The sequence below is a fragment of the Lissotriton helveticus genome, chromosome 1_1, assembly GCF_964261635.1.
Source record: "Lissotriton helveticus chromosome 1_1, aLisHel1.1, whole genome shotgun sequence".
NCBI lineage: Eukaryota > Metazoa > Chordata > Amphibia > Caudata > Salamandridae > Lissotriton > Lissotriton helveticus.
The window spans coordinates 1,408,441,665-1,409,018,380 of record NC_136057.1 but is presented as its reverse complement, the minus strand read 5'-3'; the positions used below and the strand labels follow the sequence as shown (position 1 = coordinate 1,409,018,380).

The 576,716-nt window shown below is 47.2% G+C and overlaps 1 protein-coding gene and 1 long non-coding RNA gene across 2 annotated transcripts; one reads left to right on the top strand and one right to left on the bottom strand.

The window, feature by feature from the left end:
* Positions 1-109,126: 109,126 nt before the first annotated feature.
* On the bottom strand, positions 109,127-537,060 carry SYCE2 (synaptonemal complex central element protein 2). Its single transcript, XM_078657991.1, has 5 exons — positions 536,943-537,060; positions 491,582-491,696; positions 371,585-371,798; positions 256,081-256,218; positions 109,127-109,556 (listed from the first exon to the last, which is right to left on the bottom strand). The coding sequence occupies exons 1-5, from the start codon at positions 537,007-537,009 to the stop codon at positions 109,467-109,469; spliced, it is 624 nt and encodes a 207-aa protein (XP_078514117.1). The 5' UTR covers positions 537,010-537,060; the 3' UTR covers positions 109,127-109,466.
* A 54-nt stretch (positions 537,061-537,114) lies between these two features.
* LOC144773142 (uncharacterized) lies at positions 537,115-543,060 on the top strand. The gene is made up of 3 exons (XR_013599926.1): positions 537,115-537,184; positions 541,673-542,152; positions 542,913-543,060. It is a non-coding gene; the product is annotated as an uncharacterized LOC144773142 (long non-coding RNA).
* Positions 543,061-576,716: the final 33,656 nt, after the last annotated feature.

Genomic DNA, 576,716 nt, shown 5'->3' with positions numbered 1-576,716 from the left:
CCCTCTGCATGAGCTCTGCCTCTTCTGATCTCGGTCTTTGTTGCTGGCTGTGGCCACAGAGATGAACTCACCCCTGAGGACTGCTTTCAGGGTAGCCCATTGAGAAGCCCGCGTAGTGTCGGTGTTATTGTTGTGTGTCAGGAATAGGGTAATAGCGGCTTTAATCCGTTCCACTGTTGTGGGGGTATAGAGAAGGGACTCCCTGAGGCGCCAGTGCCGTCGTGGAGTCGGTGTCGGTGGGAGGCGGAAGGTAGCCACCACTGGTGAGTGGTCAGATAGCGAGGCTGGTAGTATGTCCAGGTCTTGGGCTCGCGGTGCTAGCTGGGACGCGCAGAGGAAATAGTCCAGCCTGGCATATGATTTATGGGCCCCTGAGTGGTAGGTGTAGGCGGTGCTATGTGGGTGGAAATGTCTCCATAGGTCAATAAGGCCTAGGTCCCGGAGGTAGGCATGTCCAGCTTTGGAGAGGGCCTCTACCTGTCCTGTTCTTTGGCAGGAGCGGTCTGCTATGTTATGAAAAACTAAGTTGAGGTCCCCCCCCAATCAGTGAGTGCCTTTCTGTGTTGGCTGTAGCTGCTGCCAATGCTGTTTGGAGGAACGTTTCCTGCCCTTCGTTAGGTGAGTAGACCGAGCCCACTAGGAGTGTCATGCCTGCTATTAAGAAGCGGTATACCAACAGTCGCCCCTTCAGTTCCGCCTCCTTTTAAAGAACCCTGCCCTTAAACGATTTGGACATCAATATCGCCACCCCTGCAACTTTCTTAGGAGAGGATGAGAAAAGCTGTATGGGGAAAGGCCCGGGATTTCATCCTGTGGTGATCTCTGGGCAAGAGGTGCGTCTCCGGAAGGAGGCAGATGTCAGCTGCCGAGTGTTCCAGTTGGGACAAGACTGCCTGGCGCTTAATGGGATTATTGAGCCCTCGTACATTAAGGGAGAGAACTGTAAGGCTAGTGTGTGCCATCTTTTGTCAGGATGGTGTCAGTAGCTCTAGGTTGTGTGCTAAGCGGCTCACAAAGGAAAAGGAAAAACAAAAAAAACAAAAAAACGGTGCATAGGAGGAACCCCCCAGACAACCCCCCAACCCCAAAACGACAATATCCCTTCGGTCCTCCCCCCCCCTCCCCAACCCTCCCCCTACCACAACTGGATCCCCCCCATCTCTCCTCCCCCCTTCCCTACCCCAACCTGGCAATCCCAGAACCCTAATGAAAGAACTTAGTCCCAGTCCTGCCCTCATAAAGTGCAGGGCTGTGGTGAGCTACCTGTGTGGACGTCCAGCCACCGCGCCTCCCTGGCTCCCCTCCCTTTCCCCGGACCGTTCTAATGACATATGCTACTGCATACTCCCCCCAGATGCCCTTTTTTAAAGTTTAATTAGATGATAGGCCATCTATAATCACACTGTCCTCACAAGCACAGTGTGATCTGTTATTAAATATACCTTCTATAGATACAATAAATGGTTACAGGACTCCTAGCATCACCCCAACCATTGTACACTAGCCTTACAGAGCCTAAAATGATATTATATGTCCTTATTAAAGCTTAATCCGCATATTTCAGGCCATCTATGATCACAAGCACAGGGCGCTCCATTAAGTATCCCTTCCGTGGATACAATGACGTTTACAGGACTCCAAGCATCACCCCAACCATTGTGCACTGGCCTCATAGAGCCTAAAATTATGTTATTTGATGCCCTTTTTAAAGCTTAATCCACAGGTTTCAGGCCATCTATAATCACACTGTCCACACAAGCACAGTGTGATCTGTTATTAAATATACCTTCTGCAGATACAATGAAATGTTTAAAGGACTTGTAGCATCACCCCAAACATGGTACACTGGCCTCAGAGCCTACAATGTTGATATTATATGTTTTTTAAAAGTTTAATCAGATAATAGGTAATCTATTATCACCTCACATTGCCAGTGTGAGGTGTTATAACATATCCCATCCGCAGATAGAATGAAATGTCTAAAGAACTCCTAGCATCACCCCAAACATGGTACACTGGCCTCAGAGCCTATGATGATGATATTGTATGCTCTTTTTAAAGTTTAATCAGGTAATAGGTCATCTATTATCACCCTGTCCTCACAAGCACGTGTTGTGTTATAACATATCCCTTCCGCAGACACAATGAAAGTTTTACAGGACTCCTAGTATCACCCCAACCATTGCACACTGGCCTCACAGAGCCTACGATGATGATATTATATGTTCTTTTTAAAGTGTAATCAGGAGATAGGTAATTTATTATCACACTGTCCTCAAAAGCACAATGTGATGTGTTATTACTTATCCAATCCGCAGATAAAATAAATGGTTACAGGACTCCAAGCATCACCCAACCATTGTACACTGGCATCACAGAGCCTAAAATGATGTTATTAGATGCCCTTCTTAAAGTTTAATTAGATCATAGGCCATTTATAATCACACTGTCCTCACAAGCACAGTGTGATCTGTTATTAAATATACCTTCTATAGATACAATAAATGGTTACAGGGCTCCTAGCATCACCCCAACCATTGAACACTGGCCTCACAGAACTTACGATGATGTCATCATGTGCACTCTACGATATACTCCGGTTACAGACCTCCTATGATCACCCTGTCTCATCGTGCACTGGGCGATGTGTTGTTGTCCCGGGTATAGCAGGGAGGTGAGGTGGGTGCGGCCTTTCTGACACTCTTTCCTTGCTGGGTTTTGTGGCGCGTTCATTCATTCACACATTTTCTTCTGTGCATTGTCTGGCGTGCCTCACCTTATGTAAGGTCAGCGGGTCAATATCGCACAAGTACCCCTTCGGCACTTTGTTTGCAGGTCAGCTTGCCTAGCCTGGCTATGGGTACCGTTTGAGCGATGAGAACCAGGGCGCTGTTTCCACAGTGCGTGCAGGGTCCCGGGATTACAAATACTTGAGGTGTTATGTTATGTTATGTTAAATAGAATTTATTGAGCGCACGTATGCCCGTAGGCTTCATGGCGCTATTGGAAGATTTGCAGAGACATAACACAACAACAGAAAGAGGCAGAAATTAACTATGGGTAGGCTTGCCTAAAAAGCCAAGTTTTGAAAGCTTGTCTGAAAGCCAGAAGGTCTTCATGAAGTCTCAATGTCAGTGGCAGAGAATTCCAAAGGGAGGAGGCTAGATAGTGAAAAGAACCGCCTCCCTGGCGTTGTTTCCTAATACGAGGCACAACTAGCAAGTTCTTGTGACCTGAGCGAAGAGCACGTGAGGGAATGTACCTAACAAGCAGGCTGCTAATAAATCCAGGGCCCTTACCTTGTAGAGCCCTAAAGATAATGCATCCAGCTTTAAAGCTTGCTCTCTGTGCTACTGGAAACCAGTGGAGACCGGCCAGACCCGGCCTGATGGACTGCCACTTGGGTATCTTGCAAATCAACCTGGCCGCTTGGTTCTGAACCAGTTGTAGTCTCTTGAGCTGCCCGGCTGGAAGACCCAAATACAAACTGTTGGAATAGTCCAGGCGGGACAGCACGAGAGCGATGATGACTTGGATCAGAGCAGAGTAAGTTAACAGGTGGGCAATCTTCCTGATCTTACGGAGTTGGAAAAAACTTGAGGATACCACCGTCCCTACCTGACTTTTAAGAGAGAGGTCTTCATTAAAAGTAACCCCTAGGCTTTTTACCGTTTGGGACTTGGCTGGAGGATTTCCCATTTCTGGAGGGCAAAAATGTGGCCCCCAGTACAGTTCACTCTTCCCAGGCAAAATCAATTCAGTCTTGCCTGGGTTGAGTTTCAGGTGATTTAGACTCATCCATCTCTGGATGTGGACCATGGCCTCCCGAAATTTGGTGGCAGCTCCAGGGGAGTCCAGACGGAAGATCAGTTGCAAGTCATCCGCATAGTTAAAAGTTAAAACTTTAAACTTTCTTAGTGAAAACAACAAGGGTCGTAGATACAAATTAAATAAAAGTGGGGACAAGGACGATCCCTGAGGGACTCCGCATTCATTTTTAATTTTAGGGGCTGTAAAGGTTCCTAGTCTCACTGCCTGGGTACGATCCGAGATAAATGACTTCAGCCATCTCAAGGCCGAGCCTCTAAGGCCCGCCTGCTCGACACGGTCAACCAAGATGGTGTGGTCGACCGTGTCGAATGCGGCCGACAGGTCAAGAAGTACTAGTGCTTGATGAATATCCTTGTCCGCATTGCATCTAAGTACATTCTGGACCGCCAGTGTCACCATCTCGGTGGAGTGCCCCGGTCGAAAAACCCAGCTTGATTAGGTTCCAGATATCCAGTGGATTCAACAAAACTAGAGAGACAGCTAGCAGCATGTGCCTCCAGAATTTTTTAAAGGAATGGTAGCAAGGATATCGGACGATAGTTAGATGGATCGTGGGGGTCCAGGCCAGGTTTTTTAATCAAGGGAATGAGTAGAGCGTGTTTAAACCCTACGGGTACCTTTCCCTGATCAAGTGAATCATTTAGCAGAGGAAGGATCCCCTGAGGGATAGATTGCCCTATTTCTGTAAAAATGTGGGGTGGGCAGATGTCGTCGGGTGAACCAGACTTGACACGTGCCAGGAGAGCAGAAAAGGTTTTGGAGTCTATGGCAGGGAAGGCATCTAACGTGGCGGGATTATTAAAAATATCATCCAAGGGAGATGATGTAGGAGAGCTTGCATGTTGCGTTTTATTATTGCAATTTTCTCTCTGAAGTATTCATTCAGAGAGTCGCACAACTTCTGAGTGGGAACTATTGAGGGGGCTGTCCTATCATCGTCGCAGAGCTCATTAACTATATTAAATATATCTTTAGTTTTATTGGAAGAGGTTAAAATTTTTTGGGAAAAGTAATTGGTTTTGTGTTGATGCAGAATTTTTTGGAACTCCTTCCTAGCAGCGCAATACACTTCTCTATCTTGTGGGGAGTAATTTACTCTCCACTTCCGTTCCTTTTGTCGTACCCCTAATTTAAGATTTTTCAATTCTTGGGTAAACCATTTATGGGCGTCGTTCCCTCTAATACTGGAAACCAGTACAAGGGGGGCTGAAAGGTCTGCTGCGTGGCGTAGCCAGTTTGACAGAGATCTCTAGCCAGAGTCCAGGTCATCATGCGGCAGAGGTATAGATTTACTTAAAACGTCAATGAATCCAGGAAGATCCATAGATTTCCATTTACGGAATTCTTTGCCCATGCATGATCTGGCCTTGACGTTCCCTCGTATTTCTAGCGTGAACTGAATGACGAAGTGATCCGACCAAATACATGGACTGATAACAGGGTTAGGTAGTGGTAGGTTATGCGTCCAGATTTGGTCGAGACTATGACCTTTCTGGTGAGTAGGTGAGTAAATGTGCTGGGTTAGGTTAAGGTCTCTGAACAGGTCTTTTAGTTCAGCAGCTTGGGTATCTGTGTCTATGCTGTCGAACCAGTAGCTTAGGTCCCCGATTAAGATGGTTTTAGAGTAGCTGACTACGTGTGAAGCCAACTGCTCTGCCAAGAGAGATGGATAGTTGGCCATGTATTGGGGAGGGCGGTATATCAGGACCAGGATAAGGGCCCCACTTTCAGTATCGAGTTTGATCACCAAATTCTCAGTGTCCGGAAGGGTCAGAGAGGGTAATTCCCTAAAGTGGAGGGATTTAAGGATGATAGCTGCTACGCCGCTTCCCGCCTTCCCGGATGTGCGGTTGGCTGTCAAAATATAATATTCTGAGGGAAGTGCTACAAGAATATCGGGGAGGGAGTGAGGGGTTAACCAAGTTTCGGTAAGTAAAAGGATGTCAGGTTTTGCCTCCTTCAAGAATAAAAAGATGTCGACTTGGTTTTTAGTCAAGGACCGGTTGTTGAGATAATAACAACACAGATTATGAGTTACAGTAGATACAGGTGGAACAGTCAAACGCAAATGAGCAACCGATGAAAACACTGTCCCAAAGCGACAACTGTCCCAACGTGACACCCTGCGTTTATTAGCTGCCTGCGACTTTTCGTTTTTGAAACTTTTATGGCTGCACTTCATAAACCCAGAATACTTCACCACAAGGAACTCTTGTGGTCTGAGATCACAAGGTGCGATGCTCAATCCATGGCGGCAAGCAGGCGGCCACGCGAGTTAACGGTCACCGCACTTACTCTCTTTAAAGGCTGCAGTGGGAGAAGCGCTGTTCGCACACTGAACCAGCAGGAAGAGTTGGAGCACCGGAAGAACGGGTCCCCGATCGAAAGAGCGCGGGAACCAAAACGAATACACCAGCGGATGCAGTTTACGTGGACGGGCATCAATAAAAATTGATAAAAGTAACCATCCAGCAAGAAATATTCAACGGTAGGACTTAATTCCGACATCATATTTATTGTAACACTCCCAAACGATGTATTCTCATTCAGTCACAAATGCTGGCTTTCAAACCTCGTGCTCCTACTTACTGTCTGCAGGACGTGCACAGCGCCGGAGATGGGCGACAGTTAAATGAACAAAACTAGCCTTGCGCTAAAAGTGGGAGGGGTGGGGCTCGTGTGGCCGAGAGCACACACAGCGTTGCCCTTGCGGGAGCGAGCCAGGGGCACCATGTGTTTGTAAGTTAATCACAAACATATGGTGTCAAGCTCGCTCCCGCAAGTGAATCGCCAGACGTGCACACGTTGGCATTGAAGGCAATGCAACGAGTGCACGTTTTTGGGGCCAAAACTGCATCGATGGCTAAAGGTCTTTTTACAAGCAGCGCATACGCACTGCTAGGCGAGACCTAAAAAGCATCCTTTTGAAGTGTAAAGGGGAGTCTCTTTCTCCTATATGTGTCCCACCCAGCTCACAGGAATGCAGCAATACATACATCTATCTGGGAGGGGATTTCTATACGCCTCATGTCTTCCACAGCCGGGCCTGGGCTTTCCAGATTGAACCCAAAGTCCTCCATGCAATGTACCATTGCAGGCACATATGCATTCAGTGTACATTTGGAAGAGGAAGAAGGGTTGGCAGGGAAAGCTCACCACTTATTGAAAGAGGTTCCTCAGGACTGTCTGTCCCACTGCAGCGTCACCACCCGTGGAGGAGTCCAAACAGTAATGCTTCGTGAAAGTACACCCTTCTAGGGGCTTACCAGCCGCTTGGTGACAATATTGGATCGCGCTGGCAATCCATCGTGCAACCCCCTATTTTGAAAGAGGGAAACCCTTGCGTGCTGCACTGAAAGCAACAAAGAGCTGTGTAGATCTTCTGAAGTTTTTGGTATGTTGGAGATAAAATTTCAAACACCTTTGAACATCCAGCAAGTGAAGAGCCCTCTCCGCTGGAGTAGTAGGTCGAGAAAAAAAGGGCTTGAGAATCACTGGTTCATTCAAATGAAAGTCCGAAGGGACCTTCGGGATAAATTTAGAATTCATCCTCAGAATCAGAGGTTCCTTTTTAAACTTTAAGAATGGATCATTGATAGTAAGAGCGTGCAGTTCACCTACCCTTCTGGCCGATGTCAATGCTAGAAGGAGGGTCACTTTCCATGAGCTTCCTTGGACAGAAGACGCAACCTTGTTCCCCTTGTTTGTTGACATAATGCATGGCCGTCGTGTTGTCCAACCGGACCAGGACAGTGGATCTTCGGATACTTGGAAGGAAGGCCTGTAAGGCCAGACGAATCGCCCTGAGTTCTAACAGATTTATGTGGAGAAGGCGATGCTGGGGTGGCCAACGGCCACTCACCTGAAGGTCTTGCAAGACTGACCCCAGCCTTCTAGAGAGGCGTCTGTTGTAATTATTAGGTTCTGGGGTGACCTTGAAGGTGAGACCCTGAGAGATATTGTCTCTGACCGTCCACCAGCTGGCAGCCTCTTTCATAGGCTGAGTTATTGTGTTCTTGTCTTCGAAAGAGCCTTTTACCTGGCGCCACTGCAAATCCAGTTGCTCTTGAAGAGGGCGCATTCGCAGCCTGCAATGTGGAATCAAGGGAGCCATTTTTCTAAGTTTTTTTGAACAAGGAAGAACCAGGAATAGAATCTTTTTTTTTTTTAAACTCTTTATTTGTGACTGTAAGGTTTTTACCACATTATACATTCAGTCAGTTCCAACAATGTACAGTCTTTTGTTTTTTCTCCCACAATAAACTTCGGCAGACTTAAGTGGTATCCGTTTCACAATATTGCTTTTGCAATACACCGGGAGCACTTAAACAGGATCAGTATATACTAAAATAATCAGCCCCTGAGTGGTCTGTCCCGTGTACTATCGTGCATCACATCTGAATTGTGTAACATTGATCTCATAGGACTTAAGTCTTAACCTTTCCCCAGCCCACCCCAACTCCCCCCACCCCGTCTCGCACGTCTCCTGGACTCTCCGCCTGTAGGACATTCTTTCTGGCATGAATAACAATCCCATCTGGAGTAGTGTACTCATACTCGTCTGGCTAACCTGCGCGCACTCTGGGGTAAGTTTCTACCGTCATCTTTACATCCCCCCTCCCCTCCCCTTGTTCGCAGTCATGAATTATCTGCCTGCGATGGCGTCAGGTCCATTTCCTCTAATTCCAGCAGCATTCGCTCCCAGTCTGCGCAATTGGATATTTCCGTTGCCCTTTCTCCTCCTCCTTACGCAGAACAGTACCTTCTGCCCTACCCCACCTCATCAGGTCGGAACGCTAGATCTCTATGTCCGGAGGCCTGGCAGATTTCCACCTCATAGTTAAAACTCTAAGTGCCAACAACAGTGCTAAATCCAGGAGCTTCAACTGAGCCTTATGGTTCTTGGGGCGTTTCCGGTGTCCTATCAGGCAATACACGCCTCTTCTGGCACCCGCAGGGCCGTGACTGTATGTAATATATGGCAAACTGACCCCCAGTAGCTGCGAAAACGTGGGCATGCCAATATCATATGAAGAAGGCCGGCTTCGTCCGCCTGACACCAGGGACAGCAATGGGGCGAATCTGGGAACATCCTATGTAACCTTTGAGGGGTGAGATATGCCCTATGCAGTACCATGGCCTGTATAAATTTGAACTTAACATTCCTGGACACCTTCCTGGGGTGTTCAAGGATAATCTGCCAAGCCCCATCCGTCATAGCCTTCCCCGTGTCCAGGTGTTTCTGAGTGCATCAAGAGATATGGCAGCGTGTTCCCTAATCCCTGTGTAGAGCCACCGCACTAAGTGTCCACCGGTCCCCATATAATAGAGGAGATGTACCAGTTCATGCTGTGTGGGTTTAACGCGTTGTGGGGCCCATGCGTGTCGTACATAGTGCGATACTGTGGCGTGCAGAAGATAGAATCGCGGGGTGCCCCCGTGAGTTGTATAAAGGTGTCGTGATCTAGCAGAGTGAACAGCAACCTAGGCAGACAAATTGCTAATTAAGTAAATATGACAAGGGCAAGGAACCATTTTAAACTGAGGTTAAAAAGCTGAATTTATTTGTAAATACAACAAAAATTAATTTAAAAAGTTACAGTGATTTCAATAAGTCAGCAATAATCTACAAATAATTAAAAAGTCAATAAATAAATATACAGAAGCAAATCTGAACGAATACAATATAAAAAACAAGAATACATAAAAATATTCGTGGCACAAAAGTAATGAGTCTCGACGCGCGTTTCGGCGACCAGCGCCTTCTTCAGGACAAGCCACACAGTCACCTAAATAATAATAAACATTGTGTATTAAAAAACAAAAAATCATACAAAGTGATAAACAACATAACCAATCATATGTACTGACATACAAAGGGCAGTTATTGTTATATGTGAACCAACAATTGTTAAACAACCTCAGAAGATTAACATATTAAAAAAGGTTTCAAGCCCTTTCATGAAAAATTGCATAGCATTAATACATATAACAGATCATAATCTACTTCTGTGCTCATTTAACTAAACTAGTAAAATAGATAGATTGACCAGGACGGAGGCCAAGCAAAAATAAATATGGCTCCTGGGTAGGTCTTCATGTCTACATTCAGGATATAAACCCAAAATAGGAAGGGACTGATCGTAATGGGCAGGACTGCATAATTCTTAAGGAAATGATAGTTCCCAAAGGAATACATTAATTACTTACTTCTATCTTTAGATGTTAGAAGCTGCCAAATTGTATTATTTTCAGATAAGAGGGATAGGGAGAAGAAGAATTCAGATTATAATGAGGAAATTCATGAGTATATTCCTGAGTTCTTTCTTGTGCTGTAGTAAAAAGGTTGTTAAAACGTTTTAGATTCTTGAATACTTAAGAACGTCTCACAAATTAGAGCATAATTGAGAAACAATTCCGTAGGCAGGCATGGGGATGTCTATCCTAGTTATTATATTTTGTCCATTAATTTTTACTAGATCTGGTATCTACATAAATAAATGAGGCATCTGAAGGAATATAGCGCCATGGTCTAGAATGATCTTCATGCCAAGAAATATGGAAAATTAATAATAGGTGGCAATCGATATCAATCTTGAAGATATATTTACCGGTTATGTGGGTATTGAGGAAGATACCATAAGCAGGATAATGATAAAAGTGGTCATGTTCTCATCAGAAAGTCACAATCTATAAATAATAACAACATCCCAGTGTTAGAAATAAGCAAACCGCATGAAAGTCAGATTTTTCAATTCACTGAGGTAGAGACAGTCCTATTACGTACCAAAAGGAGGTAGATATTCCTTTCAATAAGAACGCAGGCTGCAGATCGTTAAAAATAGAGCTTCATCAAAATAATTTGGAGTAGATGATACTTTGAAGCAGGTGTAAGGATATTGACAATCTGAAAAAAGAAATGAGAGTAGCTAACCTATTATAAACGGAACAATAATTACACATCACATTCTCAGAAATGTTGTCGGCTACTAATTAGCATGCTGCTAGTTTATATATTGTACCTGATCAGATTCCTAAGTAGATCGCATCGCCGCGCTGTTTCTCACGACAAAGCATCAATGTGCTATGGTAAAGATAGAGAAAGAACACATGATTATCTACTTTGCTATGGTATTGAGGACGTGGTAGGTACTGCAGATGTATCAATATTGGGAATGTGATGTGTAATTATTGTTCCGTTTATAATAGGTTAGCTACTCTCATTGCGTTTTTCAGATTGTCAATATCCTTACACCTGAATCAAAGTATCATCTACTCAAAATTATTTTGATAAAGCTCTATTTTTAACGATCTGCAGCCTGCGTTCTTATTGAAAGGAATATCTACCTCCTTTTGGTACGTAATAGGACTGTCTCTACCTAAGTGAATTGAAAAATCTGACTTCCATGCGGTTTGCTTATTTCTAACACTGGGATGTTGTTATTATTTATAGATTGTGACTTTCTGATGAGAACATTACCACTTTTATCATTATCCTGCTTATGGTATCTTCATCAATACCCACATAACCGGTAAATATATCTTCAAGATTGATATCGATTGCCACCTATTATTAATTTTCCATATTTCTTGGCATGAAGATCATTCTAGACCATGGCGCTACATTCCTTCAGATGCCTCATTTATTTATGTAGATACCAGATCGAGTAAAAATTAATGGACAAAATATAATAACTAGGATAGACATCCCCATGCCTGCCTACGTAATATTTTCTCAATTATGCTCTAATTTGTGAGACGTTCTTAATTATTCAAGAATCTAAAACATGTTAACAACCTTTTTACTACAGCACAAGAAAGAACTCAGGAATATACTCATGAATATCCTCATTATAATCTGAATTCTTCTTCTCCCTATCCCTCTTATCTGAAAATAATACAATTTGGCAGCTTCTAACATCTAAAGATGGAAGTAAGTAAATAATGTATTCCTTTGGGAACTATCATTTCCTTAAGAATTATGCAGTCCTGCCCATTACGATCAGTCCCTTCCTATTTTGGGTTTATATCCTGAATGTAGACATGAAGACCTCCCCAGGAGCCATATTTATTTTTGCTTGGCCTCCGTCCTGGTCAATCTATCTATTTTACTAGTTTAGTTAAATGAGCACAGAAGTAGATTATGATCTGTTATATGTATTAATGCTATGCAATTTTTCATGAAAGGGCTTGAAACCTTTTTTAATATGTTAATCTTCTGAGGTTGTTTAACAATTGTTGGTTCACATATAACAATAACTGCCCTTTGTATGTCAGTACATATGATTGGTTATGTTGTTTGTTTATCACTTTGTATGTTTTTTTTGTTTTTTAATACACAATGTTTATTATTATTTAGGTGACTGTGTGGCTTGTCCTGAAGAAGGCGCTGGTCGCCGAAACGCACGTCGAGACTCATTACTTTTGTGCCACGAATATTTTTATGTATTCTTGTTTTTTATATTGTATTCGTTCAGATTTGCTTCTGTATATTTATTTATTGTCTTTTTAATTATTTTTAGATTATTGCTGTCGTATTGAAATCATTGTAACTTTTTAAATAATTTTTTGTTGTATTTACAAATAAATTCTGCTTTTTAACCTCAGTTTAAAATGGTTCCTTACCCTTGTCATATTCACTTAATTAGCAATTTGTCTGCCTAGGTTGTTGTTTACTAATATGATTTATCCCTGACCTAGGAGCACAGATTATTCTGCTTTCAGGGGGTCCTTGTTATATACACTATAGTGATCTAGCAGAGTGTCATCCCCAAAAAGGTCACCTACTGTATCTACCCCCACCTCTATCCAAGGTTGTAATCTGCGTTGTGTCAGTCGTCCCTGCGGCGTTGGAAGACCCAACAGGGGGATATTGTATGCGTAAGGTTTGTCCTCCGACGCGTACGCCAGTGCTTTCCGCCAACACATCAGGGCGGTGTGTAGAAGGGGATGGCAATCCCGAGGGGTCCTGGCCCCGGGCAGTAGGAGGGAGTGCAGGTCGCCGCGCGCTAAACGGTCAGCTCTGAAGTCAATTTCATGGAGGTTCCTACCCGCCGCCCATCGCGTCAACCACTGGAGCTGACTTGCGTAAAAGTAACCCCGTAGGTCCGGTACTCCAAGGCCTACCTGTCTGGTACCCAGTTGTAATTTTCAGAGGCTTATCCTCCTCCGTCCGGAGCCCCAGATGAGAGTAATCAGGATAATGTTTAGTGTATTAAAGATTTGTTGTGGGAGGAGAACCGGTAGATTTACAAAGTAGTATAGCATACGGGGAAGCAAGACCATCTTGGAGACAGCTAATCTACCCATGACAGACAGGGGCAAGGACGTCCAAAAGTTCACACTGCTGCGGAGGCTGTTAATGGCCCTCCGGACATTGCCCTCGATCTGGTCCTCCGGTAATCTATAGATATTAATACCTAGATATTTGAATGTGGTCTGTGCTATTGGAATCTGGTACCCACCAAATTGCATATGGGAAGGGTGTTGTATCTCCCTGAAATAAAAACCTACAGATTTGGCTGGATTGACAGCTAGTCCCGACACGGTCTCGAAGCGGTCAAAGATATTCACTATGGGCGAGTGGTCTCCGTCCAGGTTCAGGAAGTACAGTAAGATATTTTCCGCGTATATCGATATCAGGTTGTGTGTCCCCCCAATGGAAATTCCTACCCTATCTGCCCGAGCTCGGAGGGCTATCGCCAGAGGCTCCAGTGTCAGGACAAACAACAGGGGCGACAGTGGGCATCCCTGTCGGGTGCCTCTGTGAACGGAGTAACTGTCCGAGATATAACTGCCGGTACGTGCTCTGGCCGATGGGTTCGTATACAATAGTCGTATCCATTTTATCAATGACTCGGGAAAGCCCAATCGTCGTAGCACCTCGAACATGAACGTCCAGGACAGGGAGTCGAATGCCTGTCAGAGGTCTAAGGCGACACAGCCAGCCCGGGGGAGATCCCGTGGTGTGGCGGACATGAGCGCATGAAGTCTCCGCGTATTTTGGGAAGTGCTCCTCCCCGGGACGAAACCACACTGGTCTGGATGTATCAAGGCAGGGAGGTGGTTCTGTATCCTTAAAGCAATGGCTTTACTGAGTATCTTATACTCTGTGGAGAGCATTGAGAGGGGTCTATAATTAGTCAATTCAAGGACATCTCTGCCAGGTTTGGGTATAGACGTGACTAAGGCTTGCATCGTCGAGGCCGGTAAGTGACCGGACTCATATGACGTCTTGTAGATTTTCTCTAAAATGGGTACCAGAGTTGCCGAATAAGTCTGATAAAATTCTACCGGTAGCCCGTCCATTCCAGGCGTTTTACCCCGGTTAAGAGATCGGATGGCTACCCGGATTTCCTGTTGTGTAATGGGTCCGTCCATCCCGCCTGCTCATCCTGAGTCAGGACTGGGAAAGGTAGGTCCCTCAGGAAGTCTGATATCCCGTTTGTGTCGTCCGTGGGAAAAGGGGCATATAATGTGCTCCGGTGATCTCGAAAGGCACTGGTAATGTCAGACTGCGTATCCACGACTCTCCCGGATCTATTTCTGATTCTTGTAATTACCGGGGTTTCAGGACTGTCCCGTACTAAGCAGGCCAGTAGGGCTCCCGAACTGTCTGATTGGGTCTGTTGACGTCGTAAATATTCTTTATGGTCTATGACCCATAGTGTTTCCAGCAACTCCGTATGTTCTATATTGCTAGCCTGCAACTCCCCCTTTTGCCCGGGATCTACGCTCGCCGCTGTCTTTAAGCTCTTCAGACGGTCCTCAGCCTCGCAAAGCTTTTGGTGAATTTCTTGCCGAGCCCCCACTAACCGTCCTATGGCAGCCCCCCTTATCACAACCTTCATGGCGTCCCACACCATCAGATTAGATGTTGCCGTGTCCCAGTTCTCCCGAAAGTAGTTGTCTAGGGTATCTGACAATAACGCGCGGAAGGGCCCATCCTCCAGCAGCAGTGGATTAAGTCTCCAGGTGGGCACCGGGGACGGACCTCTGCCCCACTGCAGGTCGAGTGTCAGTGGCCTATGGTCAGAGAAAGTTTTAGCCAAGTATTCTGCGAGAGTACACTTGGATAACAGAGATCCAGTGCACAAAAATCTATCTAGTCGTGTATGTAGGTTGTGTACCGGGGAGTAATAAGAGTATTCTTTGTGGGTTGGGTTCAATGCTCGCCACACATCCACTAGTCCCCATCCCATGAGCCAGGTCCGGAAAGAATCTGCCAGTCTATGCACACCAGTCGTCTGGAGGGGAGGGTGCAGAACATATCTCCCCTGATCGTCAACCTTCCTCTCCAGTTCTACAAACGGCCATGCCGTACCCATATGGTAGCCCCTCTGGAGAAGGCAGAGTAAGAAGTAGAGAATACAGTTCCTCTCCATTTCTTCCGCAAAGTGTGTGCCTCTGACGTTGTCAAGTAGGATTCCTGTATAAACGTTATTTGGGCATGGTGGCGAAGTAAGAATGCGTGTATCCTATGTCTCTTCTGTATGGCTCCAAGTCCCCGTACATTCTAGGTAGCCAGCCTATACTTCCCTATAATGTCAGCCATACTCAAACTTAAGCGTCGTACCAAACAGTGTCATGCTTTCTGTAGCATGTAGTCTCAACCGCAGGCAGGAGACGTGCTTCTTCCCACCCCAAACCAGAACTAATTTGGCGCAGCTTGAGAACATTGCTGTGCCGAACAATAAAGTCTTAAACATGACAAACCAAATCCTGGTGCATACGCCTTTGGGGAGCTGGCCAAGCACTGTTCTAGTCAACTTACCCATTCGGTTCTGCGCTGCCGGCTCTACGGTGCCGCCAGGGAGGTCATTATCACGAAATTAGTTCTATATGACCTCTGGGGAGGGACCAGTCAATAGGTATCAGTACCCCTCGGGAGTGTTTGTTCTCATTAGGCCAACGCCCTGTAGTTGCTCATTAGAAGTACGTAAAACCAGAACCCAGGCCCATCCCCTGTTTACAGTGGAAAGATCGCCTCCCGACCTCCCCAGTTCCCTCCCCTACTGTGTAGGCCGTAACAGCACATAAGTAACAGAAAAAGGATATCGATAGTCCTTAGGATCTGCAGGTCACATCATCATATTGGGCGATTACTCCTGGCCATTATCAAGTAGTTCATCTGCTGCTCTCGGCGTCACAGTCGGGAAAAGAACCATGCTGTGTTCCGAGTCCGAGTGTATCGCGCTATCGTCCGTGTCCGTGTTGATCATTTCCCGATCTTCTCTGAAGTCGCCCACCAGGGCAACGGCGTTCATCTGGTCCTTCTTCTGTTGGTTCCTGGAAGGTCTGCGCCTTCTTGGCCTTGTTGTCGAGGTGAGAGATTCTCCGTCCGTGCGGTCCGAGTCCTTACTGGAACTGCTGGCTGGCGCCTCACGGGTCACTTCTTGGCTGCCTTCAATGTCCATCACCTCCAGCCATTTCTCCACGTCGGTAGGGCTTTCGAAGAAGTGGGTCTTGTTATCATATACTATCTTGAGGCGAGCTGGGAACAGTAGAGCGTAGCGTAGTTTGGCTTTCTGCAGTCTCTTCTTTACCGCAAAATAGGAGGATCGTTGTTTTTGCACCAGATTAGTATAGTCCGGGTACAGAGATGCGACGGTTTTCGTATTCTATGAGGGATTTTTCCTGGGCCTTTTGAAGTAGTAGATCTCTATCCCGATAGTTGAGGATCCTGACAATCAAAGGGCGTGGCGGCTGGCCCGGTCTGGGCCGTCCAGTGGGAACACGGTGTTCCCGTTCCACACAGAAGAGCGGTGACAGGCCCTCTGTGGTTACATGGTCCCGGAACCACTGTTCCATGAAATCCGTCGCGTGGGTCCCCTCGCTGCGTTCCGGAAGTCCTATAACGCGGATGTTATTGCGGCGGTTGCGGCCTTCCGCATCCTCCACGCGGTCTATCAGGGACGCCACCTGCTGTTGTAGTTGTTGGATGGAATTAGTATGATCTGTTACCGTCGGGGTTAACTCCGCCAGTTTCGTGCCCTGGTCTTTAACCTTGTCGGCCAGTTTACTATGGTCGGCCTTTAATAAGGAAAGGTTGGTGGTGAGAGCCCCCAGTTGTGCGTCCATGGCCGATCTGGAGTCTCTAATCTCCTGTAAAATCAAATCCAGTTTGTCTGCTTGTTGGCCCCCAACAGGATCCCGTTCAGGTACCCCTGGTGTGGTTCCTACCGATATATGCTCTGGAGCAGGCCCCGCAGCCGCCGAGCCGTCCCGGCCATCTAGTGGCTTGGCCCCTTTCCGGACCATGGCTGGCTCAACCAAGTGTGTCCTATAGTCAATGACTGGGCGCTTACCAGAATGTGTCCTGGGGCTCCAACTGAGCCGCGCTGGCCGCAGCCCTCGCGCTGCGTCACCAATCACTGTAGGTGGGATCCACTAAGTGTTGTAGGGTTCGACTGGGCCCCACCGCAGCGGGATCATGTGGTCGGGGGTCACGCACCCGTTTATCTGCTGTTGTCTGTAGGCCTCCGTCCATGGGTTAGAGAGGGGTATTGCACGAGGCAGCAGGCCAATCCAACGTATCCTCCCCGGGAGCACAGCAGGAGCAGCAGGTAACCGCAACTCGCTCCAGGGCGCCAGCCGTGGCTTCGTGGCGCCTCAGGGCCCCACTATGCAGCCGTCCTCTCTCAACTAAGGCGACCGGCACCAGCGCTGTCCTCCAGATAGGGCTCTCCCAGGCAAAGAGGAAGGAGGGGGGGAGGGCTAGGGGCATGGTGGTAAGTGGCCCCCCAGGTATTAGCCACCTCACCCCCCCTACCTTCTGGTCCGCTCCTCCTTGGGGCGTCCCGTGCCGGCGCGCCTGGTCTCCGGATCTCTCCCGTTGCGGGGCCTGTCGGACGAGTCACTCCCCAGCCACCGGCCCCACGTGTGGTGCTTCCTCTCCGTGTGGGTTAGTCCGTGTCGGTGATGCCCTGGCCGCTCCGCAGCTCCCGGTCGACAGTCGGGGAAGCAGAAGGTCCAGGCGGCCCTCCTGAGCCCGGTTCCGGCACCTTCGGCGGCAGCCGCCCGGCGCCCTCCAGGCACACACTAAAATTTTATCCCCGGCTGCCTCCAGGGGAGAAGGCCGCATTAGCTCCAGTCCCCGTCCGTCACCAGCCGCCAGCCGCCAGAATCGCCAAAACTCTTCCGGGTCCGCCGAGGGGCTCAGCGACTCGAGATCCGCTCCTTACAGGTGGTGTTGGGCCCGCCAGAGGCACTCTGCAGGGTCTCGACCTCCCGGCGGCTCCGGAGCTCTAGCAGACTCCGTCCGCCATCATAGCTCGCTTGCCACGCCCCCCCAGGGAATAGAATCCTTTTCCTCACTGGGATAGGGGGACTGGTTCTATCGCCCCCTTGAGAAGTTGGTGGGTTTCTAGACATAGATGTTTGGATTCAGTGGCGCAAGGGGCTTTGGATGGTGGTTGATGTTGGAATTCCAGAGTATGGCATGACAAGACAATATTTAGAACCCACTGATGTGATGTTATATGTTGGCAGTTGTGGAAGTATTGGGATATCCTGCCCCCCACTGGTGTTACAGTGGACAAAGGAACAGTAGGAAGAGCCGGGAAGCCGCTACTGGCACTTAGAGGAATCCCTCCCCTGGCACCCTTGCCTTCCTCTAGAGGAAGATCGAAAGAAAGAAGACGACTGGCCTTGTTGAGAATATTGATGTATCCATCCTCTTGAATTCCGTATCCGGTGGTGTGGTAGGAAACGTGTCTGGGTTAACCTTTGATGTAGAGACCTGGATCATGAAGCTCTCACGGTTGGGGTGCTGGGTGAGAAAGGCTGAATCCCCAGGAGCGGGGCAATGGTCCTGTGAACAGGAGTGCCTATGCAGGGCTTCGCGCTGGCTCAGAGCAGGACATCAGTGAAGTCTTCATTAAAGGTGAGTAGGCATTCTGAGGGGGATAACCAGGGACAAAACACCAAGGGTAACATGATGTCCAGGACTTAAGCTGCCCTGCGCACTACCAGTGCAAAGGAGGCCCCTTCCTCCACTGCCTGTAGAAGGAGAATGGAGAATGGAGACCAGTGTCTGGTGAGGTATCCGGACCACTGGCATCAGACAGTTCATCTTACTAGTTATGCTCTACCTTGGTCTCTTAGAGGGGTTGGATAACTATAGGGATCCTCAGAAGCCCTCCAATCATAATCTTCTGATGACCGTTCAGAAAAATAAGGCTCCGTCTTCGAATCAGACTGTATGGGTCTCGTTGGTGCTGATGTCTGGCTCCATATCGGAGTTTGGAATTATGATGTGTACACTTGCTTCAGTAAGTCGCGCTTCTACTTTTTAAATTTCAGCACATGCGATATCTTTTTAATCTGTATAATACATTTTATTTACTTGTGGCCATTATCTGCCTTTTAACTGTCCAATCTTGGGGGCTGACTTCTTTCACTGTTTTGTTGCCCACCAACTTTGGATTCTTGCCTTCCAAACCTCCCTACTGACTCTCTGGTCTGCTGCGGTTTCCGTTTGTGCGGAGAAAGTCAGTTTCATTTGCTGCTATTCTGCACTTTGCTGGCCGCCATCTTGCAAGGGTGACGGTCCAGCCTTTTTCCAACTTTCGCTCCAGGGGGCTTATAAAAACTGATGCAGGTCCGAACGTGCAGGGGGCGCGCCCCTGGCACACAAGCCCGTCTGCGCCCTCACACGATTGGACCGCTGTGAGGGAGACCCCGCGCCCAAACCCAATAATGCCACAAAAGCCCTGCATCCTACTTTGTGGAAACCTTACCGTAAGACATCCTCACAACGAAGGCTCTAATGGCTGCTTCTTCCCTCCTTCCACAGTACGCCGACAATAACCCGGAAGTGGCCGAATCGGTGGAAGGCGGGACGGGACGTCAAACGGACCAATCAGGATTACGGATTTGGCAGCGTTAGTGTGAAGTTAGTATCGGCGCCGGGCATTGCAGCACCTCTGTCCAGTGCGTTTCACGCTGGCCGCCATTTTGCGTGCGGTGGAACGCATATCTTAATGTACTCACAGTTCGTGGCGTGTCAGGTCTGCACTGGCGCTACTGCACTGTGCTGTCTTCGGTCGTGTAGCGCAGCTCCGCTTGTGTCTCGAGGGCTCAGAAATCAGCTGGATGCCGCCCTCCCGGTTGTCCTTCGCCGGTCAGGGTCTCCGCCATTTTGGTAATGCAGCCGATGCTCTCACCAATTACTGTCGATATCACAATTGTTAGGGGTTTTGAAGCATGCTAATCACTCGCTAGTGACTCCTCATGAGTTCCGATGATAGATGTCACAGCCTCTGCTCGTTTTCGAGCCGCCGATAGCACGCTGGCAGGGTCAGCAGTCTCCCGTCCGGCGGAGCTGACTCAAGAGTCAGCCATCCCGCAGTGCGCCCTCTAGCGCCCCCCAAACTGTTTTGATTTGGACTTCCTAGACTGTCAATTTTCCCACTTTGTATCACAATACAAAAATAAACTTCTCACTATTTCAGGTCTGGTGGCGCAGTGGACAAATGCATCCACTGTAGGGGCCTGTGTTGAACCTCATGGTCACAGGTTCTAATCCTGGCTGGTCCACTCAGCCTTTCATCCATCTGAGGTCAATAAAATGAGAACCATTGAGTTGGGTAACACTATACACCTGTTATTCAGCGCCTTGAGACCTTCGGGTGATACGTGCGCTTTACAAATGTACATGTTATGTTATGTTATTGACCCCATATGGCCTCCTCACTTCTACTTCCGACCATCCCTCTGACAACCGTGCTCAGTGCCAGCCCCTCGTCAATTTGGCCCTAGAAATCAAGGACCTATTTAGTTATTCCAGGTATACCCTGTTAACAATTAATACCTCACATGGGCGCTGCATTGATCTACATTTGGCCCCTTTTGGTGACCATGATGGTATTAAATGCCCTACTTGTAATTTCTCCTTAACTAACCTACACTATAGGCCCCTCACCCCCACACTTTCAGCAAAGATAACTCCAAAAACGCAGAAAGCAAGCTACAGTTGCACTCTAATTATTGCCAGATCACTTGTTAAGAATGCTTTAGAGTTTGCAGACTTCATAGAAAGTCAGAGCATCGACCTAGCTTTTATTACTGAGACTTGGGCAGACTTAACATCTGACCCAGACCTACTAGGAGCAGTACCGCAGGCTTCAGGATATACAGCCATGACTGCCCCCTAAAAAAGGGTGGAGGTCTTGCAATCATATTCAGAGAACATTTTAAAACCATTTTTAATACCCTCTCTAATGTGTCTCTTTGCGAAGCTATTTATTTTAAAATTGAAATAAACAGCCACTATTCCTTCAACGGACTTCTTGTCTATCGATCACCCGGCTCCAGAACTGCCTTTAAGCCGGGTCTGGTGGCTCAGTGGACTAATGCATCCAGTGCAGGGGCCTGTGTTCGACCTCATGGTTACAGGTTCAAATCCCGGCGGGTCCACTCAGCCTTTCATCCATCTGAGGTCGATAAAATGAGTACCATTTCGTTGGGTAACAATAAACATCTGTTATTCAGCCCCAAGATACCCCGGTTGGGGTGAACGTTCGCTTTACAAATACACGTTATGTTTATGTTAAGTTTATGTTATTCAAACTATTGGCAATCTTATAGATTATAAAGTGGATACTACAGATTTCCCTATTTTAGGTGATTTTAATTTGGAAAAATCTCTGGATTCAGATTCCACGATCCTACTGGATCATATGGCCGGGGCAGGTCTAACACAAATTGTCTAGGGTCCATCACACTCAGCGGACCACCTTTTAGATGGTATTTTCACAGACAACCCTCAGCTCTACTGGCTATCCTCCCTACCCTTGACATGGTCAGACCATAAGGCAGTCTTGTTTGAATTAAATGGGCTACCCAAGGTAGAATCAGCTCACCCACAAACTGGGAGCACTACAAAGCATCAGTGGAGTACCATTGATGCTGGGCAGCTTAACGCATCCCTCATCCATTCAACTCCTTCGATCTGCTCTGACTTAGACATATCAGCAGGCAACTACCATCAATGGCTGGACACATCATTAAATCAACTAGTCCCAGCAAAAAAATCCCAAAGCCACAAGTCTAATCCCTCCGATCCTTGGTTCCACAAGGACTTTAGACAGCTAAAACAGTAATGTAAGAGAGCTGAACGGAAATGGAGACTTGAGTACAAATCAGCTGACAAAGAGTCTTATAAAACCAAGCTGTCGACCTACAAAAAGAAAATTTTGAATACTTTGTAGCCAAAAGCACAAGTTACTTACCTTCGGTAACGATATATCTGTAAGAAACAGTAGTTAGTATTAGATTCCTTACCTTAGAATATCCCCAGGCGTCAGACTGGATCCGGAAAATTTTGCGTAGCCGTCCGGAGTACTTAGACGCCGCCCTCGCGCGCTGACGTCAGGTCTTATACACAGCTTTTCCGCGCCAGAAAACGAAGAGCCATGATAAAAATCAACACTGGTGCCATAAAACTAGGGCCCTGAAAGGGGGTGACCTTAAACCTAGATATCGGTTCGCAGAATGGGGAGGATGGGTGGGGCGGTAAAGAATCTAATATTAACTACTGTTTCTTACAGATATATCGTTACCGAAGGTAAGTAACTTGTGCATTTGAAAGAAACAGGTTAATATTAGATTCCTTACCTTAGAATAGATACCCCAGCAATACCAACTCCGGTGGTGGGTCTGCGAACCAATGATCACACCAGAAAGTCCTGTAAAACGGAACAGCCGAAAAAACCATCTCTCCGGACTTGGCTGTCCAGGCAGTAGTGTCTTGCGAACGTGTGCAGCGAGGCCCACGTAGCTCCCTGACAGATGTCCTGCAAGGGGACTACACGACCCAGGGTAGTGGTAGCCGCCGTGGCCCGAGTATAATGGGCCCTCAGCCCAACAGGAGGCTCCGTCCTCGCCAAAGAGTAGCAAACCTTGATGCACAAGACGACCCACTGAGGGATGGTTAAATTGTGCACCGCCCGCCCCTTCTTAGCGCCCACGTAACCAAAAAAGAGCTGGTCATCCACCCGGGGCTAGTGTGCGATCCAGATAGAATGAGAGCGCACGTTTTGGGTCCAGACGGTGGAGCCGCTCTTCCTCTTTCGAGGGAGGCGGAAAGAAGGTGGGCAAGGTGATGGACTGCCCGATGTGGAAGGCTGTGACTACCTTGTGCAGGAAGGAGGGTGGCGTCCGCAACACAACTTTGTCTGGATGGACAGAAAGGAAAGGAGGTTTAGAAGAAAGGGCCTGGAGCTCACTCACTCTCCTGGCAGAGGTGATGGCAACCAGGAATGCAGTCTTAAGGTTAAGGGTAAGAAGACGAAGAGGACAGTTATGAAGTGGCTCGAAGGGAGCGCACATCAGATAAGTCAGAACAAGGTTCAAGTCCCACTGAGTATCACGAAAGGAACAGGAGGGAACATTTGAGTGATGCCCTTCAAGAACCTATTTACAACTGGGGACTTGAACAAAGAGGCCTGATCAGGTAGCCTTAAGAAGGCGGAAATGGCAAAGAGATAGCCTTTGATAGTGCCCAGAGCAGAGCCCTGCTGGACAAGAGAAAGAAGAAAGAGGAGAACCTCAGAAAGAGGGGCAGAGAGTGGATCCACAGCCTTTGCTGTGTATACCGATTTTGTTTAGGGACGCCTGGCTCCCAGAATAACATCACAGACTTCAGGAGGCAAGTAAAATGGCCTCAACTGTTACCGCTCAATCTCCACACATGGAGGTGGAGACTGGACAGGTTTGGGTAGAGGACCGTCCCCTGCTGCTGCAACAGAAGGTCCTCCTGAAGAGGCAGACGAATCGGGGGATCGACTGACATGCTGAGTAGCCAGTATCTTCGTGCCCAGTCCGGAGCCACAAGGATGACTTGGGCCCGGTCGCGCCTGATCTTGGGGCAGAAGTGGTATAAGCGGAAAGGCGTACAACAGACCGCAACTCCACTTGCGATGAAAAGCGTCTCCGAGCGAGTGCCGCCTTGGAAATTCCAACGCGCAGAACTGATGACATTGCGCGTTCTCTTCTGTGGGGAATAGATCTAACCAAGGCTCTCCCCACTGCTGAAAGAGACCTTGCGCCACGTCCGAGTTCAGACGCCATTCGTGATCCATCATGCACCGACGGCTAAGTTCGTCCGCCCTGGCGTTCAGGGAACCTGCCAGGTGTTGAACCACCACGGTCACGCCCTGATGTTCCAGCCACTGCCAGAGGCGCAGAGCCTCCTGGCATAGGGTCCACAACCCCACCTGCCCTGTTTGTTGGAGAACCACATGGCGGTGGCGTTGTCCGTGAACATCTGCACTACACTCCCCCGGACAGAGGGGAGGAATGCCTTCAGTGCAAGCGGGATCACCCGCAGCTCCAGAAGGTTGATATGGAGTCGGGACTCTGCCGGAGACCAGAGTCCTCTGATCTCTGCCTCTCCCATGTGGCCCCCCAGCCCTGGAGGGACGCGTCCGTCACAACTACGTGCTCCGGTTGGGGTAGGGAGAGGGATCTGCCGCTGAATCAATCGCGGTCCGTGAGCCACCACTGCAACTGTCTTGCAGTGCCCTCCGATATCAAGACGTGGCCGGACAAGTTGCCCTGATGCTGGGCCCCCTAAAACTTCAGGTCCCACTGCAGAGCCCGCATCCGCCACCGGGCGTGATGCACCAGAAGGATGCAGGAGGCCATCAGTCCCAGAAGCCGCAGCATCAACCTGACCGAGACTCGGGATAACGGCTGAAAGATCGGAATCAGAGCCTGAATATCCCGAACCCGCTGTTCGGGAGGATAAACCCGAAACTGCGCCGAGTCTGGAACCGCTCCGATGAAGGAGCTTCTGGGAGGTACACAGGTGCGACTTCTGCACATTGATGGAGAACCCCAGCATGTGCAGGAGGTCGGCCGTGGTCTGGAGGTGGCTGACGCCTGTCTGGGGTGAGCCCACCTTCAACAACCAGTCGTCGAGGTAGGGGAAGACTGAAACCCCTAACCTGCGCAGATGAGCTGCGACCACCGCCATCACTTTCGTGAACACCCGTGGGGCGCTGGTAAGGCTGAAGGGGAGCACGGGAAACTGAAAGTGCTCGTGGCCTACCGTGAACCGCAGGTAACGCCGGTGGGCCGGCAGGACGGGGATGTGGAAATACGCATCCTGCAAGTCCAACGCTACCATCCAGTCTCCGGGGTCCAGGGCAGCCAAGACCTGAGCCAAAGTCAGCATCTTGAACTTCTCCTTCCGGAGGAAGCCGTTGACGTTCCTTAGGTCCAAGATAGGGCGTAGGCCCCCTTTGCCCTTCTTGGGTACCAGAAAGTAGGGGGAATAGCAACCATACCCTACTTCTGGCCCAAGAACGCGCTCGATGGCCCCCTTGGCCAAGAGGGCCGACACTTCCTCTTGCAGAAGTTGCAAGTGATCCCCCGACACGCGGTGGTACTGCGGTGTCATGGCTGGAGGGGTCACCTCGAAGAGGAGGGAGTAGCCCCTTCGGACGATTTGCAGCACCAACCTGTCCGAAGTGATGGTACGCCAGTGAAGGAGGTGATGGCGGACCCTGCACCCCACTGGTGTTAAATGGGCCTGAAAGCTCGGACTAGGAGGGCTTTGAGGCGGATGCTGCGGGAGTAGATGTGGACTGGCCGCGCCGTTGTCCCCTGGCACCGCCACAGCGGTTATCACGCCCACCGCCGCGCTGGATGTTTCAACTGCGGACCGTGGCTAGCAGGACGTGAAGGGTCGCCCCTTCCTTGGCCACGAAAGGAGCGAAAGGCAGACTGCTACTGACGCTGCCCGAGAGGCCCAAGGACTTGGCCGTAGCCCTGGAGTCCTTGAAACGTTCAAGCGCATGATCAGCCTTGCCACCAAAGAGGTGGCTGCCATCAAACGGCATGTCCATGAGGGTGTTCTGGACATCGGCCGAGAAGTTGGCGGACCTCAGCCAGGCGTGGCAGCGAACCGCCACCGTATTGACATCGCCCTGCCCTGCAAGTCCGTGGTATCCAGTCCACATCGTATAGAGTACCGAGCTGCGTCTCATCCCTCCGGGAGGGCTTGAGCGAGTTTTGCCCGGGTTCCCTCCGGACACTCTGGCAGCACAGCCGCAACCGTATCCCACAGAGAGTAGGTATAACGGCCCAAGAGGCAAGCGGTGTTGACTGACCGCAGTCCGCAGCTAAGGGACGAGAACAGCTTCTTACCAAACTGTTCATACCTCTTGGATTCCCGATCAGGGGGAGCAGTCGGGAATGCGGATTGGGAAGTAGAGGCCTGGATAACCAGACTCTCGGTGGTAGGGTGGGTGGACAGGAAGCTAGGGTCGCCCGGAGCTGGGCGGTGGCACCTGGCAACGTTCCTATCTACAGGGGGGCCTGTAGCGGGCCTGGACCAGGTGCCCAACAGGACGTCCATGAGAGCCTCATTAAACGGTGTGAGAAGTTGGCCTGATATATGATGCTCACTAGTTCTAGTGATCACCTTGTATCAGTCCAAACAACCCTTATGGTGATTGGTTGTAAGTCAACCTTATAGACCAGCTATCCTAATGGTAGCATGGACAAAGCAGTCTTAGGCTAAACTCTTTTGGCATGTGAAGCCAGCTGTTTTACCACAATATAACCCCTTGAATACCAGATGAAAGGACACCACACAGGTTGTTATGAAAATAAACAATATATTTATTAATAACAAACACCTCTGAACTCTTTATGAGATCATAGGGCTAAGCACATGACAATCTCTTAGGAAAAATACGATAAGTTGCACAAAATTACAATGGTGCCCTAGGAAATAGATAGAAAGAATGGAGCTGTCCAGAGGCTGTAGGATCGTTGGGACTACGCTATCCTAACCTTAGGTAAGTAATAGGAGGCCCACGGGACGCGTGTGCAGAGTGTGAACTCACACGCAAGATGCGTAACAACGTCTATGGACAGTACAGTTCAAGAAAAAGGTGAGTACGGACAATCCTGACTAGTTAGAACTAAAACGACTGTGAATCTAGACACTAGGAGAGTCAAGCTACCCTTGAGCACCGAAATGCTCTTGTTACCTCACCCACGGGCTGCGGGTGCATAGGTGCGAAGTCGTGTCGGGTTTCTGCGCTGAAGTCTATGGAGCCTGAATGAAAAGATGCTGCAGGCGACCAGGAGGAAGATGTCCGGTGTGATCCAAGGGTGGATCAGAGATGCTGAAGACCTGAAAGCAGAGGGGACAATGTTCACAGTCACTAGCCAGTGACTGGAGTGGAACCAGGAAGGAACAAGATGTCGTCGTCGCGATCAGGTGAAGAGTGGACGCTTGTCTCTGCAGCCACGTGGACCAGGAGGTGTCTTCGACGACCAGGATGGAGACACGAGCTGTCCCACACAGGCTCTCTCTGTCGGCGGTGTCGGATCCGGATTTGGAGTCAACAGGCCTTGGCAAAGGCAACCCACGCGGTGAGCGGAAACGGAGTCTGGAGTGGACCAGGAGGATCCAGGGTGCTCCTCTTTTGGAAGGGAGCAAGGGCCAGTCTGGAGCAACCAGACCAGCAGTGTAGTTTTCAAAGATCGTCGTCTAGGAGGTCACTAGCCAGCCGGCAAGTGACAAGACAACGCGTCGAGCAGCAAACAGGCAGAAGGGCCCCACGCAGATCTTGTGGAGGCTGGAGGGCTGATCTTCGGTGCAGGGGCTGCTCGGGGCTGGGGCTTCTCAATCCCCAAAGCACTTGGTCGAGTTTACCTCAGAAGTCGTGCTGGAAGCGAAGTGCAGTTTCTCCAAGATGGCCGGTCCCACGTGTCTCGTCGCACCCACGGATCTCAGCTGTGCTGCAGATGTGAGTTGAGGTCGGAGAGGTCTGGGAATCCGGGTCTCGTCGGGCTCTGAAGTCTGGATCCTCGAGGGAAGACGACAAAGTGAAGCCACTGGACGCTTGAGGGTGCCTGCAGTTGCAGGGTGGACACTCCTTGCCCACAAGGGAGATTTCTTCAGTCTTCTGTTGTAGAAAGTCGAAGTCCAGAGGTCCTTCTTGTAGAGTTTCAGTTCAGGATTAATCTAATTTGGAATGGGACCAGCTCCTACCTTTATTCTGCTAAAGGGGGCTGTACTACGACTAGGTCCCTCCTATGGGTGGGACCAGGAAGGGGGGTGGTTACACCCCCTATCCTTTGTCCGGTTACGCGCTAGAGCTGGGGCAGGGATGCCCCAGCAACTGGTTTGAACCGGTGTATGCACAGGACACCTTGTGTGCCCCAGGCATGTCTCATACCTTTCAGGCCTGTCTGTTACGAATAGTCCTCAGGATCGGTTTGTTGAAAGGTAAGCCCACCTCTAAATCTAGCCAACACCTGAATAGCCTTTATGGCACAGAGTGTTGACAGGATTAAGTGAGGGGAAAAATATGAAAGATAAAGGAAGGAAAGGATGGGGACAGCAGGGAGGGAGATCTGAAAGACATAAACAGAACACAGGCATAAGACTGAATCCCTACACTGTAAATGGTTAGATTCTACAACGGTTGCTATGAGGGTTCATACCTGTAAAAGAAAAGACAAAGCCTTGTGGATGTGTAGAGGCAACGTAGGGTCGGATATGATGTAACTATAAGGATACAGAACATACAGAAACATAAGTAATCTAGAAGAACATATAACACAGTGCTTGCTACAACCCAACTGTTCCTGCTCTATGCACCTACCTAGATCAGACTCCACTAAACCTCACAGGGGTAGAGTGTGTTCCACACCTCCTAATCCCCTGTTAATACAAAAGTCAAATATCAAGTTACACATATGTACATAGATAATCCGTGATACCCCTTAAACACACAGTATTTTCCTTTGTCACACAAAGCTCCTCTGGAGATCCCAGGATGGAATCCCCAACTAATGCCTCTTAGCTGGGTTCCAGGAATAGTCTAATGTACAACAACAAAAGAAGCACCCAAAAGGAGTAACCATCCAATGTTTGATAGTTACAACAGTAACACCGCCGTTGGCCGAAAATACCAACCGGGACAAATCCAATGAAATCCCCAAAGCAAAACAAAACCAGAACTAGAAAAGGTCTCCAAAATATGACATCATAGCCAGAGGTGGGTAGGATACAAACCGCCGCTGAATACAAGGCTCACAGGGTCGCGGTAACAACACTCTTACCACACCGTGCAGACAGAACACCGAGGTCGACAACAGCTACAGGTCCGGAATCACCGACAACGCTCCCTGGCCGCCATTCCCCCTTTGTACAGTATCGCGGGAGCGCGATACGCCGCAAAGGATGCCGGGAGCGGTAGTTCTTTCCCGGAGGATGCCGGGAATTGTAGTTCGCGGTGCTTCCGCGATCGTAACACTGTCCTACCCAATACACAAAATCCTGTCTGGGGTGGTGCTAGCACCTCCCAAGGCAGGAAACTCTTTGTCCAAGCCTCCCTCGCTGGAAGGACTCCCAGAGCAGGAGGTCAGACTTGTGTCTGTGGTGGCAGCATCCATTTTGTGATGCCAAGGCTCGAGTTAACTTTAACCGGGGTTCACAGTTACATACATGTCGTGGCCCTCTAGAAGGGTGGAATGCTACCCCCGTCGTCAGAACTGGCGAGGGGGTAGTATTCCAATTCGTATGACACCTTACTCGACAAGTTTTGCTAATGCTATACCAAAGTTAGCAATAACCGCGAGGATTATAATGCACTTAAGAGTATATGATATAGCGTTATCATGGAAACAGCTAAAGGACTTGGTTCCGAAAGCTGTAGACAAGCTCAGCTCATGCTAGAGCACCATCTCACATAAAACCAAGCACTCTGCTCCAGGATTGTTAAGGCCTGCCATAGGAGTGACTTATAGGAGTATATGTGTCCATTTTGGGGTTAGATATAGGTATACTATATCTACAGCAAAGGGTGATTACACCACCTTGCCCCAGCTGTCTTAGCAGCCAGTTGTGTCAACTTGGATGGCCAGCCAGGGGTGGCATAATACATGCTGCAGCCCCTGGTAAACCCTGGGTACCCCTATGCCCTGGGTACCTAAGGTACACTGAACAGGGACTGATAAGGTGACCCAGTATCCAATTAGATATGTACCTAAGGTACATGGAGTCCATTTTAACAGAGAGAGCAGGAAGCCTGGGGTCCTGAAAAGCAGGATCCCAGGCCAACTAAGTCAAAAACCAGCAAAACACTAGGCAAAAAGTTGGGGGTAACCATAGTCAGATATCCACCTTCCTACATAACCCCCCCCCCCCCCCCCCCCAAACGAAAGGAGATAAGGCTATCCTTGACCAGGTAAGCCTATATTAATAATAATAATAATAATCCACATTTGTAAAGCGCACAATCACCCGTAAGGGTCTCTAGGCGCTGGGGGCCGTCGGGAAGATTAAGCAAGCTATTGCCCAGAGTCACATGGTGCTGGGCTAACCTGCCGCCGGAGCCCATCTGGATTCCCAGATTCCAGCGTCAGTCGCCCTGGCCGCGGCGCCACACCTCTCCCATTGCCTAAGTGGCCATATAAGGAAGTACCAGCACTGGCATGGTTACCCCCTATCTCATGGTCCACTAAGCAATCCTTCACCCTAAGGGTATCTGAGGGTCTCCACCATACGGAATCTCTACCTGTGGTGTGTTTTGGCAAAGTATAAGGCTGGTGCTGAGATGGAGAACTGAAGTGAGGCTCCACTAATGTTGGGCTCAGCTTCCTCCAATCATCATCCACCATATAGGCCTTTCTTTCCACGACTGAGTTGTGTTGAGCTCTCAGGGTCAACCTCTGGCTACCTAAAGCTGGAGGCTGGGTCCCTCTGTTTGGCTTACTGGAGGGACAGGTCAGGTCTGGGGCCCTTAGGTCCCAAGTTTGGCTGTGCCCAACAGAGTCCATCTGGGGGATGTCCCTAACTAAGTTTAAGGGGGATCCCTCAGGAGTTTCTAACTTTTTCACCTTGCTAAGGCTGCTAGCTTTGGTGTCCCTAATCTGATGATGGGGTTGTTTTATTGGACATAGGGCCCTTTGGGGCTCACTGGCCTCCTTGACCTCTGTAGCCCTGGGCTGACTGAGGCAGGGTAGAGAGGGGCAGGTTACCTGTTCCAGACTGGGTCCCACCTTGGAAGGGTCCACTGACATCAGGGGCTCTGCCAGGCTAGGCCTGACTACCTCTGGGGCAGTTTCTTCATAAGGGGTAAGGTCAGTTCCCTGAGGAGGCTGATCCTTTCCTAATGTCTGGTGGGAGGGAGATTTCTCTTCCTCCTCTATGCTCTCTGTTTGTGTGGAGTGATCCATAGTTTCAGGCTTCACAACACAGGAATCAGTTTGAGTTTGGGCTGTGGCCATCACAGCCCCACCAACCTTTTCAGGAAGGGACTCGGTTTGGGTATGGGCTGTTACCATCACAGCCCTGCTAACCTTGTCAGGGAAGGAATCTGTTTGAGATTGGGCTGAGACTGGCACAGCCCTCCTAACCTGTTCAGGAAGATTTACCATTTTAAAATGGGTTTCTTGCTCTACCTCAGCCCAGGCTGAGATCTCTAAATCATTCCCCAGTAGGCAATTTACAGGCAAGTTTGAAGACACTGCCACTCTCTTGGGGCCAGTGACACCTCCCCAGCTGAGATTTACCACTGCCATGGGATGATTTTTCTGCACTCCATCAATGTTTGTCACCTGGTATGTGGCACCAGGTATAAGTTGCCTTGAGGGGACTAGATTCTCAGTCACCATGGTGATGCTAGCCCCTGTGTCTCTATAGGCCTCAACTTTCAGACCATTGATGAGGGGCTCCTGCCTGTACTTGCCCAAAGTGTTGGGACAAGCAGTGAAGTTGGCAAACCCCATGCCATCTTCACAGACAAGAGTATCTAAGTTAGGGGACCTGGTTAGGCCAGAGTCCCCAGGAACTCCCAAAGTAAACCGACCTAAATTCTTGGGGGTACTCCCACCACCTGGGGGATTACTACTAGTAGTAACAGGAGGCTTGGGAGTGTTACTTGGGGGTATGTTCTCCTTATTGCTGTTCTTTGGGCAACTGCTGTCAGTTTTCCAATGGCCTACCTGTTTGCAGGCATGGCAATAAGGTTTCTTCTGGGTAGAGGAAGTGTCTTGGGACCCACCCCCATTCTTGGAGTTTTGGGGCCCTTGGGAAGTCTTCGCTGTGGATTTATCCCCACCTTTCTCCTGAGGCTTGGTAGTCTCTTTCTTTTGGTCACCACCCTGATTCGTAGTCCTAATCCTGGTTCTGACCCATTTGTCTGCCCTCTTACCCAATTTTTGTGGAGAGGTCAGACCAGAGTCTACCAGGTGCTGGTGCAAAAGCTGGTTTTGACAGTTATTTAAGATTTGCTTTCTCATTATGAGATTGAACAATCCTGTGTAATCAGTAACTTTACTTCCCAATAACCAGCCCTCCAGAGCCTTAGTAGCACAATCTACAAAATCAGTCCAATCCTGAGCCTGAGTTTTCTGGGTGTCTCTGAACATCAACCTGTACTGTTCAGTGGTTAAGCCAAACCCATCAATCAGTGCATTTTTCAAGACTTGGTAGTCATTAGCATCCTCATCTCTAACAGTGAGGAGCTTATCTCTGCCTTTACCTTCAAAGGAGAGCCACAATATAGCTGCCCACTGACTCTGGGGTACCTGCTGTACTTTGCAGGCTCTCTCCAGAGCAGTTATCCACTTGTGGATATCATCTCGTGTCTTATAGGAGGGCACTATTTTACTCAGGTGTCTATTATCAAAACTCCCGTCTTTATCCTTAGGGATATGGCTGCCACCAGTGGGTGCTAACCCACTCAACTGTTGCTCTCTAGCAAAGGCAAGTTTCTCTTTGGCAAGGGCAAGTTCTTCCCTTTGAATCCTCAGATTAACTTCCTTCATCTTTGCCTCATGCTCTCTCCTCTGAGGGGAAGTCATCCTCCTCTGAGCAGATGCATGAGAGGCATGGGAGTGAACAGATCTGTTGGAGTCCCTAGAAGGAGATCTATCTCTCCTGACCCCAAAGTTAGGCCTGCTAGTGGATGGCACTGGGGCTCCCCCAGTTCCTTCTCTATGGAGGTCTAAGTTGGCCCTAGTAAGTCTGCTGACTAAAGGTTGGCCATGTTCTGCCTCATCCTCAGATAAGTCTCCCTCTTCCCTACCATTGACATCTTCTGTCTCAGGGAGGTTAGAGTCTGGATCACCTAGATCACCTTCTAAGGGGGGCATGCTCCCATCTGGATTAGAGGGGCCTGCACTAGCAGCCCTTCTGGCATCATATGTCTCTAAGAGACCTAACAGAAAAGGAGTGGTAGGGTTAGAACCCGGTTTCAGTTTCCTGGAGGTACACAATTGTCTCATCTCCTGGAAGCTGAGGGCTGCATATCTGGAAAGGATCTGTGGAGGGTCACTAACCACAAGGGGAGTCACTAAGGCCTCTCCTGTGGTAGACATGCTTTCTAGTGAGGTGTAAGTGGTGCACTTACCTACACTATGGGTTTTCCTACTGATCCCTTGCTAAGAGTTGTAGTCAGGGTGTGCTAGGCCCTTTCTACTACAACAGCTGGTTCAGTAGAACTCAGAGTATTTCCAAGCTTGTTATATGTACCTATGGTACCTTATGTGATCTTTCAAATGATATTTCAAGATTATATTTGGTAAAAACAACAGCAAGCTCAAATCCCAACCGCTGCACACCAATGTGAGAAGTTGGCCTGATATATGATGCTCACTAGTTCTAGTGATCACCTTGTATCAGCCCAAACAACCCTTATGGTGATTGGTTGTAAGTCAACCTTATAGACCAGCTATCCTAATGGTAGCATGGACAAAGCAGTCTTAGGCTAAACTCTTTTGGCATGTGAAGCCAGCTGTTTTACCACAATATAACCCCTTGAATACCAGATGAAAGGACACCACCCAGGTTGTTATGAAAATAAACAATATATTTATTAATAACAAACACCTCTGAAGTCTTTATGAGATCAGAGGGCTAAGCACATGACAATCTCTTAGGAAAAATACGATAAGTTGCACAAAATTACAATGGTGCCCTAGGGGCACGGCAGACCATATACTAAGTAAATGGTATAAGGAAATCGATAGAAAGAATGGAGCTGTCCAGAGGCTGTAGGATCGTTGGGACTATGCTATCCTAACCTTAGGTAAGTAATAGGAGGCCCACGGGACGCTTGTGCAGAGTGTGAACTCACACGCAAGATGCGTAACAACGTCTATGGACAGTACAGTTCAAGAAAAAGGTGAGTACGGACAATCCTGACTAGTTAGAACTAAAACGACTGTGAATCTAGACACTAGGAGAGTCAAGCTACCCTTGAGCACCGAAATGCTCTTGTTACCTCACCCACGGGCTGCGGGTGCATAGGTGCGAAGTCGTGTCGGGTTTCTGCGTTGAAGTCTATGGAGCCTGAAAGAAAAGATGCTGCAGGCGACCAGGAGGAAGATGTCCGGTGTGATCCAAGGGTGGATCAGAGATGCTGAAGACCTGAAAGCAGAGGGGACAATGTTCACAATCACTAGCCAGTGACTGGAGTGGAAGCAGGAAGGAACCAGATGTCGTCGTCGCGATCAGGTGAACAGTGGACGCTTGTCTCTGCAGCCACGTGGACCAGGAGGTGTCTTCGACGACCAGGATGGAGGCACGAGCTGTCCCACGCAGGCTCTCGCTGTCGGCGGTGTCGGATCCGGATTTGGAGTCAACAGGCCTTGGCAAAGGCAACCCACGCGGTGAGTGGAAACGGCGTCTGGAGTGGACCAGGAGGGTCCAGGGTACTCCTCTTGTGGAAGGGAGCAAGGGCCAGTCTGGAGCAACCAGACCAGCAGTGTAGTTTTCAAAGATCGTCGTCTAGGAGGTCACTAGCCAGCCGGCAAGTGACCAGACAACGCGTTGAGCAGCAAACAGGCAGAAGGGCCCCACGCAGATCTCGTGGAGGCTGGAGGGCTGATCTTCGGTGCAGGGGCTGCTCGGGGCTGGGGCTTCTCAATCCCCAAAGCACTTGGTCGAGTTTACCTCAGAAGTCGTGCTGGAAGCGAAGTGCAGTTTCTCCAAGATGGCCGGTCCCACGTGTTTCGTCGCACCCACGGATCTCAGCTGTGCTGCAGATGTGAGTTGAGGTCGGAGAGGTCTGGGAATCCGGGTCTCGTCGGGCTCTGAAGTCTGGATCCTCGAGGGAAGACGACAAAGTGAAGCCGCTGGACGCTTGATGGTGCCTGCAGTTGCAGGGTGGACACTCCTTGCCCACAAGGGAGATTTCTTCAGTCTTCTGTTGTAGAAAGTCGAAGTCCAGAGTTTCGTCTTGTAGAGTTTCAGTTCAGGATTAATCTAATTTGGAATGGGACCAGCTCCTACCTTTATCCTGCTAAAGGGGGCTGTACTACGACTAGGTCCCTCCTATGGGTGGGACCAGGAAGGGGGGTGGTTACACCCCCTATCCTTTGTCCGGTTTCGCGCCAGAGCTGGGGCATCAGAGCTGGGGCAGGGATGCCCCAGCAACTGGTTTGAACCGGTGTATGCACAGGACACCTTGTGTGCCCCAGGCATGTCTCATTCCTTTCAGGCCTGTCCTACCCAATACACAAAATCCTGTCTGGGGTGGTGCTAGCACCTCCCAAGGCAGGTAACCCTTTGTCCAAGCCTCCCTCGCTGGAAGGACTCCCAGCAGCAGGAGGTCAGACTTGTGTCTGTGGTGGCAGCATCCATTTTGTGATGCCAAGGCTCGAGTTAACTTTAACCGGGGTTCACAGTTACATACATGTCGTGGCCCTCTAGAAGGGTGGAATGCTACCCCCGTCGTCAGAACTGGCGAGGGGGTAGTATTCCAATTCTTATGACACCTTACTCGACATGTTTTGATAATGCTATACCAAAGTTAGCAATAACCGCGAGGATTATAATGCACTTAAGAGTATATGGTATAGCGTTATCATGGAAACAGCTAAAGGACTTGGTTCCGAAAGCTGTAGACAGGCTCAGCTCATGCTAGAGCACCATCTCACATAATTCCAAGCACTCTGCCTTCAGGATTGATAAGGCCTGCCATAGGAGTGACTTATAGGAGTATATGTGTCCATTTTGGGGTTAGATATAGGTATACTATATCTACAGCAAAGGGTGATTACACCACCTTGCCCCAGCTGTCTTAGCAGCCAGTTGTGTCAGTTTGGATGGCCAGCCAGGGGTGGCATAATACATGCTGCAGCCCCTGGTAGGCCCTGGGTACACCTATGCCCTGGGTACCTAAGGTACACTGTACAGGGACTGATAAGGTGACCCAGTATCCAATTAGATATGTACCTAAGGTACATGGAGTCCATTTTAACAGAGAGAGCAGGAAGCCTGGTGTCCTGAATAGCAGGATCCCAGGCCAACTAAGTCAAAAACCAGCAAAACACTAGGCTGAAAGTTGGGGGTAACCATAGTCAGATATCCACCTTCCTACAAACGGCAGTAAAGGCTCCGGAGCGCCAGTCTGCGGTTTAAGGACCTCAGTGAGGATGTTAGACCTCTCAGTAGTGACGGGGAGCGTAAGCGCCAAGGCCTTGGCTGCCCGCGTCAGCACCACACTATAAGCAGCCCCCTCCTCCGTAGCCACGGTAGGAGGGGAGACAAAGCCAGTGTCAGGGGAGGTATCAAGACCACTGGCTTCCCCTAGCTCCTCTGTCCAGTCCTGGAAGGACTGACACTCATGTGTCAGAGGGTCTTCAGACCCCTCCCAATCCCCTTCGCCCTCCATCACCTGAAACTCAGGGTCAAAGGAGGGAGCCGGATCAAAGAAGAGAGAGGGATCAAGGACGGCGTCATGCAGAGACGGCGCCGGGGGCGACACCCTGGGGGTCGACGCCGGCAGGGTCGTGAGGTCGACCAGTGGCGACCCGGATCCGGAACCGGAACTGGATCCAGCGGGAGCCTGCGGCGTCGGGACCGAAGTCGCCGACGGGTCCGAAGCACCCGACGGCGCCGGGGCTGGAGCACCCGGCCCGCTTGGACTCCCAGTCATGGCCGCGGGGCCCGGAGGCACCGCGGAACCCGACGGAGGAGAGAGGGACCTCATGGCCATGAGGAAGGCCTCGATCTCTTCCGGCGTCGCGCTCAGCCCAGGGACCGGCGAGTATGGAGCTGGCTGCGGGGCCTGTGGCGGAGCCGCGGAGTCGCCCGAACCCCCGACCACATCGCGCAGGCGTCGGGGGGAGTCAGAAGAGCAATGGCGTCTCTTCGACTTCTTGTGCCTCTTACCTGAGGACTTGGAGCCCGACGAATGGTGTCGACTCGTCGAGCCTCGAAGACTGTGGCCCGCGACCGGTCCCTCAACCCCCTCATGGACCGGGACCTCGAGCGGCGTGGGGCCGACTGCCGGAGCTTGAGGCGCTTGCGGGACCACTCCCACCTAGCCTTCGACGTCAAGGCCCGGCAGTCGGGGCACGACCGGTCGTCGTAGTCGGCCCCAAGGCAATACAGGCACCGGCGGTGGGGATCGGTAACCGACATCAGTCGGTTGCAGTCGGGACAGGGCTTGAACCCGGGCATTCCCTACCGGCACCGAGAGTCGTGAAGACTCGAGAAGAGATCAAAAAGATCAAAAAAGATTTAGTCAAAAAATGACTAAGGTACTGCTTTCTCCGTACCTGCGCTAGCTGGTGCGCTAGCTGGTGCGGAGGGGGGCGTCTAAGTACTCCGACGACGTCATCCCGGCGCCAACGACGCCGACAACAGACTTGGAGCCGCAGACGACGCCTACCGACGCGCAGGGATACTGCTACGCAAAACTTTCCGGATCCAGTCTGACGCCTGGGGATATTCTAAGGTAAGGAATATAATACTAACCTGTTTCTTTCAGATTAGAAGGAGCAATAAACTCTTCTAAGGAGCTTTTCGCAACAGTCAAAAAATTATCAAAATTTCCAGACTCTAAGAACCCAAACACAAATCAACTATTTTGTAATAATTTAGCACTTCACTTTCAAGATAAAGTTAAATCTGTCTACAACTCTTTTAGAGGCTGTAATCATACCAAGGACACAAATTGCTGATCTCCTAAGGAAGTTCACTGTGTCCCCAGATTATCCCACTTCGGGCCTTTGACAGTAGAACAGACACAAATGACACTGACACAGTTCAAATCAGGCTCTCCATCGGATCATTGTCCTGTCAGAACTATTCATCTGGGCTCTAGGGTCATAGCCACTCACCTACAACACATCTTTAATAACCTATTCAAAGCAGGTTATTAGCCAAAAGATTGGAAGGTAGGATCTATTCTGCCATTATTAAAAAAGACCCATCTAGATATGGATGATCCCAACAACTACCGACTAATCACTTGTTTACCATTCCCTGCTAAACTGGTTGAAAAATTGGTTAATAAGGAACTAGCACTTTCCTAGACAAATTCATTTGTTTAGATTCTTCACAATTCTTTTTTCGCACATGCCACAGTACTGTGTTGGCACTGATCACTGCCACGGAAGAAATCAGGCAAACCATCGACAGCGGAGGCAATGTGGCTCTGATCCTTCTTGATCTGTCAGCCGCATTTGATATGGTCAACCACGCTCTCCTAATTGATCGCCATGACACTAAAGGGATCAAAGGCAATGCTCTTAAATTCATTTCCTCCTTTCTACAAAACCGTATCCAGATGGTCTCTCTTGGTGATTTTACCTCACCATCCTTTTCACTGCCCTGCGGAGTCCCCCTGGGCTCAGGTCTAAGCTCCACTTTGTTCAACCTTTATGTGACCACACTTGCAGACCTGATCAGATCATTTGGCTTCTCCCTGGTCTCTTATGCAGATGACACACAGATTGTTGTATCCATCACGGACAATCCTGGGGACATGGCAGCTCAGTTCCACAATTGCATGCTCCACATCGGGAATTGGATGAGAGGCGATTGTTTGAAACTGAACTCCTCAAAGACTGAGGTCATGCTATTCGCAACAATCCATCTTTCTGGTCCAACAACTGGTGGCCCCAGAAATTGAAGACTCTGCCTACACCCAGAAACAAAGCAAAAAATCTTGGGATATTTATTAAGACTAACCTATCATTTGAACGACAGATAAATCATATCACCTCATCATGCTTTTTCATCCTGAAAACTTTAAGGAAAGTGTTGCCATATATCTCGGCAAGCCTACAGAAAAGCATACAGAAAAGGGTAGTCTCAACTCTCATTTCCTCCAAAGTAGACTCTGGCAAAATTCTCTTCATCAACATCCGAAAGCATTTTCTTCAAAAGCTACAAACACTACAGAATGCTGCGGCACGGCTACTACTGGGTATCCCAAAACATAAATCAACTTCCCAAGCACTGAGTCATCTACACTGGCTCCCTATTGACAAACGCATTCAATTTAAGGCACTCTGTATTGCCTTCAGAGCCCAACAAGCTGTTGGCTCAGACTATTTGATTCCGCGTTTTCAATGCTACATTCCTTCACGTGCTCTACGCTCATCCACAAGTGGTAATCTCATAATCTCTAGATTTTAAAAAGCCAACTGGGGTGGGAGAGGCTTCATCATTTGCACTTCTAGGCTGTGGAACTCTCTCCCAACAGAACTTAAAACTAAGACAAATCTGTTGGACTTTAGGAAACATCTAAAAACCTGCCTCATCCGCAAATAACTGACTTTTTCCGGATCCTCTCAGCATGATTGTCTAGATACCCCGGGGTGATTGTCGCGCTTTATAAATCTTCAGGAATGGCCCCACTGGAACGAACCCAAGTGGACGTTGTGGATTTGAAACTGTGGTCTGTCTGGATCCCGGAACGGATCCATAGGGCCTGACTGGCACTGAGGGATACCCTACCTGTGTAAAACCACTCTGGGGCTCAAAGGCACACAAGAGGGGTTTGGCTGGCCAAAAATGTAAAAAAAAAGTTAAATGCATCCTACCATTCTTTAAGCTGGTCCAGAGTCCGACTCCAGGTAACTCATGGAGGCACGGCGAGAACTCAGGCTCTATGGAGATGACATGGGAGTAGGGCCTTGACTTGTGGTCTTATTCCCACTCCTGGATCGGTGACTTGGTTAGACAAGTAGAGGACCGATTTGATTTCTGTTTGTGGGACTGAACTAACGAAGTACGGGATCGCAACGATGACCAACGCAAATGATGACCAAGGGAAACAACTCAGAGCAGTTCTGGGATGTACCTTGCGACTTGGACCTACAGTGGTGCAGAATCGTGTGTCGAGCGGCCAGGAGCTTCCTAGCTCATTCTCAGATAGCCTCCAGAAGCATGTTCATGAAATCCGAGCAGGCCCTGGAGTCATGGTCCGGCTCCAGGCACCAAAGGCAAACCAAGTGGAGGGGTGTCTGTCACAAACATTTGCCTGTGACAGGCACCACAAGGCTTAAATACCACAGGTTTATTTTGAGACATCTTCCAGTGGCAGGGAGGGTGGGGCCAGTTTTGCAGCAGTAAAACAAAATTACATGATTTTTTTGAATCACTTACCTGCAGGCCAACCGGCTGGAAGGCTGCTGCCTCTCGGTCCTCTTCGCTCCTCGACAGCAGGAAGCAAAAAGCACACAGGCTCACAGAATCCCCTAGCCAATCACAACGCTGCCTTACAGCAGAATTGTGTTTTGTCTGAGTGCTGTGGTTAGGCGATCAGAGAGGGACTGGGAGCCTGTGATTGTTCTCCACCCAGTGAAAGTGGGTAGGAACACATTGCTTGTATGTAACAGCGCCATTGCCCCATAGCGTCTTGGTAGTTGTCGTTCAATTTTCGCACAGAGTCCATATTATTTTTCAGCTAATAACGTCTTTTGAAATCGTATCTCTAGACACCAGTGTTTCGGGGATCCCTCCCTCATCAGTAGAGAATATTTATGGGTTGCTGGACATGCTGACAATTTTCTCAGGTATAATTCCGCTCATAGCGTGCAAGCGTTCCAAATCTCGTCAGCTTAGGGGCGGCTCACGAGAGCCTTTTACCAGTGAAACTGTCATGCCCACAAATTCCTCCCCCTGGCCTCTGCTCTGGCCAGACCAACCCCACCCGCCCGCACCTATGCAGGAAATGGAAAACTAAAATGATAATAAAATTAGTTATTATCATTTTAGTTTTCCTTTTTAAACTGCTCGCAGAGCAGCAGGGTGATGCCCCTCAGAGGAGCCGCCGCTGCGCCAGTATGACCCTCTATTTACATAACAGTAACATCACCAACTTAGTTTTCATGGAAATACGCACTCTGCTGACGTGTATTTGTATTTCTATGAGTTACTACAATGATGAACATTACAAAACACTATGTATCCAACATAGGAGTATTCTACTTATAATAATTCCATTCTGTACTATCATCTCACAGATAAAGTGTCAAATCCTTGATATTTTGTTTTTTTTAAATGTATATCTGTTTCGTGACTAGATCTCTTATATGATACCTACTTCACATTTACCAGCTCTTTACAGTCAGGGTTTTCAAATTCAGCTAATGTTGAATATTATCACTATAAAGCTACATATTTGCTTTACACTGTCTTTTATGTTTTGAATTAGGGCCTCAAGTGAGAGGTTACATGAGGAGAGACAGATTATGCATATGGAATGGTTTCTTACTTGTAATCCCAGTTCTCTCTCAGGAGAATCTCCTTTGAAGTCATAAGCACTAATCAGTCCCGCCCACATGCTGGGATCCCGGAGCATTTTTCCATAGTATGTCTTCTTAAGTGTAGTGTAGCGAAAGTATTTGGCTTTCAACATACAAATATATGGGTTTCTTTAAGCTTTTTTCAAGTATTATCTGAAGAAGTTGGCTATTGTAGCCTTCCTTGCACATGCTCATCACTGCTTTTTGCTCTGGCAATAGAACAGCTGGTAATCTGGATTCATTTGGATGGACTAGTGCAGGGTCTGGATTGGAGGAATGGGACACAAGGACTGTGTTTAGCTATATGAGGACACTATATTAACCTACGTCCTAAAATGGTCCAGCCAGAGGCTGTTGGAAATTCTAGGAACATTTTGGGGAAATGTCTAGGTTATTGATTAACTAGGACAGTTCACATATATACCCATAAAAGGTGGAGAATCAACTGTAAATTGGCAAAAACATCTTGTCATTGCCACTAGGCCTGGGCGGCAAATTTTGTTCCGCTCGCGGAATTTGGGTAATTTCGCATTCCGCGGAGAACGAGAAATTGCCCAAAATTCTGCATTCCGCGACTTTGCGAAATTTTTGCTTGTTTGTGTTCTCAAAATGCGTGTTTGCGAGATATTTCCCCCCCAGCACGCAAACAGATTGCGAACAGGAAAACAGCATCGCGAACAAGCTATTCCACATGTTTGCGGCATTCCTGCGTGTTCACAGAGATTTTTTACGGTTTCGCGGAGATTTGCGTGACGCAATTACGCGTATTACACCCACCCCTAATTGCCACAACCAGTTAAAAAAAACTAGGACTACATATTTCGCATGACCTTCAACAGGCATGGGAACTAAATCTGTGTCCATTAATCACTGACACATGCGCAGATTTGAGGCACTAGAATTTCCTCTCCCTTTTGCACTTTTTAAAATTGTCTAATTGTCCAAATAATTATACGTATTGAAAAATTATCCATACCTAATACCAAAACAGTTCTTCCAGAACATAAGGGATAAAGCTAGGGCCTTCATATGGGCTTGCAAAACAGCCAGTCATGTTCGCCAAATGCATTAATCACAGTATATGGGGAACGAGCAAATGACAGACACTTCACTAAATTACTGGGGGGTTCTGTTGACCATACTAAACAAATGGTTGTGGCAGAAGAGACAATCCACACTACAGACTGGAAAAAGTGCATTTGCAGACTGCCTTCCTACATGCACTATATGAAGGCAGTGCAAATTACCACTTATCGCCGGTAACCAAAGCAGTGATTGGATACTGGAAGGTGGAAGTAAGATGGACAGGATGGAAAGCGAAAATAACCTGCAAAACTCCATTGTGGCAAGGGGCATGCATGGCTCAAACACATCAACAGCCTTGCACAATTTACAAAATGGAACACTGTACATATGTTCATAGTCAGGACATTGGGATTACAGACTATATGATGTATTTTGCGGAAATGGTGGAACAATGTTAGCTACACAAAAAGCAATTTGATATATGTCTCCATCTCTGGCAATTCATATCACGCAACGTTAAGCTAGTGGATGGCAGCCTGGACCGTAGCCCATAGGACAATAAAAGCCTAATGGAGCCCACCGAGGAAGGGTGAAAAACTCATCTCACAAATACATCACATTCTGGTTAACAATGGCTTGGACAAAATGACTACATTCAAACCGGTATGAGTGGCAGATATTGGACAGTTATATGGAGATGACAGGCAAGAGGTCAAAATGGTGCCACAAATGACAGAGATATCTGCTACGCTTAGACTCCTACAGTTTAAATACACACAGAGTGTACTACACACCTGAACGATTATGTAGAATGGGTAAATGTCCCAAAGGGGCTGAGATGCAAATCAAACACAGGTGGCTTCATCCATATGGTATGGGCATGTTCTACCATAAATGCATAATGGATAGCCATCACACACACCCTGAAAGATGTCACACAATTCCTGGTACACTTGCTATCAAAACTGTTATTGCTGGGGGTGATGGAGGAGGATGAGGGCTAACCCCAATACATGAAGATACTGAATGGACTGGACTGCTTGATAGCTAAGAGGAATACAACCAAGCACTGGCTATCACCAACAGTGTGGGTATGGAGGCAAGGCATAGATAGGTGTGGGGTAACAGAAAAAACAGTATACAAAGGTAGGGGCTGTTCTCCCAAGTATATCAAGATCTTGGAACGTGGATGTAAGTTGTGCCTTAATGTCTGAAGAAAGATATATGAATGTAGTTGCACATACGGATAAGGAACTTTAGGCCTTATTTATATGTTAGGGGCGAGGAAACTCCATAGCAACAGAGTTCCCTACGCATCAACATAATAGTCCACCCTCCCATTTTAAATTTGGGCACACCACAGTTTGACAGCCGAGACTACTCAGTCTCTGCCGTGGGAATTCCTCCAATGGCCAGACAGAGAAAGGGCTGTCGAAGGTTTGGCTGTATGTATGCCCACCGAATTTAGAAGGCCATTTTTCAATACCCATCACCACCAGGAAAATACTCCCATGGCAAGGGTGGCATTGTTTGTTATATTTTCAAATAGAAAATCCCGCTTTTGGGGGATAAAAAGTTTTTGGACATATGGCTCTGTCGTGTTGATGGAGCTGTCTGTCAAACTTACAGTGTATTTCCAGGAACCGCTGTGATGGTGAATCCTGACGGTGCTTAAAATGTCTGCTGGGCCAGTAGACATTTCAAATGTTGGCAAAAATCATCCTGGTCCCTTTAAGTTGATTAGGAAAAGTAATGCAAAAATGATTGGAACTGTGTACACTATCATGATTATGCTATATTGTTTTGTTTATATGACTAAAAGAAATAAAAATAATTATATATAAAAAAGAAATGGTATGTTTGATATCGAGGGACTTTAAACATTAGAACAGTTCAAAGTAGACTCTGGCATACCAGAGCAAGAAAGACATAGACATCTTCCAATTTGTCATTATTTATCACATGGTGCTCTTAAAAAGACCGCAAGCCATGCCTTGACACCCTTTGAGAAATGTCTGAAAACTAAGAGTAAGGGAGAAACATACACTATCCAAAATATACCAACACTTGAGTGGCGGTGACAATGAGGAGAAAACATCAGGCCAGATGAGATGGGGGAGAGAGATAGGGCGGGGCAAAAAATCACATCAACAGAATAGTCCTCGGTCAGAGGGCAAGAGTCACCTTCAACAGCGACTCTATCAAAGTAACACTAATTTAAAATAAAACTGTATCAGTATTATACACCAGAGATGCTCCATGAATGAGATAATACAAGATCGAAGGACTACTGGCGGGATTGTGATGGTAAAGGCATGCTTCTTCACCAACTTTGGCACCGCTCAAAGCTCGGAAATATTGGGCCGGGGTATTAGATGACACTGACTCTATGTTTGAAACCACGTTATTAAGATTTCTCACATATATGGTATTGGGATACCGGACTGCCTCACCTACCCTCTCAGGTCACCAATGTGGAAAATCATACAGCTTTATTGATTGCAACAAAGCAGTCTCTTTTGACTGCAAAGAAGATGGTTGTATGATACAACCACACATGCCTAAAACATGCATGCCCTAACACTGCAGTCTGAACTACGACTGCGTCTTTACCACGCATTCCTTTACTATGCATGCTGTTACCACGAATTTCGTTGTAAGGGCATGTTTGCTAAAGGGTGGTAAATTGCATATCTTAACCCACCTTCCTCACGCCCTAACCGATACTCCAGCCCTGTAATCCACCCTGCCCCAGTCTTTAAAACTAGCTTGACCCCTTACCCTAAGCCCTAACACTTGGTCCCTGCCCTAAAAACTACCCGCCTGAGCCCTAAAACCAACCCTGTCCTGCTCCTGAAACTACCCCTTCCCCTCCTCCCGCCCTGAGACCTAAAACCTTGCCAAAAACTACCCTGGCCCCACCCCACCGAGCCCTACAATTGACCCCCTTGCTGCCCTTAAAACTACCTCTGTCCCTATCCCCCTGCCTGAGGCCTAAAATCCCGCCCAGCCCTAAAAATTTCACTGACCACCCCGCCCTGAGCCCTAAAACCCTGCCGCTACCAAAAAAAACTACCCAGACCCCACTCCCTTGAGTCCTAAAACCCACCCCTAAAAACTACCCCCCACCTCCCATAACCCAGCCCCATACCCACTTACCTGGTCACATCCTGAACTTCCTGTTCCAATGCTTCCTATTCCTCTCCCAACCCATCCAGACATCTAGACCGCTATCCACCTTCACCACACATAAGTGTGGTTAAGGCAGATGGAGTGATAAGGCAAGCATTGCTCCGCTTGCGGGGAAAAGGCACATGTGGCTCAGCTCGCGCTGTAAAGGCCATTTCAAAAGGAACACAGCACAAGTGCCCGATCGTATCCCCTGGATACATTAAGGGGGCATATTTACAAAGGGATTGCACCACCGTAACGTGACGTTTACTGACATTCCGGTGGCACAATGCCCTGCACCATATTTACAAAGTGGTGTATCCCTCCACGCAGATATCTGCAGGAAAAGGGGGTGCAATGGGTGTTGCTGTGGGCGATCCACAGCAACACCCATTGCTTTTCGATGTTGCCCCAGATTTACAAGGATGTGTAAATCTGAGGGAGAGCCAAATCTAACGCCATTCAATAGCAGGCGTTAGAATGGTGCAGTGAGGAGAATTACTTTTATTTCTCCTTGTTTTTGCTTTTTCTATGTGTGCTGCGTTTTGCATCACTCATAGAAAGAGCAAAACGCCATTAATTATTGTTTAGGTGCAGGAAGGTGTCCCTTCCTGCACATAAACAATCATCAAATTCTGGTGATTTGCTACTTCTATTTGTGCTGCAGAATGTATCACGTATAGAGGTAGCAAATCGCCATTATTGATTGTTTATGTGCATTCCCTGCAACGCAGGCACCCTTGCACTTTGGCGCAAGGGTGCCTGTGTTGGCGCTAGGCAGCTATTTTTTGTGCCAGTGCTAGGGAAAACACAGGAGTGCACCGTTTTGTTGTACATACGGCGCATTCATGCATTTTGGAAATAGTGGAGTCCAGCACTACGGAATTTGCCGCATCTCCGAGCTCCACCATTTCCTTGTAAATATGCTCCAAAATTTGGACATTCTGGCGATGGAGAAAGTTAATATGACCCTACAACAACAGGGTAAAGATTTTGAAGCTTGATGGAGATCCTGCCTATCGTTTCTTTTTACTGAAGTCAGGGACCTTTTATGCCGAAGATACCTTAGGGTCCTTTAGTTATCGGCCCTGACAATAGGAGTCACTGGGGGGTAATAGCTCTGGTGAGACAGTGCCGGGATTTGCTCCGGAAAACAACGCAAACAACTGTGTGGTGAGGTAAACACATTATCAATAACTCACTCACGTTAAGGTGACAAGGTGGCCTTTGGCAACCAAACTGTGAGTAGCTGTCTTTGGCCAACGGTGTTGGGAGATAAGGGGCTTAGGGGGTAGGTGGGATTTGTTCTTTTACTTAAAGTTAATTTGTTACTTAAACTCAACCTTGGATCAGACAATTATACTAATGAGGATCCCTGTTGGGCAAGTATTGTAACCAGGAGTAAATGTCAAATAATACTAATAAAAAGAATTGTTTAAAAAAAATGAAAGACAAGTTTATTTAAATTCAATGGGACCTTGGGCATGAACTTAAGGTTGGTACGGAAGTTGGCCTTGCTCTTCGTAGAACAGAGGTATAGTTTTCTATGGTGATGTGAGACCCAGCAGCAGTGCGATATTCCATGAGATGTATTTTGGAAGAGCTCTATTGATTAGCTCAAAAGGATACAGTATCAACAATTTAACTTCCATGGCAAACGAGGGCACCTCATGCGAGGGAACACCCTAAAAATCCCCTCATAAGTTGTTTGATTACTCTTTGAGAGACTAATGATGATAATTCATCAGTTCTTCTAAAGCTCAAGATTGGGGCCAAATGAACTCAAAATGATGAGCATCTGAAACACTTTTTGGCCACTTGATGATTTGTATCGGTATCAGATTGAGTCCTTTGTACTTACACACATATATAAGCACTTCTCTTTAGCATTAGAAGTCTTTATTTACTCAGGTGGTTGTCATTGCTCTAGAACCTCCCCCAATCGGCTGCGATGTTGAGAAAACAGAACTTTAAGTGGTCACAAACCAAGCTGTCAGGCTGAATGACTTTAGGTTGTGGTGAAGGATCTTGCCCATTGTATCTGGAGACGAGCTTGCCATTGATCTTTAGCTGTACTGGTGTTCAACATGACAGGCTGATAGGCAGCTGTACCAGAACTGGTGCTGCAACACTGGGACAGTCAAAATCGGCAAATAGTGATTTGCATTGGACTTTCTCAGCACCCTGGGAATAGGGGGAAACTACAGAAAGACATCGGCAAAGATGTTCGATCATGCCAATCCCTTGTGGTGTAATACTGTAATTCATTTTTCCGCAGGGTGGCAAATAGGTCTAGAGTTGGAGGACTCTATTTTTGGAAGACATACTGCAGTTGATCTAGGTGGACCTCCAGTCTGAGACCGAGTGCATCTGCCTTGTTGTTATATACTCCTGGTAGACATCACACTGCAATTTTTTTTTTTTTGTAAATCTTTTTATTATTATGGCACAAGAGGAAAATATACATAGACATAACGGGTGTCAATGAATGAAGTACAGCACATTCGTGGACGGGCAAATTAAGGTACGAAATAGTGTACAGTCATAAGCAACAGAAAAGCAAATGCAGCGTGAACCAAAAGCAAGCATTGGACAGCACCGACAGCCATCACCAATCAACAACACCCGCCCACCAGAAGTACAGGATATACGGAGCAAACATGGGACACCCGAATGCTCTGTAGGGAAAAAACAGGAGAATACGCACACATCTCTTGTGAAGAAGGAAAAGGGGAAATAGAAAGGTCATAGAAAATAACAAAGAAAAATAAAAAATCCCCCCCCCCCCACCCTACACCCCTGCCGATGGCTACGACCTAACCCCACTAGCAGCGTGCCTGTCGCCCCTTAAACTACACCCCAAGGAAGGGAAAAAAGATGGAGGAGGAGAACGTAACAAATCAATAAGAGCCCCCTGACTCCCATCCCCCGGCGAAGAGCAAACACCCCGTACCAGAACGTTAAGCAAATTATAGCAAATCGAGAGACATTTCGTAGGGGAATGGCGAGCAAAAAGGGGAACATCCCGCCCGATCCCCGGCACCACAGAAGCATCAAATCCGTCCCGCACACAGCAGACAAAGAAGTCAAACACTCAGAACCACGCCTGGCTCTCGCTCCCATAGATGTAACCCAACAAAGACAAAGGAAATATTGCTTCATTGTCCAATCAAATTCAACTCCAACCCGCACGGTCCATCACGGAGACCCCTTCAAGTACTAATGAGTTGTCGCAATTTTCACACGGAGCAAACCGGGGAATAATAAACAATTGATATACAATAATGCAAGTCATACAGTGCCACATGACGCTAGACGTAATACCATTATAAGCGTGTCCCACATTTTCACCGGCCAAACAAGCACTAGAAAGCACCAAAGCACTCAGCCCTGGCCTGTGCGATCAAGTGAAGAGACAGAGTCCAGCTGGCCATCCGCCATTTTGGGTATTTCAGGAGACCAGGGCGACCAGGATAATCCGTGGGACCGCCCACGACAGCCGGGCGGGAACAACAATGTGAAGGCAAAGTCAATGTGAAAATGTACCCTGCACGACTGTAAGTCCCCAATGCGTGATATCTGGTACAATAACACCAAGTCCGGGAGAAGAGGGAGAGGCATCCCATCAGTCCACAGCTGAAATGGCGGCAGTTGTCTCACAGCATCTAGTGATCCGTCGATCAGGCCAAAAGCGTCACCACCTGAACGATCCTCCCACACAATAGCATCCAGAGCGCTCCCCACGGTCTGCATCTGATGTTGCAAAGCAAAATGCAAGTCCGATATGGCCGCCATAACATCCCCCAGTCGCAGTTCCTTCGTCTCGCCCCCAGTAGCGGCAGTCGCGCCCTCCAGCATAGCTCCGACACGCCAGGTCAACCCAAGGCAAGCGTCTGAGCGCACCATTTTCGTGGCCCCCACAGGATAACACAGGATATATCCGTTCAGTACGGTTTGCGCAGGGCACACCGGCACAGAATCACATGCTGGGAGGGGGGTGGTCGTCACACGACCGCAAGAGGCAGCAGAGCAAGCAGCACCATTGCTGCGGCAGCGTGCGGGAGTAGCCAGCAAAGATCGAGAAGATCCGAGACTCCATCTCCCCAGACCGGCACTTCCGGCGCACTACTCGCCGTTGTTGTTGCATTCAGGGCCGGGCGCGTCATCACTCTAGACCCCGGCTTCAGGGAGGGGCGGGCCGCAAACATCGAGACGACGTATCTCCAGCTGGGAAGCCGTCAGAGCTCCGGGGCGCGCATGGATCCGCGCCGCTCCATCTCAGCCGTGCGGGAGGACTGCAAGGGCGCCGGTTAGGAAGCTGGTTGTGGTGACGGGGGACAGAAACCGACGGAGCCGAGAGTCCGAGCGGCCATCTTGGTCCGCGACCTGGCTCCTCCTCTCCCACACTGCAATTTTGACATCGTTTTCTATGGCCAGTCCCGCCTCCTCTGGCAGAGAACAAGACCTCTTTCCTCCATGGATGGCGATGTAGCACATCAAGGTTGTGTTGTCTGCCCTGATCAACACAGCTTGGCCCAAGAGTCTCTGCAGGAATGCTTGTAGAACCAGTGTGATGAGCCATGGCTGAAAGATATTTATATCTTGTGTCTTTTCCACTAACAAGCAGAGGACTGCACGTGGGGCCCATCCTTCCATGGATGAATTTGTTGTAATCACTATTCTGTCCATAGCAGGAAGGAATAGAAGGGATGCATTTAAGGTCCCAGGGCATCTCTGCCACTTCTGGATATCAGTTCTGTAATGTTTCTGTAACCTGTCGCTTGCATCCACTGGCTTGGAGGCAAGGTCCTTTATTCAGCTGATAAAGCATTGACGAGCCAGTCAATCTCTTGGTGTCCTTGTCTGTGTAACTAGGTGACCAAAGGGGACAGGTACTTTGTGACAATCTGAGGAGCTGACTTCAATTCAAAAGCAAGCACTTTGATTTTGTAGTGCTGACCCGCCATGGAGAATTAAAGATATACTGACTGTGGTTCAAGTGAACTGAGCGATACAAATAAGTGCCTTGAATGTTCACATAGGTAAGGAACTCTCCTTCCTGAAGCATCAGAACAATTTCCTGCAAGTCTGAGCATCCACCAGAAGCATTTGTTTAAGAACTGAAAACTACCGAAGAGCTCCACTCCCAGAAAAAAACTGGAATAGAATCCCAGATTGCTTTGGCATTTTGGGACTTTCTCAATCCCTCCTTTTAGAAGGAGAAGAGTTTCTTGTATTTCTCTCAAGTGCAGATGATGGTTCCTCTTGGATGGATGTTTTTGTGGCTTTTCTATAAATTCCAGAATCTACCCAGACTGAACTGTTTGGAACACAACAGGAAATGTGATCCCCTAAAGGCTGCATCATGTCTGCTCGGGTGTGGGAAGGAGTTAATCATGGGGTGGGGTGGGGAGGTTAGTCAGGCTTGCTTTTGGTTAGCTTGGGAGAAACTGAGCACAGCCTCTCTTTTAATATAGCCTTAACATTGGCCATGGTTGGAGGAGTAAGGATAAGTTACCTGGTATCCTAGTTCTCTTCCAGGGGTATGCTCATCAAAGTCATAAGCAATTAATTATCCCCGCCCATGTGCGGGACCCCAAGCATATACAAAAATACATATATATGAATATGTTTCAGTAAAAAAATACAGAGTACCTCCCAAACATAAGACATTTACATGTATACATAAATAAAAACATGCAGCCTAATATACTTCAAATAGGCTAATATGCCACATTTACATGGGTTTTTCAGAAAGAGAAAATAACCTCCCATATAAACACTGTAACAGAGAACATACACTGCAATAGTGTTCCAACACAGCCCTTTATTTTCAGAGAAAAAGGCAAGTAATAGCAGGCAATTAGCTCATAGGCTGCATAGATGAAAAAACATCACAGTACCAAAAAACTGGCACCTTGCCTTTAAGGATTTCAAGAACCTGGACACCGTGCCTTTAAGGCCTCCAGGAGCCCCCTGCTCCCATCATGCACCACAGGTGACATTTAGGTCAGTTCTTTTTTACAGTGTACAAGCATAAAGGAACCATGTCACAAGGTACAGAAAACAATACTATACTGTCAATACTCATCGGGGGAGGCAGGAGGGTTGCTTATGACTTTGATGAGTATACCCCTGGAAGAGAACTAGGATTACAGGTAAGTAAATTATCCTTCTCAACCAGGGGCTACTCATCGATAGTCATAAGCACTGAATAGAATAGCAAGCCCACACCCACTTTCCCACGGACGAGCAACAGTATAAATAAAGCTCAAATAACATTTTAAGGATGACCAAATAAATTTCTTAACGAGGCTTGACCAAACTGAGCATCCGCCTATGTGTCAGAGTCTAAACAGTAATGGCGAGTGAACGTGTACACTGATTGCCATGTGGCTGCTTTACAAATCTCTACAATAGGTACATTCCTAAGGAGAGCTGTGGTTGATGCTATCCCCCTGGTAGAATGGGCCTTTGGTTTTCCCGGGAGGGTTCTATTAGCTACTTGATAGGACAAATATACACAAGACACTATCCACCTAGAGATAGACCTTTTGGAAGCTGCAGAACCTGTATTTATGGAACCATAATGTATAAACAGACGATCTGACTTTCTCAAGGCCTTTGTTTTGTCTAAATAGAACTTCAGAACCCTCTTGAGGTCCAAAGAATGAAGGGACCTTTCCAGAGGATTTGAAGGGTTCGGAAAGAATGTGGGGAGTGTGATTGTCTGATTAATATGGAAATCCGAGTCCACTTTAGGTAAGAAACTCGGATGTGTTCTTGAAACCACTCTGTTTGCATGAAAAACAATGTAGGGCTCTTTACAACACAACACCTAGATCTCACTCACTCTGCGAGCAGAGGTGATAGCCACTAGAAAAGCGGCCTTCCATGTCAAATGTTGTGAAGAAGCTCTGGGAATAGGCTCAAAGGGAGCACCCATCAGTTTTGCTATAACAAAGTTGAGCTCCCAAGGTGGAGAAGGAACCCGGATTGGTGGATAAACCTTTCTTAATCCCTCAAGAAAATCTTTGACCACAGGAATTTTGAAAAAGGAAACCTGAGTTCTATATGCTGTGATAGCTGCAAGATGGACTTTAATAGAGGAGAATTGCAAACCACATTTGGCCAAATGGAGCAAATATGGTAAAATCACCTGTTCCTGACCTCAGATGGGATCATGTCCATTGTTCATGCACCATAAGTAAAAACACTTCCACTTGAAAGAGTACGATTTTCTGGTGGAAGGTCTCTTGGCTTCTTTTAGAATGTTCATACATTCTGAAGTCAAATCTAGGTGTCCGTATTGGAGGACTTCAGGAGCCATGCCGTCAATCGTAGGGATGAGAGATTGTGGTGAAACACCTGCCCTTCGTTCTAGGATAATAAGTCTGGATGGCATGGTAACCTCTTGTGTGGAACTTCCGATAGCTGAAGAAGATCTGGGTACAACCACTGATGAGGCCATTCCGGGACTATCAGAATCATTCTGGTGTTGGGCCTGTAGAACTTGTCTATCACTGTGGGAATCAACGGAATTGGTGGAAAGGCATACAGTAATGTCTGAGACCATTTTAGAAAATGGGCATACCCCTGAGAGCCTGGTTGGTGAAACCTGGATGTGAAGACGGGGCATTTCGCGGTTACCGTGTCTGCAAACAGGTCGATGTCTGGTACTCTCCAATTCTGAAAATTGTTTTGAGTGACTTCGTCATTGAGTACCCACTCATGAGCTTTAACGAAGTCCCGGCTTAGGGCATCCACCTGGACGTTGAGAGTTCCCGGGAGATGAATCGCCACAATGGTTAGATCTCTTGCGAGAAGCCATTTCCAGATGGTCTGAGACTCTAGAGAGAGAGGTTTCGGTCGGGTACCCCCCCCATTTGTTTAAATATTGCATAGTTGTGGTTTTGTCCATTTGAATCAGAAGAGAACGAGACTGCAACAAAGGGTACAGTGATTTGAGAGCTAAGTGTAAGGCCCTCAGCTCTAAAAGGTTGATATGATAACCTTGTTCTGTCTCTGACCAGAGACCTTGAACTTGGGAGAGAACCCATATGAGCACCCCATCCTTGGAGTATAGCATCCGTGACTATCGTCTGAGTAGGAGGGTCCAGGTGAAAAGGAACTCCCTTCATTAGATGGGATCACTTCATCCACCATCTGATGGAATCCTTGGCCTATTGGGAAAGAAGCACAAAGTCCTCCCAGCGCCCCGATATCTGCATCCACTGGTCCTCGAGAGATTGTTGCAGAGGACGCATGTTTAACCTGGAGTTTGGTGCGATGAAGATGCATGATGCCATTGATCCCAGCAGCGATGACACCTGCCTGACTGTGGGGCGTTGCGTGTGAAGAAGATTGTGAAATTTCTCACGGGTTGAGAATAGCCTCTCCTCCGAAGGACACACTTTTGCCTTTATGGTATCCAGGGAGGCACCTAGGTAGTGGATCCTCTGTGTCGGGTTGAAGATCAATTTTTTTGTAGTTGACATGAAGACCCAACCTGTTCAGTAGTTGAAGACAGTATTGTGGTTCTGAAAATTCTGATCTCGTGTAATAATTTAGACTCGAGAATAAAACTTTATCGTAACATGACGAATTTAGTGTCAAAAGACCGAGAATGACGAGTACACCATGTACAAACATTGTCAGCATACTCGAGTGACGATTTCACCTCGAAATCGACATTTTCGTTCTGAACCCTTGGCTTCCATTTTATGTATGGCAGCCATTTTGTAAGTTGACCTTTACATAGGCCTTAATCCAGCTGGATTCGATTCCAAAAGGACACGTACACCTTAATCGACTTTCCTATGACCTGTGCAAGTTGGAACCATTGCCCCAGGCCAAACCTGTTAGGTCAGTTCCTCTCCAGTGGCCGAACAAGATAGCATCAAGGCTCAACAAGCCATAAAACCTTCTTAACGCACCCACACCCTGCCGAATCTTGCTCACATCTTTCCCTGCTCATTTCTCTCACTTGCTTTATGATGGGGAGGTGCCCGTTTGGGGGTCCACCGATATCTGATGAAAGGTCGGGCCTTGCCGGGTGATTTGTTGTAGGCAGCACAAAGTGAAATATGGACATGTCATCATGACTCTGCTCTTTTCTTTGTATTAAAAATATGTCAATGATCTACTGTAAAACCAAGAATGTTTGCCTGAAGCTTAAAAATTTGTATAAGAGGAGAAGCCTGACTTTGTAAATGGAGCAGTCTCCTGAGAATATACTTCCTATGTGTTGTACTTCTAGGACACTTGTTACCTTGGTTGCAGCCAATAAAATCGATCCTTGACTTCACCTAGAAGACTCTGAGTTTCTGTGGTCTGAATCAGGTAGGACTCGAGGTCTCTGGGTGTACCCTGACACCGCTGGGTTGCCGGTTCTGTGCCGGTTCTTAAAAACCCAGTACCTCAATTGGCGCCCAACGTTTGGGGCGATTCCAGCGGTGCCAGCCCAGCCAGAGGTTCGTGAGGAGCTTCGTGTGAAAATTCCGGAGGACGGCCAACCACTTCATCGACCCCTGCATGTCGACGTGGTCCGAAGGTCTTTGCTGCGAGGTTCCCCACTTCCCGACGGCTACGAAGGACTGCTGCCCTGGCTATCGCCCTGATTTGGACCCTTGAAGTTTGGTAGAGCGAAACACTAAGACGAGTCTTCTAGTGACGTCATCGATATCTCAGTTAAGTATAAGTGGAGCGTCTCCCAGTCCTTAGTTGGCTTTGATTTGGAGCTTGCAAGCACCAAAGCCAAAGGACTCGTGTATTCACGAGAAATATCGTAATCAATAATCCTTTGAAGTTTGGAGCTAGACTAGAGAGCGAAGATGCCTGGTCTTAGACTTGGAAATTTGTTTTGTCTTGGTTTTAATAATAGGGACTCCCGATTGGAGGACTCATGTCCGGTTCCTCCGGTTGGAACTCCAACCTACGAGTTATATGTCAAACACGGGGTAGGCCCCATCACATACAATGAAGTATGGATCAAATACACCAGAAAAGATGGGGTTTTAAAATGGCCCCAATATGGTAGCTTTGATACCGAAATCCTAGATAACCTCGAAGTTTAACTTTTCAAAAAGAAAGCCCGGCCGGCGATGTTCGACTCTTTTCGCCTATGGCGTAAAGAGGCCAAACAGAAGGAAATTAAATTAGAAAAGAAAAATAAGAGAGAAAGAGGTATCTCAGTAATGCAAGCTGCTATGCAGTTTAAAGACAATGAAGAAGAGCAGATGAGTGAGCAGTTGCACAGGCAACGTAAAATGGCAATAGATAAATGCTATCCAGTTTTGCCGTCTCTTCAGAAAGATGCAGCAAAAGAGCGTGAAAAAGATCCCTTAATGTCGCATTTATTAAGTTCACCACCTCCCTATGCTCAAAATGCCACGGCACCTCCGCAACCTTTAGTTGTGCAGCCTGTGCCTCCTGTTCCTCCATAGCACCCACCAGCTGTTCTTCAGCTGGCTCCTGCTCCTTTGGTGCAGCCTCCTCAAGGCCCACCGATCACATCTGTTTCACCTGTGCTTTCTACAACTTTGCCTAGTGCACCTTCTACTTCGCCTAATGATCCCTCTGCTATTGCTTCTGCCCCTGCCCTATCTCACCCCGTTTTTCCACCCGTTCTTCCTTCAGTTTCACCTTCCGTTCGGCAGAAAATGGCCAACACTGTTACTAACCTTTTTTCACCTCTTTTCGGGTCGCCTACTACGACCCCTAACATGGAACGAAGACAGTTGCGAAGTCGACTGCCTGACTACCAAGAGAGAGATTTATTGAATCGTTTAGCGCGTAAATGGGTTATGGATACTGTAAAGTATGATGTAGAGTCTGTCATGGAAGTCTTCCGTCAATGGGAAGCACCGACTCAGAGATATGTTTTTGAACAAATGTGTGTTTTCCTTTGTGAGGATTTGGAAGACAATGATCTGGAATGCAACCCGCAAGAGTTGTGTTGTGCACGGTTCAAGTTTGGAGAGGGTATGATTGTAGGTCCCGATGTCGAGAGAGCGGTTGAAATATTGTTATCATATCGGAGTAAGGGGAGCAGTTCTGGGTCACAATCCGAGCCTGGTGCATCTAGTAGGAAACAGGCGCGGCAATACCCCATGAGAGAAGTTCCCCCACAATGGAGAGAGGGCGACACAACTGTTGATCCCCCCATTCTGCCACACTTTCAGCGTGTATGGGTACATGTCCCATGGAAGCGAGCTGAAGTTTTAGCCCTCAAACAGACATTACCTGATCCGCGGAAAAATCCTGCGGGGTATTACAAAGAGTTGTCACAGACTGCTGGATCATGTATAATGAATTTAGCCGATATCGATATGTTATTTGGGAATGTTGTTCCACAGCCTTTATGGGGTAAGATTCGTCATATAGCTCATGATCAGGAATTAGGTGACTCATGGGCTAATATTGCTGCTGCAGATGCCCGACAAGTTGGTGGTGCTAAACCTGAGCCTTTAATAGCAGAGCTTCCTGGTAAAATAGTTGATTACATGAAAACGATAATGCCTGCAATACGTGTAAATTGGGATAAGTTGTCTGAAAGATGAGACGGTCTCAGATTTCTTCACCAGGTTTGAAGAAACATTTGTCGACCACAGCGGTCAAGATATGACCACAGAAGGTGGTCAGAGATTGTTCGTCGATAAATTCGTGCACAATCTACTTCCAGAATTGTGTAAAAAGTTAAAGGATTCAGAAAGTTCTTGGGCTGTTTCATCTTCAGCCCAGATATTGGCTACTGCACAATATTACGAAAATAGGGACAAGGACGAGAAAGATAGAGCAGAAAAGAAAACCAAGGAGTTGAAAACGAAGGTTTTGTTACAGCAAGCATATCCGCCACGTGGTGGTAGTGGTCAAAACAACAGTGGTCAGAATAACTATCAGAATAATTTTCAGCAGCCTCAACAGTATCAGAGGAACTCGCAAAGAGTCGAGTACTCTCAGCCACGTGTCCCTGTAGGCCCCAACCAGTGTTCGTATTGTAAAGAAGAGGGTCATTTCAAGTATAGTTGTCCTATTTTGTTACAGCGTGCAAATGGTGGTTCTAGTGTAAGAGGTCGTGGTGTTCAACAAGCGCCTAGAGGTAGAGGACGTGGAAACGTCCCCCAGAACGCACGTCCCCTTCCACCCCAAAATTCTATGAATAGGTTCGATCAGCAGAACAACGCATCTGACAGGACAGCTCAATACTATGTTGATGATTATTATACAGAAGATGAGTATTTGGAAGGTAATGATTGCTAGGACAGCCATAGACAAAGAGAGGGAGTTGTTTCAGTTCCAGTAGATCAGAGTGGACCTTACGTTGAGGTGATTACATCAGGTGTGTCAGAGCCTTTTCTGTTGGATACTGGTGCTACAAAGAGTTCTATTATGCACTCTAAACTCCCTGGCGCACCTTTGTCTGGCGAAATGAACGTTTCTGTAGGTTTTTCTGGCGCCCCAGTTAGAAATCCGATTTCTGACCCTTTGTTCCTTTCTGTTGGACCTTGTGAATTCGAAGCACCCCTTATTCTGACAACAGGTTGTGGTGAAAACTTGCTAGGATTAGATTTGCTCAAAAGATTGCATGCGACTTTGTACTGTTCTCCTTCTGGAGTACAACTTACTTTAGGTAAGAAAGTGGTTTCTCCCATGTATCTGTCAAGAGATAAACTTCCAGCAGAATTGTCGTTTCTTCCAGATATTCTTTGGGCTGCTGGTCCTAATGATGTAGGTCTTTTAGAAATACCACCATATGTTGTAACATTGAAAGCCAATGTTAAAATGCCACGAATTCCCCAATATAGGATTTCTAGTGAAAGAGAGAAAGCTTTGCTAGCGATTGTTTACGAGCTTATTGCAAAAGACGTGATTGAAGAGACAAGAGGCAACGTTTGCAATAGTCCTGTTCTGCCTGTTTTAAAACAAACTGATCCCTCTCAGCCACCTGTGTACAGATTTGTGATTGATCTTAGAGAGGTCAATAAAATAGTTGTGCCACAATTTCCAGTTGTCCCCGACATTACTACATTATTGACTATGATTCCAGCTTCTGCTACCTGGTTTTCGGTGATTGACCTGAAGAATGCTTTCTTCAGCATCCCGATTGCTGAGGAGAGCAGGGATATTTTTTCCTTCAGTTTAGGAGGGCGCAGCTTCCGCTTCAAGCGCGCTCCTCAGGGCTACTGTGAAAGTCCATCAATATATAGTCAAGCTCTAAAAACACAGCTTGATACGATTGTTTTACCTGAAGGTGCTACTCTTGTACAGTACGTCGATGATTTGCTTATTGCTGCAGACACTGAGGAAATTTGTAAGAAAGCAACGATGTCATTGTTGCGCCATCTGTGTGATTTACATCACAAGGTGTCGCTTTCCAAACTGCAATATTGCCGACAAGAAGTGACCTACCTAGGTCACCTCTTATCGAAGGAGGGAAGGAAACTGACCCCAGAGAGAATTCAGGCAATAGCGAAATTGAGTGTGCCAAAAACGCAGAGAGAAGTGCGTGCTTTCTTGGGCATTACATCGTACTGTTGACAGTGGATTCCAAATTTTTCGTTATTAGCCAAACCTTTGGTGGCATTAACATGTAAAGATACACCCAATCCCATTCCTTGGTCTGAAGAGTGTCAGAAAAGTTTTTATGAATTGCGCACAGCATTATGTTCGGCTCCTGTGTTAGGTACCCCCAACTACAGTAAGCCCTTTACATTATATGTCCATGAAAAGGAAGGTTGTGCATTATCAGTTCTGACTCAGTTATTTGGGGACAAACAGCGTCCATGTGCATATTTTTCGTCGACTTTGGATCCAGTGGCTAGAGCATTGCCAAGTTGTTTAAGAGCCACAGCGGCAGCAGCTGTTTCTATTCGACAGTCTGCTGGTCTAGTGATGATAAATACCCTAGTCGTGATGGTCCCACATGCAGTAGACACGTTGTTAAATAGAAGCAAGACACAACACTTAACTAGTGCTCGATTGTCGGGTTACGAATTAACATTGTTAGCGAGTCATGTACACATAAAAAGGTGCAACACTTTAAACCTAGCTACATTGTTGCCAATTGTAGAAGAATCAGACGCTTCGGCACAACATGACTGTTTTCTTAGAACAGAAGAAGAGACAAAAGGAAGAGTTGATCTTTACGACACTCCTCTTGCTGAATGTGATGGTACGTTATGGGTGGATGGTTCATGCTTCAAGCTCCCGAATGGTGACACGACTGCAGCATATGCTGTTACGACTTTGCATACAATTGTTGAAGCTGCACGTGTCCCACATAATTCAGCTCAGGCAGCAGAATTAATTGCACTTACAAGAGCATGCGTGTTGTCGAAAGGAATGAAAGTGACTGTCTATACCGACAGTCAGTATGCATTTGGTGTGGCTCATAGTTTTGGACGACTGTGGAGAGAACGTGGGTTCCTGACTTTGCATGGAGCTAAGATTCAGCATGGTCAGTTGGTGAATGAGCTTCTTGAATCACTGACCATGCCTCTGCAAGTGGCGATTGTGAAATGTAGTGCTCACAAGAAGGTGACTGATGATGTTGGTCGTGGAAATGCACTTGCTGACGAAATCGCGAAAGAGACTGCAAGGAATGTGATGAGCCGAATGTATGTTGCAGGCCCTGCAAGATGGACTGGTGATGTTGGGATGTGTGAAGACACGATAGAGAGTGTGAAGTCCATCCAAGCTGAGGCCACAAAGAAAGAGTTGAGCACGTGGAGAGAAAGTACGGGCAGAATGGATGCAAATGGTTGCTGGATTGAATTATCAGAGCATCAGAGATGGTTGTTACCCGATGCATAGGTGCTTGCAGTGGTTACAATGGCTCATGGAATGGCTCATATCAGCGTAAAAGGGATTTGCGAGTTGTTGGCTCCAGTATGGCAAAATTCAGGAATTCCCAAGTGTGCAGAGAATGTCGTCAAGAATTGCATGGTATGTCTGAAGCACAATCCTGGTAGGGGAACACCAACTCCAGCTGGTCATTTTGCACCTCCTACGTATCCGTTCGAGGTTTTGCAGCTAGATTTCATTCACATGGAGAGGTGCGACAATTTAAAATACGTACTCGTTGTTGTTTGTGCCTTCTCAAGATGGGTAGAAGCCTATCCCCTAAAAGACAACACTGCCTTGTCCACAGCAAAAGCCCTTGTGAAAGAGTACTTCCCCAGGTTTGGAATGCCTAGAATGGTCTGGTCTGATAATGGAAGTGAATTTGTGGGTCGTGTGATGAAGAGAGTGTGTGAAGGGCTAGGTATTCGGCAGAAGTTCCACGCTGCAAATCACCCCCAATCAGCTGGATTAGTAGAATGCTACAACGGCACTTTAAAACTTAAACTGGCCAAAATCCAAGCGAGCACAGGTCTTAAATGGCCTGACGCTCTACCCCTAGCACTCCTGTCCACCAGAATGACTGTGCATTCACGAGTGAAACTTAGCCCCTATGAAATCGTTTTTGGCCGCCCGGCCAACATATGGGGAGTGCCTAGACCCACTAAGTTCAGTGAACTCGAACACCCTGTTTTGCTTTATTATCTGTATGAATTGACGGCTAAATTGCGTGTTTTGCATCAACAGGTTCACGACACCCTGCCTCCGGTCTCTGGGACTCCAGGTCACTCCATCGACGCTGGCTCCTGGGTCCTTGTTAAAAACTTCCAGAGAACTAAGAACGACCAGCCCAGGTGGACCGGACCGCACCTCGTCCTTCTTTCCACGAGATCGGCTGTTCGAGTGGAGGGGAAGGCCAACTGGATCCACGGGGTCCACTGCAAAAGAATCCCTTCACCTCTGCCATATGACCAGTGGGTCCAGAAGGGTGTCGCTGACCCAGAACCTAAAACCGTGCCACGTGTCATCCCTTTCAATGATGCACGTGTAAAAGGAACTAACCCTGAGCGTGAAAGCGAGAACATCTTGCACGAGGCTGTGCCACCATCCAAGCGATTGAACACTACAGAGCCTGAACTCTTGTCCAGGATCAAACAATACCCGGAAGAGAACGTTACAATTTGAGACCGAGACCTATGGACAAATAAAATATATTTCTTCTTCCCTTCCAAGTACTATTTTTTTAAGTGCAGCTCTCCCATCTGAAGAAAACTTGCTTATTTTTGTTTTTCGAACCGCCATCCGGGTTCCGCTGCTAGGGCCGCGATTGCTTAAAGTCTTCGGGGTGCAGCTGACGGCGTTAGGTCGGCAGTTCTGGTTGGTCCAAGGGAGTTGCCCTGGACTGACGGAAGCATTTCTTAGCAGAATCAATCTCCCGTCGCGGGCAGCACTTTAGAGAGGATGGAGTTTTCCGAGATGGAGAGACCTGCCAAACCAACGAACTTTAAACGCAAATTATGTAAAGTAATGACAAAGAAAAGCTTTTTAATATTGTGCATTTGTATGTTATTCAGTATGATGATATTTTGAATAAGTTACGTTTTATTCTCTTTCCGTGTAACATTTGCACCCACTGCATCACCCATACCTCCTCCTACTGTTTCCTCTCATTCTTTCCACCCTCTTCCTGACCATGAATCCAATAGGAGATTGGAGTTCATTAATAACTCCTTTGTTCAGCTGTTACACCAACACCAACTTGTAATGAACACGACTAACTGCTGGGTGTGTGGTCTTATGCCTCACACAACGGATAAAGGTATCCCTTATCTGGTCCTGCCATTCAGCCACAATGGTTCTGTGTGGGCATACAGAACAATGTTCATATACGCACGTGAAGTCCAACCCCTTCGTTCTGTAAAAGACAACCCCAAGACTAGCGCCCTAGTCAAAGGTATAGTTGACATGATTAAGGGAGAAATCTCTTATGAAAATACCCCGGACGATGAGATATTTGCATATATAAATTGGAACGTGACCGGATATGAAGCTACTCTAAATGAGAAACAGCAAGCTAAGAGATCCTCCCCGATTTGGATTGTACCCCATCAGGGTCACCTGTGTCTGCAAGGTACTGGCAAGAATCCCAGAGCTCAGTTAGGGAAGAGTGTCTGTACTGAAACGTATGTTTTTGGGTCTCAGACTTCCCCCGCGTTTTCAGCAGCTAAGGGTACTTATTTCATCTGCCATGATAGAGCCTATACATGGTTGCCCCCTGACTTTTCGGGCTCATGTTTTGTTTCATTTCTGTTGCCCCCCACCTACACAGCAGCTGCAGATTACCACAGGACAAGGATAGTTAGAGGCGTCTTGAGTAAAGAAGACACTGCAGGTCAAGAATTTGGGGACTTTGCAAAGGGTTTTATGCCGTTCTGGGGATCCATGGCTAACAGCAGGAACATAAGGCAATTGACAAGGGTAGTTGAGTCCACCGTGATTGAAACTGCTGGTGCCCTTAGTAACTTGACTGCTGAGCTCCAGTCGGATCGACTGATGACCCTTCAGAACAGGGTCGCGTTAGATGTCATACTTGCAGACCGGGGTGGGGTATGCAGATTGATCCAATTGAGTTCCTGTGTTTTCATCCCAGATAACGCTCCAACGGTGTACCAGGCCATCTCCAAACTACATAAGATTTCCGAATCTATTCATGTGGACAAAGGAGATTGGTCATTAATGGGATGGTTCTGGGAACTGATATCCGCCTGGGGCTGGAAAATTCTGATGGTCATTGGGATGGTCTTAGCCATTCTTTTCCTTTTCTGTCTGTGCATACAGTGTGCTCCTGCAATATGTGGCCTCTGTGTTACATCATGTGTAAGGAAGCCTGTATCAAGAGATGAACTAAGTACTAGAATGATGTTACAGCAACATCTCAATGACTTTAGGAATATAGATCTGGACTCAGATTAGCATGAGGATAGATTAATTGCCTATGTAAGCCAAAAGGAGGGTTTGTGGTTCTGAAAATTCTGATCTCGTGTAATAATTTAGACTCGAGAATAAAACTTTATCGTAACATGACGAATTTAGTGTCAAAAGACCGAGAATGACGAGTACACCATGTACAAACATTGTCAGCATACTCGAGTGACGATTTCACCTTGAAGTCGTCATTTTCGTTCTGAACCCTTGGCTTCCATTTTATGTATGGCAGCCATTTTGTAAGTTGCCCTTTACATAGGCCTTAATCCAGCTGGATTCGATTCCAAAAGGACACGTACACCTTAATCGACTTTCCTATGACCTGTGCAAGTTGGAACCATTGCCCCAGGCCAAACCTGTTAGGTCAGTTCCTCTCCAGTGGCCGAACAAGATAGCATCAAGGCTCAACAAGCCATAAAACCTTCTTAACGCACACACACCCTGCCGAATCTTGCTCACATCTTTCCCTGCTCATTTCTCTCACTTGCTTTATGATGGGGAGGTGCCCGTTTTTATTGGGGGTCCACTGATATCTGATGAAAGGTTGGGCCTTGCCGGGTGATTTGTTGTAGGCAGCACGAAGTGAAATATGGACATGTCATCATGACTCTGCTCTTTTCTTTGTATTAAAAATATGTCAATGATCTACTGTAAAACCAAGAATGTTTGCCTGAAGCTTAAAAATTTGTATAAGAGGGGAAGCCTGACTTTGTAAATGGAGCAGTTTCCTGAGAATATACTTCCCGTGTGTTGTACTTCTAGGACACTTGTTACCTTGGTTGCAGCCAATAAAATCGATCCTTGACTTCACCTAGAAGACTCTGAGTTTCTGTGGTCTGAATCAGGAAGGACTCGAGGTCTCTGGGTGTACCCGGACACCGCTGGGTTGCCGGTTCTGTGCCGGTTCTTAAAAACCCAGTACCTCAGTATGAGAGATGACTCTGAAGCAGAGCAGATAACAAGCTCTTCAGGAGCCAGTCGTCCAGGTAAGGATATATGAATATCCTTTGCTTGCGAAGAAACGCTGCCACCACTGCCATGCATTTCGAAAACATTCGGGGAGCTGATTTGAGCCCGAACGGGAGAACCTTGAATTGGAAATGCTGGAATGACACTTGAAATTTACGATGCTTCTTGGACACTGGCACATGGAAGTATGCATCCTGTAGATCTATAGAACACATCTAGTTCCCCTGATGAAGTTGAGGGAAGATTTGATGCCGCGCCAACATCCAAAACTTTTCTTTGCGGATGAATTTGTTTAACAGTCTGAAGTCGAGTATTAGTCTGTATTCTCTGGTAGGACCAGAAAATAACGAAAATAAATCCCTTGTTTTCTTTGAGGAACAGGGACCGTTTCTATGGCATCTTTTTGTAGAAGAATGTTCACCTCCGATTGCAACAAGTGGTGGTCTTGGAGAAATTGTTCTCGCGGAGGAATTGATGGAGGTGAGGATTTGAATCTGAGTAAATAGCCATTCTGCACAATATTCAGAACCCACTTGTCCTTCCACTCCTCCAGATGTAACATAACACTTCCCCCCACAGGAGTGGTTAACGGGCATGAAGGAAGCCACTCCTCATTGCTTTGCTGATTGTTTAGGCGCAGCCGTTTGCTGTCTCGGAGTTCCTCTTCCTGGCCTTCTCTGGTTGTAGTGAGACCGGGATTGATTTTGATTGGTCCAGTAAGGCGTTTGAGCCCTCTGCTGGAAGGGACGTTATTCATAGGGACGGAACCTTTGTCAAAATTCTTTTCGCTTCTCCAAGCCAACAGCTTTTAGAGTGTCCAATTCTGTTTTCATTTTGGACATCTCATCATCCGCATGGGAACCGAATAGAGAAGAGCCACTGAAGGGGAGGTTTACGATCTTTCTCTGTGCATCCGGTTTCAGCCACGTGAGACGAAGCCAGGCTGAGCGCCTCGAGCAAATACCGTGAGAATAGCCATGGGCAGCCAAATCTGATGTGTCTGCAGCTACATTGATGACTTGGTTTGCCACAAAACGGCCTTCTTGTAGGATTTCTTGGAAATCTTGTTGATCCTCTTTCGGCAGCTTTTCTGTGAATCTTGCCAAAGAGTCCCTGAGTGATCTATCATGCAGACCCAGCAGGGGGGAAGCACTCGCCACCTTCATCACTGATGCAGACGTGTTGCACATTCTTTTACCTAATGAGTCCATATTCTTACTGTCATTCTCTGGAGGATGTAGCTGAATGTGCCTTTCTGGCTGCCACCACTATGACTGAGTCTGGAGGTGGGTCCGCACGAAGAAAAAATGGATCCTGGTCTGGGGCCTTATATTTTTTAGAAATAGGTGTGGGAGCTGAACCCACCGTGGCCGGAGTTAGGAAGGTCTGCATCGCTGGCCCTGGCAGACCTGGGACCAGAGGAAGTAGAGGCCTTGCCGATGACCTATGGTGAGGGGTCTCAAATATAAGTCGAAACAGGTGGTGCAGACATACTGATATTTAACCTGCTGGCACCCCTGCAAAGAACCTCATTGAAAGTTCTGATATCGTCAATCGGTGAAAACTCTAGCTGGACGTGTCGCAGATAGAGTCAGTGAATAGTCCCTAATGGACGATCTTGAAGACGTGGTAGATGATGGTGACCTCCGTCTCCTTTTAGGGGTAGGAGAATGGCGAGATCTTGAGCGCCCTCTTGATTGTGAATGCCGTGTTGATGGGGACCTAGATGTTCTTGGAGACCTGTGTGGAGAGGGCCTTGACGATGCAGTAGGAGGAGGTCCCACAGAGACTCTGGATGGAGAAAGAGTTACGGCGAATTCCGAGCCCGGAACTCTGGGTGGGACCTTCCAGTGTTGTATGCTTTCTAGCCATCTTGGGAGACATATTAATTGGAGGAATCTTTTATCTAGGAGCCGGAGATCCCTCCGGTGTAACCTGAATAATGTTAATGCCAAGAGAAGATGACACTTCCCTCGATGTTGAACGTATGGTTCTCAACTTCAACCTTGGCTTTTCTGGTATGTCTCCTGAAGGAATGGTGAGGTTTTTCTCCCTCGACATCAAGCAATGCCTCGACGACGACACAGAATGGGCCACCATAGACGTCGACCGCTGCTGCCGCGACACACTTGAGGATTCGTGTCTATGCTGCGAAGCCCTCGATGTCGGTCTCTTCGACATCAAACGTGAAGGAGTTCTTGACGCCGACCGTCTGTAGGTTCGCGGCGTCTTCGACGTCGACTTCCTCGACGTGATTGTGCCCTCAACCATCTGTAGGTCCGTGAAGATGTCCTTGTCGTCGATCCTCTCAACGCGATCTTCGTGAAGGATGCGGGGATCTCGACACTGACCGGTGTTTTGACGTCGACGGATGCTTTGACGTCGACTTAGGTCTCTCTTGACCAACATACTTCGAGCCCGAAGTAGTATGCCTCGACGTCGACATACTTTTTGTCGACGGAGGTTCTCGTCGTTTCGACGGCGATCTGTCTCTTAACGTCGGTTTCTTTTTTTGTGTCCTCATTCTGCCAACTTTTTTGCTAGGTTGTACTCTAATCCCTTTAGGTCTTACGGGGGGAGACCAAATCGGAGACCAGAAGAGGAAAAGAGAAAGAGTAGAGTCCCATAAGCACGCTGCTGTTTCCACTTCCTTCTCCTTTACGTACTGGCCGACAGCATGATTGGCTTAATAATTGGACTCACTTGCCTTCTCTCTCCACTTTATCAGCAGGGTCCAAATCTTATCTTTACTCCTTGGGTTGCATGCCATAGCAGACTCACTTGTGTATATAATGTTTCTAAGACACTCTGTGATAGCGGAGGACTTTCAGATTTCCATAGTCTACAGATCTCACGCTTTGCTAACAAAATTGCATAGAACAAAAACTGTGAGCTAACCGCATTAGTTTTTACTTCTTCCTCCGGGTTTAGCCCAAAGAAAATAAGGCGAGGGCTCACTTTAATCTGTTTCCCAATAATTTCTCCTATAAAGTCACAGACCGAGTTGCAGTAAGATACTATTTTTGAGCATAACATAAACAAATGTACATCATCTGCTGCTACGAGCATACATCTTGGGCAGTTATAAGTATTTTCAGCAACCTTGGACACCTTCGCAAGTGACCAATAAACTCTATAGGTGGTAAATAGATGGTTACTTTTAAGTGATGCCGGCTTTACTACTGTCGGTAACATGCCATATGGGAAACATCCTTTACAACGCAACTTTTACCACGCAGTGCTATTACAACGCAGGTTTTACAACGAAAACCATTACAACGCATTGCGCTGGGGGGCGCTCTAGGATAGGGAATAGATTTAATTTACTATCCAACACCTTCCCTAGTGTCCACGGGGACTGGAGTTGGAATAGTAAATTAAACTATTCACTATCCAGCACCCCAAAGCGCTATGCGTTGTACTGTTATGCGTTGTAAAAACCGTGTTGTAAAAGCATGCATGGTAAAACGTCATACATCCTGCCATATGATTCGTACTACATTTGCTTCAGATCTTCATCACTAAACTCTTTACCCCACAGATTTAGGATTTCAATTTCAATCTTCACATCTGTCTCCAGGAAGGCCCAATACCAGAAAGAAATTTCCTTTTTCCACTGATCAGTTTTCATCACCTGATCGAAATTCGACTCCTCCTCCTCTTGTGCCCAATCTTGTGTCACCCACCAGGAGCTTAATTGGTAATATTTAAACCTCGTTAGCTGTCCTTTGGTACAGTTGTGTAAAGCTTCCCAGCTCATTCGATTTGAGCTCACTTTAAGATTTGCCTAATAATAGATACTCCCCGATTTTAAGGGCTAAGGTGATCTCTCAAACATTCCGGGGTACGCGGGGAGTCCCAGATCGGAGCCCATGATGAAAAATATGGAACTCCCAATCTTTTCCGCACATACATCCACTTACTTAATGCGGACTTCAGAATCTTAAACCTCACCTTTTAAAAAAACTTTGGGTCTCCATATTTAAAAAGAAAGTGATGCCGACCTTTGTGAATATCCACCAACATAACCTCAAGAAGTAGGCCTATCGATGACTTATCTGTCTTTTTAGCAAGCATGCGAACATTCTTAAAATGAAAGGCACAGCAATAGGCAAGTAAGTCTGTTAGCGCCAATCCTCCTACCTCTAGACGCCTCAACTTTTTCCAGGCTATCCTGGGGCCTTTTGATGCCCAAATAAAACATCCTATTCTCCCCTGGAGTTTAGCTATATCTTCCTTCTGAAAGACTAGAGGAATAGTGTTGCAAAGGAAAGTAATTTTTGGGAGAATAATCATTTTTATAAGGTTTACCCGACCATAGATATTTAAAGGTAGATTTGCCCATTTTAACAGAAGACCCGCTATCTCCTGACTGACTTTCCTCCAGTTTATTTTTATAATATCCTCCATCTTCGGGGTAATTAAGACCCCAAAAAAACGTATTTGTGTTTTTGCTCCGTGACTCACAGACCCTGGTTCCATTCCATTATCTCAGTGTTTCCTGTTTTCACTTTATACCCAGAGATTCGGCCAAAAATCTCCACCTTCCTCATCAAATTAGAGATTGCGTCTTGCGAATTACTTGTAAACAGCATCAAATCATCTGCATATAGTGCTAATTTAACTTCAAATTCATATGATTTGAAAGGAAGGATAGTGGTGTCTGCCCTGATCAAGTTGGCTAGTGGCTCTATATACAGATTGAAGAGAAGCGGGGGACAAGGGGCAGCCCTGTCTTGTCCCTCTAAACATATTGAACCAATCTGACAATTCCCCGTTTACCAACAACTTGGCCTTAGGACCGTAATGCAGATTTTGCACCGCCCTTACCATATTCTGTGGGAAGCCATAACTAAGTGAAGCTTTCCAAAGATAAGCCCAATGCAGCTGGTCAAAAGCTTTTGGCTGCATCAACTGCTACAATAGTTAGAGGTAAATTCCGAGCATCCACCATGTCCACAGCCCCCATCAACTGAAATGTTAACTCATTAAGCTGCCTCCCTGGTATAAAGCCTCTTTGAATGGGATGGATAACCTCTTTTATTACCTTAGCTACACGTGATGCTATAACTCCGGAAAATATCTTATAGTCTGTATTTAAAAGGGATATCGGTCTATACAAATCCACTTTCTGCGGGTCCTTATTAGGTTTTAAATTCAAAGTGACCGTAGCCGCTTACCAAGTACTGGGGACCATTTCCCCACCGATATATATCTCATTAAATAGAACTTTTAGAACTGAAATTATTATATCTATAATACAGAAGGCCATCTGGTCCGGCTGCCTTTCCCTTTACCATTTTCCTACACAGTGCTGTTATCTCTTCATCAATGATCTCTCCCTCTAGAGCTTTCTGTCGTTCATTAGTTAATTGAGGGAGTGTCGTCAAACTTAACCACTCCTTTATGCCCTCTCAGCCCGGTTGTATATCTTCACTATACAAATCACTAATGAAATTACGGGCCTCTCTGCATATATCTGCATTAATTTACAATTCTACCCCTGATTCCCTACTAATTAAATCCCGAATTGTGTTCCTGGCCCTATCTACTTTAACCTTCCAGGCTAATAGTGAGCTACATTTTTCTCCGTAAGTAAAATGTTGAAGCTTACTCGCTTTCCATCCGTTGAGTAATTTTTTATCTATCTGTGCCTGGAATGCTGCTTGTAACCTCTCCAACTCTTTACTTAGGGCTTGCACACTATCTAGATCCTCCATTGAAGCCTTTTGTAGTTCTCTTTCTTTTTCCTTGATCTCTCTACTTCTGCTCTCATCTTCTTGCTTCACCACCAGTCTTTTTCTCACCATTATAGATCTTAGGACCCCTCCTTAAGTATGCTTTAAAAGCATCGCAGACTATTTGTCCTTTTGCCGATCTCCTTTTAACTTGAAAGTAATTATCAGATTTTTTCCCTAAGTCACAAACCCCATCCTCATCTAATAATATCATCCTATCTAGTGTCCATCTTCTCTGCCCCTCTTTTTGATGTATCCTCAAAGACATGGCAACTGCGGAATGATCTGACAAGATCGCTGGAAAATGGGCCACCTCTACTACATTTCCGCAAAGCTCCTGATCTAAAATAAAATAGTCTATACGGAGTGAAGCCTATGCTTCTTGCTATAAAAGGTGATCTCTCTGGTCTCCTCTTCTTAGTACGCCAAATGTCAATCAGGTTAAATTTCTTCATCATACTCTTCAGTCTGGAGAATGTGTTTGGTGGGTTTGTATACTTAACTTTTGATGCCCTGTCTAATTCTTTGTTCATAAATAAATTAAAATCTCCTCCCAATACAATAGGGGCTGTTGTCTCTAGTAAATAGGATTCCAGCTTTATCAAGGCCTCTGGATTATCATTTTTCGGCCAATATTATATGGCACACACCAATGGCCTGCCTTGAATTAGAAGAGTTGCCACTAACCATCTGCCTGAAAAGTCAGATTTATATTGAACTAATCTTATTCCATAATTGCTTTTAATAATAATGGCCCTCCCTCTCTGGACTGAACATACTACCTCCTGGACCCATCTAAACTTATCAAAGCTTTGCCTACACATTTCTTTCCAAATGAGTCTCTTGCAGCAAAATAATTAGGCCCTCACTATTCTTTAAGATTTCCATGACCTGGGACACTTTCCTTCTAGATCTGAAGCCATTCACATTCCATGTTAAAAAATTGTCTACTTTTGAGTTATCCATATTCAATTTCATTCACCCTGACTCTAATTCTATAGCACCACTTCACCTTCTTACGCAGTAAACCTTGATTCTACCTCTCAGTCTTTTTAGACCCAGGCTTATTCTTTAACCCTTCAAAAGATAGCCCAATGTGGACAAACATTTATTTGTTTTTCTCCCACTGCACCCAGTGCCCCTCCCCCCCCCAAGGAAACCCCCTCTCTACACCCTGGGCAATACAATCCGCCCTTCGTGACCCCCCATCCCGCAAAGAGAAGAAAACAAAGCTAAGTAGAAAAAGTAAACAGCCTATCAATTACACCCTAGAAATTACATACTAACATCTATTCTTAATATCCCTAGAGAACTCTTGCTCTTATTCATTGATCTGACAGCTCATCCCTCAATCTGTGATAGGAAAATATCCACTTCCTCTGGATTACTGATGTTGTGCATCTTGTTTCGCCACATTATTTTTAACATTGCTGGGAATTTCCACTCTACCTGAGCTCCCTTACTTTGTAGCTCATTCATCCTGGTGCCCAGTTCCCACTGTCTCTGAGATGTCCTCTTGCGTAGATATTTGATAAGGAAAACCATCATGCCTTAAGGAACCCTCCTTCAGAGCACATCGCAACACTAGCTCTTTAACAGCAAATGTAGGGAAATGTATCAAAATCTTTGTAGGGGTCTTCCTATCCAGGTTCAGCTTAAAGGGGTCTCTGTGTACTCTCTGAATCTCCTTCTCCCAATCGATTTCTGGTCTATACTTCAGAATTTCTTCTCTCCGGAGACCGCATATAAAAACCTTAACATCCCCTTTCTCGGCCCCTTCCAAAATGTTGAGGACTCTCAGGTTATTACGTCGAGATTGTGTTTCCAACCTTTCTAAATCCTCTTGCAGCGGTCTATTCTGCCTTTTTAGGATTTCAAGGTCCTTGGAATTCTCCGACAATGCTACTGACAATGTTTTTACCTCGCCTTCCAAAATTCCATGACGCTGCGCAATATCATCCAATTTCTCTTCCAATACCCCGCACTTTTCTCAAACCCCTTTTTGGTTAGTCTCGTATATCTCAAATTTTGTAAGAATATCCTGCCTCAGGTTCAAAAACATCCTTTCCATAGAATTTTCAACTCCTCCAATGCCGTGTGAGCTGTCGTCACTTTGCTTAAAACTCTACCCCGTCTTACTACTACATTGAAGTGACTCCAAGCTTAAACTTGGAGTAAGACTGGGACTGGAGCTTGCCTCCAAACTTACATTTGCAGCTTGCTCCTCTTCACCATGTAAGCACTCTGCCAGTGGGGAAAAATGATTTTCCAAAGGCAGTGGAGCTATTTGTGTCTGTTTAGTGGCCTTATTCCCCTTTCCATGCGAGGTTTCAACCTGTTCCATTATTTTGAAATATGACCTTAGGGAAGATGAGGGCTTGACAGGCACACGCGCTTCCTTGGGACCACAGCGTTTAGGTCTCCCTCCAGACTTTGGCACCTTCCTCTTAGGGGAAACCGCTACAGCCTCCCTTGCTGCCTGCTCCCTGGTTCCCCCTCCTTTACCTTTACTTTTTCCCTCCGGGAGTGACCGTAGCTGATAACGGCTCCTCACTCGCGTTTCATTATTTATGGGTGTATTATTAACAGCACTCTCTCCCTTCTCCGTAGTATCTAGCTCGCTTTGAGGATTAATTCCTGCACCGGTGCCCTCGACAGCACTATCTCCTCTCACCTCCCCTTTTTCTTGAGCTGGGTCTAAAACCTTGGATGGAGGCACTTTTTCTATCGACCACAGTGCCTCCTGTGTACACCCCTGTACCTGTCATCCTTTGCTTTTCACACGCTTTCTCCTTCCAACCACATCCCATGCTTGCACCTCAACTTGCATGATCCAGCGCATAGACTGCATCTCTTTGCCACCGCAACTCTCCGCCCCGATCCTGGTGTCACTCCCCTCCAGTGGCCAGCGTTCTGTGCTATCTCTGCCTCTGTCGACCCAGAAGCCGGCTGCCACTATCGCCGCTCAAGTTCTTCGCCAAAGACCCGCCGCTCGCTGCCAAATCCCACGCTGTGTCTCTACATCCAAACCCATGGGCACCCAAATTAGGTAAGTCTGTCTTAATTAGTGTCTATTAATACTGGAATTCTCTCTAGTTTGAAATATACACTAATACATTTGATACTTTTACTTGGACCGCTCGTTTAGATTGCTGACTCAGGCTGCCTCCTCAATAAATTCAGTCCTCTCCTCTTTCGGTCCGGGAGCTCCTGCGACCAGTGGCGGCCCGCTGCCGCCACCGTCCGTCGACGTCGTTAAGTGTCTTACTTGTCGTTCTGACGTTGTTTTCGACGCTGACGGCGAGCAATATGGAATCTGCTTTCTTTTGGAAGCTGGGGAAGCAGATGGACACCGTTTCTTCTGGTTTTTGTTAGAGGAGGGCTTCTTGGAGGCAGGATTACTCTCAAGGCCACTTTTAGAATGTCCTCTTCCTCTCTCCGTTGAGGCATGAAGTTTGATCTTCCCTCTGTCACGCAGAGTTCTATTTGAAAATTGCTGGCAGTAGTAGACCTTCTCTGGGTTGTGTGAAGATGGCAAACACACAGTACACACAGAATGAGGGTCATATTTAGCCATTTTCTTGGCACAGGAAGGGCATTTATTAAATAAAGGTGGCATTTCTGACAAAAAAAGTTGTTAAATTGTCATAAAAAGACTAAAGATGAATACCAGCACCACATAATATCGAATAAAGTTGAAATAAACCAATTTCTGTCTAGTAATAACCAAAAACTGACGAGCTCAAGCTCCAGGATCCTCACAGAAGGAGCCGGAAAAAAAGAACTGACCTAACTATCCCCTGTGGTGCATGATGGGATCAGGGGGGTCCTGGAGGTCTTAAAGGCACGTTGTCCAGGTTCTTGGATTCCTCAAAGGCAAGGTGCAGTTTTTTGGTACTGTGATTTTTTTCATCTATGCAGCCTATGAGCTAATTGCCTGCTATTACTTGCCTTTTTCTCTGAAAATAAAGGGCTGCGTTGGAACACTATTGCAGTGTATGTTCTCTGTTACAGTGTTTATATGGGAGATTATTTTCTCCCTTCTGAAAAACCCATGTAATTTTGGCATATTAGCCTATTTGAAGTATATTAGGCTGCATGTTTTTATTCATGTATATGTCTATGTTTAGGAGGTACTCTGTACTTTTTTACAGAAACCTACACATATATATGTATTTTTATACGTGGGCGGGGATAATTCAGTACCCATGACTATTGATGAGTATCCCCTGGAAGAGAACCTGGGTTGTATCGGTCTTCTCTGCAAGGGTAATATTGTCGTACTTAACCCCGGCTCTGGTTGAAGTCTCCTCTGTAGGCCGTCTGGTCCCATGAAAGGATGTGGAAGGGACAAGTCTGTTTTGCAGTACTCCAAGGCATTGTGCCAAATTGGTTGGTGTCTGTTTATATACTCTGCAATGATTATCCACATGCTTGCCAAATATGGTTTGTTCACCCCAAGGCATGTAAAGGATCTTGCCTGCTCTTTGGGACATAAGTACGTGGACAGAAGCCAACATTGTCATATAAGTACTGCTGCTCCCGCTGGATAGTTGCATACCAGAATTCCAGACATTCATTGCTGTATCTGTGATGGAAACTGATGCATTGGCCCCTTCTCTCGCAATGACTTTAGCCTCTTCTCTTCAGGCCTCATGTATTAGATCAATGAGAGATAACGTTATCTGCCACATTTGGTGGTCGAAGCAGTCTAATATGGCTAAAGGCATTTGCTGCCTTGAACCTGACCCTGCGGCCTAGGTTATCAATCATCTCCCATTTGTATCTGGAGGGGCAAAGGCCTGGAGCACAGTGAGTTTTTGGCCGTTTCTGAGCTGTTGCACTAAAGGAATCTGGCCAAGGATGACAGGTAAAAATGCCAGAGCCAGCTCCAGTGCCCTGTACTTCATTTCACAGTACCATATTATTGCTTGCACCATATAACATACGTTTGGGTTGATCTTTACAGATATGATCCAGTCTAAGATTAGATTCTGTGTTTTTTCTTGGCTGTCCTTTAAAATCATAAAAAGCACTTCTGCTCCACTGTTGACATCAGGAGGTTAAACTTTGTCACTGCTCATTCTAGCAAGGCATGGAAACGGGCAAGGTATTCTGGTGGGGAGTCTGGTTGCAGAGGGATCATATCGCTTTCTTTATATAAAAGGCAGTCTCTCTAATCCTCCTCATCTTAGTGATCGCCCTCATTATCTGCCTTTCATCCGTGACTTAACCATCCTCCTCGGATAGGTACGTTTCCGATCGACATCAGGAGATTCCTAGTCCACTATGTCCCTCAGTGTTGGGGCTACAGGGTGTGGAGCCATGGTTGGCTTTGGAGAATTTGTTGGTCGGAGAAGGCAGCTGTGGTTGTGGCTGCAGCAGAGTAGTAGGGTGGCATTGATGGAAGCAGCTGAGATGGCGCTGCAGTTGATCCTGACAGAGAACCAAGCAGAGGGTAGGCATGTGGCAGTCTTTGGAAAGTTTTTTTTACTTAACAAATTCTTTATTGATTTTGTTCAAAATAACAAAAACAGATATATCAACAATAGCCATCATCAACCATGTCACAGAGAGGGTCAGCCTGTACATCATATGTAAATCTAAACCGCAGTATTATACCCAAATTGATCACCTTTATGAACACAAAATGATAAACAAAATCAGCCCCCGGGCATTCAACAAAAAGGTAACTCCACACCCCTACACAAACAAATTAGTCATCATTTGAGGTGTGCATTTGAGAGTCTCCAGGGTGCATGAAGACGGCCGAGAGTTCCGCCCACACCCCCAGTTCGTCCCTCACCTTATCAATGCGTCTGCACTTCTTCAGCCGTACCCCCTCTGCCACTGCCCATTCAGCCACATTCGCCACCCAGCGCTCCACACTGCCCCATCCAAGTGATTGGCACTCTACGTTTAGCCAGTGGCAGCAACAAATTCAAGAACTTAAACACCATTTTGCGTGTTCCGCATTAAATGAAATCCGCACAACTGCCCTCACCCGAGCCACCACACTCAGCCAGAATGAATACACAGCTGGGCAAGTCCCCGCCAAATGTACAAGACGACACAGGGGACTGGCATCTCTGACAACTAACCAACCTACTTGGGTCCATTTTATGTAGGACTAGGAGCACTGGCATCACGTACATGCGTGGAGGAAATGAAAGTGTTTAAGGCTTAATCTGCCATTGCCTGATATAGACTTCACCACCGCACACACACTCGCCCATTGTGCATCCTCTATTTTTATCCCCAGATCACTATCCCATGCCCCCGGTCAGGGAATGGAATACACAACCAATATGCATTCATGGCTTTGTATAGGAGAGAGACCAAGTGGCAGTCCCCTCCCAATTCCAACAAGCCCCGAAATTTAGATTACATGACTGGAGCTGTGGGGAAGGAAGGCCATATATCCTAGACTATGGTACTAACATTAGCATGTTGCAGGAACTGTACCGGCCATATTTGAAAACTGTTTTGTGCCGCTTCAAACATGATAAACTCTTCATTAGGAAACAAGTCCCCTAACGTCTCGTAACCACCCTCTCACCAGGTAAACACATCTACCGACTCCACCAGCACTCGAAATGCTGGCAAGTCCCAAAAACAAACTCCCTGGCAAAAGGAACCCACCTCAGAACCACCCTGGCAGTCCGTTCCAACAAAGAAGCCTTATATCTAATAAGGTATGTGACCGGGGCCACATCCCAAGGAAGAGATGGGCCCCTTGTTGTGTCCTGTGACAGAGACTCTTTCCAGTTACTCCCCTCCACAAGCCAATGCTGCAATTTGTTGGATCTGGGAGGCCAAGTAATATTGGTCCAAATTGGGAACGGCCAGCCCACCCTCCCCCAGTGGCTGAAACAGAAAGTCCCTCGCCATTCTACTCCATTCCCGTGCCCATATCAGCGTGGTAAGTAGGAAATGCAACCTTCTGAAACACTGCATGAGGAAGAGTGTCAAATGAGCGTTGGATAGAGTAATAAACATTGTGATAAAAACACCATCTTGGAAACGGCCACCAGGCCCATGAGGGAGAGAAAGCGGGAATTCCATACCTGCAATGAGGACCGGAGGCCCTCCGTAACTCACCCAATGTTATACTGCAAGCGTTTCTGCAGCGTGTGGGCCACCATCACCCACACGTACTGGAACCTCAGTCTCCCAACGGATGGGAAATTCATGCAATGTGTCCAGGACATGGACGACTAGGGTCTCAATAGGATACACCAACCATTTCCTGTGATTAATCTTAATATCAAGAGCTCCCTAAAAGCATCCAGGTAGCTCAACACAAGGGGAAAGGACTGCCTAGGGGCCGAGAGATAGAAACGAGTATCATCAGCATATACGGACACCAGGTGATTACCGCTCCCAAACCTGATCTCCCATCCAGACATAACCTGTCGGATCTACAGAATATCCCATGTTATATTGCATGCTTTTTCAACGCATGCCATTACAACGCGGTCATTACAACGACCACGTTGTTACATGGCATGCCATTACAACGAAAGTCGGAATAACAACTTGCTCTAGTGGGGGCGTTGGATGTTAGAATAGTATAATTTACTATTCCAACTCCATTCTGTGCAACAGTAGGGAAGGTGTTGGATTTTAAATCCAACTCCTTCTGATCCCTACAGCAAGTCGTTGTTCCAACTTGCATTGTAATGGCATGCGAAGTAACAACACAGTTGTTGTAATGTCATACGTTGTGTTGCATGCGTGGTAAATGATGTTTACCGATCTAAATGGTCAGTGGCTCCAGGCGATGGTGAAAAGGATGGTGACAGCGGACAGCCGTGAAGTGTGCCCATGTCAGGACCCATGGATGAGAGCATAACTTACTCATTCGTACCACAACCGTGGGACCAGTGTACAGGAGATGCACCCAGGCTTGAAAGTACCTACAGATACCCATTGCCTTCAACACCCGCATAAGGTAGTGCCAGTCGACCGGGTCAAAAGCTTTGGCAATGTCAAAGGAGACAACAGCCTGTAACTCCTCCCTACCCTCCACCTCATACAGGATGTGCATTAGCTGCCGTAAGTTCATGGTGGTTCTATGATCGGATATGAAACCATATTGGTTTTCGTGAATCAACTGCAAGATCACCAGATGCAACCGAAGGGACAGTGCCTTGCAAAGCATTTTTGTATCCAAATTGATCTTCATAAGTGGTCGATAGGCGTACAGGTCCTATTCAACCGAACTGGGCTTCAGCATTATAGATATGCAGCCTTCCTGCATGGATGGAGAGAGCCCACCAGAGTTCCTCCAGTAATCATTGAGTTTGAGTTTGAGTTTAAAACATTTATAGAGCGCACGTACACCTGGCGGTTTCATGGCGCTATGAAGTACTGAGCCCTAGAGAATAGGGAAGTCGGGAAAGATGAGGAAGGGTGGATTATGAAGGGAAGGCTTGTGAAAAAAGAAAGGTTTTTAGGGCCTTTCAGAAGTGGGAGTATTGAGTGGAAGATCTGAGGTGGGTGGGAAGAGAGAGTAAGAATAAGTAAGAATAAGTAATTGAGTAAGAATGGGGGTAAAAGCCTGCTTAAATTTGGCTGGGAAACCATCACTGCCCAGAGCTTTCCCCTTGGGCAATTGCCCAAGTGCTATCCAGATCTCCTTAGGGGTGAGATCTGCCTCCAGATCTTGAACAGCAGGCATACCCAGCTGCGGGAGCGGCAAGGAGGTCAGAAAAGTGGCAATGCGCTCTGGATCAGGCAGATGCAGACTATGATACACCTCCCCCCAAATGAGACTTAAGGCCATCCACTATGCCCCCTTGTGTGTAAACTTTCTGCCCCTGAAGGCACTTATGAAGTACAGGCTGGAGGGAAGTCTCCCGCATAAGGAGCCAGGCCAACCGGCCCTAGCGGTCTCCCTCCCAAATGGAGAATTGATGATACGATGTTAAGACGTATTTTTCCAGCCTGTCCCTCGCATCAGCAACCTGCCGTTAAACCAGTAACTTCCCTCACTGTCCCTCCTCATCATCAGGAGGAAGCAGCTACATTTTTGCAAAGCATCCTCCTTCTGAATGAGTTCGGCCTGCAGAGTACGCCTAACCCACAGGAGAGGCCTATACAGCGCTCCCTGATTACAGTCTTCATTGCCTCCCACTCAGTCGACCAACGACGTGTGAAGACCATTTAATCTCGAAGAAATCAGCCAGCAACCCAGCCAGTGTTTCCCTGCCCTCAGTATCCTCCATGACCTCAGGTGGGAGCCTTCAGGTTAATGGGGACGAGCACTGCCTCCCCCACACTCAATCTCGCAGCAGACAGGGGCATGGTCAGATAAATAGCAGGACAGGCGTGTTACTGTGAGGACTCTAGAACCCAGTAGTGAGGTAGTTAGCAAAATACGATCTAGTCTACTGTAGGTACTGTGTGTAGGGGAAGAAAACAAGTTACTTACCTGTAACTTTGGTTCTCCAGTATTGGAAACTTTCATAGATTGACATGCTTGAAGCATTCACCGTCGTCGAGATGGGAGTCCCCGGTATACATAAAATAGCAATAAAAACCTTTACAAAAACAGAAACTAGGCCTAGGCCCATTCTAGTTTTGTAACATATCTACCTCTTTTTGTAAAAGAGACCAAATAAAATGAACAACCAATCAGATTAGCCTCACCCTCTAGAACCTTCCTGAGAGAACCTCAGGCCCTCATATTTTCGTAGCTGTTGTGTAATCTTATAACTAAAGATACTGAAGGATGCGCTTTCCCAGGGAAGTAGGGTGGATCGCATGGGAACCTATGAAAGTTTCCAATACTGAAAAAGGAGTAGCTTCTGTCCTGTAATTCCAGTTCTGTAGTAGGGGTATCTCTGTTATAGTCATAATCTAGTGAATAGTCCCACCCATGTGCGTGGACCCCGGAGCAAACAAAAATAATCTCTTAAGTCATCAAAAAATGCAGACCTGCACAGACACTTAAGAGCGAATTTAAAGACAGATAATGCAGCCTACATCCACAGGCTACACTGTCCAGTACTTCAACTAGAAATTCCACCAAAAAACCCACAAACAGCACAGTCTGTCCAGTTTTCTCCACAGAGTAAAACTTTTCTTTACCAGCAAAAGCATCTGGAATGATAGAGAGTAAGGAGTGGACAGACAAGCCCCATAGGCTGCCACCATGTGGCTCAGAACAGGATACTGTGCCTTTAAGAGAACTTTCCAGAACTCTCTCAGTATCCCAGAATGCACAGAGGTCCCTTTTACTTTCAGTTCTTTTTGAAGGCGTAACACGCCAGACCTGTAGCATTCCTTACATGAATATCTTTCTCCACCGGGGAGGAGGGCGGGCGCTTATGACTATAACAGACATACCCCTACTACAGAACTGGAGTTACAGGACAGAAACTACTCCTTCTGTAGTAGGGGATCTCTGTGTATAGTCATAATCTAGTGAATAGAATGGCAAGCCCATCCCCACACCAAAGTGGCGGTGGAGAAAAGAGAAATAACACCACCACTGTGCGAACAGATTTCGCAGCAAAGCCTGCCCAACCTGAGCGTCTGTCCTGGCATCAGTGTCCAGACAGTAATGCTTAGCAAAGGTATGGACCGACTTCCAAGTGGCCGCCTTGCAGATTTCTGCAATTGGAACATTACGTAGCAAAGCAGTCGTGGCAGCTTTGCCCCTGGTGGAATGAGCCTTAGGTTTACCCCCTAAGGTCTTATTAGCCTTCTGGTAACACAATTGTATACAGGACACAATCCCCCTAGAGATAGACTGTTTTGAGGTAGCAAGACCGGTCCTGACTGATCCATAATTGATAAACAATTGGTCTGACCTACGAATATCTTTGGCTTTATCCAGATAAAATTTCAACACCCTCCTAACATCCAGGGAATGCAGAGACCTTTCCGCTGGAGATGAAGGATTCTGAAAAAACGTAGGTAAAGTTATTGGTCTGGTTAACATGGAAATCAGAGATAACCTTTGGAAGAAATTTAGGGTGAGTACGCATAACAACCTTAGCAGCATGAAATACAGTATAAGGTTCTTGGGAACATAACGCCTGAATTTCACTCACCCTGCGGGCCAATGTGATGGCCACGAGGAACGCCGCCTTCCAGGACAGGTGCTGCAATGAAGCCTTATGAATAGGTTCAAAAGGCTCCTTCATCAATCTGGACAGCACCACATTCAATTCCCATGAAGGCGAAGGAAGCTGGACAGGAGGGAACACTTTCTTCAAGCCTTCCAAAAAATCCTTGACCACAGGGATCTGGAAGAAGGAAGTCTGTCAAGGGCATTTCCTGTAGGCAGTCAGCGCAGCAAGATGAACCTTAATGGAATGGAAATTAAGGCCAGACTGCGCCAAATGTAGAAGATACGGAAGGATGACATCTTCCTTACATGGCGTTGGATCATAGTTCTTGAACTTGCACCAGATGCAGAATCTCTTCCACTTGTAAGCATAGGAAGTCGTAGTGGAAGGTCGCTTAGCCTCCTTCAGTATGTCCATACAATCTTCTGGTAGATTCAAATGGCCATATTGCACTCTCATCTCAGGAGCCATGCCGTCAAACTCAAAGACGAGAGGTTGGGGTGCACCATCTGCCCCCCGAACTTCGTGAGAAGGTCCGGCCGGCACGGCAGCCGTATGTGAGGAAGGAGAGACCGGTGAAGCAGGTCCGTGAACCACCACTGCCTGGGCCATTCCGGGGCAATCAGGATCATCCGCGCCCTGGACTGGGACAGCTTGATGAGCACCGCCGGAATCAGGGGAATGGGTGGAAAAGCGTACAGAAAGCTGTTCGACCAGTTGATCCATAGCGCATTCCCCAGCGTCCCCTGCTGGTAGTACCTGGAGGCGAAGTTTGGGCATTTGCTGTTTTCGGCAGTGGCAAACAGATCTACGTCTGGAGTCCCCCACCTTGCGAAGACTTCTCCTAGTACTTCGTCGCTTATGACCCATTCGTGGTTTTCCTGAATCAGTCTGCTCAGTGCGTCCGCCTGAACATTCTGCACACCTGGTAGATGGGTAGCCATTATCGTCAGTCCTCTGGCTAGAAGCCAGCGCCAGATCGCCTGCCCCTCCTGCGACAGAGTGCGTGATCTCGAGCCCCCCTGCTTGTTGAGGTAATACATCGTGGTCGTATTGTCCGTCTGTACAAGCAGTAAGTTGATCTGGAAGGACGGATGAAAGGCCTTCAGTGCCAAGTGAACAGCTCTGAGTTCCATGAAATTGATGTGATAAGTGGACTCCGTTGGAGACCACGTTCCTTGTATCTGTAAGTCTCCGGAGTGCGCCCCCCAGCCGTGGAGAGACGCATACGTCACGATAGTCTGTGTGGGAATGTCCTTGTGGAAGGGAACCCCTCTGAGGAGATTCTCCGCTGAACACCACCACTTCAGAGACTGAAGAGCATGCAGAGACAGTCGTATCTTGTCGTCCCAAGACCCTTTCCTCTGATCCTACTGATCCTCCAAGCACTCCTGCAATGGTCTCATGTGCAGCTGTGCGTGTGGCGTGAGGAAGATACAAGAGGCCATCGACCCCAGTAGAGAAGACACCGTCCTCACTGTCGTAGATGGAGCGGTCATAAGAGCCTGAGCCTTCCGAAGGAGTGATAATCATCTCTCCTCCGAAGGAGACACGCTTGCTGACAGCGTATTGATGGAGGCTCCCAAGTACTGTATGCACTGGACCGGAGTCGGGACAGACTTGGACATGTTGATGTGCAACCCCAGCTTGTTCAAGAGAACGCACGCCTTCTGGAAGTGCGCTTGAGCTTCCGAGAAGGAGGAGGCCTTGATCAACCAATCGTCCAGGTACGGGTAGACAAACACCTTGTTCTTCCTCAGGTGTGCAGCTACCACTGCCATGCACTTCGAGAATGTTCTGGGCGCAGACTTCATGCCGAATGGCAGTACTGTGTACTGATAATGATTGGCGCCGACTTGGAATCGCAGGAACTTCCTGTGTTTATGTGCAATGGGCACATGGAAGTACGCATCCTGTAGGTCTATAGCACATAGCCAGTCTCCCTGTTGCAGCTGAGGATAAATCTGATGCAACGACAGTATGCGAAATTTCTCTCTGCGAATCCACTTGTTTGCTTGTCGCAAATCCAGAATGGGCCTGAACTCGTTCTTGTCCTTCTTGCAAACCGGAAAGAACAGTGAGTACAGACCTCTTCCCCTTTGAGACAGAGGTACGTCTTCTATCGCCCTTTTCCTTAACAGGGTATAGGCCTCCGACTGGAGCTCACGCAGCTGAAACTGCGAGCTGACCGGTGGAATTTCTGGAGGCGGGCTGGTGAACCGAAGACTGTATCCATTGCAAACAATATTCAGCACCCACTTGTCCAGAGTAATTTTTCTCCACTCTGCCAGAAAAAATTGAACGCTTCCCCCCACCGGAGTGGGTAACCCAGCGGGCCTTTGTTCGCTGCTGCGGACTGCTGGCCTTCTGGCGCTTCTGGAAGGGCCTCCGGAACTGCTGCTGCTGTTGTTGCTGCTGTCCCGAAGCCTGCCCTCGACCTCTGCCTTGTGCCCCGAACCGTCTCTGAAACGGGCGGTAGGTCTTCTTCTCCTTGGGCTTCTCCAACCAGACAGCCGTCAGGGTCTCGGCCTCCGGTTTCATGCGGGCCATCTCATCGTCCACATGCTTGCCAAACAGGGTTTCCCCCGAGAAAGGCAGGTTGGCCACCCGTTGTTGAGCCTCTGGTTTGAGAGACGTAAGGTGGAGCCAAGCGTGGCGCCGTTGGTTGACACCATGGCAGTACCCATGCTCCGCCAGAAGAGACACATCAGCAGCCGCGCTGATGAGTTGGTTCGACACCAACATCCCGTCATTCAGGATCTCCTGAAAGTCCTCTTTCTTCAATCGAGGAAGGAGCTCAGCGAATTGCTGGAGGGACTCCCATAGGGCTCAATCGTATCGCCCTAGCAAAGCAGCGGCACTTGCAGCCGTCATTTCAATAGACGCCGTCCAACAGACTTTCCTGCCCGCCGAGTCTAACCAGCGGCTCTCCTTATCAGGAGGTACTGTAGACGACGGGATGGTAGCATGCTGCTTCCTAGCCGCCGTCACTATGACCGAGTCCGGTGTCGGATCCATCCTGAGAAAAGCCGGGTCAGAATCCGGCGCCCGGTACTTCTTGAGGAGCCTGGAGGGAGCCGCCTTCGTCACCGCCGGAGTGAGAAACAACTCCATGGCGGGCTCTACCAATCCTGGTACTAGAGGCAGCAACGGTCGAGACAGGTGCTTTTTATGTAGCGTCTCGAAAATCACAGACGGCGTGGGCGTGGGCACCGTCACCGTGATGCCCAACTTAGCCGCACCCTCAGCAGAACATCTTGGAATGAGACGATGTCTTCTACCGGCGACACCCTCGTCCCAGGGGATTCCGACAAAGTCGGTGAGTAGTCCCTGGCCCCAGAAGAGTCCGTGCGGGATCTTGATCTGCGCTTCCTGTGGCGTTGCCTTGATCTCGTCGACGACCAGTGACGACTCCGCGATCTCTCCCTCCGGCCGGAGCGAGAGCGCGATCTCCTTGGCTTCGGATGTTCCACAGGTCTCAAAGGAGTAGGCGACTGCGGCCTGACCGGGAGCCTTGGCTGAGGAGTCCCCTTAGGTGTCGTCGGGTACCGTGGTAGTGAAGCCGTCCTCGGCGGAACCGTAGGCGGTCCACAAGGCGGAAGCAGAGGATGAGAATGAGGAGGAGGCGGTGGTGGAAGCGGAGGCGAAGTGGGAGTCCGCGGCGGAGGTTCCTTGGGCAAGGGAGGAGGAGGGGAAGGCGACCTCGGCTTAGGAGGATCTCTGTGTATAGTCATAATCTAGTGAATAGAATGGCAAGCCCATCCCCACACCAAAGTGGCGGTGGGGAAAAGAGAAATAACACCACCACTGTGCGAACAGATTTTGCAGCGAAGCCTGCCCAACCTGAGCGTCTGTCCTGGCATCAGTGTCCAGACAGTAATGCTTAGCAAAGGTATGGACCGACTTCCAAGTGGCCGCCTTGCAGATTTCTGCAATTGGAACATTACGTAGCAAAGCAGTCGTGGCAGCTTTGCCCCTGGTGGAATGAGCCTTAGGTTTACCCCCTAAGGTCTTATTAGCCTTCTGGTAACACAATTGTATACAGGACACAATCCACCTAGAGATGGACTGTTTTGAGGTAGCAAGACCGGTCCTGACTGATCCATAATTAATAAACAATTGGTCTGACCTACGAATATCTTTGGTTTTATTCAGATACAATTTCAACACCCTCCTAACATCCAGGCAATGCAGAGACCTTTCCGCTGGAGATGAAGGATTCTGAAAAAACGTAGGTAAAGTTATGGTCTGGTTAACATGGAAATCAGAGATAACCTTTGGAAGAAATTTAGGGTGAGTACGCATAACAACCTTAGCAGCATGAAATACAGTATAAGGTTGTTGGCAACATAACGCCTGAATTTCACTCACCCTGCAGGCCGATGTGATGGCCACGAGGAACGCCGCCTTCCAGGACAGGTGCTGCAATGAAGCCTTTTGAATAGGTTCAAAGGGCTCCTTCATCAATCTGGACAGCACCACGTTCAATTCCCATGAAGGCGAAGGAAGCCGGACAGGAGGGACCACTTTCTTCAAGCCTTCCAAAAAATCCTTGACCACAGGGATCTGGAAGAAGGAAGTCTATCAAGGGCATTTCCTGTAGGCAGTCAGCGCAGCGAGATGAACCTTAATGGAATGGAAATTAAGGCCAGACTGCGCCAAATTTAGAAGATACGGAAGGATGACATCTTCCTTACATGTCGTTGGATCATAGTTCTTGAACTTGCACCAGATGCAGAATCTCTTCCACTTGTAAGCATAGGAAGTCCTAGTGGAAGGTCGCTTAGCCTCCTTCAGTATGTCCATACAATCTTCTGGTAGAGTCAAATGGCCATATTGCACTCTCATCTCAGGAGCCATGCCGCCAAACTCAAAGACGAGAGGTTGGGGTGTACCATCTGCCCCCCGAACTTCGTGAGAAGGTCCGGCCGGCACGGCAGCCGTATGTGAGGAAGGAGAGACCGGTGAAGCAGGTCCGTGAACCACCACTGCCTGGGCCATTCCGGGGCAATCAGGATCATGCGCGCCCTGGACTGGGACAGCTTGATGAGCACCGCCAGAATCAGGGGAATGGGTGGAAAAGCGTACAGAAAGCTGTTCGACCAGTTGATCCATAGCGCATTCCCCAGCGTCCCCTGCTGGTAGTACCTGGAGGCGAAGTTTGGGCATTTGCTGTTTTCGGCAGTGGCAAACAGATCTACGTCTGGAGTCCCCCACCTTGCGAAGACTTCTCCTAGTACTTCGTCGCTTATGACCCATTCGTGGTTTTCCTGAATCAGTCTGCTCAGTGCGTCCGCCTGAACATTCTGCACACCTGGTAGATGGGTAGCCATTATCGTCAGTCCTCTGGCTAGAAGCCAGCGCCAGTGCGTGATCTCGAGCCCCCCCTGCTTGTTGAGGTAATACATCGTGGTCGTATTGTCTGTCTGTACAAGCAGAGAGTTGATCTGGAAGGATGGATGAAAGGCCTTCAGTGCCAAGTGAACAGCTCTGAGTTCCAGGAAACTGATGTGATACGTGGACTCCGTCGGAGACCACGTTCCTTGTATCTGTAAGTCTCCGGAGTGCGCCCCCCAGCCGTGGAGAGACGCATACGTCACGATAGTCTGTGTGGGAATGTCCTTGTGGAAGGGAACCCCTCTGAGGAGATTCTCCGCTGAACACCACCACTTCAGAGACTGAAGAGCATGCAGAGACAGTCGTACCTTGTCATCCCAAGACCCTTTCCTCTGATCCCACTGATCCTCCAAGCACTCCTGCAATGGTCTCATGTGCAGCCGTGCGTGTGGCGTGAGGAAGATACAAGAGGCCATCGACCCCAGTAGAGAAGACACCGTCCTCACTGTTGTAGATGGAGCGGTCATAAGAGCCTGAGCCTTCCGAAGGAGTGATAATCATCTCTCCTCCGAAGGAGACACGCTTGCTGACAGTGTATTTATGGAGGCTCCCAAGTACTGTATGCACTGGACCGGAGTCGGGACAGACTTGGACATGTTGATGTGCAACCCCAGCTTGTTCAAGAGAACGCACGCCTTCTGGAAGTGCGCTTGAGCTTCCGAGAAGGAGGATGCCTTGATCAACCAATCGTCCAGGTACGGGTAGACAAACACCTTGTTCTTCCTCAGGTGTGCAGCTACCACTGCCATGCACTTCGAGAATGTTCTGGGCGCAGACTTCAGCCCGAATGGCAGTACTGTGTACTGATAATGATTGGCGCCGACTTGGAATCGCAGGAACTTCCTGTGTTTGTGTGCAATGGGCACATGGAAGTACGCATCCTGTAGGTCTATAGCACATAGCCAGTCTCCCTGTTGCAGCTGAGGATAAATCTGATGCAACGACAGTATGCGAAATTTCTCTCTGCGAATCCACTTGTTTGCTTGTCGCAAATCCAGAATGGGCCTGAACTCGTTCTTGTCCTTCTTGCGAACCGGAAAGAACCGTGAGTACAGACCTCTTCCCCTTTGAGACAGGGGTACGTCTTCTATCGCCCTTTTCCTTAACAGGGTATCGGCCTCCGCCTGGAGCTCGCGCAGCTGAAACTGCGAGCTGACCGGTGGAATTGCTGGAGGCGGGCTGGTGAACCGAAGACTGTATCCATTGCAAACAATATTCAGCACCCACTTGTCCTGAGTAATTTTTCTCCACTCTGCCAGAAAAAATTGAACGCTTCCCCCCACCGGAGTGGGTAACCCAGGCGGGCCTTTGTTCGCCGCTGCGGACTGCTGGCCGCCTCTGCCATTCTGGCGCTTCTGGAAGGGCCTCCGGAACTGCTGCTGCTGTTGTTGCTGCTGTCCTGAAGCCTGCCCTCGACCTCTGCCTTGTGCCCCGAACCGTCTCTGGAACGGGCGGTAGGTCTTCTTCTCCTTGGGCTTCTCCAACCCGACAGCCGTCAGGGTCTCGGCCTCCGGTTTCATGCGGGCCATCTCATCGTCCACATGCTTGCCAAACAGGGTCACGAGAAAGGCAGGTTGGCCACCCGTTGTTGAGCCTCTGGTTTGAGAGACGTAAGGTGGAGCCAAGCGTGGCGCCGTTGGTTGACACCATGGTAGTATCCATGCGCCGCCAGAAGAGACACATCAGCAGCCGCGCTGATGAGTTGGTTCGACACCAACATCCCGGCATTCAGGATCTCCTGAAAGTCCTCTTTCTTCAATCGAGGAAGGAGCTCAGCAAAATGCTGGAGGGACTCCCATAGGGCTCGATCGTATCGCCCTAGCAAAGCCGCGGCACTTGCAGCCGTCATTTCAATAGATGCCGTCCAACAGACTTTCCTGCCCGCCGAGTCTAACCAGCGGCCCTCCTTATCAGGAGGTACTGTAGACGACGGGATGGTGGCATGCTGCTTCCTAGCCGCCGTGACTATGACCGAGTCCGGTGTCGGATTCATCCTGAGAAAAGCCGGGTCAGAATCCGGCGCCCGGTACTTCTTGAGGAGCCTGGAGGGAGCCGCCTTCGTCACCGCCGGAGTGAGAAACAACTCCATGGCGAGCTCTACCAATCCTGGTACTAGAGGCAGCAATGGTCGAGACAGGTGCTTTTTATGTAGCGTCTCGAAAATCACAGACGTCGTGGGCGTGGGCACTGTCACCGTGATATCCAACTTAGCTGCACCCCTCAGCAGAACATCTAGGAATGAGACTATGTCGTCTACCGGCGACACCCTCGTCCCAGGGGATTCCGACAAAGTCGGTGAGTAGTCCCTGGCCCCAGAAGAGTCCATGCGGGATCTTGATCTGCGCTTCCTGTGGCGTCGCCTTGATCTCGTCGACGACCAGTGACGACTCCGCGATCTCTCCCTCCGGCCGGAGCGAGAGCGCGATCTCCTTGGCTTCGGATGTTCCACAGGTCTCAAAGGAGTAGGCGACTGCGGCCTGACCGGGCGCCTCGGCTGAGGAGTCCCCTTAGGTGTTGTCGGGTACCCTGGTAGTGAAGCCGTCCTCAGCGGAACCGTGACGGTCCACAAGGCGGAAGCAGAGGATGAGAATGAGGAGGAGGCGGTGGTGGAAGCGGAGGCGAAGTGGGAGTCCGCGGCGGAGGTTCCTTGGGCAAGGGAGGAGGAGGGGAAGGCGACCTCGGCTAAGGAGGTGTATATACCTCGGAGTACACCGAGCCCGGTGACTCCCTCTTCTTCCTAGGCGGAGGCAATGGAGAGGCAGTGTCTCCTATCAGCGAACGTCGCCGGCACGCCCCAGCGGACCCAGACGGACTCCTGGCGCCAGAACTCCTTCTGCGCTTCTTTGGCATCGAAGAACGTCGCCTCGACGTAGACGAACGCCGTCTCGACGTCGACCGGCGCCATCGTCTCGACGTTGAGTCTCGCCTGGACGTCGAACGTCTCCTCCTCGACGGCGACCGTCGTCCTCTCGACGTCGAACGTCTCCTCCTTGACGTCAAACGCATTCTCCTCGACGGCGTACGCCTTCTGGATGCCGAGCGTCTCCTTGACGTCGAACGCCTGCGAGTCTTCGACGTCCTCCTCGACGTCGCGGATCCCCTCGACGCCGACCTCCTCTTCTTCGCCGACGGCGAACGGCGGTGTCGCCTTGACGGCGAGCTCCGAGCCGAACTCTCTCGACGTCGGTGACTCGACGACGACGCCGATGACTCCGTCGACGGCGGCCTAGTCAGTCCCCTCGACGTCGAAGCCGCTGCAACCCAGAGCCCTGGGGAGACAGGGAACAGACTGCTGTCATCCCTTTCGACGCAGTCGTCGATGCTATTGACGCCGGCGGAGAACGGGGACGTTTGCAGGGCTTCCTGCCCCTGGGGAGCCCCCCAGAGGCCTCAGCATGGGCAGATGGAGTATGCCCAGACCCACCTTGGCCTTCAGTCTTCTATTTTCCAGACCTTGGAGCCTGATCTTCATCCTCTCTCTCAGGGTCCTGCTGGAGAAGGCCTGGCAAATGTCACACTCCTCCGGGACATGAGATGAGGGAAGGCAGACGATGCACACCTCGTGTGGGTCCGACTTGGCCTTTTTCCTCGAACACTCTGGGCATTGGTCAAACAAAGCAGGCATTTTGACAAATAAAAGAGTGCTCAAAGACACACACAAGGAAGAAAACACCAAAGTACTTCAAATGAAAGCACTCAAACACTTGAAAAGTGAAAAAATCTCTAAATAAACCCTTGAAAGGGAGAGCTCAATGCTTCAGGGTCCTGCTTGCAGGAGCCGGAAAAAAGAACTGAAAGTAAAAGGGACATCTGTGCATTCTGGTATACTGAGAGAGTTCTGGAAAGTTCTCTTAAAGGGACATTATACTGTTCTGAGCCACATGGTGGCAGCCTATGGAGCTTGTCTGTCCACTCCTTTCTCTCTATCATTCCAGAGGCTTTTGCTGGTAAAGGAAAGTTTTTCTCTGTGGAAAAAACTGGACAGGCTGTGCTGTTTGTGGGTTTTTTGGTGGAATTTCTAGTTGAAGTACTGGACAGTGTAGCCTGTGGATATAGGCTGCATTATCTGTCTTTAAATTCGCTCTTAAGTGTCTGTGCAGGTCTGCATTTTTTGATGACTTAAGAGATTATTTTTGTTTGCTCCGGGGTCCACGCAGATGGGCGGGACTATTCACTAGATTATGACTATAACAGAGATCCCCTACTATAGAACCAAAGTGACTGGTAAGTAACTTGTTTTCTTACTCCAATATTGGAACTTTCATAGATTCCCATGCTTTAATCAGAGTAGCTAGCAGTTATGAGCACATTTTTGGATCCTTGAATTCTCATATATCCATTCTTAACAATTAGAACCAACAGTCAATGGTCATTAAACATATTTATAAACATAAGGAAAAAGGAAGAAACCAGCAAATTAACTTAAAAAAATGTGCAAATAGCATAAACAGAAAGACGGAAGGAGGGTTGAAAGGGAAAGCTCACCACTTAATGAAAGAGGTTCCCCAGGACTGCCTGGCCCACTGCTGTGTCACTCTGCGTTGACAAATCCAGGCGGTAATGTCTTGTAAATGTATGAGTACTGCTCCAGGATGCTGCTCTGCAGATCTCCAGGATAGGAACTCCGGCAAAGAGGGCTGCCGAAGAAGAAATCGCCCTCGTGGATTGAGCACGGACCTGACCTTCAAGGGGCTTGCCCGCTGCTCAGTGACAATACTGGATAGCACTGGTAATCCAACGAGCAATCCCCTGCTTGGAAAGGGGAAACCCCTTACGTGGAGCACTGATAGACACAAAGAGCTGAGGCGACTTTATGAAGTCCTTAGTAAGTTGAAGATAGAATTTTATGCACCTCTGAATGTCCAGCGAGTGCAGTGCTTCCTCTGCCGGAGTAGTCGGTTGAGGGAAAAAAGTTTTGAGTATGACCGGCTCATTAAAATGAAAGTCTGAAGGCACTTTCGGTATGAACTTTGGGTTGGTACGGAGAATCACTGTCCCCTTTTTAAATTGTAGAAAAGATTCCTGAATGGCGAGTGCCTGTAGTTCACTTAGCCGAAGTCAAGGCCAGCAGAAGAGCCACCTTCCAGGAGAGAAATTTGAAGTCCGCCCGACGAACAGGTTCGAAGGATGCTTCATGAGCTGGGTGAGAACCAAATTAGGATGCCACAGAGGCGGCGGAGGCTTGACTGGAGGGAAAACTTTAAAAAGGCCCCTGAGAAACTGTTTAATTATCCTTGCTGACCAGAGGGAAGTATCAGAAGATGTGCGTCTGAAGCGAGAGATGGCGGCCAGATAAACATTAATGGATGAATGAGCCAGCCCTGCTTTTGCCAACAAAAGGATGTAAAGAAGAACTTCATGAGGTGTGCAAGAAAGAGGATGAATGCCCTTGTGCTGGCACCAATGGCAGAAATGCTTCCACTTTTTGGTACTTGGTACTTGGAGCTCGTGCCTGTGAAAGTACGTCTCTACATTCTGCCGAAAGGGTCAAACCGAGAAATTCTCAGTGCTCAGGAGCCATGCCAATAACTGCAGGGATCGAGGATCGGATGCCAAACTTGGTCCTGGGACATGGTCAGCAGCGAAGGAATCGGCTGCAAAGCAAGTGAACGCTTCATGGAGAGGAGATGCAGCTCTGTGAACCAAAACTGGCAGGGCCACGCAGGAGCTATTAAGATCATCTTGCAAGGCTCCGTCTTGAGCTTCTTGAGAAGACTGGGGATCAGAGGTATAGGGGAAAAGCTTAGACAAAGGCGCCTGACAAGGCCATTGAAAGCACATTCCCCAATGATCCCACATGGTGAAGCCTGCTTGCGTAGAATCGGCATTTCTTGTTCTCCGGCGTGGCAAAGAGGTCTATGGACGGTCTGCCCCACAGGCGCAACACCTGTTCCAGAGTGGACTGGTCCAGTTCCCATTCGTGACTGACTGGCTTCAGTCTGCTCAGTGTGTCCGCCGTTTCGTGGAGAACACCCGAAATATGCTCTGCTTTCAGTGATATGCCATGCCGGATCGCCCATTCCCAGATTGTCTGAGCTTCTCTTGACAAGTTTATGTAATGCATGGCCGTCGTATTGTCCGTTCGTATCAGGACTGCAGTCTGCTCTATCCGCGGGAGAAAAGCCTGTAAGGCCAGGCAGATCGCTCTGAGCTCTAGAAGATTGATATGCAGAAGGCGATCTTGAGGTAGCCAACGGCCGCTTACGTAAAGGTCTTGTAAGACCGCTCCCCAGCTTTCCAGCAAGGCATCCGTGTTTATGATTTGAGGAGCTGGAGAGGCCCTGAGAAATATTGTCCTTGCTCGTCCACCATGATGTGGCGTCCCTCATTAACCTGGTCATGCAGATCTTGTCTTCGATGGATCCCTCCACTTGGCGCCACTGCGAGTCTAGCTCCTCCTGGAGAGGGCGCATCCGTAAACTGCAGTGAGGAATCAGAAGAATGCAGGAGGAAATGGACCCTAGGAGGGACTTGTAGAGGCGAACTGAAAGTGACTGTCTTTTTATGAGAAGACGAACCATGGCTATCAGCTTTTCCTGCCTCTCCAGGGACGGAAAGGCCTTGTTGAGGGATGTGTTCAGAATTGCCCCCAGGAACCGGGTTGTCCTGGAAGGGCACAGAGTCGACTTATCCGTGTTGAGAGTAAGGCCCAGATTGCCGAAAAGGTGTGTGCACACCGCAACTGATTCTTGTGCCGCGTGCATGGAAGGGGCCTTTAGCAACCAGTCGTTCAGGTAAGGGGAAACCTGATGCCTTTGCTTTCGGAGAAAAGCTTCCACAGGAGCTAGTACTTTTGTAAAGATCCGCAGAGCAGATCTGAGTACAAATGGTAGGACCTTGAACTGAAAGTGGCTCTTGGCTACTGTGAAGCGAAGGAACTTCCTGGGGGCTGGATGTATGGACATATGAAAGTATGCGTCTTCTAGATCCAATGTGGCCATGTAATCTTCTGAGTTGAGGAGTTGAAGGATGTCCTGCAAGGACACCTTTCGGAAGGACTGTTTGATGAGATAAGTGTTGAGCTCCCTCAGATCTAGAATAGGGCGTAACATTTCCAAGGTCTTCCGAACTAGAAAGAACTGGGAGTAGAACCCCTCTTCCCGTTGCGAGGGAGGAACTGGTTCTATCGCCCCCTTCAGGAGCATTTGATGGACTGAGACAAATATGTTTTGACTCAGTGGCGCGAGGGGCTCTGGGAGGTGGTGACTGGCCAAACTCCAGAGTATGACCGCATTGAATGATGTTTAGAACCCCAACGATCCAATGTTATCTGTTGCCAGTTGTGGATGTAATGGGAGATTCTGCCTCCCACTGGTGTTACAGGAGAAGGAACAGTAGTAAAAGCCAGCACGCTGCTATTGACGCTTAGAGGAGTCCTTCCCCTGGCGTCCTTTTCGTCCTTTGTTGTTGGATCCAGAGAAAGAGGATGATTGGCCCTGCCGCTTGTTATATTGAGGGCAATAAGATTGAGAGGATGAAGTATATGTAGAATACCGGTATCCTCCTCTGTAGGTAGGAAGGCCTCTGCCTCTTGCCCCGCGAAAGGGAACCTTGCGGTATTGCAGAGTCCCTAAGGATTTTGAAGTTTCTGTGTCTTTTCTAATGTCATAAAGCGCAACATCAATATGCTTCCCAAAGAGCGCCTCCTCATCGAAGGGAAGATCCAAGATTTTGTTTTGGACCTCCGGACGAAACCATGTAGCTCAAAGCCAGCCCTGGCGACGAAGGACAGCAGCCCCCGCTAGAGAGCAGAACACAGTCATTGCTATGTTCATTGCACAGTCAATCACTTCTGAAGAGGTTCTCTCTCACTCTTGAAGACTCTTTTTCGCATCCACGTTAGCCTCTTTTGGTAATTGATCCAGATAAGGGGAAAGGTCACACGACATCTGGCGATCGTAGCGACCAAGTATTGCTAAGGAATTCGCCGCCCTGACCATCAGGCTGGACATGGAGGAAAACCTCTTGCCAGCATTATCCAGGCATCTGCCCTCTTTGTCTAGGGGTGCCTGGAGGGGAGCTTAAGGATTTTTGGACTTTCTTTGAGCCGCCTGGGAGATGACAGAGACCGGTTTAGGCTGACTAACCAGGCAGGCCGGACTATCCTCGGGGGCTTTATATTTCTTTTCAAGGCGAGGCAGCACTGGAAGCACCGCAGCTGGATTTTTCATCACCTTTAAGTCCTCGTCCCTGACCATGACCAACAATAGGAATAATCCAAACAGATTTTCTGTAAGGCTCTTTGAAGTCTTAAAGGAAACATTCGGACTGCACCGTGGGCATGGGCAGCTCGAACCTCGTAGCAGCACTTTCCATCAAATTATGGAAACCCCTGATGTCTCCGGGGGGGGGGGGGGGGGGGAATCCACTTGAGCGGGCAAAGGCGAAGCTGGATCAGGAATGATATAGTGATTCCACTCCGTGTCTGGATCTGAAAGAGTGACGTTGCCCTGGTCCTCATCAGAAGTATCATCCTGGATGTGAGGGACGATTGGTGGTGTACCTGGAGCTATGGGCAGTGGTAGTGGCAGTGGCAATTGAGGGGTAGAAGGTAGCACAGGTGGAACAGCTGTAACTGGTACCCCAACCGGAGCTGGAAATTGTGTTGGGAATCTCCTTCTATAGTCCGAAAGCATAAATTGCAAGTCTGTTAGTAGGGAGGAAGTTATAGACACCATCTTTGGCTGGTAGACCTCTAGATAATCCAAGGGAGGATCATATTGCTGCTCCTACACGTATTCTTCCTCAGAGTCTGTGTCCTGGCACTTAACTTGCAACTGAGAGGGGCTATGCGCATACCCATATGGCCCGTTTTCATCATCAGAACCCTCCTCTTCAAGGAGAAGTGCAGGTGGTAAAGGTGTCACCCTTCAGGAAGAAGTCATCTCAGGTGTATTTAGCGCTTCCTGATGGTTATAGCTATTTTTTCTCTCACCGACGAAGTAGTCAACGGAGTCGACGACGACGATGTAAGTGTCGTCAACAAAAGCCATCAACGGTACCGTCATCAAGATCGTCGCCGTTGTCACCACAACCGTCGTCATCCGTGTCGAGGTCGAAGTTGTCGACTCCATTGTTGACGATAGAGTTGCCACCACCGACGTCGATGCCATTGACGCTGAACCATGCAGCACAGGCAGAGACGAGGTCGACGGAGTCAGAATTGAAGGCGACGAGAACTAAGACTGTACCTTTGAAGCCTTCGTCGACAGAGTCGTAGACAGAGTCGTCGACGAGTGAATTTTCTTTATCGGCTTGCCCTCAGAAGAGACCGGTGAGGGCTTTTTGAAGGCCTTTGATGCCGGCGGAGATGACGGAGGAACAGAGATGGATTTCCTCTCAGATGCCACTCCTGTTGATAGTCCTTCCCTCTCCTTTACACCTCGGTGAGGACATTTGCTAGGACTGCGCTCTTCAGACCTATGGGAGGTCGTTTCAAGGCTTTACTGGGACGGTCTTTAGAAGGTGAAGGAGAAGACCTACCCCTCTTCAGAGACCTCCTAGAAGATGAAACAGAGGAGGCCTTATCACTGTCACTGGAGACTGGCTCTTTCCTTGACTTAAGTTTCTGGAGCCAGGTCAGGAGACGTCCCTCACAGTCTCGTAAAGTCTTTGTCGAGAAAGTCCGGCAAATTTTACAGTCTGCTGCCTTATGGTCTGGGTACAGACAGTAAATGCAATCCTTGTGCTTGTCCTCCACCTAAAGCCTCTTCTTAGAACAGGTTGCACATGGTTTAAAGAGGGCCTCTTCTCCTTGCCAGACATGTTGACACGAAGTCCAAGTAGGTCTTGTAGAAAAAACTGTGAAAATACTGTAGAAATTAGGTTTGTAAGGAAAAAGCTGAGCAGAGCTCAGTGGAGACTCCCTTGCACAACGTGCGGTAGAAAATCTGAGGGTCTGAGGTTCTCTCAGGAAGGTTCTAGAGGGTGAGGCTAATCTGATTGGTTGTTCATTTTATGTGGTCTCTTTTACAAAAAGAGGTGGATATGTTACAACACTTGAATGGGCCTAGGCCTAGTTTCTGTGTTTGTAATGGTTTTTATTGCTATTTTATGTATACCGGGGACTCCCATCTCGACGACGGGGAATGATTCAAGCATGGGAATCTATGAAAGTGTATTCCCTCAAACAAAAGCCCTCCACATATCGCAGAGCCCCAAGTGAGCAGTGACCTCCTGGAGTGAGGAAGTCATCCTAGGCTTAGTATTATGATGAGGAGGGTGCCTAGCGAGATCACCATCTAGTATATAGTTAGAGGTCCCCTGCCCACAAAATTCAAGATTCTAATGCAGGTTAGAGGACATGCTGCACGATATAAGGACCCTCATCAATGTTGAGCCCATACATATTGAGAATGGCGACATCCACCCCATTAAATCAGAGTCGTCGCAATCCTCCTTTCTTCGGACAAGGCCCTAGCGAAGTCTCAGTCCACCTGAGAGCCGCCCAACAGAGTCCCTGGCATCGCCCCTCAGTCTCCAGCCCTCCGGACGTCCCCACCTCTGTCGCCACAGGAAGGAAGGCCGCATGGTCGACAGAGCCCACAGGCTAAGCTCAACAAAAGCCCCCAATAAGTCTCCTTCAGAGGCCCGCGCATGCCCCCGGCCCACAGAATTGGCATGTGTGGCTCAGGCAGCCGGTCCAAGCCCTGCAGCCTTCAACGGGGGACGTTCCCGATAACAATACAGGCCCGAGCTGGACCAGTATCAGACGGTGCAGGCTTCCCCCGGCAGTGCCCCGAGGTCGGGACAGCACGGCGTCACCAAGCCCCAGGCAATGCGGTCTACAGTCCTCTCTCTGCACCCAGCTCCGGCTCCTCGGCTGCAGTAGTTGATACCGCCTCCCCCAAAAGCAGCAATGTGGGGAAGAAGGAGCATAGACAGGTGGTACAATTTAGTGTACACTACAGCAGGATGATGTAGGATTTAACAACAAGGAGACAGAGCTCATTAAGGGTACGTCTGGTCGGCCATCTTAGCTGGCCACCCACCAGTCACCCTTTGGAAAGTTTGTTATCTTTTGCAGCGTACATAGGCATGAAGGCAACTGGTGTATGTTTGCAGGAGGTTCACTGTGATGGTGCCAGAGTGGGACTTTCAGATGGGAATATTAGGGGCTCAAACACGACAGTTATGTGGACAATCCGATTTTCTTTTTTTCTCTTCATAAGCTACTGCCTCTATTCTGCAAAAATAACATAAATTCAGCTGCACAAGAGTATGTGGTGTTTCTTACCCTGTGGTCTGCGGACCACTGGGGGTAGTACGTAAACAATAATCAGGGGTTCCACAACTGCTCAGCAAATGAAATATTATTTACACAGTAATAAAGTGTATGTAACTAAAGAAGCAAAATGTAATTTTGAAAATTTAAAACGTTCTGTAAATGTGAAAGAATTTGAAAACTACAGGCTAAGAATTAAGTATCCTCAGATAGATTTGTTGGAGCAGTGCAATTGCATCAAACAGAATATAGTATGGACCATGAGCTGCTTCCATTACATTTAGAAAAGCTCCAACCTTCACATTAAAATTAACACTTAGATTTTTTCATATTTGTTCATGAATTAAATTAAATATTTCATTATTTGTTTGCTGAATGGTTGTTTCTGTATTTTTGTGTATTGTTTTAAGGTTCAAATCATCGAAAATGCCTGGGTCAGGGTCCCCAGCTTACAGTAATGACTAAGTTGGGGTGCCTGGATTCCAATAATGATTAGTCAAAAGATTAAGAACCACTGATATATGTCATATCCAAAGAATTGTCTTGGTCTCTGATATCAGTGTCTAGCTCAGATTCAAAGATATGTACCAGCAATTAAGCAGACGCCCTTGAATGGTAAATGAAAATAGGACAGTTGTGCTTCCAAAGCTGGTAGAATAGGCAATTCTGTTATCGACGATAACATTGGAAATGTTGACAGTATGGTTGTCAACAATGTGGTTATCATCGACGTCAGAGTCGAAAGGAATGCGACTATGACAAGGATCTGGTTGGCGGTGGTGTTTTCGTCGACAAGGGGGTGACTGTTGGCATGTCATCATCAGTGGTGTTTTTGTCGACAGGATCTTGATGGACAACCAAGGGGCACTGCCTCAAGGCTTGCCGTCATCAATAGGATGGTCGTCGACAACAGTTGCTTTTTAGACAACTATGAAAGTGTTTTTATCACTGACAATTTAGGATGGACTTCTTAAAGGAGGGTTGGAGAAGCTGGACCTTTGCCACTTTTCAGCGCAGGTTATTCCTGACCTTTTTTTAAAGCCTTCGCTGATGATCTCTTGATCTTGTCTTTGGAATAGGTGGATGCAGATGCTTTTAAAGTAAGGCCTAGCCAAGGAAGCGTCACATACTTCCTATTTTTGTGCCGCTTTTGTGGCGGAGCAATTTTCACTGAACCATCCCCAGAAGATGGTGTATTCACTTCTCCATATGATAAAAAGCAAACATACTTTTCTTATCCCTATGTGTTTTGCAGGTAAATACCTTAGAAAAGGTCACAGAGAGATGCCTTGCATAATAATAAATACAGCAATTGTGCAAACTATCTATCTAAATCTTTTGTCGGAGTCTGACAAGAATTTATAAGACAATTTTTTCCTTCTCTTCCATAGGGACTGCTGAGAGTGTATATCTGGGCCAGATGATGGAAAAACCTAGAAACCCCCTAAAACAGAGTTTGTAGAAGTTAAAGTTAGGGCTGGCTGATGTTCATGGAAGGCCAAGGAGAAGTCAAGAACTAGCAAGGGTAAGGTCAAAGTTACGCAAGAACAAAGCTCCCCTCTGGAACTCCCTCACACACATTGTGCGCAGGAAATCTGAGCTATAGTGGCCACTAGGGAGAGTAGAAAGCTCAGCGCTCCCACATCATAAGCTGAAGTGTTGGCTGCATCAAATAAGGTGGATGCACCACTAGAAAACACTGTTCTTGGGGCGATGCTATTTTAACACTGTTTTCTGCTATTTAAAGTTACGGGGGATTACCAGATGGGGGAATGATTCAACCTTGTGATTCTATTGAATATTCAATATTGGATAATTTTGTGGAATCCAGACACTGGCTGAAAGGAACAATCCAGATAATGAGGTTGACGGGCTGTAGGGGGGGCGTGGCTTGGGCGCCGATGGTGATGGTCGCCTGAGAGCTCGGCTCCGGGACTGAGCCCGTGATTATCCTGTAAATCGGAGGCTGCGGGGCACCCCGAATCCCGCATTCCGCTGGACGGACCGACGACGACCTGCCAGGGCCCTTGCTGTGACTCGGATGAGTGGTGATCCGGCGTAAAACCGAAGTTTGCGGATCCAACATGGCGCCCGGACTTCATTGTCCCCCTAGCCGGATCCATTGAACTGGAGGAGCGCCGCCGGCGGCGTCTAGCCCCCGGCTTTGCCATCCCCGGCTGATTTGGGCACTAGATATCGGTCGGATCGGACTTTCCACAACGAGAATGCACTCGGTTGGGTAACCGGGCGGATGCCCACGTTATAGTGGATCCCGTGAGCGGACGTCTGGAGAACCAGGCGGTGGCCGCGCTCACGACGCCGCACCTGGCTACAGTTTCCTGGCCTGTCCACACCCATGGGAGGCGCGACACTCTGGCGCCACAAATCGTCCGGTGGAGTTGGTGACCCTCACCCCGGGACTTTAGCGGCTGTGCGGGCCTGCCCGACCTGGCGGCGGTTGTCTCCGCCCCCTTATTGGTGCCCTCGGACGCCGTGGTGGTGGCGCGAGCCGAAGCGGAGAAGTTCCCACAGGCCCTGGAGAAGGAGGTCTCCGATACTCGACTTAAGATCCAGTGACCGGGAGGTTCGCGGTCGGCATCTGCCCCCGGAGACGCATGCTCCTGGACCATCACGGAGTACCCCCGGCGACATGGGGAAACCTAGAGGAGCCAAGGGGGCTACCCCAACCGCCTCAGACTCGGAGACCCAGGACAGAGAGGAACATGGGGACCCAAAGAGTTCTGGTGGTGCGTCGATGCAACAGCAGTTCGACCGCGTCCTGGAGGCGATAGCGACCACGCGATCGGCCCTCCAACAAGACATTGCCCAGGTGGCGACGAGCCTTGGTCTCCTTAGAGCGGACCACGGCAAACTGTCGGACCGGGTCAAGGAGGTGGAGAGCTCGGTGAAAACCTTGGAGCCGGCGCAGCGAACCTTGGCTGCGTCTATGAAGGATGCCTTATCCCGGATTGCGACCCTAGAGCAGAGAGCGGAGGATGCGGAAGGCCGCAACAGGAGGAACAACATCCGCGTGGTGGGCCTTCCGGAAAAGATCGAGGATGGCGACATGGTGGCGTACTTGGAGGCCTGGCTCCGTGACACGGTGGCCCCGGAGGGGCTGTCCTCCTTCTACATCTTGGAGCGTGCCCACAGAGTCCCGGCGCGGCCACCGCAGCAGGGGCGTGCCCCGAGACCAGTGGTGGCGCGGTTATTACACTTTCGGGACAGAGACTTCATCCTCAATGCCGCCAGGCATAATGGCCCATTCAAAGTGGCGAACAGTCAGGTGAACATCTTCCCGGATTACACCTACGAAACTCAACGCAGGCGGTTCTCCTTCCTGGCGGTCAAGCGCGAGCTCAGGAGCGAGGGCATCCAGTACTCGCTACTCTATCCTGCTAGGCTCCGCATCATTGTCGATGACAAGACTCAATTCTTCGACACCCCGGAGGATGTCTGTGCCTGGCTCGAGCTTTACAGAGCAGGGAAAGATGGCTTCGGCTCCTCATCCCAACAGGCGGAGGGGCCGGAACAGAGACGGCGATCCAGGAGGATTAGGAATCGTCGTGGCCGCTCAGGGGGGCCCTCAACTGCAGAGACGTCGACGGAGCGGAGGGGAGTGCTGGAGATGTTATCTGAGTTGTCTGGCGCACGGGACGATGCCATTGAAGAGGAGGCGGACCCGGGTGACGAGGGGGCACAGTCGGACTCCGAGGACTCGGTGACCGATAGCGCCCATACACCGGTGATCACACCGAAGTCGGCGGAAGACCTTCTGGATGGACAGGGGTAACGGGTTAAGCTACCTCATTTTGGGAGGGGGCCCGGCAGGGGGGAGGCGGTTGCCGTCACTTGATGCTGACAACGAGGGCGGGGAGGGTGGGGTGCCCCTGTTTTTGCCCCGAGGGTCTTTGGTACTGTTTTGGGCTTGTTTTAGTCCTGGTAGCCTGAGCGTCGAGGGCCCACTGCCTCCGCCCGGCCCGCACCTGGCCCTTAAGGCCTTCCTACGGTGGCGACCGCAGGATTAGTAGGGGTTATTGGGTTGTTAGAGGGCAAGGTTTGGATGGGATCTGGATGGTGCTGTTTGGGTCCTGTTCTGGGGAGGGTGGGTGGGGGTTTGGTTCGTTCATGGGTTGTTTGGCCTTGGTTGGGGAAAATGGCCGCCATCAGTGCTGGGAGGTATGATGTACTTTTTTTGTGGGGACCCGGTTGGGGAGACTGTGCGAGGACAATATGGGACAATGGCTGATGTTGCTAATTTGAAATGTGTTACTTGGAACGTGCGGGGGCTTCATACTATGTCCAGGCGCCACAAAGTCCACGCTTATCTAGTGCGTAGGGGAGTGCAAATGGCGCTGCTGCAGGAAACTCATCTGAACAAGGTGGAAGGGGCGGCGCTACAGCGTAGATGGAGGGGGCAGGTCTTCTACACATCATACTCCGCGTATGCCAGGGGGGCGCTAATTTGGGTTAGAGCTGGGGTCCCCTTCCAGGTCACAAACACAGTGATAGATCCAGAGGGGCGTTATGTGGCCATTTCGGGCACTTTAGGAGGGAGGGACTTGAACGTTTGCTGTATGTACGCTCCTAATATAGACCAGACTGCCTTCCTTTCCAGGTTATCGGGCTCGTTGGCCCACTTCTTTTCCGGGCCCCTTTTGCTTGGAGGAGATTTCAACTCAGTAGTGGACGTAGACACTGACCGCTCACATCCACCCCTTCCCGATTCTCCGGTTCGTCGCACGGCTAAGGGTCGTAAGGATTGGCAGACCCACTGGGGTCTGACGGATATCTGGAGGGCGCATCATCCCACATCTAGGGACTATTCATACTTTTCGAGCCTACATGAGTTGCATGTCAGACTGGATGGATTTCTTGGCTCGCCCGAACTGGTTTCGGCAGCGGTCCGATCTGAGTACCTGTCCAGGACCATTTCAGACCATAACCCCCTCCTGCTGGACCTTCGCTGGCTCCCCGGGGCGCCGGCGGTGCCCACCTGGAAGTTACGACCCGAGATTCTTGAGGACAGTGTTTTCAGGGCGGACCTGGGGGACAAGGTATCGGAATATTTTGCGTCCAACAGCGGCACCGCGAGTACAAGAGCGTTAGAGTGGGACGCTTTTAAGGTAGTGGTGAGGGGTTACTGCATCTCTAAAAAGGTGGGCATGAGGCGAGTTATCCTAGCTGACTTGGACGCAGCGGACCGGAAGCTCCGCGAGCTGGAAGTTCGCCGCCCCGGGTGCCCGGAATTACAGGTACACACGGCGGGGGCGAGGGAGAAGGTGGCGGCGGAGGTCGAACGGCTTCGCTGTTTTGACTACAAGGCCTACACGGTCCGGTCCATCGCGGAGGGGGACAGATCGAGCGCGTTGTTGGCATGGCTGGCCAACCCTGCGCGTCAGTCCTCATTGACGACAAGTATGCGTAAGGCGGACGGAACCGAGGTATACACCCAACCGGAGATTCTCAGCTGCTTCCGGCATTATTACGAAAGTTTATACCGCAGTCGCTCCGCCCGAGACCCTGACCGGCTCGATAATTATCTGCGCCCACTGGAGCTCCAAACAGTGGAGCGCGAAGTGGCGAAAGCCCTGGGGTCCGACATAGAATTGGGGGAGATCCGCGGTGCCATTAAACGGATGGCGAGAAATAAGACCCCGGGCCTGGATGGCCTGCCCGTGGAGTTTTATGCAGCTTATGCTGACCTCCTGGCCCCTAGGTTGTTGGTGGTCTACAGAGAGGCGAAGAGGCTGGGGCGGCTCCCGAGCTCGATGTGTGAGGCGTTGGTGGTTCCTCTCCTCAAACCAGGAAGGGACTCGTCCGACCCGGGGTCTTACCGTCCCTTATCGATGCTGACGGTGGACTATAAGATACTGAGCAGTATCTTGGCCTCGAGGCTGCTGGGACACATGAGTTCCCTGGTGCATGAGGACCAAGCAGGTTTTATCCCAAGGCGTAACACGACTATGAACATTCGCAGGTTGTTCCGTTTGCTAGGGGAACCGTTTGTGGATGCCCCGTCCCCGGTTGTCTTATCGGTGGACCTAGAGAAGGCTTTTGATAGCCTGGAGTGGGACTACCTTTGCACGGTGCTGCGGAGATTCGGCCTCGGAGAGGGCTTCATCAGATGGACCGCGGTTCTCTATGCCTCTGCATCGGCCAGGGTCCGGGCGGGACCACTGATTTCCTCGCAATATCCGGTGGAACGAGGCACGAGGCAGGGGTGTTCGTTGTCCCCACTTCTCTTTGCACTGGCGGTGGAACCCCTCGCGCTGCATCTTCGATCGGGAGCTCACTATATGGGCCTGTGGACGTCTTCGGGCCCGCACTACGTTTCGCTGTATGCAGACGATCTGTTGCTCTTCCTAGAAGACCCCCTCGACGCTTTACATGGAGCGGCGACGGCGCTCACGGAGTTTGGGGAGGTTTCGGGCCTCCGGGTGAATTGGTCCAAGACCTGCCTTTTCCCGGTTCGTAAGGGTGCCCCCGCCCCTACTCTAAGTAGGGAGATTAGATGGGAGCCCGACTGCTTTAAGTACCTGGGGGTATTCGTCTATCACGACCCATCCGACCTCCTGGATGGGAACATTGCCCGCAGCACTCGAGCACTTCGAGCCTGCATGGACTTCTGGGCCACGCTGCCGCTCTCGGTGGCGGGACGGATCGCTCTGCTTAAAATGGTGGCGCTACCCAGGCTCTTATATTATTTCCGGACACTACCGATCTGGGTCCCACCGGCCACGTTTCGACTATTACGATCTATGGTGGTCGGATTCCTCTGGGGCTCGGGCCGCCGTCGGGTGGCCCTCAAGACCCTGGTGAGGCCGAAGGATGAGGGGGGGCTTGCGGTGCCGGACTTCGAAAAGTATTATCTGGCGGCGCAGCTCCAGACCCTCACCCAGCCGATCGCCCGGGAATTTCGAGGCCCGGAAGACAGACGGGGGACGGGCATGGCCAGGCATGTTCTCTCCTTCATAGTGCTGCGACAACGTTTGGCCCTGCGGGATTTGTCGTTGGAGGAGCGGACCGTCCGCCTATGTTGGAATCGGGCTCACGCCCGAGGCCATCTGAGAACACCATATGCGCCCGAAATACCTTTGGGGATGCTGACGGCCCTCCCCCATGGAGGCGATTGGTCGCGATTGGCGGCCTGGGAGGACGCTGGCTTACAGCTGGTTGGGGATCTGTATGAGGACGGGGCGCTCTTGCACTTCCAGGATCTTATCGACCGCTTCGAGATCCCCCGTGGTGACTTTCTGTTGCACTCGGCCATTGTTCGAGCGATCCAGGCGCACTGGAAGAGCGGGCAGGAGGAACCCACCTTATCTCCGGTGTGCCAATACGTGATGATGTCTGCGGGCACGGTGAAGGCGGTCACTTGCCTTTACGGCAGATTGATCAACGAGGGGTTGGCTCCTCTCACTACTTTGAGAAACCGCTGGGAGGAGGACATTGGCAGGAAGATCCCGGAGACGACCTGGTCCCAGTTGGTGCGGCGAGCCTGGAAGGGCACACGCCACGCCCGTTTTCAGCTGGTCCACTATTACGTTCTCCATAGAGCATATCTGACCCCAGTGAAAATTAAACGATATTTTGCCACGAATTCGGCGGATTGCCCTAGGTGCCCGGCTCAGGAGGCGGACCTCCTCCACATGTTATGGGCCTGCCCGGGATTATCATCCTACTGGGTGGAAGTGGGGAAGACCATGGAGGAGGTGACGGGGAGATCCTTATCATTTGATGCGGCGGTGGGACTCCTACACTGGTTCCCTCATACCCCTAAGAATAAAATCTCCAGCAAATTTATCGACCTAGGGCTCCTTCTTGCTAAGCGAGAGGTGACCAGGAACTGGAAGGCACGAGTGGGTCCGACAGGAAGTCGATGGCACAGCGAGCTCTTGAAGTGGGCGGCGGGGGAGAGCACCCTGAGATACCAACTGGCTGGGAGGCAGCGTAATGAGAAGACGCAGGAGGCAGCGTTGGAGTGGGAAATGTTAGTGCAGGCCCTCAGGGATTATTGCGCCCCCAGCGACTCTGAAGGTGAAGAAGCGACTCGCCCCGAGTCCCATTAAAACGTTTGCACTATTATTCCTGTTGCTTTCCCAGTGGGTCCCATAGTAGATCCGGTTGCGGTTGTTCTCAGGCGCTGATGGCGGGGTTGGGTGGGATTTACTTTGGTTAGTAGTATTTTGAGGGTGGGGTTTTTTTTTTTTCTTTTGGGTTTATAGGCTTGTTTGGAAAAGCAGATGACGGACAGTGGATCATCCGGACCAGCTCTGACATCCTTCTGAGCCCCCATTGAATTTCGCCGCCCGACCCCAGGGTTGTGGGCCGGACGGCTGTGTACGGAACTTACGGTGCGGGGACAGAGGGTTGTATTTCGCTGATATTGCTTGTGTTATTATGCTGGTCGATTTTGTACCGATTTACTAATTCCTGCAATAAAAATATATTTAAAAAAAAAAAAAAAAAAATGAGGTTGACGGGCTGTAGATATAGATACTACCTTGCTGTTGTTTCTAAAATTCCCAAATGTTATCCGAACACAGGAAATATAAAACTATTTCAACCTTTGAAGCATCCAATGCAGGATAGGATTAACTGTGGTATGCATACCAATGGTCTTTTCCATTAACTCATAATCAAACAGGTCCTCCAAAATCAATAGTAGGCACTGTTAGAAATGGGGTCTCTAGTTGGAAAGGGCTTGCACCTTTGTCCAAATAGGCACCTTCTTCCTAGTCAGGATAAGGGAGTTACACTCCTAAATAACCCCTGCTCACCCCCTTGGTAGCTTGGCATAAGCAGGTTGGCTTATCTTAGAGGCAGTGTGTACAGCATTTGCACATAACCAACAGTAATACAGTGGAAGCACTACAAAAGGACACCACACCAGTTTAGAAAAATATCCAATATTTTTATATACTTAAGACAAGACCAAAAGCGATAGAAATCCACAATACTGTACTTAGAAATCTCAGTTATCAAAATAACCTTGAAAAACAGTTCATCTGGGGCTATCACGGCGTTGTGAACAACAAATCCAAACAGTTCTGGCTGACCGCAGCGTCGCGGGCCAGCTATGGTGTCGGAAAGACCTGCAAACCGGTACCTTTAGAAATGCAGGGCGTCGGAGGCCTCTCGTTGAGCTCCGAAGGTGTCTGTTAGGGAGGTCGGTGCAGGAGTCGTCGGGCCCTCGATGTCACACGCATTGCAGATCGAACTCCTCGCAGTTGAAGTCAGGAGCGCTGGCGTCGGCGGGCGTCGGGAGCTGCGGTGCGAAGTGCAGCGGTGCGGCGTGTGATGCCCTCAGGTCGTGGTGCGAGCAGCGTCAGATGGCGTCGTCGGTGAGATCAGGGTCGCGGTGTGAAGAATTGCGGTGCTGGCAGGTCACAGTGCAGGCAGCGGCATCGTCGTTGCTGAAGCGCTGTCGTCGTAGGCCAAGGCTGCAGTGCGGGATGAGGGTGGTGCGTCATATAACATTACCAGAGGTGCCCTCAAACCACGGTGCAAGCAGCGGCATCGATTTTGGCGTGGATCGGCGTCGACGGGGATACCAAGGCAGCGTCATGAGGCAATACGGAGTGCGGTGCCCACAGGTTGCGGTGCAAGCAGCGGCTCAGTGGGGGCATCAGCAGGCGTCGCCGTGAGACCAGGGTTGCGGTCCCTTCAGGACACGAAGTCGGCAGTGGCGTCGTAGACAACGTCAGGTTGGTTTTTCTTCTATTTCAGCACAAAACACACAGTCGCAAGTGCCAAGGGCAGAAGAACTTGAAGTCTTTGCTGTTCCTGAGACTTCTTGAACAGAGGGCAAGCTCTACCTCAAGCCCTTGGAGAAACGCACAAAAAGAGATTGCAGAAAGTTTAGTCCAACCCTTCCACTGCCCAAGACAGAAGCAGCCACTGCAGGCCAACACAGCAAAGTGGTAGTTCATCCTCACAGCTTCTTCAGCTCTTCTTCTTGGCAGTCATCTTGGTCCAAAAAAGTTCTAAAGTTCAGGGGTTTGGGCCCCACTTTTTAGAGCCCCAAATCCTTTGTCCTCTCAGGCAGAGAGTGTCTGTGCCCAGCCAGAACCAGTTCTGCCCTTCTGGTGTGGCTTCCTGGCAGGAGGTGGAGACGGCATTGTCAGAGGCAGATCAGGCCCATTCAGGTGAAAGAAATCTCCTCCCCCTAATCTAGATGCAGCACAAGTCTATTAAGCCCTTTCCTGACCCACCTAGACTATCTGGAGGCACGGCTCTTCCCCACCTCCTGTCATCCAAAACCCAGACAGTCAATCCACAAACCTAGCAGAGGCCTACTGGATGACTGAGCAAGAAAATACCTACTTTCTAAAAGTGGTATTTTCAAACACAGAATGTAAAAATCACCTTCACTAAAATATGCATCTTTAGATTCTGAGTTCAGGCATACTAAACTTTATTTTTCTACCTAGTTCCCAGGGCCAGTTATGCTTATAAACTGTTATAAACAAACTCCCCATTCTGTCCTATGGGAGCAGGTATCCTTGCAATAGTGAAAAACAAAATTGGCAGTATTTCACTATCAGGACATGCCACACACATCAGGGCATGTCCTACTTTTCTTATACACTGCACCCTGCCCACAGGGGTACCTTGGGCCTACCTTAGGGGTGACTAACATGTAGAAAAGGGAAGGTTTAGGGCCGGGCAAATGGCAGTTACAAACTGCGTGGAGATCCTGTGGTGGCAGGTCCGAGTTACCTTTTTACCTGCTACTTCCATGGGTGGCACAACCCGTGCTGCGAGCCCACCAGTAGCATTTGATTTACAGGCCCTGGCATACTAAGTGCACTTTACTATGGACTTACCAGTAAATCCAATGTGCCAATCAAGGAAACACCAATCCATAACACAATTTACAACAGGAGCACTTGCACTTTAGCACTGAACAGCAGTGAGAAAGTGCGCAGAGACACTAAACCAGAAAAAAACAGAGTCAAAACCAGGAGGTTAGAAAGCAAAAAGACAGGGGAAACACGCCAAAAGATGTCAAGTCTAATAGGCACCAAACCACATAATTACTATATTGTTTTTATTTCACAATATTACTCAGTTGTCTCAAAAAGGTTTATCTCCTCCCTGTCCTATTCCCTTCCCACAAAGCCAAATTTGCAAAGTAGCCCCTTTTCAGTTAGTACATAACATCTCTATGTGAGCACGACTTAAACAATTATGGTTCTCTTAACACTGACCTTTTGGAAAATAATACAGCTAAGTTTGATCAGGCAAGTGGGGAATAATTTAGGTTAATGTCAGTGTATCATTTTAGAATAAAACAAAGCATCCATGAAAAATATATTTTGCAGACTTCAGCATTGATCTAAACCACATTTTATTTTAATAACATCAGAGAACCATTTACAGCTCATCAAACGTTGGCACTTTAACATAGCATCGCATTGAGGTGACCAACAGCATCCCTTTGAGTTGACCAAATAAAGACAGTGCAAAACTCCAATCTGTTCAAGACCTACATCATAATCCAACATGCCAATAAGGAAAGATTTGCATGTTTTACTAGCTCAGCTTGATCAACTTTTGGCTTTAGCTCAGCTCCTCTACAACCACGTCCTTTATTAAAAGCCACCATCCTTACTTGACCATTCTTTTGTTTTGTTATGGGTGCATCTCAGCCACAAGTAGTCCATTGCACCTCTAAATCCTGATTGGCTTTGTCGAGGGTTGCATGAACACGTGTTCATCTGACTTGTAGCACAGAAGTATCTGAGACATGGATAAATTGTTCTAAAGATAAAATAAAACAAAAAGCACTTTGTTTATTGAATATGCCTTTTGCATAAAAAAGTTCTCAAATGATTATCTTATTCAAAGTTTCAACAGGTTTCCATTACATTAATAGATAAACTATTTAATCAAGACCCATTTGATTTTAACCTATGTTTACAGGGAAGCAATAGCTTATATTTCAGAAAAATTACATCAGGTATTTGTGGCCCATTAGAGCAGATGACTTCAAAGTATTGAACAACATGTACTGTAGTCAATCTCTTTTGAACTCCTATATCGATGACCACATAATTCTCATTTCTGATTTTTCCTTGATGTTTATATATCTCTCATCTGCTTTTTCGAAATCAAGGATTAATTTTTACAGTGTATTGCTCCCTCTCCACGTACCAAGTTGTCACCCACCCTAATTCTGTAATCCACCTTCCTGATCCCTAATTAAATAAGTGGTACAGCTGACTTGTTGCAATACCAAATTAATACCCAAGTTTCTTCTCTACGTATAATTATGCACTACCCTTTGTCACTTAAGCACCCACCGTTTTACATATAATAAAAGTATTATAAGAAAACAACGTTAAAATCACATAAGCATGTTTTTTTTTTTTTTTTTTTTTTTTATTAAACACATAAATAAATCATAAACACATACAATAATACACTGGGTTGCACCAAAAGAACTTCCTCAACAAGATAAGTCTACCATAATCAAAAATTCAACATCAATATCAACGTTTGGGTTCAGAGATCTTCCGCCAATACTGGGTCGACCTGCACAGCCGGAGGCGCACAGATATCACCCCGATACACATTCCACGGCCCCCAGATCTTCCCCCACTTCTTGGGTCTCCCTCTAGCCACATATACTTCCCGCTCTGTAAACATACACCAGTCCAAATCTTCCATCCACTTCCCAATGATGGGGGGCTGACTCGCCCCCCACAGTTGAGCGATGTTCCGTTTAGCAATGCCGCAAGCCAACGTGGCCCACACCCTACCATGCGATGTGAGGTCCGTGGGGACCCAGACATTTAACAAACAGCGCCGCGCTTCCAACTCAAAACTCACCCCCTAGACATCACGCACCCTAACATGCACCGCGGAGCAATACCCCCGGATGAGAGCACAATCCCATATCATATGGAAGAACGTTCCAACCTCTCCTCAACCTCTCCTACATTCATCATTCACACCCAAACCCATTCACACCAATCTAGGACCGGTGACATAGCTGCGATGGAGGATCTTCAATTGAACCAATCTGAGCCTCATTTGAACTGCCACAACCCTAGTAGGGGGCCACAGCCTCCCTCCAATCTGCATCTTCCAGGATTAGACCGTCTGCCATCCATTGGTCCCGAAGAGCCACTGTGTGATTAACCAGTTTCTTGTAAATCAAGGAGATCGTCTTTGTTGGAACATGACCATCCAACACTCGATCTTCCAAAGCGGACGCTTCTGGAAGCGTCCCACCCCGGGGGACGGCGGCCAGTAACGCATGCCTAATCTGGAGGTAGCGAAATCGCTCACTCCCGTGCAGCTGATAGCGTTCCTGTAGTGCTTCAAAGGAAAGAATACCATCGTTGCCCCAGAGGTCCCCTACTCGGGCTATCCCTATAAGGTCCCACTTGTCAAACTCCTTAGACTTCCAAAGACTACCTAGACGCTCAGCGTTCCAAAGAGGCGTAGCCAACGTGATCCTTCCCTCCCATTTAAGAGAACGATTAGCCTCATGCCTTACCTGGACAGCGACCACCGTGGGCCCTACCAAAGGATAACGTCCGCGTCTGGCATACAGCACCCTAGAGAACTCCCCCCCCAGGCACTTGACCGCGATCCATAGCATAGCCTGACATAAGCATGTGTTGAATTATCCAACCCTGTGTCGTGACTCCTGCCCATACTTCCATTTGTTGTACAGAATTGTATATTAGAACATTGGAATGTTGGGAGTGCCATTGAAGACAATGGAGTGCTCCCTGCTTCTACGGGCTGGTAAAGGCCAGCACAGCAATATTCCAATGTTTCACAAAGGCCTCTGGAGCTCGAGGGGATTTACATCCCCTCGAGCTTCGAGCAGCCTTTGTTTTATTTGTTAGAACATTCTGCCCTCTAGTGGCAGAATGTTCTAATAGCCTTATAGCCCTTCGTAGCAGGGCTATCCCGGCTATTAAAGTTCCGTCCCTTGTTAAAGTCCCTCGCCTTTGGCTCGGGCCTTTAACGTTGGAGCGGGCCTTTAATAGCCAGTATGGCCTGCTACAGCGGGCTATAAGGCTATAATCGATGTTCTTTTAACTCACAGCGCTCCAAGACCCATTTGGGTCTGGTCCACACATTAAACATAAGGCTTAAGTAAATAAAAAATACGAACAACGTTACGCATGAAATTTAACAACTTCAACTTTTCTTTGCCACAATAAAACAAACATGAATAAGGCTTACTCCGATTAAGGGAGATTTGTTTGCTTGTCATTAATTAAATTGATATAACTTGCAAGGGCATTAAATGCGTTTGAGGTAATGATTTATTACCCCAATGAAATCCTGCCTTTGGCCAAGATTGCTATTTTTTAAAACTTTTTTTTAAACAATAATGTCTCAGTTGAAAGATCTGTGAGCAAGTTTCCCCCATTTACAGGCAATGAGAAAAAAGGCAACACCCAGCAAAGCACTCTTAACAAGCATTTGCAATGCAATGAAATAGAACTTGCATTACTGAAAGTGCGAGCTATTGGTGTTGCATTATTATTTGCAACACCAATAGGTCAAACTTTCAGTATTGCGAGACCTATTGCTTTGCAAATGCTTGTGTGATGTAATCTTACCTCCGGGTTCCCTTGACGTTATTCAGGAGGCCTGTGTCCGCTGGGAGTGATCCATGCACCCAAAGGCAGGACCGATGCACAATATTAACCAACCAGAGAAAAGGTATTTTAAAAAGCAGCCCAACTAATCAACCATACGCGGTGGGCGTGTTCAAAGTCCCCGGTAGCCCATATACCTAATACGTATGCAAAAAAATAATTGATAGACGGAATGCTAAACAATGCAAATATTCACCCTCAGTCACAAGGATATGGGTTTAATCCATCATTCTTTTGCTCACCACACGCCCCCAGTATGGACCCAGCCATATGCAAATCAGTCTTGACCCTGTTCCTTGTGGGAACAGTCCAGCCCAAACCAGGTCCTCCCTGTACCGGAAACAAGAATCCTGAGGCCGGTTTCAGAGCATCACCCTTCATCGGCAAAGCTGCCCCCGCCAACCAAACACAGCAGCAAAAGCAACAACAACCTCAAATGCATCCTCCTCAACACCCGCTCCGTCCACAAACACGCCGTTGAACTCTGGGTCCTCCTCGACACAACAGCACCGGACATCGCCTTCCTCCCGGAAACCTGGATGAACGCTTCCTCGGGCCCCGACATCGCCATAGCCATATCGGACGGCTACAAAATCACCCGGAAGGACCGCGTCAACCAAACCGGAGGAGGAATCGCCATCGTCTACAGGAACACCATCAACATCACGACCAACATCGAAGACACACTCTCCACCGCCGAACACCTACTCTTCCAGATTCACACCGACCCCAAGACCACCATTGGAGGAACGCTCATCTACAGACCCCCGGGCCCGCGCACACAATTCAGCGAAACCATCGCCGACTTCATCAGCCCGCACGCCCTAGCCTCACCAGAATACATCCTCCTAGGGGACCTGAACTTCCACCAGGAGAAAAACAACGACAATAGCACCTCCACCATGCTCGACCACCTCGGACTCAAACAACTGGTGAACACCCCCACCCACCTCGCCGGCCACACGCTCGACCCCATCTGCACCGCCAGCAACCACGTCTCCTTTAGCCACTCCACCGTACTACACTGGACAGACCACAGATGCATCCACTTCACCTTCGAAAAGAATACATCGCACCACTGCACACGACAAATCCCCCGAAGATGCTGGAGCAAAATCACCACAGACCAGCTCCTCTCATCACTAAACCAGAACCCGCCAGCCGACACCACGAACACCAACGAAGCAGCCCACAACCTCGCACAGTGGATCACCTACTGCACCGACGACCTCGCCCCACTGAAGAACCCCCCAAACAAGACTGGCAACAGGAAAACATCATGGTTCACAGACGCCCTCAAAGAATCAAAGAAATCCTGCCGAACCGTCAAAAAAACCTGGCGCCACGAACGGACAACAGAAAACCTGACAGCCCTCAAGAACGCCACTCGCGAACACCACCAGCTGATCCGCACCACCAAAAGGGCATCGTTCAAAGAGCGGCTAGACAACAACACCCACAACAGTAAGGAACTCTTCAGCGTCGTCAAAGAGCTCTCCAACCCCAGCGCCAGCAACAGCGACATCACACCATCACAAGACCTCTGCAACTCCCTCGCCACATTCTTCCACCGCAAGATCACAGTTATACACGACAGCTCCGGACCCCAGACTCCGCCTCCAGTCACCGAACCAACGACCCCCACCACCACCCTCAGCACCTGGACCCCCATCAGCACCTAAGACACCACCCACGTAATGAACACCATCCACTCTGGCTCCCCCTCGGACCCATGCCCCCATCATATCTTCAACAAAGCCGACATCATCATCGCACCCCACCTCCTTCACGTCATTAACAACTCCTTCACGTCAGCCACCTTCCCTGAGAGCTGGAAGCACGCAGAAATCAACCCCCTTCTGAAGAAACCCACGGCAGACCCCAAAGACCTCAAAAACGTCTGCCCCATTTCTCTTCTTCCCTTCCTGGCTAAAGTCATCAAGAAGACCGTCAATAAACAGCTGACTGCATTCCTAGAGGCAAACAACTTGCTCGACCCGTCCCAGTCCGGATTTCGAACCAACCACAGCACCGAGACTGTCCTCATCGCGTCCACCGATGACATCAGGACCATGATGGACAACGGAGAAACAACCGCTCTCATCCTCCTGGAACTCTCGGCAGCCTTTGATACCGTATGCCACCGCACTCTTATAACCCGCCTCTTCAACACTGGGATCCAAGGAAAGGCCCTGGACTGGATCACCTCATTCCTCTCCGGCAGAACCCAGAGAGTCCGCCTCCCTCCCTTCCGCTCAGCGGCCACCGAGATCATCTGCGGCGTCCGCCAAGGCTCCTCGCTCAGCCCAACCCTCTTCAATATCTACATGACCCCCCTCGCCGCCATCGCACGCAAACACAACATCAACATCATCTCCTACGCCGATGACACCCAGCTGATGCTCTCTCTCACCAAAGACCCAGCCACCGCCAAAAACAACCTCCAGGAAGGAATGAAAGACGTCGCAGAATGGATGAAGCTCAGCCGCCTGAAGCTGGACTTAGAAGTCCTCATCCTTGGACAATCCCCATCCGCCTGGGACGACTCCTGGTGGCCCACGGCGCTGGGCTCCGCGCCGACACTCTCGGACCACTCTCGCAACCTGGGATTCATCCTGGACTCCTCCCTCTCAATGACCAAGCAAGTCAACGCCATCTCGTCCTCTTGCTTTAACACCCTGTGCATGCTCCGAAAAATCTTCAAGTGGATCCCCACTGAAACCAGAAAGACCGTCACCAGCAGACTGGACTACGGAAACGCCCTATACGCAGGAACCACCGCCAAACTCCAGAAACGACTACAACGCATACAGAACGCCTACGCACGACTCTTCCTCGGCATCCCTCGCCACAGCCACATATCCGCCCCCTGAGAAACCTGCACTGGCTCCCCGTCAGTAAGAGAATCACGTTCAGACTACTCACCCACGCACACAAAGCGCTCCACGACATGGGCCCGAATACCTCAACAACCGCCTCTCGTTCCACACTCCCACCCGCCCGCTCCGCCAGCCTCGCCCTCGCCACCGTCCCACGGATTCGCAGATCCACCACCGGAGGAAGATTGTTCTCCTACCTGGGAGCCAAAACATGGAACTCCCTCCCTGCACACCTACGACTGACCCAGGACCACCATAGATTGATCGGCAAAGCTAGCTTGAATCCAGTGGTGTAGTGAGCACTGGACCCACGTCTGGGAATATCCTTCCCACTTATGGCCACATATGCAAAAGAAACAATTGATGGACGTAATGCTAGACAATGCAAGCATTCATCCCCAGTCACAAAAATCTGGGTTTAATCCATCATTCTTTTGATCACCACACCACCCCAGTATGGACCAAGCCATATGCAAATCAGTCTTGACCTTGTTCCTTGTGGGAACAGTCCAGCCCGAACTACCAAACCAGGTCCTTCCTGGACCGGATAACAAGCATCCTGAGACTGGTTTCAGGGTATCACCTTTCATCAGCCAGGCTAGCTTGAATCCAGTGGTGTAGTGAGCACGGGACCTACGTCTGGGCATACCCTTCCCACTTAGGGCGACATATGCAAAAGAAACAATTGATGGACGGAATGCTAGACAATGCAACATTCTCCGGTCCAGGGAAGACATGGCTTGGCAGTTCGGGCTGGACTGTTCCAATGAGGCACAGGGTCAGACTGATTTGCATATAGCCATGTCTGAACTGGGGCGGCGGAGTGAACTAAAGAATTATGATGGATTAAACCCAGATCAGTTGACTGAGGGTGAGTGCTTGCAATGTTTAACACCCTTTGGTTTTGCCATATTTCTAATACAGCATGCCTCACAGAGCAGCGTATGCTCTGCCCAGGCTCGGCTTAAAAAAGTACCTCTGAAAGTGCACCACTAGTGGAAAGGACAAACACACAAAGAGAAAGTGAAACCAGCCCACGCTGACTAATCAAAAGCAAGAAAAGGCAATGAGAGCAACGATGTAGTCAACCAATCGTAAGCAATGGGCAGGCTCTAGCCTTTAATGTACAACAAAATGCCTTTCCTAGCACTAGCTCATGAGCTGCCTCAAGCGAGCCCTAAATAAATGTTCATTAGCACAGAAGATTCCATTCTCCCTGTGCGGAGTTCTATGATGCACTTATGTATAGGCAGTAGTGTACCTCATATTATACAAAGGTGGGAGATATACGGGACCATGAGGATTTACCCTCTGTAGGAAAATGGATTTCTGTTACAGTAACCCCCCCCCCCCACTGTTTGCCAGATTTCTGATGCACTTTGACTTGCACTGGCAATCAGGTTCCCAGGGTCTGTAGTCTTTCCCAAAACAGTACCCTTGTACCCCCAATTGGTAGCACTCTCTGGCCGCATGTAAGTTGCTTGTAAAAGGTACCTTGGGTATCTAGGGCAATGTGAGCAGGGAATGCCTCTAAGGGCTGCAGCACATATTGTGCTACCCTTAGAATTCCTGTACCTTAACACACACACACTGCCATTGCAGGCTGCATGTTTGGTGCAGAGAAAAGTGAAGAATCGACATGGCACACATACCTGTGTAAACAACTGCTCGTAGTGGGGCATCATCTTGCCACAAAACAATCATACAGCTCAATTACGCCACATGGCGGTCTGTTTAAGTTTTCCTCCAATTTACTTATTATTTTTCAAGTATTCCATCACTTTTAATCTCACATTGTGTTATCCAACTCTGCTTTCATCTACACGTGGAGTGGTATGTGGATGAAAGCGGAGTTGGATAACGCCAATGTGAGATTAAAAATGATGGAATACTTGGAAAATAATGAGTAAATTGGAGAAAAACTTAAACAGACCGCCCTGTGGCGTAATTGAGCTGTGCAATTAGTTTGGGGCGAGATGACGCCCCACTACAAGCAGTTGTTTACCCAGGTGCCATTTGGGCATGGCAGTTTACCAGTAGGCACGCATTCTTGGAGTACTTTGAGAAACAGAGAATTATTGATTAATAGGTGTGCATCCCATCACCATAATTGTTCACACATACCTGTGTGCCATGCCTGCAACCCACTGCTTATGGTATAGGTAAGACACCCTCCTAGCTGAGTGCACTATACCACTGGTGAGGGTACAGTTGCATGAGCCGGGACACCTCCACTGAGGTAGCTGTGCGCTCTACTAATGCCCATTAATTGCTTGATTGATGAGCACTGTACCCCTACAGTGTCTAAGTCCATTCTTAGACACTGTAAGTGCAGTAAAGCCATAAAGAGTATATGGTCTGGGAGTTTGTCATTACGAACTTTACTGAATTCTGGGATTTTGGTAGCAAACTTCGCAGCATAATAAACCCACACTGATGCCAGTGTGGGATTTATTATACAATGCACTCAGAGGGCATCTCAAACAACCAGCCTCTGGTGGGTTCCCTGACTGGTAGACACCAGCCTATCACCATGAGACAGGTTTCTGGACCCCTGGGGCGGGAACCTTACCTCCCAGGGCCCAGAAACAAAGCCTTTCCTGGGCAGAGGTGTTCACACCTCCCCAGGTCAGGAAGAGCCATCTGTGGCAGGGGAGCTTCAAAGGCCGTGCAGCCTTTGCAACGCGACCTCCATTCTCTCCTGCTATCAGGAGCAGTCCCCCTTCCTATCTTACCCCTTTTTCAGCGGGAGGACAGGTGGGAAAAATTAGAGCAGGCCAGAAGGTGAGACAACCTCTGCCAACCCCACCCCTCAGGTGGGGAGGCGAGGTGAAGCCCACTCTTCAGTGCCCGCCATCTTACAGATGGAAGGCACTCTCATATCAGGATAAAGTTTTGTGCCCACTTCCCCCAAGTAGGGCGCATACCGAGGGTGTAGTCACCCTAAGGTCAATAGCCCTTTGGCTACTACCTTGATACCCCCCTAAATCCCCCCAAATATAGTATTTAGGGGGCAAACCTGAACCCAGAAGGCAGATTCCCGCAACCTATGAAGGACAAAGGAAGACGCACAGCAGAGGTGATTGCAGAGAAGAACTGACTTGGCCCCAGCCCTACTGGCCCATCTGCAGTTTCCAGATATCCTGCCCCAAAATTCACCTTGTCCTGTAGCCAGCAACCTCCAGAACCTCTGGGAGGACTGATTGCCTTCAACAAAGACCAGATCTACTGCTCGGTTAAAAAAAAATCTCTGAAGAGAGACTCAGAGCCTGCTAAAGACAAAGAAACTTAACGCTTGGAACCACCCCTGCACCTGTCGCCTACGGACCGAGTCTGAGTGGCCCACCAGTCCGAGCGCTCCAGAGTCCGCGTCCACTGTGGTTTGACCCCTCCAGGACCAACGTCTCCTGCAGTCTCTGCACAGAGACCCCTCCAACCGAGAGTGGCCCGGTAAGGCCAAATTCGACCTAAAACGGCACTCCTGCATCCATCCGCCCTGCGCCCTGGAAAAGAGGACATTAGGTGCACCTACATCCCGAGCCCTCAAGCTTACCTGCCTAGTTGTTGGTTCCTCCCGTAAGAATTCCTGGACCGAGCCTGCAGCCGAAATCCAAAACAGGCAACTCCCACTGAAAACAACAGGGCACCCGACGCCAAATCAGCACTCTGTTCCCGCCCGCCCCTGTGCCGCAGTGGGTACTACTTGTGTGCTTACTCTGACCCCCCTTTGCCCAGAGTTTAACCCTAAAGCTTTGCTCCCTCAACCCAGTGGCTTGCACAAGAGCAGCAACCAACCAATAGCTCCCTAGCCCCATAGGCTAGCATTGGGCCTCAGCACTCTGCACCCAGCCGGCCGACCTGGTGCTGCTGAGGGTACTTTTTGAGTGCATCCTTGACTGGGGGGAACCCTTGTTCTAACCCCAGTTACAAGCAATTGGTCTGAGTTCAGTCTTTGAGTGTGGGACATAATTTCGTGCCTGAGTAGGTACAATAAATGCTTAACACAAATAGAAAATAAGGTATTATCTACTTTTACCTCTGTAAGCCTTTGGGGATCCACAGGACTCTGTGCACAATATACCTTACTTTGGTATAGTATATACAGAGCCAGCTTTCTAATTTGGTGGATCAGCGGTGGGGTCTACAACTTTGCATTTGTTGGACTAACTTGGTCAACACCTGATCACAGGACAGAACTCTTGAATTGTCTTTAAAATTTTGAAATTTTTGAACTGACATTTTTTCCAAATTTCTAAAAGTGTGTTTAGGGCCTTGGTTAAGTCCCTTTAGTATTTTTATTATTTTAATTTTTTCTAAAAAAAAGATTTAAAAAATCCCTGTGTGCGCTAGTACTGCATAACCACCTTCAAGCTGAACAATAACATATACAAAATACCAAAAACTTAGAAACAGTCCCTGCCCCCCAACTCCTCTCCCTGCCTCCCTGCCTTGCGGACCCAAAACTGCTGCCACCCCAACTTAGCAGAGTGCTTAGAACCCCATCCCTGGAACTTTACTTGCATATACAGGGGCAGGAAGTCCAAGGAAGACCATTCCATCCCCATGCCCCAGAGTCCTTAGTCATCAACAATTCCATTGCAGTCATAAGATCGAGGTGGAGTCGTCGCGGTCATAGTGTCGAGGTGGGCCAAAACTTACTTCAGTGTACACCCTCCCTACATGGAGGTGGTGCGCCTCAGAAGTGCTCATTCTCCTGCCTCCGTTTGTGATCGTTCATCCTCCCCTCCATCTTGCTCAACAGCCTCCGAATCACCTTCTCTCACCAGATGTCGTCGTCCCCTCTGCGCTCTCCCGGGCTTCCCCGCCGTTCGCCACCCTTCCAGCCAGTCATGAGCCTCCTCCGGCGTGTTGAAAAAAACAGGTTTTTCCATCAGCAACTACTCGGAGCTTTGCCGGGAAGAGCATGGAATATGGTAGTCCACGGGCTCTCAGTGCCTTCTTGACCTAGAAAAAACTCCCGCGCCATGCCGAAACTGCGGCTGTATAGTCCGGGAAGAATGAGATCACAGAGTTTTGTACTCGGATGGGCGGTGCCACCCTGTCCGTTTGAAGAATGGAGTCCCTGTCCTGAAAATACGGGCCAGCACCGGACGTGGGGGGGCTCCAGGCTTTTGCCTGCCACCTGCCACCCTATGCGCCCGTTCCACCGAAAAGAAGGTCTATAGTCCTTTAGGCTACAAACATGATTTTATGAGGTCTTCAATTTAGAGGTCCATAGCGGGGCCCCCTTCCGACTCCGGAAGCCCCGTAATTCGAACATTATTACGACGGGAGCGCCCTTCCTGGTCGTCCAGTTTTGCCGCCATTCGCTTGTTATCCGCCTTTGGCTGCGTCACCTTCTTAATCAGGAGTGTGGATTCTTTGGAGAGAGCCGTCGTCACATGTTCCACCTCTGTCACTCTGGCAGACATTTTCTGAAAATCCGCTCTTAGGAACGGAACATCTGTTGAGATGGAACCCACCGTAGTATGCACTTTATGGAGGGCCGCTATGATATCTCCTAATGTCACCTTAGGACCGCCATCTTCTTCTTTGTCTTTATCAGCCTGCCCTTTACGTTCTGGTAACGTAGGGAAGTCTTTAGTGTATGCAAATGTATCCAGCTTACCTTGCTGGTTCGTGCCACTCAGTCTGTTATGCTATAGCGCCCGTCCTTCTGCTCAAGATATACAATAATTGCGTTGGGGGCCTCCAATCGGCAGCACTGAAGAGATCTCATGCCCGACACTGCATGTTATTATTGTGTGTTTAACTGTTCGTCTTCACACCAGCGCCGCCGCTGGGGGTGGGGGGAGCAAGGGGGATTGCAGGATACCCGAAGTAGTATTCTTGCGCCGACTATGCCTCTTCCAGTTGGATCTACACCTCTGTTTTCCCCTAGCCAGGCCGCAGCTTGATGCCACCCTGTATCCTCGTGGCTCCCAAACACTAGTCACTCGGCCTGGGGGCTAGCTCGATAGGTCCTTAATTACACCGCCGATCGCAGTGTTTCTCAGCCCCTTACTTACTGAACCCGGACAGTGTCCGCCAGCTCCCCCACCAGGTTCCTCAAGAAAAGGGCCGTCTGTCCAGCCCAGGCCAAATTAGGTTGATGCTGTACGGAACTTGAGCAACAGTTCCGCGTGTGTGCCTGCCCCTGCGGTGCTTTCACTGTTTTGGTCCCCCCCGCCGTACCTTATCGTATGTGTTGTGGCAGCTTTGCTTTTGTGTGCAGTCCGCCCGGTCTCCTTATCCGACACAGGCCTTATTCATCAGTGCTTCAAGGGGGGGGGGGAGGGGGGAGGAGCTCCGATCTCTCACCGTCCCAGTCCTGGCGGCAGCAGGCACCGCCGCCCGCCGATATTCGGCTCGCGAGTACTCGCCCCCACCACTCCGGCCCTTGCAGCCGGATGCGAGGCTTCTCCGCGGACCAGCCTTCCAAATTTAGTCCCCGGCTGCTGCTGAACAGGTAGGCCACAGTTCGCCTTCTCCTGTTGCTCGCGCTATTGTCCTCAATTATGTTGCGGCGGCTTCGATTTTGTGTGTAGTCCGCCTGGACTTCTTACCCGCCATGGGCCCTGGACCCCGATGTTCTAGGGAGAGGGGGGGGACTTTGATCTCCGTCCGTCACCAGCCCCAAGGCGCCCGGCAACTCCTTCGGCACAGTAGCTCGCCGATTTCCTGCCCGCAGGCTCTCGCCGCCACAGTCCGGTTCTCGCAGTCGGCCCTGAGGCAATTTCGCGGGCCCGCCTCCAAAATGTAGTCCCCGGCTATTGTTCACCAGGTAGGCCGTAGTCCGTCTCTCCCTGTAGCTCACCCTAGTGCCATCCGATTTTCACCGACGCCGGATCGCAACATTCTGCACTGTCTCGGCCATCTTATTGTAGGTTCTGGGTATAATTTTAATGACGGATTAATTCGCGGATTGCTGGGGAGACGATCTCACCCTCGGAGCCCCTTTAGGCTGCGGCCATCTTGCTCGGCTGCTCGCCACGCCCCCCCCTTTAGTATTTTTTCTAGAAAAAAAACTCATCATAGTTAAGGGTAAGAGGGTTTAGAAATTTTTCTTAGGTCTCTTAAAAAAATCCCAGCTATTAGTGAAAAAATGCCAAGTGATATAGAGAATGTGGTTGAGGAGTTCGACCTCACCCCTTACCTCAGTCTAGGGATGGGAGAGTTAAGGTTTCTATGCAAACTCAAAAACCTTGTAATGGAATTCCATACCTCCAAGCAAAAGCTCCAGGAGCTCTTGGCATGGTATGCTAAGGACCACTCATCTGAAAGAGGTGAAGACCTCTCAGATGGGGAAGGTAGTGGTGGAGATCAGGATAACTTATTACCCCCCTCACTTCCTAGGGAGGGCAGGGTCCCTGTGCCCCTGATTCCAAGAATACTACTCACAGCACCTAGATCCCACACAGGTTGATCAGGTATTTCTGAGATCATTGAGGACAGCCTCAATGAAGAAACCATCCTTTTGGTAAAGTTGGCCAAACGATTAGACCTAGAGACTAGACTCCTGGCTCTAGAAAAAGAAAGAGCAGAGATGGGCCTAGCTCCCATCAGTGGTAACAGCAACTTAATAAATAGGGACAGAGAGCAATCTTTTGATTCTGAAATTCCCAAAGTCATTTCCCCCAAATTTGAGTATGGTGATGACATTACCAAGTGGTTCACAGCCTTTGAGAGGGCTTGTGAAGCCAGATAGGTGAGGAGGTCTCAATGGGGGAGCATTATTCTGGGAACTGTTCTCTGGTAAGTGCAGAGCAGATTCCTATGAACTCATGAAGGCCACCCTGATTGAGGGATTTAGACTCAATATTGAGGAGTACAAAATTAAACTCAGGGTGGCTCAGAAATCCCAGAATCATGCCTGGGTGGAATTTGTAGACTACTCAATGAAAACACTAGGTGGCTGGTTGATTGGAAGTGCAAGATTATGACGGTCTTTATACACATTTTTATGGAATAACTCATATTACGTAATTGCATTGATGAAAAGTTGCATCAGTATCTGATAGACCTAGGTCCAATTTCTCCCCAACAACTGGGAAAGAAGGCAGTTCACTGGGTCAAGACAAGGGTGACCAGGACGTCCACTGGGGGTGACCAAAAGAAAGGGGTTTTGAAACCTACACAGAGGTAAGACAGTGAGCATCTTAAAGATAAAAGTAAGGCGTCCCGGTTAGCCCCCTAAAACCTTTGGAGGCAGGTGGGCCCAAAGACACTTCACAACCTATAACTGGGTACCAAGGTAAAAATTGGGATGCCAACAAGATATGGTGTCACAACTGTCAAAAGACAGGACATAACACCCAGGACCCTAGCTGTTCAAAAAACAAAGCCCCTAGTGTAGCTTCAGGGGTTGCCAGTGTGGCCTATGGGGTAGTCCCTCAGAAGAGGAAGTCCACATAGCCCTGTACTGGAAAATGGGCTCAACTGGTGGGTTGGAGATTCCAGAGGGGAGTAGACACTTCCACCACCTTCTGGTGAATGGAATCCCAACCACTTCACTCAGAGATACATGTGCAAGTCACACTGTGGTGCATGGCAGGTTGGTACTCTCAAACCAGTATGTCTCAGGGTAAGAGTAAGAGCTATTCCAGGGTAGGTCACTGTTAGGCCTGTGGCTGTAGTGCCCCTAGAAATAGCTGGGTCCCATAGTTGGAGAAAGGTGGTAGTCAATAAAGACCTTCCACTTGATTGTCTCCTTGGTAATGACCATCCAGAGGTTGATCTGAGCCAGAGTGGAGTACTGGCCCAAGGCCAGTCCCCACCAAAGGATCCTGGGAAGGTTGATCCTGAAGTTAGTGCAGATACGCCCCCCCAAGAAAAAGAAGAGCCAGTGTAGGGAAGGTGGAAAACTGTTAGCCTCAGTTCCAGTAGGCCAGGGAGATTCTACCCCAATAAAGGAAAACTCAAAAGTTGGCAATGGTGAAGTCCCCCCTAGCCCACAAAAAGACCGTACTAGTCAGCCAACTGTCCAGCCTGAGTAGGTGGCTCTTCAGCTGACAGAACAGAGCGTGGAAGAAGGGTGTTCACTGCCAAGTGTAGTGGCAAACTACCCTACAACAGCAGAAGGCTCCCAGAACCCAAAGAGGCCTGAAAGTTAGCCCATTCACCTACCAGTGAAGAGCTAAAGGTGTGGTTCTAGCTACCAACAGCTGTCAGTGGCCTCTGCTGGGGGTTAGCCTTCATGGCAGCACTGTCCTTGGCATGGTGGTCTAGCCCCATGCCAAATAAGCAAGTTAGGCCCCCTGACCATATTTGTCATGATGGGGTTACTCAAGCTGTGGATAATCTCTGTGGGTAAGCTGTGTTTTGCCCTAGCTAAGTTAGAATTTGCAGAGGTAGGCACCTCTGAACCCCAACTAAATAGGTGGGGTAAAGACACTAAAGAGCTAGGAAAGGAACATTGGGAATTAGGTCCTAAAACAGTTGAGGAAGGCCAGCACCACAAAGGGACTGACCTGGACTAAAGGAAGTAAGGCAGAGTAGGCCCTGCAATTTTCAAACCACTTCCTCTACTCGCCTGAAAGACCAGGAAGACTCTCCCAGGTTTGGCTGAGTATCCTGGCTGGAGGGGGCATGTGTAGGAAAGTGGGGTTCTGTTGCAGTAACACCCCCCCCCACACACACTTTCTGGCAGGTTTCTGACGCACTTTGACTTGATGTGCCATGGGTTCCTGCCAATCAGGTTCCCAGGACCTATGTTCTTTCCCAAAACTGTACCTTTGGACCCCCAATTGGCACCTTGCTGGCCACATGTAAGTTCCTAGTAAAAGGTACCATTGGTAGCAAGGGCACTGTGACCAGGGAAGGCCTCTAAGGGCTGCAGCACATACTGTCCCACCCTTAGAGGTCCTCTACCTTAACGCACACACACTGCCATTGCAGGCTGCCTCTTTTTGGTTCTAGAGAAAAGTGACGAGTCGACATGGCACACATACCTTTGTAACATGCTTGCAACCCATTGCCTATGGTATGACACCAATCTAGCTGGGTGCACAATACCACTGGTGAGGGTACAGTACAGTTGCATCAGCACGGTACCCGTACAGTGTCTAAGTCCATTCTTAGACATTGGAAGTGCAGTAAAGCCATAAGGAATATATGGACTGGGAGTTTGTCATTACAAACTCCACAGCACCATGTTGGCACATCTACTATGCTGCTGCCCTGCATTACTACAACATCGACGTATATTGTTAAAACCAATGTTCTTAAGGCATGGGACTAGAAAATGCACCGATGCAGTGGCATTACTTCAGTCAAGTATAGAGCCTTCCGACCGGGCCAAATTTGGCAAATATATGAATATGACACGAAGGCCCCTAATCAAAAACAACACAGGAGAAAAGCGTGCGGTTGCAACTGTTGAGTCCCTGGTAGTAACAGAAGGAGCAGAACAGTGAATAGCCCCTTCCAGGAAATAACTATACGGCACCCATAAGCCCCACAACGAACTAAGAATAAACTTCCCATGAAAATATAGGGAACACAGACTTTGCTAATATTTAATTTTAAAATCAATGAATTCAAGAACAAGACCACATTTTAGATACAGTCTAGCATTACTGACCAAATGACATTCCTAATCTTTTATACACGTTCAGATATATGTTTTATAATGGCGTGAGATATGTATTTTAGTGTAATTTTGGATAATGTATTGCAATTTTAAAATGATTTTAAGTAATTATGCAAAAAAATAACAAAATCATTCATTCACAGCCCCATAATGGCTATGCTAAATTCTGGGAAGTTTGGTAGCAAAAGTCTCAGCATAATAAACCCACACTGATGCCAGTGTGGGATTTATTATACAATGCACTCAGAGGCCATCTCAGTGATGCCCTCTGAAAAACAACCAGCCTCTGGTGGGTTTCCAGACTGGTAGAGACCAGCCTGCCACCACGAGACAAGTTTCTGGACCCCTGAGGTAGAAGCCTTTTCTCCCTGGGCACAGAAACAAAGCCTTTCCTGGGCGGAGGTGTTCACACCTCCCCAGGTCAGTAAAATGCCTCCTGTGGCAGGGGACGTTCAAAGGCCTTGCAGCCTTTGTAAAATGACCCGCAGCCTCTCGTACTATCAGGAGCAGGCCCCCTTCCTGTCTCTCCTCTTTTCGGCGGGAGGACAGGCAGGAAAAATTAGTGCAGCCCAGAAGGTGTGCCCACCTCTGCCAACCCCACCCCTCAGGTGGGGGAGGCGAGGTGAAGCCCACTCTTCATTGACCCCCAACTTGTAGATGGCAGTACTCTCCAATCAGGATAAAGGATTGTGCTCACTCCCCCACGTGGGGTGAGCCCATCAAGGGTGCACTCACCCTAAGGTCAGTAGCCCATTGGCCACTACCGCAAGACCCCTAAAACACCCCCTAAATATAGTATTTAGGGGGCAGCCATGAACCCAGTAGGCAGATTCAAGCAATCTACGAAGAAGAAGAATGAAGGAAGACGCATAGCAGAGGAGACTGCAGAGAAGAAGTGACTTGGCCCCAGCCCTACCGGCCCGTCTGCAGTTTCCAGGGATCCTGCACCAAAAGTCACCTTGTCCTGTAGCCAGCAACCTCCAGAACCCCTGGGAGGACTGAATGGCTTCAACAAAGACCAGATCTCCGGCAGCCAGCAGCTCTGTTCAAAAGAATCTCTAAAGAAAGACTCCGAGCCTGCTGAAGACAAAGAAACCAGATACCTGGAACCAACCCTGCACCGGTCGCCTATGGCCCGAGTCAGAGTGGCCCACCAGTCTCAGCGAAGTCCCCCGGTGTCCCAGAGTCAGAGTTAACTATGGGTTCACCCCTTCAGGACTCCCAGATGTTGCCTGCAGCCTCTGCACGGAGACCCCCCAACCCCGACTGGCCCAGTAAGGTGAAATCCAACCCCAAAGGTCAACCCTGCATCCAGCCACCCTGCCCCCTGGAGAAGAGGACCTGAGGTGCACTACGTCCCCGAGCACTCCAACTTACCTGCCCAACTGTTGGTTCCTCCTGGAAGACTTCCTGGACCAAGCCTGCAGCCAAAATCCAAAACCGGCAACTTCCATTAAAAACAACAAGGCACCCAATGCGAAATCAGCACTCTGCACCCATCCGCCCGTGCATCTTGTGTGATAACTTGGGCCCCTATTTGCTCAGAGCTTAACCCTAGAAGCTTTGTTCCCTTAACCCAGTGGCTTGCACGAGAGCAGCCACCAACCAATGACACCCTAGCCCCATAGGCTAACATTGAGACTCAGCACTCTGCACCCGGCCACCCTAGTGCCACTGAGGGTGCTTTTTGAGTGCATCCTTGACTCAACCCCCAAAGACCGATTGCTTTCCTGCAAACCGATAACCTCATTGTTCTCCGTTGGATTGCATTGACTGTTTTCCTCTGAAAAAGTGTTGAGTTGCGTTTGTATGGAAACCTAAGCAACTGTGTTTTAATGCCAAACAGTATTACTTACATTTATCTATGAAATGTCCCAGTGTGATATCTAAGCATATCACACTGAGTAGAAAAAGTAATCCAAAAAGTACTCTGAAGAGTAATCTGAAAAGTAATCACAAATAATTACAAATACCTAGTGTCCTGAAATATTTTACAACCCTGTAACAAAGTCAATTTCATCCAGTGTGCTTGTTTTGACCAATCTGTCTTGAAATGTGCAATCCCACTTACCTATACCAATTCCTGCTTGGTTCTAAAAAGTAAATACAACTAAAGAAATATTTGATACAAACAATTAGTCTGAGTTCAGTCTTTGTATGACATCATTTCTAGCCTGAGTGTGTATTATAAATGCTTAACACTACCCTCTGATAAAGCCTTACTGCTCGCCTATACTACCACAAATAGAGAGTAAGGTATTATCTACTTTTTCCCTCTGTAAGCCTTTGGGTATCCATTGGACTTTGTGTACACTATACCTTACTTTGTTATAGTATATACAGAGCCAGCTTCATATACCCACCATCTGCATTCATGAAGGTTCCTGTACAAACATCTCTGAGGCTTGCAGGGCTTATTTGCTTGAGGGTGCCACTTGCTAAGAGTCATACTCCCTCGCTTTGTTGGCTGTATTACACATTTGACTACTAGATTACCAGCAGAGACAGGGCAGACACCATTTAGGTTTAAATCAACATTTTTCTGATTTTAATTATGGCATGTTTATGAGAGTTAATGAGCTGCGCCTGTGGGTCTTGCAGAGAACAGGCATGCAGTGGAAAAGGATACGCTTCCATTGTAACCTGGATACCACCCCCATGTATGTAGACCAAAAGGCCCCCTCTTCTGGGTACAGCAGTAGTGTGTAGGATGGGTGCTACAGCAAGGTGAAAGGCAGCCACCTGTGGATGGGGCAGCAAATTGTTACTTCACCAATAGCACCAAAAGAAACAAGTTACTTACCTGTAAATATAGTTCCCCAGTATTGGAATCTTTAATTGATTTACATGCTTGAATCATTTTCCGTCGTTGAGATGGGAGGGACTCCCACCTCGACAACGGGGAATGATTCAAGCATATGAATCCATGAAAGTTCCAATACTGGAGTAAAAAACAAGTTACTCACCTCTAACTATAGTTCTCCAGTATTGGAATCTTTCATAGATTAACCTGCTTGAATCATTCCCCTTCGTCGAGATGGGAGAGACTCCCATCTCAACGACGGGAAATGATTCAAGCATGTGAATTTATGAAAGTTCCAATACTGGAGTAATCCTTGTTCTGTCCATGGACAAGGAGATAAAATACCTTTCACAGCTCTACTGACTTGTCTGTTTCTGCTACTCTGAGTTCCCGCAGGAATCACCCTGCCCGGAAGGAAAATGCTTGGAGTAGCATTATGTTTCCGAATGCCACTATAACTGTTTTGTCTACCCAAGCAGTAATCTTTATCACCTGCCCCAGCAGATGGAAAATATTATGGAGACTACGAAGTTAGCTCTACAGTGAGTCTGGTGCACATTTTTAATCATTAAGAAGCTTTTTGCAGATCTGCACTACCCAAGGAGACTTTTTTCATTTTGTCTCCTAAAAGAGGAGCTCCGTAGGTGAAGTTTCTTTTCCATTTTCTATGGAGGCGGAGCCTCTAACTGTACTCCCTGGTAGCAGTGACTGCTCTCCCCAAAAGGAAATGGTCTTTTAAGGTCTGGCTTGACAGCGCAGCTGTCTGCAGACCTATTATTACTAATTCTTCAAAATATAGACAAAGTGGGCTCGGCTTCAACCAGAGGAGTATTTTCTCTCACCTCATAATACTGGCTGTCTGGTGTATCGGTCTACCTCCTAATGAGTGCTTAGGCTTGTTTACATTTCAAAAGTACGCAGAATCATCACCTATTACATAATTTATTTCCTAGAGGAATTTTAGATAGAAAACAATCATTTGTTTTTGCTTGGTTTCATTGCAGCAGAATACTCAACCTTTTTAGTTAATTTTCCACATCCAAGACATGTCTATAAGCTTTGTAAATGCTCATTTGGTATAGAAATGCAATGAAACAGCATACTTTTATTAAAAATTCTTTATTACAAACATACCTTATTTCTAAATACAAATGGTAGTTAATACATGGAAGTTACTTTGACACCTTTTGTGTAAAACACCTGTCACAGGCAATGGTTAGCAGTGGTAGAGAGGGCCTAGACTACAACATAGGATGGAAGTTACAATGGGAGGCCTGTAATCTCAAAGAAGGCTGGCACATGGACTGCCAACAGCCTAGATGGCTGACTGAATTACCCTCAACCTGATTAAGTCATTACTGGCACTGATCAATCAGTCACCTCGCATGCTATAGCAATGCAGATGACACACAAACGGTACAAAAGGGGGTGGTGATGGACGGAGCATCCGAACCAATCAAACACTCACACCCAGTCAAAAGATCTGGGTTTAATCCATCACCGTTCTTTAGCCCACTCTGCCACCCCAGTTCAGACATGGCTATATGCAAATCAGTCTGACCCTGTGCCTCATGGGAACAGTCCAGCCCGAACCCCCTTTTGTACCGATGACACACAAATACTCCTTTAACTGAATGCCCCACAGGCATTGGAAAGTCACCATTGTTAAGTTGTCTCAGAGCCATGGATCAATGGCACTTAGAAAAATTATGACCCGCTGGCCGCCTGGCCTGATGATCTGGGAACATCCCCTAAAGTATTGAAGGAAGTAAGAAACCTTGGAATGACCATGGACTCCAAGCTATCAATGAGGGGGACTGTATACAGCTTTCTCATGGGTTCATTACTTGATTTGAAATGTATATCGTGGAATGTCAGGAGTATGCATACTATGGTGCGCCATCACAAGATACATGCTTACTTAGTGCGCAGAGGGATCCAAATCTCCTTCCTCCAGGAGACTCACTTAACGTGCCATGAGGGTCTCGCCCTGCAGCACAGATGGCGAGGTCAGATTTTCTACACAACTTATTCTGCTTTTGAGCGGAGAGTATTAATATGGGTTAGAGCAAGGGTGCTTTTCCATCCTATGGAACAGCTAGCAGATCCAGAGGGAAGATATGTGGTGGTGGCGGGTCGGCTCAATGGTAGGGATGTGGTACTTGGCAGTATATATGCGCCCAATGTGAAACAGCCGGCCTTTTTCACACAATTATCTGGGAAATTGGCGTCATATCGGACTGGATCAGTGATTATGGGTGGGGACTTTAATTCCGTTCCTGATGTCTCTCTGGGTAGAAACGGTATTAAGAGCAGGTGCACTGCCTACTTTTTCTTCTTAGCTGTTCCAAATTAATTTTAGATAAAAGGATAAACTGGTTATGTGGTGCTCCAAGGGTGGCGTCTTCTGTACCAGACGTCCTTATCAATATAAACGAAACGTGCTCCTAATGGGGAACATCCTTTACAACGCAACTTTTACTCCGCACTACCATTACGACGCAGCTAATACAACGCAAGTCGTTACAACGACTTGCGCTGGAGGGCGCTGTAGGATAGGGAATAGTTTCATTTTCTATCCAACACCTTCCCTACTATCCACGGGGACAGGAGTTGGAATAGAAAATTTAACTATTCCACTATCCTGCGCCCCCCAACGCAAGTCGTTGTAACGACTTGCATTGTAAAAACTGCGTTGTAATGGCATGCGGAGTAAAAGCATGCGTTGTGATGTCATACATCCGCTCCTAATGGATCATTAGTTGCATCCCCTTTGGGCACTGAGACATGGGTTCCTCCAACAGACTGAGGACTCCACACAGTTCAATGAATTTATACAATCTTTCTTTTATTAATAAAGTTGTGGTTCATGGGTGATTTCCCTAATGAAATTCATTTATCATTCCATTGAGTTTAAACATCATTATTCTTTCATGACATTGTTGCTTTATTGGCTCCTATGCATTTCGGGCAATGGACAGCCCTTCCTCAGGGAGCATCACTGTTAATTCAAGAAAAACATAATCACATCAATCTATCATGTGTAAACAGAACTTAGTTTGTATCATCAATTTCTGCAGTGAACTATGGTGGCTGTATAACACATGTGTTAGTGCCAGGATTCCATCTTAAGGTGTGCCCGTGAAATGTGTGTGAATCAAAAGAGACCCGGTAAAGTGCCGACCGTGTGACAGAAAAACATAACTTACATGTCTTTTCTTAGTGAGTATTCTCGTCTCTGAAGGAAAAGATCAAAATAAAAACGGTAAATGCCCAACACGTATGAGCTCAAGCTTACGGTCTGGATTCCTAAAAATGCATTACTAACCTTGTTTCAGAAGTTCATATCCGACACGATCAAGATAAGCTCACTGGAAGGCTCTCGGCGTTTCCGTGTTGTTTAAGCAAAGTTTGCGCGATTGGGTACCTCAATTATCACATGACATGTATTTCTGAGACGAACTGAAAAACAGATTCTCTCACGGCGGTACCAAGGTCAGACACGGTTGAAAGTGCAAAACGCAAGAGTTAATAATGCGAAAATGTGAAAACAACGAGAAAAAAATGAACGTAAAAAAATGAACGGGGTTTAGAGTGAAAAATAGTGAAAGTGTGGAGTGCAAAATACGAAGTCTTAACATAATTCCAAACTAATACATGGTGACTTAGTACACACGATGAATATCCATAATTAATACATATGGTAAATATTACAGTATGCACCAAGATGAACCAAGACTACAGGCAACTTGCATGATGTCTGGTTAGCTATATTTCGTATTTACAATTAGCAGGCTAATTCTATCAGGTCATTAAGACCATTCGGACTGCTTGAATTCAGTCTCTGTATCCAAACATTTTCACGTTGTAGTAAGTACTTGTTATTGTCTCTTCCCTCCTTTCTTTCAATTCATTCCAATACTATGAAATGTTATGATGCTCCTCAAAAAAATGGGTCGCAACTGATGATTTCATGTTGTGGGTGCGAATGTTTGACTTGTGTTCCGTGATGCGTATTTTGATTTTCCTTTCCGTCTTGCCTACATACACTATTCCGCATGGGCATTTCAATAAGTAAATTACATCGGATGTGTCGCAGGTGGCTGAGACTTTGAGTTTGATGTTAAATCCCTTCATGGGAAGTGATATGGTGTTGCCACTTATTATGTTATTGCAGTTCCCACAGTTTAAACAAGGTCTTGTACCTTTGAATTGGGTCATGGTCGTGGACTTTTGTTTGAGAATTTCTTCCATGTTTCTTCCCCTTGTATGGGCAAATAACGGGGGTATTGCAAAAATTGAGTTGAAATCTGGTTCTAGGTTGAGAATTGACCAGTGTTTGCTTATTATCTTTTTAAAACTCATGCTAAGAGTAGAGAATTTTGACACTACTACCACCCTATTATTGTCCACTTTCGTGTGCTCCTGTAACAGGTCTGCTCTCCTCTTGTTCTGTACACGGCCCTTGGCTTCATCAATTGTTTTTTGTGGGTAACCTCTGTTCCGAAATCTTAAGCCCATTTCATCTATCATTTGCACTGTCTTCATAGGATCAGATGTAATTCTTTTCACCCTTGTCATCTGCGAAAAAGGAAGGTGTTGCTTTAATGACATTTGATGAAAACTTGTGTAGTGTAACATGTTGTTCCGGTCTGTGGGCTTACGGTATATGTCTGTTTCTATTCCTTTCTCTGTCAATGAGATTTCCACATCCAAAAATGTTACCTTTTGTCTGGAGATGTCCCAGATCAATTGAATACGCTCATCCAGAGAATTGAGTTGAGTTAAAGCTACCTCCAGTTTCTCCGTAGAATTCTTCCAAATGATGAAAATATCATCGATATACCTAACCAATAGTTTGATGTTCTCACGCCACTCCATTTTCGAAAAAATATGTCTTTCTTCATATTCTTTCATAAAGATATTTGAATATACCGGCGCTGCGCAATTGCCCATATATGTACCCACAAGTTGCTGATACCATTCCTTATTATATTTGAAATAGCTCTGGTACAGGGTGACCAACATCAATTCCATAAGGAACGTCTGCATCGGTAACTCCAGATTTGTGTTGACTTTGGCTTGTTCCACAGCTTCTATCCCTGAAGAATGTGGGATTGAGGTGTACAGTGACTTAACGTCAGCTGTACACAAGACTAAACTCTCTTCCTGTTCCACTGTAACTGATTGTAACTTCAGCAGAAAGTCGGTTGTATCCTTAATGTAAGTTTGCATGTTCTTCACTGTGGGTTGCAAATACTTATCAAGAAATTGACCTATTGGCTCATGTAAACTGCCACGTGTCGAGACTATGGGTCTCATGGGGGGATCTTTTAAGTTTTTATGAATCTTAGGGATCATGTATAAAACCGGACTTTTCGGGTTCTGCTTTGTAAGAACATTCTTGGTTCTTTCGTTGATTGTTCCAGCATCATAAGCCTTATCGATTAGTATTTTCAATGCTTTCATATATCTACCAGTTGGATTCTCATCAAGTTTCAAATAAGTATTGAGATCTGATAGATGTTCCATAAAATTAGTTTCATACATGGCCGAATTCATAATCACTAATGCTCCTCCCTTATCTGCCTTTACATAATGGATTTTTTTGTTATCTGCCAATTTTCTCAATGTGTCAAGATCCTTTGGCGAGATATTCTTTGTGGTGTTGCACTTGTAGTTGAGTTTCCCCAGATCTTGTTTAACCAACTTTTCGAACAGGTCTAGTGTTTTGTGGCTAACTGGAGCCTGGAAAACGCTGATTGGTCTCAATCCCATCAGTTGATCAGGTTCTCTCGTTTCTTGGCTGGGTAAAACGTTATCAAAAAAGTGCCTTAGTCTTAATTTCCTCATAAGCTTGAAAAAGCTTACTTCCAATTCCAGAGGATCTGAGTTGGTTGTGGGAACGAAGGAGGTTCCCTTTTGCAGTAATTTCATCTCATTTGTGGATAAGTTGTGGTCCGAAATGTTGATTACTAATTGTCCTTCATCACTGCTTTCTTTCTCGCCTTGTCCTTCTTCGGTATGGTGGTGCTTCTTGTGTTGGGATGTTTTTTCTTTTTCCTTTTCCCCTCCTGGGTCTCCTTTTTGCAACTGGCCTTCGTCTAAAAAAGCACTAGTTGTGGCTACTGCAGCTGTCAGTGATTCCTTGCTCTGTGGTGTTTCTTGAGCTCTAGATGTCGTTTGTGTTCTTCTCATTTGTGTTCTGTTGGAAATATCACTGCCTGATGAAGAGGTATCAGTGTGTTGAGTATACGGACGGTTCCTTCTCCTCTGGGCATACACCTCCGCCCATGTGTAAACCTCCCCAAGCTTGTAATCGAGGATGTCCCTCTTGAATTTTCTAATTTTCCTCTCATTGATTTCACGAGAATGTTTCGAAATTTGATCATTTATTTCTTCAAGGGTTTTTTACCAGTCTTCCTCAGACATCATATTTGTGAGCTCGTTTGACACCTCCACTATTTCTTTGGTTAAGTCCTCCAAGTTACTCGATAGTTCTTCTATAATTAATAAAATCAGATCCAGGGAATACTTGTTTTAAATAGCATACCACCTTTCCTTAGAAAATTCAAGAGGGACACCCTCGATTACAAGCTTGGGGAGGTTTACACATGGGCGGAGGTGTATGCCCAGAGGAGAAGGAACCGTCCGTATACTCAACACACTGATACCTCTTCATCAGGCAGTGATACTACCAACAGAACACAAATGGGAAGAACACAAACGACATCAAGAGCTCAAGAAACACCACAGAGCGAGGAATCACTAACAGCTACAGTAGCCACAACTAGTGCTTTTTTAGACGAAGGCCAGTTGCACAAAGGAGACTCAGGAGGGGAAAAGGAAAAGGAAAAAGAACATCTCAACACAAGAAGCACCACCATACTGAAGAAGGACAAGGAGAGAAAGAAATCAGTGGTGAATCAACATTTCGGACCACAACTTATCCACAAATGAGATGAAATTACTGCAAAAGGGAACCTCCTTCATTCCCACAACCAACTCAGATCCTCTGGAATTGGAAGTAAGCTTTTTCAAGCTTATGAGGAAATTAAGACTAAGGCACTTTTTTGATAACGTTTTACCCAGCCAAGAAACGAGAGAACCTGATCAACTGATGGGATTGAGACCAATCAGCGTTTTCCAGGCTCCACTTAACCACAAAACACTAGACCTGTTCGAAAAGTTGGTTAAACAAGATCTGGGGAAACTCAACTACAAGTGCAACATCACAAAGAATATCACGCAAAAGGATCTTGACACATTGAGAAAATTGGCAGATAACAAAAAAATCCATTGTGTAAAGGCAGATAAGGGAGGAGCATTAGTGATTATGAATTTGGCCATGTATGAAACTAAAGTTATGGAATATCTATCAGATCTCAACACTTATTTGAAGCTTGATGAGAATCCAACTGGAAGATATATGAAAGCATTGAAAATACTAATCGATAAGGCTTATGATGCTGGAAATATCAACGAAAGAACCAAGAATTTTCTCACAAAGCAGAACCCGAAATGTCCGGTTTTATACATGAACCCTAAGATTCATAAAAACTAAAAGATCTCCCCATGGGACCCATAGTCTCGACACGTGGCAGTTTATATGAGCCAATAGGTCAATTAGTATTTGCAACCCACAGTGAAGAACATGCAAACTTACATTAAGGATACAATCGACTTTATGCTGAAGTTACAATCAGTTACAGTGGAACAGGAAGAGAGTTTAGTCTTGTGTACAGCTGACGTTAAGTCACTGTACACCTCAATCCCACATTCTTCAGGGATAGAAGCTGTGGAACAAGCCATAGTCAACACAAATCTGGAGTTACCGATGCAGACGTTCCTTATGGAATTGATGTTGTTTACCCTGTATCAGAGCTATTTCAAATGCAGCGAGGAATGGTATCAGCAACTTGTGGGTACATCTATGGGTAATTGCGCGGCGCCGGTATATGCAAATATCTTTATGAAAGAATATGAAGAAAGACATATTTTTTCGAAAATGGAGTGGCGTGAGAACATCAAACTATTGATTAGGTATATTGGTGATATTTTTATCATTTGGAAGAATTCTACGGAGAAACTGGAGGTAGCTTTAACTCAACTCAATTATCTGGATGAGCGTATTCAATTGACCTGGGACATCTCCAGACAAAAGGTAACATTTTTGGATGTGGAAATCTCATTGACAGAGAAAGGAATAGAAAAAGACATATACCATAAGCCCACAGACCGGAACATGTTACACTACACAAGTTTTCATCAAATGTCATTAAAGCAACACCTTCCTTTTTCGCAGATGACAAGGGTGAAAAGAATTACATGTGATCCTATGAAGACAGTGCAAAGGATAGATGAAATGGGCTTAAGATTTCTGAACAGAGGTTACCCACAAAAAACAATTGATGAAGGCAAGGGCCGCGTACAGAACAAGAGGAGAGCAGACCTGTTACAGGAGCACACGAAAGTGGACAATAATAGGGTGGTAGTGTCAAAATTCTCTACTCTTCGCATGAGTTTTAAAAAGATAATAAGAAAACACTGGTCAATTCTCAACCTAGAACCAGATTTCAACTAAATTTTTGCAATACCCCCGTTATTTGCCCATACAAGGGAAGGGAACATGGGAGAAATTCTCAAACAAAAGTCCACGACCATGACCCAATTCAAAGGTACAAGACCTTGTTTAAACTGTGGGAACTGCAATAACATAATAAGTGGCAACACCATATCACATCCCATGAAGGGATTTAACATCAAACTCAAATTCTCAGCCACCTGTGACACATCCAATGTCATTTACTTATTGAAATGCTCATGCGGAAAAGTGTATGTAGGCAAGACGGAAAGGAAAATCAAAATACGAATCACGTCAAACATTCGCACCCGCAACATGAAATCATCAGTTGCAACGCATTTTTTTGAGGAGCATCATCACATTTCGCAGCTGAAGTTCATTGTATTGCAATGTATTGAAAGAAAGGAGGGAAGAGACAATAACAAGTACTTACTACAACGTGAAAATGTTTGGATACAGAGACTGAATTCAAGCAGACCGAATAGTCTTAATGACCGGATAGAATTAGCCTGCTATTTCTAAATACGAAATATAGCTAACCAGACGTCATGCAAGTTACCTGTAGTCTTGGTTCATCTTGGTGCATACTATTATTTACCATATGTATTAATCATGGATATTCATCATGTGTACTAATGTCACCGTGTATTAGTTTGGAATTATGTTAAGACTTCGTATTTTGCACTCCACACTTTCACTATTTTTCACACTAAACCCCGTTCATTTTTTTACGTGAATTTTTTTTTGTTGTTTTCACATTTTTGCATTATTAACTCTTGCGTTTTGCACTTTCAACCGAGTCTGACCTTCGTACCGCCGTGAGAGAGTCTGTTCTTCAGTTCGTCTCAGAAATACATGTCACGTGATAATTGAGGTACCCAATCGCGCAAACTTTGCTTAAACAACACGGAAACGCCGAGAGCGTTCCAGTGAGCTTATCTTGATATGAACTTCTGAAACAAGGTTAGTAATGCATTTTTAGGAATCCGGAACGTAAGCTTGAGCTCATACGTGTTGGGCATTTATCGTTTTTATTTTGATCTTTTCCTTCAGAGACGAGAATACTCGCTAAGGAAAGACATGTAAGTTACGTTTTTCTGTCACACGGTCGGCACTTTACCGGGTCACTTTCGATTCACACACATTTCACGGGCACACCTTAAGATAGAATCCTGGCACTAACACACGTGTTATACAGCCACCATAGTTCACTGCAGAAATTGATGATACAAACAAAGTTCTGTTTACACATGATAGATTGATGTGATTATGTTTTTCTTGAATTAACAGTGATGCTCCCTGAGAAAGCGCTGTCCATTGCCCGAAATGCATAGGAGCCAATAAAGCAGCAATGTCATGAAAGAATAATGATGTTTAAACTCAATGGAATGATAAATGAATTTCATTACGGAAATCACCCATGAACCACAACTTTATTAATAAAAGAAATATTGTATAAATTCATTGAACTGTGTGGAGCCTCAGTCTGTTGGAGGAACCCATGTTTGAGTGCCCAAAGGGGATGCAACTAATGATCCATTAGGGGAACGTTTCGTCTCTCTGGATAGGTCACACCCACCTCTCACCTCTCACTGACGCACCAATTCATAAGATCTCTAAAGCCAGGAGGATTGGTAGCTCTGATGGTGGTTGGTTGATATGTGGGGGAACTCTTACTGCCCTGCTGCTGCTGTTCTACTGTGGCCACGAACTTATTGCTGAACCTCTTGCAGACCCCTAGCTGATACCGCGGACCCGCCCGCCTGTCTCCCGTTGCCCGGCTGCTCTTTTCCAGCTAGAGTGGGGCCGCCGAGAGGAGACTGGCGAGGGGCGAACTACATCCCCCAGAAGCCCTTGCGGTGATCCGTGTCACCTGGGAGCGCCAGGCGGCGCTTTAAAACTGCATCAGCCCCATCGAGTGGGGGAACTCTTACTGCCCTGCTGCTGCTGTTCTACTGTGGCCACAAACTTATTGCTGAACCTCTTGCAGACCCCTAGCTGATACCGCGGACCCGCCCGCCTGTCTCCCGCTGCCCGGCTGCTCTTTTCCAGCTAGAGCGGGGCCGCCGAGAGGAGACTGGCGAGGGGCGAACTACATCCCCCAGAAGCCCTTGCGGTGATCCGTGTCACCTGGGAGCGCCAGGCGGCGCTTTAAAACTGCATCAGACCCATCTCGCGGGACGCCGGGCGAAGCCCGGGCAAAGGGCGGGCCCTCTGAGGCCCTCAGAGGTCGAGGAGGTCGGGTCGGGGACACTCCCCTAACAATATCATCTTAACATCAAGTAGGTTACCTGACTTTGTACCTTGGCAGTATGGATTAGCTGAAATCATCAGCATAGGGCTACCAGTATTTCAGTATTGTATTATTTCGCCCTGACACCTTTGAAACTAAGCGAACTCATTTTACATTCAGAGTATCTACATGCATACTAGAATGTCCACCAGGGGAAGTAGAAGCAAGACAGCTGCGGCCGGTGCATCCGTGATCGGCCCTATTGATAGCTTTATAACAAGAACAAATGAGGCAATTGACCTCAGTATCTCGCTCCTTGAGCGTAGAGTCTCACAAGACCTAGACTTCGCTAAGCGTAGGGTCTCCCAAGACTTATTAAATGCCAAACGCTCCTCTCTCGGGAGCATCTTATTAGCAAAAACTCCAGTAAAACATAATGATCTACAAGCAGGTTGCCCCCGAGAAATTCGACCTGATCTCCACACTATCCCTAATGATATCAATTTATCGGCAACGGATCCCTTAATTGACTGTGACTCGGATGCAAGTGATGATCTAGAAAAGACACCAGAATTAAATATAGATCACACTCCGGAAACTGTAGAAGAACATAATGTGTCGCACTCAAGATCCAGGCAAGAGGGCGCCATACGAAAACGGACGCAGCAAACAACGAAATCTATCCCTTTCGTTGCAAAACAACGCAATATAACAAAAGCAAAACCCAGTAAAGACATAACCAAACATCCCATTGTCAATGGAATAACCATACACACAGGGACAATAACTGAAGATACCCAGGGGAACATTCAGGCGTGCGCGGTTAACCCTGACGCATCTACAGTAAATGACCAACTAATTGAAAGAGTTGGCGATCTTCTGGCCATCTTTATGTCACCAATTGAATCTAGACTGGCCCGAATCGAAAAACAACTAGAAGAACTTATTGCCTTTAATAAAAAAGCTCCTAGCGACATCATAATAAGTAACACTGGCCCAAAAACAACCACCAGTAAATCTATAATTTCCAAACTGAAAGCTATTCCGCTTGTAGATACTGCAACAAAATCAAAAACAGTTGTTCCTGCAAGCAGAGAAAGTTCCTCAAATAACCACGCTGTAGAAAGAAGATCTACCACGAGCATAACCATTAACACCCAGGATACAACTACAAATGCAGGGAAGAAGAAAGCAGCATCCCATGGAGTGACAAAGACATCTAACCAACCAAGTGACATTTTTCCAACTTTCCAAAAATCTCGGCTGTTACACGATCCGCCATATAATTCAAGACAGATTCCTTTACGAATCAATTTGCTAACTGAATGTGGTGCTTATATGCTGGTCCTGGTTAATGTTCCTACACTTAGATATGACCAGGAGGAAAATTCTTCCTCCTTGAAAAATAAGATCCTGCATTGGTTGATAGCAAACTGTAACTTCCCGATGGAATGCTCAGGAGAAATAAATCATGCCCAGAGAGTAGGATGGATAGGCCCCCTGAAGAAAAAATTCGAGGGGGACTGTATAACTATAAGTTTCAAGAATCCACAATGGGCTGAAAAAACACTGGCAAGGGCCCCCTCACCTTCGGTCTGGGAATTTAATACCACCCTCCTTCCGTTGGGCTATTTTTATAGGCATCTGATCAATACTCAATCGAATATGGGACCCAATCTAGCTACTCCTTTTTTTTATCATTACCAGATGACAGAAAGCAACTCTCCCTTTTTACAACAGTATCCGAAATTCACTTATCCGAGTGTTCCTGTACAAAGACATCAAGTTCAAACTCACTTAAACTTTATGACTCATCCTTATCTGTCTACAAACCTGCATAAAGAATACAGGGATGCTCGTTGGCACAAAGTCGCTGCTGCACCAGGCAACTCCTACAGCATCCCAATCCAAAATAGGTTTAACGCACTGTCTACTCTGGACTTTAATGATTGACAAAAGATCGATCAGTCCAAAGAGACTACTATCCATACATCGACTTCAGAGGGGCAGGCAACAGATAACATCCTAGATAGAGAGGAAAAGGACATCGTAACTGTTTCTGACAAATACACTCTCATTGCTTCTATGCGACTGGGATCGGTCAATGTGGCTAATCCATTACAAATAAAAATTGATACTGCCTCAGCGGAGAAATTAGCAATAAAACCTATCCCCTCTAGTTATAATCCACCCACCTCCCTAATACATCTGACATTTTGGAATATAGCCGGCCTGTTGGCTAAATCAACGAACTCCAACTTCCTGAACCAAGTTAACACGAGCAGTATTATTTGCCTCCAGGAAACTTGGACCATCGATCCAATACATATAATAGGATATAAGACCTTCTTTTCTGCAGCTAAAAAATCTCCATCTGGAAGAAGTAGTGGTGGTCTAGTCATCTACATTGCAAATACATTATGCAATGAGGAAATTTTACCTCTGAAATTAAAAGAGAACTATCAAATAATCATACTAAAGAGAAATAAACAGAGGATATATGTTATAGTAAACTTCTATAACAACGTGAAAGCAGATGACCTGACCAACCTTCTCTCAGAGATTTCCCTAGTCCTCCAAGACCTTAAGGCGCAATATGTCAATAAATCATGCGTAATACTCTGGGGCGGCGACTTTAACTTCCACCTATGTGGAAATAATAACACTGATAAGTGTGGAATTGAGGAGGATGATGGTAATAGAATAACACACTTCATACATTCGATTGAGGGCGAAAAAATGAATGAGGTCATAACAGAATTAGAACTGGGCTTCGCAAATGAACTGAGGACCTCCTGAGTACCCTTCACACCAACATTTAACGGTAGGGGGCTAACGAGTCTGATAGACTACGTTCTGATCTCAGCACACAAAGGCCCAAATATTGAACTATTTGAAGTAGTTAAAAACCCGCTAAGCGACCACTTCCCAATTATCATTGCCCTGCGTGATTCAAAAACCCAAAGAGAACCTGACATAATGACAATATTAGACCAACAAAATCTTGAGCTAGGATCTTTGAATGGTTACACTTTAAAATGGGGAAACATTGATAAAAAAGTCACAACTGCAGAAATAGTCATTGAATGCAAAGCAGACATCTTAACTTGTCTAGAGTGTGAGACAAAATGTAGTGATGTCATAACTAGCTTCAACGCTATTTCACAAAATATAAAGAAGGCACTTACCAGAACCCACAAACAAAAAAATCAGGTGAAGAAAGGCTGGTTTAGTCCAGCCTACACTAAAGCATACTCAAGGTTAAAGAAAGCATTAGGGAGGGATAAAAGGGACAGAGGAGAGGTCATCAGCCTGAGAAAAGAATACGTTCTAGCTCTAAAAGCTAGAAAACAAGAGATAAAAACTGAATTATGGGAGCGTCTTAGGAAAAGTTCGGAACTTAAAGACAGCGCAGAGTTTTGGCAAATAGTAAGGGGTCCCCATATCTTACAGACGAAGAGGATCTACCATCCATTGATATCGCAATTACTAACAACGAATGGGTAAATCACTTCTCTAAAGTTTTTAGTATAGGGAAACAACATGGCATCGATTATATAGATTCATTGAACCAAGTCACCTATCCACTAAATTTGCACTTCTCACACGATGAGGTAAAAAAAGCATTAAAGTACTCGAAAACAGGTAAAGCCCCAGGGCCAGACGGGGTTCATGTTGACATTTTTAAATATGAGGAAGATCTCTGGTCCCCGCTCCTGACGAATGTCTTAAATGCTACCGTAGAAGAGGGCCTGCTAAAATCATGGAAAACATCGACACTTGTCCCGATTTTTAAAAAGGGGGACCGAAACTGCCCGACTTGTTATATGCCCATTTCACTCCTGGACTCTCTCGGGAAGGTCGCCGGTCGAATCATTCTCGAGAGACTACAGGAGTGGTCAGCTATGAAGAACATTATATCGGAAATACAGTATGGATTCCGAGAAGGGCTAGGTACTGTAGACCAAGCATTAAACCTGTCTTTACTGGCAGGAAAGTATGTGGAGGCTAAGGGGACTGCACTCCATATGGTGTATGTAGATTTGTCCGCAGCCTTCGATTGTGTTATACACTCGAGGCTGTGGAAAATCATTCTAACAATGGGAGTTGACCCTCCCATCGTGGACTTCCTTCGGGAACTATACACCGGAACAACTGGTAGAGTGAGATTTGGGACTAAGGGCCAACTCACAGAAAGTTTTAGAGTGGAAAAGGGGGTCAGACAGGGATGCGTCCTGGCCCCCTTTTTATTCACCCTTTATACAAATGGACTTGAGGCCGTCATGCTGGAAGGAAGTAAAGATCTCCCCTCAGTTGGTCGTCGCCAGATACCTGCCTTGTTATATGCCGACGACGCGGTCATTTTAGCCAGAACTTCTGTGGAATTACAGCGAGCACTGGATAAATATTGTGACTTCATGTTGAGTTTAAATCTGACCCTAAATGTAAAAAAAACTTTTACTATGCACGCGGGGAGAAAAAGTGCAAAACTCAAAAGACTATTTGTGAAAGGTGAAGCACTGGAAAGAACACCAACATACCAATATCTGGGAATTGTAATCGACGAAAACTTTAGGTGGAAGGCAGCGATTAATGCCAGGAAATTATCTTTTTTAAGAGCAACCACGGCATTAAGATCTTTTGCACAAAAACTGGGCCAGAAACCACTGCCAGAAATGCTAAAAATATACAATGCCAAATGTGTCAGTACCGCCACTTACGGGGCAGGGATATGGGGCCTCGTAAATGTGAATGAACTACAAAAAATAGAAAACTCTTTCTTAAGATATTTACTTGGAGTGCCGAAAAATTCTTCAACATATGCCTGCCACTTAGAGTTGGGCCTAGATTATTTAGAAGATATCATAAAAGCCCAGCCAGTAATGTTGTGGCGCCAAATTTGGGTAACTGAACAATGTCAGCTAACAAGATCTATTGTACAAGACATTCAGACACTTGATCAATTGCAGAAGGATAAAATGGCTAGCCTACGTTAAAGCCCTTCTAACAGACTTGGGATACGAACATTTTTTCACAGAGCCATTATCCTTAAATGATATCTCAAAGGCAGATTTAAAGAAAGCATGCCTTGTACATCTGCGTCAGGTACGTCTGCTAAAAGAGATACAGAAACCTTCTGTTCAACAGGGTCTATTAGTACAAACTGTGTTCTCTCTAGAACCTTATCTGACGTACAGACTAACCCAATTCGAAAAACTGCTGCTGACACGTTTTAGGTTTAATATGTTCCACCTAATGGTTTCCTTTCCCATTCAGAATGATTGGTCATCAAAACTATCACCATGCCCTTGTGATTCCTTGTCAAAACAATCAACTATTCATACAATATTATTTTGTAAATTTTTTATTGCACCTCGGAAGCACTGGTTATTGCCCATATTAAAAAACTGGGGTCTACGTCAATGCCGCCCAGCATACTTGGCACTTCAATATCTTGAAAACGAACTAATAGCAAAAGCGATTGCATGCTTTCTTAAATTTTGCATACGCCATCGCTTAAATCTTTGATACTGCTGAGTCCTAATATTGGCTTAACCAAGATTTGATGAACTTAGTATAAAAACTATGTGCCATAGCCAAGACCCTAGGAACTGTGCTTTTTATACAAACTGTTACTTTATCTTCTTTGTCTTTTTTTTAATAGAACAGAAATAATTAATCTCGGTCTTTTAACTGTTTTTATAAATTGAGTAAATGTGTAAAATGTATTGTATGAACTTTTATGGTATTTCTATTATGAAAAACCGAATAGATTTGATTTGATTTGATTTGACATGTGGCAGGCGCATCATCTGGGGGAGCATGATTATTCCTGCTTCTCGAAGCTCCATGAGCTCCATGTTAGGTTTGATGCGATACTGTGCTCCCCATATCTACACGCGACCGTCAAGCATAGCGAATACATAACCAGGACACTCTCAGATCATAATCCACTGCTCCTACGGCTACACTGGTCCCAGGTACGCTCCGCTATTCTAACTTGGCGCTTAAATCCAGAGCTCCTGGAGGATCAGGACTTTCAGGTGGTAGTGGGGGCTGGTATTACCCAATATTTCCTTGAAAATACGGGCAAGGCGTCCTCCTCGACAGTGGAGTGGGATGCCTTTAATGTTGTGGTGAGGGGATACTGTATTGCCAACATGTTGGGGGTGCGTAAGACCCTGTTGCAAGATATAGAGGTTGCATACCAGCGCTTGCGGGAGGTGGCACGCGACCGGCCCGAGCGACCTAACCGACAACAAGATTTGTTGGAGGCGAGGGAGGTGGTCGCCGTACGAGTTGAGAGACTGTGCTGTTGCGACTATAAAAAACTTATGGCGCGCACTGATGCAGAGCGGGATAAATCTGGTGCATTGTTGGCTTGGTTAGCCAACCCCACTCGACAGGGGACGGTCATTTTAGAATTAACCAGCCCAATGGGGGAGATTTGTTATACCAGCAGGGGATTAATGATCAATTTCATGTATATTACAGAAATCTCTATCAGAGCAAGATGCCGTTGAAAGATGAGGCTCTTGGGGAGTTTCTAACAGCAGCTGACTGTCTAAAACGTGATGGGATGCAGGCAGAGTTGCTTGGCCAGGATATAACGACTGGGGAAGTTAGGGGAGCGATCAGACACATGGGGAAGAAGAAGACCCCTGTATTGGATGGACTACCGATTGAATTGTATCTGACCTACATTGACCTCTTGGCCACTAAGTTATTCACGTTTTATAATGAGGCAAGGAGTGAGGGACAGCTACCTGTTACTACTCAAGGCTATTATTATTCCATTGCTGAAGCCAGGGAAGTCGCCCTCACATAGGACTGCTTATCAGCCACTGTTCATGCTTACTACGGATTATAAGATTCTGAGTCAGATCATGGGGAACCGGCTGCTCCCACATATGGTCTACTTAGTCCACAGAGACCAGGCTGGATTCATTCTGACAAGGAACACCACCATCAATGTGAGGCGCTTGATCTTATCTTATCCGAGGGCATCTGCTGCCATTTTATCTATAGATATTGAAAAAAGCTTTTGACAGCCTAGAATTGCCTTACTTATTTCAGGTCATGCGTAGCTTTGGCCTGGGTGATACATTTGTGGCTTGGACGGCGTTGTTATACAAATATTCCACTGCTCGGGTTAAAACGGGATTTCGAATGCCTGTGCTGTGAGCCTAGGGACGTGGCAGGGGTGTTTCCTCTCCCCTCTTTTTGTTCTGGCCATGGAGCCCCTAGCGGCCCAGGCTCGGACAGGACAGCGGTATCAGGGGCTTCGTGTGCATGGCCTCACTCACTACATTGCACTCTATGCCAATGACCTACTCATGTTCCTAGCGAATACGGCTAAGGCCCAGGACGGTGCGAAGCGCTTACTCCAAGATCTTGAGAGGGTTGCAGGACTCAAGGTAAATTGGGCAGTCTTGCCTGTTCCCCACTGCCCCATCAGATGGGGGCCCTCTAATTGCTGACGGGGTGCAGTGGGAATATCGCTGCTTGGTGTATCTGGGAACCCGTATTTATCATACACAGGTCGACCTCTTGGAGGGTAATGTGGGCAGAGCCATCCGAGGCCTTAAAAGTAGCTTGGAATTTTGAGGGACTTTGCCCCTCTCGGTCGCCAGAAGGGTAGCCCTTCTTAAAATGGTAGCCCTTCCTAGGCTCCTGTATTATTTTTAGATCCTCCCAATTTGGATCCCTGCGTCGATTTTTATACAGCTCCAATCAATGATCACAGGTTTTAACTGGGCTACTGGCAGGCGAAGGGTGTCACTGAAAACTCTAATGCGACCGGAAGCGGACGGAGGTCTGGCGGTGCCCGACTTTGAGACGTATTATTTAGTGGCCCAACTACGGTGGCTTACCTAAACAATAGCGCTGGAGTTTTGGGGGCCAGATGAACGGGGGATGGGCGGGTATCAGGGCGGGTGTTGTCTCGTATTATATTGCAGCTGCCATTGCGTCTCGCAACACTCACTGGCGAGCTACGAACGTTCCGACTGTGCTGGAACAGAAGTCAGCAGATTGCGCACAGGTATGTACCTGAGATCTCTCTGGCCATGTGTACTGCTCTCCTGCACGGGGACAACTGGACTGTGCTGACTGCCTGGGGGAGAGGGGCCTGTCTACCTTGGGGCCCCTGTAGGAGGATGGCACCCTCCTTCCCTTCAATGCCCTACAGGATGGATACGATCTGCCTCGAGGGGACTTTCTGCTTCATTCAGCCCTCGTTGTGGCCTTTCAAAAGCACTGGCGAGAAGGGCTGTCCGAACCGCGGACTTCCATGGCTTGTCATTATGTAGTCCTAGCGGTGGGTACCTTTAAGGCAGTTACCTGTCTATATATCCGCATGAAATCCAAGGCGCTGACCCCGTTGTCGGTACAATGACAGAAATGGGAGGAGGACTTAGGCGTGGAGATCCTTGAGAAGGTGTGGGCGAACTGGTTGAACGGGCGTGGAAAAGCACTAGAAATGCCCGATTCCAGCTGGTAAATTTTTTTATACTACGTAGAGCTTACCTCACCCCAGCCAAGATGAAAACATATTTCGGCTCACACATAACGCTATGCCCACGATGCAATAAGGAGGATGCGGATTTCCGCCACATGATGTGGGCCCAGATTGGGAGGAGCTGGTTACGCTATTGTGCGATATTACCGAGAGAGAGATAGAAGCCGCTATAGGCCCTTGTCTCCTGCACTGGTTCCCACACCCATCCAAAAATAAGATCACTAGTAAATTCTTGGATTTGGGCCTTGTACTGGCCAAAAGAAACATTAAAGTACATTGGAAATCCAAGCGAGGCCCCAGTATGCAGCAGTGGAAAGCGGACTTCCTTAAGTGGGCGGAGTGTGAGGGCATTATCAGACTTCAACTTGCTAGCAGCGCAAAAAGTGAAAAAGCATTGGAGGCGGCGAGGGCTTGGGAGGCATTGGTAGTCCTACTGAAGGCCCCGGAAGCAGATCTAGAAGTGGATTCCATAGCTGGAGAACCTGTTGTATTACCCTGATGAATGTATTTTTCCATATCTGAAAGTCTATATCTATTACTGATTGTAACTATCCTTGTCGCTACAGAACTTCCTGGTACACAACATGTGATAATTGCATTGTGAACTGTTGTGCTGCACCCTGATGTTTTGTTCTGTGTGACACGCCGGGGAGGGAGGAGGTATAAGGGGGGGGAGGGGGAGGTATAAGGGGCGGGGTGGGGAGTTTTGACTCGCTTTGTTCTCTTACAGTGTGTGGCTCAGGTATTTCTTTTATGCTTCTTATTACTAACTGGCCGTCCCTATTATGTTTAATTCTCAACAACCTGTGTGCTCACTGGTACCATTATTCTGAGGTAAGGTACATAGGATCTGTTGGATGTGGATAGGTGATTTATATTTGGGATGAACCAGAATATGTTATTGATAGATGAGCACCTGTTAGACTTGGTATTCTGATTATGTTTGCCTATCTTTGTTTGGAATTAACAAAAAATATATTTTTATACAAAATCTGTGGTAATGAGTGGCATGGTAATAGTAAAACAAAACCTATAAAAACAACTACAAGCGGTTTGTTTAATCACAACATTATGTGGCATATTGATAGTGCCAATACAAGGTATGATGATACCAAACAAAGACTTTCAAAGAAAAACAAATAAATCAATACAGCCTACTGGTGCCAATCCACTGTGAAAGAGAAAACACCCCCACCCTACTGACCACACACATTTGGAAATGGACGGTATAGCAACATCTAAACGAAACCTATGTGGTCAGGTCAAGTGGTCTGTTGAGTTCCAACATAAACTGGGATAGTGTGGGCGTGGCTTAGCGGCGAAGAGAAATGGCCACCGCTTAGCTGGGCTCTGTAAAGCCCATCTTTCCCCCGCATATCTGTACATCTATCCGTCACCCAGAATTAGAGATTCAGCTGCAGGGAGACATCCGGTGCCTGCTCCTGAGACAGCGGACCTCGGAGACCGCCTGGGCGCCCAGATACATACGACGGAAGAGTGCGGCCTACAGAGGGTGCGCGCACCGGACCTCACGTAGAAGCTGAGGCGGCTTGCATGCTCACGCAATCGGATGAACTGGGCTGCGAGCCCCGGTACTGCCGTGCCGCCCTACCTCGGAGACACATGTGACGGGAATCCCATCTGAAGGGAACTGGAGGGCAGACTACCCGTTTTCCCCGGGAGATGGTGCGGCGAGCAACGGAACATCGTGCTGCAGAGCCAGGTCCACAACATAACCAACGCCATCGGAGGCGGTGCGAGACCCCGGCGGCTGTGTCCACACCCTAAAAGCCGCATTCCCTGACAGTAAACAACAGTAAAGGGGCAGAAATCGAGAGCGGCCTACGAAGGCTAGGACTGCAGGTGTACAGACCGTACTTGGGGGGCAGTGGCTGATCTCCCCAGTGCGACGACTTCCTGCCATTGCGGACTGGGTCTCCACACTAGCCAACCTCAAGCTGGGCATGGGCGGCAGATGAGACACGGTGCCTGAATACAGAAGCATCAGCTGTGACTGCGGAGCTGCGGGGGGCCCACTGGAGTCTCTTCTGAGAGACATTGGGCCCTGTGGTGACGTCTGTGGCTGTGTCCGGGGCGCAATCGGTGAAGCTGCAGGGGCTCTGCTCCACATCACCTTCCCCACTACTGCCTAGACCGGGACTACAAAGGTGAAGGACAATGTCCTCCACGAGAGGCAACAAACCGTCCCAACAGAACAGACTGGACCGGTATACTCTCCCCAAATCGTTTTTACCTGATCCCCCATCACTCGTGAAAAGCCCGGGGACAAAGGAGATGGTGGACCCAGAGCCTACCCTCAAAGACATCATGGAGGCCATAGCAGGAATCAAGACCTCCCTGGAACAAAAGATGGACGCTATCACGGTTGAAGTCAACCTACTGCGAGCAGACCTCACTAAGACTAGGGAGCGATTCAAGCAGGTAGAAATTACGGCCACAAGTCTGGTGGAAGACACATCCCTGCTTCAGACAGATGTGAAAGACATGCAAGTCTTCCGGAAGTTTACTGAAGGAAAGCTGGAAGATTATGAAGGACGCCTACGATGCAAAAACGTGCACATACTGGGGGTCCCGGAAAAATCAGAGGAGACTGATCTCTTTGTTGAAGACCATATCCTAAATCACCTGCAACCCAAGGGGCTGGGGAAGTTCTTCGTCATTGAGAGAGCCCACAGAGTTCCTGGAGGTCGCCCAAAGCCCGCCCCCCCTCCCTCGCCCGATCCTGACCAGAATCCTTAACTTCCGAGACAGGAACGTTATACTACAACATGCCAGGACAGGACCACTGCTCCTCTACGAAAATGCAGACATAACCTTTTTCCCGGATTTCACCCAAATGGTCCAGAAGCCCGTCAATCCTTCCTGGAAATCAAGAGAGCACTACAAGACAAGGAATACAAGAACGCAATGTTATTCCCGGCCAGACTCCGGGTGGAGGCCGATGGTAGGGCCTGGTTCTTCGACTACCCGGAGTCAGCAGTAGGCTGGTTGGAGAGTCGCTGACCTGCGAAATACACCTCTGGTGGGGTGGACTCTCTCTGAGGGGGGCGGGGGATGGCCAACAATCGAAGGTGATGGGCCCAACCTACATGTAAGTAAGTTTGACTACGGCAGGACCATGGGGCGGACACTGGTGAGCATCGTAAGACCTATAAGTACGAAAAGAATCTCTCAAATGCAAAGATTCGAGCCAGTATTGGCATTCAAATAAGGGACTTTCTTACAGCTATGCCTGAAGGGGAGAGGGGGATTAGGAGCACAAATCCCCACTTTTCTACACATAGTTAACCTTTTTTAGGCAACAGGCACTCTGCAAGTTGGATCATGGGCAGTTTGAAGCCCAGAGTGCAGGGATGCAGGGAGGGGGGTGGTTGGGAAGGGGCATTGTTATTGTTATATGTTATGTTCAAAGCAACACACGTCACATCCACAGTACCGGACGGCAACATGGCGCAGGAGCAGATCGCAAACATAGATGTCCCTGCATTCCTGAGGAAGTTCTACTTCCTGGAAATCTGTGAGTCCAGGAACCAAGCATGGAGTTGCAGTTGAGCTGGGCAAGGGTGAAGAATCTGCCCTTCGCTCATTGATATCAAATTCAGCTGTATCGGAAGGCGGAATGGCTTGCACTTGGAGAGAAGGAGAAGTTCCGTGAACCAGTGTTGTTGCGGCCAATTCGGTGCAATCAGAATCATGCAACATGGTTCCTTCTTCATTTTGTGCAAAAGTCTCGGGATTAGAGGAAAGGGAGGGAATGCGTAAGCAAAGATTCCCGTCCACCTCATCATGAATGCGTTCCCCCAGGAACCCTTCTCCGGTTGACATCTTGTGAAGAAAAGGCACTTCCGGTTGCTCTTGGTGGCAAAAAGATCCAGATTTGGTTTGCCCCACTTCTGAAAGATGTTGTCCAGCACTGATTGATCCAGTTCCCATTCGTGGCAAGACTTTGTTGTTCTGCTGAGAGAATCTGCCCAGGTGTTCTGTGCTCCTGGTAGATGCTCCACCTTGAGTGTTATTTTGTGCAAGAGGAGCCACTTCCAGAGGTTCTGAGCCTCTTGGGACAGAATGTGAGACCTCGTACCACCCTGCTTGTTTAGATAATTCATACAAGTGGTGTTGTCGGTCCTGATGAGAACTGTAGATCCTTGCAGTCGGGGAAGAAAAGATTGCAGGGCTAGTAAAATTGCCCGAAGTTCCAGAAAATTGATGTGCATTTTCGCCATTGCTGAAGACCACTTTCCTCTTATGCTGAGGTCCTGAAGGTGGGCCCCCCAACCTTCTAGGGAAGTATGTGTAGTGATGATATAATCCGGAATTGTAGGTTGAAAAGTGAGCCCTACAGAGACATTCTTGGAACTCCTCCACCAAGAAAGCGTTTCTTTGTCCGCAGGTAGCAACTGCCATCAAAGAAAAGCTGCTGGACTATGCGGAAGAGGCCCAAAGAGAACTTAAGTTCATGGGGAAATATGCGGAGGCTCGTCGGTACGGGGAGGGAGACAGGCCGAGTCGTACATTAGCCAACATGATACGCAGGACCCACTCCTTGCCTTACGTCCACACGATTTGGACAGGTGCTGGAGACATGGTGACAGGGCTGGCAGAGGTACTGGAGGCCTTCCGAAACTATTACGCTGACTTATACACAGCCGCACAGTTAAACTGCCCAGACCATATGCAGGAGTTTCTAGACTCAATTGCACTGATGTGGTTTAATGACGCGCATCGCAGGTATATGGATCAGTCCATAACAACGGAGGATATCAAATTAGTAATCAAGGGCTTGCCACTGAGCAAGGCCCCTGGGCCTGATGGCCTTACTGCCGCCTTCTATAAAGCTTATGCAGAAGAACTTGCCCACAACTCCATGCTGTGTATGAGGAGGCACTAGAGTCTGGAACTTTGCCTGCTTCGATGCGGGAAGCCCTCCTTATAACACTTTTAAAACCGGACAAGGATGAGGCAGAGCTGGATTCGTACCGACCGCTGTCGCTTATAAATGTAGACATCAAAATCTACGCAAAACTATTGGCTGACAGACTTCAACCTCTCCTTCCGATGGGGGCCTTGCCAGATCAATCGGGGTTTAAACCCGGAAGATCTACAGCACACAATCTTAAAACGATTTTTTCGGTCCTACATTACCTACACCCCAAAACACATGCCGCAGCGTTTTTTTTAGACGCAACAAAGGCATTTGACTCCCTCGAGTGGCCATATCTCTTCCGCATCTTGGCGCGCATGGGGTTCAGCACGCTCTTCATACAGCGAATTCAGCTATTGTATGCAAACCCACTGGCCAGAGTCAGGGTTAGCGGGCTGATATCGACACCGTTCCCCATCACTCGTGGAACAAGGCAAGGATGCCCATTGTCACCGCTGCTGTTTGCCATTGCAATGGAACCACTGGCGGCCCGCATACGTCAACACCACACGGCCAGAGGTATAAGCTTTAGCTCACATACTTTGCTGATATCCATGTACGCCAATGATGTCACCCTATACATACTAAATCCATCATCAAATCTGTTCTAAGAGAATTCATTAAATTTAGTGGTCTGTCGGGTATCTCAATCAATTGGAAGAAATCGGTCGTGTTTCCCCTAACAGATGAAACCCCCCGGGTTGCGTCTGAATATCCGCTGCAATGGGAGGACGATGAGGTCAAATATTTGGGAATCTGGGTGTGCTGAAAACTACAGGATATCTGGGCTATGAATTTTGGCAGAGCAATTGACTGGCTGGAAGGCAAGGTGGCGATATGGTCCAAGCTGCCCCTATCGTTAGCTGGGAAGATAGCGCAAGCAAAGATGGTGATACTCCCGAAGTTCCTCTACTTGTTCGTCAATGTGCCTGTTCCTCTTACCCAGAATTCTTTCTAATGTCTCAGGACCCACCTACTTTCCCTGGTATGGGCTGGAGGACAGGCGCGAGTCTCGTGGGACCTGCTCACTCTGCCACTGCGGCAGGGGGGTCGGGTGCCCCGGATATGCAGCTGTATGCGCTATGTGCACAGGCCCAATTCTTGCATTTCTGGATGTACCACACGCCATATCAGCCTCATATTGCGGTGGAAATGGATGCTGTAGCGCCCACACCCTTATCAGTTGCGATATATAAAAAGTAAACACGGCCTGGGGTAGATGTCGACACTGCTGACACTCTGCGATGGGCCTGGAGGACCCTCCTGAAAAGAGCTAATCTCCCACTATTATTTGCACCAGTGGTCCCGCTACTAGCATGTCTGGAGGATAGTGGAGGGGAAATAATGATCGACGGTATACAGATGTGCACCTTTGCGGACCTGTACCCGGACGGGACCTTCAGGCCGCCCCCTTGAAGTACCAGGTTTTTAAGAACCCAGCGGTGCCAGGGAACACACCCTAAGACTTCGAGTCCTTCCTGTCCCAGACTACAGAAACACAGAGTCTTCTTGGTGAAGTCAAAGATTGCATTTATTGGCTGCAGCCAGTAACAGGTATCCTAGAAGTACAACACGGTGTATATTCTCAGGAGACTGCTCAAACTTACGAAGCTAGCCATCCCTTTTATACAAAATATTATGCTTCAGGCAAACATTCCTTATTTTACAGTTGACCATTCACATATTTTCACTACAAAGAAAAAGCAGAATCATGATGACAAGCTTATTTTCAGTTTGTCCAGCTCAAAATCAATTACCCGGCAAGGCCCAACATTTTTCATCAGATATCGACGGACCCCTAATAAAATCGGGCACCTCCTCCTCGTAAAGTAGGTCATAAAGCAAGAAACAGAGAGAGGTGTGTGTAAGATTAGGCATAGTTGTGTGTGATGAAAGGTTTATGACATGCTGTGCCTTGATACTAATCTCGATCGGCCACTGGGAGAGGAACCTGACCGAACAGGTTTGGCTCCAGGCAGTGGAGTCAGCTTGCCCAGGTCACACCGAAGTCAGCAAAGGTAAACGTGTCCTTCAGACTAGTTTCTGGCCTTAGTCATCGGCCTATGTGAGGGCAACCACAAAATGGCTGCTGTATACAAAATGGAACCCGAGGGTTCAGGACGGAATCTCTACTTTCAGGGTGATTTCGTCACTCGAATATGACGAAAATGCTTGTGTGTGGTATACTAGTCATTCTCGGTCTGTTGATACCAAAATCGTCAGAATTCGATGATGTTTATGACACGGGTCCAGAATTTCCAGTACCACAGACCCTCCTTTTGCCCTCACATAGGCAATTAACCTATACTCACGCTAATCTGAGTCCAGGTCTATATTCGTAAAGTCATTGAGATGTTGCTGTAGCATCATCCTATTACTTAGCTCGTCCCTCGATACAGGTTTTCTTACACATGATGCAGCACAAAGGCCACATATAGCAGGAGCACACTGCACGCACAGACAGAACAGGAAAAGAATGGCTAAGATCATCCCAATGATCATTAGAATCTTCCACCCCCAGGCAGATAACAGTTCCCAGAACCATCCCACCAACGACCAATCTCCTTTATCCACATGAATAGATTCAGAGATCTTATGCAGTTTGGAAATGGCCTGGTACACTGTCGGAGCATTGTCTGGAATGAAAACACAGCAACTTGATTGGATCGCTTTACATACCCCACCACGATCTGCAAGTATGACGTCTAACGCAACCCTGTTCTGAAGAGTCATAAGACGATCCGACTGGAGCTCAGCAGTCAAGTTACTAAGGGCACCGGCAGTTTCAACTACGGTGTACTCCACCACTCTCGTCAATTCCCGAATGTTCCTGCTGTTCACCATAGGTCCCCAAAACGGCAGAAAACCCTTCAAGAAATCTCCCAATTCTTGTCCTGCAGTGTCTTCTTTACTGAGGACACCTCTAACTATCCTTGTCTTGTGGTAATCTGCCGCTGCGGTGTAGGTGGGAGGCAACAGGAACGAAACAAAACATGTGCCCGAGAAGTCAGGGGGCAACCATGTGTATGCTCTATCATGATGTAGTGTAGTTCCTATTATCCCAATAGGCTCTGCGCATTGGAATGATATCTTCAATAGTATAGACCTAGGGCAGCGGTTAACTAGGTCTTCTACCGACGATATTAGACTTAAAGTTTTGTGTTTGCCAGCTAGCTCAGAGTTCACTAGAAACATTCTCGAATAGACAAGGAGGATTTTAACCTCCCTGGGTAGACAAGAAGGGATTTAGTTTCTGACAACCATAGAACATGACAACTTTGCTCTCCCCTAATCAAGAGTGTATCTCTAGAGTCGTGTGAAAACAATAGACAACTTATTTTACTCAGTCAGTACGTGCATTCTTAGTTTCACCAGTTTGTAGAGAAATAAGAGATGGGCGTGGTTCAATAAAAGATGTTTATTTATTGATCAGTCTCTTTTCTCATACAAGAGAAATGAATCGCTATTATTGCAATACTTATAGTTAAGTAAAGTGCATACAGTAGAGACAGAATTATAAAATAATACTGCAAGCATTGATATGGTTTCTGAGCCATATGATACTTTAAAATGGATAAAATAGATATATACATATATACATTTGACTAATCGTACTCAACTGGTGCTTCTAACCACGCCTACCCCAATGTACCTGACCTAAGCCTAATACGTGGGCGGGAGTAGATAAGTAGCAGTTTAAGTTAAGTTTGTTTTGCCAAGGGACTGACTCGAGAATTCTCTGCAAGGGGTTATTCAGTTCTGTACCTGAGATCTAGAATGATGGAGGGCTGGTATCTCTTATCCCAGGTCTTGATATTTCAGCTGCCTGCGAGGGCTGCTTGGAAGCGCCGGAGCTGGATTTCTCGGCAGGAGAAAGGCAGCGTCTCGTTCTCAGCACGTCAGGAAGGCGGGGCAGCGTCTGTGGGCTTCGCTCTCTGCTGGGCTCCTCAGCACGTCTCGCTGCTCCGATCTCGTCACCACCGCATGTGTTTGCTTAAGGCAATGTCGGTAATATTTATACCTGAAAGGTGCCGAGATTGACGTAAGGATGGACATATATACGTCAATAAGGATGTCATATGAACGGGCTCGTTCGCACATTCTTTTGCTGAAGTTCTCGGTGAAATCAAAACAATGGCTATGGGAATTTCCCAGGTCGCTGTAGGTTTGATTTGTTTTGAGAACTCTGTATGCCTTATCAGGGGCTGGAGGAATATCGCTTGTCTAATTAGATGGCATGCGTTATGACCTAATCAGATAACGCGCTTCTGTGCCGTGGTGTGGCTTAATCAGATAACGGTTTTTGCACCGTTGGATGGCTGCTAGTTAGTTATTAACCAAACCAGGGTCAGGAATAGGGGAATCGATACAGTACCTATAGGAATACATCACACCCACTCCACGTAGACTATGTCCATATTTACAAATCTAGGCATAGTGAATATCAGTAGCGTTTGTGTATACCGTACCACCCCAAAAATACATTTATATGCATTCCGGAAATTGGATTTTTCTTAGAATATATGAAACACAACCACATATACTGTCACTTATACTATATGCACAAGCTGTCTAATAATGCTAAACATATAATGCATGAATGAATGCGAAAACTACACATGAAATGGCTCTTAATACAGAAAAAAAAAATGCGAGACCATTTCATCACAATCATAAAGTTATGTATAATAGTACTAGAGGATAGCGAATGTCTCGTGATTACCTAAAATAGAAATTTAGTTCTCTAAGAATAATGTCTACTTTAAGCAGAAGATAAGTGTCCCAAAAATCGTAAATATTTTGGAATTGGGGAAAAAGTTCTCGCAGTCTGAAAAAATGATGAGAAAATTGTTCATATCGCTTTTATTTAAAAAGTTGAAGGCCAAATTCAGGATGTGAGGAACTCCGAGTGCTAGTTTGCTCAAAGTTATTCCTGCTGCTCTGGTGAAAACATCATATCATTTAGACTGTTGAAAAAACTGTCAACAGCTTCTTGCGTAAGTTCCACTAATTCGGAAAAAGATGTTACAATGCATTCATGAGCTTGAGCATGATTGCCTCCATTGATGTTTTGATCAGCATAGCTGACTGAAGGTCGTACCTGATCGATGCTGCTTTCATCTTGTACTTCACTACCCTTCAATTGTAGTGGTGAAGACTCCACGAATGCCGTCATCAGGATTGGTAGCCGCTGGGGACAGCACAATGCATGAGCCGTTACCGGACCCAACAAGGTATCTGCGTCCATTGGCACATCCGATTGTAGTGCCAGACAGGTGTCCAACACGCATTCTTCGCCGCATAGCAAGCATCTTAATACAGGCATAACACAATTTTGCCACATTGGTCTAAATGAAAGAAACCAAGTCATGTTCAGGTCTCTAAGCCGGGATAGTCCAAGGATTTTAGTCACCCGGTCCCGGTAGCCAATGGCTAGGATCATTTCTTCCCTTGTCGCAGGTGTTTTGTCTGTGACACGGTTTGCCATAGCGAAATAACAGGATCAAAAATAGAATACCCGCTACTAGTCCTAAAAGGAGAGGGAGTCCGCCAAAAAATGGAATGGACAAAGTCTGGAAAAATACCCAGGATGGCTTTGAATGGAGTTAAAGCACCCGAAAACACTGCTTTAAATACACTGGAGATCCCAGTGGTATCAGAAATATTTAAGATTTCGTTCAGTATTTCTGCGAAATGTATGGGGGAATTAGTTGATAACAATGAATGAATCTCTTCTGTTGTCCTTGCAACTTGGAGATCATACGTTTCTTTTGATGACGTGAGCCTCGTCGGCGTCTGTAGGAGCACAGTCTTCATTCTGCTTAAAGTATCTATTCGAATAGAAGCAATTTTCAAATCGGGCCATAACCTTGCCTCCCTGTCTACAGAGTCGCTGGGGAACAATACATGTTCACAGCACATGACCTTCCTAGTCACATTTATGAGATAAGGTTTTCCAGGCAGCAAACTACAACATCTGCGATCTACAATTAGAATGTAACTCCCGTTCGAGAGTCTCCTAAAGAATGGTTCTATTCGTGTTGCAGGTGTGCCTAGCTGGTAACATGAAAGGTTATTTGAAGTCCCTTCACAGGCTCCGTGCAAACTAATACCCTGACACAGAAGTGTACCGCTCAGTGATCTTGCACAATTATCGCCACTGAGAAACACTTTCTGGCCTTTATTGCTGACACATTCGTGTGTATAGGGCAAGTTCCATATTGACTTAATGTATCCTTTACCCAACCTTTCATACTGGCCTGCCGGTATATATTTTTGGCAGAATTGAAACTGGAAAGTAGTTATCGGAATATTTATTATTCCATGTATTATCCATTCAATGACAGGTCGTTCTGACATTGTCAATGGTAATCTCTCAAGTTTTTCAATGCTCAGAATTGTATAGTCAGCACCCTTTTGTGCCAAACTGATTTGTTTATCAGTGAGATTAAAGATATTAAATAATGACGTTGTGTTGATTAAACGCCAAGGCACATAGCCAGAACACAAATTTTGTAACGTCCAGCCTAGCTGTACAATAGAACGCAATTGGGACTGACCGTGTTGTAACATCAGTAAGTCTTGCGATATTATATCGATTGCTGAAGACACAATGCTGTCCAGAGAATATATTCTGGAGGACAGATCATTAACCCATTGTCCAACACAGAAAGTGATTTTTCCAAATTAATACGGTCAATTTCCCGTATTTTTTCTGCTGTCTCAATTTGAGTTACTTTCCAGACTTCGTTATAAGCTGCATATATAGAGGCCGCTATGAAACGTTTTTGACGCTGTTTGCGTGGTCCCAATATGAAATCACGCAAGTCAGCACCTTCTGTAAGTAAAGTTAGGTGTTGCTTAATTTCAGCCAGTGTGGACGTTTGTAGCCATTGAAGGCAGAGCTTGCCCACGCTGTAGGTTGTTACTATCCCTGGATGTTGTCTTTGGGAATATCTATGGCCTGGCCTAGTCAATGTGAACCCCTGTTCTTTGTTCAGGAATCTGTCTTGACAGTTGTTTGTATCTGTGGGCCAGATCAACCATTTTTTCCATTCAGGATGTGTTCTGTTTTGGTTTAATATATGGTTTACGTCTATCTCAACAAATATAGAGCTATTACTGTTCACTGTTGGCTTTGGAATAGACGGTTTGTTCAAATCTTTGATTTTGGCTAAGCCAAGACAGGTAGTTTGTTGAATGGTGTCATTCAAAAATATAATTTGTTCTGGGATCATGCAGGCTCTAAACAATGATTCTATACCCTGTACTTGCCAATCTCTTGTACCCCAAACAGTTTTTGCTTCAATATTATTGTTCCAGAAATCAAACCCAAATGTATTCATTTGTTCAAAGAATGAATCGGAATATATCAATTTTGTGTTTGTAAGCATGGTCTTCATACCTGTCTTATTTGCCCATTTGAAATAAAATGTTTCTGCATTACTTGTGTTAAACCCTGAAAAGTATGAATATTTATCATAAAATGTTTTTGAGCTATCTTTTGGAGGAGTAGCACAATGCTCCCATTGGTTATAATTTAAAACATTTCTAGGTTGAGCAGATTTATGTAGATAATGGTTACCATAATGGTTGTAGCAGAACATCTGATCATAATTAGACGAACCCTGCAAATAATCATGTTCTGTGAATTTAGCAGACATAACAAGATCAGACATCATATCATTGATACTTTCAAAGTCCCAATCATCTGCAAATGAGCTTGGTTTTACAAAGTCACTCAATGAGATCTTGAATTGGTGAGGATACTTCAGGATTTCAACCGGACCATAGATTTCATAATCAGTTTTGTCCCATGCTACACCGCCTGGTATGGGATTAGCTGTGAAGTTTACTGAAGAAAGTTCTCTTTTCTCGATGTGTGAAGATGTGTGTGGTTTAAGGACCAAGTTGATTTTCTGGCTTGCTGTGTCCATTTTAGCATATTTCCCCTCAATGAAATGCCCCAAACATAGTACTAGGATGAGCCAAAGAATGAGGATAAAGGCACCGAATGCCACCCAAAATTCAATCCATGGAGAGATCAGATAGGTTTCTTTCAGCTGTTGAAAAAGTTCCTTAGCTTTGTCTTTAAAAGTTTTTGTTGATGGCTGTTTTTTTGCTTCACTCAGGTCTTCAGATGAATCATCGAAGTTGATGAAGTAGCCGGATGCTGTTCTGTCAATTGTTCCAATTGTTTTTGGATTTTGCTTTCTTTCATTAGCAAAGTCTGCAGTTACATCATCATAGGTTGTTGTTTCTTGATGAAGAGTTTTAATTTGGGTTTTAAGAGGTTCAAGTTCCATTGCTTTGTTGCATAGTCCTTGTTGATTCACTGTAGATTTTCCAAAGGTGATCAGTCTTCCAGTTTGAGCCTCTGTATTTGTAGCAAACATTGGTGTTCTGCTACTTCTTGGGAGTCCACTTGGCCTACTGTTTGTTATCGGCCACATGATTGTGGTTTAACCAGGTCGATGGATACAACTCGGTTCTCCTTTTTACCAGCAAGGGGCGGTAGTACTACTGATCTTGTCCCGTTGACAGACAAGACAGGAACTGCTTTTCTGTAAGAAGGCCCAAATTCCTTCTTTACCGCGATCTTTTCTCTGACTAGATCCCCGACTTTTGGAATCCAGACAGGCCTTGCTGGGACAGGTGGTTTCTCTTCAGTGGTTGTTGGCTGTTGTTTCAGTTTTATGTTGCTCAGGTCTTTTCTTGTTTCATTTAAGTCCTGCAAAATAGCCAAACGATCTTTGATATCAAAGCTTTTTGTCTTTAACCACTGAAGTCTGACTATCAAGATCTTTGATTATCATTCTAGTCCCGAACAATAGTTCGTACGGACTGAACCCTTTCAGAGAATTCCTTGGCAGGTTATTTAGACTACGTTGGACACTTATTAGATGTTTGACCCACCCAGCACCCGAACCTAATACCTTTTCCGTTATAGATTGCTTTATGTCTTGGTTTTTTCTTTAAACCATCCCGTATCCCTCAGGAAGGAAGTGAGAAGAGTCCCGCTATGCTATGCTCATTTGGCCATGTTTCCCCCTAAGCTTGAAGGCTAAAAGGAATACATTAGTCAAAACGTAGCATGCTCCTAGCGTATATGCCATTATAGACTCGCAAATCCTTGTATAACAGTCCAGACGTCAGCCGAGCGCTGGGGTCTACATTATAAGTGAAAATTAGTCTTTTTATGTTAATATAACGCTTTTTTTTTTCTTTTATGATGGGGGCTTTCCTTATTGTTGTTGTTTATCTGGATTCAAATGCCAGGGCAATAGTCCTCCCCGCTCGCCACTGCGATCTCTATTGCAGTCTGGGCAGTTTTTTACAAAAATGTGATGATGCAGGCTCATGCCTGGCCACCAGTACACTGATTGTAATTCTTCCAGAGAATCTTTTTGTTTAAGGTGTCTGAGACCCTCACCCATATGTGCGTCTGCTATTAACAAGCCTCTCCTGTCCGTGTTTGGAATCACTCTATCCCCCACTCCAGGGATTCGAGCAAAAGGGACTGAGTTTGCGTCGATTATGTATGTATAATTGAGTGGATAATTGATCGGTAGCGCCGAGCAGTCGCCTTTTGATGACGTTTTTACCGCCAGCATAGTTTCACCGTCAATGTGTTTTTCTGTATGCTTTTTTGTAGCTACGGAAGCCGGTTTAGTTGCTACCGCTGTGGCTGTCTCAGCCAATGAATTCCCTGCAACGTGAACGCCATCACGCTGATGACTCAGTGAATGTATCACGTGAGTTTTTGGTAGTTCTTTCTGTAAAAGAGCTACTTGTTCCCAAAGCACTTTTTGCTTTATTGTTGCACCTGTGTCATCTTTGTAATCGTTTTGAATCCATTTCTTTAAATCGTTATTGTACGTTTTGACGCAGTAATACGAATCGCACACAATAAGTGTCGGGAATTCGCGATCGGCATTATCTAGCGCCATTTTTAATGAAATTATTTCCGTTTGTTGTTCTGAATTATTTTCCACTGAGTGTGTTTTTGTAAGTAGAGGTCTTAATTTACCTCCGCGCCACACTTCTTTTACAATTTCGCATGTGGCGTTGTAAGCCAGCTCTCCCCAAAATGAGGGTTGAGCATGTCCGTCTGTATATATTACACAGGCGTACTGTCGTAAAGGCAGAATGTCGATTGGCAGAGGGTATTCTCTCTCATATTCTAGATATTTTAATTCTTTCATTTCCGGGTCAAAATAGTATTTTACTTTGTCTGTAGCAACAGAATTTACCCATTGTATCCATTCTGGATTTAGTGCAGTTGTCGGTAAATTACATGGTGTTGTTAATGCCTCAAAAGCTGATTCTGCTGTTCTGACTGTAACCTGTCTACCGTCTGCTTGGTATTTTTCCTTTGCTACAGCTGTCTGAACTGCATGAACAATGTTTTCCTTAATGCTGAACCTTTTTTCAGCTTCTGTGTACAAATGTGATTTGTATGCTATTGGTACCTTTTCTCCCTCATTAGAGGTCAGGTATGTGAATCCGCATCTTCCTGGGATGACTCGAATCACAAGGTTGCGTGTGTTGTCACGTGTTTGTAATTTTGTTTTAACTAACATATCTGTTTGTAAAGATCTCAAAATTTCTGTGTGTTTTTGAGTCCAATTGATTCTTTTAAAATCTGGTTTTATTAGATCATAGAGAGGTTTAATTCTCTCTGCATAATTTATAATGTAAGTTCTACCGAAATTCAGGAAGCCTAGAATTGATTGTAGGTTTTTTAGTGTTCTGGGTGCTTGGATTACAGCACATTTCTCTAGGAAATTGTCAGCCAGGCTTTTGCCTTCACTTGATAGTTCATATCCTAAAAATAGGACTGTTAGATGGGCAATTCTTGACTTCTTAAAGTTGAATTTGTAACCCTCTGCTGCGAACCCAAGTATTATGGTGTTCACCCTCTTCAAGTGAGTATCCAAGTCATCGTCTGTTAGATAGATGTCGTCGACATAAGATAATGCCTCGTCATCATAGGTTTGTAGTAACTCTGTTACCCTCGCTGAGAATAATCCTGGGCTGTTCTTGAACCCCTGGGGAAAACGACAGAAATTCTTTTGCGTGCCATTTATTGAGAACGCCGTCAAATATCTGCTCTCTGGTGCTATATTTTGACAAAAGAAACCATTAGAAATGTCTAAGGTTGTTTGGTATTTTTTGCGCACTATGTTATTCATTAGTGCAGCACTGTGCGAGTTTTGTACTGCAAATGTTTTGCAACATGAGTTAAGGTGTCTGTAGTCCAAAACAAGACGATATGAATTGTCTGGCTTGGAGACAGGAAACAAAGGGTTGTTCATTTGTGAGGTGCAAGTTTCAATCACCCCCTGGTATTCAAGTTGATCTAGGATCTCTTTTACCTGTGTTTTAGCTTCTTGCTTAATCGCGTACTGCCTCTGGGCAGTAGGTTGTGATTTTAACTGGATTTTGTGAGGAGGAGAGTCCTCATCCCATCCCACATGATTTTTATATAAGGCAGGGGCTTGAGCTACTGCCCACTTTCTTGCAAGTGTATATTTTTTATGAATTGGAATATGGTTTGAGAAGGCAGGCATAATTATTTCTTCGCCATGTGGGCACTCCCTGACAAACTCTGGAGGCCAGTCTTGTTCAGCTAGAAGGATGTCATAGCCCTTGGACAAATTATCCCAAAATAGTCCCCTTATTTTTCTAGTCTTATCCCCCTCTATACGCAATGTTATTTCATATATTTTATGAGGTTTGCTAACTCTGGTATCTGCAGTTTCCACCTGAATGTATTCATTCGTGTCCACTGTCTCCAGATGATTCATAAGGACTTTGCGAGCTATGCTGACTTCTGCTGCGCTGTCTAGCATTGTCTGAGCCCATTCTCCGTTTTTCAGCTGTGTCCTCAGTATTCTCGGCATTATTGATTACTTTAATACTGGCTACCTTCTTTTTTGGAAATTGTAATTTTTTATTCAGATGAGCAGGTTCTTTGTCTTTGGACTTGACGTGCTCTTTCCTTTGTTCTGATCGTCCTCTTCTTTCCGATTTCTGCGAGGAAGTCTGAAAAGATTGAGAGGGACGTGTATCAATATCTTGATATCTATCAGGTTTTTTTATATTATCCCTATTTCTAAGGTTGTATTTTTTCACAGAGGGCTCCCGTTGGGGAGATTTGCGTCCTTGGTCGGGAGATCTTTCTCTCTGCCAAGGAGACCTTCCTCTGGACTGGAATCTTTTTTCTTTAGGATTGGATTGTTTATTTCCATCCCAGCTCTTTTTTTGATTATTTAAATTATTTTTTATAAATACCTTTTCAGGACTTTCAACTAGTTGGGGTTTCACTGGTATTCCACCCAAACTATCTCTTCCTAGTTCTTCATAGGATTTTTCTATGATTCTGGCAATTTCAAATGGTTGGTCTGCTATATCTGTCTCTTTTAACCTCTGGCGAATCGCCACATTTGCTGCTTCTCCCTTTATGTTGGCTAATAATATTGCCGAGACCTGCTTAAAATCTTTCAGTAATTTCATACCGAGAGTTAAGGCGGGCTCTGGACCGTATTCATCTTGAATCTGTTTTAGCACATCTGGTATTACTGACATGGATGGTACACCATGTGTTTTTGTGTAAATGGAAGCAAAGACTGTTCCCCAAGTGTCACAGTCCTCCACATGTGGTGCGATTCCCATTGGGAGACAGATAGTCAGAATCCTATGTTTCTCAACAGGGGTGGTATCTGGAAACACCGCCTCTATTTGAGTGATTTTTTGTGCTAGCCAGAAAGGAATTTGTTCCCGTTTTGCGGGTACCTTACCTAGACAGGACTGTATGTTCTGTGGTGTAATTTTATTTGTGTTCCCCTGATGACTCGTCAGCTGTGGAATTTTAAGTGCTGGTTGGATTGTTGAAGTCCGCATTACATATTGAACTAATTGTCTATGTATTTTTATTAATTGTTTTAGCTGTGCTAAAAGCTCTGGTGCAGGCATTTCTTCAATGTCTGGATGTGGTGTATATCCGGCTAGGACCGGCCACGTTGCTCCTGGTCTACCTAGTGGACCGAGCCTGGTGATGTGATTATTATGTTTTAGGGCGCCATTAAACAAGAGCAGGTGCTCTTGGAATTTGAGTGGTATTTCCACTTCCTCGAAAGGAGTGTACTCACTAGGAGGTTCCTCTATTTTGTAATAGTGGAAGTCCTTTGTTACAGCGTTTGCTGCTGGAAAGTTTATCCATGAATAGAATACCTCTGTCTGCCGATATTCGTGTGCCTCAATTACGAATATGACTGTACCACCTCTTGGTGTCAGTCCATTTTCTATAAGTTTTAGGGTTATAGATTTCCTTATGTTGACCGGGATGAGTATTGCATCTGGGTCATTTTCCAGGCAGAGTATTGTCTGCTACTAGGAGTTCAGCTGCTATTCTAGCTGTCTCCCTTTCTTCTTCAGTTTCTGACATACTATTGTCAAGAAGATTACTTTATTTATTTGCAGATCAGGTTTCTATGGAAACAAAGATTAGATGCACAATATTTTGGAACAGTGTATCCTTCAACGTTGAATAAACCAAGAACCATACATAGGAGTCTCCTCCTGCGAGGTTTGGCGGATATGACCTTTCACCCACTCCAGACGTCTTTGGAGTATTATGGGAAAAAAGGGGTTCTGTGTGAAAAAGCACGACTGAGTTACTCTAATGTCTTGCGTTAGTTTTATCGCCTATCCAAACGTTGGGCGCCATGTAGTGTAGTTCCTATTATCCCAATAGGCTCTGCGCATTGGAATGATATCTTCAGTAGTATAGACCTAGGGCAGAGGTTAACTAGGTCTTCTACCGACGATATTAGACTTAAAGTTTTGTGTTTGCCAGCTAGCTCAGAGTTCACTAGAAACTTTCTCGAATAGACAAGGAGGATTTTAACCTCCCTGGGTAGACAAGAAGGGATTTAGTTTCTGACAACCATAGAACATGACAACTTTGCTCTCCCCTAATCAAGAGTGTATCTCTAGAGTCGTGTGAAAACAATAGACAACTTATTTTACTCAGTCAGTACGTGCATTCTTAGTTTCACCAGTTTGTAGAGAAATAAGAGATGGGCGTGGTTCAATAAAAGATGTTTATTTATTGATCAGTCTCTTTTCTCATACAAGAGAAATGAATCGCTATTATTGCAATACTTATAGTTAAGTAAAGTGCATACAGTAGAGACAGAATTATAAAATAATACTGCAAAAGCATTGATATGGTTTCTGAGCCATATGATACTTTAAAATGGATAAAATAGATATATACATATATACATTTGACTAATCGTACTCAACTGGTGCTTCTAACCACGCCTACCCCAATGTACCTGACCTAAGCCTAATACGTGGGCGGGAGTAGATAAGTAGCAGTTTAAGTTAAGTTTGTTTTGCCAAGGGACTGACTCGAGAATTCTCTGCAAGGGGTTATTCAGTTCTGTACCTGAGATCTAGAATGATGGAGGGCTGGTATCTCTTATCCCAGGTCTTGATATTCCAGCTGCCTGCGAGGGCTGCTTGGAAGCGCCGGAGCTGGATTTCTCGGCAGGAGAAAGGCAGCGTCTCGTTCTCAGCACGTCAGGAAGGCGGGGCAGCGTCTGTGGGCTTCGCTCTTTGCTGGGCTCCTCAGCACGTCTCGCTGCTCCGATCTCGTCACCACCGCATGTGTTTGCTTAAGGCAATGTCGGTAATATTTATACCTGAAAGGTGCCGAGATTGACGTAAGGATGGACATATATACGTCAATAAGGATGTCATATGAACGGGCTCGTTCGCACATTCTTTTGCTGAAGTTCTCGGTGAAATCAAAACAATGGCTATGGGAATTTCCCAGGTCGCTGTAGGTTTGATTTGTTTTGAGAACTCCGTATGCCTTATCAGGGGCTGGAGGAATATCTTTTGTCTAATTAGATGGCATGCGTTATGACCTAATCAGATAACGCGCTTCTGTGCCGTGGTGTGGCTTAATCAGATAACGGTTTTTGCACCGTTGGATGGCTGCTAGTTAGTTATTAACCAAACCAGGGTCAGGAATAGGGGAATCGATACAGTACCTATAGGAATACATCACAATGACAGATGAAATAGGTACCCTTAGCTGCTAAGAACGAAGGGGAAGTCTGAGACGCAAAAACATATGTCTCATTACAGATACTCTTCCCTAGCTGAGCTCTCGGGTTCTTGCCATTACCCTGCAGACAGTAGTGACCCTGATGGGGTACAACCCAAATCGGGGAGGATCGCTTTGCTCGCTGTTTCTCACCCAGAGTAACTCCATATCCGGTCACGTTCCATCCAATATATGCTAGTGTCTCATCTCTCAGGATAGTCTCATAGGAAGTATCTTCCCTAATCATATCCACTATACCCTTGACTAGAGCACTATTCTTCGGATTATCTTTTACAGAACGTAAGGGGTGGACTTCATGTGCATAGATGAACATCGTTCTGTATGCCCACACAGAACCATTATGGTTGAAAGGCAGGACCAGATAAGGGATACCTTTATCAGTAGTATGAGGCATAAGACCACACACCCAACAGTCAGTCGTGTTTACTACTAATTGGTGTTGGTGCAAAAGCTGGACGAAAGAGTTATTGACGAACTCTAATCTCCTAGCGGATTCATGTTCAGGAAGGGGGTGAAAAGAATGTGAGGAAACAGTAGAAGGAGGTATGGGCTGTGTGGTGGGTGCAAATGTCACTCGAAAAGAGAATAAGAAATATCCTACTAAAAACATCATTACACTGAACAACATAAAAATGCATAATATCAAAAAGCGTTTTTTGGTCATCATTCTACAGATTTTAGCTTTAAAGTTCATCTCTTTGGCAGGTCCCTCCATCTCGAAAAACTCCATCCTCTCTAATTGCTGCTCGCGATGGTAGGGTGTTCTATGCTAAGGAATGCTTCTGTCAGTCCAGGGCAACTCCCTTAGACCAACCAGAACCGTCGACCTAACGTCTCCGGCTACACTCCAAAGACTTCGGCAACCGCGACCCTACAGCTGAACCCGGATGGTGGTTCGAAAAACTAAAATAAAACGTTTCTCAGATGAGAGAGCTGCACTTTCAAAAATAGCAAAGAAAAGAAATTTTTTATTTGTCCATAGTCCTCGGCCTCAGATTATAACGGCTTTTTCCAGGTAATGTCTGGTCTTGAAACAAGAGTTCAGGCTCGGTAGTGTCCAATCGAATTGATGGTGGCACAGCTCCCTGCAAAAGATTCTCACTTTCACGTTCAGAATTTGTTCCTTTTACACGTGCATCGCTGAAAGGCAGAAAACGAGGCACAGTCTCAGTCTCAGAGTCAGCAATACCCTCCTGGACCCATCGGTCGTACGGCAGAGGCAAAGGGACCCTCTAGCAGTGTACGCCGTGGATCCAGTTTTTCTTCCCTTCCACTTGCACGGCTGATCTTGTTGACAAAAGGACTAGGTGGGGGCCGGTCCAACGGGGCTGATCATTCTTTGTCCGCTGGAAGTTTTTAACCAAGACCCACGAACCAGGATTGATAGTGTGTCCTGAATCTTCAGACACCTGAGGCAGAGTATTGTGAACCTGCTGGTGTAAAACACGCAATTTAGCCGTCAAATCATACAAGTAATCAAGCAGTACAGGGTGTTCAATTTCACTGAATTTTGTCGGCCTTGGCACTCCCCATATGTTGGCCGGGCGGCCGAACACGATTTCCTAAGGACTAAGTCCCACTCGTGAATGCACAGTCATTCTTGTCGATAGAAGTGCTAATGGTAAGGCATCGGGGCATTTGAGGCCAGAGCTCGCTTGTATCTTGGCCAGTTTCAGTTTTAACGTGCCATTGTAGCACTCTACTAGTCCAGCTGTTTGGGGGTGATTTGCAGCGTTAAATTTCTGCTAGATTCCTAGCCCTTCACATACTTTTTTCATCACTTGACCCACAAATTCACTCCCATTATCACTCCAGACCATTCTCGGCAAGCCGAATCTAGGGAAGAATTCTTTGACAAGGGCTTTAGCTGTGGATAAGGCAGTGTTGTCTTTCAGGGGATATGCTTCTACCCATCTTGAAAAGGCACAAACAACAACGAGTACGTATTTTAAATTGTTGCACCTCTCCATGTGGATGAAATCTAGCTGCAAAACCTCGAACGGATACGTTGGAGGTGCAAAATGACCAGCTGGAGTTGGGGTTCCCCTACCAGGATTGTATTTCAGACACACAACGCAATTCTTGACCACATTCTCTGCACACTTAGGAATTCCAGCATTTTGCCATACTGGAGCCAACAACTTACAAATCCCTTTCACACTGATGTGAGCCATTCCATGGGCCATTGTCACCCCTGCAAGCACGTACGCATCGGGTAACAACCATCGCTGATGCTCTGACAATTCGATCCAACAACCATTTGCATCCAATTTACCCATACTCTCTCTCCACACACTCAACTCTTTCTCTGTAGCCTAAGCTTGAATAGACTTCACGCTCTTTATCGTATCTTCACACATTCCAATGTCACCAACCCATCTCGCAATGCCTGCAACATACATTTGACTCATCACATCCCTTGCTGTTTCTTTTGCGACTTCATCAGCAAATGCATTACCACGACCAACATCATCAGTAACCTTCTTATGTGCACTGCATTTCACAATCGCGACTTGCAACGGCAAGGTAAGTGACTCAAGAAGCTCATTCACCAACTGACCATGCTGTATCTTGGCTCCATGCGAAGTCAAAAACCCACGTTCTTTCCACAATCGTCCAAAACTATGGGCCACACCAAACGCATACTGGCTGTCAGTATATATGGTCACTTTCATTCCTTTTGATAACACACACGCTCTTGTAAGTGCAATCAATTCTGCTGCTTGAGTTGAATTATGTGGGATACGTGCAGCTTCAACAATCGTATGCAAAGTCGTAACAGCATATGCTGCAGTCGTATCATCATTCGTAAGCTTGAAGCATGAACCATCCACCCATAAGGTACCATCACACTTCACAAGGGGAGTGTCTTTCAAATCTATTCTCCCTTTCGTTTCTTCTTCTGTCCTGAGAAAACAATCATGCTGTTCAGAAGCATCTGTCTCTGCTATAATTGGCAACAACGTAGCTGGATTCAACGTGTTGCATCTTTTTATGTGCACATGACTCGCTAAAAGTGTCAACTCGTAACCTGACAATCGAGCACTAGTTAAGTGCTGTGTCTTGGTCCTGTTTAACAAAGTGTCCACTGCATGTGGGACCATCACAATCAATGTATTATTCATCACTAAGCCAGCAGACTGCCGAATAGAAACTGCTGCTGCCGCTGTGGCTCTCAAACAACTCGGCAACGCTCTAGCTACCGGATCCAAAGTCGACGAAAAATATGTGCATGGACGTTGCTTGTCCCCAAAAGACTGTGTCGACACTGACAATGCACATCCTTCTTTCTCGTGGACATACAGTGTAAAAGGCTTACTGTAGTCGGGGGTACCCAACACAGGAGCCAAACACAATGCATCACGCAATTCGGAAAAACTTTTCTGACAATCTTCAGACCATGGAAGGGGATTCGGTGTATCTTTACAAGTCAATGCTATCAAAGGTTTGGCCAGCAAGGAAAAATTCGGTATCCATTGTCTGCAATATGATGTAATACCCAAGAAAGCACGCACTTCTCTCTGTGTCTTTGGCACACTCAGTTTTGCAATTGCCTGAATTCTTTCTGGGGTCAGTTTCCTTCCCTCCTTCGATAAGAGATGACCTAAGTAGGTCACTTCTTGTCGACAATATTGTAATTTCGAAAGGGACACTTTGTGATGCAAATCAGACAAATGACGCAACAACGACAATGTTGCTTCTTTACAAATTTCCTCAGTATCTGCAGCAACCAGCAAATCGTCAACGTACTGAATAAGGGTAGCGCCATCAGGTAAAACAATCACATCAAGCTGTTTTTTTAAAGCCTGACTATATATCGATGGACTTTCACAGTAGCCTTGGGGAGCGCGTTTGAACCGGAAGCTTCGGCCTCCTAAACAGAAGCCGAAAATATCCCTGCTCTCCTCTGCAATCGGGATGCTGAAGAAAGCATTCTTCAAGTCAATCACCGAGAACCAAGTCGCAGAAGCTGGAATCATAGTCAATAGGGCAGTGATATCAGGAACAACTGGAAATTGTGGCACAACTATTTTATTCACCTCTCTAAGATCGATTACAAATCTGTAAACGGGTGGCTGAGAAGGGTCAGTACGCTTCAAAACAGGCAGAACAGGACTATTGCAAACGTTGCCTCCTGTCTCTTCAATTACATCTTTTTCAATCAAATCATGAAGGATCGCTAGCAACGCTTTCTCACCTTCACTAGAGATCTTATATAGGGGAATTTGTGGCATTTTAACATTGGCTTTCAATGTCACAACATATGGCGGTATTTCCATAAGACCCACATCATTAGGACCAGTAGCCCAAAGAACATCAGGAAGTAGCGACAATTCTGTCGGAAGTTTGTTTTTCGACAAATACATTGGGGAGATCACTTTCTTACCTAGTGTAAGTTGTACTCCTGAAGGAGAACAATACAAGGTTGCATACAATCTTTTCAACAGATCTAATCCTAACAAGTTCTCACCAAAACCTGTTGTCAGAATGAGGGGTGCTTAGAATTCACAAGGTCCAACAGAAAGTGACATAGGACTAGAAATCGGGTTCCTAACCGGGGCGCCAGAAAAACCTACTGAAACATTCGTTTCGCCAGACAAAGGTGCGCCAGGGAGTTTAGAGTCCATAATGGAACTCTTTGTAGCACCAGTATCCAACAGAAAAGGCTCTGACACACCTGATGTAATCACCTCTATCACTAAAGCAGCTGATGAGTTAGCTCCCGCCTCACTCAAACATGTGGCACGACATAAGCCAACAGCCCCCTGGTTCACGGAAGAACTTAGACTCCTCAGACAAAAATGCAGAAGGAAGGAACGATGTTGGCACAAATCTTGGGATCCCAAAGATCGAGAAGTCTATAAGGGCCTGTTACGAGATTATAAAAACAGAGTCATTAAGGAGAAACAGGACTATTTTACCAACTTAACCTGTTCTCTCACGTCATCTAAAGAGCTTTTTAAGATCGTTGACTCCTTATGCTCACTCCAGTTACCCGACCCTGTGGTTGTCTCACAGGAGCTATGTAATAACATCTCAGATTTCTTCTATAAAAAAATAGATGACATCTATTTGGCTCTTCAATCACAGAGGAACTCTCTTAGTGAGGAGGACTTCTCTCGAGTTAAACATCTGGAATCCTGGGATGCGGCTGCTCCCCAAGTCCTGAATCAATTTCCTATGCTCTCCTTGGAGGGTCTCAATCTCCTACTAGATAAAACAAAATCTGCTTCTCCTCTGGACCCGGTTCCTCTGAGAATACTAAAGAACTGTAGGGATATTATTCTTCCTCCAATGTTGAAAATAATGAATGGAGCTTTGGAGCAAGGTATTTTCCCAGTGGCATGGAAGAGGGCCATCGTAAAACCCCTCCTTAAAAAGCCCACCCTTGATCCTGGTCTACTGAAGAACTTTAGGCCTATTTCTCTTTTGCCGGCCCCTGCTAAGATGTTGGAGGCCCATCTGAATTGTCATCTTTCCAACTTCATGGACGCCTCAGGGTTCTTGGATGGGTCCCAACATGGCTTTAGAAAGCTGCACAGCACGGAGTCTGCTTTGACTAAGGTCGCAGATAACATCCGTCGGAAAGTCGATCTGGGGCAGACTACCGTGCTAGTCCTGCTGGATCTTACAGCAGCTTTTGATACCCTGTCTCCCTGTACTTTAACATCTAGGTTAAGGGAGGCAGGGGTAGCAGGACCGGCCTTGAGTCTCCTGAACTCCTTCCTACATCAGCGAGAGCAGCGAGTGATGCTTGGGGACCACCTCTCCCCTGTCAAGTCGTTGCAATGTGGGGTGCCACAGGGGTCGGCACTGAGTCCGACCCTGTTTAATATCTACGTGGCCCCCCTTGCAAGACTAGTAAGATCTCAGGGGATGGAGGTAGTGTCGTATGCCGACGACACGCAGATTATGGTGTCCCTGACCCACTCTGTGAATGCCACCGCGTCCAAATTTAAGTCCTGTATGCAACTTGTTGCAGACTGGATGATTTTCAACTCATTAAAGTTGAACGGTGACAAAACGGAGGTCCTGGTCTTTGGCAAAGACCAGGGAATGTGGTCAGGTGAGTGGTGGCCCTCATCTTTAGGCATCTGCCCCACACCCACACAATCTGCTAGGAACCTAGGCGTCATTTTTGACACCCGGCTCTCCATGGAACTTCAGGTCAATAGGACAGTGGCCACCTGTTGGGGGGTCATTAGGATTCTGAAAAGAATTGCTCACTATCTCTCCCCACAGGCACGTAAACAGGTTGTGATCGCCCTTGTTGGCTCAAGGCTTGATTATTGTAATTCACTCTATGCCGGGGCCAACAAGGGCCTCCTACAACGCCTACAGGTTGTACAAAACGCCGCGGCGCGTTTTGTTCTGGCCCTCCCGTGGCGGTCTTCTGCGACCTTGGCAAGGAAGAATCTCCATTGGTTGCCTATCCCTTCCAGAGTCTCGTTTAAACTTCTCTGCCTTACTTACAGCGCCTTGAGGGCAGGCCCGAATGATGCCTTGGGATCCTTGCTACTCAGGTATGTCCCAAACAGATGTCTCCGCTCTCTAGAGCTTAATCAACTGGTAGTCCCACGCGCTAGGATGGCGAGATGGGGGAGCAAGGCCTTCTCCATTCTTGCACCACAACTATGGAACACTCTTCCCCTGGAGATCAAACTACAGCCCTTACTTGATCTCTTCAGGAAAGCTTTGAAAACTTGGTGCTTCATTAAAGCCTATCAGTGAGCTCTTGTTTCTGGTTGCCGTCAGCTAGTTTTGAGTTAGGCGCTTGACGCCCACTGGGCATAGCTGCGCGTAGATAAATCACATTTCATTCATTCATTCACCTCAACATATGGTCCACTCTGATCTACTGGAACTGAAACAACTCCCTCTCTTTGTCTATGGCTGTCCTAGCAATCATCACCTTCCATATTCTCATTTTCTGCATAGTAGTCATCAGCATAGTACTGAGTCGTCCTACCAGACGCGTTATTCTGCTGATCAAAACTATTCATTGAATTTTGTGGCGGAAAAGGACGCGCGTTCTGGGGGAAATTCCCACGTCCTCTACCTCTAGGCGCTTGTGGAGTACCTCGACCTCGTGCGCTAGAAACACCATTCATATGCTGTAATAAAGCAGGGCAGCTACTTTTAAAATGACCCTCTTCTTTGCAATATGCACACTGTTTAGAGCCTACAGGAAAACGTGGTTGAGAAAACTCAACCCTTTGCGAGTTTCTCTGAAACTGCTGAGGTTGCTGATAGTCACGCTGAGCATTACGGGGCGGATACGCCTGCTGTAAAAGAACCTTCGTCTTCAGCTCTTTAGTTTTCTTGTCTGCTCTATCCTTTTCATCCTTATCTCTATTTTCATAATACTGCACTGTAGCCAATATCTGTGCTGAAGAGGAAACGGCCCAAGAACTCTCTGAATCTTTCAATTTCTTGCACAACTCGGGAAGCAAATTATGTACGAACTTGTCAACGAACAACCGTTGACCACCTTCTGTACTCATATCTTGACCACTGTGGTCTATAAACGTCTCTTCAAACCTGGTGAAGAAATCGGACACAGTTTCGTCTTTCTTCTGCTTGCACGCAGACAGTTTATCCCAATTTACACGCATCGCGGGAATTAAAGTCTTCATGTAAGTAACGATTCTACCAGGGAGTTCTGCAACTACAGGCTCAGGTTTAGCACCACCAACCTGTCGGTCATCTGCAGCAGCAATATTAACCCAGGTATCACCTAACTCCTGTGCATGATCCGTATGACGAATCAAACCCCCATAAAGGCTGTGGAACAACATTTCCAAACAACATGTCTATGTCAGCTAAATTCATAATACATGAGTCTGCGGTCTGTGACAATTCCTTATAGTACCCTGCAGGATTCTTACGGGGGTCAGGTAAGGTCTGCTTAAGAGCCAAAACATCAGCACGTTTCCATGGAACATGTACAAAAACACGCTGAAAATGAGGCTGAACAGGTGGGTTAGCTGCTAGATCCCCTTCTCTCCAAACTGGAGGAACTTCTCTCATTGGGTATTGTCGCGCTTTCCTTCTAACCGAGGAATCAGGCTCAAACAACGACCGAGAAACACCCTCACTCCTAAACGACAACAATGTCGCAACTGCTTTTTCAACATCAGAACCCACAATTGTGCCTTTTGCAAACTCGAACCGTACACAACACAACTCAGGCGGATTGCATTCTAAATCATTTTCCTCCAATTCCTCACAAAGAAAAGCACACATTTTCTCAAAAACATATCTCTGCTTTGGTGCTTCCCATTGATGGAAGACATCCATAACAGAATCTAGCTCATATCTTGTGGGGTCTGTAACCCATTTATGTGCCAAATAATTCAATGTTTCCCGCTCTCTAGAGTCAGGCAGTTGACTACGCAGCTGTTTGTGCGTTGAAACAGGGGTCATACTTGCTGCCCCAAAGAGAGGAGATAGAAGACTAGCAACGGTGTTAGTCATTCTCTGTCGAACAGAAGGAGAATTCGACGAGAGAACAGGAGGAAAAACAGAGTGAGGCAGAGTAGATGCAGATGCAGACGCAGTGGCAACAGGAGGAACATCAGAAGAGGTAGTTGATGCAGTAGGCAAAGTCATAGGGAGTAAAGGCAGAGCAGGTAGCAAAGTCGGCAGCCCTTGAGGAGGCTGCGCCGTAGCAGTAGGAGCCAACTGTAAAGGAGTTGGCGGCTGTGGAAGAGCCTGAGGCAAAACAACCGGAGGTTGTACAACTAAAGGTTGCGGAGGTGCAGTAGCACTTTGCGCATAGGGGGCTGGCGAACTCAATAGGTGAGGCATTAAAGGATCTTTCTCAAGTTCTTTTGCTGCTTCTTGCTGAAGAGGCGGCAAAACTGGGTAACATTTATCAATCACCATTTTACGTTGCCTGTGCAACTGCTCACTCGCTTGCTCTTCTTCGTTATCTTTATACTGCATGGCAGCTTGCATTATCGAAATACCCGTTTCTCTTTTATTTTTCTTTGCTAATTTAATTTCTTTCTGTTTGGCTTCCTTTCGCCATAAGGGGAAAGAGTCAAACATCGCCGGCCGGGCTTTCTTCTTAAAAAGTCTGACCTCTAGATTATCTAATATCTCCGTGTCAAAAGTACCATATTGGGGCCATTTTAAAACACCATCTTTCCTGGTGTATCGGATCCATACTTCATTATATGTGATGGGGCCCACGCCGTGCTTCACATAGAGTTCATAGGTTGGAGTTCCAATCGGAGGAACCGGACACGAGTCCTCCAATCGGGAATCCCTATTACAACCAAGACAAAACAAATTTCCAAGTCTGCTAAGACCAGGCATCTTCGTTCTCTAGTCTAGCTTCAAACTTCAAAGGATTATCGAAATATGATAGTCTCGTGAATTTTGGTACTTGCAAGTTCCAAATCAAAGATCCCAAGGGTATTTTTTTTTTCCCCGGGTCCAATGATTAAGCCACTTGGATATACCCCAGGGCCAGACATTATTGTGGAATCTTCCACTTTTTTTAATGGTTGGTTTCCGCTTGGTGAAATAAAGTTGGTTGAGAAAGAGGAGCTGAGGGTTAAGTTTCGATAGTTAAATCCGAACCCCGCCAGCTAAAATATCTGCTGAGACAGCATCCCGCTCGGATACCACTCGACTTCATCATGGAAACAAATCATTGTGGCAAATGAGGACAAAAAAAAAAATAAGATCCCAAGGGGATACCCAAACTAAGAACCAAACTAAGGACTGGGAGACGCTCCACTTATACTTAACTGAGGTATCGATGACGTCACCAGAAGACTCGTCTATCGTTTCGCTCTACAAATCATCAAAGGGTCCAAGACAGGGCGATAGTCAGGGCAGCAGTCCTTCGTAGCCGTCGGAAAGCGGGGAACCTCGCAGCAAAGACTTTCGGACCACGACGACATACAGGGGTCGATGAAGTGGTTGGCCTTCCTCCAGAATTTCACACGAAGCTCCTCACGAACCTCTGGCTTGGACCGGTACCGCTGAAATCGCCCCACGTTGGGCGCCAACTGAAGTACCGGGTTTTTAAGAACACAGCGGTGCCAGGGAACACACCCTAAGACTTCGAGTCCTTCCTGTCCCAGACTAGAGAAACACAGAGTCTTCTTGGTGAAGTCAAAGATTGCATTTATTGGCTGCAGCCAGTAACAGGTATCCTAGAAGTACAACACGGTGTATATTCTCAGGAGACTGCTCAAACCTACGAAGCTAGCCATCCCTTTTATACAAAATATTATGCTTCAGGCAAACATTCCTTATTTTACAGTTGACCATTCACATATTTTCACTACAAAGAAAAAGCAGAATCATGATGACAAGCTTATTTTCAGTTTGTCCAGCCCAAAATCAATTACCCGGCAAGGCCCAACATTTTTCATCAGATTTCGACGGACCCCTAATAAAATCGGGCACCTCCTCCTCGTAAAGTAGGTCATAAAGCAAGAAACAGAGACAGGTGTGTGTAAGATTATGCATAGTTGTGTGTGATGAAGGGTTTATGACATGCTGTGCCTTGATACTAATCTCGATCGGCCACTGGGAGAGGAACTGACCGAACAGGTTTGGCTCCAGGCAGTGGAGTCAGCTTGCCCAGGTCACACCGAAGTCAGCAAAGGTAAACGTGTCCTTCAGACTCGTTTCTGGCCTTAGTCATCGGCCTGTGTGAGGGCAACCACAAAATGGCTGCTGTATACAAAATGGAACCCGAGGGTTCAGGACGGAATCTCTACTATCAGGGTGATTTTGTCACTCGAATATGACGAAAAAGCTTGTGTGTGGTATACTAGTCATTCTTGGTCTGTTGATACCAAAATCGTCAGAATTCGATGATGTTTATGACACGGGTCCAGAATTTCCAGTACCACACGCTAAGGGGTTGGATGGCGAGGGGTGCCCTTTGGGGAACAGTTCATGTATCACAAGCTAAAAACCGCATGCCAAACACTAGGGGATGACTTTCCTATGGCTCCACCCACTTTTCAGGCACTACAGAACATACTTGCTAAAGCATCACCGCGAAAACTGATTACTAGATAGTATACATCAATGCAGGAGCAGGCCCGATTGTCCAGCCCAAATCCCTGTGCCTTTGGAATACAGAGCTAGATCCCCCACTTGATGAGGAACAATGGGACTTCTGCTGTAGGCAGCTGCTGGAACTATCCCCAAACTACCGACTGCGCCTTATTCATTTCAAATCTCTCCATAGATATTATAGAACCCCCTCAAGCCTTCATCGTATGCATCTGCGAGGTGATGAGCAATGTTGGAGGTGTGGCTTTGAACCAGCATCCTTCTTGCATATCGCCTGGGATTGCCCGCACCTGAGGGAATATTGGGACGCAGTTGCAGAAGCAGTAAACCAAATCATAGGTAGACGAGACACTCTAACACCTCACATGGGCTTGCTAGGCCTTGTTAAAGATACGGAGCCTAAAAAGCGTAAGTTACATGCCCTTCTCTTGCTATATGCTAGAAGACAACTTGCTATACGATGGGGCAGGCGTAAGGTAACAACATTTAAGGGCTGGCTAACAGATGTGAGCTATGGACACACTCAATTGGGTCTCTTCTGGGAACTCATGCCCATGGCAGCTAGGCCGAAGGATATCTGGGAACCCTTTTTGCAGTGGGACAGAGCTCGAGCAAAGACTCCTCCTTCGGAGGGTCCGAGAGACACTTCTTCGCCACAGTTAGACCCTTAATTCACTGCTACAACATTCACACTTTTCTGGGTTACATATCTGAGATTGTTATGTTGATGATGATGCTGTTCTATTCTGCTATGTCTGTTTGGTGGGCCTCGGTATTTTAGAGTATGATTCTAGTCTTGTGTCTCAACACAAGCCATTACATTTATGTTTTAATGACTTCTACCACCCATAAAGCTTATGGAATATACGAGCATGTATACATGAGATTGCGGTCACTTGCAGACGGCCACCCGTCACTGTTATGATATGTCGACCTGCCTGGTTGTTTGTTTTGTTGTATTTCTTCCTGACACTTATATATGGCTCAACTGCTATAAGGTGATATGCTATGTAATATATGATGATGAATGTCATGATATTCAAAATGCTAATAAAAACAAATATAAAAAAAAAAAAAAGCGTTTCTTTCATAACTGGAGTCACTTGCACTATGTCGTCGAACGAACCCGAGATTTGGAGCCACTGGCTGTCCAGCTCCTCTTGAAGTGGCCTCATTTTTAACCTCGCTTGAGGCACTAGCAGGATTGCTGACGATAAAATCCCCAGGAAAGATTTGATCATTCTCACTGAAGCAGACTTTCTTTTTAGAAGTTCTGATGCCAGAGATAGAAGGTGAGATATCCTGTCTGCCGTCAAGAATGCCTTGTCTTTTTTTTTTATTATTATTTTTTTTTGTATTCCTCATACACCAATATGGGCATTCTGGATAGAAAATCCCGACTTCTCTCCTCTACTCAAGATGTTCCGGCTCCGTTGTTTGCGGCCCGAGGAGAGAAGAAAGGGAAAGTCCCTCCAGTAGCTACTGTTTTCTTGATCCACTCCATTCTCCTCTATCTGAATGACCATGTGGTGATTTGGAGGCATAGAACCAACAGTGCCCAGGTGAAATCATTGGAATACCCTCATCTGTTCCGCCATGCCACAAGGGCTGCACAGATCTTATCATAGCTTGTATTATCACAGGCCATGTCAGACTCGCTTGTGTAGATGATATATTTCAGGCACTCTGAAAAAATAGGGGCATTCTCATCCTTCCAGGTCCTACATTTTTCTCGCCTTGCCAGTATGATAACATAAAAAATAAATGTGGACGTCATGTCGTTAAGGTGGTAGTCTATGGCTAACCCAAACAAAATCAACCCTGGGGTGACCACTAGTTGTATACCTAGTACATCAACCAGGAAATCTTGTATTTTTGACCAGTAATTTTTTAACATTGGGCATTCTACAAACATATGGAGATCGTCCGCAGCTGGTAGTTTACATCTTGGGCAATGATGCTCTAAACTCGTGATTTTAACAAATTTTTTTGGTGATATATACACTCTATGCATTGTAAAAAGATGGTTTCTCTTAAGGGGGCTGGCTTGACACAGCATTTAGCATAGTGAAGGAGTCCACCCAAGAGTCTTTCAAATTATTAGGGTTTAGATCCACAACGTTGCCCCACAATCTTTGCAGTTCGGGTTCAGTCTCTGCCTCAATCAGGGCCCAATACCAAAAGGATAGCTCTTTTTTCCATCCACCCTTTCTACTTACTAGATCAAACTTTGGATTGGATACGTTGAAATCCCATGACATAGTTGCCCACCAACCTGACAGCTGATAGTACTTGAACCTAGTAAGAGTCCCGCCTGTCAGTCCCGATAGAGATTCCCAATCCAAAAGCAATGAATTCCTTTGCAAGTCACGCCAGAATGTTATTCCAGCTGATTTTAGAGGGCGTGATAACTGATCATTGAGACAATCTGGCGTCCCTGGAGAATCCCATATCGGGGGCCTGAGGCGCATAGTAGGGAATTCTCAGCCTTTTCCTGATAAATATCCAATTTTTCAGGGCCGTACCCAGGATCTTCAGCCTCACCTTCTTATAAAACCTTGGGTCGCCATACTTAAACAAGAAATATTCATGCCCTTGTGGGATACCATGGAGTAGTGCCTGGAACAGTAGACCTACAGACGATGTATCAGCCTTATCTGCCAAAAGTCTAAAGTTCTTAAAATGAAAAGAGTGACAGTAGATAAGTAGGTCCGGTAATGCTAACCCTCCAGTTTTTAGATTTCTCCTCAATTTTTTCCAAGAGATTCTTGGTGTCTTCATGTTCCAAATGAAAGAACCAATTTTTCCCTGTACTTTGGCTATGTCAGAGGAACGAAACATTAATGGTATTGAATTAAAAATAAAGGTGATTTTGGGATAAATAATCATTTTAATTAGATTCACTCTTCCAAAGATGTTCAGCCGTAGGCCTGACCAGCGTTGCAGAAGGCCGCAGACCTCCCTATATACTCTATTTAGATTTATTTTGGATATCTCTGAGATATCCTGAGCCAGATGTATTCCAAGGTATCTCATACTCGACTTTACATCCGGGGCCACCACCTCCTGGTTCCATTGCATGGTCTCAGTTTTTTCTTTATTTATTTTGTAACCCGAAATTTCCCCAAAGAGCTCCGCCTGATCAAATAACCTGGAGATGGCCACTTCCGGGCGTAGGGCAAATTTTAAAGCCAAGTTTGCGATGTTAAAAGATTTAATTAAGAGGTCTGATCTTAGCTGGCAGACAAAGGGTTCAATATACAAGTTGAACAAAAGCGGGGAGAGAGGGCACCCGTGCCTTGTTCCACGTGATATATGAACCCAGTCTGTAAGGAGTCCGTTTATAAGAATTTTTGCCCTAGGGCTGGAATAAAGTGATCTAATTGATGTTATAAAATTCTCCGGAATTCCAAGGCCAGATAGTGCTGACCATAAATATGGCCAATTTACTTGATCGAAAGCCTTAGCGGCATCGATAGCTACAATAGTCAAGGGGAGTTTTTTATCAGTAGCAAAATCTATAGCCTCAATGTCTTGGAATGTTAATTTGTTCAACTGTCTGCCCGGAATAAAGCCTCTCTGATCTTTATGGACTACAGATTTAATAACTTCAGCCAATCTTGCTGCCAAAACTCCCGCAAAGATCTTGTAATCAGTGTTTAGCAGCGAGATTGGCTTGTAGGACTCAATAGTTAGGGGGTCCTTATTAGGTTTTAAGATCAGAGTGACTGTAGCTTCTGTCCAGGTTTGTGGAGTAGCCTCACCTGACATATGTATCTTATTAAACAGGGTCGTAAGGGCAGGAACGACTTTATCAAAGCCTATTTTATAGATATCTACCGGAAGCCCATCTGGCCCGGCTGCCTTTCCCTTGGCCATTTTTTTTATTTGATTATGAACTTCACCCTCTTTAATGTTTGAACTCAGGAATGCTCTATCTGCCTCTGTTAACTGTGGTAATTCGAGCCGATTTAACCAGTCTTCTGCTCTTTGAACTGGAGGGCCATTCTCTTCTGTATAGAGATTTTGCATGAACAGTTTAGCCTCCTCAGAGATCACAACATTGTCATGGGAGATGACCCCAGTGCTGCGCACGATCAGACCCTTAATCTGATTTCTAACCCTGTCAGACCTTGCCTTCCAGGCGAGAAATCCGCCACATTTTTCCCCGTAGGAGAAGTTTAGCAATTTACCTGCATCCCACCTATCTTTAATTATTTTATCGAGATTGGCCTGATATACGGCCCTTAAAAGATCTAGCTCACTCTGTATAGCAGATAAGTTAGTCTGCTGGTCTAATGAGGCCCTCTGCAACTGCTGTTCTTTTTGTTTTATTTTAAAGAGAGAGTTTTCTGCTGCTTTTTTTCTAGATCTATTTCTCGTGATCATTAAGGTAGTTAGGCAACCTCTCATACAGGCCTTAAAGGCCTCCCATACAATTTGATCAGCTGCGGTACCGCAGTTTATCCTAAAGTACTCGGCTACCTGCATCTCTAGATCAGCTTTCACCTCCTCTTCCATAAAGTATTGATCTATCGAGAGTCCATCTTCTTGGTTGATCTCCCTGCTTAAGCTTGATCGTTAATTCCACCATAGAATGGTCCAATAATAGGGCTGGAATATATGATACGGTGTCAACAGTAGGCAGTAGAGTTTGATCTAAGAGAAAAAAGTCAATTCTCGAATGATGCATGTATCTGCGACTATAAAAGGAATAATCTCTTCCATTGCCATTTTTAACCCTACAAACATCCAACAAATTGAAGTCTGTCATGATATTTTTAAGCTCAATTTGTGACTTACGTGGAGGGGTAAACTTGGCTCTAGAAGTGCGATCCAAAGTTGCATCGAAGATCAGGTTAAAATCTCCTCCCATAATAATGGGTATTTCCAAGTCCAAAAGGCTAGCTTTTAGCCTTAACAGAGCCCCTGGAGATCGTGATTGGGCCCATAATAGACTGCGCATGCCAACCGTAAACTATCCACAACTAGGAATGTAGTCAGCCATCTGCCTGAACAATCCGTCTCAAACTTCTCTACGCTAATCCTACTATTTGCACGAATTATAATTGCCACTCCTCTAGTATTTCCTCTCTGATTAAAACAGAGGAGGTCCTGGATCCACCTCTGATTCTCAAATGCTGCCATGCACTCTTATGATTCTAGATGAGTTTCTTCCAGGAGACAGATGTCGGCCTTTGATTTATTAAAAAATGTGCAGATTCTGGAGCGTTTCCTATCTTCCCTTAATCCGTTAACATTCCAGCTTACTATTTTTATTTTATTAATTGTACTTGTCATGGGTAGGGAAATCTGAAGAGAACTCAAAACTACCCCAGATCTTTTTCCTACTGGAGAGTTGCGCCTTGTTTTTCTTAGCCTTCATGGTTACATGAGGAATATTTTTTCCCTTTATTGCTCCCTTCCCCCCCTGATCCCGCCCACCACCCTTGCGGAACACCCCCTTGTGAACCTTGGCGATCTTATCGCCTGTTGGGAACTCTTGATTCTGGCCTGGGATCTGCCTCTATATCAAACAGATATAAGGAAACCTATAGGCCTAACTGTGCCGCCTACCCATTACATGTGAAAAGTAAAGGAAACAACTAAAAAGAAAGACATTTTGCATTTTTTCCCCTTTCTTTTATTTAATTACGTATACATATGGACTACCATTTGTATACTATGCCAATATTTAATCTATTATACCCTATAGTGTTTACCACACCCGGTCATTCCTTTCTGGGAAGATAAGCAGTAGCAAACTAGGTAACCTAGATACAACAGAATATATTTAAGTGAGATCCTATTAGTAGCCCAGTCAAAACACAAAATTCTAACTTTGAGTTTCCTTCATACTGATTAGGAAGGTGTCAACTTCCTGAGGAGAGGTGAAATTGTATGTTTTATTTCTCCATACCACCCTCAATGCTGCTGGAAATTTCATCATCACCTGGGCTCCCTGACTTCTCAAGTCTGACATCCGGGACCCCAACTCCCACTGCCTTTGAGCTGTAACTCTACCTACGTCGGAGCGGATGAGATATTTAGTGGAATCTATCTGGAGGGAAGGATCGACAAGGGCCCTGCCTAGTATCAGCTCTTTTATGGCGTAGGTGTGAAAATTCACCAGTATCTTTCTTGGAGCCTTCCTATCTGGGTGTTGCCTAAATGGGTCCCTATGTGCCCGCTGGGTTTCCCCCTCAAGATCGATATCTGGTTTATCTTTCAGCATTCCTTCTCTTAGAAGTTTACACACCAGGGATTTTACATCTCCATTTTCTGCTCCCTCTGGTATTTTCAGAAATTTTAGATTATTCCTTCTGGCGTGGATCTCTAATCATTCCATGTCCATTTGCAGTGACTTGTTTTGTGCTTTTAGCTCCGTTATGTCCCTAGAGTGGGCCTGGGAAACCCGGGAAAGAGTAGCAACTTCTCCTTCTAACACCTCTGTCCGGGTACAGATATCATCTAATTTGTTCTCCAGACTGGTGCACTTCTCGTTGATCTCCTTCTGGTTCCCCTCGGAGATTTCAAATTTGGGGAGTAATTTTGAAAGCAAGTCCTCTCGTAGGGATTGAAGGGGTAGCTCAAGTGGGAACTGATTGGCTCCCTGCCCTGTCGCTTCAGCTTCCAGAGGATCTATTACAGACTTATCACAGGAGGATCTAGCTGTAAGCTGAGGACTGTGCTCTGTTAATACCTGGAGTGATGGTTGGGATAAGGAACCTTCCTCCGCCTCCAGAGTAGGCGTAAGATCTATACCTAGATCTGTCTCCGGCTCTGAAAGCAAAGGGGAGTACCTATTCCCAAGTGCGACTGGGACATGAGGGGTTTGGAGGAGAGGCACCTGGTTACCTAGCTGCTTACCTGCCATATCTGCGCTTGCAGTGGTATTGGTATTGGGGGGGACCGGAGAGCAGGTGTAGCGGTAGTAGGGGGGTCTTGGAGGCAGTCACTTTTTCCATTATTTTAAAATAAGACTTGAGGGGGCAGGTTTTGATATGTTTTGCCAATTTTTGAGTTTCTTCACTTCCCCCGTCTTGCTTCTTTCACTCCTTTTCTGTCGTGGAGTAAGAGGGACCACTCCTCTTGTGCCACCTGTAGAGGAAAATAGCTGCTCCTTCTCAGGCAGAGAGCGGAGAAGGTATCTATTTCTCACCACTGGGGGGGGCTAACTCTGCTTCAAATGACTGTTTTTCGCCTTCTCTCCCTTCAGTATCGCCCCCCACTCCTTTCCCTCTCTGATGTACTTTCAGCCTAACCGAACGCTCTTCAAAAGTAGTTGTAGTAGGCTGCTCTAGCTTAATGTCCATTCCTTCACTGTTCTTGCTACTACGCCACAAAGTAACCTTCAACCAGCACCCAGCAAGTCTTCCACAGCTCCTAATGGTCTCAGAAGCACTTACACCAGCGACTTCTGCCGTGCAATATTCGACTTTCCCCTCCCAAACCCCCGTCACTGACCGTGCATCGGAAGTCCTGACTCGAATCCAACTCACAGCCCCATTCACTGGTCGAAAGTTAATCCTCGCTGCTGCCGCCTGGATTTTACACCAGAGCCTTGAACGTCTTCGCGCACAGCAGCCTCCAGCTCCTCCACCGAGCCTCTCCTCCTCCTTAACCTCCGTCAGTATTGGCGTCTCGACGCTCCTCCGGGACCGCTCCTGTGTCCCTAAGTCCAGCGGAACAGATGCCGGTTTTTGCATTCAGGGAAACATAAACAGCACACATGGAGTAAATAATTAATCAAACACAATCACGGCACATAATTCCCGCCTCTCACCGTCTCCTAGCTGAGTGCGAACCTCATCAGCATTTCCCGGCCCGAAACAGAGATCCTGCAGCCGGCGTCAGCCCGCCGCCATGTTCCTCACACAAGGGAATGAGAATGCCTTGTCTTGAAGAGGGTCCAATTTTGTTCCCAGAAATTGTACTACTTGAGACGGAAAAAGGCTTGACTCTTGGGCATTTACTGAAAGACCCAGCGAGTGAAACACTTGCAGGCATTTTGTTGTTGCAAGAGAAGCCTTGCGAAAGGATGGAGCCTTTATTAGCCAGTCGTCCAGGTATGGGAATAGTTGGACACCTTGCAGCCTGAGATGCGCTGCTACCGGAGCTAAGAATTTGGTAAAGACCCGTGGAGCCGAACGTAGGCCAAAGGGAAGTACTCTGAATTGGAAGTGTGCACCTGCCACCGTGAATCTCAGAAATCTTCAATGCTTGGGATGAATTGGGATATGAAAGTATGCATCCTGGAGGTCCAGGGTTGTCATGAAATCCGCATGATCTAGAAGCTGAAGAATCTCCTGGAGTGTTACCATGCGAAAGGATTTCTTCTGAAGGTACTTGTTCAGCATCCGCAAGTCTAAGATTGGCCTCCAATCTCCTGACTTTTTCTTTATCAGGAAAAAGCGAGAATAGATTCCCTTTCCTATTTGAGAATGAGGAACTCTCTCTATTGCCCCTTTTGAAAGCATAGCTTTCACCCCTTTCCTGAGAAGAGCAAGATGTGGTGGACTTTTCTTTAGAGGTGGATGAGGAGGGGGACATTTGTTGAACTCCAGGGTGTGTCCAAATGTTATATCTAATACGTATTTGTCCTTGGTTATTTTCTTCCAATTGTCGAAATACTGTGAAATTTTTGGAATTTTGAATTGTAGTGGCGAATCTGGCGCAGGCGCAACAGGATTGTCACTGCCTTCTGGCAGAATCTCTGCCCTGAGATTGACGTCTCTTGCCTTGATGCCTATAGGCAGCTGCCAGAGGATTTCTGTAGTTTTGTTGTTGTTGTTGATAATCGTATCCTTAACGACCCTGGTTACCTTGTTGCTGATACTTTTGGTAACCCCCACGAAAGGAGTAGGATCCTTTGCCTCTTGCTCCACGAAAGGGCGTTTTACGATATTGTAAAGAACCCAACGATCTTGCAGTATCTGTGTCCTTTTTTATATCTTGTAGAGCATCATCTATATGTTTTCCAAACAGGAGGTTGCCATCAAAAGGCATATCAAGGATCTTAGTTTGGATTTCAGGGCGAAAATTCGTGGATTTAGGCCAGCCCTGACGTCTTAACATAGCTGCTCCGGCGAGTTGACGAAAGCCAAGAGACGCTATATCCATAGAAATATCTATGATTTCAGAAGCCGATCTTTCTCCTTCCATAAGGATCTTCCTTGCCTCTATCTTTTTGTCCTCAGGCAAATATTCCATATATGGCGACATATCTGTCCACAATTGCCGGTCATATCTACTCAAAATGGCCAAACAGTTTGTACGTCGGACCGTAGCGCCTGCCATGGTTGTAAAACGTTTTCCTATGTTATCCAGGCGCCTCCCATCCTTGTCAGGGGGAGCTGTTATAGGAGTGGAAGGATTCCGAGATTTTCTTTGCGCTGCCTGGGAAATTACAGAGTCTGCTTTAGGGTGACCTGCAAGGCAGGCATGAGCATCATCCAGCACCTTGTACTTTTTGTCAATCCGAGGCAGAATTGCAGGAATAGAGAATGGAGTTTTCATGATCTTTACTCCCTCTTCCCATATGTGATCAATTATGGGAATAGAACATGTGGTCTTTCTGTTTAGGTCTTTAAAATCATACAAAAAACACTCAGTCTTTTGCACTGGCATAGTCAGATGAAATCTTGTAGATGCCCTCTCCATAATGGCATGAAACCCTCCTATGTCCTCAGGAGGAGAGTCTGCAGCCGGTGGAATTGGTGAAGCTGGATCTGGGATCAGATATTTGTCCCATTCATCCATGGTAGTGGACGAATTAGGAATCTCTCTGTCCTCTGCTACCGTGTTATCATCATCATCTTGCAACAGCTGTGAAGGTATTGTCACCTGGGGCTCAGAAACTGGTGTTGCAGGTGAAACAGTTTGCATCTCTACAGGAGCAGAAACTTGCTGCAGAGGAGGAGGTGGAGGCGTAGGAAAACGACTATTATAGTCCTTAAGCATTGCCGTAAGGTCTTGTAGCAAAGCTGCTGGCATTTGAACCATTGGTTCTTGATGAAAAACTTCTTGAGGTTCTCTCAACGACTCACATGGTTCATAGTACTCTTCCTCTTCCTCTTGATACTTTATCCTGAGCTGTGAAGGGTCACGTGCCTGCCCATAAGGCTCATCATCATCTTCAGATTCTTCTAATTAATGGCTGGGAGGCAAAGATGAAATGTGGGACACATCATGATATAATTGCCTGTTAGACGATAATTTAGAACTCAGAATAGGCGTAAATTGCAAAGGCGAGGGTTTTTTACGCCTCAAAGTAGGAGAAATATATGTTGAAGGTGACTCATATTCCGCTGAAATCACTGCAACAGTTGGCATCGTCGACGTTGTGATCATGGTTGTCGTCGACAGAAAAGACATCGTCGACGATGTGGTTGTCGACGTCATGGTTGAAGTCGTCGTCGACGGTAGACTAGTCGACGAGGGAATAATGATCGTCGACGGTGAGGTCATCGACGGCATCGTCGTTGACGGGAGGCTCGTCGACAGTATCGTCGTCGACGGAATCGTCGTCGACGGTGGGCTCGTCGACGGTGGGCTCGACGTCGCCGGGATGCTCATCGACGACGGTGGAATCTTCGAAGCCGGGATCCTCAACCACGAAGCAGGCGTCGACGAGATGTAAATTATCGACGGCGTAGGGACTCTCGTTGACGGGTCGACGGAGTAATTTTCTTCAACGCTGAAGATCCACTCACCTTTTGAGGTGATTTCCTCGTCGGCGAAGATGTTCTAGCTGTCGACGGAGGGTCCTGAAGAGATTTTGAGGTAGTTTTCTGAGAAACCCTCACCTTATCTCTAGATTTCTCCTCAGAAGAGACTTTCTTTTTCTCTTTTTGAGAGGAGGACTGACCTGCTTCAGAAGATGAAGTTTTTAAGGTCTTACTCATTTTCTCAGGAGGATCTCCAGATCTATCTCTTTTCTTGGAGATGGGGGTGGACACTTGACTTCCTTCACCTTCAGAAACCCCTTCAGATGATTTAAATTTTTCCAGCCAAACCAGCAGGCGTCCTTCACGATCCTCCAAAGACTTTGCAGGAAAGGTTCTGCAGATCCTGCAGTCTTTGACTTTGTGTGCTGGGTAGAGGCAATAAATACACTCTTTATGAGGGTCCTCAAAGTGAAGTCTTTTCTTCCCACAGGAAGAACAGGCCAAAAATAAGCTCTTTTCAGAATCAGACATATTCTCCACTCAGAAATACAGGCCAAAGGAAAAAACTGAGCAGAGCTCAGGGAGACTCCCTAACACACGAGGTGCGGTAGAAAATCTGAGGGTTTGCCTCTCTGTGGGGATGGTTCTAGAGGGTGCTGCTGCCTGATTGGCGGGTTTCCAAGTTTGGTTCTTTTTTACAAAAAGACTGAGATAGGCTATTGCAGTGACTTTTCCTTACAGTGTAGCCTATGGTATAATGTTATTATGACTATAATGTATATGTTTTATTGTACTGCGAGACTCCCACCTCGTCGGCGGGGATGATTCTAAGCATGTGAATCTATGAAAGATACATAAATATTGGATAAATATAGGAATCTCAGGACTGTGGGAGGGTAAAGCGGCTACCTTTATGTCGATCTATGTGCCCCCGGAACTCCAGAATGATACTTTTAAGGATCTGGGCGCTATTCTATTGTCACTCCCTGAGGGCCTGCTCATGGCTGGGAGGATTTTAATGCAGTGGTATCGGGAACTTTGGATCGGCACCCACCATGAGACATTAGATCTGCACATATGTGGTTACCTGACTTTCTTTGAGCCTTGGGATTAGTGGATGGGTGGAGAGCACTCAACCCAGATAGGATCCAATACACCTTCTTATCAGGGGCCCACCACAGCCTATCCCGCATTGATTATATCTTGGTCTTGGCATCCCAGGCACTCCGCATTCGTGAAATCCGCCATTTAGCTAGGGGAATATCGGATCACTCTCCGATTTGGGTGCATATTGTCAAAGGCCAGATGAGAATTGGGAGAGTAGCTCCCATCAATCTGTGGTATCTCCGAGACCCGGATATTAGGAAAGATCTTATCCAGGCCACTGATCCCTACTTTCAGGAGAATGTGGGAACAGTGGACTCTACCCAAACATTATGGGAGGCCTACAAATCAGTAATCCGTGGGTAGGCCTTGTCCTTGATAGCTGGCAAGAAGAAAGAGAGGGAAAAAGACATAATACAGGTGGAGGACGAGTTTCACAGATTGGAGGACGAATTGGTTGGATCAGTGAATCCCGAGAACCTGCACCTGCTGCATCTAAACAAAGACTAATACAAGGCAATAGTGATGGACAGAGCCAGGGCACAGGGGAGGGACAGAAAAGTAAAATATATGAACATGGGGATAAGGCGGGGAAACTGATAGCATGGTTGGAAAGGAAGGCATGGGCTAGCCGCCTAGTGCCGGAGCTGAAGGGAGAGGCCCACAGACAATTGCCTATCGATTTGCCAATCATTTTCAGGCAGTGTACCATACGGAAGGACAATACACTGAAGAAGACTCCCGAGCTTTAATCCCACCTTGGCAGAAGAAGACCGTGCTTATCTCGAAGCTGACTTGTCGGATGATGAGACAGCTCAAGCAATACGGTCGTTGCAGTCAGGGAAGGCCTCGGGTCCCAATGGCATTCCCATTGAGCTCTCCGACCTGACAAGATAGCCACACATCTCCGCTTGATGTTTATTGACAGCAAGGAACAGGGGAAGCTCCCAACTGACCAAAGGGTGGCGAATATCGTTGTAATCCACAAGGAGGGAAAGCCCAAAACCAACTGTGCCTCGTATAGGCCAATATCCCTCCTCAACGCGGAACCCAAGATCCTCGCAAAACTGCTGGTGACTCGATAAGTGAAAGTGATCTCCAGTTTGATGCATCCTGACCAGTCGGGCTTTATGCCGCATCCCCGTTCTAATATAAGTAAGGCATTCATGGGTCTTTCGAACTGTGGTAATGAGTTGTGAACGTTACTCATTTGTTATTGTTGCTTGTGCTATACTGCAATTGGTTCCAGCTTAGTCCTTGACTCTACCTGCTTTGCAGGAAATGATGGTTCCAAACAAGAAGCGTGAAATCTGACAGGAATTGTTCGCGCGAATAAAGAGGAGGAGGAAACAGCGTGGAGGGACTATGCTGGCTGACTAAAGTGCGGACAGAGAGGGAGGACTCCTGTTTGAGACTTTTACTTTCCCTATTGTTCATGGGAACTGTAGTTGTTATAAGTGTTTGAAAATATGCTGCTGCGAAAATAAAGCGAAGGAAGAAGGCATAATCCTCGCCTCCGTGTCCTCAATAGAATTGGAATTTACCAGCACTACAGCTAGGCAAGTTCTCATTCACCCTTCCCCCAGTCTAAAGCAGTGTGACATGCAAATTCAGACACTCCACAGGTCAGGAGTAGTGCACACACTACGCAGTCAACAATCATATGTCAAAGCATATTCTAGAAAAAGCCACACTAGTGACAGGCTAGTAACATACAAATCCCAATAGCTTAATATAACAGTTATTGTTAAGACAATCCAGGAAACGGATAACAAGTACAGAAAATCGACCTAAATTTAATGACTTTGGCTCGATTTCCCTTGAAAAGAATCTAAATGTTGAAATGACAGAATAGATTTTGCTTGTTTTTAATTGAAAAGCACAACAGAAGCAATTTGGGCTGAATATTTAGTGAATTCGGTTTGGTGCTGCAATGCCAACATCCCTCAATTCAAGTTCATAAACTTTAGATGTCTGAAAAATTCGACCTTTTCCCTGAAGGCCCAAGAAAAAAGGATTATAAACTCCTGAGCTACTGCATATTTTTTATGGAATTCCACCCCTTCAAATAAATAAAAATACAAAATTGCTTGACATTTATGATTGAATTCCGCAATAGAAAGTAATATCAGAACAGCAGCTCAGTAATCGGACTACTTGGTTCATTCGTTCATTTTGAGAGCATTGTTGTAACATGAGTCTTGTGTATTAATGAATCATTTTCTAAGTGTACAGCATGCAGATGTGTGAGCAGTAATGCTTTACTCTCACATCTTGCGACTGGTAAAAACATGAAAATTCTAAAACAAGAAATAAAATCACTAATCTACGTCTTGGGTGTTCAGAGAAAGGAAAGTATATGTCACAGTAAGCTTCACCTTCTCTTGAGTGATGCATTAGTGTTTATTCTTGGAAAAAAGAACACATTATCTTGCAGTGAATTATTTTGAATTACTTCCTGTAAACCAGAAACTGGTGGATAATTATTGTTTTGTAAAAGCATGGTAAGTTTGATGGATTTAATAGGCTACCTGTTAGGTAACCTCAACAAGGGCTAACTTTAAAACTGCACTTCCACTTGTCTCGTTACCTATTTTCCTCACTCCCATTCCCCCATTTCCATGCATACTCGTGTATTACTCCTAGAAATTCACAAGTAAGTCACACTTAAGCCTAGAGTAAGACACTCCTATTTATAGAATACGTTTTGGGAATCCACTCTGAATACTATGATGCAATTCACATCCAAGACATGAGTAAGACACAACCACTCAAAAATAAAACTTTGAAAATCAGGTGCATAAGGAAGCTTATCTTACTCTGTAAACTCATGAATATCCTCACACATAAGGCTGGAGTAAGCCACAACTACTCATGGAAAATGATTTAGCCTCCAGGTGGCACCTGCATACTCATATTTCCCTAGGCTCTTCTTTTGATAAAATGTATTTTTATTTTCAATTAGACAAGACAATGCAACCTTTGGACAATCACAACACAAAAAGCGTCTGTCGCCCCATGTTTCCGATCTGGCATCAGGAGTCTGATCCCTGGGGATAAATGCCATGTGTCCGTGTATGCTGGTGAGGGTAATACCCTTCAAAATAATGCATATTGGAGCTCTTGTATCAACCCCCCCCTCTAGATCCTCCCTAACCCCTACTGCCCCCTTCCTTGAACTACCCCCCTCCCCCTTTCCCATCCCCTCCGGTGTGTTCCGCCGTGCAGCCGCAAGGCGTTCGGTTGGACCCTTTTCATACCTTCCGTTTCTCGTCTCCCGGTGTTTTGTGGAACTCATCTACCAGTCTGAGGACTCTGAGATATTTTGGGCATGTGAGCTCGTGAAATTCGTGGAACAACAGGGAGATCATTGGCGACCAAGTTTCTCTAAATGTGTCCGAAGTTTGTGTAAGAGAAGCTTGTATTCGCTCCATCCCCATTATATACCATAGCCAAAGGAGCCAACCTATGTGTGTGGGCTTCCGTGAATTGCCCCAAAGTGAGAGGATATGTTGTGTTGCTGCCCCCATCGCCAGCCCCGTTTGTCTCCCCCGTATGGACTTAAGTGGGAAGGTGAGTTTGTTAGGCAGGCCCAGGATCGCATACGCGGGGAATCTCTGTCTCAAAATACCTGTCTATGTCCCGGAGGACCTCCTCCCAGTAGTCCTGCACCCCTGGGCATTCCCATAACAGGTGGAGCATGGTCCCTATGTGCCCGCATCCCCTCCAGCACATGGGATCACGACTAGGGTTGCTCTGGTGTAGCCGCTCCGGGGTCAAGTGCCAATAATATGCCACCTTGACCGCTGATTCCCGACTGGCCACGTTGCGAGCTGTGTGGTGCGCCCGGTAGAAGATGTCCTGCCATTCCTTGTCCGAGAGCGTGCGTCCTAGCTCCCGTTCCCATCGTTTCTGCCCCGCAGATCTAGTCACTGGTGGGGAAGGGGTCAACAGCTTATACAATTCCGTGATCGCCCGCTTATCCGTGGATTTGGCCAAGAGCCACTTCTCGTATGGCTTAAGAAAGCGACCCATAAGTGGGATTGTATCTTTATGGGTAAGCCAGTGTCGTAGCTGAAAGTATTGGAAGTTTTGCGGCTTGTCAATGTTGTACCCATCTCTTATAGCCTCCAGTGTCATAAAGCCCTGCAGGTCAAACAAGTGTCCAGCCGAGTGATACTCCGTTCGTCGCCATTGCGGGAAGGGACCGGGAACCAATCCCGGCGGGAACGCCGGGTTGTCAAAGAGGGGCGTCATCGGCGACGGAAAGGACGTAAGGTCTCTGGCTACCGCCACCGCGTCCCAAACCTGGAGGAGTGTCCTAGTGATAGGTGACTTTTTGATGTATGCCGGTCTATCTGGATGCGCCAGGAATGGGATTCTCCAGAGTGGCATCCCCGCCATGGCCCTGTCTTGAAACAGCCAGCGCTTCTCCGAAGTCGGCCTGGACCATTCTAAGAGGTATCGCAGCTGTGATGCCTGGAAGTATCGCTGCAGGTCAGGTACACCCAGCCCTCCCTCAGCAGGAACCCGCGTGATCAGGTCACGTCGCATCCTAGGACGTTTACCGGCCCAGATGTATTGCTGTATAGTGTCTTGCAGTTTTTTAATCATACCTATAGGAGGGGTGACCGGGATGGTCTGAAATAGGTATAGCAATTTTGGCAGCAGGGACATCTTGACAGTGGCCACCCGGCCCAGCCATGAGAGCGGCTGCTGTCGCCATCTCAGAATATCCCCTCGGATGAGCGTGAGAAGCTTGGCGTAGTTCAGTTCAACTGTCTGAGCTGTTGTGGGCGTCAGTTCGATCCCCAGGTATGGGAGCGCCATTTGCGTGGACAATCCTCCCAGTTGTAGCGAGCCTCTACTGGCCTGGCGGGTGTTACACCCCAGATGGAGAATCACTGACTTCCCGACGTTCATTTTGAAGCCCGATACCCTCCCGAACCGCTCCATTTCCTCTAAAAATGCTGGTATCGAGACCCTAGGGTTGTCTACGGCGACCAGAATGTCGTCCACATATAGGCTTATAGTTTGTTCTTCGCCCCCAAAGGTAATGCCGTTGATGGCCTGGTTGTCTCGCACGCGCTAGGCGAAAGGTTCGATATAGAGGGCGAATAGCATCGGGGAAAGCGGGCAGCCCTGCCTCGTGCCCCGTTGGATGGCAAACGGCGTGGAGCTCGTCCCGTTCACCTTGATCGTTGCTTGGGGCGACGCGTAGCAGCTCGCCACCCAGGCCCTGAACCTGTCACCCATGCCAAATCTCACCAGCGTCCTGTCTAGATGGATCCAGTCCACCCGGTCAAACGCTTTTTCGGCGTCGACTGACAGAAGGGCCGCGTCCGTAGCGTTATAGTGTGCTTTATCGATCACGTGTAGCAGGCGCTTGGTGTTATCTGCGCATTTACGGGAAGGTATAAAGCCCGCCTGGTCCGGTTCTATTATACCCGGGAGACAGGGGCCCAGCCTCGCGGCTAGAATCCCTGTGAAGAGCTTGAAGTCGAGGTTGAGGAGCGAGATCGGCCGATATGCCGCGCACTGGGACGCGTCCTTGCCCAGCTTCGGCAGGACTATAATGTCTGCCTCCAGCATCTCTTGCGGGATCAATCCTGGACCCTGAAAAGAGTTGAATTGTTTCGTCAGTACGGGGGCTAGGAGGGGGCAGAAGGATTTATAAAAACCTGCGGAAAATCCGTCCGGGCCTGGCGCTTTAAGCGGTTTGAGACGTGCAATAGCTGAGATCACTTCTTCCAATCGTATGGGGGCATCCAGAGCCAGGGCGCTTGCCTCATTAAGGGCTGTTACCGTAGCTTCGTCTAGATATGCTGTCCCCGCCCCAGCATCCGAAGCCGGATCAGCCTTGTATAGTTTGGCGTAGAATGTCCTGAACGCCTCCGCAATGCGGTCGTCGTCCCGGAGATCCCCACCACCTTCCTCGTGAATGACCGGGATCTTAGACCGGACGATTTTCGCTTCAAGTTTAGTGGCCAGCAGGCGGCCTGTTTTATCCCCCCCCCACCACGTAGTACGTGTGCTTGAGGCGCAATGCTGCATATTCCGCCCGATTGAGATCGAGGCTCGCAAGCTGCGCTCTGGCTGCCTTCAACTTGCGCCAGATCCTAGGGGCCCCCGTCCGGCTGTGCACCCTCTCCAACTCCAGCACCTGTGCTGTCAGCTCCTGGCGTCGTTCCTTCCGTTCCCTATTGTCCGCAGCCGAGATCACTATTAGCTCCCCTCTGATGACCGCCTTGAGTGCCCCCTAGAATGCTGTCATGACCACCTCCCCTGTGTCGTTCTGGCATAAATAATCCGCGTTGCTCTGGGAAAGTTGCTGACTGACCTCTTTGCGGGAGAGCAGATTCTCTCTGAGGCGCCATTTACCCTTATGTGATTGCATACGCGGGACCTGTAAGCGCATTACTACCGCATCGTGGTCTGACAGGGCCGCTGGGGCAACCTACATATCTTGTACCCTGGGGGCCAGTTCCGCAGAGCCGATAAAGAGGTCTATTCTGGCATATGTACGGTGCACATGGGAGTAAAAGGTGTACCCCGGGGCTGTGTGGTGGATCTCCCTCCATGTGTCCAGGAACCCCCTACTGGCGAGCCAGCGCTTCCCCTCAGTAGAGAGAGCTCCTGAATCGCCGAACCTCCTACCCGATCTATCCCTCTCATTGTCCATAACCAGGTTTATGTCCCCGCCTATCAGTGTGTGCCTCGAGTCTGTACTCATGACCTCCGATAGTGCCCCTGTAAGAAATGTCTCCTGCTTGCTGTTGGGAGCAGAAATGGACCCCACTGTGATCGACAGGTTCCCAATAAAAACAGTGTAGGCTAATAGCCTGCCTTTAATTTCTGCCACTTTGTCCCCCACCCGGCCTTTGAAATGTCTAGCGAAAAGAAGGGCTACCCCTGCTTTCTTCTCTGTGGTGGAGGAATAAAACTGAGTCGGGAAAGCCCTGGACTTCATGTGATGCCAGTCTTTGGCCAGCAAGTGCGTCTCCTGAAGAAGGCACACAGCCGCCCCGGATTTCTCCAAATAGGAGAGTACTGCCCTTCTCTTGATTGGGTTATTGAGCCCTTTAACATTTAGGGTAAGAACCTGAATAGACTCGTCAGCCATGAGGAGGTATGTACCTTATCTCTCTCTTCCGCTGTCCCGTTCCGAAGCCGCCCCACACACCTGTTCTCGCTGCCTGGGTGAATTGAACACACCGGAGCCCAACCCCCGACTCCCTCCCCCATCCCGCTCCCTCCCCCCCTCCCTTCCCACCCCAACCCAAACGTGAACCCCCAACTAATGAACATTGTCCCAGGCCTATATAACGTCAGTCCAGGCCAGTGGTAGAGTGTCAAGTGTAGGGAATGCGTGGCAATGGCGGCCCGAGGCCCCCCGTCCCGCCCCCCCCCCACCGTGGTGCTGCAATTTAGCCGAAGGCCTATCTCAGGTTAATAATCAGGAGTGGTACAGGAAACTACAGGAAGATCATGTAAAACAGATACAGGCATTAATATCAGACATTGTCCAAACTGGGAGGGACAGCGGGTTTCTGGGCCCAAAAGAAAGTGAGTTCCTAGTAAAGAAGTTTCCAAGAACCCCAGTGGCATATTTTCTACCAAAGATCCATAAAGATTTGAATAATCCCCCGGGACGACCCATCGTCTCCGGGTGTGAATCGTGCCTTGAGCCGCTTTCCAAATACGTGGATTTTTTTCTAAAGTCATTTGTTAGTAAAGTCAAAGCATATTTGAGAGATACCACCGACTTCTTGACGAAGGTAGAAGGCACACCGTTTGACCAAACAACCCAACTTATGGTAACAATGGATGTGACATCCCTCTATACGCAGATCCCTCAGGACGAAGCGTTAGAGGTGATGGAACTTTACCTGGACTCTGGAGAAAGACCACATAGGGTCCCTACATCATTTATTCTCAAATTAGCGGAAATTACATTGAAAAAGAACTATTTCCGCTTTAACAATGAGTTTTTTATGCAAATCAAGGGCACCGCGATGGGGTGCCCTTATGCTCCGGAAATGGCCGTACTTTTTATGGCCGAATACGAAAAGAAATACGTGGAAGAGAACAATCGTATAAACATCACATTTTACAATGGTTGAGGTACATCGACGACGTGTGGCTCCTGTGGCAGGGGAGCCACAACGAGTTGTCTGATTTCCATGGGTGGTTAAATTTGAAACACCGGGACATAAAATTTTCTATAGACTCCAGCTGTGTGAAGATGACGTTTCTTGATGTGGAAATATCGAGTGCTGAAGGCCAATTAACTTCTTCCCTTTACAAGAAAAGAACTGATAAAAACACCATCCTCCACTATAAAAGTTCTCATCCTAGGAACTTGAGGGCTAACTTGCCATTTGGGCAACTTATTCGGATCAGAAGAAATTGTTCAGAGGTAGGGCAGTATGACCAGCATGCAAAAAATGTTTGTGATGAGATGACTCAAAGGGGTTACCCAAGGAAGTTATTAAAACATTCCAATAAGAGGGCACGCTACACGCCACGTGAATCTCTACTTGAAGTTAAAGAAAAACGTGAGCTCGAAAATATGGTGTGTGTCACCACATTTTGTCCTGACACCCACAAAATAAGACAAATGGTTCTCAAGAACTGGCACCTTCTAGAAGAACTGGAGGTGCCTTTCCCTCGCCCTATATTCGCATATAGGAAGAATCAAAATATTGGCCAGCAGATTGTCCGAGCGGACATCTTGTTGCCAAAACCTAAAAATGATCTTTTAGCACAATGGGGAATGAAACCAGTTGAAGGACATCATAGATGTGGCAACTGCGTGGCGTGCGACACCACTATCGAGGGCAAAATGTTTCAACATGCGAACGTCACTTGGAAGCATGAAGAGTTTACCAACTGTAGGACTAGGAATGTGGTGTATGCGATTGTGTGCCCCTTCCCCAAAATCTATGTGGGCAAGACGAATCAACAAGTTAATGCACGAATGACTCAACACAGATCACGCCTTAAAAATAAGGTCTTAACTGCGCCCCTGGTACAGCATTTTATAGAAAATAACCACGGAGAACATGACTTCAAGTGGACTGTTTTGTTCAGTGTAAATCAATCCAAACTTGCGATAAACACAGACCAAGTCTTATTGAAAAAGGAGGCCTATCTAATTCTAAAACTTAACAGTACGCAGACCGGGTTGAACTCATTGTCTGAAGTATCAAGACTCTAAATTCTTTTTTTCCCCTCAATACTAACGGTCATGCAGTCAACTACAATGACCAGAATGCACCATGTTGATTGCCTATATGGGAGGAACCAAACGTGGCTGTCACGTTGACGGCTTGTTCGCATTTCCGACTTGGTGCAGAAATCGACAGGTGAGAGAGCGCTCTTGAGAGGTAGCAACAAACGCGAGCAATGTGTTCGGTTTCAATAATAAGTATGCGCTTTTTGTACAGGAGAGCAGCGCTTTGATGTATTGCTGGTGAAAGTGCGTGTTGAGGGAAAAAGTGTTTAGCAAAAGAAGCTTGGCGCCCCGTACGAGCAACCCAGGCACGTTTGCCCTTTATCGGTGCTCTTTAGAGTAATGGCTTTTCAGAGTAATGGTGTAGGAGAGTGAGGTCTGCAAGCCTATGGTCACCCCAGATTTTTGCTTTTTGCTTCACTGGTTTACGACTTTCCCTGGCTGTGGGCCTGCTAATCAGACCCACAGCCTAGCTGTTCTCTCTCTAAATTGACAACCATGTACTTTAGGTGCATTTACCAATTGGTACTGGGCCACCTTATCAGTCCCTGTACAGTGTACCTTAGGTACCCAGGGCATAGGTGTACCCAGGGCCTACCAGGGGCTGAAGCATGTAATATGCCACCCCTGGCTGGCCACCTAAAACTGACACAACTGGCTGCTAAGACAGCTGGGGCAAGGTGGTGTAATCACTCTTTGCTGTAGATATAGTTACCTATATCTAACCCCAAAATGGACACATATACTCCTATCAGTCACTCCTATGGCAGGCCTTATCAATCCTGAAGGCAGAGTGCTTGGAATTATGTGAGATGGTGCTCTGGCATGAGCTGAGCCCGTCTGCAGCTTGCGGAACCAAGTCCTAATAGCTGTTCCATGATAACGCTATACCATATACTCTTAAGTGCATTATCAACCTCGCGGTTAAATGCTAACTCTGGTATAACATTATCAAAACATGTCGAGTAAGGTGTCATACGAATTGGAATACTACCCCCTCACCAATTCTGGCGACGGGGGTAGCATTCCACCCTTCTAGAGGGACACGACATGTATGTAACTGTGAACCCCGGTTAAAGTTAACTCGAGCCTTGGCATCACAAAATGGATGCTGCCACCACAGACACAAGTCTGACCTCCTGCTGCTGGGAGTCCTTCCAGCGAGGGAGGCTTGGACAAAGGGTTTCCTCCCATGGGAGGTGCTAGCACCACCCCAGACAGGATTTTGTGTATTGGGTAGGATAGGCCTGAAAGGAATGAGACATGCCTGGGGCACACAAGGTGCCCTGTGCATACACCGGTTCAAACCAGTTGCTGGGGCATCCCTGCCCCAGCTCTGGCGCGAAACCGGACAAAGGATAGGGGGTGTAACCACCCCCCTTCCTGGTCCCACCCAGGGGAGGGACCTAGTCACCAGTACAGCCCCCTTTAGCAGGATAAAGGTAGGAGCTGGTCCCATTCCAAATTAGATTAATCCTGAACTACTCTACAAGAAGAAACTCTGGACTTCGCGGTTCTGCTGCACAGAAGACTGAAGAAATCTCCCTTGTGGGCAAGGAGTGTCCACCCTGCAACTGCAGGCACCATCAAGCGTCCAGCGGCTTCACTTTGTCGTCTTCCCTCGAGGATCCAGACTTCAGAGCCCGACGAGACCCGGATTCCCAGACCTCTCCGACCTCAACTCACATCTGCAGCACAGCTGAGATCCGTGGGTGCGACGAGACACGTGGGACCGGCCATCTTGAAAGAAACTGTACTTCGCTTCCAGCACGACTCCCGAGGTAAACTCGACCAAGTGCTTTGGGGATTGAGAAGCCCCAGCCCTGAGCAGCCCCTGCACCGAAGATCAGCCCTCCAGCATCCACGAGATCTGCGTGGGGCCCTTCTGCTTGTTTGCTGCTCGACGCGTTGTCTGGTCACTTGCCGGCTGGCTAGTGGCCTCCTAGACGACGAACCTTGAAATCTTCACTGCTGGTCTGGTTGCTCCAGACTGGCCCTTGCTCCCTTCCAAAAGAGGGGCCCCCTGGACTCTCCTAGTCCGCACCAGACGCCTTTTCCACTCACCGCGTGGGTTGCCTTTGCCAAGGCCTGTTGACGCCGAATCCGGAACCAACACTGCCGACAGCGAGAGCCTGCGTGGGACAGCTCGTGCCTCCATCCTGGTCGTCCAAGACACCTCCTGTCCACGTGGCTGCAGAGTCAAGCGTCCACTCTTCACTTGATCGCGACAACAACATCTGGTTCCTTCCTGGTTCCACTCCAGTCACTGACTAAGTGACTTTGAACATTGTCCCCTCTGCTTTCAGGTCTTCAGCTTTCCTGATCCCCCCTTGGATGACACCGGACATCTTCCTCCTGGTCGCCTGCAGCATCTTTTCTTTCAGGCTCCATTGACTTCAACGCAGAAACCCGACACGACTTCGCACCTATGCACCCGCAGCCCGTGGTTGAGGTAACGAGAGCAATTTGGTGCTCAAGGGTAGCTTGACTCTCCTAGTGTCCAGTTCCACAGTCGTTTTAGTCCTAACTAGTCAGGATTGTCCGTACTCACCTTTTTTCTTGAACTGTACTGTCCATAGACGTTGTTACGCATCCCGCGTGTGAGTTCACACTCTGCACCCGCGTCCCGTGGGCCTCCTATTACTTACCTAAGGTTAGGATAGCGTAGTCCCAGCGGTCCTGCAGCCTCTGGACAGCTCCTTCTTCTATCGACTCTCACATTCCATTTACTTAGTATATGGTTTGCCGTGCCCCTAGGGCACCATTGTAATTTTGTGCAACTTATCGTATTTTTCCTAAGAGATTGTCATGTGCTTAGCCCTCTGATCTCATAAAGAGTTCAGAGGTGTTTGTTATTAATAAATATATTGTTCATTTTCATAACAACCTGTGTGGTGTCCTTTCATCTGGTATGTATTCAAGGGGTTATATTGTGGTAAAACAGCTGGCTTCATATGCCAAAAGAGTTTAGCCTAAGACTGCTTTGTCCATGCTACCATTAGGATAGCTGGTCTATAAGGTTGACTTACAACCAATCACCATAAGGGTTGTTTGGACTGATACAAATGATCACTAGAACTAGTGAGCATCATATATCAGACCAACTTCTCACATATGGCTTTATTGAATTCGAGCACTAAGCGCCGTGTCCGATTATCATTCTAGATCGGGCGGAATGCTACACATTAAGAACTGAAGCCTTCACACACCCGTATTTGCTCCAAAAAAAAAGGTAGGATTATGAGGTCCGAGGGTTTGTGCCCCCTCCTGGCTATTTTAAGATTGACAAAGATAAGTAAAACATCCCTTTTCTTACTTGCACATTAGGTGATCCCTCCCCATAAACAAAGTGGAGTATTGTTGCGTTAATACTAAAAGAAGTGGACCTGCGGGACCGCCCGTCCAAGACAAAAGGTATTCGCAGCTTTTATGTGACATCTAGAAATAAAAATGGTTTTCGTAGAAATGTAGAATCCTAGTCATCAAATTCCCTTCTTCTATATTTCTTATATAGATAACACAAAATGACAGAGCCCTGATGAGAATCTGGCAATTGTAAACACCGGATTCGAAACGCGTTGGCATAAAGAAAGACAAAAGGATTGCATTGATTGTGACGTTGATTTAATTCTTAAAAGCTTTATTTGATCTTTCTTTTAGCAAGACTTTGCTCACTTTTTGTGGTTATTATACTTGACATTTATCTTCCAAAGAGTAATTATTTGTGGATAAAAAAGTAGTGTTCTACAGAAGAAGACTGTTCATAATGTGTATCTATGTATAATGTGAAGTGGTTTTGTATATATGTGTAAATGTGTATTTAATGTACAGTGGTGTTTCTCATTCATGAAAAATTGAAAGTAGTACTGTGAAAATAAAATTCATAGGGGTAAAAATAAATATACCCAACAAACAAAAGACGAGGTTTTGTTTGTTTCTCCTAGTTTTGGAGACAAAAAGTCAAAGTGTGGGGCCAGCAACTAGTTCATGTTTATTGTATTATTTGGTCCACCTGCCCCCGCGTCCCAGGACCCCACTCCGTATTGTTACAAAACACAACTTAGCCGGATAACACCCTCGCCTCAATCCACTCATGAGTCGGCGTTGGTGTCTTTGGAGACCTCTTGGATCGCCGCGGCTTGTTCCTGTGCCACTGTCTCGGGATTCGGGTTGAGGCCTTTCCTGGAGGAACGTCCACGTCGCACCTTCTGCCAACCATCATTGGTCGTCCGTGGGGATCCGGACGAGGCCCGGGAGGACCGCCTCTCGACGTCGTCATCCGGCGTGTCCCCCTCATGTGGAATGCCCAGCAAGGCGCAGGTGTCTCGCAGGGACCGAAGCTGGTGAAGGGCCCCGTTCCATTTGAAAATTAGCCGAAAGGGGTGCCCCCATGAATACGGGACCCCTTTGTCGCGTAGGAAGGTGGCAGCCACCTTGAACGCCCGTCGCTTCTGCAAGGTGATTGCCGACAGGTCTTGCAATAGCTCCACCGAGTGACCCTAAAAGTGAAGAGGTTGTTTGAGGCGTGCCGCCTTCAGGATGCGTTCTTTGAGGGGGTAGTCGGGCAGGAAGGCCAGGATGTCTGGAGGGGGAGCCGGCGCCCGGCGAGCTAGGCCCACCCGATGGGCTCTGTTGATGCAAATCACAAAGTCCTCGCTCTCGTCCAGCACCGCTCGGAATAAACTCTGCAGATACGCCGCCACGTCTTCCCCCTCCGCTTTAGACGGCACGTTGCGGACCCGGATGTTGTTGCGTCTTGAGTGGTTCTCAAGGTCTTCTGTGTGGGTTTGTAGGTCCATGTTTTGCTCATTGAGTCTGATGATTTCCTGCTGCAAAAGTTCTACCTCTTCGCTTCTAGCCTGCCCAGCGAGCTCGGTCGCTGCCACCCGTTCACCAAGGTCGTCGACGTCGCGGCGCAGTTCCTTGTAGTTTCCCGCCATATCTTGTCTGAGGGTTTGAATGTCTTCCTTGAGAGAGGTGAATAGGGCCTCCATGAATGCCTTAGTTGCCGGGGCCTCCCCTTCATCTTGGTCCTTTCCTTTAGGCGGAATCGACTGCGCCGACTTGTCAGGGCTTTTGTCCGTCTTGGAAGTTCTTTTGGCCAGCATTTCTGGGATGGTGCGGCCCCCTTTGCGGTTAGTGGAAGACATATTCTATTTCCCTGCGGGTCTGGCCATCCCTCTTGGCTTGCTGCGTTCCCCAGCGAGTCCACAATCAATGGCGGGTCTATGAGGGGGGCGAGGAGCTATGCGTGCGGGTTGCACTGCGTTGTGGTGAGTGCCGAGTGCCCACCGGCCCAGGTTCCTTGACCATGCTATCCTGTGGCTTGGTGCCCCCCGATCTCTCTCCCTCGGCCCCAGAGCCCGCCTCCGTTGCGGGCCTTCTCAGGCGAGTCCTCTTTACTCTGGGTTAGGCCCTGTCCAGGCGAGGCCTCGGGGTGCCGCCTCCAAGAACGCGGCCGCGCGGTGCAGGGCCCCAGTGGAACCGGCCCTGGTCCTTTTAGCACCGGGGGCTCGAGTATCTGCCCCCCGAGTTGCTGCCCCTTAGGTCTGCCTCGTCCCGCTCCTCACCTCCGTGTGTGTCAGCATCATTCTCCCTCAGTGGCCGCTACTTCTCCGCCGAGTAGGCCCAAGCCTGGGCTTCGGGTAGCTCCTCACGCCGCCCGGTCCAGCGCTCCGCGTTGCGGGCCGTGCTCCGGTGGCCTGCTGCTGTACTGCCGCCCTGCACCGCCCGCCCTCCTCTCCGCCGGCGGGGGATTGCTTCGCCGTGTTGGTGTGGCCTCTCAGCTGCCACGGGGAGCCCCTCAGCCACTGTCGCTCCGTGGGCCGGGCCGCCTCAGTCTCGTCCCCGGCCGGGGCCGGTCGCCACTCCCGTCGCGCCTCTCCACCCGGCGCTTGCTGCGGCTTCTGGGCCCTCAGCCGGTATCTCGCTTTCCGCCGGCAGTCGGTAAAAAGCTCAGAGGGCGAGAAAGTGTGCTTTTAAGCACGGTTAGGGGATTGGGACGAGGAGCCTCTGCGAAACGCGTCCTCTCAGGCCGCCATCTTGGCCACGCCCCCTCCTAGGCTCTTCTATGTGGTCAGTTTAGGGGGCGTTGTAATCACGACTTGTGGTTGCTTTCCCTCTTCAAACAGAGAAACTTGCTTTGACAGCTCTCTGTCCCATGAATTTAGCCTGCAGGGCATGCGCAACCTTCCCTGTCAGCACTCTGATCAGGAGCGTCACATAACGTGGCCTTTTGAGTCCTTGCTGTCAGTGCGGCAATAGTGATCAGGGACAGGGGGTGATTAGGGCTGAGAAAGGCAAAGAGGTGACAAATGCCTCATCTGTCAAAGAGGTGGCGGGAACTCATCCCACAAGTCCCTTCCAGCGTAATCATGAGCCCAATACGTGCCCTCACCTGAGCAGCTGGACACTGTTCAATCGCCATACTTTCTCCCCAGCCAAAAGCAGCAGCCGAATGTGAGGCCTAGGGAACCACAGCCAGTATCCCACCAGTAATGACAGGCAAGTCTCGCATTTGTTGGGGTTGCGAGATCTGCTGCAGAGTAATCTAAGGGACACTATTTTGAACACATTGAGGACGCAGTCGCCATGCAAACGGAGCTGAGGCAGGAAATAATTAAAGCAGGCGCCGTGGTAAAATATAAAGTATGGTGCCTGTGCCATGGTGATATAAAAAAAAATGTAAAACACACGGCAGGAAAAAATTTAAATAAAATAAGCAAGCGCTGTGCTAAAATATAAAGCACGATGCCCGTGCATTTTAAGTTATGTGCATGGCGGCCCGTGAAGTGGGCGCCATGGTGATAACAACAACAAAAAACCATGAAATCAGATGCCATGCTTGGCGCCATGGTAATACAATACAAAATAAAATAAAAGTCCCTAAACAGAACAAATCAAAATTTACAGCGTAATAAAACTGTAGTTGGTCGGTGCTCCTTGCGATACAACGGAAGTGATGTATCAGGAGCCCCAACCAATAAGAAGCTAGAAAAGAAGGCAGGCCAGCAGTCAGCCTATGGTAAGCATAGGCGGGATTACACATGTGTACAGACTACAACAGGTCTTGCAGACAGTGCCTGCGCGCTGACGCTTGACCTAAAAAGGCACCTCAGCTATAGACCTCCTTTTAATGGCACAGACCATTTCTACTCACAAAAACAATGTTTTTATACAAAATCTCACAGTTGTGATGTTTCTTAGATTCCTATTAAGTGAATCCACCAACATATACAGCTAATGAGCAAGTTGCTTACCTTCAGTAATGCTCTTTCTGATGTGATACACTATCTAACCATCGAGTCCTCTCTAAAATATCACCAGGTGCCAGACTGGATGTGGAGAACTCTTTAGAAAGGCTCCTACACACCACTAGGAGGTGTTGTGCGGCTCAATGCTGACTTCAAACCGTGCATATTAGCCCCACCCCGTGCACTGATGTCAGTTTATTGTATCTTTTCTCCCTCTGCACCCTCAGACGCGGAGCATATTACCTGGGACAGTTTTCTGGTCTTTCATTTTGGGACTTTTTTCGATTTTAAGGAGCCCACTCCACTCCACAGAATGGGGAGCTGGGAGGGCAGAGATGAATCTGCAATTAGATAGAGCATCCACCAGAAAGAGTGTTATCAAAGGAAAGCAACTTGTTCTTCTGATGGATGCCTCAGCTTTAGAATGGATACCATAGCAGTAACATTGAAAGGTCGAGGGTCTGGGTAGAAGACTCATACAAAAAAAGTGCTGTAGAACTGTGTGGGCGAAGTGACTTTCTTCCGGACCCGTCAAGGCACTAGTGTTTCATGAACTGATTCATTGACAACAACTTAGCATCCTGGCAGTTTTCTGGAACAGATCCCCCCTCTCGCCAAAGCCTTTGTAGCAGTCTGGGCCCTTGTGGAATGCGCCCACATACCTTCAGGGTGCTTAGCATATTTTGATATAGAGGACTATCTACCTTGAGAGCCCCCTTTGTACCACCATGCGTTTTCTTACACCAGAAAACCCCACAAGCAACTTACCACCACACAAAGGTCTTTTTTGTGTGGTAAATGTACAACCGGAGTCCCCTCTTGGAGTTCAAGCAGTGGAATCTTTCCTCTTTCAAGGGGTGAGGTGGGGTAAAATAAACACTTGAAGAGTGATCAACTGGCCACAGTGAAAGGGACCAATTGGTCTATAAAGAAGGCGCTGTAGGGCGATTGCACCGAAAGCACCTGCAGTTCACTCACTTAGCATGCTTGCGTAATCGCAACGAGAAAGAAAGTTTTAATTGTCAAAAGCCTTAAGGAACCGCTCTGCATATGCTTATAGGGCATGTATATGAGAAATGTCAAGACCAAGTTCAGTTCACAGTGGGGCACACCTAATGGTTTTGGGTAAACATGTGAATCAAACCTTTTATAAAATGCATCACAATCAGTGACTTAAGCAAACAAGGTTTTTTTTTTTTTTGCAGAGTTTTTATATAGCGCGAACTTGACCAGAATCGGGTATCAGAGCGCTTTACCAGTTACGTTACATGTGGACTCACATTCATTTTTGTTAGACACAGGAAGATTACGTAATTTGCCCAGAATCACAGGATGTTCAGCGTCATTGTTGAGACTCGAACCCAGTTCCCCAGATTAGTGGTCGACCGCCCTAGCCGTTAGGCCAACTCCTCTCCCCAGGTAGGTCAGGTAAACACAGAAGATTGACTTTATGTAAGGGAAGCAGGCCACAAGAATGGAATCTACCTTTTGGCAGGTCAAATTCATTTAGCTACTGCAACTCAATCTCTACACATGCAGTTATAGGTTGTGAAGCTTCAGATAGAGTAGCCTGCCCTGCTTCCAAGACAGGAGTTCCTCTCGAAGTGGAAGTCTGACCAGAGGACAAATGCATAGGAACTTTGAGTACCACTGTGTACTGATCCAGTCTGTCTTTATCTCTCAGAACTTTAGTCAGGAGAAGTAGCAGTGGAAATTGATACAACAATCCTTCCTTCCATTCCAGATGGAATGGGTCTCTGAATGAGTGCCTTGGAGGACGCTCAAGTGAGTAAATGTGTTGATAATGTGCATTGTTGATGGTGATAAATAGATCTAAACAGGGCGTACCACACGGCTTGAAAACACCCTTCGCCACCTTGGGATAAAGAAGCGACTTGTGGTCTATCAGACAACATGTGCTCAGTTCGTCTGCTCTGGAATTTAAAGTCTCTCTGAGATGGTTAGTGACCAGGATGATGGTTTGGCTAGTTACATCCACAGGTGTAGCCCCTTCTGACCGCACTCTGTCCTCCTTGTGCAGTACCACAAGCCAGTCGTATTGTCCATGAGTCCTGCCCTAGCCTCCCTTTCATGGAGCAAGATTACGATTACCACTCTATTCTCCGGGAGACAGATTTAGAGTTGGCTCTTCACTAGAGACCACAGACATTTGCAATCCACCTCTCCCACGAAGCGACCCCAACCCAGAAGTGATACATCTGTGGCCATTGTAAACTCTGGGTGAAAGAGAGAGCAGCTTTCTGCAGGCCGGGATAGCTTCCTTCAGCCATCACTACATATCTAGTGTTATGTCCCTTGAAATCTGAATTAAATTGTACAGGCATCCCTACTTGATGCTGCGCCCACTGACATTTGAGGCTCCACTACAGGGCCAATATGTTTCACCTGGCACTCAGGATGAGGAGGACACACCAAGCTAGGAGACCAAGACGCCTTAGAGCCATTCTCACCAATATGCAGGACAGATCCTGAAACATAGGGACGATATCTGGAATGTCCCAGACTGGCTGCAGAGGAGAATTGGCCCTGAACATCAACATGTCCAAAAATCCTGCAATTAATGGAAGTCTCTCTGTGCTGGGATCACGTGAGGCTTCAGCTGTTGATGGTGAAAACCAACAATGTCAGGAGTTCAGCCGTCATCTGATGGTGATCCATGACTGACAGCAGTAAGCTCGCCTTTCACAACCAGTTGTCGAGGTAAGGGAAACAATGTCTAACAATCGCAGAAGATGGGCAACAACCACTAACATCACTTTCATGAACACCCAAGGAGCAGATGTAGGGCCAAAGGGTATCATGGCAAATTGAATGTGTCCCTGGCTCACCTTGAACTACAGATAAAAAAGTTCAAGGATGCCATCCAGTCTCCTGAGACGAGTGCTGACAGGATCAGTCTCATATTGAGCAGTTTGGACCTGTCCTTCCTCAGAAAGAGGTTGAGCAGGCAGAGGTGCAATAACAGGCCTGAAGCCTTCATCCTTCTTGGCAAGGAGGAAGTAACAAAAGAAGCATTGTCTTCACTTCTCCAAGTCCACCACCCATTCGATGGCAACCTTGGGCAACATAAGGTTCTTTTCCTGCATTACAATTACAGAGTGCTCCTCTGAAAGTCTTTCCGGTGTGAGAGAAAAGGTGGAGCAGGGAGAAAATGAAAGACAAGAGAGAGCCCCTTTAAAAAATGTGTAAGGCCCACCTGATAGATCTAAAGCTGCGAATGAAAGATTATAGTCTGCTCCTACCGGCCAGGCATGAGCCTGAGAGGGCGAACTAAAGCAGTTTGGTAGTGACAATAGTAGGCGATGAATAACTGGTGTACTACTGTCCCTGCTGGATTGACCGGTTTAAGCTGGTGCCATGTCCACGGCCTTGAAAGGAATATCTGCTGAATTTCTGTATTGGTGGGGAAATTACTTGCTGGTGTCAATAGCCCCAAAGATCATAGTGTTGCACGACTATCCTTGAATCATTCCAGTGTCAAATCAACTTTTTCTCCAAACAGCCTCGAGCCCTTGATCAATCAATCAATCAATCAGGGGTTTATATAGCGCGCTACTCACCCGTGAGGGTCTGAAGGCGCGGGGGGGGGCAGTGGCTCCTGGTCAGTCCAAGAGCCAGGTCTTGAGGTCTCTCCTGAAAGTGTGCAGGGTCGGGGAGCGTCTGATGTTCACAGGGAGCTCATTCCAGGTTTTCGCTGCTATGTAGGAGAAAGCTCTCCTGCTGGTTTTGTTCCTGCGGATGCGGTGGACCTCTGCCAGGGCAAGGTCGGCGGAGCGGAGGTTCCTCTTGGGTACGTAGAAGGATAATCTCTCATTGAGGTATTTTGGGTCCGACGTTGGTGAGGGATTTGTAGGCGTGGGTGAGGAGTTTAAAGGTGATCCTCTTTACGACGGGGAGCCAGTGGAGGCCTCGTAGGTGTTGGGTCTTGTGCTTGTGGCACGGTGTCCCGAGGACAAGTCTGGCTGCGGCGTTCTGGATGGTTTGGAGCTTGTGTAGAAGAATTTTGTTGATTCCGGAGTAGAGGGCGTTTCCGTAGTCAAGTCTGTTGGTTATGAGTGTGTGGGTGATGGTCCTTCTGCAGTCGGGGGGATCCATTTGAAGGTCTTATGGAGGATGCGAAGGTAGATGAAGCTGGTGGAGGCGACAGCGTGGATCTGGCCGTTCATGGAGAGGGAGGAGTCAAGGATGATACCGAGGTTTCGAGCGTGGTCTGTAGGGGTGGGTGGGTGGTCTCCCGAGGGTGGAGTGCCACCGGGTGTTGTCCCAGGCAGAGGTGCAGGGTCCGAGGATGCGGACCTCGGTTTTCTCTGAATTTAGCTTCAGGCAGCTGTCCTTCATCCAGGCTGCCACGTTCTTCATTCCTTCCTGGAAGCAGAGTCTGGTGTCTTCGGGATTCTTTGTGAGCGAGAGGATGAGCTGAGTGTCGCACGCGTAGGATACGATGCTGAGCTCATGCTGTCTGACGATGGCGGCGAGGGGGGCCATGTAGATGTTGAAGAGCGTGGGGCAGAGTGATGATCCCTGGGGTACTCCGCAGCTGATTTCCATGGGTTTGGAGAGGAAGGGAGGGAGTTGGATCCTCTGGGTTCTGCCGGAGAAGAAGGATTGGATCCAGACGAGGGCGGCTCCTTGTATTCATGTGTCGTGAAGTCTGGCTGCGAGCTTGCAATGTGAGACGGTGTCGAAGGCTGCGGAGAGGTCTAGAAGGATGAGGGCCGCGGTGTGTCCCTGATCCAGTAGCATGCGGATGTCAAAAGTGGCAGCGAGGAGGGCGGTCTTGGTGCTGTGGTTGCTGCGGAATCCAGACTGGGAGGCATCCAGGATGGAGTTATCTTCTATGAAGGCGGTCAGCTGAGTGTTTACGAGTCTCTCTGTGAGTTTGGCTGCAAAGGGATTGATACCCTCTCGTTGGCACCAAAAGCAGAAACGCTTCCACTTTAACCATTATGTACTCGGGGCTCGTGCCTGAGAAAGCATATCCCTACATTCGGCTGAAAGACTCAAACCAAGCAACTCTCCGTGCTCAGGAGCCAAGCTGACAACTGCAAGGATTGAGGATCTGGGTGCCAGACCTGGCCCTGGGACATAATCAGCAGCGAAGGAATTGGCTGCAATGGAAGAGGAAGGTCCAGGGAGAGGAGATGCAGCTCTGTGAACCAAAACTGCCTAGGCCAAGCAGGAGCTATCAAGATCATCTTGCAAGGTTCCGCCTTGAGCTTCCTGAGAAGCCTGGGAATCAGCGGAATGGGGGAAAGCGTAAACAAAGGCCCCTGAGCAGGCCATCGAAAGCACATTCACCAATGATCCCGGATGGTGAAGCCTGCTTGCGTAAAATCGGCATTTCTTGTTCTCCGGAGTGGCGAAGAGGTATATGGAGGGCCTGCCCCATAGGCGAAAAACCTGTCCCAGAGTGGACTGGTCCAGTTTCCATTCGTGACTGACTGATTTCAGTCTGCTCAGCGTGTCCGCTGTCTTGTTGAGAATGCCTGGAAGGTGTTCCGCCTTCAGCGATATTTTGTGCTGGATAGCCCATTCCCAAATCACCTGGGCATCCTGAGACAAAAGACGAGATCTGGTGCCGCCTTCCTTTTTTATGTAATGCATGGCCATCTGTACATACCAGAACTGCAGAATACTGAATCCGGGAAGAAAAGCCTGCAAGGCTAGACGAATCGCTCTGAGTTCCAGAAGATTGATACGTAGAAGACGCGAAGGTCTTGCAAGAACGCTCCCAGCCCTCCAGCGAGGCGTCTGTAGTTAGTATTTGAGGAGCTGGGGTGATTCTGAAAGATAGACCCTGAGAAATATTGTCTACATTTGTCTACCATGATGCGGCGTTCCTCATGGCTGCGGTGACGGGGATTTTGTCTTCGAAGGATCCGTCGACATGGCCCCACTGCAAGTCCAGCTCCTCCTGGAGAGGGCGCATCCGCAACCTGCAGTGAAGAATTAGGGGAATGCAGGAGGAAATGGACAGCCGGAGGGATTTGTAGAAGCAAACTGAAAGAGACTGTCTTTTTAACAGCAGACGGGCCATGTCCATCATCTTTTCTTGTCTCTTCAGGGTCGGAAAAGCTTTGTTGAGGGATGTGTATAGAATGGCTCCTAGGAATCGAGCTGTCCTGGATGGACAGAGTGACAACTTTCTTGTTTTGAGAGTCAGACCGAGATTGTAGAAAATGCGTGTGCACGCCGCGACTGATTCCTCTGCTGCGTGCTTGGTAGGAGCCTTTATCAAATAGTTGTCCAGGTAGTGGAAAACCTGAAGCTGTTGTCTTCACAGAAAAGCTGCCACGGGAGCTAATACCTTTGTAAAGATCCTCGGAGCAGACCTGAGTCCAAAAGGCCGGACTTCGAACTGAAAGTGGCTCTTGGCTACTGTGAAGCGCAGAAACCTCACGTGAGCTGGATGGATGGGTCGATGAAAGTATGCGTCCTCTAGACCCAATGTGGCCATATAATCGCCTGAGTTGAGAAGACGAAGGATGTCCTGCAGAGAAACCATCCAAAAAGATTGTTTGATGAGATAGATGTTGAGCTCCCTCAGATCTAGAATAGGGCGCCGCTTTTCTAAAGTCTTCCAGACCAGGAAAACCCGGGAGTAGAAACCCTCTCCGTGCTGAGAGAGAGGAACCGGCTCTATCACTCCTTTGAGGAACATTTGATGGACTTCCAACCATAGAAGACAGAGATGTTTTGACGTAGTAGCGCGAGGGGGCTTGGAAGGTGGTGACTGGACAAACTCCAGAGTATGGCCGCATTGAATGATCTTCAGCACCCAATGGTCCGATGTTATTTGTTGCCCGTTGTGGAGGTAATTTGAAATTCTGCCTTCATCTGATGTTACAGGAGGAGAAGGGACAGTAGTAAGAGCCAGCAAGCCACTATTGACGCTTGGAGGAGTCCCTTCCCTGGCGTCCTTGTCTTCCTCTGTTGTTCGACCTGAGAAAGATGATTGATTTTGCCTCTGGTTATAATTCGGCTGGTAAGATTGCGAGTTTGATCCATATGAGGAATACCGTTGTTGCTGGTATCCTCCTCTATAGATGGCGTTACCTCTACCTCTGGCTCTATACAAAAGGGGCCTTGCGGTACTGCAGAGTCCCTAAGGATTTTGCAGTTTCCGTGTCTTTCTTGATATCCTGGAGCGCATCATCAATATGTTTTCCAAAGAGCGCCTCCCCATCAAAGGGGAGGTCCAATATCTTGTTTTGGATCTCAGGACGAAACCATGAGGCCCCCAGCCAGCCTTGACGCCGAGGGACAGCCACACCCATAAGGGAGCGGAATTCAGTTGTTGCAATGTCCATTGCACAGTCAATTACTTCAGCAGAAGTTACCTCTCCTTCCTGAAGAATCTTTTTCGCTTATTTTTCCGCATCTTCCGGCAATTGGTCCACATAGGGGGAAAGGTCGCACCACATCTGGCGATCATAGTGACCAAGTATCGCTAAGGCATTCGCAGCCCTGACCAACAAGCTGGACATGGAGGAAAACATCTTGCCCGCATTATCAAGGTGTCTGCCCTCTTTATCTGGAGGTGTTGTGAGGGGAGCAGAAGGATTTCTAGATTTTCTTTGGGCAGCCTGAGAGATGACAGAGGCCAGTTTAGGCTGGCTGACCAAGCAGGCTGGGCTATTGTCTGGAGCCTTATATTTCTTCTCAAGGTGAGGCAGTACCGGAAGTAACGTAGCTGGATTCCACATTACTTTCAACCTCTCATCCCAGACATAACCAACAATAGAAATAGAGCGAACTGCTTTCTTATAAGGCTCCTTGAAGTCATAGAGGAAGCATTCAGACGGCACCGTTGGCATGGGCAGTTCAAACCTCTTAGAGGCCCTCTCCATCAAATTATGGAAACCCCCTATTTCTGCGGGGGGGAGAATCAACAGGTGCTATTGAAGGAGAAGCCGGATCAGGAATGACAGTCATCCAACTCTGTGTCTGGATCTGGTGTTGTGACGTTGCCCTGGTCCTCATCAGAAGTGTCATCCTGAATGGGGGGAACGATAGGTGGTGCATCCTGGGCCACAAGCATTGGCTGAGGTGGTGGCAACTGAGGGGTAACAGGTCGAGTAGGAGGAACAGCTGTAACTGGCACCACAACTGGAGCTGGAGGTTGTAATGCGAATCTCCTCCTATAGTCTTAAAGCATAGACTGCAATTCCGCCAGTAAGGAGGAAGGCATATAGACCATCTCCTGTTGGTAGTCTTCCTGATAATCCGAGGAAGGATCATATTGCTGCTCCTCCACGTATTCCCCATCAGAGTCTGTATCCTGACACTTGACGTGCAATTAAGAAGGACTATCCGCATAGGCAAACAGTCCATCATCCTCTTCAGACCTCTCTTCTTCGAGGAGGAGTGCAGGAGGTAAAGGAGTCACTCTCCTGGGAAAAGTAATTTTTTATTTATTTATTTATTTATTGAAGTTTTGTATAGCGCTAGCTGGACCCGAGGGTATCAGAGCGCTTCACAGCAAATAGAGAAATGCAATCAAGGCAATAAGCAAATAATACAAGAATCGGAGACGATAGGATGGGAATAAAGCCTGTACACCAACAAAACAACAGCAATAATAACGTAATAAGAGAGGAGTTCGGGGGTGAGTCGGTTAGATTTGAGTACCGTAGAGGAATCGCATTTCTGCTGTTGTGAGATGGGCTTCTCTTTAAGCACCGGAGCGTTCAAGGAAGAGGGCTTTGAGTAGCGTTTTGAATTGTGGGAAGGAGGCGGTCGTTCTGATATGTGGGGGGATGGAGTTCCAAATCCTGGGAGCGTTCCCCGCAAAGGATTTATTAGAGGTCTTGCGTTTCTGTGATTTCAACGGGATGAGCAGGAGTGTGTTGGAGCTTCTGAGGTTCCTGGATTGTCCAGCCCTTTTGAGTTTAGAGGCCAGGTATTCAGGTTTGCCAGTATGCAAGGCTTTATGTGTGAGGCAGGCTGTGCGGAAGTTAGCTCGTTGGTCAATCGGGAGCCATTTGAGTTCTTTGAGCGCCGGGGAGATGTGGTCAAATTTCTTTGTTCCTGTGATCATTCTTGCGGCAGCGTTGAGGGTGGAGTTGAGGGGACCCAGGTGTGACTTGGCTGTTCCAGTCAGTACAGCAATGCCATAGTCAATTCTTGAGAGCACGAGTGTCTGGGTGGCATGTTTCAGATCTTTGGGGGGGAGGAAGGGTTTAATTTTGTAGAGAAGTTTCAAGTTCATGAACGCGCTTTTGGCGGTTTTAGAGATATGCTTCTTCATGTCCAGTTTGGAGTCGAGAGTGATTCCTAGTGATTTTGCTGAGTCCGTTGGAGTAAGAGAGACATTGAGGACATTTAAGGCTTTGAGCCATTCCACTATTTGTGGGTTTTCATCTTTGTTCGAGATTAAGAGAACTTCCGTTTTATCTTCGTTCAGTTTGAGGTGGTTGGCTGAGAGCCAGTGTTGAACCTCCATGAGTGTGGCATTAAGTCTGTGAATGTCAGCGATCGAAGTGGTTTCCAAGTAGAGTTGAGTGTCATCCGCGTACAGGTGGAAGGGGATGTTAGAGTTCCTTAGGAGAGAGGTGAGGGGTTCCATGTAGATGTTGAAAAGTTGCGGGGAGAGTACTGATCCTTGTGGAACACCTCTGTTGATGGGGAGGGGGTCTGACTCGAAACTGTTGATCTTTATTCTTTGAGAGCGGTTGTTAAGAAAGGAGGCGAACCATTTTAGGACCGTGTTTTCGATGCCCGCTCTTTCTCGAAGGACATTAAGAAGGAGGGAGTGATCGACCGTATCAAATGCAGCCGAGAGGTCAAGGAGAATGAGGAGGCTACATTGGTTGGAGTCGAGTGACATGTGCAGGTCGTCAAGGACATTTAGGATAGCAGTTTCCGTACTGCAGCCCTTTCTGAACCCCGATTGGAGGGGATCCAGTAGGTTCGAATTCTCTAAGTGTTGGGTTAATTGTGACAGCACACATCTTTCCAGAATTTTGGCTAGGAACGGAAGATTCGATACTGGTCTGAAGTTGTTCATGTCTGCGAGATCAAGGCCGGGTTTTTTGAGCAGAGGGGTGACTTGTCCTAGTTTAAGGCAGTCAGGGATGAGAGGCCCTCGCTTAAGGAGCTATTGATGATCTTGCCCCAGATTGGGGCTAGGGTGAGCTTCAAGTCCTTGGCCAGTCTCGAGGGAAGTAGATCGAGAGAGTTAGAGGAGGGTTTCGCTGCGTCGATAAGATTGCTTATCATTTCAACCTCGACCGGCTGGAAAGAAGACCAGCGGAGAGATGATGTTACTGGGGTGTTGTGGATGAATGCAGGGCTCTGGATGAAGGAGCGGTCGATTTTGGCTATTTTTTCATTGAAGAAGCTTGCGAAGTTGTCACATTGGGTTTTGGAGGCAGTTAAGTTGGCCGCCTTGGGAATGGAGGTTTGGTTTCTAATGATGTCGAAGAGTTCCTTGGGGCGGTTTCTGGCATTGTCTAATGCAGAACTGAAGAAGGAAGTCTTCTTACTTTTGATGTGAGAATAGTATATTTTGCGGGCTGCCTTCAGTTGGTCCCGATGCAAGGCAGATGGGTTGTTTCCCCAAGTTCTTTCCAAGGATCTAAGGTGTCTTCTTTCCTCATTAATGTCAGTAGAGAACCAAGATCTGGAGGGGATGCTTCTGGGTTTTTTTAGTTTCAAAGGAGCCAGCTGATCTAGGACAAGCTCTAGATTGGAATGGTAGAGCGAGGCGAGTTCCGAGGTAGAGAGGGGCTCCGCCGTGTTCGGGAGGAGCGTGCTGAGTCCTTCCTCAAGCTTGTCTCGGGGAACTCTGGTGGTGTTCCTGACCCATTTGGGGGGTGCTTGGGTGGGTGGGAGTGACACGGCCGGTTGCAGGATGTGAAATAAAATGATGTGGTGGTCTGACCAGTCCACCGGGATGATGTGGTCAATCGAGAGTGCATTTTTGTTCGCGATGATGGCATCCAGGGTCGCTCCTCTGTAGTGTGTTTCTTCTGAGCAATGTTGGACCAAATCGTTGTCTTGTAGCAGGGTGTTGAGAGATTGAATCAGCGGGTTTTTGTGGTCGTTCCATCTTAAGTTGAGGTCGCCCATAATTAGATTGTCGTCGCCATTAAGTGCGGATTGGGTGATCAGATCCGATAACTGGGCTTTAAATTCGTTGGCATTGCCTGGGGGATGGTAGAGGAGATGGCACTGACGAGAGCTATGACCGTGGCATTTGATGTTGACCGATAGGCATTCGAAGGAGCTGTGCAGGTAGGAGGGAGCTTCAGAGACTGCGAGGTTGCTTTTGTAGATGATCGCTATGCCGCCACCTTTGTGAATGGGCCTGTCTTTACGTATAATTGAGAAGCCGGGAGGCACCAGCATATCCAGAATGGGATGGGATAGGGAGTTAAGCCACGTTTCAGTAATGAAGGCCACATCCAGGTCATGAGAGAGGATGGATTCAGCTATTTCCGTTGCATGTTTGACTGCCGACCGGCTGTTGATAAGCATGCAGTTCAAGTGGGGGGGGTCTTCTTTTGTTTTCAAATTGTCAGGGATGGCTCTGGGAATGGGGGACAGATAAAGAGGGGGTCTGATTGTTCTACGGGTGGGCAGGTCCCTACCTATTCCGGTGATGACTTGGATCGAGGAGGAGAGGGTCGCTCCAGTAATATCTGGTGTAATCTGGCCCTTTTTGATAGAAATGGTAATTTTTTCCTTTGTCAAACAGGTTGTCGACGAAGCAATGGACGGCGTCAATGGAACCGTCGCCGAGACCGTCATCATCACTGCCGTTGTCGCCTTCGTTGTAGACATGGTAGCCGTCGTCACCATCGTCATCTACATCCTCGTCGCCATCGGCAACAATACAGCCACCACCGGCGTCGAAGTCGTCGACGCGGAACCTTGAAGAGTCAGCGCCGGAGACGAAGAAACCTAAATCTTCAACTCTGGCTCTGTCGACAGGCTCGTCGACGGAGCCAGAGTTGAAGATTTAGACTGTACCTTTGATGATTTCGTCGACGGAGTCGTAGACAGCGTCGTCAAGTGGACTTTCTTCACAGATTTTACCTCAGAAGAAAGAGATGAGGGTTTTTTGAGGTTCTGGAGGAGAAGATGGAGGAACAGATCAACGTTCTTCAGAAGGCGAAGGGGACGCTCTGCCCCTTATTACAGACCTCCTGGAAGATGTAGCAGATGATGCCTCATCACTATCACTGGAGACTGGTTCCTTCCTTGACTTGCGTTTCTGGAGCCAGGTCAAGAGATGCCCCTTCCGGTCTCGCAGAGTCTTTGTAGAAAAAGTATGACATATTTTACAGTGTGCTGCCTTATGGTTTGGGTACAGACAGTAAATACAATCCTTGTGCTTGTCCTCCACATTCAACCTCTTTTTAGCACAAGTTCCACAAGCGTTAAATAGTGCTTTTTTCTCCTTGTCAGACATCTTGACACGAAGTCTAAGCAGGTCTTGAAGAAAAACAAGTGAAAAAACTGTAGAAGTAAGGTTAACAGGAAAAACTGAGCAGAGCTCAGTGGAGACTCCCTTTGCACAACGTGCAGTAGAAAATCTGAGGCTCTGAGCTTCTCTCAGGAGGGTTCTAAGGGGTGAGGCAGATCTGATTGGTTGTTCACTTTATTTGGTCTCTTTTACAAAAAGAGGTGGATATGGTAAAAAACTAAAATGGACCTAGGCCTGGTTTCTGTTTTGGTAATGGTTTCTATTGCTATTTTATGTGTACCGGGGACTCACATTCCGATGACTGGGAATGATACAAGCATGAGAATCTATGAAAGTTCCAATACTAGAGTAACTAAAGATCTAATGTTGAACAACACCTTAATGCATAGTGAAATACTCTACTTTAGTTTCATAGGCATGGTTACCACTCTACCTGACCTGGTAACCCTGCTATTTCCTACAACAACAGGTATAACCACCTCCGCAGACACACCCCGAAAAGGTAAATTCTCTGTACTCACTGGTAACCCAGCAACTGGAGAAGTGGAAGATGCAGAGGAAGCAGAAGAAGAACAAGTAGGAGAAGAAGCCGCAAGGTAATCACCTGGAATCAACTTGTCCCATTCATCCAACAGACAATGTTTGGAAGAACCAGTTAAAATATTGTGCCAAGACAAAATACTGCTGCATTTAGAAAGTTTGCTGAGATACCAAACCCTTCCATCGCTCTGCTTAGCCGAGCACTTAAACACCACCATAACTTCAAACAAAGGAGAAAAACGGCTGCCTCCCTTACGTGCTATACCACACAGCTTGAAACACACTGAATCCCCCTTCTTAAGGACACATTCCTTAACTCTGTTCCTCTCATCCTAGTAAGTCTTATAGACTTCATGTGCTCTTTCCAAATTGTTTCTCACAACCACAGGTGACCATTTGGTCTGGTATTTTTGAGACATCCACACAACACTGTCTTTGGTGTAAGGCTCTCTCCACCTCAAAATTTTGAAAGGACTATATCCAGTGACAGTAGGGGTTATTGTAGGAGAGTAGGGTCTGCTTCCTATGGTCATCCCCACTTTTTGCTTTTGCTTTACTGGTTTTCGACTTAGATGTGGCTGTGGGCCTGCTAATCAGACCCACAGCCAAGATGCACTCTCTCTAAATTCACACCATGTACTCTAGGTACATCCAATTGGGAATTGGTTCACCTTATCAGCCCCTGTAGAAGTGTACCCTAGGTACTCATGGCATAGGTGTAACCAAGGCCTACCAGGGGCTGCAGCATGTATTATGCTACCCCTTGCTGGCCACTCAAACTGACACGACTGGCTGATCACTCAGCTGGGGCAAGGTCGTGTAATCACCCCTTGCTTAGGTATAGTATTCCTATATCTACCCTTATATATAGACACACAGTAACTCATAGGTCACTCCTATGGCAGGCCTAAACAATCCTGGAGGCAGAGTGCTTGGTTATGTGTGAGATGGTGCTCTAGCATGAGCTGAGCCTGTCTGCAGCTTTCGGAACCAAGTCCTTATAGCTGTTCTATGATATCGCCATACCATATACTCTTAAGTGCATTATAATCCTCGCGGTTGAATGCTAACTTTGGTTTGGCTTTATCTAAACATGTCGTGTAAAGTGTCATATGCTTTGGAATACTACCCCCTCGCCAATTCTGGCGACGGGGGTAGCATTCCACCCTTCTAGAGGGAGAAGACATGTTGTTGCTGACTATCCCGGTTAAAGTTAACCAGAGGCCCAGCGTCACAAAATGGACGCTGCTGCCACAGACACAAGTCTGACCTCCTGCTGCTGGGAGTCCTTCCAGTCACGGAGGTTTGGACAATAGGTTTCCTGCCTGGAGAGGTGCGAGCACCACTCCAGACAGGACTTTGTGTATTGGGACAGGGAGGGCTGAATAGATTGAGACACTGCCTGAGGCACACTAGGTGCTTCATGCATACCCCAGTTCAAACCAGTTGCTGGGGCACTCCAGCCCCAGCTCTGGCGCGAAACTGGACAAAGGACAGGGGGTGTAACCACCCCCTTCCTGGCCCCACCCATAGGAGGGACCTAGGAACGAATCTAGCCCCTTGTAGCTGTATAAAGGTAGGATCTGTGTCCCTAGACTTTAGATTTGATCCTGAACTGAAACTTGAACGAAACTCTGGACCTTCGACATTCTGCTGAAGCTGAAGACTGAAGAATCTCCCTTGTGGCCAAGGAGTGACCACCCTGGGCAACCAAGCACCATCCAGCAAATCAACAGCTTGCTTTGTCGACGCTCCCGCCGGGACCCGAGTACAGAGCCTGACAAGACCCAGACTTCCAGACCTCTCTGACCCTCTCGTCACGTCTGCAGCATAGCTGAGGTCCGTGGAGGCGACGAGACACGTGGGACCGGCCATCTTGAAAAGTCCACGACTTGCTAACTGTGCAGCCCCTGAGGTATCCTCGAAGCTGTGCACTGGGGATTGAGAAGCCCCGAATCCGAGCTCCACCTGCACCGAAGATCAGCCCTCCACACTGCACGAGTTCTGCGTGGGACCCTTCTGCTTGTGTTCTGCTCGACGCGTTGTCCGGTTGCTGGCCCGCTGGCTAGTAGCCTCTGTGACGACAATCCTTTTGAACCAACTCGCTGGTCTGGTTGCTCCAGACTGGCCCTTGCCTCCCTGCAAAGGTGAGGCACCTCAGACCTTGCTGGTCTGCATCAGAAGCCTTCTTTGTATCCTGCATGGGTTGCCTTTGCCAAAGCTTGTTGACTCCAATCCGGTAGTCGACCCCTCCATCTGCGAGAACCTTCATGGGACAGCTCCTCTCCAGCATCTGGTTGTCCTCGACGCCTCCTGGTTCGCGTGGCTGAAGAGACAAGCTTCACGGCAGCACCTGATTGCTCCTTGACGTCGTCTGGTTCCTTCCTGGTTCCACCCGGTCACTGGCTAGTGACCCAGACTCTGTCCCTTCTGCTTTCAGGTCTTTTTCATCCTCGATCCGCCCTTGGATCCACCTGGACATCTTCCTCCTGGTCGCCTGCAGCATCTTTCTTCACAGGCTCCCTAGACTTCAACGGCGAAACTCGACACATCTTCACACCTATGCACCCGCTTCCTGTGGGTGAGGTAACGCGAGTACTTCGGTGCTCCCAAGGGTATTGACTATCCAAGTGTCTAGGTTTTTAGTTGTTTCCTTCTAGCTAGACCAGAAGTGTCCTAAATCCTTCTTTTTCTAAACTCTAAGTTCCCATTGACTTAACATTGACTTTCGAGTGTGTGTAAAGACACTGCACGCGCCGCCTGTGGGCCTCCTACTCCTAACCTAAGGGTCAGATAGTGAAGCCCCAGTGATTCTCCAAGCCCTAGGCCTTTCCTTTTCTCCAGTCGTGGTTCTTATACCACTTACTTAGTATATGGTTTTACGCGCCCCTAGGGCCTAACTGTAAATTGTGCTATTTAAAGTATTTCTAAGAGTAACTTGTTATGCGCTTTTGCCTCTGATCTCATAAAGAGTTCAGAGGAGTGTGTTAGTAAATAAATACATATATATTTTATATATATTCTGTGTGGTGTCCTTTCATTTGGTATTCAAGGGGTTACATATGGTAAAACAGCTGGCTTTACACGCCTTCAAGAGTCTTTTAGCCTAAGACTGTTCTGTCCACGCTACCTCTAGGATAGCTGGTCTATAAGGTTGACTTACAACCATCACCATAAGGGTTGTTTGAACTGGTGCAAGGTGTTCACTAGAATAGTGAACATCATATACCAGGCCAACTTCTCACAGTTATTATATATGCCCAAACCATTTTGTTCAGTTCAACTTCCCAATTCTTCCTGGCATTAATGGCACTCTGAACACTCCCCATAATGATCCTATTGAAGCATTAAACAGCTCAAGTGTAAGCTAAGTGGTAAACAGGAGTTTTCCTTTCCTTAATGCCATTCCTAGACAACAACAAAACAATCGCAAAACAATTTAGCGGTAAACTGCGGACCATTGTCGCTCAAGAGGGATTTAGGAATCTCCTCTCTTAGAAATACCCTTTCTAAACATTTCACAATGCTCATGGAATCCACAGTTTTCAAGAGTTCAATGTTCCGGCCATTTAGAGATTAAGTCAAACAACACCGCAATGCTTTTTGCAATCCCCTCTTTATCTAAGATAGGGCCCAAAACATCAATAGACAAAGTGCTCCACGGTCCTGAAGGTAACTCAACATCACCTAAAGGTGGTCTAAGCATATTCCGAGACTTGTCAGCAGATGCACAATGAGCCCAATTCCTCACAAACCTTTCCATTTCTGCGTCAATACCAAGCCACCAATACCCAAACTTGCCCCTTTGCTTTGATTTATCAATGCCCAAATGCCCCTTGTGGTTTAACTCAAAGATTTTCAAGTGCATATTAATGGGATGAACAATCCTGTTATCAGGTACAATGAAACCCAAATTCGACACAGCTAACTCCTCTCTCAACTCCCAGAAACTCTTGCACCCCTCCATGACATCACACTTTTTGGGCCACCCAACCAAAACATATTCCTTAACTTTGTCCAAACTCTCATTGTCAGCATACACAGATTGCCAATCCTCCAACATAATAGCTTGCTTGGCAGACTCCGACTCAAAGCACGCCATGCTGCAATCCTCCCAAACATTCACTTTTTCATCATCTTCCAGAATGGCAAGAAATTCGCCACTACATTCTTCGTGCCTGGTAAATATATAACCTCATAAACATAATCAAATAAATTCAGAGACATCTTCGCTATGCATGGAGTAGCTCTCCCCACAACCTCTGTAGTCAACACCTTAACTAACAGCTTGTGGTCCGTGCATATGGTAAACTTTGTCCCCCATAAATACTGTCTGAATTTCTTAATAGCTCATACACATGCTAGCATTTCTTTCTCAATCACTGAGTATTTAGATTCAAGCTCAGTGGGAGATCTTGAAGCAAACAAAATGGTACGCTCCCATCCACCGACACCTGGGACAGAACTGCTCCCAACCCCTTACCACTTCCATCTGTGTTTAAAAATGTGTAAGACTTTGGGCCAGATGTTGGAAGACTAACACCGGTCGGTAACGGCCAAAATCACAGAATTTTACTGACCGGTATTAGGCATTTGAGATGTAGGGGCCTAATTTAAGGATTACCGAATCGGTAATTTAAGGAATCGGTAAATTACCGAATTCTTAAATACCGATTCGGTAAATTACCGAATCCTTAATGTAGGAAGCACTCAAGTGAGTGCTTTTCACTTATAAGGATTCGTTATTTACCACCAACTACAAGTTGGTGGTAAATAACGAAAACCGTTAAAAAAGCTATTTTGTGCTTTTTTAACAGAGCCATGTGGCAGACATACATGCCCTTAGGGCATGTATGTGTGCCACATGTGCACCCATGCACTATTCAGGGGTGCAACAGGGTGTCAATGTGACACCCCGCCACCCTTGTAAGTCTACCCCCTATTACTGATTCGGTATTTACCGAATCGGTAATTCTCATTTATTCCTATGGGCCTCCAGGCCCATAGGAATTAATGGGGAATACCGAATCGGTAAATACCGAATCGGTATTTACCAAATTTTACCGATTGAGGTTGTGTTGGCGTGCGATGGCTGCGAGGGGGCCCATGTAGACGTTGAAGAGGGTGGGGCTGAGTGATGATCCTCGTGGTACGCCGCAGATGACTTCGGTGGCCTCGGATCTGAACGGGGGGAGGCGGACTCTCTGGGTTCTTCCGGCGAGGAACAAGATGATCCATTCCATTGCCTTCTCTTGGATTCCGATGTCGCTGAGGCGCTGTACTAGGGTGCGGTGGCAGACAGTGTCGAACGCTGCCGAGAGGTCCAGGAGGATGAGGGCCGCTGTTTCCCCGTTGTCGAGCAGGGATCTGATGTCATCGGTGGCAGCGATCAGGGCGGTCTCGGTGCTGTGGTTGGCTCGGAAACCGGACTGCGAGGGGTCGAGGGATCCATTTGTCTCGAGGAAGGCGGCGAGCTGTCTGTTGACTGTCTTCTCGATGACTTTGGCAGGAAAAGGGAGGAGCGAGATGGGGCGGAAGTTCTTGAGGTCGGTGGGGACCGCTGTTGGTTTCTTCAGGAGGGCGCTGAGCTCGGCGTGCTTCCAGCTCTCCGGGAAGGTGGCGGTGTGGAAGGAGGTGTTGATGATGTCCCGGAGTTGGGGTGCGATGATGGAGTCGGCCTTGTTGAAGACGTGGTGGGGGCAGGGGTCGGTTGGTGATCCGGAGTGGATGGTGTTCATCGTGCGGGTGGTGTCTTCGGTGCTGACCGGGGTCCAGTTGCAGAGGTTGGTGGTGGGGGGCGCAGGTTCGGCGGTTGGGTGCGTGGTTGGTGCACCGAAGCTGTTGTGTATGTCGGCGATCTTGCGGTGGAAGAAGGTGGCGAGTGAGTCGCAGAGGACTTGTGAGGGTGTGATGTCGTTGTTTCCAGAGCTGGGGTTGGAGATCTCTTTGACGATGCTGAAGAGTTCCTTGCTGTCGTGGGCGTTGTTGTCCAGTCGTTCTTTGAATGCTGTCTTCTTGGTGGTGCGGATCCGCTGGTGGTGCTTGCGGGTGGCGTGCTTGAGGGCGGTCATGTTGTCTGTGGTCTGGTCGTGGCGCCAGGCTTTCTCGAGGGTGCGGCAGTTCTTCTTGGAGTCCTTGAGTTCGCCGGTGAACCAGGGGGCTTTCTTGCTGCCGGGCCTGCTGGGAGGATTCTTTAGAGGTGCGAGGTCGTCGGCGCAGGTGGTCAGCCACTGTGTGAGGTTGCTGGCTGCTTCGTTGGGGTCCGTTGTGCTGGCGGGAGGGTTCTGGCTGAGGGAGGTGGTGAGCTGCTCGGCGGTGATCTTGCTCCAGCACCGGTGAGGAACCTGTTGCGGGTGGCTGTGGGTCGTGGTTCTTCTGAAGCTGAAGTGGACGCAGCTGTGGTCAGTCCAATGGAGTCCGGTGGAGTGGCTGAAGGAGATGTGCTTGCTGGAGGAGAAGACGGGGTCAAGCGTGTGGCCGGCGTAGTGGGTGGGGGTGTTCACCAGTTGCTTGAGTCCGAGGTTGGCGAGGTTGTCCAGCAGGGTGGTGGTGTTGCTGTCCTTGTTGTTCTCCAGGTGAAAGTTGAGGTCCCCTAGGAGGATGTAGTCAGCGGAGGGGAGGGCGTGTGGGCTGATGAAGTCTGCGATGTCTTCGCTGAATTGTGTGCGTGGTCCCGGGGGTCTGTAGATGAGGGTGCCTCTGAGGGTCGTCTTGGGGTCGGTGTGTATCTGGAAGTGGAGGTGTTCGGCGGCGGTGAAGGTGTCGTTGGAGTTGGTCGAGATGCGGATGGTGTTCTTGTGTACGATGGCGATGCCTCCTCCAGTCTGGTTGACGCGGTCCCTCCGGGTGATCTTGTATCCGTCCGGGATGGCTATGGCGATGTCGGATGCTGAGGAGGTGTTCATCCAGGTTTCCGTGAGAAAGGCGAAGTCTGGTGATGTTGTGTCGAGGAGGTTCCAGAGTTCGCCGGCATGTCTTTGGACGGAGCGGGTGTTGAGCAGGATGCACTTGAGGTGGTTGTTGCTGGTGCTCGGCTTGGTGGGTGCAGTGCAGGTCCGGAGGCAGGTGAACTTGCAGGTTTGGCAGGTGAAGAGTCCGTGGGTGCGTTTCGGGGTGGCTCGGTGGCAGGCGGGATTCCGGTCGGGTTTGAGTGCGTTGAGGGTGGCGGCATCGTAGGTCCGTCGTGTGGACAGGCATCTTCGGGGGCCAGGGGTCATGGCGCTGGGCGCGGGCCAGGCACGGACGGGCGCAGACGGGCTTGCCTTTGGCGCGCCTTCGGCGCACAATCTGTGCACCCGCTGCGCGTACACGCAGGCTCCATATGAGGCGAAGTGGGAGGGCGGAGCAGCTGGGAGGCGGGAGCGGGGCGGCCAATCGGGTACAGCAGGAAAAAGGGGGCGGGGCCACAATGGAGCAGCGGCGGGAAGCGGGGAGCGTGTGGGGGCACCAGAGGGATTAGCGAGGCACAAAAAACAAAAGCACAAGTAAATACAATGCAGGAGATAACACAAGTACAGGAGCAAGAATACAATGGGCACGAAATCAGGCTAAAAAGGGAGCAAGTACAGAAGAGAAGCAGTGAGCACGAAAAAAGAACGAAAAATCGGGCCAAAAACGGAGCAGGGATAGCGAGCAGCAGCGAGGGGGCACCGTTGGCGAGCCGTGCGGCATGGGGGGTGTCCTGAGGTCAGGTCACAGGCAACAGGACACCACAATAGCCTTTTGGGAAACATCATTTACAGTATGGAAGAAGTGGGATAAGAATGTATTTTATGAGGTAATGGAGTTTTCATTAATTATTGAGACTTTATGAGAGTAATCATAATCTTGTTAGTAATTATTCTTTTTCTTCTTTCAGGTATTATTCCTTCTTCCTCGCTATTCCCTTCCTAATCCCTTTCCCCGCGTGATCACCCTAACACTCAATTAATTATAGAATACGGAATTGGGGGTATCAAGAGGTGGACCTATTTGTGCATCGTTCGGATCCTTAGGAGTTATCTTCCGCACACATCGCGTGCAAGTGTGACAGAACTATGCACCCACGAATTCATCTCCTCCCTATCAGTTCGACCTACAAACATGGCCACCTTGAATGATGTCCTTCGGGCATTAGAGGAGGTACAACAACAGTTAATCAATTCTTGGGCTGAAACCGCTGCCCTTAAGGATAAGTTAGAGAAATTGCAGAGAAACCCATTTGATGCTTCTTCTTCTCAGATACAGGTTCATGTACCCCTGCAGATTTTGTTAGCATCCCCAGAGAGGTTTACAGGTGACCCACACAAGGTTTTAGTTTTCTTAACACGGATCTTGTTAAATTTTTCATGTAAACCAGCTGCATTCCCAAATAATCATTCAATAGTAGCGTTTGCCATTTCATATTTAGCAGGGGATGCTGCCAATTGGGCCGTCCCATTAGTAAAAAGCAATGATCCGGTTTGATCAGATTGGAAAGCTTTCCGTTTCGAATTCGAACGAGTGTTCGATAGAAGAGCTACCACGTTTAGCGCTGATAGAGAACTTCTAGAATTGCAACAGGGCAAAAATGACCTCATTAGATATATGACTTTCTTTAATAGGTTAGTAGCAGGGGTGGCCTGGCCCGTATTACCAAGGACTTAGAGATGACACGAGGACATCTTAGCTCAGATAGAGCCTCAGCCAGAAAATTGCACACATTTAATTAATCTGACAATAAGACTTTTTTTTAAACAAATATTATTAATTTGCAATGAGGCAGTGAAAACAACCCGCAGGGCCACTGGGTCAGCATAATGTCCATCTCAGTGTGCAGCACAGTGGTTCACAACAGTACATAACAATCCTTCAGATATAGTTGGGGATCTCGCAGTTCATATTAGTTCACTCTGTGAGCCCTCCTGCCAACCTGGCGACCCTGCATAGGTAACTTCCACTAACCCCCCCCCTCCCATCCCCCCAACTCCCTCCAAACCACCCCCCCACCACTCCCAGGCATGCCGATGAAACCATAAATCATCTATATTTGAACTATAGACAGTTCAACCATGTATCAGGGGTGTTATGTCTACCCCCAATACTTGACTTCAACGCATCGCTAATTTTTCACTACCGTCCAACCTAAGATTGTGCAGATGTTTGTACATATCGCCAATAAGGGACTTCGTTTTTTCCGCATATAGACAGTCCCAGATCATAGAGTAAGTTATCGTGTTCAACGCCAAGTTTTTCCCCAGGTAGGCCCTGAGCTGCAGATATTTAAAAAAAGAATGGACGAGTAGTTTATGTTTAAGTTGTAAACCTTCAAATGATTTAAGTCCACTCCCATCATACAGATCGCCTAAGCATGTGATCCCATACTTGGACCAGGATTTACCAGCATGGTCATGGAACACCTCAGGAAGCATAGGATTCCCCCACAATGGGAGTTTATCATGAAATAACGATAGTTTGCCTCTGGCAGCCATAGCCCGCCATATATAAATACTGCCCCTTACTGTCTTGAACCTAACTCGCTTAAAGTAGTTTGGGTCGTTAGTACGGTATAAAAATAGTTGGCTATTGTTTCCTAGAATCAACCGGTAAAGAGAATCTTTCTGATCAAGACCGAGGAGGCTGCGCAAACGTCCAGCAAAAGCAGCCCAAGTACATTTTAAAGTCTGGTAGGCCTAGTCCACCTTGATTATAAGGAGATTTAAGCAGATCAATCGCCCGTCTAGACTTCTTAAACCCACATATGAAACTGCTAAGGACCCCCTCGAGTTTAAAAAAAAATGTATTAGGGACCCGTAGGAGGACTGACCTAAACAACCTAGGGAGTATTTTCATTTTAATTTTATTACATCTCCCTAAGATCCCTATGGGAAACTTGTGCCAGTTCTTTAGTAGTATCGTTCGGTGATGGTATGTAATTTAAGGTTACAATCTGGTCAACTTTAGCTGATATCTTAACCCCCAGATACGTGACTGTGGTGCATACCACCAAAATTGGAGATTCGGGTTAATTAATAAGCACTTGCGTTTTATTGATGTTTAATTTATAACCAGAGAAAGCCCCAAACGTAGTTGCTTCTATCTCGATAGCTGTAACAGCCTCAGCTGGGTTAGTTGTAAAAATTGTGATATCGTCTGTGTATGCTATGATCTTGAGCTTAGTTATCTCAGACACTAACGGTTTGATATGTATACAAGCTTGCAAAATGCAGATGAATGGCTCTATGTATAGAGCAAATAATAATGGGGAGAAGAGGCAGCCCTGGCTAGTACCGCAAAAAATACCAAATGGAATTGAGTATGACCCTAAATAAGAAAGTTTAGCTTGAGATTTGTAATATAGGGCTTGCACCCACTGCCTAAACTGCCCTCTAAGGCAGAGTCTAGATAGTGTGGCCCACAAGAAGTCCCACCGACCCTGTCAAAGGCCTTTTCGGCGTCCTGGAGAATCATACCAAGACCTAACATCTTCTTCTCAGCGAAATCAAAAGCCCCAACGGTCATGTTGACGTGAGCAGTAGTGGGATAAACCCATGTTGGTTTTCAGATACTAACCCTGTTATCATTGGGGCAAAGCGGCTTGCCAGGATTTCCGAGAAAATCTTGGCATCCGCGTTTATGAGAGAAATGGGTCAGTATGATCCGCAGTCTGTGGGTGGTTTGCTTTTCTTAAGAAAGAATACTATCTGAGTCATATTCCATCACTCAGGTGTCCTCCCACTTGTACCAACACAGTGAATAACCGTACTAAATGGTATAAGCAATACCCTTGTAAAAACCTTGTAAAATTCTATGGGTATGGAGTCTTCCCTGCGGCTTTCCCCGACGGCAGTGCCGATATAGCCATCCCTATCTCTTCCAAAGCTACTATGCTGTCTAATAGAGCTGCATCTGCCTCGCTCACCACTGGGAGGTTACTGTCTGCAAGATATTGTGCCATGTCGTCTTTGTCAGGTACAGGAGTGTATGAGTAAAGTTTCTGATAAAATAAAGAAAACTATTCTAGAATAGCTGAATAATGGGTATGTAAAATACCATCTGCGCCCTTCATAGCACTTATCTTAGTTTTAGCCCTTGCTTCTGCCGCTTGATAAGCCAGGACTTTACCAATTTGCTCACCATATTAATATTGCTCTGTATGGTACTTATTATGACTGGCAGCTATTTTTCCCCTAAAAGACTTTTTTACTGCCATTCTTGTGTCTATTAGGGAAAAGAGCAGACAATCCTGAGCCCTCTGGTCTCGCGCTACAGCCTCAACGTGTTGTTTTTCGATGTTGCTTAAGGCACAGATCAGTATCTCCATATCGCTTTTCCGTTGTTTGTTCTGCTGCCATATATATTGTTGGGTAATGCCTCTGACAAAAGCTTTCATCGTATCCCAAACAATCAGCGGATATGCTGTACCAGTATTTTCCCTAAAAAATACCTCTAGCTGTTGTAAAGTATCGGACACGAATTCGCTATCTGTGAGCAGGTACCTAGGAAAAGAAAATGGTCTACCTGTTTTACTCTCAGCTGTGACTAGAAAGGATAGTAAAATGGGGTTATGGTCTGATGTGACCCGGGGGCATATTTGTATGTCTAAATCAAGAATTAAGCTATCAGAGACCCAAGCCATATCAATTCTAGAATATGACTTATGGGGGGCTGAATAGTACGTATATCCAGGAATAGCTGGACATACTTGTCTCCATGCATCTTTTAGGAACTGAAGTCTCACCATTTCTAATATTGCCCCCCGGGTCCTTTGCATTCTAGGAGTACCCCGCTTTCTCGTTGAGTCAATGTTATAATCCATAACTCAATTGAAGTCACCCATAAGCAACCGCTCCCCCTCCCAATTCAACAATTCAAGATTGAGAAAATCAAAAATGACAGGGTCATCTAAATTAGGCCCATATACTGAGCATAGTATGTATTTTTTGCCACGTATTTCAAGCTGAGCCAGTGCCCAGCGCCCTCTCTGATCAGCCAATATCCTAACTATTCTCAAACGAACCTCTTGTCCTTTAATATGGCAGCTCCTTTTATAGATATAGTTTGTGCAGTGCTGGCTATTGTTTCATACCCCAGATGTTTGAGCAAATTTCAATCTTTATAGGCCATGTGAGTCTCTGTGATTAAAACTATATGTGGTTGGTACATTTTTAGCTCCTCCCACACTAATTGCCGCTTGTTTGCGCTATTAAGACCAGCCACATTCCATGACATGCATCTAACCCTTGCTATAATAGGCTTTATTCCTTTCCAAAAAGTCCCTTTTACCTATGATGAAGAAAAAGATTTGAGCTCTTGCAAAATAATCTAAAATTCTTGGAGATAGACTTGCGCCACAAGAGTCTTTAACGGATCAATTAACTGGCGTAGTTTGCAACGCATGTCCATCATTATTTAACAAAGGTCAGATCTGACAACAAAAGTGACTGATTCGGCTGTTACAGGGGAGTTAGGCCGAGCTTTCAAAGCAACCGACTGTCTGAGCAATAAGTTCCCAAAAAAAATCAGGAAAGGACGGGGACATTGACCCCCCTGTTTATACTGACCCAATGGGAGTCTGTGCACTCTTTGCAAGTGAGAGTCCCAATCCCAGTCGGATAAGTCAGGGAATGCTTTCTGGAACAGCCGCACCAGATATATCCTAGGATCTGTGCCTTCCGTGCATTCTGGAATGCTGAATAACTGAAGGTTATGTCGGTGTTGGCGATTTTTCAGGTCTTCTAGCTTAGTCTGGATACCTGAGATCTAAGTATCGTGTTTCTGTGCCAAAGTATCAGTGAGAGTAGCCAATTGCTCGTTATCCACAACACTCTGTTGCAGCTCAGACATATCCCTTGTGAGTACCCCGATTTTTACTGTCATTTCTTGCAGTGCCTGTTGCATCATAATGTTGTCTGATCTAACCTGCATATAGTGCTCTTGAGGTTCTGATCTTTGATCTTTCAGTGACTGTACTATCAGGCTTAGCGAAGGCTCAGTGCCTTCTAGAGAGCTGGCTGATAAGTTGGCTGGTCCCTTATATTAATAAGATTTAGTACGGACGTCTGAGATTGTTCTGTGTCAGGCGCCCCACAAGACTCACCTGGGCTTGTGAAGCGATTCTGCAGAGACGACAGGGACCACCGCCCCTGTTCCCAAACAACCCCTGCGGGGAATAACACCCATCACGGATTGGATGGATCCAGGGATGGGGGCCAAGTAAGCAAGAGGAGTGGCCTTGGTGGATGGGACGTAGGGTAGGGTCTTGGCACAGCTGAGGGAATAAGAGAAGACCAGGTTAGGACGTGGTACTACTCCTGCAGCAGAACAGCCCACAACACACATGCAGGAAGGAGCCCCTGGCTCCGGTACTTACCAAGACACACTCGTGCCGAACCCAGGAAGGGGTCAGCAACGTAGCGTCCATGTGCCTTGGTGCCTTGGAGTAGAAATGAAAGAAAGCGCTCCTGCTCAAGAACCACCAAGTACAAACAAACAATAAGAAGGCGCTCCTGCGCGTAAGTGACCAATACTAGGTCTCCAGGGTAAGCGCTATAGCGCGGCCCAGTGAATGTTTGAGCAACGCTCCTGTGCCACATGCATTAATTCAGCAGTGTTCTTACGCTTCACGCGACAGATCACTAGCAGTAGCGCTCCTGCGCTACTACCAAAAGCAAAGGAAAAATCAAGCAAAGACTGTCACAACGCTCCTGCGCTTGCTAACAGAGAATGCAGCAGCGCTCCTGCGCTACTGCCTTATCAAGGACAACTCAAGGAAAGAGAAGCAGCAGCGCTCCTGCGCGGCTGCCAGGGAAAGGGTTAATCCTGGTCCCAATGAAAAACAGAACACAGCGTTCTTAGTGCTCAGCAACCGGTGCAGGCGGCAATGAAACCCCGCAATGCAGTCTGAGCACTAGGGGCTCGGGGAAGCACAGGCCAGCGCACCACACGCTGTAGAGAAACAAGCGGCAAGAAAAAAGTCACGTAACACATGCAGGTTCGGGGAAGGCGTTACCGTGACTAGTCGTGCAGTGGAAACTCCAGGGGTCAATAAGGGCAGAACCAATCCTCCGCCATCTGCTGGGCTCCGTGCACAACTCTGGAATCAGAAGCACCGATCCGGCGGTGCTTCACGCCTTTATGCGTAGTCCCCCGGAAGTGATAGCATTGGCCGGAGGACTAGACCGGGACACCACTTCCGGCCAGAAGTGAGTATTCCCGACGCCTGTATGTGTGTTGTGGCGCCCGGAACGGCGGAAAGCCGCCACATGACCTTCTGCCACTGAGGAGGACCCCTGCTTAGAGCTATCCCCACTCTCCACTCTGTTCTCTCTGTGATACCCACTTATCGTGCAGCTCTCTGTTGGGCTATTGCCTGTTATTCAAGATACCATGGACTTAACCCCCCCCCTTCGCTTGTACCCACTTGCGGAGGGGGCTATTTTCCGAATTGCCTTTCCCACGTTTAAGCGCCGTGTTCTGCCGAGCCATATTCTGCCGTGGATTGTCAGGCCCTTGGGGTGTTTTCTTTGTTTTAACTTTGGCATTCGCTTTTTCCCTGGAGGTGTTTTAGAGGATTTAGCACAAGTCTATTTCCTCATTATCAATGAGAAATACAAATTCTTCACTCTCCTCCTCGCCTGCTTCAATACTCACAGCCGTCAAGTTATCAGCTCTTGAGTCAGCATCCACGTCTGTCAGAGCTAATGGCCCTTGTTTAATACCTTCACTATTCAACCTTAGGGTACTTGGCTGAGCCTCTCCATCGCCCACACAGCCCAAGTTATTGCTGTTGAGCAGACTGCCAGCCCGTTCCGTCAGGTCCGTTCATTTATCAGTTGCTAAGGACTGGTTCACAGTGTCAACCGATGTTGGAAGCGTCTGGGCTTGCAACTGGGCTGTAAGCACCTTCGTTTGGACACCCCTCTCTGCGCCACCCGTCTCAGCACCGCAGCCCACGTTGCTACTATCACTGGCAGAGAGGATTCTTTAGCAGCATTGTAGCAAACCGGAATAGCCTCCAATAACACTTCGGTCAGCTTGTTTGCAGTCAATTGTTCATTAGCACTCCCAGAGGCAAGAAGTTCCGCTGCCTTTCCCGATTGAAATAATTGTAGGAGCGGCTTACCTAACAATGATGTGTTGGTTTTATCCTCGCTCCTGCACGTTGCTGTGGTATCTGTGTCGACCCCTGAGATGACTGCAAGAGCTCGTCCAGCCCGTGTGCTTCTTGGGGTAGTTTTTGGCGGCGCCATGTCTCTGCCAGCAGCAAGCGTCAGAGCTACCGACAGGAGCAGTCTTGACCTGAAAAACAAAAACCTGTGTCCGGAGCTCCAAGACACAAGCCGAGATGCAAGCAGCCAGCGCCCGACCTTAGCCACGCCAATTATCCACATTCGCTTTAAGATTTCCCAAGTTTTCGTAAGCTTTTCATAAGCTGTCCGATAAGTGACTTGCTCCCACTATTATCTGTCAGTGTTTCGCGAAATAATCAGGCATTGTTAGCAGATTTAGCACATAGAATGGCAGGGTGTGGGGAGACTCGTCCGTGCGGCTGTGCTCTGTGGCGGCGTCAATCCGCCATCTTGCTCCTCCTCCTCCTCCCGAACAGTCTGTTCCTCCTCCTCCCGAACAGTCACACATATTGGTTCCAATGGTGTTGCAGTTAGAAGAAAAACAGCATCAAGTGGAAGAGATGATAGAGTCAGGGGCCACTAGAAATTTTATAGATTTAGGGTTGGTGTAGAAGTTGTCTCTAACCAAAGGCGCACGAGCATTTCCAGAAAAGATGTTAGCGGTTGATGGCAAACCGTTGAAGTCTGGTCCTATAACAGAACAAACGGAACCAGTCACACTTAAGGTAAGGGATAGCATGCAACGACATGTAGAAATCATTTCTTTGAATATCATAGAAGCCCACAGTTTGACATCATTTTTGGTATGCCTTGGCTTTGACTTCATAATCCCACCATTGACTGGAAAAATAAGTTCATACAATTCCTTTCAGAGGAATGCCAGTCTCGATGCATACAGAATACCCCGGCCCATTTATTAGCATCACTTTGACCTTTTCAGATAGCCACAGCGGCAGCGAAAGAAACAGTGTTACCCAGTTGTTAAGCAGCGTATTGTGATGTATTTATCGAAGAACAGTCAGAAAAATTGCCCCTGCAAATTGAGTATGATTGTCAAATAGATTTGGGTCCCAGTGCTACTCTTCCTTCTTGTAGGGTATATGCCTTGTCAGAACCTGAAGCACAACATCTTAAAGAGTATCTAAATCATTACTCCTCTGTAGCATTTAAAAGACCTTCCCATTCTCCTGGCTGCTTCTCCCCTTTTTTTAAAATTCCAAGGCTAATGGGGAGTTCCGTATCTGCATAGACTTTCGCATGTTGAACAAAAATACCATCAAAAACAGGTACCCTCTCCCTTTTATGTTCTGTTTTCTTGGAACAAGTGAAAGAGGCCAACATGTATTTAAAATTGGATCTAAGAGTAGCATATCATTTGGTACGAATGAAAGAAGGAGATGAATGGAAGACTGTCTTTAAGACGAGATATGGGCTATTTGTGTATACAGTCATGTCGTTTGGCCTGAGCAACGCCCCAGCTGCATTTCAGTATTTTTTTTACGATGTCTTGATGTAATATCTGGATAAATTTGTAGTTGTGTATATAGATGACATTCTAATATACTCAGCTAATGAGGAAGAACACAAGTCACATGTGGTGTTGCTTCTGAAGAAATTAAGAGAACATCACTTGTTTTGTAAATTTAGTAAGTATGAGTTTCACATGTTGGAGGTGGAGTTTCTGGGGCTCTTGTTGTGCCCCTTAGGTTGTCGTATGGCTGAGAGAAACGTAAAAGCGGTGCAACAATGGCCTGAGCTTCATAGTGTAAAAGATGCACAATGCTTTTTGGAGTTCGCTAACTATTATCGGAGATTCATTCACCATTTTCTCAGGTAGCAGCACCAATCAATAGATTTTTAAGAAAAGGTGTCCCTTTTTTTGTACCCTTGATACAGCAGAAAACTTTGTTTTTCAGAAAAGTGCGTTCACCTCAGCTCCTGTATTGAGCCAAGCCAATCCTGAAGCACCTTTCATAGTGGAAACTGTTGCCTCAAAGGTGGCGGTTGGAGTCGTTTTGTCACAAAGAGACAGTACTACAGCACAGCTTCATGGATAGCTTACCTGTCTAAAAAACTCAATACCGCTGAAATAAACTACACCATAGCCGAGAAGGAACTGTTGGCTATTAAGCTTTCCTTCCAGGAATGGAGACAATATCTGTGGGGGGCTCAGCACATGGTCACAGTATACACCAACCACAATAATCTACAATTTATGAAAACTGAGAGACAATTGACTCAAAAGACAGATGCGATGGATGCTGTTTTTCTGAGACTTTGGTTTTGTAGTCACTTACCGTCCTGGTACGGAGAATAGCAAGGCAGATGACTTATCTAGATGATCTGCTGATGACAACTTACAGGAAGCAACCATGGAAACCATAATCCATCCCTCCAAGGTGCTGTGTGTACACACCACAGAATAGTTTCTGGATTCAGTTAAACAGGCAAAATTGTCTTTCACTTGGGATCTATGGGTTAAACAAGGTGATCATCAGAGTCTCCAACAAGGGTTGCTTTTCCGTAAAAAACAACTGTTTTTACCCGCTAGAGAAACGCAACTGAAAGCCTTCAAGTAGTGTCACGAATCAAAAATGGCAGGACACTCTGGATATAAAAAAAATAATTGAACTTATTGAGTGTTATTTTTGGTGGCAATCCATGAGGGCTGACGTACAAACCTACATAAAAGATTGTGGAGTGGGACTAGGCTAGTAATTCAAGAACCACTGGACAATTGATACCAATGCCAATCCCTGATTCGCTACGGAAAGGCATAAGCCTAGACTTCATCACAGGATTACCAAAAAATCAGGGTCATACAGCCATTTTAGTGGTGGTAGACAGTCTCATGAAGATGGGACATTTTATCCCATGTGGTAACCTACCCACGGCAGGACAAACAGTCCATCAACTGTTGACAAACCTGGTTCGTTTGCATGGATTATCAAAGGTTATAATCTCGGACAGAGGTCCTCAATTCACGTCACGGTTTTGGCAAACATGGTGTAAAACCCTACAGATCTCTCCAGCTCTGTCTGAGCTTTCATCCACAAACCGATGATCCAACCGAAAAGCTCAATCAAACTCTTAAGAAATATCTACGATGTTATGCCGAAGAGGCTAAAGGCTCATATGTTTCTTTGTTATGGTTGGCTGAACTGTCTTATAACAATGCTGTGCATAGTGCTATTGGTGTTTCTCCATTGTTTGCTAACTATGGTTTTCACCCTCAAATTCTTCTGATTAATATTCCTTTGACAGAAGTGCAACAGCTGTCTGTAAGTGCTCATATTAAAGACATGAAGAACATACATAAAAAAATACAAGTCCACTTAAAGCAAGTGAGAGAACAATACAAAAGGTGGGCTGATAAACATCGTAAGGAATGGCCAAAGTTCCAAGTCGGTGACAAAGTGTGGTTATCTACAAAAACATATGTTTCAAACTGCATAGTGTATTCCATCCTAAATAAATCAGCCCCTACACTGTCCTCAAACAAATAAACCCTGTGGTGTACAAATTAAAGCTCCCTATCACCATGAGAATACACTCTACGTTTCACTGTAGTCAGTTAAAGTCAGCAGGAAAAACTAGATGTAGAGCAGGCCCACCAGTCATGAAGGATGGTCATTTGGAATATGAAATGCGAAGCATCAAGGACTCTAAGTACCTGAACTGTCAATTATGGTACTTGGTTTCATGGAAAGGTTATACCTCAGATGATGATTCTTTGGAACCCAGCTCCAATGTGCAAGCTCCAAGAGCTTTGAAATGCTTCCATTTTATGCACCCCTCAACACCGGGTTCTAGGAGGCGCCTGGGAGGGGGTGTACTGTCAGGAATCTAAAGCGAGGCGCCTTCCAAGACAGACATAAGTAAATCGGTAATGTACTTCACACCATAAAGTTTCCTTTGGTTCTATTCGTTTTTACGAATACAAGAACTACACCTCCCATGAAGCAACGGGAGTTCTTGTAGCTCTGATACAGCATGTCCTAGGCCATTAAGAAAACAAGTTACTTACCTGTAACTGTAGTTCTCCAGTATTGGAAGCTTTCATAGATTCACATACCTGAATAATTTCCCCGTCATTGAGACAGGAGTCTCCGGTATATAAAAAGCAATGCTTAGCAGTATAGCTAACTAAAAAAAGGCCTAGTTCCATTTCCCTTTTGTAACCCGTAACCTTTGTTATGTGAAAAGGACCAAACTTTTCTCTTAGCCAATCAGAGCTCTTCACCCTCTAGAACCCTCCTGAGAGAACCTTTTGCCCTTCAGATAGATTTTCGGGCACTTGTGCTATAACACTCTTTGTTATTTGGCTATTTGACCAATAATCCCACCCTCCTGTAAGGCTGAATTTAGCAGATACTTAGCGCCGAGATGCCCACGGGCCTTCGTTCGCGCTCTATAAGTGTTTAAAATAAATAAAATAAAATAAATAAATAAATAAATTTGTGCCTAATCCGAGGTGAGCCTCTCAGGGGAGGAGGGTGGGCGTATGTGAATCTATGAAAGCTTCCAATACTGGAGAACTACAGTTACAGGTAAGTAACTTGTTTTCTTACTCCAGTATTGGAGCTTTCATAAATTCACATACCTGAATTAGAATAGCGACAGTAAATCATAGCACATTTTGTTTTGTCACCTACTTCTCCCCAACAGGTAACACATGTCATTCTCTCGTAGCAACAGCTGTATAAAACATTTTCATAGACCAATTGCTCATAAATATTATAACAAACAGTGTACAATAATAAAATGTGCTTAGCTTACCAACCAAGGAAGGAGGGATGACAAGAAGGCTCACCGTTATTGGAAAAGGTTCCTCAGTACAGCTTGTCCCACTGCTACATCGGTTCTGGCGTGGGCGTCCAGGCAGTAATGTCTGGTAAAGGTATGCGTATTCCTCCAGGTAGCCACTCTGCAGATGTCCTGAATAGAGACGCCTGAAAACAGAGCAGTAGAGGTTGATACTGCTCTTGTTGAATGTGCACGAACATGTGCAGTCAACGGCTTTCCCGCCGCCTGATGACAGAATTGAATGGCGTTTGAGATCCATCGTGCAATTCCCCGTTTCGACAACGGGAATCCTTTCCTGGGGGCACTAAAAGCCACAAAAAATTGTGTTGATTTTCTGAAAGTTCTTGTCCTTTGTATAAAAACAAAATCCAGACAACGCTGAACATTCAGAGTGTGGAGAGTTCTCTCTGCCGCTGTAGATGGTTGAGGAAAGAATCTCTTAACCACTTGGATGCTAAGGCCACCTCTGGCTCTTCAATGTAATTTCCATTGAAGTCAATGCAAACTCCATGACGAGCTGGGCTCGTCATGAGCGTCGAAGGGGTTAAGGATCAATGGCTCATACAAGTGGAAATCAATCAATCACTGCATTTCTAAAGCGCGCTACATACCCGTGAGGGTCTCAAGGCGCTGGAGGGGGAGGGCGCTACTGATCGAAGAGCTAGGTCTTAAGAAGTCATCTGAAGGCCAGCAGGTCCCGAGTCTGTCGTAGGCTGGTAGGGAGAGAGTTCCAGGTCTTGGCGGCGAGGTAGGAGAAGGATCTGCCGCCGGCGGTGGTTTTCCAGATACGAGGAACTGTGGCGAGGGCGAGGTTGGCTGAGCGGAGGCTTCAGGTGGGGGTGTGGAAGCTAAGTCGGTTGTTGAGGTATGTAGGTCCGGTGTTGTGTAGTGCTTTGTGTGCGTGGATGAGGAGTTTCGAGGTGATCCTCTTGTTGACGGGGAGCCAGTGCAGGCCTCTCAGGTGGGGTGTGATGTGGCTGCGTTGGGGGACGTCGAGGATCAGTCGTGCCGAGGCGTTCTGGATTAGTTGTAGTCGTCTCAGGAGCTAGGTTGTTGTTCCTGAGTAGAGGGCGTTCCCGTAGTCGAGTCTGCTGATGATGAGGGCCTGGTTGACGTTTTTCTCGTGTCGGAGGGATCCATTTGAAAATCCTGCGGAGCATTGGGAGGGTGTTGAAGCAGGGCGCAGAGATGGCGTTGACTTGCCTGGTCATGGAGAGGGTGGAGTCGAGGATGACCCCCAGGTTGCGTGCGTGGTCTGTGGGTTCCGGGGCTGTGCCTAGCGAAATCCTTTGGCACCTTTGGAATAAATCTTGGATTTGTTCTGAGCACCAACCTGTCCTCTCTGAATTGCAGAAAAGGTTCTTGCGTTGTAAGTGCCTGTATTTCTCCCAATCTCCTGGCTGATGTCAGAGCTATTAATAGAGCCACTTTCCAGGATAGGAATTTTAGATCAGTTTTATGAATTGGTTCAAATGGTGGTTTCATCAATTGTGATAAAACAATATTCAGTTGCCATAGAGGAGGTGGAGGCCTGACAGGTGGGTAGACTCTAAACAACCCTTTGATGAACTGCTTTACAATCCTCTCCGACCACAGAGATGGACCCATTGAACTTCTCCTGTATCTAGAGATCGCCGCCCAATGCACTTTAATAGAGGCATGGGCCAATCCAGACTTTGCCAGCCTTAGTAAATATGGGATGATTTGATGTGCCTCTGCTTGCAGAGGATGTAAGTCATTCTCCTGACACCACAAGCAAAATCTTTTCCATTTCATCCTATATGTCTTATTAGTGCTTTCAGCCCTCGCCTTTGCCAGGATCTCTCTACATTCTGTCGGAATGTTTAATCGATGAAATTCTCTGTACTCAGGAGCCAGGCTGCTAATTGCAGTGATGTCGGGTCTGGATGCCGCACTTGTCCCTGAGCCATAGCCAATAGTTCTGGTATTAACTGTAGACGTATTGGGTCTGTTTCTTGTAAAAGGAGCAGTTCCGTGAATCAGTGCTGCATGGGCCACCAAGGGGCTATTAGTATTATCCTGCTCGGTTCCTTCTTCATTTTCGTGAGTACTCGCGGCAGGAGGGGCATCGGCGGAAAGGCGTAGACAAAGACGCCTGACCATGCCATCGAAAATGCATTCCCCCACGATCCCCTTTGGTGATGAATTGGCATTTCTTGTTCTGGGCTGTGGCAAACAGATCCACTGTTGGTACTCCCCATTTGGCAAAGATTGTCAGTAGTGTTTCCTGATCGAGTTCCCACTCGTGGCAGGCCGTCTTTTGCCTGCTGAGAGTGTCCGCTGTCGTGTTCTGATACCCTGGAAGATGTACAGCCTGATTTATAGCCCATTTCCATATTTTCTGAGCTTCTCTTGACAGAGAGAGCGATCTTGTGCCCCCCTGTTTGTTTATATAGTGCATTGCGGTCGTGTTGTCTGTCCGCACTAACACTGATCTTCCTTCCACTCTTGGCAGGAAGGCCAATAATGCCAATCCTATTGTCCTTAACTCCAACAGGTTTATGTGAAGGTGTTGTTCCTTTTGTCTCCATCAGCCGCTGACTTGTAACTCTTGGAGGACTGCTCCCCATCCTTCGAGAGAGGCATCCGTGGTAACCATTAGTGGAGCTGGTTCGGTCAGGAAGGAAAGACCCACCGAGATATTGTTTCTGCGAGTCCACCACGCTATTGCCTGCAACATTGGTTGCGTGACTTTGACCTTGTCCTCAAAGGATCCCTTTACTTGGCACCACTGTAGATCTAGCGCCTCTTGTAACGGACTCATTCTCAATCGACACAGGGGAATGAGTGGTATGCATGAAGACATCGTCCCCAGAAGTGATTTGTATTTTCCTACTAAAAGACACCTTCTTCTCCTGAACTCTTGGGCCAGAGAGACGAGTCCCAATTGTCTTTCTATGAATGGGAATGCCTTGTTTTGAGACGTATCTAGGATTGCACCCAGAAACGTGATCCTTCTGGATGGACGAGGAGACGATTTTTCTACATTTAAAGTCAGACCCAGATCTGCAAACAAGTCCATGCAAGACAAAGTTGAAGCTTGAGCCTCCTTCTGGGATGGTGCCTTTATTAACCAGTTGTCTAAGTATGGGAATATTTGGTGTTTTTGTCTTCGCAGATACGCTGCCACCGGTGCCAGACATTTTATAAAAATTCTCTTGGCAGATTTGAGGCCGAATGGCAGCACTTTGAACTCGTAATGTTTTTTGGCCACTGTAAATCAAAGGTATTTTCTGTGGGAAGGATGGATGGGGACATGGAAGTATGCATCCTGTAAATCTAAGGAGGTCATCTGATCTCCTGGGTTTAAGAGTAGCAGAATATCTTGGAGGGTCACCATTCTGAATGACTGTTTTTTGAGCGAGGCATTTAGAGACCGTAGGTCCAGGATCGGACGCCACTTGAGAGCATCTTTCCGGATCAAGAAGAAACGGGAATAAAATCCTTTCCCTCTTTGGGAGTTCGGTACCGGTTCTATTGCTCCCTTTCGGAGCATTGCCCGAATCTCCAGACGCATTTGAGGTAGGCGTTTGACTTCTTGATACGTAGGTGACGTGAGAGGAGGGAAGTGTAGAAATTCTAGAGTATTTCCGAATTTTACTATGTGGAGGACCCATTTGTCCGATGTTATTCTCTGCCACGGACGTAAGTAATAAGTTACTCTTCCACCCAGGGGAACATTGGACGGGGTAGGAGGATAAAAATCCGGAGTTTGAAGCCTGTCATTGTCTTCGTTGTTTTTACCTTGACGACCTCCTCGTCCTCTGGGAGCGGACTTAAGAGTAGTTTCCAGACTGCCTCTGGCCGTATTGCTGTCGGTAGTGCTGTGATGAGGAAGAATAGGCGGTGTATCTTCCTTGTTGGTATCCACCTCTATAAGATGGTTGTCCTCTTCCACAGGCGCCTTGAAAGGGCACCTTCCGATACTTCAACGTACCCAAGGCCTTCGCCGCATCTATGTCCTTTATAATACTCTGCAGGGTCTCATCTACCAGACGTCCAAATAAATCCTCCCCATCAAAAGGTTGATCCAGAATCTTATTTTGGACCTCCGGTCTAAAGGCAGTGGCCCTCAGCCAACCCTGGCGCCGTAAAATTGCTGCTCCTCCTAGGGAACGAAAGGCTGTGGTAGCTATGTCCACGACACACTCGATGACTTCAGCTGAAGTCCTCTCACCTTCCTGCAGAATCTTCTTTGCCTCCTGTTTACTGTCTTCCGGAAGGAGGTCAACATATGGTGCTATATCGCACCACATCTGCCTGTCATATCTGCCCAGGATGACAAGGGAATTAGCTGCTCGGACTAGGACAAGCGCCATCCCTCCCTGTCCGGAGGTGCAGAAATAGGTGCTGACGGGTTCTTCGATTTTTGTTGCGCTGCCTGCAAAATGATAGAGTCCGGTTTTGGATGGCCCAGCAAACACACTGGAGCGTCCGAAGGCGCCTTATACTTCTTGTCCAACCTAGCGACCACAGGTGTAACCGTCACTGGGGATGTCATCACTTGTAAACCTTCCTTCCATACATGGTCGATGATTGGTATGGATCTGACCGATTTTTGATAGGGCTCTTTAAAGTCATAAAGAAAACATTCTGCCTGAGTTGTCTTCATAGGCAGCTGAAATCTTTTTGCAGCCCTTTCCATCAAGTTGTGGAATCTACCAATATCCACTTGTGGAGAATCCGCCGGTCCTTGAGTAGGTGATGGTGCACATGGGATTAGATAGTCATCTCATTCTTTGTGGGGTTCCGTTAGCTCCCCCTCCTCATGGTCCTCGTCATCCGTGGTAACCGGATCCTGGTGCTGTTGGACCTGAGGCGTCTGTGGAGTAAAGTCCAGTAGCGATTCTCTGCTGCGGATTGGAGTAGCCGGAATAGAACGGGGACGTGAAAGAGGAACTTCCTGAGGGACTACTGATGGAGGAAACCTCTTCTTATAATCTTGCAACATGAACTGCAAGTCCATCATCATTGAGGATGGCATAGCGACCATCTCCTCCTGAGGTCCTTGCTGGTAACGATGCTGTGAGAGGATGTGATATTCTTCATGACCCTCTTCATCATAATCCTCCTGACATTTTACATGGTGTTGCGATTGACTACTGGAGTACCCGAAGGGTCCGTCATCCTCCTCCTCATCCGACTCTTCCTCATCCAAAAGGTGCGATGGAACCAGAGGAGTAATCTTACTCGGGGAAGTCACAGCTGGTGAGATCTTCTTTTTCTGTTTTTCTGGAGTTTTTCTGGTCGACGAGTCCGTAGACGAGATCGCCGTCGACACTACCGTCGACGGTGTTGTTGTCGTCGTCGACACTGCACTGGAACCATTCCTTGCCGACGACATAGTAATCGTCGTTCCAGTCCACGACCCCGTTGTCATCACCGTCGACGACGATCCCGTCGTCGACATGGTCGTCGCCATCACTGTCGTCTTCGACGATGTCGTCGTCGATGTTACCGGCGTCGATATTACCGGCGTCGATGTTACTGGCGTCGACGCTCCCGTCCACGCGGACGCCGTCCACGCTATTACAATCAATGGTAGCTTCTGTACCTCTGTGGTCGTCACCGAAGACGATGATTTCTTCGTCGACACTCTCGTCGACGATGTTGATTTTTTGCTTTTCTCCTCAGGAATACTAGAAGATTGCTTCTTGAAGGACTCTTGAACCAAAGGTGGTGTCTTGGAAGGCTCAGAAGAGGCTCTCTTGGATATTTGTTCCTTAGAAGTGTGTCCTTTGCTCTCCTTTTCTCTTGGCTGAGGAGATTTGGAAGGACTACGCTCTGAAGACCCTTGAGTGGTCTTTTTTAGGGCCTTCTCAGGACGTTCTCCTGAGGAATGAGCATGAGGAGATCTTGTTCTTTTATGAGATCTCCTAGACGAAGAGGAGGATTCTTGGTCACTATCACTAGAAACCACCTCCTTTCTGGCCTTGATCTTCTGAAGCCAAATTAAAAGGCGTCCCTCACGATCTCTAAGGGTCTTGCTAGAGAAAGTGCAACATACCTTGCAATCCTTTGCTTGGTGGTCCGGATAAAGACAATAAATGCAGTCTTCATGTGGGTCATCTGTGTAGAGTCTCTTTTTAGAGCAGGTGGCACAGGCTCTAAAAAGACCCTTTTTCTCTTTTCCAGACATTCTACAGGATGTAGATGAGAAACAGGTCACAAGATTCTCAAATCCACAAGAAAATAGAATGAAATCAATCTTCTACAAGGTTGTAAATCCAGAGTTTGAGCAGAGCTCAAAGGAGACTCCCTAGCACAACGTGCCGGTAGAAAATCTGAGGAGAAAGAGGTTCTCTTAGGAGGGTTCTAGAGGGTGAGGAGCTCTGATTGGCTAAGGGAAAAGTTTGGTCCTTTTTTACATAACAAAGGTTATGGGTTACAAAAGGGAAATGGGCCTAGGCCTTTTTTCAGTTAGCTATACTGCTAAGCATTGCTTTTTATATACCGAAGACTCCTGTCTCGACGACGGGGAAATGATTCAGGTATGTGAATCTATGAAAGCTCCAATACTGGAGTAAAAACGGATGTAGCACGTCGGCGAGCGTACGTAATTCAAACAATGCTGTCTGGTCTCGGGATCTCCCAAGCTCATTTACCCGTCCTGCTGAAGGAGAATCTCTTTAATTTCGCTTTTATTTCACTAGCTCCTCGCTTGATTTCTAGACCTCGATGACCTGCTGCTGTTGCAGGGGTTGTTTCTGTTCAACTCGCTCTCGGAGGAAAGTTCAGAGACTTGCTTGAGGGAAAGAGGTCTCATTGTTATTAAGCTACTACCATCAAAGGGAGTGCTGGATTCCTAAGTGCGCTGTGGTATATTCAGGCGTTAGGCTGGTTTGGACAATTCAATGGCTGCCAGAGTAACTCGACTACCAACGATTGCTGTGAGGTAACAGGAGTCATTTTCCTGTTTCAGGTAGTCACGGTGGAATGCAAATTGACAGTCTTTACCTTCATCGAGATAGTAATAACCTGGGATCGTTCTGCTTTTCGTGTTATTATTGACTTGTCATTTAAATATCAGTTACCTTTTGGAAAAAGGAGGATCAGGAGCCTTACTAATCCTATGGAATAGACACTGAATCAATGTATTCAAGAGACAAACCTTTATTGACTGCTTATTTCCTCTGAAGTGCAAATCTTCTTTACATTTTGAAGACTTCTGGTTTTCTTTGTTTCATTTCACACTTTTATTTTTGGGTATGTATACAAAAGGCATAAGTGAATGTTTTCAGTTTTTTAGTCATGTCATTATGTGAGGAATCTAATGTCTCTCTGTTTTCTGGTTTTGAAGGAATGAGGAAGTAGCCTTTTGAGAAACATAATTTACAGTATGGAAGAAGTGTGATAAGAATGTATTTTATGAGGTAATGAAGGTTTCATTCATTAGTGAGACTTTACGAGAGTAGTCATAATCTTGTTGGTAATTGTTCTTTTACTTCTTTCAGGTATTATTCCTTCTTCCTTGCTGTTCCCTTCCTAATCCCTTTCCCCAACTTGATCACCCTAACACTCTGTTAATTCTAGTATACAGAGGGGCGTGGCCTGCGGCGTCAAGATGGCGGTCGCACTCTAAGAGTGCTCCTGGATCTTGTCCGGCATCCGCTTCTTCTTGCCTGCCTCCGCGCCATCTGACAGCCAATTGGGGCTCCCTGAAGTGCCTGCTTTCCGCCGATGCCCTTTGGAGCGGTCCCGGTGCTCCCTAGCTGCTCCTCCTGATCTTCGCTCCTGGAGGCCGGACGCGGGCAAGATGGCGGCCCCCAGGTAGCGTGGGTCACTGCACAGACGGGCCTTGACGACATCCCGGTGACCCGGGCCTGTGAGGTCGAACGCCCGGCTCCATTCCGGTGTCATCGAGGTGCGGCGCGGCGGAGCTGGAAGACGCTGCCTACGGTCTCTGGCGCCGGAGCCGCGGCGGGACACCATCGGGCCGTGGGCCCACCCAGGGGTGCCCGATAAGGGTGTCGTGCGGCGGAGGCGGCTGCTGGTCCTGCCCCAGGCCCGCCGGAGCGGTCGTCCCAGTGGGAGCGGTGAGGCGACGGATCCGACCCAACGAGATCAAGGTGAGGAGGTCCTGGGGGGGGGGGGGGAGTTGTGTGGACCGGCCCGCGCTCTCGGCCTCAGGGACCCAGGGAATCCTTGTGTAGCGGCCTTCGGCCCGCGCGTGGTGCCCCGACACCCCGCCGCCCTTCCAGTGATGGACGATGCTCTGCTGCGGGGCCGGTGAGAGTCGCTCTCCTACACCGGCCCTCCCTCTCTCCCTCTGCTCTGGAGGGCTTCTGGCCCCCTCCCTGCCGCTCATGTGAGGCCGGACATCCAGGGGGTGACGGTGGGATTCTCCGGGGCCCCACAGACAGGAGAGGGCTTGCGACGGTGACCGGACCTCTGCGGGGGGTGGCCGTTCCCTTCGAGGTGCCCCGACAGCCAGGAGCGCCCGTGGGGGAAAGAAAGGCTGGAGCCACGCGCCTGGCCCTGTGACCCGGGCCCCCGCGTTCCCCCGAGGCAGCCCCCCGGCCCTTTCCCACGGGCAGGAGTGTTTTGACCCTGCTAAATCTACCGGCGGAGGAACCTTCCCAACACAGTGTGGACCTTTTCCTCATCCGGGGTGGCTGTGATCGCCTGAACCCGACCAAGGGGTTTTGTACCGCGAGGAGACTACCGTGAATGACCATCTGGACTTGACCCACCTGGAGCGGTGTGACCCGGGGGGAGTGAGGTGGGCCCATCACCAATCCTCTGGGGCGGCCTGACTCCTTCAACGGATCTACCGGAGGCCCACTACTAAGTGTTCCTGATCCTTGCCCTAGCCGCGGCGGAAGGCCCCAGCACCCCGGGGACTGACCATCGCTCCGCGGGCGGCCTCCGCCTCCGACCTCTCCACCTATAAAGCTTGGTTACAGGTTGGACCGAGGACCACGGAGGAATCCATCTGATCTACCAGAGAGCCTGGTACCGCCGGAACTGCAACCCGTCCCTCCTCGCCACCTGTCGGTCGCCTGTCAGCACCCATGGGCAAAGCCCGCGCCCCCCCGGCCTCACCACCCAAACGACAATGGAACAATTTGCGAAACAAGATCGAGGGCCTGGCGGCGGGGCGGGGGCTGGTCCTGGCACAGCCGGAGATCTGTCAACCATCCTTCAAGCGATACCCGCATCCCAGACGTCCGTGGAAAGCAAGATAGGGGAGGTGAGGATTGACGTGGGCCTCATTCGCCAGAACCTCCGCAAGGCCACGGAGCGCTTCACGGAGGCGGAATACCGGATCTCCACGGTGGAGGACGACGTCGCTACCCTCAAGTCTCAGATGGCCCGTCTCCAGTCACAGACCGTAGAGCTCCATCGTAGGGTAGAAGACGCTGAAAACAAAGTGCGCCGGACCAATCTGCGCCTCCTGGGGTTCCCTGAAGGAGCGGAGAAGGATCCGCTCCTGGATGCCCAAGGAGAGGTTTCTCCCCCTGGTTCGCGGTGGAGCGGGAGCATCGCTCCCTCGCTCCTAAACCACCGCCTGGAGGGCCGGCCCGCCCTATCATCCTTCGCGTCCTCAACTTCCGCGACAGGGACGCCATCCTGGGGCGGCCAGCGAGTTGGGGCCACTGCATCACCAAGACTCTACGATAATGATATTCCCGGACTACTCCAAAGAGGTCCAGTCTCAACGTCGCTCATACGTCAAACAGAAACTCAGGACGATGGGCCTACGTTATGGACTCCTCTTCCCGGCCCGACTAAAAGTGATTTTCCAGAACAAGACGCTCTTTATTGACTCCCCTCAAACGGCGTGGACCTGGCTCACGGAGGAGCGGCCGCTCCGACAGCAGGGGACCCTCTCCCCCTCCCGGGGAGCCCTGGAGCGGGTGAACCGCACGGCGCCGAAGCCCAGGCGCCGCAGAACTGGATCCCGGAAAAGAGCTGGCCGCCGGGGTGGTGGCTCCCAATCGCCCGAGGGGAGGACCCAACGCTCCTTGCTCCAGACCCAGGCAGCCGTGCCCCGCTCCCCTGCCACTGGCCTCCTCCCTGATCGACCTGAGCAGCGCCCCCGGACCCGATGAGACTCTGAGACGCGCCGCATCGGACTCTGACCTGTCCGGGAGTTCGGTGATCCGCTGCTCGGACAAAGACACTGAGTCATGACGGCCACTATCTTCGGTGCCTGTAGCTTTGACCTGAAGTCCATCGCTACCGACCATGTCTCTAGCTGGGCGCTCGAGCTCGCACGGAGCTCACTAATCGGATATGTTGGGGATTTCTCAGTGTTACACTCCTGAGTTCATGTACCCTGGCTTGCAGATGCCTATTTGACGATGTTTTCTTTACCTGGCAATTAGCCTGTCATCCTAACACATGGAGGGGGTCCAACTCTGCCATGTCCCAATCTTGTGGTTGCTAACCATTTTAGTTTAGCTGGTTGCCTCCCTGCGAGGTTGTAGCTAGTTAGGGCGACAGATGCTTCCCGTTTCGAAGTATAGGGTGGGGGGAGTTGGGGGGAACGAGAGGGGAGAGGGACCGCTGTCCCTCCAGACTTTGTTGTTTTTGGCCGTCTACGGGCCGTTGTCGGTGCTTTTCATTGATAGTCACATACCCTCTTGTCTCTCTTGGCAACCGCATGTGCCCCTGTTTCCACAAGACACAGCCCGGTCCCCGGGGTTGAGCCTAGACCCACCCCCTGCCCACAGGGGGTGTGTCTCTCAAGGTTTGGTTGTTGCTGGCCGCCTCCGGGTCGCCTTGTTCGGTTTATGTGTGTAGTCATGAGTCCCAATGTTCTCAGCATTTGTCACATATGCCCCTACCTGGGCCCCAAAACCCCAGACGCCACTGGATCCCTCCCCAGGCTGAGGGGAGACTCCTGAATCCCATCTACTCCATGCCAGATCCCACCCCTACACATGACCCACATCCCTGACACGCCACTCCTCATCCTCTAATGGAATGTGAACGGCCTCCTTGACCGTATCAAATTAACTGCGGTGCTGGGTGCAGCCCGCCGCCACATGGCGGATGCCCTGCTCCTCCAGGAGACCCACCTCCTAGGATCCCAGTGCCACTTCCTAGCCCGTTAAGGGTTCGACCGAGTCTGGCACTCCGGCTTCGCCAGGGGCTCCGGGGGGTGGCCATTCTTCTGCGGCGAGGGCTCCCCTTTACCGTAACCCATGCCATCACCGATACACAAGGTACATATGTGGCGGTGTCGGGCCTAGTTGAGGGCAACCCCCTGAACCTCCTGTGCGTCTATGTGCCCCCGGCGCTCCTGTCCTCCACCCTTCAGCACCTCACACGAGTGGTCTCTTCCCTCCCCCAGGGCCTCACAGTTGTCGGGGGTGACTTTAACGCGGTCCTCCAGCCCTCCAGGGATGTGTCGGTCCCTCCATCGGCGCAAAGGCACGCCTCTGTGAAATGTCTTGAGGGCTGGGCATCGGCGCTGGGACTTTTTGATGTATGGAGGGTGTGGAACCCCCCAAAAGAACAATATACCCATCATAACCACTCACGATAGACTTGATTCTGATGCCCGCTACTGACTGCCAGCTGGTGTCCGGAGCGGAGATTCTCGCTGGTGGGATCTCTTATCACTTCCCTGTTGCCATCCGCATTGGGTCTCCGTCCACCTGCCCTAGGACCATTTGGCGCTTCAACGCGTGGTACCTACAGGACCCCGACCTAGTCGACTCCCTTGGCCAGGAACTCCGGAATTACTTTTCCGCCAATATAGGGTCGGTATCTTCACAGGGAACGCTCTGGGAGGCGGGTAAGCCAGTGCTTCGAGGAGTCGCCAGTGGACTCGTACATGCCAAGCGTGCGGTCAAGTCAGCCCAACTGGCACAGCTGGAGTCCAAGGCTGTCCGCTTAGAGCGGGACCAGCTGGAGGCCTATGCCACTGACTACTCCAGACAACTGGCTCTGGTTCGTGACGAGATTCGGCGGCTTTCTCTGGAGTCGGCCCAAATGCTCTGGCGATCCTCGGTTGCCCGCATCTACGGATGGGGCGACAAAAACTGGAGGCTGCTCTATAATTTGATCTCCTATCCCAGAGCCCACCGTATTATCCCTGAGATCTGTGCGGCTGATGGGACTTGTCGGGTGACCTCTCAGGCCATTGCGCAAACCTTTGCACAATACTACGAGGCCCTTAATACCGCACGCCCCCCGGCGCCTCCCTCACAGACCTGATGGCAGAATCCGACATGTCTTTGCCTTGTCTTCCTCAGAAAAAATCCACAGGGCCATCGCCCTGTTACACTCCGGCAAAACACCTGGACCGGATGGCTTCCCCCAGGAATACTACTCTACGTTCCGTGAGGATCTGGTGCCCCATCTGACGGAGCTCTTCCGACAGGTGGTGGAGGACGGGTCCTGCCCATCCGAGTCGGATGTGGTGACTATCGTGGTCATCCCAAAGACACACCCACCCTCCCTAGACTGCTCCGACTTTAGGCCCATTTCCCTGATTAATACTGAAATTAAGATCTTCGCCGCCGCCATCGCCCAGAGACTCCGCCCTCTCCGGGCTGACCTGGTCTACCCTGATCAATGCGGCTTTATGCGGGCCAGGGGTACCCGACACTGTATCCGCTGTCTCCACCTTGCCCTAGCTCACCGCCATCGGCTCTCCCCCTATCTGGCTCTTCTCCTTCTCGATTTCGAGAAAGCCTTCGACACGGTGGACTGGGGGTACCTGGGAGACTTTTGGAGAAGTTGGACTTTGGCCTTCCCTTCCGCCGCCTGATCCGGGTCCTCTACAACAGCCCTAGAGCTCGGGTGCTCGTTAACGGCAGACTCTCCGACCCGTTCCCGATCCGGAGAGGCACCCGCCAGGGCCGTCCTCTCTCCCCACTCCTATTCACGTTAGCGATGGAGCCCCTGACGGCACTCATACGACAAGACCCCTTGATTCGGGGGTGGCAATGGGATCAGAGCCAAGTGGACAAAATTGCTTTATATGCGGACAACGTGCTGCTCTATTTGGCTGACCCGGAACGCTCCGGCCCCAGGTCCCTGAAAGCCCTTTCAGCCTTTGAGCGAGTCTCCGGTCTCCGCCTTAACCCAGCAAAGTCCACGCTGGTCCCCCTCCATTCCTCGCGGGCCTGCTTTGACTGGCAGGCGGTGATCCCCCTCCGGAGGCTGTCATTCAAGTACCTGGGTGTGTGGATGGCCCTCCTGCCCAAACTGGAGTGGACACTCAACATCACCCCCCCTAGTCACCAGGATGAAAACTGATCTTCGAAATTGGCAATCCCTTCCCCTTAACCCGCTGGGACGAAGCGCCCTTTTTAAAATGATGATCCTTCCCTGCTTCCTCTATATTCTACAAAAGACCTCGATTCCCCTCACAAGCGGCTGGTTCCGAGAATTGGATAGCGCGCTGATCCGATACTTATGGGGAAGGGGTCGTTCGCGCCTGTCCCTCACTCACTCCCAAATTCCCCCCTTCGACGGTAGTATGGGAGTCACTAACCTCTACGCCTACTACTTGGCCACCAAACTCATCGTGATCCACGACTGGTTGGCAGGTGGGTGGTCTGACCCCGCCTACCAGGTAGAACTCACTGTTCTTGAGTTCCCACAACTGCAAGCTTTCCTTTACGGCTCCCCGGTGCCCCAGGACATGCCCTCTATCACCAGGTCAGTCCTTAATGCTTGGCTTGCCGCACTCTGCTTGGTGCACTGGGACCGGAAACTGATAAGGCAAACGCCCCTTTGGTGTGGCACTTGGTTGGGCGAGACCGCTGCCCTGGAGTGGTTCCGTCGAAGGGACCTGGTGGGAATAACCCTACTAGGAGACGTGTGGGTGGGGGACCACATACGTTCCTTCTCTGACCTACAGCAGCGACACTCACTCCTACACACCCAGTTTTACAAATACCTACAACTCCGCCAAGCCCTCCACACTCACCTCCCCGTACCCACTTCCCTTCCAGAGTTTAGTCCCCTGGAGGCCCAAGTCATGATGGGAAATCTGGGGAGGGGAGGGGTCTCCCGCATATACCGTGCCCTGGTTAATAATTCCCCCGCATCCTTGGATCGCCTTAGGGAGCGATGGGAAGGTTGGGTGGGCCCCTTGGACGAAGCTGATTGGCGTGACGCCCAGAACCCCAACCACATCCTCAAAATTACGCCTAGTCCAGCTCTACTTCCTCCACGCGGCCTATTTGACGCCGGTCCGCCTCTTTCGAGCAGGTGCACGAACATCCCCGGCCTGCGCCCGATGCGCTGGTACCCCGGCCGACTTCTTCCATATGGTGTGGTTGTGCCCGGCCTTGGAATCATTCTGGAGGGGGGTGGAGGGAGAGCTGACGGGTGCGTTGGGTTGGGTGGTCCCTCATGACCCGAGACATCTGTTTTTGGGAGTGTTTGATGGTTTAGACGGCTCCCGAGCCGATAAGCGCCTCCTGGGAACGGCGCTAGCAGTGGCAAAACGGGACATTGCAGCCAAATGGTCTCAGGCGGAGGCACCTACTCTGCGGAAATGGAGGAGGGGGGTAGATTGGTGTCGGACACAAGAGGAGTCCGTTTTTGAGGCCCAGGGTTGTCCAGAGCGCTTTCATAAAGTGTGGGGCAAATGGTTTGGCTTATTACGATTGTGATGGCCTTGTTGCATTATTGTGTTCGGTGGGTACCAACGACTTCTTCTATTTTTGATGCTATGCCTTGTGATGTCATAGGGCGGGGACGTTTTTTTTTAAAGGACTATGTGACTTGCCACGAATGTATTTTATTTGTGTTAAAACCTTAATAAAAATTGATTATCAAAAATTCTAGTATACAGAATGGGGATTAACAAGAGTGGACCTATTTGTGCATCCTTCGGATCCTGAGGAGTTATCTTCTGCGCACATCACGTGGAAGTCTGACAAGTGGACTATTCGTGGGAGTGACCTCAAGCGTAGGACACAGATTAGGCCTATGACTTGTGCTTCGACTACGACTGATTCTAGTTTTCAGCAATGTGGAGTGTGGTCTCCTCATTCCGAATGGCCTAGGAGTGAACAATGCTACACCTGTAGCACAACTCAGAGTCATACCCTGAGCCCAAGCTCCACAGACATACCTTGTGACATCTAATTCCTGCAATGTTGGCACAGCTTGAATGCTGTCATATTCAGTGGGGACATTTTTCACTAGCGCACTGAGACAAGTTTTAGGAGCCATCACATGAGCAAAAAAGGTTGGAGCGGAGTTCCCTGTCACACTGAAAGGAGCAGAAAGAAAGGAAATGATGTCAGTGCACCACGGTGGCGCTTTATATGCTGCTCTGTTCAGTCGCTTCCAGGACAGTACAATGTCACCGCTGAGCCACAGAGCACCACCAATCAGCCCCTAGAAGCATTATCAAAGAATTCTATGGATGTTCTCTGGTGTTTGGGGCTGTTCAAAAAAGTAAGGAATCTATGGTTTTGGTATGTTAGTCAAGGATGCTTACTGCTTTCATAGTTATACATAAAACCCCACAGTTGACAGAATATTATTTTCATATAAGATATATTAAAAAGGCTAACATATTTTATTAAAACTTTTATGGTTGTACTTGTGCTTACACACAGCATTTACTTCTTGTTATCTCATAGAAGAAGGGGATACAAGTCCTATGGTGCCATTCATTCTCTAGGATTATATGACTGTGGATACAAAGGTACCACCAGAGACAAGAAGACAATGATGGGTCTAGCCTACCCTCACCGCTCAGAGCTCTGGCTGCACGCAAAGGTCCTTGTACACTGTGACCACAGTGTGGCACACCTGTTTCAGCTCGGTCTCCAGTTGACTGATTCGTTCCAGGATCTCGGGGAGCTCCTGCAGCTTGTCCTGAAGCAGCTTGTTGTTATGATCATACAGCTCGTACATTTTTTCCTCCAGTTTCTGAGCCAGGTCATTCACCTTGTAAAAAATGGGAAGTTAAACAAATGAATGACTGGAACTTTTGTGTGCTGTTGTATTCTTCTCACACTCTTTTCAGCATTCATTTGCAGCTCAATCAGTATCACCGCACTGAAGGTTTTTAATATATTTTTAATATAAATACTACCAGCATCAAAGTACTATTCACAGGTTTAAATGAAGTGTATAAAGGAAGCTTGAAAATAACAAGTTTTGATAAATAACAAGTTTCGATAAAGAACAAGTTACTTACCTGTACACTGTGGTTCTCCAATTTTGATATGAAAATAAGTTACTTACCTGTAACTGTAGTTCTCCAGTATTGGTATCTTTCATAGATTCACATGCTTCAATGATTCCTCGGGGGAGTCTCACAGTACAACAATAAAGCAGTAATAATCATTATCATGGGCTATTATGGCAATGAACAATCACTTGAATAGCCTATCTATGTCCTTTTTATTTTAAGGGCAAACATGAACTAAAACCAATCAGGCAATAGCATGATGTAGAACACTCTCAAGAGAGGCTGAGTCCCTCAGATGTTTCAAAGCACATGTGGGAAATAAATCCCAAGCTATAAGGTGAGCCTCTCAGTTATTTTCTTCTCCAGTATTGGATCTTTCATAGATTCACATGCTTGAATCAGAATAGCAAGCAGTTCATGTATTTGTATACTTTATAGTAGTAGCACAAATAGCGGATGGTAGGTAGTAATATATATTTATAACAAATACCTATGCAATTTAAAATAAACACATATGCTTAAATACATGTAGCTATATATATATATATGTATATATGTATATATATATATATATATATATATATATATATATATACAAAGCTCCTTCCGATCTTCGGGGCCCGTAGACAGGTGATGCGTTATGCCAGCGGAGTGCGCCGGTCTACAATATACCAATAAATCCAAGTAAGACACACACTCAGGGAAGATATTGTCCAGTAGATGGCTTTACTTTCCAGTTACGAGTTTCGACTACAGCAGTCTTGATCACACACTGTGTTACTTGCCAACTTCGCTAACATATGCATTGCCAGAAACAAACAAAGGACAATATTGGTCCTTGAAGTTAGATTGTGTGTTTCCATAGCAGACATCTTGGAGTATGTTGATTGACTTACATACATTGCCTGATGACATGTCGAACAGCCCCCAATTAGACCTATTGCATTGCAAACCATTTAGACATTAAGTACATGCTGTTAGTAATTTCTCCCTGTCTTTGAATAGTGCAGATAGCAGATCATATAAGAAAATGCATACGCCATAGTGGCTACTGTCTCATAATGGCCATCGCAAAGCAACCCATGGCGTGGTTGGGAGCACGGAGAAGATGGCGGCTTGCGCCTGCGTCGCCTCCCATGGAAGAGCCTTTTTTAAGCCTTTCAATACGTTTCTTGCTGTATTTAAGGTAATTTCTTTCACCAAATCTCTGCTGAGAGTCTGGGTAATCGAGCGGCATCGATACATAGGAGAGCCACTTACCGGTTGCGCAGCGGCCTGTTCTCTTCCAGCCCTATCATCACGCATCGTACCTCCGAGGCCGTGCCCCAATCAGGCTTCTCGTGGCAATCGTTACTGCTGCATTGGGGCACTGCTGCAACCAGGCAACATCTAAATGACATGGGCTGGACGAGGAAAGAGGTGAATGAGGGTGATGTGAGCTTTTCAACTACAAAGAAGTAAGAGCAAGCACTCTTAATCCCTTGCGCTCGGACTGCCTGACTTTAAAATGGCAGCCGCAATGATGGTCTCTTACAAGATTCCCATCTACACCTGCTAAACTTGCTATCACTGCAACCGGCTACCTGCAAACTCATATAGCCTAGTGCTCTTATGAGATCAGGCTACTCATCCACGGCTCCACAACACATATATATTGCCTATTAGCGCATATGCAAGAATACAGTGCCTGACCCTGCTATGGCCCCTATCATGGTATCATGAATTCTGCTGTGGAGCTGCATAAAATGGTGGCCCCTATGTCCTGAGGGTGGAATAGACCATTTACTCGAAGCTGCAGCTGATGGGTGCCTGACCCTAACATGACCGCCAGTTGTGACTTTTTCCCCCCCAAGCTGAACCCTTCTTTATATAATCCTACCAGGACTGTGCCTGACCTCAAGATGGTGTCTGGAATTCATTCAGATCATGGTTTCTGCCCCCACACACAAATCTGACAATCTCTGAGTACTCAAACTTGTAGTAGTGGATCGTGCACTACGATGTTTTTGCGTTATTTCAAATGTTTGTCGTGCTCCAGTGATACTCTCCCTACCCAGGAGTGTGTTAAATAAAGTCTTAAGGTCGCAGTCCCAAGTGCTCTTGGGCTGTCTCACTGTGCACAGGCTTGTTGTGCTAAAATAAAAAGATCTGCACGATTTGTTCTTCTTATTTATGTCATTTATTTCAAATTATTCCATATAGTGTTGTCTTCACACTAGTAAAATACTTCTTGCATGGCTGTCGTTCATATAACTACAATATCCATAATGCAATATTCTCCTTTCTTAGTTCATGCAATTCATGCGGTTCTCCCAATTCTCCCAATGCATTTCGGCACGTAGTGCCTTCGTCAGGGAATACCTAAACAAAAAATTTTCCTTTTAATGCTGAGAAAACTTATCGTTTAATATTAATACTGACGTTGATGCGAGTACAAGTTAGCTTCGTTATTAATCTCTAGTGTGATGTTGTTAAAGTCTTTAATTGGGAAATCACACATGCGTGTAAACCGCTGTGAAACCTTAAAATCTAACGCGGGGTGCGCTGTTCGTGATCTAATCTGTTACGTGTACCACTGTTCCAATAGATTTACCGTTTCCGTGCACTCTTTTCATGTGCTCGCGTTTAATGCTGACCCAGCTTGTGATTTAATTACCTTGACATGCTATTATCTTTACGTTTATGAAGTGTGTTAAAAAACGCGCTTACCAGGTCCTCTCTAATGCCGCTTTCTCCGGTTCTCCTTTACTCCGAGTTCGAATAACGCTGCACCGTCTCTAAGCTGCTATGTCGCGCTGATGATGTCTAATTTTAATAAATAGATTTACGCTGGCCGCTCTTAAAGGGGCCATGCGTTTCATGTCAATACTGCTGAGTTATATAAAGTGGGATGTGTAATAAAATAATGTGCGTAATTGGGATCTGAAAAATACTCGCGACTATGCGCATGTGATAACTGGGTATTACTCTAAAGATTCTCATCTGGGTACATATATACATTGGTGTTCACTCGACCACATTATACAACTGTGTTCAATAACAATTGTTATGTCGGTTAAAACTACAGATAAAACAAAAGTTCAACTCTTTCATTTAACCCATGTGGTTTGAGAGTATTAAGATGATATATCCAGTGATTTTCCCTCTTCAAAAGAGTCTTTTTATTGTCTTTACCTTCAGTTCTTGTGATTACCTCTAGAATGCAGGCTTTTAATTGACTTATCTGATGATTCGCTTCCAGAAAATGGGTGGCAATGGTGGATTTCATCATTTTTGTTCTTATATTGCTTTTGTGCTCATAGAGTCTCGTTTTCAATTTCCGCTCTGTCTGTCCAATGTATGCTTTCCCGCAGGGGCATTTTAACATGTAGATAGTGTTCATAGTGTCACATGTCGCGTTCACTTTCAGTTGAATTTTATATCCTTTCATTGGGTGTGTGATGGTGCTTCCTGTGATTATATTGTGACAATTGCTACAGTTCCAACATGGTTTAGTTCCCGTGTATTCAATGGTGTCTTCTTCTTTCGGCGATTTTAAGATGTCTCCCATGTTCTTAGATCTAGTATATACAAACAGTGGATCCTGTGAAAAAATGTTGTTGAAATCTGGTTCCGCTCTTAGGATCTCCCAATGTCGTCTAATGATCTTTCTGTAATGTTAACTCATATTTGAATATTTGGTCACGCACGTGATTCTTTTGTCATCTTTCGCTAACTTGGCTTCAAATAGAGCTTCTCTGGGCTTCTTCGTCATTCTCTCCATGGCGTCTAGTATCACCTTATCAGGGTACCCACGTTGTTTGAAACGTGTTGTCATTAGTGTGTTCTGTATGGAAAGCTCACTTGGATCCGAGACGATCCTTTTTACCCTCAAAAACTTGAGAATACGGTAGGTGAAGTTTTAATGGGTTGGGATGATAGCTTTCGTACCTTAGAATGTTATTTTTATCCGTTTTCTTTTTGTAGAGGTTTGTGGAAAATCCTGTGGGTTGTCTGGTTATTTCTACGTCCAAGAAATGAATAGTTTTATCTTGTATTTCTGAAGTGAATTGTATTCTCTCATCTATGAGATTAAGTTTTTCAATTTGGATTGCCAACTCTTCTTTTGTACCTTGCCAAATAGTAAAGATGTCATCAATAAATCGTACATATAGAATTATATGTTCGTTCCATTTGTTGTTTTTCAAAATGTGCGTCTCCTCGAACTCATGCATGAAGATATTTGCGTATGTGGGAGCCGCACAATTTCACATGGATGTCCCGCTTTTTTGGAGGTACCAATTGTCACGGATGATGTCATCAGTGAAGTCACTGACCATGTCATGAGTGTGAGAAGTTGGCCTGATATATGATGCTCACTAGTTCTAGTGATCACCTTGTATCAGTCCAAACAACCCTTATGGTGATTGGTTGTAAGTCAACCTTATAGACCAGCTATCCTAATGGTAGCATGGACAAAGCAGTCTTAGGCTAAACTCTTTTGGCATGTGAAGCCAGCTGTTTTACCACAATATAACCCCTTGAATACCAGATGAAAGGACACCACACAGGTTGTTATGAAAATAAACAATATATTTATTAATAACAAACACCTCTGAACTCTTTATGAGATCAGAGGGCTAAGCACATGACAATCTCTTAGGAAAAATACGATAAGTTGCACAAAATTACGATGGTGCACTAGGGGCACGGCAAACCATATACTAAGTAAATGGGTTAAGGAAATCGATAGAAGGAATGGAGCTGTCCAGAGGCTGTAGGAACGCTGGGACTACACTACCCTAACTTTAGGTAAGTAATAGGAGGCCCACGGGACGCGTGTGCAGAGTGTGAACTCACACGCGAGATGCGTAACAACGTCTATGGACAGTACAGTTCAAGAAAAAGGTGAGTACGGACAATCCTGACTAGTTAGGACTAAAACGACTGAATCTAGACACTAGGAGAGTCAAGCTACCCTTGAGCACGGAAATGCTCTCGTTACCTCACCCACGGGCTGCGGGTGCATAGGTGCGAAGTCGTGTCGGGTTTCTGCATTGAAGTCTATGGAGCCTGAAAGAAAAGATGCTGCAGGCGACCAGGAGGAAGACGTCCGGTGTGATCCAAGGGTGGATCAGAGATGCTGAAGACCTGAAAGCAGAGGGGACAATGTTCACAGTCACTAGCCAGTGACTGGAGTGGAACCAGGAAGGAACCAGATGTCGTCGTCGCGATCAGGTGAAGAGTGGACGCTTGTCTCTGCAGCCACGTGGACCAGGAGGTGTCTTCGACGACCAGGATGGAGGCACGAGCTGTCCCACGCAGGCTCTCGCTGTCGGCGGTGTCGGATCCGGATTTGGAGTCAACAGGCCTTGGCAAAGGCAACCCACGCGGTGAGTTGAAACGGCGTCTGGAGTGGACCAGGAGGGTCCGGGGTGCTCCTCTTTTGGAAGGGAGCAAGGGCCAGTCTGGAGCGACAAGACCAGCAGTGAAGTTTTCAAAGATCGTCGTCTAGGAGGTCACTAGCCAGCCGGCAAGTGACCAGACAACGCGTCGAGCAGCAAACAGGCAGAAGGCCCTCACGCAGATCTCGTGGAGGCTGGAGGGCTGATCTTCAGTGCAGGAGCTGCTCGGGGCTGGGGCTTCTCAATCCCCAAAGCACTTGGTCGAGTTTACCTCAGAAGTCGTGCTGGAAGCGAAGTGCAGTTTCTCCATGATGGCCGGTCCCACGTGTCTCGTCGCACCCATGGATCTCAGCTGTGCTGCAGATGTGAGTTGAGGTCGGAGAGGTCTGGGAATCCGGGTCTCGTCGGGCTCTGAAGTCTGGATCCTCGAGGGAAGACGACAAAGTGAAGCCGCTGGACGCTTGATGGTGCCTGCAGTTGCAGGGTGGACACTCCTTGCCCACAAGGGAGATTTCTTCAGTCTTCTGTTGTAGAAAGTCGAAGTCCAGAGTTTCTTCTTGTAGAGTTTCAATTCAGGATTAATCTAATTTGGAATGGGACCAGCTCCTACCTTTATCCTGCTAAAGGGGGCTGTACTACGACTAGGTCCCTCCTATGGGTGGGACCAGGAAGGGGGGTGGTTACACCCCCTACCCTTTGTCCGGTTTCGGGCCAGAGCTGGGGCAGGGATGCCCCAGCAAATGGTTTGAACCGGTGTATGCGCAGGACACCTTGTGTGCCCCGGGCATGTCTCATTCCTTTCAGGCCTGTCCTACCCAATACACAAAATCCTGTCTGGGGTGGTGCTAGCACCTCCCAAGGCAGGAAACCCTTTGTCCAAGCCTCCCTTTGCTGGAAGGACTCCCAGCAGCAGGAGGTCAGACTTGTGTCTGTGGTGGCAGCATCCATTTTGTGATGCCAAGGCTCGAGTTAACTTTAACCGGGGTTCACAGTTACATACATGTCGTGTCCCTCTAGAAGGGTGGAATGCTACCCCTGTCGCCACAATTGGCGAGGGGGTAGTATTCCAATTCGTATGACACCTTACTCGACATGTTTTGATAATGTTATACCAGAGTTAGCATTCAACCGCGAGAATTATAATGTACTTAAGAGTATATGGTATAGCGTTATCATGGAACAGCTATTAGGACTTGGTTCCGCAAGCTGCAGACGGGCTCAGCTCATGCCAGAGCACCATCTCACATAATTCCAAGCACTCTGCCTTCAGGATTGATAAGGCCTGCCATAGGAGGGACTGATAGGAATATATGTGTCCATTTTGGGATTAGATATAGGTATACTATATCTAAAGCAAAGGGTGATTACACCACCTTGCCCCAGCTGTCTTACCAGCCAGTTGTGTCTGTTTAGATGGCCAGCCGGGGGTGGCATAATACATGCTTCAGCCCCTGGTAGGCCCTGGGTACACCTATGCCCTGGGTACCTAAGGTACACTGTACAGGGACTGATAAGGTGGCCCAGTACCAATTGGTAAATGCACTTTAAGTCCATGGATGTCAATTTAGAGAGAAAACAGCTAGGCTGTGGGTCTGATTAGCAGGCCCACAGCCAGGGAAAGTCGTAAACCAGTGAAGCAAAAAGCAAAAATCTGGGGTGACCATAGGATTGCAGACCCCACTCTCCTACAATGACTGATGTAATATGTGAAGTCATAAGCAGTGCATTGCGGGGCGCAAGTTATAGTTCACTCCGATAACTATAAACGGCTGAATTTCCCTGGTTTTATACGAGTGAAATCTGATCCTAACTATAATTTCCCTAGAACATTTGGTTTTCTCAGTGAATTGCAAAAGTTTTTTTAAATGCAAACTATACCATCTCTGTAACCTTTGTTTTTTTCAGTGAATTTATATATATATATATATATATATATATATATATATATCGTTTGCATAAATATAGAATCAAACACATGGAACCCAAAGAGGCTCACATTAAAGAAGGAAATGGCGTAAAACAACCTGTCCAACTGCTGCATCACTGCGCTGTGCCGATTCCAGGCAATAATGCTGCACAAATGTATGCACACCCTTCGAGGTCGAAGCACAACATACTTTCTCCAGAGGCACTCCCACAAAGAAGTTGAGCGGACACTGCCCTGGTTGAATGTGCCCTGGTTTTTGTTGTCAACGGTTTGCCCGCCTTCGAGTGGAAAAGACAGGATTGCATTGAGATCCATAGAGCAATGGTTGCTTTTGTGATTGCAGCCCCCTTACGAGTGTGTGCATACGAGACCAACAGCAGGTCATATTTTCTCCGTTGTTTAGTGCAATGTAAGTAGAACTTTACACATCTTTTATTCTCTAGCACATGGAGAGATCTTTCCGCTGGTGAAGTTGGATTCAGGAAGAAAATCCGTAATATAAAAGGCTCATCGAAGTGAAAGTCAGAAGTGTCTTAGGAATACATTTTGGATGGGTTCTAAGAATGATAGAATCAACCGTGAAGCGCAAGAAGGTTTCTTGAGTTGTGAAAACCTGTATCTCACTCACCCTTCTGGCTGAAGTGAGCGCTAGCAACAATGTAACATTCCATGTGAGACATTTGAGGTCTGCTCTGTGTATAGGCTCGAAACTCTTCATGATTTGAAAAAGAACTACATTCAAGGGCCAGTCCGGGGGAGGAGCCATTACTGGAGGAAACACTCTGAATTATAATGAGGAAGGCTGGCTCAGTATATAGTGTCCACCTATGGTGAGGCACTGTGCACTGAGTCCAGCCAACCCTTAGAGATATTGTTTAGGTCCCTGAAAATCAAAGCTCTCAATGGGTAGCTGTGGAGAGCAGCTAAGGCTTATCCAGGAGGGTGTAAAACAGTGGTATGTACCACTATGTCGGTATCTTTTCACAAGTAGAAAAATACTTTATATTTATTACTACACACTAGACACTAACTTGGTATATCTCCTACCCACAGATATCAATTACACACATAGAATACATAGAAAAGAGGTAAACAGCATAGGAAAGCACATAGGGCCCAACCGGGGGGCCAAACCATATACTAAAATAGTGGGATGAGAGGTGAGTACCAAACCAGGACTAGTACCCAAGGTTGGAGGACCCCAGGGTAAGCAAGGAGCCAGGGACCCTGAAGGAATCCTTGGATCAAGGTAGGTTGAAGACCCATTCCACCTGTGGATGCCCAGAAGATATAGATACCTGCACCAGGGTGCCCAAGTGCATATGGGTGAAGTGGTGTCGGAAACCTCAGCGGATGCCAAATGGTGGATCATGGAAGTACAGATGCTACAGCATCTCGTGGACCAGGATGGTGGAATCAGGACAAAGAATCTAAACGAGAAGAATGCAGAGGATGCAGGCAGGACAATGTCCTTGGAGCTGTGTAGTGCTGGAGGCAGGGGCTACTTGGAGCTTCAAGATCTGTGGTAGAAGGAGCCAACAAGCCTTGGTAATGAAAAACAGACTTGGTGCACAGGGAGGTGATTCACTTTGGTTAGAGAGGGAGTACAGTCTCCCAACTTGCAGGGAAGACTAGTCAGGCCTCTAGAGAACCAACAAAGTACCACCTGTGTTGCAGAGCTGGGTGATGTCTGTGGGACAACAGGATCAGAAAACCGGTCGTCGACGTTGAGGTGCCTGCAGATGCAGGGAAGTGACCCCTTCACTTTAAGGGAGATTCCTTCAGGCTAGGATGCAGGCTAAGTCCTTTGTGACTCAGAGGATACATGGCCATGGAGTTGCAGTTCATTGGAAAAGGACAGGGCCGAAAATGCAGCAGGATTCTTCCTACCAAGAACAGTTTTGTCAGGGGTCCTGGCTTGAAGAACAGCAGATTTACAGTGTCCACCAGCAGAAGAGTCTTTGAGCAATCTTCAGCGACAGGCAGTCTGTACCATAAGTTGTTGTCGGGACGAACCTAAAGACCCACCCTCAGGGAAGTCATTACGTAACCCTAAAAAGGGGAAAGACCTCTTCTCTGGTGACACACCTATCAGAGGTGGGGGGTCAGGGACACTAATCAGCTGTCCTAGACAGTCAGTTGCTCCCAGGCGCCAAGATTCAACACAGCAGAATAAAGTGGCCACCTGGAGGAACTCTGGGCACCTCCCTAGGCAGGAGCTGGACAGGGGGGTGGTCACTCCCCTGTCCTTTATGTAGTTTTGTGCCAGAGCACAAAACTACATAAAGGACATAAGGGCTCCTTAGCTGGTCAATACTGGTTTATGCATGGAGGGCACCAAATGAGCCCTTCAATGCAGTCTGATGGTGCTCGGAAGTGCTCCCAAACTACATAATTCTACATGAGATGTGGTCACACCTCTCCTTTGCAGAAAATCCTTGGTTCCCCTTTCCCTGTCCAAGTAAAGCTCAACAGCAGAGGGGCAGAATACGGTCTAGGGTCGCCAGCAGCCCGGGCTGACAGTCAGACCCTGTAAGGCTACACACATAGGTATTGGGAGTCCTCTAAGGAACCCCCCGTAAATGGTATCAAGCAACTAACCCTGGAATTGGTGTAGTTGCATGATTCCAACATGTTTGACACCAAACATGACCAGGTTCGGGGTAGCCATTATGTAGTTAGGCATCTCGACTTGCCAGTGTCCACTACATACCTTATAATGGCTGTCCCGCACTTACAAAGCCCAGAGAATGGAGTCCAGGGTTTTCAGGGGTACCTCTGCTCATTCAGGGGTACCCACACACTTAGAACCGTGCACCCTGCCCTTGGACTGAAGGGCCTACCTTAGGGGTGACTTATAGGTTTTGAGTGCAGTGACCAAGATATAAGTGAAACCTTATATGTGAAATGCAATGGCTGTTCTGCAGACACAGTTTGCATACGCTCCTATGGGTGGCATTATACATACTACAGCCCATGGGAGAGCACTGCTGTACCAATACCCTGGGCACTTCAGTATCATATATATAAGAGACTTACAATGGTACTCCAGTATGCCAATTGTGGGGTTTACAAAGAACTTACCGCACAAGTTACTACTTGTGCAACGATATATCTGTAAGAGACATTAGTTAGTGATAGATTCCTTACCTTAGAATATCCCCAGGCGTCAGACTGGATCCGGAAAATTTTGCGTAGCAATACCCCTGCGCGCTGACGTCAGTTCTGATACACAGCTTTTCCGCGCCAGATACGCAGAGCCATGATAGAACCAACACTGGTGCCATGAAACTAGGGCCCTGAAAGGGGATGACCTTAACCCTAGATATCGGTTCGCAGAACGGGGAGGATGGGTGGGTCGGTAAGGTATCTATCACTAACTAATGTCTCCTACAGATATATCGTTACACAAGTAGTAACTTGTGCATCTGAAAGAGACACGTTAGTGATAGATTACTTACCTTAGAATAGATACCCCAGCAATACCAACCCAGGTGGTGGGTCTGCAAACCAATAATCACACCAGAAAGTCCTGTAGGACGGAACGGCCAAAGAAGCCATCCCTCCGGACTTGGCTGTCCAGGCAATAGTGTCTTGCAAACGTGTGCAGCGAGGCCCACGTAGCTGCCTGGCAAATGTCCTGCAAGGGCACTCCTCGGCCCAGGGCAGTGGTAGTCGCCGTGGCCCGAGTGGAATGAACCCTTAGTCCAACAGGGGGCTCCTTCTTAGCCAAGGAGTAACACCCCTGGATACACAAGATGATCCACCGCGAGATGGTCCGCTTGTGCACCGCCTTTCCCTTCTTAGCGCCCACGTAACCAACAAAGAGTTGGTCATCCACCCGGAACTGGCGTGTGTGATCCAGATAGTAAGAGAGCGCACGTTTTGGGTCCAGACGATGGAGCCTCTCTTCCTCTTTTGAGGGATGCGGAAAGAAGGTGGGCAAGGTAATGGACTGCCCGATGTGGAAGGCCGTGACAACCTTGGTCAGGAAAGAGGGTCTCGTCCGCAACACAACCTTGTCCGGATGGACAGAGAGGAAAGGAGGTGTAGAAGAAAGAGCCTGGAGCTCACTCACTCTCCTGGCAGAGGTGATGGCAACCAGGAAAGCAGTCTTCCAAGTAAGAAGACGAAGAGGACAGTTATGGAGCGGCTCAAAGGGAGCACACATTAGGTAAGTAAGAACAAGTTTCAAGTCCCACTGGGGCATCACGAAAGGAACAGGAGGAAACATGTGTGTGATGCCCTTCAAAAACCTATTTACAATTGGGGACTTGAACAAGGAAGGCTGATCAGGTAGCTTTAAGAAGGCGGAAAGGGCAGAAAGGTACCCCTTGATAGTGCCCAGAGCAGAGCCCTGCTGGGCAAGAGAAAGAAGGAAGAGGAGAACCTCAGAAAGGGGTGCAGAGAGTGGATCCACAGCCTTTGCTGTGCACCATGCCACAAATCTGTTCCACCTGCAGGCGTATACCGACTTTGTGGAGGGATGCCTGGCTGCCAGAATGACATTACAGACTTCGGGAGGCAAGTCAAATGGCCTCAACTGTCGCCGCTCAATCTCCAAGCTTGTAGGTGGAAACTGGACAGGTTCGGGTGGAAGACCGTCCCCTGATGCTGCGACAGAAGGTCCTCCCGAAGAGGCAGACGAATCGGGGGATCGACTGACATGCTGAGTAGCTCGGGATACCAGTATCTTCGTGCCCAGTCCGGAGCCACAAGGATAACCTGGGCCCGGTCGCGCCTGATCTTCTTCAGCACTCTTGGCAGAAGTGGTATAGGCGGAAAGGCGTACAATAGACCGCAACTCCACTCGCGACGAAAAGCGTCTCCGAGCGAGTGCCGCCTTGGAAACTCCAACTGATGACATTGCGCGTTCTCTTCTGTGGCAAATAGATCTAACCAAGGCTCTCCACACTGCTGAAAGAGGCCTTGCGCCACGTCCGAGTTCAGACGCCATTCGTGATCCATCATGCACCGGCGGCTGAGTTTGTCCGCCCTGGCGTTCAGAGAACCTGCCAGGTGTTGAACCACCAGGGTCACGCCCTGATGTTCCAGCCACTGCCAGAGGCGCAGAGCCTCCCGGCATAGGGTCCACGACCCCACCCCGCCCTGTTTGTTGCAGTACCACATGGCGGTGGTGTTGTCAGTGAACACCTGCACTACACTCCCCCGGACAGAGGGGAGGAATGCCTTCAGTGCAAGTCGGATCGCCCGCAGCTCCAGAAGGTTGATGTGGAGCTGGGACTCCGCCGGAGACCAGAGGCCTCTGATCTCCGCCCTTCCCATGTGGCCTCCCCAGCCCAAGAGGGACGCGTCCGTCACAACTACGTGCTCCGGGTGGGGTAGGGAGAGGGATCTGCCACTGACCCAATCGCGGTCCGTGAGCCACCACTGCAACTGTCTTGCAGTACCCTCCGAGATCAAGACATGGTCGGACAAGTTGCCCTGATGCTGGGCCCACTGAAACTTCAGGTCCCACTGCAGAGCCCGCATCCCCAACCGGGCATGTTGCACCAGAAGGATGCAGGAGGCCAGCAGCCCCAGAAGCCGCAGCGTCAGCCTGACCGAGACTCGGGATAAAGGCTGAAAGATCGGAATCAGAGCCTGAATATCCCGAACCCGCTGTTCGGGAGGATAAACCCGAAACTGCGCCAAGTCCAGAACCGCTCCGATGAAGAGGAGCTTCTGAGAGGGACACAGGTGTGACTTCGGCACGTTGATGGAGAACCCCAGCAGGTGCAGCAGATCGGCCGTAGTCTGGAGGTGGCTGACGACTGTCTGGGGCGAGCCCGCCTTCAACAACCAGTCGTCGAGGTAGGGGAAGACTGACACCCCTAACCTGCGCAGATGGGCTGCGACCACCGCTATCACTTTCGTGAACACCCGTGGGGCGCTGGTAAGGCCGAAGGGGAGCACGGTAAACTGAAAGTGCCCGTGGCCTACCGTGAACCGCAGGTAACGCCGGTGGGCCGGCAGGATGGGGATGTGAAAATAAGCGTCCTGCAAGTCCAACGCTACCATCCAGTCTCCAGGGTCCAGGGCAGCTAAGACCTGAGCCAGAGTCAGCATCTTGAACTTCTCCTTTCGAAGGAAGCCGTTGACGTTCCGTAGATCCAAGATGGGGCGTAGGCCCCCTTTGCCCTTCTTGGGTACCAGAAAGTAGTGGGACTAACAACCACACCCTACTTCCGGCCCAGGAACGCGCTCGATGGCCCCCTTGGCCAAGAGGGCCGTGACTTCCTCTTGCAGAAGTTGCAAGCAAAAATCTGGGTGATCATAGGATTGCAGACCCTACTCTCCTACACAAGTGATCCCCCGACACGCGGTGGAATTGCGGTGGCATGGCTTGAGGGGTCGCCTCGAAGGGGAGGGAGTAGCCCCTTCGGACGATTTGCAGCACCCACCTGTCCGACGTGACAGTGCGCCAGTGGAAGAGGTGATGGCGAACCCTGCCCCCCACTGGCGTCACATGGGCCTGAAAGCACGGACTAGGAGGTTTTGAGGCAGGTGCTGCGGGGGAAGGTGTGGACTGGCCTCGCCGTTGTCCCCGACCGCCTCTACGGCGGTTTCCACACCCGCCACCGCGCTGTTGAACATTCTGCGGCGCGTGGCTGGCAGCACGTGTGGGGCGCACCTTCCGTGGCCACGAAAGGAGCAAAAATCACCCGTTTGCTGGCGTGGGGCCGAGAGGCCCAAGGATTTGGCCGTAGCCCTGGAGTCCTTAAAACGCTCAAGCGCATGGTCTGCCTTGTCGCCAAAGAGGCGACGGCCATCGAACGCCATGTCCAGAAGAGTGGCCTGGACATCGGCCGAAAAGTTGGCGGACCTCAACCAGGCGTGGCATCGAACCGCTACCGTCGTTGCCATCGCCCTGCCCAGTGAGTCCGTGGTATCCAGCCCACACCGGATGGAGCACCGCATTGCATCTTGACCCTCCGCAAGGGCTTGGGTGAGTTTTGCCCGGGCCTCCTCCGGACATTGTGGCAGCACGTCCGCGACCGTGTCCCACAGGGTGTGGGTGTAGCGGCCCAAGAGGCATGCGGTATTGACTGACCGCAGTCCCAAACTCAGGGACGAGAACACCTTCTTCCCGAATTGTTCATACCTCTTGGATTCCCGATCGGGGGGAGCCGCCGGGAATGCGGTCTGGGAAGTGGAGGCCTGGATGACCAGGCTCTCGGGGGTGGGATGGGTGGCCAAAAAGCAAGGGTCGCCCGGGGCCGGGCGGTAGCGTATGACCACGTTCCTATCCACAGGCGGAGCTGTGGCGGGCTTGGACCAAGTGCCCACAAGAACGTCACACAAGGCCTCATTAAACGGCAGCAGAGTCTCATTGGAGCTTGCCTGCGGTTTAAGGACCTCAGTGAGGAGGTTAGTCCTCACGGCCGTGACGGGGAGCTCAAGGTTTAAGGCCTTGGCCGCCCGCGTCAACACTACACTGTAAGCAGCCCCCTCCTCCGTAGCCACGGTGGGAGGGGAGACAAATCCAGTGTCTGGCGAAGTGTCAAGTCCACTGGCCTCCCCATGCTCATATGTCCAATCCTGATGAGACTGGCACTCCTGTGCCACAGAGTCCACAGACCCCTCCCAATCACCCTCGTCATCCATCTCCTGTAGCTCAGAGTCAACAGATGGGGCCGGTTCATGGAAATAGAAATCTCCAAACGACGTCGAGAGCGGCACCCAGCGGCGCCGCTCCGGCGCCGGAACCGGACCGAGGGTAGGATCGGGGACGGCGCCCATAGCAGGCGCCGGTGAGATCGACCGGCGACGACCCGGATCCGGAAGCGGATCCAGGGAGGGCCTGCAGCGCCGGGACCGAAGTCGACGGCGGCGCCGGGTCCAAAGCACCCGGCGGCGTCGGAGCCGAAGCACCCGACCCACTAGGCCCTCCAGCCGGGGCCGTTGGGCCCGGAGGCGCCACGGAACCCGGCTGAGGAGGGAGGGACCTCTTGGCAATGAGGTACCGCTCGATCTCCTCAGGCGTCGCGTCATGCCCTGGGACCCGAAGGTGTGGGGCAGGCGGCGACGTCTGCGACTCCGTCGGAGCCGCGTGGGTGGTGTCACCCGAACCCCCGGCCGCGTGGCGCGAGCGTCGGGGTGGGTCGGAGGAACGATGATGTCTCTCCGACCTCTCATGCCTCTTACCTGTGGACTTGGATCCTGACGACCGATGTCCACTCCCGGAGCTGCGAGGGCTCCGACCCCGCGACCGGTCCCTCGACCTGCTGTGGGACCGGGACCTGGAGCGGCGCGGGGCCGACTGTCAGAGCTCAAGTCGCTTGCGGGACCGCTCCCGCCTAGCTTTAGACGTCAGGGCCCGGCAGTCGGAGCAGGTACGGTCGTCGTGGTTGAGGCCTAAACACTTGAGACACCGGCGATGGGGGTCGGTAACCGACATTAGTCGGTCGCACTTGGAACAGGGTTTAAACCCGGGCATCCCTACCGGCACCGTCGGAGTCAAAGACTCGAGGAGAGAAATGATCAAAAAGATCAAAAAGTTTAGTCAAAAAAGACTAAGGGGTAGAGCTTCTCCGGATCTGCGCTAGCTGCCACGGAAAAAAGAAGAACTGACGTCAGCGCGCATGGGCGGCGTCTAAGTACTCCGACGACGTCATTCCGGCGCTAACGACGGGACGACGGACGCGGAGCCGCGGACGACGCCTGCCGGCCCGCAGGGGTATTGCTACGCAAAATTTTCCGGATCCAGTCTGACGCCTGGGGATATTCTAAGGTAAGGAATCTATCACTAATGTGTCTCTTTCAGATACATAATTTAGAGGAGAGAGCACTGTCACTGGGGTCCTGGTTAGCATGATTCCAGTGAACTAGAGTCAAAACACACTGACACCAGGCAGAAAGTGGGGTTATCTATGCCAGAAAGATCCTACTTTACCCAGGTGCAGTATGGCTCTGTGCCGGAGACAAGGAAAAGATGATCGAGTGTCATCGGCATATGAGAAAAGGGTGAGGCCACAGCTTTTTAATGGTTACCAAGGAGAGTACATAGGCGTTGCACAGTAAGGGGATTAGAATAGATCCAGGAGGGGCACCAGAAGTCAAAGCCTGTGCTTGAGGCCTCCCTTTGGATGATTAAACTTGGAACATACGGTCCTTTAAGATGGAGAGAAGCCACCCAAGGGCTGATCCTTTCAGGCCTATTGACTCCAGCCTATTAACCAGGATAGAGTGGGACACCCTATCGAATGCCACAAATAGTATTGAATATTACTGTGTTAGTACTGCATAAATACTTTACAAATTACCTGTAAGCTTAGCCTGTACTCTCTGTGCCATAAATACCAGGGGGTAGGGCAAAGGATAATTTTGTGATTTTCAAGGCTAATACTGGCAAGGATTGTGGCTATTATTATTAGCACTCATGCCCAACTCAACTGATACCCCAAGTTCTTACCCAAAAGTCAATAGTTTCTTAATACTCTTTCCTTTGTACGTAGAGTTTCTTGTTCTGTTCTAGAATCTTCTTGAATATCTATATCAAGACAATAATGTTTAGTAAAGGTGTAATTCGATTTCCAAGTTGCAGCTCTGCAATAGGAACATTTCACAGCCATGAGATGGAAGCTGCCTTAGCCCTAGTAAAATGAGCATTACGTCTACTTGAAAGCAATTTGTTTGCTTCTTGATAACACATTTTTTATGCATAGTACAATCCATCTAGCAATAGATAGTTTAGATGTCGACTCTCCAGGCTTGAGTCACAAAGGTAAACTTACACTTTTGTGAAAGTGTACTCTTTTTCGGTATTCACAAACAACAACTGAACAGTAGCTTTATGGCTGCTGGAATTCCGCAGTCGGGGCGGAGAACTCCACACTTAAAAATATAGGACAGGTCTAGCTTTTTATGTGAGAAGTTCTCAGCCCCAAATGCGGAGTGTCTGGAACCCTAAAGTCACAATACATTTTAGTTTGTGAATACTGACAAAGAGTAAACTTACACAAAAGTGTAAGTTTACCTTTGAGCATCAGGCCCTCCTCGTCTAATGTTATATTAGTTAACACATAGCTGATGAGGCTTGCATATTTCCTTTGTTTTAATGAGATAATATTTTAGAACCCTTTCAATATCCAAGGAGTGGAAAGATTGCTCAGGCGGAGTGGAAGGGTTTGTGAAAAAAAGTTGGTAAAGTGATAGACTGGGTATTAAGAAAATCTAAAACAAACTTAGGTATGAAAGTATGATTTGTTAAAAAAATCTACTGTATAAGATTGGAAAATATTATATGGTTCCATAGCGGAGAGTGGCTAATTTCGATTACAAATCTAGCACAAATGGTAGCGATTAAAAAGGCAGCTTTCCTAAGAAAGACAGATGTAATGTAGCTTTATGAATGGTTTCAAAAGGAGGGCCCATTAATTTTGTTAGGACCAAATTAAGTTCCCATGGAAGGGGACAGGAGGGGATACTTTTTTCAGGCCTTCTAGAAAGTCCTTAGCCACTGGTAGTCTGAAGAAAGAAGTCTTGAAAGGCGATTTCCTTTAGGCTCTAATGGACTCTAGATGAACCTTTATGAAAGAGAATTGTAGTTTTGATATGACAAATGTAATAAACACAGTATTATAACTTATTCTTTCCATACAAAGGGATTGTGACCATTGTTTTGACACCATATGCAAAATTAGTCCCATTTCATACCATATTGTCTGGTAGCAGAGCATTTAGCTTCTTTTCAAAATCTGCATGCATTCAGGATGTAATCATAAAAAGCCATGCTGCTAAATTCAAATATGTCTGGCTCGAATGTAGGATGTGCCCCTGATCTGTAGTCTTGATAAGAGATTGGGCTTCAGTGGAAGTTTTGTTTGTGGAGCGATCAATAAAGACATGAGATCTGTAAACCACCATTGGCTTGACCATTCTAGCACTTTCAAGATCACCTACCCTGGTGAGCTGGACAGTTTCTGATTTAGCTGAGGTATCAGGGGAAGGGGAGGAAAGGCGTACAAAAAGTCTTGTCATCAAAAAGACATTGTATTGTAACCGGTTTTCTGGTCACCTGGATGCAAAGTCTCTGCATTGTTAGTCTTCTGCCGTATTAAAAAAGGTCTATAGATGGAGCACTCCATTCTTTGTTTATAACTTTTTTTTCTCCAACATTCACTTGTTACATTTTCTTCATTGTGCCGGTTTAGAAAATATGCTTGACAGTTTAGTACACCTGGAACATGTACGTTATATTTATCTTTCTCCTCAATACCCAATTACAGATTGTTTGAGCTTCCAATGATGGTGTTCTTGTTCTGGCATATACCTGGTTATTGATGTAAAACATGCTGGTCTTATTTTTCATTGGAATCCGGTTTGTGGTGCTGGGTTTCAAGTAAGGAAAGAATACTTTGTGAGCTAACAGATGCATCAAGAACCCATTTTGCTATTCCTTAATAGCGAAAAATAACGATTCGCTATTAAGGAATAGCAAAATGCAATGCATGAAGAAATCACTAAAAAAATTGCGATTTCTTAAAATTCCTTAATTGCGACTCGCAAATTCCGAGTCGCAATTAAGGAATACCTCCCCATTCATTCCTATGGGCCTAGAGGCCCATAGGAATGAATAGGAAGACATTCTCAATTTGCGAATCGCAATTAGCGAATCGCAAATTGAGAATGCGATCTCAAGGGTACAGGGGTGTCCAAAGGACACCCTGTTGCTCCCCTGAAATTCATCTGTGCACATATGTTGCGCACATATGTTGCGCACACACATGCCCCATGTGTGTGCGCAACATGAAACTTTGAAAAATGCACTTTAGTGCATTTTTCAAAGTTTTTGCAAATTACCATGAAGTTCAACTTAACGGTCATTTGCGAGCCCTATTACGAAATCACTATTTTTTAAACTTTAATGCATTGCATTTAAGGAATCTCAATTTGAGATTCCTTAAATGCAAGTAATCGCAATTTTGCGATTTCTTAATTTGCGATTTTTGCATTTGGGATGATGCATCCCAAATGCAAAAATACCGGTCGCAAAGGGGCAGATTCTGAGAATCTGCCCCTTTGCGAGCGGATTTTATCTTGATGAATCTATGCCTAAATGAATTGCTCTAATTTCCAATAGATTTATGTGATATGTCTGTTCCTTTTTCAATCATCGACCCTGAACAATTAAATGATCCAGATGGGCTCCCCATCCTAAGATGTTACTTCTTTCTGAAAAGAAACCACTTACACCACCAACTGGGAGATTGTTTCATTGCTGTGGAGACTGACAAATGATCCTCAAAACAGTTGTTCTTTTGACTCCACTGCTCTTCTAGACATTGTTGTAGCAGTCTCATATGTAATTGTTCATTTGGGTCAATGTAAATATAAGACGCCATATACACCTTAAGCAACGTTATGCCGCTTGCTGGCAGACTGGTTGTGTTCAATGGGGTGTTGCATTTCTTCCATATTGATAACACTCTGTCCTCCAAAAGATACAATCTATTTTTTTACTGTGTCTAGATTGGCTTCCAAATACGTTAGAATTTGCACTGTAAAAAATTGAGAATTTGGATAATAGAAATGAAATCCCAGAAGTTTTAACAGTGTGCACGTTCGTACCAAATCTTGGTGCTTTTTTCATTGGGATAGTGCTTTTGGAAGCCAATTGTATATCCTTTGTTTTCTCAAGTGGGCAGCGACCACTGGTATGCAATTTAAGAAAAGTTGTGGTGCTGAATTCAGGCCAACTGGTATGGCACTGTATTGGTAATGTTGTTGGCCGACCAGAAATATAAAGACATTTCTTTGACTTGGATTTATTGGACATGGAAGTATGCATCTTGCAGGCCTATTAGACACATCCAGTCATACTGCTGTAGATAAGGGACAACTCGATGTAATGTGAGCATGACAAATTTGGTTTTTATTTTTTATGTATTTGTTTTGGCAGACGTACATCCACGATTGTTCTGAAATTCTTTTTATTAAGAAGTACCTTGAATATAAGCCTTGATCCCTTTGTTTCAGCTGTACTTTTTTCTATAGCTGTTTGCGACAGAAGTGAGGAAGCTTTCTCCCCTAATATCCATATCAGGTGTTTTTGGTATGTTTTGGAGGTTGCAGAGGAGGCGTAATTTTGAAGTGAAGGTATTATCCTTGAGATACAATGCTTAATGCTTACTTGTCCTTGGTGACTGAGCAACACTATTCTAGATGAGGAGTTACCCTACGGTGTGGGAAGCAGTGTGGGGGAGCGGGGATGGGGAGAGGAAATAGGGTGAGGGAGAGTGGTGGGAGGGGGACGTTGTCACTGTCTCCCCAGTGAGTGTATTCCTCTTCTGGGGGTTGAATATGTTAAGATAGTGGCCAGTGAATGAATCTGGCTTTTCCAATATTGGTATATGTATTTTTGTCCTTGGTGGTATTGATTATAGGGTTGATAAGGCCATTAAGGGTACTGAATAATCCCCCTTTGGTGATTTCTAACGGCTACACCATGACAGTAAAAGGTGGATGGATGCCAGATCAACTGAGTCCCCAATGTTCTTATAATTAGATTAGAAAAAGGTGAACTTCCTCCAATTGTGCTACAAAATGCTGTTGAGAATGTTTGGCAGATCATCAATGGATGTCTTCATGCAGTCCATTATTTCCCTATTATCATTACTTTTCTATAACAAACCAATAAGGCCGTAGCACCAACATTTCAAAAATGAACTGCTGCTCTTCCACAAACCTTTCCTGTCAAATCTCATTTCATGCTCTCCTTCACATGATATTCAGAAGATTTGAGGCATATCTCTGCCTGACAGATGTGATACTTATAAGCCTTGGGGTGGCAGATTTAATTATTTCTGGTGTTAGAATCTTTTCTTGTGCAATGTCTAAATACTTGGAACCAGAGGGAGGAGAGGTCTAGGAGCCACACAAGACCATAGGGTCCTCTATGATAATGGACACTGCTGGTTTAGAGGTTTCAAGTGGAATATTCAGTTGTTATGCACCTCTTGCTAAGACATCATGAAATGTGTTGTCATTCATCGGGGAAGCAGGAGTTGGAGAAGCCGGCAGAGATTTAGGTGTGTACAAGGAGTGGGAAGTGTCAATGTCCGTAAATAGAGAGCATGATCTCAATGGAGTTCTGTGAATCCAATTTTTCAGGGAAACCTCTAGTTGGCATTAGACATGGAGGAGACATAGAGGTTTTCCTTGAAACCATTCTTTGAGGGGATACATTTAAAGGCTGAACTTTTCTTGAAACAGACTTTCAAATGGAATAACTGGTGTTTTAGGAATAATCGGTAAAAGGATGAGGGTCCGGTGTTATGGGAGGTCTTATGCTATGTGGTGTTTTAGCTGATGTTTCAGATGGATGCTTTCTTCCTGAGCAAGTTGTATATTAAGATGGGCTTGCCATTGGAGATCCAACAGATAAGCTGGTCGTAGAATGTGGAAAAACACACAACTGATGGTGAACATAACGGTGTGTGCACTGCAGAGTGTTGGGGACCCACTATAATGTGGGGCGATATCTCTTGATCTCTCTTCCTCAATGTGGTAGGTCAAGGCTTGGAAGGTATTGAAGGTACTGTCAGCGACCATTCATATTTTGATGCTGAAGCAGGTCTTCGTTGATATGACAGTGATAAGGATTGCCGGTGGTGCTTGGACGTCGGTCTGGTTTTCTATGTCCATTCTTTTGACATCAACAGTGTCTCCTGACGAGGGCATAGCCAACAGTATGGCCCAGTAGCCGCGTTCACTACGAGCTCTGCGGCCCCCAAATGATATCCTGGCAGTATCCTGTTCCTCCTCACCGTTTTTCAAAGTAATGAAGGTGGGGGAGCGAAAGATTGTAGCGGTGCACCAAGCGGAACGCTTTTCGGTCTGGTAATTTTGGAGCACGGGACTGGCAGCGGAGAGGTAATCGACGTGGGATTTCTCCTGCCCATGGCAGCTGAAGTGCTGTGACTGAGGGCCGAGCACTGTTGCTCCTGACTGGTGGCGCAGCAAGGCGGGGATCTCAGGCAGCAGCGAGGGATCGGGGCGATGTGATGTGCCGGGTCGGTCTGACGCTGTGACCGGCATCGGTGAATTGCGGCGGCCCTGAGTTTGCTCGCGGCTGGAGTGGCGGCGAGAGAGCAGACCCGTGAAGGGAGTTCGCCCGCCGCTGTGACACCCCCTGGCTGGCGAGGTGAGAGACGAGGTGTCAGCGGAGTAGAGGGGGAGGATTGTCGTTGCAGCGAGGAGCGGAGGGAGCCCAGCAGGGAGACGTCTGATTCCCTTGCAGTCCCCCGGGGGCAAAGAGGATGGAGGCAGGCAACGCTGCACGCTGGTGAGATGCAGTGCCACACAGGCATTCAGTAATCCCCACGGGAGCCCCTGGACATGGACTGAGCCTGGCACGACCTTAGCAAAGAGGCAGGAGGTGAGGTGTTGGGGAACAAAGGAGGTGTAAAAAACCAGTGGTGCAACTATAGTTGGCAGGAGGAGGGGGAATTCTCCTTTTTGAGGTGCGGCTCGCCGAGATTACATTGGTGCCTAGACACTGACGGAGCTGGTCTCTGCGAGGGGGTGCCCCTCCCCCACTGCCTGGCCTCTCGCCCCTCGGTGTTACTGGGGCTGGGATGGGTGTTGCCTCCTCCTGCATACATAACAATACCGGGGAGTGAGGCCAACCATTATAAGTTCACCTATCTGAGGCGGCATACGCTTTCACCGCGACACAGAGTGCCAATGGCTGCAATGGGACACTAGCTGCGGGCATATGGACTGCCCAACACGGGAGCCCGAACTACTTACTGCAGAGGAAGGGACCGGTGACGCTTGGGCCGGGAGAGGTGGGGTCCCCCAGCCTCTGGTGCCGGACCCGGGCTCACTTCCGGGAGGGCCTGGGAGCTGCGCCTGGAGTGGACTTGCTTGTTTTGGATTCCTCAGAACATTAAGACCATATTATATCTCGGGATTGCCGACCCCATTGAAAGGTTGTGCAGCAGGCGGGTTGTTGCCGGTCCCCTTGCCGAGATTCGGACTGTCTGGGGCCTGCGCACTGTGGGACAGGGTCCCTGCTCTACTGGCGCCCCTTTTGGGGTGTTTCTTGACCTAGATACTGGCGCTGGTCCACACCCTGTTTAGTCATGATGGCTAGGGAGAAGGATTCCAAGACGGCCAAGCAGGGGAAGATGGATAAATATACAAAAGTTCTTCCTGCGCCCGCCGGGGCGGAGGATGGCCTGGCTCCACGCTCAGATACAGATGAAATCCTACAGGTGATCCGTGCCTCTCGAGAGAGCATGGAGAGCAAATTGGCAGAGGTGCGAACGGAAGTCTCTTTCCTGAGACAAGACTTGCGCAAGATCTCTGAACGGGTGACAGAAGTCGAACAACGAGTCTCCGAGATTGAGGATACCACACGGACCACAAGCAAGGAGGTGAGAGAGCTTCAGGTGGCAATGAAGGAGGTAACCTGGAGAGTCGATAATGCAAAAAACAGGGACGCAGAAACAACCTGCGTTTTGAAGATTTTCCGGAAAATGCAGAGCGAGCAGATCCAGGGCACTTCCTCCTGAACTTCCTCAAAGATGCGCTTCCTGAAGTGCAATTCTCTTCTTGCTTTATCATAGAAAGGGCACACCGGATGCTGGGGGTCAGGCCACAGCCTGGAGCCCCTCCACGGCCGTTATTAGCTTGATTCTTGAACTTTCAGGACCGGGATCGGATACTCCTGGGAGCTGTGGAAAAAGGGTGAAATCAAGTATGAGAACACGAAAGTAATGGTATTCCCGGACTATCCGCGTGATGTTCAAAAGCAACTGTGCACCTTCGATCCCGTCAAAGTGAAGCTTCGTGCCCTTGGTCTCCAATATATGCTGCTGTTCCCCGACAAATTTAAAGTCATCTTCCAGTATTGTAGTGTAGTTCCTATTATCCCAATAGGCTCTGCGCATTGGAATAATATCTTCAATAGTATAGACGTAGGACTGTGGTTAACTAGGTCTTCTACTGACGATATTAGACTTAAAGTTATGTGTGCCAGCTAGCTCAGAGTTCACTAGAAACTTTCTCGAATAGGCAAGGAGGAGTTTAACCTCCCTGGATAGACAAGAAGGGATTTAGTTTCTGACAACCATAGAACATGACAACTTTGCTCTCCCCTAATCAAGAGTATATCTCTAGAGTCGTGTGAAAACAAAAGACAACTTATTTTACTCAGTCAGTACGTGCATTCTTAGTTTCACCAGTTGGGCGTGGTTCAATAAAAGATGTTATTTATTGATCAGTCTCTTTTCTCATACAAGAGAAATGAATCGCTAATTTTGCAATACTTATAGTTAAGTAAAGTGCATACAGTAAAAACAGATTTATAAAATAATACTGTAAAAGCATTTATATGGTTTCTTAGCCATATGATACTAAAATGGATAAAAGATATACATACATATATACATTGACTAATCGTACTCAACTGGTGCTTCTAACTACGCCTACCCCGGTGTACCTGACCTAAGCCTAATACTTGGGAGGGAGTAAGTAAATAGCAGTTTAAGTTAAGTTTGTTTTGCCAAGAATCTGACTTAAGAATTCTCTGTAAGGGGTTAGTCAGTTCAGTACCTGGGATTTAGAAGGCTGGAGGGTTGGTATCTCTGTCTCAGGACTCGATATCCCAGTTACCCGCGAGGGCGGCTGGAAACGCTGGAGGCTGGATTTCTCGGCAGGAGAAAAGGCAGCGTCTCTCTCTCAGCTCGTCAAAAGGGAGGGGCAGCGTCCGTGGGCTTTTTCTGCATCAGCTGGGCTCTCCGGCAAGTAGCGCTGCTCCAAGCTTGTCACCACCGTGTCTTAGCTTAGGGCAACGTCAGTATATTTATACCTGAAAAGTGCCGTGTTTGACGTAAGGATGGACATAAGACATCAGCAAGAATGTCATAAGGACTGGTTGTTCTTACATTCTTTGCAGGAGTTCTCGAGCGAAATCAAAACAATGGTCGCGGGGATTTCCCAGGTCTGTTGGAGGTTTGATTTGTTTTGAGAACTCGGTGTGCTTCTCTAGGGGGCTGAAGGGATAGTGCTTGCTTAATGTGACAGCATGCGCTATGACCTAATCTGAAGACGGGTTTCTGTGCCGTTGTATGGACATTAGTGAATTAATAGCTGGACAAGGGTCAGAAATAGGAGTATCAATATAGGTACCTAGATAAACACACTACACCCACTCCACGAAATTATGTACATATCTACTAACCTAAGAAATAGTAAACATAACTAACAGTGCATTTGTATACCGGACCACCCCAAAAACATTTACGTATTTGAAAAATGGTGTATGCGAACTGCACGAAATGAGTATAGGTACTGTATGCATTTAAGCAGTATAATCATTCAAAAAGGAGATGCACATTTTATATCAGCATGAATGATTTGCGAAATTACACATGAAATGGCTCTTGATACAGAAAAAAATTGCGAGACCATCTCATCACATATAAACACAATTAGTTTTGAGTAATGGTACACACAAGGATATTGAAATGGGGTGGCGGATCAGCGAGATGGCATGTATCGTGAAATTGCGAAACCAACAGCAGTGGGGAGGGGGGTTAGAGGTCAGTTGAGGAGTCAGACATAAAGCACCACCTCGATGGCTGCAGCTAATACAGGAATGTACTCAATCCTCTCTTGGAATGTGAACGGGATGGGGAGCAAGGTTAAGAGGGGAATAGTGGGAGCATATTTCAAAAGGTTGAAACCTGATGTCATTCTACTGCAAGAGACACACCTAAAGTGTACTCAGTGTGGGGTCCTGGGCAGAGGTGCATACAAAACTATGGCTCATGCCGGATTCTCCACTGGGGCAAGGGGCGTGGCAATACTTATCAGGAAAAACCCGCCCTTTCGAATAGAATGCACTTGGAAGGATCCTAACGGTACATATGTAGCGATCTATGGGGTGTGTAATAGACGTAAAATCACCTTCATTAGTGTATATGCACCACCCAAGCTCCAAAGGCAAACGATGGACAAACTCGCAGCGATTTTATTAGAGGCTGGGTCAGACATACATATTATAGGGGGAGACTTTAATGATGTAATGGACCTTACGTGTGACCGCACGACTGTTCCAAAGGGACATCCAAGGGAGACGCCACTCAAGCGGTTTGTAGACACATTAGCGCTCACAGACATATGACTAGGCTTTCCTGTTTTCAGTTTCTATTTTTGGCAAATTCTGGTGGTGTTTTTTCAGTGTTTTCCAGTGATTTCAATACCTTACAAAAACAGTACTATTCAGTGGTTACCCATTTTCGCGCCATAAAAAACAGCAGAAACAGTGTTTTACTGGTGTTTATGGAACGCTTTCCCTTTATTATTGCTTGCTTTCTTCACTGATGCATGGTATGTAGACAGTGTACGTACAGTGCATATGAGGTCCAAATATATTTTTACAAGTCGAATTTATTGTAGTACACTATGCAATACTTCTTCAGTGAATCTTTGGAAAAAAGACGATTCACAATAACGAAAGACAAGGGCAAACTGAATTGAAAAATGTGATCATACAATTTCTGCCACAACAAGGAGTCCAGAAGCTGCTTGTTTTCCCATCAACAATAGTGATGAGGTGCATTTTACCTAACAAATGCAGGTCGAACAAAACCAGCACAGTAGTCCTACATGTATTACATGTATTAGCAGCCTGCTGCATTTGAAAACGCATGGGGATTGGGGTTGACACTAGAGCAGAAATGTTTAGAGTTAAAATATTTTATAAAATATCAAATATAATTTGGAATGTCTAACACTTTGGCGCTTCATTAAGGCAACTTTATAGTAGAGCCAATGCATAACCAGAGTTTAACAGTTGCTTTTTGCTGCATATTTTTTTTTTTTGGGTGTGTGCAACCTTGGATTTATTGCGGGAGAAGAACTATCTACGTTATCGCGGACCAAGACCTAACTGCCGGTCTCCTCGTACATGTACCCCCAATGAACGGTGCCGCCAATAGGCCAAATTAGCCTCTTATGCAGCCCAACATTACACCCCCACCCTCCCGGTGTAGCACTGGCACCACCCAGACAATCTTCCTTGCTCCTTGTCTGCCAACAGAGGGGGCACAATTAGCCATCTATAATCTTTTCGCTGCTGCCATGCCAGACACTCAAATTATTGCACGCTTCGCCACCTGGGTGCCCACCAGCGTACCACCCACTGTTCCTTCCATCTCCAGCATCATCGCCCTGTGTCCTTACTGCCTCGTGCCATGAGACCCCCCCTTTCATGAAGGTGACCACCCGCTCCCCCACCACCTGCACAAACTACCTCCAGCCTCCCTTGCATTTCTCCCTGTAGTGTGCTCCTTCATCCCTCCCCAGACAAGTCCCCTTGAGCGCCACCGTAGGCACTGTGGTTATTGGCAACGAGTTGTAACTTATATAATTAGTCTCAGAAGGATGAAAGCTGAGGAATAAAGACTGGGCCCAAAACCGCTATCCAAGGAAACCAGCGGCTCCTTGAACCCACCCTGCATCCGAGTTGGAGCCAGTCCGGCAGTCGATTCGAGGGCGTAGAACAGACAACCTTCCCCTATGGTCCCACCTGCCCATCATTGTGCCTGCTATGAGACGCCGATCCCCCCCACCATCACCCTCCCTCCTCATCTGATGGCACTGTATCTTCGTTCCCCTCCCTCCCTGCGTCTTACCCTGTTCTGCCACGGCCTTCCGACCTAAAAACAAGTTGCTTTTTTTAATGTAGGTGGCCTTTGGCGATTAATTGAGAAATCTGCTCCTGTCAGGAGTGTGGTTAAAAATGTAATCTAATTCTTCTGGAACAAAAATAAATGCAGCCTCAAAAGTTTTTTTTAACCTTTCGGAGTTTGAAACAGATGGGTGATATTTGTGTAAAGTGAATTACCGGAAAATCTGGAGTAACAAAGAAAAAGGCTATGGATCCATGCTCACCTTTACCTTCCTTAGCAGGTATGCAAGCACAGCGGTGGCCAGCGTGAGAGGCTTGCGCCGCTCCTTCGAGATATATTCTGAATGGGCATGTCAGCACGACATGCCCTTTTTATTTAAAAACAAGAGCCGATCTTCTCTTCTCAGTGATAGCATTTTTGGGAAATCTGAGAAAAAAACACCCAAGCACTCAATCTGCCCGACAAATCAGTTTTAACACACAGTGAAGAGCAGTGTGGGAAGTTTGCACTCCAGTGCTTTCAACATGGCAATTTCATGACCTCCCGTGCCCGGCAAGTAGATAACACTGCCAGAGGGCTACATCCAGAGGGCACAGGCAATTCTTAAAGCAGGTGTTCAGACGAGTCTCTATTGGGCTCTCACCCTCATGGTGATTTTTTTTATTATCTCGGCAGCAGTGCCACTGCTCAAAGCATGCAATGTAACTTCAACGAGACTCGTTCTAGATCTTTCAGTGTCTCATCAATTCAGCATGGAAGCATTTTCAATATTACATAAACAAAGCCGTGGTTGCTGCTTATTTATCTTTTGCTACTGACAACCATTTGACTAAGCCAATAGCCCTGGCTCATTGTAGGTGTAATGGATCTGAACCGGCCAGACTCCATTCTTCTTACCTTACAAAAACCTCCTCCGGGGCAGCCTGGTTCCCTGCATTAACTTAGTAATTAGACCCCTATCTGCCCTGTCTTAACCTGGAGAAACGAGAGCCCCCTTTGCCCCTCCCTTCTCGCCACCCCCACTTACACGCTTTGCCTCCCTCCAACCCGCCTCTGAAATTGAAATGTTTTGCTGCTCCTGTTGCGTCACCCCATTACAAATACCTCCTTTGCGGTATTCTGGGACATATATCATCCCCCCAGGCTCACAGGATGTTGAGCTACGTCGAGATTCAAACTTAACTCCCCTGCTCCGGAGTCAGCAGGTCCGAGCCCCGGCCCCCCTCATTTACTACTATTGCCTTGCGTAACAACCTTGTGCTGCTGTGCTCAATTACGATGTGCACAACTCCTAAAATGGGCCTCCTGCATCCCCTCTCACTGCTCTCATTCGCACCCGCTCTGTCAGCCCATCAATCCGAATCCAAAATTGTAACTCGATTCCACACTGAAGCTCTGCCCCCACCACTCCGTGCTTGACCCCCAGGAACTCGACTCCACACTGAAGCTCTCCCCCCACCACTCAGTGCTTGACACCCAGGTCAAAGACCTCGTTTGTGATCGCCTGAGGACATTAACCTATCTGCCCAGGATCACTATGTTGAGCCGCTCTGCGCATAGGGCCGCATCGCTTTTCCCTTTTGTCTCCACTATTGCCTACTGTTGTCCAGCGGGCCCCATTGATCTGCACAGAGCCTCCAGCATCCCGAGAAATATTCTCCCTCACGAGCATTACACCTACCCCAAGCCTTTCTCGCCCCCCTGCCGTATTAAGTACCGACCATTACCCCCCCACCCATATCCATATTAGTGCCTGGACGTCAATACCTTCCCCGCCCTAGCTATCCACGGGCATTTTACCACTTTTAATTATCCTTTATCCGCTGCTCTCCCCTTATATCTTACGTGTTGCAGCTTGTTAGGACCTAAGTACCCATCCCACGCCTATGAATGGCACTTGAATCCCCGCTGTGCCCTTCCCACTTCTCTGCCCATTAATAACCCCCATCAAGCCAGCCCCAGACAACAGTTCCGCCCTATCATTATCACACGTCGTTACCTCCTCCTGCACATAACTCGACTTCTGCTGCCATGTGAACTTCAATCGGGGGGCCATTGTACTGCTTTGGCTCCACCAAGTGGCCAAAAGGTGCAACAAATGGTGCAACAAATAAGAAAATCAATGACACTCGGTTTAAAAAGGGTCAGCTGATTTTCAGCCGGTAGGGTATTGTCGAGTACATTCGGTTTTAACCGAAATCCGGACAGCCTACATATGACGTACGCAGCACTCTCAGACCAGAGCCTATTCCTTTTATTCAGGGCACACAAAGCCTTACCATGGATAGATTATGTGTTTGCCTCACCGGGGGACCTTGGGGACGTACACAAGGTTGAATATCTGGCGAGAGGTCTCTCGGACCACTCACCCTTGTGGCTCATGGTGGGTATCCGTATGTGTCGACAGCAGGGGGATTGGAAGTTGAACCCGTGGGAACTTAAAGACCCGCAGGTGGCTAAGGAACTCAGGGTGAACACGGAGTTGTATTGTAACGAAAATGTGGGGTCGGTAGATTCGCCCGTTACGCTGTGGGAGGCTTACAAACCAGTGCTGAGAGACAGGGCACAGAGCATTATAGCATACAAAAAACGGATGGAGGAGGAGGTGATCTCGGGGTTGGAATTCCGACTGTTGCAACTTGAATCACAGGCAAACACAAACAGTGATCCCTCGGTATTACGCAGTATACAACTTCTCCGACAAGAATACTTTTCACTGGCCAAAAAGCCATGCACCGGCGTCTGTATGACGTAGGTGACAAGACTGGTAGGTAGCTGGCATGGCTTAGCAAGAAAGAGCTTGACAGTAGATGGGTTTCACAGATACAAATGGGGGATGGTCATCTGACCCCAGTCGCAATAGCTAACACCTTCGCAGACTACTACGAGGCCTTTTATGCACCACGTACCTTAGCTGAGCTGTCACACATCCAAGAGTATCTTTGAGAGATACAACTCCCCATATTGACAGACGACGAGTCCAAGACATTAGATGACAAGATCACGACCGAAGAAATCATGACGGCGATCGGCCAGATGAAAACTTGAAAGACCCCAGGACCTATTGGGTTACCCCCAGAATTTTGTAAACATGCTACGCTTTTTGGCCCACACCTCCTCCACCTATACTTGGAGGCGCACAAGACAGGAAGCCGCCCTAGGGACTTGCGGACTGCCACGATTGTAGTAATCCCCAAAAAGGACAGGCCACTGCATGCTTGCAGTTCCTATCGCCTTATCTCACTCAAATATAGACACTAAGATTCTGGCTAGAATACTAGCAAATAGGCTGGCCGTAGTAATTACTGGCCTCATTCATAGAGACCAGTCCGGCTTTATGCCCAAGAGTCAACTAGGCTCAATCTGAGAAGACTACATAATTGGTTAGAAGTGGTTAATACAAGAGAGGATCCGCACCTTGTTCTCTCCCTTGATGCCGAGAAGGCATTTGACACTGTCCACTGCCCATTTCTTATGTCTGGATTGGAGGAGTTTGGGTTTGGTCCGGTATTCAGGCGTTGGATTGCTGTCCTTTATGAGAGACCTGTGGCCAGGGTCAGAGTCAATGGAGTAGTGTCACGGGAATTCCCAATAGGCAGAGGAACTTGGCAGGGTTGCCCGTTATCACCCTTGCTTTTTGCTCTAGTGCTGGAACCACTTGTGTGGGTGATCCGAAGACACCCGGACATAGAGGGATTTAGGAGTGGAGAGAACGCTGAGGCTGACGAACGCATATCCCTGTATGCGGATGATATATTAATGTATGTCACAAACCTGGAGACGACTCTTCCCACCATAATGGACAGTTGTGAGACGTATGGCAAGCATGCGGGGTATAGAATTAACTGAGGGAAATCATACATATACCCAGTTGACAGGAGCGGTGGTTCCACTGTTGGTCCCAGCCAACTCCAGTTGACAAGGGAGGGCATAACATATCTAGGGATTCACGTCACAACGAATGTGACCATGGCGTTGGAGCGCAATCTCTACAGGGTGCTCAGGGATTTTAGAGCGGACGTTGAATGGTGGAAGACTCTGCTATTGACGTTGCTGGGTCAGGCAGTACTATACAAAATGATAGTGCTCCACAAGTTCCTCTATGTACTGCAAAATATGTACCAGCTTATACCGGTTGAGGTGTTTAATAAAATCGATGATTTATTACGTATGTGTCTTAGGGGTGGGAGGCTGCTGAGGATAGCACTGGCGACGTTACAACGTAATCAGTACAATGGTGGTATCTCCCTACCTGATATTCGTGCATATTATTGGGCAGCCCACCTGATTGTAGTGAATGAATGGCAGCATGTGGAGAGAGATCACCCCACATATGCACTTGAACACACTCAGTTTACCAAGTGCCCACACACACATTACCTATATGGGGGAAGAGGTGCTGCACAACTCCTGACAGCGACGCGGGTTGTGGTTACAGCCTGGAAACATGCTGAGCGACAGATGAAATGGGATGGCCGAGTCACTAGGGAAACACCACTTTGGGTGGGTAACCGACTGTCCGAAATCACAAAACTGCGAGGTTTCCAGCAATGGGATTTGCTGGGTATCTCGCACCTTAAGGACATACTATACCGTAAAGAGATGGTTACTTTCTCATACTTACAGGCTGAATATGATATGAACAAGACTCAGCATTACAAATACCTACAGCTGACCCATGCCTGGCGAGCGCAACATATAGATACCAACGACATTCCTGAGTATGCACCACTGGAGGGGCGACTTCTGATGGGGGAGCTAGTGGAGAAGGCGGTCTCCTGCACATACAGGACATTGATTAATAATAAGCCAGACACTCTACAGAGGTTGCGGGCGAAATGGGAGTCAGAGTTGGGTGAGCTGGACGACCTGGATTGGGAACTGGCGCTGATGCACCCCAGAGAGGTGGCTATTAAGTCCAGACTTTGAATGATTCAATTCAAGTACCTGCATAGAGCATACTATGACAGAGCTAGACTACACCGCATAGGAAGGGCGGAGACACCTGATTGATTGCGTTGTAGGGCATAGACGGGCAAATTCTTTCATACAGTGTGGGACTGCCCTCAGACTCAACAGTACTGGACCACCATAGTGGAAGAGTTAGGTAATGTCCTGGGAGAGACGATTCCGCTCAGTCCACAGTTTGTCCTGCTGGGAATATCCACCGACATTGATCTCCCCAAACCACGGCTGACCCTATTTCAATTGGGATTGGTGGTGGCGAAACGTGATCTGGCTAAGGCATGTGGGGCAGTGGCGATCCCATCTCTAATTGAATGGGGGAAAAGCATGGATATGTATATGTTGGGGGAAAAGACGACTTATAAGGCACGGGGTTGTCCTAAGAAGTTTTGAAGAATATGGACACCATGGCTTGCCCATAATGGACTTTCGCTCTCTGATTCACAATGATTTCCTAGGATGGGTGTACGGGCTGCGAAATGGGAAGGGGACTAACATGATGTATAAGTATAGGATGCAGCTCTTCGATTGTTTACCACCGCCGTGTATGTATAATGTCGATCTCGCACTGATTATGCTACTACGTTTTGCTACCAAACAATATCTTTGTACTGTAAGTAAGAAAAGGTTAAGAAACATATAATTTTTTTTAAAACATTGTCTCCTGACATGAAGAGCACTGCTCACTCTCAATGCCTGTGATTGAAAGATGTTAACCCCACCTCTGACAGTGAATACTTTTGGGCCAATGCCCTTGATCTTAGACCACTTTCCGTCAATCTTGAATGACACCAGGAGCAGCAACATCGATGGTGTACACTTCACTGTTTCTCTGAGGATCTCCCTCTGAAGGAGTTCTTTTCAGAGCACAATTGTTTTGGTCAGAGACTTCTCAGAGGTTGCGTTTTCCAGTCTCTTTTCCTGTCTCCTCTGTTCTTCTGACTTCGTTTGCAAGCATTCCTCGAAGTCTGATGCCTTCCCTGTCCTAATGAGTGTGCTTAGACATTTTTGGCAGGTATTGCAGCCATTGACAGAAAGAGATGCAGATAGACACACTACACAACCTTATGAAGGTCCAAGACTGTTTTTTTCTTGTCACAGGAGGGGCACTTCTCAAGTAGAGAAGGCATAATGAAACGAAAAAACATTTTTTTATCACTTGACAGTCAGATATAAAAGAAATCAGCTGAAACAAGAAATGTTGCCTAAAAGACAAATTTTGTCTCAAAAACAGAGGTTTTAACACCACAAATATGCTCTCAGATCCTTCTCACTAGAGCCAGAAAAAAAGGGTGAGGTAAACCTTCTGGAGTTCCTAAAAGGCACAAGACTCTTTTCACTCAGTATTTACATTAGAGGTCTATTAAGTTACTCATTGTTTTCACTTTTTAACTTCACCTCCATCTAAGATGTTGATATGTAATGTCTGGGGGGAGCATGACGGCCGGAAGCTAACGGCCGTAACGGAGCTCCACCCCCCCTGTGTATGGCGTCCGATCTTGATGGCGGTTAGCACTGCATAGTAGCGGCTCCGTTCTGTAGCGGTTCTGTAGCGGTTCTCCTTCCCTTTTCTGTTGCTCTCTGTGGTGCCTCAGCACGGTCCTGCTGATACGCCCTCGTGGGCTCCGGGGCTCTGTTCCAGTGCGGTCTCCATAGTGGTGAGTGCAGAGTGTGACTGGGCAAAACGCCGACAAGCAGCGGGAGAAAGTGGAAGTCTGATTGCGGCAACAAGTGGCAAGCGGTAAGAGCTGTCTAATTCGGCACACCTGGAATCGAGCTCCGAGTGTGGTGCTTGGCAATTAGAGTGTGACCGCGAGCGGGGTTGCTCTGCCGTGTTGGAGAGATAGGAGGTCTGCTGAAAAGAGTTAGTCCACGTTGCTTTGCAGGAAAATCTCTCTGTTACTCTGTCTCCTGTGTGGGAGACGCTTCGAACTGCCGCAAGGACTACACTGACCAGAACGCCGTGGGGCACCAGTCATCTTGCTCCTCCCCTTGCAACAGGGGGAATCATCTGCGGCAGCCCGGTCCCTCGGCACCTTTTCACGATTTGCATAACCAAGAGGACTGGAACTGCGTGTCTTGATGGTAATTGGCAACTGGTAAACCGGAAATTGCATTTTGGTAGCGGTACTTTGACCGCGGATTAACGCGGAAAAAAAAACCAACGGATGGTGGTCAAGGGAGACGGCGATACGCCTTCAGTTCCTGCCTGGTTTCGAGAGTTGGCCAGACCTTGGAGGAAGAACCCTGGAAGGCTGACCCAGAGCTCAGGTGGACGGTTAACTTACTCACTGGGTGCAGTAACCTCGGTCCCCGGTAAGACGCATGTGACTGGGAGCTACTTGCGCTGTGGGGGGTCATAATAATAAGTCTGTGGTTTTAGCTTTGACAATTCCTGTTCAACCAAGTGGGGCAAGTTTAGCCCAGAACTGGGGGCCAGGAGTCGCCTGTAGTGATACGCCGGACATTGCACCTTTTGCGCCTTTGGTCTTGATATATCCTCCACTGACTCCAGGCGGCAGTAAGGTGTGGGGGCCCTGTATGGAGACAAGTAGCCATTCCACCGCTAGCTCACAGCCCGGCGATCCCCCAGGCAAATCGGGTTCTGCGCTGTCCGTGTCCATCCCTGAGGTAGGGGTTACCGATATACACTGCGCAATCGGGCTCCCAACATAGTGCCAAGATTCTTAAAACCTTCTACTCCTCCTCCAGTAATTTGTATTAAAGTTACCTCCAAGAAAGAGAAAGGGAAGGGGAAGGGAGACCATAGTAGCACAGATACCCCCCCAGGGAAAGGGAGAGGCGGAAAAAAAGTAAAGGGTGGACCAGCAATCCCGTTGAGATATACTCTGTCGCTGAAATCTTATTATAAGGTCGTTTCAGAGGGTGCTTCCAATAAAACAAAAGAGATGGCTGCAACAAGAGTTACAGGCAATACAGCAGCTGGAGCCACAGAGGTCGCTGCTTTTGATGGGGCTTCTACAGTGCCGTTAGCAAGTAGTATCTCCCTGCCAACTCAGCTTAGTGCGCCTCCGCAACTGTCCTCATCTCCTATGCAGGATATGGTACACCCAACAGTTGAACTCTCTAACAGCTTTTCCGCCCTGGATATTCATGATACTGAACAGGTTGATCGGGACAATCAGGATAACTCAAAGGAAGATTTATCTATGTATAAAGAGGATGGCCCTCCTCATATCATCAATGGTAGTGGCACGCCCACAGATAATATACCACCTACAAAGTCTGTTCTGACAACCTTGGCAGACATTCTGTTGGGAATGAAAGAGGATATGGGGAGGCGGTTCACTACATCAGAGGCAAATCAGACGGCCATTCAGGCGTCCTGTGAGGCTCTGGCCGAAAAGTGGAGGAGGTCTCACTGAGGACTGACGTTTTGGAAGTGGAGCTACCTAAGATCAAAGAAGCCCTCAGCACAACTGAATAGGGAGATGAAGGATGACCTTGAGAGGCTTGAAAATCATTCAAGAAAAAACAACTTACATTTTTTAGGTGTCCCTGAAGATCTTGAAGGGAGCGATATCAAGGCATTCATTGTTGAGGTACTCAAAACAACAATTTTAAAGGACTCTCCTGATACAGATCAAGATCTACTAGCGGATATTCAGAGGGTTCATCGAGACCCATTTAGGCAGAACCTAGGGAAAGAGCGCCCAAGGAAGATTTTGGTCAACTTCCTTACTTACGCCGTTAAGGAAAGGATTTTGTATTTGGCTCTTAAAGTAGGCTCTATAAAATCAGCCTCCTCCTCTGCCCCATTTTCTTTTACAATCCGCTCCGACGTCTCCCACATAACAGCAACAAAACAGTGGGAGATGGGCAACAGACTGGCAACCTTTAACTCCCTGGGGGCTCGTGCTCAGCTAAAATTTCCTGCCACACTCCGCGTAATGTGGAATAACCACATGTACAACATTCGATATATCGAGGAAGCGGATAATTTGATCGAGAAGATCAGGGCAGGTAGTAAGGGCTGTAGTTCTTCCAAGAATCCAGTAGGACAATACTCTGACATGAATTTAAGTACAGGCTGCTTCACATAGTTTATGCCTAGTAGCATCCGCTACAGATAATAGGCATTCTTTTCCTTTTTTCTTTTTCACTATTTACACAATTTATAACCATACACAGAGGGGGGGGCCACCCGTTTAAGAGCGTAATGCTCAGGAAGGAAAGGAGGGTTCCCCTGGGGGAGGGGGGAGTTCAGGGGTCACAAGGGGGAGGGTGGCAAGGGGGGAAAAGAAAAAAAATGAGCCCTCATCTCGCATTACCTCACAAGAACTCCAAACTGAGCAGTTTAATACAGTAGGGCGCATCAGCGTTGGGATAGGTAGGAGGAGATGGAAGATATTTGATGATAATAGTCTGGCATTCATTTCTTGGAATGTTAATGGCCTCCGATGTACTCGGAGGCGTAGGCTGATTTTAAAATACCTAGAGGAATCTGCGGCTAAAGTAATTTTGCTTCAGGAAACCCATCTGAGTTTTAGTGAAAGTAAAGAGGTTTTGGGAAACTCAAATGGATTGGAGCTTTCTGTTGCTCTGAGCAGTCGGTGGCAAATAAAGGAGTAGCAATCCTGATTAAGGCTGGCAATGGAGGTTCTATTAGGTCATCCATAACAGATCAGTCAGGAAGATGGGTCCTAGCGCATGCAAACTTTAGTGGAAGCGATTTGACTATTGTCTCTTACTATGGGCCTAATACCGACGATCCTGCCTGTTTGCTGAAAGTACAGTCCAAACTGGTTGAGGTTACATCCCCGGTGGTTATTGGAGGAGACTTCAATGTCTTCCTTGACCCCAGACAAGATCGTTCTAATTATAGCCAGCTAGTCCCTGCTCCGAGATCCCATCGTGCCATGGTGAATATGATCCATGAGCTGGGTCTAATTGACGCTTGGAAAGTTAAGAACGATATGGTGCCGGGTTTCACATATTTTAGTAAAAAACATGGGCATGCCTCAAGGCTCGATTACATCCTTGTGGATAGGTTATGTCTAGAGGCCCTGGTGGACATAAACATTTTACCCAGCATTTTGTCTGATCATGCCCCTATCTTGTTTTCACTCATCATAGGTAGGGCTAGAGGCACAACAACCCCCAGGTGGACCTTAAAGAGGGCAGCCTTAAACAACCAGGACATAGTCACAGCAGTAGGTACGTCCACTACTAACATTTTTTCCGACAATATCGGCTCAGCTCCACTCGAGTTTGTCTGGGACGCCTATAAAGCCCACATCCGAGGTCAGTTTCTTAGTTTGACTAGCTCAAACAATAGGAAGGAGGCGATTAAATTTAAAACATTGGAAGACAAAATTGCTTCCCTAGAGATTTTAAGATTAAGTGCCCAAGTAGACGACTAACCACAGGTTTAATTGGAATTAGAGCGCCTCCGGTTAGAATATCGAGGATTGTTAGACTTAAAAGTTAAGACACAGTGGGCTGTTTACTCTATGGAAAACTTTGAGTATGGTGAGAGAGCTGGGGCGGTACTGGCCAGTAAGATTAGAGCAGATTGAGTCAGAAATATTATTAATAGGCTAATTATCGATGAGCAGGGCACTATATCCTGCCATCAGGAGGACATGGAAAAAATTTTCTTTTCCCTCTTTTCCGAACTATACCAGGAAGAGTCGTCTCCAAGTTCTGTTAACACTCTACGGTGGCTGGAGAGTAAGGCTCTTCCAGGTTTGACTGAGGAAGGCCGAAATATGCTGAATAGCTGCTTTACAGAGGAAGAAATTAAACTGTCCATAAAAAAAAAAAAATAATAATAAAGCAGCGGGGCCCGACGCTCTTCCTGGCGAAGTATATAAAGTACTTCAAGAACTCCTGGTGCCGAGATTATGTGATTTGTTTAATTATATCTATAGTCCAGAGGGCAGGATCCCGCCTTCTTGGAAGGAGTCCACAAGTGTGCTAATTTTAAAACCAGGGAAAGACCCCCTTAAGGCGGACTCCTATCGGCCAATCTCCCTGCTAAACGGGGATTATTAGATCTTTACCAGCGTTTTGGCAGGGAGATTGGCCAAGCTGGCTTCATCACTTATTAACCTTGATCAGAAAGGATTTATACCTGGTAGATATATTCAAGAATTAACCCTACAGCTGATTGGCAGTATCGATATTGCGGAGGCACGGTCGGAGCCGCTAGCGGTGGCAGCATATGACACCGCAAAAGCCTTCGAATATCCCCAGGCGTCAGACTGGATCAAGAAAATTTTTCCGTAGCAATACCCCTGGGCGCCGGCAGGCGTCGTCCGCGGCTCCGCGTCCGTCGTCGGCGTCGTTAGCGCCGGAATGACGTCGTCGGAGTACTGAGACGCCGCCCATGCGCGCTGACGTCAGTTCTGATACACACCTTTTCCGCGGCAGATACGCAGAGCCATGATAGAACCAACACTGGTGCCATGAAACTAGGGCCCTGAAAGGGGATGACCTTAACCCTAGATATCGGTTCGCAGAACGGGGAGGATGGGTGGGTCGGTAAGGAATCTATCACTAACTAATGTCTCTTACAGATATATCGTTACACAAGTAGTAACTTGTGCATCTGAAAGAGACATGTTAGTGATAGATTCCTTACCTTAGAATAGATACCCCAGCAATACCAACCCCGGTGGTGGGTCTGCGAACCAATATCACACCAGAAAGCCCTGGAGGACGGAACGGCCAAAGAAGCCATCCCTCCGGACTTGGCTGTCCAGGCAATAGTGCCTTGCAAACGTGTGCAGCGAGGCCCACGTACCTGCCTGGCAAATATCCTGCAAGGGCACTCCTCGGCCCAGGGCAGTGGTAGTCGCCGTGGCTCGAGTGGAATGAGCCCTTAGTCCAACAGGGGGCTCCTTCTTAGCCAAGGAGTAACATGCCTGGATACACAAGATGATCCACCGCGAGATGGTCCGCTTGTGCACTGCCTTTCCCTTCTTAGCGCCCACGTAACCAACAAAGAGTTGGTCATCCACCCGGAACTGGCATGTGCGATCTAGATAGTAAGAGAGCGCACGTTTTGGGTCCAGACGGTGGAGCCTCTCTTCCTCTTTCGAGGGATGGGGAGGCGGAAAGAAGGTGGGCAAGGTAATGGACTGCACGATGTGGAAGGCCGTGACAACCTTGGGCAGGAAAGAGGGTCTCGTCCGCAACACAACCTTGTCCGGATGGACAGAGAGGAAAGGAGGTGTAGAAGAAAGAGCCTGGAGCTCACTCACTCTCCTGGCAGAGGTGATGGCAACCAGGGAAGCAGTCTTCAAAGCAAGAAGACGGAGAGGACAGTTATGGAGAGGCTCAAAGGGAGCACACATTAGGTAAGTAAGTACAAGATTCAAGTCCCACTGGGGCATCACGAAAGGAACAGGAGGGAACATGTGTGTCATGCCCTTAAAAAACCTATTTACAATTGGGGACTTGAACAAGGAAGGCTGATCAGGTAGCCTTAAGAAGGCGGAAAGGGCAGAAAGGTACCCCTTGATAGTGCGCAGAGCAGAGCCCTGCTGGGCAAGAGAAAGAAGAAAGAGGAGAACCTCAGAAAGGGGTGCAGAGAGTGGGTCCACAGCCTTTGCTGTGCACCATGCCACAAATCTGTTCCACCTGCAGGCGTATACCGACTTTGTGGAGGGACGCCTGGCTGCCAGAATGGCCTCAACTGTCGCCGCTCAATCTCCAAGCTTGTAGGTGGAGACTGGACAGGTTCGGGTGCAGAACCGTCCCCTGCTGCTGCGACAGAAGGTCCTACTGAAGAGGCAGACGAATCGGGGGGATCAACTGACATGCTGAGTAGCTCGGGATACCAGTATCTTCGTGCCCAGTCCAGAGCCACAAGGATAACCTGGGCCCGGTCGCGCCTAATCTTCTTCAGCACTCTGGGCAGAAGTGGTATAGGCGGAAAGCCGTACAATAGACCGCAACTCCACTCGCGACGAAAAGCGTCTCCGAGCGAGTGCCGCCTTGGAAACTCCAACGTGCAGAACTGATGACATTGCGCGTTCTGTTCTGTGGCGAATAGATCTAACCAAGGCTCTCCCCACTGCTGAAAGAGACCTTGCGCTACGTCAGAGTGCAGACGCCATTCGTGATCCATCATGCACCGACGGCTGAGTTCGTCCGCCCTGGCATTCAGAGAACCTGCCAGGTGTTGAACCACCAGGGTCACACCCTGATGTTCCAGCCACTGCCAGAGGCGCAGAGCCTCCCGGCATAGGGTCCACGACCTCACCCCGCCCTGTTTGTTGCAGTACCACATGGCGGTGGTGTTGTCCATGAACACCTGCACTACACTCCTCCAGACAGAGGGGAGGAATGCCTTCAGTGCAAGTCGGATCGCCCGCAGCTCCAGAAGGTTGATATGGAGCCAGGACTCCGCCGGAGACCGGAGGCCTCTGATCTCCACCTCTCCCATGTGGCCTCCCCAGCCCTGGAGGGACGCGTCCGTCACAACCACGTGCTCCGGGTGGGGTAGGGAGAGGGATCTGCCACTGACCCAATCGCAGTCCGTGAGCCACCACTGCAACTGTCTTGCAGTGCCCTCTGAGATCAAGACATGGTCGGACAAGTTGCCCTGATGCTGGGCCCACTGAAACTTCAGGTCCCACTGCAGAGCCCGCATCCGCCACCGGGCGTGATGCACCAGAAGGATGTAGGAGGCCATCAGCCCCAGAAGCCGCAGCGTCAACCTGACCGAGACTCGGGATAAAGTCTGAAAGATCGGAATCAGAGCCTGAATATCCCGAACCCGCTGTTCGGGAGGATAAACCCGAAACTGCGCTGAGCCCAGAACCGCTCAGATGAAGAGGAGCTTCTGAAAGGGACTCAGGTGCGACTTCGGCACGTTGATGGAGAACCCCAGCAAGTGCAGGAGGTCGGCCGTAGTCTGGAGGTGGCTGACGACTGTCTGGGGAGAGCCCGCCTTCAACAACCAGTCGTCGAGGTAGGGGAAGACTGACACCCCTAACCTGCGCAGATGAGCTGCGACCACCGCCATCACCTTCGTGAACACCCGTGGGGCGCTGGTAAGGCCGAAGGGGAGCACGGTAAACTGAAAGTGCTTGTGGCCTATCGTGAACCGCAGGTAATGTCGGTGGGCCGGCAGGACGGGGATGTGAAAATAAGCGTCCTGCAAGTCCAACGCTACCATCTAGTCTCCAGGGTCCAGGGCAGCTAAGACCTGAGCCAAAGTCAGCATCTTGAACTTCTCCTTCCAGAGGAAGCCGTTGACGTTCCGTAGGTCCAAGATAGGGCGTAGGTCCCCTTTGCCCTTCTTGGGTACCAGAAAGTAGTGGGAGTAACAACCACACCCTACTTTTGGCCCCGGAATGGTCTCGATAGCCCCCTTGGCCAAGAGGGCCGTGACTTCCTCTTGCAGAAGTTGCAAGTGATCCCCCGACACGCGGTGGAATTGCGGTGGTATGGCTGGAGGGGTCGCCTCGAAGGGGAGGGAGTAGTCCCTTCGGACGATTTGCAGCACCCACCTGTCCGACGTGACAGTGCGCCAGTGGAAGAGGTTATGGCGAACCCTGCCCCCCACTGGCGTCACATGGGCCTGAAAACAAGGACTAGGAAGCTTTTGAGGCAGGAGCTGCGGAGGGAGGTGTGGACTGGCCACGGCGGTTTCCACGGCCGCCACCGCGCTGTTGAACATTCTGCGGTACGTGGCTGGCAGCATGTGTGGCCACGAAAGGAGCGAAAGGCACCCGATTGCTGGCGTGTGGCCGAGAGGCCCAAGGACTTGGCCGTAGCCCTGGAGTCCTTAAAACGTTCAAGCGCATGGTCTGCCTTGGTCCCAAAGAGGCGACGGCCATCGAACGGCATGTCCAGAAGATTGGCCAAGACATCGGCCGAAAAGTTGGCGGACCTCAACCAGGCGTGGCGTCGAACCGCCACCGTTGTTGCCATAGCCCTGCCCAGTGAGTCCGTGGTATCCAGCCCACACCGGATGGAATATCGTGCTGCATCTCGGCCCTCCACAAGGGCTTGGGCGAGTTTAGCCCGGACCTCCTCCAGACATTGTGGCAGCACGTCCGCGACCGTGTCCCACAAGGTGTGGGTGTAGCGGCCCAAGAGGCATGCGGTATTGACAGCAGTCCCAAACTCAGGGACGAGAACACTTTCTTCCCGAATTGTTCATACCTCTTGGATTCCCGATCGGTCGGAGCCGCCGGGAATGCGGTCTGGGAAGTGGAGGCCTGGATGACCAGGCTCTCGGGGGTGGGATGGATGGACAAAAAGCAAGGGTCGACCGGGGCCGGGCGGTAGCGTCTGGCCATGTTCCTATCCACAGGCGAACCTTTGGCGGGCTTGGACCAAGTGCCCACAAGAATGTCACACAAGGCCTCATTAAACGGCAGCAGAGGCTCATTGGCGGTTTAAGGACCTCAGTGAGGAGGTTAGTCCTCACGGCCGCGACGGGGAGCTCAAGGTTTAAGGCCTTGGCTGCCCCCGTCAACACTACACTGTAAGCAGCCCCCTCCTCCGTAGCCACGGTGGGAGGGGAGACCAATCCAGTGTCTGGCGAAGTGTCAATTCCACTGGCCTCCCCAAGCTCATATGTCCAGTCCTGTTGAGACTGGCAGTCTTGTGCCAGAGGGTCCGCAGACCCTTCTCAATCACCTTCGTCACCCATCTCCTGCAGAGCAGGGTCATCAGACGGGGCTGTTTCGTGGAAATAGAAATCTCCAAAGGCCGTCGGAAGCGGCGCCCAGCGGCGCCGCTCAGGCGCCAGATCCGGACCGAAGGGAGGATTGGGGACGGCGTCCACAGTCGGCGCCGGGGGCGACACCCGCAGGGCCGGCGCCGGTGAGGTCATGAGGTTGACCGGCGACGGCCCGGATCCGGAAGCGGATCCAGTGAGGGCCTGCGGCGCCGAGACCGAAGTCGCCGTCGGCGCCGGAGCACCCGACGGCGTCGGAGCCGAAGCACCCGACCCGCTAGGCCCTCCAGCCGGGGTCGTTGGGCCCGGAGGCGCTACATGACCCGGCTGAGAAGGGAGGGACCTCATGGCCATGAGGTACCGCTCGACCTCCTCTGGCGTCGCGTCATGCCCAGGGACCCGAAGGTGTGGGGCAGGCGGCGACGCCTGCTACTCCGTCGGAGCCGCGTGGGTGGTGTCACCCGAACCCCCGGCCGCATCGTGCGAGCGTCGGGGTGGGTCAGAGGAACGATGACGTCTCTCAGACCTCTCATGCCTCTTACCTGAGGACTTGGATCCTGACGACCTATGTCCACTCCCGGAGCTGCGAATACTCCGACCCCGTGACCGGTCCCTCGACCTCCTGTGGGACAGGGACCTGGAGCGGCGCGGGGCCGACTGCCGGAGCTCGAGCCACTTGCGGGACCGCTCCCGCCTAGCTTTAACGTCAGGGCCCGGCAGTCGGAGCAGGTGCGGTCGTCGTGGTCGAGGCCTAAACACTTGAGGCACCGGCGATGGGGTCGGTAACCGACATCAGTCGGTCGCACTTGGAGCAGGGCTTAAACCCGGGCATCCCTACCGGCACCGTAGGAGTCGAAGACTCGAGTATAGAAAAGATCAAAAGATCAAAAGAGTTTAGTCAAAAAATGACTAAGGGGTAGAGCTTCTCCGGATCTGCGCTAGCTGGCGCGGAAAAAAGAAGAACTGACGTCAGCGCGCATGGGCGGCGTATAAGTACTCCGACGACGTCATTCCGGCGCTAACGACGTCGACGACGGACGCGGAGCCGCGGACGACGCCTGCCGGCGCGCAGGAGTATTGCTACACAAAAAGTTTCCGGATCCTGTCTGACGCCTGGGTATATTGTAAGGTAAGGAATCTATCACTAACGTGTCTCTTTCAGATACACCCTTTAGAATAGAGGACTATAGCTGCCAGCTGGCGCTATATGCGGATAATTTGATGGTGTATACCAGCAATCCGGTAAAGGTATTTCCTAGAGTCGAGGAGATAATGGCTGAATACGGTCGGTACTCTGACTATTTGATTAATAATTCGAAGACAGAAATAATGTGCTGGGGAGTCGACGAATGGGAGGGAGCCCGAAGTAGCTAGTTTAAGTACTTGGGTATATTAATAACAGCTGATCTCAATAATATAGTTAAGATTAATGTAAAAAAGGTGACTAAGGATATCGACCATCTCTTTTCGAGATGGCAAAACCTTCCGCTAACAATATATGGCCGTGTAAATCTGGTCAAGATGGTTATTTTGCCCAAGCTGACCTACCTGATCAATACGATACCCCTGACTTTTCCTAATAAAATCTTGGAAAAAATTCAGGGGAAGATTGGTAGTTTCATTTGGGCAAATAAGAATGCTAGGATATCATGGAAAAAATTGAAAAGGAGGCTGTTAAAGGGGGGACTTGCGCTTCCTGATGTCCTATGGTATGCCTTTGCTTTTCAGCTAAAAAATATTCAAAGCCTCCTTACTACCCCGGATGTCTCCAATTGGGGGCAGATCCTCAATACGATGGTGGACCAAGAGGGAGGTGGGCTTGGGTTTTTGTATAAATTTGGCGCACCAAGGTTTTACAAAAAGGTACGCCTTAAGGTTTTAAAATCTGCCTTATTACTCTGGAGTAGAGTAAAAGGAAATTGGGGTATAAAATACTATTCAGACTTTGCCCCAATATGGGATTCTCCCGGTACACCATCTTGTCTTCAGGATAGTCTGTCCCTTCCTGTTAGGAGAGCAGGAATAACAACTTGGTCAGACTTGGTAACAGCAGAGGGAGTACTCCCTTGGGAGGTTTTGAGATCAAAAATTGGAGACTCCTTCTCTAGATTTAAATACATCCAACTCTGTTCCTGGTTTTCCGCTGAGAAAGAAAACATTGGCGGTAACTGGGACATTGAGCTTTCTCTCCAATCCCCGGGCTGCAGGAAAAGGGAAGTGGGACTGTGGTACAGGAAACTGATTGAGGCAGATGAATTATAGGCTCCCTCATTACATCTTGTTTGGAGCTTGTCTAGTTTGGATGCTGTCTCAGACACCCTTTACAATACATCTCTCCAATACCTGTATAAATATGTTAGGTCTGCCTCTCTCAAGAAGAATCATTTTTATGTTGTAAATAGGCTTTACTATACGCCAAAAAAAAAACGCAAAGTTTGTTAGCCCACCCCCCTTTGTGCCCCAGATGTGGTATGCCAGAGGTGGATGACATCCACGTTTTTTATGAATGTTCTATTTTGGGTAATTTCTGGGGTACTGTGGAGAAGGCACTGGAGAGTATTTTTAAGGTGAAACTTAGATTGAATGTAGTACGGGTTTTGTTTTGTTTGGACACCGATCTCATTAGTGGGTTCAGGGGGGCACAGGTTGCTTTATTCTTCACTCTTATACTCATTGCACGTAGAGAAATCTGCAAGCTGTGGAAAGATGCTAGCCCTCCCCTGTATGAAAACTGGCTCCGGGCTGGATTGAGAATGGCACATTTGGGATCTGGAATGTCATAGAACACTAATAGTATTGTCTGGCAACCTCTGATAGACTGGGGTATAGAAATGAGGCTGGTTTAAAGTCCTGAAAATGTCCTATGATTACACCAGGCCCCAGAATAAAGGGGTAGCCGGGATGACTCCAGGCAAAGTAAGAACTTCAGCCCTGGGCGCCCAGGATGGAATAGGGTTGTCAGTGTTCAATTGTACTTGCCAAGGGTGAGATGAGGACAAAAAAAAAAAGAAAAAAAAAGATGTTGATATGTAGTATGAACAAAAGTTACTTACCTGTAAACTGTGGTTCTCCAGTATTGGTGTCTTTCATAGATTCACATGCTTGAATATTCCCCATCGTCGAAGTGGGACTCCCACGGTACATAACATAGCAATGTAGCCATAACATAAGCATATATACATAAAGAAAGCAAAAACCATAGAGTTTTCCCTAGATAGACAACATATCACTTCTATGATATATCATAGTCATTATGTTTTGGTCCAAATTCCAGCCAAACAGGCGTCAGCACCCTCTTAGAATGTTCTCCTCAGAGGCCCAGGCCCTCAGATTTTCGTAGCACAAGAGTAATATAGAGCCAAGAGATAAAGAGAGAGCCTCTGAGGGGAGGAGGATGGGTTGCATGTGAATCCAGGAACCACAGTTTACAGGTAAGTAACTTTTGTTCTTCTCCAGTATTGGGGTGTTTTTCATAGATTCAAAAGTTTGAATAAGAATAGTGAGCAGTGGAGTTAGAATAATACAAGGTACTTATCATTCATTATAATAATAATAACAATATTAATAATAATACACAGTACGAAAAGACTTAAGTATATATCAAAGAAAACAAGTACCTTGTATACAGGAGGAGGGAAGCAACAGAGGCTCACCTTATTTAAAAAGATTTCGTAGGACTGCCTGTCCCACGGCTGAGTCAGCGTTGTCAGCAGCATCCAGACAGTAATGTCTCGTAAAGGTGTGCCTGCTGGACCATGTTGCAGCTCTGCAGATGTGATGAAGAGGCACACCAGCAAACAGTGCTGTAGAAGAGGAAACCTTTCTAGTAGAATGCGCTCGAACCGTTGCAGTAAGTGGTTTTCCCGCTTGCTGATGGCAAAATGCAATCGCAGAAGATATCCAGTGTGCAATTGTTTGTTTGGTGACTGGATGTCCTTTTCGCATCTGCCTGTAGGCCACAAAAAGCTGGTCAGTAGCCGTCCTTTGAAGGTAGAATTTTATACACCTCTTAATATCTAAATAATGAAGTGCTCTTTCTGCTGGTGTTTGAGGATTAGGAAAAAATGACCTTAAAACAACTGGTTCATTGAGGTGGAAGTCCGATGGCATTTTGGGGATAAAGGTTGGATTGGTGCGGAGCAAGACCGAGTCCTTGGTAAACTGAAGAAACGTCAGTTTAGTAGTAAACGCCTGTATGTCACTGACTCGACGTGACTCGACGTGAGGAAGTGAGAGCCAGAAGTAGAGAAGTCTTCCAAGTAATGTATTTAAGATCGACCTTATGAATTGGCTCAAACGGGTGTTTCATTAGTTGTGCCAATACAATGTTCAAATGCCAAGGAGGAGGTGGTCGACGAATTGGTGGAAACATCCGAAAAAGACCTCTGAAAAATTGTTGAATGACTCTGGAAGAGTAAAGAGAGTTAGAGCCATCTTGACTGAACCGTGAGATTACTGCTAGAAAGACTTTTAAGGTAGAAAACGAGAGGCCCGACTTTGCCAAGTGTAAAAAGAAAGGCAAAAGTTGCTCCAGCGTGGAATGTATAGGATGTACTTGGGCATCATTGCACCATAGACAGAATCTTCTCCATTTGAGTTTGTATGTCTTCACAGTTGAAGCTGCTCTTGCGTTTGCCAGGACCTCTCTACAATCTAAAGGAATATTCAAATTCAGAAATTCATAGTGCTCAGGTTCCAAGCCGCTAAGCGTAGAGATGCTGGGTCGGGATGATAAACTTGGCCCTGGTACATGGTTAGGAGATTCGGAAGAGAGTGAAGAATGATCGGGTCGCACTGTAACAGAAGCAGGAGTTCCGTGAACCAGACTTGTCGAGGCCATCTGGGAGCTACTAGAATAATGTGACAGGGTTCCTTCCTCATTTTTCGAAGAACTCTGGGAACTGGAGGTACTGGTGGAAAAGCGTAGGCATATATTTTTGACCAATTCATCAAAAAGGCATTTCCACATGACTCTGGTTGGGGAAGCCAACTTGCAAAGAACAGGCATTTGCGGTTCAGATGTGTTGCTAACAGATCCAGATTCGGACGACCCATACTTGAAAAATGTGATCGAGTGTGGGTTGATGTAATTCCCACTCATGGTTTGTTGTGGAAGACCTGCTCAGTGAATCCGCAACATTGTTTGACACTCCCGGAACGTGCACTGCTGAAAGGACGACCTGAGGTTGAATAGCCCAATCCCAAATCTGCTGAGCCTGATGGGACAGTAGGATGGACCTTGTGCCTCCTTGTTTGTTTATGTAGTGCATGCACATTGTGTTGTCCGTTCGAACCAACACTGATGCTCCCTGTATGATGGAACGGAAAGCTTTTAGTGCTAGAAAAATGGCCTGCAACTCTAGTAGGTTGATGTGCCAGGTCTTTTGCTGAATGTTCCACTTTCCCTTTACTGTTAGCCCCTGAAGATGTGCACCCCAGCCTTCTAGGGATGCATGTGTTGTGAGAGTGAAACTTGGAGCGTCCATTAGGAATGGACGACCTGAAGAGACGTTCTTCTTGAGAGTCCACCACAAGAGAGCTTTTTTCATTCGAGATATAACTCTGATTATATCGTTGAACGTTTCAGAAACTTGAGCCCATTGTTTGTCCAACTTCTCCTGAATAGGTCTCATTTTTAGCCGGCAGTGAGGGACAAGAGGGATGCAAGAGGACAACATCCCTAGGAAAGATTTCAACTGTCGGACAGAAGCGGACTCTTTTAATAGGAGGGAGGCAGCTAAGTTGCGAAGACGCAGACGTCTTTCGTTCGACACTAAAGCTTTTGCAAGCTAGGGAGAAAATTAGACTTTTCCATGTTGAATGTAAGGCCTAGGGACTGAAATAGGGACCTCCAGATTATTAGAGTGTTTGGAAGCCTGTTTGAATGACCGTTCAGCAGGCAGTCGTCTAGGTATGGGAAGATTTGCACTCTTTGCAGGTGAAGGTAAGCTGCCACCCGTGCGAGGACTTTGGTGAACACATCGGGGCAGAACAAAGTCTGAATGGAAGAACTTTGAATTGGAAGTCTTTCCCAGCTACTCTGAATCTGAGAAATCATCTGTGTCTCCACAGAATTGGAAGATGAAAATAAGCATCTTGGAGATCCAAAGTTGTAATATACTCTCCTTGAGATAGCAAAGGAAATTCCTCCTGAAGGGACAACATGCGAAACGTTTGCTTTTTGAGGTATTTGTTCAGGGCACGTAGGTCCAGGATAGGGCGCCATTCTCCCGACTTTTTCTGTATGAGGAAGAACCTCGAATAAAAACCTCTGCCCCTTTGTAGTTTTGGTACCACTTCAATCGCACCTTTTCTTAGTGAATTGTGAATTGGTTTAAAAGTTCTTTCAGGTGGGCAGGAGGTGGACCTTTTGGTGGAGAATTGGGAGGAATCTTAAGAAACTTCAATGCATGTCCTCTGAGTACAATATCCAGAACCCATTGATCTGTAGTAATCAGTGACCATTTTGAGTAAAAGTGGGAGATTCGACCTCCAACCCTTGAACAATCGGGCGGAGTTAGGGATGGTGGGTGGTGAAATGGTACAAGAAATAGGGTCAACCCAAGATGTCACTGGGACCTGGGTATTAAGTGGTATATAAAGAAAGGGGTCCCAGAACATAAGGACAAATTAAAGAAAAAATGCAAAATACTCTTCTTTTGTTTAGGAAAACACAATGTTATTAAATCACACAGTGTTCAAGAACATCTTAATGTACATTATATTTACAAAACTTTTTGAAGATTTTTAGTGCCCAAAGGTAGGATAGGGGAAAGGGTAGTGTAGTGGTTGGAAGTAGTGAAGATAGGGATTGTGACAAGGTCAAGCATACATTATTGATATGCAAAGCATAATTACTACTGGTTTCCGGGGGGAGCCAGGCGTAAATACATCAAATGTTGCGTTTGTTTACATGGCCATACTTCTATGATTAGCGTTGTAATTCACACTTGTTAGAAGTTGGTGAAGGGGTAGTAGTCTATTTTTCGACCCAGGGGTAGTAGGGTTATTATCCCTTACAGAGCGGGTCTTCTTCAGGACACGGGGGAATGGGCAAACTTCCTAAAAGGAACAGGTATATAAGCACATAGTTAGTTACGCCCCGTAAAGGGATCCAAAAGACACACATTGGGTAGGGGAGAGGCTTTATTAAAAAAACACAATATGTGCCATATTCTATTTATAACATTAGCACAAATTAAATCTTATTTTTATAAAGACCAAAAAAGGGGGGGAGAACAACGTATTCATACACAGTCTCAAAAACTAAATAAAAAAACAGTCTGTGTCATATTCAATTATAACATTGGCTCAAAAAAAATCTTATTTTATAAAGACCAAAGAAAGGGGGGAGAAGAAAACCTATTCATACACAGTCACAAAGTACTACAAAACGCCATGGTATTACAGAAAAGAAACTCACATGTGATTCAAATCACGAAGTTGTTACGTGGATTACAACCGCTGTGGGTCTGGGGGGAGTTGCACTCCTCTAGGAATACAGAGGACACATTTAGAAATTAAACTCGAAAGTGGAGGAAACAATCAGATGGACAAAATTGGAAAAGGAATATACCTGACAAAGTTAAAATCGGCTAGTTTCGGAAAACGGTCAATCGTACCGGGATTTGCCTGTAAAATGAAAGAGGAGGGAGGGGGTAGGTTAGAGATCGGGCCTCGTGACTGGCATTATCATAAGAAACGTAACGCAGGGTTCGTGGCTGCTTATTTACCTGATGCTGGGGTAGAACCTCTGCAAAAGCTCCAAACTGCCGGCATGTCAACTCCGTTGCGAGACACCCGGTGAATGCGCAAGCTAAATCTTGGAAATCTACATCATGCGTCGGACGTTATGGAAATGGAAAACAGACTGGTGGGAGAGCCTGCCTTTACCATAGTGACTGGCAACACAAAACGAACTACGTGTTGCATTTTGCGTTCCATTCTCAACTAAGAGTCCTGAAATTAAAGTGGGCTAAATAGTGAACATAGTGGGTTACGGAATGGATTATTGTTACGCAATTCGGGATGAGAGGAATTGTGAATGGGGAAATTCTGTCCTTTGCATGAGTGTATAAGAATCCAATGGGTAATACCACACAGGGTGCTAAGGCGCTGCTAGAAAATGATAGTTGGAGTAGGAGGTTGTCATGTAAAAACAGCGCAGCTACCTCACAGAGTGCTAAAGCAATACTATAGTTATACGAAAATTGGATGGGGTGAAATCCGGACTCAACACTAGGCGGCGATCTATGCATAGATATAAATTCAGCAGCCCACATGCCTCGAACATAATAGGTACCCATGAATTAAAAACTGAATCATCACTAAAGAATGTCTACCAGCCACGCAGGGTGGTAAAGGCATTCGTGAGTTGTAGGCAAGAGAGAAAGGGAGGGAAGGAAAGGAGAGTTATTCAGAAGACCTGTATGGTCTGTGGTTAGTTTCTGATTTGGACATTTGTCAAGATTTCAGGTGAAGTGAGATGGATTTCATAATACTGCAAGTGGGGCAAAACTGCTATCCATTTCGTTCAGGCCGTTGTTGACGGAGTTAAAGTGTGTTATCCACTTAAGTTCACGTGTGTTGAGTAAAGGACCGATATTGCCACCTCTGGGTCCCAGGGAGACTCGTTCTAGGACAATCCACTTCAGGCTGTCTGGTGGGTGTCCTGCCATTTTGAAGTGTTCCACAAGTGGTGCCCCCCTCACTTTGCATCTAATCCGGCTGCAGTGTTACAGAATTCTTGATTTTATCTTCTGTTGTGTTTGCCCGATGTAGAGCAAATCAAACGGGCATATGATGCAATAGATGACATCAGAAGAGTTACAATAAGTGTGTGTTTTGAGTAGAATTTTGTGATGTTTATAATGAAATTCCTTTGTTTGGATACTGCTCGCACAGGCTTTACAATTCCCACACTTGTGGTGTCCAAGTATGGGTGGTAGGTTCAGAGTGACGTTATGGTGGGGGCTGACGGCGGGTTAAGGAAGGATCGGACTACATGTTCTCGAATATTCTTTGCCTTTTTGAAGGAGTGCATGGGGAGGGTATCTAGTTCGAAGTCATCAGAGATAAGTTTCCAGTGTTTATTAACGTTTTTTTTATCTCATTACTTTTAGTTGAAAATGTAGTCACACAGATCAGCCGTTGTGCCTCCTTTTCATCACGGTCTTTGGTTTGCAGGAGTGACTCTCGAGGGCTGAACCACGCTCTTTTCCTTGCTCGTTTGACCAGTCTTTTAGGATAGCCATGTTCTACAAGACGCTTGATTAGCTCATCCGATTCAATCATGTAGTGTTCTTTTTTAGTGCAGTTTCTCCTAATCCGCAAGAATTCCCCAAAAGGCAAATTGTCCCTCAAGGCTCTGGGATGATGGCTTGAGTATTGTAGGAGCGAGTTTCTTTCTGCTGGTTTCCTGAATAGGGTGGTACATAGGGCATCTCCTTCTGCATAAATGGAAAGGTCCAGGAAATTGATTATATTGGAGTCGGATTGGGTCGTGAATTGAATGTCACGGGACCTCGTATTAAGCCAAGTGTGAAAGGCTGTCAATTCAGTTTGGGTGCCAGTCCATACCATTACAATGTCGTCGATGTAACGCATCCACAGTTCTATATTGGACCGAAAGGGGTTGGAATTGTTCAGTATGAGGTGACGTTCAAAAGCTGCCATGAAGATGATCGCCAGATCAGGGGCAAATGCCGCCCCCATGGCTACTCCCTTGGTCTGTAGGTAAAAATTGTTTTGAAACACAAAGAAATTACGCATCATGGCGATTTTGAGAAGTAAAATGATGAACTTGGTTGGGACAGGGACTGGAGCCTCACGTTGGTCTAAGGCCGAAGAGATCACATCCAATGCTTCCTCCTGAGGAATGCTCGTGTACAGGGACATAATGTCACATGTGACAAGTAGCTGTTTGGTTGAGTAAAAAAAAAAATGCCATCTATGATGTTGATAGTGTGGGTAGTATCACGGAGATATGTTCCAGTTGCTTCCGCAATGGGTTTTAAAAAGAAATCAATATAGCGACAGAGAGGCCGATATAGATTTTGAGACTGTGTATGAATAGGTTGTTCTCCCCCCCTTTTTTGGTCGTTATAAAAATAAGATTTAATTTGTGCCAATGTTATAAATAGAATATGGCACATATTGTGGTTTTTTGATAAAGCCTCTTCCCTACCCAATGTGTGGTTTTTGGATCCCTATACGGGGCGTAACTAACTATGTGCTTATATACCTGTTCCTTTTAGGAAGTTTGCCCATCCCCCCCTGACCTGAAGAAGACCCGTTCTGTAAGGGATAATAACCCTACTACCCCTGGGTCGAAACGTAGACTACTACCCCTTCACCAACTTCTAACACAAGCGTGAATTACAATGCTAATCATAGAAGTATGGCCATGTAAACAAACGCAACATTTGAAGTATTTTCGCCTGGCTCCCTTTGGAAGCCAGTAGTAATTATGCTTTGCATATCAATAATGTATGCTTGACCTTGTCACAATCCCTATCTTCACTACTTCCAACCACTACACTACCCTGTCCCCTGTCCTACCTTTGGGCACTAAAAATCTTCAAAAAGTATTGTAAATATAATGTACATTAAGATGTTCTTGAACACTGGGTGAGTGGTGAAAGTCATGGTTTTTTGGAAGAGTCTTTTCCTCTGTAAGAGGATTTACCTTTGTATTGCCTATAGGACGAAGAGTGCTGTTGCCTGTACGATTGCTGACTCTGGGAGGAGTAACGTTGTTGCCCTTGTTTATACTGACTGGAATTTCCTCGAAAGGAAGATGCGGATCCACAACCTCTTGCACCTTGAAACGTTTGTCTTTTAAATTGGAGAGTTCCGAGATCACGGCCGTGTCGGTGTCTTTCCTTATTGTTTGAAGGGCATCGTCGATATGTTGGCCAAACAAAGATTCGCCATGGTAAGGCATGTCTAATATTTTCATCTGCACCTCTTGACGAAAAGACGTGGCCTTTAGCCAGCCCTGTCTCCTGAGAACTGCAGCACCAGCCAAAAGGCGGAAACCAGTAGAACACTCATCTACAGAACAATCAATCATTTCAGAAGAAATCTTCTCTCCTTCATGAAGAATTTTCAATGCCTCTTCTTTAGAAGATTCTGGTATTCATTCTACTAGAGAGGAAATGTACAACCACATTTGCCGGTCGTAACACAAGGATAGCCATTGAATTGGCCGCACGAACTGTAGTTGCCGCAATAATAGAAAACTTTTTGCCTATAGCATCAAGGCGTCTATCTTCTCGGTCAGGTGGTGCAGATATCGAAAATGAAGGATTTTTAGATCGACGTTGTGCTGCCTGAGTAATAATGGAATCAGGCTTTGTTTGAGAAATTAGACAAGCAGGTGAATTTGTAGGTGCCTTGTACTTTTTATCCAGCCTCGGCAGAATAGCTGGGATTGAATTGAGGTTTTGCATGATTTTGAGCCCTACTTGCCAAATAAAATCGATGATGGGAATTGAACGCACTTGTTTTTGAGGCTGTTCTTTAAAATCATATAAGAAACAATCTTCTTCTCTTGTTGTCATAGGAAGTTGGAATCTTTTTGCCGCTCTTTCAATGAGTAAATGAAAACTACCTAATTCTACTGGTGGAGAATCCAGAGGAGCTGGAGTAGGGGATGGTGTTTGAATCTGGTAGTTGTCCCATTCAGAAAGAATGGATCTGTCTTCCAGCTCATCCTCTTCTCTGTCCTCGTCACCATCATTATCATCGTCATTGTCCTCCTCTACGACCTGAGGAGTATCTTGATGCTGATCGTTGGCCATCGACGCAGAAGGTGTGATTAATGGGTCTTTAGTAGGAGGAGGCTAAATAGGTGTTTGAGGTGCTGGAGAGGCATGTACTGAACTTAGAATACGGCGGTAGTAATCATCCAGCATGAATTGTAGATTTGAAATGAGAGTTAAAGGCATCTGTGCCATGAGAGGTTCTGGCTCAAGTTGTGTGCCACAAGTAGAATAATCATCTTCTTCCTCTAGGTCTTCACCTCATCAGAGTCCTGACATTTTATAAGAAGTTCAGAGGGACTGCGAGCAGCCTGGAATCGATCATTATCTTCAGAATCTTCATCATCTGAAGAAAATAACTCCGCTGGAGGTTGAGGAGGAGTTTGAATTGGCATTAGCGTATCCAAGGAAGAGTGTCGCAGTTGAAGTAGAGAACTTGAAGATTTCAATAGTACTAAATCCTTGGAAGCAGTTGTTACAGTCGTCGTCGAAGCCGCCGTCGATGAGGCCACCGCCGACGAAGCCACCGCCGACGAAGCCACCGTCGACGAAGCCACCGTCGACGACGAAGAATGCGTCGACTAAATCTTCTTCTTTTTCTGCTTGCTTGACACCATCGACGAGGTCAAAGGCACCGTAGACGAAATAGACCTCACATTAACAGATACTAACTTCGACGGTGAAGATGTCGACGACAGGATCATAGCCGGCTTCATAGATGAAGATGTTGAAGTCGTCGACGTAGACGCGACGACGGCAGCTCTCATCAACGGGGGAAGTGACAACGAGGTTGTCGCTGAGATGAGCAGTTTCTGAGGTAAAAACTGCGTAGATGGAGTCTTTGATGCCGGAGAGTCAGATCTCGAGGGCGTAACAGGTGCAGCAAGACTCTGACTGGGTGAACTCACCCCTCTTGAAGTTGAAGGTTGATCTATATGAAGTTTCTTCACCACTTTAGGTTTTGGATACACCTTCTGATATTCACTGGTTCTCTTCAAAGATGAAGAAGTCTTGACTGAAGACACACTCTCCACATCAGAGAGAGGGTTCTCTGAAATCTTCAACTTCTGTAGCCACAGAAGGAGACGCCCTTCTCTGTCTTTCAGAGTCTTCTTAGAGAAGGTTCTACATATCTTACAATCCTTAACTTGGTGATCAGGATATAGGCAATGTATGCACTTTTTACAAGGATCTTCCGAATGAAGTCTCTGTTTTCCACAGGTTCCACAGGGTCTGAAGAGGGACTTCCTGGTGGAAGACATCATAAAATTGAATTTCTGAGAAGAAATGAGAAGAAAACTGAGCAGAGCTCAGGGAGACTCCCTTCACAGGACGTAGAAAATCTGAGGGCCCGAGTCTCTGAGGAGAACATTCTAAGAGGGTGCTGACGCCTGATTGGCTGGAATTTAGACCAAAACATAATGACCATGGTATATCATAGAAGTGATATATTGTCTATCTAAGGAAAACTCTATGGTTTTTGCTTTCTTTATGTATATATGCTTGTGTTATGGCTACATTGCTATGTTATGTACTGTGGGACTTCCACTTCACCGACGGGGAATATTCAAGCATGTGAATCTATGAAAGACACCCCAATACTGGAGAATAAAATGCTATCAGATGAACCTGTTGGTTGTTCAGAAAAAATCTGCTCAGACCACTTGAGTGAGCTTCATTCTTTTTTTTTAAAACCTTTATTAACAGTTCCTTAACTGCATGCGCGCTAGCGGTTTTCCCGCTGCGCGCTGCGATTTTAAAAATCCAGCGTTACGTGACAAGGTCAGCTCGTCATCCGCGTAGCGCAGGTAACGCTCATGATGAGCTGACCTGGTCATGAGCGTAGAAGGGGTTAATAACAGAGTGACACAGAGCCATCAGTACATCAGTGGTGAGTGTAGCAAAAACACATAATATGCAATATCACAGACTGTCATACAATCTGATATCCAGTGGTGGCTGCCCTTCATAACATTACTATTCATAACATTAGCTACATTGCTAAACATTTCTTTACAATATGTTACACCGTGCAGACACACATTTTGCCTTCCCTGTTCGCCTCCGCAAAGCACACTAGCCTTTATGTGAGCTAACCGCAGTGTCCCTGCCTGGTGACAATCCACATCTACCATTACCCATTTTCTCTTTGCCCCACTCCCTCCTCCACAGGGGTGTCAATGCTCCTAGTCTTGTTATCTTTAGTTGCCAGAGATGTCTAATACAGTGCCCAGAAATTTTTAGGCCGGCTGTGCGGGGGCGAAGTTCACTGTAATTTTCAGTCTGTGTACTACAGTACACCATATTCCTCGACCAGCTTGCAATAGTAGGGGTCGGACCCTGCTACCAATATGCCCATATCTACGACTCGCCTGACTGCTTTTGGTAGATGCTTCAAATATCCCAATAAGGCCAATGTAGGATCTGGTGCGAGTGTCATGTCTATAATGTCTCCCAGTGTGTTAAAAACCAAGGTCCAGAAACTGGCAATTCCTAGGCATACCCAGGCTAGGTGGAAAAAATCCGCCCGGCTTTCAACGCACCGCTCACAATCCGCAGTGTCCCTCAACCCATATCTACAGAGCCTCTCAGGAGTATAATAGACCCTATTTAAAAATTTAAAGTGGATCAATCTGTGTCTACTATTTAGGGAGATACATTTCGTGCTCTTGCAGCAATATCTCTACGTTATATCGTCCAGATCTACCTGCCAAACAAGTTAAGCCTTTGTATAGTGGTCTTCCCGATACCCCTGGGTCAGTTTATAAATAGTCGACAGGATCTGGGTTGGGGAGTCCGATTTCATCACGTGGGTGAGAGGGGCCAGTTCAGGCAGCTCTGCTAGATCACTGCCAAAGAGTTCCATCAAAGCATGCCTAGTCCTGTGAAACGGGAATAAGGTGAGCAGCACAAGTGAGCTTCATTCTATATATAAAAGGATTTTTTACTAGCTCACACCCATAGGTATTGACGGTCAGGCGGCTTTGGGGGCCCCAGTGGTGGGTCCCCTCAGCGACTCTCGGCCTGGTACCCTGGCCCTGGAGTGCCCCGCAGGCTTGTAACAACCAGCCGCTATCTGCTGCCCCCATCAAGCGGCGTGGGGTTCCCGGTGCCGGCCCTTCCCTCCTCCATGAACTGACCAACTGGATGCCCCTTTTGCAGGGCCCGACCCCGCTGACCGGTCGCCTGGTTTCGCCTGCCTCGGACCCGAGGGTTCTGATGCAAAGGCCGCCTCCATCTCTCGGGCGGCCCGGGAGGGCGCAGTGGAACTGACTGCACTCTTAGAGCGGCGGGGAGACCCCCGCCTCCCTCTGGCCTGGCAGCATCCACTCCGAGGTTGAAGAGGTGGTGTGTCCCCCTAACTCGGCCGTCGTCTCGGGCGGCGGGGGTCAAGGTCTCCGGATTGACTGGACTGGTCCCTCAAGGCTGGGGGGCTAGTGCGGGAGTGGATTCGGTGCCCGGGCCTGAGCATTGACGGCGTGGGTATTGAATCCCTCCTGCCGGACAACACTGGCCTACAACTGCTCCCCCTGGCCCAACGGGACGCTTGTATCCTGAGCTCATAGCGGAGATGGGTCGAGATCGTACCCCCAAGACACCCAGCCCATAGACTCAAACGAAGAAGGACCAGTACACCACCGCTGACCGGAATCCAGTGGAAGAAGCTATTGGTGGTTCTCCCCTCGCCGGAGGAGACCTCTCAACCATACTGCAGGCTATTAGCACCTCTCAGGCCTCGGTGGAGGGCAAGATTGGCGTGGTACAGGTAGACGTGGCCCTTATAAGCCAGGACCTACGCAATGCCACAGCGAGAATCTTGGAGGCTGAATCGCGCCTCTTCGCGGCTGAGGACGAGCTGAGTCAGTTGAAAACCCAAGTGGCCCACCTGCAGACTCAAACCTCGGAACTACACCGGCGGGCTGAAGATGTCGAAAATCGTTCCCGACGGAACAACTTGCGCCTCATAGGTTTCCCTGAGGGAGTTGAGCAGGGGCAGGCGGACACCTTTGTGGAGAATTGGGTGAAGTCGTGGATACCCAAGGATGCCCTCTCTGCGTGGTTCGCCATTGAGCGCACCCACCGCTCCCTGGCACCCAAGCCTCCTCCCGGGGGAACCCCTCATCATTAGGATCCTCAATTTCTGCGACAGGGATACGATCCTTCGGGAGGCACGGGCCCAGGCCCCCTGAAACACCAAAATCATACTATAATGGTCTTCCCGGACTACAGGAGAGAAGTATAGGCCCAACGTCATACTTACACGGACGTTAAACGAAAGATCCGCAACTTGGGACTGCTATATGGTCTTCTCTTTCCGGCCCGTTTCAGAGTTGTCTGCCGGATTCTCTGTTGACCCTTGGAGACAAAGAGGACACCTACCCCGCTAGACAGCTCACGATGATCCGGGACGAGATCCGTCAGATCTCCCTGAACTCTGCTAAGATGCTGTGTTGCTCCTCCGTGGCCCGTGTCTACAGGTGAGGTGACAAAAATAGTAAGCTGCTCCACAATTTGATCTCCTACCCCAAGGCCAACAGAATTATCCCTGAAATCTGTGACGCCGTGGATAACCACCACTGTACTTCGCAAGCTGTTGCCCAAGCCTTCGCGGGTTACTATGCTCAGCTCAGCCCCCTGGGACCTCTTTGGCTGACTTGCTGGAGCGAGCTGAGGCCCAGCTTCTTTGCCTCGCTCAGGCCGACTAGACGGACCTCGACCTTCCCTTTAACCCTGAGGAGCTACATGGAGCGATCTCCTTATTGCACTCTGGGAAGACACCAGGGCCAGACGGCTTTCCGCAAGAATACTATGCGTAGTACTGAGACTAACTGGACCCTCACCTGGTTGACCTCTTCCAACATGTAGTCGAGACGTGCTCTTTCCCCCGGAGAATGACATGGCCATTATTGTGGTCATTCCAAAGACCCAGCCACCTTCTCTCTCCTGTGCCGATTACCGCCCGATTTCTCTCATTAACACCAAAATTAAAATCTATGCCACTGTCCTGGCTCAATGTCTTTGCCCCCTGTTACATCAATTGATCCACTCGGACCAATGTGGCTTCATGCCTGCCCGCGGAACTCGGCACTGCATACGGCGCCTCCACCTTGCCTTGGCCCATCGCCATCTACTCACCCGTACCTGGCCCTGTGTGACGAGGAGAGCCGACCCGGGAGCATGATAGGGGAAACGGTACCCTCCGGACTTACCAAAAGCTCCTCATCGTCTCTCTCCCCACAGCAACCGGAAGCCTGGAGCCACGTCAGTTCCCCTTTCTGTCTGCCGGAGGCCGATCCAGGACCCTGTTTCTTTAACTGGGCCGAGTTCACTGGAGATGCCGGCCCCTTAGATGACGTCATAGGCGCGGACACTGAAAATCCCGGAAGTCGGGCAGGAGAGGTGTGTTTTACACCCGGAGGAGGCGAGATTGCATCAGCGGAGGAGACGAGCGTGCCGAGGAGGAAGAAAGAAGCCATGGAGGAACTGAGGACACCGAGCCCGGAGAGCGGAGGAGGACGCCTGGAGATACCAGCCCGAAGTCTACCGGAGCCAGGGGGCCAACGACACCACGCACCGCTCAGCCACACTTCAGGAGAAGTGTGGCTAACACAGGTACAATCTCGTATCGCGGGCTGGGCTGGGAGGAAAGGTTTAAAGCCGCCCTGACGATCACTGACGTCCCTCGCACTGCCCTTCCTGAGCACTACCGGCACCCGAACAACCTGGAGTTCTGCTGCACCGAGTGACTCCTCACACCCTTCCCTTGCACACTATAAATATATGCACCCCATTCTAAACAGCTCTTCTCTTTCTTTCTTTGTTTTGGCCCACGAGCTCGAGACACCCTGGAGAGACGACGGCGAGTCCTAAGAGGGAGAGGGTCCCCTGAGAAGGATCAAGAGGTTTCACTTCCATACTACAGACCCCGTCCCAGGATAAAAAAACTGTTAAAACCAATAAAACCTCAGTTACCAAACCTAACTGTCTCCTCTGTTTCCTCGGTCCCGCTTACACCCTGATTCTCATTGATTTTGAGGAGGTCTTCGATAGGGTTGACTGCAGTTACTTAGAGGACGTTCTCATCATGATGGAATTTGGTCCCCATTTTAGGGGCCTCATCCGTGTCCTGTATTCCAGCCTCAAGGCAAGAGTCCTGACCAACAGTGCCTTCTCAGAGGCGTTTTCCATTCGAAGAGGCACCCGTCAGGGGTGCCCGCTCTCTCCGCTATTATTCACGCTGGAGCCCCTGGCCTGCCTCACACGTAATGATCCCCAGATCCGAGGTTGGTCTTGGGACCCACATCAGGTCGATAAAATCGCCCTATATGCGGACGATGTCCTCCTTTTCTTACCCGGCCCAGAAAATTCCGGCCCACGTTGTCTGGAGGTGCTTCAAGCTTTTGAGACTGTCTCTGGCCTACGGCTCAATCCGGCAAAGTCCACTCTGATCCCCCTCCATTCCTCGAGAGCCTGCTTCGACTGGCAATCTAACATCCTCTTAAGGAGGCAATCATTTAATTATCTTGGGATCTGGGTGACCCTCCTTCCAGAGCTGGAATGGGCTCTCAACCGGACACCCCTGGTCACGAAAGCCAAAGCTGACTTTAAGCGTTGGCAATACCTCCCACTCAACCACCTTGGACGAGGGGCACTTTTTAAAATGATGATCCTCCCCCATTTTTTATACATTCTTAAAAATATCACCTTTCACCTCCCGGGTAGTTGGTTCAGTGAGTTTGATGGAGTACTTACCAGGTTCTTATGGGGAGGCGGAAGACCGCGTATGGCCTTGGCTCGCTGCCGAATACCTCCCTTTGACGGTGGCATGGATGTGACCAACCTCCATTGTTCCTATTTGGCCACTTGATTCATTGTCGTCCGCGACTGGTTTGCTGGAGGCTGGTCCAACCCGGCTTACCGAACCGAGCTTAGAACCATGGAATTCCCACAAATCCAAGCCGTCTTGTACGGTGCCCCCATGACACACACTATTCTACTCATCACTAGGGAGGTCCTAACGGCTTGGCGCTCTGCTCTGCGTTATACGAGATGGGACAAGAGGGTTACCCAACATACGCCTCTGTGGTACGGCACATGGCTGCGTGAAGCATCGGCTCTTCAGGGCTTTCGGCAATGGGATCGGGTTGAGATCTGACTTCTTGGGGACATTTGGGTGGGAGACCACGTCAGGGCCTTCTCCAACCTGCAGCAGCGCCACTCCCTTCACACCACCCAATTTTACAAGTACCTGCAACTCCGTCACGCCCTCACTACGCATATTTCACCAGGCACCTCACTCCCTGAGTTTAGTCCGCTAGAAGCCCAGGTCATGATGGGAAACCTGGGTAGAGGGGGGAGGGTGTTGCGGATTTACCGCTCCCTTGTGAACAATGGCCCTACTACCTTAGACTCTCTGCAAACCCCGCTGGGAGGGTTGGCTGGGCCCCCTAGAGGAGGCAGACTGGCGAGACACCCTTATGGCCCCCAAAACTCTGACAACCTCCTCTAAGCTACGCCTCATCCAACTTTATTATCTTTACACGGCATACCTTACCCTCGCGTGCTTGCACAGGGCAGGACTATGCCCCTCCCCATAGTGTACACAATGTGGGCACGTCCCAGCCGATTTTTACCACATGGTCTGGCTGTGCCCTGGTCTCGCTCCATTCTGGTCAGGTGTGGAATCGGAGCTCAGGCAGACTCTGGGGTGGCAGGTCCCCCATGATCCTTTACGTCCTCTCCTGGGAGTACTTGATGGCCTGGTCAGCTCTAGAGCCGATAAACGCTTCTTGGGCACTGAGGTGGCGGTGGCCAAGCGGGATATCGCCGCAGCTTGGGCTCAGGCCAAACCTCCTACTATACGTAAGTAAGGTGACGGGGAGTGGACTGGTGAACAGTGCAGGAGGAACCCTTCTTCGAGGCCCGCGGTTGTCCTGAAAAATTTGAATAGGTTTGGGACAAATGGCTCAATCTACTGTTTTGAGTTTTGTGCTTACTGTTCTCTCATAACGCTACATTGCTTTTACACGGTGGTTTGTTCAAGGGCCTTACATTTAGGCCGGGTCTCCTGTTGTCTGCGGTTGATGGACTTGATACACTGTGCACTTTCACGCTGTCTTTGTATGTTTTCTTACCTCAAATGCGAATAAACTTGATTATTAAAAAAAAAAAAGGATTCTTCACTGATATTTATCGAGTTTTCAGAATCAGATGCTGCATCATAGTCAATTTGGCATTTCATAAAGTAAATATTTCTTAAACATGTGTTATCAATTGTTGGCTTATTGTTAAATCGTCGCCCGCCAATCACCACCACAAACTTTTCCATCTTAATTTTTTGGGGACAGCTTTTTGACATAAGCCAGAATTTCGCAATTTTTTGTCTTTTACAATCTTATAACCTCTGGCTAAAAAGCAAAATATATAACTATTTAATAACCTATGCAGACAGATATCCTATTTCTATATCAATGCTAATACAACCATCTCTTGGTGTTTACCAGTCACTTCTTTGCCTTTATCGGTCACTTCCGATGAGTTCAAATAATGTAGTGTATCTTCATAGGAACTTCACTAGGATTTGTCAATATTCCTACTTATATTTATGTATTCTATTAGTAACTCATCCGTTTGTTGTGCTACCTAGTGTTTCATTATGCCCCTCTTCTCAGTTTAGTGTCCTGCTTTCTGCTTCTACCCAATGTTTAACTGCCTGTCTCCTTTCAGGGATATGGAAGCCATTTTAAACTTTCCAAGACATAGTTAATGTTCCTCTGGTTAACAAAACTGAAATATCTAGAAACTTTAATGTGTCTTTCCATCCCTTTAGAAGACTAAAGGAAAAGAGCAAATTGAAGTATGTCAGATAAACGAGCCCTCAAAGGGTCAATGGACTTCTTCCCACAACAAGTCACAAATTTAGACCATCTGTATGAATAGATTGACTTGGTGGAGTCACGCCTGGCCGATAGAATGACATCCACCACATCATGTGGGAGAGAAAAGGAATTCAGGTTGCCCCGTTCAATCTCCAGGCATGAAGGTGTACGGTCTGGAGGTGGGGGTGTAGAACCTGCCCCTCCATCTGAGAGAGGAGATCTGCCCTGAGAGGGAGACGGAGCGGGGGGCACGAGGAGAGGTGGAGTAGATCTGTGTACCACACCCTTCTTGGCCAATCCGGGGCGATCAAAATAACTTGGGCCCGGTCTTGGCGAATCTTCCTCAGAACCCGAGGAATCAAGGGTATGGGAGGAAACGTGGAAAGGAGTTGTGAGTCCCAACTCAACAGAAATTTGACCCCCAAGGCTCCCTGCATCGGAAACTGGAGGCTGCAAAATGACGGGCAGTGAGCATTCTCGTGAGTGGCGAACAGGTGCACCCGAGGAGTTCCCCACGCCGAAAGACGTGCGAACTACCTCTGGATGAAGCCTCCACTCGTGGTCGGCTGAGAACTGCCGACTGAGACTGTCTGCACGCAAGTTCAGAACTCCGGCCAGATGATTTGCCATCAGACAAATCTGATGATCCTGAACCCAGGACCAGAGACGCAAAGCCTCTCTGCAGGGACACTGCGACCCTACTCCTCCCTGCTTGTTGACATACCACATCGCGGTGATGTTGTCCGTCAGGACCTGAACCGACCGACCGCGAAGGGAAGGGAGGAAGGCCTTGAGTGCCAGACGTATCGCCCTCAATTCTAGAAGGTTGATGTGAAGCAACCTTTCCTCTGGATACCAAAGACCCTTGATCTCCAGATCCCCCAGATGAGCACCCCACCCTAGAGTGGATGCATCCGTTATTACTGTGACCACCGATGGAGGTAGTTGGAAGGGCTTTCCTTGAGACAGATTGCCCTCCACACTCCACCAAGACAGATCCGCTGCAGTTTCTCTGGAGATCCTGATCGACTCCCTGAGATCTCCGTTGTGTTGATACCACTGCCTGCGGAGGCACCACTGGAGTGCCCTCATATGCCAGCATGCATGGTTGACCAGCAGAATGCAGGAAGCTATCAGACCGAGCAGACTGGAACGACCGCTCCATTGTGAAATAAAGGAATCATTTCCTGTATGTCGCGAATCCGCTGTGGAGGACAGAATGCCCGACATACAGTTGTATCCAGTACCGCAAAAATGAACAGGTTGCGCTGGGAGGGCACCAGGTGAGATTTGGGTACATTTATCGAAAAACCCAACCTGTACAACAACTGAGTTGTGACTTGCAGATGATGGAGCACTTTCTCTGGAGATTCCGCCTTGATCAGCCAATCGTCCAGATAAGGCAATACTGGAATCCCTGATTTTCTGAGATGTGCTGCCACCACAGCCATCACCTTGGTGAAGACTCGAGGCGCAGTAGTAAGATCAAACGGAAGGACCACAAACTGGTAATGCTGCGATCCCACCGTAAAACAGAGATACTTCCTGTAGGAGAGTAGGGTCTGCAATCCTATGGTCACCCCGGAATTTTGCTTTTTGCTTCACTGGTTTACGACTTTCCCTGGCTGTGGGCCTGCTAATCAGACCCACAGCCCAGCTGTTCTCTCTCTAAATTGACACACATGTACTTTAGGTGCATTTACCAATTGGTATTGGGTCACTCTTATAAGTCCTTGTACAGTGTACCATAGGTACCCAGGGCATAAGTGCACCCCAGGCCTACCAGGGGCTGAAGCATGTATTATGCCACCCCTGGCTGGCCATCTAAACAGACACCAATGCCTGCTAACACAGCTGGGGCAAGGTGGTGTAATCACCCTTTGCTGTAGATATAGTACACCTATATCTAGCCCCAAAATGGACACATATATTCCTATAAGTCACTCCTATGGCAGGCCTTATCAATCCTGAAGGCAGAGTGCGAAGGTTAAAGTTAAACAGAGCCTCAGCATCACAAAATGGATGCTGCCACCACAGACACCAGTCTGACCTCCTGCTGCTGGGAGTCCTTCCAGCGAGGGAGGCCTGGACAAAGGGTTTGCTGCCTTAGGAGGTGCTAGCACCACCCCGGACAGAATTTTGTGTATTAGGTAGGACAGGCCTGAAAGGAATGAGACATGCCTGGGGCACACAAGGTGTCCCTGTGCATACCCCGGTTCAAACCAGTTGCTGGGGCACTCCAGCCCCAGCTCTGGCGCGTAACCGGACAAAGGATAGAGGGTGTCACCACCCCCCTTCCTGGTCCCACCAATGGGAGGGACCTAGTCACTAGTGCAGCCCCCTTTAGGAGAATAAAGGTAGGAGCTGGTCCCATTGCAAGTTAGATCATCCTGAACAACTTTACAAGAAGAAACTCTGGACTTCGACGTTCTGCTCCACAGAAGACTGAAGAATCTCCCTTGTGGACAAGGAGTGTCCACCCTGCAACTGCAGGCACCATCAAGCGTCTTAGGGGTTCACTTTGTCGTCTTTCCTGCCAGAACCAGACTTCAGAGCCCGACGTGATCCGGACTTCCAGACCTCTCCGACCTCTACCTACATCTGCAGCACAGCTGAGATCCGTGGGTGCGACGAGACACGTGGGACCGGCCATCTTGAAGAAACTGCACTTCGCTTCCAGCATGACTTCAGAGGCATCCTCGAGTAAGTGCTTTGGGGATTGAGAAGCCCCAGCCCCTGCACCGAAGACCAGCCCTCCAGCATCCACGAGATCTGCGTGGGGCCCTTTTGCTTGGTTGCTGCTCGACGCGTTGTCTAGTCACTTGCCGGCTGGCTAGTGGCCTCCTAGACGACGATCCACGAAATCTACACTGCTGGTCTGGTTGCTCCAGACTGGCCCTTGCTCCCCTCCTGGTCCGCACCAGACGCCTTTTCCAATCACCGCGTGGGTTGCCTTTGCAAAGGCCTGTTGACGCCGAATCCGGAACAGACACCGCCGACAGCGAGAGCCTGCGTGGGACAGCTTGTGCCTCCATCCTTGTCGTCGAAGATGCCTCCTGGTCCACGTGGCTGCAGAGTCAAGCGTCCACTCTTCACCTGATCGCGACGACAACATCTGGTTCCTTCCTGGTTCCACACCGGTCACTGGCTAGTGACTTTGAACATTGTCCCCTCTGCTTTCAGGTCTTCATCTTCCTCGATCCACCCGTGGATCGCTCCGGACATCTTCCTCCTGGTCGCCTGCAGCATCTTTCTTCAAGGCTCCATAGACTTCGACGCGGAAACCCGGCACACTTTGACACCTATGCACCCGCAGCCCGTGGGTGAGGTAACCAGAGCATTTCGGTGCTCAAGGGTAGATTGACTCTCCTAGTGTCCAGGTATCCTGTCGTTTTAGTCGTAACTAGTAGGAACTGTCTTTTACTTACCTTTTCGTAATTTGTTCTGCCCATTGACTTTGTTCCGCATCTCGCGTGTGAGTTCACACTCTGCACACGCGTCCCGTGGGCCTCCTGCTACTTACCTCAGGTTAGGGTAGTGTAGTCCCAGCGATCCTACAGCCTCTGGGCATCCTCATTTCCTAAATCGATTTCCTTAACCCATTTACTTAGTATATGGTTTGTCGTGCCCCTAGGGCACCATTGTAATTTGTGCGACTATTGTATTTTTCATAAGAGTCTTGTCATGTGCTTAGCCCTCTGATCTCATAAAGAGTTCAGAGGTGTTTGTTATTAATAAATATATCGTTTATTTTCATAACAACCTGTGTGGTGTCCTTTCATATGGTATTCAAGGGGTTATATGTGGTAAAACAGCTGGCTTCACATGCCAAAAGAGTTTAGCCTAAGACTGCTTTGTCCATGCTACCATTAGGATAGCTGGTCTATAAGTTTGACTTACAACCAATCACCATTAGGGTTGTTTGGACTGATACAAGGTGCTCACTAGAACTAGTGAGCATCATATATCAGGCCAACTTCTCACACTTCCTGTGGGACTTCAGGATTGGGATGTGAAAATATGCATCCTGCAAGTCGATCGACACCATCCAGTCTTCTTCCAGCAGCGCTTGAAGAACCTGCGCAAGGGTGAGCATCTTGAACTTCTCCTGCTTCAGGTAAAGGTTTAAGATCCTGAGATCCAGGATTGGACGAAGTCTGTCATCCTTCTTGGGGATCAGGAAATACCAGGAGTAGCATCCCTGACCCCATACTTGCTCCGGAACCACCTCTATCGCACCCTTTCTCAACAATGCCAGGACTTCCTCCTGCATAAGTAGCAGGTGGTCCTCCGAGAAAAAACCTTGGCAAAGAGGGTAATTCGGAGGGAATTCCCGAAAGGGAAGTGCATACCCATTCTCCACGAGATTGAGAACCCAAAGGTCCGACGTGACAGATTCCCAATCCCGTAGAAAATAGGTAAGCCGACCCACTAAAGGACCCGCATGATCCGGAATGGCGGATCTAGGGCTGCTTTGCTGTAGTAGGAGGGGGGTGGGTAGAGGAAGAGGAGGAGGAGATCTGACGTCCTCGAGGACGACCTCTTTGTTTTCCCCTGTAAGATTTATACAACGGATTTTGTTGCTGCTGCTGTTGCTGTGATTGCTTGTAGGGACGAAAAGAAGATCTTCCAAAGCCCCTATATCTTTTGCCCACAGATCCTCTAGTTTGCAAACCTAAAGATCTGGCTGTAGCCCTGCTGTCCTTGAACATCTCTAATGCTACATCAGCTTTTTTACCGAAAAGGCCTGAGCCATCAAAGGGCAAATCCATTAAAGCAGCCTAAACATCCGCAGAGAACTCAGAAGTCTTGAACTAGGCAGCTCTTCTGGTGGCAATCGAAGACCCCATGACTCTAGCCACCGAATCCGCTGTGTCCATACCACTCTGTATGACCTGCCGAGCAGCAGCCTGCGTGTCAGAAACCACTTCATTAAAATTCTTTCTGTCCTCCTCAGGAAGCTTAGGAGACAGCTGTTTAACAGTATCCATCAAAGCATGGATACATCGACTCAGCAAACAAGTGGCATTTGTAGATTTTAAGGCCATACTGCCTGACGAAAAAACTTTTTTTGCATTTTGGTCCTGCTTTTTGGAATCCTTATCACAAGGTACCCGGGGAAAAGCACCTGCAGATCTTTTAGAGCAGGCAGCTTGTACTACCATACTCTCTGGTAAGGGATGAGTAGACAAAAATGCAGGATAGCCAGGCCCCGCTCTAGAACGCCTTGCAACGGCCTTAGAAACTGCAGGAGCCGTAAGTGGCCTATTCCATACCTCCAAGATGGGATTCGTTAGAGCCTCAGTAAAAGGAAGTATAGGTTCAACCACAGATGAAGAAGAATGGAGGACTTCAGTCAGAATGTTCGACTTATACTCAATAGATGGTAAAGTCAAATTCAACAGATCTGCAGCCTTTTTAATTACCACATGGTAGGGAGCCACATCCTTAGGAGCATCAGACACCGTGGCCAACTCCCAATCAGGAGACAGTTCTAGACCACTTGCATCACGTAAATCGTCAAAATAATCCTCCTGATCTTGAAGCTCACCTTCTTCAATTTCAGCTTCCCCATAACTCTTCTCCTCCAAAAGGCGCTGTGCTTTACGCCTCGAATCGACGTCGTCGGATCCGGTATCGACTCCGAAGAAGCCGGAGCCGGCATCAAATGTGGAGCTGAAGCCGGCGTAGAATGTGGAGCTGGCGTAGAACATGGAGCTGGAGCTGGCCTCGAACTTAGAGTTGGAGCTCTAGGTCATTCCGGAGCCGGTGAAGCCGTAACCGGCGTCGATGACTTTGGCGGCGCCGAGAGATGCCAAGGTGGAGCCGGTGCTGGAATAAACGGCAAGAACGGCGCCGGAGCATAGGCTTGTGGAACCCCCAAATTGTATGCCAACGGACCCATGAGACCAGCCGGTGCTCCAGAGGGGTACATGGCTCTCGCATAAACACCATACATGGCGTTTAAAAAATGCGAAGGGTCCTGTCCTGGATCCGGAAAAGGAGGGTACGAACCCACCGGCTGCTCCTGAGGAGGCTTCACCGGAAACGACTCCTCTTGTTCCTCGGGTTGGTGAACCGAAGTCGTCGAACCCTGAGCAACAGGAACTTCTTCTTCCTCATGTCCTGAAAACTGAGACGGATCCGGAGACAGATTCAACACCGGAGCCGGTGAATGCTCCCGTGACTCCAAAGGCGAGGCCTCACCTCCAGGACTATGAACTGGAGAGGGAGATACCATGACCTTACAATGCCTTTTAGAAGACTACTTCGTTTTCGAATCCGACTTCTTACCAGAATGGTGCCTTGAACTATGCTTCCTTCTCTTATGCTTTTTCTTAGATGATCTGGAAGCATGTCCCGAAGTCGACTTCGATGCCGACCTCAACCGGGACCTCGACCTTGACTTCGGGCGTCTCGATCTCGACCTCGAACTCTTCCTGGCATCCTTACCCTTCAATTTGGCAACAAGAAGTTTTGCCTCACGTTCTCGAAGAGCCTTTGGGTTCATCTTCAAACAGGATAGACAACCCTGGACATCGTGATCCGAACCCAGACACCATAGATAGTCACCATGCGGATCTGTAATTGACATCATCTTTCCGCAGGAATCACACGGCTTAAACCCAGTCTTCTTCGACGACATCACGACAGAAGACAGCAACACTGAAGAGATACAGGGAACTCACAATAGTAACAAAGTTACTATCAACTCAAGAGAAGATCCCTCTAAACCATTTTCGCAGAAAAAAGGGAACTGATGTCATCACGCCAACGTAGGCCTAATAAGGAGTCAGTGACATCAGTCGGAGTCGCGCGCGATGCCGTGCTCCTATGACGTCATCCACGCCAGCGTGCTACAAAAGAATTTTCCGAATGTTGCTGACGCAGGGGGATATTCACAAGGTGAGGAATCCACTGGCAGATGTATCCATCAGAAAGACGTAAAGTACCATGCCTTCACTTGGACTCCCCCCCCCCCCTCGCAAACACTAACCCAGCCCTGTTTTTTCGCTCTGAAATCAAAACCGAGACTGTAGAATTTTTTTGCTTATAATGTTGACTATTTCCCATCCCCCAGGTGTGGCTTGGTAGGGCTTCAATGCCTACATTCATGGAACGTCCATCTCAAAACATCAAAGTGTTTTGTGGGGCCTGTGACAGTTAGATCGGGAGCTTGAGTCTCTATACTTCCTCTACAATGACTCAGATATGTTATCAATGTTCAGACTACAGTGAAGTTACTGAAAGGCAAACTCATTATTTAAATAAATATGCTACTGCACGGAGATATGGAGACGGAGTCTGGGTTGGTAAAATCTTTGTCTCTCTGCTAAGAAAAAAATTGGATCACTTCATATTGTATTTGTATGTGTATAACACCTACTACTTCTGACTAGGTGTTGAAGTGCTTTTCGGCAAGAAGCATGCTACTCCGGGACCCAAGGTGGAGAAATAGTGAGTGTGTTATTTGGATGAATAGGATAGAGGATGGATAGAGGAGGGAAAGGTTTAGAAAGCATTAATTAGGAGTTCATAGTAGTAAAGCAGATTTGGGATGAGTCAGAGAGCCTGTTAGTTGGATGAATAGGATAAAGGATAGATAGAGGAGGGAAGAGTTTAGAAAGGGTTATTTTGGAGTTCATAGTAGTAAAAGAGGTTTGGGATGAGTCAGAGAGTGGAGGTAGGGGATATTTTGGAAGAGGAACACATAAAAGGTACATATGGATAGACATTTTAACAAGTTACGCAGATGGAAAATAATCAGGAGATATAAAATTGTACTAGATAAAAGTTCCATATGTACATGCATGGATAAATAGATACAAACTCAGGCTTTCCAGTTTTGCTGTAAATGAAGGCCTTTTTATTTAATTTATTATTAAGGAATTATTGTAAAAATGTATTTGTCCCTTAATATTTCAATTGCGAAGCACTTTTAGATACAATTGCTATAATCATATTTACACATTGTGATAGACGGATACGTGTTATTACAGGATATGAAACCCATTGGCGTACATTCATCACGTTATAGGTTATTGATGTACATATATATGGATATAATTATAAAGCTATACATAATATTTTTTACTTTTCTTTATGCTTTATTTTAAGTTTCTTCATGTTCTAATCATGTAGTAAGTATGTATATATATATATATATATATAATTTTACCCAAGATAATTCCCCTTACTCCACTTGGAGATGTGGACTGTTTCATATTTGGGCTCAATCTATACGATTAACTGAGTTACACTTAACCTTTGACAGAGCTATGTAGTTATTTTGGCTCATGGAACTTTGTGTATGAGTGCTCTCTACATAGAAGCAGCTCGTATTTAAAAATAGCCCCAAAACCCATAGTTTATTAATATAATGTCTTCAATCACAATGGATAATACAACTCTGTGCTAGATGTCTTATAATGATATTTAAGTTTGATTAATGAATTCGTAGAGTATTTCACTAATGTTTGTACACAAGCGCTTGAATGTGGCCTTTGCAATGTATTAGAATTGTAATAATCGGTTTGTTTATAATTTTTGTTAGGCGGCTGATACAGTGTAACAATAATATTACCCTCGTGATAAATGTGAAAAATGTAAAGAACATGTTACACTGCCAGAACTATGAAGGTGATATGCTCAGGTAAAAGTGCTTTTAAACTCTTCCATGTCCATTATGTTTAGTGGAGTGACCCATGGTTACTATGGTGACGAACAGCCAGTCACACCACAGGGTTGTTTAGATGTGTTGGAATGCATAAAACATGTTAGCATTACCTTGTGCAGATGAAGTGAGCAAGGCGGAGACTTCCGCCGAAACGCGTCTTTGTGCAGTTTCATGGAATAAACTTTTCTTGAGTTGAAGATTCACGGTGTCAGTGCCTTCCGTAATTGGTGTGGAGTTGGACTGGTAATCAATATATATATATATATATATATATATATATATATATATATATATATATATATCTTGCATATATTAAGAGAGAGATATACATACATACCATCTACTCTGGATTCCTATCAATTCATCAATTTAAGAAAGAGAAATCTTGCACCGCTCCTTCTCCGGGAAGGCTCCTAGAATCTGGAATTTGCTGTGTCAAGATTTCCCTCACTTCAAAAAGAAACTGAAACCTCTCTTCAACAAATATCTAAACCCTCACGCTTAAAGCATTCTACTAGTTTGTTGGCTAATACACCACAACCTCAAAACGAATCTGAACAGCACCACCTCAAGGAAAACTGTGCCTCTACTCTCCTCACCTTCACAATACCCTACCTCAGTATGTATTTCGTTCATCTATGCTACTGTCCATCGAACATTTCCTTTATATACTGTTACTATGTATTTTATGTATTCCACATGTGATTTGTGCACTTGTTGCTGTGCTAACTATCTAAAGCACTATATATATACTATATATAAATATATATATATGCACGAAAACTCCTCCACGCCACTTCCAATCCCCCACACGGACCGGCGAAGCGTTAACCAGGAGACGGACCACTGGATCAGTTACAGGTTCTTTATTTCAAAGGTACAGCTGGTAAAAGTGCACAACGCGTTTCGGGCTAAGCAAGCCCTTGCTCACATGCAATTACTGTTTGTAACTCGTTTAATTTTATACTGCTAGGTGGCCTACCTATCCCAGCCCTCTACCTAGGTCATGTGACCATAGATATAAACAACATGTTGAACATTGTAGTTCTCACTGTGCAAATACGCAAGTATAACAATATAAATATTTGTTTTCAAGCAGAATACATATTTGAAGTATTTCACTTATTGCCGGATACATCCGTAAAGATGTGGGATAAATTTAAAAAATCCTACATAATATATCTTGCGAGCACCACATGTTAAAAAAGAGAACTAGAGTAGGACGGTACATTCCAACGTGATCTTAACAGTGCAAAACAGTTCATGTCTAAAGTGCAGAAAAATCGAACTAACCCGTGCAAACATTAGAGAATAAAGTGCTACAGTCAATGATAAAACAACCTGTATAAATATGTTGAGTACATGCTTTCTAAACAATTTAGGATAAAACCACATTTTGTCAGATAATAAAGCATGATAAAAACATTTCATATTAAATACGGAGTTTATCATAAAAAACTGATTAGAAAAACACCCTGTGAATAAAAAAAGTGGTAAAAAACAATCTTGTTAGAAAAAACAAGATATTCAATATATTTACACACAAGAGAGCTGAGGAACTGAAAGTATACAGCTCCTGGCTAACAGGGAACCTGACTAGCCAGGAAGAGGAAATTTGATCAAAAGAACAAGTTACTTACCTTCGGTAACGCTTTTTCTGGCAGATACTATATCTGCCTGTGGATTCCTCACCTTGTGAATATCCCCTTGCGTCAGCAACATTCGGAAATTCTTTTGTAGCCTCGCGCCGACGTGGACTAGGACGTCATAGAGACACGACCTCGCTCGTGACTCCGCTGACGTCACCGACGCCTACAATAGGCCCACGCCGGCGTGATGACATCAGTTCCGCCCTTTTTTCCGTGCCATCGAGGCACACGGACGGACCAATGACAGTAGATATATGCATAGTATACACTGTACACAATAGTCAAGGCAAAACACACAGTGTAAAGCAAATGCAGGAAAGCAGTTGAAACATTTCCTTGACAACAAAATAATTACATTACAGTAACTCTGGCATAGAAGAGTGGACAACGGGGAGGCGGGTGGGTCAGTGAGGAATCCACAGGCAGATATAGTATCTACCAGAAAAAGCATTACCGAAGGTAAGTAACTTGTTCTTCTGATAGATACATCTGCCGTGTGGATTCCTCACCTTGTGAATAGAGTCCCACAGCAGTCCCCACTCCCGGAGGAGGGTGTCCACTCTTCTAAACCAGGAAATCCTGAAGGACAGAGCGTGCAAAGTGACCGTCCCTCCTCACTTCGGAATCCAAGCAGTAATGCTTCGCGAAAGTGTGGAGGGAAGACCAAGTTGCCGCTCTACAAATATTCTCTACATGCACATCTCTAGCCAATGCAGAGGTCGAAGACTTAGCCCTTGTAGAATGAGACCTTATACCCTCTGGTGGTTCCTTACCGGCCAAAGAGTAGCAGATCTTTATGCAGAGGACGATCCATCTTGACAAGGTTCTTTTATGGACAGCTCTTCCTTTCTTGCAGCCAGCAAACCCAATGAAGAGCTGGTCTTCCAAACGAAAGTCCTTCGATCTGTCCAAGTAAAAGGACACCGCCCTCTTAGGGTCCAGACGGTGCAGCCTCTCTTCCTCCTTAGAAGGGTGAGGGGGAGGATAGAAGGTAGGTAAGGTAATGGACTGCCCCAGATGGAAGGGAGTTACCACCTTAGGCAGAAAAGCAGCCCTGGTCCTAAGAACCATTCGATCAGCATGAATGGTCAAGAAAGGGGGCTTATGACTAAGAGCTTGAAGCTCACTTACCCTCCTTGCCGAGGTTATTGCAACGAGGAAGACTGTTTTAAAGGTTAAAAGCCTCATGGGACATTTGTGAAGAGGCTCAAAAGGAGCACCCATCAAAAAAGTCAAGACAAGATTTAAGTCCCACTGAGGCACAATAAAAGGAGAAGGAGGGAACTTATTTATGAGGCCCTTCAAAAATCTTAACACCACAGGAGACTTAAAAAGAGATGGCTGGTCAGGCAAGCAGAGAAAAGCCGACAGTGCAGAAAGATAACCCTTCACTGTGGCAACAGCAAGCCCCTGTTGCGCCAGAGAAAGGGCAAACTGGAGAACATCAGACAAATGGGCTCTCACAGGGTCAATAGACTTTTCCCCACACCACGTGACAAATTTCGACCATCTATAAGAATAAATGGACTTAGTGGAGTCACGCCTGGCTGACAAGATGACATCCACAACGTCAGGCGGAAGGGAAAAGGAATTCAGGTTGCCCCGTTCAATCTCCAGGCATGAAGGTGTAATGTCTGGAGGTGGGGGTGTAGAACCTGCCCCTCCATCTGAGAGAGGAGGTCTGCCCTGAGAGGGAGACGGAGCGGTGGGTGAGAGGAGAGGTGGAGGAGATCTGTATACCACACCCTTCTTGGCCAGTCCGGGGCGACCAATATGACTTGGGCCCGGTCTTGACGAATCTTCCTCAGAACCCGAGGAATCAAAGGTATGGGAGGAAACGCGTAAAGGAGTTGATTTCCCCAACTCAACTGAAACGCGTCCCCCAAAGCTCCTTGCATCGGAAACTGGAGACTGCAGAACGACAGGCAGTGAGCATTCTCGTGAGTGACGAACAGATCCACCCGAGGAGTTCCCCACATCTGAAAGATGTCGTGAACCACCTCCGGGTGAAGCCTCCACTCGTGGTCGGCAGAGAACTGCCGACTGAGACTGTCTGCACGAACGTTCAACACTCCGGCCAGATGATTTGCCATCAGACAAATACGATGGTCCTGAACCCAGGACCAGAGGCGCAGAGCCTCTCTGCAGAGACACTGCGACCCCACTCCTCCCTGCTTGTTGACGTACCACATCGCGGTCGTGTTGTCCGTCAGTACTTGAACTGACTGACCGCGAAGGGAAGGGAGGAAGGCCTTGAGCGCCAAACGTATCGCCCGCAATTCTAGAAGGTTGATGTGAAGCAACCTTTCCTCTGGAGACCAAAGCCCTTTGACCTCCAGATCCCCCAGATGAGCACCCCACCCTAGAGTGGATGCATCCGTTATCACTGTGGCCACCGATGGAGGCAGCTGGAAAGGCTTTCCTAGAGAAAGATTGCCTTCCACGCTCCACCAAGACAGATCCGCTGCAGTTTCTCTGGAGATCTTCACTGACTCCCTGAGATCCCCGTTGTGCTGATACCACTGCCTGCGGAGGCACCACTGGAGTGCCCTCATGTGCCAGCGTGCATGGTTGACCAACAGAATGCAAAAAGCCATCAGACCGAGCAGGCGAAGGACCTTCAGGACTGGAACGACCGCTCCATTGTAAAATAAAGGAATCATCTCCTGTATGTCGCGAATCCTTTGAGGGGGAGGGAATGCACGACATACAGTAGTGTCCAGTACCGCACCTATGAACAGGTTGCGCTGGGAGGGCACCAGGTGAGACTTGGGTACATTTATTGAAAAACCCAACCTGTACAACAACTGGGTTGTCTCCTGCAGATGCTGGAGCACTCTCTCGGACGACTCTGCTTTGATCAGCCAGTCGTCCAGATACGGGAATACAGGTATCCCCGATCTTCTGAGATGTGCTGCCACCACCGCCATCACCTTGGTGAAGACTCGAGGCGCAGTAGTAAGTCCAAACGGAAGGACCGCAAACTGGTAGTGCTGCGATCCCACCGTAAAACGGAGATACCTCCTGTTTGACTTCAGGATTGGAATATGAAAATACGCATCCTGCAAGTCGAGTGACACCATCCAGTCTTCTTCCAGCAGAGCCTGAAGAACCTGAGCAAGGGTGAGCATCTTGAATTTCTCCTGCTGCAGATAAAAATTCAAGATCCTGAGATCCAGGATTGGACGAAGTCTGCCATCCTTCTTGGGAATCAGGAAATACCGGGAGTAGCATCCCTGACCCCTTTCCTGCTCTGGGACCACCTCTATCGCACCTTTTCTCAATAGAGTTTGGACATCCTCCTGGAAGAGTAACAGATGTTCCTCTGAGCAATACCCCTGGCAAGGAGGGTAATTGGGAGGAAATTCCCGAAAGGGAATGGCATACCCAGTTTCTACGAGATTGAGAACCCAAATATCTGATGTAACCGATTCCCAATCCCGTAGAAAGTGGGTAAGCCGACCCCCCACTGGGCCTACATGATCCTGAATGGAGGATCTAGGGCTGCTTCTCTGTGGCTGGGGGGTTGGAGGAAGCGGAGGAGGAGGAGGCTTGACGCCCTCGAGGACGTGCCCTCTGTTTTCCCCTGTATGACCTATACAAGGTATTCTGCTGCTGCTGTTGTTGTTGCTGCTGCTGACCTTGTCTATAAGAACGAAAAGACGAGCGGCCAAATCCTCTAAATTTCCTGACCGTAGAACCTCTGACCTGAAGGCCAAGAGATCTAGCAGTCGCCCTGCTGTCCTTGAATCTCTCCAAGGCCGTATCTGCCTTTCTTCCAAAGAGCCCCTCACCATCGAAAGGCAAATCCAACAAAGCCGACTGCACATCAGCCGAAAAATCAGACGACTTCAACCAGGCTGAGCGCCTCGTGGCAACCGCCGTGCCCATGATCCTTGCCACAGAATCCGTAGTATCAAGTCCACTTTGGATGACCTGACGGGCTGCCGCTTGAGAATCAGACAAAGCTTCCTCAAAGTCCTTTCTGCTATCCTCAGGGACCTTAGGGATTAATGAGCGCATAGAGTCCATAAGAGCATGAATATATCTGCCCATAAGGCAAGTGGCATTAGAAGACTTCAACGCCATACTAGCCGAAGAGAAAGTCTTTTTTGCAATTTGGTCCTGTCTCTTGGCCTCTTTGTCGCCAGGCACCTGTGGAAAAGCACCCACTGATTTTTTAGAACAAGCGGCCTGAATAACCAAACTCTCAGGAGAGGGATGTGAAGATAAAAAAGCAGGATCCTCAGGAGCCACTCTATACCTCCTAGCCACACTTTTTGAAACTGCAGGAGCAGAAAAGGTTTTTTTCCACACCTCCATAATGGGATCTTTCAAAGCATCATTAAACGGTAGTATCGGCTCCACTGCCGAGCTTGGAGAATGGAGAACCTCAGTCAATAAATTCGACTTAAATTCGACAGTAGGCAATGTCAAACCCAAAAGTCCTGCTGCCTTCTTCATGACAACATGATATGGTTGCACATCCCTGGAGGGTGCATCAGGTCCTGAAGGCAAAGACCACTCCGGAGAAAATTCGAGACCACTCGCCTCTGCTAGGTCCTCAAAACAACTCCCATCCAGCTCGTCCTCCTCCACTTCACAAGAAGATTCATCAACCCTCTGCTCATCAAGAAGACGTTGAGCTTCTCTCCGAGATCTCATTTTAACTCGAAGTGCAGTCGAATCCAACGCCGAATTCGACGGCGTCGGGGCCGACTTCGGAATCGAATCCGAGGGCTTGGAAGGATGCTCCATAGATTTGCTAGGAGTCGGTGACGCCGGAACCGGAGTCGTCGACTTCGGCCGAGCCGGCGTCGATATCGGCGTCGACCTCGGTGGAGCTTAGAACTGCCACAACGGAGTCGGGGCTGGCATATACGGCATAAAAGGTGCCGGAGCATATGAGTGAGGAACACCCAAATTAAAAGCCATGGGACCCATGGGACCCAAAGGTGCTCCAGAGGGGTACCATGATCTCGAGAAGACACCATACATCGCGTTTAAAAACGCAGAGGGGTCCTGACCTGGAGTCGGGAATGGAGGATGCTCAGGCCGATCTCGAGGCAGGTTTGAATCTGTCTCCTCAACAGGATTCGAAACCTCTTCCTCAACAGGAACTCCTTCGGTGCCATCTGGAGTCGGAGATGGAGCCGGAGACGGAGCCGGAGTCGGATCCGGAACCGGAGTCGGAGAATGGACCATCGACTCCGAAGGCGAAGCCTCACCTTCTTGATCCGACACTTGCGGAGGAATTACTTTTGACTTCATCCTCTTGGGAGATCTCGATCTAGAACCAGACTTATCACCTGAATGATGACGGGATCCATGCCTCCTCTTCTTATGTTTTTTATGAGAACCGGAAACGTGATCAGACGAAGACTTCGAGGCCGACGCCTCTCGAGACCTCGACCTGGATCTCGACTTCGATCTCTTCGAGTGCTTCAAGGATCTTTTAACTTTACTCGCCTTTAATTTGGCCACAAGAAGTTTAGATTCTCTTTCGCGAAGAGCCTTCGGATTCATCTTCTGACATGAAGAACATCCCTCCACGTTGTGATCCGAACTCAAGCACCAGATACAGTCCTGGTGGGGGTCCGTAACGGACATCATCTTCCCACATTCTCTACAAGGCTTAAACCCGGTCTTCTTTGTCGACATGACAACGGTAGCAAAGGGTCAGAGAATGGAGAATCGAAGAATATTAAGTAACAATAAGCTATAAGCTACAGAGTATCCTGAAACAGTTAGCGTCAACGACGCGGAAAAAAGGGAACTGATGTCATCACGCCGGCGTGGGCCTATTGTAGGCGTCGGTGACGTCAGCGGAGTCGCGAGCGAGGTCGTGTCTCTATGACGTCCTAGTCCACGTCGGCGCGAGGCTACAAAAGAATTTCCAAATGTTGCTGACGCAAGGGGATATTCACAAGGTGAGGAATCCACACGGCAGATGTATCTATCAGAAATCAGAAACATATAGAACCAGTATACATACTCTATAAACCTCCTAGGCAACAAGGAACCTGACTACCTGGGGTCATGGAATACATATCAACAGAAAGATGGAATAGGCCTACAGATATAATGAGTCATATTATAAGAAAGTATGCAGATCCTCGGTATTATTAAGCCTGTTGGGCCATTTACTGTCATATTCGAGGATCATGCTGGACTCTAATTGCCTTAGTTTGAGCTCTCTGTTACCACCTCTGCGGAGTTTGGGCACTGCTCCCACTACATAGTACGTTAGACAGTTAACATCTTTGTTATGTTTTAACTCGAAGTGGCGTGCCACTGGATAGGAAGGGTCGCTGTGCAAGATAGCCCGTAAGTGTTGTAAGATCCTGACATGCACCTGTTGTTTGGTGCTCCCAATATAATTGAGGCCACAGGTGCATGTCAGGACGTACACAGTGAATTCCGTTTTGCAGGTATGGTTTCCTACAATTGGAATTTCTTCCAAACTGAAAGGGGTACAGTAGTGGGTCTTATTGACACCGAACTTGCAGGCTCTACCACTGGAGCATTTGCGAAACCCGGCTGCTGGTGCCAGCCAATTGGTTTTTTGTTTTAATTCTGGACTAGATTGATCCAGAATTGCTCCCATGTTGCGTGCTCTGCGAAAAGTTACCATAGGTTTGGGTGGTAAGATGGCTCCTAAGACATTGTCCGTAAGGACAATAGGCCAATTCTTGTTAATGATTTTTCTGATGGTATTTTCTTGATCACTAAAAGCCGTGATGAACCTGGGACATACATTAGACCTTACATCGGCTGTCTGGTTCTGTTCTTTGGTATTGTCATTGATTGACTCGGCACGGAAGAGACTCGCTTGAGTTCTAGTGTTAGCTTTAGCCAAAGCTTGATCAAACGTAGCGTTTGAATATCCTCAATCTTTGAGCCGGTCTCGTAATTCCCTTACAAATTTTTCAAAGTCATTAACAAAGCTACATATTCTTTTAAGCCGTAGGATTTCTCCAAAGGGAATACTGTTAATGGTGTGCTTGGGGTGGAGACTGGAGGCATGCAAAGTGGTGTTGCCTGCGGTAGGCTTTCTAAAAAGTGTGGTTTGTAATTTGTTGGAATCATCTATATACACTTTAACATCTAAAAACTCTACCTGTTTTGCACTAATGTGTGATGTGAATTTCAAATTCAGAGAGTTATTATTGATTTCCTCAAAAAAGGAGACAGCTTCTTCCTCGTCCCCTTGCCAGACAATAAAAATATCATCAATATACCGCAAGTATTTGATTACTTTCTCATTCATCCAAACTTTATGAGTGATGTTGAGAACCTGCTCCTCCCACCAGCCTACGTGCAAGCACGCGTAGCTGGGGGAGAAGCAGGCCCCCATCGCAACACCCCTCAATTGTCTCCACACTTCTTTACCAAATGCAAAGTAATTATTGTTGAGACACCAATCCATTAGGCTCAATACAACTTTGTTATGTTCATAATATTGTACTGTTCTCAGGCCTAAGAATTAACTAGCAGCATTAAGGCCATTAATGTGGGCTATACTAGTATATAAGGACTCCACGTCCAAAGTTATTAATAGCATGTCGTCCTGCCACTCAATTGCATCTATTTTTTTCAGGAAGTCACTAGTGTCCCGAACAAAACTGGGCAAATTCTTCACTCTTTACTTGATCTTGTAGGAAGAAATCGATATATTGTCCAACTTTTTCTCCCACACTGTTGATAGAGGAGATTATCGGTCTGCCAAGTATGGGAGTGATGCCTTTATGGATTTTTGGTATTAGATAAAAAACTGGTAAGACTGGAAACTCATTGTGCATGAATTTGAACTCATCTCCTGAGATAAGGCCCTCCCTGCGCCATTTTGACAGGAGTTTATAAAGAGTTTCATTTGCTTTCAAATATTCCTTATTGCTGGATTTTGTGTAGCATTCAATATCATGAAGTTGTCTATAGGCCTCGGTAGTATAATCAGTCTTAGGCCATAACGCAATATTTCCGCCTTTATCCGCAGTTTTCACCACAATATTGGCGTTGGTACTCTGTTTTTTCATCAATGCAAAATAGTTGGCCCGTTGTTGGTTGAACGCTTTTCTTTTGCAATAGTTTGCCTTATTATATAGCGCTTTAATTTCTGTAGTGATACAATCATGGAATGTATCCAGCGCATCTTTGGCCATTAATGGAACAAAATTGGACTTGCCTTTAAAAGGAGTGACACCAGCTCCTTTTTGTGTCATGTTTATTTTGCTCAGTCTCCTTTGGGTACTTGTGTCCACATCGGGACCCATTGGTTGAGAGTCTGTTGCCAGATTTAGATCATGCATATCAAGCAAGATTGGAACATCTGCAGCTAAGACCGAAGGTTCAGCACCAGCCGCATTCAAAGTAGGTATATAGGAATTGGTCTTCAGTTGTTGTAGAGCGAAGAATTTTTTGAGCTTAAGTTTTCGTATAAAACAAAAAACGTCACCTCTCGTGGAAGCATATTTAAAGGGTTGTGCAGGACAAAAATTGAGACCGAGAGAAAGTAATTGTTGTTCCGCTGTCGTTAAAGTGATATCGGAGAGATTTATGACAGAATTGTTTTTACTTATTCTTCCTCTGCCATGTTTGTTTTTTCTTTTTTTGTGCATTTTTGTTTATGTCTCCTCCGTCTCTCTCGTCTTTTTTTGTTTCTTCGTTTGTTACTGCATTCCTTTGTCGTGGTCGTAGTGTTCGCAGTCTTTCCGCGACTAAAAAATCTAATTCTTCCTCTAAATTTAAAATTGTTCCAGGTTGATAATTTCTTAACGAGCCACTGCTGGAGGCACTCGATAAGGTGTTAGAATCTATACTGGAAGTGTCATCATCTTTATTGCCATTTTCCCCTACTGCGGCATCTGCTGGGTGCGTTTGTTGTTTGTTACCTTTCACGCTAAATTGTTGGCGTTTGATGTCATTATATTTGCGTGCAAATGTGAAAATTTGTCCATTAGCATAATCAGCTTGATCGCGGGCAAATTTATTTACTTTTCTGATTTTGATTATGTCTTTGTGTTTTTTGAGTCTGTCCATCATTAACTCTTTTAGTTTTTGCTGTTCTCGGTTTCAGAAATGTTGTCAATTTCCTCTTGAATTGTTTCGATAGTTTTCAAAATTTCTGTTCGGTCAATAGCTGCATGCTTTATTGGTATGTGAACTAAGTTCATCGATGCAGATAGATTACTTTGGGCCCATTCTTTTAACAATTGAGCACTCGGGTTTTCAAAGCTTGGAGCGAGCATGATTCGTAGACCTCTAGGGACTCGCCCGGCAGCAGCATACTTTGTTAGTGAATAATGCTCCCACCACTTAGTGATTTCGAGACGCCTTTGTTTTTCGAGGTCTTTGTATAGCGTTTTGATGTTTGTCTCCTCCCGTGCTGCTGTATTAGTAGGGGCTTTTTTAGTAACACTTCCCGAAGCAGAAATTTGTTCAAACAGTTCCTCAGCTTCAACTTCTCTGACACGGAACGCTTCCGCAGACATGCCTTCCGCCAGCTGGACCTTTTCTTAATTAATGTTCTTACAACGACCCGCACTAAGGTTTTTCTATGCGGCGTTTGTATATTGTTGATCCCACACTCGGTAGTACCTCCCCACCTTTGCACTGCCACTTAAAGACTCACCACGTCGATTTAGCTTCAAACAATAAGCGAAGTCCTCCGACCCACTACAAGTTGGTGCTTTTGTCGTACGTTGTAGGAATCTGTCCGGCTGCAAAAAGGGGGTGTCTGCTAAAGTTCCTCACAGGATCAAAAGTCGAAATAGCTTGAGAGCAGACGCCGCATCAGAGGAGGGGGTCCGTGTCCGGAAGCAAGCTCACTTCCGTAGTTACATGCAGGAAAACTCCTCCACGCCACTTCCAATCCCCCACACGGACCGGCGAAGCGTTAACCAGGAGACGGACCACTGGATCAGTTACAGGTTCTTTATTTCAAAGGTACAGCTGGTAAAAGTGCACAACGCGTTTCGGGCTAAGCAAGCCCTTGCTCACATGCAATTACTGTTTGTAACTCGTTTAATTTTATACTGCTAGGTGGCCTACCTATCCAAGCCCTCTACCTAGGTCATGTGACCATAGATATAAACAACATGTTGAACATTGTAGTTCTCACTGTGCAAATACGCAAGTATAACAATATAAATATTTGTTTTCAAGCAGAATACATATTTGAAGTATTTCACATTACACATTTATATTATATATGTATATGGTGAATGGTATAGGATCGCACTCCTTCACAATCAGTAGAGCAACATGACATTGATGCTTGCTTTCTCCTCTTTTGTATGCTATTGCCATGAAAGCAATCATGGCAACACTGCGGCAACTGAATTTAACCCATCCAAGCCCCTTCCCCAAACCTAAGCGCCAGTGCCCACCATCACTCATAATGGGGCCACATCGCCAACATATCCAGGTGCCCCCTTTCAACCCTCCCCATTTGGCTCCCAAACAGTCAATCAATCAATCAATCATAGTACTTGTAGACCATGGAGGCGAGTGCGTGGGTGCTGGCGAGGTCGGCGATGGAGTCGCTGAACTGAGCCTGGGGTCCGGGGGGTGTGTAGATGAGTGTTCCTCTGAGGGTGGTGTTGGGGTCGGTGTGGATCTGGAAGTGCAGGTGTTCGGCGGCGTTGCGGGTGTCGTCTGCATGGGTGGCGACCTTGAAGGTGGACTTGTGGACGATGGCTATTCCTCCTCCGGTTCCGTTGGCGCAATCCATGCGGGTTATCTTGTAGCCGTCCAGAATGGCTATGGCGATGTCGGGTGCGAGGAGTCGTTCCACAGGTCTCGGTCAGGAAGGCCACGTCTGGGGCAGAGGTGTCGAGCAGATCCCAGAGCTCGACGGCGTGTTTGCGTGCGGAGCGGGTGTTGAGGAGTATGCAGCGGAGGTGGTTGGGTCCAGTCCTTGGAGGTTTGGTGGTTCTGTCGCAGGTGAAGCTGCAGGTGTGGAAGGAGAAGAGTCCGTGGGTCAGTTTCAGGGCGGCCTGGAAGCAGGTGTGGTTTCGGCCGGCGTTGAGTGCGTGGAGGCTGCTGGCATCGTAGTGGAGTCTGGTGTTGTGGCATTTGCGGGGTCCAGGGGTTCTGGCGCTGGGCGCGGTCCAGGCGCAGACGGGAGGCAGGGGTTTAGCGAATGGGCACGGGGGAAGCGGGGCTGCAGGGGCAGCAGCGGTGGGAAAGCTGGCAGTGGGCATGGGGGTGGGGGGAGGGAAAAAACGGCGCCCAGGAATGGGCAGCAGGAGCAAAGGTGCGAGGCACAAGGGCTGGTGCAGGAGGAGACAAGGGTGCGAGGCACAAGAGCTGGTGCAGCTGCAGCGGGGGGGCGCGACCTACCTGGCAAGGTCAAGGGTCTCTCTCCTCCCCACGCACTGTCGCTAGTTTTAAGGGGAGCTGGGAGGGAGGAGCAGCTGGGAGGCGGGAGGCAGGGGTTTGGCGAATGGGCGCGGGGGGGGCCGCAGGGGCAGCAGCGGCGGGAAAGCTGGCAGTGGGCACGGGGGGCGAAAGAAAAAACGGCACCGAGGAATGGGCAGCAGGAGCAAGGGTGCGAGGCACATGGGCTGGTGCAGCTGCAGCGGGGGGGAGCGATCTACCTGGCAAGGTCGAGGACCTTGTACAAACACAGTTGATCATTTCATTTCACCCCACAGGTTTATTGATACACCAATGAATGTTTGTTCTAGCCCTTACGACTGGGGTCAGTAGACCTCACTATTAGGTAAGTTGCTATCACAGGTTACCAGGCTGTTTTCTGGCCCTCATGTTGGGGCTTTACTAGGTAGGAATGCGCCGGGGTGCCTTAAGATATCTTGTGTTAATATTCCTTTTTTATTCACCACTGCATCCATGATCCAAATCTACCTGCATGGGTGTATTATTGGCACGTATGAAATGCGTTACTTACCTGTAACTGCAGTTATCCCGTATTGGTGTCTTTCATAGATTCACATGCCTGAATCATTCCCAGTCGTCGGAATGGGAGTCCCCAGTACATAAACAAAGTAATGTCCCATTGACATATAGATAAATAGGCCTAAAGGCCTCACATTAGTAACATATCCATGTCATTTTGTAGAAAGGACCAAACTCTAGAAAAGAGCCAATCAGCTGTCACCTCCCTCTAGAACCCTCCTGGAAGGAGCCTCAGTCCCTCAGATTTTTGTACACACAATGCTGAGTAGGCGTATTACTGAGAGAAGTAGGTGAGCTCTTCCAGGGGAGGCAGGAGGGTTGCATGTGAATCTATGAAAGACACCAATACTGGATAACTGCAGTTACAGCTAAGTAACGCATTTCTTATCCAGTATTAGGGGTGTCATAGATTCACATGCCTGAATCAGAGTAGCAAGCAATGAACAAAGCACATTTCGGATGGTATATGATATGCAAGTCATTAGATAACGATATATCAAGCGACTAATAGAAACATACAGTTGCAAGCAAGAAATACCATAAAATTATACAACAGAGAAATGTGCATACATGAGAAGGATGGAGGGATGAAAAGAGGGCTCACCTCTACTGAAACAGATGACGAAGTACTGCTTGTCCCACCACAGCATCCTTCATGAGTTCTGTATCCAGGCAGTAATGCCTAGTGAAGGTATGTGGCGACTTCCATGTTGCCGCTCTGCAAATGTCTATGACCGGCACTCCTGCAAAAAGCACCATGAATGTAGTTATTGCCCTGGTAGAGTGGGCTCGCACTTTAGATTGAAGGGTTGCCCTGCCTGTTCCTGAAAAAATGAAATAGCTGCAGAAGTCCAGCGAGAGATACTTTGTTTGGTGAGTGGAAGGCCCTCCTGGGCCTACTGTAAGCCACAAATAGCTGGTGTGACTTTCAGAAGGATCTTGTCTTTTCAATATAAAATTTCAGGCAGCGTTTAAGATCTAGAGAGTGTAACGTCCTTTCTGCTGCAGTACTGGGATTTGAGAAGAAAGAACGCAAGACCACAGGTTCGTTGAGATGAAAGTCCGACTGGACTTTTGGAAAAAAAATTGGATTTGTCCGTAAAATTACCCTGTCCTGGTTAAATTGCAGAAAAGGTTCCTGTATTGAGAAGGCTTGGAGCTCACTCACCCACCTTGCGGAGGTGAGTGCAAGCAGGAGGGCTGTCTTCCAAGAGAGGTATTTCAGGTCAGCCCTGTGTACCGGCTCAAAGGGATGCTTCATGAGCTGATTAACGACTGTGTTAAGGTGCCAGGTAGGTGGCAAATTTTTCACAGGGGGAAAAGTCCTGTAGGGTCCTTTCAAAAACTGTTTGATCAATCTGTGAGACTAAAGAGAAGGGCCAGTAGGAGATCTTCTGTAACGGGATATCGCCGCCAAGTGGACCCTGACGGAAGCATGAGTAAGGCCTGAGTTTGCCAGATGGAGAAGATAAGGCAGTATTTTTTCCGGAGAGGAAGAGAAAGGATGTATTCCTTGAGCCTTACACCAGATGCAAAACCTCTTCCATTTTAAAGAGTATGTTTTGTTGGTACTATTCACTCGTGCTCGAGCCAGGATGGCTCTACAGTCTGGCGGAATATTCAAATTCTGAAGTTCTCTGAACTCAGGAGTCAAGCAGCTAATTTGAGTGAAGCCAGGTTCGGATGCTGGACTTGCTGGTTGTTCATCGTGAGGAGAGACGGAAACTGTTTCAACCGTATTGGCGGCTCCAGAGACAGACGGTGGAGTTCCGTGAACCAATGTAGGCGTGGCCAAGTTGGGGCTATCAGAATGAGCATACAAGGTTCTGCTTTCAATATCCTGAGGACTCTGGGAAACATTGGAAATGGTGGAAAGGCATACGCTAAGATGTTGCACCATGCGATCGCAAATGCATTCCCTAGAGACCATTTCTGGGGATGCCAACTTGCGAAGTGTGGGCATCTGGTATTGGATCTTGTGGCGAACAGGTCGATCCGAGGAGTGCCCCATTGTGAGAAGACTTGGTTGAGGATACCTTGATCCAGTTCCCACACGTGAGACGTTGTCCTCTGCCTGCTTAGTGAGTCGGCGAGCACATTGTCCATGCCCGGAAAGTAATCCGCCCAAAGAGATATATTGTGTCTGATTAACCAGTTCCAGATTCTCTGCGACTCGTGAGAGAGTGTGAGAGAGCGAGTCCCCCCCTGTTTGTTAATGTAGTGCATCGTCGTAGTGTTGTCTGTACGGACGAGAACCAGGGAATTTTTGATTCTTGGGAGAAAGGCTTGAAGGGCAAGGAAGACCGCCCGCAGTTCGAGGAGCCCTTTTTCGAAGGGGGACCACTTTCCGCTTATCTGCAGTTCCTGGAGGAGAGCTCCCCAACCTTCCAAGGAGGCGTCTGTTGTGATGATATGCGGCGCAGCTGGAAGCAGGAATGGTAAGCCTTGAGAAAGGATCTGAAAAGACATCAACCATTGCAGAGCCTTGACCATCTGAGGAGTCACTTTTATGAGATCGTCGAACGACCCTGTGCATTGGACCCATTGCTTTGAGAGCGTCTCCTGGAGGGGGCGCATCCGCAGACGGCAGTGAGGAACTAATAGGATACACGATGACATCATTCCTAGTACGGATTTGAAAAGGCGGACCGTTAAGGTCCACTTTGAATCCAAAAGAATAGCCAGTGCCAAAAGCTTGTCCTTCCTCTCTTGAGATGGGAAGGATTTTCTCAGTTGTGTGTCGAGGGTAGCGCCTAGGAAGTTGATGCGCTGAGAAGGTAGAAGGACTGATTTCTCCCGATTGAGCGCGAGTCCTAAACGATTGAAAAGCTGCAGACAGGCGTTGGTAGACCTGGACGCATCTTCTACAGATGGAGCCTTGATCAGCCAGTCGTCCAGATATGGAAAGACTTGATGGTGGTGCTGTCTGAGATATGCAGCTACTGGGGAGAGACACTTTGTAAAGATGCAAGGTGCAGACTTGAGTCCGAAGGGCAGGACGCGAAATTGAAAGTGTCTGCCTGCCACCGCAAATCTTAAATATTTTTGGGGATTTCTGTGAATCGGGAGGTGGAAGTAAGCGTCCTGAAGGTCCAGGGACGCCATGTAATCTTCCCCATCCAGGAGTTGCCAGGAGTTGCAAGACCTCCTGGATTGTTACCATGCGAAACGACTGCTTCTTTAGGAATTTGTTGAGGGCTCTGAGGTCCAAAATTGGTCTCCACTTCTTTGCTTTTTTCTGAACTAGAAAGAAGCGGGATTAAAATCCATTCCCTCGCTGAGACAGGGGGACTTTCTCTATCTCCCCTTTCTGGAGCGAGACTTCTTGGAGAAGCAGACGTAGATTTTTGTGAAGCATAGGTCGGGGAGGTGTCTGGGGAGGTATATGCATAAATTCCAGAGAATGGCCGAATTGAACCAATTGTAGAACCCAACGGTCGGTGGTAATTTGCTTCCAATTTTTTATGAAATGGGAAATCTTTCCTCCAATTTTTGATGATGGAAATGAATCTGAGACTGGCTGAAGTGAAAGGTCATTGTCTACGTCCGTTGTTTTTTTGTTGGCCTTTACCACGAAAGGACGCCTTGCCATAAGAGGATTGTTGGCTATGCTGCTGGCGGTGTTGATACTGGGACCGATTCTGGCCTGAAGAATATGATGACCGGTATTGGTAGTCCCCTCTATAAGAGGACTGTCCTCTACCTCTAGACCCACGGAAGGACTGACTTTTGTACTGGAGAGTGCCCAATGCTCTAACAGTGTCTGTGTCCTTTTTTATACTCTGCAGCGCTTCATCAATCTGTGGACCGAAGAGAAATTGACCATCATAGGGCATATCCAGAATTTTTGTTTGTATCTCGGGACGAAAGGAAGTTTCCCTTAACCAACCTTGTCGTCGCAAGACTGCCGCTCCAGCCAGCGGGCGAAATCCTGTTGTTGCGATATCCATCGCACAGTCTATTATCTCTGACGCCGAGGCTTCACCCTCTAGCAATATCTTCTTCGCCTCCTCTTTTAAATCGTTAGGTAGATCCGATAGATATGGGGCTATATCCGCCCATAGCTGTCTAATGTAACGTCCCAAAAGCGCTAAAGCATTGGCCGCCTTCACTGTCAATGCAGACATTGATGAGAACCGCTTCCCAATGTTGTCTAATCTTCAGCCTTCCTTATCTGGAGGAGCTGATAAAGGGGCAGAAGGATTTCTGGACTTCTACTGGGCCGCCTGTGTAACAACCGAATCCGGCTTGGGGTGTCCTATTAAACAAGCCGGTGCAGTATCAGGCGCCCTATACTTCTTATCCAAGGGAGGTACCACCGGAGGTACCGAGGAAGGGTGCTGCATGACCTTAATACCCTGCTCCCACAGGTATTCAATTATGGGTATTGATCTTACTGATTTTTTAAGAGGCTCCTTAAAATCATATAAGAAGCAGTCTTGCTGTTGAGAGACCATTGGAATTTTTAAACGTTGAGCGGCCCTCTCAACTACATTGTGGAACCTTCCAATGTCGCCGGGTGGTGAATCTGCGGGTGCAGATACTGGAGAAGCGGGAGAGGGAATGACATAGTCATCCCAGTCATCGTGGTTAGATTGAGTGTCTTGTAGTTCTCCCTCCTCCTGTTGGTCTTCTTCCTCCTCCTCATCAGTAGACGAAGGATGCGGTGGATCAACCCGCTCCGGCTGTACACTCAAAGGTGGAGGCCGTGGTCTTGGTGAGGGAGATACTGCGGAAGGTTGAGGTGCAGGAGACTCTGGAAACCTCTGTTTGTAGTCTTGTATGAGGTACCGCAAGTCCGAAACTAAAGAGGCTGGAAGGCAAACCATTGGAGGTGGATGATATTCTTCCTCCTGTTCCTCTCCTTTCGTCCGAACTCTGACGTTTGTCATGAAGCTCCGAAGGGCTTGTCGCAGTCTGAAACATGTCCCCTTCATCTGAATCTTCCTCTTGAAGAAGACATGCTGGAGGTAGTGGTTGGACTCTGCTTGGCGATGTTAAAGCCGGCGTCAGCGCCTTATTTGTAATTTTTAGGTGCACATATGTGCTTTGCAGACCTGAACCTATCATCGTCGACGAGCCCGTCTATGGTGTGGTCGTAGCGGGAGGATTCATCATCGACGGGGCCGTCATCGACAGTGTTGACATCACTGGAGACTTCGTCGACGGCGTCTACGTCGACGGTATTTTCGTCAACGGTGTCTTCGTCGACAATACCTTTGTCAACGACGTTTTCGTCGATGGTGTCGACGTCGAAGATGTTGACTTCGCTGTCGAGGTCATCGCCGATTTCGTCGTCGGCAAGTGCAGTGTCGACGATTCCTTTGACTTCGACGGTATCTTCTTGATGTTTATCGTCGACGACACAGTCTTACCTGCCGTCGACGATGGGGTCGTAGTCGTCGACAAGGACAATGACGATGAAGCCATCGACGTGGAAACAGTAGTTGTCGATGTTGTCACATACAATGCAGTAGACACAGCTCTCCTCGAAGATGATACCGTCGTCGACGGAGTCGAAGTAGGCCTTTTGAAGGTGGGAACTTCCTGAGAAGAAACCCTCGCAGAAGTAGCATTGGAGAGAACCTCCGAAGACTTTTTTGACGCCTTCTTTTGAGGAGGTTGTACCGTAGGGTTAGGAGAAGCCACCCGTGGTCTCTTTAGTGAAGACTTGGAAGAGACTGAAGAACCTTCACTTTCCTCAGAAGATTCCAGGTGGACCCTGTCTTTTAGCCTCTGGAGCCAAATTAAGAGGCATCCGTCACGATCTTTGAGGGTTTTTAGTGGAAAAGGTACGACATACCTTGCAGTCCTTGGAAGAATGGTCTGGATACAGGCAATACAGACAGTCTTAATGTTGGTCATCTATATGCAGCCTTTTCTTTCCACAGGAACCACAGGACCTAAAAAGACCCTTTTTTGGTGTCCCAGCCGTGAGGATATTAGCAATCACAGATGTAACAGAATAAAAACACCAAAGAACACTGGAAACCAGTTGTGAAGAAAAAACTGAGCAGAGCTCAGAGTGGACTCCCTTAGCACAACGTGCGGTAGAAAATCTGAGGGACTGGGGCTCCTTCCAGGAGGGTTCCAGAGGGAGGTGACAGCTGATTGGCTCTTTTCTAGAGTTTGGTCCTTTCTACAAAAGGACATGGATATGTTACTAATGTGAGGCCTTTAGGCCTATTTATCTATATGTCTATGGGACATTACTTTATTCATGTACCGGGGACTCCCATTCCGACGGAGTCGAAGTAGGCTTTTTGAAGGTGGGAACTTCCTGAGAAGAAACCCTCGCAGAAGTAGCCTTGGAGAGAACCTCTGAAGACTTTTTTTACGCCTTCTTTTGAGGTTGAACCGTAGGGTTAGGAGAAGCCACCCGTGGTCTCTTTAGGGAAGACTTGGAAGAGACTGAAGAACCTTCACTTTCCTCAGAAGATTCCAGGTGGACCCTGTATTTTAGCCTCTGGAGCCAAATTAAGAGGCGTCCCTTACAATCTTTGAGGGTTTTTAGTGGAAAAGGTACGACATACCTTGCAGTCCTTGGAAGAATGCTCTGGATACAGGCAATACAGACAGTTTTGATGTTGGTCATCTATATGCAGCCTTTTCTTCCACAGGAACCACAGGACCTAAAAAGACCCTTTTTTGGTGTCTCAGCCATGAGGATATTAGCAATCACAGATGTAACAGAATAAAAACACCAAAGAACAATGGAAACCAGTTGTGAAGAAAAAACTGAGCAGAGCTCAGAGGAGCCTCCCTTAACACAACATGCGGTAGAAAATCTGAGGGACTGAGGCTCCTTCCAGGAGGGTTCTAGAGGGAGGTGACAGCTGATTGGCTCTTTTCTAGAGTTTGGTCCTTTCTACAAAAGGACATGGATATGTTTCTAATGTGAGGCCTTTAGGCCTATTTATCTAAAGGTCTATGGGACATTACTTTATTTATGTACCGGGGACTCCCATTCCGACGACGGAGAATGATTCAGGCATGTGAATCTATGAAAGACGAAACACGTTACTTACTTGTAACAGCAGTTATCCAGTATTGGTGTCTTTCATAGATTCACATGCCTGAATCATTCCCCGTCGTCGAGACGGGAGCCTCCGGTATATAGAAAAGTAATGTCCTATAGACATACATAAAGAAGAATAGGCCTAAGGGCCTAACCTTAGTAGCCTATCCTTGTCCTTATGCAAAAAGGACCAAACTCTTAGAGCCAGCCAATCAGCTATCACCTCCCTCTAGAACCTTCCTGGCAGGAGCCTCAGTCTCTCAGATTTTCGTACGCACCAAGCTAGGTAGGCGTAATATAGTTAGAGAGAACGTGAGTCCTTCCAGGGGAGGCGGGAGGGTTGCATGTGAATCTATGAAAGACACCAATACTGGATAACTGCTGTTACAGGTAAGTAACGCGTTTCTTATCCAGTATTAGGGGTGTCTTTCATAGATTCACATGCCTGAATCAGAGTAGTTAGCAATATATTATGCACATGTCTGATGTAACCATGCTATATAATCAGTTAGATAATACACCCATTATCATGCGACTGTGAACATTAGCATACATCAACATAACATAATAGCAAGAGATGTGCATACCAGGATGGCGGGAAGTTGGAAGGCTCACCTCACTGGAATAGATGTCGAAGCACCGCCTGGCCCACTGCAGCATCCTGCATAAGCTCAGCATCCAGGCAGTAGTGTCTGGAGAAGGTGTGCGGCGACTTCCATGTCGCTGCTCTGCATATGTCCAGAATCGGCACTCCAGCGAACAGTGCTGCTGATGTGGACATTGCTCTGGTGGAATGCGCTTGAACAGTAGCATTCAACGGCCGTCCGGCCTTCTCATGGCAGAATGCTATCGCTGAAGAGATCCACCTGGAGATGCTCTGTTTCGTTAGAGGCAGACCCATCCTTGGTCTACTGTAGGCCACAAATAGCTGTGACGACTTCCTGAAGCTCTTTGTCTTGTCCAGGTAAAACTTTATACACCTTTTGAGGTCCAAGGAGTGTAGCGTTCGTTCTGCTGCAGTGGTAGGGTTTGCAAAGAAGGAACGTAGAACCACCGGTTCATTAAGGTGAAAGTCTGAAGGCACTTTCGGTATGAACTTGGGATTTGTCCTCAGCACCACTCTGTCTGGTTTAAACTGCATGAATGGTTCCTGAATGGATAGAGCCTGTAACTCGCTGACTCTCCTGGCAGATGTTAGAGCGAGCAGCAGAGCTACCTTCCATGAAATGTACTTGATGGGCGCTCGATGAATGGGCTCAAAAGGGTGCTTCATGAGCTGGGTGAGGACCAAATTGAGGTGCCATGTAGGTGGGACCCTTCTAGGTCTTGGGAAGGATCTATATAGTCCTTTCAGGAACTGCTTGATAAGTCTACTGGACCAAAGCGACGGAGCCTTGTAAGACCTGGTGAATCGTGAAATTGATGCCAAATGCACCTTTATAGATGCATGCGCCAATCCTGACTGTGCCAAGTGCAGAAGATACGGCAATATCTGTTCAGGAGTAACATGGAGAGGTGACAGTCCGTTCTCTACACACCATATGCAGAATCGTTTCCACTTTAGAGAGTACGTTCTGTTGGTACTGTCCGCTCTTGCTTTTGCCAGTACTTCCCTGCATTCCTGCGGGATGTCTAGATGACAGAACTCTCTGTGCTCAGGAGCCAGGCTGATAATCTGAGCGATTGTAGGTTCGGGTGTTGGACCTGCCCGTTGGACATCGTCAGCAGGTTCGGGTGCTGCTTCAGACGAATTGGTGTCCTGATGGAGAGGCGATGAAGATCCGAGAACCAGTGCTGCCTCGGCCAGAACGGGGCAATTAGGATCAGGGTACAAGGCTCTGCCTTCATCTTCCTGAGGACCCTGGGAATCATCGGAAATGGTGGAAAAGCGTATGCAAATACGCTGAACCAACCGATGGAAAGAGCATTTCCGAGTGACCTTGGTTGGGGACGCCAACTTGCATAGTTTGGGCATTTGGCGTTCTCCCTGGTGGCAAACAGGTCGAGTCTTGGGACTCCCCATTCTGAGAATACTTGATCCAACATACTCTGGTCGAGCTCCCATTCGTGAGAGAGGGACATCTGCCTGCTGAGGGCGTCCGCGATGGTATTGTCCTTGCCCGGGACATAGTCCACTTTGAGCGTGATCCCCTGGAGTACAAGCCAGTTCCAGATCTTCTGCGATTCGCGTGATAGAGTGAGCGAACGCGTTCCTCCCTGTTTGTTCAGATAGTGCATCGTCGTGGTGTTGTCCGTTCTGACGAGCACCTGGGAGTTCTGGATACCTGGTAAAAAGGCCTTCAGTGCCAGATACACAGCTCGCAGTTCCAGAAGATTTATATGGAATTGCTTCTCCTGATCTGTCCATTTGCCGCTTATTTGGAGGTCCTGGAGGACAGCTCCCCAGCCTTCCAGGGATGCATCCGTGGTGATCACCAAAGGCGCTGCCGGAAGTAGGAATGGCAGTCCGGTAGACAGATTCCTGTGGTTTTTCCACCATTGCAGGTTCTTGGACATTTGTGGTGTTATCCGCACTATGTCTTCGAAAGAACCTGTACTCTGAGTCCATTGGCACGTGAGGGCTTCTTGCAATGGGCGCATCCTGAGTCTGCAGTGCGGGATGAGGAGTATACAAGATGACATCATGCCTAGGAGTGATTTGTAGGTTCGAACTCTTATGGACTTTTTTGATGCCACCGCCGTGGCCAGAGATATGATCTTGTGTTTCCGTTCCTATGAAGTAAATGCTTTTGCGCATTCTGTGTTCAGGGTCGCCCCAAGGAAGGAGATGCTTCTGGTTGGGGTCATGCAGGATTTCTCGAGATTGAGAGTTAATCCAAGGTGCAGAAAGAGATTGGTGCAGGCGATGGAGGATTCGGTCGCGCCTGCCGCTGAGGGTGCTTTTACCAGCCAGCCAGAGATATGATCTTGTGTTTCCGTTCCTTTGAAGTAAATGCTTTTGCGCATTCTGTGTTCAGGGTCGCCCCAAGGAAGGAGATGCTTGTGGTTGGGGTCATGCAGGATTTCTCGAGATTGAGAGTTAATCCAAGGTGCAGAAAGAGATTGGTGCAGGCGATGGAGGATTCGGTCGCGCCTGCCGCTGAGGGTGCTTTTACCAGCCAGTCGTCGAGGTAGGGGAAGACCTGGTGACCCATTTGACGTAGAAAGGCTGCCACAGGGGAAAGGCACTTTGTGAAACTCCGCGGTGCGGATTTGAGGCCAACGGTAGGACTCTGAACTGGTAGTGGCGTCCTGCCACCTCGAACCTTAGGAATTTTCTGTGCCCCTTGAGTATCGGGATGTGGTAGTAGGCATCCTGGAGATCTAAGGATGTCATGAAATCTCCTTTTTCTAGTATGCCTAATATTTCTTGGATTGTCACCATCCTGAACGACTGACTCTTTAGGAAAGAGTTGAGGGCTCTGAGGTCTAAAATGGGCCTCCACTTTTTCTCCTTCTTACGTATAAGAAAGAAGCGGGAATAGAATCCCCTCCCTCTTTGAGACGATGGAACTGTCTCGATCGCTCCTTTCGTCAACATCGCAGATATTTCTCGGAGCAGTAGTCGTAGATGTTGGTACGGAAGTTTGCGGGGAGGTGTTGCAGGTGGGATGGTGGTGAATTCCAGGGAATGGCCGAATCTTATTAACTGGAGTACCCATCGATTTGTGGTGATGAGATGCCAATTTTTTAGGAAATGGGTCAACTTTCCTCCAATCTTTAATGAGGGATATTGTTGCTGGACTGGCTGGAGTAATTGGTCACTGGCGTCCGCCAGTGCCCCTCCTCTGGTTCTTTCCCCGGAAGTTTGATCTTCCGTACGAAGTTTGACGACCTTGTTGCTGTTTCTGTTGGTATTGTGATTTATTCTGATAGGAATATGAGGATCTATTTTGAAAGGACCCCCTGTAGGAGGCCTGGCCCCTGGATCTGTTACCCCGAAAGGACTGGTTCCTTGCTTGCAGAGTACCAAGTGCTCTAGCCGTATCAGTGTCTTTTTTGATTGTCTGGAGCGCTTCATCAATTGTGGCTCCGAAAAGATGTTGCCCGTCGAAGGGCATGTCCAGCACCTTCGTCTGTACTTATTGTCTGAATGATGTTGCCTTAAGCCAGCCCTGACGGCGCAGGACTGCTGCCCCAGCTAGTTGACGAAAGCCCGTCATGGCTCCATCTATGGCACAATCAATGATCTCAGCTGCCGAGGTTTGACCCTCCGAGAGCAGTGCCTTGACTTCATCCTGAACTGTATCTGGCAGTTCCGCTACATAAGGGACTATATATTCCCAAAGCTGGCGATTATAACGCCCTAACAGGGCTATGGAGTTGGCCACCTTGATTGTCATGGTTGACGTCGTTGTAAACCGTTTCCCGATGGTGTCCAACTTCCGTCCTTCCTTGTCCGGTGGGGCTGACAAGGGAGAGGAAGGGTTGCGAGAATTCTTTTGGGCTGCCTGGGTTACAACCGAATCTGGTTTCGGGTGTCCATTAAAGCAAGCTGCCGCTTTGGTGGGAGCTTTGTATTTTTTATCCAGGCGTGTAACCACCGCAGGTATAGAGGCCGGCGTCATCATCAGTTTCTTTCCCTGGTCCCAGAGAAAGTCTATAATTGGAATCGATTTCGTGATCTTCTTCGTTTGCTCCTTAAAGTCATATAAGAAGCACTCGGTTTCAGTCGATTCCATCTCCATATGAAAGCGCTTCGCTGCCCGTTCCATTATTTTATGGAAACCGCCAATGTCCACTGGCGGTGAGTCTGAGTGGCGCGGTTGGGGTGAAGCTGGGGAAGGAGCCACATATTCCTCGTCTTCTTCCTGATCCGTCCGATCTTCTTGGACTTCACCCTCTTCCATTTCCTCAGCCTCCTCATCTGATGAATCTACCACTTGAGGTGGAACTTTCTCATGGTAGGTCTGAGAAGTAGGCCGCGTCTGTCTTGGGGCTGCCGCTGGTGTATCTGTAGTAGGCGTAGGGCCCCCTGTCTCAGTTGACGGTGCCTCCGGGAAACGCTGTTTGTAGTCCCGGATAAGGTGTTTAAGGTCATCCACAATGGAAGCAGGAAGGCACACCATCGGGGTAACCTCTGTACGAACATGAGCTTGGTAAGAGTGTTCCTGGTAGCTCATTTCCTCTTGTTCTTCGTCAGTGCTTTGGCATTTCACATGAAGGTCTGAAATTGAAGTAGCCTGATTTGTAAGTTCCTCTTCAGATTCTTCACTCTGGAGAATCTCTGTGGGTAAATGGCTTTGCACCTTGCTAGGTGACGTCGTTTCAGGCGTTATCTGCTTTTTAGCCACTTTGCCAGACACAGGACCTTTAGCAGGAGCCCCTGCTGTCATCCCTGGTGTTGTCGACGGCGGTAGGGTCCAAGACGTCGTTTCTATCAGTTTGGACTTCTTCCACGGTTCAATAATGTCTAATTCCGTCGACGACCCTCCCGTCGACGGAACCGTCGTCGACGGCAAGATCTTCGTCGTCGGTGTTTCCGTAGACGAGACTTTCTTCGTCGTCGATGTCTTCGTCGACGATGTGCTCGTCGACGACGCGCTCGTCGACGATTCATTCCTCGTCGACGTCTTCTTCGTCGACGTTCTCGACGTCAATTCTCCCGCCGACGGCGGACTCCTCGTCGACGCTGTCGTCGTCGACGGGCCTACCTTCATCGTCGATGGGTTCTTCGTCGATGGTGTCGTCGTCGATGGGCCCAACTTCGTCGTCGATGAGGTCTTCGTCGACGACGGCTTTGGCAGTATTACAGATGGAATAGGTTTACCAGCTGACGACGATGATGGAGTGGTCGTCGTCGAGGCGAAAACAGACGACGCTGTCGTCGTCGACACAGTCGTCGTCGTTGTGGAGACGGCAAGTGCCGTCATAACTCTTTTTTGCGTTGAAGATATCGCAAGCTTACTGGAAGAGTGCGTAGGCTTCTTAAAGGCATGAGAGCCTTTGTCAGACACTGAAGATCTTGTAGATCTTGCCTCTGAAGATTTCTTATGTACCTTCATAGGAGGAGTGTCTGAGGGGCCAGGGGGCTCCACCCTTGGCCTCTTGTGGGAGACTTCTGAGGTCATGGAAAAGCTTCCTTCTGAGGACTCCACAGTATCCCTTTGTTTAAGCCTGTCCAACCAAATTAGTAGTCGGCCTTCTCTATCCCTCAAGGTCTTGTTAGGGAAAGACCGACATATCTTACAGTCTTTAGGGATGTGGTCAGGATAAAGGCAATATAAGCACAGGTCATGCTTGTCCTCCACATGTAGCCTTTTCTTCCCACATGAAGAGCAGGCCCTGAAAAGGGCTTTCTTCTGGGATTCAGACATTCCTTTAGAATTTTGAAGAAAGAAGTCACTTACTGCAAGGAGAATAGTCTAAAGTATCGTTGTTCGAGATTTTGAGAAAGAACTCACTTTAACCAGTGAATAAGTAGGTTTTGAAGAGATCCTGAGGAGAACTCAGGCTGGAGACTCCCTAGCACAACGTGCGGTAGAAAATCTGAGAGACTGAGGCTCCTGCCAGGAAGGTTCTAGAGGGAGGTGATAGCTGATTGGCTGGCTCTAAGAGTTTGGTCCTTTTTGCATAAGGACAAGGATAGGCTACTAAGGTTAGGCCCTTAGGCCTATTCTTCTTTATGTATGTCTATAGGACATTACTTTTCTATATACCGGAGGCTCCCGTCTCGACGACGGGGAATGATTCAGGCATGTGAATCTATGAAAGACACCCCTAATACTGGATAAACCGCTAATACTGGATAATGTGGTTTTTAACTATTTATTGTTGCAATTGGCCAGCTCCTTCACAGACTGGCTAATAACTTATTGTACCAGCCAGCCTTTGCATATCCTGGTTGACAACTATGTGTGCCAGTTGACCTTGTCTTGTTTATTTTCTGTTGCTTCCACTTCTCTCTAGGTTCCCCTGAAGGTATACTATACTATAAATTACACTGTTTTAGGGTATGGTATTATACACATTCACAAATCTACCATCTCTACATGAATGTATTAGGATCCATTGGTCCTGATGAAATGCTGTGATCCTTTGGATAAAAATAGGCATGAAACATGTTGACACTTGTTTTTCAAGGGATTCCTCTAGTTATTTTTATTGACACACACTCCCTCCACTTCTACTCAGACTCCTTCACCACACGTCCCACCACTCCACTCAACTCACATCGGTAAAAAAGAAAAGACCTCCGGCAAAGAGCCCCCTGCGTTGTCCCATTGGCACTGCAGCACCGGCTCAAGGATGAAGCATGACACGCCCTGGGCGTGTGAGGGCCCTTGCTCCTAAAATGAGAAACCCCCCTTTTGTAAAAACCTAGAACTTTCTTTCCATCCCATAGGAACTGCACACCTCTTGTTTTACAAATCTAACCTAGGGGCACGTAGCAGGACCTGCCTTAAGTCCCGGTCCCTCCAGTTTCCTTGTCACGACTGCGGCAACTCCATTCTGAAAGCAGGATATACCTCTTGGAGGCCTGTAGTCTAGATGTATGCTGACAATGTTACTGTATATGTTAAAAAGCCCAAAGTCAATTTGGCACTGATACACGTGAGTTCCCCAGATTTGGTGGACTTTAATTGGTCCAAATTTGTACTTTTCCCCATGACCCAGGCACATCGCGGTTTGACATAGACTTCCCACTGCTGTATCTCTGTAGTTCAATACTTGTAGATCTTTGTAAGTAAGGACTTAGAAGAGATATGGCAGGAGAATTATCGCAGGGCAGCTGCCTGGTTGGAAGAACAGATCCCAGGTGTACCAGAATGCCTTTGTCTATGGCTGGTTGAATTACCATAGCTAAAATGGGCATACTGCCCAAGTTCCTTTATGTCTTTATAAATATCTCTCTGCAGCTAACAAGATCCTTCTTTGACTGCCTTAAGTCTTTGCTGATCGTTTTGATACTTTAAGGGGGGTGGGAGCGCACCAGACACGCCCCAACGAAAATTCCCTCTTGCATGATGGTTCATGTAGTTCATTATTTCTCGCTCAATTCAATTCAAAGTGTTCATAGCCAGTGCTGTATTATTAGTTTCAATTCGTATCCCTGGACACGTGTTTCATGATTCCTCAATCGTCAGTAGGGAAAAAAAGCAAAGTTCATAGGTTGCAGGGCATGCTGCCTTATCTCTCAGGACCAGTTCCACTCACAGCATGAAGGTGCAGGCTCCCGAGCTCGTCAGCTCACAGGAATTTGATACTTTCAGGGGGGTGGGAGCGCACCAGACACGCCCCAACGAAATTACCTCTTGCATGATGGTTCGTGTAGTTCATTATTTCTCGCTTAATTCAATTCAAAGTGTTCATAGCCAGTGCTGTATTATTAGTTTCAATTCGTATCCCTGGACACGTGTTTCATGATTCCTCAATCGTCAGTAGGGAAAAAAGCAAAGTTCATAGGTTGCAGGGCATACTGCCTTATCTCTCAGGACCAGTTCCACTCACAGCATGAAGGTGCAGGCTCCCGAGCTCGTCAGCTCACAGGAATTTGATACTTTCAGGGGGGTGGGAGCGCACCAGACACGCCCCAACGAAATTACCTCTTGCATGATGGTTCATGTAGTTCATTATTTCTTGCTCAATTCAATTCAAAGTGTTCATAGCCAGTGGTGTATTATTAGTTTCAATTCGTATCCCTAGACACGTGTTTCATGATTCCTCAATCGTCAGTAGGGAAAAAAAGCAAAGTTCATAGGTTGCAGGGCATGCTGCCTTATCTCTCAGGACCAGTTCCACTCACAGCATGAAGGTGCAGGCTCCCGAGCTCGTCAGCTCAAAGGAATTTGATACTTTCGTTTTGATTTGGGGTGCACAAACCATGACTGGCATGGGAGGTGTTAACTTTTCCATTTGAACATGGTTTGAACAGGGGGGAATGCATGATGCTGGTTTGGAACATTACTAATATTGTGCACAGGCACAGTTTATCCATCGCTGGGTTCATCCTTAGCCTTTCCTGTTTTTTATCACATGGTCTGCACTGTGTAACACATCCAGGGGTGAGATTGACATGGTGAGATGTGTATTGACATGGTGAGATGTGCCGTGTGGGCATGGAATTGGCTACATCGAAGAGCTCAACTGCCTATTTTATACTCCAGCAGCTTGTGCCTGGCAGAAAACCCGACTTTATCCCTCACATTGGATGAATCTATCTGTCTGCAGCTAAGGGTCAGGATAAAAGGAGGTGGTGGGAATCTGTACCTGACAGTACATTCATCATGCTATGTGACCTACAAATGGTCACTGACTGCATGCCACTGGATATATTTCTTTATTATCAACTGCACAGCACCAATAGGAGCAGGAGCCTGCTAGTCTTCAGGTTCTGGATTTCATACTGAGCTCGCCGTCACACAGGAGATTGATTACATGGCTCTATGCCACTAAGTAGGACAAGGCACCTGTAGTTGAATCTAAAGTGCTTTCTGACTGGCAGAGGAAGTTTGGTATGGATATTCCAGACCAACAATGGACATACTACTGTGCTCAAACTGGTACCCAGTCCCCTAACTATAGGCTAACTCTCACACAAATTACAATTTTGTTTAGACTGTACCGCACTCCTGTCCAGCTACTCAGAATGGGCTTTGAGGATAATGCTAGATGTAAGAGATGGTGTGAAAGTGATGCAGCTTTTTGCACTTAGCCTGGTGGTGCCCGGACATTGCTGACTATTGGGCCTTGAATGAATAGAGGAGGTAACCAAGGTCAGACTGACCAGGCATCTTATGGTGGCCTTTCTGGGCTTCTTGAAGGATGCCCCAACTAGTATATGAAAACTCACGGCCATGATGCTACTGTTGGTGAAAAGACAGGTGGCAATACATTGGGGATGCAGTGCCACTCCCGTGTTAGATGTTGGAAAAAAGATACTGCATACTGTCAGGTACAACTGGAATACTAGTCCTTAATGCCTGTAAAAAAAGCAAAATGATATTTGGGTCCCATTCACAACACACCAACATGGTCGACGTCTGAATGTTTCCAGAACCAATAGATGAGCCTCACAGAGGGAAGCGTTGAGGCGCTATAGAACACTGTATACCAATCCTCGATGCTATGCATTATTTGATGGATATAGACCAATGTTCCTCTTACTTGGAAACGGTTGTAGACACAATATCTTCGACCCAGATGTATAAGATTGAATGTGATTTCTTTTCACCTAGTTGACATGAAGATGTACAGTATGTTGTTTGATTGTTCTAAACATTCAACAAATATATTTTTTTTAAAGTGCTAACTATATACCATTCAATGTTAAATACAACAGTCGTCGATTGTGGTATGATGGTGGTCCTTACGAACAGATGATGCAAACTAGTCTCTAGTATTTTATACTTGAAGATTTGTGTCTCTGAAAGGTATCCACCACTTAACCACTTTTCCTCCCAACCGAGCTGGGTTGCCAAACAATATAGATCAGATTTTGGTGCTTCCAATCCCGTGTCACTCGGAGTGCCAGCTTGAGCAAGTCAACCCATTGTCTACTTTTCCCCCATATCAATTCAACCAGCAGTATCTCTAAACCGCGATAAAAGATTATCGAAGCCAAGGAAGAACAAAAGTTAATTACCTGTAAACTGTGGTTCTCCAGTATTGGTGTCTTTCATAGATTCACATGCTTGAATAATTCCCCGTCGTCGAAGTGGGAGTCCCACGGTACATAAAATAGTAGTAAGAAAACATATATACATAAAGTACATATATATATATATATTTTTTTTTTCTGAAGGGTTTTCCCATAGTTCCATCATTCAAAGCCTTAGGAATGATGGAACTATGGGAAAACCCTTCAGAAAATATCTTTCCCTCTCAAAAGACCTTAAAAGAGTTGTACTGGGCGTACATAACTCAGAGGGAGTTTCAGAAACATACTGATCCATCACTCACTAGGGCCTTTCTGGAACAAAAACACACTCCTGCTTACGAGCGATATTGGGACCTCATCACCATCCCAAATGATAGGAAACTTTTCCACCAATACAGGGTGGGAACCCTTCCTATCAATACATTTACTAGCAAATGGTCAAGTAACAAAGATCACCATTTGTGTCCTTTTTGGGTAGCCCAATCTGAAAGTCTAGCTCATGTTTTGTTTATATGTCCAGCATATAAAGCCCCGCGCCATAAATGGATCAGACCAATTTGCATACAGAAAGGCATCCAAAGTGGTACTGCGGCACTAAGAATTGTTAAAACAGATTGCACTGATAGCATGGTAATTGCACTTGCAAAATTTTTAAAATGGATGTGGTCAATACGCAGGAATAAATTGAAATAACTGTAGTCTGCACTATTTGAATCTGGCCCTGAAACCCAAAAAATGTATGATAAGTAAAAATGGTACTAAAATTTTAATGGATTTTATATTCACACAGTATTTATTTTCTTAAATGGTAGTGTTGGAACACCCTGTACATAGCAACGATTGGATAGATTAATTAATGAATTTTCCCTGTAAACTGTGAACAATGGATGTAACAAATATGAAATGTTGTTTTTATTGCTTTTATTGTGTTGTCTTTTATGACTAATTGTCGAAATAAAGACTTATTTGACTTGACTATATATATATATATATAAAAATTAATTTCAAGATATATCTAAAAGAAATAAAACCTTAAAGTACCATAGAACAACATTGGCCCATATAAAGTATAGAGGCAGAATTCACTTTAGTAGCATATCCATGTCATTATAATGGGCCACATTCTAGCCAATCAGGCTGTAGCACCCTCTAGAACCTTCTTCTCAGAAGCTCAAGCCCTCAGAATTTCGTAGCACAAGAGTGACCAAAAGTGCATGAGGAGAAGAGAGCCTCTGAGGGGAGGAAGGGTGGGTCACATGTGAATCTATGAAAGACACCAATACTGGAGAACCACAGTTTACAGGTAAGTAACTTTTGTTCTTCTCCAGTATTAGGGGTGTCTTTCATAGATTCACATGCTTGAATAAGAATAGAAAGCAGTACGCCATCATACGAAGAGTCATAAAAGGCAACAATGAAAGATAATGATATAAATACACATTGGTAACATGTACAACAATGCACAAGAAAACCTTTTATGACAGGAGGCGGGAAGCAACAGAGGCTCACCTTTATTTGAAGAGATTTCGCAGCACCGCTTGTCCCACAGCAGTGTCCGCAGCGTTAGCTGTCTCCAGACAGTAGTGCCTCGTGAATGTGTGTCTACTGGGCCACGTTGCCGCCCTGCATATCTGAGGCAGAGGGACTCCAGCAAACAAAGCAGTAGATGAAGCCACTGCCCTTGTCGAAGGTGCTCGCACAGGAGCGGAAAGAGGCTTGCCAGCTCGTTGATGGCAGTAGGAGATGGCAGAAGAAATCCAACGAGCAATGGTTTGTTTAGTAACTGGATGTCCCTTGCGCATCCGTCCATAAGCCACAAAGAGCTGGTCTGACTTTCTAAAGGCAGCAGTGCGTTGGGTATAGAATTTGAGGCATCGTTTCAGGTCCAGGGAATGAAGAGAACGCTCAGCAGGAAACTGAGGGTTAGGGAAAAAAGTTTTAAGTAATACCGGTTCATTAAGGTGGAAGTCTGAAGGGACCTTTGATATAAACTTAGGGTTTGTACGTAGGGCAACAGCGTCCTTTGAGAACTGAAGAAATGGTGGCTGAATGGTAAAAGCCTGCAATGTCGCTCACTCGCCTTGAGGATGTGAGTACGAGGAGGAGAGAAACTTTCCAAGTAAAGAATTTTAAATCAGCTGAATGGATAGGTTCAAATGGTGACTTGAGAAGCTGGGCTAAGACAAGATTCAGACGCCAAGAAGGTGGAGGACGCCGGACAGGTGAAAACATCCGGAAGAGACCTTTAAAGAATTGACGAATGATCCGAGAGGAGTACAGAGATGTGGAGCCATCGTGTCGGAAACGTGAAAGTGCAGCCAGGAAGACCTTGAGAGTGGAATGTGATAGTCCTGACTTTGCCAAAAGGAGGAAGAAAGGCAATATTTGCTATGGGGTAGCAAGCATAGGATCAATGTTCTCCGAGTGGCACCAACCACAGAAGCGCTTCCATTTTAATTGATAGGTTTTGATGGTGGAAAATGCCTGTGCGTGAGCAAGGACCTTTCTGCAGTCAGGATCAATGTTTAGGTGGGCAAACTCGAGGTGCTCAGGTTCCAAGAGTGAAGCTGAAGAGATGCCGGGTCTGGATGGCAAATCTGCCCGTGGTTCATGGAGAGAAGGTGCGGCTTGTGGGGATGCCAGCTTGCGTAACGTAGGCATTTGCGGTTGAGTGGAGTCGCAAAGAGATCCAGCTCCGACTGGCCCCACCGGCGAAAGACATACTCCAGAGTTGACTGATGGAGTTCCCACTCTTGATTGTCTGTGGCCGATCGACAGAGAGTCTGCGAGGGTGTTGGACACACCCGGAACGCGAACTGCAGTCAATTGGACTCGATGTTGTATTGCCCATTCCCAGATCTGCTGTGCCTGTCTGGAAAGCAGAAGAGACCTCGTACCCCCTTGTTTGTTGAGGTAGTGCATACTGGTGGTGTTGTCTGTACGCACCATTAGAGACTCTCCTTCCACCAGCAGACGGAATGATTTCAGGGTGAGGAAGATGGCCAAGAGTTCCAGCCGATTGATATGCCATTTGCGCTGGTCCGCAGTCCACTTGCCCTTGACTGATAATCCTTCGAGGTGCGCACCCCATCCCTTCTAAGGAAGCGTCCGTCGTAAGGGTAAGCGTGGGGGCTGTGTCCTGAAACGTACGCCCTGTCGCAATGTTCGGAAGGTGAGCCCAACATTCCAACGCGCCCTGAATGCGAGAGGTCAGGAAGACTTTGTCGTTGAACGACCCTGAGACTTGCTTCCATTGTTTGTCCAATTCTTCTTGGAGAACTCTCATGTGCAACCTGCAATTGGGGATTAGTGTTATGCAGGACGAGGTCATGCCCAGAAAGGATTTTAACATTCGGACAAACTGACTTTCTTGAGCGCAGAAGAGCCGCCAATTTGGTAATGCGATCCTGGCGTTCTTGAGAAACAAACACCTTCGCTATATGAGTGTTGATCAATGCCCCCAGAAAGACTCTCTGCTGTGCTGGATGGACATGCGACTTCTCGTGGTTAATGGTAAGACCCAAGGCTTTGAAAACAGACAGGAAAGTCTGAGTGTGCTGTTGGGCTGCGAGAAAGGTTGGCGCCTTTATCAAGCAGTCGTCCAGATAAGGGTCGATTTGTATGCCTTGCATGCGTAGATATGCCACAACTGGAGCCATGATCTTTGTGAAGAATCTCGGGGCGGAACGAAGGCCGAAAGGCAGAACTTTGAATTGGAAGTGTTTTGATCCTACTTTGAAGCGAAGGTACTTCCTGTATCGTTGATGGATTGGCACATGAAAGTATGCATCTTGGAGGTCGACTGTGGAGAGGAACTCTCCGGGGTTGAGGAACTTCAAAATTTCCAGCAAGGTCAGTATTCGAAATGTTTGGGATTTGATGAACTTGTTGAGGGCTCGGAGGTCTAATATCGGGCCCACTCCCTCGATTTATTCTTGATTTGAAAAAAGCTGGAATAAAAGCCCGTACCTTGCTGTAATCGAGGAACCACTTCGACTGCTCCCTTTTGGATCATAACTGCAACTTGTGCAAACAGTTCCTTTAAGTGCGCTGGTGGGGGACCAGATGGTGGATGGTTGGGTGGAAATTTGAGAAATTCCAGGGCGTGGCCCTTTGAGATGACGTTCAAGACCCAACGGTCTGAAGTTATTTTCGACCAATCGGAAAAGTAGTGGGAGATTCGATCTCCAATTCGCAGAGCCGGATAAGACTTGGATTGTGAAAAGGCATTGTTTTTTAGAGGTGTTACCTCCTCTGTAGGTGGTTTTCCACCTGTAAGGCCTGGAATCAGACTGCCGACTCTGGTTTTGGTTGGAATAACGCTGTTTGTTATCACCATAGGAGCGGTACTGGGTATGAGCCTCGAAAATTGGAGGATGTGCCCCTGCCACGTGCTCCCCGAAATGGCCGTTTCCTGTACTGGAGAGAACCTAGGACTCGAGCAGTGTCCGTATCTTATGTGATGGACTCCAAAGCATCGTCCACGTGCTTGCGGAAGAGGGAATCTCCGTCGAAAGGTAAATCGAGTACCTTAGCCTGTACTTCAGGCCGAAAAGACGTAGCCTTAAGCCAGCCCTGCCTTCTTAAAACAGCGGCACCTGCAAGCTGCTTGAAACTAGTGGACGAAATATCAATCGCACAGTCTATAATTTCGGATTAAATCTTTTCACCTTCTTGGACGATCTTTAGTGCCTCTGCCTTTGAAGATTCCGGAATCAGATCGACTAGAACTGCAATCTCTGACCACATTTGTCGGTCGTATCTGCCGAGGATGGCCAAGGAATTTGCCGCCGTGACAGTAGTTGCAGCCATCGTGGTGAATTGTTTCCCGATGGCATCCAGGCGGTGACCTTCCTGATCCGGCGGTGACGACAAAGGAGAAGCTGGGTTACATGACCTTTTTTGGGCAGCCTTGTGCAATGACCGAGTCTGGCTTCGGTTGAGATACAATGCAGGCAGGTGAATCCTCTGGTGCCTTATATTTTTTGTCGAGGCGTGGAAGCACGGCAGGAATGGAATTAGGCTGCTCCATGAGTTTAAGTCCCTCCTTCCAAATGAATTCAATTATTGGAATGGTATGCACCTGCTTTAAAGGTTGATCCTTGAAGTCGTAAAGAAAACAGTCTTGCTGTTTGACGACCATGGGCAGGTGGAAACGTTTTGCGGCCCTCATCATTAAATGGGGGAGAAGCCCGAGGGGAGGTAGGAGGAGGAGACTGCGTCTGGGCCTGATAATTATCCCAATCTGCTAAGACAGCGTCATCGTCTTGGTCTGGGTCAACATGGACGTCATCATCAGTACCAGGGTCCTGAAGAACTGGCGACCGTGGCGGTGGAACTTGAACAGGCTCCTGTGCTGGAGGAGGTGTTGGAGAGACCTGCGAAGAAGGTGGAAAACGTCGATTATAGTCATCTAGCATGTACTGCAGATTTGAAATTAAAGACATCGGCAACTGTGCCATAGGAACTCCAGGCTCCAAGTCCTGTTGCACATCATGACCTCAGATGTGCGACTCCCTCTCATATGCATCCTCATCCTCATCCTGATATTTGATATGTAGGTATGATGGACTACTGGCGGGACAAAAAGTTTCATCAGCGTAGGAGCCATCAGAAGATTCCTCCTCAGCAGACACAAAGAGTTGAGCTGGGGGACCTGACCCGTGCCAGACAGGGCTCAAAAACAGTGGAGCAGGGCGTTTAACCGTAGTTGCAGTCACTACAGTGAAGGTGGTTGCCAGTGCCAGTGAAAAATGCTCTGTCGACGGTTCCGTCGACGAGCTCGTCGACGATGTCGTCACCGAAGGATTCGTCGTCGATGTTCCATGCGTCGACGATGAGGTGGATGCAGTCGACGGAGTCCATTGCCGTTGACGAAGTCTTATGCGTCGACGGAGTCATCGACGACTAGGTAGACGTCGACGAGGTACTCGACGTCGACAATGCTGCCGTCGACGAAGCTGGTAGCGGCGACGAAGTTTTTGACGACGAGTGTCGCTTAGGCTGGGTCGTCGACGAGACAAATTTCTTTGCCGGCGACGAGAGTTTCACAACTGAAGATATAGGGCGAACCTCTTTGGCCATCGTCGACGGTGTAGTCGTCGTCGTCTTTGTCGACACAGAGCAGTTCGTCGTCGACGTAGGCATTACGGATCTCGTTGTCGTCGACGGGCGCGTCGACGATCCCGTCGACGAGCTGGCACTCGTTTTGGAGGACGAGGGCACAGGATGGGACTGCGACGCCAGAGAACTAGGTCCCGCAGGCGTAGAGGCCGGCAGTTCCTGTGGGGAGACGGACTTGGAAGTGTCCACAAGCTTCTTCTTTTTAAGGAATGGCGAAGGAAGCTCAGTCTCTGACCCACGCTTTAGAGAGGTCTTGGAATGACAGGAAGACACACTCTCTAAATCAGACACAGGGTTGTCTGACGTCTTCAACCTCTGTAGCCACAGACGGAGACAGGCCTCTCTATCTTTTAAGGTCTTTACTGAAAATGTTCTACAAAACTTGCATCTCCTCACCTCATGGTCCGGGTACAGGCAGTAGATGCATTTTTTGTGAGGGTCCTCAGAGAAAAGGCGAAGTTTTCCACAGGCAGAACAAGGCCGGAATAAAGATCTTTTTGTAGAAGACATGTTGAAGAAGATTTGAAGAGTTGAAGAATGAAGAAACTGAGCAGAGCTCAGGGAGACTCCCTTACACACGACGTGCGGTAGAACATCTGAGGGCTTGAGCTTCTGAGGAGAAGGTTCTAGAGGGTGCTACAGCCTGATTGGCTAGAATGTGGACCATTATAATGACATGGATATGCTACTAAAGTGAATTCTGCCTCTATACTTTATATGGGCCAATGTTGTTCTATGGTACTTTAAGGTTTTATTTCTTTTAGATATATCTTGAAATTTATTTTTATATATATATATATATATATATATATATATATATATATATATATATATATATATATATATATGTATGTACTTTATGTATATATGTTTTCTTACTACTATTTTATGTACCGTGGGACTCCCACTTCGACGACGGGGAATTATTAAAGCATGTGAATCTATGAAAGACACCCCTAATACTGGAGAAGCATCACTATCTTAGCCGAGGTAATCTATCCAACCACCATAGCTACATCTTCCAAAGGATAGCTGGGAAAGCAGCCACGAAATCGCTGTACCCATTATCCTGTTCCTTGTATTCAGGTCTTTATGGTACACCCTGACACCCAAATAGTAAAACATCTCCAGTTCCCATTTTATATCAGGATAATCTGGTCCATTGCAGACAGGGTTCAGTTCTTATACATGTGGAGCAAGAAGGACTTCGACCAATTCTCCTGTAAGCCCACTACAATCTCAACATGTGTACGGCTGTAGCAATAACTGAACTATCAGCCTTTACATCTTTAATAAAAAGTAACATATCATGCATAGAGTGAATCTCCTTGTTCAGTGGGATACCTTGTTGTCCCCTCTCATTTAGCAATTTAGCGAATTGCTTCATTGCCAGTGCAAACAAAAGTGGTGACGGGGTAGCCTTAGCCTTACCGCATCCCTCTTGTCACACTATGCATGCTAGATACTATTATGCCCAAGCGGTCCTTCGTCATAGGACATACTTAAAACAATGAGATCCATTTTATCATCATCTGGCCCGGACTGAACATCTTCAGGCCTGGAATACATATTGCCAACTTAATGTTTCAAAGGCCTTCTCGATATCAAATGTCAGAAGTACATAGTGACGGCACACTGCTAATGCTTCCTCCAAGAAATTAATCACCTACTGATATTTAGGTAGGTTCCTCCTGATATTTAGGCATGCAAAATGACTCAGAACTAATCTATTTTGGTTCAAGGGTACAAGCTCCTGCAGAACTGGTAGTAGTCTCCTGGCCAGTACTTTAATATTTTATAATGTGCAATAAAGATGGAGAGGGGTCTACATGATGTCACCTCCACTGTGTTTCTTTTAGGTTTGGCAAACAGACTAACAGCGCCTCATTGATCATCTGGGGAAGATAACCAGTCTCAAAGTCTGCATTATAAAATGTTACCAGTCGCAGTGTAAACTGGTCCAGGAAATTTCAGTTGAATTCAGATGAAAGACAAGACTGTCTAACCCTTGTGTTTTCCCATCAGCCAGTTTTAAAACAGCCTCCTTCATGTCATGGGCTCTAGGGAAAAGATTCTCAGATAAGTAGGCCACCACTCTAGAGTGCATTTGTCACTAATACAAGGTTGAGTAGTAGTCATTAAAAATAAAATACTTTGTTAATTTTATGTGTGATGAATATACCATTTTTGTCTCTAATCATAGTTATGGTAGCAATGGTTAGGTCATGTTTAATTAGCCATCTAAGTAGTCTATTTATCCTACTTTCCTTAGTAAGTGAAATAGTTCACAGCAGCGCAGTCCTTCATTAAAGGAGGAATGGTTTTCTCTTCCTTGGATGAATCTGTCCATGTTGGTGAAGTCCTGTTATATCTCCTGTTCTAATCCTGACAGAATTACATTTAGTATATTTAACTCACGAAATTCAGTTTTACAGCTTCCCCCCACAGCTCCGACACACTTCCCTAAAATCACCATTTTAAGGGACTCCCGTTCTACCAACAGAGAGGAGGCTGTCTTTGGGGTTTTCATGAAAGTGCTGTCAATGATCTTATAGGGCTATCCTCTACAGTGAGCTATTGGAAGTTTCACCACCCCTTTGGATGGTGAATCCTCTGGCTTATTACTCTGCAGTTTCCATGTTGGAATGGAGATAGCAATAAACCAAACCAGATCCATGTTAAGGGATAATGATTTGAGATTGTTTTTTCCAAGAATTCATTACCATATAGCACTGCTTGTGAGGATATTGAACATACTACGAGGTTGTCTCACATGCAAGTCATGGGCCAGTGAACAGAATGCGTATTCCATGTCCAAGAGGTGTCTACTTCTCCAAGAGTCCAACAGGGAAGAGCTGGTCAGCCACTCTAAGTTCCTTAGCCACTCTACCAATGGCAAAGTGTGCAAATTGAGGATGGAAGAGGTCAAGAACTTTGTCTAGAACACTATTATTCTCAACTCAGGAACAATGGGGGGTGTGGTCAGTGTGCCAGTTGCTGGGTCAGCAATGTGTAAAAGTCTGGTTGGTTTATATTTGGAGTATATATGTTGTCCAGTACCACATGGCCAACATCTAGCCTCTCTTCAACAATACATTGCCCATATTTCTCTATCACAACTGGCCATCGGCCGCAAAGAGGACTCCTCCTTTGACCCACACTACAACTCCACTAACATATGCAGAATAAGCAGCACACTAAATTTGTTCCAGCACCTCTGTAACATTGAATCTTAAAGTGTTTCCTGCAGTAGGGCAATGTGGAGACCCCTACACCTAAAATACGAATAGCTTTTAGCTCTCTTACATAGAGAATTCATACTCCCGATGATCCATGTCATAAATATTTCTTATGTGATGTTTGGTTCCTATTCCACTTATATGCCGCCCCCCCTTACAGCCTCACCACAACCAGGTCAGCGACACAGGATTCCAATAGATTTTAGACCACCAACTCCACCTAATTAAAATATCCAACAAATCCCCACCCAAGGACCGAAGAACACAAAAATAACTACAAGACATTCTTCTATCCAAATAACTATATATAATATTCATGTAGTACCTTGCGCTCAATAGTCTCTGCTCAAAGGCACTAGGGGGATGCACCATCAAGTCATAGCTTCCCTACCAGCCTACCCTGGAGCAGATGAGCTGGAGAGGGTAAAACCTCTTCCACACTGTAGCCAGATCCATAGTCCACTCTAACAAGGGAGGCATTTTCTAAGAAACACCACAAACTATTGTATCCTAAAGGGAGAACACTCAAATCTGAAATGTCAAACTTTATCTGAACCAGTCACTATCAATATTGTTTTATTGTCCCCAATACATACCTTTCTTAAGTCACAACAATTCCTCTGTAGACTGAGGGTTAATCTTGGGAAGCACTCTTCTTTGATCCCTGATCCTCCATGGTATATCTCAGTCTACATTGTTCAAATCTGTATCCTCAAAACTGGGAAACTGTGTCTCCTTACTGATCCATGCAGCAGCAGCCAATGCCAAATCGTTTAGGCGAAGTAGTGGGCGTGTTCCAGGGAGTATTGGGTTGTGTGTGTTATCCTAATCGCTGAACCGCTTGTGTAGGTCTATGTTGTCTGGGTGGACATGTTCTGTTGGCTAACCCTTGTTGTTCAGTCCAATCCTACACTACCTTAAGCCCTGTGGAGAAAAGTGATTAACTCATTTTGGGAATAGTATAACACAACAGTATTCTAGATGTGATGAATATGTTATATGTGCAGTAATCTGTCTACTGCACATTAAACATGTTTCAGCCTTCTAAAGGACGGTATCATGAGAATAGATGGAAAAAGTCAAAACCATTTCAGTCTTTAATAATGCCTTCAGCTGCGAAAAACCAAGTAGTTGGATGAAAAAAATCATTGGCAGAGTACAATGACTGCACCACTGTAATTGGTGGTAAAACCGACCAACTGTGGGATCTATCAAGTCCCTATGGAGCCATTTAGCTTTAATTGGAGAATAAACTTTTTGGAAAAAAGTGCTTCACTTTTTCCTAGGTTCATAGATGGAGATTCAACCATTCTCTTTGAACGTCCCAATACATAAGTCTACTCTAGGATTATGTTTTGTATATATAGTGATATAAATACATTACCAAAATGCAGCAATATTGCAGTGGGAATGGAAAAGCATACGAGTTAAGATCAGCTTAAAGACTAGTAAACATTAGGGTTATCCCTCATTAATGTGCGGAAATAAAACAATCAATGTAATATCACACAAATTAACAGTATCAACTTACTTGCTGTATCTAGGTTATTAGCAAACACACACATACTCTAGACCAAATATTTTCCATACAAATTACAGTTTAGTTTGGGTATATTGTACAACCAAATTAAAAGGGGGGCTGTAGTAGAAACGTATACCTTACCTTCAGCGTCAAACTTTCTCTGAAATTGCCCAAGAGGCTCTGGTCTTTTTTGCGATTTTCATTAATCTTGTCGATCAGTTGCTGAGCTCGGTTCTGCAAGCTTTCGATGCTGGCATCCAACGCTGCAAAGTAGTTAGCAGACTTTGTGTCCATCGCAGTCATGTTTGAGTCACCAAGAGAGGAGCTTAGTGAAGGACTTGGTGATGGTGCATTCCTGAAGCCAAAAGTATAATAGAAAAAGAAATGTAGACAATTGCATACCTCCTTAAACCTAAAAATGTAAGTAATACATGATTTCTCATTTTGCTTCCAGTGTGACCTGAGTCCTGCAAAACCTTCCTAAATATATAGACATGCTTTCAAAACAGAGTACAATCTTAACTATTTGGTTATGAAGAAAACAATATACATTGTTAATTAAACTTAACCCCTTCACTGCTACGCCCTTATTTAGGCTTTTGGGCTATTTGGGTTCGCGCTTAGGTCCCCATAACTTTGTGTCCACATAAGGTTTTTCTTCCAACAAGTTGAGTATTCTAAAGGTACCCAGGGTTTGCACATTTCCCTTGGAGGAGACCAAGAAATTACGCAAAATACATCAAAATTTGGGGTTTGGAGGGAAATGTGGAAAAAGTGCTGCAGAAGAAAGTGTCAGTTTTTCCCCTGTAAATGGTATCAATGAAGGGTTTGTGGTGCTAAAATCATAATCTTCCCAGATTTCAGGAACAAGAAAATGTTCGTCAGAAAACCAAATATTTCTACACAGTTTTGGCATTTTACTGGGACATAGCCTATTTTTGCGATTTTTTGTGCTTTCAACCTCCTTCCAGTTAGTGGTTGAAATGGGTGTGAAACCAAAAATGGATCCTGGAAAGCTATACATTTCTGAAAATAGACAAAATTCCAAATTCAGCAAGGGGGCATTTGTGTAGATCCTTCTAGGTTTTTTTTATAGAAAGAAACATTTGAAATAAAAGAATATTGAAATGTAGTTGAAAAAATAGCCATTTGTGCCTAAATTTTCAATTTTAATTTCTTCTATCTATGGTGATTTTCCAAAGCTATATATTAATACATCTGTGGGACACTTCTGGTTGCGGGGGTATATGAGGCTTGTAGGTTCACCAAGAACCTGAGGTACCCAGAGCCAATAATTGAGTTGCACCTTGCAATGTTTTTTCATTGTGTACTGGGTAAAAACTAGTTACTTACCTGTACACTATGGTTCTTCAGTATTGATATCTTTAATAGATTCACATGCTTGTATCTTCCCCGTCGTCATGGTGGGAGTCTCACGGTAAAAGAATAACCATAGCAGTAAAAGAAAAAACTGCATAGAAACCCCATAGGGAAGTAAACGGTTTGGTAGCTTATCGTCATTATTATGTGGTCCAAACATCAACCAATCAGCCCTGAGATCACAACCCCCAGCAGAGCCACCATACCTCAGATTTCCAACCAGCCCATAGAGTAAGCCAAGGATGTATCTAGAGATAAAAGTGGTCTATTTGAGAAAAAAATAGGGAGGCAGGCGGGCCGCATGTGAATCTATGAAATATATCAATACTGGAGAACCATAGTGTACAGCAGGGGTCTCCAATCTTTTCTGTAGTGAGAGCTACTTCTGCTCAAGGAAAGTCTTCCTGAGCTCCTAGTAAATTTCTCTCATCCCCTTTGAAAGTGTACTGTGAAAACACGGAGCAGCTGATCCGTGTTTTCACATGAATGCACTGCCCGCAGGGCAGCACATTCACCATAACGGGGAGCATTGGCATTGTTTGCGCCAGGTGCACCTTTTCAAAGGTGCGGCGGGCTTAAACAATGCAAATACATAATACGCCCCCTGATGCGGTTACCAGCAGAAATCCCAGGAAAATGTTCATCAATATAAAATGCCTCCACCTGACTTATGAAGTAGCATTCAAATCTTGACATGCCCTACCGTACAAAGTATATAAGTACAGCAGTAGGTCTCCCCAGCTCAGCTTGAAATATCAGTTTCTGAAATTGAACATTTTTCTATCAAATGCCACTTTCCACTGTGGGCAAACAAACTCAGTTTCCCAGAAGAAAACCTGTTTTTGAAATAAAATATCAGTTTTCAGATTTTAGGAAATGCACAGTCCCAAAACATCAGCTTATCATTTTCATCAAGTACTCCCATGTACAAATGCCTCATGAGGACAGACTTCTTTGAATACCCAGGTAAGACAGGCTCATGCTGTGGATGCTCACCACAGCACCACGGATGCCCGTTTTATGACAATGATGCCACACTATTAAACCAGGACCCCAGTTGTGCCAAGGCTGGAAACCATAAGGGTCAGGGCAGAAACATATATCAGTCAGGACCATTGTTATGCCAAGAATAGGTAAATGTAGGCCAGCCATGCTCCCAGTATGTAAATGATGGCTGCCACTATACCACAACTAGACCAAAAATACCCAAAATAGTCCAGGATGACCATGATAATGCCATTGGCACTATTATGCCACGAATGGGCACAATTATATCAGTGATAACACCCTTATGATGGGGGTTAGCATACACATTTGGCGGTCCTTGACACCAGGCATAGCTTTCAGGAACCAATAGTGTTTATTACGGACGCACATAATTGCCGATAAATCTCTTAATTTTCTCTGGTCTGGATCAAGCCCTGTTCTCCTCAGGTCTTGAGCTGATCATGCACCGAACTGACACATTTTCACTCTGGCTCCTGCAATGTCACACTTTGGTGGGTCAGCACTGATTAATGCTCAGGCTACTGCTGCCATACTTCTTTTATGGTCCACTGTTCACTCACATCTTGTGACTGATAAAGCAGGGACTACAACATGGTAAATCTCCTTGTGGCTTAGTTATATTGAGATTGGATACCAACTGTCAAGTGGCAGGCCTTATAGGCCGATACCGTGTGTTTAGTATGAGTTACTGCCATAGGTTTGGCTGGCTGTCACTCTAAGGGTCTTGAGATGAGCAGTGCTGCCTTCTTTAATAGGCGCCTACTCTCTGAATTTGATACTGGGCTTGACTTCACCTCTGAGAGCTACTTTGAAGGTACTGGCGAGCTACCAGTAGCTCTCGAGCTACTCGTTGGAGACCCCTGGTGTAAAGGTAAGTAACTTGTTTTTTCTCCAGTATTGAATCTTTCGTAGATTCACATGCTTGTATCAGATTAGTCAGCAGTCCATAACCCATGTAGCGTTTGTACGATAGACCCCTTTTTGTAGGGCTCTTCTTCCTAATGCTAGAATATCATGTGTTATACTACCCCAAAAACAAAGTTATACGTCTTTGTGCTTGTCACCATATTAATATGTAATATGAAACCAAGTATTGACAATGCATATAACAAACAATCTAGTTCAAACATACCAATACATAGAATGAGAGGTACCTTAGTGAAACAGGTGCTGTAGAACAGCTTGTCCCACTGCGGTGTCCGCTTTCCACGCTGTGTCCAGACAGTAATGTCTGGTAAACGTGTGTGCATTTGTCCATGTTGCCGCTCTGCAGATGTCCGAGATCGATAATCCGGTGAACAATGAGGTTGACGTTGCCATTTTTCTTGTCGAATGAGCGTGAACTCTGTCACGCAAAGGCTTTCCTGCCTTCTCATGACATAAAGTGATGGCCGAGGCTATCCATCTTGATATGGTAGATCTTGACAGAGCTAAGCCTTTCCTATGCCCAGCAAAGGCGACAAGCAACTGATCTGTTTTCCTAAATGATCTTGGTTTGTCAATATAAAATTTGAGGCATCTTCTGATGTCCAAAGTGTGCAGCGATTTCTCCGCTGCCGAAGACGGATTCTTGAAATATGTAGGCAATACAATTGGTTTGTTGAGATGAAAAGCCATAGGGACCTTGGGGATACATTTAGGATTTGTCCTGAGAATTACTTTGTCTGACTTGAATTGAAGAAATGGTTCCGAGACAGAGAATGCCTGGATCTCACTAACTCTCCTGGCAGAAGTGATGGCAAGTAATAATGCCACTTTCCAAGAGACTAACTCTAACTCAGCTTTGTGAATCGGTTCGAACGGGGGTTTCATGAGATGTGACAAAACTACATTGAGCTGCCACGCTTAATAGGTGGGAACACTCTGACCAGTCCTTTTAGGAATTCCTTTATGATCCTCTGCGACCAAAGCAATGGATGATTTAATGTTCTGCGATATTTTGATATAACTGCAAGACGTACTTTTATTGAAGCATGGGAGAGTCTAGCTTTGGCCAGGTCAGTGGTTCCCAAACTTTTTTGACCTGTGGCTCCCTTGACCTAATCGGCAGTTGGCCGTGGCTCCCCACCATTTTTTTACCGGTGGGCGGGATGTGAGCCCGACCTCGGGAGTACTTCCTGTTGTCTTCCTTAAAGTAATTGGGACGCAATGAAGGTATTATAATCCTATTTGTAACCAAATAAGAAGATAACAGTTGTTAAATAAAAACTTGTTAAGTGAGAAACGATACAAGATTAATAGCCAAATATGTATCCATGAAATTTATTTTAACCACACAACAATAGTTAAAAAACTTCTGTATAATAAAACTAGCAGGCCGTCCCGACGCTGTCCGGGAGCAATTAGGCTTCAGGGTCCCACCCGCCCCGACGTTGTCCATGGGTCCCCCGGAGCCTTCCTCCATATATTGCAGTATTATTCCTCTATGTTTAGTTTGTATGCTTTTGTAACCTGCACACGTAACTTTTTCCTCCTGTAATGCACCGTTTGGCTCACTTTTTTAATGCTCCGTTTGCTTCCTCTTGCTACCTGCACATGTCACTTTTTCCTCCTATACCTCTATGTTTACTTTCTACGCTTTTGTAACCTGCACACGTAACTTTTTCCTCCTGTAATGCACCGTTTGGCTCACTTTTGTAATGCTCCATTTGCTTCCTCTTGCTCACGATGTATGCTTTTGTAACCTGCACACGTAACTTTTTCCTCCTGTAATGCACCGTTTGGCTCACTTTTGTAATGCTCCGTTTGCTTCCTCTTTCTCACGATTTTCATTTTTGCTTCATTTTTACCGCCGCTCACCGCTCCTAAATAAATAAATAAATAACCTACCTCATCCGCCGCTCACCGCTCCTCCCCGCCTGTCCGCCGCTCCTCACCGCCTGTCCGCCGCACTGCTCCTCGCCGCTCCTCCCCGCGCCATGTCCGCCGGTCCTCCTCACGCTCCTGGGCGCCGCTCCTCACATTGGGCACGCACGTCGTGGCCGGCGCTTCTTCCAAGGGACTACTTTTTTTCGTTAAATTTTTTAAATAACGTATATTTATTACGTTTATATAGCCTATGTCCATCTTCACACCCTGACGATTACAACGATGTATCGGGTGTGTGGATTGGCGCTGTGGTCCCCGAGTTTACCCGCCTCAAAGGTTCAAAGTTCTTCCTTTATATTAGTAGTATAGATATATTTTTCAATAAACAGGAAAAACAACGAAGTCCGAATTTACCATAAAAATACTAGTGAGATGGATGTGCTTGTTTTTCCTTACATAGCTCCTGAAATCTTGAAGTTATCTTTGAGATCGCAAAACGCATTTCTTTTTCAAGGTTAATTTTTGCCCTATATTTTGACTTTATTACTGCAACTGCTGAGAAACCAGCTTCACAAAAGTACGAAGTAGCAAACGGGATCAAAACATGCAGGGCTCTCTTGCTTATCATTGGGTATTCATCTCCAGTTTGGTACCAAAACTCAAGTAGTGACTGGGACTGGAACCTTACTTTCAATGCTGAGTCACTTGCAACATCAATAAACTGTTCTGCTTCCTCATTGTTGAAATGCTGAGGTATCTCAGCATTGAAGGGGTCTCTCACCCATTTTATTGACTCCACTTCATCCTCTGGAAAATATTTATCAAGGTAAAAACGCAGTTGAGACAAATACAGAACAAAAACTGTCCGCAGTTCCTCCTTTAACACCATCTCATTCTCCTGCAGAAACTGGTTCAATGAAGGAAAACATTTATTGTCACCTTTGCTTATACTGCTTTTCCAAAGGATCACTTTCTTCTTAAAGCCTGAAACTTTGTCTGACCGTTGTAAGATGTTAGTATTATTGCCTTGCAAGGACTTGTTCAGTGCATTCAGTTTTTCAAATAGATCAGAAAGAAAAGCCATTTGTATTAGAAAGTCTGCATTAATAAATTTGTCAGCAAAACAATGTTCATCATCATGTATATATGAGTATATTTCATTCCTCAGCTCATACACTCTAAGCAGGGAGTTACCAAGAGACAGCCAACGAGAACTGCTGTAGAACAAGATGCATGAGTGTTCGGCACACATGTCCTCACACAGTTTAGCAACAAATATTGCTTTCATTGGTCTTGTTTAATATGATTTACCACTTAGATGACTATTTTCAGAATACCATGCAGTTCTTCACTGAGGTTTCCTGCTGCCAGTGCTTCTCGGTGTATTATACAGTGTGTACAAACAGCATTAGGCTCTTTAGATTGTATGCGAGCTTGAAGTCCTTGGTAGCATCCTGCCATTGAACAACCCCCATCTGTACAAACTCCAACACATCTCTCCCAGTCAATTTGATTCTGTTGCATAAAATCATCCACAACCGCATACAAGTCTTGACCTGTAGTTCCACCTTTGATTTCTTTACAGAACAACAAATCCTCAACAATTTGTTTTTCGTATAGAAACCTGACATAGCAAATAAGATGGGTGTCTTTGTGGTTGTCTGTTGCCTCATTCAACTGGAGTGCAAAGTCTTTGCCTCTTAGATTACAGATGAGCTGATCGTTATCTTCAGCCCTATCATTTATCCTCCGGCTGATAGTATTATTAGAAAGAGGCACTTTCAGCAGCTGTTTACCCGCATCTTCGCCAAGCATGATTGTTACCATATTAACAGCAGCAGGCAAAATCAGCTCTTCTGCAATTGTGTGGGGTTTTGTACCCTGTGCAACTAGATAGGCCACTTTATATGATAACAGGAGGGTGTTACTATTAATTTTGGTTTGTTTTGAGAAAGTGGACTTTTGTAGTTTGGCTTCTGCAACTTTTCTTACAAAAAATTCCCTTGGCTTTCCGACCACATTTAGGTGAAGACTTACAAGATACCGCTTAAGTTTACTTGGAAGCATGGATTCCAGAGCCAAAACTTTTAAACAGATTGCACATTGAGGACTGTCCTCATTATTAACCTGAACACAAGTGAAACCATAATCCAGATACCGGTCATCGTACTTTCCGTACTTGGCTTTTAGTTTCTCGTCCTCTTTTTTGTCTGAAGAACCTGCAACTTCAATTTGCTCAGACGAACTTGGCATTAGAAACCTCTTCATTGTCAATCAGAAAGATGGAAATCAGTTCCACTCGTCTGAATTATTCAGATGGAGAAGAGAATAATTTACAAAAATATATAAGAAAAGTCTTTCTATCTGTATAAAGTTCCTGGTCTTCTTTTCTTTGCTCAAGTATTTCCAGGTTTCTTCCGGGTCTCATCCACAGTCTCCACGGTATAAGTCTGAAGTACAAAACATCCAGGTAAGACAAGTATAAGAAGAACAAAAGTTATCCTCTTTCTAATGATGTATCTATTATTTTGGTTAATTTACAATAGCAGCCTATGATGATGGTGACCATTTGGATTAATTATTCTTTTTGGTACCCCGCACAGACAGAAAGAGCATTCAGTTTTGTAATGAAATCTAAGATCGCACATTTTTGCAAACAATGAAGAAAGCCAAATTGCAGCTAATGTGGACATCACACTGTGATTTGTAACACCAAATAGCACACTTTAACTTTTCCTGGGTCCATCCAAGGACAGATCACAGTAGTGTACACTAGCGCAGCAAATGTAACTACAACACCCACACTAATTCAGCAAATGCTGTGGAGCACACACACACACCACTGCAAAAGTGCAGTGGAGCACATGTAAGTCACACATCTAGGTGCAGGACTATGCGTCTCAGTACCTGCTCAAAGGCTTGACGCTGCGCCGCACAGGCCTATGCAGAGAAAGCTATGTGCCTGACTTCAGAACTCATTCACCACTAGCCAGAGAGGAGCCGGAGTGAACCAGGGCAGGCAGCTACATGGTAGTTCAAAAATATTCTGTCAAACATTGTGTGCATGCAGATGAGTGTGTGTTTGTGTGTGAGCAGGTGTGTGAAAGTGAGTGAGAGACAGGAGTGAGTGACTGCTATTGTGACTTAGAACATGTGAGAATGAGAATGAGGGCAATGAGTGAAAAGAGATAGTGCATTGCATGAATCAGTGTGAGTATGGAAGTGAGAAAGAGTGAGTGAGTTTAAATGAGCATGAACGAGTGCGTGTTTGTAAGTGTGCTGTAGAGCTTGCGAGTCTGGTGCTGACTCTGGCATTCGTGGTGTCAATTTTAGGTGTGTTTCAAGCCGCGGCTACTTTAAAGGTGATATGCAGTGACAGGCCCCATGTAAAGGTTAATAGGTCACCTTCCAGGTACTGATGTAATCAGGTGTTAAACGTGTACTAAGGGGGTGATACTTTCTTCCAGGCATTATTAATTTGCTTTAAAGTCACACAACTGGAAAGGCGTCAAATTATGCTGCTAAACTTGCCCTTTCTTGATTGGGTAATTTGGTGAACCCTGCCATATTATGGGTCCTCCGAGTGAAGGAAAATTGAGAAATAACCCATTAGATTTGATGCTAATTTATCAAAATCCCTTAGCGTAGAAACTGGGCAGAGCAGTGGAATAGAGGCAGAACAGAGGAACATGGGCAATGGTTGGAAAGAGGCAGTGAGGGCAGAGAGGATGAGGTGAAAACAGCTTGAGGAGGGACAAGTGAAGGAGAAAGGACAGAACATTTGGCAGGGGGCAGCAGTGAGAAAAGAGAAAGAGTGAGGAGAGAAAATGTCCACCACTGAAGAGGCCTGGGACCGTGACAGGATGAGGTGAAAGCAGGTAGGGCTGCTGGAGAGCAGGCAATAACTGAATATCCAATCCAATGCTCACCTTTCATTAAAGAAAAGTGCTTTAATGCACACTAGAATAGTATACTACATACAAACATAGGCAAAGCAAAATTGAAAGCACTGGGCACTGTTGGGCAGGCGTGTTCCTTTATCTGCTACGTCTCCCAAGTTCTCCTCTCGCAGTCTATGGGGCTCCCCTCTGGGATTAATACTGCTATTATGGCTCAGGTACAAATCGCCCCACTTTAAAGTATTTGCACAGTCTCTCACATTGCAGTAGTTTTACTTCCCATACAGTTTGGTTGCTCAGTTCTTAATATCCATGGTGGAAAAGCGCTTTCAGGCAGCGTGCCGCTTCATTTCAGAGTACCTGGTCCTTCCTGCTTCTTGGAAGAGGCACGCTCAGCGAAACTCCACCCGTGGGCTCCTTGCTGACTGCGGGCAACCACTCGGCAGACATCTTCAGCAGTTGAGCAGGCATGGTTAGCGTTCCTTTTGGAAGGTTTGATAGCTTCAAGAAACAGGTGGCCCCATGTGGACACCGCAACTGTTCCTCCGCAATGTACCGCTTTTGGCCGCCATAAGAGTGGCAGGGTATGCTCAGACGTGAGTCCCTTGCTCACTTTGCCACTGGATTCAAGCAAGCCGGGCTGAAGACGGCTGGAATGCCAGAAACCGGTCCTCGGAAGCTTGTTTCCGGTCCAGGGAAGGCATGGCTTGGCAGTTCGGGCTGGACTGTTCCCATGAGGCACAGGGTCAGACTGATTTGCATATAGCCATGTCTGAACTGGGGTGGCAGAGTGGGCTAAAGAACGGTGATGGATTAAACCCAGATCTTTTGACTGGGTGTGAGTGTTTGATTGATTCAGATGCTCCGTCTATCACCACCCCCTTTTTGTACCGCTTTTGGCCGCCATAAGAGTGGCAGGGTATGCTCTGACGCGAGTCCCTTGCTCACTTTGCCACTGGATTCAAGCAAGCCGGGCTGAAGACGGCTGGAATGCCAGAAACCGGTACTCGGGAGCTTGTTTCCGGTCCAGGGAAGGCATGGCTTGGCAGTTCGGGCTGGACTGTTCCCATGAGGCACAGGGTCAGACTGATTTGCATATAGCCATGTCTGAACTGGGTTGGCAGAGTGGGCTAAAGAACGGTGATGGATTAAACCCAGATCTTTTGACTGGGTGTGAGTGTTTGATTGATTCAGATGCTCCGCCCATCACCACCCCCTTTTTGTACCGCTTTTGGCCGCCATAAGAGTGGCAGGGTATGCTCAGACATGTGTCCCTTGCTCACTTTGCCACTGCATTCAAGCAAGCCGGGCTGAAGACGGCTGGAATGCCAGAAACCGGTCCTCGAAGCTTGTTTCCGGTCCAGGGAAGGCATGGCTTGGCAGTTCGGGCTGGACTGTTCCCATGAGGCACAGGGTCAGACTGATCTGCATATAGCCATGTCTGAACTGGGGTGGCAGAGTGGGCTAAAGAACGGTGATGGATTAAACCCAGATCTTTTCACTGGATGTGAGTGTTTGATTGATTTAGATGCTCCGTCCATCACCACCCCCTTTTTGTACCGCTTTTGGCCGACATAAGAGTGGCAGGGTATGCTCAGAGGTGAGTCCCTTGCTCACTTTGCCACTGGATTCAAGCAAGCCGGGCTGAAGACGGCTGGAATGCCAGAAACCGGTCCTTGGAAGCTTGTTTCCGGTCCAGGGAAGGCATGGCTTGGCAGTTCGGGCTGGACTGTTCCCATAAGGCACAGGGTCAGACTGATTTGCATATAGCCATGTCTGAACTGGGGTGGCAGAGTGGGCTAAAGAACGGTGATGGATTAAACCCATATCTTTTGACTGGGTGTGAGTGTTTGATTGATTCAGATGCTCCGTCCATCACCACCCCCTTTTTGTACTGCTTTTGGCCGCCATAAGAGTGGCAGGGTATGCTCAGACGTGAGTCCCTCGCTCACTTTGCCACTGGATTCAAGCAAGCCGAGCTGAAGACGGCTGGAATGCCAGAAACCGGTCCTCGGAAGCTTGTTTCCGGTCCAGGGAAGGCATGGCTTGGCAGTTCGGGCTGGACTGTTCCCATGAGGCACAGGGTCAGACTGATTTGCATATAGCCATGTCTGAACTGGGGTGGCAGAGTGGGCTAAAGAACGGTGATGGATTAAACCCAGATCTTTTGACTGGGTGTGAGTGTTTGATTGATTCAGATGCTCCGTCCATCACCACCCCCTTTTTGTACCGCTTTTGGCCGCCATAAGAGTGGCAGGGTATGCTCAGACGTGAGTCCCTTGCTCACTTTGCCACTGGATTCAAGCAAGCCGGGCTGAAGACGGCTGGAATGCCAGAAACCGGTCCTCGGAAGCTTGCTTCCGGTCCAGGGAAGGCATGGCTTGGCAGTTCGGGCTGGACTGTTCCCATGAGGCACAAGGTCAGACTGATTTGCATATAGCCATGTCTGAACTGGGGTGGCAGAGTGGGCTAAAGAACGGTGATGGATTAAACCCAGATCTTTTGACTGGGTGTGAGTGTTTGATTGATTCAGATGCTCCGTCCATCACCACCCCCTTTTTGTACTGCTTTTGGCCGCCATAAGAGTGGCAGGGTATGCTCAGACGTGAGTCCCTTGCTCACTTTGCCACTGGATTCAAGCAAGCCGGGCTGAAGACGGCTGGAATGCCAGAAACCGGTCCTCGGAAGCTTGTTTCCGGTCCAGGGAAAGCATGGCTTGGCAGTTCGGTCTGGACTGTTCCCATGAGGCACAGGGTCAGACTGATTTGCATATAGCCATGTCTGAACTGGGGTGGCAGAGTGGGCTAAAGAACGGTGATGGATTAAACCCAGATCTATTGACTGGGTGTGAGTGTTTGATTGATTTAGATGCTCCGTCCATCACCACCCCCTTTTTGTACCGCTTTTGGCCGCCATAAGAGTGGCAGGGTATGCTCAGAAGTGAGTCACTTGCTCACTTTGCCGCTGGATTCAAGCAAGCCGGGCTGAAGACGGCTGGAATTCCAGAACCCGGTCCTCGGAAGCTTGTTTTCGGTCCAGGGAAGGCATGGCTTGGCAGTTCGGGCTGGACTGTTCCCATGAGGCACAGGGTCAGACTGATTTGCATATAGCCATGTCTGAACTGGGGTGGCAGAGTGGGCTAAAGAACGGTGATGGATTAAACCCAGGTCTTTTAACTGGGTGTGAGTGTTTGATTGATTCAGATGCTCCGTCCATCACCACCCCCTTTTTGTACCGCTTTTGGTCGCCATAAGAGTGGCAGGGTATGCTCAGACGTGAGTCCCTTGCTCACTTTGCCACTGGATTCAAGCAAGCCGGGCTGAAGACGGCTGGAATGCCAGAAACTGGTCCTTGGAAGCTTGTTTCCGGTCCAGGGAAGGCATGGCTTGGCAGTTCGGGCTGGACTGTTCCCATGAGGCACAGGGTCAGACTGATTTGCATATAGCCATGTCTGAACTGGGGTGGCAGAGTGGGTTAAAGAACGGTGATGGATTAAACCCAGATCTTTTGACTGGGTGTGAGTGTTTGATTGATTCAGATGCTCCGTCCATCACTACCCCCTTTTTGTACCGCTTTTGGCCGCCATAAGAGTGGCAGGGTATGCTCAGACGTGAGTCCCTTTCTTACTTTGCCACTGGATTCAAGCAAGCCGGGCTGAAGACGGCTGGAATGCCAGAAACCGGTCCTCGGAAGCTTGTTTCCGGTCCAGGGAAGGCATGGCTTGGCAGTTCGGGCTGGACTGTTCCCATGAGGCACAGGGTCAGACTGATTTGCATATAGCCATGTCTGAACTGGGTTGGCAGAGTGGGCTAAAGAACGGTGATGGATTAAACCCAGATCTTTTGACTGGGTGTGAGTGTTTGATTGATTCAGATGCTCCGCCCATCACCACCCCCTTTTTGTACCGCTTTTGGCCGCCATAAGAGTGGCAGGGTATGCTCAGACATGTGTCCCTTGCTCACTTTGCCACTGCATTCAAGCAAGCCGGGCTGAAGACGGCTGGAATGCCAGAAACCGGTCCTCGAAGCTTGTTTCCGGTCCAGGGAAGGCATGGCTTGGCAGTTCGGGCTGGACTGTTCCCATGAGGCACAGGGTCAGACTGATCTGCATATAGCCATGTCTGAACTGGGGTGGCAGAGTGGGCTAAAGAACGGTGATGGATTAAACCCAGATCTTTTCACTGGATGTGAGTGTTTGATTGATTTAGATGCTCCGTCCATCACCACCCCCTTTTTGTACCGCTTTTGGCCGACATAAGAGTGGCAGGGTATGCTCAGAGGTGAGTCCCTTGCTCACTTTGCCACTGGATTCAAGCAAGCCGGGCTGAAGACGGCTGGAATGCCAGAAACCGGTCCTTGGAAGCTTGTTTCCGGTCCAGGGAAGGCATGGCTTGGCAGTTCGGGCTGGACTGTTCCCATAAGGCACAGGGTCAGACTGATTTGCATATAGCCATGTCTGAACTGGGGTGGCAGAGTGGGCTAAAGAACGGTGATGGATTAAACCCATATCTTTTGACTGGGTGTGAGTGTTTGATTGATTCAGATGCTCCGTCCATCACCACCCCCTTTTTGTACTGCTTTTGGCCGCCATAAGAGTGGCAGGGTATGAGGGGCGTGGCTAGCTGCATGGCGGAGTAAGACGTGCCTCGGCAACGCTCCCGGCAGAGCTGCTTATGATCCGGCGATTTCTATGCCCTTAGCCTACAAAATTCGGGAAAAAATACGGCGGAGGAGTGGGCGGAGGTTGGAGGTGCAGGCACGTTCCTCCGGTTTGCCCTCCCGTTGTGGGGAGACCGACTTGCTCGAGAGCCTTCCCTGGAGACCCGAGGTGCCTCAAGATGGCGGAGGCGGTCGGAGCCGGGATCCGGAGCTGACGCGGCTCGAGGGCTGCGACGAAGACGGGCGGACCGCTTCCCCCTCCCGCGTGAGTGCGGTTGCTCCGGAATTGACGACCGACGCCTGGGAGCCCCCCCCCCGCTGACGGACCACGGTGGCGGATTGGGGCCTGTGGAGCCGGGGACTGAAGTTACTGGCCGCGGACCGCTCTCCCTGGGACGGGAGCCAAGTAAGAGGCGCTCGCACCTGAGCGCAACGTTGTCCCGCCGGGGCCTGCACGGGGCTGTGGGGTGGTAGTTCCCCCCTCCCCCCCCCCCCTCCCACCGCCTCTACGCACGGAGCCCTAGTGGGAATCCCGGACCCCGGTGTCACACGGGCGCAATCCGTCATCTTGCCTCCCTATTCCCCCTGAGACACGAGAGGACCCGGTGACGGCCTGGCTCGGGGGGAAGTGCCTGGCCCACAACGCCTGGAAGTAGCAGAGGTGGGGGCATCGTAGCGAAGTTTGACGAGACCCGGGGGTCAGCCTCGGGGGCAACACTGAGCAGGTCTCCCGGCGGCCGGACTGCGGGCATTGGGGCTCCCCCCCCGGGGTCCAGAATGGGTAAAGGGAACCCGCCACAACGCTCTACCAGGCAGGGGTCCATTGAGTCCTTCACCACCAACCGGACCCCCAACGATATGTCCGCAGGAGCGCGGGACACGCATGCGGACACCGTCATGCTCCTGGAGGCGATCCAGGCCTCCAGGACTGATATTCAGGACTCCAGAGCTGCCCTTGAAACAAAGATTGGAGAGGTGGGATCGGAAGTCCTACTGCTGCGTCAAGACCTCCGGAATTTATCGGACCGCGTGGGCGCAACAGAGACCAGGATTACAGAGACGGAGGAGTCTGTTTCCTCACTGAAGAAAGATATGGCGGAACTCCAGGCCTCCCACAGACAACTGCTGTGGCGGGTGGACGATGCGGAGAACAGGGCCCGCCGAAACAACTTGCGCTTCGTGGGCCTGAGGGAGGGAATCGAGAAGAACGATACGGCGGCCTTCCTCCACTCCTGGCTCAGGACCATGTTTCCACAGGCACCCTTCTCTTCATGCTTCCTGATCGAGAGAGCGCACAGGGCGCTCCTGGCTAGGCCTCCGGAGGGAGCGCGACCCCGCCCGATAATTGCTCGATTTCTGAACTATGCGGACAGAGACCTTATCCTGAGGGAGGCCCGAAAAATGGGGGAACTTAAGTTTGAGAACACGGTTGTGATGATATTCCCCGATTATAGCCAAGATGTGCAGAAGCAGAGGCGCTCCTATGATACTGTGAAGGCTAAGTTGCGGTCCCTGAACATATCGTACATGCTTCTCTTTCCCGCCAAACTCAAGGTTCTCTATAAGGGAAAATCGCTTTTCTTTGCTCGACCGGAGGAGGCCTGGAACTGGCTAGAGGAACGGCCCTTGCTGAGAGAGGCGGAAGAGGAAGGTCGTAGGATCCGGGAGGAGCTCGCGGCAGCTAACTTCGAACGTGCTCGCAGTGGATCGCAGCGCTCTCGCCAACAGCGAGTGGACAGGAAATCTCAACGGAGCCCGTATCCATCGCGCCAGGGTACCGCTGGTGGGAGAACGGGGGACGCAGGCGACGCGGCGGCACGGGACCCAGAAAGGGGATCAAGATTCCGGTGTCTGCTGAACGGGTCTGGCGATGGCGCGGACCACGAGGGAGAAGTGTCTGCATCGGACGCGGAAGATCACACGGATCCGTCCCTCCACCCACTGGCCGTGGCCATCCACGACCTGGAACAGGGTGGGACACACGCCGTGGAAGGTACTGATCATGAGACACAAGATTCGCATTCCTGAGGGGCTAAGGGCCTGAGAATCTGTTTTTGGCAGCCCCCTGCCGGGGACGCACAGGTACTTTTTTTGCTTTGTTCTGAGGGGTGGAAACACTCCGTACTGCTACGTGACTTTGGACAACTAGGCACCCACTAGGTGGGTTTTGTTTGGAGGGTGGGCGACAGACCTTGCTCCCTGGTATCCTGAACCGTCGATGGTTGCACGGGCGGGATGGCCGGGTGGCGTAGGTGGGGTGGGGGTGGGGGGGATGGGGGTTTGTTTATGTTGTTTGGTTGTTCTTGGGGGGAATGTGGGGGGAGTCATGCTTAGGAGTCCGGAGACAGGTGTGGTTCCATCTTTGCAAATGTGTGCCCGACTACTTGGTCCCTTGCCCTGGGGTGCGCTTATCCTATCGCTATACACATGGCCCAAGCAGCGGAGTCTGGGGAGGCCGCATTTCTCACGTCAAGCAACTCAATGGCAGGTACACTGACTGACCCGTCTCAAGATGGGCCCGGGGTGAAGGTGCTTACTTGGAACGTGAACGGCCTGGGCTCCAAAATCAAGAGAGGCCTGGTCACGGCCTACATTAAAAGAACAGCGCCAGACATTATCTTCCTACAGGAAACGCATTTGAGAGGGAACAAGTGCGCTTTTCTGGCACGGGGCCAATACGTAGTGCTAGCACACGCGGGGTACACCACGGACTCACGGGGCACGGCCATACTCATCAGGAAAACGACCCCTTTCACCTCCACGCGCACATGGTTAGATCCCCAAGGGACGTACGCGGGGGTACAGGGGACCTGGAGGAGGCGCAGGTATACGCTACTGTCGGTCTATGCCCCACCCAAACTTCAGGCGCGCACACTGCAGGCGATCACTAACATACTACTGCACACGGCTGATACGGTCCAAATTATAGGTGGGGATTTCAACGATGTGATGTGCACGGCACGAGATAGGTCCGGCAACGCCCGTGCAGTAACTACAGCCACGGCACTGGCAAGTCAAATGGACATGCTTGGCCTCACTGATGTTTGGAGATGGTTACACCCCACACAGTCCGAATACTCTTTCTTCTCCGGGGCACACAAAGTCTTCTCAAGATTAGATTACATCTTCGCCTCGAGACAGGAGCTATCGTTGGGGGACCAGGCTGAGTATAGGGCGAGGGGCATCTCAGATCACTCACCTCTGCTTGCGCACATAGGACGGGACGGGGGTGGCGGACGGGCCCGCTGGCACATGTCGGCGTGGGACATACAGACGCCTGAAATTCTGAGAGGCATTAGGGCGGATATCCGAGTGTATGTGGCGGAAAATGAGGGCTCGGTACAGTCCAGGGCTACGTTGTGGGAGGCCATGAAAACGGTCCTAAGAGATCGCTTCCAATCTAGGGTGGGTGAGGCTCGGAGGAAGCGTGATGAGGCAATTGCAACTGGGGAGGCGACCGTACTGTCCCTGGAGACCGAATACCATAACACGGGGAGTGAGTTGGACCTTAGGAAACTGCTCGACGCCCAAAAGGTTCACAGGGAATTGGCAACGAACGAGGCACGCACGCAGGCCTTGGCCACCCTGCACCGTCTCTACGACGTGGGTGACAAATCTGGGAAGCTTATGGCCTGACTGAGTAGACGGGAGAGAGCTGCTAGGTGGGTGGACGAGATCAGGCTCCAGGGGGGCGCGCGGGCGTCCACAGATGACTCCGTGGCGGAGGCCTTCGCGGCCTACTTTGAGAATTTTTATCGGGCTAGAGACCTAGGGGGAGCGGAGGTAGTGCGGGCCTATCTGGGAGATATGGAAATCCCGCAGTTGACCCCCGAAGATTGTGAGACCCTGGAGGCAGACTTATCACTTACCGAAATTACGGAGGCGCTGGCGCTTTTGAAGCCTGGGAAGGTGCCGGGCCCCAACGGCTTTCCGGCGGAGTTTTTCAAACGGACGGGAGACCTCCTCTCGCGCCACCTGCAGGGATTGCTCGTCGAGGCGTTTGATGCCGGGCGGCTCCCGCCGGATTTGACCCTAGCCACCATAGTCCCAATCTATAAGGAGGATAAACCCAGGGAGGAGTGCTCCTCCTACCGCCCAATCTCCCTCCTTAATATCGAGACCAAACTGCTGGCCACTATTTTGGCGCGACGCCTACGACAGGTCATTCCAGATCTAGTGCATCCGGACCAATCTGGGTTTCTCCCGGATAGGGCCACCAAACTCAACTTACGGCGAACCCACAATTGGCTCCAGGAGGTCTGTGACAGGGATGAACCCCACTGGTTCCTCTCCCTGGACGCGGAGAAGGCGTTCGACGCGGTACATTGGCCCTTCTTGATGGGCACGCTCGAACGCTTTGGGTTAGGGCCTAAGTTCTTAGGATGGGTGAAGCTGCTCTATTCGAACCCCAGAGCGAAGGTGAGGGTCAATGGCAGGCTATCCAGAGAGTTTGCGATAGAGCGGGGGACAAGACAGGGGTGCCCGCTATCCCCACTGCTTTTCACCCTCACGATTGAAATCCTGGCGATTCGCATTCGATACAACGGGGACGTGAGGGGGTTTCACTGGGGGGAGTCGGACGCGGACCAGGAGAAAATCTCCCTCTACGCTGATGACGTTTTATTGTACATCACGGAGCCGACTAAGACTATCCCTGCCCTATTTAAGGAGCTGGGAGACTTCGGGGCAGTGGCCGGCCATACCATTAACTGGCACAAATCGGTCATTTACGATCCTCAGGGGGCCCCTAGAGGGGAGTGCTTGCCCGAACAGCTCCTGCACACCACAGAGGGCTTCCGATATCTGGGGGTTTTCATCACCCGGGACGCCCGTCGTTCCTATACTGCTAACATTGACAGGATCCTGGTGGCCGCGAAGGCGGAAATGGAGCGATGGCGACAACTCCCACTCACCATCCTGGGCAGGGCCGCCCTGTATAAAATGATCCTTCTTCCGAAATTCTTATACGCCCTCCAAAACGAATATTACCCGCTGCCTGCCGCAACTACATCAAAAATACACGCTGACCTCCGCTCCTACCTGTGGCTGGGGAAACAACCGAGAGTGGCACTAACGACTTTGCAGCGGCACCAATACAGCGGGGGCATCTCGCTTCCCAACTTAGAGGCATACTACTGGGCCGAACACCTGGCCCCGGTCAACGAGTGGATACATGCCCCAGCGGATCACCCGACCTATGCCCTAGAAAAATCCAAATGGGGCGCAAGGACGGTCTTACACTTCCTGTACGGGGGTATGGGGGGTCGTAGGCTTCTCCCGGCAACTAGAATCACCCTAACGGCGTGGCGTAAAGCTACGGTGAAAATGGGATGGCAACATAGACCCACCCGGCAAACCCCCCTGTGGTCCTGCAGCTGGCTGACCGAACTCCACAAACTGAGGGGTTTCAAACAGTGGGATGACATTGGCATCTCTACGATCGGGGATGTCGTGGCGAGGGGGGGGCTGAAAACCTTCCAGGCACTGCAACAGGAATTTGGTCTTCATAACACACAATACTTCCGATACCTGCAATTGCGACATGCGTGGGGCACACAGAACATATCCCTTACTGACATTCCCCAATATGCACCACTTGAGGGACGCCTGCTCCAGGAGCGGATACACAGGGGGGCGGTATCCATGATCTACAAAACACTGACAAACAATATGCTAGGTGACCTACAGGCCTTGAGGGAGAGATGGGAGGGTGATGTGGGCACGTTTGAAACCCTGGATTGGGAACTCATCCTCATGCACCCTAGGGAGGTGGCCATCAAATCGCGGCTTCGCCTCATCCAATTCAAGGTTCTCCACAGGGCCTACTTTGATAGGGCACGACTCTTCCGGATGGGGAGGGCCGCTGATGCCTCCTGCCTGAGGTGCCAACATCCTCAGGGTGATTTCTACCATATCATCTGGGGTTGTTCCGTGATTCAGGGGTACTGGAATGAGGTCTTCACAGAATTATCAGCAGTTCTGGAGGTTGACGTCCCCAGAGACCCTAGGTTGGCGCTCCTGGGCTTGTCGACTGAGGTGGATGTCACACGATACTCTCTTATCTTCCTGTTGTTGGCGCTGGTAGTCGCCAAGAGAGATATTGCTAGAATGTGGGGGGCACCAGGACGGCCGAATCTGGATGACTGGAGACGAGGCCTAGACATGTACATGGCAGCTGAGAGGGTTACGTATAAAGCGAGGGGGTGCCCGAGGAAATTTCGTAAAATATGGGCCAAGTGGAGGCACTATCACGGACTCGAATAGGGGGATGCACTGTGGAGGGGGGGGGGAAAATTGAGGGTTACGATATGGCCCACAGAGGTGGTCTCATGTACGAATGTTTTGCACCTGTTGAACCTGGAGGACCCGGAGGATGAGTCGACCTAATGCTTGTGGCTTCTGCCATGTGGGGTGTGGAAGACGCGAGATCCGGGGCCTGGGGGGAGGTATGGGGGACGAGTTGTTTGGGGGGGGGGGGAGGTGAAGGGCGGGAAGGGGGACCTCGGATAGAGGCCTCTCAGTTGCCCGGGGATGTTCAGTGTGATAGTTGGGAGGGGGGGTTTGGGGTGAAAAATTGGACCACGAAATGATCTTATCGTGATAAATACTGTATGCTACTGTGTTCAAAATGTTGCGTATCACCGGGGGTTGGCGGAATGTTGACGCCCCCCCCCGGATTGCCACACTGCTTTTCTTGATGATCCGTATGATGCAACAATAAAAGAAATTTACAAAAAAAAAAAAGAGTGGCAGGGTATGCTCAGACGTGAGTCCCTCGCTCACTTTGCCACTGGATTCAAGCAAGCCGAGCTGAAGACGGCTGGAATGCCAGAAACCGGTCCTCGGAAGCTTGTTTCCGGTCCAGGGAAGGCATGGCTTGGCAGTTCGGGCTGGACTGTTCCCATGAGGCACAGGGTCAGACTGATTTGCATATAGCCATGTCTGAACTGGGGTGGCAGAGTGGGCTAAAGAACGGTGATGGATTAAACCCAGATCTTTTGACTGGGTGTGAGTGTTTGATTGATTCAGATGCTCCGTCCATCACCACCCCCTTTTTGTACCGCTTTTGGCCGCCATAAGAGTGGCAGGGTATGCTCAGACGTGAGTCCCTTGCTCACTTTGCCACTGGATTCAAGCAAGCCGGGCTGAAGACGGCTGGAATGCCAGAAACCGGTCCTCGGAAGCTTGCTTCCGGTCCAGGGAAGGCATGGCTTGGCAGTTCGGGCTGGACTGTTCCCATGAGGCACAAGGTCAGACTGATTTGCATATAGCCATGTCTGAACTGGGGTGGCAGAGTGGGCTAAAGAACGGTGATGGATTAAACCCAGATCTTTTGACTGGGTGTGAGTGTTTGATTGATTCAGATGCTCCGTCCATCACCACCCCCTTTTTGTACTGCTTTTGGCCGCCATAAGAGTGGCAGGGTATGCTCAGACGTGAGTCCCTTGCTCACTTTGCCACTGGATTCAAGCAAGCCGGGCTGAAGACGGCTGGAATGCCAGAAACCGGTCCTCGGAAGCTTGTTTCCGGTCCAGGGAAAGCATGGCTTGGCAGTTCGGTCTGGACTGTTCCCATGAGGCACAGGGTCAGACTGATTTGCATATAGCCATGTCTGAACTGGGGTGGCAGAGTGGGCTAAAGAACGGTGATGGATTAAACCCAGATCTATTGACTGGGTGTGAGTGTTTGATTGATTTAGATGCTCCGTCCATCACCACCCCCTTTTTGTACCGCTTTTGGCCGCCATAAGAGTGGCAGGGTATGCTCAGAAGTGAGTCACTTGCTCACTTTGCCGCTGGATTCAAGCAAGCCGGGCTGAAGACGGCTGGAATTCCAGAACCCGGTCCTCGGAAGCTTGTTTTCGGTCCAGGGAAGGCATGGCTTGGCAGTTCGGGCTGGACTGTTCCCATGAGGCACAGGGTCAGACTGATTTGCATATAGCCATGTCTGAACTGGGGTGGCAGAGTGGGCTAAAGAACGGTGATGGATTAAACCCAGGTCTTTTAACTGGGTGTGAGTGTTTGATTGATTCAGATGCTCCGTCCATCACCACCCCCTTTTTGTACCGCTTTTGGTCGCCATAAGAGTGGCAGGGTATGCTCAGACGTGAGTCCCTTGCTCACTTTGCCACTGGATTCAAGCAAGCCGGGCTGAAGACGGCTGGAATGCCAGAAACTGGTCCTTGGAAGCTTGTTTCCGGTCCAGGGAAGGCATGGCTTGGCAGTTCGGGCTGGACTGTTCCCATGAGGCACAGGGTCAGACTGATTTGCATATAGCCATGTCTGAACTGGGGTGGCAGAGTGGGTTAAAGAACGGTGATGGATTAAACCCAGATCTTTTGACTGGGTGTGAGTGTTTGATTGATTCAGATGCTCCGTCCATCACTACCCCCTTTTTGTACCGCTTTTGGCCGCCATAAGAGTGGCAGGGTATGCTCAGACGTGAGTCCCTTTCTTACTTTGCCACTGGATTCAAGCAAGCCGGGCTGAAGACGGCTGGAATGCCAGAAACCGGTCCTCGGAAGCTTGTTTCCGGTCCAGGGAAGGCATGGCTTGGCAGTTCGGGCTGGACTGTTCCCATGAGGCACAGGGTCAGACTGATTTGCATATAGCCATGTCTGAACTGGGGTGGCAGAGTGGGCTAAAGAACGGTGATGGATTAAACCCAGGTCTTTTGACTGGGTGTGAGTGTTTGATTGATTCAGATGCTCCGTCCATCACCACCCCCTTTTTGTACCGCTTTTGGCCGCCATAAGAGTGGCAGGGTATGCTCAGACGTGAGTCCCTTGCTCACTTTGCCACTGGATTCAAGCAAGCCGGGCTGAAGACGGCTGGAATGCCAGAAACCGGTCCTCGGAAGCTTGTTTCCGGTCCAGGGAAGGCATGGCTTGGCAGTTCGGGCTGGACTGTTCCCATGAGGCACAGGGTCAGACTGATTTGCATATAGCCATGTCTGAACTGGGGTGGCAGAGTGGGCTAAAGAACGGTGATGGATTAAACCCAGATCTTTTGACTGGGTGTGAATGTTTGATTGATTCAGATGCTCCGTCCATCACCACCCCCTTTTTGTACCACTTTTGGCCGCCATAAGAGTGGCAGGGTATGCTCAGACGTGAGTCCCTTGCTCACTTTGCCACTGGATTCAAGCAAGCCGGGCTGAAGACGGCTGGAATGCCAGAAACCGGTCCTCGGAAACTTGTTTCCGGTCCAGGGAAGGCATGGCTTGGCAGTTCGGGCTGGACTGTTCCCGTGAGGCACAGGGTCAGACTGATTTGCATATAGCCATGTCTGAACTGGGGTGGCAGAGTGGGCTAAAGAACGGTGATGGATTAAACCCAGCTCTTTTGACTGGGTGTGAGTGTTTGATTGATTCAGATGCTCCGTCCATCACCACCCCCTTTTTGTACCGCTTTTGGCCACCATAAGAGTGGCAGGGTATGCTCAGACGTGAGTCCCTTGCTCACTTTGCCACTGGATTCAAGCAAGCCGGGCTGAAGACGGCTGGAATGCCAGAAACCGGTCCTCGGAAGCTTGTTTCCGGTCCAGGGAAGGCATGGCTTGGCAGTTCGGGCTGGACTGTTCCCATGAGGCACAGGGTCAGACTGATTTGCATATAGCCATGTCTGAACTGGGGTGGCAGAGTGGGCTAAAGAACGGTGATGGATTAAACCCAGATCTTTTGACTGGGTGTGAGTGTTTGATTGATTCAGATGCTCCGTCCATCACCACCCTCTTTTTGTACCGCTTTTGGCCGCCATAAGAGTGGCAGGGTATGCTCAGACGTGAGTCCCTTGCTCACTTTGCCACTGGATTCAAGCAAGCCGGGCTGAAGACGGCTGGAATGCCAGAAACCGGTCCTCGGAAGCTTGTTTCCGGTCCAGGGAAGGCATGGCTTGGCAGTTCGGGCTGGACTGTTCCCATGAGGCACAGGGTCAGACTGATTTGCATATAGCCATGTCTGAACTGGGGTGGCAGAGTGGGCTAAAGAACGGTGATGGATTAAACCCAGGTCTTTTGACTGGGTGTGAGTGTTTGATTGATTCAGATGCTCCGTCCATCACCACCCCCTTTTTGTACCGCTTTTGGCCGCCATAAGAGTGGCAGGGTATGCTCAGACGTGAGTCCCTTGCTCACTTTGCCACTGGATTCAAGCAAGCCGGGCTGAAGACGGCTGGAATGCCAGAAACCGGTCCTCGGAAGCTTGTTTCCGGTCCAGGGAAGGCATGGCTTGGCAGTTCGGGCTGGACTGTTCCCATGAGGCACAGGGTCAGACTGATTTGCATATAGCCATGTCTGAACTGGGGTGGCAGAGTGGGCTAAAGAACGGTGATGGATTAAACCCAGATCTTTTGACTGGGTGTGAATGTTTGATTGATTCAGATGCTCCGTCCATCACCACCCCCTTTTTGTACCACTTTTGGCCGCCATAAGAGTGGCAGGGTATGCTCAGACGTGAGTCCCTTGCTCACTTTGCCACTGGATTCAAGCAAGCCGGGCTGAAGACGGCTGGAATGCCAGAAACCGGTCCTCGGAAACTTGTTTCCGGTCCAGGGAAGGCATGGCTTGGCAGTTCGGGCTGGACTGTTCCCGTGAGGCACAGGGTCAGACTGATTTGCATATAGCCATGTCTGAACTGGGGTGGCAGAGTGGGCTAAAGAACGGTGATGGATTAAACCCAGCTCTTTTGACTGGGTGTGAGTGTTTGATTGATTCAGATGCTCCGTCCATCACCACCCCCTTTTTGTACCGCTTTTGGCCGCCATAAGAGTGGCAAGGTATGCTCAGACGTGAGTCCCTTGCTCACTTTGCCACTGGATTCAAGCAAGCCGGGCTGAAGACGGCTGGAATGCCAGAAACAGGTCCTCGGAAGCTTGTTTCCGGTCCAGGGAAGGCATGGCTTGGCAGTTCGGGCTGGACTGTTCCCATGAGGCACAGGGTCAGACTGATTTGCATATAGCCATGTCTGAACTGGGGTGGCAGAGTGGGCTAAAGAACGGTGATGGATTAAACCCAGATCTTTTGACTGGGTGCGAGTGTTTTATTGATTCAGATGCTCCGTCCATCACCACCCCCTTTTTGTACCGTAAGTTTACTTGGAAGCATGGATTCCAGAGCCAAAACTTTTAAACAGATTGCACATTGAGGACTGTCCTCATTATTAACCTGAACACAAGTGAAACCATAATCCAGATACCGGTCATCGTACTTTCCGTACTTGGCTTTTAGTTTCTCGTCCTCTTTTTTGTCTGAAGAACCTGCAACTTCAATTTGCTCAGACGAACTTGGCATTAGAAACCTCTTCATTGTCAATCAGAAAGATGGAAATCAGTTCCACTCATCTGAATTATTCAGATGGAGAAGAGAATAATTTACAAAAATATATAAGAAAGGTCTTTCTATCTGTATAAAGTTCATGGTCTTCTTTTCTTTGCTCAAGTATTTCCAGGTTTCTTCCGGGTCTCATCCACAGTCTCCACGGTATAAGTCTGAAGTACAAAACATCCAGGTAAGACAAGTATAAGAAGAACAAAAGTTATCCTCTTTCTAATGATGGATCTATTATTTTGGTTAATTTACAATAGCAGCCTATGATGATGGTGACCATTTGGATTAATTATTCTTTTTGGTACCCCGCACAGACAGAAAGAGCATTCAGTTTTGTAATGAAATCTAAGATCGCATATTTTTGCAAACAATGAAGAAAGCCAAATTGGAGCTAATGTGGACATCACACTGTGATTTGTAACACCAAATAGCACACTTCAACAATTCCTGGGTCCATCCAAGGACAGATCACAGTAGTGTACACTAGCGCAGCAAATGTAACTACAACACCCACACTAATTCAGCAAATGCTGTGGAGCACACACACACCACTGCAAAAGTGCAGTGGAGCACATGTAAGTCACACATCTAGGTGCAGGTGCAGGACTATGCGTCTCAGTACCTGCTCAAAGGCTTGACGCTGCGCCGCACAGGCCTATGCAGAGAAAGCTATGTGCCTGACTTCAGAACTCATTCACCACTAGCCAGAGAGGAGCCGGAGTGAACCAGGGCAGGCAGCTACATGGTAGTGCAAAAATAATCTGTCAAACATTGTGTGCATGCAGATGAGTGTGTGTTTGTGTGTGAGCAGGTGTGTGAAAGTGAGTGAGAGACAGGAGTGAGTGACTGCTATTGTGACTTAGAACATGTGAGAATGAGAATGAGGGCAATGAGTGAAAAGAGATAGTGCATTGCATGAATCAGTGTGAGTATGGAAGTGAGAAAGAGTGAGTGAGTTTAAATGAGCATGAGCGAGTGCGTGTTTGTAAGTGTGCTGTAGAGCTTGCGAGTCTGGTGCTGACTCTGGCATTCGTGGTGTCAATTTTAGGTGTGTTTCAAGCCGCGGCTACTTTAAAGGTGATATGCAGTGACAGGCCCCATGTAAAGGTTAATAGGTCACCTTCCAGGTACTGATGTAATCAGGTGTTAAACGTGTACTAAGGGGGTGATACTTTCTTCCAGGCATTATTAATTTGCTTTAAAGTCACACAACTGGAAAGGCGTCAAATTATGCTGCTAAACTTGCCCTTTCTAGAAGGGTAATTTGGTGAACCCTGCCATATTATGGGTCCACCGAGTGAAGGAAAATTGAGAAATAACCCATCAGATTTGATGCTAATTTATCAAAATCCCTTAGCGTAGAAACTGGGCAGAGCAGTGGAATAGAGGCAGAACAGAGGAACATGGACAATGGTTGGAAAGAGGCAGTGAGGGCAGAGAGGACGAGGCGAAGACAGCTTGAGGAGGGACAAGTGAAGGAGAAAGGACAGAACATTTGGCAGGGGGCAGCAGTGAGAAAAGAGAAAGAGTGAGGAGAGAAAATATCTACCACTGAAGAGGCCTGGGACCGTGACAGGATGAGGTGAAAGCAGGTAGGGCTGCTGGAGAGCAGGCAATAACTGAATATCCAATCCAATGCTCACCTTTCATTAAAGAAAAGTGCTTTAATGCACACTAGAATAGTATACTACATACAAACATAGGCAAAGCAAAATTGAAAGCACTGGGCACTGTTGGGCAGGCGTGTTCCTTTATCTGCTACGTCTCCCAAGTTCTCCTCTCGCAGTCTATGGGGCTCCCCTCTGGGATTAATACTGTTATTATGGCTCAGGTACAAATCGCCCCACTTTAAAGTATTTGCACAGTCTCTCACATTGCAGTAGTTTTACTTCCCATACAGTTTGGTTGCTCAGTTCTTAATATCCATGGTGGAAAAGCCCTTTCAGGCAGCGTGCCGCTTCATTTCAGAGTACCTGGTCCTTCCTGCTTCTTGGAAGAGGCGCGCTCAGCGAAACTCCATCCGTGGGCTCCTTGCTGACTGCCGGCAACCACTCGGCAGACATCTTCAGCAGTTGAGCAGGCATGGTTAGCGTTCCTTTTGGAAGGTTTGATAGCTTCAAGAAACAGGTGGCCCCATGTGGACACCGCAACTGTTCCTCCGCAATGGCAGAGGAGCGTTGCCCGACCAGCCAGAAAAAAAGAGAACATAAAAAACAATAAGAAACCATTGTTTATTGTCGTTTTATTTTTGCTCAGGAGCCAAGACTTGGGGGAGGGGCCAGGGGGATGACTGGCTGCGGAAGTGTTTTCAGTGTGCATGACGGTCTAGCCGGCCATCTCAGACTGGCCAAACCGTCTTTCGCACTGATGCTCTCTCCACCCCAGTTGTGTTGCCGGGTTGGAGAGACCTGGCACAGGTTCCCGGTCTAACTGGGAGCACAAATCATCAGCGCTCAGGCCAATCAGAAAAGAGAGGCGCGATGCAGCAGGTTAGTGCTTTATAAATATTTTTTTTAATATGTTTCATCTGTTCGCCTCCACCCCCTGCCCCTCTACTCTATCCACCCACCACCCGCTACTGTGTAACCGGCACTATGATATCATCACTGCTTCCTGCCAGAGTTTCTGGCTGCTGTTGTTTCCTTTCTTCTTGGTGGTTGCTTGGAGTAAGCTGCCACTGGGGGTTTCAGATATGGTTAGTGCTGCTAGTAGGTAGACCGAAACGGCTGCTCAAAGGGTAGGTGTGACTAATAGCTCTGGTACCCTCTTCGATAATAATAGGTACCTCTTCCGCGAGCCCCTCTAAAAGGTGTTTTCAGAACTGCAAGTTGCCTAGGATCTAGCGGTGTCAGTATCAGCCTTGACCGCTTGTAAGGCATCATCAACGTGTTTGCCAAACAAGGCCCCGCTGTCGTAGGGCATATCTGAAATTTTTGTTTGTACCTCAGGCCGAAACATTGTAATTGTAGCTTTGAGCCAATCCTGACGTGTAAAACACCGCTGATCCTGCGAGCTGTTGGAAATCTATTCAGACTATGTCCATCAAGCAATCTATGATCTCCGATGCGTTTCTTACCCCATCCTGCAGAATCGTAGGGTTCGTAGACCGGCGCTGAGCAGCCTGCATAATAACAGAGTACGGTTTTGGATGTCCAACTAGACATGTCAGTTCGTCTTCTGGGGCTTTGCATTTTTTTTCAATTGTTGGCAAAATCCCAGTAATTGTGGCTGGAGTTTTCATGATTTTAATTCCGTCCTCTTAGATATAATCTACGACAGGCATTGCTCTAACAATTTTCCTAGATTGTTATTTAAAATCATATAGGAAAAATGAAGAACAATGTCATACATTCACCCCAGTACAGAGATCTGGGCCTAAATCTTTCGTTTTTTTGCTCACCATGCCTTTCCAGTTTGAGCCCAGCAAGCAAACCAGTCTTGACCCTGTGCCTCGTGGGAACAGTCCACCCCGATTTGCCAGGCCAGATCCTCCCTGGACTGGAAATAAGCATCCTAGGACTGGTTTCGGATCTCACCCCTCATCAGCCAGGATAGCTTGACTCCAGTGGCATAGAGGGCACGAGACCCACGTCTGGGCATACCCGTCCATCTCGGGTGACAAAATCAAAAAGAACAATTGATGGACAGAATGCAGAACAATGTCATACATTCACCCCAGAACAGAGATTTGGGCCTAAATCAATTTATTTTGCTCGCCATGCCATTCCATTTTGAACCCAGCCATATGCAAATCAGTCTTGACCCTCTGCCTCATGGGAACAATCCAGCCAGATTTGCCAGGCCAGGTCCTCCCTGGACTGGAAACAAGCATCCTAGGACCGGTTTAGGGGTTTCACCCCTCCTCTGCCAGGATAGCTTGACTCCAGTGGCATGGAGAGCACGGGACCCCCATCTGGGCATACCGTACCATTTGGGGTGACAAATGAAAAAAGAACAATTGATGGACAGAATGCAGAACAATGTCATACATTCACCCCAGTACAGAGATCTGGGCCTAAATCCATCGGTTTTTTGCTCACCAAGCCATTTCAGTTTGAACCCAGCCATATGCAAATCAGACATGACCCTTTGCCTCTTGGGAAGAGTCCAGCCTGATTTGCCAGGCCAGGTTCTCCCTGAACTGTAAACAAGCATCCTAGGACTGGTTTCGGGGTTTTACCCCTCATCAGCCAAGATAGCTTAACTCCAGTGTCATGGAGAGCTCGAGACCCACGTCTGGACATACCCGTCCCACTCGCGGTGACCAATGCAAAAAAAAAACAATTGATGGACAGAATGCAGAACAATGTCATACATTCACCCCAGTACAGAGATCTGGGCCTAAATCCATCGTTTTTTTGCTCAGCGTGCCATTCCAGTTTGAACCCAGCCATATGCAAATCTGTCTTAACCCTGTGCATTATGGGAACAGTCCAGCTTAATTTGCCAGGCCAGGTCCTCCCTGGACTGGAAACAAGCATCCTAGGACTGATCTCGAGGTTTTACCCCTCATCAGCCAGGATAGCTTGACTCCAGTGGCATGGAGAGCACGGGACCCACGTCTGGGCATACCAGTCCCACTCGGGGTGACAAATGCAAAAAGAACAATTGATGGACAGAATGCAGAACAATGTCATACATTCACCCCAGTACATAGATCTGGCAGGCAGGGTATGCCCAGACGTTAGTCCCTTGCTCACTTTGCCGCTGGATTCAAGCTAGCCTGTCTGTTGAAGAGTGTTACCCCGAAACCGGTTCCAGAATGCTTGTTTCCGGTCCAGGGAAGACATCGCTTGGCAGTTCGGGCTTGACTGTTCCCATGAGGCAAAGGGACAAGACTGATTTTCATATAGCTGTGTCTGAACTGGGGTGGTGAAGTGAGCTAAAGAACGATGATGGATTCAACTCAGATCTGTGACTGGGGGGTGAGCATCTGAAAAGTTTCAGCACTCAGTCCATCATCTCCTTGTGTTTGCTGTGTTGAGTTTAAGGCAGATGGCCTTTATTAAACTAGCCAATTTGGACATACAAGAGGTGAAGTTGGTCTAGGTGTTTAGTGTTTCGTCCCAGTGTGAGAAGATGAGGTGGCTGTTGTTGCCATAGGAGTAGATGTTGATTCCATGGGTTTGGTTGATGTTTGCTACAAGTACCATCTTTGGTGTACTCTGCAGATGAGGTTGGCGACAGTCGAGGTGTAGGGAGTAAGGTTGACTACCTGGTGCAGCAGGGGAGGAAGAAGCAGATCCAGCACAGTGGACGCATCAAATGGGGATGGGGTCGTAACGGTATCAAAAGCGTTGGATAAGTCAAGTAAGAGGAGGGCTGCATTGTTGTGTCTGTCCATGATCAGTTGGATGTTATCTGCGGAGGCATGAATGCAGTGTCAATGCCATGGTTGGGCTTGAATCCGGATTGGGTGGAGCCTATGAGGTGGTTGTCGTTTAAGTGGTTGACAAGTCGCTTGTTGGTGATTTTCTCAAGGACTTTTAGCAAGGTAAAGCAGCAAGGAGATTGGCAGTAGTTGTCCAGCATCCTCAGGTCTGCTGAGTTTCTTCAGGAGCAGGGAGTATTGTGACATTAATTCAGGCATTCAGGAAACTGGCTGTACAGATGGAGTTGTTCGGTATTGGGGTAAGAGCTGAGGTAATGGTTCCAGTACTTTGGTGACGATGTGAAGGGGCCTGGATACAAATGGAAATCCTTAGTGAATGGAGAGCATGGTGGCTGCCTTTTCTGATGTTGCAAAAGTGGGCCTGGTGGTCATGGTGACATTTTGGGGATTTGTATCCATTGGCAGGTGAGCTACAATGGTGGATGTGGTCAGAAGGGGGTTGAATCTGTTGTAGATGCTGATACTTTTGCTGAAAAAAGTGAGAGAGCTGGGTGCAAAAGTCCTATGACTGGCTGATAAATGTGGAGCTTGCAGCAGGTGTGGTGAAACCCTTCACAATGATGAAGATTTCCTTCGCGCAGTTTGTGCTGTTACTGATGCGTTTGTACAGTGCTGATCATTTGGATGATCAGATTTGCTGATGGTAGAATCTGAGGGCTGACTTGTAGGTGATTTGTCAGTTTTGTTGTGGGTCTGTATCCATCTGCATTCGGGTTGTTAGCAGTGGCATTTGGTGAGTCTAAATTATTCTGCCTCTCGACTCGTGGCCTGGTTCTGTTACGGCAGTGATGAGATTGAGCAGAGCTAGGATGTTGGTGCAGGAGATTTAGGCGTTGAAGTGGGTGATGGATAATGCAAGGTCACTGTGGTGTTGTGGTTGACAAGCTAGGAGCTCCAAAGGTCCATGTTTTCTTCCAGGATTCTGTTCCAATTTCATTGGGTGGATTTCGAGGGTGTGTTTCGTGATGTTATGGTATGAGACGGTTGAAATTGACATGGGTGTGGTCTGTCCAGGTCAGAAGGAGGGGTTTGCCACCGTGCTTTTGTTGAAGTTGGTAAAAATAGAGTCCAGGGGATGTTCAGTGGGGTAATTCACTCGCTGGGTGAGTTTGAATGTGGTCAGGCCCTCCAGGAGGTTGTTAGTGTTGGGGTCGGTGAGGTCCTTCAGGTGGTAGTTGAGGTCACAGAGGAGGATGAAGGAGCTGGAGTCAAGCATTGGGGAGCATGAAGTCCCTCATGGTGTTGCTGGAGTTGGTGCGTGGTCACGGGGGCCGGTAGATGAGGGTGCCACGCAGGGTGGAGTTGTTGGAGATGTGTAATTTGGAATCCAGCTATTTTATGTTGTTGCTGGCGTTTGCGGACATGGTGGACCACTACACGATTTCTTTGAATATGATGGCAAGTCATCTGATGGGTCAGCAGGCCTTGTTCTGTCTTATGATCCTGTATCCGGGGGTGATCACTGCAGTGATGTCAGAGAGAGGTAGGTTTCAGTCAGTAAAAGCAGGTCCCATGACAGGTTGTACAAGAAGTTTCAGCCTGTGGTGGCTTATCTGAAGAACAAGCGGTTGTGGAAGGAGGAGGGCAGGACATGGAAGGTTGGGAGCGGTTAGGGAATGTTGGGAATGGCTATATGGTTTGGGGAGCATGGTCATGTGCGTGAAGAGGTGAGATGGATGGGTGGAGGCAGTTGAGAGTGTGAGTGGGAAGAGCACAGGAGAAATGGAAGGTGACACATGAGAATACAAGTTCAACTGAGGAGGCTCAGAAGTAGAGTGCTGGGAGGAAAGTCTGTGGCCCAGGGTGTAGAGGGCTATGGTGTAGTACCATCTAGAGGTCCGTGGTTGTTAGGAGGTCCAGGGGTCAAGGTGCTGGGTGCAGGTGGTGCGGACACAGACAGGAACAGACTGACTGCTTTTGGTGTAGCAGCAACGCGTCTGCACTGTAGCCGCCGTTAAGTTGGATCAAGAGAGGGGGAGTTCTGGCCGTGAATGGCGGAGCTGAAGCGGCTGGCAGCAGTGGAGGGGACAGCAGGTGGGAGAGTGACACAGGGGAAAAAGGTGGGACGACCTCAGCCAGGGAAAGGGGCGCTGAAGACTAGTGTGAAAAGTGATAAGGCTGAAATAGGGGAATTCAAGCAGGAAAAAAAAGCAAACAAAGGCAAGAAGGGCATAGAAAAAAGGCAAAAAAGACAGAGAAAAAACGAAAGTGGCTGAGAAGCAAGCAGGAGTGAGTGTGCAAAGGTGAGAAGAAACAAATGGGCAAAGAGACCGAAAACAGAGCAGAAAGTGAAGGAAAAGCAGTCATAGAGCAAACCAGAAGCAGAGAATGAGTGAGCAAAAAGTGAGAGGAAAGCGGTCACAGATCAAAACAAAAGCAGAGGGAAAGAGAGAGCAGAGTGAGAGGAAAACGGTCACAGAGAGTTTAAGAGAAAGAGCAAGAGAGACAAGCCTGATTGAGGAGGGGCGCAAGAGTATGCGGTTGGAGGCCCTGGACAGCATCGGAGCTAAGCCCACAAGGGCCAGACCTGGTCAAAGGACCAGTCACAGGAAAGTGGCGCAGGCAGGGACAGATAGTGCCTGCTTAATGGCAGTTCCACGCTGCCAAAGAAACCCGCCTCTTGTATTAAAAAATCTTGGCAGTCAGTAGTTTGCATTATATGGAGCCACATTAATTGTTATCTACGGCTCTCACTTTGAGCCACTAGTGCGAAGAACAGATTCTAAGTCTGTTTATTCACTGCTATGATACAGCAACACTGGGTAACAACAATGACAAGTTGCAATGTCATAAAGAAATTGCGGGCTGCTTGGACAGGGCTCTGAGAGAGCATGCCAACACAGGCTGGCTTTCTGCTTTGATGGAGGGCGCATGATGAAGTTTCAGAAGGGGAGGGTGTACGATGGCATAGAGACTGATGGGTTGGGTGACTTGAGGCCAGTTAGTTATTGTTTTTGCATTTGGGAGATGGAAGAGAAACCATATAATGCATGGATCTACACTGCTCTTCTACCATTACAGTTCAAAGTAGGGGCTGATGATTTTGGGGAGCATCCTCCAAGAAGAAAACTATTTACTTACCTGTAACTATATTTCTCCAGTATTGATATCTTTCATAGATTCAAATGCTTGAAAAATTCCCCGTTGTCGAACTGGGTGTCCCACGGTGAAACTAGAAAGCAGTACTTAAAAAATGGCTAGAGAACATTCACTTTAGTAACTTATCCCTATAATTTTAAAAAAGTACCAAACTCCGGCCCATCAGGCTGCAACACCCTATGAAATACTCCCCTCAGAGGCTTTCTACCCTCAGATTTTTTTTCAAGCACCAGTATGAACATGACATAGCATCATTGATAAGGTGTGCCTCTCAGAGGAGGAGGGTGAGTCACATGTCAATCTATGAAATATACCAATATTGAAGAACTATAGATACAGGTAAGTAACTTTTTTTCTTGTCCAATACTGAATCTTTCATAGATTCATGTGCTAAAATCCGAATACACAGCAGTTGAACATCATAATATATTTCGTTATATGTAGTTATGATGAAGAATAACGTCATAGAGGATGGTGGGATAAAACTTACAATGTGAGCTCACCTTTACTGGAATAAATGGCGTAATATTGTTTGTCCTACTGCAGCATCCTTCAGCACTGACGTAGTTAGGAAGTAGTCCTGCGTAAATGTGTGTCTAATTTTTCCACATTGCCGCTCTCAAGATATCCTCTATAGACACACCAGCAAATAGAGCTGCAGACGTTGGCACATTTCTTGTGGAATGCGCTTGTACTTTACTTTGCAAAGCTCTTCCTGCTTTTTGATGGCAGAATTGTCTGGCTGTCGAGAGCCATCATGCTATACTTTGTTTGGAAAGTGGGAAACCTTTCCTGGGAACACCATAAGCCACTAGCAGGTTAGTCCGATTTACAAAACTGCTTTGTTCTTTCTAGGTAAAATTTAAAATATCTCTTAACAGCCAAAGAATGTAAAGTCCTTTCTGCTAAACCCTTTAGATTTGGGAAGAATGTCCTCAAAATAATTGGTTCATTTAAATGAAACTCAGATGGTACTTTCGGAATTAATTCTGGATTTGTTCTTAAGATTATTCGATCACTTCTGAATTGCAGAAAAGGGTTCCTAAATGGTGAAAGCCTTTATTTTGCTTACTCTTTTTGCTGTTGTTAGTGCTAACAAAAGCACAAATTTACATGAAAGGAATTTTATTTCTGCTTTATGAATGGGCTCAAATAGGCTTTTCATTATCTGTGAGAGTAATGTGTTCAAAGGCCAAAGAAGAAGAGTATGCTTTATTAGGAGGTAAACTCTAAAAAGTCATTTGATAAAATGTTTGATAAGCCTCTCTTACCATAATGATTGTGATGCTGAAGATCTTGTGTAACATGATATGGCTGTTAAATCCATTCTAATAGTTGCATGCTTGAGATCTGCTTGTGCCAAATGTAACAATTAAGGTAGTATCTCCTCTGGTGAGGATGTTATGGGGTGAATTTTGGATGTGTTATGCCATATACAAAAACGCTTGCATTTAAAGCCGTACGTTTGTGCTATCAGCTCTGGCTACAATTTCCTTACCTTCTTTTGGAATGTTTAAAGGGGTAAATTCATTGTCTTTAGGAGCCAAGCTGACAAGTATAAGGATTTCTGATCCGGGTGCAATATTTGACCTTGGTTCATTTATAATAGAGGTGGAACTGGTTGTAGTTGGATGTGATGTTTCTCTGATAGAAGTAGCTCTGTGAACCAGTGTTGTTTTGGCCATTTTGGAGTTATAGGAATAATCGTGCATACTTCCCTTTTCATCTTGTGGAGAAATCTCGGCAGCAGAGGTATCGGAGGAAAAGCCTAAGCAAAGATTCCTGACCATGCTGTTGAAAACCCATTCCCCCACGACCCTGGTTGTGGATGCCAGCTTGCCTAGAGCTGGCATTTTCGATTTTGGAGAGTGGCAAAGAGGTCTAGGTATGGTTTGCCCCAGCGAGCACAAAATGCTGTTTAGGATCTCCTGGCTGATTTCCCATTCATGACAGGTGCTTATCTTTCTGCTAAATGTGTCGACAGGAACATTGTGTCCTCCAGATACATGTTCTGTTTTTGGAGTTATCTGATGTTGTACTGACCATTCCCATATTCTATGTGCTTCTTGAGATGGTACCTCCTTGCTTGTTGAGGTAATACATAGTTCTGGTAATGTCTGTACGTATAAGTACCATTGAACCTCTTATCCTTAGGAGGAACACGTGTAAACTCAGTGCAATGGATTTGAGCTCTAGGAGATTGACATGCAGGCTTAATTGATGTGACCATTTGCCGTTGCCTTCCAGATCTTGAAGATGAGCTCCCCAACCTTCTAGGGATTCATCTATCTTAATTACAAAATGTGAGATCTGAAGTTTGAACATCAGACACAATTACAGATTTGTCTCCGTCATCCATCATGGAAGTGTTGTTCTCATCTTTGGAGTGAACTGAATTATATCATTGAAAGATCCTAGAATTTGGATCCATTGCTTGTCCAGCTCATCCTGAAAACGGCACACTCGAAAACAGCAAAATGATACAAGAGGAATGCACGAAAGAAAACAAGTTACTTACCTGTAACTTTGGTTCCCCAGTATTGGTAACTTTCATAGATTCCCATGCTTTTGTATCATTCCCCGTCGTCGGAATGGGAGTCTCGGTAATAAAAATACCATAGCTGTAGGTACAAAAGACAAAGGAAAAAGGCCTAAGCCTCATTCCCTTTTGTAGCAGATCACCCTCTTTTTGTAAAAGAGACCAAACTTAGGCATCAGCCAATCAGAAGTGCCTCACCCCTTAGAACCTTCCTGAAGGAACCTCAGAGCCTCAGATTTTCGTAGCCGTTGTGTACTTAGACACCATATCTGTAGTAGGCTATGAAAGTTACCAATACTGGGGAACCAAAGTTACAGGTAAGTAACTTGTTTTCTTACCCCAGTATTGGAACTTTCATAGATTCCTATGCTTTTGTATCAGAGTAGCAAGCAGTTAGCAACAAAACCACATTTTGCATCATAAAATTATAGCAATAGGCAACTTGACAAAGATACAAAATGTGTAATACGGAAGGTGGGATAGAAAGGAAAGCTCACCAATTATTGGAAGAGGTTCCGCAGGACAGCCTGTCCTACTGCCGCATCATCTTGTTGTAAGGACTCCAAGCAGTAATGCTTGGTAAAGGTGTGAATGCTGCTCCAGGTAGCAGCTCTGCAAATGTCTTTAATCTGCACCCCCGCGAAGAGGGCTGTCGAAGAAGCCACAGATCAGAGGTTTTCCTGCAGCAGTGTGACAATGCAGAATGGTACTCGTGATCCATCTTGAAATGCCCTGTTTGGAAAGCGGAAGGCCCTTGCTTGGACCTCCGAAGGCAACAAATAACTGTGAGGATTTCCGAAATCCCTTAGTACGTTCCAAATAGAATTTCAAGCACCGTTGTACATCTAACGAATGCAATGTTCTTTCTGCTGGTGTAGGCGGTTGAGGAAAGAACGCCTTCAGAATGACTGGCTCATTCAAGTGGAAGTCCGAGGGCACCTTAGGCATAAACCTAGGATTAGTTCTCATGATTACAGTGTTTCTTTTGAATTGGAGGAAAGGTTCTTGGATAGTCAAGGCCTGCAATTCTCCAACACGCCTAGCCGACGTGAGAGCGAGGAGGAGAGCCAATTTCCATGAAAGGTATTTCATGTCAGAACGATGGATTGGTTCAAATGGGCCTTTCATGAGTTGAGAAAGGACTAGATTTAAATGCCATGTAGGAAGAGGTGGTCTCACTGGTGGATAGACTCTGAACAAGCCCTTAAGAAATTGCTTAACAATCCTGGAAGACCACAAGGAAGGCCCAGACCCAGTCCTTCTGAATCTTGATATTGCCACCAAATGGACTTTAATCGATGAATGGGCTAGTCCCGACTTAGCCAAGGACAGCAGATAAGGCAGGAGCTGATGAGGCTTGGAAGTGAAAGGATCAATGTTTTCTCTCCTACACCAGCAACAAAATCTTTTCCACTTAAGACGGTAAGTCTTGTTCGTTGAAGGAGCCCTTGCCTGGGAAAGGAACTCCTTAATCTCTCTTGATATAGGTAGATTCATAAACTCTCGCTGCTCAGGAGCCATGCAGTCAGGTGTAACGACTGTGGATCTGGGTGCCAAACCTGTCCTTCGGACATTGTGAGGAGATCTGGGAGAACCCTCAAAGGAAGAGGAGGAGCTAGCGACAACAGATGGAGTTCCGTGTACCAGAACTGTCTCGGCCAAGCAGGGGCTATCAGGATCATTCTGCACGGCTCCACTTTGATCTTCCTGATGAGCCGTGGGATCAGAGGTATGGGAGGAAAGGCGTAGACAATGCTATCGAAAGCGCATTCCCCAGAGAACCTCGATGGTGAAGCCTGCTTGCATAAGACCGCAGGGGCGGTGGGTGACATTTGATAGTGATGGGGCGCAAACTGATTTTCATCCAGCACCGTAGCGAGCGAGCGCAGCGAGCGAGCGAGCGCAGCGAGCGAGCTCGAACCCCAAAGGGGGGTTTGGGGGGGTTACCCCCTCCGAAAAAATTTTGAAAAAAAAGAAGAAAAATCGTGCATTTTCAAGCAAATTTGAGAAAGCAGTAAGGTTAATAAAGTAATTGTGAAAGTGCAGTTATTACATTAATAGATGGCATAACATAGGTAGCTGCTTATTCAGTATAACAACAGAGCTTCATACATTCTGTCCTATTACGCTCAGGTGCGGAATTCAGACTATAAGACTTTCATGAAAATCTCAGCTCTAAGGCCATATATAGGCCAACAACTGATTTTTCTATTTTTTGTTTTAAATAGCGAACTAGACCAGAGACGTCGGATGTCAAGAGCGCTTTACATGAGCACCAGTTTCGTTACATATAAAATGTCCTAAATAAAACATATAAAACAATCAACACCAAAAAAATTTATCATCAAAAAAGGCACAATGTATTATCTAAGGAGTCATGATATTGTTAGAACAAGGTTGAACGGCCTGTGAAAACACTGAAATATTTTGCCGAACAAATGAAATGGTCCATGTTAATTTCTTCTCCAGCTTTGGCAACCGCCTCTGACTAAGTCTCTTGATCCTATCTAAATACCACACTTCAGACGTTCACTCTTAAGGACCTCTTCATGAGAATGATTATGTGCTTTAGGCATGATGGTTCACAAGAAATAGAACTGATGAGATGTCTTCCACCTTGATCAAGTCAACCGCAAAACCGGTCCTCTTTCACAGCTATTATTTCTTTTAGCTATCGACCAACGTCTACAATACATCAATAACCACCCAGATATTACTGCCTTTAACTATAAATCACACACTCTCAAAGTGGCAGCATATGTGGATGATATTTTATTTTGTTGTGCCTATGAAGAAAAATCTATTCTAGTCCTTCTAGACATTATCCAAGAACAGTTACTCTCTGAACAGAGATAAAACAGACATTTTTCCACTTAACATGTTATGCCTCCAAGGCTTCATAAATAAGGTGTGCATCCACTAGCAACCTAAATTCATTAAGTGCTTGCGCATTTGGTTCTCCAGTGGCCTACTTAAGTCGGTAAGGCAGAAAGAGAAGATCCTATCCAATATTGAAGACCACTTGAAATACTGGTCTCCAAAGTATATATCTTGGTGGGGGAGAATGGAAACTGAAAATTATAATCACACCAACTGAACTTTTCCTCTCCAAAATGATGCCGAACAGACATCTAATTTCTTTCCCAATCTGGATAAAAAGTGCTGTTCCTTTCTTTGGCATGGGAATAGAACAAGAATCTCAATAAAAAGCTCTGCTCAGGGTAGAAGTCTAGAGGATATAGACTACCCAACTGGGACAACTGTAAGCCACCTTTCCTGATAAGGTGGGTCTCTCTACGGTTTTCTGAACCCTCAACTACCCACCCTATTTGGGTAGATATCAAGATGGACTTGATACTCCCGACTCCCATCATCCTCACTCTTAAAATGAGACCGCTCAGATCAGTTCAGACAATTCACATCCTACTTGATACAGCTACTGCTCTACTCGATACAGCTACTGCTCTACTCCAAACAGACAAACAAAATACCATTAACAAATCAAGCTTACAAGCATTCTTGCACAATAAGAGAATTAAAAATAATAAAATCATGTTATGGCCCTTCTGGATATAGAATGGCATTATGTTCATGAAAGATCTAGAAGTTTCAAAACACATCTCACCTTTGCAGAACTCCAAGCCAAAACATGCTCTCTCCAACATAGAATTCAACAACTTTCTGCCACTCAAAGAAATAATTCACCAGACAATTTGCTATGCAATAGGTCTCGCATTTACACAAGTTTAAGCTATTGGCATTGTAAATGGCAATGCTTTTTATTTATATTTTAAAAACCATAAAAGGCATTGTCATTTACAATGCCAATAGCTCAAACTCGCATAAATGCAAGACCTAGTGCATTGCAAATGCTTGTTTTAAGTGCACTCACCCTTTGTGCATACTGCTCCTCCCGCTGTTTTACTAGGCCCATTTTGTTTACCCAGGATTCTTACGTCGGGGTGGGGGAGTAGATTTCTATCCTTTCAGCGTTAATAACTTAGCAACCAACAATCCAATAAATAAGTAGTGTTGTTTTCTTCATGTTAAAATGATGGTGTTGGTTGAAATTCTGAATAATGTCACTTGTAGGTCAGGCTCAATTTGGACTTTTAGTTTTGTGCTGATTGAGGGGAAGATCTTGTCCCAGAAAGTACAAAGTATGTGGCACAAGAGCGTGACAGGCCAGTCCCCTCGTTGATGCCCACATCAAAATCATAGAGCTGATGTTGCTGGAAACATTTGATGCAAGCCGTGCAGGGTATAACAAGGTCCATTTGGAACAAAATGCCATTCTTTTAAAGTTCGCTCCTCGGATAGCTTTACGGGCCATAAGATTAGAACAACCCACAACAGCCTACGGTGAAATTAGAGCCAGTGCTGCAGCGTGATGCAAATAAAGATAAAGTACCTGGTGCCAGCTGCCCAAACATAAGCTAAAGTTGAAATAATGTGATAATTTTGCCTTCTCGATGCATAAGCATTCCCTTCACTCTTATTCAACGTGATCCCAGGATCAATGTGTGCAAAATTCACAATTAACAGTTTGTAAAAATGCAGAGTTCACAAGTAACACGTGAGTGAGCAATCAATGTGCACATCCTATTCATGTTAAAATAGAAGTATAAATCCATCCCTTCTTGCTTCCCTTACAAAAATTCTAGCATTTTAAATTGTGCCTATTTTCTTCTTTCCATCATCTGGAGTGAATCCGTGTGCATGTACCTGCTCACATTTCTTTAGCTCACATAAACGCTCTGCTTTCAAGAAAAAGGCCAATTCAAATGTTTCTTTAAGACATTTAAGTGCTAAACTGTCTAATCTGTCTCTCTGACACATTTTTTTGTTGTAATGGTCTTTCTCTGCTACTACCTCGAGAAAACAGCTTTGTGATGTCTACAAGTTGATAACAAATTTGATTAAGTGTGTAACCTGCTCCGTGTGAGGCTCCATAGACACACGTTCAATGCCAGAGCGCTTACATATTACTGAAGAAGGTTTTAAATACCTAGGTCTATACATCTCTACCAATGTAGCAGGCTGCCTCACCCATAACATTAAGCGTGTCCTGGCAGAATTTCGAGAGGATGCGGTCACATGACGGTGTCTTCCCCTGACGCTATTAGCGAAGACAGCCATGTATAAAATGTTAACGCTTCCCAAACAATTTTATATACTCCAAAACACATATGAAAACAAGTTACTTACCTGTAACTACGGTTATCCAGTATTGGTATCTTTCATAGATTCACATGCCTGAATCATTCCCCGTCGACGAGGCGGGAGTCCCACGGTAAATAAAAAAGCAGTGCAAAAAGCACTTTGTAGTAGTAGTAGGCCCTAGGAATAGGCCTGAGGCCTAAATTATAGTAGCCTATCTACCTCATTATGTAAAAAAGACCAAAGTCTTTGCTCCAACCAATCAGCTCACAGCACCCTCTAGAACCCTCTCTGCAGAGCCAGCTCTCCTCAGATTTTCGTAGCACAAGTGGGAACAAGTATCCCAATCTTAGAGAACTGACTCTCCGGGGAGGAGGGTGGGTGCATGTGAATCTATGAAAGATACCAATACTGGATAACCGTAGTTACAGGTAAGTAACTTGTTTTCTTATCCAGTATTGGGGTATCTTTCATAGATTCACATGCCTGAATCAGAATAGCAAGCAGTAAACCTGGCAAAGTCGGTTGCGGATGGTGGGAGACTTATTGTAGTGCACCCCCATGAATGTACCGTTAACAACCAACAATCGCCTAGAGATTGACCTATTAACAAGTCATCTTCCGAACCAACATAGAAATCATGCAATTTCCTACAGGAAAGGAACCTTAGTATCATAGAAACTCAGTATATGATAACATATGTCTGTATATCATAAACAACAACTTGAATTGTATGTACTTTTTCAGAAATAAGCCAACATTAGAACCTGAATGTATGGAAACATGTGGCGTAAAAAACGGTTTGGCCCACTGCCGCATCATTCTGCTTTGCTGATTGTAGGCAGTAATGTTTTGTAAACGTGTGGACATTCTTCCATGTCGCAGCACGGCAAATGTTTTCAAGCGTCACACCTGCAAACAAAGCTGCAGACGCTGCCACAGCTCTTGTGGAATGAGATCGAACAGACCTTGTCAATGGTCGGTTAGCCTTAATGTGACAGAACTGGATGGCAGAGGCTATCCAGCTAGAAAACGTAGCTTAAGTGACCACTATAACCAATGTAATCCGGCCATAAGTCGCAAACAGATGATCTGATTTTCTAAAAGTCTTGGTTCTCTGGAGTAGAAGTTTAAGCATCTTTTGATGTCTAAAGAATGCAATGTTCTGTCCGCTGGGGTTGAAGGATTTGGAAAGAAAACATGCATGTCCTTAATCTTACCGGTTCGTTAGAGTGAAATTGTGTCGGTACCCTAGAAATGAACCCAGGATTCGACCAAAGGGTGACATAGTTCTGAGGAAAATGTAAAAGTGAGGTGTTCCTTCTAGTGAAAGCTTAGATTTCACGAACCCTTTTTTCCAAAGTAAGAGCCAGTAAAAGAGCAACCTTCCAGGTGAGGAATCTGAGAGCTGGTTTATGGATCAGCTCAAATGTACACTGCATCAGCTGCACTAGCAATGCAGAGTGCTCACCCTGGGAGGGCGCTCGCACTGGAGAGAAAGGCTCGGAAAAGCCCTTTCATAAACTGTCTGACAAGCACCGAAGAGCAGAAAAAAGAAAATTTTTAACTTTTCCTAATTCTGGAAAGAGCAGCAAGACACATTTTGTTTGTTGAAGAAAAACTAAGCCCAGACTTGGCTAGAAGAGCAGATAATGGAGAACTTGTTCTGCAGTAACTGTAATTGAGTGAATGGCTATCACCTCACACTAACCGCAAAATCGCTTCCATTTGAGGCGAGAAGCCTTGATTGTGCCTCGGGCACGAGAATTTGCCAACATTTCACAACAGTTCTTTGAAACGTTGATGCCCTTGAACTCTAATAAATGATAAGCTGTGCGTGCAATAGTAATGACTGTGGATCCGGACGAACCACTTGATCTCCGTCCCCTGCCAATATCGTAGGCCCAAGCCGCAGCCGAATGGGCTTGTCTATATATAAACAATAGCAGACGTTCCGAGAACCAAAATTGGCCAACAGGGTGCAATCTGAATCAGATGGTAACCTTGCAGCTTCATCTTGCAGAACACCTTCGGAACCAATGGTATTGGGGGAAAACTCATACGCACAAACCCCTGACCCTAGCATGGACAGGGCATTCCCTCTTGATTCCTGTTAAGGAAACCTGCTGGCATAATATCGGCCGTCCTTGTTCTCTCTGAATGCAAAGGGATCCCGTGCCAGATTAACCCAAACTTGGAAAAACTGGGTTACCTGTCCCTTTCCCGGCGTCCACTCGTGACAGTCCGACTGAGACATGCTCAGAGCATTGTAGAGAGCCCTGACATGTGCGGCTCTCAAGACATCTTGTGCAATGCAACTCCTTCGCACAAATCCTGAACCTCGTGCGAGAGCATAGCAGATTTTGTTTCTCCTTGTGTATTGATATAATACATGCGGATGGTGTTTGCGGTCTGTCCTGGCACAGACGAACCCTCAATCCTCAAGAGGAATGCTAGGGGGGACAGAACAGCGTTGTGGAGCTCAAGCCTGTTGATCTGCTGTTGTCGTCTTTGAGACTATGTTCCTCGAATTCTGCAAATCCTGCTGATGACCTTCCCATCCTTCCATGGAGGCATCAATCGTTAAAATTAACCCTGGAATGGTTTGCAGGAACGTGCGACCCTGGGCTATATTCTCTGTCTGCGACCAGCAATGTACAGGATTGATCATGCACGGCGTAACCTTGATGGTATCGTCGAACGAACCCATAGGTTATTGATCTTGAAACTGTAGTTCTATCTGAAAAGGTGTCATTTTGAGCCATGCTAATGAAATGAGATGTATCGCTGAAGAGCACATCTTCAGGAACGAAACAAACATTTGAACTGAAACTGACCTTATGAAGTTAACCTTGCCCATTTTTGAAAACACAACTGTTGGTCGTGTGACAAGAATGCTTTGTTGTGGATTGTGTCTAAACCTGCTCCGAGAAAATACATTTACTTGGAGAGGACCTAACTGCAATTTGCTGTCGTTGAGAATCAGCCCCAGAGAAAAAATGAGATGGGTACATCTACTGTGGCAATCCTGATTATGTTCAGAAGGACCTGTAAGCAGCCAATCGCCTAGACAGGGGAACACTTGCATTCCTCAAGATCTCAATGTTGCTGCCACTAGTACCAAGTACTTCGTGAAAGGCTCCTGGTGACGATCTCAGCCCAAACGGGAGCACTACGCACCTATAATGGGCGGCAGCCGCGTGAAAGCGAAGATATTCGTGCTGTTTGGGATGGACAAGTATGTGGAAATTCGCACCCTCTCCATCCAGAGAAGCCATAAAATATCCTTTGTTTAAATAACAAGTGTTATGAAAAACGAGGGGGAGGGGGACCCCTGGGCGGAGTAGGATATGGCTGATTGATGAATTCCAGGGAGTGGCCATTGGTTACTAGGTTTAGAACACATTGGTCCGATATAGTTCCTTGTTGCTTGGAAACAAAAACCTGAAACCTTCGGGAGAAAGTAGACAGACTATCTACGGAAAGATGCCTGGCTGCAAGACTATACTGAGATTGATACTGTTCATCCGATTGGGTTTGGTATGTTTCTCTTGATGAAAACCCCTTTATTCCGCTTCTCTGAAAGATCCGCGCCCATATTGAAGGGTGCTTAATGATCGTGCATTATCAGTGCCCGGTTTTATAACTAAGGGGGCTTCATTCAAATGTTTAGCAAACCGACAACTCTTCATCATAGGCCATGCCTAGAAACTTCGCTCAGGGCTGAAGGTAGCGGCTTTAAGCCATTCCTGGCGTGCACCTTCCAACAGAATCTTTCCTGCATCCCGCCTTCGGTTCTCAGGAATGAGGTCATTGAAATTCGCTATGTCCAACCACATTGGACGATCATAAAAACCGATGAAGGATAAAAGATTGTCAGCTCTACTAGAGGCCACTGCCAAAGTAGAGAAATTAGTTTTTTTTTTTTTTTTTTTTAATAAGGTTCAGACGACATCCTTCTTTGTAAGGCAGTGTGGAGATAGGTATTGCAGGATTTTAGATTGCTAATGAACAGTCTGTGAAGTTACTTAATCTGGTCGAACGATGGCCTATCAGATCGGAGGGGCTGCTAGTAGGTATACATAATTTCTATTCTATGCGCAGAAACACTGCTGGAATAGACTTAGTCTATTACACGTACCACTCTCGTGATGCATACCTCCTCGAAACCATGAAGGATATATTCTGTTTGCCTGTAGCTGGCAGTCATAATCTAGCTGCTGCCCACTACATTAAGAATATATATGATGCTCTTACCGCTGAAGCCATCTCAGCCAATCTCATCATAGACTTTGTCGTAGACATGGTTATGTAAGCGGGGTAATTGCAGACTAGCACGACGTCATAGATGACCGTCATGAGCAACCCTTCTAAACGAGGCTGTCAGACGACAGCCATATACAATGCCATTGAAGATTAAGCAATCATAAGTGAGGGCATCCGTAGATGAGGGTAACAAATGGGGCCATTTGCCCTTCGTAGATGCGGCCATCGGTAGATGCGGCCATCGGTAGATGCGGCCATCGGTAGATGAGAACATCAGGAGATGAGGCCAGTGGAAGATAAAACCACTGAGACAGAGCCATTGATAGACTAGGTCATAGGTAGACGAGGCCATTATTAGACACGGCCATTGGCATACAAGGCCATCATTCAAGCAAGCCCTTTACAGAGGAAGCCATTGGCAGACGAGGCCATAGGTAGACGAGGCCATTGTTAGAGAATGATGCTGTCATAGAAGACAGTCATAGCAATACCATCATAGATGAGGTTAAAATAGGTGATATCCTCCGTAGATGAGGCACTCATAGATGAGGCAATTGAATGATGGTCAGCCATAGATGATACCATGCATAGATGGTGCCATGTGTATTGTAGACCATGCACAAATGAGGCCATATGTATATGAAGCTACCTTGATAAGGCTGTCATAGATGTCCGTCGAAGCTAGGCATTGCCATTGTAGATGACACTATCAAAGATCAGCAGTCATAGAGATGAGGCCGTCATCAATGTGCGGCCGTCGTCGACGACCATCGTAGACGAGGCCCGTCGTCGACGACCGTCGTAGACGAGGCCCGTCGTCGACTACCGTCGTAGACGAGGCCCGTCGTCGACTACCGTCGTAGACGAGGCCCGTCGTAGACGAGGCCCGTCGTAGACGAGGCCCGTCGTAGACGAGGCCCGTCGTCGACGACCGTCGTAGACGAAGCCCGTCGTAGACGAGGCCCGTCGTAGACGAGGCCCGTCGTAGACGAGGCCCGTCGTAGACGAGGACCGTCGTAGACGAGGACCGTCGTAGACGAGGCCCGTCGTCGACGACCGTCGTAGACGAGGCCCGTCGTCGACGACCGTCGTAGACGAGGCCCGTCGTCGACGACCGCCGTAGACGATGCAGTCGTCGACGACCGTCGTAGACGAAGCCGTCGTCGCTGATCGTCGTAGACGACCGTCGTAGACGAGGCTGTCGTCGACGACCACCGTAGATGAGGCGGTCGTCAACAACCCCCGTAGAAGAGGCCATCATCGACGACCATCGAGGAAGAGGCCGTCGTCGACGATCATCGTAGATGAGGATCAGTTTGGTGAGGCAGTAATATTAGAACATGGAGATATTTGTTATATACTCCTAATGTCCGGTCAAAAGGTCGTCCCTGATGTAGTGTCAGGGTTGAAAAAGGGAGTTGTATCCTCAGTTAGAAATGCCTATAAAGACTCAAGGTGAATCTTATGGCTTTAATGCGCGCCCTCAGTAGGCTCCTGGCGCGACTTCTCCCTTCGACCTCACCTCATCCTCCTCAGAAGTGGCAGGTTTTTATGCGCGCCCTCAGTAGGCTCCTGGCGCGACTTCTCCCTGCGACCTTTCCTCATCCTCCTCAGAAGTGGCAGGTAAAAGTCTCTGACCCAAAACGGCCTCAACTCTCAGAACGTGAGAGTGATTGAAGAAAAGGTTAGACATAAATCATATGTCTATTACCTTGGTTACTGCCATTCTGCCATAGTACCGCCTTAATTGGGTCAGAGAAATGAAGTATGTAATCCAAAAAGAAGTAAAACTGAAGAAAAAACTGAGCAGAGCTCAGGGAGACTCCCTTCACCCACGACGTGCGGTGAAAATCTGAGGAGAGCTGGCTCTGCAGAGAGGGTTCTAGAGGGTGCTGTGAGCTGATTGGTTGGAGCAAAGACTTTGGTCTTTTTTACATAATGAGGTAGATAGGCTACTATAATTTAGGCCTCAGGCCTATTCCTAGGGCCTACTACTACTACAAAGTGCTTTTTGCACTGCTTTTTTATTTACCGTGGGACTCCCGCCTCGTCGACGGGGAATGATTCAGGCATGTGAATCTATGAAAGATACCCCAATACTGGATAATGTAAAATTCCGGAAACGGTTTTTAAGGCTATAAATGAGGAGCTACGCACATTCCTACAGGATGGCACTGCAAACCCTACAGCGCAGTCAGTATAATAGAGGCATAGCTCTGCCAGATATTCAAGCCTACTACAGGGCGGCACATCTAATAGTAATTAACGAATGGGGTCATGCTTCGAGAGACCACCCACGCCTTAGAGAGACTCCAATTCCAGAAACACTCCTATCTGCATTACATATATGGGGGAGCTGGGAGGCGAAGCCTGTTATCAGCGACACAGAGGACGATTGAAGTCTGGAGAGGGGCAGAATGGCAAATGAACTGGGATAAAAAATTAACTAGGTCCAAACCTGATTGTTTGCGTTCCAAAATAGACCGTGGTTCCTACGTGCATACCACGTTCGATGCTTTGCACTGCTACCTCACGCTCCTACTGCTACATGATTAAGGTGCAGGTCGGCATGAGGCTGGCACTCTAGCGATGTTAGGATAAGGTCCTGACTGAGTCTGATTTCCCTTTCTGCTGGTAATGGTTCGTCCCCATTTACGTACGGCAATATTCAGATTAGGCCCTGCTGGTGACATGTGGCTTCGGAATCGCAGGAGTGAGTGTTTCACACCTTGGCGCCGGGGCCCGACTCCAAGGTGTGAAACAATAACACTCTTGCGATTCCGAAGCCACATTTTTCACTCCAAGCCACGGTCTAATATCTCTCAGTCTCGGACCGGGGAGACAAGCAGCAGTGCACTGTGAGTGAGTGTGCAGAGCTGCAGATGTGTGTGCGTGAGTTTTTTTGGGGGGGTGGCATAGATCCAGGGGGTGAGGGGGTGTGAGGACAGTGAACGGGGAGAGACAAGTACGGGAACTGCGGCTTATCTGGGGAAACAAATCAATGCCCTTAAAATAATATAGTAACAGGAGCGGGGAGATAATGAAGTCAGAACATAAGCCAGCGGCCGCCTGCTGGGGTCGCACAGCTGAACACGGCCAGAGGGGGCATTTTCCCAGCGTTTTGAAACTTGTCGCGGTCCTGTGAGTGTGTTCGAGTGCGCGACGGCCATTGGAGAGCGGTACATCCTGCTGCGCGGGTTCAGTCCTGCCAAGTATCACGCATCAGCCGTGACACTAACGCATTTCAGTGTAGTGATCCGCATCACCGCACTGAAATGCGTTGTCACGCATTTGCATAGTGTCTGAGCATCAGCAAAGCAGCTGCCTAAAACTGCAATATTATGGAGTGTGGCTGGCAGCTAGCAGCGCGGGCTGCTCCTGCCGTTGGTGATGTAGCTGAGCTAGGCTGGGTGCTGCTAGGCAGCTCACTAGCTGCTACAATGCATCATAATTATGTCCGCTGCGCAGCTGTCAGCTCTCGCACTTTAGTGCACAAATGCTACTAATATCACAGGGTGGGGGGAGCAGTGAGATAAAGCTGGGTGATGTCACGTCCTGTTATCGAAGGCGGGAAGTTTGTTTTCGGAAGGAACAGTAAGCAGCAAGGGGTGGTTACTGGTCAATGGGCTCCGCAATCATGGTGCTCACAGAACTGGCCTTCCGCTCGTTCCGGGCCATCAAAAATCGCCGGCATTATGCCATTTAATCACGGAGCCAGTGAGCGCGTTTGCAGCGGTCGCTCACGAAAATACTTCTGTCACTGGACAGCAGACTGACTCCGAGGACAGGCAGGCTATGGCTCCTTGCAGCAGGAGCCTTCTTGATGTTTTCAGTTCCAGTGATCATGAAGGCCACTGCCAGGAGGAAGGCTGGCAACACGTGGTCTGGGTCAGGTGAGAAAAATACAATCTGGACCATTCATTTCGGCAGAGGCAACACGTGGGTGCGGGTGCGGTGCTGAGCCTGTTCTTTCAGAGCAAGGCACCTTCTCGACTAGAACTGTGCTGTCGGGTCATTGGCTGGCCACAAACCGTCACTGTGGCAGCATCTGAGCTTTGCCAGCCCCCTAGGTTAGGCATGAGTCGACCGCTTTGACAATCAGTGCTGTTCTGTTGTACTGAGGAGAAAGTAGCACAGTGCACACGGAGTGAGCGTTATCGGGAGGATGTTTTTCACGCCCGCCTCAACAGCCCCCACCCAGGTGAGCATTTCACAGCCGCCGGGGCACAGGGCCTAAAGAAATGATTTACACCTCACTTTTCCCTATATTTGTCTCAAAGTCCAACATTTTAAGAGGTCTGTATTGGACATGCCTGAATTTTATGGATAAAAAGACACAACTGTTTAAGAATGAACATGCTACTGTTAGGCTAGTGATTTGGAAATTGTGCACCAATACAATAATGTACGTCTCGTTCAGCAGCAGAATATCACCGCATGCAAACATGTGATTTTGGAAAGTCTGAAGAGGAACATCCGGAAGCAGGAAGAGAGAGGATCAGATCTGCCTTCCGACATGCTTTTCAGTAAAGAAGGCCTTTTCTTCAACTTGGTTTTGCCTGTAACTCGCTCTTGTTTGACCAAATTGTGTGATCATGGGCAAATAATTTATTTCACCGAGCTTTCTTCTATTCATTATCACATTTGAGAGCACATTCAAACTTGTGAGCTCTGGATTGTGCGCTGTAAAAATATTTTTAATAAACTGTACTATGGTGAATCGCATTTGGCAGAGCAGATGTGTTGCAGAGTAAGACCAATGGTGGCAGCTGTTACATTTCCCGAGTTGCTAAATTAAAGAAGCCAGTTCAGGAGCTCAGCAATCACGTTATATTATTGTGAAGGAGAGTTGTGCTTCTTCTCAGGCGTCTGGCTAGTTAACAAACCAAGGGGCCCTGGCTGCCCGTCCTAGATGAGAGCTATGCAGCCACCTACAACCTGCTACTTATCTCTCAGCACTTTGGGCAGCTCACTTGCCTACCCTGACCAACAACCTTGGCGAAGACGCTCGTTGGGCTTCTGATGGCGCAAGAGGTGAGAGTCCAGCAGAGCACAGAAGGTGAGTGCTGTATTATCCTGGAGGGAATAATCATGGTCTTTCAGAGTGTGCTTGAGGGGGTAAAAGACATCACATGGCTTAGAGAGAAAAATGCACTATAACTATTTTGCTCTTTCTTCTTCAGGTAACCATATATAAAACTAACCACAAAACACTTTAAATGAAAGATGTTCATAGATGATGCAAGTTAAATAAGTTTACCTTATGAACCTCAACTGATTAATACAATCACTGTAGGTTGTGTGTATAACTAGAGAGAAACCTATTTGAGCCCTGTTTGGTGCTGTAGGCATTACTGACTTCTGTATTCATAGTGCTATGTGGTCCTAACCAGCAATTTAGGCACTGTGTGAATATGCAAAAGTCGTCTTAAAAAGCAGCTGTCGCTTAGTGACTTATTATTTCAAGGATTTTTCAACAGTTTCCAGATTTTTTTTAGAGCTTCTCATTGCTCAAAAGTGTGTACTTTCTGATGTTAATGTCTTTCTGTGTACTAATTTGCTTGGTGTTACACACAAAACAGCAGTTTCTAGTTGCTCAATTGGGTGCAAATTCAAATATTTATAAGTCTCCTTGTATTCAGTGCTTGATTTCGCTCGGGAGAAAATGTCACTCATAGTCGTTGAATGTCACTCATTATTACACTGAAATTATGAAATTGTCACACATAAGCAATCTGAAACCTTGGCAGCTATGCGGGTTTCCTTCCCTCCGGGACGGTTCAGAGGAGGTGAGGTGAGGGGGCGCCACCGCGTGCCCCCTTCTCACCTTCCCTCCCGGGCCTCAGACAATGGAAGTCCCCGGTCGTCCTCTTCGCCGGCGAATCCTCCCCCCTTGCCCGGCTGTCACACTGGGCCATTTTTCCACATTTGCGGGATTACGGGCACTTTCGCTCAGATCTATGTGTGCTGCCCGCGCCCACAAAGAAACACTTGGCTGGGGGATTAGTGGGACTGGAACAGCTTCACATATGTCCAGTTCAGGCAATTGGTATTCAAAGCTTTGCACTTTCAAATGCCACCAGGCGAGAGAAAAGGGGCCCAAGAGCCCGCTTAGCATCTCTGAACCGTCAGGAGGGGGAGAGGTGCTTTTTATTAGGGTTTAAAGCTGCGTGGTGGCTGTGGGTAAACAAAGTCTTCTATCGCTTTAATCCGCCACGGCTCGATGGTTCTTGCACAGCCAATCTGGGCCTCCGTGCTCCAAGCAAATCAAAACAAGACGTCTATGTGACTGACAGTCTGGTTTGGGAAAGATTGTGGCCAGCTCGTGGCTGAGAAGAAGAGAACACGTCATATAATTCTGATGTTATTTATTTTCAGACTATATGTTCTTTGAAACAAATAACCAACCAGGGCTAGCAGCGTCCAAAGTTCAAATCGTAATGAGGGACGTGTGTGTTCATTCACTTAATTAGTATAATGGTTTTCTGCACTTTGAATTTTGAATGCTCTTTCGAACATATTTATGGCAAACACAAGGTAGAACGCACCAGTATACATCGTTGCCGAAAATCAAAGACAGTGCTCATAGACATTTCTACAACAGGCTGGCACGTCTTGGATAACACAGCAGACAGCAAATGATCACTTTAAGGGTATTTCACAACACACCTTTGACCATCATAACTCACATTGTAACATGCATCACCAGTCCTTTCCTGTCACATGCTTTTCCATCCTAAGAAGTAAATGAGGAGATTTACTGCCCAAAAACATCTTAAAACCCCAGGACTGGACGGAATCCTCTGAGATGTTTTTCGATCTATTTTATTATGGGCCAGACTTCTAAAAAACGCATTTAATTCAGACCTGAAACTTGGGAAGGTCGCAAGTGAGGACGGTGAACGGGGAGAGACAAGTACGGGAACTGCGGCTTATCTGGGGAAACAAATCAATGCCCTTAAAATAATATAGTAACATTTTTAACAATGTTAAAGAAGGATCCATTCGCATCATGTTAATCATTTGGAGCGAGGGACGGTTTCTGAGCGCTCCTAACTTCGGCGATAATGAGAGTTTGGCCCGAGAGGGCAAATCTTTTTGCTATCGTGTAATAACAGATTCTGCTTCAGATTCTGCTTCCTGCAAGTGCATAATACTGTGCCGGACCTCTTACTTTAATAATTAATCGAACACCGGCACGAAGACAGGGAATCGACGATCTCTTCGTCTCTTCAGTCGGCGAGTGCGTGTCTCACAGAGAGGGATGACTCGGACGACTCCAGAGAGAGAGAGAGAGCAGCGCGCCACCGTTAGGAAACAAGTAACAACACGTCTAACGACGTCGGCACGCATGGCCAATCACTGAATGGGGGGGGCACACACAGCACTCGCCCTCTCGCCTTCCAAACGACGGGGCGGCTAAAGCCGCACCCCCTGGCCCCTTCGGTCTGTCTCAGCGTCTACATGACGCTGACGCGCATGCTCGGGCAAGTTTCTGCCCATAATGCGCAACTCCGGTCCGACTCCACACAGTGTTTACTTGAAGTTTAAATGCCAGCCAGCCAGCCAGCCCGGCAGCCCCACCCCCTGTGCACTCCCTATTCCAGCGGGTGTGTCCCGGCCGGAACCCCCGCTGAAAGTGCTTTTATTATATTAACTTGGGAGCTCGTTGTGCCGCAGCAGGTGCGTCCACCAGGCTTAGCGGGGCTACGCCCCTACGCCCCAATGGACGCACCGCTGCTGTAAGACCGGCATTTCTTGTTGGTCGGTGTAGCAAACAGATCCACCTCCGGTCCGCCCCACTGGCTGAAGACCTCCTCTAGAACTTGCTGATTCAGTTCCCATTCGTGGCTGACTGAGGATGACCTGCTCAGTCTGTCGGCTTTTTCGTTTAGGATCCCTGGCAAGTGTTCTGCCTTCAGCGATATCCCCTGAAGAATCACCCATTCCCAGATCTGTTGAGCTTCTTTCGACAATGGATGAGATCTGGTTCCTCCTTCTTTGTTCACATAGTGCATGACCGTGGTGTTGTCCGTCCTGATAAGCACTTGCGAACCTTCCAGGCGAGGAAGAAAAGCTTGCAGAGTCAGTTTTATCGCCCTTAGCTCTAAAAGGTTGATGTGGAGATGTTTCTCCTGGAGCGACCAATGACCGCTGACATGCAGGTCTTGCAGCACTGCTCCCCAACCCTCCAATGACGCGTCCGTTGTTACTACTTGTGGAGACGGGTCGCTTACGAAGGATAGACCTTGGGACAAGTTGTCTTGATCTGTCCACCACAAGGCCGCTTCCCTCATCATTGGAGTGATGGTCACTTTGTCCTCGAATGAACCGTGGACCTGTTTCCACTGGTTGTCTAGTTGTTCCTGCAGAGGTCGCATTTTCAGTCTGCAATGGGGAATTAGGGGAATACATGATGAAATCACCCCCAGTAGAGACTTGTAGCGGCGTACTGAAAGACACCTTCTTCCTTGTAAGTCCCGAGCCAAGGTCTTTAATTTCTCCCTCCTTTCCGGAGTAGGGAAGGCTCTTGATAGCTTTGAATCCAAGATGGCTCCCAGGAAACGAGCCTGTCTGGACGGGACCAGGGAGGACGTTTCGTTGTTTAGAGTGAGTCCCAGATTCTGAAACAAATTTGTACAAGCCTGAACAGCGTCCAGCGCTGCCTCCCTGGACGGAGCTTTCAGTAACCAGTCGTCCAGGTAGGGGAAGACTTGGAAATGGTTCCGTCGCAGGAAAGCTGCTACAGGCGCCAGCACCTTTGCAAAAATTCTCGGGGCTGAGCGGAGTCCAAAGGGTAAAACCCTGAACTGAAAATGGCTCTTGGCTACCGTGAATCGCAGAAACCTTCTGTCTGCTGGGTGAATCGGGACATGGAAGTACGCATCCTCAAGATCGAGCGTGGCCATGAAATCCCCCGGACTGATCAGCTTCAAGATGTCCTGGAGAGAGACCATCCGGAAGGACAGGGAGATGAGATGGGTGTTTAGCTCCCTGAGGTCTAAAATGGGGCGCCATTTCACTAGCGTCTTCCTCACCAGGAAGAACCTGGAATAGAATCCTTGTCCCCTTTGATTTGAGGGGACCGGCTCTATCGCTCCCTTCCGGAGCATCTGTTGGACCTCGAGCCGCAGGAGACGCTGGTGTTTTGATGGAATGGCTGCCGGGGGCTTGGGTGGAGGGACTTGCGTACATTCCAAGGTATGCCCTTTCCGAATGATGTTGAGCACCCAACGGTCCGATGTTATCCTGGACCAATTGTGAAGGTATTTGGTGACCCTGCCTCCAACTGATGATCTCTTGGAGGAGGGTCCAGTAGGAAGAGCCAGGAGGCCGCTATTGGGGCTTGGACGAATCCCGTCCTCGTCCAGTCCGTTTCCCCTTATTGTAAGGCATGGAATAGTTTGTAGACTGGCCCTGTCTCTGCTGATAAGGCTGACGGTATTGCTGGGGACCTGAGCCCGTGGAGGAATAGCGCTGCTGTTGATATGATCCCCTGAAATTACCACCTCTGCCTCTGGATCCCAGTGTGGCTCACTGGTTAGAGGCGGCAGACCTGTAAGCAGAGAACGGCCCGGGACCAGGGTTCAATTCCCGACGCGGCGGGGTCTTGGACCAGGGTCAACGGACTCGATATTTCTCGCCTCAGTGCCTACTCTAACCAGGGAACACACTCGGTAACTCTGGGCATTAAGCTTACCTCATCTCTACAACGGCCCCCCACAGACGCCGGGGATGCCTGGTTTCACCCTGGAGATACCCAGAAAGGGACCATCTCACAGGGAAAACCAGGACGGGTTCCCCAGCGGTCTACAGCGCCAGGACACTCGGGTAGAGTAACAGTGCGCTTTACAAGTATCCCACATTTACATTTACATTTAAAAGGAGACTTGCGGTATTGAAGGGTCCCCAAGGACCTGGCAGTCTCCGTGTCCTTTTTTATTTCCTGCAGAGTGTCATCAATCAGTTTCCTGAATAATGCCTCACCATCAAAGGGAAGATCCAGGACCTTGTTTTGGATCTCAGGCCGAAACCAAGTGGCCTTGAGCCATCCTTGGCGACGGAGGACTGCCGCTCCAGCCAAGGAACAAAACGCTGTTGTCGCAATGTCCATTGCACAGTCAATGATCTCCATTGATGTCGCTTCTCCCTCCTGCAAGATCTTTTTTGCCTCTGATGTTGACTCCGGCGGCAGCTGGTCAAGGTACGGCGCGATATCACACCAAAGCTGGCGGTCATATCTACCCAAGATCGCCAGGGCATTCGCAGATCGCACTAAAAAACTCGCCATCGATGAGAATCTCTTCCCCGCATTATCCAATCTCCGCCCTTCCTTGTCCGGAGGAGTTGTTAAGGGGGCAGAGGGGTTCCGGGATTTCCTCTGCGCTGCCTGCGAGATAACCGAGTCTGGCCTTGGATGACCCGTTAAGGCCGCTGGTCCATCGTCGGGTGCCCTGTATTTCTTATCCAGACGCGGTAGCACAGGGACCACCGTCGCTGGGTTCTACATAGCCTTTAGGCCTTCCTTCCACAGATGATCTACAATAGGAATTGACCTAGTTGTTTTCCGAAAGGGATCCTTGAAATCATATAGGAAACAATCCGTAGCCACCTTAGGCATGGCTAATTTGAACCTGCCAGCTGCTCTTTCCATCAGCTGATGTAAGCCCCCAATGTCTGCTGGCGGGAATCAACCGGATCCGGAACTGGTGATGAGGGATCCGGAATGATATATTCATCATATTCAGTAGGATGAACAGAGTCATGATCCGACTGTTGATCCTCATCCGAGGAATCATCATGGGCATCTGCCAGCCCGGAGGAATCCTGTTGAAAGGATGTTTGAAGCTGAGGAGAAACTTGAGCCGGTAAACTTGGCATCACCGATGAGGCAGAAATCACTGTCGGCGCAGCAGGCGCCGTCGGGACCAGAATCGACCTACTCGCCTTAGATTTGTAGTCCTGCAGCATCCTATGCAGATCCTGAAGAAAAGAAGATGGCACTGTAACCATATCTTGCCCAGAATGGTGTTGGGACTGGGCCGCCTGATGATGACCAACTTCCTCCTGGTCGTATTCGCCCTCAAAGTCCGTCTCCTGGCATTTGACTAGAAGTTGGGAGGGACTATTGGCATAGCTGTACGAGTCCTGGTCATCCTCCTCTGACTCCCCCTCTTGAAAGAGCATAGTTGGTAGCAGGGGGGACACTGTCCTCGGAGAGGTCATCTCCGGCGTAATTCTTGTCACGGAAATTGTAATTCTCTTTTCAGAGGATAGTATTGTCGACGGTTCCGTCGTCGACGGTTGTATACACGTCGACGAGATCGGGGTCGTCGATGTCATCGACGATGAAACTGTCGACGCTCCAGCTGTCGTCATCGTCAAAGTTGTCGTAGTCGACGCTCTCATCGACGAGACCGTCGTCGACGTCGTCACCATTATCGTCGGCGACGTTGTAACAGTCATCGTCGACGCCTTAGTCGTCGGCAAATCTCCCGTCAACGCTGATGAACCTGCCGTCGACGGTTCCTTCGTCGACGCAACCCCCGTCGACGGGATCGTCGACGATATCAATTTCGATTTCTTCGTCGAAGGAACCTCCGCCGACGACGTCTTCGTCGTCGAGGACTTAGAACTCCTCTCAGAAGACTGGGAAGAAGGTTTCTTGAAGGCTGAGGCAGTCTTTTCACCTTTGGAAGGCGTAGCAGGTCCTACCCTCTCCTTTTCACCTCGGTGAGGAGATTTGCTGGGACCCAGGCTCTCAGACTCACTGGGGGTCTTTTTTGAGGCCTTAGAAGATCTTTCCACAGAAGGAGAGGGGGAACCCCTACCCCTCTTCACTGACCTTCTTGAAGAAGACATCGACGCTGCATTCTCACTGTCACTAGAGACAGTCTCCTTCCTGGATTTCAGCTTCTGGAGCCATGTCAGAAGTCTACCCTCACGGTCCCGGAGGGTCTTGGTCGAAAAGGTGCAACAGATCTTGCAGTCCGCAGCCTTGTGGTCAGGATAGAGGCAATAGAGGCAGTCTTTGTGCTTATCCTCCACAAAAAGCCTTTTCTTGCCACAGGTGGAACATGGCTTGAAAAGGGCCTTTTTCTTCTCCATATCAGACATCCTGGAAGGCAGCTAACAATCCTGAAGTGAATCTAAAAAGATTCTGAAGAAAAAATCCTGAAGAAATTCCTTGAAGAGTAGAAGTTGAGCAAAGCTCAAAGGAGACTCCCTAAGCACAACGTGCGGTAGAAAATCTGAGGCTCTGAGGTTCCTTCAGGAAGGTTCTAAGGGGTGAGGCACTTCTGATTGGCTGATGCCTAAGTTTGGTCTCTTTTACAAAAAGAGGGTGATATGCTACAAAAGGGAATGAGGCCTAGGCCTTTTTCCTTTGTCTTTTGTACCTACAGCTATGGTATTTTTATTACCGAGACTCCCATTCCGACGACGGGAAATGATACAAAAGCATGGGAATCTATGAAAGTTCCAATACTGGGTTAAGTATTATTCCTGATAGGGATTTGAAGATGCAAACTAATACAGACTTTTTTCTTTGCAGCTTGCCTGCTTGCCAAAGGTATTAACTTGGTTTGTTGTTCTTTTGTTGGGTACCCCTTGTCCTTTACAGTATCCAGAGTAGCATCCAGCGAACATTATCTTTCTGCATGGTCGATGAACACATTTTTGTAGTTTAGAGTAAGGCCTAATTTGTTGAAAAGATTCAGGCATGCCATGGTTGATTTTTTGTCAGCCAGGTGGGAAGGTGCATTTACTAACAAACTGTCCAGATATGGAAGACTTGATGACCTTTCTGTCTTAGGAATGTAGCCACAGGAGCGAGGTATTTCGTGAAAATTCCCAGGAGCTGATTTTAGGCCAAATGGAAGAACTGATAATGGCTGCCGGCTACAACAAACCGTAAAAACTTTCAATGCTTTGGGTCAATTGTAATACAAAAGTAAGCAGCTTGGAGAGCTAGTATTGTCATACTCTCAGTATTTAGAAGCTGAAGGATGTCTTGAATCGTCATCAGGCGAAACGTCTGTTTCTTTAAATATTTGTTTAGGTTTCTTAAATCCAGAATAGGTCTCCATTCCCCTGACTTTTTTCTTGTTAAAAAGAATCAAGAGTAGAAGTCCCTTCCGTCCTGGTTTCAAGGGACTCTTTCTATTTTTGCTGAGTGTGGTTAGGATTTTCAAATTCAAAACACGTAGATGTTTCTGAGATGTTTTTTGAGGTGGAGTATGGACGGCTTTTGGATAAACTCCAACGAATGACCATAGGAAATATGGTCAAAACCCAGCAATCTGTTGTTCTTGATTTCCAGTTTGGTAGGTAATGTGAGATTCACCCTTCGAGCAATTGTGGATTAAACTTTTGCGCAACCGGCGCCTTTATGTTGTCAGAGTTTTCATGAGTCTTTACCTTGAGGGCCTTGCTTTCTTCCCTGAGGTTGTCTTGGGTAAGCTGCCGATGGAGGCTGTCTCTGTGGGTATGGCGGTCAAAACAGCTGTTGGGTAGGTTGGTTTGTTTGATATCTGTATGGCTGATAACTTTCCCTGTAAGTCAATTGCCCTCTTCCTCTTGATCCACGAAAAGCAACCTTTTGCATTGTAACTTACCCTAAAATCTTGCAGTATCAGTATTTTACATTATTGATTGTAATGCATCATCTACATGTTTTTCAAAAGGAGCCGCACCATCATCTGGGAGATCTGAAATCTTACTTTGTACTTTAGGCCTGAAAGAAGTGGCCTTCAGCCACCCTTGCCTTTGTAACTCCTAATTGCCTGAAACCAGTGGATGCAATAGCCATAGCAGTCTAACTTCTGAGGACGCTTGTTCTCCTTCTTAAAGTATTTTCTGTGCCTCTAGTGTAATGTCGTCTAGCAGACAGTGGATGTGTGGTCCAATATCTGACCATATCTGTCAATCATCACACCAGATATTGTCAATGAATTAGCTCGCTCGCTCTAATTGTGATCGCTGATATGGAGAAAAAAAATTCTGATGTTATCTAGACGCCTGCCATCTCTGTCCGATGGTGCTGATGGATTCTTTGATCAAAGCTGAGCTGCCTGCATCACCACTGTATCAGGGTTTGGGTGCCCAATTAAGCATGTTGGCGAATCCTCTGGCGCTTTATATTTCTTATCTAATCGTGGCAAGATTGTTGTGGCAGTCACTGGATCTTTCATTGTCTGAATGCTTTTTCCCCATAAATAATCAAAAATTGGAATTGCTCTGATTGTTTTGCGACAGGTTTCCTTAAAATCATATAAAAAACAGTCTGCTTGTTTTGTGGTTATAGGCAAATAAAATCTTGTTGATGCTCTTTCTAAAAGGTTGTAAAGGTTGTGAAAGCCCCTGTCAGGAGACATATTGTGGCCATGATTAGCGGCTCCGTTGGGCATAAGCGCTCACGAGTCCTGATCAAACCCAAGACAGTAAATATCTGGCAATACTGTAACTAGTAACGCGACCTCCCCAAGATGGCCGCCGTAGTGGCCAGAATCAGGGTGGAGGTTGCGCTCCTATTCGGTATAGTCTACATGGGGAGCGCGAGCCCTTCAAGCTGCGCACTTCAACGACCATTTTCTGAGGCAAAGAAGCAAAGTTCGTTCCTCCGCGTTTATTCTCATAATGGGAGGAAACGGACGTCGGAATTTACCTTCCCCGAGTTTCGAGTGGTGGACAGAGTAGCCACTTCCGTCCTTAGTGGAATTAAGGTTCGACAGTTGGACAGTCAAGAGCTGCGCTTCGAGTGTAGGTTCAGAGTTCGTCTTTTCTTAGTCTCTACCCCTGCCTACACTCGTTGGTGCTTGAATTCAGTCGTTTTGCTCCTAGAGAGTGAGAGAGCAGGAAACGGAGCACAGTATCCAGTCATTATTTCAGCCTGAGTTTGCAGTTCGTGCGAGCAGTGAATGGTGCAGCGTCAGCAGCTCCTTTGGTGCAGTGCAGGAGACTTTCAAGTAAGAGCCCTGCATTGAAAAACAGTATCGGAGTACTAGGAGTTCCTGCAAGAATTCTCCAGCAATTCAGAGAACAGTAAGACTCCTGCTGCAGCGTAAAACTAAACTGTTTGGCATTGGTAATTCCTCCCTTCTTGCGCTTCTCCTTCCTTATCCCGTCCCTCTGTTCCTTCCCCTTTCCTTTTTGCGCGCTTCAGAAGGAGACCTTCATGCCAGGACATTCTTGTACATAGTTATTGAAAGAAACTGGTCCAGCTGAAAGAGAAATTAAGGAAAGGCTGAACTTGGAAGTTCAAAAGGTATTTAGAGAAGAAAATAGACGCAAAGAACTAACTGCTCATTAGGTAGTTTCTATAATGTGCTACTTCTTTTCTAGATAGAGCTTCCCAGTTAAGAAAGAAAACTAATTAGAAGAGAGGCGAAGACTCCGAAGATAGCTGGTAGGATAAAAGCTTATTAGAGAGTAGTATCTGTCAGCATTGGTTATGTCTGTGTTCTCAACCCTACCCCTCTTCTGTGCATTAGACACCCTCGTAGCAGTCTGAAGAAACAGTATAGAAGATTCCAGAATCTGACCAGGGTGCCGGCAGTCGGAGTATCTCTTCTCTCAATCCACTTCCACTTTTCCCCCCGGCTGGTTTAGTAGCTTTTAGCTGCGACACCGGTCAGCGGGCGATTGGGATTAGCATCAGGTCTGCCCCTGCAAAGCATCTGGAGCCCTTGACAGCCCCTTATATCCTCTGGAGGAAAATCGATCAGTTGCAGCCCTGGTGGAGTCTGAACTGGAATTAAATCCCATTCAGCAGGGATATTCTGCCCTTCCGTTACCTCTCCTTCCTCTCTCTTCATCTGTAGGCATATTATCCTCTACTCGAGTAACTTTAGCTTGTGGTGTGGGGGCTTGAGAAGGAATATGCTACTTACCAGTATGCATCTGTTCTTGGCATGTAGGGCTGCTGATATTCATATCTGTGCATAGATCGCCGCCTAGTGTTGGGTCCGGATGATTGCACATTGTTGTCCTGGAAGAGTCTTCGAAGTATTACGAGATAGGTGGCTCCTCCCTCGGACTACAGTGCGCATGGGCATCCTCTCCATCCTCAGAGTGTTTTTCACCATTGTGGCAGAGATGGAGTATAGTACAGTAAGAGATGTCCATGCAAAGAGTGAATGCTACAGCTGCAACAGGCACCGGGGAGGCGGGTGGGCGATATGAATATCAGCAGCCCTACATGCCAAGAACAGATGCATACTGGTAAGTAGCATATTCCGTTCGAGGCATGTGGGCTGCTGAATTCATATCTGTGCATAGAATGTATAGCAGTATCTCCCTTAGCGGTGGCTACCTGTGTCAGCTGCAGCAGTCTGAAAAAGAGTTTTGAGAACAGCCTGTCCTACAGCAGCTTGCTGTTTGGAATGTACATCTACACAGTAGTGTTTGGTAAATGTATGTATGGTTGACCATGTGGCTGCTCTACAAATTTCGTGTAAAGGAATATTTCCTAGGAAAGCCATGGATGCCCCTAGTTTGCGTGTAGAATGCACCCTAGGGGGAACTGTTAAGGTGCGTTTTGCCTTTAAATAACATATCTGAATGCACTTAACGATCCATCTGGCTATACCTGATTTTGAAATAGGGTTGCCTTTGTGTTGCGGTGAGAAAGCAACAAACAACTGTTTTGTCTTTCGAAATGCCTTAGTTCTATCTATATAGTATAGCAGAGCTCTCTTGACATCTAGAGTATGCAAGGCCCTTTCAGCTACTGTCTGTGGATTTTGAAAGAAGACTGGCAGTTCTATCGTTTGATTTATATGAAAATGGGATACCACTTTTGGCATGAATTTAGGGTTTGTTCTGAGAACTACTCTGTTTGCATGTACTTGAATGAATGGTTCTTGAATAGTTAGGGCTTGTAGCTCACTAACTCTTCTAAGTGAAGTAATGGCAATAAGGAAAGCCACCTTCCAAGTAAGAAATTGTAGTTCGCATGAGTGTAGTGGTTCAAAAGGTGGACCCATAAGTCTGGTTAAAACGATGTTTAGATTCCAGACTGGTGAAGGTGGGTGTTTTAGGGGAATTACTCGTTTCAGTCCTTCCATAAATGCTTTAATTGCTGGCACTCTGAACAGTGAAAGGTGTTGCCTGTTTTGGAGATATGCTGCTAACGCAGCTAAATGTATCCTGATGGAGGAGTAGGCTAAATTGCAACGTTGTAGGTGCAAGAGATAGCAAATGATGTTCTGTGTAGAAGCATCTAATGGGTTTATATTGTTGTTACTGCAGTAAATGACGAAACGTTTCCACTTTGCTTTGCATAACATGCCCTAGTAGTGGGTTTTCTTGCCTCTTTGATAATATTCATGCAGTCTGGAGGCAAGTTCAGGTATCCAAACTCTAGGATTTCAGGAGCCAGATCGCCAGGTTCAGCTGTTGCGGGTCTGGGTGTTGGATTTCGCCATGGCTCTGAGTTAATAGACTGGGTGTGAGTCGCAGTCTTTGATGAGGCACCACTGACAGTTCTAGGAACGTTGTGTACCATGGTTGCCTTGCCCATGTGGGAGCAACTAGGATTAGCGTCAGCGAATGTTGGCGCATTTTGCGTGCCACTAGCGGTATTAATGGAGCTGGGGGAAAAGCATACGCAAATTTGCCTGACCAGTTCATCCATATCGCATTGCCCTGCGACTGCGGATGTGGGAACCTGGCGGCAAAGTACTGGCATTTTGCGTTTTCGCTTGTGGCAAACAGATCTATCTTCGGTTGTCCCCACTGCCGGAAGAATGGTTGGAGCACATTGGGGTGAATCTCCCATTGGTGCATCTGTTGACTGTGCCTGCTGAGCAGGTCAGCTATTTGATTGTCCTTGCCTGGGAGGTGTTCTGCCATGAGGAACATGTTCCTTTGTATGGCCCATTTCCACAAACTTTGAGCTAGATGCGATAGCTGTGGGGAATTTGTTCCTCCCTGTTTCTTAATGTAATACATAGCTGTCATGTTGTCCGTCCGGATCAACACAGTCTTGTTGCATAAGTGTTTTTAATGCTTTTAGTGCTAGAAAGATCGCCATCAGCTCTAGTAGAATGAGGTGCATCTTCTTTTGTTGTATTGTCCATAGACCCTGTACTTTGTAATGCAGGACATGGGCTCCCCATCCTAGCAGGGATGCGTCCGCCGTCATTACGATTTGTGGGATAGGCTCCTGGAACAGTCGTCCTTTGCAAAGGTTTTGTGGATTCCACCAATGCAGAGAGCTGTATGCCCGACTGGTCACCAACACTAGGTCTTTTAATTGTCCCTGAGCCTGGTTCCACTGCTGTGCTAGGCACTCCTGTAGCGGACGCATGTGTAGTCTGGCATGAGGGACTATGAATATGCATGAGGCCATCATGCCTATTAGTTGCATAAACACTCGAGCTGGCAATGAGTGTTGTGGTTTGAACCTTTGGATTAACATTTGAATTCCGTTGATCCGTGCTGCGTTTGGGTATGCCTTTGCTGCTAGTGTGTCTATTGTTGCTCCCAGGTACTGTTGGACGTGGGAGGGTTGTAGGTGTGACTTTGGGTAGTTCAGCGAGAAGCCTAGACTGTGCAGGAGATGAATGGTCTTTGACAAGTGGCTGGCACATTGCTGGGCCGATGGCGCGTGTATTAGCCAATCGTCTAGATATGGGTACACATGAATGTGTTGTCTCCTGAGATGTGCCGCCACTGTTGCTAGGCATTTGGTGAACACCCGTGGAGCTGTTGTTACTCCGTATGGTAGGACTTTGAACTGGTAGTGCTGTCCTTGAATAGTAAACCTCAGATACTTTCTGTGAGCAGGGTGTATTGGTATATGAAAGTATGCGTCTTTGAGGTCTAGAGTTGCTAGGAAGTCTCCCTGGCGCAGCAGTGGTAAGACTTGTTGCAGAGTGAGCATGTGAAAATGCTCTGATAAAATGTACAGGTTGAGGGGCCTGAGGTCCAATATTGGTCTGAGAGAACCATCCTTTTTTGGAATGAGGAAGTATAGTGAGTATACTCCTGTTCCTTGATGTTCGAGTGGGACTGGTTCTATGGCCCCCTTTTGCAGCATACGGATGACCTCTTGCTGCAGTAATGTTATATGTTCCTTTGACATTGGACGGTGTACGGGTGGTATGTTGGGTGGTGTTGATGTGAGTTCTAGGCAATAGCCATGTTGAATAATTTGCCTGACCCACTTGTCTGTATTGATGTTTAACCAGACTGGCAGGAACTGTTGTAGTCTTCCCCCGACTGGTGTTATATGGTCTGGGGGTAGTGCCAAGAAGTCACTGTTTGGTGTTAGTGGAGGATCTATTGGCATTGCCTCCACAACCTCTGCCCTTGTTATTATTTCCTCTGTATCCACCCCTGTTTGTGTTCTTATTGTATGTGGATTGCGTATTACTTTTATATGTGGAGGATTGCTGCGATGTGTTACCTCTCGCTCCTCCTCTATAGCTGGAGCGACGAAAGGAGCCTCTGTGTTGTTGGGACTGCAGAGCTCCCATGGACTTTGCAGTCTCTGTATCCTTTTTCATTTTGTCCAGAATTGAGTCAACTGCTGGACCAAACAAAAAAATCTGGATTTATAGGCTGGTTAAGAATTGTGGCCTGTACTTCACTCTTAAATCCAGATATGCGAAGCCATGCGTGCCTTCTAAGCAGTACGCTTGTGTTGATAGATCTTGCAGCTGTATCTGCCGCGTCTAGAGCACACTTAATGGAGGCATTGGTGATGAGCTTTCCCTCCTGTATAAGTTCATCCGCCTGCTCTTTGAAAGGCTCAGGTAAGTGTTGGAGAAGTCCTTCTAAACTGTCATAGTGCGCCCTGTCATATCTGGCCGGCAAGGCCTGAGTATTGGCTATTCTCCATGAGTTTGCTGCTTGGGCTGCTACTCTCTTGCCTGATGCTTCTAAAATCTTTGACTCCTTGTCAGGAGGAGGAGCCTCTCCAGTAGTTTGTGAATTAGCACGCTTTCGTGCGTTGGATACCACCAATGAGTCTAAAGGCAGTTGTCCCCTGATGTAAGTAGGGTCTACTGGTGCAGCCCTATACTTCTTCTCTATTCTAGGGTTGATGACACGTGCCCTAGCAGTGTCTTTGAAAATGTCGTTTGCGTGCTTTAGGACGCCCTTTAACATGGGGAGTGTTTTGACACTTCTTTCTGATGTTGCCAGCGTATCAAATAGAAAATCTTCTTCTATAGCATCTGAGTGCATGTCTACATTATGGTAGAGTGCTGCTCTATCTATTAAAGAATTAAAAGCCACTGTGTCTTCTGTGGGTGATGGCTTAGCTGGGTATACAGTTGGGTCTGTAATGGGTAGAGCCCCCTCAGTGTCTGGCTCACCCCCCCCCCTCCAAGGCTGTGAATTGGGGTCTACATATGGGTTTTGTGGATATCCAAAACCCACATCTGCGTCCTGATCTTCATCTGGGTTGTAGTCAGAGCGTGCAGGTGAGTATGGTTCAAGTGGAGTAGTAGGCATAGCTGGAGAGATAGGTTGGAAAAGAATAGGAGAGGTTGCACAGTCTCTCTTTTTTTTTGTGGAATTCTAGAAAAGTCTTCAGCAGGCACTGGTCTTTTCTTTTTTGTATAAACAGCCACTTTCCCAGTATTTGGGTCAATATATAGCTTGGACTGATCTTCTGTGGAGGGGTCTGGATGGATGATCTCCTCTTCCACAGTCTTTTGCCTTGGCGCCGTAGTTTTAGGCTTGACTTTTTTCGGTTCGATGCCTTTAATCGGTTCGACCGCATTTGGTGCCTGGATCGGTTTATGAGGCTTTCCGACAGGTTTTGTCGGTCCGACGTCTCTTACAGGTTTCACCACTTTTTTCGGACCGATTGGTTTTGTCGGTTCGGCAACTGTTTTCGGCCGTAGAGGTGTCCTCGGAGCCTGCGGGTTTGGCTCGATGCCCTTCTTCGGATCGATGGGCTTCGGCTCGACCGCTTTCGGTTGGTGTACCTTAGGTTTCGCTTTCGGTTCGACGACTGCCTTGGGCGTAGACTTTTGCCTTCGTCTACCGGCTTCTTTACTTTTTCGGCAGTCGAACTCGATTTGGTCGATTCGATGGCCTTTGGCTTCGAAGGTTTATATGGAACGGTGGCCTTCGGCTCAGCGCCCTTTGGGTTTATCACCTTCGGTTCGACGACGTTCGGTCCGAAGACTGTCGTGTCAATGAGTTTCGGTTTCGATTGAACCGGCCTTGGATTACGTGTCTCAGAAGGCTCTTTTTGTATGTTCTTAGCCGGGCGGTATGGCGGGGCTATAGAACCAGTATTTAGATCTTGGCTAAGGCCTGTTGGCGATGCCTCGACCTGAGTCTCTGATATTGGTGTAGTTTCTGTATGGGGCGGTGTACTCACGGTTCGCCCCCTTTGTCATCGGAGTCGTCTTTGACAGCTATGATGTCTTGATCGTATTCTTCGGCATCGACGATTTGTTCTTCCTCGTCGATATAATATTCAGAGTCGGGCTCGGAGTATTGATCTTCCTCTTGATCCGAGTCTTCGGCGTCAACTAGTTCTTCCTCATCGTCGAAGATATTTTCGGGCTCCCGTGCCGACCTCTGCTTTTCTTGCCTGGCCGCCCGCCGATTCCGGATCGTCTTTTTGGACTGGAACTGGGCACAAGCTAGGCAATTATCTTCATTATGATCTGGTGATAAACATTTGTTGCACACGGGATGCTTATCTGTGTGCGGGAACTTGGAGTTGCAATGCTGGCAATATTTGAATGGACTTCGTTTCATCGACCGTCGGTCCACGTGGCGTCGAGAAGGCCTAACGGCCCGATTCGACGACCGGAGTGCAAGCAAATGGTGAAGAAAGCCTGTCGGTACCAATCGAAAACAATACCGACGAATCCGAGGGCCTTTTGGCCTTTTTGAAAAGTTTATTTCGATTCCGAACTTGGAGTGCTGGAAAGTACATCCTAACCCAATGGCGGAAAAAAACAATCTGAGGATGGATAGGATGCCCATGCGCACTGTAGTCCGAGGGAGGAGCCACCTATCTCGTGATACTTCGAAGACTCTTCCAGGAAAACAATGTGCAATCATCCGGACCCAACACTAGGCGGCGATCTATGCACAGATATGAATTCAGCAGCCCACATGCCTCGAACTGTAAATTATACAGTTTGCAGAGTTGATGAATGCCCTTGAGGGAACTGAGCATTTACTAACACTTATGTGGGTGAATCTAATGCTAATGTGTCCAGAAACCTCTTGGAATAGTCGGTAAGCATGTAACTAATGCTTTTGGCACATACTACATATCTTCTTGGTATTGTGGTAGTGAAGAGGACTGATAATCATCTGTATGTTGTGTTTCTGGGTGTGAAGCATAATATTTCTCTACATAGTAATTGTTTTCTTCATCATCTGGCTGGTATTTGACATGCAATTCACAAGGACTATGTGTCACACCAAGAGACCCACCATCATCAGAATCATCTTCATCAAGAAGATGACTTTGGTGGCAGTGGTGACACTTTTCATGGAGATGTGAAATTCTGGAATCAAAGAAAATGAATGATTTTCCATTTCTATTGTTCTCTTCTCTCTCATCGACGATGTTGTCGGTATTGACTATGTTCTTATGAGTTTTTGTGTCAATGGTACTATCTGTGTCGTCGCCAACAATGCTACTGTTGACACTGTGGACACTACCTTCTTTACCGTCGACATCGTTGACATCTACTGTATTGTTGTTGACGCACTGACGGTAGTCACTGCTGTCATGTTATTTGACGATCAATGTCGTAGACAATTTTTTCACTGACAGTGGAGTCCGTCGATGGTGCTGAAATAGGGTTTCTTTAATGTTAACAGCACCTTAGTAGATGGTGTGGAAGGTTCAGACTTTCATTTTCCTGATTTTCAGATTTTTCTGAGGAAGATTCCCATGTTTTATGGTTATATGAACATTCTTCTGATGAACTTCATTCAGGCTTTGATTTTTATGACTTTTGTGAGGAAAAAGTATCTTTTTTAATCTTATGAAAGCATTCTTCTGATGGCTTCACTCATTTGAAAACCTGTGGTGGCTCTTTTTTCAAAGCCTTTTTTGGTGGTTCTTGAGGCAATTAACCTCTCTTTTTTAGGTCTCGCAGACCTAACGCTGGAGCGTGCATGTGCTCCTTGCTCTGCAAGGCTTGTTGTAATCGTTAACATTTCTGCAGTGGGCTTGTAGCCATGCTCATCTGTTTGATTGGCTGGCATCAACGTTTATGATAAACGCTGGCTCGTAATTGAAAATCATTCTTCGTTACCGCCCTGTCGCCTTTTTCGCGGGTCCATCCGGACTGGATCGGGCACTGGCGGCGTTATACTGTCTCCTTTGTTTAGTCGTGTAAGCACTTTGTTTTCCATTAGGGGCTTTGGAAATGGTGCGGCATGTTTATTTTTGCATTATGCTTTCACTTAAAGCGAAAGCGCAATGCAAAAATAAACATGCGGCTGCCTTTGCCCAATGGAGACAGCTTGTAGGAGAGTAGGGTCTGCTTCCTAGGGTCACCCCCACTTTTTGCTGTGATTTACTGGTTTTTCGACTTTAGTGTGGCTGTGGGCCTGCTAATCGGACCCACAGCCCAGCTGTTCTCTCTCTAAATCAATACCATGTACTTTAGGTACATACCTGATTGGGTATTGGGTCACCTTTGTGAGCCCCTGTATAGTGTACCACAGGTACCCAGGGCATAGGTGCATCCAAGGCCTACCAGGGGCTGCAGCATGTATTATGCCACCCCTGGCTGGTCATCCAAACTGACCTGACACCACAGGCTGATCACTCAGCCTGGGCAAAATGGTGTAATCACCCCTTGCTTAGATATAGTATACCTATATCTCCCCCTATATATAGACACATATGTACCTATAAGTCACTCCTATGGCAGGCCTTAACAATCCTGGAGGCAGAGTGCTTGGTTTTATGTGAGAGGGTGCCCTAGCATGAGCTGAGCCCCTCTGCAGCTTTCGGAACCATGTCCTTATAGCTGTTCTATGATATAGCCATACCATATACTCTTACGTGCACTATAATCCTCGCGGTTAATGTTAACTTTGGTTTGGCTTTATCAAAACATGTCGTGTAAGGTGTCATACGCTTTGGAATACTACCCCCCCCCCCCGCCAATTCTGGCGGCAGGGGTAGCATTCCACCCTTCTAAGGGGAGAAGACATGTTGGTTACCTCCTGCTGCTGGACGAAACTCCAGCAGGGGAGGCCTGGACAATAGGTTTCCTGCCTTGGGAGGTGCTAGCGCCTCACCAGATAGGCTTTTAGTGTGGTGGGGCAGGGCGGGCTGCAAAATGAGACACTGCCTGGGGCACACAAGGTGCTCCATGCATAGCCCGGTTCAAACCAGTTGCTGGGGCACTCAGACCCAGCTCTGGCGTGAAACTGGACAAAGGGAAAGGGGTGTAACCACCCCCTTCCCAGGTTCCACCCATAGGGACCTAGCAGGTAATCTAGCCCCTTAGTTTGGTATAAAGTTAGGAGCTGTGTCTAGAGACATTAGATTACCCTGGAAAGAAACTACGATACAGAACTCTTGGACTTCGACATTCTATGCTGACTAGACGACTGAAGAAGATCTCCCTTGTGGTCAAGGAGAGACCACCCTGTTTAAACAGGCACCACCAGTAACTTGCCGGTTTGCTTTGTCGATGCTCCAGCGGGAACCCGAAGACTCAGCGACTCAGAAACTGGACTTCCAGACTTCTCCGACTTAGATCCACATCCACAGCAAAGCTGAGACCCGTGGCGGACACGAGAGAGGTGGGACCGGTTATCCTGGACTACCTGCACTTTGCTAATTGTGCAACGACCGAGGCTCCCTCGCAGTTGTGCATTGGGGTAAGAGAAGCCCCAGACCCGAGCAGCATCTGCACCAAAGCTCAGCCCTCCACACTCCACGAGTGCCGCCCGCTCCTGCATTTCAGCTCGACGCGTCTTTCCGGTGCTAGCCCGTTGGCTAGTGAGCCCTCTGAAGACGATCCTTTGATTTTCCAACGCTTGCCTGGTTGCTCTGGGCTTGCTCCAGCTTCCTTCCAAAAGAGAAGCGCCTCAGACCTTGCTGGTCTGAACTGAAGTGAATCTTCACTTCCTGCGTGGGCTGCGGTTGCCAAGGCTTGTTGGGTCCAATCCGGATACCGACACCGCAGTCAACTAGAGCCTTTGTGGGACAGCTCGACTCCAGCTCCTGGTCGTCGTCGACACCTCCTGGTCCTCGCGGCTGCAGAGACAAGCTTCACCTCTTCATCTGTTTGCATCACGACATCACCTGGTTCCATCCTGGTCACTGGCTAGTGACCCAGATTCTGTCCGCTCTGCTTTCAGGTTCTTCACTGCTTTGATCCACCCAGACACTCTTCGTTTGGCCACCTGCAGCACTTCTTTAGCAGGTCTCCATTGAAAGCATCGACGAAACCCGACAGGAAAAGACACCTATGCACCCGGCTTCCCTGGGTGAGGTAACTCGAGTACTCCGGTGCTCACGTGGTTATTGACTATCCAAGTGTCCTAGTTTAAAGGGGTTTTATCGTAGTCTACTCGGAAGTGCCCTTAATCAGTAACTTTGTGACTTCTTCGTTCCCCATTGTAAGTCAATGGTAACTCGCGACTGTGTGTTCCCACACTGCACGCGAGACTCCGTGGGTCTCCTACTTCCTAACCTTTGGTTCTGTAGTGTAGCCCCAGCGATTCCCTAGGCCCTAGGCCTATTCACCATTCCTGAAGTGGTTCTTATACCACTTACTTAGTATATGGTTCGTGAGGCCCTAGGGCAGAATTGTATTTGTGCAACTTATAGTATGCTTAATGAGTAACTTGTAACGTATCTCGAACTCTGACCTCATAAAGAGTGCAGAGGGGTTGTGTTAGTAATAAATACATATATATTTGATATATACCTTGTGTGGTGTCCTTTCATTTGGTATTAAAGGGATTATATATGGTAAAACAGCTGGCTTCACATGCTCTCTGAGGTTTTAGCCTAAGACTGCTTGTCCATGCTACCACTAGGATAGATGGTCTATAAGGTTGACCTTACAACCATCACCATAAGGGTCGTTTAGACTGGTGCAAGGTGCCCACTAGAATAGTGGACAACATATGCCAGGCTAACTTCTCACACAGCTCGTCCGCTATATGAAAACACATAAATAAACAAGCATTTGCAATGCAATAGGTCTTGCATTTACGCAAGTTTGAGCTATTGGCACTGTAAATGGCAATGCCTTTTATTTAGGTTCTGGTTCTCACAACCTAAATAAAAGGCATTCAGGCAATGCATTTACCCCTTAGAAATAGCAAATTCGTTATTTGGGGCCGCAAAATACAGAGAAATTACTCTGGTCTGTATTTTGCATAAACCTTGAAAAATGCACTTAAGTGCATTTTTCAAGGTTTCAGGTTACACACACACACACATGCCCTTGGGGCATGTGTGTGTGCAACATGGGTGCACATCACAATTTCAGGGGTGCAACAAGGTGTCATTTTGACACTTTTGCACCCTTGAAATTGCATGCGCAATTTATGAGCACCTATTGGTATTCGCAAATTGCGCATGCAATTGCCCATAGGAATGAATGGGAAGCCATTCCTTAATTGCGACTCGCAATTAAGGAATGTTTAGAAATCGCTATTTTAATAGCGATTTCTACATGCATAGGCTTTTGAGAGTCCCTAATTGCGATTCCTTAATAATCGCAATTAAGGACTCGCAAAAGCCTACTTTGATGCAAGTGCCCCATTGTCATTTACAAGGCCAGTAGCTTAAACTCGCGTAAATGCGAGACCTATTGCATTACCTTTTTATAGATTTTGAAGAATCATCACTATTTTCCTCAGAAACTGGAGTATCTTTGGCTTTGAGCTTCTGAAGCCATAAAAACAATCTCCCTTCTCTGTCTTTTAAGGTTTTGGATGAAAAAGTACAAAATAGTTTACAAAACTTTACCTTGTGAGATGGATAGAGATAGTTTATGCAGTCCTTCTGTTGATCTTCAGAATGCAGTGTCTTTTTCCCATAGGTTCCACATGGGCTGAAAAGTACTTTTTAGTTAGTTGTGACATTATAGGTTGTCAGTTTTCTCAGTAAGTAATAAACTGCTGGTAATTGCTCTCAAATTTAGTAAAGGTATAGCTCAACTGTGCAAGGCTCAGTGGAGACTCTCTTCGCACAACATGCGCTAGAAAATCTGAGGAAAGAAAGCCTCTGAGGGGAGTGTTCCACAGGGTGCTGCAGCCTGATGGGCTGGACCTTGGTTCTTTTAAATGATAGGTATAAGTTACTAGAGTGCATGTTCTCTAGCCTTTCCTAGGCTATGATGGATAAGTTACGTATCTGTGTAACGCCTTATCTAGTACAGACATGATCTAGCAGCAGATATCTTACCTTTGAATTTCCCAGGCATCAAGCTGGATCCAGTAGACTTTTCCTTGAGCAATACCCTTGTGCGCCGGTAGGTGGTGTCTGTCAACTCCGCGTGACGTTGTCCGCGCTGGAATCCACCTTGACGTCAATTACTTTTCAGGAATGTTGAAGACTGGAACTCCACATTACAATGCCGTAGTAGCAGCCTTAGCTGTGGTGGAATGAGCCCATAACCTTTGGGAGGCTGTTTTTGGCCAGAGCATAGCAATTTTTAATGCAGAGGGTGACCCATCGACAGTTGGTCCTCTTCTGCACTGCACAACCTTTCTTTGATCCAACGTAGCCCACGAAGAGTTGGCTGTCCACCTGGAACTCTTTAGTGAGGTCATGGTAGAAGGACAATGCTCTTTTGGTGTCCTGACGGTGGAGTCGCTCCTCCTCTTTAGAGGGATGTTGAGGTGTATAGAAAGTGGGCAAGGTGACTGTGCATGCAATATGTCATAACACAGTACTCACGCCAAAAAACTGAGTTGTCCAGATAAGATCCTGGAATTACAACATCATCTCTTAATGTTCAGGTTGCATATAAACAAAATCTACGTATGCATGCAAGTCTTTGCGTACCTTCAATTGTTACAACCAGGTTACCTCCAACTACCATTTGTAGACCCGCCAAAAAACGTTCCAGCTCAACTTCACATCAGTCTCCAGTCTACAAGAAACAAAACTCAATGTAACAATGTCTTTCCCAACTACCACTTTTCACACATGCATCCACAGCATCCAAAATGTATTTACCTCAATGACCGTGATAGAACCTGATCCTCATACTACACCTTAACCGTGTCATATACCCATGCCATCACCAAGCCAAAGTCTCATAACCTGTTACGCCGAGTTGGCGTGCGTTGCCCGTCGAAAACAACAACGGACTACTGCATCAACCATATAGATCAGTAAAATTGGCGGCCATCTTAAGATGGTAAATAGTAATCCATCCCGTCGAAAACCTGTCAACACTGGCCAATATCCCAATCGAGAATGCATCCTGTTGTCTCACTATTGATACCATAATGGTGGAACTCAGATCTACAACTGTCCCTAAACACTCTACTGTCTCCAAGAATCTAAAACAGAATGGACATCATTAGAGATATAAACAGTAAACATAGTTTGTATACATATCCATGATAAATCATATAGGACAGTTCGAGGGGGAAAATGGCGGCTGCTAGTTAGTAGCGGTCGTAGGCTCGGCAGTACACCCGGGGGTATGCACGAATGAGGAAACAACAGGATGGAGTAAATGAAGCATAAAGGCGGAAATATACGAGGAATGTCGATTAATATCGTGCAAAAGAAAAAAGAAAAAAAGTAGAAGCTTTCACCGTTTTCGGCGTCGTGGTCTGGCGTTTTGACGTTCTGGTCCAGCTGGGAGAGATCTGTGGAGTTGGTTTCGCTCCGGGCTCGGGGTCCAGTGTCGGCTTCGGGAGTGTTCGGACCACCTAGATCATCGCCCTACGCCGTGTGACTGAGTGGCGGAGGCGGATGTATGGTGGAGGAGTGATTGGGGCAAGCGGTGTTTCGGGGGCAAGCGGTGTTTCGGGAGCACGGGCCCCTTGGTAACGGGGGCAGTCCTGCCCCCGGGTTGGCATCGCTGATGTTTTTTTCCCGCGGAAGCAGGTACGGACGTCTCCTCAGGGTGAGTGGTAGCGGCGGCTTTGCAGTTTGGAGGAGCCGGTGAGTGTGGTTTGGCTGCAATGGGCATTTGGCCCCATCCCACAAGGGAGGGTGGCCTTCCCTGTGTCGGCTCGTTTGGGAGATTGAGCAAGGGGTGTGGTGTGGTGTGGGGGAGACGGACTGGGGAGTAAAGAGTAAAGAGTGACCTTGGAAAGCTTGCATTTGTTTCGAATCTTATAGGGGCCAAACAAGGGTTTAAACACACGCCTGAGGGTTTACAGTGCACCATTCTCCTTGATAAATTTGACTGCAAGGTCTAAGGTTGTGGCAATAAAAATCTTCTCGTTTTTCAAGGAAGAAGGGCCAAATTTCTCTCTCCTACATATATCTCTCCGCGGCACGAGGCAGACAGTGACTCTTTTGGTGGAGTGATCCTTTTTGAAAGGCTTCTCCTGTTGTCTTTTGGGGGATTAGACAGTTAAAGAGTATTGAAAATAAGGGCGCAGGGCGCCTAGCCCGTCTGTAGAGCAGAGAGGTGGCGGCAAGAGAGGATTTGCTGTTTGGCGGCAGACGTTGGTCTGAAGCAGCTGCGGGGCTGGCAATCAGAAGAGGAGTGTCGGCCAGAGTGGAACTACACACTAGTTCAGCTCCTGCATGTCTGGTACGGCTATCACCAGTAATTAGAGAACAAAAATTTATTTTGGACTTCAATGTCGACAGTAAGACAAAAGAGGAGAGACTGGGGGCCAAAGGTACACTACGAGAGGGAGAGTGATTTACAGGAAGACCAAGCCAGGAATTTACTGTCGGAATTAGAGAAGAACAAACCAAACGGGTATACTCTTAGGAGTAGGGAGATCTGGGGAATGGAGAGCTCTGCCTATAAATTTGCGGATTCACAGCATAGAAATACGGCAGGAGACCAGCCAACAGTAAAAGAGATAAAAAAGGCGAAAGTAGCAAAAAGCGCAAGCTCAATCAGGAAAGAAAAAGTAAAAACTGCAAACCCTCACAATAATACCCCTTCAAAAAAGGAACGAATTTTTTTTGCTAAAAATAAAACGAGCGGAACGTGCGGCACAAGAGTCACTCCATCATTAAGATCATTTTTTAAGGTACAGAACACACAGCCGCTATTAGTGAAAAGCTTGGTAGACCCAAAAGTAGTAGTAACAGTAGAGTAAAACCCGACCAATCTTTATCATACGCAGCTAGGGTGTGTTAATAAGGGGTCAATGGAGCCGGTCCCGCTAGAGAATAGGTATGAACCTTTGACGCAAGAGGTAGCTGAGGACGCAGTAGATTTACCACCTGTATCACCCCATGCATTCCCATCTGTGCAGGTTAATATGGAAGGCGCGACCATGGATGGAAAGGGAAATGAAGCAGGTGCTCAAAAGTCATTAAATACCATAGACACAGCAATGGATAACAGAAATCAGGGATAAGTTTGCGGTCTCTGAGAATAACCAACTAAAGATATAATCTGCCTGCGAAATTCTTGAAACTAAGATGAATGCAATCTCTAATAGAGTGGGCGCCATAGAAGAAGTGGTTGAGAACCTAACAAAACAAGTGGACAAAAACACACAAGAAATACAGGCGCTAAGAAGCGAGGATAGATCCCTGAAAGATAAGCTGGAAAATCTAGAAAATGCTGCTAGAAGAAACAACATCAGATTCCTAAATATTCCAGAAGATGCAGAAGGTGAAGATATAAAAGCTTTTGTAGTAAACCTCCTCCTAGAGCTACATCCTGATATCGACAAGAAAAGTCTGGAGGAAGATATACAGCGAGTTCATTGCGATCCGTATCTAAAAAAGCCTGGTAAAAAAAAAAAAAGGAAAATCCTGGTAAATTTCAGGACATATACTCTAAAGGAGAAGATTTTGGCAGGAGGTCTGAAAGCTGGAGAGTATAAGAGACACGCATGGTCATTCCGCATTAGATCAGATATATCCCACATGACCCAAGAAAAACAATGGGAGCTAGGGAAGGTTATGCAGGAATTGAAAAAGTTAGGTGCTACAGCAAACTTGTGATTTCCAGCTTCCCTTAAAGTCATGTGGGACAACAAAATGTATACATTCAGAGATCCGGTCGAAGCAAACGCCCTGTTATGTAAGATAAAGAGTACTTCATCCACATAGGCACTTTAAAAAAAAACCTGGGTAGAAAAAGAGCCTGAAACCAGAGGTTTTCCTCTGATAGTAGAAGGGGGGGGGGTTCCCCATGGGGTTGGGGGGGTGGTTTCTTCTTTTAAAAAAGTTTCAATATTTTTTTTCACAATGGGTGGGGAGCATGTGGGAAAAAACAAAAAAAAACGATTGTCCTCATTTGAAAATGTTAGTAAATTTTTGGCCATATCTGTAAATGTAAGATACAGAGGAAGTAGACATCTTGGGTCATGGCTAACGTCAGAGTAAAAGAATTAGGAATAATGACCTGGAATGTAAACGGTCTGAGGGTCCCGCAGAGAAGAAATAAGATCTTGGAATATCTGAGACTATCGGAGAGCAAAATTTTCCTTATACAAGAATCTCATTAAAGGAAGAATGGGTCTCAATTTTAAGGCAACAGAAGTGGGTGTAACATTATATATGTACAAATCAGACATGTATAACAAAAGGAGTGGCTATTCTAATAAAGAAATCAGCAGGGAGAAAGTATAGTAGACCCAGGGGGAAGATGGGCTGTTGCTAAAATAAAGATCAGTGGAGTTGGTTGTACGATAGCAAGTTACTACGGTCCTAATATAGATGATCCAACCCACCTGTATGCCTTGATGCCGCAGCTAGTAGGAGAAAATGACATAATTTTAGGAGGAGATTTTAACCTAGTGCTCAATCCAAGTAAGGATTCGACCTCTCACAGAGCTACATCAAATACACAAAAAATGAGAAAAACTTTAAAACAACTAATCCACGATTTAGGTTTAACAGACATATGGAGTGAATTGGCCACTGAATCTAAAGTTAAGGGTGGGAATTTTACCTTCCAAAACACAAAATATAGACACAGGTCTAGGATCGACTTCTTTTTGGTCGGGTTAAAAGCTAGACAAAACATCAGCCAAGTCAGTCATGTTCCTGAGCATATGTCCGATCATTCAGCTGTAAGTTTAAAAATGGATGTTTGTAAAAACCAGTCACAGAGAAGGTTTACTATAAGAACAAGTTACTTACCTTCGGTAACGATATATCTGTAAGAAACAGTAGTTAGTATTAGATTCCTTACCTTAGAATATCCCCAGGCGTCAGTCTGGATCCGGAAACTTTTGCGTAGCAGTACCCCTGCGCGTCGGTAGGCGTCGTCTGCAGGCGTCCCCTGCGGCTCCGCGTCGTCGGCGTCGTGCGCCGTGATGACGTCGCTGGAGTATATAGACGCCGCCTCCGCGCGCTAACGTCAGTTCTTTGCACACAGCTTTTCCGCGCCAGAACACGCAGAGCCATGTGAGAACCAACACTGGTGCCATTTGAAACTAGGGCCCTGAAAGGGATGTCCTTAACCCTAGGTATCAGTTCGCAGAACGGGGAGGATGGGCGGGGCGGTAAGGAATCTAATACTAACTACTGTTTCTTACAGATATATCGTTACCGAAGGTAAGTAACTTGTTCATCTGAAAGAAACAGGTTAGTATTAGATTCCTTACCTTAGAATAGATACCCCAGCAATACCAACCCCGGTGGTGGGTCTGCGAACCAATACAACCTACACCAGAAAGTCCTGGAGGACCGAACGGCCAAAGAAGCCATCCCTCCGGACTTGACTGTCCAGGCAGTAGTGCCTCGCAAAGGTGTGCAGCGAGGCCCACGTGGCCGCCTGGCAAATGTCCTGCAAAGGGACTCCCCGGCCCAGGGCAGTAGTAGCCGCCGTGGCCCGAGTGGAATGGGCCCTCAGCCCAACAGGAGGCTCCTTCCGAGCCAAAGAGTAGCATGCTTTGATGCACAGGACGACCCACCGAGAGATGGTCCGTTTCTGTACCGCCCTTCCCTTCTTCTCACCCACGTAGCCAACAAACAGTTGGTCATCCACCCGGAACTGGCGTGTGCGATCCATATAGAATGAAAGCGCACGTTTTGGGTCCAGACGATGGAGCCGCTCTTCATCCTTTGAAGGATGCGGAGGCGGGAAGAAGGAGGGCAAGGTGATGGACTGCCCAATGTGAAAAGCAGAGACTACCTTGGGCAGGAAAGAAGGTCTAGTCCGAAGAACCACCTTATCGGGATGAACAGACAGGAAAGGAGGTTGAATAGAAAGAGCCTGGAGCTCACTCACTCTCCTGGCAGAGGTGATGGCTACCAGGAAGGCCGTCTTTAAGGTGAGAAGACGGAGAGGACAGGAATGAAGGGGCTCAAAGGGAGCGCACATCAGGAAAGTCAAAACCAGGTTCAAGTCCCACTGAGGCATCACGAACGGAGTTGGAGGATACATGTGCGTGATGCCTTTTAAGAATCTTAACACAATAGGGGACTTGAACAAAGATGGCTGATCAGGTAGCCTCAAGAAGGCGGAAAGGGCAGAAAGATAGCCCTTGATAGTGCCCAGAGCAGAGCCCTGCTGGGCAAGGGAAAGGAGGAAGAGGAGAACCTCAGACAGAGGGGCAGAAAGGGGATCCACAGCCTTCGCTGTGCACCATGCCACAAATCTGTTCCACCGGCAGGCGTATACCGACTTTGTGGAGGGACGCCTGGCTGCCAGAATGACATCACAGACTTCAGGAGGCAAGTCAAATGGCCTCAACTGTCGCCGCTCAATCTCCACGCATGGAGGTGGAGACTGGACAGGTTCGGGTGGAGGACCGTCCCCTGCTGCTGCGACAGAAGGTCCTCCTGAAGGGGCAGGCGGATCGAGGGACCGACTGTCATGCTGAGTAGCTCGGGATACCAGTACCTTCGAGCCCAGTCCGGAGCCACAAGGATAACTTGGGCCCGGTCGCGCCTGATCTTCTTCAGCACTCTGGGCAGAAGTGGTATAGGCGGAAAGGCGTACAACAGACCGCAACTCCACTCGCGCCGAAAGGCGTCGCCGAGCGAGTGCCGTCTTGGAAACTCCAACGCGCAGAACTGATGACATTGCGCGTTCTCTTCTGTGGCGAATAGATCTAACCAAGGCTCTCCCCATTGCTGAAAGAGGCCTCTCGCCACATCCGAGTTCAGACGCCATTCGTGATCCACCGAGCACCGACGGCTGAGTTCGTCCGCCCTGGCGTTCAGAGAACCTGCCAGGTGTTGAACCGTCAGAGTCACGCCCTGACGTTCCAGCCATTGCCAGAGGCGCAGAGCCTCTTGGCAAAGGGTCCACGACCCCACACCGCCCTGTTTGTTGCAGTACCACATGGCGGTGGTGTTGTCCGTGAACACCTGCACTACACTCCCGTTGACAAAGGGGAGGAATGCCTTCAGTGCTAGGCGAATCGCCCGCAGCTCCAACATGTTGATATGGAGCCGGGACTCCGCCGGAGACCAGAGGCCTCTGATCTCCGCCTCTCCCAAGTGGCCACCCCAGCCTTGGAGGGACGCGTCCGTCACAACCACGTGCTCCGGTTGGGGAAGGGAGAGGGATCTGCCCCTGACCCAATCGCGGTCTGTAAGCCACCACTGCAACTGTCTCGCAGTGCCCTCCGAGATCAGGACATGGTCGGATAGGTTGCCCTGATGCTGGGCCCACTGAAACTTCAGGTCCCACTGCAGAGCCCGCATCCGCCATCTGGCGTGATGCACCAGAAGGATGCAGGAGGCCATCAGCCCCAGAAGCCGCAGCGTCAACCTGACCGAAACCCGGGATAACGGCTGAAAGATGGGAATCAGAGCCTGAATATCCCGGACCCGCCGTTCCGGAGGATAAACCCGAAACTGCGCCGAGTCGAGAACCGCTCCGATGAAAAGGAGCTTTCGAGAGGGACACAGGTGTGATTTCGGCACATTGATGGAAAACCCCAGCTCGTGCAGGAGGTCTGCCGTCATCTGAAGGTGGTGGACGACTGTCTGGGGCGAGCCCGCCTTCAACAGCCAGTCGTCGAGGTAGGGGAAGACTGAAACCCCTAACCGGCGCAGATGAGCTGCGACCACCGCCATCACTTTCGTGAACACCCGTGGGGCGCTGGTAAGGCCGAATGGGAGCACGATAAACTGAAAGTGCTCGTGGCCTACCGTGAACCGCAGGTAACGCCGGTGGGCCGGCAGGACGGGGATGTGAAAGTACGCATCCTGCAAGTCCAACGCTACCATCCAGTCTTGTGGGTCTAGAGCAGCCAAGACCTGAGCCAAAGTCAACATCTTGAACTTCTCCTTCCGGAGGAAGCCGTTGACGTTCCGTAGATCCAAGATAGGACGCAGGCCTCCCTTGTCCTTCTTGGGTACCAGAAAGTAGTGGGAGTAGCAACCACACCCTACTTCTGGCCCAGGAACGCGCTCGATGGCCCCCTTGGCCAAGAGGGCCGTAACTTCCTCCTGCAGAAGTGTCAAGTGGTCCCCCGACACACGGTGGTTCTGCGGTGGCATGGCTGGAGGAGTGGACTCGAAGGGGAGGGCATAGCCCCTTCGGACAAGCTGCAGCACCCACCTGTCCGATGTTATCGCGCGCCAGCGGGAGTGGTGATGGCGAACCCTGCCACCCACTGGCGTCACGTGAGCCCGAAAGCTCGGACTAGGAAGGCTTGGATGCCGCAGCGGAGGGAGGCGTGGACTGACCACGACGCTGGCCTCTACCGCCACCACGGCGGAAACCACGGGCGCCACCGCGCTGGGGAGCGCTCTGCGCCGCGTGGCTGGCAGCACGTGTGGGACCTCCTCTCCCTTGGCCACGAAAGGGCCGAAACGAACCCGTCTGCTGGCGCTGGGTCTGGGTCGAAAGACCCAAGGACTTGGCCGTGACCCTGGAGTCCTTGAAGCGCTCCAGCGCGTGGTCCGCTTTGTCACCAAATAGGCGACTGCCATCAAATGGCATGTCCATAAGTGTATTTTGGACGTCTGGTGAGAAGTTGGCAGATCTCAGCCAGGCATGGCGACGAATCGCCACCGTAGTGGACATGGCCCGTCCCAGTGAGTCCGTGGTGTCCAGACCACAACGGATCGAGTACCGCGCCGCATCCCGGCCTTCAACAAAGGCCCGGGTGAGCTTGTCCCGCACTTCCTGGGGGCATTGCGGCAAACACTCCTCGACCGTATCCCACAGGGAGTGGGTGTAGCGGCCCAAGAGGCACGCGGTGTTACAAGACCGCAGTCCAGCACTCAAAGAGGAAAACACTTTTTTTCCAAATTGGTCGTACCTCTTTGATTCCCGGTCGGGCGGAGCCGACGGAAATGCGGACTGTGAAGTGGAGGCCTGGATCACCAGACTCTCCGGGGAGGGATGGGTGGACAAGAAGGCAGGGTCGTCCGCGCAGGGACGGTGACGCCTGGCAACGTTCCGGTCAACCGGCGCACCAGAGGCGGGCCTGGACCAGGTGCCCAGAAGGACATCCGTCAGGGCCTCATTAAACGGCAGCAGAGGCTCCTGGGGGCATGACTGCGGTTTAAAAACTTCCGTCAGGATATTCGGTTTGACCTTCGCGACGGGGAGCTCAAGGTGTAAGGCCTTGGCAGCCCTCATCAGGACCACCGAATAGGCAGCACCCGCCTCGGACGCCACAGGGGACGGAGAGACAAACCCAGGGTTGGGCGACTCGTCCAGGCCACTGGCATCACCCAGATCACCTACCCAGTCCACATCGTACTGGCAGGCACGGGATAGAGGGTCCTCAGACCCCTCCCAACCCTCTCCATACTCCTCCTCGTCATACCCATATTCTGGGTCGACGATATAGACATCGGGGTCAACGGGCCCCATCGGCGTCGGGTCCGGCGTCGGCCGACGCCGGTCCGGCTCCGAGTCCGGAGTCGGGGAGGAAAGGGGGGTGGCGCCGCGCGGCGTCGGTGCCGGGGACCCGACGCCGGCCGGAGCCGACGGCGGAGTCGCTGCACCACGCGGGGGCGGTACCACGGGCTGGCCCACAGGAACCGACGCCGGAGAGGCCGGGAGACCAGCCGGCGACGAACCAGAGGGAACCAGCGGCGCCGGGGCCGGAGCCACCGGCGGCGCCGGGGCAGGAGCACCCGAACCGCTCGGGCCCCCAGACGGGACCGACGGGCCCGCAGGCGCCGAAGGCCCCGCCGGAGAAGACCTCGCCCTCATAGCAATGAGGAAGGCCTCGATCTCCTCACGCGACGCGCCTTCCCCAGGGACCGACAGGTGTGGGGTAGACGGCGTCGGCGACCCATGCGGGACCGCGGGGGTGGGGTCACCCGAGCCCCCGGCCGCAGCACGCGGGCGTCGGGGGGAGTCGGGGGTGCGATGGCGACGCCCCGACTTCTTGTGCTTACCTGACGAGCCGGAGGAATGGTGGCGACTCCCGGAGCGCCCATGGCGGCTCCGCGACCGCTCCCTCGACCGCTCCCTCGACCTCCGACCGGACCGGGACCGCTCTCGACGCGGGGCCGACAACCGGAGCTCGAGAAGCTTGCGGGACCGCTCCCGCCTAGCTTTTCCAGTCAAGGCCCGACAGTCGACGCAGGACTCCACGTCGTGGTCCGCGCCCAGACACCGGAGGCAGAGTCGATGGTGGTCGGTGACCGACATCAGGCGGTCGCACTCGTCACAACTCTTGAAACCGGGCATCCTACCGGCACCGTAAAGATCAATCAGTTAACAAAAAACTTGGTCAAAAGACCGGAGTACTGCTCTTCGGATCTGCGCTAACTGGCGCGGAAAAAAGAAGAACTGACGTCAGCGCGCGGAGGCGGCGTCTATATACTCCAGCGACGTCATCACGGCGCACGACGCCGACGACGCGGAGCCGCAGGGGACGCCTGCAGACGACGCCTACCGACGCGCAGGGGTACTGCTACGCAAAAGTTTCCGGATCCAGACTGACGCCTGGGGATATTCTAAGGTAAGGAATCTAATACTAACCTGTTTCTTTCAGATATAGAGCATTATTATTGGAGCAAAATATAATCGATAGGCTGAAAGTAGAAACCAGAGAGTTTTTTTATCTAAACCTGAATACTGCTTCAATTCAAACTGTATGGGAGGGGGCGTGGTCTGGCCACGCAGGAAGATGGCCGCCTGCTAAGGGAGCTCCGCCGAGGGACGGACCCCTGACGAGCTCCTAGGACTCACCCGCTCCAGTGGGTCGTCTTTCCAGCGATGCCTGAGCCCCATAGTTCGTGTGGGTTACATCGGTGATCTTCTTTCCCGGCTAGCGGCTCTGGTTTCCTCGTCAGCGGAGAGATGACCGGCATTGGCTGTGCTCGTCCCGGCACTCGCGCGCTTCCGTGGCCGCGCCTCACCTCAGCTGGGGCCGCGTCAGAATCAATCCAGGGCCGTGCCTTCTCCGCTCCAAGGCCGCGCCTCCTCAGACGCTGGAGGCGGGCTCTCAGACTGCTGCAGGCTGCCTCTATGTGAACTCCCCCTCAGCTCTTATCTTCGATGAGCAGCGTTTTCATCAGGCTCTTTCCTTGCCCCTCCACGACCTGCCAGTAATGCAGTTTACTCGTGATAGGCACCATGACAGGAATGCAGGCACAGCTGACAGGCTGTCATAACTTTTACTTCACTGGAGAGTGTTTACTCTATTAATTGTGCACATGTGCCCAGGGCTCCTATCAGTTATTGCACAGTTCCATATTGCCTGACTTATTTCTTTTATTATTTCTTCTGTAAATGGAGGCAATTTGTGACTTATTTGAAGGGGCAAAACTTTAACGGTACTAGCAGATTCACATGCAGTAGTACTGCTCTATTTTTCTCCCTGTAACTTCTCACAACTGATTTTTGGCAATTTTGATTAGCTGCTTTTTGTGCCATAAATGACATGTGTGTCAGATTGACTTGACCTTTCTATGTCTTGATTCTGAGGTGGTTTTGACGTTAATTGTATGCTGTTCATATTGGTTATTTACTGAATGCTCATATTTTATTGCCTCCTTATCATTTAGTGAATTTCTGGTTTCATCATTGCCTCCAACTCCTCTATTACTTCTATTCGCTATTGTAGACCGTCGCTACAACGGTGTGCAGCAATGTCCAATAACAGAAATGGCGGACGAGGGCCTAAACAGAGCCTTTTCACTGATGTGGTCAAACAATCCTCTGCTTCAACAGTTAAGGGCACCGGTTCTACGTCACCTTCTTCTTCACAGGCTGCATTACCTCAGAACGGTAAATCACTATCTGACACTATGGACCGCATTTTACTGGAGCTCTCTGGGGTCAACCGACGGCTAGAGGGTCTGGATATTGCCATGAGATCATTGACTACGGAAACTAAGTCTATTAGGGTGGAACTCACTACTTTTCACACACCGATTGACGTCATTGACTCCAAAATAGTGGCAATGGAGGGCCGGCTAGACTCTGTTCAGGACCTCCTCTTTCTTCACAGTAAGATCGTCGATTTGGAAGATCGCAGTCGTAGAGACAACATCCGTTTTTTTGGTTTTCCAGAAAACATTGAAAAACAAGATATGAAGTCCTTTCTTTGTAATGCTCTTCCTATTTTGACTGGTATTTCTTTCACCCCTCCTCTTGAACTCCAACGTGCTCATCGACTGGGTCCACCACGTTCTGGACCCTCTGTCAGGCCCAGACCAATCATTGCTTGTTTTCTTCGCATGAACAAACCAGACAGATTTTATCACTGGCCCGTACACGTGGCCCCTTTATATTTCAAGGTCATACCATCCATATGGCTGCAGACTTCTCTAAAGAAACGAATGAACAGCGGAAGGCGTTTCTTTCCATGCGACCGCAGCTCCGTCAATTGGACATCAAGTATGGCTTATTTGAGCCTGCACGTTTTCGAATTACCAGGAATGGAGTATCCAGAGACTTTTATGATCCTGCACTTCTACAACAGTTTCTGGACGATATCAAGTCAGATGATATGGAAACCCAGTCTTCTTCGAATATTCACCCTTCTCAATCCAAGTCTCCATCTGCGAATATGTCGGCGTCTCATTTGTATACATCCCCTGAATCTAGACAACGCGGAAGAGATCCTACTCGCCTGCCTCACTCTCAAGACGACAGAGAATCAGCTCTACACTCTGTATCCTCTCTTACTAACTCCCAGCAAAGAGACAAGTCCAGATCACCTCTTAAGACGCCTTCTGATGCTGATTGAAGACCTGTAGCAGCATCTGTTGTTCATCATGTTTTCGCTACTTATTTCGCTTATTGCGACTTTAATGCATGATACAATAAGGTTCCTTCTACTTCGTGTTCTTCTATGTTGCTTCATGTTCTACTGTTCTTTCTATTCGATATTATTAGATGCTGACTGATATTTTTGCTTTATTGTATTATTGCTATTTTCTGGATTAGGTTAATTCCTATTATCTGATGCTTTAACTGATTACTTTTCCGCCAGTGGATCTGCAGTATTATGAAATATGCGCATTGTTTTATTTTGTGATATCTATTTTATTGATCTACTGTGAGTTTCCACCAAATTGTAGTATTTATGCATTGTAGGTCTTGCTCATTATATGTTGTATATGCATTACTTATTACACATGGGACTTATTCCCCATTTATGCCCTTTTTCCATGTTCTGGTTATTGTGATTAGATACACACTGTTCATCTGTTTTATCAGATACTTTGGGTTTTGACATGATACACTTTTATTATATTTTCTTATTCACTTATATATATCTTATCTCTAATTCTGCTCTCATATTTTCCCCATAAGTGCTTTTCTTCTTTTCTACACTATTTCTTTCTTTCTCTCTCTTTATGGCATTCTTTACTTTGTTCTGTTTCATACATTATTTCTCATGTCTCCTTTCTATATCTTATTTCTTCTCTTTTTACTGTTTGCTATGGGGTCTCCTTCACTTACTTCACTTACTTTAGTCTTCTTTTCTTATCTTCTCGAGTTGTTATTGACTGTATGGTATTTATTCCGTGCATTTAATTATTCTCTTTATTCGTTTGCTGGTTTTTATGATGCTACTTAAAGTTTTTACGCGTTTTTGATAATGTTACCTTACTCTATTTTGTCTCGTATATTCCATATTATCCTTTGCTCTCTAGATTCCCAGTTTTCTTTCCTTGGAGGGGGTCCGGTTACCCCTTGGCGCTGCTTTCAGTGCGCCCAGACCCGTAGATAACAGTCTAGGTTCTCTTTTCTTTTTTCTGTTCTATTGGGGTTTTTTTTTTCCTCTTTTGTTTATCTTAGATATTTACTTTGCCTCTCTAAACTACTTCTGTATTTTCTTTTCCTCTTCTCTTCTTTTCTTTCTTTTCTTCTTTTCATTTTTCTCGACTCACTTTGTCTATACTTCCCAGTGCCACATATTTCTTCGCTAATCTTCGTCCACTTGCTTCCCTTCTTTTCTATTCTACCTCTTGACCTCCCCTACCACGTCCTCTCCTGATTCGTTGTCAGTGATTTCCTGGAATGTTAATGGTCTCACCCATTATATTAAGCGTAAAAAAGTACTAACATACCTACGATCTAAACATGTGGACGTTGATTTATTGCAGGAAACGCATTTAGATGACATTGAATCTAGTAAACTTAGCAGAGATTGGGTTGGCAAGGTGATTCATAGTAGTGTCTCCAAACATGATCCCACCAACCCTAACCCTATTCGTAAGTGCGGGGTAGCCATACTTCTTCGTAAGTCACTTCCCTTCACACTTCTCAACACGTGGTCTGATCCAGAAGGTCGGTATGTATTTGCCAAGTTGAAGATTGGAAACTCTTTCATTTGTCTTGGTTCCATTTATGCCCCATTAGGCTCCAAAAAACAGTTTTTTCTCCGACTGAACCGTCTTTTCACGGAAATCTATGCTTCCCAGTTTCTTATTGGAGGAGACTGGAATCTGGCGCCAGATCCGGCTCTGGACAGAACAGGTTGTTTTGACACTGTTAATGCTCCAGATCGCGCCATTTTCCGGGACATTCTTGCTGATATTGGTTTAGTTGATCATTGGAGATTGAGTCATCCCCAGGACAAAGAATATACGTTCTTCTCCCCTTCGCATGGTACATTCTCGCGTCTTGATTATTTTCTTCTTTCACAACGGGCAGTCCCATTGGTTACACAGTCCCAGATCCTGGAAGCAGCCATCTCCGATCATTCCGCTGTTCTCCTATCTCTTGACTTGGGTCTTTCCAAGCCAGGACATAAACCATGGCTTCTGAATATAGCTAGGTATAGAGCGCCAGCGGGTAAGCTTCTTTTGCAATCCCAACTCCAAGATTATCTTATCCTCAATGATACATCAGTCCCTTCTAAGAGAATGGTTTGGGCAGCGGCCAAGGCAACGCTTAGAGGTCAACTCATGCGGGACGCTGCTTTTCGCACTAAGGAAAATGCAGATAAACAGACTGCCTTGGAAGAGGACATTCGCCAACTTTCTCAATCATATATTTTAAATCCAACCCTCCAGGTTCGGAAATCTCTGGAGAAGGCACGAATGTCCCTTAATAGTCTTTTTACTTCTAAAGCTGAATACGCTTTACAAAGAATGAAAGGACGTCATTATGAACAGGGGGAAAAGGCTGGTCGGTTATTGGCTGCGCAATTGAGACAGAGGGAGGCCAATATGGCTATTCCAGCTATTAAATCAAGTAATGGTGAAGTGCTCACTCGACCACAAGAGATTGTTGATGAATTTGCTTCATTCTACAGATCTCTTTACTCTCCAAGTACTCATATAGATACACTTGCAATGTCTAATTTTTTAGAAAGAGTCCATCTCCCAAAACTCTCCGATGAGGGTAGAGCACTACTGGAGGGTATTATTACAAAGGATGAAATATCTTCAGCGATAGCGGCATTGCCATATCATAAAGCTCCGGGAGACGATGGTTTCCCTCCTGAATTCTTTAAATGGACTGGCCAGAATATGATCGACACTTTACATGCGGCATTTGGGGAGGCAGTAGAGGAATATTCTCTTGGCCCTATTTCCAACAAGGCCGTCATAGCTGTCTTACCGAAACCTGGCAAAGATCCTTTGTTGTGCAGTAGTTATAGGCCTATATCTCTTTTAAATTCTGATGTTAAGATACTTGCCAGCATTCTTGCTTCACGCCTTCGTAAAGTCCTACCTTCTTTAATCCATAATTCGCAGGTAGGTTTTGTTCCGGGTAGGTCATCTCGTAATCATTTACGTACTCTATCTCATACTTTGTAGTCAGCTAAACATCTTACTGACAATGCGTTACTTCTTTCTCTAGATGCTGAAAAAGCATTTGATCGTGTCGAGTGGGAATACCTTTTTTCTGTCATGCAAAGGTTTGGGTTAGGTGCTCAGTTTATAGATAAAGTGCGGCTGCTTTACGATGACCCCTCAGCTCAGGTCAATTGCGGGGGTTTCCTATCTATTCCATTCCCAATCAGACGAGGTACTCGCCAAGGTTGCCCACTTTCCCCTCTTCTTTTTCTTCTCGCAATGGAACCCTTAGCTGCTGCAATACGCCAATCCACTGAGGTAATAGGAGTTCCCCTTCCAATTGGTCACTCGAAAATTTATTTATATGCAGATGATGTTCTCCTTTCGCTCACTGATCTTCCCCGTTCCCTTCCTGCTCTCCTCCGCATCATTAATGATTTTTCTTCTTTTTCTGGTTACAAGATAAATTGGGATAAGAGTGAAGCATTACCCATGACTATTAGGTACAACAAAGGATGTAATTTCTGGTTTCCCTTTTCATTGGCAACCATCCCGCCTTAAGTACTTAGGAATCCTAATAAACAGAGGATTGGATAATATAGTCACGGACAATTTGACTCCTTTAATCGTGCAAATGCAAAGAGACTTTGATAAGTGGAAGGCCCTCGGTTTGTCCTTGTGGGGACGAGTACAGGCGGTCAAGATGGTTACTCTTCCTCGCTTCCTTTATGTCTTGGGTATGCTTCCTTTTCACATCCCCTTAACCACTCTGAGATCCATTGACTCCAAAATTAAACTTTTTGTCTGGGGCATGGCTAAACCGCGTCTTGCCTTTGCAAAATTGAAATCTCATCAGCTGCACGGTGGATTGGGCCTCCCTTCTATCGAGCATTACTCACTTGCTCTTCATCTTTCGCAACTTGTCTTTTTCCTACCCAAATCTAAAGATATACCTCAATGGGTCCCTCTTGAACGACACTTGTTAGCTTCTGGTCCAGGTTTGTCCCCTCTTTATGGTAAAGGGGTTAGTTCTTCTGATCCTAAAAACCCTATCTTATCTGCAATGTCTAAATCTTGGCAGAGAAGTCATCGTATACTTAACTCTAACTCACGCATCCCTATTAAAGCTCCTTTATGGAGTAATTCTGCCGTTCGAGTTGGGGGTCGTACTCTGTCCTGGCCTATTTGGCAGGACGCTGGTATTCAGACAATAGATCAGTTGTTTCACAATGATACTTTTAAATCTTTTTCTCAACTATGTGAGGAATTCCATCTACCATCCACTCAATCTTACAAATATACCCAGCTCCAACAAGCTCTCACGAAACATTTGGGTCCCCCGCCTAACTTGCTATCTGTATCTCCTCTTTTGTCTTATCTACAGTTGTGGGGGAATCTTAAAGGTGTGACTTCTGGTCTTTATAAAACTTTCTTGCATCCTCTATTCTCACAACCTCTCTCACTAGCTCTCCAGTTGAAATGGCAGTCTCGCCTCTCGGTTACATATTCCAATACTCAATGGGATCAAATATTGGAAGGGTTACATAAGGGAGTTCGTGAAGCCCGTCTTAAATTTTGTATTTTCAAAATCCTACACGAATGGCACTGGTCTCCAGTCAAGTTACACCATGCTAAGTTAATATCACATACTTTGTGTTGGAGGTGTTCTGCCTCTGGTTGTGATATTACGCCTATTGTTTGTGAATGCCCTTATGCGACATCTTTTTGGCTTTTTGTGCGGAAGACGCTGGTCACTACTATGTCACTCCCTCTACCCCTTACCTCTCTGAATATTATCTTGCATGATTTTCATGGCCTTCCGAAGCTTTCTAGACCACAAACTCGTCTTCTCCATACCGCTCTGGCCACAGCAAAAATCTGCATACTAAGGCACTGGAAATCTCCTCTCCCTCCTTCACAAGAAGAGTGGTTGGTGGCGATGATGCAAACAGCTCTACATGAACGTACCATTTATAATTTGCAGGATCATGCTTCCATTTTTCTCCAGGTGTGGTCTCCTTTCTTGGAACTAAACTGGTTGGGCCAGATGCACAGCAAAGTTCAAGAGGTTTAATTGAGTTTTTGGGTGCTGCCCCAGTTACGTCACGTGTCCCGCGGCGTTAATGTGTGAACAAGAGGGTTGTGAGGTCAGTGGGTCACTGATCCCATCCTGTGGCGCACACTCGTGTTCCTCTCGCAAAACAGAGGTTCCAAACAAATTTTCAATAGTAAAGTATGCTTTTATTCAGCAGCACTGTTCATGATTGGCTTTTCATTTCAATAATAATCTTCATAACTTATTCCATTCTCAACAATTTGGCACTGTCCTTTATAAACATCCAATGCATTTCGGGGCTTGTCTGCCCCTTCATCAGGGAAAGGATACTGGAATAAAGTCAAATAAAACATAATGAGAAACGTACGGTGTGGGGTGGGGTATTCGTGCGATGGGAGCTAGGGCGTGGTGTTGTGGGGGTTTATTCGTGTCGCATTATGGGGTCACCTTAAAAGGTCCCGAGCCCGTGGGGAAGGTGAGTAAGTGTTCGAAATTATGCTTACGTGTGCCGGATCTCTAATACTTCATGAATCTGAAAACAAAAAGTTATGCGTGTCACTGATTTCAGTGTGCCATGGTTGGCTCTAATCTAAAATCCTGTTGTGCTGTTGGACAGCAGGTTTGTCGGAGAACTAACCTGGTCAGAAGTGGTTGGGGGTCGTGGGTGTTCTGTTCGTCAACGCCGGTCAGGACGGAGGCGTCTACTGCCGCGTTTGGTCGCGTTTGGTCATAGCGGTCACGTGTTCATAGAAAGTGAAGAGAGATTTACCGTGGTGGTGTGAGATGGTCTGTTTTCTAAGGGGTTTACTAAGGGGGAAACGTTAGTGAATAGGGGTGAAAAAAGGTTAATAAAGGTAAATGAAAGGTGCGGGAATTTACTAAGGCTGAGTGCGGATCACGTGTGTGTCAGATTAAAACAGGACAAAAATAAACTATGGTTTTAAGGGTAAACGCAAGAGTTATCCAAAAGTGGCAAAAATCAAATGGCAAAAATCAAAAGGAATCATGTTAGATACACACAGGTATCACTGTTGCACTCCAATTGCAGCACTTATAGGTAACAAGAGAGTTCAATTCTATCGTTCAAGCCAACTGGCTTCTGGGTGGAAAGTCTCTGAATCCAGGTATTTTCACGTTGAAGGAGGTATTTGGTATTGTCTCTACCTTCAGTTCTCACAATAGTCTCTAGTATGATGAATTTCAGTTGGGAGATGTTATGTTTTTGTTCTTGGAAGTGAGTGGCTATGGAAGATTTGCTATTTTTCAGTCGGATGTTGGACTTATGTTCTGTCAGTCTAATCTTGATTTTTCGTTCCGTCTTACCGACGTAGAGTTTTCCACAGGGACATTTCAGGGCATAGATGAGGTTGCTTGAATCACATGTAGCATTGACTTGTAGTTTTATTGTGTTGCCTCTCATCGGATGATTGATTACATTGCCTTTTATGATACTATTGCAGTTCCCACAATTTAAACATGGTTTGGTTCCAGTGTATTTGGTCGTAGGAATGTGTTTGTATTGGACAAGTTCTCCTATGTTTCGTGCTCTAGTGAATGCGAATAGGGGAGGTTCCATGAAGATTTGGTTGAAATCTGGTTCCAAGTTTAACAGTGGCCAATGTTGGTATATGATCCTTTTGAATTTTGAGCTCGCTGTTGAATATTTAGAAACTGCCACTATGCGGGTCTGTTGTTTCTTAGTACTTGGTTGCAATAGTTTTTGTCTGTCTGTGTTCAGAATTTTGTGTGTGGATTCCTCAATGATTTCACGTGGGTATCCTCTATTGTGGAATTTATAAGCAACTTGTTCAATTCTTTGTATCGATTTGTTGGGGTCAGATGTGATTCTTTTTGCTCGTGCCATTTGGGAAAATGGGAGATGTTTTTTCAAGTTAAATTCATGAAAACTCGTATAGTGGAGCATGTTGTTCCTATCTGTGGATTTGGTGAATAAGTCTGTCTCGAATCCCTGTTGGTTGACGGAGACTTTAACATCCAAAAAATTGACACTAGTTTCCGATATTTCCCAAGTGAGCTGGATACGTTCATCAATTTGGTTGAATTCAGTCAGACGTTTTACTAGTTTTTCTTTGGTGTTTTTCCAGACGATAAAAATGTCGTCAATGTATCTTGTGAGTAGTAGTAAGTTGTCTGTCCATTCGGTCTTAGAGAAAATGTGAATCTCCTCGTATTGTTGCATAAAGATGTTGGCGTATACAGGCGCCGCTGAATTGCCCATGGCCATGCCTGCCAGTTGTAGGTACCACGTGTCTTGCTATTTAAAGTAGCTTTGATAAAGGGTGAAAAGCATGAGTTCCATCAGGAATGCCTGGAATTGTGTGTCTATGGTGGAGTCTAGTAGGGCTTTTTCAATTGCTTCTATGCCTAAAGAATGTGGTATGGAAGTGTATAGTGAGCGTACATCTGCTGTGCATAAAATTAGTTTGTCTTCCGGGTTAATGTGCAGGTTGTTCAATTTGAAAATGAAGTCGGTGGTATCTTTGGTATATGTTCTCATGGATTGTACTGCAGGTTGAAGGTATTTATCTATCAATTGTCCAATTGGTTCATGAATGCTTCCACATGTGGAAACTATAGGTCTCATGGGTGGGTCCATAAGGTTTTTATGGATTTTGGGTACCATTCTAAGAGTTGGGCTCTTTGGATTGGATTTGATTAAAAAATTCTTGGTTCTGTCGTTGATTGTGCCCTGTTCATGTGCTTTCTCTAGAATGGTTGTTAACGTTTTCATGAATTCAGTTGTGGGGTTATTGTCCAATTTCATATACGTGTTAGTGTCTGTGATATGTTCCATGACCTTGGATTCATACATGCTTTGGTCCATTATGACTAGTGCTCCCCCCTTGTCAGCTTTCATACATCTGATCTGATCATTCGTTGATATTTTTTTCAAAGTGTCACCATCTTTTTGCGTGATGTTTTTATTATGTTTCTTGCCATGTTTGATGTTAAGTAGGTCCTGTTTGACTCTGTTTTCAAATAGGTCTAATGTTTTATGACTGACGGGTGGTTGAAATGTACTACGTGGTCTTAATCCTAGTAATTGGTCAGGCTCCTGGTTAGGTTGTTTAGGTAAAACGTTGTCGAAGAAGTGGCGTAGCCGTAGTTTACGCATAAGTTTGAAAAAACTTACTTCGAGTTCCAAATTGTCAGTGTGGGTAGTTGGTACGAATGATGTGCCCTTTTGTAAAAGTTGTTCTTCATGTTCGGTGAGTTGGTATTTGCTGATGTTGATGACAAGTTGGTCTATGTTTGTGTCTTCTTGGGTTTCTTGTCCTTGATGGTTCCCGTCGCACTTCTCGTGATGGGTGGTTCTTTTTCCTTCTCTTTTTCTTTTGTTCTGTCCTCTCCGGGGTCGCCTTTTTGTGCCTGGCCCATTTCTAAAAAAGGACTTGATTCTGTACCTTGACTAGTAGTAGGTTGCTGGGCTTGGTAAGTATCTGTACCAGTGTTTGTAGGTTGGGTTCTCCTAGGTCTCTGAGAGTTGTCGCTACCTGATGACGAAGTTTCTGTTTGTGAGTTGTAAGGTCTGTTCCTTCTTTTCTGAGCATAAATTTCGGCCCATGTATATACCTCTCCGAGTCTATAGTCGAGGGTATCCCTCTTATATTTCCGAATCTTACGTTCGTTTATGTCATTGGTGTGTTTATCCATTTGTGATTGTATATCCTCAAGTATGGTTTTTAGATCTTCCTCGGAAAGCATTTTTGATAGTTCTGTGGTTGTTTCTGTCGTTTCAATGGTCAACTCGTCCAATATTCCAGATAGTTCTTCAATAATTAGAAGGATCAAATCCAGGGAGCATTTATTCAAGATTTCATACCACTTTTCCTGGAATTTCTTTGAATTTTTACAAAGCGATGGTTTAAGGGCAGTCCTTAAGCCCCTGGGTATACGTTGGTTACGGTGGTATTTAACCAAAGTGCTTGCATGTAGTTGTTGGTTAATGCGTCTCTTGCTCAAGTATATTAGTTGTCTTATGTGTTGCTCTTTGGAGCGGGTGGTGGTTTCCTGTGCGTTTTCTTCCGTAATCAATGCATAGATTCGATCAGCTTCGTCTGATTTAAACGCAAAGGTGGAGGCTCTAGCCTCAGTGCTTTTTGCAATTTCCTCATAAGTACTCATGGTGAGTTGTGGGCGTGCTATCTGTCCTGGACACGAAAGTGTAAAACTAAACTGGTTGGGCCAGATGCACAGCAAAGTTCAAGTGGTTTAATTGAGTTTTTGGGTGCTGCCCCAGTTACGTCACGTGTCCCGCGGCGTTAATGTGTGAACAAGAGGGTTGTGAGGTCAGTGGGTCACTGATCCCATCCTGTGGCACACACTCGTGTTCCTCTCGCAAAACAGAGGTTCCAAACAAATTTTCAATAGTAAAGTATGCTTTTATTCAGCAGCACTGTTCATGATTGGCTTTTCATTTCAATAATAATCTTCATAACTTATTCCATTCTCAACAATTTGGCACTGTCCTTTATAAACATCCAATGCATTTCGGGGCTTGTCTGCCCCTTCATCAGGGAAAGGATACTGGAATAAAGTCAAATAAAACATAATGAGAATGAGGTAAACGAACGGTGTATGGTGGGGTATTCGTGCGATGGGAGCTAGGGCGTGGTGTTGGGGGGTTTATTCGTGTCGCATTATGGGGTCACCTTAAAAGGTCCCGAGCCCGTGGGGAAGGTGAGTAAGTGTTAGAAATTATGCTTACGTGTGCCGGATCTCTAATACTTCATGAATCTGAAAACAAAAAGTTATGCGTGTCACTGATTTCAGTGTGCCATGGTTGGCTCTAATCTAAAATCCTGTTATGCTGTTGGACAGCAGGTTTGTCGGAGAACTAACCTGGTCAGAAGTGGTTGGGGGTCGTGGGTGTTCTGTTCGTCAACGCCGGTCAGGACGGAGGCGTCTACTGCCGCGTTTGGTCGCGTTTGGTCATAGCGGTCACGTGTTCATAGAAAGTGAAGAGAGATTTACCGTGGTGGTGTGAGATGGTCTGTTTTCTAAGGGGTTTACTAAGGGGGAAACGTTAGTGAATAGGGGTGAAAAAAGGTTAATAAAGGTAAATGAAAGGTGCGGGAATTTACTAAGGCTGAGTGCGGATCACGTGTGTGTCAGATTAAAACAGGACAAAAATAAACTATGGTTTTAAGGGTAAATAGCAAGAGTTATCCAAAAGTGGCAAAAATCAAATGGCAAAAATCAAAAGGAATCATGTTAGATACACACAGGTATCACTGTTGCACTCCAATTGCAGCACTTATAGGTAACAAGAGAGTTCAATTCTATTGTTCAAGCCAAATGGCTTCTGGGTGGAAAGTCTCTGAATCCAGGTATTTTCACGTTGAAGGAGGTATTTGGTATTGTCTCTACCTTCAGTTCTCACAATAGTCTCTAGTATGATGAATTTCAGTTGGGAGATGTTATGTTTTTGTTCTTGGAAGTGAGTGGCTATGGAAGATTTGCTATTTTTCAGTCGGATGTTGGACTTATGTTCTGTCAGTCTAATCTTGATTTTTCGTTCCGTCTTCGTATAATCAAGATTAGACTGACAGAACATAAGTCCAACATCCGACTGAAAAATAGCAAATCTTCCATAGCCACTCACTTCCAAGAACAAAAACATAACATCTCCCAACTGAAATTCATCATACTAGAGACTATTGTGAGAACTGAAGGTAGAGACAATACCAAATACCTCCTTCAACGTGAAAATACCTGGATTCAGAGACTTTCCACCCAGAAGCCAGTTGGCTTGAACGATAGAATTGAACTCTCTTGTTACCTATAAGTGCTGCAATTGGAGTGCAACAGTGATACCTGTGTGTATCTAACATGATTCCTTTTGATTTTTGCCATTTGATTTTTGCCACTTTTGGATAACTCTTGCGTTTACCCTTAAAACCATAGTTTATTTTTGTCCTGTTTTAATCTGACACACACGTGATCCGCACTCAGCCTTAGTAAATTCCCGAACCTTTCATTGACCTTTATTAACCTTTTTTCACCCCTATTCACTAACGTTTCCCCCTTAGTAAACCCCTTAGAAAACAGACCATCTCACACCACCACGGTAAATCTCTCTTCACTTTCTATGAACACGTGACCGCTATGACCAAACGCGGCAGTAGACGCCTCCGTCCTGACCGGCGTTGACGAACAGAACACCCACGACCCCCAACCACTTCTGACCAGGTTAGTTCTCCGACAAACCTGCTGTCCAACAGCACAACAGGATTTTAGATTAGAGCCAACCATGGCACACTGAAATCAGTGACACGCATAACTTTTTGTTTTCAGATTCATGAAGTATTAGAGATCCGGCACACGTAAGCATAATTTCGAACACTTACTCACCTTCCCCACGGGCTCGGGACCTTTTAAGGTGACCCCATAATGCGACACGAATAAACCCCCCCAACACCACGCCCTAGCTCCCATCGCACGAATACCCCACCCCACACCGTTCGTTTACCTCATTCTCATTATGTTTTATTTGACTTTATTCCAGTATCCTTTCCCTGATGAAGGGGCAGACAAGCCCCGAAATGCATTGGATGTTTATAAAGGACAGTGCCAAATTGTTGAGAATGGAATAAGTTATGAAGATTATTATTGAAATGAAAAGCCAATCATGAACAGTGCTGCTGAATAAAAGCATACTTTACTATTGAAAATTTGTTTGGAACCTCTGTTTTGCGAGAGGAACACGAGTGTGCGCCACAGGATGGGATCAGTGACCCACTGACCTCACAACCCTCTTGTTCACACATTAACGCCGCGGGACACGTGACGTAACTGGGGCAGCACCCAAAAACTCAATTAAACCACTTGAACTTTGCTGTGCATCTGGCCCAACCAGTTTAGTTTTACACTTTCGTGTCCAGGACAGATAGCACGCCCACAACTCACCATGAGTACTTATGAGGAAATTGCAAAAAGCACGGAGGCTAGAGCCTCCACCTTTGCGTTTAAATCAGACGAAGCTGATCAAATCTATGCATTGATTAGGGAAGAAAACGCACAGGAAATGACCACCCGCTCCAAAGAGCAACACATAAGACAACTAATATACTTGAGCAAGAGACACATTAACCAACAACTACATGCAAGCACTTTGGTTAAATACCACCGTAACCAACGTATACCCAGGGGCTTAAGGATTGCCCTTAAACCATCGCTTTGTAAAAATTCAAAGAAATTCCAGGAAAAGTGGTATGAAATCTTGAATAAATGCTCCCTGGATTTGATCCTTCTAATTATTGAAGAACTATCTGGAATATTGGACGAGTTGACCATTGAAACTACAGAAACAACCACAGAACTATCAAAAATGCTTTCCGAGGAAGATCTAAAAACCATACTTGAGGATATACAATCACAAATGGATAAACACACCAATGACATAAACGAACGTAAGATTCGGAAATATAAGAGGGATACCCTCGACTATAGACTCGGAGAGGTATATACATGGGCCGAAATGTATGCTCAGAAAAGAAGGAACAGACCTTACAACTCACAAACAGAAACTTCGTCATCAGGTAGCGACAACTCTCAGAGACCTAGGAGAACCCAACCCACAAACACTGGTACAGATACTTACCAAGCCCAACAACCTACTACTAGTCAAGGTACAGAATCAAGTCCTTTTTTAGAACAGGGCCAGGCACAAAAAGGCGACCCCGGAGAGGACAGAACAAAAGAAAAAGAGAAGGAAAAAGAACCACCCATCACGAGAAGTGCGACGGGAACCATCAAGGACAAGAAACCCAAGAAGACACAAACATAGACCAACTTGTCATCAACATCAGCAAATACCAACTCACCGAACATGAAGAACAACTTTTACAAAAGGGTACATCATTCGTACCAACTACCCACACTGACAATTTGGAACTCGAAGTAAGTTTTTTCAAACTTATGCGTAAACTACGGCTACGCCACTTCTTCAACAACGTTTTACCTAAACAACCTAACCAGGAGCCTGACCAATTACTAGGATTAAGACCACGTAGTACATTTCAATCACCCGTCAGTCATAAAACATTAGACCTATTTGAAAACAGAGTCAAACAGGACCTACTTAACATCAAACATGGCAAGAAACATAATAAAAACATCACGCAAAAAGATGGTGACACTTTGAAAAAAATATCAACGAATGATCAGATCAGGTGTATGAAAGCTGACAAGGGGGGAGCACTAGTGTAATAAGTTGGCCTAATGTGCAGTGCTCACTATTCTAGTGATCACTATGTATCAGTCCAAACAACCCTTATTGATGATTGGTTGTAAGTCAACCTTATAGACCAGCTATCCTAGTAGCATGGATACGAGCAGTCTAAGGCTAAGACTCTCGAGGGCGTGTTAAGCCAGCTGTTTTACCATCACATTACCCCTTGAACACCCAGTGAAAGGACACCACACAAGTTGTTATGAAAATAAACAGTGTATTTATTTATAACAAGACTACCCTGGCTCTTTATGAGACAGGGAGCTAAGCACACAACAAAACTCTTATAAAAATACTTAAGTTAGCACAGTATATACAAATGCCCGAGGGGCACGGGAAACCATATACTCAAAAAGTGGAATGCGAAATTACTAGCAGGTAAGTACAGTACTAATAGGCTTTGGAATCGCTAGGACTTGACTATAGAATCGTTAGATTACTTCTAGGAGGCCCAGGGGACTCGGGTGCAGAGTGTGCACTCTCACGCGGGATGCGGGACAAAGTCTATGATAGCTAGTAAAGTTAAAGTTAGTGTTCACGGGCGAACCCGACCTGGTAGGAAGAAAACGACAGTGGATCCTGACCCTTGGATAGTGAGGCTATGCTGGGGCACCGAAATGCCGAAGTTACCTAGCCCAGGGGCTGCAGCTGCATAGGTCTCAAAAGACGTCGGGAATCCTCGTAGACGAACCAGGAGCCTGGAAGAAAGATGCTGGCAGGCGACCAGTGAAGAGAGTTCGAGTTGATCCAAGCCTGGATCTTGAAGATGGATGACACCTGAAAGCAGAGGGGACCAAGTTCGTGACTACTAGCCAGTAGTCAGGGGCACCAGGAGGCACCGGAGGGTAGTCACCTCGACTAGGTGAGTGGGCGACGCTGTGCTCTGCAGATCTCACGGACCAGGAGGCGTTGTCGGCGACCAGGATGGAGGGGCGAGCTGTCCCACGATGGATGAAGCTGTCGGCGTCGAAGGACCCAGGATTGGGCAACAAAGCCTTGGCTAATTCAAGCCCACGCGGTGGACTCAAAATGGCGTCTTGAGTGGACCAGGAGGGTCCGGGGTGCTCCTCTTCTGGAAGGGAGCAAGAACCAGTCTGGAGCAACCAGACCAGCAGCAGTGATGTCGTCGGGCGTCGTTCAGGAGGCCACAAGCCAGCGGGCTAGTAGCCAAACAACGCGGTGAGCAGCAAAAAGCAGAAGGGCCCCACGCCGATCGTGGAGATGCTGGGGGGATGATCTTAGGTGCTGGAGCTGCTCAGGGTCGGGGCTTCTCGGACCCCAAAGCACTCGCCAGTAGATTACCCGGCGGGCTTGCTGTGCAGAAGTCGTGCAGTCTTGGCAATAGTCGGTCCCTTGAGGTCTCGTCGCACTCACGGTTCTCAGCTTGGCTGTAGAGGTGAGTAGAGGTCGGAGGTGCCATGGAAGCCGGGTCTTGTCGAGCTGGGCAGTCGGATTCCGGAGGAAGGACTTGCAGCAGACCGCAGTGTTCTTAAGGTGGTGCCTGCGGATGCAGGGTGACTACTCCTTAGTCACAAGGGAGAATCTTGAAGAAGAAATCTTGATGTCCTTTCGTAGAAAGTCGTGTCTTGATTCCAAAGATGATCTAATTTGGAAGGGGGCCAGTTCCTACCTTTATCTGGGAAAAGGGGGCTGGCACGCGACTAAGTCCTGCCCTATGGGTGGGACCAGGAGGGGGGTGGTTACACCCCTCTCCTTTGGCGGGCTTTCCCCAGGCCAGGGGCTGGAGTGCCCCTGGAACTGGTTTCAGCCGGCCTATGCACAGTGAGCACCGGGGTGCCACTTGCAGTCACCTTCCTCTGAAGCCCTGCCTACCTAGGATACACAAAATCCTGTCTGGGACGGTGCTGGCACTGCCCCTGGCAGGAAACCCTTTGTCCTTATCTCCTGCTCTGGGAGGACTCCCAGCAGCAGGAGGGCAGACTTGTGTCTCGGTGGCAGCATCCATTTTGTGGAGCTGAGGCTCTGTTTGACTTTAACCGGGGTTATAGGTTACATACATGTCGTGTCCCTCTAGAAGGGTGGAATGCTAACCCCGTCGGCAGAATTGGCGAGGGGTTAGTATTCCAATTCGTATGACACCTTACTCGACATGTTTTGATAAAGCGATACCAGAGTTGGCATATAACCGCGAGGATAATAATGCACTTAAGAGTATATGGTATGCGATATCATGGAAACGGCTAAGGGATAGATCCCGAAAGCCGCAGACAGGCTCAGCTCATGCCAGAGCACCATCTCACACGATTCCAAGCACTCTGCCTTCAGGATTGTTAAGGCCTGCCATAGGAGTGACTGATAGGAGATCTGTGTGTCCATTTTGGGGTTAGATATAGGTATACTATATCTAAAGCAAAGGGTGAGTACACCACCTTGCCCCAGCTGTCGTGCAGCCAGTTGTGTCAGTTTAGTTAGTCAGTCCAGGGGTGGCACAATGCATGCTTCAGCCCCTGGGAGACTTCTGGGTGCACCTCAGCCCTGGGTACAGGGACTTAGAGAGGGCCCAGTGCCAATTCAGTACCTGAGTACAATTTGGATAGAGAGAACAGCTAGGCTGTGGGTCTGATTAGCAGGCCCACAGCCAGGGAAAGTCGTAAACCAGTGCAGCAAAAAGCAAAAATCTGGGTGATCATAGGATTGCAGACCCTACTCTCCTACATGACCCCCCCCAAACTTTGGGACAATAAACTAACCTTGACCAGGTGAGTCTTCTTGCTCTAAGTGGAAATACCTGGAGAGCCCATCAGCATTGCTGTGATCAGTACCAGGTCTATGCTCCACTGTAAAATCCATCCCCTGTAGGGAAATGGACCACCTAAGCAGTTTGGGGTTTTCACCCTTCATCTGATTTAGCCACAAGAGGGGCTTATGGTCTGTCTGAATGGTGAAGTGAGTGCCAAACAAGTAGGCCCTCAGCTTCTTCAGGGCCCAAACCACAGCAAAGGCCTCCCTCTCAATAGCTGACCAATTTTTCTCTCTGGGGGTCAGCCTCCTACTAATGAAAGCAATAGGCTGATCATTACCATCAAAATTCAGCTGAGACAGAACAGCTCCCACACCCAACTCAGAAGCATCTGTTTGGACAATGAATGGCTTGGAGTAATCTGGACTCTTAAGGATAGGTGCTGTGCACATGGCCTGCTTTAGGTCATTGAATGCTTTCTGACAGCTTGCTGTCCACTGAACTTTCTTTGGCATCTTTTTGCTTGTCAGGTCATTAAGAGGGGTCACTATGGACCCATAATTTCTGACAAACTTCCTATAGTACCCAGTCAGGCCCAAGAAAGCTCGAACCTGAGTCTGGGTGATTGGAGGAGCCCAGTCCTGGATGGCCTGTATTTTACTCTCCAATGGCTGAACCTGGCCTCCACCTACAAGGTGGCCCAGGTATACAACCTGTGTCTGCCCTATCTGGCACTTAGTGGCCTTGATAGTGAGGCCTGCCTTTTGCAGAGCCTCTAACACTTTCCTCAGGTGGACGAGGTGATCCTCCCAGGTGGAGCTAAAGACAGCAATATCGTCAAGATATGCTGCACAGAAGTCATCCAGCCCAGTGAGGACTTGATTCACCAACCTTTGGAAGGTGGCAGGTGCATTTTTCAGACCAAAGGGCATTACCACAAACTGATAATGCCCACCAGGGGTAGAAAATGCTGTCTTGGGTTTGGCCTCCTCAGCTAACCTGATTTGCCAATACCCAGCTGTCAAATCAAATGTACTTAAGAAGTTGGCAGAAGCCAATTTATCTATAAGTTCATCTGCTCTTGGTATTGGGTGGGCATCAGTCTTAGTGACTGCATTGAGGCCTCTGTAGTCTACGCAAAACCTCATCTCTTTCTTACCACCCTGGGTGTGAGGCTTTGGCACTAGAACTACTGGGCTAGCCCAAGGGCTATCTGAGGGCTCAATGACTCCCAGCTCCAACATTTTCTGCACTTCTGTTTTGATGCAGTCTCTAACATGATCAGGCTGTCTGTAGATTTTACTCTTGACAGGCAGACTGTCCCCAGTGTCAACATCATGTGTACACCAATCAGTTTGGCTGGGTGTTAGAGAGAACATATGTCTGAAGGATTGCAGAACTTGCCTGCAATCCTGTTGCTGATGTTCAGTGAGGCTGCCACAAAAGACAACACCATCTACTGATCCATCATCAGGATTCTGAGTGAGCAGGTCTGGGAGAGGGTCACTCTCTTCCTCCTGTCCCTCATCTGTGGCCATGAGCAAGCTCATGTCCTTCCTGTCAACATATACCTTGAGCCTGTTCACATGGAGCACTCCGAGAGGGCTCCTGGGAGTTCCACGGTCCATCAAGTAGGTAACCTCTCCCTTTTGCTCAATGATGGTGTGGGGCCCAGACCATTTGTCTTTCAGACCTGCTGGGGCTACTGGCTCCAGCACCCACACCTTCTGTCCTGGCTGGTACACAGTCAGAACAGCCTTTTGGTCATGCCAAGCTTTTTGGAGTTCTTGGCTGGCCTCAAGGTTTTTAGATGCCTTTTCCATATACTCAGCCATCCTGGAGCGGAGACCAAGTACATAGTCCACTATGTTGGTTGCAGGCTTTTTGAGAGGTCTCTCCCATCCTTCCTTCACCAAACACAGGGGTCCTCTTACAGGATGCCCATACAGAAGCTCAAAGGGGCTGTAGCCAACCCCCTTCTGTGGGACCTCTCTGTAAGCAAACAAGAGGCAGGGGATCAGGACATCCCATCTTCTCCTAAGAGGTTCAGGTAGCCCATGAATCATCCCTTTGAGGGTCCTGTTGAATCTCTCAACAAGCCCATTGCATTGTGGGTGGTAGGGTGTGGTGAACTTGTAGTTCACACCACACTCCTTCCACATTGCAGTCAGATATCCTGACATGAAGTTTGTACCTCTGTCAGAAACAACCTCCTTAGGGAAGCCCACTCTGGAGAACACTCCAACTAGGGCCCTTGCCACTACAGGTGCTGTAGTGGTCCTAAGTGGAATAGCTTCAGGATACCTGGTGGCATGATCCACCACCACCAGTATAAACTTGTGCCCTGATGCTGTCTGGGGTTCCATTGGACCAACAATGTCAATCCCCACTCTTTCAAAGGGGACCCCCACCACAGGTAGTGGTATGAGGGGGGCCTTTGTTGTGCCACCTGACTTACCACTGGCTTGGCAAGTGACACAGGAGCGACAAAACTCCTTGGTATTCTCATTCATGTGGGGCCAGTGAAAGTGTGAGACAAGCCTGTCCCACGTCTTTGTCTGACCTAAATGACCTGCAAGGGGAATCTCATGGGCCAAGGTGAGAAGGAAACCTCTCAGAGACAAGGGGATGACCAGCCTCCTGGTTGCACCAGGCTTGGGGTCTCTTGACTCAGAGTACAGGAGTTCATCTTCCCAGTATACCCTGTGGGCACCTGTGGCATTCCCTGCAGCCTCAGCAGCAGCCTGCTGTCTGAGGGGTTCAAGGGAAGGGCAGTCTAACTGTGCCTTCCCCAGGTCTGCTCTGGAGGGTCCCCCTGAGCCCAGAAACTCAACTTGATCAAGTTCAAGCTCTTTAGGCTCAGTTTCCCTCAGCTCTCTCAGATCAGCCTCCTCAGAGACTTGATCCTCAACCTGGGGCAAGGGGGAAGGCAAAGCCTTAACCCTACTGCTCTTCTTCTTGGAAGGTGTCTGGTCCATACTTTCAGGATCCAGCACCTGTTCAGTGGGGCATCTTCTGGCCTGTGACCTAGTCACAGCAAGCACATGTGCTGGCAAGCCTAACATCTCCATGTGAGTCCTCTGCTCCACTTCTGACCATAATGATGACTCCAAATCATTGCCCAACAAACAATCAACTGGGAGGTCTGAACTGACTACAACTTTCTTTTGACCCTTCACTCCACCCCAGGAGAAAGCCACAATCGCCATACTATGACTGGTAGTGACGTTGCTGGCATTGGTCACCAGGAAATCTGTACCTGGCATGATCTGTCCAGGGTCCACAAAGTTAGGTGTCACCATGGTGACACTGGCACAAGTGTCCCTATAGGCCTGAGCCATCTTACCATTAATCAAAGGTGTCTGCCTGTATTTGCCCAAAGTATTGGGACTTATATCAGGGGACATATCCATATCCCCTGTACAGACAAGGACAGCCTGAGTGAGTGTGCCAACTAAGTTGTCAGACCCCTCAGTTCCCAAGGTTAACCCAACTAATGCCTTGGGAGGTACACTACCACTACTGACTGTACTAGGGGGTGCAGTTGCCTTAGGGGCTGTAGTGGCAGGAGTTTGTCCTCCTCTTTTGGTGCACTCACTAAACCAGTGAGACTTACTTTTACAGTACTGGCACCACCTCTTTGACTGGCCTTCTTGAGTCTTCTTCTTCTGGGAAGCCTGACCCCCACCCTCTTTGGTTTGTTGGGGACCTGGTGAAGACTTCTGGTCATTTTGTTCACTCTTGACATTACCCTTCTGGTCTGCTTTCTTCTGACCACCCTGGTTCTGGTACTGCTTGATCCTTGTCCTGACCCATTTGTCTGCCTTCTTTCCCAATTCTTGGGGAGAGGTCAGATCTGAATCAACAAGGTGCTGGTGCAACAACTGGTTCTGACAATTGTTTAAAATTTGTTCTCTCATCATAAGATTATACAATCCTGTGTAATCTGTAACCTTGCTACCCAGCAACCAGCCCTCCAAAGCCTTAGTGGCACAATCCACAAAGTCAGACCAGTCCTGAGACTGAGTTTTCTGGGTGTCTCTGAACAGCAACCTGTACTACTCAGTGGTTAAACCAAACCCATCAACCAGTGCATTTTTCAGGACCTGGTAATCATTAGCATCCTCCACTCTTGTAGTGAGGAGCTTATCTCTACCTTTACCATCAAAGGAGAGCCACAGTATAGCTGCCCACTGACTTCGGGGAATGCACTGCACAGTGCAGGCCCTCTCCAAAGCAGCCATCCATTTCTGGATGTCATCCCCTTGCTTAAAGGGGGGCACTATCTTAGTCAGGTGTTTAGTATCTAAACCCTTCTCTCTATCTCTTGGGAGATTGCTGCCACCAGTGGGAGCTAACCCACTCATCTGCTGCTCTCTAGCAAAGGCAAGCTTTTCTTTGGCCAGGGCAAGTTCTTCCCTTTCAATCCTCAGAGTAGCCTGCCTCATCCTAGCTTCATGCTCCCTTCTCTGAGGGGAAGTCAATCTCCTCTGGGGAGAGTTCCTTCTCTTCTGGGAAGAGGCATTAGAGTGCAGAGATCTATTGGAGTCCCTAGAAAGAGATCTATCTCTCCTAACTCCAAGGTTAGGCCTACTTAGGGTCAGTACTGGGGGTCCCCCAGATCCTAGCCCAAGCAAGTCTAAGTTGGCCCTAGTTAGCCTTCTGACTACCTCAAGACCTTGGTCTACCTCGTCCCCAGAGAGCTCCTCTTGATCCTCCTCCTCCTCAACTGCATTGGCAGTGTTGGGGAGGTCTGGATCACCAAGGTGCCCTTCTAAGGCTGGCATACTCCCTTCTCCCTGAGATGCTTTCCTAGCATCATAAGTCTCTAAGAGACCCAAGAGAAAGGGAGTGGTGGGGTTAGGCCCCTGTTTCAATTTCCTGGAGGTACACAAGTGTCTCAGCTCCTGGAAATTGAGAGCTGCATATCTTGAGCTGACCTGTGGAGGGTCAATAACCACAAGGGGAGTCTCTGAAGACTCTCCATGGTTAGACATGCTTTTCTAGTGAGGTGTAAGTGGTGCACTTACCTACACTATATGTTTACCTACTGATCCCTTGCTAGAGTTGTAGTTTAGGGTGTGCTAGGCCCTAGGAGCTACAACAGCTGGTTCAGTAGAACTCAGAGTATTCTAAGCTAAGTTATATGTACCTTTAGTACTTATGTGATCTTTCACAAGATATTCTTAGGATATGTGTGGTAAAACAACAGCAAGCTCAAATCCCACCGCTGCCACCAATGTGAGAAGTTGGCCTGATGTGCAGTGCTCACTATTCTAGTGATCACTATGTATCAGTCCAAACAACCCTTATTGATGATTGGTTGTAAGTCAACCTTATAGACCAGCTATCCTAGTAGCATGGATACGAGCAGTCTAAGGCTAAGACTCTCGAGGGCGTGTTAAGCCAGCTGTTTTACCATCACATTACCCCTTGAACACCAAGTGAAAGGACACCACACAAGTTGTTATGAAAATAAACAGTGTATTTATTTATAACAAGACTACCCTGGCTCTTTATGAGACAGGGAGCTAAGCACACAACAAAACTCTTATAAAAATACTTAAGTTAGCACAGTATATACAAATGCCCGAGGGGCACGGGAAACCATATACTCAAAAAGTGGAATGCGAAATTACTAGCAGGTAAGTACAGTACTAATAGGCTTTGGAATCGCTAGGACTTGACTATAGAATCGTTAGATTACTTCTAGGAGACCCAGGGGACTCGGGTGCAGAGTGTGCACTCTCACGCGGGATGCGGGACAAAGTCTATGATAGCTAGTAAAGTTAAAGTTAGTGTTCACGGGCGAACCCGACCTGGTAGGAAGAAAACGACAGTGGATCCTGACCCTTGGATAGTGAGGCTATGCTGGGGCACCGAAATGCCGAAGTTACCTAGCCCAGGGGCTGCAGCTGCATAGGTCTCAAAAGACGTCGGGAATCCTCGTAGACGAACCAGGAGCCTGGAAGAAAGATGCTGGCAGGCGACCAGTGAAGAGAGTTCGAGTTGATCCAAGCCTGGATCTTGAAGATGGATGACACCTGAAAGCAGAGGGGACCAAGTTCGTGACTACTAGCCAGTAGTCAGGGGCACCAGGAGGCACCGGAGGGTAGTCACCTCGACTAGGTGAGTGGGCGACGCTGTGCTCTGCAGATCTCACGGACCAGGAGGCGTTGTCGGCGACCAGGATGGAGGGGCGAGCTGTCCCACGATGGATGAAGCTGTCGGCGTCGAAGGACCCAGGATTGGGCAACAAAGCCTTGGCTAATTCAAGCCCACGCGGTGGACTCAAAATGGCGTCTTGAGTGGACCAGGAGGGTCCGGGGTGCTCCTCTTCTGGAAGGGAGCAAGAACCAGTCTGGAGCAACCAGACCAGCAGCAGTGATGTCGTCGGGCGTCGTTCAGGAGGCCACAAGCCAGCGGGCTAGTAGCCAAACAACGCGGTGAGCAGCAAAAAGCAGAAGGGCCCCACGCCGATCGTGGAGATGCTGGGGGGCTGATCTTTGGTGCTGGAGCTGCTCAGGGTCGGGGCTTCTCGGACCCCAAAGCACTCGCCAGTAGATTACCCGGCGGGCTTGCTGTGCAGAAGTCGTGCAGTCTTGGCAATAGTCGGTCCCTTGAGGTCTCGTCGCACTCACGGTTCTCAGCTTGGCTGTAGAGGTGAGTAGAGGTCGGAGGTGCCAGGGAAGCCGGGTCTTGTCGAGCTGGGCAGTCGGATTCCGGAGGAAGGACTTGCAGCAGACCGCAGTGTTCTTAAGGTGGTGCCTGCGGATGCAGGGTGACTACTCCTTAGTCACAAGGGAGAATCTTGAAGAAGAAATCTTGATGTCCTTTCGTAGAAAGTCGTGTCTTGATTCCAAAGATGATCTAATTTGGAAGGGGGCCAGTTCCTACCTTTATCTGGGAAAAGGGGGCTGGCACGCGACTAAGTCCTGCCCTATGGGTGGGACCAGGAGGGGGGTGGTTACACCCCTCTCCTTTGGCGGGCTTTCCCCAGGCCAGGGGCTGGAGTGCCCCTGGAACTGGTTTCAGCCGGCCTATGCACAGTCACCTTCCTCTGAAACCCTGCCTACCTAGGATACACAAAATCCTGTCTGGGACGGTGCTGGCACCGCCCCTGGCAGGAAACCCTTTGTCCTTATCTCCTGCTCTGGGAGGACTCCCAGCAGCAGGAGGGCAGACTTGTGTCTCGGTGGCAGCATCCATTTTGTGGAGCGGAGGCTCTGTTTGACTTTAACCGGGGTTATAGGTTACATACATGTCGTGTCCCTCTAGAAGGGTGGAATGCTAACCCCGTCGCCAGAATTGGCGAGGGGTTAGTATTCCAATTCGTATGACACCTTACTCGACATGTTTTGATAAAGCGATACCAGAGTTGGCATATAACCGCGAGGATTATAATGCACTTAAGAGTATATGGTATGCGATATCATGGAAACGGCTAAGGGATAAATCCCGAAAGCCGCAGACAGGCTCAGCTCATGCCAGAGTACCATCTCACACGATTCCAAGCACTCTGCCTTCAGGATTGTTAAGGCCTGCCATAGGAGTGACTGATAGGAGATCTGTGTGTCCATTTTGGGGTTAGATATAGGTATACTATATCTAAAGCAAAGGGTGAGTACACCACCTTGCCCCAGCTGTCGTGCAGCCAGTTGTGTCAGTTTAGTTAGTCAGTCCAGGGGTGGCACAATGCATGCTTCAGCCCCTGGGAGACTTCTGGGTGCACCTCAGCCCTGGGTACAGGGACTTAGAGAGGGCCCAGTGCCAATTCAGTACCTGAGGACAATTTGGATAGAGAGAACAGCTAGGCTGTGGGTCTGATTAGCAGGCCCACAGCCAGGGAAAGTCATAAACCAGTGCAGCAAAAAGCAAAAATCTGGGTGATCATAGGATTGCAGACCCTACTCTCCTACAACTAGTCAGAATGGACCAAAGCATGTATGAATCCAAGGTCATGGAACATATCACAGACACTAACACGTATATGAAATTGGACAATAACCCCACAACTGAATTCATGAAAACGTTAACAACCATTCTAGAGAAAGCATATGAACAGGGCACAATCAACGACAGAACCAAGAATTATTTAATCAAATCCAATCCAAAGAGCCCAACTCTTAGAATGGTACCCAAAATCCATAAAAACCTTATGGACCCACCCATGAGACCTATAGTTTCCACATGTGGAAGCATTCATGAACCAATTGGACAATTGATAGATAAATACCTTCAACCTGCAGTACAATCCATGAGAACATATACCAAAGATACCACCGACTTCATTTTCAAATTGAACAACCTGCACATTAACCCGGAAGACAAACTAATTTTATGCACAGCAGATGTACGCTCACTATACACTTCCATACCACATTCTTTAGGCATAGAAGCAATTGAAAAAGCCCTACTCGACTCCACCATAGACACACAATTCCAGGCATTCCTGATGGAACTCATGCTTTTCACCCTTTATCAAAGCTACTTTAAATACCAAGACACGTGATACCTACAACTGGCAGGCATGGCCATGGGCAATTCAGCGGCGCCTGTATACGCCAACATCTTTATGCAACAATACGAGGAGATTCACATTTTCTCTAAGACCGAATGGACAGACAACTTACTACTACTCACAAGATACATTGACGACATTTTTATCGTCTGGAAAAACACCAAAGAAAAACTAGTAAAACTTCTGACTGAATTCAACCAAATTGAGGAACGTATCCAGCTCACTTGGGAAATATCGGAAACTAGTGTCAATTTTTTGGATGTTAAAGTCTCCGTCAATCAACAGGGATTCGAGACAGACTTATTCACCAAATCCACAGATAGGAACAACATGCTCCACTATACGAGTTTTCATGAATTTAACTTGAAAAAACATCTCCCATTTTCCCAAATGGCACGAGCAAAAAGAATCACATCTGACCCCAACAAATCGATACAAAGAATTGAACAAGTTGCTTATAAATTCCACAATAGAGGATACCCACGTGAAATCATTGAGGAATCCACACACAAAATTCTGAACACAGACAGACAAAAACTATTGCAACCAAGTACTAAGAAACAACAGACCCGCATAGTGGCAGTTTCTAAATATTCAACAGCGAGCTCAAAATTCAAAAGGATCATATACCAACATTGGCCACTGTTAAACTTGGAACCAGATTTCAACCAAATCTTCATGGAACCTCCCCTATTCGCATTCACTAGAGCACGAAACATAGGAGAACTTGTCCAATACAAACACATTCCTACGACCAAATACACTGGAACCAAACCATGTTTAAATTGTGGGAACTGCAATAGTATCATAAAAGGCAATGTAATCAATCATCCAGTGAGAGCTAACACAATAAAACTACAAGTCAATGCTACATGTGATTCAAGCAACCTCATCTATGCCCTGAAATGTCCCTGTGGAAAACTCTACGTCGGTAAGACGGAACGAAAAATCAAGATTAGACTGACAGAACATAAGTCCAACATCCGACTGAAAAATAGCAAATCTTCCATAGCCACTCACCCAACACCACGCCCTAGCTCCCATCGCACGAATACCCCACCCCACACCGTTCGTTTACCTCATTCTCATTATGTTTTATTTGACTTTATTCCAGTATCCTTTCCCTGATGAAGGGGCAGACAAGCCCCGAAATGCATTGGATGTTTATAAAGGACAGTGCCAAATTGTTGAGAATGGAATAAGTTATGAAGATTATTATTGAAATGAAAAGCCAATCATGAACAGTGCTGCTGAATAAAAGCATACTTTACTATTGAAAATTTGTTTGGAACCTCTGTTTTGCGAGAGGAACACGAGTGTGCGCCACAGGATGGGATCAGTGACCCACTGACCTCACAACCCTCTCCTTTCTTGGAAGCCACTGCACATGAGGATCCTGGCCTTACTCCGCCTTCTCCTTTGATTGTTCCTCCTTCTTAATCCTATTCTTTTGAACTCTTCCTTTTGTATTGCTCAGCTTTACATTTTCCTTTCTTCCCTCTTTTTATGTACCTTTAGGTTGTGGTGCTCTGGGATTTTTGTCTATTCTTTCTTGTATTTTTTGTCTTATTTCTTCTCTTATTATTTTCTTTTCCCCTTCTTTTTTCCTTTTCTTCATTCTTCTTCTGTCTTGTATTTTTTTTATAATCTTTTCGTTATCATTGCATTTAGGACTATGGAATATACGTTGTTTTTATATTCTCATATTTATAATATTTAGTGTGATACTTTTCTTCATCTGTACTATTTTTTACTTACCAAAGATTTTACTTTGTATCATTATTTGCATCTGTACTTTTATCTTCAAATTTCTAATAAAAAGTTTCAACACAAAAAATAAATACAGGGTGAAGGCAACACAAAAAAAAAACTGTATGGGATACATACAAAGCAGTTCTGAGGGGGGTGTTATCAAGTATATCCTGGGCACAAGCAAAAAAAATGAAAGAGGAGACCAAAGATCTGGAGAATGAGATACAAAGTTTGTCTGATAGTTTGGAGGGGGACAAGGAGAACCTGATTATAATCAACAACTTAACAGCTGCAAATCAAAATTTAGCAAACTATTTAGAAGCTATACTAAAAAAAAAATGGGATGCCAGTAAATTGGCACACCATGAGTACCAAGAGGGATGTAGTAAGCTTCTTGCGTGGAAAGCAAAGACAGAACAAACGAGAAATTGGATAAAAGACATAAGACTTCCTAACAATGGTAGGATAGTCACTGAAAGTAATGAAATCGAAGAAGCTTTTGCCCAGTTTTTTAATAATCTGTATACAGAAGAGGAAAGTATAGACGAAACCTGTATGGAAGAATTTCTATCTGAGATAGATCTCCCGACTCTCCAGCAAGTAGAAAGAGAGCCCATAAATGGTCCCTTTACACCAGAGGAAATACACCAAGTACTTAACTCCTTAAAAAAATGGAAAGCTGCTGGCCCAGGTTCCATCCAAAATGAAATCTATAAGATCCTAAGAGATGAATTAACACCTGTACTAGTACAATTACTTAACTCCTCTTTCATTGAAGGAAACAGTCCCCCAGCTTCTTGGGAAGAAGCAATAATTACCATCCTTTTAAAACCTAACAAAAATCCGCGAGACTGTGAATCCTACCGTCCAATCTCGCTGTTGAACTGCGATCATAAAATCTATACGCAGGCTATCACACAACGATTAAATAAAGTATTAGGGTCACTTATACATTTGGACCAAAAAGGTTTTATGAAAGGGAGACAGTTAAGTGAGCTGACTCAGGATCTTATTGGAGCTATAGACGTGTCACAAACGTATAAGACACTCCTGGCGGTAATGACATTCGACGCCGCCAAGGCTTTTGACAGAGTTAACTGGAACTTTTTATTCAAGGTAATACAGCGATTCGATCTGGGAGAAAAATGCTTAGTAGCAATTAAAAAAATCTACAAAAATCCTTCCGCTAAAATCTTGGTCAACGGGAATCTGACTCGAGAAATAAAAATTAAAAGAGGGACAAGACAGGGGTGTCCTCTTTCCCAGTTATTATTTAACATGTATATTGAGCCCTTAGCCTTTAATTTAAGAACATCACGAAAAATTATCCCGTTTAGCTATAACGGATGGGTTAAAAAAATAGGGTTGTACGCTGACGATCTCATGGTATACACTGGGGATATAGAAAAATCTTACTCAGAAATTTGGCTAGAGATAGAGAGGTTCGGAAAGGTCTCAGGATACCTGTTAAATCAACAAAAACAGAGTTAATGAAATGGAATATAGAGTTTGTAAGTACCTATGAAAAGAAGGAGATAAGGTATCTGGGAATCCAAATAACCCAAAACATAGATAAAATTGCACAAGTTAATTTTGATAAGGTCACAAAAGAAGTTAGCTCACTCCTAAAATCTTGGGGGGCTATATCTCTTTCTTTCCTGGGTAAATCTAATTTAATAAAAATGTAAATTCTTCCCAAATACACCTTTTTATTTAACACCATTCCCCTTGAGTTCCCATAAAATTGGTTTAAGAAGGCGCAGGGTCTTTTTACAAAGTTTATATGGGGCAATAAGAGTCCTAGGATTTCCCAGAAAAAACTTAGAAAGAAAAGAGAGTACGGCGGGATTGCTAACCCGGATCTTTATTTGTATATGTGTGCATTTCAGCTAAAAAATTTCAGACAACTAATGATGGAACACAGTGCATTTTCACCCCTTTTTAAAGCACTTACACGGTAAGTATCTCAACAAGCCGACGGTTTTCTTCAAAAATTTGGCAATTCGAAATTTTAAAAAAAAGTGAAGTTGAAGACTCTGCTGACATCTGTAAAACTTTGGTCTCAAGTAAGTCGCCTCTTAAAAATTCCATACTATAACGATATTACCCCGATCTGGAACTCTACGGGGATACCAGCATGTTTGACAGACGCTTTGGCGTGGCCTTTGGGAAACTGTGTAATTTTACGGTGGGGCCAATTGTTAATCGATGGAGATCTTATATCTTGGCCACATTTATCAACTGTAACTGGAAACTTGATTTCAAAGTTTAAATACTACCAATTATCAAACTGGTCAAAAGCAGCTGGAAAAGATCTGAAAGGAAATTCGTATTTACCAATAAAGATCTGCTCAAAAAGTAATAAGGGAAAGGAGGTGGCAGACTGGTACTGGCTATTGGTACAAAATGGAGAAGAGGAGCAGGCCTCATTTATGGAAATTTGGAAGAAGGACCTGCCAGATGAAGATCTTGAATCTTTGGGGCAAGTATCAATGTCACTTCTTTGGTCATGTATAAATGCTGCACCATTAAAAGAGAACCACCTTTTTACAGCCCATAAAGCATATTGGACCCCGCGGAGAATCTCAAAGATGGGAAATCGTGAGATCAAGAAATGTCCTAAATGCGGAGAAAACAATACAAACGAGGTCCATATGTTTTGGAGCTGTCCGGTAATTCATGAATATTGGAACAAAGTAGGTAAGATCATATCAGATGTTATGGGGTCAGAAATAAAATTAACCTCGAAATCAGTAATTTTTGGGATCCTTCCTAGTGGAGGGGGGTGACTTAATATTAACAAAGAAACACAATGCCTTGTTTTTTACCCTGATTTTGCTAGCACGAAGGGAACTGTGTATTAAATGGATATTAACATGTCCTCCCACAGAGAACGAATGGATTAATTCCATTCAGAGGACGGCACGATTAGACCAAGCATGCAATTACACAAAAAAGACCAACTATTGGGAAATCTGGGATAACTGGGTGGAGACAGGGTCTTGACACACATTTTGAGGAATTGGGTTTTAAATATTTTAGTCTATTTTCATTGGTTTATGTCTCTGTAACCACAATGTAGATCCTGGTGTTTCTGAAGTCCTATGATTAATAATATGCTTCAGATATGGTCCGGGGGACTAGTCTGAAAAGGGCCACTCACTGGTAAGTGAGAATATATGGTCCGCCTTCCTTCTCAAGATTGTGGTTTTGAAACCCTAAAGAAGTGTCGAAGGTGAGGCTCTGGAGATACATAGTATCCTTTCTCCCCCAAGGGGGGGGGGGGTAACCGGACCGGTAATCAAAAATATCATCCTTCAGACACCAAAAAGGGTCAGAAAAGAACCATATATCTTGTTTTGAATATGGAAGCATATTATCTTTAAATGAGGACAAAAAAAGATAAACCGTATAGAGTAAAAATCTACTCATACATATGGCTTTTTACATGTGCATGAGTTCTCATAAATGTCGATATGTATGTTTCACCAGTCAGGTTGATGTCAGAACTAATCTATTAGAATCCATCTCAAAATATCATGTTCAATGCGGAGATCCCGCCTCTGGTGTTTAACTGTGCGCGCATGTTCAAAGAAAACAACTCATATGTAGCTTATCATTGAAACCCATAGGGGTCATTGTACTGAATTTCTTAATCCAATGAATCTTTCTGTGTAACAATGTTTTATTGGGATCTACACAAGCTTTGAAAGATACAATTTCTAATACAAGAAATCGTAATTGCGCTATATTGTGGCATTGTTCAAGCCAGTGGACCACTAGGTTAGAGTTCTTATTCTTGATCCGAATAGTGCTTTTGTGCTCAGTTATCCTAGTTCTAACTTTTCTTTCTGTTTTTCCTATATATTACAGGCCACAAGGACATTTGATGCAATAAATGATGTTCATGGTATTACAATCGGCTGAATGGTTGAGCGTCACTGTTTCACCAGTTCTGGGGTGTGTAATGCTGTTGCTTACTATCACGTTGTTGCAGTGCACACAAGTGTGACTTTTTCACATGCCCAACGAATTTCCATGATCTGTTTTAAAGCTTGATGCTAACAGTTCTTTGATATTTTTAGTTCTGATGTATGCAAATATTGGTCGATGGTTGAATACATCATTAAATTCAGGTTCACATCCATGTGTGCCATACATACAAACTACTGCCTGTGGTACAGGTAAGTCACCCCTCTAACAGGCCTGACAGCCCTAAGGCAGAGTGGAACATGTCAAGCTGAGGTCATAGCTGCAAGAGCAATATGTCCCTACAGTGTATGTGCCATTCACAGACACTGTAAGTGCAGTGAAGTCATTTTGAGTACATAGGCTGGGAGTTTGTCAACACAAACTCCACAGTTTGGTATCAAACTTTCCAGCATAATAAACTCACATTGATGCCAGTGTGGGATTTATTGTAAAATGCACTCAGAGGGCATCTTAGAGGTGCCCCCTGAAAAACAACCAACTACCTAGTGTACAGCTGACTGGTCCACACCAGCCTGCCACACACAGACGGTTTCTAACCCCCTGAGGTGGGAGCCCATGTGCTGTCATGTGTCAGGAACAAAGCATGCTTGGGGTGGAGGTGCTTCTCACCTATCCCTAAGCAGGAATAGCATTCATGGCGGTGAGCCTCAAAGGCTTCCTGCATTATGTTATGCTAGCCGAGGCCTCTCCAGGCAGTGGAGATACCCGCCACCCTAACTAAGCCCCATTTTTGGCAGCAAGGTTGGCGGAAAATTAGAAGTCAGGAGAGGTGTGTCCCCTCTCAGCCAGGACCATCCCTAAGGTGTTCTGAGCTGAAGTGACCCCCTCCTTTGAAAATCCTCTATGTTGGATTGAAAGATTTTAGCCAATCAGGTTAGGGGATGCCCCCTCCCAAATGGGAGGGATCATACAAATGGTGTAGTCACCCTAAAGGTAAGTAGCCCATTGGATACTACCTACCAGTACCTGTAATGCCCCTAAATTCTGTATTTAGGGGCACCCCTGAACCTTGATCCTCAGATCTGCGACGACCTAAGAAGAAAGAAGACACCCCGGAAGCTGACCCTGCAGAGAAGGCTGAATAAGACGATTGCCTTGGCCCCAGCCCTACTGGCCTGTCTCCATCTTCGAAGAGCCTGCAACCAAAAGGCGACCTATCTTGCAGCCAGCGACCTCTGAAAACCCAGGGAGGACTGCTGCCTTTGAAAAAGACTCCAATCTTCGTCCATAAGGAAACTACTCCAAGGACTCCGGATCAAACTGGAACCGCAAAATCTATTTATAATAGGGGATTTAAATAAAGAGGTTTGGTCTAGCATCCTCACGGAGGCAGAGAAGGCCGAAAAGGTACCCTTTAAGAGTGCCCAGAGCAGAGCCCTACTGGGCAAGGGGCAAAATAAAAAGTAGAACTTGAGAGATGGAAGCAGACCAACCTTTCTGTACAATATTTTACAAATGTGTTCCACCGGCATAATTACACGGTCTTGGTGGAGGGCTGCCTAGCCGCCAAAATAACATTGCAAAGTTCGGGAGGAAGGTCGAATGCTATTAACTGCCGGCGCACAATCTCCACACAAGAAGGCGTAGAGTTGACAGGTTTGGGTGGAGAATCCTCTCTAGCTGCTGCAGCAAAAGATTTTCCCAAAGAGGCAGCCTAAATCGGAGGATTGATGCTAGACTGGAGAAGCTTTGGATACCATACTCTCCGTCCCCAGTCCGGAGCCACAAGAAAGACTTGGGCCCCGTTGCTCCTGATCTTCTTAAGCACTCTGGGCAGGAGTGGTATGGGTGAAAAGGACTATAGGAGGCCTGAGCGCCACTTAAGACAAAAAGCGTCTCTGAGCGACAGTTGCTATGGAAACTCAAATGCACAAAGCAGGCTGATATTGCGCATTTTAGGCACAGGCAAATCGATCTAACAAATGCTCTCCCCACCGCTGACAGACGCCTTGCGCCACCTCCGGAAGGAGAAGCCACTCATTATCCTCTAGACATTGACAGCTGAGCTTGTCCGCCCTGGCATTCAAGAAACCTTCCAGGTGTTGAACCACCAGGGATATGAACTGCTGTTTCAGCTATGTCCAGAGACACAGTGCCTTGTGACAAAGGGTCCAAGACCCCACCCCGTCCTGTTTCTTGCAGTACCATGTCAGTGGTGTTGTCCTAGAACATCTGAACCAGCTTTCCCTTGATGGAACGAAGAAAAGCTTTTAATGGCAAGCAAATTGCTCGGAGCTCCAGCAAGTTGATGTAGAGTTCGCATTCCGCCGGAGACCAGAATCCTCTGATCTCCACCTCTCCTACCCTAGGAGTGACTCATCGGTAACTACTGTGTGATATGGTTAGGAAGGTAGAGGAATCTGCCTCTAACCCAATCGTGGTTGGTAAGCCACCTCTGCAGGTCCTGTGTTGTTCCCTCTGCTAGCTGGACCAGAGATTCCCCTGATGCTGTGCCCACTGGAACTTCAGGTTCTATTGCGGAGCCCGCATATGCAATCTGGGATGTGTAACTAGCAGGATGAAAGGGACTATGAGACCCAGAAGCCTCAGAGTCAGTCTCACCGAAATCCAGGATAGAGGCTGAAACATTGGTATCATAGCCTGAATATACTGGACTCGCTGCTCAGGAGGATAGCCCCGAAACTGAACTGTGTTCAGAACAGCTCCAATGAAAGGGAGCGTCTGAGAGGGAGTCAGGTGTGACTTCGGTATGTTGATAGTGAACCCCAGGGAAGGCAGGAGGTTTGACGTACTCTGGAGGTGGAAGACAACAGCCTGGGGCGAGCTCGCCTTCAACAGCCTGTAGTTGAGATAGGGAAAGACTGGCACACAGATCTGAGCAGATGAACTGCGACCACTGCCATCACTGGGGTGAAGAGAAGCACCGTGAACTGAATGCAATTGTAGCCTACCGTGAACCTCAGGTAAGCCGATGAGCAGGCAGGACAGGAATGCGAAAATATTTGTCCTACAAATCCAACGCTTCCATCCAGTTTCCGGAGTCTAGGGCAGACAAGACCTTAGCCAAAGGGAGAATCTTTACCCTTTTGGTGAAGTAGTTGAGCGCTTGCGGATCTAGGATAGGACGAAAGCCCTTGTCCTTTTTCAGGACCAGAAATTAGCGGAAATAGCAACCACAGCCTACTTCTGGCCCCAAAACTCTTTCAATGGCTTCCTTGGCCAAGAGAGTCCTGGCTTCCTCCTGAAGCAAGTTCTGGTGGCCCTTCATCAGCCCGGCTTAAGATGGAGGCATCAAGGGATAGTTCTAAGGGGAGGGAGTATCCCCTTCAGACTATCTGAAGAACTCACCTGTCTGACATGATGTTTTGCCAGTGGCGGAGGGGATGGCTGATCCTGCCACTAACTGGCCTTCCATGATCTTGAAGGGCCTGATTAGGGGTCGCAAACAACCACTGTTTTGAACAGAGATTTCTAAATGCTGCTTGTGCACCACAATTACTTTACAGCACTGAAAAGCAAATGTCTTCACTGCTGAGACCTAACAGTTGTCTCAGTCTATTCACACCAATAGTATTCATTTATTCCTACTGTAAGAGTATAGGACTCATATACAACATAAAATCGCATAAAGGTAACTGTCAGTAAAGGGAAGGTTTTCACCTTGGGAAATAGGACAGTTTGATGTGTACATACACCTAGAGTTCCGGGGGAGATAATGTTAATTAGAAATGATAATTAACATACCGATTCTCTTTATTGTTACAAAAAATAATCACAAAACGTCGATTGCAACCCTTGAATATGAAAAACGAATTTTGGATTCCAGTCTTCCTGCTGGCGTGCCTCAGGAAGAGGGAGGCACAAACTTTAAGAGTCTAATACCTGGAAATATACACAAATCTCTTTTTTAAGAGTCTAATACCTGGAAATATACGCAAATCTCTTTTAAAAGATCGCCATTTTGTCAGAGTCTCTCGACTTTCACTCAAGTGGATCCTTGTGATTACTGGAAACATTACTGGAAACATTACGGTGATTGCACTGGTAAATCACTACTTCTGCCTTCAATTTGTGAGGTTTTTCAAAGGAAGTAATAATGCTTGATGCATTGTAATTAACTATTTCCACCACCTCGTCAAACTAGACCTTACCGCATTTTGCTTTCATTGAAGGCGGGCCTGCTTCTTTCTACTTGCGAAATGTGTGAGCTACTTGGTCTGTCTTGTTCCTCATCCTTGCCTCCAAATTCTGCTTCAGACATTGGAACTATGACGTAAATAAAAAGAAAGAGCCTTGTATTATGTATTGCATATTTGGCTCGCAACTTCCTGCTACGGTCTGCAATCTCATACCAGCATTACTGCATTAGAATGACATTTCCAGGAACTCCATTATGAATAACAGCTCTGTCAGGGTTAGTTCCATAAGTATATTCATATTTAGCTGTTCACCACAATGTTAGGAACATTTTGACAGCATTTACATCATCTCTCAACATGGTAGAAACGATCAAACTGAACCCACTTCAAATGTCTTCGATTTTTAGCTCTACGTTTTCTATTACTGTGAAATTGTACACTTTCCCTTTCACCTCTCTGGTTTCCACTTTAACGTTCATTATTTTGCGAAAACCTTTCCCCAGTCCCCCTGCCTGCTCCTATCCCATGGAATGATCCAGTTGTTAACCACTTGCCCCAATGTGCTCGCCCCTCAATGCCCATAAGTGGACTCCCTGTTTTTCTCCTCGCCCCTCTTTGCCCACCCGACTAAGCATCACCTTCATTTAAGGAATACTGTACCTGGCAGGTTTTCATGAAGGTATGTTAGTGAGGTGCAAACTTAACAGTAAAGGACCACAAACTCAAGTAAATCAATGTTTCCTCAGTACAGTGTTTTTGAAAACAATGCCATTGGTAGTCTTTTCCTAGAATCTGTTCACAGCAATATTACTATTTGCTGTCATCCAAATTAAGCATTACTGTATATTACCTAGTATTCAGAAAGGATATATGACATTGTGTCGTTCCTGGAAAAAGGATAGTGAGCTGTACCGAGCGATCAAAAGCCATTGCAAAGCTCAAAGTTCGGTCTTTGCAGTTAAATGACAATTGTAATACTTTATATTCATTTTTAATACAAGTGGGTAAAATAAAACAATTAACAGACATCAGCAAGCACACACCCTTATGAAGTCTACTGTTATTAAACCTTTGACCGTTCGGGTGTCTACACACTCATGTCCCACACACCTTCCCGGATGTTTGTACAATTATTTTTTACAAACATTAGAATGGCACTTCCCTTAACGAACCAGTTACTTACCTTTGATAACTCCTTATCTGGTAGAGACTATCTAGCCACAGATTCCTTACCATAGAGTGTTCCCCAGTAATCAAATGGATCCTGATATACATGTGGCAGCTGCATTTCTAGATGTGGCCAAAGTATTTTACTCTATTGAAAGGATATATATTTGTTACAGTACACAAGAGAATACGTATGGACAGATACGTTCTGAAGTGGATTGAATTGTTTTATACAGGCCTACAAGCAAGGAGAAAAGGGAATTCCTTGTTGTCTCCTTCATTCCTGATAAGCATAGGGATGTGCAGGGGTGCCCCATCACTCATTATTTTTGCCATTGCAATGGAGCCTCTGGCTTGAATACTTCGGGAATTCCACAATCACTGGGGTATACAACTGGGTACACACCAACCATTGTTATCAATGTATGTGAATGATATTCTGCGTAGCGTAAAAAACCCAACATCAAACTTGGAACGGACTCATGAAGATGGCAATCCTGCCTAAACTCCTCTATTTATTTATTTAATATTCCCAATTTCTCTAAACAAATAATTCTTTACACAACTAAAATCCCTTATGATTAAATTGATATCGGCCGAAGGTCAGCCTAGAAGAGCCTGGTCCAAGATGCAACTGCTTATTAAACTAGGAGGGTTTGCTGTCCCCAAATTTGAGTTATACTACTTGGTGGCCTAGGCTCAGTTTGCCCACCACTAAGATACACAACACCTTTGGGAAACTAAACCTGGAAGAGGGTCTGTTTGCCCCTGTCCCCCTATGACACACAACTCTATTACACCATTCATGCCCTAAAGAAGTAATACATACTGTTAGCCCCTTCGCTGCTAGGCCTTTTTCCCTCATGTGCTAAACCTTTTTTTTTTCTATTAGGGGTAGTTTGCGCTTAGGCCCCTGTAACTTTTTGGCTACATAAGGTATCCAGAGCACATTTGTGTCCTTTTCTTCCATCATCATGAGGATTCTAAAGGTACCCAAGGTTTGTGGATTCCCCTTTGGGGACCGAGACATTAGCCAAAATACAGCAAAATGTAATTTTTTTTGTGGAGAAATGGGAAAAAAATGCTGCAGAAGAAAGCGTCTGTTTTTTCCCTGCAAATGGTACCAATGAAGCGTTTACGGTGCTAAAATCATCATCTTTCCAGCTTTCAGGAGCAGGCAGACTTTTGCCAGAAAACCAACATTTTCCACACAGTTTCGGAATTTTACAGGGACATAGCCTATTTTTCCTATTTTTTGTGCTCTCAACCTCCTTCCAGTTAATGGTAGAAATGGGTATGAAACCAATAATGGACCTTGACAGCTATACATTGCTGAAAAACTCTGAATTCAGCAAGGGGTCACTTGTGTAGATCCTTCAAGCTTGTTCTATATAAACTAACAGTTGAAATTAAAATAAATATTGAAATGGAGTTTAAAAAAAACAGCCATTTGTGCCTATGTTTTCACCTGTGTCTTCTTTTAAGAATGGTAGATTTTTTAAAGCCATATACCGTTACGTCCGCTGGACCTTTCTGGTTGCCAGGATGTATAGGACTTGTAGGTTCACTAAGCAACCAAGGAACTCAGATTCAATAACTGAGCTGTACTTTGTTATGGTTTTTCATTGTGTATCGGGTATACATATGGTAAAATATAAAGAGTGAAAAATAGGTATCAAATGATTCCGAAATGGGAACAAAATATGGAGTTTAGAAGCAGTGGTTATTTGCACATGTCTAAATTTGTGGGTAACTCTACTAGCATATTAATTAGAAGGATATTTTTTCTTTATTACTTCTGTTTTACACATTGTCTTACATTTTGGAAGGCATAAATGCATAGAACGTCAATTGGTAATAACACTTGTTCTACTATTCTGTGTTCCCCTAAGTCTCTCGATAAAAATAGTACCTCACTTGTATGGGTAGGCCTAGTGCCCGCAACAGGTAGCGGTCCAAAATGCAGTGTGGCCACATCACATTTTTCCAGTGAAAACGGACCCTTTTTAGGTCGAGGACCGTAGGCTGCGCTTGCGCAGTCTCCGGGAGGAGATTTAATGTTTTGGAGTATGGGGGCTTGAACCCGCCTCTCTCCTCCATTCTCCTCCATTGTCTGGCTTCCTAAACGGAGTCCAACCATTGGAGGAGAAGGGAGTCACTCCAATAAAGCCCCGTCTCTTTCGGATTCGGGGGCGTGTTTTTGGCATTCTTTTGCCCTGTGACGTCACACGTCACTCAGAACGCCTAAACACGCCCCCGAATCCAAAATTTTCGGATGTTTGCGGGCGCCATTGTTGCCCGACCGCGTCTGGCCCTTGCATCCCCGCCGCCGCCTGCCAGAGGACTGCAGTGTGGCCTGTCTGCCGGTTTTATTTATTAAATTCACTGGGAGCCTACCCGGATTGTCGCCGCGAGTCGTTCGAGCCCCCCCCGGGTCGCCGCGCTGCCTGCGACGACCTGGGAGTGCTTCTGTTCAAAACCATAAGCGGACGGGAGCCCACGCCGCGCACCAGTGAGGGAAGGAGAAAAGAAGAAGCCCGCAGCCGGCGCCTCCCACGGGGCTCCCAGGAGTGAGGGAGAGCCCCGTGCTGCCCCGCAGTCTCACCGGTGTATGCAGCTGTTTGCGGGTCTCAGGTAAGCCATCTTGTCTCTGCTTGTTGTCTAATGCTTGTTTTTGTTCCTTTTACAGGTCCCCCCCGGCCCGTGGCCGTTCCGTGCAGCATCGTGCAAGGAGTGTTTTGCCCGGTATGTATGCAGCTGTTTGCGGGTCTCAGGTGAGCCATCTTGTCTCTGTTTGTTGTCTAATGCTGGTTTTTGTTCCTCTTACAGGTCCCCCCCGGCCCGTGGCCGTTCCGTGCAGCGTCGTGCAAGGAGTGTTTTGCCCGGTATGTATGCAGCTGTTTGCGGGTCTCAGGTGAGCCATCTTGTCTCTATTTGTTGTGTAATGCTTATTTTTGTTCCTTTTACAGGTCCCCCCCGGCCCGTGGTGGTTCCGAGCAGCGTCGTGCAAGGAGTGTTTTGCCCGGTATGTATGCAGCTGTTTGCAGGTCTCAGGTAAGCCATCTTGTCTCTGTTTGTTGTCTAATGCTTGTTTTTGTTCCTTTTACAGGTCCCCCCCCCGGCCCTTGGCCGTTCCGTGCAGCGTTGTGCAAGGAGTGTTTTGCCCGGTATGTATAAAGCTGTTCGCGGGTCTCAGGTAAGCCATCTTGTCGATGTTTGTTGTCTAATGCTTGTTTTTGTTCCTTTTACAGGTCCCTCCCGGCCCGTGGCCGTTCCGTGCAGCGTCGTGCAAGGAGTGTTTTTCCCGGTATGTATGCAGCAGTTTGCGGGTCTCAGGTAAGCCATCTTGTCTCTGTTTGTTGTCTAATGCATGTTTCTGTTCCTTTTACAGGTCCCCCCCGGCCCGTGGTGTTCCGTGCAGCGTCGTGCAAGGAGTGTTTTGCCCGGTATGTATGCAGCTGTTTGCGGGTCTAGGGTAAGCCATCTTGTCTCTGTTTGTTGTCTAATGCTTGTTTTTGTTCCTTTTACAGGTCCCACCGGCCCGTGGCCATTCCGTGCAGTGTCGTGCAAGGAGTGTTTTGCCCGGTATGTATGCAGCTGTTTGCGGGTCTCAGGTAAGCCATCTTGTCTGTTTGTTCTCTAATGCTTGTTTTTGTTCCTTTTACAGGTCCCCCCCGGCCCGTGGCCGTTCCGTGCAGCGTCGTGCAAGGAGTGTTTTGCCCGGTATGTATGCAGCTGTTTGCGCGTCTCAGGTAAGCCATCTTGTCGATGTTTGTTGTCTAATGCTTGTTTTTGTTCCTTTTACAGGTCCCCCCCGGCTCGTGGCCGTTCCGTGCAGCGTCGTGCAAGGAGTGTTTTGCCCGGTACGTATGCAGCAGTTTGCGGGTCTCAGGTAAGCCATCTTGTCTCCGTTTGTTGTCTAATGCTTGTTTTTGTTCCTTTTACAGGTCCGCCCCCCCCCCCGGCCCGTGGCCGTTCCGTGCAGCGTCGTGCAAGGAGTGTTTTGCCCGGTATGTATGCAGCAGTTTGCGGGTCTCAGGTAAGTCATCTTGTCTCTGTTTGTTGTCTAATGCTTGTTTTTGTTCCTTTTACAGGTCCCCCCGGCCCGTGGCCGTTCCGTGCATCGTCGTGCAAGGAGTGTTTTGCCCAGTATGTATGCAGCTGTTTCCAGGTCTCAGTTAAGCCATCTTGTCTCGGTCAGCTGACCCCACTGTCCTGACAAACTATCGACCAATATCTCTGCTCCCTGCCTTCTCCAAGCTCATGGAAAGGCACATACATTCTGCTCTCACCGTCTTCGCCGAGGAAAACGACCTCCTCCACCCCACACAATCGGGTTTCAGAGCAGGATTTTCTACGGAGACCGCGCTGCTGGGTGTTACAGAAAACATTAGGAAACTCTTGGATGAGGGACAAACGGTCGCACTCATTCTATTAGATTTGAGTGCGGCGTTTGATACCATCTCTCACAATATTCTCCTGGCCACACTAGAGAGAAACGGTATCCGCAGTGATGCTCTGAAGTGGATTAAGTCCTTTCTAACCGACAGGACGTTTCAGATCAAATCTAGCCTTGCCTGCTCAGACACTTTTCACGCCCCACATGGAGTACCACAGGGCTCCATTCTGAGCCCGCTGTTTTTTAATCTGTATCTCAGGCCATTGGCTGACCTAGCGGACTGCGCAGGACTAACCTAATGACCTACGCTGACGACTCCCAAATCATCTTTTCATTATCAGAGTCAAATACCTTAGTTCCCTCTCATCTCAAAAATGGGCTCCAGAAAATCTTCAACTGGATGACCATCAACCAGTTGAAATTAAACGGCGATAAGACCGACATCCTCCTACTAGGAAAAAATAAAGAACTCTGGAATTCCTCTCATTGGCCCCCCGAGTTGGGAAATCTCCCCACTCCAGCAACCCAGGTAAGAAACGTAGGCGTCATCATTGATAATGCTCTGTCAATGAAACAGCAGGCAAATAAAGTCGCAGGCCTATGCTTCACCATAATAAAATGGCTGAAAAAATTATATGTATGCTGCCCCCCGTTACACAAAAGACCGTAGTCAACGCATTAATTACATCGCGTATTGACTACGGCAACATCCTCTACCTGAGTTCAAACCAAGCAGTCATCAAGCGACTTCAACTGATCCAAAATTCAGCTGCAAGACTCCTATGTAGAATACCAAAAAACGCAAGAGTGTCAAAATATCTGAATGATCTACATTGGCTCAGGGTAGAACACCGTATCAGTTTCAAAGCCCTGAGCTATATGTTTAAGATCAAATACCAAACGGCACCAACCTATCTGCAAACATTAGCCACTCCTTACCTACCAGCACGAAACCTGCGCTCCCAAACTGCAGCAAATTTCGCTGTTCCCAGGTTTAGATTGCAAAGAACTGGTGGAAGATCGTTCTCCGTCAGAGGACCTATCCTGTGGAACACACTTCCCTTACATATCCAGGAAGAGGAAAACTACGCCAGCTTCCGGAAAAATATAAAAACGTGGCTTTTTCAGAAACAACTGTGCTAAAACTATGCTCATCATATACCTCCGTTCATCCTTATGCCAACGGCGCCGGGAAACCCTTCTTGGGTAGCTGCACGCCATACAAATGCAAAAAATAAAATAATAAAATTAATTTGTTGTCTAATGCTTGTTTTTGTTCCTTTTACAGGTCCCCCCCGGCCCGTGGCCGTTCCGTGCAGCGTCGTGCAAGGAGTGTTTTGCCCGGTATGTATGCAGCTGTTTGCGGGTCTCAGGTAAGCCATCTTGTCTCTGTTTGTTGTCTAATGCTTGTTTTTGTTCCTTTTACAGGTCCCCCCGGCCCGTGGCCGTTCCGTGCAGCGTCGTGCAAGGAGTGTTTTGCCCGGTATGTATAAAGCTGTTCGCGGGTCTCAGGTAAGCCATCTTGTCTCTGTTTGTTGTCTAATACTTGTTTTTGTTCCTTTTACAGGTCCCCTCCGGCCCGTGGCCGTTCCGTGCAGTGTCGTGCAAGGAGTGTTTTGCCCGGTATGTATGCAGCTGTTTGCGGGTCTCAGGTAAGCCATCTTGTCTGTTTGTTGTCTAATGCTTGTTTTTGTTCTTTTTACAGGTCACCCCGGCCCGTGGCCGTTCCATGCAGCGTCGTGCAAGGAGTGTTTTGCCCGGTATGTATGCAGCTGTTTGCGGGTCTCAGGTAAGCCATCTTGTCGATGTTTGTTGTCTAATGCTTGTTTTTGTTCCTTTTACCGGTCCCCCGCGGCCCGTGGCCGTTACGTGCAGCGTCGTGCAAGGAGTGTTTTGCCCGGTATGTATGCAGCAGTTTGCGGGTCTCAGGTAAGCCATCTTGTCTCTGTTTGTTGTCTAATGCTTGTTTTTGTTCCTTTTACAGGTCCCCCCCGTCCCGTGGCCGTTCCGTGCAGCGTCGTGCAAGGAGTGTTTTGCCCGGTATGTATGCAGCAGTTTGCGGGTCTCAGATAAGCCATCTTGTCTCTGTTTGTTGTCTTATGCTTGTTTCTGTTCCTTTTACAGGCCCCCCCGACCCGTGGCCGTTCTGTGCAGTGTCGTGCAAGGAGTGTTTTGCCCGGTATGTATGCAGCAGTTTGCGGGTCTCAGGTAAGCCATCTTGTCTCTGTTTGTTGTCTAATGCTTGTTTTTGTTCCTTTTACAGGTCCCCCCCGGCCCGTGGCCGTTCCGTGCATCGTCGTGCAAGGAGTGTTTTGCCCAGTATGTATGCAGCTGTTTGCGGGTCTCAGGTAAGCCATCTTGTCTCTGTTTGTTGTCTAATGCTTGTTTCTGTTCCTTTTACAGGTCCCCCCCCGGCCCGTGGCTGTTCCGTGCAGCGTCGTGCTAGGAGTGTTTTGCTTGGTATGTATGAAGCTGTTTGCGGGTCTCAGGTAAGCCATATTGTCCCTGTTTGTTGTCTAATGCTTGTTTTTGTTCCTTTTACAGGTCCCCCCCCGGCCCGTGGCCGTTCCGTGCAGCGCCGTGCAAGGAGTGTTTTGCCCGGTATGTATGCAGCTGTTTGCGGGTCTCAGGTAAGCCATCTTGTCTCTGTTTGTTGTCTAATGCTTGTTTTTGTTCCTTTTACCGGTCCCCCCCCGGCCCGTGGCCGTTCCTTGCAGCGTCGTGCAAGGAGTGTTTTGCCCGGTATGTATGCAGCTGTTTGCGGGTCTCAGTTAAGCCATCTTGTCTCTGTTTGTTGTCTAATGCTTGTTTTTGTTCCTTTTACCGGTCCCCCCCGGCCCGTGGCCGTTCCGTGCAGCGTCGTGCAAGGAGTGTTTTGCCCGGTATGTATGCAGCTGTTTGCGGGTCTCAGGTAAGCCATCTTGTCTCTGTTTGATGTCTAATGCTTGTTTTTGTTCCTTTTACAGGTCCCCCCGGCCTGTGGCCGTTCCGTGCAGCGTCGTGCAAGGAGTGTTTTGCCCGGTATGTATGCAGCAGTTTGCGGGTCTCAGGTAAGCCCTCTTTATTTTCTTTCTTATGCAATGCGTTTTTTTTAATTATAACTTTACACCATTTCGTCTCTTAACATTTTTTTTTTAAGTTAACCACTGTTTTGGCCTGTGTCGAATATACTGTTAACTGTTTTTTTTGTTTTTGTTTTGTTGAATCTGCGACAATGCTATCTTTGCGGACATTGGCGAAGCTATTGTACTGTCGGTCGGGTTGCGGCAAGTTCCCGGTAAGTGTATTCAATTTTATTTTTTTCCTATCTTCTACTTACAATATAGTATTTTATTTACGTTATACTTTTCTATGCTTTTATGTATTTGTACTGCCTTTCTTGCTCACTTCATGCATTTTTTTTTTTTTTACAGGTCTACCCTGGGTCGTGTCGTCTTCGTGCACTAGCGTGCACAAACTGCTTTGTTTGGTATGTATTTTGTACTTTATGGCCACAGGTAAGCCCTCTTTTCTTTTTTTATATAATGCATTTCATGGCTTTTATAACTTTACCCCCTCGTTGCTTGTTGGTTTATTTAGTTATGGAAAGTGGTTACATTGCCTATATTCATCCTTTTTATAGTGAAAAAATGCACGCTTTTTACCCAAACATTAGTCCTGGTTCTGAGGCGACCCTAAGATATAATTTTTCTTTCTTCATATGGGAATGATTAGAGGCCTGTGATTTTATTTCGGGTCATACTTTTATTGCAGTGCCATTGTGAGAGTAAGTTCTTCTTAAACATGCAATAAACATTCTTCAAGTGAATAAATGTATGGGGTGCGTGTGCTTTAGCTATTTGTCCTGGCCCTCCCGCCCCATTCACCGATCAGAGCACTTCAGGTGCAGCCATTTGATAACATTTGATTATCTCCATAAAGGGGTCTGCAGTCGCCCCGCTCTGCAAGAATGGCCAGCAGCTCAATGCACTGCCCTTCTCGTGCCCTCCCCGGTCCCTACATCACCGAGCACAGCCATTGGCCACCCCAGTAGTACTTTTTGGTGATTGGTTTGTGATCTGTCGGGTGGCGGCAAGGAATGGACAGCCTCGCTATGTGGACTTTGCAACACCAAACAGAGGCCTAATATCCCCTTGGAATGGTTACCTTGGAAACACCATCGTTAATTTGCCATATCCTTACTTGAGCTTTGATCCGAGACAACTGACTAGCATCATTATGTTTTCATTATTAGTGTCATTATGAGCCAGTTTTGAAATAATTATAGGCTAAGGGTGACAGAGGCGTTTGCTGCGTCTACTGTCATTTATTTATTTTGTTGTTACCAAAGCCCTTCGTGGAAACTAGCCTTTTTCTGAAGTAAATGTTAGCTATTAGCGCAACCCTGCTTAGCTAGAAGGTAAGGTTGGCGGCCACCAATTGTGTGTTGACGGGGAAGGGTATGTAATAATTTACACACTAAATAGTAAATAACAAGAGGTACGCAGTTTATAAAATCTGTGTGGGCATAAACCTTCAGTTTGCTGAGATGTTTGACAATTTGGCTGATGTTCTAGGAGTACCGAACATTCTGTGCAACATTTGGGATTTGCAAATGTACATTTTATAATTCTGGAAAATCCATGTGGTGTTTCACCAATTTTCTTTATAATTTCTTTCCCATGGAAAACATTTTACTATGTAAAATATTATAAAATAGGGGTTTTCATGACGTCTTCCCACACTTTTTGTGCTGCCTACTCTTGTATTGTTAACTCTAGGCATACATTGGAAGTGCAGAAAATTGTGGTTAAAGTATTGCAAAGGTTTGCGGTTATACGTAAAGCATAGGCTTCATGGCTGTACATTCTATATGCATTGCACACATCTATGACATTCGGGTGAGACCACCTACTTCCCTTCCCTAGGGTGTCGCTTTCAACTGCGGAAAATCCACAGATCTCGCACATTGTCTGCATTTATAGCTGCACATGTGAGTACCCGCAGATCCTGACTTATCAGTCATTCTGATTTTACTTGCACAAGTGCCACATTTCCCTCACATGACTTTTAGTTATGTGCAGAAAACCATTTGTGAATTGAGTCATCTGTTTCTCAGGCATTCTATGTCTTCATGTTTGTACTGCTGCAATGCCCTTGGTGTCCCAGTCAGGTCTCGAAGGCTCAGTGGACTAATACATCCACTAAAGGGATCTGTGTTTGATGTAATGATCACTGACAAGTTTGCAGGACCATTCAGTTCCATTGAGTTGGGAAACCATAAACATGTTTTATCTGTCAGGGAGTACTAGGATATGTCTCTATGTGAACATGTTCTCTGCAAGTACTTTGGTTAGATTATTTTATCAAGCAGAAGACTCAAACGTTTTAGTTCTGCACACTGTCACACAGTATATAATTGGCCAAAAAGTCTCAACACAGCAGGGCTGGCACTTACAAAAAGGTGAGAAAACGCAGCAGCCTAATGGTGATGCCAAATATCAACAAAAGCATCGTAAAATTGTGAATATTTGGTTTATTTTACATTTAAGTGGTGCTGTCTTGATGCAAAATTGCAGTTTGCCTGAAGCAGCACTGATAAACCTTTGGAGTTGTGTTTAGTTGTAAATGACTTATATGTTTAATGAGTTTCTGTTCACTTTAAATAATTTACAATGAGGGATTACTGTACAAAAATCAATGAGCCACAAGTTGATAGTGTCTATTTTTTAGTTCTCGCCTGCAACTGCGCATGCGCAGCATACGCTCTCGCTTGCGAGAAATATTGTGTAGAAGGGACCTGCAGCGCGTGGTTCTGTCTGTGTGTGTGGCTCTGTCTGTGTGGCTCTGTCTGTGTGTGTGTGTGGCTCTGTCCGTGTGTGTGTGGCTCTGCCTGTGTGTGTGTGTGTCTCTGTGTGTGTGGCTCTGTGTGTGTGTGTGGCTCTGTGTGTGTGTGTGGCTCTGTCTGTGTGTGTGGCTCTGTCTGTGTGTGTGGCTCTCTCTGTGTGTGTGGCTCTCTCTGTGTGTGTGGCTCTCTCTGTGTGTGTGGCTCTGTGTGTGTGTGGCTCTGTGTGTGTGTGTGGCTCTGTGTGTGTGTGTGGCTGTGTGTGTGTGTGCGGCTGTGTGTGTGTGTGTGTGTGTGGCTGTGTGTGTGCGTGTGTGTGTGTGTGGCTGTGTGTGTGCGTGTGCGTGTGTCTCTGTGTGTGTGCGTCTCTGTGTGTGAGTGTGGCTCTGTGTGTGAGTGTGGCTCTGTGTGTGTGTGTGGCTCTGTGTGTGTGTGTGGCTCTGTGTGTGTGGCTGTGTGTGTGTGTGTGTGTGTGTGGCTCTGTGTGTGGCTCTGTGTGTGTGTGGCTCTGTGCGGATAGCTTTTTTTGTAGGTGGCTCTATGTGTGGGTGGCTCGGTCTGTGTGAGGGTGGCTCTGTGTGGGTGGCTCTGTGTGTGTGGATGGCTCTATGTGAATGACTGTGTGGGTGGCTCTGTATGTGTGTGGCTCTGTGTGGGTGTAAATGCAATAGGTCATGCATATGTGAGTGATTAAGCTATTGGCATTGTAAATGTCAATGCCATTTATTTAACGATTAAGCTATTGGCAATGTAAATGACAATGCTATTTATGATTTTTTTTTTTAAATAAAAAAATGTCATGAGCAATGCCAATAGCTCTACCTTTAATAATGCCGAGACCGTTGCATTGTAAATGCTTGTTTTACAATGTGCCTAGCTGTGGATTGTGGGCCCTAGCTCAGCCAGCACCTAGGGAAATCTAGCAAACTTGTAAATTTTTTTAAACAAGACACCCAGGTAAATCCAGGATGGGGTGACTTGTATGGATCTCACCAGGTTCTCTTAACCAGAATCCCTTGCAAACCTCAAACTTTGTACAAATAAAACACATTTTCCTCACATATCTGTGATGGAAAGTACTGAAATCTGTGGGGAGCCACTAACTTCCACCCACTCAGCTTTTCCAGAAGTCCCCCGATAAAAAACGTGTACCTCACTTGTGTGGGTAGACATAGTGCCCGACAGGACACAGCCCAAAATGCAACAGGGATACATCACATTGTTTCAGTGAAAACTGCCCCTTTTTTCACAATGCACCTAGCTTTGGATTTTGGACCCTAGCTCAGCCGGCACCTAGGGAATCCTAGCAAACCTGTACATTTTTGGAAACTAAACACCCATGGGAATACAGGATGGGGATGTTTGTTTTTCTCCCACCGGGTTCTGTTACCCAGAATCCCTTGCAAACCTCAAACTTTGTAAAACATCAACAACAAAAAAACAAATTTTCCTCACATTTCTGTGATGGACAGTCTGGACTCTGCGGAGAGCCACAGACTTGCACCCACCCAGCATTCTCCCAAGTCACCCTGTACAAATGGTACATCACTTGTATGGGTAGACCTAGTGCCTGCAACAGAAAATGGCTCAAAACTTACAGAGAAGACTTCAAAATTATCGATCACAAAAAAAGACCTGGTTTTGCGAGGGAGTGACCACCGTTTTTGGTCCCAGGCTCTGGGGCATCTAGGGAAATCTACCAAATCTACAAAGTTCTGAAAACTACACACCCAGGGGAGTCCAGTAACATGTGGCTCGAGTGGATCGCCCAATCTTTTCCTATCAGAATCCCCTGCAAACCTTAAATTTAGCTAAAAACAAAATGTACTGTTTTATTACATTTCTGTCTGGAATCACCGGGCCGGCACAAATTTCCTATACTCAGTGTTCCCCTCTGTTTCCCGATAAAAATGATATCTCAGTTGTGTGGGTGCCCAAAGCAGAGTCAGCCTAAAAACATATAAAATGGAAAAACTGAAGGAGAACCAAAGCGTGTCCATAAGGGCAGTTTTTTAATACGTTTTTAGGCTGACTCTGCTTTGGCACCCACACAAGTGAGGTATCATTTTTATCAGGAGATTGAGGGGAACGCTTGGTGGCAGCAAATTTGTGCTGGTGCTGTGATCCTTCACCTTTCCCACACAGATATGTGAGGAAAATGTGTCTTTTTAGCTAAATTTGAGGTTTGCAGTGGATTCTGGGTAAGAACATACTTAGGGATCCATGCAAGCAATACTGTCAGCCAAGCGCCAGTCCGCCCACACCACCAGCCAAGTGCCAGTCCGCACACACCGACAACCAAGCGCCATCCATGCACACTGCCAGCCAAGCACCCTCCAATGCACACAACCAGCCAAGAGCTAGTCTGCCCACACTGCCAGGCAAGCGCTAGTCCACACACACAGCTACCAAACATTAGTCCACACACACCACCAGCCAAGCACAAGTCCCACACACTGCCAGGAAGATGCCAGTACACACACAGCCAACCAAATGCCACACATGCAGACCATCAGCCGAACTCCAGTTCACCCACACAGAAACTTTACCTGGTATCTAGTGGTTTTTCCCTTGGGGGCAGATGAGCCTAAACATATTGCTGAGGACAGATTCCATTTTATTTGGGGGGGTGGAGCCTTCGGCATGCCCATTCTGGGCTGCCCCACTCCTAAACAAAGTAAAGAGAGTCATTGGTGTCTAGTGGGCATTCTGCCCCCCCCCCCCGGGAATCCGATCGGGGGCTGTTGTCCATATTGGGGGCAGAAGGACTGTGCCATTATTTTTAGGGGGTTAGGGCACGCCCCCTCAGGGTAGCCCCCACCCTGAACAAGGAAAAAATTAGTGCCTGGTGCCTAGTGTACTTTCAGCCTCCCTAGGGGAGCAGATCGGGGGCTATTGCCACGATATGCCCGGGAGCAGAAAGACGGTGCCCATTTTTTTGGGAGGGTGGGGCATTGGCATGCCCAGTCTGGGCAGAACCCACCCTTTCACTAAGAAAAGAAAATAGTCCCTGGTGCTTAGTGGGCTTTCTGCCCCCAAAGGTGCAGATCAGCGACCTATTGCCCCTATGTGCCACGGGGAGGAGGGGGCAGAAAGACTGAGCCCTTTTTTTAGGGTGGGGGGCATTGGCATGCCCATTCTGAAAAGCCCCCACCCCTCTTTTCCATGGTGCCTAATGGGCTTGGGGGCAGATCTATGGTAATAACCTCCTTCTGCCCCTCGGGGGACAGAAGGACTGTACCTTTTGTGTTTGGGCGGGTGGGGGTGATCCAGGGAAAGGCCAGGATAAACATCTCACAGTCAACCTATTATTCACAATGGGCCCATGTACACATTCAAATTGCTTGACTGTTTCACTGGGGGTCAAATTTTATTTCTCTTTGATCTGAATTAGTCAATGTCTAACTAATCTTCACAGATCAACACTCTTCCATTGGTCAGTGGACCATTAGTCGAGTAGTTTATGGTGATATTAACAAATGTATTAATCTATCTTATAACTTTTCAATAAAATGATCACAGACTCAAAGTAAGATTCAATAGATTTGATCTAATAATTCAATCAAAATGAACGCTCATGCGTACAGATTCACAGTGCAAACTCCATCAACTTTCATGGGAGAAAAAAAAACACTTATCAAACAACATTCAAATTTACAAATATATGTGGCGCTAGAGGGCTGGCGCACAAAACAGCCGCACCCTAGGGAGGCTCCGTTAGCCTGGGAGCAGCATCCGACAATAAATGCGGTAAATTAGCCACAAAAAATCCTGCAGTCACAGCTATAGCTGTGTGAACATAGCAGCACATCCGACAGCTCCAGCATTTATCCCGCAAAGCTGCCTGCACGGAAAGAGAGGCGCAGACGCGACGAAAGCGAAATTGGGAAAGATGGCACAGAGTACCTCTCCGATGTCTCCGTGACCGGGGGCACGGCGGCTGCTGAGTCACTCCTCCGGCCCATAGCACCGTGCAGCATTCCTCGGGGAACACGTGAGAGGGAGTTGCGTGCCACAATTGAGACTGTGTCTGGTGGGGGGACACCCACCCTCTGCCAAGCGCTACCTGCAGGCTGGTTGCCGCCCGGCCCGGCCGCGGGGATCTTGCCTGAGCGATTCGACAGAATCTCGGGCCTCGGTGCCCTCTTCCACCGCTGGGCCTGCCAAACAGCCCTCAATCTCCTGGGCACTAAATCAGAGCCCCATCTGCTGCTAATAGCGTGCGCAGCAGGTGAAGTCCGACTCATAGGGCGCCTGCTGCGGATAATGAATTATAAAGATCGGGTCACAACGCTGCGATTAGCGAGAGAAAAATCGGACATGTGCTTCAAAGAAAACAAAATCTCGTTCTACCCGGATTTCACCCTAATGGTGCAAGAAGCACGGAAAACGTTTCTCCCCATCAAGAAGAAGCTGCAGCAAGCATGCTGTACCCTTCAAGGCTGCGAGTGAATCACTGAGACAGAGCACACATCTTCACCAACCCGCAGCAGGCCCAAGACTTCTCCACTCTGCCTCGAGTGAAAGGACGGGGATCAGGTCGAACATCCCTGGACCCTGTTGAGGAGTGAGAGTAACGTGCCTCTACGGACAAGCTGTACCAGTAGTCTGTAAAGCAGTGTGAACTGCGGAGCTGCAAGAGAAAATGCACCAATGATAGACTTCATAGACTCAATATAACTGTATTTCATTATCCTATACACAGCTATATATAGATGTGTTTAACTGTGAGTTAACAATAATGATCTCCCGGGCTCCATCGCTACTGCAAGGGGCGCTGACGGCCCCTCTGGCGTACAACCCCGTGGGAATGCCCCCAAGGTTTCAAGATGTTGCTTTTTGCTTTAATAACATGTCTCTTTTTAGATTGTCCCATGTTGGTGTAGTTTCCAAGCTTTTTTTTTCTGGGGAGGGTGGGTGCACATTCGTCTGTGGGGTTGACTTACAGGTGTGGGTGGTGGAAGGAATAAGCGGGTTGTTGTTTCAAAAAAGGGTATTGCATTGCTTTGAATATGAGAGGTATAATTGCAAATGCACAATGTTGACGGCATGCTACAACCACGTAAAGGTTATTCGATATATATTCATCCTTTGGGGAACAGAGGCAGAATGAAGGGTGCCAAGGAAACAAATAGGATTCCAGTAACTAACTGCCTGACATGTCATGTGCGGGGCCTTGGGGACCCACACAAACATAGGCTAGTGTTGGGGTACCTGGATCGCCATCAGATCCAACTAGCCATGCTCTCACAACACCACCACATTTGGTAAAAGATGGGCAGCGCATAGCGGTTTCTCGTCCTACTCCACATACGCCCCGGGTACGAGCACACTTATTAAAGCTGGACTAGATTATTGCCCAATAGGACAGCTGCATGACACGCACGGTCGCTTTAGTATTATGTGGGGTAGACTTGCTGGGCACACAGTTACATTAGTATGTAGTTATGCACCCAACGTCGATGACTCAGGGTTCTTCACAGATCTTTGGGGGCACATTTTAGAGATAGGATCCACATACATACTATGGGGCAGAGATTTTAATTTGACGCTCAATCCCCTGATGGACCGTGATCCCATACACACTCACTCACACCCCAGGGCATCCAAAAATCTTGCAGCCATTATGGTAGACAATCAATTATTCAACGCATGGAGAATCCTTCATCCGGAGGCACGAGAGGGCACATTTTTTCCCAGTGTCCATTCTAGCTGGTCTAGACTTGATTATTGGCTCCTCTCGGCTGGTCTCAGTACATGGCTTAGAGGGACCACATACCTGACCAGGACATTGTCCGACCACTCTACTGGTGCTACTGAAGCTAACCCCGCCAGGTAGTGTCTCCCCATATCAATCATGGAGATTGCTGCCCTTCGCTCTCTTAGACACGGCCTTCTGTGAGAAAATACGGCAGGAAGTAGAGGAGTTCTTCCCACGCAATATAGACAGCGTAGCAGCAATGGCAGTTGTCTGGGAAAGTTTCAAGGTTACGATGAGGGAGCTATGCATACCCAAGAGTGGGGGGATCCTCAAGTCCATTTGGGGCACACTACATAAACTAGAGAAATCAAACAAGTTGAAGAAGAAATAAGTACCACACCTGAGCACCAACTTAATGAAAAACTTAAGGAGCTCCTCACAAAATATACAGAAGAAGTGAAACGTGAATCAAAATTCCGCTGTAAGTACCAACTGGCCCGTACATTTGGGGAGGGGGAAAGACCGGATAAGGCACTGGCTGAGGTCACAAGGGTCCCTAGATCAACCAATCAAGTATTGGAGTTAGTGGATCAAGAGGGAATTCGGCACACAGACACCAAAGAGATCCTGGATATCTTCTCTACCCATTATTTGTGATTATACTGTTCCGAGGAACAGGACCCACCAGACATAGCATCATTTTTTGCAGATACTGCCCTTGGTTGGATAAATGACTCCCGCAGAAAATTTTTATCCGCAGAATTTGAGGAAGACGAAATGTGTGCGGCTATAATGGGGTTAAAATCGGGCAGAGCTCCGGGGCCGACGGCCTACCCGTCGAATTCTACAAAGTATACGTTGATCAACTGGTCCCCATACTTAAAAGCGTGTTTGAGGAGGCGCTAGAGATAGGCATTCTCCCCCCAACAATACGACAGGCCAAGATAATATCACTGCTCAAACCGGGCAAAGATGCCGACATTTGCGACGCACATAGGCAGCTGTCACTAATTAACTGTGATACTAAAATTCTGACGAAGGTTATAGCCATTAGGCTAACCCTACTGATGGACGGCTTGGTCCTCCCTGATCAAGCCGGGTTCATTCCAGGAAGGGCCGCTTCGCACAACTTGAGAACGATAGTTGCATTACTTCATGACATCGACCCTGATGAGTCCATTACGGGAATATTCTTGGACGCTACTAAGGCGTTTGATTCCCTTGAATGGGGGTATGAGGACACGCCCCAAAATTCAAGGAGTGGCTGACTGAGCTAATCTATTGTAAGGATCAACTCACCACATATGCAGAACTGATTCCGGCGTCATCTCGCCCCAGAGACATTTGGAAACCATTGATAAACTATTTAAGGGAAGAATCTACTGACTAATGTTCAAGAGCAAGAACATACTTACCAGTGTGGAAAGCTCTGTATTCGCATTGAACACGGCTGGGACTACAGCTGCTCTAAGCCAGCTAATTATAGGTTTTCCAGCTGCCTTAGTATATTATGTTTACTTAGCAGCGGCTCGTACCTTGTGCACATCTCTCCTTTTTGCTTTTCTTTCACCTCTAACATTTGAAATGTGTTTATCACAGTTTTTTGGTGGGTTTCTCTTCCTCTTTTCAGTGAGGTTGCTTGTAAACCTTGAAGTCACATCGTGCTTTAGGTTTAACTTTATTTTTATTGACACTTTGCAGCAATAAAACAGCTACTCACCCGCTAGGGTCTCAAGGCGCTTGGAGGGGGGAGGGGAGGGGGGGGAGTCGCTACTGCTCCAACAGCCAGGTCTTGAGTTGCTTTCTGAAGGAGAGATGGTCCTGGGTCATCCGAAGGTGGGTGGGTAGGGAGTTCCATGTCTTGGCCGCCAGGTAGAAGATTTGGTGGATTTGCAGATTCGTGGGACGGAGGCGAGGGCGAGGTTGGCGGATCGGAGCTGGCGGGTGGGTGTGTAGAATGTGAGGCGGCTGTTGAGGTATTTCGGGCCTGTGTTGTGGAGAGCCTTGTGTGCGTGGTTGAGGAGTCTGAATGTTATCCTCTTGGTGACGGGGAGCCAGTGCAGGTCTTTCAGATGGGCAGAGATGTGGCTGTGGTGAGGGATGTCCTGGATGAGTCGTGCAGAAGCGTTCTGTATGCGCTGGAGTCTTTTCTGGAGTTTGGCTGTGGTTCCGGCGTAGAGGGTGTTCCCATAGTCCAGACGGCTGGTGACGATGGCCTGGGTGACCGTCTTCCTGGTTTCGGTGGGGATCCACCGGAAGATCTTTCGGAGCATGCGCAGGGTGTTGAAGCAGGAAGACGAGACGGCGTTGACTTGCTTGGTCATCGTGAGGGAGGAGTCCAGGATGAAGCCCAGGTTGCGTGCATGGTCCGTTGGCATGGGTGCAGGCCCAGTGCAGGGGGCCACCAGGAGTCGTCCCAGGCGGAAGGGACGACTGGGACGTCTAACAAAGGAGTCATAGGCGAGGGAAAGGACGTCAGTCCCTTCCGGATGGCCACTCCATCCCACACCCGAAGTTGTGTGTGAGTGATGGGAGATCCTCGTAGATTGGGGGTGGGGGGGTGATCAGCTCTCTTGAGGAAAGGGACTTTCCAGAGAGAGAACTTTGCTAACGCTCTATCCTGAAACAACCACCTTTTTTCCGATTCTGGCCGCTGCCATTCCACGAAGAACCAAAGCTGCGCCGCCTTGAAGTACTCCAATAGGCTCGGAATCCCCAGACCCCCTTCATCAGGACGGAGATGGCCCAGTTCTTTGCGCATTCGGGGTTGGGCCCCCGCCCATATGAACTGTAGTACTCCTTGCTGTAGCTTATGGAGAATGCCCGGGTGTGGGCCACGCAGGGAGTGTTTGAAACAGGTATAGTGTCGTGGGGAGTATCGCAATTTTGAATGCTGCTACCCTTCCCAGTAGGGACAGTGGGTGGCGTTTCCATTGGTGCAGTTCGATACTGACCTGAGAGTATAATCTGAAGTAATTAGGCTTAAAGGTTTGTGCAACTGAGGGGGCCAGCTCGATGCCCAGGTACGGCATGGACGTCACGACTGGTAGCCCCGTGTAAGTTTCTCCACCCGGCGTGAACGCTGTTCACTGTCAGTTCAGCCAGAGGACTATCGATTTCCCAACATTGACCCGGAACCCCGACACCTGTCCAAAGAGTCCAGTTTCTGTAGGAACGCCAGGACCGACTGTTTTGGGTCTTCAAGGGATGTGATGATATCGTCAGCATATAATTGTATGTTGTTCACAATCCCCCCCCCCCCCAACCCCACCGAACGGGATGCCTCGAACTTCGGGGTTGTCTCTGATCTTTTGGGCCAACAGCTCTATGTATGGCGCGAAAAGAAGGGGCGATAGTGGGCACCCCTGCCTTGTCCCCCTCTGGAACTCAAAAGGATGAGTGAGATCCAATTAACCCTAATAGTCACCATGGGTGTATTATAGCAGGTCGAGACCCATACCCGGAACCTGTTCCGAGGCCGAACTGCATCAAAACCTGATCTAGATAGTCCCAGTTCACTCGGTTAAATGCCTTCTCGGCATCGATTGACAAGAGCAGAGCTATCATATTCGTACGATGGGCTTTATCGACCAAGTGTAGGATGTGTTTTATGTTGTCGCTACTCTGTCTGTTCTGGATTAAGCCAGCCTGATCCGGTTCAATGATGCACGGCATGTACGGGGACCCAGTCGGGCCACAACTATACCCGTAAAAAGTTTCGGGTACGTTCAAGAGTGACACTGGGCGATACGAACCATACAACGTTGCATCTTTCCCTGGCTTAGGCAAAACCACTATAAATGCTGCCAGCATCTCTGAAGGGATCGCCCGGTCCCGTGAATGAGTTTAATAGTCTTGTCAAAACCGGGGCCAAGGCTTGGCAAAAAGCTTTATACAACCCAGCTGAGTAGCAGTCTGGGCCCGGTGACTTCAGTAGCTTGGGGCGAGAGATGACCCCTATCACTTCCTCTACCCTTATCCTTATCGGGAAGTCCAATGATTCTGCCTGACCCGGGAGCAACCCCGTTATGTGGGAACCCCGCAGATTGTCCGCAATATGAGAGTGAGACGGGCTATCCCTCCGGTAGAGCTCGGCATAAAATGCCCGAAAAGCTTCTGCGATCCCATCGTAGCTCTCCTCTATGTCTTTGGAAGTGGACTTGATGGCCTATACCTCCGTGCGCTGAGTGCGAGCATGCAGCTTGCTCGCTAGCATGCGCCCGGTTTTGTGCCCCCCCCCCTAATGTAGAGAGAATGTTTGAGCCGGAGTGCGGCATATTCCGCCCTGTCTAAATCCAGTCCCGCCAGCTGGGCCCGCGCCGCTTTCAATTGCCGCCAGACCCTCGTAGGTCCCGTCCTGCTGTGCACCCTCTTCAGTTCAAGAACCTGTGCTGTTAGCTGCTGCCTTCTAATTTTGCGCTCCTTGTTCTCGGCTGCTGCTATCGCTATGAGTTCTCCTCGCACCACCCCCTTAAGGGTCCCCCAGAGAGTGGTGATGGAAACGTCAGGGGAATCGTTTATTGTGAGATAGTTTGTGATGCATTCAAGTACCTGTTCTCTCACCTCTGGTCTATTGAGCATGCTTTCCCTCAATCACCAGCCCCTGGGTCTATGTCTGGGTATCTCTAGGGATACAGTGACTGCATCGTGATCTGAGAGCGCTACTGGAACAATGTCTACGTCTTGGATGAGACGTTGCAGCTCTGAGGTGCCTAATAGTTAGTCTAGCCTTGCATACGAACCATGGGGGTGTGAATAAAAGGAAAATTGTGAGGAGTATGGGTGCGCCTCTCACCACAGATCCAAGCAAACAAGCCCTCAAATCTAATCAAATCAAATCAGGGACATTTATTCAGCGCACAAATTACTCGAAAGTCTCATGGTGCTTGCAGACAGCTCGGAGCACTAGCTAATTTAGTTATCGAACAGCCATGTCTTTAACTTCCTGCGAAAGCAGTTGTGATCTGTGATAGTGAGTAAGTTTGAGGGCAGTTTGTTCCAAAAAGATGGGGCAAAAGAAAAGGACCTTCCTCCATTTCTAGTGGTGCAGATTCTGAGTGGTGTAAGAAATGATTCCTTACTAGATCTCAGGGTCCTACAAGGCTTGTATCAACTTAGCTTTTTTGCCCAATACACCGGGCCAGTTCCTTACATATTTTTGTGTGTTAAACAAAGAATCTTGAAGCAAATTTGTTTTCTGACAGGGAGCCAGTGTGGGGATCTCAGGCTGGGGGCCAAAGGGGATCTAGGCGGAAGATTGAGAACCAGCCTGGCCGTGGTGTTCAGCAGAATTTGAAGCCTTGTAAGAAGGCCTTCATTAATTGAAGACAACAGGGCATTGCCGTAGTCCATGCAGTTGATAATCAGTCCCTGAACTACTGGTTTTCTGGCCTCCATCGGAATCCATTTAAAAACATTGCGTAGACTACGCATCACGCCAAAACAGGAGCCAATTATATGGTTAATCCGGCTTTCCATTGACACTTGATTGTCCATATGGAATCTTAAATTCCGTACCAACTGTTTTGGAATTGGACAGGGGCTAAGGTTCGCGGGCCACCAGTCATGTGACCAGTATACATGAGCCTTGCCAAAAAGCACAATCTCGGACTTGCCTCCGTTTAATTGAAGGTGATTTGTGCTTATCCACCTATCGACTAGAGACATGCATTCTTTAAATTGCATCTTTATCTCTACCGGATCTGGGCCAAGGGTGATCAAGATAGGAGTATCATCGGCATATGATACTACACTGAAGCTGTGAGATCTAATCACCTTGGCCAGCGGTGTCACGTAGAGATTAAAAAGAGTCAGACTCAAAATAGAGCCCTGTGGCACTCCCATTTTGACTGGTCTACTACATGAAACAGTGTTTCCCACCTGAACCATTGTAGCTCGGTCTGTTAGATAACTGTTGAGCCATTTTTGGGTATTTCCGCTGACACCAATCTCCCAGAGCCGATGTTCTAGAATGCTGTGGGAGATGGTGTCAAAGGCAGCGGATAAACCTAGCAGGACAAGAATTGATGACTGACCTCTATCTGATGCTAGCATGGTGTTATCCGTTACCTCTACCAGTGCTGTCTCGGTACTGTGGGCGGCCCGGAACCCCGACTGAGAGGGGTCCAGTAGTCCATGGCTCTCAAGGTGGATAACGAGCTGTTTATTTACTAATGATTCAAGCATTTTCCCAAAGTGAGGAAGCAACGAGATGGGACGATAGTTTGAGGCGAGCTTTGGGTCAGCAATAGGTTTCTTTAAAATAGGCCTAACTCTGGCAGCTTTCCATATTTTTGGGACCCCGGCCTGCGATAGGCACCTATTAAATAAGTCTGTTAGACTATCCAACAGCACCGGTGCAATGACAGGACAACATTTTGGTGGCACCGGGTCAATAGGCGAGCCGAATTTTATTTTCTGCATAGCTATTGCCACTAGCTTTGTATTGCATTGAGATAATTCGTTCAGGATATGAGGGGGGTCTAGGAAAACAATGGATGAATTTCCTAAAGGGTTGTTAATTATATGGGGCGGAAAAGAGTTATGAATTGCGATGATTGTTTCTTCGAAAAATTTGGAGAGAGAGTCGGTCCAGTCCTGTGAGTTAGGGATTAGTGACTGAGTAGGAGGTGCTGTAAATTCTTTTAAAATTTGGTAGAGCTCCTTACTGGAGTTCGAAACCTCATCTATCTGGTTTAGGAGAAACTTTTTTTTATTTGTCTAATGTCCTCCATAGACCTTTGGTGGATATTTTTATATGTTTCTCGATCGGTCTGATCTTTACTTTTTCTCAATTTCCCGCTCTGCTGTCCTGCAGGAGAGCTTCACTGTCTTTAGTTGCTCTGTAAACCAGGGAGCAGTCCTAGATTTAACTTTAGCCCTGGTGATGGGGGCAATTTTGTCTAAGGCAACCGTTATTGCTTTTTCAAAGGCAGTTGCTGCTTGTTGGGAAGGGCTGAAATGTTTTGCGAAGAGAGGTAGTGACTTTACGCCATGACCTTCACCATATTGGTTCATTTCTAAGATCAGTTTTGATCATGTGTACTGGAATAACAAATTTTAATAAACAATGATCAGTCCGTAACAATGGAGATTGAGACTCTACTGTGATATCCGAGGAATTCGTAAACAGTAGGTCAAGCGTATGACCAGCAATATGGGTGGGATTTGTAACCAATTGGGCTAATCCCAGTGTACTCATATTTGTGATCAGCTGTTCCATGTCTGGATCCTGTGATAGCTCGGCATGATAATTAAAATCTCCTATTAAGAAAAAAAGGTCAGAGGCCAATACTTGCGGAGCGATCGTCTCAAGTAGTTTGAGAAGTCGTTTTTGGGGCCTGGAGGTCTATATAGTAGTGCTCCCCTCCAGGCGCCCCTAGATGATCCCTCTATCTTAAAAATGCATAGTTCAAGTTGGCCTCAGCTAATAGTTTCTAAGGAGGTAATACTCACGCCAGGGATAGTGGCTATGAGTAGTCCTCCTTCTATTTTCTCCTTTATGTCTACTCTAGTTATGTTATATTGAGGTAGAAAAGCAATTTTTACGTCTGCGGTGGCATGCTCATGTAGCCAGGTTTCTGTGACAAAGCAAATATCAGGTGACTCCATATCCATGAGGCTCCATATCTCTACAGAATGTTTCGGAATAGAGCGGGCGTTGAAATATACTGCCCTTAGTGATTTAGGAGTTTTGGTGAAGTTTGGGTCACAAGATATTTGGGTTTTACTCGATAGAGCTGGTTCAATTGGAGGTGATATACCTTGCACCCTACTGATGCTTTTATCTTCTAATGTAACTGAGGGTCTGAAATGGAGATTGTTTAGATCTTATAACTTTGGACTACAGTATTTTAGCGGTGCCATATTGATCACTCACCAATTAGACACACCAGGTCAGAGATCTGGGACAGGGTGGAAGGAGAAAGGGTCCTGGCAGCTAGCAGCGGTCTGGTGCAGATGGGCTTGCCTTCGGCGCGCCGCTGCACGCATACATGCCCTGCCCCGCTTTTTGTAGGGCTAAGGACTGATTGTGGGAGCTAGTGCGTTAACTGTACTTCCGGTCGGCAAACCGGAAGTGATGTAAATGCCTTTTTCGTCACTCCGTTCAATCAGCACAAGCCGTGATGGACCGGGGACTGCAGGCAGCTGTTAGCACAGGTAGGTGGACTAAGAACTAAAGAAATACAAGTGGCGCAATTAAAATAAGTAAGAACAGCAGCAACAGCGTCAACTGTGTACAGGGCTAACAGAGAGGATAATATTTGCGTTTGATCAGCTAAACTGTGTTTGTATTAAAAAGGCTGAAAAAAAGACAGCCGCGATGTCAAAGATCATAGATCCCGCAGCCAGTACTCACAGGGTGTCTGCTGCCCTCGAGATTGCAACCACTGCTTCCCGTCCTGTGACAGTTCCCCTGTTTGAGCGTATCGTTAATTAGATCTGTCCACCTGTGTCCATTACTAAGTTAAGGTCCCCTCCCATGAGTCCCCATTTCTCCTACGCCCCCAGGACCTCAGATACGGCTGCCTTCAAAAATTTCTCTTGACCTGTATTAGGGGCATAGATGGACCCCACTACCAGGTTGCAGCCAAACAACTCAACACTGTATGCTAGGAGAAGTCCCTTATGTCTGCCACTTTATCTCCAATCTTCCCTGCAAAGTTCCTAGCTACCAATTTGGCCACCCCCGCCTTCTTGTCTTGATGAGAGAAATTGTTGGAGAAATGCCCTGGACCTCATGCAATGCCAATCTTTGGGGAGAAGATGTGTCTCCTGCAAGAGGCACACATCCGCCCCCATATTCTCTAAGCAGGATAGTATAGCTTTCCGTTTGGTCGGATTGTTGAGGCCCTGTTGTATTTGCACATGTTTCAATCTAACAAGCCGAGTTGTATATGAAAATTCTGTCTCCATCTATCTCACCTCATTTTAGCAAGCCACAAGGAATTAAAATGTTGAGCCTTCAAAGAAACTGATTCATGAATAAATAAATGTGAGTCCAAGCAGGCCACAAAAATATAATTTATCATAATTGAAATGTGTATCCATAATTGCTTAAACAAATATAGAACGTATATGAATATGCATATTCAATAGGTCGTTTTCCTATATAAACCATTGCATTTAACTGCCTTCATAATAGAAGGATGAGTGTTGAAGTATAGCTAAATATATAGGCTGGTTCCATCATTTTACAGAGGGAAGAATAAATCGTTTAAAAAGAAAATATTAAAAATAATGAAAATATCTTTTTGGATCATGTAATTATTTAAAGAATATTGATAGTTTTTGTATATTTTGTCTTTTTGATACTAATAAATTGTTTTCAATATAGATTTTGATCTGGGTTTCTGTTGTTTGCCCATATTCTCATCAGTTGGCTAAATGGTTATATATACAATTGTTGTTCATGCCCTGACTTAGGAACGTATCTATTGACAGGGGAACCATTTTTGTACATTTGAGATATAGCTGAAACACCTGCACTTCAAGGATTTCATCCAAATGTCTTAAACATTGTCGCTGATTCTAGTAATTTGGAATTGTTGCAGATTTAAGCCAGAAAGGTAGTGATGGCCAGGAATGGGTTATTGCCTTTGGGTCACATTCTTGGTCACATAAGGAAAATAAATATTGGGAATGAACGTGAGGCTTTGGCATGTGTGTGGGCTTTAGATCACCTTAGGACATTTGTGTGGGGTACTACAGTGGAGATCAGATGTGATCATAAACCTTTAATCACATTGTTTATAACTGAAACATTAGTGAATGTGTCAGCACTACTAGCAAGGATGTTGATGTGCCTACAGGGTTATATGTACAGTGTTAGATACAAATTGGGTTCCTAGTTGACTGGAGTATGAGCCCTGGTGAAGCAGCAATAACAATCCTAAATTAGGCAAACCCTAAATTAACCTGTGCTCACTCTCTGGTAGCTTGGCGCAGAGCAGTCAGGCTAAACCAGAGGCGATGTGTAAAGTATTTGTGCAACACTTCAAACAGTAAAAACAGTGAAAACACCATACAAAAAGATCCCACTTCCGGGTTTAGAAGTATAGAGTGTAATTTAATAAATAAAACAAGACAAAAACGACAAATATCCAATAAGCAGAACTTGAGATACTGAATTTTCAAAGTTTGTAAGTAAATTAGTACCAAGAAGCAAAAAGCTCTATTTGGGATATCTGGTCGTGCTGGACCTGGTCAGAGTCAAAACTTCAGGCCGACTGTGATGGAGCGCGGGCCAACTACAGGGACCCAGTTAGATCAGCGGAACCAAAGTACATTAATCCTGGTTGCAGAGCGTTGTGTGGATCTAAGGCAAGAAGCGTTGCGTATTCAAGGCGATGTGGTGGTTCTAAAATGCAGCGAGGCTGCGGTGAGAGGCCCTGTGCCTCTTTGTCAAGGATCCCGTTGACAGTGCTTCCAATGTGAAGTCCGGCTGTCGAGGATGCAGCGAACAGCTGAGGTGATAGGTCGGTTCTGGAGAGCTGTGGGGCTGCAATGCGGAGTACGGCGGCATCGTTGAGCTACCATTGAAGAGGGATGCGAGGCCCTGGATCGGAGATGCGCTGCGACGTCGGCGATACATCGGTTCCAAAGATTGCGAGGGCGATGAGGACCTTCTGTGCCGGACCAAATCCACGCAACTGCAGCGATGCGTCTGTTCTGCTCGAGGATATGACACTCAGCCGAGGAGATGCATAGCTTCGGCTGGAAGATGAGCTGCTTAGCAGAGAGAATGCATTGGTTTTGCTGGGAAGCACCTTAGGCCCACTTTCAAGGGACCACTTGGCAGGGTAGTCTGAGGCTTCAGATCAGGAGGTCAGCCAACTAGCCCTTTGAGTAACTCTTGGTTATGGATTTAAGTGATGATGGTCCAGTCCTCACCCATGCAAGGAGGGTAGCAGTTCTTCCAGAGTAACAGTCCAACAGAGTGGCAGTTCTTCAGCAGCACAGCAGTCCTTCTTCCTGTCCACAGGTCCAGAAGTGGTGTGTCTGAGGTCCAGAACATATACCCAGTTGTGTCTTTGAAGTGGGGGAGGCTTCAAAGACAAGCCTTTGAAGAACACAGAGGTTCTCCCTTCCTGCCTGGTTTCAGGCTCACTACAGGGTTGTATGCAGCCGTTTGTGTTGGGATGAGACACAGCCTATTTAAGTGTAAGTGAGGCTGGGTCCGGCTCCTCCCTCCCATCCTGCTAGGATGATCTATCTAAGCTCCTATTGTGTGTGGCTGTCTAGGGGAAATACACAAGCCCAGCTGTCACCCACTCAAGACGTGTAATCAAAGACAGGCTGTAGGCATAAAATGGCTAAAACAAGAAAATGCCAACTCTCTAAAAGTGGCATTTTTAGAATTCCAATTTAGAATCTGACTTCACCATAAGTTAGGATTTTGTATTGTGATTCCATGGACACCAAACTTAAAGGGGTCGTCTATCTTTTCCCGTTTGGAAATTAGACATTAGGTTCTCACTGGATCCTGTCCTGTCCTCTGCACGATCCTGGGCCTATCCTAGGGGTGACTTATATGTATTAAAAAGGAAGGTTTGGGCCTGGCAAACGGCCTAACTTGCCAGGTCGATATGGCAGTTTAATACTGCACACACAGTCTCTGCAATGGCAGGCCTGAGACAAGTTTACAGGGCTACTTAAGAGGGTCGCACAATCAGTGCTGCAAGCCCAATACTAGCATCTATTTTACAGGGCCTGGGTACAGGTAGTGCACATTACTTGGGACTTATAACTAAAATAAATATACCAATTTTGGATATGCCAAGCAAACCATGTTTAGGGGAGTGAGCACAAGCACTTTAGCACTGATTAGCAGTGGTAAAGGCCACAGGGTCCTAAGCCCAAAAAAAGCAAAAATTCAGCAAACCTGGAGGCGAGCAGGCAAAACGTTTGGGGTAAGACCACTTTAACAATGTCAGGGCTAAAATACAGGATTATATATGTTCCTGCAAAGAGGAATATTGTGCCCGATTTTTGTCCCTAATGCTAATACTAAATTATCAAATTGCTTGGTGAATGACAACTGTGAACTAGCTATCAAGAAAGAAATGTGGGCTGTTGAGTAGAGGTGTGACAAAACCTTGTATGTGGTTAGAGTTTGTTAAGCGTGGTTGGCCAAATAAATAAATGTTAGATGTGGAAGTATGATTACTCCGAGTGGCTGGAGAAAGTTTATATAAGTGGCCGGGTGTGGAGATTGCCATTGAGCATTTGGTAAAAGAATGTGTTAAATGCGAGGGGTCAGATAAGTTACTATAAACACTGAAAATGCCCGTAGCTGTTACAGATTGTCCACAATTACAGGGGTGTGGAATTCCTATATCCTAACTCCTAGGACATATTATAGTCATGTTTATTTTGTCCTTATGGCAAGTAGGCCCAATCCCCTGCAGTGCAAACCCTATGGCTGCCAGTTTACAGTACCACATCATGGATCAGGGAAAGGCATTGTCTACAGTTTAGGTAACATTTGAGTCCATAGGTTAAATCTGTTTGAACTTGAATGTATGGCTCATTAATGCAAAGTGTGTATTATTAGGGTGAGCGCTCTAAGGAAATGCTGTAAGCTCAGACTGCACTGCTGAAAGTTGTTCCAGGATAAAAATGTGTATTCACATTTGCAAAGTTTAACAATTTGAGGCTACTGAAAATGCTCCCAGAATTCTCTCTGATTAGATGCTAATACTTACAGAAGCTTGAAAGCAGGATTAGTGAGTCTTTGCTTTCAAAATAAAATGTTCTCAAAAAAATGCAACTAAGAAAGAAAAAAAACATTTTGCTAAACCACTGTGAAATTTTAAGTACCATTTCTTTGAAGGGTCATCTAGTAAAATGTGTTGATACATGTGAGTATTCCCAAACAATATTCATAATGGAAAATTCAGTGCAACCAGTTTAAAAAAGATTATGGGAAATATGAATAGAAACAATCACTGGCAAAGCCAATAAAAGTCTGCCTTTGATGGTCACCCATTTGGTTTTGTCAATGCATGTCTTGTTTCGACGTGGCTTTTGTAAAACTGTATTGTTGTAGGAGATGTCAGGCCTTTATCATAACAATTATTGGCAAAAAGTAATCATATTTTTAGTTCCCAAAAAGCACATAACTCCCTGGCACTGAACAAAACTACTTGGAGTGCCGATATGCTCATTGTGAAAGAGAAGAGTGCTGTCACTCACACTAAAGCCAGCCGACAGATAGATAGACAGAATTTTAATAAAATCAAAAAAGTCTTGGTTAACTCAAGACCTAATGAATGGCCCAATTTTTAAATAAAGTCACGAAAATGCAACCATGGTATATGTCCTTGCATTAGTACAGATTTATGGCTTTCATTCGTTCACAATAGTTTACAGAAGTAGACCAGGAAATCGTTCTCCTATAAATATATTAGTGAACTGCATTTTAGCAAAGGCAAATATGGATGTGTGATTTGCTCATGCAAAAATCAGTTGAGAGTTTACAAGTTCACTTTTCCTAGAACGAATTTTGTCTCAACCCTGGAAGAAATTTTACTTCGGTCCTTATCAGGAGCACATTTCAACCTTTCCCAGTAAAGAAAAAGATTAGAGAGGAGCTGGTGAAAATCCCGAAAAGATGTAAGTTAGTAGGTTGGCACAGACTCAAAAGTGCATTCCAACCCTGAAACTATTACTGCTACCTCCAGCCCCAGTGATGTAGTTCAGTGGAAAGGTGGCAAAAGAAGGGAACTGCTAGAATTAAAACCCTTCTGTAGTAGAAGCCCTGGCATAATCAGAGAAGCTATTATCAGAGCTCTTATATAATGAAATTGCTACCATAATTTGTCGCCGTGCTACATGAAACCAAAGGACCAAATGGATTGTTTTACAGGACAAGAAGATTTTTGAAGCAACTTGACCCATAGACAAGTATATATTTCATATATTCCACACCCCTGCAATTAGCATGGAAATTGGAATATGGATATTATGGGACCTGTTGGTGCAGATCATGGATTTATTTTCTAGAAGGCTCATAGTAAAAATTGTAGAAAGGGCCAATACTATTGCTGCTGTGTTTACATTTCTGAAGGAGACATTTCTTTGTAAAGATGTACACGTGAGCTTACTTCCAGAAAATGATGTCCAATTCATGCCTGGTAAGTCTAAAGCATTTCTTGAGAGTAATAGATTAATACAGCAGAACACTTCATTATGTAATCCCAATACTGGTGGAAAGGTTTAATGAATTTCTGAATGGTGTTATTCAGTTGGCCAATAGGACGATTTAGATTAGGAATCTATGTGCTCATACAGGTCATCTCATCTGTATGTAATGCCACTGGTGCTACTCCATTTGAGTTAATGAAGGATCGCTATCCGAGGTTTAAATTCAATCAAATATTTTCAAGCATTCCTGTCCAGAATTTTCAACTCTATCAAGGACACGAAGGCAAGTACTGTGCTTCTCCATCTTTACTGCAAAACTTACAGCGGCCAATAAAAACGCAGTAAACACAAACTACATTTCCCAGAAGACCATCACCAATCAGGGATAACTCACCCCTGTATTATAGACAACCCTCGAGGACTCCTCCTCTTTCCTTGCAAGTCACCAGTTCATACATGAAACCAAATATTCCAAGAAATCCCACACGGCCAAAGATCCTCTAGCCCCCCCAAACATGATCGAACGCTGGATAAGAGGAAGGCAAATTAAGAACACTTGGAAACACTGACAAGATCTTTGCCAACACTTGCAACTTAAAACTTAACACCTTCAGCCCCGAATACACTCAACTCTGCTTTTGGTCTGAACCTGACAAAAAAAAAAAAAGAAACGAGTAGCCCTGCCACACAGAACAAAATAACTATATAGGATGGGAGCAAAATCATGAACAATACAATATAATATCATACTGTGATGAATTAATCAATTGTACGGGTGGGATAATCCTCACCTCCATGTCCTAAACTGAATTAAAAATTCTTGAAGCGAATGCTTGAAAATGTTTCATTCTATGTCAGAAATGGAGGATCAGATGATGCTTGTTTAAAGCTGATCTACCACCACAGATACAACATTTACAATTGGTTTATAGTAAAAACATTTAAAAGTAGATTCCGATGATCAATCAGCTGCTCTCATAATGTCCTCCAAACGAGACCTCAACACAATGGACTTGGATGTCATCGCTACCCTTACTGAATGCACACCAAACACACAAACGTCCACTCCAGGTTCTGCCAGCAACCATTTGACTCAATGAGCCAATGTGGCAGAGGCCACCGTACCAAAGGGTTTCTATAAAGAAATCAACAACTGCCTCAAAGGATTACATCTGATTGATCAGGTTGCCAGTGTGTAAACTTTAAAGCACTGAACGAGACACAACTGTGGATTGTCTGGAAAGTGAGGTAGAAAATACATTTAAAAAACATTTTTGTCCGCCTGGAAAGCTGGAAAGAAAACTCCTTCTGGAGAAAATACTACCTGCAACGTCGAGAGCTTTTACCTGCAAGACTGCAGCATTAGATGAGACAAAAAAGGGTAGCCAGTTTGGCTGATAACTGCTTATGTGACAAAAGGGAGTTCTATGGCCAGCTCTGTATGAATCTAAGTACCACATTGACGTCTCAGAAAATAACGGGGCCTCGGAGGCTTCGAGAATGGAATGCCACACATAGCTCTTTAAACCAAGGGATACTCTCCAAATGGGTTTATCATCCAGGGAAGTATGTCTGGTGGAAATGGCGGAACGAAAATTGTTCACAGATCGATAAGCCATACTATCTGCTAAGAGAGAAGACAGGAAGTTCACTACCTGGGATAAGTCTGCACCCACCGGACCATGACCTTGTGGATCACACTGACAGATCCATTGATGCCATGCCAAGGCATATCACTTATGGGTGCTGGAATTCTAGTCCACCATCACACTGGGACGACCAGACAGAAGTTCTGCAATAATCAAGATCTTGCATTGCAGGCAAAAATGCCAAATTTCCTTGACAATATCCACCAGCATGCGAGATCTGGTGGCCCTCAATTTGTTGACATAGTAAACCGCTGACATGTCGTCCATTCTCAGAAGGATGCAACCAGAGAACTTCTGTGGCGACAGAGCCCTGATGGCAAACGAAACCTCCAGAAGTGCCAGACAATTGATATGGAGCTGAAGCTCTTCCTCTGACCAATGGATCTTGTGGAGATTGAACCGTAGCATGCTCGCTAGTCCCACCTGCTCACATCTGACTCTAAGATGATGTCTGGCTGATAACCACAATTCTCTCTGACATTCCAGGCCGACATGTGACTCAGCCATCATTCAATCTCCATCCTGGTTTCCTGAGACAAGGGAACTAAGGCCGAATAGGAGAGGCCGTTTTGGAGGTGATGTATTTTAAGCCACTTGAGAACTTGATAATGCAGGGGACCGAAAAAATAGCTTGAATGGAGAATGTGAGCAACACCACGATTTAAGCCACCTGTCTCAGTGATACCGCCTCCTTGAATACCAGGGACTTCAATTCCCTCCTGACTTCTTTGATCTTTTGAGGGGGAAATAATAACTGCACCATTACTGAATCTATCTGGAAGCCCAGAAATTCTATGGATTGTGAAGGAATCAACCAGAACTTCTCCGAATTCAGAAGAAAACCCAACTGTTGAAGGAGCGATATGGTCAAGGAGGTCGTCCAGATAAATTATGAGACGCACCCATAAAGCACGTAATAATTTCACTAAAAAGAGGATGGCCCCGGAGCTCCACGCCTCCGGATAGCCGCCACGACCCTTGGCCCCGCCCACCCTCGGCAGCGTATCTTCGCGGTAATGGCGTTCGGTGTTTACCGGAGCGGAGCTGCAAGGAAATGAGCCGCGGCTCGCTGCCCCTTTGATTCGGAGCTCCCCCGGAGTGTTTACAGTCTGTGGCAGAGAGAGGATTGAACTGGCGGTCTTCCCCGTGTGAGCGCCCCCCCACCCCGCCCCTGGCTGCCTGTGAAGTGCTGCTCTGGCTTTTTTCCTCTGTCAGGATTCGTGGCTTGTAGTTGCCAGAACACGGGACAGTACATCTACTCCTATGCCATTTTTCTGAAGGAAGGTCCTGGTCAACCGCCCTCGGAGTGATAAGCGGAGAGGCAGGCTGTCCACCATTCTGCCCAGCACACATTCTACAAGTAAAAGGTGAGGCGAGGGGGAGCTAAAACAAAAAAAAAAAAAAAAAAGAAAAAGAGACTTAAAGACTGTTTGCTATCACTACTAGCTGTTCTGCCCTGTGGACTTGATAAAATTCTGTGCTCCGCGGGGGGGGACATGGGGAGGCAATTGAAAGACAGTGAAGACAGTGAGGATGTAAATAAAACCGCGAAAATGGAGTTAACTGCCCGTCTCAAAAGTAAAACACGCTTAGCCCTATCCAGAAAAGCTGCACGGTTAGCTGCTAAAGAAAGGGAGAAGGCTAAAAAAAGGAGAAGGAAGCTCGGTTTCACCCGTTTTGGGGAAGGATTCTATGGTTGAAAGCTCTGAAGAAGAACTCCTCACCACTCTAAACTCTCCTCCAAATGAAAGGGTAGGAGAACTAGGAGAAGTAGGAGAGAAAGATGTGGGAGGAAGCCACACGGAAGATGCGACAGAAAATACCCCAGCATCACCTAAACATGTTGCGGGGGTTGAGTCCTCTTCAGGCGAGAAAAATATGAACAGAGTGAAGGAGATAAGAGACTTTCCCTCATTTGAAAAAAAGATCACGCGCACTCCCCAAATATCAGCAGCCCTGCTCGAAAAGAACCCGGAAACGGGAACTGAAACTCCAGCTTCATCCCCAGTAACAGTGGTAGTGAATGACTCCCTCGCACAACTGCCCAAGACTATCTCAAACAATAATTGTAGCTCCCTCACCGTCAATGTCAAGTGGCTCTGTGTCGGCAGAAAAGCTTCAACCAAGTAGTGCAGTATCGGAAACGGAAGCAAGTCCGATCATGATCAGTGAAGATTCTAACACAGAGACTTTATCCGAGCAGAGTTCATCATTTGTTGTAGCTCTTCATTCTCCCTCTCGTCCTCCTGTCGGAGTACCTCAAGTAGGGGACTTAAGGGGCTTAACACCAGCAATCTCAGCATCGGCGACCCAGCTGCCCCAAAAGGGGAAAAATGGCAGCCCCGAAAAAGAAATGAGTTATCAAATGGACATTCGCGAGATGCTAAACTTAATTCTGGATGAGATTCAGGAGATAAAGTCAAATCAGCAAGCTGAGATAGCCGCTCTACATTCTAGATTGGAGAAATTCGAAGAATCGATGCAAGGACTCCTTACAAGACTGAACGAGGCAGAAGAAAGAATATCGGCTCTTGAAGATCATATCAACCAAGCAAGAAGAGAAGCCGAAAAGGCTGCAAGTAAAAAGAGCCTCCTGGAAAGTAAACTCGAAAACAAACTCGAGGCGCTTGAGAATCACTCCCGAAGATCCAATCTTAGGATAGTGGGGGTACCTGAAGAACTGGAAGGCTCAAATATGCTCCAGTGGGTCAACTCCTTTATTCATCAAAAAGTACTACCAGAGTTTGAGGGAGACCTGTCCATTAGGAGAGCGCATCGGGTCCCGGCACAGAGGTTTGCAAACTCAACTTTTCCTAGAACTATCCTGATGAACTTCGCTTTTTTCTGACATGACTGCTACAGCTGCATGCCACAGGAAAGAATTTGTAAAAATTCTCCACCTGTTTAAAATGAACGGCGATCAGGCCTCAATCACTCAGCAGTCTAAGTTAAAAGTTCTTGTGAAGGGAAAGTTCTATATGTTTTCGACCTTGAAGAAGCTCAGTCTCTCCTAAAGGAGATAACTTCAGAGACGAATGTCTGAGTAATTAGTACCAGGTTGCTGAATAATAATGGTTGAGCTTGTGGAAAAGTGGTATTTAATCAAATTTTTTTTCGGTATTGGAATAGAATAGGATCAATTTTTTATTTTTTTTCTTGACTGTCGAGGGGGGCATCGGGCTTATAGGGTTACTCAGGGTGTAACAAGAAGACACCCAGGTCAGCAGAGGGGGGGAAATGTGGTCAGCGTGGGAGGAATGGAAGGTGCCACATTTCAGGGGAGGGTGGGAGTTCACCCGGGGCGGGAGAGGGGGGGTCGGGTTGAAAGCAGTAAAAAAGAGCAGAAGTTGTAGGCAGAGTGTGTATCAAATTTTGAATGAAGGACTTAATGATGTGAGAATTTTATTATGGAAATGAACAAATGTAGTATCCTATCAGTTAATGCCAATGGTGTTTTAAATAAACAAAAATATGGTGCCCTCATAAAATGGGCAGTCTCTCAGAATCCCCACGTGATATTTCTCGAAGAGACCCACTTAAAGACTAATACCCCCAATTTATTCATCCCGAAATATTTTTCTCACGAGTTTTTCGCTTCAGCTGGGGTAGCCCAGAGAGGCGTTGCAATTTACTTTTCTAGGAGACTACCCGGGGAAATTTTAAAAATAAGAAGGGATCCCAAGGGGAGATGGTTATGGGTTGCAGCTAAAATCCAAGGGAAAGTAATGAATTTTGTAAACTACTATGGGCAAATATCTGACGAGGTGTCTAGTATCTTAGAAATCAACGATCTTTTAAGGGGGGCTCCTGGACAGATAATCATGGGAGGAGATTTCAATTACATACAAGATTTAAAAAAAGACACCTCTAATAAAAATAAGAAACAACTAAAGCCTAATACTAAAAAAGTCGTGGGCGCCTTTATCTTAGAATACCAACTTATAGATCCATGGCGTACAGTAAACCCAGAAGGGGCATCCTTCACCTGCTATTCACACCGCTTCCAGACGGCATCAAGAATCGATTACTTTTTGATATCTAGATCGATTCAGATTTTAAGTTCATCTATTGGATGTAATCCCTTTTCCGATCATGGGAAGATAGAGCTGGAAGTTAATTTAGGAGGTGGGGGCAGGGAACAGTCCAGGTGGCAGCTGGACCGCACCCTGCTCCAGAACCAGGACTGGGTGGTTGGTTTTGGAGAATGGATCTCGGAATACTTTAAAATCAACAATGATACGGCAGAACCATTCTCGGTTTGGGAGGGATTTAAGGCGGCAGCACGCGGTCAGATAGTATCTTTTACATCTGCCCAGGCCAAAAAGAGGAGACAAAAGATATCTACGCTCCAAAAGGCTGTAGATAAAGAATATGTTTTACAGTTCCTCCTTCGCCCGAATCATCTGGAGCAAGCAAAGGCAGAGTTGAGGAACTTCTTCGTACTGGAAGAGATTAACAGTTCTAGAACCTTCCAACAAAGGATATACGAGGATAGCCAATTGGTAGGAAAGCTCTTGGCGAACTCTGTGAGTAAAAAACAAGAGTCTGCTGCGATAGTTAAAATAAGAAACCCGTTAAATGACCAAGAGATAGTAGATAACAGTTTTATCCAAAGGGCTTTTCTGGAGCATTTTAGTCGCATATACACCACTGAATATCAAGTAGGGGAAGGTCAGATACAGGACTATTTTATGAACTTATATATTCCAAAGATTACGCCCAATCGGGCTTTACAACTTGGGCTTGAAATACATACAGGGGAAATAGCAGAGGCTATTAAGGCAACACCAGGGGCGAAAGCCTGCGGGTAAGACGGGTTCCCAATCGAAGTTTATAAAATCTTCATAAAAGAACTAGCAACCCCCCTAATGAATCTATTTAATTACATCAAGCTAGGAGGAGTGGTACCCGCGACCTTTAAAGAAGCAACAATAATAGCTTTTGTTAAAAAAGACAAAAGTCCAGAAGATATTAATTCTTATAGGCCGATAAGTCTTCTGAATTCTGACTATAAAATCCAAATGAAATTCTGGGCCTATCGTTTTATGTATGCGGCACAAGAAGTCATACATAACGATCAGTCAGGATTCATAGCAGGCCGTGTTATGGCTTCTAACACCGAATTCTTAATTCAGGCACTAGACTATTTTAATGTTAATTCAACCCCTGCCTGTATCTTAAAGGTCGACGCGGAAAAGGCGTTCGACCTAGTTAACTGGGCAACCCTGTTCTATTCTCTTACCAAATTCGGGTTCCCAGAACAAGTGATTAAGATGCTGCAGAACATCTATCAAGGTGCTTCAACATATATTATAATAAACTCGGACAAGGCTGGTTCAATCCAAGTTAATCGCGGGACCAGGCAGGGCTGCCCTTTATCTCCTCTTCTTTTTACTTTTTTTATTGAACCCTTGGTTATTAAAATTAGAAACAACCCTGACATTTTCCCCCCTATCTCTGGGATGGCGAAGCTCAAGCTTTTTGCGGATGATATTATCCTCTACGTAAAGCCAAACAAGGAGAATATAGAAATCATATTAAAAGAATTTAAAGCATATGAACAAATAGGAGGTTACAAAATTAATGCAAAAAAAAACAGAGGTCCTCGCTTTAAACACCAGTCTCAGTCATCTCCCATCGTGTTTGCGTGTCCAGGCTGCAAGCCGAAACCCTATTAGATATCTAGGCATATATGTGACCTGCGATTATCATCAGCTCTATCTCCTTAACTATGTGAGAATGAAGAATAAAATCAAGAATCTTCTCTCCCAATGGCTTTTAATCCCTCTCACTTTGATTGGTAGGGTATCTCTGATCAAGATGTCGATTTTACCTTTGTTAATATTTTTGTTCTGTAATGTTCCTATTAAACTGAATTCTATTTTTTTTAAAGACATCAAATCCATGATCAGAAGTTTTGTTTGGGGGGGAAAAACCTCAAGGGTAAAGCTATCCGTGATTCAACTTCCAGTTGAGCAGGGGGGGAGTTGCTCTTCCACACTTAAAAACATACTATGAGGCAGCCTTTCTTGATTTAGTGGCAGGTCTGATAGGTTCAAAAAACAAACGAGATCGCTTCTTCTTAGTAAAAATGCTACAAGAGTCCGATTCTCAAATCCAGGTATTTTTAAAGATTGCAAAACTCCCTAAAAGGACAAGATACAAGACCCTGAAAGAACATCTATCCAGATTACAGTCCTTTTTTAACCCCTTCAGTGCTAATGACAAGGGTAACTCGTCATGGAGTTTCCATTGATTTCAATGGAAAGTCAATGGAGGACCATGAACACCCTTAGCAGCCAAGTGGTTAAGAAAAATCTTAGTTCCTCAGCTTCCCAGTTTTTAAGCTTACGAGAGTGTTTTTGTCTGGGCCTCCAAATTAGTAATAGCCGAATACTGAATTGGGAGAATTTGGGATTTCGGGAGTTAAGACACTTCTTTGTTCTGAATAGAATTATTTCGTGGCAAGAAGTGCTGGCTAGAATAACCACTCCCAGGCGACCAACGCTTTTTGAATATCTACAAATTGTCCACTTCCTGAGAAGAACTTTTAGCGGACTTCTCCCTTCAATGGGTGAGTTGGTAACACTCCTTTATGAGGCCAAAACTAGCGGCATAGGAAATTGGTACAAGAGGCTCCATTGTGCCGGGCAACTAGAAATGGTGGACAGCCATCTTGATAAAATATTTAGTCTGACACAATGCAATTTAACACATAAGGAATGGGAAACCATAAGTTTGCTACACTATAAATCATTACGTGCCGCTAACTTCAAGAGGATGCCCTTCTTGTCCCGTTGGCTAGCGTACTGGACTCCGGAAGCACTTGAGAAAAGGTTCCCAGAAGTCGAGAATAAATGCTTTAGATGCCAGGCCGCTGGCCAGGGGGGTTGGCTTCACACTTTTTTTTCTTGTCCCCAACTGAAATCTTTCTGGGAGGCCATACTCATAGACATTGAGGCGGCTATAGGGAAAACACTAATACCCTCAGCGGAATTGGCCCTCTTTGGTATATCCAAAGATAGAGGTACTCTCAAAGATGACGAGGAATCATTTGTGTTTATTTCTTGTACAGTTGCTCGCTCCCTAATACTCCAAAATTGGAAATCTAAGGAACTCCCATCCCATCTAAAATGGCTTAATAAAATGAAGAGGTCTCGGAATTTTGAAAAAGCTTATGCTTGTAGAGTGGGAGCAGTCAGGAGTTTTGAAAGAAATTGGAAATATTTTGAGAATCTGGAGGTAATAAAGGGGGGGTTAGGCTAGAAATTAGATTGAATACTAAAACTAAATTTATATAATTCTAAAAGCAGTCATGAAATGTTGGTAGACTCAATCAACAAGTAAATTTCTTAGCACTGGCACTTTATTCTAGGTTGGATTGCACTGTATTGCACTTGCACTTTATGATCAAAGCTTGCAGATGTTGCACATTGTTTGTATTTGAAAATTAATATTTTTTGTAATAATGACTGTAACAATGACTGCTTATGAGTTTTAAGTATTTTAAACCTCCCCCTTTTCAACGTGGTTTCTTATCTTGTTTTACTCTATTAGAAGCTTTTAAAAATTTTGAAATTTTGTATTCATTTCCATTGCTCAAATTGTTCATTCATGAATTGTACCCTAACTATGTTCTGCTCAATAAAAAATTTGAAGAAAAAAAAAAAAGAATTTCACTAAAGGTTTCATTAACATGGTGAAACACCAAGGGGCAGAAAATAGACCAAAAGCAAGAACAGAATACTTGAACTGGACGTTCTGCCATCGGAACTGTAGATAACAGCGGTGGGGAGAAAAAATCAGGACGGTGAGGTAGGCATCCTTCAGGTCGAGCCGGACCCTCCAGCCACCTTCTCTGAGGAGGTTTCTGAGTAGGTGAATGCCGTCCATTTTTAAATGGTGATAACAAACCCAGCTGTTGAAGTCCCTAAGGTTGAGAACCAGCCTGTGACCACCACCCCGCTTGGGAGTCAAGAAGATTGAACTGCAAAAACCTATTGTATGCTGAGACGCAAGGGAAATGGCGCCTTTGGCCAACAGACTCTGAATCTCCTTGTCTGTGACTGTTTGATTTGGAAGGGGAAAAGACAGAGGACTAATAGGGACCCATTGGGATGGTGTCCCATAAAACTCTATCTGATAGCCCTAGACAGTCTGGAGGGCCCAGGCATCCTGAGTTATCTGAGGCCAGTTGTGAAAAAAAAAAGAGAGAAATCCGACCCTCAGAAATAACCGAGAGGAAGAAATCACATGTAATTGACACCTGCGCTCCTCGGTACGTTCTGACTCGGGAGCCATCCTTCCAGTGCCTGGCTTTGTGGAAGCAGACTCAGGGGGGATAGAAAGTGGTCCCACCACCATAACCCTGCCAGGAGGAGCTCTGGTGATCATCAAACCCACGTTGGGGGCCTCTGAAGTGGGCACGGCTAGGCAAACAACCTTGGAGATGACTGGTCCTGGCAAAAAGACTAGAGTGAAATACTTTTTTGAGGGAGCGCCTTCTCCAAGGCTGTGAAAGTATTGAAAAATGTGCCCAGATCCTTACCAACAAGGAGTCTGTTTGCCACAGGGCCTGCTTCTGTAAGAGCCTAATTCTGAAAGTTTCAGGTCTATGCAATCAGTATTGACTTCCTAAGCTCCGTAGGTATGCTGCAGTTAGCACTGCCCTGGCAAATGGCACGCCTGGCCAAACCTGCTAAGACCTTGGAATCAATGGGGTTCCCTGTTTCCATAGCGTTATCCGCTAATTCAAGGATCTTTGCTAGCGGTCCAGTAACATCTAGCCGTCAATCCTGACAAGACTATCAGCCTCAGGAGTGTCATCTACTGTCTTCCAAGGTCGGGTGAGGTCATTCTATCCTGTGCCTAGCTCTTATGTCCTCATTGAACTGTGTGCGTAGGTGGGCATGTAGGTAGGCAGTAACTTTGAGTCGTGCGGTCCAGTCACTAGATCTGGGGTGAAAAATGTCCTCTGTCATCTGGGTCAAATCAAGGATATCAGACTGGGACAAATCCTGCAAGAGGGTAGTACGGCTCCTTTTTGCCGGGACAGGACCGTAATCCGGGGGAGTGGAGGGGTCGGACTGGGCGTCACCGTCCTGGAAAAGAGGACTAGAGGGAGGGGTCGGAGACAGTAAGGGTGCTGTAAATGCGGTCCATTGAAAAAGATTGAGAGAGTCAAGCAAAACTGTCAGTTTGGGGGAGCTTAGCACCTTAGGCCTAGGAGGGGGCTCCTGGGAGTGGCTTGAAGATGGCTTGAGGAGGTGTGAAGGAATAGGAGGTGGCAGAATAGGGGCACACTTCACAATCATGCGCAACTGGAGAGTAAAGGGTTAAAGGGCAACTGCAAGAGCCTTATTCACAGAGGGCTGAACAGCTAAGTCTAAAGCCTCAGCTAGTTCTTCCCCCAGTCTAAACTCCCCCACAGTATAAGGCTCACCTCGCAAGGATCTCAGCAGAATTGACATGGGCATACCTCTTTTGCTCATTGTCTTCGATTATAGCTTCCAATTTCCCCAGATACTTTATAATTGCATCACAGCCTTGGACATTAATCTACTAGGGGCACACTTATTTCCCAAAATTTAAACATGATGGCTCCTCGTCGTGGGCAATAAAATGCAGATAAAGCTGGCACTTCACCGGCATTTCATTGGCCACAATAAGCAGCCAACATGAATGATTATGTCAGGCAATAAGTGTGTGCGTGAGCAAATTACTATTTAATGCTGCCTGATGCGGATATAGTAGTACAAGGGAAAGCAGAAACTATAAACCATCAAGGTAAGCAAGCAATGCATTCTTTAGAAAAGTGGCATCTAGTGTTTCTCATGTTTAAGAAACAAAATCGTAAAAACATCCTGGTGTGCCACTTTACTAGGGAATGCTTACATTGTTGGTTTCCAGCTTCCATTTCCTCCGTATTTTATATTTGCATTACAGCATTGGGTCTTAATCTACCAGGTGCAGACTTATTTCCCAAAATTAATCATGACCTCTGCTCGTCGTGGACAATGAAACGCCCGTTTATCGCAGTATTTTAGAAACCGGCGTTTCATTGCCCACAATGAAAAACGGTCCAAGGCTGCCTGATGCAAATATAAAATATATTTGTAACAGGTAGGAAGCCTCGTCCTCTTTACATGAAATCCTATTGTGACTGATGGGAACGTCAAGAAATTAAAAGCCCTCTAACAGTCACAGAATATATAGCTTGGAATACTGCTAGTAAAGCATGCATCTCACTTCTTAGCTCCCCAAGGATAATTGCAGCTGGTATGGTCAGACCTAGACAGAAAATAAGCCTTGGGACGAGTAATAGAATTACAGTGGGCCCATTACTGAATTAATAGCTAAAAAACACAGGGGTGAGGAGGGCAACGTTTTCAAATTGGAGCAGTATGCTGCAAGGTAGGGGAGAGTACATGCATTTGTGCTTGTTGCAGGCAATGTTTCTATTAATATCTGGGAAATCAATTGTAAAAACTTGCCTCCGGGACCCTATGAGGCAGTTTTTAACCGCTTCCGCGCTACCGCGTTTACCTGCTGTGCGCTGAAATTCGAAAAATGGCTTGATTGTGACAAAGCCAGCTCGTCATGCGCGCAGCGCAGGTAACGCCCATGACGAGCTGGCTTTGTCACCCGCGCTGAAGGGGTTAATGTGTTTTAATATTTCAAGACTACATGTTCACAATTGCTTTTCTTGCTTTTTCACATTTGCTTTAAAATACACCATTGCCAATCCTTTTTTCTAAATGTTCTCACGGGGAAGACCCCCACCCCACCAAAATCTGCCTTATGTCAGTTGAGCTCACTCATGATGTAACACTCATGCACCAATTTTTATGCCCGACAACTTTCAAATGTTATCCGCCACCACTGCAATCATCGGTGTTCAGTGGGTTTTCTAGAGCTTTTGGCCCCTGAGACACTGCACCTGCTGCACCATTCAAATCAGCGCCGTAGTGCCTGTGAGGTAAATGCGCTTATGACTGCTTGTTCAGTAGTAACATATAGCAATAATCGGTGTTCGGTGGGTTTCCTAGAGCTTTTGGCCCCTTTGCTCCTGCTCCTACTGCATCATCCAAATTATGGCTCTAGTGACTGCAAGGTAACTGCACTTGGAACTGCTTGCTTAGTAGTAACATTTAGCAATAATCAGTGTTCAGTGGGTTTTCTAGATCTTTTCACTCCTATCCCACAGCACCTGCTGCACCATTTAAATCAGGGCCCTAGTGCCTGCAAGGACATATGAGGGAATTGTTAATATCCAGTAATGTATGTGTTCACAGTTGCAGATGGAATACATACATAATTATTGAGTAGGTAAACATGAACACAAAATGTTAATAAAAAGTGTCTTTAAACTTATCCAACTCTCCAAAGCGAGTTGCCACAGACATCATAAATAAAGCAAATGCTTTACACATCAAAGCGAAAAACAAGCATTGTTAAATTGTGTTACAATGTTGCTGTCTCTTTCCTGTGAAAAGATATTTTCTGTGCTTGACAGTAAATGGGCTATAAACAGTGTAAATTGCCTAAGATCACCAAGACTATGACACTGAGACTGAAATGTGGGTTTGTACTTCGTTCCTAAAAAGGCAGTTTTACAAATTAAACAGATTTACCAAAGAAGAGGAATTTTGCAAAAAACATGCAAATGTTTGGTGCAGAAGAAGAACGAGATACCTTTCGAGATGGCTATGTCTATAATAAAATATAAAAAAGGTTACAAGCAGGCCCCCATGGAGAAAGTATGCTGCACTCCTCTTTCCTATAAATGACCTCGGTCTCTGAATGCCAAGCAAAAGTGACAACAAGATTTAAAGGCCTGTGGACAGAAAACGAGTTTGTGGAAAAATACAGTGAACACAGCTTTCTCATTGGGCCGGAATTACTTAATGTGGACAGCCTAAAGCAAATAAAGCCAGGAAATGGGAAGATGAAAACATGAGTTACAAACCACAAAGCCAATGGCAAGAAAGGGGCAGAATACATTCCCAGGTCAGCTTTCTAAAACTCCCCAAGATGTCTTTCGCGTAACACAAAGCTGCACTGTATGGTAGGCTGCGACCTAAAAATACAGACTGGGCACTGCGTTTTAGGAAAATCCGGAAAACTAAAGTATTTGAATATAAATCCATGCCTTCTGCTGTTGCACTCAGCAAATATGCTATTTCTGGAACTATTAAACATAACTCCACAAACACATATAAAAATTAAAAATGCTTCACTGAAACACCCAAATAGTCCTACGTTAATTACTTCAGTAATATATTTTGAATACATTATTTTACACCGCCCATATATATCTCACACAGTGGCTTAGATAACAGCCTATTAACTAGCTAGTAATACCTACCAAGGCCCAGGAGATCCCCAAATACGTCCCTTTTGACGTTCCAAGAGGAACCGTTAATTAAACGACCCCTCGTGGCAGGAAATCCGTTCACCTCTGCCCTCCAACAGTGTTTTTTTACCTGCGCAACGGGGAATTCTTGGCTCGCGCGCACCACGTGCCACGTAAGTGTTCACCGAAGCCCGCATCGCAATCACTTCCTTCCAGCCAACAGAATCCAAGATCCTGCCCAAAGCGCGCGCACAAGCACTTCCTGCGTCGCCGCGTCTTGTTTATGACTGGCCTGGGCAGAAGCTGGGGCTGGGTTTACAATGGCTCTCTTGGTGCGAAGGAAAGGAAAACTTAAAGCAGATTTCAAATCAGGTGGGATAGAAGCGATCACCCCACGTTACTTGAATATGCAGTAGTTTGTAGAATTACGATTTATTAAAATAGCACACGGGGTGCCACAACATTTAAATGTTACAGGGGTGCCACCTTTCGCAGAGAAAACTACTGGCGATTTGTTCACTTTTTTTTTTAAAGATTCTGCAAAGGCCCAAACACGAGTATTAAACAGAAGTACATTTAAATTATTACTTGTTGACATGGCATTTCTGTCTTTGTTTACTGTCGTTATCTGTCAGGAATTATCAAGGCAGCTGTGGAAAACATTTAAAGTGATTTCAACTTATATTTACGGTTAAAAAATACGTGCTGATAAGTACAAAAGCTAGGTCGTTTTTCCTAATTTGTGCACCGGCTAGGACATTAAAATGATGGTTATACCAGTAAAAAAATGTCTGGGTGGCAACTCTAGTTGTATACCGCTAACCTCATACTTTTGGATCAGGCCCAACTCCAGGATTTTGGATATAGAAGGGCTATCAAGACGCAGAAATTAACTAATGAAGGTGCAGGGGAAAAGCACTAAAAGGTTTCAAATGAGCTGACACTAATAATTTTGATATGTCTAAGAAATGAAAGTTACTCCAACTGATGGGATCATTCTGCACCCAGTACCTAATCTGTATACTATGAGCAGACCAGGCCATATAATTACGGCATATTGGTTTCAACTGCAGGCCTCACCCAATGGGCATTGATTGGGAGCGGGGACTGGGCATGTGTCCTAAGCATAGCTATACTGAGAGATTATCGCAGCCAGGAGCATCTTGGCTACAGCACCCTTTCCAGGTGCTATGAATCACATGTTTTACTAATATAAATTATTCCAGCACTGGGATGTTTTGCCACGCAATTTGAGGAGCTCCGTTGAGCTCAGCAGCTGTCGTTCTTTGTATGCAAGCCAGAGTAAAAAAATATTTACTAGTGCGCTAAAAAATACTTTGAGATTTGGCTGTTACCAGTGTCTATAGCCCCCAAGATGATAAATGGTCGAGAAGAGGTTAACAGTTGACAAAGCTATACCTTGGAATAGGGTATATTGGGCACATGCATCAAGCAAAATACTGGTTGCAAACGGGCCGATTCGAAGAATTGGCCCCCTTGTGACTGGTATTTTGCCATTTGGGATGCATCAACCCAAAAGCCATTAGCAAAATAGGTAATCGCAAAATTTGCGATTACCTATTTTACGAATGCATTTAGGGAATCGCAATTCGCAATTCCTTAAATGCAATGCAAGAAGCAATCTGAGATTGCGAAAGGAATCTCTTGGCCACCTGCAGAAGATGATAAGAACAATTGAACAACCTCTTACTGACCGCTCTATAACTTCTATAATTAGTTTAAAACATTTTTACTACTAACTACCTGGAAAAGGGGTTGTATTGTATTAAGGAATCGCAAATTACCATTAACTTCAAATGGATGGTAATTTGCAATTCCTTAGAAAAATGCATAAAATTGCATTTTTCTAAGTGCCATGTGGCGCGCACACATGCCCTTAGGGCATGTATGTGCTCCAGATGTGCACACATGCATGTTTTTGGGGGTGCATCAGGGTGGCCTCTAGGCCCCCTAGCACCCTTGAAATTGCACTCACAATTTGTGAGTACCTATTTGGTACTCGCAAATTGCGAATGCTGTCCAATTCATTTCTATGGGGCTCTAGGTCCATAGGAATGAATGGGAAGGTGTTCCCTAATAGCAAATCACAATTTGCGATTCGCAATTAGGGAATGTGTAGGAATCGCAATTTATTTAGCGATTCCTACATGCATAAGGAATTGTGAGTCCTTAATAGCGATTCCTTAGAAATCGCTATTAAGGAATCGCAATTCCTTACTTCGATGTATGTGCCCACTAGTTTTTTGCATCTGATGGTGGGTGGTCCCAGGTTTCTGCAGACAGAGGTAACTTTAAAATCTATGACAGTTTGCTGCCACTAAGCAGCATTGCTTAGAGGAAGGACACCTAGCCACTTAGGGCATACATTACAAGTGGAAAAGTGATACCTTAGCCCTGTGCTGCCCAAACTTTTTAAAACCATAACCAACTGTCATGGTCTTACTGGTTTCAAGATTTCCACAGGAGCAGAAGCTAATCTTCCCAAATCCCCCCCGATGATTGCCAACACCTATCCTGTTCTCTTACTCCATAGACTAGTGCAAGCACCCACAAAGGGGAAAGGGGAATGGAAAGAAAGTGAGACTGCCTCCAGTTCCTGGTTTTCAGCCAAAACTTCTTCCTTTAAAGCACTCACGACCTGTTCTTATTGTATTCCGGTTGTTCAGCGAAAGGAATCTCTTGGCCACCTGCAGAAGATGAAAAGAACAATTGAACAACCTCTTCCTGACCACTCTATAACTTCTATAACTAGTCTAAAACATTTTTACTACTAACTACCTGGAAAAGGGATTGGCTTGCCTCTCTCTTGTACTGTCTATAGTAGTATTCTTGTATTAAATCTTTAAACCTTCTTCTTTATAACTTGCTGAGAATTAAAGTCTTTTCAAAAAGTTCCAGCACAACATTTTTAACACTCTGACTCTCATTGTGCCTTGACAACCGATGTTGCCAAGTTTGAAGATACTCCGAAGTCTTTTTTCCTCACTGCAGTCAGAATCTTCTCTTTAAACTTTACCATCACAACCAAATTGGACTTCCATTCTTTTGATAGGATTATTCTGTTGTGCATACCGTTCCACACTAAGCGAAACTCTAAACCTTTAATAGCTACTAGATGCAAAATACTTGTCTGCACTTAAAAATGAGTTGACATCTAATGGGCTTGAAAACAAAGTCTTTCTTATGTACAACTCGAAGCACCCGAGGAGCAGGATGATCTTTCACCGCGTCTTGTCGTTTTCAAATAGACACTGCAACATTGTATTTATTTCTTGCCACTCCTTCTGCCTCCTCTCATCACATGAAACTAACGACTAACCTGAGAAACTGTTTACATCGGGTCTCTCTGACTTAAACTGACGCAGCCACGTAGTTTCTAAAAATAAATGTCTTTCATTAAAGATTTTCCTTAACGAGCGAACGCGAGTAGTAGCTCACTCGAGGAAAACTACAGTTGAAGTACACTTTAAACTCCTCGTGCTCGGTTGTTAACCTAGCAGTAGCGCGAGGAGAAAATAACTATAATGCAGACTTCAAACATGGCGGCCCCCATGTTGGAAGTAAGCACCTTTAATCAAGCACAATAAACACTGCAATAAATTCCAAGGATGAGGACCTCTTCTTATCCAACGTGGATACAGAGCAGGCTTAACGGTCTGCTGATGTCTCTTAACAGCAGAGAGACCAAATGAGCAACCAACCTTTTAGAATAACAAACTTGTGACGCATCTAGCTTTAATGGACATGAAGTGGGCAATTTTTTTTAATGTAACTAAAACATTGTTTGGTAGTACACTGTCATGCACAGACAGTACATTTTCCATTGAAATGGCCACTACATTTGAAAAAATATACAGTTTTACTGAGGAAACTGTATATATCACACAAATGATGTGTGAAAATTGGGTTTCAGTGAATATTTAGCATTAGTGCAACACCAAGTACATCTTCACAGGAACTCCGAAAACTCACCTTGCCACTTAAGAACAGTTCTCAACACGGATGCCCGGAGACTAACCGGTTTTAAACGATCTAAGCACATCTCACCGGCCTTCAAGAACCTCGATTGGCTTCCAGACAAAGGAAGATGTATCTACAAGACTGCTTGCATCACCCATAAAGCCCTTCGTACTCATAACCCCAACTACCTAGATTCCAAACTTTCCAAAGCAGTAAGAGCCAAGGCTCTACGAAGCTCCAACTCACTTCTCATACCGCCAAACTGAAAAAGAAATCCTCACTGATCCGCTCATTCTCTGGAAATACTCCTAGTATCTGAACTCACTCCTAGAGATCTCCGTTACAACCCATCCTTTTCCTGCTTCAAACGGGACCTTAAATACCTACTGCTCAACAAATACTTTAATACGCAAACAAACTGAGTTATGTTCTCAAAGGTCACACCCAATCCTACTAGACCCTTTGAGGCGGTCATTTGATTGTTTAAGCTTCTATGTCATTCACACCATTAACGTTTGCTGTTCTAATGTCCTCATATTGTAACTACCTTGACTGCACAATGTTTTTCTTGGTCTGTATGTATGTATGTACTTCAATTGAATGTTCCTGAATTATATGTAAAGCGCTCTGATACGTTCGGGTCTAGCTAATGCTGTATAAAACCTATAAATAATAATAATAAGTAAAGTGTTTTGATCCTATTAAAATATTTGTTTCCATAACACTTCATAATTACAAAAAAGTGTTTTGCTTTCCTAACTGCTGAATGTTTACAGTTCATTTATAGGTATTTCAATTGTATTGTGTGTTACAAAAAATGTCATCCTACAACAAGATTGTCACATAATTGACTTTACTTTTCTTTCTCTGACTGCAAAGTGAGAGGAGTTTGGCAACAAATATTAAATAATGAGCACCAATTTGTCAGAAGATGTAGCCTGACATTGACCTCTGTCTTTGAAGCGCAGCAAATGTGACAAGATAAAAACAGAATTTGAAAGCCTCTTTATGTATTGCGTAGACTTTCCCGGCCCACCAAAGATCGGCTTGTGACCTACAGTTTGTGAAACATTGCCTTAGTGAGTAAGCATGGCACCACAAGTGGCAGAGGGGTACAGCACAAGCCTAATGCCCGAGACTCCCCTGCTCAGCTGAACTGGCTACCCTGGTTGACACCGCCATCGTCCCACTCCTCCCTCATCAACTTGGATAAATCGAGCAGTAGGAGCTGTGATAACTCGAAACTAGAGAGAGAGCATCTCAGTCAGTATTTGATGACCAAGGAGAAGGTCTAAACCGGGAAATGGAACAGTGGGAAAGCAACAATTTGGTCCATTCCATCTTTCTGCCTCAGTGCAAGTAAGTTAAATTGAACAAAGCGTGCACCTGCTTGCAGGTTACCTGTCTGTGCCAACCTGCACAATAATGTTTTAACCCAACAGTAAGCACTTCAGGGGTCTTGCAGCTTTTTCAAGACTATTTCTAGAGTTCCCTGTTGTGTCAACAGGGATACTTTCTGATATTTATCATAATGCAGGATTTTTGTTTGCTTAGATTTAACCACAATTAAGTTTCACTTTGTGTCACACATAAGACATAGAATGTCACACACATCAGCACACTTAAATCCCAGTAGTATCACACACATAAGCATTCTGAAAACTTGGTAGCTATAGTACAATACTAGTCTAAAGTGCATGTACTGAGAATCTAGGAGTGTTGTGACATCACAGCTACCCATAAGTGATGAAAGTCAAGTTACTTTAGGTTTTGGATCAACATAATGTCCTTGCAGCAGAGTTGTTATTACCAATATTTTACTGGAATTAAATAACTATAAATTATTTTCCATAATTGGTGTTCATTACATAAGCTGTAATTTCAACCAATGAGGATAGACAGTAGTATCGTATAGCGTTGCATACTGCAGTATTACATAATAGTATTTTGAATATGCATTTTCCTGCATCAAAATGTGTTATATGAAAAAATATAATATTTAGCATGCTCTGGAGTTTTGATGCTTTTTACAAACCACTCTGCTGCAAGGTTGATTATCATGTTACAAGTAATTCCCATTGTGATCACAGAACTAGAAACATATACATTTCTCTTGCAGAGTCATGTTTTCCCCCAGTCCTTTTGCTTGCTGCTGGACCTCCATCAGAACCTCTGGCTGCAGGAAATTGTTTTCACAGAGGGCTGCTAGCCTTAAATGGAAGCTGTAACTTGAAACACTTGAACAGAATATATACGAACATGAATAGAATCCGAATGGTATGTTTTCTCCTGTCACTTTGTTAGTTGTTTCAGTTACACACAGAACAGAATGATACATTATTTAGCAGACAGAAACCTAAACAGTTAACTTTGCTTTGCTAGCCAGCAACTTTTTATTTATTTATTTGATTGTCTCTTCTGAAATGTGATAACGCCCCAGTTACTGGAACAATAATCTTTATTATCCTTATTCCTACTCGTCCACATCATAGTCATTTAATCTGAGATGACCTCCACCTCAAGACAGGAGAAAAAAACAAAAGTGAAGGGCCACACTCCATCCACCCATGAGGGTGCTCTTAGAACATAGCCTTCCCATCATACTTCCAGACTTTACCAAGCCAGCTAATGGCCAGCAGTCACAGGAGGGTGAGTGAGTCGTAATTACTGTGAAGAGGATGACTAGGAATAAGGATAATGACAATTACCTGTGCTGGAACAGGAATGTCCCCTTGATGGTATACAGGCGTGTTCCTTGCCCTGAGTGCCCGACTGCATGTGAAACTGGTATCCTGACTTTTCTTTTGGCCTTAGCATCATGCTAATCTAGCATGAGCGTAGAGGTCTAGGCCTCACCTTTTTTTTTTTAGTCCTTATTCTGTCAATGCTCTTGTTTGCATTCCTCCTGTCTCTCTATACCAGCATGTACTGGCCCTCGGGAGGCTAGCGAGAGCAGAAATTCCCACAAAGATAATACTGTTTCCACTACCATCTCCTTTTCACTTGTGTGTACCCTCAGAATGTTACTGGAGAGGCCAGAACCAACAGCATGCTTATGCTTGGCTTAATCATTGGACTCACTTGTCTTCTCCCTCCAAACCATCAGTGCAGACCAAATCCTGTCTCTGCTTCTTGGGTCGCAAGCCATGTCTGATTCACTGGTATAAATAATGTTCTTTAAGCATTCAGCAAAGGTTGGGGGAGTTTCTGATTTCCAGAGCCTGCATATCTCCCATCTCGCCAATACTATCACATAAAACGTTAGCTTAACACTAGGTGCATTCAGCTAATAGTCATTCATAAGTCCAAAGAATATCAAACTGGTACTTACTTCCATTGGTATCCCAAGTATTTCTTCCAGAAAATTGCACACCCCTGTCCAATAAGGTTTAATTATTGGACACTCCATAAACAAATGCATATCATCTTCTGCGGGATACTGGCACCTTGAGCAGTTATACAAGTTACCTTTGACCTTTAATAACTTTTGTGGAGACCAGTAGACTCTGTAGACAGTGTACAAGTGGTTCCTCTTAAGTGATGCAGGTTTTACTACTGTCTGTAACATACCAAAAGAATCAAACCAGAGTTTCTTGATGTCTTCATACCTATATTCTCTACCCCATAATTTTGTAATTCCAGTTCTACATTGTCCTTGGTTTCCAAAAGGGCCCAATACCAAAAAGATATTTCTTTCTTCCACTTATCTGTTCTTGCCACGATCCAGTTTCGGGTTTTCCTCCTCCTGGGGCGTTTTGAGTCGCCCACCAAGAACACAGCTGATAATATTTAAACCTGGTTAATCTCCCCCTTGAAAGATTATTTAGCACTTCCCAGCTTACTAAACTGGATTCCTTTTTGAGATCTGCCCAGTAATATATGCCTCCCAGTCCCAAAGGCTGGCTAAGTTGATCTCTCAAGCATTCAGGAGTGCCTGGAGATTCCCAGATCGGAGCCCGCAAAGAATAGTATGGGATCTTCAATGTCTTTCTTATGAAAACCCAGGTTTCTAAGGCTGCCCATAAAATCTTTAGCCTTACTTTCTTAAAAAACTTTGGATCTCCATATTTATAGAGAAAATCTTGACACACATCTCCTAACATGTCATCAAATAGTAATCCCAATGATGATCTATCGGTCTTACTGGCCAACATACAAACTTTTTAGGTCAAGCCTAGAGCAGCGCATGCTGTGCTTGTTCAGCTCGACTTTTAGTAAGGGGTTTTCAAAGTGCTACCTTTACCGGCCACCAGCTTGCTGTTACGTGCACAACGTGCACAGCTGCCATCTGGCTTTCTACAGCGCGTGAATCCCCTCCTCGTCAGACTCAGCGCACGCTTGTTCCCCTTTGATTCCTATCTTTTCCTTTCTCAGTCTCACCCTCTCCCTGCCTTTTACAACTGCGGCCGCACCACTGTGCCCGCCCTCACTCCCCCCTCCCACTCCCTCCTCGCCACCTTCAGCGTGCGCTTGTTTTAGTTGGAGTGAAGCGCAGCGCGCGCGTGAATCCCCTACTCTACCCCTTCTCCCACTCCCTCCTTATCGTGATCACTTTCCCGTGCCCTCACAGCAGCACCTTTTTGTGCAAGATGCTTACCCCCCCAACGAAGTGCTGCACCTTCTAGGGGGATTTGTGCCTCCAGTTACCTCCAGGCAATCGGGCCTCTCTAGCTGGGCACGCTGCCACCCTTCACTGCAGCCTGTGACTCAGGGCTGCATCTATCCAGGGCTTGGCAGCCCTTCCCGTCACTCATCCAAATCACGGGGCAGTCCTCAATAGAGTCAAGAGTTTCTGGGCCTCGGGCTCCCCACTCGTAGGCTCTTTGGGAAAGGGAGACAGAGATCGCCGTCGACCCCTTCATTGCTGGTCCCAACACTGAGACGCTCTCCATACTTCCACGCTGCAGTCTTCTGGCGCCGCCCGCTACGGCCCGTCCCTTGTCACCACTGCACTCGTCTGTGCAATGCTGCCCTTCGGAATGCGGTCTCACCCTCTGGTGTTGTGCCCCGGAGGCACCATGCAGGTCGAAGATCTGTCCTAGCCGGATACGTGCAGATTCTCAGGTCTCCATGCATGTCACCCGCTATATACTACTGGGTGGCAGGGGTGCTGGTTCACGGGGGGCCCTGCTCAGGTCACCATTCAGTCCTGGCCCTGGGTGAGCTCCGAAGGCTGTTCTTCAGATGGGGCCCACTGTGGTCCGTCACACCACAGCGTATGCCAGCAACTTTTGTAGCAGCCACCGCCTGCCATCAGAGCAAGCCGCACCTCACCCCCTGTTCCAAACTCCAATCCAGAGCTCTGCGGGGTATACAGCGTTTACAAGTAATCGCCCGGGTGCAGGGCTCACTAAATGCGCTATGAATTTGAGGAGGCTGCTAAAGTTTCTGTAGGATTTGCCGCCAGCAGAGCTCCTGCTTAAAGCGATCGATCAGCCATCTTGCGTGGCCACACCCCGTGCCCCCTCAACCCCCTCACCCCTCGACCCCCTCACCCACCCAGACCCCCCAGATAGTTGCTATTAGGAACAAGTGGGTGGGTGGTAGATAGAGTGTGGAACTTCTCATAAGAAACCCTCAATAGAAATATTATATTAGGTAACATAAAAATGTTAAAGTCATTTCTGCTCTGGAGCATTTGGGAACCTACAAACCGCTCCAGAAGACAATGGTAGAGCAGCTATTATCCGATTTGAATTAAAGATCAATCAAAAGCCCATCCAAGGATGTTTTCTCCACAAGTCTCAATCCATTCTGAATTGGGTGTCATGTGTTAGCTGGCCACCATACTCTTCCATCTGAGGAAAATTTGTGGTGCAGCTTGGTATTACTTCAAAAATACACCAACTAAAGACACTGTACTTCGCCAGAATGTATATATATATTTTTTATCAGCTGTCCAATTAGAACAAATATTAAAAGCCTTATCTCGGTTGTAGACTCATTAATCGTGCTTCTAACAACCCACAAGGAAGCAAATTAAAGTCTGCTAATAAAAACAATGTGTGGCCTTGCTGTTTACGTGGGAGAGTGTTCCATCATAGTGCAGCTTTAAAAAAAAATCCTCAAGCGTCTTTGTTGCCTCTCTCACTTCCCAACCAGCTCCTCCATAAAATGTGCTTTATGCCACTGAGTCCACGGCCTACTCAAAGCCCTGCCTGTGTTCCCGGTGCGTCCATTGGGGTGTAGGGGCGTAGCCCCACCAGCCACCTTGGACCCGCATCGCGGCCGCCGGCCACAATCCTAGTATCACTATCTTCTAAATAAATGCGCAGGGGGGGTGGCCTGCTGCAGCTTGAGTGACAGTCCACACTCAGGCTGCAGCAGACCGTAGTGCGCAGTGACAGTCCCGGCCGCTGGGGAACTTACAGTGCGCATGCTTGGGAAAGTTGGCAACTTTCTCAAGCATGCGCACTGTAAGTTCCCCAGCGGGACCCAGGGGTGCTTGTTTGCTGCCACAGCCCGGGTTTCCAAAGGGCGACAGGGGGAGCAGCAAATGTGTCCCCCTAGCCAATCCTGGCGCTGCATGCAGCGCCAGGATTGGCTGGTCCACCGCGCAGCATCCATCATTTTACCTAATGTAAAACGAAGCCACCAGAGGCATAACAGCACAGCACAGTCAGCATCACCACAGCATCACACAGGACCACCACAGCATCACTCAAGGCCAGCACAGCATCACTCAACGCCACCACAGCATGACTCAGGGCCAGCACAGCATCACTCAACGACACCACAGCATCACACAGTGCTTCTTACACTTTTTACTTCCAACTCAGCATGCTGCACAGCAGCCACATTTCTCTACTGCACAACTTAGAAACATTGGCAAAGTCAATAGCTCTACCTAAACACTTATAAGGCCCCCCCAATGCATAGCCTATAGGTCTCGCCTTTAGGATATTATAAGTGTTTAGTTATCCAGCACAATATCCTTGATTAAACATCAAGTGTTGCATGGCTAAACACTTATAAGGTCCCAAATGTGAGACCTATTGGCTATGCCAATGCCTGTTTAAAATGGAAGGCATAACAGTAAGTAAGTAAATCCGTTAACGCCAATCCTCGCGCATCAAGCCCTCTTCTCAGCTTTTTCCAAGCTATTCTTTGACCTTTCGAAGACCAGATGAAGCTACCTATTTTTCCCTGTTGCTTAGCTATATCTTCTTTCGCCCTAGGGCTTACATATGAATTTTGCACCATCTTGACCAGGTTTCTCTGGAAGCCAAAGCTTTTTAACGTCTCCCACAGATATGTCCAGTTCACTTGATCGAAAGCTTTGGCAGCATCTATTGCAACTATAGTTAATGGAATCTTTCTAACTCCTGCCATATCTATAGCCCCCATTATCTGGAATGTTAATTCGTTGAGCTGTCTCCCTGGTATAAAGCCCCTCTGGTCAGAGTGGACAACCCCCTTTATAACCGTAGCAACCCGTGATGCCACTATACCTGAAAATACCTTATAATCTATAATAAAGATATGGGTCTATACGAATAAATTGTTTGCGGATCTTTATTCGGTTTTTAAATTAGCATAACTGTAGCTTCTGCCCATGAGCTAAGTGGATTTTCCCCATATATATCGTTTTTAGAAATTGGCACCACTCTGTCCAAAATGCATAAATACAACTCCACTGGCAAACCATCCGGTCCTGCTGCCTTCCCCCTTGCCATTTTTTTGCACTGTACCCTTATTTTTTCTGTAATGCCTGCTTCTAAAAATAACTTCTGTTCATTGGAGGAGTGTTATCATTTATAGCCAGGTCTCTATATTCTCTCGAGCTGGTATTATATCATCGCTATACAGTTCGCACATAAAGCTTTGAGCTTCTTCACGAATATCCATATCCACCCGAATAGTTTCTCCTGACCCTCTTTATTAGGTCCCTTATCGTATTTCTAGCCATGTCTGCTTTGGTTTTCCACGCCAGCAAGGAACTGCACTTCTCCCCATATGCGAAATGCTGAGGCTTACTTGTTCTCCATCTGTCTTATACCTTCTTAATTAACTAGGCCTTCCATTGATGCTTTCTGCAGTTCTCCTTCTTTTTCCTTATTCTGTCTGATTTTTCTCTCTTCGTCTTGTTTCATAGCCTTTCTCTTTCCCCCGTTATGGACCTGATTATCCCCCTTAAATAAGCTTTGAAAGCATCCCAAACTATCTGATCCTTAGCTGAACCCATATTGAATTGAAAATACTCATCAGCTTTTTCCCCCAAATCACAAGATCACTTCCTCATCTAATAAGATCGTCTTGTCTATTGTCCACCTCCCCTGCCCCTCTTTTTGCTGAAACCTCAAAGTCATGGTCACTGCTGAGTGATCCGATAATATCACAGGGATATGGTTTACTGTCTCCACCTCTGTATGCAACTCCTAATCTATAAGGAAATAATCTATTCGCGAATGGTGTCTGTACTTTTTGCTATAAAAAGTTAAATCTCTTGCTACGCCAAATATCCAACAAATTGAATTCTCTTATCATATTCTTTAAGCTTGCAAATGTTTTTGGGGAGCTATTGTATTTTACTCTTGAGGTACAGTCTAATTCTTTGTTTAGAATTAAATTAAAATCACCTCCCATAACAATCGGTGCTGTTGTATCTAATAAGCAAGATTCAAGTTTTGAAAGTGCTCCTGGATTGTCTTCATTTGGCCCATAATATACTGCGCACACCAAGGGTCTGTCCGGAATCAATATAGTAGCCACCAACCATCTTCCTGATTGATCTGTCTCGTATTTAACTACTTTTATTCCTGCATTGCTTCTTATGATTATTATTGTACTTCCTCTTTGCTCAGAACAGAGCACCTCCTGGACCCATCTTACTTTACTATAACACTGTATACATTCTTGGGCTTCAAAGCGAGTCTCTTGTAAAAAAATAATGTGTGCCTCACTGTTCTTTAAAAATTCTGTTACCCGAAACATCTTTCTCCTATTCCTCAGCCCATTCACGTTCCATGTTAATAGTTTGATTGTGTTCAACTTATCCATATTTAGAGCTTTTATCATTGTAACATCCTGACTTCTCCAATCTAAGGCCCAACTTGATCATGAGGACTATATTTTTTCTTTTTTTCCCTTTGCTCCCCACACCCTGTGTACCCCCCCCCCAGGAAACCCCCTTTTTATTCCTTTGGCAGTTCAACCCGCCTTTGTGCCCCTCCCATCCCAGCAGGAAGCATTAAACACAAAAATGAAGAATCAGCCAATTTTCTCTGTTAAATAATCACAGTATCAGATAATACCCCCTTTCTAACCTCATATGACTGTTTAAGACTCATCCCTCCATCTGTGCCAACAAAGTGTCCACTTCCTCTGGACTACTGATGTTATGCATTTTGTTTTGCCACATTATTTTTAACATGGCTGGGAACTTCATTTGGACCTGGGCACCCCTGCTTCTCAGATTACTCATTCTGGTCCCCAGCTCCCACTGCCTCTGAGCCGTTCTTTTCCCAAGATCCGATCTAATTTGGTAGCTGAATGACTTGTATTTTAAGGATGCCTCTTTCAAGGTTCTCCCAAGTACAAGCTCTTTCACCACGTATGTGAGGAAGTTTATCAGTATTTTCCTCGGCACCTTCCTGGCCGGGTTTAGCTTGAAAGGGTCTCTGTGGACTCTCTGGATCTCTTTCTCAAGCTCAATATCCGGTCTATCCTTCAGGATTCCTTCTCTCAACATTTTACATACATAGGACATAACATCTCCTCCTTCTGCGCCTTCCGGAACTTTAAGGACTCTTAGGTTTGTTTCATCTGGCCTGCATCTCGAGCCTCTCCATGTCCTCTTGCAGGGTCCTGTTCTGTACTTTTAATTTCTCTAAATCTTTGGTGTTCTCTGCGACTACTTCTGACAAGACCTTCACCTGCGTCTCCAAAGCCCCAGTTTGCTGTGCAATGTCGTCCAGCTTTTCTTCCAGGACATCACATTTATCATGAATCCCTTTCTGATTTATCTCAGAGATCTTAAATTTCGCGAGGATATGTTGTCTCAAGCTCAAAAACATCAGTTCAACCTGACTCTTTGCCCCCTCTACTCCTTGTGTGTTTTCCATATTTACCCCCTCCAAGGCACTGCCACTACCTTGAGGTTGGCTGACACCTGAGGTTGGCGCGGTGGACATGGTGGAGGGAGAATTGGCGTTTCTATCAGTCCCCTGACTTTCACACTGGCCATCCCTGCCTTGTTCACTCGGTAATGGTGCGAATCGATTTTCCAACTGTAGGGGGGCCGAGTTTGGCTGGGTAATCTTATTTCCTCCTCCCTTAGGTGCTGCAACATGCTCTATTATTTTAAAGTAAGAGCTGAGAGATGGGGTGGGTTTTAACAAAATTCGCGCCCCCTCATCACCATACCGTTTTAGTTTCCCCCCAGATTATGTCGCTTTTCTTTTTGGGGAAACTGGTACCACCTCTCTAACCAGCTGTTCTCTACCCACACTAGTTTTGCAGCCTCTACTCATGGCCTCGGGGTGGGACCTTAGCTGATATCTATTTTTTTGTCTGAGTTGGGGTGACTCCCTTATTCGCAAATGTGTTGATGGTGTCCCTGCCTGCCCCCTCCAGGATCTCTGACCAACTCCGTGGGCCAACTTTTTCTTCTATGGCTATAATGTCACCCCCCTCACCCTCCTTCTCCCTCTCTTTGTCGTGCTGCAGTGCCTTGGAGAGCGAGTCGCTTTCCATCGAAAGAGCTACTATTACCTCTGTTTGTTGGTTTTGTGAGCTCTTGAGCCTTACCCCCTCCTCCAACTGTAAATTCAGACTGGGCTTCTCACCAGGGCACCGACCGCAACTCTTCCCGGGCTTTTCCGCCTCCCTTGCTGGCCTGTGTCTTATTCTGACACTGCCTCCCCGGCCCGGAATCCAATCAACACAGGGGCTGCCCTCGTCCTCCTACAGAGGTCTGTTGCACGCCTCCAGATCCCCAGCTGACTCACCGTATCCTGACCCATGTAACTGACCGTAAGAATTATTTTCTTTGGAGGTCCGTCCTGTTTAATTATATCCATATTGTCCGTTCTTATACGTCTCGTTTTTACATCTTTTTCTGGCTGAATCTTCGTTTAAAGATTACACTTAATTTCAGCTCATGCTTCGTGCTTCTCAGGGAGTTCCGGTGACCGGCGTCAGCCTGCCGCCATGTTTCCCCCCGCTTAGGCCTCTCCCTGACTGTGTGATGTCCAGGAGCGATCCTGTGACCTGTAGGGGAACACAAAGCGTGCCCTTATAGAAGAACATTCAATATTGTCCCTAACTTGGCGGTATCCAGTAAATCGATTACAGCAGCGGACTATGTGTTATGATTATAATGTGATTAAACCTTTTTTTCTGCGTCAGAGTGAGGGTTGTCTACTGAGCCCTCTTGTGTAAAGTTCTGCTGTTATGTCAGACCACGGACCTAGCGCCGACATCCCGGCCGATTATTTTGAAACTACACGCATTAGGAAGCTGGACGGAGGAGAGGTCGGGTAAGGGTGCTTGTAGTTCCAAGACTATTCTTGCAAACTCACTCTCTCTCCATCCCAGACGTTGAGAGCTTAGTGTCAACTCTCATTTTTGTATTAAGCACTTTAATAAACGCATTACACGTCTTTGGGTTCTCGTTTCTGCTCTTTCTGGCAGATCAGGCCCGTAACGGACCCAGATGTACTCTGGGCCTATAAGCAGGTGCCGGGTCTAAGTCTCAACCTCGCAAAATTGACCTTGGTAACCCTTCATCTCTCCAGGGAATGCTTCGACTGGCAATCGACCATCCCCATCAGGCAGCAGTCATTTAAATAACTGGGGATATGGATAGCATTACTTCCCGAACTAGAATGGGGGCTTAGTATAACCACTGGCTTATCAAGAAAGCTAAAGAGGATCTCAGACACTGACAAACCCTACCACTAAATCATTAGGTAGAGTGGCTCTTTTCAAAATGATGATCCTCCCTCGCTTCCTGTATATTATTCAAACCACCCCCTTCAACCTCCCACAGAACTAGTTTAAAGATCTAGATAGTATAGATACAAAGTTTCTGTGGGGAGGAACGAGACCACGCATAGCCCTTGCTCGCTGCCGGGTCCACCCTTCAATGGATGCATGGGCGTCACTGACCTTTATCTGTATTACTTAGCCACCTGACTGCTCGTCCTCCACGACTGGTTTAACGGGGGCTGGTCCGACTCGGCCTATAGAACCAAATTAAAAGACATGGGATTCCCTAAAATCGAGGCAATTCTATATGGCAGTCCAGTGGCCAGAGCTCTACCGTCGGTGACCTGAGTGGTTCTGCTGGCCTCACGCTCGGACTTACGACATATGCGGTGGAATAACAAACTGAGTCAACAAACACCTCTCTGGCAGGGTGTGTGGCTGGGGAAGATGGCAGCGTTAAAAGGGTTCAAAGGATGGGACCTCATTGGTATATCGCAGCTGGGTGACATATGGGTGGGTGACCACATCAGAACATTCCAGGACTTCATGCTTCACAATTTTACAAATACTTACAGCTATGACAAGCCCTCAACACCCATCTATCAACCGGCATCATACTTCCCGAATTTAGTCCACTGGAAGCACAGGTCATGTGGGGAACTTGTGGGGGTATTACGGATATACCGCTCTCTAACTAATAACGGCCCAACAACGCTCGACTCTCTCAGGCGCCAATGGGAGGGGTGGCTGGACCCCCCGGAGGAGAACTGGCGTGATACCCTCATGGCCCCCAAAACCATTACTACCTCAGCCAGAATCTGCTTAATTGAACTATACGCCTACCTAACCCCAGAGCGTCTTTATAAGGCAGGCTTGCGACCTTCACCAGACCACTCCCAGCAGACAAGAGCCGGCAGACTTTCATCATATGGTCTGGTCCTGTCCTCGCTTTAACCCTTACTGGGAAACATTGGAATCTGAGCTTACAAATGTTCTGGGATGGCAGGTGCCTTCTGCACCTCATCCTGGGAGTCATGGAGGGCTTAAATGGGTCTGGAGCAGACAAAATCTTCCTGGGGACGGCTACAATGGTGGCTAAATGCGACATTCCCGCAGAATAGACACAATCAGACCCCCCAGGTTTATCTAAATGGCGTAGGGGAGTGGACTGGTGTGCTGCCCAAGAGAAACCCTTGTTTGAGGCCAGGGGGTGCCCAGCCAAATACACAAGGATCTGGGGCAAATGGTTAAATCAGTTAGGATGACTGGGTCTTATGTCTTTTTAAACACATTGATTGTATTGTCTATGTACTGTGAAAAAGGACCGACATGCATGCTTGCACATAACTAATGCTGGTACTTACTAAAGTGCCAATTACCAATGACTAATCGTGCTGTAATGTTGATTTTTGTTCACTCAAAAATCAATAAAGTTGATTATCAACAAAAAAAGAATACGCATTAACTAAGATGATAATGCAAGTGGGTGCTTTTGTTTTATTTTTTTTGCATTAACAGGGGGGTAATAGTGATGGTGTTCCAAGATAGATGGTTCTCCTGTCCCCTGTTACGCATACAGTTGACCTCATATCGGTAGGTAGAAATTGTAGCTCTTCTATGAAAAGCAGTGGATAGGGGCCAATAAGAGTACGTTGATTACATTCCGTATTCTTTTGTTCTTTTCTTTGTACACTTCGTTTATTTGCTGGACGCCCGGTTGGGAGCCTTCAGTGAGTCTTGACACAAAAGGGGGATTATTTTATTTTACAGGTACCCTGAAATAGGCCAGTTTCTCAAGTACCTTCATTTTCATAACTAGCTGACCCCTCATGAGGAATGTAGTTATTCTTGTTGTTAATTCTATTTCAGGTCTCCTTCCCTGCTGTTCCCTCCCCTTCCTTCCCTCACTTGACCGCTTAAAAGTCTGCGCTGGTACAGCAGATCGGACTTGAGGCTGTCGAGAAGTGGACCAATCTGAGCATCATCTCGATCCTGAGGATACAAGCTGTACCTTTGACAAAATTAGCCCTTCCCCACTCCCACTGCTAGGAAGTTATGTTATGTTATGTTAAGCGCACTTTTATAGCGCACGGATGCCCCAGCCAAATGTAAGACTTACATTTGACACTGAACTTTCCTTTGCGCCCCAAATTCAGAATGGCTCTTCTCTATGCTTTGCCACACTCGGATCATAAAAAACTGTTGCATTTAGTCCCAGACCATACACTGAAAACTATTGCTCATGCCATAGTCACTTCCTTGTTTAATTATTCTAATGTTTTATGTCTAATGCATTATGTCTAATGAATTATTCTTAGGTCTTTGCTGCCTATTTGGTAAACAGGCTGCAAGTTGTCCAAAATGTTGCAGCAGGACTGATCTTAAAAATTCCCTTTGCCCAATCAATCAGCCTTCATTTGAAATTACTTAATTTGCAAATAGTCATTAAGCGTATTAAATATAGAGCTCTTGTCTTAAATTATAGAGCTTTTCTTCAACAAGGACCACTTTACTTAAAGAAAATGCATAGGTCTTACTTATTGTTAAACCAGTTCTCTTAGATCTAACAGTCTTCTTCTGCTGCTAGTCCTTAAAGCATGCTGAGCTAGAAGGAGAGGGAGGTTTTACACTTACCTAGCATTCAAATTATGGAATGTCCTTCCCATTGCTCTTAGGAAAGCTCCATCAGAAAACATCTTTAAAAGGAAGGTAAAGAAACTCAAGCCTTGAGCTTCTTGTGCTGTAGCCTGGGGTAAAATGATAGGGGTTCAAAGTGCACACTGTGTTGGGCCGAACGTTCTTATTTGTTTTCTACCTGAGGGTCCATATTTTCACCTAGTCCCTTGGGAAGTGATTAAAACAGCTCCGCGCATTCATGCGGATGCGTGGCTTACCTTTCCATCCTTGATTGAGACCACGCCCCTTGTCTCTGTAAGATGCACGGTTCCTCTGTTCGTGGCTTCCGTCAGCTGCCGTGTGTTGTCCCTGTTCTGGTTGACCTTTGCGAAGAGTTGCTTCCAGGTCGAACGGCTTTTGGCTGAAATCCCTTGGCATTTCCTGTGCCATCGCTGTTGTTGCTTTGGTTCCTTTACGAAGCCTGCTCCCTGTAACCATCTAGGTTACGTACTTTCCCCCTGGTGCCTTGCTGAATACAAAATTTTCTAGCTATCGTGACAAGAATTTTAGATTCTATTAAGGACACGGAGGCGAGGATTATGCTTTCTCATTTCTTTACTGCAAAAACACAGCAGCCAATGAAAGTAAAAGTATAGTATTGAAACACTACAATACCCATGAGGCTTTGAACCACGCCTCCATCATTATAACCAATCACAGTTCACATAAGCATACAAAGTAGAGAGACACTAATCTGGCCTCCTCTTTCTTTGCGCGAACCAGTCCGATAAGAACAAATAAAGTCAAACTCTCAACGGAGAGATGAAAAGTTCCTGTAGAAGTTTCTCAACTGAGAAAATCCAAAACCCATAAAGGAGAGCTTCTTCTGTCCAGAAGACTTTGTAGCACCATCCAGAGTAGACACTCAACTCTTTTTAGAATAATTTCCTGAAACAGAAAAACAAGGTTGAGAAAAATAATCCCACAACTACATTTCTCATCGGGTGGGCATAAAGTTGTTAAACAACATCATATCAAAACAACTTTACAGTTGAATAACTGTCCCAACGGGTGGGATAATCCTCGCCTCCGTGTCCTTAATAGAATCTAAAATTCTTGTTGCGATAGCTAGAAAATGTTGTATTCTATGGCAGGACCGGGGGCTTCTGATTAGGCTGGTTCAAAGCTAATCAATCACCGCATCAGAAACATGAGGAATAGGTTTGTAATAAAACACTTTAAACATTGAGTCTGACGACCAATCAGCTGCTTTAAGAATGTCCTCTAAGCGGGACCCTAGTAAATAGGCCTTAGAAGCCATAGCTCCTCTAGCGGAGTGAGCACCATAAACAGAAACATCAATGCCAGATTCAGACATAATCCACCTGACCCACCTAGCTAGAGTAGCAGCAGCGACTGGTTTGAATGGTTTTTGAACAGAAATCAACAACTGACCCAAAGGGTCTACCCTGTGAGAGATAGAACGTTCTTCATACACTTTTAAACACTGTAAAACACATAACTTGTTATTGTGAGGAAACGCGGGATACTCCACCGACCTAGACATGGTCTTAGTCCTTCTCGTGATAATGAAGGGGTCACCCTGTGGAGAGAACATCCTACCAGCTAGGTCTAAGGCTCTGACATCCGACACCCTTCGACATGAAATAAGACAGAGCAACATAGTAAGCTTGGCAGAAAGCTGCTTCAAGGAAAGTTCAACATTGTTGGGCCAGGATTCTAAAAGAGTGAGAACTTTAGTAACATCCCATAGCGTGGAATACCTAGGCCGAGGGGGATTAGCCACCCGGACCCCTTTAAGTAATTTACAGACCAGGGGGATGCATCCCCACAGGTTTACCATCAACATGATCGTGACCAGCAGAAATAGCAGACCTGAAATTATTAACGGACCTGTAAGCAAGTCCTGACTCAGCACACTCAGACAAGAAATTCAATACTTCAGTTATAGATGATCCCACGGGATCCACCTGTTTTGAAAGGCACCAACCCACCCATCGCTTTCATGAAGCAGAATATCATTTCTGGGTGGAAGGAGCCCACGCTTGTTGCATAAAATTGGCAGCCGCCTGTGAAAGTCCTGCAATGCTCTTGTGTCTCCGGAGAGCGTCCACACCATCAATGTTTACTGGATCTGCAGGACCAAGGGATGACACGACCCCACTGGGTCCTGGAGAAGCGTCCGGAGAGTTGGAAGCTGGAAGGGAAGGTCTACAGACAACTCCAACAGAGTGGGAAACCATGACTGAGTCGACCAAAACGGAGTCACTAGTACTAGAGAAGCTCTCTGGCACCGCACAGAGGCCGCCACCCTCAGTATCAATGCAAACGGAGGAAAAGCATAATTCCTCTGTTTCCCCCACTGTTGCAGGAACGCATCCGTTCCCATTGCCATCGGGTCCGGTCTCCAGCTGAAGAACCGGGGAAGCTGGGCATTGAGGCGCGAGGCAAACAGATCTATCTGGCAGGGGCCTCGCATATCCATGATCTGCGCAAACAGCGAGGGGAGAAGTCTCCAATCGCTGAAGTCGCGCAGAAACCGGGAGTTCCAATCCGCCACCTGATTGAATTTGCGATCCAGGCAAAACTGCCAAAACTCCTTCACAATGTGTACTAGCATGCAGGACCTCGTCCCCCTAGGCGGTTGATGTATCTCACCGCTGAGACATTGTCCATTTGCAGCAGAATGCAGCAGTTGCTACTCAGCGGTGAGATTGCCATCAAGTCTAAGGACCCTGCTAACAACTCCAGACAATTTATGTGTAAGCTTAGTTTGTCTGCTGACCATCTTCCTCCTGTGGTAAATTCTCCACAGCGAGCGCCCCAACCCCACTGACTGGCGTCGGACTCGATCACCACGTCCGGGGCGGAGCCGAAGATTGCTCGCCCATTCCAAGCTGTCATGTGCTCCAACCACCATAGAAGTTCCTCTCGAGCTTCCTGAGATAGGGGAATGAGATGGTCGTAATGATAGTTCTTCCTTAGATAAAAGATTTTTAACCTCTGAAGGGCCCTGTAATGTAAAGGTCCTGGGAAGATAGCCTGGATCGAGGAGGCCAGGAGGCCCACAGTTCTCGCCAGCACTCTCAAAGAAATCATCTCCTTGGCTAAGGTGGATTTGATTTCCCTCTTTATGGACCTGATTTTGCTCATTGGAAGAAGGAGTTGAGTAGATACCGAATCTATCATGAAGCCCAGAAATTCCATCTGTTGGCTTGGCAACATCACAGATTTCTTGGCACTGATAATGAACCCCAGATTCTGTAACAGGGACGTCGTCCACTCCAGATGAGTAAGGAGGAGATTTCGATCCTGCGCCAGAATCAACATATCATCGAGGTACACAATGAGGCGCACCCCCATCTCTCGAAGGCGAGGGACCACTGGTTTGAGGAGTTTGGTGAACACCCATGGTGCTGAGGTGAGGCCGAAGGGGAGCGAACAATACCGGTACCATTGCCCTTGCCAAGGAAACTGCAAGAATTTTTGATGTGAGGGGCAAATGGGGACCGTGAGGTAAGCATCTTTTAAATCCAGACGGACCATCCAGTCCTTCTCCAGCAGGAGATCTCGCAAGAGGTGAATACCCTCCATCTTGAAGTGACGATACACTACAAAGGGGTTGAAATCTCTCAAATTTAGAACCAGGCGCTGACCGCCACCCTTTTTCTGAATCAAAAAGACGTTGCTGCATAAACCTCCTGGAATGAAGGGTCCTACAGCAATGGCTTGCTTGGCTAGCAACTCTTCTAGCTCTGAGTCTATAAAACTGCTCTAGATGGGAAAAAAGGAGAGGTTGAGGAGGGAAGGCTTGACGAGGACACTCGGTCATCTCTATGTAGTACCCTTGAACCGTTTGAAGGATCCAAACGTCTGACGTGAGGGTCTCCCAATTCCTTACAAAATGTCTCAGTCTGCCCCCCAGAGGCATAACAGGACTCACCGGACTTACCAGAGGACTGGTTATCAAAGTTCTTGTAGCCTCGGTTGACACCTCGATTAAAGCGGCCTCTGTATCCGCGGGATCTGGACGGGTAGAACCCCGCCTGGTCGGGCTCCTGGGTGTATCCCCCTCTGCCACGTCGAGGGGTGTAGCCTCTCTGGGGACTGTTATTAGAGAAGCGGCTGGTCGAACGTCCCCTGCCACGCCCGGCCCTTCCAGAGACCTGATGTAAAACTCTTCAGGGATGCCTGCGACTTGTCAAGGGACGCAAAAGTACTAACAAACTTCGCAATGTCCTTTACAAATTTGTCACCAAACAACTGCCCTTCGGCCAGAGGCCCTGGCTCTGAAAAGGCCAACTCCACCAACTGTGGATCAATACGGAGAAGGACAGACTTCCTTCTCTCAGAAGCAAGGGCGCAGTTAGCGTTTCCAAGCATGCAGATAGCTTGTTGCGCCCAGCCAGCCAGAACCTCGGGATGGATGGCGGCGCCTGTTTCTTGAGCCTGGAGGGCCAATTCCAGTATTTTTGCCAAGGGGCCCGTAAGGTCAAGAACCTTGTCCTGGCACGGTCTAAGCGCGCGATCAATCCCCTTCTTGGGGTCCTTCTTATATTACTTCAGGAAGGTTGTCATGGAGGTGTCAATGTCAGGGGTCATGGCCACTTTGTGGGCAAGGTCTGGTCGTGGGCACTCTGACTTCAGGCGAGCCCTAACTTCCTTGTCAAAGGCTTTGCGCAGAAGAGATTCTAAATATTCTGCCACAGCCGGTGGTGGAACCCAATCAGTGTATCTGGGATGGACAATGTCCGAGGGGTCAAAGGAGAAGGGAGAAGGAGTGACCGGGGAAGAGGCATGCTTACGCTTCTTGGTGCGCTTACGGTGCTTGGAGAGGCCTGTGAGGAATCAGTATCGGTGTCAGTGTCAGTAGTGGTATCTATTATCGTGACGGGAGAGGACTGGGACCGGGACGGGTCAGGCTCTGCGTCTGCGAAGGCCTCTTTAGATTTACACAATTTAGAGTAGGAATGGACATGAGGCCAGGAGGGGTCCACTGGAACCTTCTTTGGAGGGGGGGGCTGACCCTGGTTAGAACTAGGAAGGGGCTTGGGCTTATCAGGGACTAGCACTTCTAGTTTTTTGGTCAGGGGAAGCAGGGCTGAGGAAAGGGCCTTGTCCAGCTTAGCATCAAGTTTTTTATCAATAAGGTCCTCCATGGAGTCTTCTTCGTAATATTCCTCATCGCCTTGTACGTTACACGCAGTTACCTCCTCTTCGCAGTAGTCAAGCTCTGCCATAATCACCCCGGAATTGTACAATTCCACTCCAATTCCCAGAGGGAAGCTCGATTGTCCAGCCCACAAAGGCGTTGGTTGGAAGAATGTGCCAGGCGCAGGAGCCAGTAATACTAAGTCAAAAAAGTCACTGTACAGTCTATAAAGTCCAATCTAGGACTAATGGAGGTAGTAGGGCCTTATCAAACAAAGAAAAAGGCCTCCAAAAATTGTGCAGACTCTCCAATCTCAGGGAGGGCATGGGTTAATAATTGCTTCCCACGATGGAATTATTGAGAGGAAACGCTGCCTTTTTGTTATAAAAACGGCCTCACCGACTCCTGGCCAACTGTGTGAAGTCCCCACTTCAGCCGGGGGATAGAGCGTCTGGCTGGCGCTGTACGCGGGGCTGCGCGCGTAATGAACGCGTGCGAGCCCCCGAGACGCACGCTGGGAGCCCGCGAAGGCCTCGGCGCGCGTCTCCCTCCCAGAGGGGGGGGCCAAGTCCCTCGCTAGCGCGTAACGCGATGAAAGGCAGCCGCGGCTGCCGGCAGCTCTACAGGGAGAGGGACCTGAAGCGCAACACGCGCTAAAGCTAAAAGCTAGGAATAATGAAACGGAGCGTGGCAGGGGAGCCGCGCTCCGATCTAGAAAACAATTAGCTCAATGCGAGCAGCGCTCAGAGCGAGCAGCGCTCGCGATTACAAGCGGCATGAAACTCTGCAATTTATCAATAAAACGCGTTATAAAGCACAAATACTGTAATCACCATAATAATATATAACAAATGTATTCAATATGAAGTTAATCACACAATAAAGGTAGACAAGTAGAGAGGCACTTATCTGGGCTGCGGAGCATCAAAGAAAGAGGAGGCCAGATTAGTGTCTCTCTACTTTGTATGCTTATGTGAACTGTGATTGGTTATAATGATGGAGGCGTGGTTCAAAGCCTCATGGGTATTGTAGTGTTTCAATACTATACTTTTACTTTCATTGTCTGCTGTGTTTTTGCAGTAAAGAAATGAGAAAGCATAATCAGAAGCCTCCGGTCCTGCCATAGAATTTTGTGGTTCCATTTCTCCTCCTTGGAATCTATTTCTGAACGCTGTTGGCGTGCACAGGTCAGTGCACTGACGAAAACATTTTCTGGTTGCGGTGTCATAGTTTCTGATGTTGGACTTACTCATTTTCAAAAGGCTAATTTGTTCTTTACTTTTCTGATATGAAGAAAACACGTTTATACAAAGGAAGCTTTTCATGGAGTGGATTTAACTCCTGTATTTCTGTGAAGTTATTCCTGGGAAGAATTCATGGTGAGTGAATGCGTGACCCTGATTATAGAATGCACTTTAATAAGAGAAAACGCAAGGGTAATAGTATAGGAGACCTTTGCCATAATAATAGGCTGTTTTGTTTATGTGTTTCAGTTTGAACGAGGAAGGACCCTTGCCTCGTTTTGGAAGTCTAAAGTCCTGCAGTCTTTATTTGGTGTGGTCCCATAAAGAATTCTTCCCCTGTCTCCTGGAAGAGAGTAGCCTGCGATTGAGTCACACAATAAATCTCATAGAGGTACTAACTTCTGAGAGAGTGGGGGACATCTCTTCGCCTACGGATTCTGGGAATTCCAGATTAGTGGTTATCCTGTGTTTGACAGAAAGCCAAACCCACTATATATTTTCCCACCTGAGCTAAGATTGATAGAGAAGGGGCTTGTACTCATATGGTAGACCCTGCCTTACAGTCAGTGGTACACAGCCTACTATGGAACTAGCTTTTGTGTTGTTAAACTTGCAGTCTCCAGTAGGAATACATAGAGTGGAGAATAAACGCTTACACTCAGAATTAGTACACATCAGGGCTCATCAACTTCCCGATTTCATGAACTTCAGGTACACTACAATAGAACAAAAAAAGTTACATTCAACCTGCTCATTTCACGGTACCTGCACCAAACACAGCAACATCTACAGCTGGAGGGAGAGACATACAACCTGTCAACTTAACAGTAGTCACCCCCAGCCCAGTACCATTGGCCGTACCAGAAAGATTCAATGGAGATAGCAGGAAGTACAGCTTGTTTATGAATCAGTGCCATCTCCAATTCCTCTGTAAATCTGCTTCTTTTCCCAGATGATGCGGCTAAGGTGGCTTTTGTGATATCATACCTTATAGGTAACGCTGCTAGTTGGGCAGGTCCATTGGTAGAAAACAATGATCCCAGTCTGTATGACTTTGGATTGTTTAAAGAGAAGAAGCGTGGTTTATTTGTGAAACATACATTTATGCAGGCAAGTGACAATTAACTCTTAGGTCTCAAACCAAGATCAAGAGACTTACTTACTTACATTACCAGCTTTAATCGATTGGTAGCAGAAACACATTGGCCCAAGGATAAAAGAACATCTCTATTTTGTTGAGGACTAAGAGATGAATAAAAAGAGCTCTTATCCCAAATAGTGGATCCTCCTGAAGAATGTCCTTCCTTTATTGTTTTCGTTGTAAAGTTAGACCTTAGACTGGGAGAAAGAAAAGGCGAGAAATCCCGTAGTGAGTTTTCTCGATTAGTGGTATTGCGTGAAGATAGAAAAGAAGTCAGAGAGAGTAAAGACAGCAGTGAACCCATGCAAATAGGAGGAATTCAAGGTCTTCTTTCTGTGGAAGAAAGAGAAAAATGGAGGAAGCTCAATTAATGTCTTTACTGTAGAAAAGGGGAACATTATGCATGTGATTGTCCCGTGAAACCAAGGATCGTCCATAAGACCTCAGCTGTGAGAGATATATATGAAACAGTCGGAAAACTAGCTATCTTGAGGAACAAGAGATCGGTCCTTCAAGTAAAAAAGTATGCGAGTTCGCGAAATATTTACAAAACTGTAGCCTATGTGCCTAAACATTTCACTATATCAGTCACGTTGATTATATCCTCTCAACTTAGAAAAACCTTGAATTTCTTATGAGACTCGGGAGCAACAGGTAATTTTTTAGACCTCACGCTGGCTAAATCCCTGGGAGTGAAGTTTCTTCATAAACCTCAGCCAGAACCAGTAAGGGCGGTAGATGGGTCTGCACTATCCTCTGGATTGATTAATTATCATACCTCGGACAGCATTATGTAATGCAATAATGGCCATTTGGAAGTACTTACCTTTGACTTAATTGATACACCCAATTTTGGAGCTATTCTCGGGGTTCCCTGGTTGCAAGTACATAACCATCACATCGATTGGGCTTCGCGACAGTTACCTTGAGGTCACAATTTTGTATGTTGCACTGTTATCAAGAAGCAGTGGACTGTAAAACTAATTTGTGTTGTGCCATGTGTAGCCCCACGAGTTCCTTCGACATTCCACCTATGTATGTAGAGTAAAAAGAGGTTTTTTATTTATTTATTTTTATTTATTTATAAAGTTTTATATAGCACAAACATGACCCACTAGGGTATTGGAGCGCTTTACAATATACTGTAATTAAACATTAGAATGGTTGAGGTAGTATACAAACATTCAGTATTCGCTATTCAGTACAAAAGAGGTAGATATCAGTATATGGATAGTATAGGGGACTAGTAGTCAGCAAAGAATGATCCACGAGGGAATCAAAACGTGGTTGGAGTAGAAACATGCATTTGGTATTCGTCTTCAATGCAATAGAGGAAAGCAATAATATTTGGATCGCATAGGTGACAAGAGGTCAACATAGAATTATAGTCTTACGATGGGAATTTGTTCATTAGAAGCATTTTTACTTCTTTTTTGGAGGAGGTAAAGGAAGAGATTCCACGTACCACTGGAGGTAGGGAGTTCCAAATCTTCGGTGCAATCCTTGAGAAAGCTCTGCAACCAGTCTCTTTTTGTGGAAGGATTGTGGTGTCAGTTGAAGTGACTCGCACTTAATTGTTGGCCTCCCGCGATAGCTCTAGCTTTTGAGCTAAGTAACTGGGGGTATTGCTGTGCAGTGCTTTATGGGTCATGCACGCGATCTTTAGGTGTATTCTTGCCTCGGAGGACAGCCAGTTCAGAGCTTTCATGGTCGAAGAGATGCAATTATATCTTTTAGTTCCTGATACCAGTCTGGCCGTGGCGTTAAGCGATGCCCTCAGCAGGGCCAGCTTGTATTTGGGGAGAGGCTTAATTCCATAGTCTAATCTTGGTAGCACTAGGTCTTGTACTGCCATTTGTAAGTCGATCTGTGGGAGGAAGGGTTTAAGTTTCCTAATTATACTCATCTGGTAATAAGCTCCCTTGGAGGCGTTAGTGATTCGCACCTGCATGTTCAGTTGTTTGTCTATGGTGACTCCCAGGGATTTCGCAGAGTCAATGATGTGGGGAGCCATAGGTCTATCTTGGGAGTGTGATTGGGTGGGGAGATGAGTAGGAATTCCGTTTTTTGGTGTTCAGCATGAGGTGGTTGCCAGTGAGCCAGCTTTGAGAATTTTGAAGAATAGCATTGAGGGAGATAAAGTCTTCTGGTGAGGATATTTTCAAATACAGTTGGGTGTCGTCCGCATACTTGTGATATAGAATGTTCGCTGAGTTCAATGCATTTGCCAGTGGCTCCATGAGTAAATTAAAAAGAATGGGTGAGAGTGCAGAGTCCTGTGGAACCCCTATTGTGACCATGGAGGGTTGAGAGAATGACTGCTTCATCTTGATTCTTTGTGTTCTGTTATTTAGGAAGGAGGTGAACCATTGTAACACTGGGCCCGTAAGGCCTATCCTTCGTTCCAGTAGGGACAATAAGTTGTCATGCTTAACCGTATCGAAAGCGGAGGAGAAGTCAAGAAGTATCAATAGGCGATATTTGTTGCGGTCTAGCATTTTTTGTATTTTGTCCATTATGTGGGTGAGTGCAGATTCCTTACTGTGACAATGACAGAAGCCGGATTGGTGTTTGTCTAGGAGGTTGTAATTCTCGATGTGGTTACATAATTGTATTTGTTCACATTTTTCCAGCAATTTCGCCAAGGTGGGGATGTTGGTTATAGGGCGGTAGTTGTTGAGATCTGAGGGGAGGGACTCGGATTTCTTCAGTAGAGGTGTGACCTGCCCTACTTTAAGACAGTTCGGTATGGAGCCTTTACTCAGAGAGGCATTTACAGTCTTTGCCCATGGGGGTCGAATAGAAAATGTTATAATTTTTTTTTTTTTAATATTTTTATTATTATGAGTAACAGCAGTAGGGCATAAGTCAATCACAGGGTGCATACATAGGTTATGGTTGATCAACATAGATAAAAAAAAGTCAATACATGGTGCAGAAAATTATGATAGTCTATACAAATTTCCATTGGTACATCATTTAAGTCCCACATTCCCTCCCATCCCTTAATCTGTTCATCTTGCCTTGGTGGTTCGCACAGATATCCCCTATATTCGTTCCAGGCGTTCCAAATTTTGTCCCACTTCCGAAGGCACCCCCGGTGCAAGAACATCGCTCTCTCCGCCAACATTGCAGCCTCTTAATCTTTGCACCAGTCTATGAGTGCGGGTACCTTCACAGATCCACAATACTTGGCTATATTTCATTTAGCGTACATTGTACCCAGTGTTACCCAGTCCTGGGCAGAGTGAGTGAGATCGTTTGGTTCCCAGATATTCAATAAACAGCCTCGCGGTTCTGGGACGACAGATTCCTTTACTACCTGTGACATTGTCCTCTTGACTTTAGCCCAGTATGCTACCACCTGGGGGCACTGCCATATGGTGTGGAAGAATGTTCCCTCCTCCCCGCAACCCCTTAGACAAAAGCGGTGTGTGGCTTTCCCTATAGTGTGCAAGGTGACCCTAGTATAGTACACTCGATGCAGTATTTTCAGCTGTACCAGACGGAGTCTGAAAGGTATTGCCACCTCTCGCGGGGAGGATAGCGCCGTCTGCTAGTTTGCTTCATCAAATTTCCCCAGATCAGTGGACCAACTGTTCATTAGTTTCTGTGTGGGGTCCTGAAAGTTATTAACTAATTTACCATATACAAAGGAGGTCAAGTGGGTCAGGCTGTCCGCAGATATAAGAAAATAGTCTATACGGGATAAGCTATTATGCGCTCCGGACTGAAAAGTGTAGCTGCGTTCCACAGGATGTACATGTCTCCATCCGTCTGTGAGGCCTAGAGCGTCAAGGAACCCAGTCATATGGGAACTAACCTTCCCCGCCGACCTACTAACGCGGGGGTCCATGGCACCATCCACTACCGTATTAAAGTCTCCTCCCACAATCAGTTCTCCCTCCGGTAGGCCCAACAGGAATGCACTAAGCACCGGGAACGCCACAGAGTGGAGGGCAGGGGGGATGTACACTGACACAATATTGAACCGCTTTCCCTCCCATTGACACGATATGGCAGCAATCTGTCCCTGTGTATCTGTCCAGGTGTGATGTACTCCCAGCGGAAATTGCTTACGAACTAGTATGCTGACCCCCCTAGAGCCTGTTGAAAATTCCGAATGCGCTACCATTCTATATCCCCAGCGGTCCATAGCTCTACATGTTGAACCCCCAGGTGTGTTTCTTGTAACAATGCAACCGCTGACGCGGATCGCCGCAGATATTGCAACACCAGCCCTCTTTTGATTCTGTTCCCCAAGCCATGCACATTCCAAGTGAATAAAGTCAAGGGAGGAGCTGGGGCCACAGGCGGGACATCAGTACCATTTTTAGTGCGTGTAGACATTGTTCCTGCTGCCATGTGTAGAACATCTTTTCAATCCATCCCCTGTGTAGCGCACCCTTCCAAAATTACCATGCACATTTTCTTCTAATCTTAGCCCTGAACATAGAACAGTAAAACTTTGAACAGTTCGAAAAACCCAGCTTGCCCCCCCCCTCCCTCCGCCCTGCCTCCCTGCTCGACGGATTTAAAACTCCCCGCCACCCCAACAAAGCAGAGTGCTTAATACCCTTTCCCAGTTCATTGATGAAGGGGGGAAGAGAAGGTGACCCCTGCCCTTCTACCGCCCGTTGCATCAAAAGTGTCAGTGACCCAAGTTCTGTTGCAAATATCAATTGTGTCTAAATGTAAATTACAGTGCCCAGTATGTAAAACCTTCCCTGCTGCTGACCTCCTACAGTGGATTATTTAACAATATCTGGAAGCAACATTGCAAGGTGTCCTCGCCGTCATAGTTACGTACATACAATATATTATTACCAATGAGGAAATTGTCCCAAGGGAGCCAGGCCCCCGCCATTCCAGAAGCCGCTATATCTTTCTTCTTCGGACATCATATCCATGCTGGGGGCACAGGTGCAGACTTATTCCATGTTGTCTCGATGGTCGTCGTGACGCGGTTCGCGGTGTCCATTGCGGCCTGGCCGCGAGGCCCGCCTCCATCCCTCCCGCCAGTCCTGTACTTCCGCAGGTGTGGAGAAAAACTATGCTTTCCCTTCAGCTTCAACACGTAGTTTGGCAGGGAACAACATAGAGTACTTTATTTCACATTCTCGAAGAGCTTTCTTCACGTCCAGGAACCCCCTGCATTGCTTTGTAACTGCTGCGGTGTAGTCTGGGAAGAGTGTTATGGTGGCTTTATCTATTCGTAGCGGCGGGGCCGTCCGAGCGGCTTGAAGGATGACATCCCGGTCCCTAAAGTTAAATATACGTGCCAGGATAGGCCGTGGGGGGGCTCCCGGTTTAGGTTTGCCACCCGGGACCCGGTGAGCCCTCTCGACAGAAAAGAAGTTGGACAGCCCCTTTGGCTGAAGATGCTTTGTAATCAAGTCCTCTACGAAAAGGTCAAGGGCCGGGCCTCCTGTCGTCTCCGGCACGCCAATGAGGCGGATGTTGTTGCACCTTGACTGCACTTGGTTCTCGAGGCTGGCCGCTAGCAGTTTATTGTCGGCCTCTAGCTGTTGTACCTTTGTCTTAAGGGTGGAGGTGTCCGTCGCGGGGGTCGCCGTTGTGATCTCAACCTCCGCCACCCTGGTGGATATTTTATTAAGATCAGCTCGAATCAACGATACATCAACCGCAAGGGTCCCCAATCTCGAGTCCACCTTAGTCAGAGCTACCATGATATCGTTAAGGGTCACCTCCTGTTGGGTGCCTCCAGGAGCTCCTGTAGATGACGGGACATCTTATCCGCGCGCCTCACCCTGTGACTTGATGTAGGCGAATTGGTCATGCTTCACAAGGCTGGCGCCTTTTGTGTTTCTCCCACTCATGGTAGCGGTCCACATGGCAATTCCGTCTAATTCTGGGCTCACCACCGCGTGTTGTACAGGCCACCGCGCCCCCTCAGTAAGATATAGAGTAAGATATGCAGTCTCTGACTCCAGAAGGGAGCCCGTTCAGGTACCTATGTATCCGGTCCGGTGCCTACCAGCGTCTTTCAGAGGCCACACATTCACATCCTGTCGGGTGTCTTCAGCCCCCAGTGGAAGACAGATCTCGATTTTGGGCTGCGGGGCACAGCGTTGCTCTCTCTATTTAGCCCGGAAATGCGGGGAGGGCGCCAAAGTTCTAAGCGTGGCAAACAATGCAGTGCCAGGCAGGGAGAGGGGGGGATCCGCAGTATCACCGGCAGTATAACGTCTCCATAGGGTGTACATCCACCATGTGTTCCCCTTCGGAATCGAGGCGCTTAGTGCCACCACAGAGTCTAGTGCAGTTTGTAGCGGAAAGTGCGCCGATTCAAAATGGCGGTGCAGGGTCCCCTGTACTTCTTTCCTTGACCGCCTGGATAATCGTCATTTACCCCCTACCAGGAGGACCCGATCGGCCCCACAGTGCCTCCTATGCTCGGCGCAAGACAGCGCCACTCACCACCGTAATCAAATCAGTTAAGGGGGAGCGCTCCGGTCACGGTACATCCGCTCCTCCCCGATCCGGCTCGCAGGCTGTCGTCTGCGGGCACTCTCCTCATTGTGGGTCCCGGCTGCTGCTCCCCGCTAGGCCCCGGATCTTCCCACTCTGTCCCGGCCCTCCTCTGCACCATTTTTAGCCGAAATCGGCACCGGATGGAGCCGCCCACTCTCCGCCGCAGTTTCACAGCTCGTGGGCAAGGTTAGGGTCGCGGATTAATGCACGGATCTACTGGGCCCGGTATCAGGACCCCGGAGCCTCTCTAGGCTGCGGCCATATTCTTCGGCTTCTAGCCACGCCCCCAAGATTTTATAATTTTGAATAAAGAAGGAGGTAGGGGTCAGAGAAGTGATTGGAGGGGTTGATTGCTAGAAGAGTGTTGTAGATTTCTTGTTCAGGGATAGGTGAGAAGGTGTGCCAAGAGGCATTGTTTTTTGTGGTTTCCATCGGAGTACTGATAATGACCTTGATCTTAGAGTAGAATTTAGTATCATGAGCAATAGGTTGTGGCAGGGCCTTCTTAGATTGGATGTCGAGATCAATGGACTTAGGGCCAGATGTAGGTGGCCAATTACCGTTCGGTAACGGCCGAATTCGGCCGTTACCGACCGGTAATTGGATTTTGAGATGTAGGGGGAAAAAACAGGCATTTTCGGTAATTTTACCGAATCGGTAAATATACCGGTCGGTAAAATTACCGAAAATGCATTTTCGATATGTAGGTGCCAAGTTGCACATTGACACAGGGCTTTGAAAATCGGTATTTTACCATGCAATACAATTGCATGGTAAAATACCGATGCAGGTGTACATGCACATCTGTGCATGTACACCTGTGCCATGTGGCACACATACATGCCCTAAGGGCATGTATGTGTGCCACATGGCACACAAGCCTAAAACAGGGGTGCCAGAGGGTGTCAAAGTGACACCCCCTGCACCCTTGCTAAAAATCGGTATTTACCGATTCTGTAATTACAGAATCGGTATTGCCCATTGATTCCTATGGGCTTCACAGCCCATAGGAATCAATAGGAAATACCGATTCGGTATTTCCAGATTCGGTAAATACCGAATCTTAACGATTCGGTATTTCCACATCTGGAAATACCTACATCTCCCCCCTTCATATTTACCACTTCTTAAATACCGAATCGGTAAAATTCGGTATTTAAGAGGTGGTAAATATGAATTACCTACATCTGGCCCTTAGTCTTTTCTAGGAAGAAATTGGCAAGCTCATCGCAGTTAGGTGTAGCAGAATCATTTTGTTCCATAGCATTAGGTGTGTTGCGCGCTTGTTGTTTGATGATTTTGAATCGTTTTTTGGGGCGGTTGATGGCTTGGTTCAACTGGGTTTTGAAAAAGTCTGCCTTGGCCTTTAGAATCTTCTTGTTGTATGCATTCCTAAGCACTCTAAGGTGATATAGGTGATCAGTGGAGGGTGCTGATTTCCATAGGCGCTCAGCTGATCTTAGCTTGCGCCGATCAGAGTTCAGGGACTCATTAAACCATGGTTTGGAGATTTTGGAGGAGACATTTTTTCTTGGAGGGGAGCTGTGGAGACAAGAATTTCAAGCATAGTGGAATTGTAAAAGACTGTGAGGTCATGGACGTCAACCATGGCTGTTGTGGGAATCAGGGCGGAGTTGCATCAGTTTACGAGGGTGATGGGGTTAATATTTTGTAAATTCCTTTTCCATTGTTTTGCTTTTATGGGTTGTCCCCTTTTTGGAATTGCCTTGATATTAATAGAGAAGAAAATGCAGTAATGGTCCGTCCAGTCACATGGAGTGATGGATTCTAAGGATACATTGTTCGTTTTCGATATGATGAGGTCTAATGTCTCTCCTTTGTTGTGGGTTGGACTGTCATAGAATTGGTACAGATCCTGATCTGACAGAAAAGATTTAAGACAACTTACACCATGATCGTTTGAGTTGTTCCAATGGAGATTGAAGTCGCCAAGAAAAATCTGTGGCACTTGTGAGTTGTCGTTGGTTGAAATGACTTCCATTAACTCATCTATGAACGTCAGATTATCACCCGGGGGTGGTAGATTATGTGTAGTTTACTGGCTAGGCGTTTATCATCAGAGATGTTGATACAGAGATATTCGCAGGAGGATAGAGAGATGACGTCTGATTGATTGACTGCGAATGAGTTACAATAGATGCAGGCTAGCCTGCTACCAGGTTTCACGTTTCTGTCAAGGCGTATTAAGTCATGACTAGGAGGAACCAGTAGGTCAAGGATGGGAGAGGAGGAACTATTGAGCCATGTTTCGGTAAGGAAGATTGTCTAAATTAATCTCAAGGATGAGGTCAAAAAATGTCCGGAGAATGTTTGCTAGCGGATCTGCAGTTAATGAGTGCACACTTCGTCTTGCTAGTCGAATGGGAGAGAGTAGTCTGTACTATGTTTATATTTGTGAGGTTTCCTGTATTTATGGATCTGTAGTTGTGAGTCTGTTCTCTGAAGGAGTTGGTTTGAATGGTTTGGATAGTGCCACATTGAGCCTTACTGTTGTCAGTCGGACTGGCATAGGAAATGAGGAAGGAGTCTGTCGTGGGCGGATAGTTCAATAGTTGGCCAAGATGGGTTGTTGGGGGAAGGTATCTTATTCAGCATAGTGACCTTAGGGTGTGAATTCTTGTAAATGTAACTACTAGTTTGGTGACTGGTTCGGTTCACAGTGGCGTTGGTGGCTCTATTTGTGTTTAGAAGTTCTTTGGTGATGAACCTTGAGATAGGATAGGCCGATGGCTAACTCATTGAATCATGTGATCCAAACTGAATTGGTGAAATTAGTTGTGAGTGAGGATGTGTGTTCTTTTATAGGGTGAGACCAACAGGTAAGGTCTGGTTGCATGATCTCGTTCTCAGATTGCCTGGGGATATCCTTATTGGGGATCAATGTGGTTAGTTGATCATCGAGGTTTGTTGGAGGGTCCGAATAAATGTCAGGGATGGCCTTGAGGTGTGACTGCATGATAGGTGCTGCCACATGTGTATGGGATGTGGACGTTGAATGTTGAGTTTGGATGAGTGGAGTGTGTATCAAGGGTGTTGGGAGCCGATCAGATATTGTGGTAGGCGGTAGGTCATGGGGAGCTTTGCATGCTAGCTCTGTTGTAGGAGGTGAGAGAAGGATGTCGTGAGTGGAGACAGGGTTGGTGGATTCTCTCTTGGGCATCCAGGATATCCGTGGAATGTCTACAATGATGTGCCGGGTAGCTAAGAGTAACCCTGTCCCTCCTGGCTCAGTGGACCTAGGTGTGTTTGAGACTGATGAGACGGGTAGGGTTCGTTGGGGCTGAGGAGAGATTTCGGTTCAGTTGAATAGTTATAGGATTTTGTAGTAGAGTGGGGGTCGCATCAGGATATTCGGGCTGAATAGTTACAGGGAGTGTGATTTTCTTGCTGTTAACTGCATTCTTGAGCCTAGGGAACATCTTGTCGTGAGTCTGAGGCGGTTACCAACAATTTGAGGCATGTGTTTTTTTTACATTGGAGATTCAGAGCACAGAGTAGAAGATATTTCTCCACTGAGCACGTTTATTTGTGTGGAAGATGAAGTCATTGGATATTGTGCCTTTGCTGATGCAGAAGTATGGATGTGAAATAAGAGTCTCAGGGTGAATTTTCATTAGCCTGTTCTTGAACTTCTTTGCTGCATTTTTGGAGAGATTGGGAGGCTAGGTAATGGTGAAGGCATGGAGGCCTGAGGATTCTAGGTTTTATCCATTTTATTACTTCCGCTCTCCTTCTTCACTTCTATATTTCCTTACTTCTCACGGGTTTTCTCTGTGTATCCTTCATACAACAGTTTGCTGGTAGCATTATTTACTTCTGCTAAGATTAGCATTGCCCAACGTCGGGCGGGGTGAGGTAGCTGTCTGTGTGCAATCATAGCCCCTCTGTGGCACTGAATGTCTGAATGTAAATAAATTATCATGTAAGATCAGACGATTAAAACATTTACCAAGGTAAAAGGAGAGGTGAGGTATCTATAGGTCTCCGTTCAGCGATCTCATATCAACGTCACAGACAGCGAGTCATCCTCTAGTAAGTTAGAATCAAGAATATTTGATGGCTATGTTTGCCGGCCACCATTTTAGGTTCAGGCACTTCTTCGGTGTGCGAGAAGATTTGTCAACCCTTTACCGCGGCATCAAATGGGGAGAGGCAGCTATCAGTGCAGTTGATGCCCATCAATTGCATTGGAAGGCTGTCAGTAAACAAAAAACAAAAAAAAAAAACGGGGCTTGATTGGCAGCAGCCATTTTAGGTCCAGGCAGAATTTATCCGTGTGCGTGTTAATTCACAGCTTATTTATTGCGACATCGGGCAGGGTGAGGTAGCTGTCAGTGTGCAATCATAGCCCCTCTGTGGCACTGAATGTCTGAATGTAAATAAATTATCATGTAAGAATCAAATTTGCAGGTGTTGATTCCCCATTTTAGAGTCAGGCAGTATTCCAGAGCGCACGTAAGTTTCTCATGTCTAGAACTCTTACCTTGTTACCGCAGGGGGAGGGAAGAGGTGGCCTTCAGTGCAGCGATCCCTGGCTTCATCTCCCCTCTTCATCATCAAAGCTCTTCTCTTCCTGTTTTCAGCCAGTATAACCCTACAATAGCTGGTCCACAGTCAGCCCCAGGTTCTTCTGTTATCAAAGCATCTTTGTGGGTTTCCAATCAGTCTTCAAACTCTTCCCAGGGCTGTTCTGCCATTCACTCCCTGGTATCAGCTCCCCCCTTATCACCTCCATTCCCCATTGCCATTTTGGAGACCGGCAGTTTTCCGGTGCACACGTAAGTGTTTAATGTTCAGAGCACTTACCGTGGTACCAGGGGAGGGCGATGTGGCCATCCGAGCAACGATCGCAGGCCGTGGGTCCCGATTCGAGCATCCAACACAAGCCGTCCACTTTGCTCCCGGCCACAAGACCGCTCACCAGAAAAGATCTCGATCTCAGCACGTCCCCCTGGGTGGTTGACTCGCTGTGCGCTGGGCAGTGCAGCTGGTCTCCATAGGTCCGTCCTGTTGTGACAATCGTCTCATAGTCTGGGGATGGAGCTGGTCAACTCATCGTCTCTCCGCTGCAGCACACACCCTTTGGGGAGCCAACCAGCCCTGTGGCGCAGAGACAATGATGGACCACTAAGTGAGAGATTGTTCTGTGGGCAATTGCCTTTTCTGTGCTTTCGTTCTTAATATTATTTCCGTGCTTCTGTTGCGTTACATTGCGGTAGTTACAGAGCACTGAGTGCGGGTGGTAAGCCAGGGATATTCACCTCAAAGATGATTCCAGCCCCCTGAGATGCAGCCCAGAGCTCCTACTCAGCAGCCATCTTGAGAACGAATTGATGAGGCAAAAGCTACTGCACTACCTCCGCATTGGAGTTTCGATTGCAGAATAGACCTAGTGCTTGGGGCAGAGTTACCAGTGAGTCACATATATGCCCTAACAGAGGGCCCACTGCAGAATGGCTGGCTAGTTAGACAGCACCGCCGGACGGACCCGTTTCTTTGCTAAAACAACGTAAATAAGGTCACGGATTCTGTTGCCAAAATATAAAATCGGACAGAGGAAGATGGCCTGCACACGTTGATGTACTTTTCATCGCTATATGAGCTGCTAAGCGGGAGAACTTCGACTCGTAAAGACTACCGTGGTCCGTGACCTGTGAAGACAAGATGGCGACTATCAAAAACACACGAGGGTCCCTGACATGAGATACTAGGGGAGGAGGCAGGGAAAGAACTGTAATCACAAACAAAGGAAAACCCCCCCTAAATCTAAATATATATTGGAGGCACAAGCTCTAATCCATATAAAATGTCGTAGTCCCACACAGAGAGAAATTATTTGGAAAACATATCTATTTATTATTATTTTTTGAAGTTTTCATTTATAGATTCAACAATCATAAGAACATAAATTTATGTACAAAATCTATTTACATATCAAGCTATATGCGACACAACCCTCTCATACCCTCATAGCAACCACCAATCACACCCATCCAAACCATCATCAGTCATACCAATCCACGATATATACAAACAATTAATAAAACAAATATATATACACCATAGAAAACAAATAACACAAATAAAGCAGGAACAAAGCAAAACAAAGGCGCCGACGCGCATTTCGGAACAGGACCGATATTCACCAATCCTTCGTCAGGGCGCAAAGAAATATAAATAATCTCTTCTGTAACTAATCAGAACATAATAATCAGTACAATGAATGTAGACAGTTAGATTCAGGGCTGCCGCTTCACATCATAGTGTTCAGTCTAAAGACAATATCTGCGGGGACAGTAAGACACACCATAAATATGGCCATTTATTATGATAAAAATTGTTGGAATAACAGGACCCAAGATAGAAAGAAATAAAAGACTTTATAAGAAGCACCATATTAGGACTGCGTGCAGGAAGTGATTTCCTAAGATACAAGAAACGTGTGCAGAATGAGAAAGGAGGAGAGAGCAGGGGAAACCATCAAGTGTCCAGAAGTGAATTTAACGGAGCAAAGTCAAAATTACGGGAGCTTCAAGTGGAATACGCCATGCTCTACCCGGCGAGACTAAAAGTAACCTGGGAAGGTAAATCTACACTTCTCACCGCTCCTAAAGCGGCTAACGACTTCATAAAGAAAATCGCAAACCACCGCAAAAACGATCAGCAACGACAGCAAGAACAAGATGAAGACTGAAAATGGATGGTATGTTCCGCTCTATCTATCAAGTTAAATAGGTTGTAACAGACATGTGTTGGTAGTGGCGACGACTCTTTTCCAATGCCAAAGGAACAGCACAGACACCTCATCGGTGGGTAAGGTTTAACTATGTTGCATTATTGACTATTACGGTGTGGATTATTCCCCCCACTATATACGATGGAAAGTATGACCTGATTTGCACGTGTGACGAGATACGGTCAGAGCGCAGGGTGAGAAACGGTTGTACTACCAAACCTTTGTTAAAGTTGAGATATACTGTCCATATGCACTGATTGGAGCTGATTCGTTCTGTGATGCAAACAAACGCTAACTAGAACAAAGCTGCTCGCCTACTTCACAAAGTGTTGCTTGGACCTAACAGCTCACTTACTATAGATAAAGACGATGCAACAAACCCTAACCGCTTATGATACACAACTGTACTGCAAAGCTAATTGTTTCCAAACAGTACGTCCGAAAGATAATTCATAATTCAGTACTGTGTCATCATTTCTGTTATATAGCCCAAATCAGGTGGGATAGACGTTGCAACTTCCTATCTTCTACATGGATACGCTCCCTCTGTTATTGTAACTATGCTT

Excerpts from the sequence above, each read along its gene's own strand:
- SYCE2 (XM_078657991.1), bottom strand. The coding sequence starts at position 537,009 with ATGCGGGCTTCGGTGAACACTTACGTGGCACGTGGTGCGCGCGAGCCA. Across the intron at positions 371,799-491,581 it reads TTCAATGAAAGCAAAATGCG|GAATGCACCATCACCAAGTC; the intron begins GTAAGGTCTAGT and ends TTTTGGCTTCAG. Across the intron at positions 109,557-256,080 it reads TGGAGACCGAGCTGAAACAG|AACAATTTATCCATGTCTCA; the intron begins GTGTGCCACACT and ends TTTTATCTTTAG.